We start from the raw sequence: 431,010 nt of genomic DNA, 5'->3' as shown, positions 1-431,010 counted from the left end.
ATGGGCTAAATGGGTAAGGGGCAGTAAGGAATCTACTCCTGAAATCATTGTTGCACTATATGCTAACTAATTTGGATGTAAATTAAAAAAAAAAAAAAAAAAGAAAGAAACCTGAACCTGGGGCAGCTGGGTAGCTCAGTAGGTTAAGCGTCCAACTCTTGATTTCGGCTCAGGTCATAATCTCATGGTTCATGGGTTCAAGCCCCACATCTGGTTCTGCACTGACAGTGTGGAGTCTGCTTAGGATTCTCTCTCTGCCCCACCCCTGTTCACACACTCTCTTTCTTTCTCTCAAAATAAATAAATAAACTTTAAAAAAAAAGACCTGAACTTAAATGAGATTTTGAATTATTAGCAATATTCCTCTGACATATAAGTAAACTAGAGTCCAAATATCCTTTCTTAAAATGTTAGGTTTTCAAATTTTCACTTGATTGTTGAATAAAGAAAAATAGCCAGTATTTTTTTTGAAAGATAGTTACAAATGATAGAAATATCCATTCATATAAGCCATTTCCCCTTGTATACCATTTAGTAGAATACATGTGAAATTCACTCATCTTTCCCTCCTGAATCCAGGCAAAATAAGATTTGGGACAACTTAATTATGATTCCAAGATTATATCTCTCTGTATCTGGCTCAGTCATCACTTGGTTTTTGGTAGAACCAGAAGGTAAATCTGCTGTAATACCAGATTTTACAAGCAGCTGGCAGAAAGTGGGTTGACTGTTACAGCACCTGATGGCAGGTAGCTGAAAGGAATTGGCAATTCTTTCAGTTCTGCCTACTTACAAACTCTAGATACAGCAGGAATAGAGTAGGTAAAATTAGATTTAAACTTAAAAAAATTCCTACATTTTCAAGTAACACAACTGCCAAGAATCCCTTACTTCCCCAAGAATAAAATATCAAAAAGTAGAATTAGCTCACACTTATGTTGTAAATACTGTAATGCAAATTTAAAAGTTACTATAATTACATCTGATAATGAAATAAAGTTTAGTACTTGTTAGTCTCACGGCACCTAGCAGAAACGAGACTTTCAATAAGCACAAAATAATACACACTGACCACTAGTGAACAGTACAAATAAATACCAATGAACTCAAAATAGTTTGCTTTATTCGTTAAAGAAGCACAAGGGTCTGAGATTTCTCTCCATATAAATGCCTGAATATAAAAGACTACCACGTATACAGTGATTTATACAGTTAGGTATTCGTAAAATGAAATTTTGTAATTCAAAATAAGAATTACATTAACATGACACAAATGCTTTTGGTAAAATGATTCATAAAATTTGAGAAAAAATGTCGTACCTACACTCCCATATGCAATGTGTATCTGTTTACATCTAAAGTAAGATGGTTCTGAGATATATTCTTGAAATACATTTGTTTCTTGTGAGAACACTCAGAGATCACTACAAGCTTTAAAAAGATATAGTTTTCAAAAAAAATGATTGACACTATTCTTTAGCCTTTCCATCATGGTTAATCCTACTCAGAAAACAAAGATTACACAAGCAGAGTACAATCATTCTCTTTACAACTACAGAAAGTATCTAATTATTATCAGTTGAGCTAGAACAGATTACTTACAGGAGACAAGCTGATTTAGGAAAAACATAAAACACTAAAGAGACTTAGGAATGAACAATGATGCACACATCTGTTCAACAAATTAGTGGTTACCTACCAGGTAGAAAGCACCATACTAGGTACAGTAAGAGAAACAAGAAGTAAAACATTCCATCACTATTTACAAACTTAAGACCACTGTACAATAAGCCTTAGAAAACAACATAAGAAATTACAAGGCAATATATGCTTAAAATCAAATCAGCAATTTAAACAGTAAGATCTGAGGAGAGATTACATCCAATTCTTGTGAAGGCACTTCAACCCCATGTACTTAGTGTAGTTTTTACTACAGGAAGTCAAGCAGATTCTTGAAATTACCATAATTTCAAAAAAGTAGCAGCACTGGGGTGGCAGCATCTCCCTATTCAGCCCCTTCAGCTAGAGAACGGGGAAAAGGAATAATCAGGTAGGAAATTAGACTAAATGACCACTAAGGTCACTTTCTTACATCTACAGTTCTTTCTTGATTTAAGAATATACAAAATCTGAAATACAATGGAGTAAAATGTGTGAAAACTGAAACTCATAAAGCACTGAACTGTTGTCTAAGGCAACAGTTTTCAAACTCTGATGAACATCTAAATTCATCTAATAACATCCAAAGGACTGAATAATTTGTTAATTACATAGATGCCTATCTACCGTCTCAAACCTTTGGAATCAGAACCTATAAATGTGCCGTCAGGGCAGCATTTGTATTTTGAGCAGCTCCTCAGGTGTTCTGATGCACAGTGTGAGAATTAAATGTGATATGACTAAGTACACAATCTTCAGTGGCAAGGAAACCTGGGTTCAAATGCCTGTTCTAATACTTACTAGCACTGTAACCACCAACTACCTCCCTAACACTATTTCTAATCCATAAAAAGGGGGAAATGCCACCCACATATCATGTGGTTGTTCAGAGGATTAAAGATGATGACACATAAAATGTTTAACACAATTCCTGGCACATTTAGTAAGCACTGAATTCATTCATTCATTCATTCATTCACTCATTCAACAAACATTTATTAAGCACTTACACAGTATCAGATGAGAAACATCTCATTAATTTATTAAGTATTAATAAATATGGCAACTCTGCAATGGTGTCATGTGAACATATAATTATGAGACTCTACCTTAACCAGGAAAGTCTTCCCTGAACCAGGAAAGTCTTCCCTGAACTGGATGAAAAGGAAAAGAAGCGCACTTCCAAGCAGAGGAAGCATCATAACCAAAAGCCATGTACCTGAAGCAGAACAGAAAGAACAAGGTGACTAGGGGAGAAAGGAATGCCAGAAAGCACTGTGGAGATGAGGTTCAAAAGGCAACTGGGAGGCCAAACAGGTTGTTAAGGATGTTAGTTTCTCTTAAAAAACAATGGAAACCACTGAAGGGTTTTAAACATGAAGACAATGTGATTAGATCTGCATTCTGAAACAGTCACTCAGTCTGGTGTGGAAAACTACAGAGCAGGCCACAGAAAATACAAGTAGACCATAATGAGGAAGCTGGTTATACCTCAGATGAGAGATGATGATGGCTGGAATGAGAGTACTAGTAGTGACAATGAAGAGTGGACATATTCAAGAAGCCAAATTAACAGGACATCGAGAGAGTGATATGAGTCATGAGAGACAGGAAGATGTCATACTCTACTCCTACAAAAAAGGGATGGATGATGAAGCTAGTCACTGAGTTAAACACAGTAAGAGGACCTATTTTGGGGGGGCGGGGGGTAAATAATGAATTTCAAACATGTGAGTTGGGTAGTTATTCCTAACGATAATTGATTTGTTCAGAAGTATTCTATGATACATGTCTGTTTCTGTTGCATGTTTACGGATCTTAGAAGACTAGGTTTCAGCATGTGTGTAAAGTGGATCTGAAAAGAATGAAGGTCCTTACCTTCCATTAGGTTCCTTTCCTTGACAACAATCCTCCAAAAGTTTCTTTTACGACTAGTTTAAAAATGACAAACCATATTTAAACTTTAAAATTAATATTTTTATATTAAAGAATAAGACAAATGCCAAACCAAAAAAAAAAAAAAAGCCTGTAAAGAAGGAAGCTTCAAGTACCTGACTTTCAAGCCATTACCAGAATACAACTGGCTTTTAAAGTGACAGGCAGGTCTGGAGCATTTTCGTTAGACTATGTTAATTTTCCGGAATGGAGAGGGATGCAAACGCTACTTTAAAAAATTATTATTCACAGAATCCAAATTGTAAAAAAAAAAAAATAAAAATAAAAATAAAAAAAAAAAAAGGTCATCATACAAATAATTCCTGAATTTGATCTATAAAAAACTAGTTTGCACTTATAATTTTAAGTCACTATTGACACGGCACTTTTAAGTGGCTCGAGTGCAGTGTCTCATGAAGACTGTCATAAGGGCTGACCTGACAGTACTGGTATGTATTCAGTCGGATCCCAAGAAGTTTTTGCAAGCTTTACGGATCTCAACCTTCCTCCACCCTTTCTCTCCCGCTTAGAAAAAGAAGAGTGAGGGAGCCACCGAGGGGAGTGTTAGTCTTCGCAAAACACCTGCCCCACCCACCTCACCCACAATAACCTTCCGTTCCAGAACTAGAGCTACTGTCTGAAAAGGACGCCGGGCCGTAGGGCGCTGTTTGGTAACCCAGGTAATGAGGTGCAGACCTCAGAACTGACTGGAGCGGTCTCACCCAGCCGCGGAGTAGTATCCAATTTCCCAAAAGGGAACCAAGATCTCCACCACGGAAACCCGAGCTCCAAGGCCTGAAAGAGGGTTCTCCCTCCCACAGATGGCTCCGGCCCCGGTCTCCCGTCGCCTCAAGGCCTCTTCGGGGAACTCGGGCCTCTCGGATCCCCTCCCCGGAGCTCGCCAGTCCCCCAGCTCGGCTACACACGGGCGTCCACCGTCCCGGCCCGCAGCCGGCAGCCCCGTCACCAGGCAACAGTCACCAGCTCCAAGGGCCTTGGGAGGCCTACCCCGGGTGCGGGTCCTTCCCCGTTCCCTCCTTGCTGGCCTAGAGAGCCCAGATGGGAGTGTGGCAGGTGAAGGAGATCGCCCTGTGCCCGTGGGCGGTCACTCACCTCTTCCCTCTTTCCCGGGAGGGGCGGTGCTGGGGCTCGTTTCCCCCGCCCCCCCAAACGCTTCCTGGCTGCCCCTACTCAGCCTCAGAGCCTTGCCGCGGCCGCCGGCTTACTCCATAGCCTTCTCCACCCGCGCGGCCTCAAAGGCTGGAGCCGGAGGAGGGAAGGGGGAGGGGAGGGGAGGGACTGGGGAGGAAGAGTACGGGAGGGGGAAGAAGACCGAAAGACCAGCCGGCCAGGGCATGACGTCACTTCCGTCAGGCTTGGAGGGGCGGGGCCTACGCTCCCTGGGCCCCGCCCACCGAGTGCCAGGTGGGGGCGGTGTTACGAGCTAGGGGAGGAACCCGAGCGCTAGCTGACGGCGGTCCTTTTGACTCCGCGATTCCGGAGCCTTGGCAGCCGGAGTAGGCTTCCGGGGCCAGGACCGAGCGAGCAGAGTTTCGTTAGCCCTAAAGGTGGCTTCTGCCGGAAAAGGAGGACAGGTAGCCCTATAGATCCTAACCAAATATGTTCTGAAGGGAACGGCAGCTGAGAGGAGCGGGTGGTTTGGACTTGCCTCCTGAGGGCCAGCCCTTTCCTGACCCCGCCCCTTTCTCAGCCCACCTGCTGTCTGGTCCGCGGTAAAGAATCGCTCGCTATTCGGCTTTTTCCGGAGCTACTCTGCCCAAGGTGTCCACGAAAGCAGTGCTTCACAAACATGAATATGCACACGAATCATCTGGGGACTTTGTTAAAATGTAGTTTGGATTCAGGGATTGGGTCTGATACTCCGCATATCTAGTAAGTTCCCAGATGACGCCAATGCTGCTGCTGGTCAGCAGGCTGCACTCAGAACAACAAAGGATTAAAGTACGAGGTGGCAAGCAGGAGAATTATTTTCTTAACCTAGACTACTTATTTAATGAAAGTTAGAGAAGCAGATGGCCACACCCTTGTCTGCACCGATCATAGACTCCTAGCCTTTTCCACCCCACTTCACCCTACCCCCGTCCCTACTCGCCCATCACTCCCTGGTCCCCTCTTCCTCTAATTCCTCCCTTTCCACTATTCACCCTCTATCCCCTACTCCTGTCTCCGCATTGTCCACAGGGTCTTGGGCTAATATTTCAAGGATAGACAGCTTCTGTTACTAAAGGCATTTGAAGGTGATGGACTTTTATTTCTGTCATTTTGTCATAAACATCAGACTATTATGCAAAATTGGGCATCCTGTTTCCAAAGGAGGAGAGAGCTTAAATTCTTGGATTCTAACAACAAAAGACCTAGAAACAACAATCTAGATGTTTCAACTTATTCCATTATCATTCTTAAAATTGTTTAATTAAAAATTTACTGGGGTAGGGGCGCTGGGGTGGCTCAGTCGGTTAAGCGTCTGACTTCAGCTCAGGTCATGATCTGGTGGTTCAAGCCCAGCTTCCGGTTTTGTGCTGACAGCTCAGAGCCCGGAGCCTTCTTCCATTTCTGTGTCTCCCACTCTCTCTGCCCCTCCTCCGCTGGTACTCTGCCTCTCTCAAAAATAAATAAAACATTAAAAATTTTAAAACAAAAGAAAGTTATTTTAAAAATTTTACTGGGGTAGAGAGGAATGAGGAGTGACTACTAAGGTCTGAGGGTTTTTTTTGAAGTGATGAAATGATCTGGATTTAGATAATAGTGATGTTGCACAACTGTGTGAGTGTACTGAAAAAGCATTGAATTGTGCATTTTAAAAGGGTGGATTTTGGGGTGCCTGGTGGCTCAGTTGGTAAAGTTCATGACTCTTGATCAGGGGGTCGTGAGTACACACCGATGTTGGGCATTAGCGCCTACTAAAAGATAATAATAATTAAAAAATAAAAGAAATAAAGGTGAATTTTGCGGTATGTGAGTTTATCTCAATGAAAAATTTTACTGTCTCCAATTAATTGAAAAAAGTATGTATATTATTTAAAAGCCCACAAATAAATAGAATAAAAAGTGAACATCCTTTTTCATTATAAACCTATTTCCCAAAGGTTAATAGTTTGAAGGTTAGCCTTCTATACCTTTCCATTTATTTACATATACTTGTATGTAATTCAAGAATTCATTTATATATAACTAAGATGATGGTATACACATTCTCCAAAAAAACTAGCAAGTTTTTTTGGTTTTGTTTTGTTTTTTCTATTTAATGAAATCCTTCCATGCTATAAATCTCATTCTTCCAAACTGGCTGTTAAATATTCCATAGTGAGGCTATGACATAATTTATTTAAATGTTCCCCAAGTGATGGACATTTTTATTGTTTTCAGGTTTCCGTTATTTCTCACAAACTTTTTTCTTACAGATCAACTGGCAGATAAATCAATTAGTTTTATTCAGCTGCTTGCCCTAGATCTCTTTCATGAAGGGCTTGCCATTGGTCAAAAAAGGCAAAAAGAAAAAGAAAAGAGCCTCATGAAGCCACAGGTCTGTCATAATTAAGACTCCAATGTGTGTGTGCATTCCTTTTAAATATTTTCTTAAAAAAGTATTGTTCAGGGGCGCCTGGGTGGCTCAGTCAGTTAGGCGTCTGACTTCGGCTCGGGTCATGATCTTACAGCTCATGAGTTGGAGCCCCGCATCAGGCTCTGTGCTGACAGCTCAGAGCCTGGATCCTGCTTTGGATTCTGTGTCTCCCTCTCTTTCTGCCCCTCCCCCACTTGTGCTCTGTCTCTCTCTGTCTCTCAAAAATGAATAAATGTAAAAAAAAATTAAAAAGTATTCTTCAAGATTAAGTATAGCTAGTCATCATGTAATATTAAGGCTATATAAATTCACATAATAATGCATTTGATATCAGTAAAGCAAGTTCCTACATTTACTCTGTTTTTATTGGCAGACAAACATGGTGTAGGGTTAGTAAATAAATTATGGTTTACATAGGATGGGAGGAGAAGAAACAAGAGAGACACTAGCAACAGATATGCCACACAAAAGCATAAGGTTGTCAAAACTGGGAAACTTACATATTTTTGTGTAATCTAAATTGTAAGAAACCTGTTTATTCATTTTTTTCTTTTCTTTTCAGGATGCTCTAGTCCTTTCAAGCTACTCAGCTATGGGATGATATTATTCACTCCCTTCAGACTCAGGTGGAAATAAAAAAAGAAGCATCATTGACGAACATACAAGAACTGTTTTACTGGCTCTGATGCTGTTGATGTAGCATCAAGTCATCTTATGCAAAACATGTGCTTAAGTAGTAATGACACCTCTCCTCTTAAAGGAGTTTGTCTTTGCCAAGTTCTAACGAATCATCAAGTACTTGAACCAGTAGGAATGAAGCTACTGAAAAATGAAAAGGAACTCTAATTTGAAGTCCCAACAAGTTTCTAGGCAATAAATCATCATATATATATATATATATATATATATATATATATATATATATATTTTTTTTTTTTTTTTTTTGCAAAAGAAAAAAGCATGCTGGGAATGGGTTAACTGATGAAATAAGAGCAAAGAAATATTTAAGGTTAGTGTTAACCAAAATACTATAATATATTGTATTTAGACTCTGACAGAACAGTCTTCATTGAGTTAAATGTTATACTTTCCATTTTATTCAGAAGCCAGTAAAAGAAAAGCTGTGTAGAAATTAATCTATGTCCATGTCTGCTCTAAAACTGCTGTGGAAGACATTACCACATAATTTTTTTCAGAATTTATAGAAGGAAAAACTTTTACCTTCTTTGATGAATTGTATGCTTTATAATTTTGAAACATGACTTAGCCAAAGTAAAAAGAGCCAACAGTATGTGGGAACTCAGAACAAAAGTTTTCTATTCAATCATTGCAAAAATGTTAACTTTACATTTAGCATATATTCTTTCTCTTTATTTACAACCCTACTTGGTCCTCTTTTGGTGATATCCTATTATCTAATAAATGTATTACTTGTGTTTTTTATTTTTATCCCCATGAAATCCTTTGTGAAAATAGGGAATGTCTAAATAAGTTTCAATAAGTTAAAACATATATTTGAAATTTTGATCCCTTATACAATATAATAGAAAAGTCCACATATTATTTCTTAACAGACCAGGAGATGAAATGATTTAGAATCCTATAGCACAAGAATTGAGGAACTTGGGGCATCTGGGTGGCTCCATTAGTTGAGCATCCAACTCTTGATTTTGGTTCAGGTCATGATCCCAGGGTTGTGGGATTGAGCCCAGCACCAGGCTCTGAGCTAAGTGTGGAGCCTGCTTATGATTCTCTCACTCTCTCTCTTTTTCTCTGCACCACCTCCATCCTCTCTCAAATTAAAAAAAAATAAAAATAAATAACTGAGAAATTATCCATACAGTAAGTGGAAATGTGGTTATACCTCCAAATATCACAAACCTGTGACAAACCTGTTCTCTCACTTTCAAAAGAAGGTAATTTCATTTTTCATAATTTTTTTTTCAGGAAGAACTGATATTTTAATTATTTTTTTACGAACAGTTTCAGGGGCGCCTGGGTGGCTCAGTCGGTTGGGCGTCCGACTTCGGCTCAGGTCATGATCTCACGGTTCATGGGTTCGAGCCCCGCATCGGGCTCTGTGCTGACAGCTCAGAGCCTGGAGCCTGCTTCAGATTCTGTGTCTCCCTCTCTCTCTGACCCTCCCCCGTTCATGCTCTGTCTCTCTCTGTCTCAAAAATAAATAAACATTAAAAAAATTTTTTTTTAAAAAGAACAGTTTTAGGTTCACAGAAAAAGTGCACAGAAATTGCACAGAAAGTAGAGTCCCCATATATCCTCTGCCCCCGTAAGTATATTTTCCCCACTATCAACGTCCTGTACCAAAGCGATACATTTGTTACAATCTGTGAACATACATTGATACATCATTATCAAGTTTACATTAGTTCATAGTTTACATTAGTACTCTTTGTGTTTTATATTATGGGGGTTTTGACAAATGTATGACATGTATCTACCATCAGAGAATCATACAGAAATAGTTTCACTGACCTAAAAGTCTATGCTTCACCTATTCATCCTTCCCTTCCCCCCAACCACTGGTGGTAACCACTGATCTCCAAGAATTGACTTTTCAGATATGATAAAAGTACTGTGTTTGGTGTATTGATTTTCTGCTCTTCTGTAAGAGTTTCCTTCTACATAGAGATTATATCAGACAAGACAGGTGAGGCAACATAGATCCAATAACATTTATTTTTTACAATGACCATGAGCAGATTAACTGGAGGTGCTACAGTCTATACTACCAGAAAAAAAGACATATAGACTCCTTACTATTTATAATCCTAGACCATCTTCTTGTGAGCATTTACTTTTTCCATTCCATCCTCCCTCCCAAACATCTCCCTAACCTTCACCTTTCAGGAAAAAAATAGGCAACCTGTTACTCTACTCCTCTTCTCTATTTACTTCACCTACTTACTTGTGGTTTTTTTCTCCTTCTGATGACACAAAAGGTGCAAAGAAGAGCCCCATCCCCAGGACAGTCAGAAGGGATACATACCCAATTCATTAATGGTTACATATTTTACTGCATTTAGTCAAACCATGACAGAAGCAAGACAAGCCTAATTTGCACCTTGGAGGTGCAGAAGATATCAACAGCAGTTAGGAAAAGTGTGATAAGGGAAAGACAAGGGGCCCAAAGGAAAGGTAATAAGAAGAGAAAGGGACTAGAAGATAACTCTGAGGAAGACCAGTGGACAGGCAGAAGAAGAGCCAAACAAAAGTGATTTTTATCTACTACAAATGAAAAACCCAACTGTCCTATTACTTTCCCCTGAGGATATAGGGTACCTCTAGAAATTCCCAACTACAGATGGATGTAATTTATCAGTAAATATGCTAATAAAATAATTTCCAGTCATTGGCCCTTTCCCTTTCTTTTGTTAATGTTTATTTATTTCTGAGACAGAGAGAGACAGAGCATGAGTGGGGGAGAGACACAGAATCAGAAGCAGCCTCCACGCTCTGACGTGGGGCTCAAACTCAAACCATGAGATCATGACCTGAGCCAACCGACTGAGCCACCCAGGCGTCCCTGCCCTTTCCCTTTCTTAAGCAGTTTGTTAAACATTTTATATGTATTGTTTATAATCTAACAATAGGCCTCTAAAGTAAGAGGTAAAACTCCCATTTTATAGTAGGGGAAATTGAGACTTAGAAGGATAAATAAATAAATAAATAAGACACAGTAGGGAAGGAAAGCTGTTATTTTGATATTCTTATAGGGATTGCATTGAATGTGTAGATTGCTTTGGGTAGCGTAGACATTTTAACAATATTTGTTCTTCCAATCCATAAGCATGGGATGTTTTTCCATTTCTTTGTGTCTTCAATATCTTTCATAAACTTTCTAAGGTTTTCAGCATACAGATCTTTTATCTCTTTGGTTAGGTTTATTCCCACGTATTTTCTGGGGTTTGGTGCAATTGTAAATGGGATCATTTCCTTGATTTCTCTTTCTGCTACTTCATTATTGGTGTATAGAAATGCAACCAATTTCTGTACATTGATTTTATATCCCATGACTTTGCTAAATTTATATATCACTTCTAGCAGGTTTTTTTTGGTGGAGTCTTTAGGTTTTTCTACATAGTATGTCATGTCATCTGGGAAGAGTGAAAGTTGGACTTCTTCCTTGCCAGTTTGGGTGACTTTTATTTCTTTTGTTGTATGATTGCTGAAACTAATAAGATTTCCAGTACTATGTTCAATAGCAATGTTGATAATGGATATCCCTATCCTGTTGGTGACTTTAAAGGAAAAGCTCTCAGTTTTTCCCCATTGAGGATGGTGATCACTGTGGGTCTTTTATATGTGGCCTGTATGATGGCAAGGTATGTTTCTTCTATCCCTACTTTCTTGAGGGTTTTTATCAAGAAGGGATGCTATAAAGGGGCGCCCGGGTGGATCAGTTGGTTAAGCATCCAACTCTTGGTTTCGGTTCAGGTCATGATCTCACAGTTTATGAGTTAGAGCTCAGCATCGGGTTCCACACTGACAGCGTGGAGACTGCTTGGAATTCTCTGCCCCTCCCTAGCTCTTTCTCCCAACACACACACACACACACACACACACACACACACACACACACACATATACACATATATACATACATACATACTGTAGGGGCTCCTGGTGGCTCAGTCGGTTAAGCATCAGACTCAGGTTATGATCTCACTGCTCATGAGTTTGAGCCCCACGTGGTCTCTGTGCTGACAGCTCAGAGCCTGGAGCCTGCTTTGAATTCTGTGTCTCCCTCTCTCTCTGCCCCTCCCCCCGCTCATGCTCTGTCTCTCTGTGTCTCTCAAAAATAAATAAATATTAAAAAAAAAAGGATGCTGTATTTTGTCATGTTTTTTCTACATCTATTGAGAGGATCATATGGTTCTTACTCTTTCTTTTATTAATGTGGTATATCACGTTGATTGATTTGCATATATTGAAGCACCCCTGCAGCCAAGGAATAAATCCCATTTGATCGTGGTGAATGATTCTTTTAATGTACTGTTGGATTCGATTTGTTAATATATTGTTGAGAATTTTTGCATCCATGTTCATCAGAGATAATGGTTTGCAATTCTCCTTTTAAAGGGGGTCTTTGTCTGGTTTTGGAATCAAGGTAATGCTATCTCACTGAATGAGTTTGGAACTTTTCCTTCCTATTTTTATTTTTTAGAAAAGCTTCAAAACAACAGGTATTAGCTATTCTTTAAATGTTTAGTATAATTCCCCTGGGAAGCCATCCAGTTCTGAACTCTTGTTTGTTGGGAAATTTTTTTATTACTGATTCAATTTCTTTACTAGTTATGGGTCCATTCAAATTTTCTATTTCTGTTTCAGTTTTGGTAGTTTTTATGTTTCTAGGAATGTATTCATTTCTTCCAGATGGCCCAATTTGTTGGTATATAATTGCTCATAATATTCTCTCATAATTGTTTGCATTTCTGCATTGTTTATTGTGATCTCTCCTCTTTCATTCATTTTATTTATTTGGGTCCTTTCTCTTTTCTTTTTGATACGTCTGGCTAAGGGTTTATCTATTTTTTTAATTCTTTCATAGAACCAGCTCCTAGTTTCGTTGATCTGTTCTACTGTTGTTTTTTTTTCAATAACATTTATTTCAGCTCTAATCTTTATTATTTCCCTTCTTCTGCTGGCTTTATGCTTTATTTGCTGTTCTTTTTCCAGCTCCTTTAGGTGTAAGGTTAGGTTGTGTATTTGAGACTTTTCTTGCTTCTTGAGTAAGGCCTATATTATTATATACTTCCCATAACTGCCTGTGCTGCATCCCAAAGGTTTTGCACTATCATGTTCTCATTTTCATTTGCGTTCATGTATTTTTTATTTCTTCTTTAATTTCCTGGTTAACCCATTCATTCTTTAATAGGATGCTTTTTAAACTCCATGTATCTGTGGTCTTTCCAAATTTTTTCTTGTGGTTGACTTCAAGTTTCATAGTGTTGTGGTCTGAAAATATGCATAATATGATCTCAATCCTTTTGTACTGGTTGAGGCCTGATTTGTGACCCAGTATGTAATCTATCCTGGAGAATGTTCCATGTGCACTCAAAAAGAATATGTATTCTTCTCCTTAATGATGAAATGCTCTGAATATATCGGTTAAGCCCATCTGGTCCAGTATGTCATTCAAAGCCATTGTTTCCTTGTTGATCTTCTGCTTTGATGATATATCTATTGCCATAAGTGGGGTGTTAAAGTCCCCACTATTGTTGTTTTTTTTTAATTGTTTTTAACATTTATTTTTTGAGACAGAGAGAGACAGAGCATGAATGGGGGGGAGGGTCAGAGAGAGAGGGAGACACAGAATCAGAAGCAGGCTCCAGGCTCTGAGCTGTCAGCACAGAACCGGATGCAGGGCTCGAACTCGTGAACCACGAGATCATGACCTGAGCTGAAGTCGGACACTTAACCGACTGAGCCACCCAGGCGCCCCAAAGTCCCCACTATTGTATTATTACACTATTATCAATGAGTTTCTTTATGTTTGCTATTAATTGATTTATATCTTTGGGTGTTCAAGTTGGGGGCATAAATATTTATAATTGTTAGATCTTGTTGGATAGACCCCCCTTTATTATTATATAGTGCCCTTCTTCATCTCTTGTTACAATCTTTGGTTTAAAATATAGGTTTTCTGATTCAAGTATGGGTATTCCAGCTTTCTTTTGATGTCCATTAGCATGATAAATGCTTTGCCATTCCATTTCAATCTAGAGGTGTCTTGTATGCATCATATTGATGGGTCTTCTTTTTTTAATCCATTCTGATACTGTATGTCTTTTGATTGGAGCATTTGGCCCATTTACATTCAGAGTAATCACTGATAAATATGAATTTAGTGCCACTGTATTACCTGTAAAGTCACTATTCCTGTAGATTGTCTCTGTACCTTTCTAGTCTTATTTGCTTTGGTCTCTTTCCAGCTCAAAGGTTCCCCTTTAATATTTCTCACAGAGCTTGTTTAGTGTTTATGAACTCCTTCAGTTTTTACTTGTCTTAGAAACTCTTTATGTCTCTTATTCTAATGGTAGCCTCGTTGGATAAGTATTCTTAGCTGTATATTTTTCCCATTTAGCATGTTGAATATATCATGTCACTCCCTCTGGCCTACCAAGTTTCTGTGGACAAGTCTGCTACTAACCTCATGTGTCTACCCTTGTAGGTTAAGGAACTTTTGTCCCTGGCTGCTTTCAGAATTCTCTCTTTAACTTTATATTTTGCAAGGTTCACTATGATATGTCTTGATGTTGACCTGTTTTTGTTTATTTTGAAGGGAGTTCTGTGTGCCTCTTGGATTGAATGCCTGTTTCCATCCCCAGATCAGGGAAGTTCTCTGCTATAATTTGTTCGAATAAACCTTCTGTTCCTTTTCCCCACTCTTCTTCTTCCAGAACTCCTATGATATGGATAATATTGTGCTTTCTGGAATTGCTGAGTTCCCTAAGTGTGTATTTGTGATCTAATAGTTTTCTTTCCCTCTTCTTTTCAGCTTTATTATTTTCTATAATTTTATCTTCTCTATCACATAGTCATTCCTCTGATTCTTCCTTCCTAGTTGTGATTACATTCAGTCTGTTTTGTATGTCAGTTATAGCATTTTTTATTTTGGCCCGACTAGTTTTTAGGTCTTTTATCTTTGCAGCAAGGGTTTCTCTGGTGTCTTCTATGCTTCTTTCAAGCCCAGTTAGTATTCTTATGATTACTGTTCTAAGTTCTTGTTCCGATATATTACATATATATGTTTTGAGTAAATCCCTGGTTGTGATTTCTTCTTGATCTTTCTTTTGGGGAGAATTCCTCCATCTTGTCATTTCGTCTAGGTTTCTGTCTTTTGTGTGCTTTGAAAGCTTGTTATGTTTCCTGCTCCTGAGAGTAATGCTATATTAAGAAGGGGTCATACACTGTCCATGGCCTGTTGCTTCAGGAAGTGTTACTGGTATATGCTGTGTGCATTTTGCTGTTGTGTTTTGGTTGCTCTTTCCCACAGGTCGGTCCTCTGCAGAGTTCCTCTTTGCTTGCAATGGGGACTGTTTAGACCTTTAACTAGGTGTGTTTTGATTTTTCCTTAAAATAAGCCTGATTTTTGCAATCCCTATCAAAATAACACCAGCATTCTTCACAGAGCTAGAACAAACAATCCTAAAATTTGTATGGAACCAGAAAAGACCCCAAATAGCCGAAGCAATCTTGAAAAAGAAAACCAAAGCAGGAGGCATCACAATCCCAGACTTCAAGCTGTATTACAAAGCTGTAATCATCAAGATAGTATGGTACTGGCATAAAAACAGACACTCAGATTAATGGAACAGAATGGAGAACCCAGAAATGGATCCACAAGCATATGGCCAACTAATCTCTGACAAAGCAGGAAAGAATATCCAATGGAATAAAGACAGTCTCTTCAGCAAATGGTGCTGGGAAAACTGGATAGCAGCATGCAGAAAAATGAACCTGGATCACTTTCTTACACCATACACAAAATAAGCTCAAAATGAATGAAAGACCTAAATGTAAGACAGGAAGCCATCAAAATCCTTGAGGAGAGGGGCGCCTGGGTGGCTCAGTCGGTTGAGCATCTGACTTCAGCTCAGGTCATGATCAGGTCCGTGAGTTCGAGCCCCGTGTCGGGCTCTGTGCTGACAGCTCAGAGCCTGGAGCCTGCTTCAGATTCTGTGTCTCCCTCTCTCTCTGCCCCTCCCCTGCTCATGCTCTGTCTCTCTCTCTCTCAAAAATAAATAAAAACATTAAAAAATAAATTTAAAAAATTCTTGAGGAGAAAGCAGGCAAAAACCTCTTTGATCTTGGCCACAGCAACTTCTTACTCAACACATCTCCAGGGGCAAGGAAACAAAAGCAAAAATGAACTATTGCGACCCTATAAAAATAAAAAACTTCTGCACAGTGAAGGAAACAATCAGCAAAACTAAAAGGCAACCAATGGAATGGGAGAAGATATTTGCAAACGACATATCAGATAAAGGGTTAGTACTCAAAACCTATAAAGAACTTATCAAACTCAACACCCAAAAAAAACAAATAATCCAGTGAAGAAATGGGCAAAAGACATGAATAGACACTTCTCCAAGGAAGACATCCAGATGGCCAACCAACACATGAAAAATTGCTCAACATCACTCATCATCAGGGAAATACAAATCAAAACCACAATGAGATACCACCTCATACCTGTCAGAATGGCTAACAATAACAACTCAGGCAATGACAGATGTTGGCGAGGATGCAGAGAAAGAGGATTTTTTGCACTGCTGGTGGGAATGCAAACAGGTGCAGCCACTCTAGAAAACAGTATGGAGGTTCCTCAAAAAACTAAAAATAGAACTACTCTACGACTCAGCAATTGCACTACTAGGCATTTATCCAAGAGATACAGGGGTGCTGTTTCAAAAGGATACATGCACCCCCATGTTTATAGCAGCACTATCAACAATAGCCAAAGTGTGGAAAGAGCCCAAATGTCCATCGATGGATGAATGGATAAAGAAGATGTGGTATATATATATATATACACATACACACACACACACACACACACACACACACACACACACACACACAATGGAGTATTAACTTGGCAATCAAAAAGAATGACATCTTGCCATTTGCAACTATGCGGATGGAACTGGAGGGTATTATGCTAAGTGAAATTAGTCGGTCAGAGAAAGACAAAAATCATATGACTTCACTCATATGAGGACTTTAAAGACAAAACAGATGAACATAAGGGAAGGGAAACAAAAATAATATAAAAACAGGGAGGGGGACAAAACAGAAGAGACTCATAAATATGGAGAACAAACTGAGGGTTGCTGGAGGGATTATGGGAGGGGGGATGGGCTAAATGGGTAAGGGGAACTAAGGAATCTACTCCTGAAATTGTTGCACTATATGCTAACTAATTTGGATGTAAATTTTAAAAAATAAAATTAAAAAAATAAAAATAAATGACTATGATAAAGCAAGGAAATAAAAGAGTTACTATGAATAAGGGTACTAAAATAGGCCTACTTCCTTGAGTCCTCAAATTGTTGTTTAATTTATAAACATTAACTAATGCCCTAAAAAAAAACAACTAAAATAATTTTATGCCACTGGAAGATGTAACTACCCTAATCTGTGTATGGTTCTGTTTGAGTTGAGGAGGACATTAATATACTTCTGGTAGAAGCCCTGGGAGGGTGGTTATAGAGAGATCAGAAAACCCTGGAAACATGCAGCCACATGCTCTTTATTGGAGGGGATGCAGGGCAGAGTCTCCTTATTAGTAAAGTCTCCATTTTAATATTCTATGTGAACATTGCTTACCATTACTATGAAAGGCTGGGACTTTGAGAAATGCATTAAGAATATTACCATGTCCTTCAATCTGCTGCTCAGAAGATTGTATATAATTTTAAGGAAACATCTTCCCTCTGAGCCTATTTTATTTTGTTTTAAATTTTTAGAATAAAAATATACATGTTTAGATTTGTATTTCTAAGATTGGACCAGAAATATCAAAGATACAAAGGTATGCATGTGGTATGGTAGGTAACATGAGGATACGGGCTCTGGTGTCAGAGACCTTGATTTACTACTTCACCTATTTGAGTTCAGGAGGGAAAATGTTAGCAAGTGAGCACCCTGGATTTAGGCAAAATCCAAATTAGAATTAGTAGAATTACTAAGAACTGTTCAGCAATGCTTAAAATGTTTTACTACTGTATGAAGTGAATGACAATTTCTTATAACATTCCCTAACAAAGCTTATTTTGATCAACACATATACATACCATTATTCAACTGAACTTGTTTACAAATTGACTTCTACTGAATGATTTTTGAAAGTTCCCAGGCATGAATTCCTAACCCAACAGTGCCACTCCACCTAGTGACAGTTCCACAAATTACAGTTATTCCACTTAAAAAGAATTCCCAAGGGTATTATCATTCGATTTTAGGTTAGACCTTTTAGAGGGAGGACTTACACGCAAAACCTTTTTTTCTCTGCATAAATAAAGTCCAACTCCAATCATTGAGAAGATTACCTACTGTTGGAACATTCAGTAAATTTCTGTGAGAATTAACAGTCTGATTCATAATGCTTAAGACTCTGTTTAACTTCTTATGCACATTCTCAGACACTACCCAGGTAAATAAAAGATTTTCTAACTCAGAGAAATAAATGTTGAGATGAAACTTTTCTCCTCTTATAATCTATAGAGAGAATGTTTAAGACTGAAAGGCCTTCTTGAGACCTTTTTTTCTAGAAATCTTTCTTCCCTTTACTCTGTACAAGTGGATTTGGAAGTGCCTTTATAATGCAATTGCTAATGTGCTAGAAAGCTTTTTGACCATAAAAACCAACAAGTTAGCATTGCAGCCCCAGCTCTTGTTACTTAACTCTGTGGCCAGTGATACTATTGGGTAACTCTTGTTGTCTGATTCATACATGAGTATAATAATTCAACAATTGATCTGTGCCAGCACTGTGTTTCTGGCTGGTACTACCCATATCACGTAGAACCACCTGTAAATCAGGTTTGAATTTTTTCTCTGGTATTAGGTAACCTCCATAAGGTCACAGATATGGGCCAGGTGAAACATAAACAGTGCAGTAAGAGTAGGTGCTCTAAGTGTGAGCTCATGGAATTTACTTGTCCAGCCTGAGTCCAATCTTGCAGATACCACCGTCCGCTTGACATTGACATGCTGCTCTGTGCATGCCTAACCTGCAGTGGGGAAGAGAAATGATCCCAGAGGGCAGAACCAAGAGCAGCATCTCTTGTCCAATGTGCATGAACATATTGGATGGGGATAATGGCTAATGGTTTGACCAGAGGATGAGACTTGAAAACTACAAGAAACCTGGGAACTAGAAGCTTTAGGAAAGAAGTATGTGGATGAATGGTCCCCAAGTGTGAGGTTATTTGTGTTTTGTGTGCAAGCTCATCAAAAGGCCTCTCGATAGGAGAGGATCATAGTATCAGGGGGACAACATAGCCTATATTGTCAATGTTGGCCAGCTTCTTTCCCCAGCCATCCTAGAGCTTGCTCACTTGTGCTACACTCTGGGAAAATTCCCTCAGCTTCTTTTTTTTTAATTTTAAGTAGTGTCCATTTTGCTATTCAACCCATCAATTAAGCATAAGTAATCCTATTTTTAATTTCTATGATCTTTGTTATAGTAACCTGTTGTGATAGATACAATTGCCTCATTAGTCTCTCAGAGAATAGTATAAAGTTTACTTTATTCCCTTAGGGGTTCATTCTTTTTTTTTGGACTTGGTGTACCTCTTGTGGTGTTTAAGTACCATTCAAATGTTTAAGGCTTGGTTGTCTTTTTTTTTTTTTTTTTAATGAATTCCTGTTTACCTGTTGATGAATCTAACTGTGGTGCCTTTCCTCGGCAAGAGAGAGGTGTGCTAAGTGCCCGAGGGCCCTGCCCTGTCAGACTTCTTTCTAATGAGGTCTGAGCTTCTATCTTTAGCCAGAGATGAGTGCCACAATCCACCACTCCCTTTAATATTTTTTTCCTTTTACTCTGATGACTTTAGTGAATATAAAACTATTTTAGATTGTTTCCCTGTCCAACCTTCACACTTTCTCTTTTTGCTGAGCCTCCATTCCAAGAAAGTGAGTAGGGCTCAGTTGTTTCCAATTCATTCTTTTAATGGCTCACCCATTATCTCCTATTCTCCTGACATTTGTCCTGACATTTAAGTATCTCTGGAATTATTTTATCTTTAGTAGTTTTCTCCTGCCCTGATTTGGGACATGAATATTCTTCTTGATTCGCTAACAATCTAACGCCATTGTTTTCCATCTTTTAGGAATTCTTCCACTTTGTTCATCAATAGCACCCTTTGTGTTTCCTAGAGTCACTTACAGATTTACTCTTCTATCAAAATACAGTGTGAACTATTTCACATACACAGTGTAGATTCTAATACAATGAGCACCCGTGTGCTCACCATCCAGCTTGAGAAATAATATATCACAAATAGCACTGAAGTGTTCCCTGTGTATTCCTCCCTGATCTCATTTACTTCCCTCCCTTCTCCACCTGAAATGTTTAAAGGGATTTGGGACATGAAGGAGGTGAACAGTATCAGTTTGCTATGCAAAGACAAACACCACCAAATGAAAAATTTCAAAACCAAGATAAAAAACTGTTTGAGAGGACTGTTCTATCTTACTCATTGATATAAATCCTAATTCTTTATTGTCTTAAGGGGAGTATAATGCATGGCCAACACTGGAACATGTTATTTCCATGCATGCAGTTTGCGTTAAAAAAAATAATAAACTCTAGAGGTGTCTGGGTGGCTCAGTGGGTTAAAGCATATGACTTCAGCTCAGGTCATGATCTCACAGTTTGTGTGATCAAGCCCCATCAGGCTCTATGCTGACAGCAGGGAGCCTGCTTGGGGTTCTCTCACCTTTGCTTTCTCTCTGCCCCCTCCCCTCTTGTGTTCTCTCTCTCAAAATAAATAAATAAACTTGAAAAAAATTATAAACTCTAATGTGGCTAAGTTCTCATTCTACTTTTTATGAATTGTAAATTAGGATTTTATGACTATCTTTCCAAAATAATAGATATCTTTAATGCATCACCTCAATGTTATTATTTATAAATAATGTTAAAGGTTCTCTTTGAACTCAACTTACTGTATAATATTAAAACAAAATCTCTAGCAATAAGCTTTCTAAATTAGGTATTGAAATGGAAGGGAGTTTCAATGCTCTAGAAATAGAGGAGTAAGGACTATGTTCATCAATTTCAGAAACGAATGTTTAGTGTCTCAAAGATGACCACTATGATACCTACACTGCTTACAGAAATTAGTTTACTGTAGTAAGCATATGCGCGCGCGCGCACACACACACACACACACACACACACACACACACACAATCATTCTCAGCAGAACATAACGGAAGACTTCAAGGCCAGGGCATGTTTTGGTAATGCAGCTTTGAGGAATGTTTGTTCCTCACAGGAAAAACACCTGGTCAATGATGATAAGTATTCTGCCTGTCCAACATGAAGTCCTGACAAGTCAAGGAAAGCCCTATAAATCGGGATTTGCCTTTTTTTTTTTTTTCTTTACCTCCAACCACATCATCTTGAAATTCTAACAGTTACACTGTATGGCTGCAAAAATTTATTTTATGCTATCAGTATCTTCTTGCTACACTATTCAGATTATATGCTCATAACTGGGTATCACACAAACACTCTACTTGCAACTCTGTAATGATAACCAGCCTAAGTCTAGGAAGGACTGACCAGGCCCTAACCCAACATGATCCAAATAAAATTGTAATTAACAGCTCTTTCACTCTGATCAGCATCTGTCTCTTCATCTTAATTTTCCTTTGGGAAACTACCTTCTTTTACTCTATGCTATCTTAGTAGTACTGTCAAAGTCCCTGAAGCCATGGGATAGGTGCATGATACTAACTAGGATAAAGAAACTGGTAGGAATTTGATTCATGAGCATAACTATATAAGATAGAAAATAGAGAAGCTGAGATATTTTGATGGCAGGGCTCTAAAAGGATTGTCTCTCACTCAGTTTCTGTAACCTACATTCCTAAGGTTATCCTGGTTTTCATCCTTCCTAAGGCTGCTGGTCATTTTTCTTTAGATTTGATAAGCTCCCCTTTGTCCCACTGATAAGTTTTGTTTTGCTTAGGATAGCCCAAATGAGTTTCTCCTGTTTGCAAGCAAAGCCTACCTGACCCATTCATTAATGTCATTGCCACCTGTTTCCTTAAATTGGAAATCTGTAGCTTTTAACACCTTAATATGCTTACTGTGGATTATACAAGAGGTGTTTTGTGTGTAAGTGTGCCTCTATATAAAGTTTTTAAAACAAAACACTAACATTTGTCTCAAGAGTTTTTGACCAACCCTAAGTTAACTTCAAATTTCTTTTCATCCTAAAAATGGTACAGTATTTTTGTGAGTGAAATAATACATTTCTGCCAACATAATACTGATCAAAAAACACTTTAATACATTGGCTTTAGTTTCCACCCTTTCCAATTTATTCTAAATAAAAACCAAATGTTAAACACAAATAAGATTAGTCTTCCCAACTTTAGTATGTATGAATAAAAATGGCAATTTTTGTATAAACTACTCAGTTCTAAAAGAGAAATCATATCAGCCAGAAAACATTTTAGCCAATCCCTCCCTATTCATAGTAACACAAAACAGCTTTCCAAGGAAAACTGACCAGTGAGACAGTTATGTTTGTGCTCTCGGCCATAAAGAATTAAATTCAAAATGCATTTACTCTTCTAATGAAAGATAACCTAGTCTCAGGAATAGTGTAAGCACTGTTATGGTAGTCTAACTCTTAAATGAAAATATAAGCTGAGATACAGTTTACTGTAATAACTTAGCTAAGCAACCTTTGAAAATTAGCTGAGGATCAAAGTATTCACATAAGTTTAAGATCTAATCTTAGGATGAAAGGTAACACAGATCCTTAACCTACTTTAAAAAGAACACTGAAATTAAACCTTTCGATCACAGCCATTCAAAACTTTAATTCAGAATGTTTCTTAAATATCAAATTTCTCTTCACAGACGCTATGTCCATTTTCTTCATAATCTTCTCTTGTTACTACCATATCTTCAAAATCATCATTCTCTGATATCAATTTTCCACCTTCCCAGGCATAAGTAATAGGGCTAAAAATAAAGTTAAAATAAATGAACCCAGATGATTTTACAGAACTGAAATGCAGAAAACATTCATTAGTAGCTAAAACGTGGCAATCTCTACCCAACCTGATTTAACAGAAAACAAAGTGTAAAAATAAAGCATACGCTTCATAGGAATAAGGCAAACTATTAAAGAAAAGAACCTTGGTCACTAGTACAACTAAGTGGTTTCTTTCTTTTTTTTTTTTTTTTTAACTTGTACCCTGAATTTATGGACCCTCTCTACTTCTAAAAAAACAAGATTATAAGCAAAAGATCAAAAATGCATAAAAGTTTGAAAAACACTGTCATAACTGAATCTAAATTCTGTATGTGGCAAAGATATGTCACCTCACTAATTTGCACAGCAACCCATGAAACAACATATTATAACATTTTACAGATTTGGAAAATGAGGCTCAGAGAGGTTTTCAGTGCTTTCAGTGCTTTTGCTGCTATGCTTTCTTCTAATAAACGAAACATTTAGGAAACACAGCGCATGATACATAGTTACATGGTAGGACAAAGACCTTAAGTAAAATTGGGACATATAAAACATCCAGTTTGGTTTGTGAGTTCAAGCCCAGCGTCAGGCTCTGTGCTGACAGCTCAGAGCCTAGAGCCTGCTTCAGATTCTGTCTCCCTCTCTCTGCCCAATCTCCTCCACCCTCCCTCCCACTTGTTCTCTGTCTCTCTCTGTCTGTCAAAAATTAATAAACATTTAAAAAAATTTAAATAAGGGGCGCCTGGGTGGCGCAGTCGGTTAAGCGTCCGACTTCAGCCAGGTCACGATCTCGCGGTCCGTGAGTTCGAGCCCCGCGTCAGGCTTTGGGCTGATGGCTCAGAGCCTGGAGCCTGTTTCCGATTCTGTGTCTCCCTCTCTCTCTGCCCCTCCCCCGTTCATGCTCTGTCTCTCTCTGTCCCCCAAAAAATAAATAAATAAATAAATAAATAAATAAATAAATAAAAATTTTTAAATAAATAAATAAATAAATAAATAAATAAATAAATAAAACATCCAGTTTGGTTTTATTTCTAACCAAGGTTATATACCTTATGTTATGACTCAATTCTGTTTCTAATGTTCCTCTCCCCCAATTCAGTTTAAAATCTGAAAAATGGTGAAAAGCTAATAAATGTTTTCCTTATTGTATTCCATACATGTAACTTTTATATATGTATATGTAAAACAGATATGCAATAAAGACTTGATGAATGAAAGAATGAAAACTCTTTCTGTGGATCCCTTGGCATGTAATGTGTGATGACTTCCATTTAAAATGCAGGATAAAAAACATGTGGGGCAAACAAAACAAAACAAAATAAAAGTGTGGGAAATAAAGAGACATGGTGGAAAAAATAATAATAAAATAAATAAACAGGATGAAAATCCACTATGCAAAGTATATGGACATTATGCTGATAATCATTATAATATCCAGCAATTGTTTACTCTTTAATCTGATAGCGATAAATTAAGTGAGCAGACAAGGGCCTTCTAGTAACTGCTATTGATTTAGAAAAATTCTATTTTCCTTTAAAACAAGACTCTAAAATTAAGTCTGGATGGCTCAGTTGGCTAAGTATCCAACTTTGGCTCAGGTCATGATCTCACAGTTCATGAGTTTGAGCCCTGTGTCAGGCTCTGTGCTGACAGCTTAGAGCCTGGAGCCCGCTTCTGATTCTGTGTCTCCCTCTCTCTCTGCCCCTCCCCTGCTCACACTCTGTCTCTATCTGTCTCTCAAAAAATAAACATTAAAAAAAATTTTTTTTTAATTAAGAGTCAGGTATATGGGGTCTTATTTCTAACTCTGCCACTTAAGACTGGGACAGTGGGGAGGGGCGTTATTTAGACATATATTTGGTAAGAGACATGTATTTGCTCCTGACTCAAGATAAAGAGAACTAGGTTTTAGCCTGGCCACTGCTATTAACTTCCTGTAAAGCCTCTGCCAAATCACGAGCCCTTATTTCTTTATTTACAAAGTAAAAACATTGAACAGGAGGACTTATAAGCCTTTTTTTTTAATGTTTTTTATCTTTGAGATAAAGAGATGGAGTGGGGAAAGGGCAGAGAAAAAGGGGGACAGAGGATCCAAAGTGGCCTCTGCAGAGAGCCACAGCAGAGAGCCTAATGCGGGGCTCAAACTCACGAACCACAATATCATGAACTGAGCTGAAGTTGGATGCTCAACTAGTGCCACCCAGGCACCCCTATAAGCTTTCTTAAGGTTCTAAAATTATACCTTATTTTTTTTCTCCACAAAAGTGGAGAAAACACTTTATGAGAAAGTGTTTTTCTCATAAAACGGGATAGTGGGTAGATATAAAAGATTTCTGAATCCAAAAAAAAAAAAAAAAAGACCACTGTGGCATGTCGGTGACTCCAGTCGGTTAAGTCTCCAGCTTCTGATTTCAGCTCAGGTCATGACTTCCCAGTATGTGAGTTCCAACCCTTCATTGGGCTCCACACTGACCATGTGCTGACAGTACAGAGCCTGCCTGGGATTCTTTCTCTCTTCCTCTCTCTCTGCCCCTCCTGCATGCTCTATCTCAAAATAAACTTTAAAAAAAAAAAAAGGCTACTTAAACATAAAAGTTTACTAAAATACAGGTATCCCGTTTTTCAAAAGTTTGCATTACGCCACTTCACTTTTACAAGAGACTACATTAGTACCTCGTTTTGCTAACTGAAAAGGATTTTTGCTTTTCCAAATAAAGGCAAAAAGCAAAACAGCATTCAGCATTCATTTTGCAGCAAGCCATTACAGAGGCGGCACACACCTAAGCAGCAAGAGTGGCACCGCTAAGCTTCTCCCCAGGAGCTACACGCGGCATCTCAGCATTGAGCTGCGATAGCTGTGAACTGCGTCTGTGAGCATCTATGTGTTACCTCCATTTATTTTGCATATCCGTTAGCAAGATGTGTCCCAAGGTATCAGAAAAGCCTAAGAGAAATTATTCTTTGGGTCTGCAAATGCTCAAAATTTTTCTATATAAGTTAATAGTAATTGCTTCTTCATTTTAGGCCATTTGACTTAGAAAAGGTTTCAAAGGAATGTTCTACTTTTGGATAGCAGGGGAAACCATTTTTAACAATAGTTTCCAAAACAACTTACAAATTGACATAATTTATCTTCATGGTTAGTTCTTACATTTCTATTATTCTTGATAGAAACTGTCAAGAAATGACACATCTTACATAAAAAAATCAGATTATAACCTGATTGCTTTGCCGGTAAAAATCTCTTAGGAATGAGGATTGATTTACTATATGGATACTATCTTATATTAATTGAGCACCCATTATGTACCAACCATTATGGCTGGCACTTTACATACTTCATCCCATTTAGTCCACTGAAATGTCAGGTTTATTGATTCAATTTTTGAGAAAGGGAAAATGAGGATTCCAAAAGTGAAATAAACCTGCCAGAACCAGGCCTAAACTCAAGTCTGCCTATTGACACATTTTACCTACAAAATGACTTCCATGTTTTATCTATCAGCCAACACTTACTTTTCAGGCAGCACAACTGAAACATCATAATCTGTTGGAGTGAGACATCGAACTTCTGAGTAAACCCGATCTCTAAATCCCGGGAAAAGGGAATTTCCTCCTGTCAAAACAATGTTCTTAAAAAAATGCGGCTGCATTTCTTTAAGGGGGGGGGGGAAGAAGAAGAAAAAAAGGCATCAGAAAATCTGTTTACTTATCTTTCTGGAAAGACGAATATAAGGGTTTAAGTAAAAGCCATCAGTTATAGTAACTGGTTTGGAAACTATATACTTTTTTAATAACCATAAGAATTATTTATAATATTTCATAATGAGGTTAAAATTTACAGAAATTGACACATCAAACAGAATGAAATATGACCTCACAGATCTTTAAAAGAAAGGCTAAGGTGAAGGAGTTGAACTACTAACTACTTGTTACATATACATATAAGCTACACATAAATGGGTAACATTCTAGAAGCAGACAGTTGATAATTATACTTCTTCCCTAAAATGGAGGAGGTCTTTCCGTAAGTTGAGATTGTAAGCTAGTGTAAGGCTAACATGGAGGGCCTTCAAGACATTTTAACTTGGAAGCCCAAATTTCCATGTTATCTCATTGAGACAGACATAATTATTTACATTTGATAGTGAAAAATACCCATAATCCATAATAATAAAGCATCTTTTGTTCTACACTCATTAAAGTTACATACTGGCAAACATTAAGTGCCACATTGTTAGCTGGTATTAAAAGTCTACTAAGCATCATGGGGAAATCTATGAGGAGTCAATTAATAAATACCAGCCACCATACCCAAAGCTTCTGTTCACAAAACAGGGGCAGAGTTCCCTTATATTGACACTGAGCCTCATGACATTAAAGCAGTATGGTATAAAATGCTGTATACCAATAACTGCAACCTTGTATAAAATGTGAAATTAATGAGACAACACAGAAACAGTTGTGAAATAATTATACTAAGGTGATAGCATTATGTGATTTTCTTCTCTCTCTCTTTTTTTTTTTAAATGGGAGGAAAGGACATTGCAAGTGCTAGATTTGTTCCAATCTAGGAAGACACTTGGAAGATATAAAAGTACTCTCTAAAACTCTAGAAAATTATGTAGGTAAAGCTTGCTTCAGGAGAACTCACACATCACTGAAAAGCACCATACTTCAGCTTCATTAAAGTTAACTTCCTGTAGGGATGCCTGGGTGGCTCAGTAGGTTAAGCATCTGACTCTTGATTTCAGCTCAGGTTATTATCTCACAGCTCGTGAGTTCGAGTCCCACGTTGTGCTCTGCACTGACAGCGTGGAGCTTTCTTGGGATTCTCTCACTACCTCTCTCTGCCTCTGCCCCCGCTCTCTCTCTAATAAATAAATAAACACTAAAAAAAAGTTAACTTCCTGTATATTATTCCAAATAAAACTAGAAGAATCCAATCCCATCAATAGCTAGAAACTATAGCTTTGTTAAATTATAAATTTTGATTCTCTGTAAATAAATATGAGTTAAATTAAAACTTTTCTAAAATGGACATGGCAACTTAATAGTCATGGAGAGATTAATTTCTTCAAGGTTTTTTTTTTTAATGTTTACTTTTGAGAGAGAGAGACAGAGTGCAAGTGGGGGAGGGACAGAGAGCAAAGGAGATGCAGAATCTAAAGCAGGCTCTAGGCTCTGAGCTGTCAGCATGGAACCTGATGCAGGGCTCAGACCCACGGACCGGACCGTGAGATCATGACCTGAGCCAAAGTCGGTCGCTTAACCAACTGAGCCACTGAGGCACCCCTAATTTCTTCAAGTTTAAATAGACCATAATAACATTCCCTGTATCAAATTTCTAATCTAGGACCAATAAAGTAAGAATTATTCAAGTGCACTATGGAATTTGGAAATCTATGCAAATAAAACAGACTTTCCATTTGCCCAAAATTACTTAGAAAGTTCAGATGATTTCTCTATGGCTCACAGAGCTTACGATTTTTTTAGAAATATCATTACGTCTCAATACTTTAATTATTCATGTACCTTCAGGTAAGTTCTGAATTGAATAGACAATAGCTTCTGGAATACCCATTTCTTGAATGCCTATATCAGAAGGATTAAAGAGTATTTCTGGAACAGCAAATCTCTCATTGGCCAGACGAAGAATTTGTTCCCCAGATTTATATTTTCCACTTAACACCATCTCTTCCCTTGGCTTAAAGAAAAATAAGATAAAAAAGTTTAAGCTACATTTTCTAGTTCATATGACTAATAACATTTAGTAACATGCTATTTTAACATATTAATCATATTCTCGGAAGTTTCAGGATTCTCAAAAGTTAGAAAAATGTGGCCTTCTCTGTTGCCTAATCTACACGAAGAAATAACTGCTGACTCTACTGTAGCTGTTCCCCAAAAGATGATCTGGCTAAATTATTCCACACATTTTAAAACAGAAAGAAAGAAAAGGAGAAAAGAGGAGAGGGGACCTTATATCCTACCTATAATAATAGACCAATTTCAGTTTCTAGAGAACACAGAAGATACTCTAAAAAACATTTACTAAGTCTAGAGGTGCCTGGGTGGCTCAGTCAGTTGAGTGTTGGACTCTTGATTTTGGCTCAGGTCATGATCTCATGGTTAATGGGATCAAGCTCCGCATCAGTCTCTGCACTGATGGCATGGAGCCTGCTTGAGATTCTCTCTCTCCCTCTTTCTCTGCCGCTCCCTCACTTATGCTGTTTCTGTCAAAATAAATAAACATTTGAAAAAACATTTTCTGGAGCGTCTGGGTGGCTCAGTCGGTTGGGAGTCCGACTTCAGCTCAGGCCGTGATCTCACGGTTCATGGGTTCGAGCCCCATGTCAGGCTCTGTGCTGACAGCTCGGAGCCTAGAACCTGCTTCAGATTCTGTGTCTCCCTCTTTCTCTGCTCCTCCCCCACTTGTTCTTTCTCTCTCTCTCAAAAATAAATAAACACTTAAAAAAAATTTTTTTTTTTTTAACGTTTATTTTTGAGACAGAGAGAGACAGAGCATGAACGGGGGAGGGTCAGAGAGAGGGAGACACAGAATCTGAAACAGGCTCCAGGCTCTGAGCTGTCAGCACAGAGCCCGACGCGGGGCTCGAACTCACGGACCGCGAGATCGTGACCTGAGCCGAAGTCGGCCGCTTAACCGACTGAGCCACCCAGGCGCCCCTAAAAAAATTTTTTAAACCATTTACTGTCTTATGTTTCTATCACTACCTACCTTGACTCTCTTATTTTATTTATTTATTTATTTATTTATTTATTTATTTATTTATTTATTTATTTATTTATTTTTAAGTAAGCTCTATGCTCAACATGACATTTGAACTCAGGACCCTGAGATCGAGTTGTATGTTCTACCAACTGAGCCAGCAAGGAGCCTCTACTCTCCTATTTCACATGTTTATTGGACCTTGTGGCTCTGTTCAGTAGGATTTCTCCTTTCCCTTGTATAAAAAAAATTAAATATTTAAATTTATTTATTCAATCTTCAAAAATAAATTTTGAAATCCATGGACTTTATCAATGAAATTTTCTTGTTATTTACTGCTGAGATGTGTTCCTGAAGAGACTAGAAAAAAATAATCTTTTTTTTTTTTAAAATAATCTTCTACCACATTCTATACCATTAAAATAATGGTCCTTTCCAATTTTACTAAGAATCATCAGCTTGGGCACCTGGGTGGCACAGTTGGTTAAGCATATGATTTTGGCTCAGGTCATGATCTCACAGTTCATGAGTTTGAGCCCTGTTGACAGCTCGGAGCCCGGAGCCTGCTTCAGATTCTGTGTCTCCTCTCTCTCTGCCCCTCTCCTTCTCTTTCTCTCCCTCTCTCTCAAAAAATAAACATTAAAAAAAAATTTTTTTTTTAGTATCATCAGTTCTTCTAGATTCAGTTATAGACATTCATTTGCAATTATATATGCAATTTTCCTCCTGGAACAGAGTATAACCCAATCCTTTATATAAGTATAAAATACCTCAAATATATAAAAAATATTAATAATTACTAAAGACTAGGGGACCTGGGTGGCTCAGTTGGTTAAGCATCTGACTTTGGCTCGGGTCATGACCTCCTGGTTCATGAGTTTGAGCCCCGCAACAGGCGCTGTGCTGACAGCTCAGAGCCTGGAGCCTGCTTTGGATTCTGTATCTCCCTCACTCTCTGTCCTTCCCCTACTCGTGCTCTGTCTCTTTCTTTCTCAAAACTAAATAAACGTTAAAAAAATTACTAAAGACTAATGTATTTAAAGAACATTATACATCCTTTAATATAATCAGTACATACAATATATTCCTTCCACTACATTGCCTCTCTTAACCTGGATATAATTCTAAATTCTATCATTGGAAGTTCCAAGCTCAAAACATCATTCTTAAATAAGAATATCCAAAATTACGTAATTTTCATAATACTCTAGGTAGAACAAGGAAAACTGCAAACCACTTTTAACCCAATAAACTACTATTACAGTAGCAAAAGAAAAAAGTGTTATTCCTTCATAGTATTCTTCCTTCTCAGGCAGAAACAAAAAATATTTCCTATAAATTTATTAACTTATAAATTCACTTAAAAGTGATACTGGCTTGGGTTTAAAGGATATAACTCATTTTTTCAACACTCAAAATAATCTGGAACGGATGTAAACTTGGGAGAAATTCAAGTGACAAAACATTAGAGATTATATAGTCCATTACCAAGATTTTACTAAAGAGGATCATGTGACTATCCCCGGATCAAATATCTAAACTAGGGGAAAGAGCCAGAACTAGATAGCCTTGTTGACTGTTGGCTCTAAAGCCATTAATCATTAATACGTAATCTGGAACTACAAGTAGTTTCTGTTTTAAGAGTACAACTCCAAAAAGATTTTTTAGGACATAGACAAATGAAGGAATTTAGAAGAGTTGCTATTTTAGTCAATGTAGGCCATGATTACCACACAGTCTCATAAATTTTGTTCCGATATTGTAAAAGAAATGATCAGTTTAAATTATAATGGCTCTGCACAAGGTGTTACCATAATCATTATGAACCTGATTTTCTCAACTTAAGTCCATTTTACTTTATTAGGCATCCTCTTTCTGATAAGAAAATTGCAATTTGTATCAGTTGTAATCAGTAAAAATATCACAGAGCCTATTACTGTTATTGTTACTATCATTAAGTACTAGAAAATGGAGGTTGTACCTTTTTCCAAGCACTCAAAAATACTTTTTTTCTTTATTTTTTCTTTATTTTATATTTTTAAAAATTTTTTTTTACATTGATTCATTTTTGAAAGACAGAGACACAGCACAAACAGGGGTGGGGCAGAGAGAGAGGGGGACACAAAATCTGAAACAGGATCCAGGCTCTGAGCTGTCAGCACAGAGCCCGACGCAGGGCTCAAACTCACAAACCCCGAGATCATGACCTGGGCCGAAGTCGGATGCTCAACTGACTGAGCCACCCAGCACCCCTCTTTTTTTTTTTTTTTTTTTATTGTAGAGAGAGGAAGCATGAGAGCAGGAGCAGGCAGAGGGGCAGAGAAACAGGGAATCCCAAGCAGGCTCAATGCCCAGTGTGGAGCCAGGTGTGGGGCTCGATCACACAACACTGGGATCATGACCTGAGCTTAAGTCAGGAGTCAGACATTAAACAGACTGAGCCACCCCAGCACCCCTAAATATATTCTTGAATAGTTTTAACAATATTCTGAGTATAAGAGCTCTCAAATAATTATAATTTTTTCATTTCATGTAGTTATTATTTTTCTAATTTCATAAACATATATAAAAGCAAATAAATAAAAAATTAAAAAATATAAACATATATCAGCTCTCATCAAAGTTGTTACATATCAGGCAACAATGAAGTTAACCAAGTACTAAACTCAATACACTTTAGAATTAATTCTAATACATACGAAATAAAACTGTTTCTAAATCTTAAAATTATTGGAGTGCCTAGTGGTTAAATAAAAAAAATAAAAAATAAATCTTAAAATTATTAAGAGATACATATACATAATTTTTTTGTTTGTATTTTGTTATTTTTAGGTCTTTTTTTCCAAATATGCACATGATTTAACATGTACAGGTCGCCTCTGAACATCAGTTTGAACTGCATGGGTTCACTTATATGCAGATTTTTTTTTACAGTACATTACTGTAAATGTATTTTCTCTTCTTTATGATTTTCTTAATAACTTTTTCTTTTTTCTAGCTTACTTTATTATAAGAATGTAGTATATAATGCATACAGCATACAAAATATGTGTTAATCAACTTTATGTTATCAGTAAGGCTTCTAGTCATCAGTAGGCAAGTAGTAGTTAAGTTTTTTGGGGGAAAGGGGACGGGTCAAGGTATATGCAGATTTCAACTGCATGGGGGCAGGGGGGTGTCAGCTGTTCAAGGGTCAACTATATTGTGAATAAATTACAAATTTTAACATTGACAAAGTAAAGATTAAACCGTTATTTTTGAAGTAAAAATTCAATGTAACATTCTATCATCTAGCAAAAGTTGAGGCCAACTGACTCTGTCTACTCAATTGATATTAAAGTCCACAGGTTAAAAAGGAGTCTATAGCCTATGACCAGATATTGTTCACAAAACCAAAGGCCAATAAAAGAGCTGCAGGGATGCCTGGGTGGCTCAGTCAGTTAAGCATCTGACTCTTGATTTTCGCTCAGGTCATGATCTCATGGTTCCTGAGTTCAAGCCCCACATCGGACTCCTTGCTGACAGTGCAGAGCCTGCTTGGGATTCTCTTTCTCTCTCTCTCTCTCTCTCTCTCTCTCTCTCCTTCTCCCTCTGCCCCTCCCCTGTGCTCACTCTCTCTCTCTCTCAAAATAAATAAACTTAAAAAGAAAAAAAAGAGCTGCAAACAATATTATGTACCTTCTGCCTTTTTTCTCCAAAGACAATGAGTAAAACAATGGTCAATTCAAGGAATAACATCTCTATTGGCTAACTATATAAGATGCAGGTTTGAGTAAACAGGGCTTAAAATCTGGCAAGGAGAAAATCGGTGGCATTTAGCAGATAATGTCTAGTAAACTGATAGGGTGTCATTTGCAGGGCAGGAGAGAATACATTTTAAAAAATTTATAGACTTAGTTGATGGTACAATTATCTGGAAGAGATTTTTGTAAGATGAAGTTATCAAACTTACACTAAGCATTTCCAGGGACAGGAACTAAGAACATGGATATAGATTATTTTTCAAGTGCCCTGGGTGATTCCAACAATCAGTCAGGTTTGGAGAAATTGGGAATCACTGAGTCTTTACTCAGGGTCCATCCCTGCAGAAATATAGATGACTTTACTACCATTAACTCTACAAAGTGCTTTAAATTATCCGTAAGGTGCTTTATATAACTGGAGTATTTTAATGAGTAATAATATATGAAGATGGTGTTGTCTATATATTTGCAGTTTTCATTGTCTCGTAAATAAAGTACAACTTGGGCTTCCAGTTCACGAACAAGCAACTTGATCTCATAATTTGTTCCAACACCCACTTCTAAAAGCCAACCTACGACCTTCCACAAGGATCTGTTTCTAAGAACATTACAGGATGACTTCAATTTTATGAGGCTTTGGGTAGTCTTCTCAGAATTCTGACTTGTATTTCACTTCAATAGTATGGTAAAAAAAAATATATATATATATATATATATTTAATTTTAGGCATATAAAAAAGTATAAATAATTTAAAGAAGTATAAAACCCATGTATTCATGAATTAGTTTGATACTTTATACATTATCACTCCCCCCTTTTTTTTTAAGTTTATTTATTTATAGAGAGACAGAACGAGCAGGGGAGGGGAAGAGAGGAGACCCTAAGCAGGTTATGCACTGTCAGCGCAGAGCCCAATGTGGGGCTCAAACTCACGAACTGCAGGTCATGACCTGAGCCAAAACCAAGAGTCAGAGGCTTAACCATTGAGCCACCCAGGAGCCGCCCTCCCCCACCCCCTGTCTTTTAAATTTTTTTTTTATCACTCCCCTTTTTAATTTGGTGTTATCATTCCAGTTTTATACTTTTAATTCACACTTATGTATTCTTTTTTTTTAATGTTTATTCATTTTTGAGAGAGACAGAAAGAGCATGAGTAGGGGAGGGGCAGAGAGAGAGGGAGACACAGAATCCAAAGCAAACTCCAGGCTCTGAGTTGTCAGCACAGAGCCAGATGCGGGGCTAGAAACCCACCAGTCGTGAGATCATGACCTGGGCCAAAGTCGAACACTCAACTGACTGAACCATCCAGGCACCCCAATACTTATATATTCTTAAACAACATAAATTATTATTCCACACAGCCTGAAACTATATATATCCTCCTAAAACTTGCTTAAAGACATCATGTTTTAGACAGAAACATGTTTGTGAGATTTATCCATGATTATCATGTAGCGCTACTTCATTTTCACTATTGCTTATTTTATGAACATGTCAAAATTTATTTATTCTCCTCCATTAGCGGATATTTGGGCTTTTCCCTATCTTTCTCTCTTTTAAAGTATACTGCAGTGAATGATACCATAAATGTTTCCTTGGAGAAATATGCTTACATATCTGACCAAAGATTTTTAACTTCCCAACAGTCCTCCATCAAGCCAGCTAAAAGGGCAAACTTCACATTTACCCAAACATAGAACTGATAGTTTACCTGAACAGATCAAAGATAAGGAGAAATTATTTTGACATCCAAGATAAACTGCTGCTCAACACTTTGAAAGTGCACTGGATTTTGCCCTTTTCAACTACAATTTGAACACATCAGACCAAACAAGTAAAATTCAGTCATGTCTGCTATGTCAATAATTTTCACAACTGGAAAACAACCAAGCTCTAACTGGATTTAAACTAATTCTTAAGAAAATAGAAAAGGGTTAACCATAATATAGGTAATGATCCTATCTATCTCCAGATTTGTCCCTTGTGCTATCATTCAGCTGATAGTCCTTTTTCTAAATAACTTTAATGAGATATTTATTAATCACTTCTACACTTGTGCCTGGAGAAAAGGCCACCAGGAAAGCAGTTATCAACAACTCTGTAAGACTCTACCAAACCCAACTAGATTTTTTCAAATCTGCCTGAAGTGGTCACTTCAAGAAATGTCATTGAGGATTTTTTAAATTACCTTACAAAAGCCCTTTTTAATTGTACTGAAGTCAGGCAAAACATAGTCTATCATTACTGTATTTTCTTCTCCTTTCAACCTGGAAAACGAAATAGAGATACGTGAAATAATTAACTATGTATAAAATTACCCAAGAATCAACTTTCTGATTCTTAGATTACTATTATACATACTTTGCAATATCCATATCTCTATAAAAATCCTGAGACACATAGCATACATCTTCTTTCACTTGATTAATCACATGCGTTTCATCCATAACATGTAGCTGCCTAAATGGAAATAAAAACAGTAAAATTTGAAATGGAAAAATGTAAGTCTAATTTATAATTACCACTTAAAATATTTTTTCTGGGACGCCTGGGTGGCTCAGTTGGTTAAGCGTCCAACTTCAGCTCAGGTCTCAAACTCTCGGTTTGTGAGTTTGAGCCATGCATCAGACTTTGTGCAACAGCTTGGAGCCTGGAGACGGTTTTGGATTCTGTGTCTCCCTCTCTCTCTGAGCCTCCTCTGCTTATGCTCTCTCTCTCTCAAAAATAAATAGAGATTAAAAAAAATTTTTTTAATAAAAAAAATAAAATTTTTTCTGGAATTAAATCTTTGGGTAATTGATTTTTTTAATATTAAATTTCTGAATGTGTAAGATATTTTCAACTTTACGGAATAATTATACTTCAATTGTATATAATCTCCACATTACCCCTCTGAGGGCACATATCAGTTCAGTTTGCACAAAGAAATTGAAAATGAAGGCTTTAAGTATGGTAAGGCTTATCCAATTAGAGAGCAAACCTTTTCCTCTAACCATTCTGAATAGAATCTTGCTAAAATGACTTAATTCTTTACACTTTCTTTTCTGATTATAGCAGTATTGTGGGTTAGCACACAGTACCTGGCACATAGTAGATTCCTAATAAATATCTGATGAGTGAATCCAAGAAAACACAGGCTTAATGAAGAAAACAAAGATGCTTTAAAAACCAAAACTGAAGACAACACAAACAAATGGAAAGATATTCCATGCTCATGGCTTAGAACAATAAATGTTATTAAAATGCCCACACTACCCAAAGCAATCTACAAATTCAATGTAATCTCTATCAAAATACCAAAGTATCTTTCAGAGAACCAGGACAAATAATCCTAAAATTTGTATGGAACAACAAAAGATACCAAAAAGCCAAAGCAATCTTGAAAAACAACAAAGCTGGGGTGGTATCATAATCCCAGACTTCAAGATATGCAACAAGATAAACTACAAAGTTATAGTAATAAGAACAGCATGGTACTGGCAGAAAAACAGCCACATAGATCAATGGAAGAACATCGAGCCCAGAAATAAACCCATGTTTATATGGTCAATTAATCTACAACAAAGGAAGCAAGGATATATAATGGGGGAAAGATAGTCTCTTCATTTGGTGTTGGGAACACTGGAGAGATACATGCAAAAGAATGAACCTGGGCGACTTTCTTACTCTATACACAAAAACAAACTCAAGATAGATTATTAAAGACCTAAATGTGGGATCTGAAACCATAAAACTCCTTAAAGAAAACAAGCAGTAATATTTTGGACACTGGCTTCAGCAACATTTTTCTAGATATGTCTCCTCAGGCCAAGGAAACAAGCGAAACAAAAACTATTGGGAGTATACCAATATAAAAATCTTTCACACAGTGAAAGGAACCATTAACAAAATGAAAAGACAACCTACTGAATGGGAGAAGATATTTATAAATGATATATCTGAAATGATATATCTGATAAGGGATTAATATCCAAAATATATAAAGATATTTTATAGCTCAACACCAAAACAAACAAAGAAACAAACAAACAAATAATCTGAATAAAAATGGGAAGAGGACCTGGATAGACATTTTACCAAAGACAACATGCAGAGGCCACGAGACACATGAAAAGACACTCAACATCACTCTCATCAGGGAGATGCAAATCAAAACCACAGCGAGATATCACCTCACACCTGTCAAAATGGCTAGTATCAAAAAGACAAAAAATAACAGGTGTTGGCAACAATATAGAAAAAGAAAAACTCTCAAGCATTATTGGTGGGAATGTAAATTTGTACAGCCACTGTGGAAAATAGCATAGAGTCCTCAAAAAATTAAGAATAGAGGGGTACCTGGTTGGCTCAGTTGGTTAAGCGTCTGGCTTGGGTTCAGGTCATGATCTCAGTTTGTGAGTTCGAGCCCCACATTAGGCTCTCTGCTGTCAGCCCAGAGCCCAATTTGGATCCTCTGTCTCCCTCTCTCTGTCCCTCCCTAACTCTCTCTCGCTCTCAAAAATAAACCTTTTTTTTTTACAGTTAAAAACAGAAATATCATATGATCCACTAATTTACCCAAAGAAAACAAAAAGCCTAATTTGAAAAAATATATGCACCCCTTTTTTTGAAGCATTATTTATAATAGACAAAATATGGTAGCAACTTTAGTGCCAATTGATAAATGGATAAAGAAAATGTGATGTACACCCACACCCACACCCACACACTGAAATACTAAGCTGTCATAAAAAAGAATGAAATCTTGCCATTTGTGACAACATGGATAAACTTAGATGATTTTATGCTAAATGAAATAAGTCAGATAAAGACAAATCATACATGATTTCACTCCTTTGTGGAATCTAAAGAACAAAACAAACAAAGCAAAAACTGACCTGTTAATACAGAGAACTGGTAGTTGCCAAAGGGGAGAAGGTGGGGGGATGGGCAAAACAGGTGAAGAGGTGTAGGAGGTACAGGCTTCCAGTTATGGAATAAGTCACGGACATGAAAGGTACAGCATAGAGAATATAGTCAACGGTAGTGGTGACAGATGGTAGTTACACTTATAGTAAGACAACATAGAGTTGTCAAATTACTATGTTGTACACCTGAAATCAATGTAACGTGTGAACTATGCCTCAATTAAAAAAATGCAAAAGAAAGAACAAAAATGTGAAGTTATTTCCTTTGAATATTTTTCTCTACACATATATACTACATTTACTTTTTTAGACTAAACATCATCTCACATTTTCTTATGCTATCATTCTTTAAAAATATGGTTATTTATGGTCCCATGATATTTATTAGAGTGATCTATGAATATGTACTTATTAGCATTCCTAGTGTTGGAAGTTTAGCTCAGAGAAGAAAGATACTTGTGTGTGTATAAACATGGACTTTGGTTTTGTTGTTGTTTTTTTTAAATTTTTTTTTTTTCAATGTTTATTTATTTTTGGGACAGAGAGAGACAGAGCATGAACGGGGGAGGGGCAGAGAGAGAGGGAGACACAGAATCGGAAACAGGCTCCAGGCTCCGAGCCATCAGCCCGGAGCCTGACGCGGGGCTCGAACTCACGGACCGCGAGATCGTGACCTGGCTGAAGTCGGACGCTTAACCGACTGCGCCACCCAGGCGCCCCATGTTGTTGTTTTTTTTAAAATAGGCTCTATGGCCAACTTGGGGCTTGAACTCATGACCCCAAGATCAAAAGTTGCATGCTCTACTGACTGAGCCAGCCAGGCACCCCAGACACTTTGGTTGAATCACAACTTAGCAACCAAGCTACTTGACCTCTCTGGGACTCAATCTCTTCAACTCTAGAGGGGTCATGATAATAAGATCACCAACAACACATCTGTGAGAAGTAAATGATTCTAATTATACGTAAGTATTTAGCATAATCCTTATACTTAATAAGTAAAAAACATTATTATTGCTTCCTTTTGCTTTTTGTTACCTTCATATACACCATGTTTTACCTTAAGACTCACTATTGCACCAATGAAAAGAAAAGATGGTAATTAAACTATGACAATTCAAAGGTATCAACAGCTGGAAGATCTGTCCCAACTAGAGATGTGGAAAAAGTATACCTCAAAATCAAAGCACTACAGGTATTTTTATCTATATCTCGGATTATCTCATTATTTATTCACACTCTAGAACACAGAATTTGAAATACTGTTAGTATCTTGGTATATTGCCAAACTGTTTACCAGAAAAGATATTTCAAGTTATGCTCTGATCAGCAGCTCTACTAGGAAGTACCATGAAAAACAGGAACACTAGGGGTGCCTGGGTGGCTCAGTCGGTTAAGCATCTGACTTCAGCTCAGGTTGTGATCTTACAGTTCACGAGTTCGAGCCCTGCATCGGGCTTGTACTGACAGCTCAGAGCCTGGAGTCTGCTTCAGATTCTGTGTCTCCCTCTCTCTCTGACCCTCCCCTGCTCACACTCTGCCCCTCTCTCTCAAAAATAAACATTAAAAAAATTTTTTTCGAAAAGAAACAGAGGAACTCTTATTGTTAACCCATATATCCCAACCTCCTAAATAAATGCTCAATAAATATTTTAACTGAATCTGTAGTTATTACAGATGTTTAACATTTTTTTATGCCTGAGAATTATCCATTTATATATTGTGACTGTATGTAACTCTAATGATTAACTGTGCTACTGAACATTTGTTTTCTGAGAATCATCTAGTAACCATTTCATACCAAGGTAATGCTTTTTTTTTATGGATCAATAAGAACCCTTAATACATTAAAGATAACAATTTGGTGTCACATTTATTCCAAATTTCTCAGGTTTATGTTTGTATTTGTTTTCTTTACAAATGCTTGAAATTAGTGGTTTTCCAGACTAGAAGGGGACAAAGAGGGATGAGAATGCTGGTAATATTCTCCTTGAACTGTGTTCTGGTTACCTGGGTATATTGTTTTTAAAAATTCATTGGATTATACATTCCAGGCTTGTAAACTTTACTCTTTTAATTAAATATTTTCTTATTGTGGTTTTATTTTTATATTTAAGTCTTGAATGCATTTGAACTTTAGAATACGACGCAAAGGAAAATTTTTCTCCAAACAGCCAACTTTCCCTGTATCTTTTCTTAATCAATCTCCTCTTCAATGGTTTCTGATGCTTTCTTTTTTTTCTTTCTTTTTTTTTTTTTTTAATTTTTTTTAACGTTTATTTATTTCTGAGACAGTGAGAGACAGAGCATGAACGGGGGAGGGTCAGAGACAGGGAGACACAGAATCCGAAACAGGTTCCAGGCTCTGAGCTGTCAGCACAGAGCCCGACACGGGGCTCGAACTCACGGACCGTGAGATCATGACCTGAGCCGAAGTCAGCCTCTCAACCGACTGAGCCACCCAGGCGCCCCCCTAGTGCTTTCTTTAGTATACCTTACTTTTTTTTTTTTTTTAACACTTTTGATTCAGAATTAACTGTTTGGTCTCACTGGTCCCTCATTTAATTCTCATTCAAGTATCACTTTAATTATTACAATTTTAAAATGCTTTATCATCTACTAGAGAAAGTCTCCTTTCACCATTATTGTTTCTCATAACTGTTTATTTTTTACTTTTTTTTACATGTATTTATTTTTGAGAGACAGAGTGCAAGTAGGGAAGGGGCAGAGAGAAGGAGACACAGAATCCGAAGCAGGCTCCAGGCTCTGAACTGTCAGCACAGAGCCCTATGTGGGGCTTGAACCCACAAACCGTGAGATCATGACCTGAGCTGAAGTCCGACGCTCAACCAACTGAGCCACTGAGGCTCATAACTGTTTCTAAGTATTTTTGCCACCTTGTTCTTTTCAAGCTGAACTTCAACAGCCTTCCTTTTTAAAATATATGAATTTTTTCCACTCAGCATGGAGAAATGATTAAGTGCACAGGCTCTGGACTCAGACTGTCTGGGTTTTGATTAACATCTTCATCTGCCTGAACTTTCTCTGCCTTTCCAATTTGCTGCTTCTAATCTGATGGGGATAGAGGAACTAAATATCCAAACCTTTTGAAACTGAGCCCAATCTGTTTGGTTCTACAGTGAATAATATTCACATAATCTTAACACTGTAAATGCTACTTATGAGCCTTCCACTTTTAGAATTAATATATAAGCAAGGCAAGAAGAGTTAACTATAGTAAAAAGTAATATGTAAATGTTATCTCAATAATTAAGAAGTGGTATAGTATTATGTTTAATGAAAAAAGTGACTCTATGAAGGTTACATACTATAGGATTCTGTTTCTTGAAACAACAAAACCACAGAAGTGGAAAACAAATTAGAGATTGCCAGGGGAGAGGGACACGGTGGGAAAGCAAATATAAAGGATTAGCAGCACACAGGAGTTCCTTCGGAGCGATGGAATAGTTCTGTATCTTGACTGTGGTGGTGTTTACATGAATCTATACATGGGATAAAGTTGCATGGAAATACACACACATGAATGCATGTAAAAAATGTTGAACACCTAACATTACCTGTAGTCTGGGTAACAATATTATACCAGTGTCAATGTCATCATTTTTATATTGTAATAGTTATATAAGATGTTACTAAGGGTACACAGAGCTCAATGTACTATTCTACAACTTCCTGGGTCTGTAATTATTTAAAAATAAAAAATTTTACAAATGTACTAGAGGGGCGCCTGGGTGGCTCAGTCAGTTGAGCCTCCGACTTCAGCTCAGGTCATGGTCTCGCAGGTTGAGTGGGTTTGGGCCACGAGATGGGCTCTGTGCTGGCAGCTTGGAGACTGGAGCCTGCTTCAGATTCTGTGTCTCCCTCTCTCCCTACCCCTCCCTGTTTGTGCTCTGTCTCTCAAAGATAAATAAACATTTAAAAAAATTTTAAAAACAAAAACAAATGTACTAGAGCCGTGAGGGATGGCTAAGGGGAGTGGGTTTCTTTTGGGGGTAATAAAAACATTCTAAAAATGTTCTAATACACTACAACCCATTGAAAATGTACCCTTTAAATGGGTGAACTGTATGGGATGTGAATTATCTCTCAGTAAAATTGTTTAAAAAACTGGGGCGCCTGGGTGGCTCAGTCGGTTAAGCGTCTGACTTTGGCCCAAGTCATGATCTCACAGTTCGTGTGTGAGTTCGAGCCCCACGTCAGGCTCTGTGCTGACAGCTTGGAGCCTGGAGCCTGCTTCGGATTCTGTATCTCCCCCTCTCTCTCTCTCTGCCCCTCCCCAGCTGATGCTCGCACTCTGTCTCTGTCAAAAATAAACTTAAAAAAAATTTTTTTTTAATAAAAAAAATTGTTTAAAAAACTAATGGTATATTGACAGAATAAAGAAGGAAAATGTGAGAGGAAAGGTAGAAGGAAATGCAGATTCACTTATTTTCTCATATGACATAGAGGGGAACTGAGAGAAAGTGACAGTTTCATACAAGCCAAAGTTAATGTAGCAAGAAATTGAGATTTAAGAATCCTACTTACAAAACAAAACAAAAAAATCCCACTTACATTTTTAAACAAAATAAAATTTAAAATAATAGCATAAATAAAATTTAGGAGCAGGAGAAGAGTTGGATGTGGCTAAGTACACTAATTCCTCATCTTTTAATGATGGGCAGTCAACTAATACTGGTTAATCCACAAACAGAAATATCAATATATTATTAAGGCTCATAGAGACTAAAAATATAAAAAACACAGTTTAAAGATGATACTTTGTGTGGAATGGAATGGACGAGAGACAGGGGAGGTAGAGATTTATTTTCCTTTGAAACTCTTATTCCCTTAAATGCATTTTTAATTTGTTTTATAATGTATAACATTTACAGTTTTTATAACATTTATAATTTTAAAATATTATAAACATATTAAACTCCCTAGAGTTTGGAGATACCCAAACTTTGGTGGACATTAGCATTTTATATGCTAGAAAGCTTTTCTTTCTTTTCTTTCTTCCTTCCTTCCTTCCTTTTTTTTTTTTTTAGTGAGCTCTACATCCAATGTGGAGCTTGAACTCCCAACCTAGAGATCAAGAGTTGTATGCTTCATCGACTGAGCCAGCCAGGCACCCTACTAGAAAACTTTTCAAGTTGAACATCATTTGTATTTATATTATATGATACAGTTTTTAAAGCAATAGTATACAACTGTTACCTGAAGTTACAACTAATGGTTAAAGAATTACTTTATTATGTTTTTAAAAATAATTTTAAATTACTTTAAAAAGTTCATCACCAGCAGCCAACCCACCCAAGGACTCAAGCTAAGTATTACCTGTAAGATATAATCTCCTTTAGATGATTGGTTAGGAGTTTTCCTCCCACATTTATCCTAAAAAGGGAGAATGCAAATTTGGTTCAGTTTATCACACCTTTCATTCAGTTTTATCCTATGAAAGACATGAAAATTAAGTACAACTCACCGAATAATTGCTTCTTTTTTCTTTTTACTTCTACAGTAAGGAACTATATGTGTAAAGGAATATCCACTATCTACAATGATACAGCATAATTCGGAAGGATTATCTCGAAAATACCTATGTGCACTGAGAGCACCAGCTATTAAAAAAAAGATAAAAAAAACTGCATTAAATAAAAGTATAATTAATTTAAAGCAATAAAGAAAGGTAACAAATTAAGGCAAGCACAAAAACAAAAACTTTCTTTTATTTCTATATGCTAGCTTAAAACAATATCCACATGGGGCACCTGGGTGGCTCAGTCGGTTAAGCATCTGCCTTCAGCTCAGGTCATGATATCACGGTTCATAAGCTCAAGCCCTGCCTCAGGCACTGTGATGCCAGCTCAGAGCCTGAAGTCTGCTTTGGATTCTGTGTCTCCATCTCTCTATGCTCCTCCCCACCTCCCTTGTGTGTGTGTGTGTGTGTGTGTGTGTGTGCGCGCTCTCTCTCTCTCAAAAGTAAATAAACATTAAAAAAAATTTTAAAGATTGTGCTCTTAACCATTGTAGCATAGTATCGCTCATATAGACTCAACACCTGCAAGTTAAATATTTCAATACTTTCATTGTACAGTCCTGTAATGTAATTCTAGCTTTTAATAAACTTACTTCTAGATGGTATTTTCAGATTGTTTTTCCTCATATTGTCAGGCTAAGTAAGCTATTAACATTATTTCAATGAATGATAATAATAACAAACACATCAGTGACAGAAAAGATAACTACCACAGAGACAATAATCTTTTAGAAATTAAAAATATGTGGCTAGTGGAATCCCTAGCTGGCTTACTCAGTAGAGCATGGAATGCCTAACCTAGGGGTTGTGAGTCTGAACCCCACATTGGGCATAGAGATTACTTAAAAATATATATACATGTTGGGGAGCCTGCCTGGCTCAGTCAGTTAAGCCTCTGACTCTTGATTTTGGCTTAGGTCATAATCTCAAGGTTTGTGGGATCGAGCTCCACATCGGGGCTGTCAGTACTAAGCCTGTTTGGGATTCTCTCTCCCTCTCTCTCTGCCCCTCCCCTGCTCACATGCGCCCACACTCTTTCTCTCTCAAAATAAATAAATAAACTTTAAAAAAAATGTTGCGGGGCTCCTGGGTGGCTCAGTCGGGTGAGCATCCAACTTCAGCTCAGGTCATGATCTCACAGTCTGTGAGTTCAAGCCCCATGTTGGGTTCTGTACTGACAGCTCAGAACCTGGAGCCTGCTTTGAATTCTGTCTCCCTCTCTCTCTGCCCCTCCCCCGCTCATGCTCTGTCTCTCTCTCTCTCTGTCAAAAATAAATAAACATTAAAAAAAATTTGTTTTTAAATATGTTGCTAGTAACTTCACTGGGGAGAAAATATTGTACTAGTAAAAAGATGAAGTAAAATAAGTCTGACTAGATAATCTCTAAGAGTCCATCTAATTTTTAAATCCCATATTTTATTTCCTCCAAATCTAAAAGAATGTCACCCAGTATTCTTGGATTTTGAATGTTCCTCTTTATTCATTCCATATTTCTGTAACTTAATTGCCATCAAAATTTTAACTCACCATTTACTCTTAAGACTGCTTGGAACTGATATTCTTCAAATAGGATTTCATTCATTGATTCTTGAATTGAAGTGAAGTTAAAATATGGTTCTGTGATAATAATATTGGTATCTAAAAAATCAACCTATGAGAGAAAAAAATCCCAGAAGTTTTATAACTTTGTAGTTATAAATACTTGTTTTACATATATAAACAAATGTATTAAATCCTCAAAATAATCATAGAAAACAAGTCTTATTACTATCTCCATTTAATCAGAGGGCAATCTGAGGTACAGAAGAGTTGAATAAGTTACCAAGCTTCATGGAACTAGTTAGGGACATAGCTAGGGTTTGAACCCAGAAAATTTGGTCACAAAATTCATGCACTTTATTATTTAATTTTAACTCTCTTAATGGTAGCATTAATAAAATGGAACTGTCAAATTGCTTGAAGATCATTATGTAAAAGTAATGAACAGTATAATTACAAGCATTAGGGATGTTATTTTGTTTTCAAAGTTAAAAGACCAGAAGCTTTAGGATATTTAATGTTTAGATAATTCTCTACCACACCCTTCAGAAGCATTAAAAACTGAATATTCACTCACTATTCCTAAAGTTACACTATAGATATTAAAAGCACAAAATTCTCACATAATATTCACAATTCAGATATGTGGACAAAAATATTTTACTGTGAAAATAAAAATGAGATAGTGAATTGATCTAATAGTAGACATGTGAAGTGAAATTTTAATCTTGAGTTTCACAGACCATCTCTTAACCTCCAATTCCACTTCAAAATGGAAATTCTATTCACTTGCACTTATTTTATTTTTAAAAAATCAAAGCTAATAACAGTATATGAAGTCACTTAAATATATACTAGAAATATGTTTAAAAGTTAAAGCTAGGCACCTCAATTCTCTTCAACTCCAATCCTTGACTTACTGTCTAGAATTAGTCCTTGACCTTTCCTCTCTATTCATACTGCCTTATCTTTCACCTGAAATCGTACCACTGCCTTCCCAATGCCCTTTCTGCCTCCATTCTTTTCTCCTTCTGATCTGTCTTCCGTACTGCTAGCATAATTATCACCAGATATTTTCCTAATTCAGAAATCTGATCATCCTCCCCAAATGTATTACTCACCACAGAAGTCTTCTCTTCCATGGCTTGACAATGCATATGAAATAATGTCCATACATTTGCAATCTTACCCCCTTCACCCCATCTTATAGTGTGTGCTGGTAAATGTTCAATAACCAGATTTCCGGAAAAAAAGAAAGCGCCCTGATTTGTAGAGCTTACCACAGTTATAAATATGGCCACAAAGACCGATTTCAAGCTATCCTGAAGTCACCAAACACTGAACACAGTTAGGAAGAGATGCACGTAATCGGTTCTCATGAGCCAGTATGAGGAACTTCAGCACAGGACTATTCAGTAAAAACTCTGACTCTATTCACCTTCATACCATGCACTCTCCCCCTGTAGCATAATAATGCTCCCCCTGTAGCATAAATAATCTCAAGCATGTATTACTTTTCAGATACATGTATATTGTCACAGTATGCATAATCTTAAAAGTTAAAAATATGATTGTTATATACAATGAACATGTACAATAAGATTTATTTATGTCATATTAATGAGTGAACTAGCTTCATATCCTATCTTTTTTTTTTTTTTAATTTTTTTTTCAATGTTTATTTATTTTTGGGACAGAGAGAGACAGAGCATGAACGGGGGAGGGGCAGAGAGAGAGGGAGACACAGAATGGGAAACAGGCTCCAGGCTACGAGCCATCAGCCCGGAGCCTGACGCGGGGCTCGAACTCACGGACCGCGAGATCGTGACCTGGCTGAAGTCGGACGCTTAACCGACTGCGCCACCCAGGCGCCCCTTCATATCCTATCTTATTGGTTCTTTTATTAACATTAGTTAATACATCTTTGATGCTGTAACTTTTCATTTGAATAAGACATGGAAATAGAAATTTGAATACATACTCCAATTTGTTACCTGATACATTTCTTTTCCAAAAAGGTAATCCCAAACTTGTCTTTGAACATCCCAATTCACCAAGTAGCCCTAAAAAAATTCTTGTATAAATTATCACAAATATTTGAACATTTAAAAGTGACATTAATATATTATAAACCATTAATTTCTCTTTATGGTTACCTCCAAACCAATTATAATGGCATGTTTTTCTCCTTTTAAATATTCTAAAATTTACAAATTAACAATAAGCAAACATCAAAGATTCAAAAGACATATCAATATATGGAGATGCCACTCCATTCTTACTTTTATTTTAATGTGTTCATCTCATTTAACTTTAACATAAACAAGTAAAATTCAGTACCCACAATCAGCAACTAAGCCATGGTCATTTATTGCTAACAAGACAAGTTAATTTCAATTTTTGGATAATAAGACCTTATATAAATTTTGAATAACTTTTCTCTGAGATCTAAAAATATTTCCATACATACTAAATCTTAATTTTACATTTAAAAATTGTTTTTAAATTTAGGTTTAGATTGCTAGAGATGACATATAATTGAATTACCTTCTGAAAAGGAAGAATATAAAAGAGTCCAGAAGGGTCCTTTATTTCATCTATCTGGTTGGCGGTAAAAGTTTTAAGACGTGCCGTTTTTGACCTGAACTGACAGTTAGGAATTACCCTATTAACAAAGAAACAAATAATATAATTATTCCCTAAATACTTCCTAAAAATGCAATTACTTAACCACCCCACTGCAGGCAAAAAATATCCACAGTGTTTCTCATTCTGTCTTCAAATAATTTAAAAAAAAATTTTTTTAAGTTCTAATACATACCACATTCTACACTGGACCCTTTATCTTTCTCGAGTACTCTTTAAGAAACTCTTCTAGAAAGAAAAGAAAAGAAAAGAAAAGAAAAGAAAAGAAAAGAAAAGAGAAAAGAAAAGAAAAGAAAAGAAAAGAAAAGAAAAGAAAAGAAAAGAAAGAAAGAAAATTCTTCTAACTGGGTGCTGATCCTGCCACCACATAGATGACAGTCAGGGCTCAAGTAAAGTCATTCTGGCTTTAATGTGGAAATCTTAATACCACTCTGGTAAAAGATTTACAGATTCAAATTTCTAGCTATTAAAATTAAGTCACTAGGAAGTCAAAGATTTTCAATTAGCAAGATGTTATAAGGTACAGAAGTAGGAAGTAGTTTTAAACATGGTTGCTGCCCACCATAAGCTTACAATCTTGTTAGGAAGACAAACTAGAGTCCTATCAACCATACACAGGTGTACACATGTATGTGTGTGTGGAGAAAGAGGGGAACAGAGAGAGAGAGGGAGTTGGGACAATTCTATGTCCCAATAGTATTGGGACAATACTATGCTGTCACTTTTCTATATGTTTAAATATTCTTTGAGGACATGATTTTTTATCTTTTTTTTTTCAACATTTATTTATTTTGGGGACAGAGAATGAACGGGGGAGGGGCAGAGAGAGAGGGAGACACAGAATCGGAAACAGGCTCCAGGCTCTGAGCCATCAGCCCAGAGCCTGACGCGGGGCTCGAACTCACGGACCGCGAGATCGTGACCTGGCTGAAGTCGGGCGCTTAACCGACTGCGCCACCCAGGCGCCCCGAGGGCATGATTTTTTAAAACTGCATTGTAGTCAATCTTATGGTTGTATTATAATTGTAGTCAATTTTCTATTCTTAATTATTTAGCTTGCTTTCTTTTTTTTAACTACATACACAATGTCTAAAATATAGAGCATGCTGTATTTACTCTTATCAAACGCTTCCTATTTATTCCTTAGGTAACTGATAACAGAATTGCTGTGTCAAAGGATAAAAACAATCATACACATTGCAAAACATTTTCCAGACGACTGTTATCAATTTACATTCCTATGCGGTCTGATTGTCCTCTTTAAAAAAGAAAGGAAAGGAGAAAGGGGGGAAATCCTCTGTAAACATGATATATTCTACATATATAACATAAATATTTTGATTGCCATTGTAGTAATTCTGTTAAATCGACTCTATCGATCAGGTCAGCCATTGAGCACTACGAAGGACTTAGGCACAAAGCCTTCAATGTTTCCAATTATTAAGGCCATTGTTTTTTAACTTGTTGGGGGTCACAGAACCCATCGAGAATCCGATAAAAGCCATAATTGCGTCCTCAAGAATATGCATACACACAAATGTCCACGATTCCTGAGGGTTCATGCATGAATTTTGTGTATGCACCCCTCCTTCAGGAACCACTTCTCTAGAAGCCTATTTTCCTGAGCTATTTCCTGTTATGAAAGGAAACACATGTCCCACTTCCGGGGCCGCGTAGCCTAAATTAACGCCAAAATCCCAGTTCAAAGCATCCCAGTCTCCCAACTCCAAACAGAGCATCCCTCTGGCTCAGGTTAGGGCCACGTAGGGGCATTTGCAATTTACTGTGATCCCAAAATGAAGCGTAGCATGTGAAACAATTAAGGGCCTGTCTTGTCCTAAGGAGCGAGAGAACACTTACGACACATTTTCATGGCTGTAACCGATTTTGGCATTATAGGCTCCGTTATCCAGCACTAAGGTTGTCATCTTAACGTGAACCAAACTGCACTCGCTTTCCTCTTCTGACACTTCCGTTCACTCTTTTTCCGGTACTCTATGGTTTGCATGGGCAGAGCGTAAGCGCGCTTCCGGTCTCCCTTAGCAACTGAGGACGCCGGAAGTGAGAGACTGCACAGTCTCTCGGCGGGTCCTTGAGTCCTGCAGGGCTTCTAAGACTATCCCTTTTACGTCGGGGCGAGATCCAACAAGAATGGAAACGGCTAAGTGCTTTTTCGCCCATTGCATGTTTGTCCTCTACTTCGCAGATTGACTCGTCCCTACAAGTTTCTTCTAATCCCTGTAGCAAACCTGTAGCTTTGTGCCTCTCTCTCTCCCTGTGTGTGTGTTAACAATAGTATTGTTCAGTGACCTTTCCTAAAGTGCAAAACCATAAGCAATATGGAATTGGATATGAAGTCTCTTCAGCTTCATTTCCCGCCACTGCCCATTCGACTGTGGGGTCCAACCACCCTTACATTACAAATATTTGTTCCCTCGACTGTCTTGCTTTTCTATTCAATCAGACTCTTTCCCTGCGTACCTGTTCTTCATAACACTACTCTCTCATTCTTATCTAAAAAGGTTTCTTAACATCTAACAACTACTCCGTTCTCCGTCTTAAAATTGGGTGCTCCTCCTCTGTGTTCCCCTAATGCCTGGGGCTAACTCCTACGTATAATAATGGTTAAGAGGATGAAATTTTAATCCGGATTCCACCACAAAATGTGTAACCTTGGGCAATGAAGATGATAATGGTTAACACTTATAAAAAGCTTAATATCTGTGGGTAAACTTTCTTAGAGGTTTATAGACATGTATATACATATACGTGTGTGTGTATGTATATATATACTAACTTAATTTTTAAATTTATGAAGTATTATTGAAATCAAAGAGATAGTGATTAATAGTGCAATCTCTGCATTCAAACTCCTGGGCCAAATCCTGGCTCTTAGTAGATACTGTGGACAGGCTAGTTACTCTATGCCTTAGTTTCCTCATCTATAAAATAGAGTAAGCTAAATAACACTCCCTTGAAGAATTGTTTTATGAATAGTAAAAGATAAAATTCAAGTACCTGGTAGTAGTAATGTTCATCATCATTTCATCATATAATCGTCTTTTTTTCTTAAAATTTTATTTTTAAGTAATCTTTACACCTAACCTGAGGCTCTAACTCACAATCCTGACATCAAGAGTCACATGTTCCATAACTGAGCCAGCCACGCACCCCGTATAATCATTCTCATAACGTGCGTAGATGGAAAACTTCTTGAAGTCAGGCACTTTATTCCATTGGTGTCTATATCCTTTGTATCAAAGTCATTGAATGCCCAAATTTAATTATGTCCAATTTTAGTCATTCTATTTGCTCTATTTTATTATTAAATTGATAAAATCCCTTACTATAAACATGTAAACAATATTTTATAAATCTTACATCATAGAGCTGCCCATCATTTCTTTTTTTTTTTAATTTTTAAAAAATTGTTTCAGGAGTAGATTTAGTGATTCATCACGTATATATAACACCCAGTGTTCATCCCAACAAGTGCCCTCCTTAGTACCCATCACTCATTTAGCAACCCCCCCCTCACCTCCACCTCCTCTCCAGCAACTCTTAGTTTGTTCTCTATGGTTAAGAGTCTATTTCTTGGTTTGCATCTCTCCCCCAGCCGTGTTGTGTTCATTTGTTCTGTTTCTTAAATTCCACATATGAGTGAAATCATATGGTATTCATCTTTCTCTGACTTATTTTGCTTAGCATAACACATTCTAGTTCCATCCACGTTGTTGCAAATGGCAAGATTTAATTCTTTTTAATTGCAGAGTAATATTCCACTGTATATATGCACCACATCTTCTTTATCCATTCATCAGTCAATGGAAATTTGGGCTCTTTCCATAATTTGGCTATTGATAATGCTGCTATAAACATTGGGATGCATGTGCCCCTTTGAATCAGCATTTTTGTATCCCTTGGATAAATACCTAGTAGTGCAATTTCTGGATTGTAGGGTAGTTCTACTTTTAATTTTTTGAGGACCCTCCATATTGTTCTCTAGAGCGGTTGCACCAGTTTGCATTTCCACCAACAGTGCTAAAGTGTCCCCTTTCTCCCCATCCTCGCCAACATCTGTTGTTTCCTGAGTTGTTAATTCAGCCATTCTGACAGATGTGAGGTGGTATCTCATTGTGGTTTTGATTTGTATTTCTTTGATTATGAGTGATGTTGAGCATCTTTTCATGTGTCTGTTAGCCTTCTGGATGTCTTCCTTGGAAAAGTGTCTATTCATGTGTTTTGCCCATTTCTTCCCCGGATTATTTGGGTTTTTTTGGGTGTTGAATTTGATAAGTTATTTATAAATTTTGGATACTAGCCCTTTATCAGATGTGTCATTTGCAAATATCTTCTCCCATTCCATTGGCTGCCTTTTAGTTTTGTTGGTTGTTTATGAGCTGCCATCATTTATATTCATCTCTCATCTTTTAAAATATGCTCTTTCCTTCTGAAAAAAAAATAAAATATGCTCTTTCCTTCTGGTTATCAGACCTTTCTCATTTAAGGTTCTCTTTTTGCTTTCCTCAACATTTACATACTCCTTGATCAAGATCATTTTTGTTCTTGGTTTCAGATATCATTAAATACTGATAAATCCTAAAGCAAAATTTCCACCTCCAACTGTAACCTGAATGTTTCTACCCAGATATCCTAAAATAACTTCAAAGGCAACAAATCCAAAACTTAATCTTATCTCCAAAACTGTTTGTTCCACCTAAATATTTACCTATCTATATTAGTGGTGTGTCCCAAGACCCACTTGATGCCCCAAGTTAGATACCTCAATTACCTTCAACTCTAACTTTTGACCTACTCTCTGGAATCTGACCTTGACCTTTCCTCTCTATTGATACTGCCTTATCTTTCAACTGAAATAATGCCACTGCCTTCCCAATGCCCTTTCTGCCTCCATTTTCTTTTCCTTCTGATCTGTCTTCTGTACTGCTGTCATAATTTTCACCAAATATTTTTCTAAATCAGAAATATGACCATTCTCCTCAAATGTATTACTCACCACAGAAGTCTTCTCTTCCATGGCTTGACATTGTCTATGAAATAACGTCCATACATTTGCAATCTCATTCCCTTCACCCCATCTTACAGTGTGTGCTGGTAAATGTTTAACAACCAGATCTCCAGTAAAAAAAAAAGTCCTGATTTGTAGTGCTTACCACAGTTATAAATATAGTCACAAAGGGCAATTTCAAGCTATCCTGAAGTCACCAAACACTGAACACAGAGTTGGGAAGAGATGCATGCATTTGGTTCTCATGAACTAGTAGGAGCCAACTTCAGAATAAAACTGTTCAGTAAAAACTCTGATTCTATTTATCTTCACACCATGCACTCTCCCCTACAAGATTTTAGCACGAATAATCTCAAGCATGTACTACTTCTATTAAATACAATGTGACTGAGAAAATTTGAAGATGTAACTGGCTTTACTGAAGAAACAATAATTGGCTTTACTGAAAGATTCATGAACTAGGCAGTATCCAATCTAGCAACTAGAGGGGAACTCCAAGGAGAGGTGTTGTACAAAATGGAAGGTTTTTATAGGAAGGAAGGTGGGGCTGGGAATGCAAGCTGGTCCAGCCACTCTGGAAAACAGTATGGAGGTTTCTCAAAAAGCTAAAAATAGAACTACCCTATAGGACCCAGCAATTGCACTACTAGGCATTTATCCACAGGATACAGCGGTGCTGTTTCTAAGGGACACATGCACCCCCATGTTTATAGCAGCACTATCAACAATAGTCAAAGTATGGAAAGAGCCTAAATGTCCATCAATGGATGAATGGATAAAGAAGATGTGGTATACACATATATATATATACAATGGAGTATTACTCGGCAGTCAAAAAGAATGAAATCTTGCCATTTGCAACTACGTGGATGGAACTGGAGGGTATTATGCTAAGTGAAATTAGAGAAAGACAAAAATCATGACTTCACTCATGAGGACTTTAAGAGACAAAACAGATGAACATAGAGGAAGGCAAATAAAAATAATATAAAAACAGGGAAGGGGATAAAACAGAAGAGACTCATAAATATGGAGAACAAACTGAGGGTTACTGGAGGGTTTGCTGGAGGGGGGAGGGGCTAAATGGGTAAGGGGCACTAAGGAGTCTACTCCTGAAATCATTGTTGCACTGTATGCTAATTTGGATGTAAATTTAAAAAAATAAAAAATAAAACAAGTTAATAAAAAAAAAAAGGAAGGAGGGTGGGGCAAGAAGATATTGTCAAAGGACAAGAAAGGATTGTTTCAGGCAAGGTCATGTTCCCTAAAGGTGAAGGGCATGGGGTCTTATTAGGTGGATTACGTCATCTTCCTTTGTGGGGGGGTGGAGGATGGAGGGTCCATGTGACAGATTACCTCTTTGGTGCTGATCAGAAAATTCCTGACTGATCAGTTAAGACTATATTTCCCGAGGGAGTTTTAAACTTTAATTAGGTTAGTTATTAAGCATTGGTTTTATGACATGGCCTAGCACAAATGATTTCATTTTGGGCATATGTCTTTTTTCTTTTCTTTTTTTAAATGTTTATTTGTTTATTTTGAGAGAGAGAGAGAGAGAAGACATGCAGGGGAGGGGCAGAGAGAGAGAGAGAGAGAGAGAGAGAGAGAATCCCAAGTAGGCTCCATCACAGAGCCCAAAGTGGAGCTCAGTCTCACGATGGTGAGATCGTGACTGAGCTGAAATCAAGAGTCAGACGGATGCTCAACCAACTGAGCCACCCAGGTGCCCCTCTATGGTTTCCTTTTTAACACTTTTCATGTACATTTTGGCAATGTATAATTGTTACCTGAAACTGTGTCCACCTCTTGGTGGGCAGTGAGCCAAAAGACACAACCAATACAAAAAATAAGAAAAGGAAAGGTTTTACTTGCAAGAAGTGTAGGAGACCACCAAGGATCTTTCCCAAAGCAGTGTCTCCTGAACAACAAAACTGGGGGAGTTATAACTTAAGAGTGCATAGATATTCATGAAGGGGCTTGTGCAATGGGGAATACAGCATAGAACTGGAGCAAAAGTTATTTTAAGGTGACCAGGTCAAAGTTGGAAGGGCGGCAAGGGTTAACATCATCAATTCTCTGGCTCTAGTTGGCTTGGTATCTGGGTGCTTAAAGGAGATTAGATCTTGTAGATAACTCAAGTGTGTGAGTCAGGTCAGGCTTCACTTGTGAATATGATTAGACTATCTCCTGGCCTTATGGTGTCTGTTATATTCTTTCAGAAGATGGCTTGGAGGCTAGAATGACTTATGTGAAGGAAGTTATGTCTGTCTTTTTCGAGACACTCCTAACTCTTTCTGCTTACATAATCTTAAAAGACTTAAGGGGCATCTGGGTGGCTCAGTCAGTTAAGCGTCCGACTTCGGCTCAGGTCATGATCTCACGGTTCATGATTTTGAGTCCCGTATGGGGCTCTGTGCTGACAGCTCTTAGCCTGGAGTTTGCTTCGGATTCTGTGTCTCCCTCTCTCTCTGCCCCTCCCCGGCTCGTGCTCTGTCTCTCTCTTTCTCAAAAATAAATAAACATTAAAAAAATAAAATAAAATAAATAAAAGAGTTAAAAATATGACTTTGCTATAGGTACATAATAAACAGGTGCAGCAGATTTATTTAAGTCATGTTAGTGAGTGAACTAGCTCTATATCCTATTTTGTTGGCTTTTGAGTTAATACGAGTTAATAAATCTTTGGTGCACCTTGATTATATAGTTGTCTGACGGTCATGTTTTTAACTTTCTAGAAATTATACTTTAATAATTAAAAAGCAATTAAGAGAAATGTAAACTAATATAAAACACTGAATTTGTAGTGGTTTTGTGACGTTATATGTTCTCTCAATCCAGGGAGAGAAAAATTGAAGATGCATTTTCTCAGTAAAAAGATATTATTGAAAAGAAAACCACAGGCTCAAGGTAGAGTCAGTTGCCCACAGCAAACCAAGACCTAATTGCAGTTTCAACCTCTCTAGGTGTGGAATTTTAAGCCAATTAGCCTGGAATTTTCTGGTCTGCACCAATGAGGTAATCTGTTACTCAGGAGGTCCTTCCACCTGCCACTCCCCTCCCCCAAGATAAAGTAATCCACCTAATAGGACTCTCTGCCTTTCCCTCTAAGGAAAGGTGACCTTGACTGAAACAATCTTTTCTTTCTTTCTCCCTTTCTTTCTCTCTTTTCTTGCTAATAGCTTTCTGCCTCACCTTCCTTCCTATAAATACTTCCCATTTTGTATAACTCCTCTCCTGGGATCTTCCTTCTACTTGCTATGTGGGATGATCCTCCATTCATGAATTGCTTAATAAAGCCAATTAAATTCTCAGATCTGCTCAGTTGAACTTCTTAAAAAATATTATAACTAGAGTTATTAAGCTGTGAGATTCTTTGACACTTATTACTTTCAGGTTTTTTGTTTATTTAGTTATTTATAAGTAGGATTCATACCCAGTGCAGAGACCATCATGGGGCCTGAACTCACGACCCTGAGATCGAGAACTGAGCTGAGATCAAAAGTTGGACGCTTAGCCAACTGAGCCACCCAGGTGCCCCTCGTATTACTTTGAAAAGGAATCCAGGTTTTGTCTAGCCACAACAGTAAGCCACTTGCCATTTATAAGCCATGAATTTTGACACTCCCACCTGCTTGAAACATCCTCTTCTAGGTAGTGAATTAATAATAATAGCTTCCATTCTATTGTGTCGGGCACTCATCTTAAGTACTCAACCTTCATTAGCTTGGTTTAATCTTCAGAACAACTATCATAGAGCCTGAGAGTTTCCGTACTTCTACAATCACATAGCTAAAAATCTGCAAGGCTAGGTTTTATATATAAATCTTGGACTTCAAGGTCTGTTCTGGTAACACATTGGGCTGATTTAGTCTCATTTTTGAAATAACATCTCCACTGTAAATCCGTCAATGACTCAAGGTTGAAGGAATCATTTCTTCCTTTGTGTTCTCACACACTTTGCTTCTGTTTTCAACAACGCTAATGATAACAATGACATTATTAAGAGCTTGTCATGTGCGGAGCACTTTGCTGAAAACTTTATATGCATAATCTCATTTAGACCTCATAAAGTTCTGAGTTAGAAAGTTTTAATATTATTTCCAATAGATGAGATAACTGAGGCTGACAGATTAAATGATTTCCGCAAGTCTACATAGCTACAAAACGGCTGAGATACCACTTGGCCCATAGACTAATGACATAGCTCAAGGTCTTAGCACTAAGACCTTGCTAGGCTGTTAACTCTTTCATGACAGAGCAGGTTTTTTCGTGTCCCCCCCCCCCCAATAGTTTTTTTGGAGGGGTTTGTTTAGGTAATCCTAGATACTTGAATAGTGCTTAGGTTATAGTGCATGATAGTCAACCCACTATCTCCTTTCCTCTTTTTTTTTTTTTTTTAAATTTTTTTTTCAACATTTATTTATTTTTGGGACAGAGAGAGAGACAGAGAGAGAGACAGAGAGAGAGACAGAGCATGAACGGGGGAGGGGCAGAGAGAGGGAGACACAGAATCGGAAACAGGCTCCAGGCTCCGAGCCATCAGCCCAGAGCCTGACGCGGGGCTCGAACTCACGGACCGCGAGATCATGACCTGGCTGAAGTCGGACGCTTAACCGACTGCGCCACCCAGGCGCCCCTCCTTTCCTCTTTAAAAAAGGCCAGGTTGTTAGACTAGGTGAGAACTATCCCCACTCCTCCATACATAACCACATTCTTCCTGATACATTCCTGAGAGGTAGTCTAATTTCTTTCCCTCCTTTAGACATCACTGGGTGATCATTTTCACCTCAGAAAATGTTGGTTTAAGGCTGAGGGGGAGGAAGGATGGAGTTCAGAGCTGTAATAGTTCCCCCTATTTCAGGAATTTCCTTCTTTTTATAGAAATTTTCAAGTGAAATTTTACATTCTGATTTCCTTAGGTACAACAACCTAAAGAGATGAGTAAGGAATACATTATTAACCTATTTTATAGATGATTAAACCAAAGCGAAAAGTAAGGAAATTATTTTCTCCACCCTAATGCGGCTAGAATAAAATATAGCTAGGACTTGAATTTAGGACTTCTAATTCCTAGGTTCTGGAATCTTTTAAGATAAGTTGTCAACTTTTACTTCCCTTAGAATTGGAATCACCAGAGGAAACATTAAATTATAGCATTGAGGGGTGGGGGGAAGGAGGGAGCAGTATATCTTAGCAAAGGGGAAGAAACTGAGGCAAGAATATGAAGAAAGCTGAGTAGAGCAGGTAGAGAGCAATGCATGCAGGGCAGTTTGTGGAGTAAATTATGAAAAATGAAAGACGAGTAGGATGTGGAAGGAACACTTGGTGATGGAGACCGGAACAAGACCAGAGAGTGGAGAGGGAGGGCTGTAAAGCGCAAGAAGGTTCCGGGACTGGGAGTCGAAACACTCAGTGGCGTCAAGGGAGCGGAGGACGCACGCCCAGCCCCGGGCAAGGGTGGCGGGGCAGCACCCCTCCTGCGCCTGCCAGAGCCCGCCTAGCTCCGCCCCGCGCGGAGTCCGCGCCGCCCCGCCCTCCCCCAGGTCGCTTAGGTGATGCTGCAGCCAAGATGGCGCCGGCGGCAGCCACGGAGGCTTGAGCGCGATGCTCCCGGTCTTCCGCAGCAGCGGCGGCGGCTGTGGCCTCGGCCGGGGCGTCCGGTCTCTCCCGGGCGTGAGCGCTCAGGCGACTCTCCTCCGGCCGGGTTAGCCCGGGTAACGAAGAGGCAGCCACGAAGAGAGGAGGCAGTGAGAACCGCAGAAAGAGAGCGGCGCCTCCTGCCCCGGCACCATGGCTGGGCTCATCAAGAAACAGATCCTGAAGCACCTCTCCAGGTCAGCAAGAGCTTCGGGTGTCGGGTGGGGGCCAGTCCGCCTCCGCCCTAGCCGGCACCGGAGGTTGCTTGCAGCCTCGGGGGCGGCGGGGACTGGCAGCCGTGTGGGAGGCGACTCTTGAGCTCCCGGATCCAGCCGAGGCTGGGTTCGCCGCCCCGATCTCCCGTCGCCTGCGGCGTCCGGCGCCGGCCTCGCGAGTCGGCCCCTTGGACGGCTTCTCCCCAACCCCGCTCGCAGAGGAGCGTGGAGGGCGGCCGGGGGAGGCATCGGGCTGAGATCGTTCCCCCACGCGGCGTCTGGGGGCGTCCCGGGGACCCCGCTTGGGTGGTCCTGTGCGGAGGCTGGGGTTGATTTTTGTGGCAGCGTGAACCCGAGCTCGGTGCTCGGCTCCCTTCGGGGCAGAGCGGTTCCGTTAACCGAGGGCGTCTGGAGCAGTGTGGACTCTTTGGGCTGAGGCTTGTCGTGTCCGTGAAACGTTAACCTTGTTATTTTCTGAATTCACCCCCACCTCGCCGGCCCGCTCTGATGCATTAGAGGGTGTGCCTGTTTGCACAGTTAGGATTTGTTTTAGGTAAATAGCCAGAGTTTTCAGCTTTGGCAAGTTCTTTCTGGAATCGTTTTAGCTCCACATCATTCTTGCAAAAACAGTTTTTTGCTTTTTAAAATTTGAGGTCTGTGAATTCAGGGATTCAACATCTGCGGTGATAAACACAATACTTGTCATTCTTTCCATTTCATAACGCGGTTTTAGTCAGAAACATGACTCAGTAAAGCTGGCAGTTTGTTACTTCTGGCTTCTCCATATTTGTCTCAAGACACAGGCTAAATGTGGGATCTTGTTTCCAACTTGTTAACAGCGAATTCAAAGCACTTGGTTATGGCCCTTTTCTCTGTTATTAGTAAGTTAATGATATTAGGAGAGAACTTGGGTATACTGGTATGTTTATATGGTAAAGACAATTCTTGATTCTCCAGATCATTGAGTACCACAGGTTGTATTTGGGGGAATAAAATCAATATTTCTGTGAATCAGCAAATGTTTCCTTTGCTTAAAACATTGAATAGAATGTAACATCGTTTTTTAAAATATAGCAAATTATAGCAGCATTTATGAATATACATTTCTGAATATTAGCATTAATTGGAAAGTTTTTATGTTGTACCTTATGGTCCAGTACTGAATTACCTTGTTTTGGAAAAGTTTTATCTTTACCTTTTAATTATTATTTAGGTAACGTCTGACTTATCAGATGTCCTTCAGCCTTTGTCATACTCTGTTTCACGAGAAAATTCAGAACTACAGAAAATGATTTGTCCTCTTCCTCTTCCAAGGATGATGGTACATAGCTAGTTTCATTCCAGGTGCATGGGAGAAAAGTTAATTCAGTCAGTGAGTGGCTTAGGGCGTTAGTTTAATTCTCTTGTAGAGCTCTAGTTGAGAAAGACTCTTAAAAATTAATAGCAATGGTGATGGCTTACTTCACAAAAGAGACCACGAATACACATTCAGAATTAGGTTCTTAGTACTTTTTAATCTGTATGATCTCTAATAGCTGTGCGGTAATTAGTAATGATATTTTCAGAGGTGAGGGTTTTTTTTTTTTTCACCTTTGCCTTTTCTTTCTTTTTTCTTTGTCTTTCGACTTCGAGTTGACACACAATGTGAAAAAGTTTCAGGTGTATAGCATAGTAATTTGACAACTCTATCGGTTATGCTATGCTTACCACAAGCGTAGCCACCATCTGTCACCATCCAGCGTTATCACAGTACCATTGACCGAATTCCTTATGTTGTGCCTTTCATCTCTGTGATTTATTCATTACATACTGGAAGCTTGTACCTCCCACTTCCCTTCACCTATTTTGCCCATCCCCCAGCCTTTACTTTGGCAACCATCAGTTTGTTCTTTGTATTTATGGATCTCGTTCTGCTTTTTGTTTGTTTTCTTCTTTAGATTACACATATAAGTGAAATCATATGTTACTTGTTTTTCTCTGGGTGACTTATTCCACTTAGCATAAAACCTTCTCGGTCCATGTTGTTGCAAATGGCAGGATCTCATTCTTTTTTATGGCTGAGTACAGAGATGAGTTTTTGAAACACTTGATTTTTTAGTTATTTCATATTTCAAAACTTAACTGAGATAAATGAAGAGTGTCAAATTCATATTCTTGGTTAATGTATTAATCTTACTGCTATTACTGTTAACTCTTAAGAAAAATAAAGTTTCTTATGAATTTAAAGGACAATAGGTGAAACGAGATGGATATTATAATAAATTACAGTTATTCAAGTAGTGATGAACTTTTGAAATTACTTGGGTCAAGCTTAATTTTGCAACTTATTCAGTAATAAAGATGTCTCTATATTGATATAATAATCGGTGGACAGTTTAATAATGTTGAACAGGAAATAGAACAACACATTACCTTCCAATAATAGACATTGCTTATGGCCAGTGGATGCCCCTCATGACATCTTCTCAAAGGAGGCCTTATGTGACCACCCTTCCCATTCTTCTCTGCCCATATATATGCTTGGTCTTTGTCTTCTCCACTTGAATGTAAAACTACATGGTGGCAGGGAGTTTAAGTCTAGCATAACATAGGCACTCAACAACTTTTTTTTTTTAAATAAATGGCACCAAAGCATTGACTTTCCCTCACATTTTCTTAACTAAGACTATATGCCACCAATATTATCACAGGTATTGAGTATGACCACTTTCCTTGTGGTTTGAGGAAGCAGTGGGTAATTGAATCATTGAATAAATATGCCTTTGTTGTCCTGGAAAGGAAGGACTAGGAAAATGACCCTTTCTATATGGGGTCTTCTAATAAGGAAAAAGACTATATAGAAACCAACAGGAAAAAGAGAATACTTACTCTGAGCCTTGAGATTGAAGTATGGTGAAATTTTAACAGTAAAACCAGTGTTGGTGTGCTCAGGTCATGATCTCACAGTTTGTGAGTTCAAGCCCTGCATTGGGCTCTCTGCTGTCATCTGGGAGCCTGCTCTGGATCCTCTGTCTTCCTCTCTCTCTCTGCCCCTCCCCCACTTGTGCACACAGGTTCTTTCTCTCAAAAAATAAACTTAAAAAGTAAAATAATGTTTAAAAAAAAAAAGTGTTACCCAGATATAGGAACTTGAGACTCTGGTATATGAGAAAAGTATAGAAGAGAAATTATTAAAAAAAAATTTTTTTTAACATTTATTTATTTTTGAGAGAGAGACACAAAGCGTGAGTGGGTGAGGGGCCAAGAGAGAGGGAGACACAGAATCTGGAAGCAGGTTCCAGGCTCTGAGCTGTCAGCACAGAGCCCATTGTGGGGCTCGAACTCACTGCCAGATCATGACCTGAGCCGAAGTTGGATGCTCAACCGACTGAGCCACCCAGGCGCCCCTAGAAGAGAAATTCTTAAGAGATTAATAAATGCTTTAAGAAAATGCTAAACTATTTGAGAAGTGTTAAGTCTGTATACTTGTCCCTGCCTAATTGTTTAGTTTGTAAACCAACCATGTGTTGCATTGTTAATGAAATTGGTTATGTACTTGGAACTGATCTGAAACTGAACAGAGAGAGAGAGAGCGCGCACAAGGGCAAGGCTGAGAGGGCAAGGAGTATGTGGGGAGGGGGGGTTGAACTAGTTACATTTTAAGAGAAGTGAAACAGGAAAAGTCTTTGAAGAGAAATTACAGTGATCTTTCATACTATAACAAGCACAGAATATATTTTGGAGTCTTTTCCAGGAGAGGATTTTTCCCCCAAGGGAACGGAGAGTTCTAAAGAAAAGTTATAACAAATATAAGAAAGGAAATAAGAACAAAAGCTACCTTTCAAGGCCTCATTATCTGTTAATGTGGCATTTGTACTTGTATGCTAGAGCAAAGGAGAAGAGGAGGAACATAGAAGCTGAAAGATGGAAAATAGTATATTTAAGCCAGGACCTGAAAAGGAGTAGGGAAGATTCAGATACAATGCTCCTTCTCCTGGGGTGCCTGGGTGGCTCAGTCAGTTAAGCTTCTTTTTTTTTTAAAAAGAAAAATTTTTTTTCATTACTTATTTTTGAGAGAGAGCGAGAGAGAGAGAGAGAGCGAGAGAGCATGAGTAGAGCAGGGGCAGAGAGAGGAAGACACAGAATATGAAATAGTCTCCAGGCTCTGAGCTACCAGCACAGAACCTGATGTGGGGCTTGAACTCACGAACCTAGATCATGACCTGAGCTGAAGTCAGATACTCAACCGACTGAGCCACCCAGGCGCCCCTCCCCCCCCCACCTTTTTTTGGGGTCAGTTAAGCTTCTGACTCTTGGTTTAGACTCAGGTCATGATCTTGGAATTTGTGGGTTTGAGCCCTGGCTGGGCTCTGCACTGATAGAGCTTGGGATTCTCTCCCTCACTCTGCCCCTCCCCTGCTTGAGCTCTCTTTTTCTCTCAAAATAAACAAACTTAAAATGCTCCCTTTTCCCTTCTCCCCCCCCCCCCCCCCTGCTTTCCCTTTGGCTTATACCAACTTGTGCTGGACACAAGGTTTACTGGACGTGAGAGCTCGGAAGACGGACTTTGACCACACATGGGTGGAGTCTTTGTATAAAGTTTAAAGCTGTGGTTTTCAATTAGAGGTGATTTTGCCCCTTAAGGGACATTTGGCAATGTCTGGAGACATTTCCTATTGTCACAACTTTTTTTGGGGGGGTGTAGAGGCCAGGGATGCTATTAAACATCCTGTAGTGCATAGCACAGTCCCCACAACAAATAATTATTTGGCCCAAATGTCAATAGTTTTGAGGTTGAGAAACTGGTTTGAAGTATACAAATGTGTCAGATGATTGAACTAAGGTACTGTGCTACTTAAGGTCATTTTGTCTGCAAACAGCAAAAACCTCCAACTTAGGTAATAAGGGAAATGTAACAGAAAGCTTCTGGCATGGGTCACAAAGTGTGGGAAAGGCAGGACCTTAACTAGCTCCTAAAACCTCATTGGACAAGATAATTCTTTGTTGTGAATTGCTGCCCTGTTTTTGTAGGATGTTTAACAGCATCTCTGGTCTCTACCAGATGCCAGTAGCACTCACAGCCTTGACAATGAAAAATTCTCCAGGCATTGCCAATTGTCTCCTGAGAGTAAAATCTCTCTCAGTTGAAAACTACTGCTTCCACCTCTCACAACTCCTAATCTGTGATCTTTCGTGTCAAGTTTTAGATTCTTGGGGGAGAGAATTTGTTTGGCCCACTTCTACTTGCCCGTGGATCAGTAACAAAGATAAAGGGTCATAAAGCAAAGATACAGTCATAGGGAGACCTATTTTGAGTCAGGTTTGCAGTTCCATTTGGTGTCTTTAATAGGCACTGAACTAAATTAGATTTCAGAGGGTCTTATTTGCTTATTTGAACTTCATCCCAGGAGGTGACTGCTAATAAAGAATTCCGGACAAAAGAGGGACATGATCATTAAAAATGCTTGGTTATCAGTTTGGTTTTTGCAATCCAGGGTTCAGGAGCAGTCAACTGGGGTGGAAATATAGAGTCTGTAGAGGGTCTCAGCTTAAACTATGTGGGGGAGAAAAGGGGGAAGCAGTAGCTGATAGTCTGGAAAGAACCATCAAAGGATTGGAAATTTTATCTGGTGGGAGAGCAGTTGAGGAAAACAAATGTGAGAACTGGAAGGATTGGGGGTTTTGTCTGAAAGTGTCATATTAAAGTTCAAAATTTTAGAGGAGGATTAGACCTAGTTTAGGGCAAGGTATTCATTAAGGCCATGGAACTGAATTGCTGAAGAGAAGTTAAGGTGCATATAATTGGAGATGATTACTGCTAGGTCTGGAATCATTCCTGAATTAAACATTCTTAAGAGGAAACACAACATTATTTAGACTATCATATTATTTTTCGAATGATAATTTTGTATACTTATTGATGGGGTAATTACATCGTTCACTTTTATGGCAAAACTCAATAAATAATTTTGAGAGTTTATGTTTATCATATCCTTGAATGCTAGGCGTTGGAGATACAAAGATGGGTATGACACGGTCTCACCTCTTAGGAATCTTCAGCAATTCCTATCTGGGTATAGGATCACTAAATATAGCTGATTTCTAGAATTTTACTGCCATATGAAATTTGCGAGGTTTGATTTACTTGGATTGGTCAACTGAGAAAAAAATAGAGTTAATTATTACCTTTTAGGATTAGAAATAAATTTACTTTGTAAGTTTGGTGATTTTTTTTTTATTTCTGATTAAAAAAAAATTTTTTTAATCTTTATTTATTTTTGGAGAGAGACAGAGACAGAGTGTGAGTGGGGGGAGGAACAGAGGGAGGGAGACACAGAATCTGAAGCAGGCTCTAGGCTCCCAGCTGTCAGCACAGAGCCCAATGCAGGGCTCAAACTCACAAACTGTGAGATCATGACCTGAGCTGAAGTCAGACGCTTGACCGACTGAGCCACCCAGGTGCCCCAGTTTGGTGACTTTTTTAAAAGTAATTTTTAGTTACTTAAGTTGACAGTATTTAAAAAAAAATAACCTCCAATACTGTTGATTTTGACACTAGATATGTAACAGTTGTTTATTTAACAAATATTTACTAAGTGCTACTTTGTACCAGGTACTAGTCCATACTGCTGTGGCAAGAATCCCTGCCCTCAGTAGAGTTTACATTTTAATCAGAGGAGGCTGATAATAAAAAAGTGAAGGACATTGTATCAGTTTGTGGCAAGTGCTATTTTAAAAAATAACACAGTGGGGGGTGGGGGGGTGCCTGGGTGGTTCAGTCTAATAAAAAAAAAATAACAGAGGGTGCCTTGGGTGGTTTAGTCAGTTAAGCTTCCAACGTCAGATCAGGTCATAATCTCACAGTTCCATGTGTTCGAGTGCTGCATCAGCTGCTCTGCTGTCAGTGTGGAGCCCACTTCAGATCCTCTGTCCCCCCTCTTTCTGTCCCTCCCCCACTCATATTCTGTCTCTTTGTCAAAATAAATAAATAAATAACTTAAAATTTTTTTTTAGATAACACAGGGAAAGTGGATAGGAAGTGCAGGGAGGTAGGGATGGAGTTTGCAATTTTATTTATTTTTAATGTTTATTTTTGAGAGAGAGTGTGTGTGCACGTGAGAGGGGCAGAGAGAGAGAGGCAGACACAGAATCTGAAGCAGGCTGCTGCCAACACAGAGCCCGACGCAGGGCTCGAACTCACGAACTGTGTGTGAGATCATGACCTGAGCCAAAGTCAGACGCTTAACCTGACTGAGCCACCTAGGTGCCTGGAGTTTGCAGTTTTAAATCTGGTGATCAAGAAGTCCTAATTGAGAAGGTGGTATTTGAGAAAACATATGAAAGAGGTGGTGGAAGCAAATGCAAAGATCCAAATGTGGAAGATTGCTTGTCACTTTTGAAATATAGGCCACCAACATGAGTGAAGTAGAGTGAGGAGTGAAGGAAGATGAGGTCAAAGAGGAAATAGGGCCAGACCTTGTGGGGCCTTGTAATGACTTTGGCTTTTACCCTGAGTGAGGTTGGAAGCCGCTGGAAGGCTTTGAGCCAAGGATCACTCTGCAGCTATGTGGGAAATAAATAATAGGAGGACAAGGGCAGAAGCAGGAGTCCAATTAATAGTGTTAACAAGGGGCGCCTGGGTGGCTCAGTCGGTTAAGTATCCGACTTCAGCTCAGGTCATAATCTCAAGGTTCGTGGGTTTGAGCCCCTCATCGGGCTCTGTGCTGACAGCTCAAAGCCTGGAACCTGCCTCAGATTCTGTTTCCCTCTCTCTGCCCCTCCCCCACTCGTGCTTTGTCTCTCTTTCTCAAAAATAAACATTAAAAATAAATAAATGTGTTAACTATCCAGGTGAGAAAGGGTTTGGCTTGGACCTAGGTCAATGCAGTGGACTTATTGAGATATAGTAAGGTTCTAGATGTATTTCAAAGGTAGAGCCACAGGATTTTCTGACAGATAAGATGTGGCTTGAGAGAGAAAGAGTGGTCATGACATAAACAACTGACAAGATGGAGTTGCTGTTAACTAAGTAGAAGACTGCAGGAAGGGCAGACTTATGGTAGAGGGCTGAAGAGTTTGGTTTTGGATGTATCAATTTGAATGCCTGTTAGATATCTGAATGGAGATCCCTTTTATTTGCAAACTGATTTAAGACTACACATTTTATTTTAGTCTGCTCTTCTGTAAAATGGAAGTTTATGCAGAATGACCTTCAAAGACCCAAGGAGCCCTAAGACCAAGAAAAACACCTCAAGTTCAGCTTGATGGGAAATAGTTTTATTAAGGGGACTTATGGACAGAAGCATGTCTTGGGTGGCTGCAAGGCGGGTAGATCTCCACACCCCACTTCCTGTAAAACCTGCTTTTATAGCTCTAGAGGCTGGGGAGTACATACTAGGAGACCACCAGGGAGGAAACTGAGAGAATGGGTATGTGATATAGTCAAACTTCCAGAGCAGATAAAAAAAATGTTGTGTATCTGAAGGATGTACTTAAGGGTGCTGTCAAACAAAAGGAAAGAATGAGGGTGGGGCCTATTATCAAGAAGGCTTCAGATCACAGAGCAGTCATCATGGTATCAGTATGGTTTATATGGCTAGTGGCACCAATGCCAAGTGTTTTGTGTGTGGTTGTGCTTTGATTCATACCGTGCATAATTACAGCGAAGTGCATTGTGAAATGAATTTTAAGGGGTAGACTTTATTATGTTGTATTTTTTGTTAAGCACACTATGTAGAGGTACTGAGCAGGTGCCCATTTCTTTCACACTAATTTCCAACTAAAACCAGATATTCTTCGAAAGTTAGTTTCAAGAGATTGATTTGCAAACATTAGTTGAAAGGGGACGTGGATGCCTGGTCCATTGGATGTTGTAATATTACCATTCTAGAATCAGAATGGGTTTGTTCCATTCCCTGAGACAAATTATTAAAATGCTGAGATTTGTGATTTGCCCAAGGTTTGACAGGGTAGTGTTGACTGGTTAAGTCACTGATCCAGTAGCCTTTGAATTTGATTATTCTATGCTGCCTCCTCAGGCTGATGTTCCTAGCTAACAGTTTGCTTTTCTTTTACTCAATTTTCAGCATTTATTTACTTATTTTTAAATAAATAATTTTTTTAATGTTTATTCCTTTTTGAGAGAGAGACAGACAAAGCTTGAGCGGGGGAGGGGGACACAGAGAGGGAGACACAGAATTTGAAACAGGCTCCAGGCTCAGAGCTATCAGCGCAGAGCCCAAAGCAGGGCTCAAACTCATGAACTGTGAGATCATGACCTGAGCTGAAGTCCGACACTCACCCGACTGAGCCACCCAGACGCCTCTCAGCATTTATTTATTGTAAAATTTCAATCTTAGTATTTTGTGGTGTTTCACCATCCTGTTGCAGTATCCTTTAGGAGATTCTTTTATTATTTGGGAATTTTTTGACTCTGTAGTCCTTTGAAGCTTGGGAAACATAGTCTTTTGACTTAGCAATTCTGTGACATTGGGAAAGCACAATTTCTCCATTTCTTTATACTTGCATAATTTTTTTGCAATATTTCTTTTTGCAATATTACACTTTGCCTTAGTACTGCAGTTTCCAATCTAAACATTTCCTTAGTAAGTTGATCTCTTATGAGTTCTGTATGTACTATAGTCTGCATATTATATTGCATATATTAGGATGAATAATTTGATATTTCTGTTAAATATTGGTATTTAACCAGTTGATATTAGTGACTGAGCTCAGATGAACGTAAGTAACAGGTGGAAGACTTCATGAGTATTTCCATGAGTGAAATATGAGCAGTTATCACATCAAGACCAAGTTATTAAAACAAAATTGAGAGCTGCAGCAAATATGATTCAGGATATAATAATTATTGTTTATTTTTTCCAGACATTAGATTTACTGTTAGTCTGTCTGTTGATTTATTTTGAGATTTCTCCAAGCCAAAATGAATGTTATATATAAATTTTGAATCTCTAGATTAGTCTATTCTTTAAGACTTAATTTTAGCTATATGTTTATGTACTCTTTTCTACCCAAAAATACCATTAAGAGAGAGCTCTCTGGCTTCTTTTTGCCACTGCTAGCATAGCATCAAGTGTTGTTTTCCTCTACTGTCATGTCTTTGTAAACCTTTTGTTTTTGTAATTTTATTGTTAGGAATTAATATTTAGAGAAATACCAGAAAATTACCAGAAAATTCAGAAATACCAGAAAAATTCAGTCATTTTTAAATTTGGTAAAACTGTACTGTTAGATGTTAAATTCAGTTTCTGTTCCTAAGTTTTCTTCTGCTATGATGCAACTTCATATATAAGCTACACTATAAAAAAGGGGCATCATAAAATATGATTTATATTATTTTTAAGATTATAGGTATAATTATTCCCACTGATAAGTCATTTATTTATTCTTTCTACCAATACTTAAAGAGGATCTATTAGATATATAATTAAAATTAAGAATCTAGAAATGCCTTCTGAAAACAGTATGGTAGATGAGCAAATAGAAATCAAGGTAAAAAGTGAGTCTTTTTTTTTTTTTTTTAATTTTTTTTTTTTTCAACGTTTATTTTTGGGACAGAGAGAGACAGAGCATGAACGGGGGAGGGGCAGAGAGAGAGAGGGAGACACAGAATCAGAAACAGGCTCCAGGCTCTGAGCCATCAGCCCAGAGCCCGACGCGGGGCTCGAACTCACGGACCGTAAGATCGTGACCTGGCTGAAGTCGGACGCTTAACCGACTGCGCCACCCAGGCGCCCCTAAAAAGTGAGTCTTAAGAGAGAGGCACAAAGTACTATATGCAACTTTAACAGAAATATAGACATTGAGACAGACAGAGGTGGTCTAAGTCCAGAGAAACTTATAAAGAAATAAAGAAATAAAAGCACACAAACAACAGCATATCATATGTGATATAAAATGGATAGTTATTAAATCTGTTTGCTTGGACAGTGGCATGTATACCAAGGGAATATTTAAAGCAATCATTTAGAGAAGTTAAGGATACTTTAGACCTTAGAAACTTGACTGCAATTTTTTCCCACTATTTTTCAATACCACACTTTTTCTCCCTTTTTTGTTTTTCACCCATCTTTTGTTGTCTTATTTACTGCAGCCAGATTGTCTACATTCCTTCCTGACAGGTCACCCTCTTGTGCTTCATTTTACATGTACATCTTACACAGGCAGCTTTAACTAGGCTAGTCTTCCCTGGTCTTTTTCATTTTTTAACTCCTTTAGGTCTTAAAATATATTGTTTTATTACAATAAAAGTTTTATGCCTTTAGTTCTACAGATTGTCATCTCTGTTTATTTTTAATTATTATTACTTTTTTCAAAGTAGACTCCATGCCTAGCAAAGGGCTGACCTCAGGAGTAGCATGCAGGTGCCCCCTAGATTGTCCTCTCTTTAAGCACAGAATCGCCCTGATAGACTGAATTCTGAAGGCAGTGATTATACTTGTCTTATTCGCTGTTGTACCTTTAGCATCTGCCACAGTACTGTTGTATGTAGTAGTTGTTCAGAAACATTTTCAGCTGACTGGAGAAGAGATTTATATTACTTTGGCCTTCATAGAATACACAGGATATATAGGTTGCCCCAAATACACTTTTGGCAGATGACTCACACCCCAAAAATTTAAAGTAAAAACTTTTTTCTGATAAATACGGTAGTTCTCTGATTTGCTTTTTAGTATATATAGATATAATTTATTGCCAGATGTCTCTTTGGTTTGTGGGTTACTTTTCATAGCTAACTTTACTCTTTGGTATTCTCCATTGAATGGATTGAGGATTACAATTTTAAGTGGGTTTTTTGGCAGTTAAACTAATTTGGATAAATTTGTAAATCGCTTGTCTTTTAGAGTGCTTGTCCTAATTGGTTTCATTTGATGTTTAATTATACAGTTCAGTCTTGTATAACTTTTGTACAATAGAGCTATCTCATTTTTGTTAATATTTTTAATATAAAAAAATTTAAAAATATTTATTAGAGTAGCAGTAATACCAGTGGTAGAGAGAATGAAGGAAATCATAAATGGTTAATTTATCTTAGAATTTAAGCAGTAGTATTATTCCAGTGTGAAATACAACTGTATTTTTTAAAAGTGCATCACAGCTAAATATTTTTATCATATCATTCCTTTCCTCTTCCTTCCCTTAAACTTGCTCCCTCCTATGTCCCCTGTGTACCCATTCCCTACAGCGATCCCTGCTGGCTGTGGTGGAGATTGGTGTGCTGTGAATTTCCTAATCAAGGAATCTAAGAAACCCTGGCAACTGACTACTTGCTTTCACCAGGAATAGGGACCTTTTGTCTGAATTTCCTGCCCTCAGGTAATACCTCTATTCCCCATCATTTTGGGTTTCTTTTTTCTTTTTATAAATGCAAGCGCTTATTATGCCCCACATAAAGATACTTTGAGAGTATTTTCTAATTCTTACTGTATTAGTCATAGTGATCCCCCCCCCCACCCCGTGTAACTGCAGGCTCATGCAATTCCTCTCTTAGAATGTCTTTTCTAATACATGAGGTTTAGCAATGCACTTAGAGTTATAACCAAATCTTTCTGTTGTTAAAAGAAAGTTTTATAACTTAGAGTTAGCTATTTGGAAATAGTAATTAGCATTTGATGTAGTCTTTCATGGGTGAGATTTCATAGTCTAATGTAATTAATGAGGTATGAAGGTTCTTTTGATAAAGAGAATGTTTTCATCACTTTTCTTATTGAAGAACTTAAGAGTTTATTTTGTGTATTTAATGTTAATTGTAATCTTTATCAAACAGGTTTAAGTAAGTCTCAGGAATAGCAGTGAAAATAGAATTCATTTCTGAGGAATGTAAGGGCTTGTCACCCCATTTATTCCTTCTCTTCTCACCTACCCGTTCTAAAAATTTATTATCAGGGGAAGTATGTTGTAAAACCAGATACATGGAAATGGCACTGAATTTCTTTCAAGTTGGACTCAATGAAAAACCTAGAAACATATCATTGAACACTTTTAGTGCCTGGGAAATTTATCCACAGAAATAATTTGAACCTATTCTAAAAGTCTAGTAAGAAATTAGTAATTAGAGATTAACCATGATTGAGGCTCCTGGCTGGCTCAGTCAGTGGAACACGTGATTCTTGATCTCAGGGTTGTGAGTTTGAGCCCCACGGTAGGTGTAGAGATTACTTAAAAATAAACAAAAAATCCTTGGGGCTCCTGGGTGGCTCAGTCGGTTGTGTCCAACTTCGGCTCAAGCCATGCTCTCCTGGTCGCAAGTTTGAGCCCTACATCAGGCTTTGTACTGACAGCTCAGAGCCTGGAGCCTGCTTCAGATTCTGTGTCTCTCTCTCTGCTCCTCCCCCACTCGTTCTCTCTTCTCTCTCTCTTAAAAGTAAATAAACATTAAAAAAATCCTTAAAAAAAAGATTAACCATAAGCAGAATTACCTAGTTACCTAGGAGTAATGTGACATTTGATAAATTTACTGGCCATATGTTGGCAATTGTATGGATATGATCAATTAAATATTGTTTTCTAATATTCTTGTTTACCTTGATTCTATGCTATCATATAGGTATCTGGATCTAAACCAAAATTGCCAAGGGAAAGATGTCAAGCTTTAACCTTAGATAGACTGTTACGGAAACCTTTGTGATTATCTCTAGGATATTGATAGTTAAGGATATTGTTTATAAAGGCATTCAAAGATCGTTCTGATTTTGTATATAGTTCTAGTAAATCCCCTAAGACCTTTGTTACTGAAGTATAGTCATAGCTGTAGTCCTTTGCTTTTTTTAATAATGATTTTTTTTAAGTTTATTTATTTTGAGAGAGAGAGCCTACGAGAGCAGAGGAAGGGCAGAGGTAGCAAGAGAATCCCAAGAAGGCTCTACGCTGTCAGTGCAGAGCCCAACATTGGACTTGAACTCATGAATCTTTTTTTTTTTTTAATGTTTATTTATTTTTGAGAGAGAGAGCACAAGCCAGGGAGGGGCAGAGAAAGAGGGAGACACAGAATCTGAAGCAGTCTCCAGGCTCTGAGCTGTCAGCATAGAGCCCAATGCAGGACTTAAGCTCACGAACCGTGAGATGATAACCAGAGCCAAAGTCGGATGCTTAACTGACTGAGCGACTCAGGCGTCCTCCAACTCATAAATCTTGAGATCGTGACTTGAGCTGAAGTCAAGAGTCAGACGCTTAACTAACTGAGCCACTCACACACCCCCTTTGCGTTTCTTAGATTACACTTTAACATACCTTTTTTGGCCTGATTTGTGCTTAGCTTATTGAAGATGAGGTGTTATGATTTACACCACATTGTTTATTCAAGTCACCTACCAAACTTAATTCCTTTTTTCTCTTTATATTCTTATTTTAATCATTTATGATGCCTTTTTATTTAAATAACTCATAGATTTATCTTCTTTATCCTGAATCTAGTACATAGTAGACTAATTGGCACAAAGTAGATACCAGTAAGACTCGAATGTCTCTTTTGTTATGACCCAGATTTAACTCAGCATTTCTTGCATTACTCTTGTAAATAAGAGTAATACTTCTGGTCTAATACTTCTTTATTCCATACTTGGCAATGTTACTAGACATACCTTTCCAAAACACTAATTTTATTATTTAATTTCTTGTTAAATTTTTAAAAAATATTTATTTGAATTCTAGTTGGTTAATATATAGTGCAATATTGGTTTCAGGAGTCGAATTCACTGATTCATCACTTATATATAACACCCAGTGCTCATCACAACATGTGCCCTCCTTAATACCCATCACCCATCTAGCCCATCCCCCACCTGCTTGTCTCCATCAACCCTCAGTTTATTCTCAATTCTTAAGAGTCTCTTATGGTTTGTTTCCCTCTCTTTTTTTCTTTTATTCCCCCTTCCCATATGTTCATCTGCTTTGTTTCTTAAATTCCACATATGAGTGAAATCATATGGTATTTGTCTTTCTCTGATTGACTTATTTTGCTTTGCATAGTAGTACACTCTAGCTCCATTCCTATCCTTGGAAATGGCAAGATTTCATTCTTTTTTTTTTTTTTTAATGTTTATTTATTTATTTGAAGGGGGGAGGGGCAGAGAGGTGGCTGGGAGAGAGACAATCCCAAGCAATTTCTGTATTATCAGTGCAGAGCCTGACTTGGATCATAATCGTACAAACTGGGAGGTCATGACCTGAGCCAAAATCAAGAGTCAGACCCTCTACCGACTGAACCACCAATGTGCCCCAAGATTTCATTCTTTTTGATGACTAATGTTCTATTATACACACGCACACACACACACCATGTCTTCTTTATCCATTCAGCAGTTGATGGACATTTGGGCTCTTGCCATTATCTGGCTGTTGTTATTAATGCTGCTGTAAACATTAAGGGGCACGTACCCCTTCAAATCTGTATTTTTGTACCTTTTTGGTAAATACCTAGTAGTGTAATTGCTGTGTCATAGTGTAGTTCTATTTTAGCTTTTTGAGGAATGTTCATACTGTTTTCCAGAGTGGCTACACCAGTTTGCATTCCTACCAACAGTGCAAGAGGGTTCCCCTTTTTCCACATCTTTACCAATACCTGTTGTTTCTTGTACTGTTAATGTTAACAATTCTGGCAGGTGTGAGGTGGTATCTCATTGTGATTTTGATTTGTATTTCCCTGATAATGAGTGATGTTGAGCATCTTTTCAATGTTTTCTTTAGAAAGTGTCTATTCATGTCTTCTGCCCATTTGTCCCTGGATTATTTGGGTTTTTTTGGGTTTTGAGTTTGAAGTTTTTATAGATTTTGGATACTAACCTTTATCAGCTATGTCATTTGCAAATATGTTCTTCCATTCTGCAGGCTGCCTTTTAGTTTTGTTGATTGTTTCCTTTACTGTGCAGAAACTTTTTATCTTGATGAAGTCCCAATAGTTTATTTTTGCTTTTGTTTCCTTTGCCTCTGGCCACTTGTCTAGTAAGAAGTTTCTGTGGCCAATGTCAAAGAGGTTGCTGCCTGTGTTCTATAGGATTTATTGGTTTCCTGGCTCACATTTAGGTCTTCAATCCATTTTGAATTTATTTTATTAAAAAAAATTTTTTAATGTTTATTTTTGAGAGAGAGAGAGAACATGAGTGGGGAGGGGCAGAGAGAGAGGGAGACACAGAATCTGAATCAGGCTCCAGGCTCTGAGCTGTCTGCACAGAGCCTGACATGGCATTCAAACTCAGGAACTGTGAGATCATGACCTGAGCGGAAGTTGGATGCTTAACCAACTGAGCCACCCAGGTGCCCCTTGAATTTATTTTTGTGTATGATGTAAGAAAGTGGTCCAGTTTCATTTGTCTGAGTGTCACTGTCCAGTTTTCCCAATAATATTTGTTGAAGAGACTGGTTTTCATTGGATATTCTTTCCTGCTTTGTTGAAGAATAGTTGACCATATAGTTAATCGTGGGTCCATTTCTGGGTTTTCTGTTCTGTTCCATTGATCTGTGTGTCTGTTTCTGTGGCAGTACCATATTGTCTTGATTACTACAGCTTTGTAATATAGCTTGAAATCTGGAATCATGAAGCCTCCAGTTTTGTTTTTCTTTTTCAGGATCATTTTGGCTATTCAGGGTCTTTTTTGGTTCTACACAAATTTTAGGATTGTTTGTTCTGGCTCTGTGAAAACTGCTGGTGGTATTTTGATAGGGACTGCATTAAATGTGTAGATTGTTTGGGGTAGTATAGACATTTTAATAATGTTTGTTCTTCCAATTCATAAGCATGGAATGTTTTTCCATTTCTTAGTGTCCTCTTTAATTTCTTTCCTGAGTGTTCTGTAGTTTTTAGGTATCAGGTCTTTCACCTTTTTGGTTAGGTTTATTGCAGGGTATCTTATTGTTTTTGGTGCAATTGCAAATGTGATCAATTCCTTGATTTCTTTTTCTGCTGCTTTGTTATTGGTGTACAGAAATGTAACTGATTTCTGTACATTGATTTTATATCCTGTGACTTTGCTGAATTCATGTATTCTAGCAATTTTTTTGAGTTTTCCATATAGAGTATCATTTCATCTGCAAATGGTGAAAGTTTGACTTCTTCCTTGCCATTGTGGATGCCTTTTATTTCTTTTAGTTGTCTGATTGCTGAGGCTAAGACTTCCAGTACTATAATAAATAGTAATGGTGAGAGTGGACATCCTCGTCTTGTTTTTGACCATAGAGGAAAGGCTCTCAGTTTTTCCCCATTGAGGATATTAGCTGTGGCTCTTTCATATGTGGCCTTTATGATGTTGAGGTATGTTCCATCTATCCCTACTTTGTTGATGGTTTTTGTCAAGAATGGATGCTGTATTTTGTCAGAATCTTTTTATCCATCTGTTGACAGGATCAATGGTTCTTATCCTTTCTTTTATTAATGTGGTGTATCAGTTGATTGATTTGCAGATATTGAGCCAGCTCTGCAGCCCAGGAATAAATTCCACTTGATTTTGGTGAATACTTTTAATGTACTTTTGAATTTGATTTGCTAGTATCTTGTTGAGAATTTTTGCATCCATGTTTATCAGGGATATTGGCCTGTAATTCTCTGTTTTAGTTGGTTCTTTGTCTGATTTTGGAATCAAGGTAATGCTGATCTCGTAGAATGAGTTTGGACATTTTCCTTCCATTTCTATCTTTTGAGACAGTTTGAGAAGAATAGGTATTAACTCTTCTTTAAATGTCTGGCAAAATTCCCCTGGGAAGCCATCGGTCCCAGGGTTTTTGTTTGTTGGGAGATTTTTGAATATTGACTCAGTTTCTTTGCTGGTTATCTGTTCAAAGTTTTTATTTCTTCCTGTTTCAGTTTGGTAGTGTTTAAGTGTCTAGGAATTTGTCCATTTCTTCCAGATTGTCCAGTTTGTTGGCATATAACTTTTCATAGTGTTCTCTTATAATAACTATATTTCTGTGGTGTTGGTTGTTATCTCCCCTTTCATTCATGGTTTTAATTATTTGGGTCCTTTCTCTTTTCTTTTTTGATAAGTCTGGCTAGGGGTTTACCAATTTTATTAACTCTTTTGAAGAACCAGCTCTTAGTTTTGTTGATCTCTTATACTGTTTTTGTTTGTTTGTTTGTTTTTATATCATTTATTTCTGCTCTAATCTTTATTATTCCCCTTCTTCTGCTAGCTTTATGCTTTATTTGCTTTCCTTTTCTAGCTCCTTTAGGTGTAAGGTCAGTTTGTGTATTTGAGACTTTTCTTGCCTATATTGCAATATACTTTCCCCTTAGGGGGAAGCAGCCTTTGCTGCATCCCAAAGGTTTTGGACCATCTTGTTTTCATTTTCATATGCTTCCATCTATTTTATATTTCTTTTTTAATTTCCTGGTTAATCCGCTCATTCTTTAGTAGTATGTTCTTTAATCTCCATGTATTTATGGTCTTTCCAAATTTTTTCTTGTGCTTGAGTTCAAGTTTCATAGTGTTGTGGTCTGAAAATATGCACGGTATGAGGTCAGTCTTTTTGTACGTGTTGAGACCTGATTTGTGACACAGTACGTGATATATTCTGGGTAATGGTCCATGTGCATTTGAGAAGAATGTATATTTTGCTTCAGGATGAAATGTTCTGAATATATCTGTTAAGTCCATCTAGTCCAATGTGTCATTCAGAGCCATTGCTTCCTTCTTGATTTTCTGCTTAGATGATCTATAAGTGGGGTATTAAAGTCCCTTACTATTATTGTATTATTAACAATGAGTTAGTTTATGTTTGTTATTAATTGATTTATATATTTGGGTACTTCCAAGTTGGGGCATAAATATTTACAATCATTAGATCTTCTTGATGGATAGACCCCTTATTTATGATGTAATGCCCTTCTTCATCTCTTGTTATAATCATTGGTTTAAAATCTCATTTTTCTGACATAAGATGGCTATTCCAGATTTCTTTTGATGTCCATTATCATGATAGATGGTTCTTCATCCCTCACTTTCCATCTGCAGGTGTCTTTGGATCCAAAATGAGTTTTGTAGGGGCACCTGGGTGGCTCAGTCGGTTAAGCATCTGACTTCACCTCAGGCCATGATCTCTCAGTTTGAGCCCCGCGTTGGGCTCTATGCTGACAGCTCAGAGCCTGGAGCCTGCTTCAGATTCTGTCTCCTTCTCTCTTTGCCCCTCCCCCACTTGCACTCTGTCTTTCTCTCTCTCAAAAATAAATAAACGTTAAAAAAATAAATGAGTTTTGTAGGCAGCGTATAGATGGATCTTGTTTTTTTTTTTTTTTTTTTTTTTTTTTTAAATCCATTCTGACACCCTGTGTTTTTTGATTGGAGCATTTGGCCCATTTACATTCAGAGTGATAATTTAAAGATATGAATTTAGTGCTATTGTGTTACCTGTAAAGTTGGTTCTGGTGATGTTCTCTGTTCCTTTCTAATCTTTGTTCCTTTTGGTCTTTTTTCCCCCCAACTCAAAGTGTCCCCCTTAAAGTCTCCTTTAATATTTCTTGCAGGGCTGGTTTAGTGGTAATGAACTCTTTTAGGTTTTTTTTGTTGTTTGTCTGGTAAACTCTTTATCTCTCTTTCTATTCTGATTTCTATGCCTTGTTGGATAAGGTATTCTTGGCTGCATATTATTCCCATTCAGCAGTTGAATATATCCTGCCTTTCTCTTCTGGCCTGCCGAGTTTCTGTGGACAGATCTGCTGACCTGATCTGTCTTCGTTTGTAGGTGAAGGACTTATTTTTCCCTTGCTGCTGTCAGGATTTCTTCCTTCTCTGTATTTTATGAATTTGACTATGATATGCCTTGGCCTTGGCTGGCTTTTATTGAATTTAATGGGAGTTCTCTGTGCTTCTTGGATTTTGATGTCTTTGTCTTTCCCCAGATTATGGATGTTTTCAGCTATAATTTGTTCAAATAAACCTTCTGCCCCTTTTTCTCTCTCTCTTCATTTTCTGGGACTCTTATGATGCAAATATTAATTATGTTTTATAAGTTGCTGAGTTCTCTAAATTCACCTTTGTAATCTATTACCTTTGTTTCTCTTGTATTTCCAGCTTTATTATTTTCCATAGTTTTATCTTTATCACTGATTTATTCCTCTGCTTCATCCGTCTTTGTTCTTGTGGCATCTATTCGAGTTTGCATCTCAGTTATAACATTTTTAATTGACTAGATTTTAGTTTTTTTATGTTTGCAGTAAGGGATTCTCTAGTGTCTCCTATGCTTTTTTCCAAGCCCAGCTAGAATCCTTATAATTATTGTTTTATTCTAGTTCAGACATCTTACTTACATTTCTACTGATTAAATCTCTGGCTGCCATTTCTTCCTGTTCTTTCTTTTGTGGTGAATTCCTCCATCTTGTTATTTTGGAGGTCAAAAAAATAAAATAAAAAATAAAATAAATTTAAAAATTAAAAAAGAATAAAGGAAGTAGATCCTGGATGTGTTTTGGTCTTCTTGTTAAGAGAAGCTTGATAGGAAAAAAAACCCAAAAGATAATAAAATTTAAAGTAATTAAAATTAAAATTACTCTTTCTGTATACAAAACAAAAAACAAAAATAAAACAAACTCAAAGGAAGTTAGATCCAGTTTCCCCAAGAGCTGAAGCTTTGCAGCACTCTATGATCAGTAGGCTTGGTGCCTCTGAGAGGCTTGTGCTGGTCATCTGAGGGAAGGGGCCTGCTGCTCTGATTCTCTGGTGCACTTGCCCAAGTGGAGATGGTGTCTGCAGGGTGCAGGTGGGCAGAGCTTGGTGTAAGTGGTTCTGGTCTTCATTCGGTGGTGCTGTTTTTGTCTCACTGAGGCCCACCACTGCTGGTTGACGAGGGGTAAATATTGCTTCGCCCCACTCTACCATCTTTAGATAAGGAAGCCCATGCCTGGCACTCCCTAGGAAACCTTCACAGATGAACAAATTATTGCCCCCCTGTGTCCCCGGCTTCCATCAGATTTCTGCCCTCACCTTTTGTCTGAGCTGTCCACCTGTCAGCATTCCTGTGTTTTATCTCCTGTGAGGCTGGGTTTCAAAACTACACTTCAGTGAATCCAGTGGAACAGACCCACGCTGATCCTTTGGGGGAGGGTTTTGCGGCCATGTATCCTGTGCTGGCTTATCCCAGAAAACAGTTGTGCCACAGCACAGTGTTTGGATTTTATGGTAACTTGTAAAACACAGCCAGTGCCAGGGTTTGCTGCTCTCAACCTGTGTCTTTGTTCCCATGCCAGTGAATGGGGTAGCTTGATGGTGCCAGCAGGGTCCTTTGAGTGCAGAGAGGCTGTATCACCTCTACCAAATGCACTCTAAGCAGGGGAACCGCTGCTTCTCCTGCACTCAGGAGATCCTGAGACTGCCTAGCCAGCTTCTAGGGCTCCACCCTCTTTCCCCCAAGCAGTGTTAGGCGTGACCCTGGCAACAGCACTAACTTCTCAAACTTCATACTCTGCGCTCGACTGTTTATAAAAATTGGTAGTATTTAAACCCTCCCCTTTTTCCCAGTCAATGGTTTTGGGGAACAGTTTTCGTGTGCAGGTCCCTGTGCATGTTTTCACTTTTTTATTTTTATTTTTTTTGCTTTTTCTCTCTTATTCTCTTTCACTCCTCTGCGATCTGTGCTGTCTCCTCTGCTGCGGCTGTGGCACTTTTCTCCCCCAGATCAACTCTCTGCAACGCCTACCTTCCATGGGTCATTTTTTCTGCTTGTAGACTTGCAACTTTGTTCTCTAAGACCTCTGATTGATTTCTTGGGTATTCAGAATGATTTGATATTTATCTAGCTGTGTTCAAGGTAGGAGGCAAGCTTAGGGTCACCCTACTCCTCCACAATCTTAGCTTTCTCCTCAAAGTCTTTCATTTTTTTAATTGAAATATAATTGACACACAATATTCCATTAATTTTAGGTGTACATCATAGTGAAATTTTATACGGTTCGTTTTAAAACGATCCCACAATAAGTCATCATCTGTCACCATACAAAATTGTTACAATATTGTTGGCTATAGTACTTATGGTGTGCGTTACATCCCCATGGTTTACTTATGTTGTAACTGGAAATATGTACCTCTTAAAATCCTTCACCTATTTTGCCCAGCCCCCAACCCCTCTCCAGTCTGGTAGCTTGCTTCCTACATCTGTGAGTCTCTTTCTTTTTTGTTTGTTCATTTGCTTTGCTTTTTAGATTCTACATATAAGTCAAGTCCTATGGTATTTGTCTTTGACTTCTTGTAACATAAAACCCTCTAGGTCTATCCACGTTTTAAATGTCAAGATTTCATTCTTTTTTATGGCTGAGTAATATTCCATTGTGTATATATACACCACATCTTGTTTATCCATTCATCTATTGATGGACAGATTGCTTCCTTCCCTTGGCTAATGCTACAGTGAACATAGATGTGCATATATCTCTTTGAATTGGTGGTTGTTGGTTTTCTTGGATAAATACCTAGAAATTTAATTGATGGATTGTGTGGTAGCTCTAATTTTAATTTTTTGAGGTGCCTCCATATTGTTTTACATAGTGGCTGCACCACTTTACATTCCTACCAACAGTGTATGAAGGTTCCCTTTTCTTCACATCCTTGCCAAAACCTGTTATTTTTTGTCCTTTTGATAATAGCCATTCTGACTGGTATGAAGTGATATCTCCTTGTGCTTTTGCTTTGTATTTCCCTGATGATTAGTGATGTTGAGCATCTTTTCATGTGTCTGTTGGTCATTTGTATGTCTTCCTTAGGAGAATATTCAGATCCTTTCCTCATTTTTAAGTAGGTTTTTTTTTAAATATATGTATTAAGTTGTGTAAGTTCATTGTATATTTTGGATATTAATCCCTTATCAGATGTATAATTTGTAAATGTCTTCTTCCATTCAGTTAGGTTGTTTTTTATTTTGTTTAGGGTTTCTTCTGCTGTGCAAAAGCTGGTAGCTTGATATGGTGCCATATATTCATTTTACCTTTTGTTGCCCTTGCCTGAGAAGACTGGTTCAAAAAAATATGAGTAAGACCAATGTTAAAAGGCTTATCATCTGTTTTCTTTTCCCCCCTAGGGATTTCATGGTTTCTGGCCTCACATTCAAATCCTTAATTCATTTTGAGTTTGTTTTTGTGGTCCAGTTTAATTTTTTTGCACATGGCTGTCCAATTTTCCCAATAACATTTATTGAAGAGACTATTTTTCCCCATTGTATATTCTTGCTTTCTTTGTTATAGATAGATTGAACATGTGTGTGTGGGTTTATTTCTGAGCTCTCTTTTCTGTTTCACTGATATATGTGTCTGCGTTTTTATGCCAGTACCATACTGTTTTGATTGCTGCAGCTTTGTAGTATTTGAAATCAGGAAGTGTGATAATCTCCAGCTTTGTTTTTTCTCAAGATTGTTTTGGCTGTTCAGGGTCTTTTCGTGGATCCATGCAAGTTTTGGGATTCTTTGTTTTAGTTCTATGAAAAATTCCATTGGTGTTTTGATGGGGATTGCGTTGAATCTATAGATTGCTTTGGGTAATATGGACATTCAAACACTATTAATTCTTCCATTCCATGAGCCCAGAATATCTTTCCATTTATTTTTGCTGTCTTCAATTTCTTTCATCAATGTTTTACAGAATGTAGGTCTTTCATTCCCTAATAAAATTTATTCCTAGATATTTTATTCTTTTTGGTGCAGTTGTAAATGGGATTGTTTTGTTAATTTCTTTCTGATAGTTCATTATTAGTGCAACCTATTTCTGTATGTTAATTTTCATTTATTAGTTTGTATTAGTATTTTTTTTTTGTGGAATCTGTAGGGTTTTCTATATATTGTATTATGTCATCTACAAATTGACAATTTTATTTCTTCCTTTCCAATTCTTCTTGACTAACTACTGTGGCTAGGACTTTGAATACTATGTTGAATAAAAGTGGTGAGAGTGGGCATCATTGTCTTAGAGGAAACTCCTTCAGCTTTTCACTTTTAAGTATGATGTTAGCTGTGGATTTGTCATAGGGCCTGTATTATGTTGAGGGGTAGATTTCTTCTGTAACCACTTTGTTGAGGGTTTTTATCATAAATAGATGTTGAATTTTGTCAAATGCTTTTTCTGCATCTGTTTAGATGATCATATGATTTTTATCCTTTGTTTTGTTAATGTAGTGTATTGGGTACAGATTGGTAAAATATTTTTAATGGCTCATGTTCAAGCTTTTTAAAAAATAAATTTGTTTATGACAGAATTTTTTTGTTCAAAGAAATTTTAAAATAGAACAGCTACATAAGGTAGGCAAAGTAGGGCTCCACTTGTTCTGTTAACAGAACAAGGATCAGGCTATGCTCATAAATTATCTTTTAGTAATTTAGTTGAATCAGTAACTAGGGCAATCAGCTATTATACCTTTTCCCTTTTTATTTGTTCTCACAGCTATGTTGAATCATGAGTAATCTCCTTAGGAGCACTATGAGAACAATACTGATGTATAGGATGAAACTCACATTCCTCAGCATCGGATACAAGAGTCCTTCTTGATCTGGCCTTCAGTCCATCTTTCAAAGGCATACTATTTCTTCACAAACTGCATGATGCCTTGTATTTCAACCATGCCTACTTATGTGATCCTATAACCGTGAACATGGCGGTTGGCTGTTCCTAAAATGTTCTCTTCTCTCCTGTTCACCTGGAAGAAACATTACTCTTAAAAAACACAGCTCGAGTTCTTTCTTCTCCATGAAGCCTTCCCAAAACAGTATTTTTAACAAATAATTATCACTTCTTTGGTACCTCCATCTTATTCTATTTTCATTTTTTTAAACAATTTTTTTTAACATGTATTTATTTTTTGAGAGACAGAGAGAGACAGAGCATGAGCAGGGGAGGGGCAGAGAGAGAGAGAGGGACTCACAGAATCCGAAGCAGGCTCCAGGCTCTGGGCTGTCAGCACAGAGCCTGATGCGGGGCTTGAACTCACCAGCCGTGAGATCATGACCTGAGCTGAAGTCGGACGCTTAACTGACTGAGCCACCCAGGTGCCCCTATTTTCATTTTTAGTGTAATATCTGTCACACAGTGTTTGGCACATAGTAAAACTGTAACGGACTGCCATGACTTGCTTATGTGCTTGTCTCTAATAACTGTGAGGTTTTTGAAAGTTGTAATTATGTCTTATTTGTCTAAGGTATCCAAGAGTCTAATCATTGCTCAGTTTTTGCCATGAAGGATGCATGTCTCGTTGTGTCAGATCTTCCAGTGTGTCAACAAAATTAGGAAACCCAGATTTTAATACAAGGTGTGCTAATTGTAAATGTTAGCCACACATTTAGGTTTTTTAAAACACTATGCAGACAGACAAAATGTACTTGTGGGTAAAACATAGCTCACAGGCTGCCAACTTTGCAACCTTTCCATTCGTTAAAAGTGTTCAATTCTTTAAATGTGAAAAAATTGGCTAGACAAGATTGGTTGATTTCCTTTATATGTGTATTATAAAAATAACCAAGCCAAACAAACTCTGTAAATTGAGAATACTTAAAAAAAAAAAGAGAGAGAGAATTTATTATGAGCATACCTTGATCCTTCTATTGACGCCAGAGGTTTCTTTAAAGAAAATAGCACTTATGACTGAAATATTTAATAGGCCTCAAATTGACATTGAAAACTTGAAGGTAAGAATTGCCATATACTCCTACAATGCCTAGGAAATGTTCATTAAATATTGTTGAATTGAAAATTGATCAGTATGATAATGAAATGATGATTGATCTTGAAATACCTTTTAAATTAAAATTATACAAATTTGATTATAGTCTTGGCTCTGCCTTGATGTGACCCTAGCAGTTGACTTAAACCCTTCTGGGCTTCACATTTTATACTGTAAAATGAAGATGTTGGATTAGAGGAACTTTTCAGGTGCTAAAATTCTAAAATTATTTGATATTCTTTGATAGTATGAAGGCTGCTTATGGATCTACTCAGTTTTTTTTTTTTTTAACTTAGCTTAAAACTGCCCATATCTTCAGATGATGAGTAGTATGCTTTTCAAAAAGCTGTGACTCAAATATCTTAAAAATTCTTTTTTTTTTTAATTTTTATTTTTTTAACGTTTATTTATTATTGAGAGAGAGAGAGCATGAGCATGGGAGGGGCAGAGAGGGAGACAGAATCTGAAGCAGGCTCCAGGCTTCCAAGCTGTCAGCACAGAGCCTCCCAAACCGTGAGATCATAACCTGAGCTGAAGTCAGACGCTTAACCGACTGAGCCACCCAGGAGCCCCTTAAAAATTCTTTAAAAAAAAAAATTGTTTATTTTGAGAGAGAGCATGCACATGTATAAGCCAGGAAGGGACAGAGAGAGAATCCCAAGCAGGCTCCACGATTGGTGTAGAACCTGACATGAGGCTCAGTCTTACCACTGTGAGGTCATGACCTAAGTTGAAACCAAGAGTTGGATGCTTAACCAACTGAGCCAACCAGGTGCCCCTTAAAAATTCTTATTTCCTTGTATTTCATTAAGTTAACTAGTCCATTTTCTTTTTTATTAGGAAGTATGTATACACCTGTACACATAGGTTTGTGTGTGTGTGTGTGTGTGTGTGTGTGTGTGTGTGTCAAGGTGTGTTCATTATAAATTACCTTCATTTTTCAGCATTCTCAATTTATAGTTTATCTTGATTATTTTTGTAATATGCAATAAAGGGGATCCTGTCTCCCTGCTTCTATGCCACTTGCACACACGAACACTCCCCACCGCCCCCAAATAAATAAACATTTAAAAAAAAAAGTGGGGAAGCTTGGTGGCTCAGTTGGTTGAGCATCCAACTTGGTTTCAGCTCAGGTCATGATCTCACAGTTCATGGGTTTGAGTCCTGTGTTGGGCTCTGCTTGCAGTGTGGATCCTACTTGGGAATCTTTGTCTTCCTCTTTGCCCCTCCCCTGCCACTGATTGTGTGCATGCATGCAATCTCTGTCTCTCTCAAAAATAAATAAACATTTAAAAAAGTATATATGACTTAAACAGATTTATTGAAATATAATTGATTTACATGCAATTAAACTGCACATATTTAAGGTATACAGCTTGATAAATTTTGACATATGCCCTTAAGTTTCCTCATGCCCCTTGGTAATTTTCTCCTTCCTCTCCTCCTGCCTCATCTTTTATTATTGTATAATCTATTTCATGTAGATTAATTTGCATTTTCTAGAATTTTGTATAAGTGAATCAGTTAGTATACCTTTTTTTGACCTCTTGCCCTTGGCATAATTATTTTACAATTAATCTGTTTTATGCATTCTCTCTTACTGCTGAATATATTCCATTTTGAATATGTCACAAGGTGTTTATTTACCTACTGATGATCATTTAGTTTGTTTCCAGTTTTCTACTATTACAAATGAAGCTACTGTAAACATTCATGTAGAAGTCTTTGTGAGGATACATGCTTTTTATTTCCCTTGGGTAAATGCCTAGGAGTAGAATGGTTGGGTTATAGATAGGTATATACATAAATTTTTAAGGAACTGGTAAACAGCTTTCCAAAGTGTACATGTTATGTTTTCACCAGCAAATATGTAAGATTAGAGTTCCAGTTGCTCCGCATCTTCAACAATACTCATTATTGTCTTTTTAATTTTCTCATTTTCGTGGTAAGTAATGGTGTGTTACTGTGGTTTTTAATTTGCAATTCCCAATTGACTGGCTATATTGTACATCTTTTCATCTGCTTATCTGCCATCTGTATGTCTTCTTTGGTTTGCAGGTCTGTTTAAATCTTTTGTCTATTTAATTAATGAGTTGTCTTACTTTTGAATTGCAAGAGTTCTTTATGTACTGTAGACACAAGTCCTTTTTCAAACACGTTTCATAAATATTTTCTCTCCCTCTGTGGTTTCTCCTTTAGTAACAGTGTTTTTGATAGGCGGGTTTTTAATTTTGATAAAACTTAAAGTATTGGTTTTCGCTTTTATGATTTGTGCATGTTTTTGTTATGTTAAAGAAATCTTTGCCAGGCCCAATATCACCAAGATTTTCTACTTTATTTTCTTATAGCAATTTTTTAGATTCAGTTTTTGGATTTTGGTCTGTGATCTAGTTATATTTAAATGTTTGTTTATGATGTGAGGTAAGTATCGAGGTGTTTTTTTTTTTTTTTTTCTTTTTCTTTTGGCAGTGGCTATACAGTTGTTCCCACGGTTTATTAAAAATGCTTTTTCTTATTGATTTGCTTTTGCACATTTGTTGAAAATCCCCTTACTATAAATTTGGTTCTATTTCAGGATGCTCTATTTTGCTCTGTTGTTCATTTGTCTATCTTTACACCAGTCTCAGACTATTTTGAATGCTGTAGGGTTTTGTTTTGTTTTGTTGTGGGTTTTTTTTGTTTGTTTAATAAGTAAGCTCTTTGCCCAATGTAGGACTTGAACTCATGACCCCTGAGAGTTGCATGCTGTACTGACTGAGCCAGTGATGTGCCCCAGTGTAGCTTTTTAAGAAGTCTTGAAATTGGTAGTACAAGGCCTCCAACTCTGTTCATCTTTTTTAAAGTTAGACATTCTACATCTTATATATTTACATAAATTTCAGAATCAGCCTGTTTCTACCAAAAAGTCTGCTGGGCATTTGCTTAGGGTCTACAATTCTATTTGAGGAAACTTGACATCTTTAAAATACTGAGTCCTCTGATCTACCTATGTATGTGTTATATTTCCCTTTATTTATGTCTTTTAAAATTACAATATATAGGTCTTATATACCTTTATCAGATTTATCCCTAAAAATTTCATGCTTGTCATATTAATGTAAGTGGTTCTTAAAAATTTTCAGTTTCCAATTGCTGCTAGCACATGGAAATGATGTATGTTTTTTTTTAGTGGAATTTACATACAACAAAATAGATAAACCTTCTATATGCAACTTAAATGACCTTTTAAAATAAGGTTTTTATTTTGGAATACTTTCAGGTTTATAGGAAAGTGGTAAAGATAATACAAAGAGTTTTCATATACCTCACATCCCGAGCCACTCAGACTCCCTTCTGTTGCAGTTATTTTTATTTTTGTGGAGGGATTACCATATAGTGCAGTGAAACACTGTGCATTTATCTCATTTTACTAGGATATATTGGTCAACTTCTCTGCTGAAAGTCTGTATTAAAAATATTTTTCTGTGAAAAAAAAATAAGCTTTGGATTTCTTGCTTGCATTCATTCTATAAAAAATCAGTGGCATGTTGGCAGGTTTGTAAATATTGATTCTGAGCAGCAGTTCTGAGGCAGCCATTTATTCCCCTGCACAATGTTCTCTGCTAAGTTACTAATAACAAAAATCTGCATATAAGAATTATATTACCCCTTTGATATAAGGTATGTATACATGACAGATTTTTCTATGGTTGAGAAAAACAAGATTTTAATAATTAGCTATTCATGGCCTATTAAAAAAATGAAAAGGGCAGGATTCAATAGCATTGGAGTCCATCTCTTTTATTATTAATATTTTATATTAGTATGGTACATTTGTCTCAATTAATGAGCCAATATTTATAAATTATTATTTTTATTAAAATTTTTTTTTAACATTTATTTATTTTTGAGAGACAGAGAGACACAGAGTATGAGCAGGGTCGGGGCAGAGAGAGAGGGAGACATAGAATTCAAAGCAGGCTGCAGGCTCCGAGCCGTCAGCACAGAGCCCGATGCGGGGCCGAACTCACAAACCGCAAGATCATGACCTGAGCCGAAGTTGGACACTTAACCGACTGAGCCACCCAGGCGCCCCTATAAATTCTTATTAAGTATAAGTTCATTTGAATTTCCTTAAGTTTTACCTAACGTCCTTTTTTCGTTCCTTTTTTACCTAACGTCTCATTGTGAATATCACATTATATTTAGTGATCATGTTTTTTAGACTCCTCCTGGGTGTTTCTCACACTTTCCTTCATTTTGATGGTCATGAGAGTTTTCAGTAAGATTGGTTAGATATTTTGTTGAGTGTCTCTCAATCAATTATTGTGTAATGTTTTTTCTCATGATTAGAATGGGTTATGGGTTTTTGGCAAAAAGATCACAGAGGAAAAATGCCATTTTTATTATGTCATATCAAAAGTACCTACTATCAACATGTCATATTGTCCATGTTGGCCTTTGTCAGATTCTCCACCATAAAGTTACTCTTTTGCTCACTTTCATACTGTATACTTTGGAAAGAAAAGCAGCCATACACAAAAGGAGTGAAAGGTTATGTTCTACTTCCCTGAGATTGAAATAGAGAAAACATAAGTTATTTGGAAATTTTCTGTATGGGAGATTTACTCTTATCTCCCAGTTATTTACTCAATCATGTATTTATATCTATGTGGACTCATGTATATTTATTTTGTATTTTGAGTTATAATCTAATAATTTATTGACCAAATTGTTCCAGCTTTAGCCATTGGGAGTTCTTTCACTTGTTTCCTGTGTCCCTTCAATTAATTTTATTTTTTTCTACTGCTCTTATATCCTGTAACCTTGCTCAACTCATTTATTAGTTTTTGTAGCCTTTTAAAAAGATTCTGTATGGTTTTCTATGCAGATGATCATGTCGTCTGAAGAAAAAAGGCAGTTTTATTTTTCAAACAGAATGTCTTTTATTTTTTTCTTGCCTCATTTTGTTGGCTAGAACCTGAATAGAAGTGGTAGGAGCAAATATCTTTGCCTTGTCTGTGTTTTAGGGACAAAACATTTTAATCTTTCATCTTTAAGTATGATTTTAGCTGTAGGATTTTCATAGATGTCCTCTGTAGTTTGGAGGAAGTTCTCTTCTGTTCCTAGTTTGTTGAGAGTTATTTTTCCATGCATGCTATTGACTTTTGTCCAGTGCTTTTTTATGTCTCATTGAGATCATCATGTGATTTTACTTTTTAATATGGTAAATTATGCTGGTTGATTTTTGAATGTTAAACCAATCTTCATACTTAGTCATGATGTACTTCTTATATATTTCTGTTAAACTGTGAGTTATACTTGCCTTGTGAAATCTCTGTGGCAGGTTGTAATGACTTTTGAAAGAATGAAATAGAATAGAAAATATCAGACTGTATTAAACTATTGCTCTGTGAAATTTTCATTTTAATTGTGTGGGTGTTTCTGTAAGTACTGAAAGAAATAAAGTGTATTCCTTGACCTACCTTATATCAACATTTTTGAAAATAACTAGTTCACTCTTTGAGCCTGAAGATAATAAGGCATAGAGTAGGGCAAGAAAGCAAGTAACTCTAAGAGGAGAGTGCCAGAATAAAAGGTGTAACTGGGGTGAAAAAATGGGGTTAGATAATGGAGAAAATGAGGAAATATGGGTTTCCTTAGAAAAGCTTCATCTGTTTTTCTTAGTTTTGAGTAGAGTTATCTTTATGTCTGCATGATGAAGTCCATGGACTATGGAAGGATATAATTAGTTGCAGATTAATAACTTACTGTTCCTAGCCAAAGGACTTGATAGTCTATCAGATTTTGGGAAGTCTCTCCAGGAATATCTTCTCTTGTATGATCTTAGCATGTAGTCTTAAGGTACTTTGTTCTCTTCTAGAAATACTGTTTTGAATAAAATCAAGCAAAAGCTACTAAATTTGCTTAACATAGATACTGGTTTTTATAATAGGTCTTCATATACAATGAAAATTTAATCCTTGTAGGGAAGCACAGTTTTGAGATACCAGCTAGTGATTTCACTTACTAGTTTATTTCATAGGTCTGAGTTGGGCCCAATTTAGGAGAATGGAACAATGATGGGAGAAGAATCTTTAATGGTACCTTTACGTACTTTTTTTTAAATATATTTTTTTAACTATTTATTTTTGAGAGAGAGTGTGTGCACGAGAGTGGGGGGTGGGATGGGGTGGGCAGAGTGAGAGGGAGACACGATCCAAAGTGGGCTGTGTGCTGACAGCAGAGAGCCTGATGCGAGTTCAAACTCACAAACCATGACATCATGACCAGAGCCAAAGTTGGATGCTTTACCAACTGAGCCACCCAGGCGCCCTTATGGTGCCTTTACGTTCTAAAATATTGGATCTATGTTTTCTGTCGGTCATACTCCTTTGTTATTTATCACCTTGATACTAAAATAGTATTTTAGTTTCAAATTTCTGAAGGAAAGAATCTGATTAAACAGCCTAGATGCCTTTTCAACTTCTAGATCAATTAGCTGTACCCAGGGTATGTTAAAATGTCTTAGGTATGCACCTTTCTCCTGTATTTATAGCCTTTCTCTGGGAAGATAGAATCACTGGTAGCTGGACAGCCACCCTAAGCAGTGTTTGTTTATTAATAACAAGTTAATTATATTACATAACAGTATTGAAAATCAAATTATAATATTGAAGTTTATTTTCTGGATGGTTACAATTCTTTTTCTTTAAGGCAGTGGTTTTGATTATCTTTTCTTTGGCCCTAAAAGTCTCCTTTGAAAATATGATAAAATATCTTGGACCCCTTGAAGTCCTCCCAAGAACTTCAGATTACAAGTTTCATAATCAAACAATTTAACATGCATTGTTAAATTCCTTGTAAAATCTAGTTGTTCATGCTATAACATGAAATATCACAGAATGGAAATGATTATTTCTGCTCTCTTTGCCACATCTGCGAGAATGAAGACCATTCTAGCAATCAGACCGCAGACATTCCAGAAAATGTCAACATCACTCTGAAGGGATGCACTGTTATTGTAAAGGGCTCCAGAGGAACCCTGTGAAGGGACTTTTCAGTCACATCAATGTAGAACTCAGTCTTGGAAAGTAAAAGAAGAGTCTCTGAGTTGACAAATGGTGGGGAAATAGAGAAGAACTGGCTATTGTTTGCACCATCTATAGTCATGTACAGAACATGATCAAGGGCTTTACACTGGGCTTCCATTACAAGATGTCTGTGTTCACTTCCCCATTAGTGTTGTTATTCAGGAGAATGGTTCTCTTGTCGAAATCCAAAATTTCTTGGGTGAAAAATACTTGTACAGGTGAGGCCAGGTGTTGCTTGTGCTGTATCACAAGCCCAGAACAATGAGTTAATTCTTGAAGGAAATGACATTGACTTGTATCAAACTCAGCTGCTCTGATTCAGCAAGCGATGGTTACACAATAAGGATATCAGAAAATTTTTGGATAGTATCTATGTTTCTGAAAAAGGGACAATTCAGCAGCCTGATGAATAAGGTTTAAGTTGTCCAGCTACAGAAACAGCAAGTCTGGATGATTTTTCAGACTTTTTTGTGATATTTTAAATTTTTTTTAACGTTTATTCACTTTTGAGAGACAGAGAGTGAGTGGGGGAGGGGCAGTGAGAGAGGGAGACACAGAATCCAAAGCAGACTCCAGGCTCTGAGCTATCAGTGCAAAGCCCAATGCAGGGCTCAAACTCATGGACCATGAGATCATGACCTAAGCTGAAGTCGGATGCTTAACTGACTGAGCCACCCAGGTGCTCCTTATTTGTGATATTTTAAAGATGTAATAAATGTTGTTTTGATTTGGCTCACTGAGCAATGGCCGAATGAGTGATGGCCGAATGTTGGCTGCACCCAGGAATGCCCGCTGGGCCCTGCTGCTGCCGGTGCCCCGACTGCGGCCAGGTGCCAGCCCGCCCCAGAAAAAGTTTGCGAGACAGTGTAGCACAGCGTTTCAGGGATTATGAAAAATCACAACACACATCTGGCATCAGGCTTCACCCTTAACGACCTTGCCACAGCACCAGCGAATGTGGCCGCCTTCTGGGGTCTGCTGGGACTGGGTGGCTTCAACAGTCTCTGCCAGGTGTCCTTCCAGCAGTGGAACCGCTTTTCCCCATGTGGCCCGAGAACCTCCCGGACCCCACTCTGTTCCTGGGGATTCACCCTTCCCACGAGAGCACCGCCAGGTGGAACCGCTGGCAAGATGCAGATTTCCATGAAAACTTTTATGGGGAAGATTATCACTCTCGAGATTGAACCCTTGGATATAATAGAAAATGTAAAGGCCAAGATCCAAGATAAGGAAGGAATTCCTCTTGATCATCAGAGACTGATCTTGGCTGGCAAGCAACTGGAAGATAGATGTACTTTGACTACAACATTCAAAAGTAGTCCATTCTTCATCTTGTGTTGAGACTTGGTGTTGCTGAGAAAAGGAAGAGAAGTCTTTCACCACTCCCAAGAAGAAAAAACATAAACAAAGTTAAGCTGGTTGTCCTGAAGTACTATAAGGTGGATGAAAATGGCAAAATCAGTAGCCTTCATCAGGAGTGCCCTTCAGATGAATGTACTGGAATTCTTAATATCAGACACTTTGACAGACATTATTGTGGCAAATGTTGTCTGACCTATTGCTTTAACAAACCAGAAGACAAGTAATTGTATATGGATTAATAAAAGATATGAACTAAAAAATAAAAAGCTGTATTGATTTGGACCTTTCCTTAACCAATAATCATTTCCAACTATTTGGCAATTAAACCATTCAGAAGTTAAGAAAGGAAGGAAGGAAGGAAGAAAAGAGAGAAAGAAAGAAAGAAAGAAAGAACGAAAGAAAGAAAAGGAAAGAAAAGGTGGGGGAAGCACCTATGGGGCTCATTTAGTTAAGCATCTGACTTCGGCTCAGGTCAATGATCTCATGGTTCGTGGGTGTGTGACCCACTTTGGGCTCTGTGCTGACAGCTCCGAGCCTAGAGCTTGCTTTAGATTCTGTGTCTCCCTCTTTCTCTGCTCTTCCTGCTTGTGCCGTCTCTTTCTCTCTCCCTCCCTCCCTCCCTCTCTCTCTCCCTCCCTCTCCCTCTCTCTCTCTCCCCCCCTCCCTCCCTCCCTCCCTTTCTCTCTCTCTGTCTCAAAAATAAACATTAAAAAAATTTTTTTAATGATTATTTCTAGTTAAAACTGTAATTTGAGAAAATAATTGTCAAGTAGCACAGCCAATTACTAAGTCTAGAAGAATGGTAGAAATTGATGTGAATCTTTAATAACATGTACAATAACAGGAACCATAAACAATTTCAGGACAAAGTAAATAACTCAAGAAATGCAGATTTACTGATGAGGTTTGAAAAGAATGTCCCAGGGTTTTATTACATGATTGCAAAGAGGTAGGTCTAGAAGAAGGTAGGTGGGTCAGAAAAGAGTTTATAAACTATGATGAGATTCTTGTGAGCTGTAAGTGTTTGATTCTACCCCCCAAGTACTGTATTTAACTTGGAGATGGTACATTTCAGAAATCTGTTTCAGGTTGCTTTAGCTAATAAAACTTTATGATCTTTGTTTTTATGATGTAGCTGTAGAATGGATCTGATGAAAGTTCAAATAAATCACAACTAAAATTTATAGTAACATTTATGCTTTTTTATAGTAAATTTATGCTTTTTGATTTATGATCTGTTGCATACCTCATGTTTTATCAAGCCAAAAAAAGTTTTTTGAAAAATTTTCACTACTCGTTATATAAGGTTTCTGTGTTCATAATTTTATTTAACCTGTGTCTTTGTATTAATAATAACTAACACTCCCTGAGTTTTCCTATGTATTAGGAACATTTCCTAGCATTTTACATGTTCTAACTCAGTTAATCCTCAGAACAGCCCCATGAAAGCAGGTATTATTATTATTATCTCCATTCTACAGACAGGGAAACTAAAACAGAGAGAGGTTGTGCAGTAAATGGCATTTTTATTACAAAGCTGGAAATCTTGACTTTTTGGGCGTTATCGCCTGTTACCTTAAGCAAATTATAAATCTTTGATTATGGACTTAACTTTGTTTTGCCATAAATGTCTATTTAGCACAGAGCTTTGCATGTAATAAATGCATAATCTAAGTCAAACACATTCTTTCCATTTGGAAATTTTATTTCTCTAGTTAGCTATTTTTGTTGTTACTACTGAAAAAACTAGTAAATGTATTTTCATGTGTTATGTGTAATTAAAGAAAATTTTGGATGAAGTAGTAGAAGCCTGTTTTCATGTTTTAAGTATGTTTTTAAATTGTTACATTGTTAAAAATAAACCATAAAATTAACCAATAAAATATATACATTCATATTAAAATTTATTTCATGCTGGGGTTGAGGGTCCGACTCTTGATTTTGGCTCACATCATGATCTCACAGTTTGTGGGATCGAGCCTGGCATCAGGCTCTTCACTGACTGCGTGGAGCCTGTTTGGAATTCTCTTTCTCTGCCCCTGCTCCACTCACACACACACTCTGTCTCTCAAAATAAATAAACTCTTATTTATTTTGACAATTTATTTCATAGGATACTGATGTTAGAGTGGAGGACACATGTTTATTTTAAAATAAACCACTTTGCCTGGCATAATAGTGTAGATAGTAATGAAGCTGTGTTTCTGAATTTTGAAAATAAAAAAATCAGAATTGTGCCCTAAAATTTTTATGACTTTGTTCTGTGGTGTTATACGGCTTTGATATATTCAGGTCAATCAGCTTTCTCCTTTATCCTTGTTTTGAGTCTTTGTTAACATCTATGTTGGTTTTATATACATGTTATGTTTCATTTCTCCTACCCCTCCATTTTCAGTCAATAAATACTTATTCAGAAGTGTAATTCATTGACTTAAATTTCTACCATATTTTTAAAGTTCAGTTTTAAAATGTTTATATAACTGTTTAGAGCTTTAAATTGTTCTTTAGTGAGCAGTAGTGGTTTATTTCATATAACAGATTATTCTCTTTAGGATCAGGCCCTTCTCAGTTATACTATTCAGTAGAGTAATACAATTATCTGGGGATCTCAGATGGCAATTTAGTTCAAAGAGCTGTAGCAACACTTGGAAAATGCATAGGTAGAAAAATACCTCTTCCACGCCTTAATACTCTTTTGTGAGTTTTCATCCCTTTGTTTGCCTAGTATATACATGTAATGAAGGTCTTCTTTTCCTTTGTCAATTAAATTATGACAAATGTTGCTGAGAATCATTCTCCTGTTTCTGTTTTTGGAAGAAACGTATTAATAAATGATTGGGGAACAGTTGTACAAAACTGAAATATATGTAAATTAATGCCTAATATGAATAATTGAAGATAAATAATTTGATATATACACACTGCTTACCCAGTATAGGGAATCAGCTTTTTAATAGCTGTGAATGTAAGTTACCAATATGTCTTCTGATTTCTATTTAAAATAGTTTAATAGATGAGCAATATTAATATGTTTTCAAGATTAACTCTATACCTTGGCTATTTTGGAGTATTATTTGGATAAACATGAACTTTTGATATTGGTTCAGTTAAAACTATAATCAATGTGTTCATGATTTAATCTAAATAGAAAGAGGGAAGGAAAAAGAGAACTGTTATTTGGGTATCTGTTTTGTACCTGATGCTTTCCATATTATCTTTAGTCCTCACTAAAATTGTGTGAGGTGGTGTTATTTTCCTCATTTTATAGATGAGCAAACTGAGGCAGAGAGGTATCACAGTAAGTAGTTAAACAAGAATTCAGACTTACTTGTCTGACTTTAAGGCTCATGCTCTTTGCAGATGTTGTCCTTTTAGTACGTACTAAATTGAAAGTATAATTTCTTGTTAATGACATGTATTTTAATCTTTTCATCTTTCACTTTTACTCTTGTCAGGCCTATCTTTTGGGTTTCTGATGAACTTTTGTTTTTATAAAAATGGCATATACTTATTAGAACACTTAAACATATAGAAAAGTATAAAGATGAAGAAATCTAAAATCTTACCAACCAAAGGTACTCTTGATATTTGACATTTTCTAATGCATTTTTTACATAATTGAAATCATATTGTAATTTTGAACCTTGAATTTTCACCATAATGATATAGGCATTTTCTTTATATGGTTGGCAACACATATTACCTGATACGTATGTAGCATGATATATCATAAGTAAAGGGATTATTTCCCCTTGGGCATTTAAGTGCTTTCACTTTTTTCCTTTTGCAAATACCATTGAGATCAAGAACATTCTTGTACATAACCAGTCCGGATGTTCCTTGATTTCTCCACTAACCCTTCCCACATGCACACACACACCCACGCATCCCATCCTGCCCACCATTAAGGACATAGAGTCAAATTTGTGTTCATGAGTTACTCAGATAGTCTTTGTCTGTCCCTTTGTCCTTCTTTTCTTCCTATCTTCCCCTTGAATATGCTTACAGTATTTTTAAAGTACAATTAGGTTCATTTGTTTAAGTTTCCTTTCAATTTTAGATGCTTCCCCTTTTCTCATTCTTTCTCATTTTGTTTTTTATGTATGTAGAGTATTAACATGGTTTCCAAAGTCAAAACTATTCAAAGCCAACCCCTCCTCTTGTGTACCACATCTGCTTTCATCTACTCAGGATTCTGCTCTAGCAATTGTCTGTCCTTACTGCACCATCAGTAGTTTTCTTTTTTCTGCGTTATTGTCACCAGTGTATAAGCTTGCTGGGTTTTCTCTTACCTTAATAAAAAAACAAAACCTGGTTACAGCCTGGTTTCTTTCCTACCTCACTGGTTCTTCTTTTTTAATCTCCTTTATTGGTTTCTTTTACATTTCCTTGTCTTCTTAGTGGTCTCTGACCATAGTCTTTGAGCCATTTGATTTTCTGTCTTCATCTTGCAACCACAAATATCTATAACATTGGTGATTACCAAATTTGTATCTGCAGCTATAGAATGAGATTTCAATATCTGACTACCTAATTGGCATCTCTTCTTGGATTATCTAATAGTCATCTCTTAATTAAACTGTTCAAAGCCTAAATTCTGATCCTTAATCCCAAACTTATTTTTCCTTCTTTTTCTTTACCCTGAAAAATGGCAACTCTATCCTTCCATTTACTCAGAGTAAAAACCTTGGAGTCATCCTTGACTTCATTCTGTTCAATCAGCTCCTGTTGGCTTTACCTTTAGGATATATCTAGATTGTTCCCTTTCTGCCACTTCCTACTTTTCCTTCTTGATTCAAGACATATATTCTTGAAGAAGGCAACATCTTCTCTTACCTGGAGTATCGCAATAACCTCCTGTCTGGGCTGCCTGCTTCTGTCCATGTCCACCCTTTCATATATTCTCAGTGGAGTGACCCTTAAAAGTTGAAGTTTCCTATTCTAGTTAAAACCATCTCCAATAACCAATCACTTTCATTTTTACTCATAGTAAAAACCAGAGTCCTTAGAGTGGCTTTAAAGTTCCCACATGATTTGTCCCCTCTTATTTCTCTAACTTACTCCATCTGCTTTTAGTCTTGCCTTTTTGTTCATTTCCTGTAGCCACATTAACCTTCTTGCTATTTCTCAGACATGCCAAGCATGTTCCCACCTCAACTTTTTTACCTTGGCTTCTCCTTGGCCTAGAGCGTTCTTTTCATTAGATATTTATATAGCTACCTCCTTCACTTCCTTCAGATCTTTTTGCCCACATGTCATCTTTTAACTGAGGATTTTCCTGTCCATCCCTTTAAAAATTAAAAGGTCCTCTGCTTGCCCCTGCTATCTTATTACTATATTGCTTTGTTTTTTTCCTCCGTAGTCAGAATCTGGCTTACTATGTATTTAACTTATTTTTTCATTCTTTTCAGAACCCAGCCCCCTTAAGTTTCATGAAGGCAGAGATTTTTATCTGTTTTGTTCATTGTCATATATCCATTGTCTGTTAATTTATAGGTATCAATTAAAATTTATTGAATGAATGAATGAATGAATGTAATGGTTAAGGCCTTGTAGAATCAAGTCCCTTCATTGTCCTTTCAGATTTATCTTCTACTCTTCTGGCCCTCTTGTTACATTGTAGATGCTGATCTTTTTTCCGTTCTATTTTATACCATGCTCCCTCCTTCCTGAGAACCTTCCTTTGTATGTTTTATTTCCACTATTTGGAACACTCTTTCTTCCCTGACTCCCTTCTTTTCCTTGCCCAGTTAATTTCTACTCATTCTTAGATATCAGCTCAAAAGTCCCTGTTTTCAGAGAAGCTCTAGATTAAAGCCCTGTACTGTATTCTCTCTTAATTATGCTTTTTGGTGTTCTGTCTACCAGCTGAATTGAGAACTGCACAAAGGCAAGGACTTCTTGAGTGTACTGCTTGTCAGTATATGTGTATGAATAGTGAATTCTCAGTAAGTAGGCATTGAATGCTCCTTTCTAGCTCTAATAGTGTGCCCTGAGGTAGTGGCAGGCCATTCCTATATGATTAGGGGTGGGAACCTATCAGGAAACATCATAGTATTAAACCAAACATGATTGGTGGTAAGTATAATATAACCTAGCATCACTGGTCAAATATGGGTTAAATATGAATTCTGCATTTCTCAGTTGACCTTCTGTGAAAAAATATGAATCCAGATAAAATATGGCTCAAAAAATTCTGGTTTAGAGTCAATGGGAAGCATGTGTATATTGATAGGTATTCTTGTTGATGTATAGGGCATAACCTGTATATCTTATTCCTTTAATATTTAGTTTCAAAAAATGGTAGAAGACTGGCTGATAACTCTTGTTACCCGGTAGTTAATTTTGTCAGTAGTTTCATTTTTGTTTTGTTTTTTTTTTTTTAATTTTTTTTTTTTTAACGTTTATTTATTTTTGGGACAGAGAGAGACAGAGCTGAACGGGGGAGGGGCAGAGAGAGAGGGAGACACAGAATCGAAAACAGGCTCCAGGCTCTGAGCCATCAGCCCAGAGCCCGACGCGGGGCTCGAACTCACGGACCGCGAGATCGTGACCTGGCTGAAGTCGGACGCTTAACCGACTGCGCCACCCAGGCGCCCCAGTAGTTTCATTTTTGAAAAAAGCACTTCCTGCGCAGTTAGCAGTTTTTCATTTTCTAGGGCTGTTTGATTTATTTACTTTTTCATTTGAACAGTTTTTATTTAAAGTTGAATATAAGATTACTTTATTCCTTCATCTTCTCAATTGTTTATTCCTTATATTTGCCCTTTTCCTACTTGGCGAGATTTGGCTTTATGTTCAAGGATCCTTTTGTGGTGTTTTTCTAGTTTTAGTCTAGTGATGGCCATCTTGCCAGGATGAATGCCCACATGGACAATTGTGCCATTTGCCTTCCGTCACAGTACTTGTTCAGTGTAGATGACCTGGAGTACTTTGCCAATTTGCTGACATTTGTAGTGTCTGTGCACAACCTGTAGTTCCTCATCCTTTCAGATGGGCGTGAATTGAACATTGTACTTCCATCTCAGCTCTTTTATTATTACTCTTATCATTGTAATTAGTTGAGATATTGGGCAAATGTGTTAGTTTCTCATTATGTTTACTCATCTAAATAGTGGAAATAAAAATAGTATTGACCCTAATGGGTTATCGTGGGAATTAGATGAAGTAATAATGCTTGCAAACAAAGAACCTGGTACGCAGTAAACCCTTGGAAAATGTCCAGTATTATTTAAAATTTTATTGTTACTTGCAATCTTTTTTCTTAGGTTTAAGAATTTTCATTTTTCATCATCGAGAATCTGTGTTCTTTAATTAGAATTTAGGGTCCACTCTCCCATGTGACTTTTGGCACTTTCATTAAGCACTCTATACTTCATTTAGTTGAACTACAGAAAGGGTAAATGGTATTTGCACAGCCAATTTAGGATTATAAATAATTGGTATCTTTAAATGTCACATAGGAAACACTGAAATGGCTGCCAAGTAGAGTTGCATGATCCTCTTTGTCAGAGACCTTTTAGAGAAAGATTTATGTACTCTGATATATTCCTGAATGATCTGGGTTAGTTTTTAAAGCTGGGAATCTCTGGATGATTCTAAAAGGAGTACTGATAACTTTTGATATTGTTCTTGAAATGATAAATGGTGGCAACACTGATGCTACTTCTAAAGGGTCCCCTTAACCTTCTTTGTAGGTTGGTTCATAGAAGAGGAATATCTCTTTCTGCCAAGTGGTCTGTAGCAAAGTGAATATAATGTGATGTGGGATGGCTTTGAGCTATCCCCACTGCCTCACAGAGTACCTGGAAATAGTAGACACTCCTTAAATATTCATAAATTTGAAAGGCAGTAAGAACCAGAGTTTGATTGTATATGGGAATATGATATTCAAATGTATGCTGAAAACACTGCAGGCTTTATGTAAGAGAGCTATGGATAAGAGATCAAAACAATAATAACAAAAATGCATCAAAAAACATGGATTAAAGTAGAGCTTGTCACTGTAGTTTTGTGTTTCTTTGTGCTGCTATTACATTTTTAATGCTCTGTATATTTGCAAGAATGACTGTGGTACAATAACTGACACTAAAATAAATGCAATATATATTCTCTTTCAGATTTACTAAAAATTTATCTCCTGACAAGATAAATCTGAGTACCCTCAAAGGAGAAGGTGAATTGAAGAATTTGGAGCTGGATGAAGAGGTGCTCCAGAATATGTTGGATTTGCCAACATGGCTTGCTATCAACAAAGTTTTTTGTAATAAAGCATCTATTAGGGTGAGATTTTGATATCTGTGGAAAGCATTTTCTATTTTCAGTTTTTATTTCATTCCTATTTCTTAAGTATTTTGTTATAGATCTATAAAAAGGCATTTTTATTAATATAATTTAAAAAGACAAATAACTGTTTAAATAATTGCATGAATGTGTGTCTGGTGAACTTAATGGAGTCATATGCTAATATAATAGTAATTTATAGTTTAGTTTTAAAGTTTAATCCTAACATTTAAATAACATTACTGATAGTTTTTTTTTAATTTATTTTTAAATATTTTTTTATTTTTGAGAGAGAGACAGAGAGTGAGTGGGTAGGGGTAGAGAGAGAGGGAGACACAGAATCCGAAGCAGGCTCCAGGCTCTGAGCTGTCAGCACAGAGCCGGACATGAGGCTCGAACCCACAAACCGTGAGATCATGACCTGAGCCAAAGTTGGACGCTTAGCCAACTGAGCCACCCAGGTGCCCCCATTACTGGTAGTTTATTAATAAAATAATTGACTAAATTTGGCACATATTCAAAGATATTTTTTCATAATATTTGTTAATTGGGACAATTTAAATTTGTAGTAAGTAAACACAATTTCAAATAAAGACGTGAAGACACGCATCTTATTCTGTACATTATACTTTTATTTGAAATTTTCTTTTCCTCATTTGTTTCTTCCTTGAGGATTTTTAAGTTTATTATTTCTCTTCATTATTATTGTTATTTTTCCTTATTAAAATTTATTCCTACTTACCTTTGAATTTAATCGTATGTCATATCACTTCTTGCTCTTAAAGACCAGGTGTTTTGAGAGTCTACTCAGTAGAAATAGTGCATGAGTAATCTGTTTCATAAAATTAAAATTAGACTCGAAAGAAAAGAGTGTGGAAAGGTTCCTATATCCTTTGATGGTTGCCTTTAATTTTTGTTATATCCTCCATAAACCCAAATATCTATAAAGATGTGATTTTTCAGTGTAAGGCATGCTTGGACATTAGTTATTTGATATTACCTACATTTTACATAAATAGCCTCGTTTGTGTATTTTTCTTGAATATCTACAAAAATATTGGTCAGAATTTTATTTTCTTTTATTTTTAATTTTTAAAAAAGATTTTATTTTTAAGTAATCTCCACACACAACATGGAGCTTGAACTCATGACTCTGAGATCAAAAGTCACATGCTCTTCTGACTGAGCCAGCCAGGTGCCCCATGGTCAGAATTTTAGAATTGAAAAAACTGTTAAATGAACAGTTAAATGAACAAAACACCCATCATGCTTTGCTGGGAAATCTTAAATTATGACGTTAAGGGGTGCCTGGCTGGCTCAGTCTGTAAAGCATGTGATTTTTTAATCTCAGGGTCATGACTGCAAGTCCCACATTGGGTATGGAGCCTGAAAGAAAGAAGAAAAAGAAAGAAAGAGAGAGAGAGAGAGAGAGAGAGAAAGGAAGGAAGGAAGGAAGGAGGGAGGGAGGGAGGAAGGAAGGAAGAAAGAAGGGAGGGAGGGAGGAAGGAAGAAAGGGAGGGAGGGAGGAAGGAAGGAAGGGGAAGGAAGGGAAAGGAAGAGGAAGGAAGGAAGGAAAAGAAAGAAAAGACGGAGGGAGGGAGGAAGGAAGGAAGAAAGTTAACATATTTTTAAGGTCTGGAAAAAAAGAAACTTAAGAGGACCTAAAATTCTTATTTTAAAAGATAACCAAGAAAATAATGACTAGTAGTCTTTTCGTATACAAAACAGGTACATCTGATTTTAAGAGTCTGAATGAATTGCTCAGTTTATTATTTTGCAATTTGAGAAAAAAGTCATCTGATAAAATTTGGTATATCTATCACTAAATTAAGAGAGCATCTTGGGAGCCTGCGTGGCATAGTCAGTTAAGTGTCTGATTCTTGATTTTGGCTCAGGTCATGATCTCACGGACCTGATATTGAGCCCCACGTTCAGCTCTGTGCTGACAGGACAGAGCCTGCTTCTCTCTGCCCCACCCCGCTCACGCGTGGGCATGCTCTCTAAGTAAATAAACTTTTTTTTTTTAAAGAGAGAACATCTGTGTTGATTGCTATTTTTTAATGATTGATTTTAAAGAAAACAATTTTTGTTTTTTTAATTTTTCTTTGGTAGATCCCATGGACAAAATTGAAAACACATCCCATCTGTTTGGTAAGTTCTGACTTACCTCAGAAATAAACATTTATATATGATATGATTTAAGTACTTTGCTAATATTAATGCTTTATTTCATAGAAATATGATCTTCTGGCTTTTCCACTAATTAGCTTTCATTTTATTTGAATAGTACTTAGTTTTCTCAGCCCTTAAATGAGAAGTTTGAACTTAAAATGGGAGGGTCTTTAAATTTTCACATGTGTTATGTTGTAAGTTGGTATATTTTTGTTGTATCATTTAGCTCTTTATTGATATACTATGGCAGTATATATGGCAGTAAATAACATTTAATTCATGCTTTCTGTGTTTCTGATTTTAATCATCTAGCAAATTAAATAATATGCACATTAATATACTTTTCTTTTTTAAAGAAAATTTAAGAAAGATTGGTCATTTGGTTACTTATTGATTCATTTATTCCACAAATATTTATTGAGCACCTTCCCCATTTCCTGAGGGAGCTTAATATTTTTATAGAGTAGACTGACAATGAATAAGTAAACAAGATAATTTCAGATAATAAATGCTGTATTAAAATAGAGAATGAAGAATGACTAAGTTTTGTTAGTGATGACTACCAAAGACATTTGATCTTCAACAAAAACTGTTATCTTGAAAGAAATTTTTTCATTATGGGAATGTCTTTCCACATTTCTTTCATATTTCATATTTTTAATTGTTATATGTCTTAAATCTCAAGTCTTAGATTGGTAAGTCCCATTCATTAATACATAATCTCATTTAGAAATTAATAATGTTATACATTCTGGGACTAGAGATTGCACTCCTGTAAAATCTATTGATTTCACCAGCATATAGCTACTTGTAGTTTTTTTCTTTCATAATCGTATATGCCCACAGCCTTTTTGTTTTTTTTTTTTTTTTAAATCAGATAATAAGTTTCTTGAGAAACGACTGAGCACACTGTTTTCTGTTTTGGTATTTGTTTGAAAGACATTTAAAGTGACTCTGCTTACTTACTGTTTACTTTGTTCCTAAAGAAATGAAAGAGAAAATAGCATTACATAATATTTCAAAACATACATAAAATAAAATACTGTATCTAATTTTTTACATTTTTGATGTTATTTTTATTAGTCCCTGGATAAAGTAATAATGGAAATGAGTACATGTGAAGAACCACGAAATCCTAATGGCCCATCACCAATTGCAACTGCTTCAGGACAAAGGTAAGCTATTTCCATTAATCTGCATGACTGGCAAAGGGAGTCCTTTTCTTTGGTCAGCTCTGTTATCTGTAGTGATGGGACATAAAATTTCCTAATGTCAGACAATCTCTATTTCAGTCACCTTTCCCATCAAACAATTTGCAGTTTTGGTATTGTGCTGCCAAAATAGTAGAATTTATTTTTAGCCTCTTTTGTTTATTTTGCTTTCCTTGATATTAAATAGTAATGATCAACCAAAAGTTTCTATAAATCAGATAGTCTCTTAGTCTCTAAGTAGTTTTTTTGCCTATCATTTATTTATTCTGTGCATCAGTGGAACTTTTATGACTCTTAAGAGTTAAGCTGGTGCCTTAAAAAAATTATAGGCCATTTGGGTTATTCAAAAACTCATTAAATATAGAATGCTCATACTTTATACAAATTGGATTTTGATAAATAAAAATCAGATGCTAATAAAGTAGAAGCATGAGAGCCATTTCACAAAGTTTTGCTGAAAAGTTAGATCTTAATCTTTAAAAAATTTCCTATTTATTGTATTCATTAAATTTGGATCTCATACTGTATTTCATTTCTTTAAGGCAGGATGTCTCCACTAATTTTGGGATTGTGCACCTATTCATATAAAATGTTCACATAGATTTTAATTTGATTAGTGTCTCTTCAAGTTATACAACATGGCAGCTTTAAACATTTTATAGTGTTCCAGGTTCTGTGTAAAACCAGTGTTAAACTCTTCTTTGGAATGGATGCATACGGGGTACCTGGCTGGCTCAGTTAGTAGAAGATGCGACTCTTGATCTCAGGGTTATAAGTTTGAGCCCTACATTGGGTGTAGAGATTAATTAAAAATAAAATAAAATAAAAAATAGAATGAACGTACACATCAGATACACAGACACACATGCATACACATTTCCACCTTCCTCTTTCAGCATGTTTTTATAGTACTTTATAATTTTGGCTTATGGTTAATCTACTTCGACATTTTCCAGACTTGCCTGATGGTAGCAATCACTTTGGGTGCTTATTAATCTATAGTCTCTTAGGGTCCTTTTTTTTTTTTTTTTTTGAAATTATGATTCTTGAGGTCTTAGAATGGTTATCAAGACTGTGATTATATATTTTCAACAATTCTTTATACTTATACAATTTGGGGAAACACTGATTTATTTGATTTTGTCTCTAAGAGATTAAAATACAGGGAAATTAATATTTACAGGAGGGCCTTCTGTGTAGGACCAGTGAGTTGATAATAGTCCTATAGATTTAAAAAAAAATTTTTTTAATGGTTTTATTTATTTTTATTTTTGAAAGAGAGAGAGAGACAGAGCATGAGTAGGGGAGGAACAGAGAGAGAGGGAGACACAGAATTCAAAGCAGGCTCCAGGCTCTAAGCTGTCAGCACAGAGCCCGATGCGGGGCTCAAACCCATGAATTGTGGGATCATGACCTGAGCAGAAGTTGGATGCCCAACAGACTGAGCCACCCAGGTGCCCTGATAATAGTCCTATAGATTAATGATCTAGCAAATTTGTAAGTTCAGAAATTTGATTTTACTGTGTCATATAGAGGAGATGTACTTCTATGTGAAGATAAATCAAACTTAGAAGAGACTTACTTGAAAACTGGAGTTTCACCTTTTAAATTTACAATGGATGACATAACCAGAAACTTGTCTACCTTAGTCATCGATTCAGGCTTCACGCCTCTGATGGTAAATCCTCCAGTAAAGTCGTAACACTTTTTATTTTATTTATTTATTTTTTAATTTTATTTTTAAAATTTGTATCCAAATTAGCATATAGTGCAACAATGATTTCAGGAGTAGATTCCTTAGTGCCCCTTACCCATTTAGCCCATCCCCCCCTCCCACAACCCCTCCAGTAAACCCTCAGTTTGTTCTCCATATTTATGAGTCTCTTATGCTTTGTCCCCCTCCCTGTTTTTATATTATTTTTCTTTCCCTTCCCTTATGTTCTCTGTTTTGTCTCTTAAAGTCCTCATATGAGTGAAGTCATATGATTTTTGTCTTTCTCTAATTTCACTTAGCATAATACCCTCCAGTTCCATCCATGTGATTGCAAATGGCAAGATTTCATTCTTTTTGATTTCGAGTAATTCTCCACTGTATGTATATGTGTGTGTGCTCTCTTATTTATAGATTCCCAGTTGTCTGGATATCTGGCAACTTGAGAATAAGCAGCTTTGGATAATAATTACAATAACCTCATTTAAAGAGTAACCTTTACTCACACCTGTCAAAATGGCTAAAATCAGAAGCACAAGACACAGGTATTTGTGAGGATGTGGAGAAAAAGGAACACTCATGCAGTGTTGGTGGGAATGCAAACTGGTGCAGCCACTCAGGAAAATAGCATGAAGGTTCCTCAAAAAATTAGAACTAGAACTACCAGATAATCCAGTAATTCTATTGGGTATTTACCCAAAGAATAAAAAAACACTAATTTGAAAAGATAAATGCATCCCTATCTTATAGTCATATTATTTACAATAGCCAAGATATGGGAGCAGCCCAAATGTCCATCAATTGATGAATAAAGAAAAAGTGATATATGTATATGTACATTGGAATATTGTTCAACCATAAAAAAGAATGAAATCTTGCCATTTGCAACAGCATGGATGGATCTGGAGAGTATAATACTAAGCAAGATAAGTCAGAGAAAGATAAATACCATATGCGGTATTTAAGAGACCGCCTATGTCGTATTCACTCATATGTGAAATTTAAGAAAGAAAACAAATGAGCAAAGGCTAAAAAAGACAAACCAAGAAACACTTTTTTAATACTTTCTTTTAAGGTTTGTTTTGAGAGAGAGAGAGAGAGAGAGAGAGAGAGAGAGAAAATCCTAATAAGGCTCCACAGCATCAGTGTGGAGCCTGATGTGGGGCTCAAACCCATGTACCATGAGCTCATGACCTGAGCCGAAACCAAGAGTCGGACACTTAACCAAATGAGCCACGCAGGTGCTCCCAGACTCATAAGTATAGAGAACAAACTGATGGCTACCAGAGGGGTGGGGAGGAGGATGAGTAAAATAGGTGATGGAGATTAAAGAGTACATTTATCATGAGTACTGAGTAGTGTATAGAATTGTTGAGTCACTCTATTGTACACCTGAAACGAATATATTACTGTGTATTAACTATACTGGAATTAAAATAAAAAATTTGTATAGAGTAACGTGAAATCTTAAAGATTTTTATTATTTTGACAACATTTTTATAATTTACATGCAGTCAGGTGTGGGAAACCCTAGGTCCACGGCCCTTTGAGGTTGACAATCAGGCTAGATTATTGCTTTTACTGAAAATTTTTAAAAATAAAAATGAATAATATTATGGTCCTTTTATACACTTGTGTGAAAATATTAACAGATAACTTATCAATGATTTATATGGGCTTTAGTGCATTATATTTTCCTTTATTTTTCCAGTGAATATGGCTTTGCTGAAAAAGTCGTTGAGGGAATTACTGTTTCTGTAAACTCCATTGTTATCCGCATTGGAGCAAAAGCTTTCAATGCATCCTTTGAACTTTCCCAGTTACGAATCTATAGTGTAAATGCAAACTGGGAACATGGAGATTTAAGATTTACTCGCATTCAAGATCCACAGAGAGGAGAGGTAAGCATTTTTTTTTCATTCTTTGTTTAAAAAATCTTTTAGTCACTGATAAATAAAAGAGGGCATTTTAAAATAATGACTTCTTATAGTTACCCTAGATTCACATACTGCATTTACTCTTGCCTTTTAACTTTACTTTTCTATGTATTTCTCTCAGTTATTTAATTTAAAATGTGCATATTTTAGTGTTTTTATGTAATAAATCTTTCAACTTATGGAGTTAATGAACCTCATTTTAACTTCTCAGCTACTCAGAATTGAATTTTAAATATACAAAACTAAAATCCTATTTAAGTTTTTCTTGGTCACATGATTCACATGCTTTTTGTGCTTTATATCAAATTCAGAGTAAAATATTAACAGCTTTACAAATAATGAATATAATTAGGAAGATATGTTACTGAATTTGTTGCAGCTATACAATTTTTAAAAATAAAAGCATAGTGAATATATCTAGAGTGTCGTAAGAATATTAGTAAAGAGATAAATTTTATTTAGCTTTTTTGTTTTTACAGATCTGCACGTTTCTCATTCTGTTTCGCCTAAGTGAAGCTAATCTCTGTTCTCCTTAGGTTTTGACGTTTAAAGAAATAAATTGGCAGATGATTCGAATAGAGGCAGATGCTACTCAAAGTTCACATCTTGAAATTATGTGTGCTCCTGTTCGATTAATAACCAACCAATCAAAAATCAGAGTCACACTTAAAAGAAGAGTAAGTCAATAGGGTTACCTTTTTGGTTCATGTGATAACTAGTGGAATTGAGAGGAAATTTTAAATAAGTTTTTAAGTGAAATATAGGAATACTTAAAAGCAATTTAAAGGAAATATAGTGCCTTAAGCAGTATTTGAAAAAATCTAGTGCAATAACATTTTTCAGTCATCTACGTTTGATACTTAGATTTTTACTTTTAAAAAAAATTGTTTTTAACGTTTATTTTTGAGACAGAGACAGCATGAACGGTGGAGGGTCAGAGAGAGAGGGAGACACAGAATCTGAAACAGGCTCCAGGCTCTGAGCCGTCAGCACAGAGCCCGACGCGGGGCTCGAACTCACGGACCGTGAGATCATGACCTGAGCCGAAGTCGGACGCTTAACTGACTAAGCCACCCAGGCGCCCCTAGATTTTTACTTTTGATAAATTGAATAGATTCTCCGTTGCCAAATATTGTTGAACATTAACTGTCTTGTAATTTCATTTCTTCTGTTGAATCTTGCTGTGGGTAAACTGCAAAGCCTCCAAAGTCACCAAAACTACTAGCCTTAGAAAGTTATTAACATATGAATGGTAATTTAGGTAAGTAGGGAAGATAGTGACTTTCAAGATATCAGAAGTTGAGAGTTCTCTATAGATTGTGATGAAATTTAATGAAGGAGTCATGACTTTTTAAAACATGGCTCAGTTAAATTCTCAACAAAATGTTTTGTATCATTAGACACAAATAAATATACTAAATTAAGTTCAAAAAAAATTTCAGAGTACAGTGCTTACTACAGTATTCTGAAATGTGAAATGTGGGGGCACCTGGGTGTCTCAGTTGGTTGAGCGTCCAACTTCAGCTTGGATCATGATCTATCTCATGGCTCGTGAGTTCAAGCCCCACGTCGGACTCTGTGCTGACAGCTCAGAGCCTGGAGTCTGCTTCAGATTCTGTGTCTCCCTCTTTCGCTGTGCCCCTCCCTCATTCATGCTCTGTCTCTCTTTCTCTCAAAAATAAATAAAACATTAAAAAAAATTGAAATGTGAAATGTGGTTAACATAGCATTTCATGTTTAATTTTAATCCTTTCTGTACTGGAATTAGCACAGTTATTGGAGGTAATTATATGACTTATTAGCTATAAATGAAAAATTAAATTATATAAGTACTTGTACTTGCATAATATGCACCTGTTAAGGTATAGGAATTTGTCAGTCTTTTTTACCACTGTATCTCCAATACAAGGAGATATTTGTTCTATAGTACAGGAACCCAGTAAATATTTGGTCAATGAAGGAAGGATCCATATTTAACTTCATTCAAACATTTTAAGCATTTTTTAAAACATTGTGCATTTGTAAGTTTTATGTCTTGGCTTAATTTTATGAATCATTTTTTTTCTTACAGTTAAAGGACTGCAATGTTATTGCAACAAAGTTAGTTCTAATATTGGATGACTTATTATGGGTTTTAACTGATTCCCAGTTGAAGGCTATGGTACAATATGCAAAATCTCTTAGTGAAGCAATAGAAAAATCAACCGAACAAAGGAAGAGTATGGCTCCTGAACCTACACAGGTAAGCTCTTAAGAGGAAAAACACTTGACCTGTAAATGGTTTAAAAATCAAAATGGTTAGTTGTTTATATGAAGTAGATTGTAAGACTTTGAGTCTGAGAATCTTTTTTTTTTTTAAGTTTATTATTATTTATTTTGAAAGAGAGAGGGAGGAGGAAGGGAGGGATGGTGAGAGAGGGAGAGAGAGAATTTCAAGCAGGCTCTGTGCTGTCAGTGCAGAACCTGACAGGGGGCTTGAACTCATGAACCTTGAGATCACATCCTCAGCTGACATCAAGAGTCAGATGCATAACTGACTGAACCACCCATGTGCCCCATAGTCCAAGAATCTTTTATCTAGATATCTTATTGGGGCGCCTGGATGGCTCAGTTGGTTGAGCGTCCAACTTCAGCTCAGGTCATGATCTCACGGTCTGTGAGTTTGAGCCCCGCATCGGGCTCTGTGCTGACGGCTCAGAGCCTGGAGTCTGCTTCGGATTCTGTGTCTCCCTCTCTCTCTGACCCTCCCCCGCTCATGCTCTGTCTCTCTCTCTCTCTCTGTCAAAAATAAATAAAACATTAAAAAAAAATTTAGATATCTTACTGTATAATTTCTATACATGGTATCTCTATGAAAGCATATATGTGTTTCTATATATAGGGTGCTTATTTTGTTTGGAGCTCTGTATTAGGCACTAGAATTAATGATGACATAAAACTATTTGATATTATAAACACCTCTTTTCAGGAAGTTAAATACAACTTAATTACTAAAGTAAAGGCAGGGGCGCCTGGGTGGCTCAGTCGTTGAGCGACTGACTTCAGCTCAGGTAACGATCTTGCCATCCATGAGTTCGAGCCCTGCATCGGGCTCTGTGCAGACAGCTTAGTGCCTGGAGCCTGCTTCAGATTCTGTGTCTCCCTCTCTCTCTGACCCTCCCACACTCATGCTCTCTCTGTCAAAAATAAATAAACATTTAAAAAAAAAAATAAAGGGCAGACAGGAAAAACCTGGGTATAGTCAAGGGAGAAATGCGAGAACAGGGCAGCAAGTGTAAAACCCTGTGGAAATGCTGAAATTGAACACAAAACTGTAGTGTTGTATCTATTCTTAACAAAAACAAGGGATATTGTGAACCCTATTTCTTTGAAGCTATTTCTAAAGAAATAGCTTGTTGGATGATCTCACTTGGTACATGGAAATGGCATACACCTATGACTATCAAATTGGCATTATTTACTGTCTACCTGCTATGTCATAAGGAACAGGGCTAGACACTGTGAATGTAAAAATGAATATTGTCTGACCCTGTCCTCAAGGAACTCAGGATATAAGGTATAACAGGAAGTCAAGTATGAAATAAGTCATTGCAGTGCAACTTAAATGCTGGAGTGAAGGAACCATAGAGGCATAGAGAAGTTTTAGTCAACTGTTTGCATAGTTTGGAAAGGCTTCACAAAGAGGATAATGAAATTAAGTCTTAAAAATTAGAAGTTCACAGGTGAGGGAAAGGATCTTTTAGATGAGGGAGTAGAATCTGCCAAAGTGTCTTGAATGGTGTTTCCTGATAAAAATAAGGAGTTTGATATTACTAGAGCAGTGTTTTTGAGAGTTACGTACACATGCCTCTCTGATACACACCTGTCCAGGTTTTGAGGAAATTGGCTTCTACATATTCCACTTTGATGTATTGTGTTCTTTCTTAAACTTTATCTGCTGGAGAAACTTACCTGCTTTCTTAAACTTTATCTGCTGCTTATGTTAAAACGTTGGATTCCTTCTCCCTTTCCCAAACTACTCTTACCTTGTTTGACAAATGAAAGGCCACCTTCTTACTTCTTACTCATTCTTACTATGATGGATTTTCCAGTTTAAGGAAAAACTTAAAAAGTTTGGGATGACAGGACAGAGGTAATTTGAATTATTGTTACTCGTGTTGGAGTGAATGACTAATGAATAACAAAGTAACAAATCAGGTGATTTCCACTCCCACTTCTTTGCTTTCAACACATTTGAAGTAGGATCTATAAATGTTAGCTATTAGATTATTAAAAACAATTTTTTAAAGATCATTTCATGAATCCTGGCATGTAACTTGAAGGAGTTCAAAGAATCATGCCATATTGCTAAAGTAAAACTCATTTTCATTGCAATCTACCTATTTATATGAATAGTTTTCTTAGTCATAAAAAGAAAGAAATAAAGAATTGATGGTGACCCTTTTATCATTCTACCAGTAAGTAATATTTATCCAGTGAGATATCCTCATAATTCTCTGGGAGAACCTAATTTTAGGTTTAGTGAACAGAACACTGAACTGTAACACAGAGTAATTTTTTGGGCAGGTAGCCTGAGTTCAGGCAGAAGTATGTGGTGACTAGATGTAAAGGGCATTCATTATATGTTGAAGAATTTGGACTTTTTCCTGTAGGCATATGGAAGTCACTGGAAGTTTTTAAGTACAAAAGGACAATCAAATAATGCTTGGTGGTATTATAGTGGATGGACTGAAGAAGAGAAAGATTACCAGTCTAAAGAAGGGGTGAACTTGAACCTCTGGTAATGGTTTGAAAGAAGAAATCTACAAACCAAGTTGGGGAGAGGTATCTGAGTGTTTCATCAGTTGAGGATGAAGAGCAAAATTGAGGATTTTCAAATGATAATTTGTAGTTCCATTAGCCAGTAAAGGGAATGCAGAAGAAGGAAGCAGGTTTGATTAAGGGAGATAAGGCTAAAAAAAGGTAATAATGAGCTCCATTTTGAAATTGAAAGAACGTAAAGAAGTACAGGAAGTAATATTTTAAGTGTTACCATCATGAACACTAGTCTGTCAAAGTTTGCAATGGGGATTTATGTAGTGTAGGGTGTCAATAACAGAGATGGTAATTGAAATTAAAGGCTAATAGACAAAGTTTTGATGTTACTGTGGGTCTTACTTATACAACATGTGGATATATTTGTATAGATTATCACAGATTAGGAAACTAGAAAAAGGACGAAGTTCTGTAATCCAATCACCATAATAAAACCAGTGTTAGCATTTTGAAGTATTTCCTTAAAGGTTTTTTTGGCCTCAGCACCTGCATTTTTCTTAGTTTTAGCAAGTGTGTAGTAAGTGGATATATACAATTTTCTTCCATGTTGTTAGTCTTTAATTTTTATTTTTGGTTGCTCCCTAATATTTCATGGTAAAGTTACTTAACCATTCTCATTACCATAAAGTTTCTTTCTTGGGTAGTCATTGTCACATTAACTACTTTAGGTATCATATAGAATGCCCTGATTATTTGAGGACTAAGAGAGTGGATTAGAGAGTAAAGTAGTTGACAGTGTTCCTTTGCTCAGCCTGACAACTTGACAGCCGTCTTCTATCATAAATACTTGATTAGCTTCATCCTTTTCTTCTCTAAAAGGGAAGAATACACAGGAAACCAGGAAATGTTAAGATTATTCATTAGGCAAAAGAGTTTATAATGCCCACTCACCCCCCCGACCCCAAACAGCATGTAAAAACTGAATCTACCACAACATTAAGAGAAAGGTTTCTATGGAGATTAATGTTTATGTTTTGTGTATATCAGTATTTATGTTGATGAAGAACATAAAAAAACATGGTTAAATACAGGGTAATGTTTTCCTTCAAAATAGTACAATTGTAGACATAAATAGTAGTCTGTTAAGGCTGTGAAAGTAGAAGAACATAAGTGATTTTTCTTATGGAAATTAGTTTGACAGTTAATTAGTGAAAGAATTTTTCTTGAGCCCCCTAGAATTTAAGGCTTCACAATTATATTTCATCTTTCCTTTTCTTTAATTACTGTGGGTCCCAATCATTTTCTTTGAGAGATTCTCATTTAACTGAGTATGCTTTGAAATTCATTTACAGGTAGTTCTTAATAGATAATGTATAAATAAGTATACATACAAAATGTACTTTAATTTTTCATATATAACTAACTACACTTTTATTAGTGAATTGTTCTTAATTAGAAACTTTTTAATATTTCTTGATGAAAAATTTGGTCTTCATTTTGTTATTACCAAATTTTCATGTATAGTTTTGTAGCTTATAGGTAAGATGATCTTACAGTATACTTATATAGAATCATTTTAGGCTATTAGGTTCACATAAGTCTTTACACTTCAGCATTATTCTATACTTTTTCACTTTGGGGAGAAAAGAACTTGACTCACAGTCTCTTATAAATCTCTTCCACTTTCTGGCTTCTTCCAAGTTCAGAGGACATGCCACATCACTTTGGAGAGGTATCAGGGCACTTACAGTACTACACAATATCACAAGCATTTTTGCAAAGAAGTGATTTATTTCTACAGGATATATAATAGTGTATACAACTGATATATACAATGCTCACGTTTGTTTCTTTTTTAATATGTGAAGCTAATACTATTTTAATAAGCTGGCTTTTATAGTTAATATATTTTCTAAAATAAGGGCTATAAACATATAGATATAATCAAGTATTTTAAACATTGGTTTCATATTCAAATGTGTATAGTTTTCCAGTTTTTAGATTTAATTTTATTCCCATATAATTCAGAAAATATTTGGGGGGGAATTGAGTCATTGATAGAATAGAGATATATTAGCTTATTTTTCATGACTTTACTACTGAAGATACTTATTTAAGTTTTCTTGTTTGTGGAAATTCAAACATTTAATTTGTAGTGATAAGGCAGTTTTGAATCTTTTAGAGCTCGGCAGTAGCCCCATCTACCCAACAAGTGAAGACACCACAGACTTCAAATGCTCCTGATCTAAATGATGCAATTGTGAAACTATTCAATGACTTTGATGTTAAAGAAACGTCTCATCATTTAGTGATTTCTCATCTAGATCTACACATATGTGATGACATTCATGCTAAAGAAAAAGGTAATAAAAGCTGCTTATTTCAAACTACTTTGATTTTTTTTTTTTTAGGATTTCCTACGAAACTGGATTGTTTATCATTTTTAATATATAATATGTCTTGTACATGACTGGTCATAATTTTATCATTCATATGAGATGCAGAGATGAAAGTTGTACTTTTAAGCAATATATATTGGTATGAAATTTTTTGGCTTTAGTAGTTAGTATTTCAGCACAATTAATTATTAGCTACAGATGCTAACAGTAAAATTAAGTTTAAAAAAATCAAGGATTGAATAGATGACATCCTTAGAGGATGATGAAATCTTAGACTTGCCTTTGAATTAACTTTTTAATAATTTTGAAATTATGTATACATTCAATTTTAGTCCATACTCAATTCATAATTATTTGCACATATGTTTCCACATGGTGGTCTGTCTGCATTTTTCTGACCCCATTTGCATGTAAACACAACTATGTGGCTGTTTAACATTTCTTGCGTCTCTTCTCCAGTAATGCTCCCAAAATTTGGTTAGGAAGCCAAATTCCAGTTAGTTAAGTTTGTTTTCTTTACTTTTTGCTTTTGTTTCTCTTACTTTTCTTAATTTAGTAGACACAGGTAATGGAGAAATAGGAAGCTCTTCTTGGTCACTTTGAAAATCTGTGGTTCTGTAATCTAGGTACTTGCATTTCTTTCTCTCTGTTGGAGAGTGTCCCCGGCCCATAAGTGTTGGAAGGGTTTAGCGAGTGGTCCTACTTCTAGGACAGTGGTTCTCAAACTTTGGTGAGCTTGAGGATCTCTTTAAAACAGAGATATCTATATCTGACCTCTGTACCTCAGACCTGAATCACAGTCTACATCTGTGAAAATTGTTACTCTGTATTTTCAAAGCTGAGACTGACCTTGGATATTTAGCAGAAGTTACTCTGCCTTCATCAGATAAGGCAGCCAAGTACCAGTGACCAGATAAAAGGGTGGAATGGAAAAGATGAGGAAGATTTGGAGTTTAGAGAGGGATTTGTTGTCTTTTCTTTTGTCTACCTTTGTGTCATTTGTCTTTTTTTTTTTTTTTTTTTTTCCAACGTTTATTTACTTTTGGGACAGAGAGAGACAGAGCATGAACGGGGGAGGGGCAGAGAGAGAGGGAGACACAGAATCGGAAACAGGCTCCAGGCTCTGAGCCATCAGCCCAGAGCCTGACGCGGGGCTCGAACTCACGGACCGCGAGATCGTGACCTGGCTGAAGTCGGACGCTTAACCGACTGCGCCACCCAGGCACCCCTATGTCATTTGTCTTAAAGTTGGTATCTTCTTTACTGATTTGACAGGAAAATGAAAAAGTTAAAATAAACCAACATAACAAAATGAGGGGGTCAAGGTTAAGTAATCAGCAAAAGAATAGAGACAAGTGTCTTCCAAGTTTTTGTTTTGTTTTGTTTTGTTTTTTACATTTCTCACTCTTTATACTCCCTCATAGAATAAGCTGAATTATGTTTTTTAAGGGGAAAACTACTCCACCAAAGTATTTCCTTCATGGTACAGATTTGTTCTAAAATCCAGAAAGGTCTGAAATCATATTCATTCATACCTGGTTGTATCTTAATTTGTATTTTCTGTACATGCAGTTGATTTATCCATGCTGTGTTAAAATTTGATTTTTATGTTGGAGTTACACTGAGCTGTGATCTGCTTCTAATCTTAATATAGCTATGTGACTTTGAACAACTACCTAATCTAGTAGACTCAAGTTCTTCTTCAATAAAAGACAAGATGATATAGTATAGTGGTTAACATTTCTTGGGTTCAAAATAAGCTCTGTGTTTATTGCCTGGTAAGACCTTGGTCTATTTAATTAACCTGTTTGTGTCTCAATTTACTTGTCTAGAAAATAATAATAATAATAATAGTATTTATCTCAGGGTTGTGAGGAAGAGCAAATCAATAAGTATAACTAAAGTATTTAAAACAAAACAATATTTGGCATATGGTTAGAGCTATAAATATAAAAGTTCTACTCTTTTTGTACCCTCATCTTCTAGTTTTGTACAAGGCAAATGATAGGGGCTCAGTAATACTAATTAGATTGCATTGCATTTCCTGAATTCCTTAATGTATATTGTTCATGACAATAGAGAGACAATCATTGCTTAGACTGCAAGTACAATACATGAAGTGTTTCTGATATTTGCTAATGTTTCTTTCTCTGTCTCTCAATGCCAAATTTTTAATTTTCCCAGAGTCAAACAGACGTATTACTGGAGGGGCTATGCAACTGTCTTTTACACAGCTAACTATAGATTATTATCCTTATCACAAAGCAGGTATGTATAACAATTTCTTTAACAGACATAAATCTTGCCTTAAAGTTAGTCAATTTATCTCATTTCTTTTTGTATTTATTATTTTTTAATTCATTTTATTTTGTATTTATTTTAATTTATGTTTATTTTTTATTATTTTAATAGGTAACATACAGTGTCATATTAGTTTCAGGTGTGCAATATAGTGATTTAACAGCTGCATATATTACTTGGTACTTAGGACAAGTACACTCCTTAATCCCCATCACTTATTTCATGCAACCACCATCCACCCCCTCTCTCATCAGTTTGTTCTCTATAATTAAGAGTCTGTTTCTTAATTTAGCTCTTTTTTCCCCCCTTTGCTCCTTTGTTTTCTTTCTTAAATTTCACATGAGTGAAACCATTGGTATTTGTCTTTCTCTGACTGACTTATTTTGCTTAGCATTAATACTTTCTAGCTCCATCCATATCCTTGCAAATGACAATATTTCTTTCTCTTTTATGGCTGATAATATTCCATTATGGATTGATACTACATGTTTCTTTATTTATTCATCAATCGATGGATACTTGGGCTGCTACCGTATCTTGGCTTTATCCTTGTATTTTGCAAATTTCACTATGGTATGTCATGGTGTTGACCTGTTTTGTTGATTTTGAAGGGAGTTCTGTATGCCTCTTGGACTTGGATACCTTTCTTTCCCCAGATTAGGGAAGTTCTCAGCTATAATTTGTTCATATAAAGCTTCTGTCCCTTTCTCTCACTCTTCTTCTGGCACTCATATGGTATAGATTTTGTTTTGCTTCGTGGAAACACTTGGTTTTCTAAGTCTCCCCTTGTGTCTAGTAATTTCCCTCTTTTTTTCAGCTTCATTGTTTTCCTAATTTTATCTTCTACTTTGCCTATTCTCTCCTCTGCTTCTTCAGTCCTTGCTGTCACTGTCTAGTTTATTTTGCATCTCAGTTATAGTATTTCTTAATTCATCATGACTAGTTGTTAGGTCTTTGATCTCTGCAGCAGGGGTTTCTCTGGTGTCTTCTATGCTTTTTTAAAGCCCAGCTAGTTGTCTTATGACTTGTTCTAAATTCTTGTTCAGGTACGTTGTTTATATCTGTTTTAAGCAAATCCCCGGGCTGTGATTTCTTCTTGACCTTTCTTTTGGGGAGAATTCCTCCATTGTGTCATTTGGGCTAAGTTTCTATCTTTGCATGTTGTAAAAGCTTGTTATGATTCCTGCAGCTGAGCACTACTGTATTAAAAAGGGGTCATACACTGTCCAGGGCCTGGTACTCCAGATTGTGTTTCAGGTATATGCTGTGTGTACTTTGCTGTTGTGTTTTGGCAGCTCTTTCCCACTGGTCATTTCTTTGCAGAGCTCTTTGCTTGCAGTGTTGGAGCGTTTAGACCTTTAACTAGGTGTGCTTTGATTTGTTTGTTGAAGTAACCTGGGAAAAAAGAGGTTGGGCGAAGCCTGATTCCATAAAAAGAGAAAAGGAAAGGTAACAAACCCCACAAACAATCAAAAAACTATAAAGCTGAGTCCAACAGAAAAGAAAGAAAGAAGAAAAGAAAGTAGAAGAGAAAAGAAAGAAAAGAATAAAAAAGCCTAATTAAAAAAAAAAAGAAATCAGAAACTATGATCCTGATCCCAAAAGAAAAAAAAGAGTTGTCTGTTGGTGCCTGGGAGATGGTGGCTGTGATGGTCTGGAGGAGAGGCCAGCTGTGGCTGCCTTGGCTCAGAGTCAGTCCTGCCCCAGAAGATAAGCAGTTGCCAGGCACAGGGTGGGAGGGTGTTCGTGTAGGTGGGTCCCTGCCTCCCCCGGGGACTGCTGTGTTGCTCTCTGAATTCCCACCGTGTTGGTGTTTTGGGGGAAAATGAAGCCACCCAATCTCTCATTCCCGGACTGGGGATCTCAACCCCTGCTATTTAGGCAGCCCTCACAAAGTAGAGAGGGAAGTCAGTTAGCCCTGTGTCAAAACTCTCTTGTGTTTTTCCTTTGGCGTGCAGCTGGGATTCAAAACTGACGGTTTTCTATTCTGTTGCATATATCTGTGCATCCATTTGTGCTGGTATCATACTGTTTTGATTACCACAGCTTTGTAATATAACTTGGAAGTCCAGAGTTGTGATCTCCCCAGCTTTGCTTTGCTTTTTCAAGATTGCTTTGGCTATTCGAGGTCTCTTGTAGTCCCCTACAAATTTTAAGATTGTTCTAGTTCTGGGAAAAATACTGTTGGTATTTTTGATAGGGATTGTATTAAATGTGTAGATTGCTTTGGGTAGTATAGACATTTTAACAGTATTTGTTCTTCTAATCCATGAACATGAAATGTATTTCCATTTCTTTGTGTCATCTTCCATTTCTTTCATCATTGTTTTATAGTTTTCAGAGTATAGGTCCTTCACCTCTTTGGTTAAGTTTATTCCTAGGGATCTTACAGTTTTTAGTGCAGTTGTAAATGGGATTGATTCTTTGACTTTTTTTTCTGCTATTCATTATTGGTGTATAGAAATACAAGAGATTTCTGTACATTGATTTTTTTATCCTGAAACTTTATTGAATTCGTTTATCAGTTACAGCAGATTTTGCTGGAGTCTTTTGGGTTTTCTGTATATATTATCATGTCCTCTGCAAATAATGGAAGTTTTACATCTTCCTTACATATTTGGATGCTCTTTATTTCTTTTTGTTGTCTGATGCATGGCTAATACTTCCAGTACTATATTGAATAAACATGGTGAGGGTTGACATCCTTGTTTTGTTCCTGACCTTTCCCCATTAAAAATGTTTGCTGTGGGTGTTTCATATATGTTCATTATGTTGAGGTATGTTCCCTCCAAACCTACTTTGATGAGGGCTTTTTTATAATGAATGGATGTTGTACTGTGTCTAATGCTTTTTCTGCATCTATTGAAATGATCATATAGTTTTTATCCTTTTTCTTATTGATGTGATATTTCACATTGATTGATTTGCAAATATTGAACCACCTTTGCAACCCTGGAATAAGTCCCTACTTTATTGTGCTGAATGGTTTTTCTAATGTATTGTTGAATTCAGTTTGCTAGTATATGGTTGAGGATTTTTATATCTGTGTTCATCAGGGATATTGGTTTGTAGTTCTCTTTTTCACTGGTATCTTTATCTGGTTTTGTTATCAAGGTAATGCTGGCCTTGTAGAATGAATTTGGAACTTTCCTTCCTTTTCTATTTTTGGGAATAGTTTGGGAAGAATAGGTATTAACTCTTCTTTAATGTTGTTAGAATTCACTCGTGAAGCCATCTTGTCGTGGACTTTTGTTTGTTGGGAGTTTTTTGATTACTGATTCAATTTCTTTGCTGCTTCCAAATTTTCTATTTCTTCCTGCTTGAGTTTTATTAGTTTATATGTTTCTAGGAATTTATCCATTTCTTTTAGGTTGTCCACAATTTGTTGGCATGTAATGTTTCATAATATTCTCTTATATTTGTATTTCTGTGGTCTTGGTTATTTCTACTCTTTCATTTGTGATTTTATTTATTTGAGTCTTGTTTTTTTCTTGATATGTCTGGCTAGAAATTTGTCAATTCTATTGATTTTTTTCTAAAGAAGTAACTCCTGGTTTTATTGATCTGTTCTTTTGTGGTTTTGTTGTTTGTTCATTCCTTTGTTTTTCTGTATCACTTATTTCTTCTCTAATCTTTATTATGTCCTTCCTTCTACTGGTTGGGGTTTTGTTTTTTCTTCTTTTTCCTAGCTCCTTTAGGTGTAAGGTTAGGTTTCCTATTTGAGATTTTTGTTGCTTCTTGAGAATGATCTATTTGGCAATAAACTTCCCTTTTTAGAACTGCTTTTGCTGCATCCCAAAGGTTTTGGGCTGTTGTATTTTCATTTTCATTTGCTTCCATGTACTTTTTAATTTCTTCTTTTATTTTCTGGTTGACCCATTCATTGTTCAGTAGCATGTTATTTAACCTCCATATTTTTATGCTCTTTCCAGATTTTTTTCTTGTGGTTGACGTCTAGTTTCATAACCTTGTGGTCAGAAAAGATTCATGGTATGACTTCAGTCTTCTTGAATTCATTGAGATCTATTTTGGACAGTATTTCATGTGTACTTGAAAAGAATGTGTATTCTGCTGTTTTAGGATGGAATTTTCTGAATATATCTATTAAATCCATCTGTTCCAGTTTGTCATTCAAAGCCATTATTTCTCATTGATTTTCTGTTTACTTGATCTGTCCATGATGTGTAAGTGGGGTGTTAAAGTCCCCTAGTATTATTGTATTACTATCAATTAGTTCCTTTATTTTTGTAATTAACTGTTTTATGTATTTGGGTGCTACTGTGTTGGCAGCATAAATATTTATAATTGTTATATCTTCTTGTTGGATCGTCCCCTTTTTGATTGTATAGTGTCCTTCTTTGTCTCTTGTTAAACTCTGATTTGTGTCATATAAGTATTGCTCCTCTGGCTTTTTTTGACATCCATTTGCATGATAGGTGTTTTTCCATCTCTTCACTTTGAATCTGCTGGTGTCCTTACGTGTAAGATGAGTCTCTTGATGGCAGCATATAGATGTATCTTGTTCTTTTTTGTGCATTCTGTCACCCTGTGGCTTTTGATGGAAGTGTTTAGTGCATTTACATTCAAAGTAATTATTTACAGATGTGTATTCATTGTCATTTTATTTTTTTGTGGTCATTTGTGATGATTTTCTCCTATCTTTTTTTGTTTCTCTTTCATGGTTTCCTGATTTTCTTTAGTGATATGTTTGCATTTCTTTATTTTTTCTTTGCGTATTTATTATTGGTTTATGATATGGTTACCATTAGCTTTGTATATAACCTCTTTTGCAGATAGCAATCTATATTAATTTGGTCATTTAGATTTGATCCCATTTTTACTCCTCTCCTCCCCATGCTTTACATATATGTTTTTATATTTTACAGTCTTTTATTTTGTGAGTTCCTTGACTAATTTTTTACAAAAACATTCATTTTTGCTTTTTTTGTGTTTTCTACCTTCAGACTGTCACTTTTGGTTTTTCCTCTCCATTCAGTGTGTCTCCTTTAATATTTCTTGCCGGGCTGGTTTAGTGGTCATGAGCTCCTTTAGTTAAGAGTATTCTCAGCAGATTTTTTCCAATTCAGCACTCTGAATGTATCATACCACTGACATCTTGCTTGGAAAGCCTCTGCTGAAAAATCTCCTGGTAGCCTTATAGGTCTTCCCTTGTAATTACAGTTACTGTTTCCTTGTGTCTTGCTGCTTTAAAATTTTTTTCTTTATCACTATATTTTGTCAGTTTAATTAAAATATGTCTTGATGTGGATCTCTTTTGTTGATTTTGAGAGTTCTCTTTGCCTGCTGGATCTGGATATCTGTTTCCTTTCCTAGATTAGAGAAATTTTTAGCTTTTATTTCTTCAAATAAATTTTCTGCCCCATTCTCTCACTCTTCTATAATATTATGTTTGATTGAGTCACTGAGTTTCCTAAGTCTGTTCTCATTTTGCATAATTCTTTTTTCTCTCTTTTGTTATGCTTGATTACTTTCCATTAATCTGTCTTCTAGGTCACTAATTTTTTTCCCCTGCTTCTTCCATCCTGCTGCTTATTCCATCAAGTGTATTTCTCATTTTGTTTATTGAGCCCTTTATCTCTGCTATGTCATTCCATATCTCTTTGTTAAGGGTCTCACGAATGTCCTCCTCTTTTCTCAAGTCCAGTGAATATCCTTGTAATCATTACTTTAAATTCTCAATCTGGCTTGTTACTTGTATCTGTTTCTCTTAGATCTCTGGTCGTGTCCCGTCCTGTTCTCTCATTTTGTCTAAGTCTCTGTGCCTGTTTCTCTGTGTTAGGAAAGTCAACTACATCTCCTGTTATTGAGGGTAATGGCCTTATGAAGCAGAGGTCATGGAGTGCCCTGTTTTGTCGTGTCCCCTGTTCCCCAGGTTCTGGTGCTTCTGGGAGTGTCTCCAATATGTGCTGCATGTGCTTTGCTGTTGTTTCCTAGCCACTTTATCCATCAGGCCAGTTGTATGCAGGGGCTCTGTTTGCCTCTCACTGGCAGTGTTTGGTCCCTGGCCTGAATATGGCACATTTTAACTAAGTGTGTTCTGGTCTGCTTGTGAAATGAAGCCTGTCGCCATTGCAGCTGGCACCGAGGCTCTGCAAAACTCCCACGTAGGGAGACACAGTGTGAGCAGGGGTTTGGGTTGGTCTTTTGGGGGAGAGGGTCTGCTGTGCTGGGGCTGAGGCAAATTCCACTGAGTGCATGGAGTGTGGCTTGGTGTAAGTGAGTTAGGTAGCGAATGTCTGCACTAAACTAATTCCCAGCAGTTACCCCGTGCTTATTCTGAGGGATGGGGAAGGGAAATGGTGCTGGCTTATTCCTTTCTTCCCAGAGGGGTTTCTCTGTGAACGCTATCTCTCTGGTACACAATACAAGATGAGCAAATACCTTCCCCGGCGTGTGCTCCAGGTGCTCTTCAGATTACTGTTTCCATGCTATATGTTTGCGGGTTGTTTGCCTGACTTCTTCACAAGAGGTGCTCCAGTACCTTCTGAGCTCTCCAAGAGCTAAGCACGCTGACCTTTAAAATTCCAGGCTTGGGGCGCCTGGGTGGCGCAGTCGGTTAAGCGTCCGACTTCAGCCAGGTCACGATCTCGCGGTCCGTGAGTTCGAGCCCCGCGTCAGGCTCTGGGTTGATGGCTCGGAGCCTGGAGCCTGTTTCCGATTCTGTGTCTCCCTCTCTCTCTGCCCCTCCCCCATTCATGCTCTGTCTCTCTCTGTCCCAAAAATAAATAAACGTTGAAAAAAAAAAAATTTAAAATTCCAGGCTTTGGGGCGCCTGGTGGCGCAGTCGGTTAAGCGTCCGACTTCGGCCAGGTCACAATCTCGCGGTCCGTGAGTTCGAGCCCCACGTCAGGCTCTGGGCTGATGGCTCGGAGCCTGGAGCCTGTTTCCGATTCTGTGTCTCCCTCTCTCTCTGCCCCTCCCCCGTTCATGCTCTGTCTCTCTCTGTCCCAAAAATAAATAAACGTTGAAAAAAAAAATTTTTAATAAAAAAAAAAAAAATTCCAGGCTTTAAGCCCTGCTGGTTGGCAAAAGCCATGAAATTGGGTCCCTTTTGCTTTCCAAGTCAACTACTGTAGGGATTCATTTTCCCCATGCACTCCTCTGTGTGTGAGTTTGTCTCTAGCCCTTCTTAGCAACTGTGGCTCCCTCCCCAACATAGCAGCCACCATCCAATCCATTTCTCTCCCAAACCCTGTCACTGCACTTCGTAGCTTCCTTGTTGTGGCCTCTTCTCTACCTATAGTTGTGGCATTTGTTCTGCCAGTCTTCAGGTCAATTTCTGGGATATTTAGGATGATTTGATGGTAATCTAGTTATATTCATGGAATGAGGTGAGCATAGTCATACTCCACTGGCATTTTTCTTTTCTCTTTAACTTTTTAAGGAAAAAAAGAGACCAAAATATTTGTTATTTTTCCCCAGTAGTATTTCACCAAGAAGATATAATTGCCATAGAAAATATTTATGCATTTTTATATAGAGTTTTATGTAGATTATTAGGAAGTACAATTGTTAGCAATTGGCAGTACTCTATTGATTTAAATGTTAAAATCAGAATTTGGAGGATGTATTTTATGCTATTTTATTTTGTTAATTGTGACAAAAGTTAGTAATATGTTTTGAATTTTAAAAATCAGTATATTATTAATATATTTTAATATTAAAAACTCAAGAAAGGAAATAAAGTAAAAGGATAACAATGATTTCAGCCATGTTGTAGGATTCCAGGAACTTTTTAAAAAACTTTTCTGTGTTTTCTAAATTTCATTAATAGACTTTTTACATGTGATCTTAGCCAAAAGGCAGAGCAGTGATACATTAATAGACTTTTTAATAATTAAATATTGATAGGTTTTTTCCTCCCAAATAATAAAAAACAAAATATATAAGTTTATGGCCAAATTAAGTAATTTGACCTTATGCCCATCTCTGCATTTTGGTGATGTATGGATTTTTTTTTTTTTTAATTAACAAAAATAAGAAAAACAAGTTTAAGGAATTTTCCAGGACTTTAAGGAAGTGATAAAATTTTTCTGTTCACAAATTTATCCTTCTTCTGTTTGTTATTTCTGTATGTGTGCTTGACGAATTTAAAGGTTATACTATTTGATTTTTGTTTGAAGTCTTTGTTGTATATTCTATATTCCTGATTTGTAAGTTACTTACACATATGTAAAGTTTTTTTAACTACAGAAATAATTCATATTTTGGAAGGTGAAACTTAGTCATAGATTTTTTTTTTTTTTTAAGTTTATTTGAGAGACTGTGTGTGCACATGAGCAGGGGAGAAGCAGAGAGAGGGGCAGAGAGAGAGGGATGAGTGGAGAGAGAGAATCTCAAGATGCAGATCATGACCTGAGCCAAAATCAAGAATCAGACCCTTAATTGACTGAGCTACCCAGGTGCCCCCCAAAGATAGCGTTTCTGGGTGGGCACAATATTTTCTGAACCCTTTTATGTACATACTACTTTTCTCAGTTTTTGCTACAGAGAAACCTAATAATCCTAATTTTTTATTTTCCTTCCAAAAATTTTTATGTAGGTATAGATATATCTATATCTTTATGACTTGATGTCCATCTTGAGAAATTTCATTGGTTTCTTAAGTGTTTTAATAATCCTCATCATTTTAAGGATAGGTTTTATTTGTCACTTTACAACAAATCTTTGATGAAAGGACTTTTTTCTGGTAGTATTTTCTGTAGTATTTTCTTTCTAATGGAGGTATGTTTGATACTTGAACATTCAGTGAAGGTTGACCAGCAGTACTGTTTGTAATTGAAATTTTGAGTCATGTTCTACCAATGGTTGATTTCTGATAGAAACCTCTAGATAACTTCCTTTTGACACTCTTTGCGTGTATTCTAAATGTTTTGCTCAAATTTTCTAGGAAGATTAAAATCTCTTGTAGGTGAAGACTGCTCCCTTGAGAAAAAAACCCTTGGGAAATAAATAAATCTCATTAGAAGCATTGCTACAATAAAATAAATGAAAATTGTGCATTTTTCAGTGAAATACCTGTCATTCATTTTACAGGAGATAGTTGTAATCATTGGATGTATTTTAGTGATGCAACCAAAACAAAAAATGGATGGGCCAATGAATTGTTACATGAATTTGAGTGCAACGTTGAAATGCTTAAGCAGGCTGTAAAGGATCATAATGTAGGTTCACCTCCTAAATCCCCAACACATGCCTCTCCCCAGCACACACAAACAGGTATTTTACCTATAACAACATTATGGCATTCCCCTGATAGTGTGTGTGTGTGTGTGTGTGTGTGTGTGTGTGTGTGTGTGAGATCATGATAGGATATTTTCTGTAAATTTTTTGTAAAATTTAATTAATGTCTAAAAATTCTGCACCTTCTTCAGACCATAGGCTTATGGACCAAAAGCACTTCTTAAATTGACATGACCAATAAGAGTAATACCCCGTTAGAATGTTTGAGATTGTTAAATGGCTGATAGGTCTCTCTTTTTAACAAGAATTTCTGGTAAAAGTTATTGTATAAGAATATCTTAAATGTGGTATATGACTCATGTTTAAAGAATAATCACACAAAAGAATAATCATTATAATAACAAATTCCTGCATCAGTTTATATATATTTTCACATATATTATTTTGTTTGACAAATTAGAGTTCATGTGTATTTCTAGTAGCTGTCTTAACAAAAAAGTGATTGTTAAAAATCATTTGCCATAAATTGAAAGTTTTTTTCTTATTTCCCACAGAGAAAGACTCGGCTCTGAAAGGGACTTCCAGATCACCTTCAGTATTATCTCAGCAGTCCAAAGCTAAGTTAATGTCTAGTTCTGTTGTGGTTAGACTTGCAGATTTCAATATATACCAGGTATGATTCATTTTTAATTAAATCTTATGATAAAACATCTTCTGCAAGCAACTCATATTTTGTTTTAAATGTTTATTTATTTGAGAGAGAGTGGGGCAGGGGCAGAGAGAGAGGGAGAGAGAGAATCCCAAGTAGGCTCCGTGCTGTCAGCACAGAGACTGAGGTGAGGCTTAATCCCACAACTGTGAGATCATGACCTGAGCCAAACTCTTAAATGACTAAACCACCCAGATGCCCCTGCAAGCAACTCTTATAAACTACTGCCACTCTTTTATTTAAAAACATCTTGGCCAGTTTTGTGAAATGGCTAAATTAGACAGGATAGAAGATATCCATTCATTAATTTTTGTTTATATGGTTATACAGAATTAACCAAACTGTGAGGTCAAGAGCATAGTCCTCCAGTCTGCCAAATCTGCACAAGACTTCTCACAGCAACTGTTTGGGAGTCTCCCCTAAGCCACCTTCAGATTCAAGAATTCATTGGAATAAATAATAGAATTCACTGAAATAAGTTATGCTAAGAAGCACATTTATACTAAGAATTACATATATTACAGGGAAGGATGTAAATTGGATTCAGCCATAGGAAGAGAACCTGGATTGGGCTAAGAGGGTTCCAAATGTGGAACTTCCTTGTCCTCAGGGCACAAGGAACAATATACATGAAGTATACATAACAATATACATGAAGTATTACCCTCATAGATGAACTCAGTTGTTAGATACCAGGTGACCCAAAGCCTCCAGTCTCTGAAGACTACTAAGACTATCAAGTATGGCCAACCTCACTCTTAGTCATCACTGTAAGCATAAACTGTCAGTTGTCCCAGGGATCTACCATGAATAGGGAATTCTAAGAATTTAGAATTACTTCCCAGAAGCAGGAACAAAGGCCAGACCTCTCTTAGGAGATCAAATTCCTTATTACACAATGCTCTTAGTGGAAGAAACTAAAATATTTTTTTGCCTTATTGAACTGAGTATTGGCTATCTTGTGAACATAATTTCATGGCTAAGAATTCTGTCCATTTATATTGTTCAGGCTGTAATCATACAATATGGTATAATATTACAGTCCTTGAGACCAACATAATAGACTATAACATTCTTTAAAAATAAACAATTTCAGATAACATGTTATCATTTATGAATTGTTCTGGTTTATTTTGATGAGTCTATGGCTTTGAGACTTAGTTTTATCTGAAAATTTTTTATTTTACTCAGTGGTTTTCAGCTGGGGTTGATTTTATACCCTAGGGGACATTTGGCAATGTCTGATGACATCTTTGGTTGTCACAACTGGAGGAGGTTGTTGCTGACAAGTAGTGGGTAGAGACCGGTGATGCTGCTAAACATTGTGACAATGCACTGCACATTGTTAGCAGTGCCAAAACCAAGAATCATCTGGCCCCAAATGTCAGTAATGCCAATTTTGAGAAACCTTGATTACGCATTATTTTCTTATTGTACAATGGCTTCTTGTTTTACACTCCATATATAATGCATCTTATTTGAAGCTAGAAGATGTAAATAAATTCATATAGAAATAGCAGAGGCGAATCACCCATAATCCCAAGTAGTTGAGGGTGAAATAAAGTAAAGAAATCCCACATATACAGAGCACCTTGGTGGCTCAGTCGGTTGAGTGTCCGACTTCAGCTCAGGTCATGATCTCACAGTTTGTGAGTTCGAGCCCTGTGTTGGGCTCTGTGCTATCCGTTCAGAGCCTGGAGCCTGCTTCAGATTTTATGTCTGCCCGCCTCCCCCCTTCCCCCGCCCACTCACATTCTGTCTCTTTTCTCTCTCAAAAGTAAATAAATATTTAAAAAAAAAAAAAAAAAAAAAAGAAATCCCACATATACAAATACACCAGAACAAAACAAATAAAAATAACTGAAAGAAAATAGTATGTTTATATCAATTTGAGTAACCTTTTAACTATTGAAGGAAAAAGGAAGTAAGCTATTGTCTATTAAAATAAGTTGATACTTTGAGGTGAAAAGGATTTGTTTCCATATATGCAAAGAAAAACTTCTTAATTAGATAATGCAAGGAACTGACTTAAATTTATAAAGTCTATACAAGGTTTCAAAGGTTTTATTAGCAATTTATACAAGAGAAATATTCTACTTCATATGAGAAATATACATGTTTGTTGAATGAATGAAAAAAGTTAACCTTGAGATACATACCTGAATATATACTAAACAAGTACAAATAAATGAAATTGATAAAACTATTGGTTGAACTGGGGGAAATTAGTATATACATTTTTTTATGTAAATTCACCATTTTCAGGGGAGAGTGAAAAAGTGTAACAAGAACCGTAAAACTCGTAGTCTTTTTAGAAGACAGTAAGTGAGGGGTGCCTGGGTGGCTCAGTTGGTTGGGTGTCCGACTTCAGGTCAGGTTATGATCTTCCGTCCATGAGTTCGAGCCCCGCATCAGGCTCTGTGCTGACAGCTCAGAACCTGACGTCCCCTTTCTCTCTGCCTCTCCCCCACTCACGCTCTGTCTCTCTCATAAATAAATAAACAAACAAACATTAAAAAAAAAACAAGTGATCAAACTATTTGACAGAAGAATTTGTAGTTATTTTTAGGTTAATCTTTAATGTAAAATATGCATAACATGAAATTTACCATTTCAGCCATTTTTTAAAATTGAGGTATAATTGACATGTAACATTATTAGTTTCAAGCATACAATGTAATGACTTGATAACATTTTAGCTATTTTTAGTTGTGCATTCATTCTCATTGTTTATTCACATAGTTGTACAACCATCACCATTATCTATTTCTGTAATTTTTTTATTATCCCAGACTAAAACTCTATATATAGCTAACTTTTTCCTGATAATAAATTATGGTAACAAATTACTGTAAAATACCTACCAGGGAAGCAGTCTATTCTTGAGGACTTGGATCTGTGTCCTGACTCTCCCATTTACTTACTTCTGTAATAGAAATACTCTGATATTTTAAGGCTTACAATAATAAGTTTGCAAGGACCTTACTAAAGAGTTGATTTTGTAACTGATAATACTTCAAAGGGGCTATAGGTTTTCTGAATAGTTGATTGGTGTTATTAAAAATGATTTAATTTGAAGTTAAATATATAATAAAGTTTGCATTGGAAATTAACCATTAATTAATTATTTGAAGTACTTTTAGGAGTTTGAAGTGATGCCCATGTGGCATAAATTGTTTGGAAAGAGCTTTATTCAGTGTTACTTCAATATACTTAATTATTTCTTCAGGTCTCTACAGCAGAACAGTGTCGTTCTTCCCCCAAAAGTATGATTTCTTGCAATAAGAAATCCCTGTATCTTCCACAAGAAATGTCAGCTGTTTATATAGAATTCACAGAATATTACTATCCAGACGGAAAGGATTTTCCAAGTAAGAGAGTTTCCTGTTTTGTTATTATTTGTCCATTACTTGGGAAGTTGTTTTTTGGTTTTTGGGTTTTTTTTGCTAAGTTTTCAACTTTTATAAATGTGAAAAAAAGAAACAAAAGCCCATTGTTCTTTACACTTGTTCTCATTGTTTTTAGTATATAACTCTATATAGCATTTTCTTACATGTTCTTGCTGTTTGTTCATATTTTTTTTTCTCTCACTAGCTTGTAGCATCCTTAATGTTGGGAATCATGTAGTAGTCATGCTTCATTTTATCCCTGAGGCTTGACTCATTTCTTTACTAGTAGCTGTTTGTTAAATGAAAGAATTTATGAAAGTTAGTTTATTTGTAGAATAAGGTCATTTTTTTCCATTAGTCAAAACCTATTTATATTTCAGCTATATAAAATTCTATATTTCTTTGAAAAATTAATAATGCATTTATTCTTTTAGCTATAGAGAATTTTTTTGGCTGTTTTATGCACAAATGTATATTTTGGACAACTTTTGGCACTTGTCTTTACTTTGAACATTGAATTACATGAATTTTGATTTGTAAGCTATTTTGGGGTCCTAAAGTGAAAATGATTATGCATTTGTGTTCTTTGAATGCTAAATTTCTATGCGATTATCTGAGTTCATCTCATAGTTTTTCAAAATAAAATTGGCCTTTGTTTATATGGTATCTTTTCTTTAACTGTTTAATTATTTAATCCTTGTTTGTGCCAAAGTTTTGGGATCTAATTCTCACCATCTTCATGCTTTTCAGCGGTCTTTTGTGTATTTCTTGTTTATCCTTTCTACCTTCCTGACCAAAACAGTGAGAAAATTAAAAAAGGTTAAGACATTTGCTTAGCACCTTAGTAAAATGGCACAGCTGAGATGTGGGTCTTCTAAATCAGAATTCATGTGTCTTCCCCCCAGGCTGCAGCTATATTACACTGCCTTCCCATAATATTCACAACCATTTGTCTGTAACTGGAGAATCCCATTGTTTCCAGTCCTCCTTGCTCCTTACAAATAAGTGTTTTCCTTAAGTAATGCATCACTGAGTTAGTAATTCTTCAGAGCGAAGACTAGTTTCCAAGATTTCTGATTTCTAATCTAGGTTTATTTATTTCTATCATTTTTATTAACACGTGCCATAGGAATTGTAATCTTATTCTATAGTATATATTTTTTCTGATAAAAACATTAAATTCCTTACAGCAGTTTAAAGCCTAGCCCCCTAGATACTTAGGAATGGAATTGCTAGGTTATGTTTAACTGTGTTTAATTTAACTTTTCACTATGAAAATTTTCAAACATATACAAAGGTACAGGGATCCATTTTCAGTCCTTATATTTCATCTCTTTGTTAAGCAACCCACCTTTATAAAAATATAACTTTTAAAATAATTGTAAATGTAATATATGTTATGTTATTTAAAAAAAGAATATACCAAAAATAAAAAACTGGCCACAAGTCTACAGTTTAGAGACAACTTCTGCTAAAACATAAATGTATGGATTTGTTAGGGCTGCCATAACAAAGCACCACCGACTGGGTGATTTAAACAAAAGACATTCATTTCTTCATAATTTTGGAGGTTGGAAGTTCTAGATCAAGTGTCAGCAGGGCTGTTTCTTCAGAGAATTCTTTTTTTGTTTTTACTTATTTTTGAGACAGAGTGAGACAGAGCATGAGCAGGGGAGGGGCAGAGAGAGGGGGAGACACAGAATCTGAGGCGGGCTCCAGGCTCTGAGCCGTCAGCCCAGAGCCCGACGTGGGGCTCAAACTCACGGAGTGTGAGATCATGACCTGAGCTGAAGTCGGATGCTCAACCGACTGAGCCACCCAGGCACCCCTCTTCAGAGAATTCTTATTGGCTTGTGGATGGCGGTCTGTTCACATGGTCTTTGCTCTGTGTGTGTTTCCTGATGATGCTGATCATACTATATATACTAGGGCCCATCCATATGAACTCATTTTTACTATAATTGCCTCTTTAAAAGCTCTGTCTTCAAATACAGTCATATTCTGAGGTACCCTGGGTTAGCATACCAGTTTTGAGGGGACAGTTGAGACCATACAGTAAGTATAGTATTGCTCGTCCTGTTTTTAATGTATGTGTTTCTTTTGCATATTTGATTTACATCCTGTACCCTTCTTTTAAGTTCTTTTTTTTTTTTTTTTTTTTTTAAAGTTTGAGAGAGAGCAAGTGTGAGTGAGAGAGAGTAAGTGGGGGAGGGGCAGAGAGAGAGGCAGAGAATCTAAAGCAGCCTCTGTGCGGTCAGCGGGAGCTGACACAGAGCTCTATCCCATAAATCAGTAGATCATGACCTGAGCCAAGATCAAGAGTTTGGACACTTAACCAACTGAGCCACCTACACGCCCCTACATCCTTTCCCTTTGATGATATGAGAGTATTCCAGGTTTCTACAGGTTTATTTAAGTATCTTTAATAACCATATAATAATCTATTTCATAAGTAGACCCCTGTTGGAAACTACTTGTAGTACTTGTACTACTATGTGTAGATTTTTCTACCGCTTAGTGTACCAGTTTCTTCCTCTGTCCCAGATCTCCACAGCCCGGATTCTTCTTTCCTTCTGTGTTACAGCTTTGGGGACTACATTTGCTCTCTAGTCCTCTCTGTAGCTGTCATCATCACTCATTTTATACTTGAGAGGCCTTCTTTTTCCTTCCTTCCAGAGTATGATGTGACCTCTTCAACACCCCACTTCCTTTCAATTTCCAAATATAAGCACTGCCACATCCCAAGTGGATGTCTCTGTTAGACTTGAATTACATTTTTCTACCTTTGTGTCTGTGTTGAGTAAAAACCTACAGACATTTTATTATTTTTGTGCTTAACACCATACACAAAATATTGTTGGCATTCAGTGAATCTTTCCTGGAAGAAAATGAATGAATGAGTGCAAAAAAACGTCCTATTTAGGACATAGTTATAATGCTGTCTTTTTAGTGATATCCTATACCTTGGATTTATTTTCCTTAAATTATTGTTGTCTAAAAAATCTAGATATACATGCTATTTGCTTTACTAGAAGTGAGTAGGCTTGAATGTTTGGGATAGAAGATTTTTTATCAAGATGCTCTGAAAACAATAATGGCTTTTATAGTGTAAACAAAAGGATTTAAGAAAGAGGTGTATACTCTAATTGTGAATATTAGTTTAATATAAATTAGCACTAAAACACTTATCCAACCCCCAGGCATTCTAATATTTGAGGAGAGCTATGAAAAAGGAGTATATTCCTTTTATTATCTAGTAGATACTTGAATTTTTACTTTGCACCAAGCGCTATTCTAGGGTTAGGATTAAGTGGAGAATAAAACTGCATGGCCCCTCCTCCCAAAGGAAACCTGCCTGTTCACCACTTTCATAAGAAATTAGTCATTAGACTCACTTCTCTTATTTTAGAGGATTCAGATTATCATTCAGGTAGGAAAAGTCCTTACAGATACTAGGAAGTGAGATCTAAACATTGTTTCCTATTTATAGATAGTTTTAGAATAAACAATATATTTTGCAGTTAGTGAAGCATAGAAAAATGTTTTTTGTCTGTCTAAATGTATTCATTATCATCCACATGTGTCACTTTAATTTTGTAAATAAAATTTCAAAACTTATTATCTTAATTTAAAAAGAATAAAAGTTAAAAATGTTTTTTCTCGGGGCGCCTGGGTGGCGCAGTCGGTTAAGCGTCCGACTTCAGCCAGGTCACGATCTCGCGGTCTGTGAGTTCGAGCCCCGCGTCAGGCTCTGGGCTGATGGCTCAGAGCCTGGAGCCTGTTTCTGATTCTGTGTCTCCCTCTCTCTCTGCCCCTCCCCCGTTCATGCTCTGTCTCTCTCTGTCCCGAAGATAAATAAACGTTGGAAAAAAAAAAAATGTTTTTTCTCAGGGAAGATTTAGACTATCTGTTCATTAAAAATCTTTAAAATTTTTTTTCTCCACAGTTCCATCTCCCAACCTTTATAGCCAACTGAATGCACTACAGTTTACCGTGGATGAAAGAAGTATTCTATGGTTAAATCAATTTCTCTTGGATTTAAAACAGAGTCTTAATCAATTTATGGCTGTATACAAGTTGAATGACAATTCAAAATCTGATGAGCATGTTGATATTCGAATTGATGGCTTAATGCTAAAGGTACCATATACACAAGTGACTGTGATAACAAAACCATTTTTAGAGAAGAAAAGTTAACATCGTAATTTCCAGGATTTAAGATGGGTGTTCAAATATAAATCAACTTTATTGTAATCTTAATTTTGATTTTGAAATTTTAATTTTAATTTTGATTTTCAGTTTAAAAAGCCTTAAGAGACTGTTTTTCCCCTCTATCTTCCATTTAACCTGTTTCATTTTGTCACTGCTCATCCATTTGGAGGTAAGCAGAAATAACATTTAAATCAGTATTTTTTCCCCTACTTCCTACCGGAGCTGATAAAATTTTTCTTTTAAAGTGGAAATTAATACAGTGAAACTTATAAATTAGATCTGGGTTTTATTTGTTCACAGTTATTCTGTTATTGATATCCAAAGATAATAGAAATTTGCTTTGTATTACAACCAAGTAGTTGATAATCTGAATCCCAGGGATATTTAAACTTTAAAGGAGCGAGGTTTTTTGTTTTGTTTTTTATGCACACTTTATCTATCTATCTATCTATTTATTTATTTTTATGAAATTTATTGTCAAATTGGTTTCCATACAACACCCAGTGCTCATCCCAAAAAATGCCCTCTTCAATACCCATCACCCACCGTCCCCTCCCTCCCACTCCCCATCAACCCTCAGTTTGTTCTCAGTTTTTAAGGTCTCTTATGCTTTGGCTCTCTCCCACTCTAACCTCTCGTTTTGTTTTTTAAAAAAACAACAGCTACTATAGTGTAGTAAATAGAGTAAGACTTGGATGAAAAATTGCAGTTTCTGGATCTGTTGGTGATACTCTAAATTTCTATACCTTTAATTTCTTCTCTGTAAAATGGGGTTATTCATAAATGTTAAAATTTCATTGCAGAAATGTTTTAAAGATTTTCTTAAAAATCTTACTATGTTCAATTATAAAAAGATGAATTTTATAAAATCACAATTATACTTTAAGACAGTTGTGTAATCTCTATATTTTCTTTTTTTTTTTTAATTTTTTTTTTCAACGTTTATTTATTTTTGGGACAGAGAGAGACAGAGCATGAACGGGGGAGGGGCAGAGAGAGAGGGAGACACAGAATCGGAAGCAGGCTCCAGGCTCTGAGCCATCAGTCCAGAGCCTGACGCGGGGCTCGAACTCACAGACCGCGAGATCGTGACCTGGCTGAAGTCGGACGCTTAACCGACTGCGCCACCCAGGCGCCCCTCTCTATATTTTCTCAATATGCACTTTTAAAACCAGTATTTTAAGGACTAAAAAAACCATATTTTAAGGACTGAGAGTAGCTATTTCTGAAAAATTAGTAAATAGTTTGACCTATATGCTTAAGTTTATTTTCTTAATAGTTTCATCTGAGAAAAGTGATTCTAATGGCATCTATCCAGTCATTCCATCCAGTCATCCCCCACATCTCTTGGATTTAAAATATCTTTGTTTCAGATTCTGTGTCTCCCTCTCTCTGACCCTCCCCCATTCATGCTCTGTCTCTCTCTGTCTCAAAAATAAATAAACGTTAAAAAAATTTTTTTTAAATATCTTAACAAAAAGTTCTTTTTTCCAAACTTAACACTTAATTCTCAAGGCATAGTAAGCTTTTAGTAATATTGATTTAGTTTTAATTTTGTTTAAAGTTGTTCTTTTCTTAGTGGTTAGTTAAGTCCTTTTTACTTGGTTTAATAAAAAGATTTGTGGGGAGAGAGTTCGTATATTATGTTTGGATAAGAAAGTAGTGTTTTGGTGGGATATACCAAAAAGAATTCCTGAGCTAAGTTATATTCTTGATTATTTTATCTTCAAGATGTATGGATTTGTAAGTTAGACTAGATTAATGTTTTTCTCTTATAGTTTGTCATTCCTTCTGAAATGAAATCTGAATGTCATCAAGATCAACCACGTGCAGTTTCTATTCAGAGTTCTGAAATGATTGCCACAAATACAAGGCACTGTCCAAACTGTCGACATTCTGATCTAGAAGCTTTGTTTCAAGACTTTAAAGATTGTGATTTTTTCAGTAAAGCATATACCAGCTTTCCCAAATCTGGTGACAATTTTAATCTGTTGCATCCAATCTTCCAGAGACATGCTCATGAACAAGATACTAAAATGCATGAAGTTTATAAAGGAAATATTATTCCCAAGTTGAATAAACACACTCTCAAAACTTCTGCTGCCACAGATGTTTGGGCTGTGTACTTTTCTCAATTTTGGATAGATTATGAAGGGATGAAAAGTGGAAAAGGGCGGCCAATAAATTTTATAGACTCTTTCCCTCTTTCCATCTGGATTTGCCAACCAACAAGGTATGCCCTGTCACAAAAAGAGCTGCAGACTTGTAATCAGGTATCTCTAAATACATCACAAAGTGAATCTAGTGATCTGACTGGACGATTGAAGCGGAAGAAGCTCTTGAAAGAGTATTATAGTACAGAATCTGAGCCCTTGACAAATGGTAGTCCAAAATCTTCAGATACATTTTTAAGATTTTCCTCTTCATCATCAGATGCAGATGTTCATGTCCTGGTTCACATTCATAAACATGTCAGTATGCAGATCAATCACTACCAGTATCTGCTCTTGCTTTTCCTCCACGAGTCACTCATTTTGCTTTTGGAGAACTTAAGAAAAGATGTAGAAGCTGTGACTGGCGCTCCTCCTAGTCAGACATCCATTTGCATTGGAATTTTACTTAAAAGTGCAGAAGTGGCTCTTTTGCTACATCCAGTGGATCAAGGAAATACTCTTAAGTCTCCTGTCACTGAAGGTGTGAGCCCAATGGTTCCTGATTATTTGCCTACAGAAAATGGAGAATGTTTGTCTTCAAAAAGGAGGCAAGTTAGTAGTGGTATAAATCAAATCAGAAGTGTAACTGTTAATCACATGTCAGACAACAGATCTATGAGTGTTGACCTTAGCCATGTCCCTTCGAAGGATCCTTTGCTTTTTAAATCAGCTAGTGATACAAATCTGCAAAAAGGTATTTCTTTTCTTGATTACTTATCAGATAAAAATTTAGGGAAAATAAGTGAAGATGAAAGTAGTGGAATTGTGTGCAAAAGTGGATCAGGAGAAATTGGATCAGAAACAAGTGACAAAAAGGATTCTTTGTATACAGATTCAAATAGTGTCTTAAACTACAGAGAAGATTCAAGTTTGCTGTCCTTTGATAATGATGGTAATCAAAACATACTTTCAAATAATTTAACTACTAGAGGACATGAAACCATAGAGTCAGTCTTTAAAGCTGAAGATTTGCTTCCAGAAACAGTTTCACTCTCTGAGAACCTAGAAATCAATCAAGAAGAAGCACCCACGGTTAGAACACTTAAATCACAGTCATCTTTCAGGTAACAACATACTATTGGAATTTGGGGGTTTTTGGTTTTCTGGGCATATGTATGTATGTGGTGGGGGGCATATTTTGTTTTTGGACAGAAAACCTCCTGACAAAATATGACATTAGAGTTAACACATAGAAGAATAGGTTTTATGTGATGTTTTTCTAATAATTTTGTCAACAGTGGAAAGCCTAAGGAACGGATTCCACCCAACCTGGCTCCACTCTGTGTTTCTTATAAGAACATGAAAAGAAGCCCCTCACAGACCTCATTGGACACCATTTCACTTGACAGTATGATATTGGAAGAACAGTTGTTAGAAAGTGATGGAAGTGATACTCATATATTTTTGGAAAAAGGTAAAGCAATACAAGTTTAATAATTCATATTAAATAATCAAATCTTAGAAGCGTTCAAGGGTTAACTGTATAATAACTTAAAACAAACTGTGTTTTGTATGACTTGGGCTTTTCTAATCCACTGTTTCTAATAATTCACTTTTATGGTATTTTTAAAAGATACTGATCTATGATGGGCACAAAATTTTTTTAAGATTGTCTTTTTCCACAGAGTTTGAGAAATAATGAAATACAGCACACTGAAAAATTAAGGCAGGTAGGTAAGAACAGAGGGTGATCACATTGATTGTAGTGACATTAACTTCAGGTAGGAGATAATTAGAAGTGGTACTGAAAGGGGAAATGAAGTGGTTGGACTGGGGTTATTCAAAGTAGGACGGCAGAGAGGGAGGCATAGCTGGCTGACCCGGAACCCGCTACGCCAACACCACAGCAGCAATGTGAAGGCTGTGCTCAGTGTTTTTGAGTTCTTTTCATACTACATTTAGGGCTTTAGTATCTCTAACATTTTATTGTGGACGTTATTTCTTATTATTTGCTAAACTAACTACAATTTAATTTTTCTTTGCTTATTGTCTTTTAAACAAGCCTTTGCTTGAGAAAGATTTGAAGGATAGCCCTTTTGGGTTAGATAAATTTAACATTGTCGGATCATTTGTATAAGACTGATTTTAATTTGTTAGTTAACTTTTTTATTATTTCAGGTATTAAAAAGAACTCAACTACGAATTACCAGAGCCTAACGGAGAGTGCAAATGCCAGTGCAAATCTACAGAATTTTGGTGAAACCTCTCCAGATGCCATCAGTACAAATTCAGAGGGTGCTCAAGAAAATCAAGACCTGGTAATCATTTCACAGAGATTCTATGAAGAGAAATGCCACCACTTTTATTTCAGATAAATATGTACAGATTTTATGACATAATTATGTAAAGTGAATTGCCATAGTAGTGAGTGACTCACTTTGCTCGTTCTACTCTTGACACTTCTCCCTTCCCTCTTACTGAATTGTTTTTCTCTGAATTTCATTTTTCTAAATCTGTTTTTTTTCGTACTGTGGAGGGGAGGTTTTACCTTTTGACCTTTATGTAGTTGCATTTAAATACACTTTGAAAACAAGATTGATGGTTGATGGTAGTCAGTCCTTCTGAGGAACTTTCTACAAAAGAAATATGTTACTGGTTTGTTGTAAGTCCTTTCCACCCAGTGAAATATTCTTACAGATGACTTAGAAAATATGTTCAGCTTTCAGTGAAAATAATTTCACACAGAAATGTTATCTGTGTGACCTAAAAAAATTCATCTCTTGACTGAATAGGAAGAAAGGAAGCTGAAGTTTGTCACTGTAATGTAATAACCAGGTTTTGTTGATCACAAGTATATTATTGGTTTTATTAGGTCACTATTGTATTTTTAGAGATTTTAGTAGTTTCCTGTGTCATTTCTTAAATTTTGTTTTGAATTACTTGGTATGCTAATATTATTTATGCAATCATTATTAGATGTCAGTTGTGGTGTTTAAAATTACTGGTGTTAATGGGGAAATTGACATCCGAGGGGAAGATATGGAAATCTGTCTGCAAGTGGACCAAGTGACACCAGATCAGTTAGGCAATATCAGTCTTCGACATTACCTCTGTAATCGTCCAATAGGTAAGACTTTAATATGATTTAAATTTGTTGTGTTTTTTACATATAACTCCTCAGCAGTTCTGTCTTTGGTATAAATGAATTCAAGGAAAATTACATTTATTTATAATAATGTGAGAGATTTGTTTTCTTAGCTTACCTTATTTTCATAAAGTATTTTGATTGTTATTAGAGGTGTAATGTGTTGAGGATGTATTCTCTAGTTTCTTTCTGTTTCTTTTGTTAAGTGCCATCGTTTTTAGTCTTCTCATTCTTTGAGATAATAGGTTTAAGAAAACAGGTCTTTTCTGTATGAAAAGAATAATAAAGTAATGCTAGAATGTCAAACTTAGCTCTATGCTAGAATAAATGTCAATTTTTACATTCCATTATCTTGCTTGTAAGCAAACATTTCCTGAGTCTGACATGATACCTGGTGTTTGGCAAAATTGTATGTCATGTTCTTACGGTCCTTCATTCTAACATCAACACATTCATCTGAACGTAGGGGGATAGGAACAACAAAACATGCAGTGTATAAAGAGGAAACCACATAAAACTATCCCTTTTTCTTTTTTTTTTTAAATTTTTTTTTTTCAACGTTTATTTATTTTTGGGACCGAGAGAGACAGAGCATGAACGGGGGAGGGGCAGAGAGAGAGGGAGACACAGAATCGGAAACAGGCTCCAGGCTCTGAGCCATCAGCCCAGAGCCCGACGCGGGGCTCGAACTCCCGGACCGCGAGATCGTGACCTGGCTGAAGTCAGACGCTTAACCGACTGCGCCACCCAGGCGCCCCTAAAACTATCCCTTTTTCAAAGTTTATATGGAGTTACCACTCATGGTTTTCAGTCATTTGAAGAAATGAACTTATGAGAATAGTTCTATTAAGCATTTAAAATGACATTGTTCAGGGGCGTCTGGGTGGCTCAGGCGGTTAAGCGTCCAACTTCGGCTCAGGTCATGATCTCGCGGTCCGTGAGTTCGAGCCCCGCGTCGGGCTCTGTGCTGACAGCTCAGAGTCTGGAGCCTGTTTCAGATTCTGTGTCTCCCTCTCTCTCTGGCCCTCCCCCCATGCTCTGTCTCTCTCTGTCTCAAAAATAAATAAAAAAACGTTAAGAAAAATTTAAATAAAATAAAATGACATTGTTCAAATTTTTAATTCTTTTAAAAAGCCACTGAGCTGTAAATATTTTTCTTTGCTATATATATAGAATGCTGTATCTGATACATAACATGTTGAAATACATAGTCCTGCATGGTATCAAATAAGTATACTATCACCTCACATCCTGGGAATTGCAGGTAAATGTGCCATTTGTCTTTAAATCAGCATCATAGAAAAAAAATTGTCTCCAGGCATTTTTCTATGTATAGGCCTTGCAGTTTACAATGTATCTGTTAAAAAATTTCAAGAATTTCCTGTTGGCAAGTATCAATCCCAAAAGCATGCAAAATAGTGGAAGCTAAATATACAATTGGAAAGGTTTCATAGTGGGCAAAAAACCAAAATTTCAAAACTTAGACCCTGTTCTATTCCCAAATCCAAAACAGTTTTCAAATTGTACACTCTTAAAATTATTTCCAGTTGCTCAATTGTTTTTACTTATTTTTATGGGTCAGTTAGTACCATGTCCTATTAATTTGTTTCATGTTCCTTACTGAAATCATTTTGAAATGTCCTATATGTATGGATCATATAGTCAGTGCTAATACCTTATTTTTCTCAACTGCCTCAGTTGTTTAAAGATAAAAAACAAGAAGGAAGCAGGGCGCCTGGGTGGCTTAGTTGGTTGAGCTTCCGACTTCAGCTCAGGTCATGATCTCACGGTTTGTGAGTTCGAGCCCTATGTCGGGCTCTGTGCTGACAGCTTGGAGCCTGCAGCCTGCTTCGGATTCTGTGTCTCCCTCTCTCTCTGACCCTCCCCTGTTCATGCTCTGTCTCTCTCTGTCTCAAAAATATATAAACATTAAAAAAATTTTTTTTCTAAAAAACAAGAAGGAAGAAAGCAAAGGAAAAGAAAGGAGCAAGGGGAAATGAAATAAAAGGAAAAGGAGAAAAAACTATTTTAGCTTGAACATTTAAAACATTAATAAACCATGTGAATAAAGATTGACCTACAGTTTGTATCTGCTGTCACTCTGACATAACCAGTTAAAATTGCAAAGTTGTTTTTGATTTTGTTTTTGTTTTTCTATAACGTGTGGATTTTGGAGTCCTTTAGTAGGAAGACCTTAATATAATAATTTCATGGCGTAAGAGGTAGAAGAGAGGAGTGAGTTTTGACTAGTGAAGATTTTGTTTTGTTTTATCTCTGCTCCAAATAAATATTCTTTTTGTTTGAAATTATTTCTGGCTCTCAGCTCCTTAGACTGAGTAGGTAATCTCTCTCACATTCTGTGTGTGTGTGTGTGTGTGTGTGTGTGTGTGTGTGTGTGTGTGTGTAGATACGTGGATAAACAGATGAAAGGCAAAACAAAGTCACATTTACAAAGTTGTTTCTAATTGTCCTTATTATTAAATAGACGTTAATAAACTCTTATTTTTCTTGATATAGGAAAGAACACTAACCATTATCAATTTGTGGCTTTTGCCTTTTATTTAAAAAGAAAATCTTCTTAATTATTTAAAGAATGCTTTAGAATTTTATTTGAACTCTTCCTGTATATTATTTATTTATTTTGAATGTCGGTTTGTAGTACTAACATTGATTAAACGTTATCCTGTACCTGAAATAAAGTTACAAAAACAACTCTCCACTTTGAATTGTGTATGGAGATCTATCCTTGATGTATAAATATGGGTATGTTTATTTTCTTACATCCCCTCCCTCTCACAAATATGTATAAATTTGGCCTTTATAAGACTAAAGGATTCACATCCATGCTGAGGGAAAATAAACACTCCATCATGAATTTAATTAGTAGGTCTTCCTACAAGGACCCATGAGACTGGTGACTTTGATATTTCAATAGTCTGACTTTTCCAGAACAGTTAGTTGTTGTTTTTTTTAATTCATCAGTTCTGTAAATTGTGAAACTGATCACATTTTTCTCTTTGCTGCTAGGAAGTTCATTTTTGGTTCACCTGTGGCACAGAAAAAGTAAATAATGTGTTTGGAGTCATTAATCTTACTGCCCATCCTTACCTTTTTCCTTCTGTCTTTTTCCATTGCTTACTTATTTTTCATATGATTATACCATGAACGTTTTGCCTCTTACTCTTTTTGGAGCTAGGTAATGTAATATAAACAAAATAGTTGCTGTGAGGGTAGGTTCACTTAAGTGGTCATACTGAAAACTTTTGTTTTTTAAAATCAGATTTTCTGTGAGTCTTTATTGAAATGATAAAATTTGTTTTTGAATTTAGTATTTATCTCAGCCAACTCAAAGTCTTTTTTGGAACAAGGCCAAGGCATAAATACATGTATACTATATTTATATATATGTATAAATCAGTATAAACATAAATGTAATATATATCTCCCTTGCTTTAATTTCAGTTTTAAAATTGTTTTCTAATAGAGACATTTTATTGAGGTCTTGTCTACTTACTTTTCTAATTATATAAGGACCCAATTTTAATGAGGAAGGTACAGAACTTCACGTTTTTGTTATTTCTTAAGAAATGGCTTAAGTGTCGCTTTAAGTGTCATGACTTTATCACATTTGTCTGTTACATTATAAATGAATAGATAGGTACACACTCAGACATTCTAAGTATCTTAGGTGTGCATCATATCAGATTTATATCATGGTATATGTTTTCATGGCACCAAAACATTAGAAAATATAGATAGGTCAACAGAAGTGCCATGGAAGGTCTATAAAAATTGAATGGCTGTGTATGGTATATTGTATATGTACTGTAAATATCATGTAAATGAAAGATAAATATTAAAACTTTAAGATATTATTGCTTTAACATTATACAAAGTGACAATAATGTCTGATGACAAATAATTGAGAGTTTTTGAATAGTGCTACAAGTTATGATTTTTATGTGTTCTTTTTCCATAGGTTCGGATCATAAATCTGTAATTCATTCCAAATCCTCTCCTGAGATTACTCTGAGATTTGAGAGTGGGCCTGGTGCTGTAATACACTCTTTGCTTGCAGAAAAAAATGGATTTTTGCAATGCCATATAGAAAACTTTAGCACAGAGTTTTTTACATCTTCGCTTACTAATATTCAACATTTTTTGGAAGATGAAACTGTTGCAACCGTGATGCCAATGAAGATACAAGTTTCTAACACAAAAATAAATTTAAAAGTATGTTAATAAGTATTTATATATTTTCGTGTTGTGAATGTTCACTTTGCCGACTGGGACTTTAATTCATGCTTAAGAATGTGACTTCTCTATAATATGTGCTTATTAGCATTTATTGATATGAGTTTTTGGTCTTTGTGGGGGAATAATGAAAAGAATCATAGAAATTAGAAGTCATTTACTTTAATAACAACATGCTGATACCGCTTCTCTTTTTTACAGGACGACAGTCCTCGTAGTAGTACAATATCCCTTGAGCCAGCTCCTGTAACTGTTCATATTGACCATCTTGTGGTAGAGAGAAATGATGATGGTTCTTTTCATATCAGAGGTATATATGAAAAACATTGTTATTGAGCACCTACTGAGATTTAAAGTTATCGATATGCTGATTTGTTTACTTGTACTTCCTGTTTATAGATATGTAATATGTGGTAGTAGATGATTGGGGGACAATTTCACTACCTTAGAATAGAATATCATCTATGTATGGACCTTTTACCTCAAAAATAACTCATCTACAGTGGCTTTAATACCTGTTCTACAAGTGTATTTTGAATGAAAGTGACACAGGCTTTTATGGTCTTACATGGCTCTTAAGCTTACTTGGGCTTCTTGATCTCTTTCTTGGCTTTATCTCCCACTATTCTTTTATATATAACTCAACCAACTTGGTGTACCTCCTATAACAGAATTTTTTATGCACTTTTCCATCTCCATGTTCTTATTTGCCTTCTTATTTCTCATTAGAATTGCATGTTTCCTTTCAAGTTTGTCTCAAGCTCCTCCTTTTCAATCAATTGTTCTTTATAACCTGGTGTAACTTCTTATAATTCTTGGGTACTTACTTATTCTCTATACATTAATTACTTATAATATATTGCTATGTATTTAGTTTTACTTTTATCTCAATGTAAGAATTAGTGTCTCCATTGTAACAAGATTGTTAAGGTCTCTAGTGTAAGGGCTATATCTTACAAGGTGATGTAGAGTAGAGGAAAGAGCTTGGCTTGGTTGACTTAGGTATTCCGGTCTCACTTTATTAGTAGTTTCTTGAGAGTGAAATATGAGGAGCTGTTATATGCATCTATTTCATCTATCAGACCTCATGAAATGACATATGTTAAAAGAAGAATAAAGTCATACGGTAAGAAAAGTAAGTGCCGTCAGAGGATCAGAAATCCTTGGGACACGTGGGTGGCTCAGTTGGGTAAGCATCTGACTTTGGCTCAGGTCATGATCTTATGGTTCGTGAGTTCAAGCCCCATGTCAGGCTCTGTGCTGACAGCTCAGGGCCTGGAACCTGCTTTAGATTCTGTGTCTCCCTCTCTATCTGCTCCTCCCTCACTCACACTCTGTCTCTGTCTCTCAAAAATAAATAACTGTTAAAAATTAAAAAAAAAATCCTTGTAAGTGCGCAAAATCAGAGTACTTTGCCAAAGAGGCAAAACCAGAAAAATCTGGAGCCATAATCCCATCTAAAAGAGGACTGTTGCTAAGGTAGGATCAGTTCATGGGCAACTCTTAACTAACAAGTCTACCCTTCTGGAATTTGGGAACCAGAGCAAAGACATCAGGTCAATAAAGAAAAAAAAGTCAGTTTCTTTTCTGAAATAGCTCACATGGAGCAAATAGCTTAGGTGTAAGGAGATAAGTTTGCTTTATGTCTCTTTCCCCCCAAATACTTTAGATCCCAAAACAGGCAGGTCTGTCTTGTAGATAAAGCAGAACAGAATGCATCCTTTTTGTGGGCAACGCTTAGACCAAAGAAAGGAGAGACTGAATCTCACACAGAGTTCCTTTTTCTAAACTCATCACTCAAATGGTGCCAAGAGAGTATAGGAGACTTTTCTCCTCAAAAAGCATCCCAACAGAATGCTGAAATTAGAATAGATCCCTGAGGCAATAGGTGAACAATCTAGACACTTCTTTTTGAGACCATTTCCTGCGCTTCTACCAAATAGCACACTTCAGTGGGGTTTGCATATAGACTAAACATGGAGGGTAAATTCTACAGCTGCCAGGCCCCAGGAAGGGAATGATTTTATACCCAGTTGATGAACTTGGTATCTCTCCCTTCCCTCCACCCCATCACTGGATGTCAGCTATGGCACGTAGAAACAACATCCATAGTCAAGAAAATGGGATAAGCAAACACCCAAGAATTCTCAAACATTTGATTGATTGTAAATAGGCAGTAGTCATGATTGTAAGCAAGAAATATTCTCTAGCTAATTGAGTAGAGAAGGAGTTTAACAAAGATTATTGGAATGGAATAGAATTAAGAGACCAGAAATAAACTCTTACATTTATGATGAACTAAGTTTTGACAATGGTGCCAAGACCATTCAATGTGGGAAAGACTAGCCTTTTCTACAAATTGTGCTGAAACATACCACAAGAAGGAGCCTAGACCTCTTCCCTGTATCATCCACAAAAATGTATTCTTCATGGGTCAGAGTTTAAAGTAAGAGGTAAAACTATGTTAAAACTCTTTAAAAGAAAATATAGGAATGAATCTTAATGACCCTGGGTTAAGAAGCCTTCTCAGATACCACACCAAAAGTGTAAATGACAAAAGAAAAATGTAGATGAATTGGCCTTCATGAAAATTTAAAACTTCTATGCCTCAAATGATACTGTCAGCAAAGTAAAAAGACAGCCCCACAGGATGGAAGAAATATTCATAAGTCATTTATTTGGTAAGGGGCTGGTATCCAGGCTATATAAAGAACTCAAAACTAAAAAAGATACATAACCCAATTTAAAAATAGGCAAAGATTTGAACAGATACTTCTCTGATGAAGATATAAAAATGGCCAATGAGCACATGAAAATATGCTTGACGTCATTAGCCATTATGGAAATGTAAATCAAAACCACAATGAGATAACACTTCAGACTTACTAAGGTGACTAATCAAAAAGACAGATGATAACAAGTGGTGGGAGGATGTGCAGAAATTGGAACCCTCCTACATAGCTGGGCTTGTAAAATGGTGTGGGTGCTTGAGAAACAATTTGGCAGTAACTCTGAAAGTTAAACAGAATTACTTATGACCCAGAAGTTCCACTCAAGAGAAGTAAAAACAGAGGTCCGCTCAAAAACTTGTACACAGGGGCGCCTGGGTGGCGCAGTCGGTTAAGCGTCCGACTTCAGCCAGGTCACGATCTCGCGGTCCGTGAGTTCGAGCCCCGCGTCGGGCTCTGTGCTGACTGCTCAGAGCCTGGAGCCTGTTTCCGATTCTGTGTCTCCCTCTCTCTCTGCCCCTCCCCCGTTCATGCTCTGTCTCTCTCTGTCCCAAAAATAAATAAACGTTGAAAAAAAAAAAAATTAAAAAAAAAAAAAAAAAAAAACTTGTACACAAATGTTGATGTTGACAAGAACAATATTCATAATAGCCCAGAAGTGGAAACAACCCAAATGTCATCATGGTATGAGTGGACAAGGAAACTGTGATATATTCATACAATGGATTATTATTCAGCAATAAAAAGAATGAAGCACTAATACATGTTACAGCAGGGAAGCTTTGAAAACGTTATGCTAAATGAAAGAGGCCAGTTATGAAAGACCACATACTGTATGATTTCATTTACATGAAATTTCCAGGAAAGGCAGATCTGTAAAGACAAAGTAAATTAGTGGGTACCTAGGGCTGGAGGCAGGATTGGAAGGAAATGGGGAAAGACTGCTAATAGGTACAGTGGAATTTCAGGGTGATGAAAATGTTCTAAAAGTGATTGTGGTGATGGTTGTACCATTGGAGAGCGTACTAAAAACCTATGGACCACACACTTTATTAATTTTTTTTTAAATTTTGTAATGTTTACCTTTGAGAGAGAGAGAGACAGAGTGCAAGAGGGGAGGGGCAGAGAGAGAGGGAGACACAGAATCCAAAGCAGGCTCCAGGCTCCGAGCTATCAGCACAGAGCCCAACATGGGGCTCGAACCCATGAACCACGAGATCATGACCTGAGCTGAAGTCAGATGCTTAACCAACTCAGCCACCCAGGCTCCCCTGGACCACACACTTTAAATGGGTAAATGGGACATGTGAATCATTCAACAAAGCTCTTAAATATATATGTTTTAGAATCATGGGAGATCTGGGGAACCAGGCTCAAGATTTACCTGTCAGATTCATACCCCCAAACCACACTACATTGTAATCTAGTATGATGGGACACACTGCTGCCTGACATTGGACACTTGATTTTTCATTTTGCACTACTGTCATTATTGGTCTGTGTATTCAGCCTTACGGCAACTGCTGCAGTCAGCCCTGTTTGAACTTTTATTCTTAGGTACTTGACCTTGCCCCTACTGTCACCGCTGTTGCCCCCAGAAAGAGAAAGTTCTCTTCCTTCCCTTCTTTAGTATCTGAGGGAAATCTAAGGTGAGTACAATTTGAGGCAACATCTGTGTCACACTCATGGAAAGGAATCAGGAAGTTTCAGTAGTCTTTTCCAACATTTATTGAAGGAAGCAAATTTTACTCCCCCAATGAAATTCTTCACATTAAGAAAGGAATTCTGATGTTGGATGGGTGCAATAAATGACAAAATGCCTATTTCAAAAACCAATTAAGAGGCAAGAAATAAATGAATAATACAGTTAATGCCAAAGAAAAGTAGAGACTTTTATAAACACGTGATAGGATTTTGAACTCCTCGAATAAGAACAAGCTCTTATGGAAAATAATCGGTTAAAAATCTTTGAAAATTAAAAGTCTTATCTTTGAAATAAAAACAATAGCCTCCCTAAAACCACCAGCTTTAAGAGACAACCAGAATTGGACCTTTTCCTACCATCTATAACACTAGCACTTCCAAATCTGCTTGAATTATTCTGGTTAATTCCTAAGTTGTATTTCTTCTTCTGCCTTTGTTTGCCTGCACTATTACCAACCCACCAACCAGAGTACCATTGTTAAAATTTAATTTGTATCAAATAACTTCTCAACTAAAGACCCTCCACTGGCTTCCTTTGCAGTCCAATTAAAATTACTGAGGTCCTTCCAGTGGCTTTCGAAATCCAACATGATCTTGTTCTTTGCTTTTCTCCATTGTTATCCCCTGCTGTTCTCCCCCTCTGCACCATTCATTCCTGTTAGTCTGACTCCTGTCTCAGGGCGTTTGTACTTGGCAGTACTTTTGCCTGGAATTCTCTTACCTCAGATATCCCCATGCCTCAGTTCATTACTTTTCGCAGGTCTCTGGTCACATCCCCCCTTTTAGAGATTTCTGTCCATCCATCCTTCTCCCATTCCTGTCACTCCTTTTCTCCCTAGCCCTACTTACTGGTCTCAGTGAACATTTAGAACCTTTTGATATACTATATTCTTTCTTATTTGTTGAGTAGCATGTAAGTTACATGAGTGCAGGAATTCATTTGATACATTGCTATCCCTATCTCCTAAAATACTGTCTTGCCTAGTAGATATTCAAAAAACATACTTTTGTGATGTCTGGGTGAATAAAGACAGCTTAAAAACACTGGACACAGCTAAAGTTGAATATGTCTATGACAACAATGTGCAGTATAACTTCCTGCTTATGGAAATGTTCTATAATCTATAATGAAGTGGCTATTGAGCACTTGAAATGTGGCTAGTGCAATTAAGGAAGTGAATTTTAATTTTATTTAATATTTAATCAATTTAAATTTGAATAGCCATGTGTTGCTAAATGGCTGCTATTTTATATAGCACAGATAGCAAAGACTGAACAAAGGGTATTCTAAAAAAGGGAGAGGGGAGGAAAAACAAGTTTAAAAAGTACGGTAAAATCATTGAGATAACTATTAAGAAAGACACACGATAGGGAAAGAGTGAAAGAAAAATAGAGCGGCAAAGGAGTTGCAAGGAGCTGTAGCTCTAGCAAAGCACAGTTCATTGTGCAGGGGGTATCTGGGCCATGGGAATTAGGGAAAGAAGTCTAGGGGAAAGAAATATTTAAAGATGTTGAGGTATATTCATAGGGTGGGAGGGCATCGGGTAGGAGAAACACATTTCTTTTGACCTGTGGTGTTCAGGTGGCCACACATACATGAAGGAGAGCATGTATCTAAAGAGAGTTCCAGAAAGACAGAACAGGAAAAAAGGAATTAGGAAACATAATTTAAAAAATAATGAAATGTCTCAAATTTGAAGGAAGAAACAAGCCTTCAAGTTGATAGAGCCAACTAAATGCCGAGCAAAGTGAGTGAAAGACAAATCTTACCTAGACATATTGGTGACATTTCGTAATACGGAAGACAAAGAGAAAAGTCTTAAACTCTTTTAGAGAGAAAAGCAAAAGGATGAAAATCAGGTTTATTTGCATCATACTCTCCATTGGCAACATTGGATGCTAAAAGATAGTTAAGTAATATCTTCAAAATTCTGTGGGACAATAATTTGAACCTTAACTTTTATTTTAATTTTTTTTTACTGTTTATTTATTTTTGAGAGTGGAGGGAGGGAGAGAGAGAGAGAGAGAGAATGAGAATGGGCAGGCGAGGGGCAGAAAGAGAGGGAGACACAGAATTGGAAGCAGGCTCTAGGCCCTGACCTGTCAGGACAGCTCAGCGCGGGGCTTGAACTCACGAATTGCGAAATCATGACCTGAGCCGAGGTCAGACACTCCACCCACTGAGCCACCTAGGTGCCCCAAACCTTAACTTTTATTTTAAAGGCAAAAATAAGGGGGTGCCTGGCTGACTCAGTTGGAGGAGCATGTAACCCTTGATCTCGGGTTGTAAGTTCAAACCCCATGTTGGATGGAGAGATTACTTAAATAAATATTTAAATATAAAAATTTTAAAAAGTAAAGGCAAAAATAAGAACAGTTTTTTTTAATAGAAAGAATTAATTAATTAAAATGAAAAATTAGTAAGGAACAGTAATAAGAAACTAGTAAAACTTGGTGTTAAACCTAAAATTTTGTTCATTTCTGTAAGGAAAATTGTTTTTAATGTGTAACTAAAATTCTATATGACGTTTGTATGAGAGGTTGCACTGGGGGGAAAAGGAAGGGAAATAGGTTAATAAAATTGTGCTCAAGTTTTTGTCTTGTTTTTGTTTTTTTTGTCCTTTTAAGAGGGCAGTTACACTAGACTTTGATAGAACAATGTGTGTTTAAATAATATGTGCTAATATTGTGTATATAACCTTAGATTACTAAAGATAATAATCTTTAAACCATTAGGACTGAGGAGAAACTTGGATGACAATATCCAATTAATCTAACAAAAGGTAAAAAATTAAAAATGGAATAAAAAGGAAGCATGATAAATAGAAAACATTAAATTAGAATATAACAGTTAAGTCATTATGGTAAATATGAATGGTTTAAATTCCCTTGTTAAAAGGCAGAGGCACTAAGATAGTGTTAGGGGAAAAATCAAGGTATGTGCGGCAGGACATATTCCTTCAAATTTCAAAAATATTCCTTCAAAATAAAATGACACAGAGACACTGAAAATATGTGATGGAACAAAAATATATACCAGACAAAAGCTAACAAAAAGGAAATGAGAGATAACATTAAATTTAAAACTAACAGTGGAAAATGGGACAGTTTTTTAAAAGAGTTTTAGAGCATTTTTAGGTTTACAGCAAAATTGAACAGAGGCACAGAAATTTCCCATATACCCACTGCTACCACAGGTGCATAACCTCATAGCCTCTCCTGTCATAAACATCTTCCACCTGAGTGATACTTTTGTTACAGTTGATGAACCTACATTGACACATCATTATCACTCAAAGCCCCTAGTTTACATTAGAGTTATTCTTGGTGTCATACATTCTGTAAGTTTGGGCAAACATATAATGACATATATCCATCAGTTTAGTAATAACTTACAGAGCAGTCTTGCTGCCCTAAAAATCCTCTGTACTCTGTTTATCCTCCCTCCCCACTGCAGCCCCAATCTTATTACTGTCTCCATAGTTTTACCTTTTCCAGAATGTCATGTAGTTGGAATCATATAGTATGTAGTCTTACTAGATTGGTCTTTTTCATTTAGTAATATACATTAAAGATTCCTCTCTGTTTGTCCCCCCCCCCCCCAAGGTTTAATAGCTGATTTCTTTTTTTATTTTTTTTTATTTTTTATTTTTTTCAACGTTTATTTATTTTTGGGACAGAGAGAGACAGAGCATGAACGGGGGAGGGGCAGAGAGAGAGGGAGACACAGAATGGGAAACAGGCTCCAGGCTCCGAGCCATCAGCCCAGAGCCCGACGCGGGGCTCGAACTCACGGACCGCGAGATCGTGACCTGGCTGAAGTCGGACGCTTAACCGACTGCGCCACCCAGGCGCCCCGCTGATTTCTTTTTAGAGCTGAATAATATTACATTGTATGTACCACAGTTTATTTATCCATTCACCTACTGAGGGACATTGTGGTTTCCTCCACTTTTTGGTAGTTATAAATAAAAAACTATCACAAAACATCCATGCGCAGGCTTTTGTGTGGACATAATTTTTCAGCTCCTTTGAGTAAATACCAAGGAACATGATTGCTGGGTCTTACGGTAAATATATGGTTTATTTTGTAAGAAAGTGGTTGTACCATTTCTCACCAGCAGTGAAGGAGAGTTCCTGCTGCTCCACATCCTTCCTTGCATTTATTGTCTGTTCTGGATTTTGACCATTCTAAATCACTGTTTAGTCATAAGTTGTTTTAATTTGCATTTCCCTGATGACATATGATGCAGAGTATGTTTTCATATGCCATTTGCCATCTGTTTATCTTCTTTGGTGAAGTGCCTGTTAAATTTTTTGACCCCAAAGAAAGATTTCATTGATAAAAGACCTCCCAAAACACAAGTCAGTCATAAACTTTTATCTATCTAACAACATATATATCCATATGTATATATATGGATTCAAAAAACAGGAATATTTAAATACCCATGAAACTTCTATTTATTGAATCTCAAAGAAATAGCACCTGATTCCAAACCTTACAGTTCATGCAGACTGTTTCTCTCATTTCAGTGAAATAAGGTTTGTCATTAACACAAAAGTATAGCAGAAAATAAAATATTTATGCTTGATAAATTTTAAAACATCCTTAAAGTAATTCTTGGGGAATTATTGGCAATGAAGTGAGATTAGATTATTTTTAATGCTTCCCCACTCTAAAATGCTATCATTCAAGATTGATTCCTGGCATTTCTCACATTCCCTAAATGCAGAACCTAACTTACCAAATAAGTACTCTTTGCTAAAGAAGACAAAAGCAATATTGTTTTTAAATGAGAGGTTTGTAATATCTGAAAAAATCCACTTGCATACACATTAGAGAAATAGAATTAAACATTAAAATGAGTAAAAAAACTAATTTAAAAATCCAGGGGCTTTATGGCTCCTGATCTCAGGGTTGTGAGTTCAAGCACCATGTTGGGTGTAGAGTTGGCTTAAAAAAATAAAAAAATTTAAACATAAAAAAAAACCCAAGGTGCTTGGAAATTTCTCCTCCTTGAGTGTTCTCCCCAACATTTCTTATCTGTGTTTTACAGTTAGGTACATATATATTTTACCAATTGTGAACTGTATTTTATTAATTTTTTAGATTTTTATTTATTTTGAGAGAGAGAGGAAGCATGAGTGGGGGAGGGGCAGAGAGAGGCGTGAGAGAATCCCATTCAGGGAGGCCTTTGCAACATTTGGAATCGTGAGATCCTGTCCTGAGCCAAAATCAAGGGTCCAATGCTCATGGGACTAAGTAACCCAGGCACCCTGTGAGCTGTATTTTAATGCAGTAGCTAAAAGCCAAAGTAAATCACCGGTCAGGCAAAGGTATATGCATGAAGATTGGTTCAATATGGAAATTCTGTTTGCATTTGTCTTTAAAGTTGTGTGAATTTCAAAAAAAAAAAAAAAATCACGTCTTAGTTACTAGTCTACCCTAATGAAAGCAAGGTAATAACTATTTTTATTTTCTTATTAAGGCATATCTCACATATTATGCACTTAATTTCTTACATCTGGGAAAACTAGAAGTTGATCCTTATTAAATGTACTACATTTTAAGAATATATTTTTTCTTGTCTTTAAAATGATATTTAATTGGGTCTTTTCAGCAGAGCACTTTAGGTAGTGAGGGCATATTAGAGGAAAAGGCATATGCTAGATTTTTAAAAATATCTAAACTCAGAAGCATCAAATTTAAGGCATCAAAGTATCAAAACAGTCTCCCATCTGGAGCAATGGCTATTGTGGCATTGATTCTCAACTCAAACGATTGTGATGGAGGGACTACCTCCCAATATATTATATCAGAACGTAATGGGGAAGGGGCAATGTATATTTAAAGGTCTGTAATAAGCAGCTCTTCCATACACACTCCTAGAATCATTGCTGTAATGGTTCCTAACTGGGAATGTGGGAAGATTTTTTTAGTAATGAAACCTAGTGGTTGGTGTAAAGCCTAAACTCTGAAGAGTCTGTATGACCAGAGAAGAAAAATGAATAGAAATTTCTTATTGGAATAAACAAATAACTAGTAAAGTCTATATTTAAAGTCAGAAATTTATCAATACCTTCTATAGTACTGATAACAATTAATATTTGGATAATGCTTGCCAATTTATAAAGTTATTTTACATTAAATATCAACTAATTCTTACCAGAACCCTTTGAGATAATTAAGGCAAGTATTCTTATCACCTCCATTTTGCAAATGAAGAAATTTAAGTTTAGACACATCGAGTGGCTTCTTCAAGTTGAAAGAGCCTGTGCTAAGGGGAAAAGTATGTTACTGTAAGAAGCTGCCCATTTCATCCATGAGAGGCATGGATTTTTTCATCATAATTTGTCCAAAAAACTTGAAAGAAGCTCTCTAAAGTATATAAAAGGAAATAGATCTTTCTACTCTAACAGATTCCAATCACCTCTATCATTCACAGGTTCTCTCTCTTCCCATTCCCTCTCATCTTTTTACCTTCTTCCTCCTGCCCCTTCCCTCCCATTCTCTTCCTTTTTATTTCTTCCTTTTCACTTCCTACCTCCTCCTCCTTACTTACCTCTCCCTCTTTATCTCCCCTTACCCTGTACATGGCTCTTCCTCTCCTCCCATCCTCCCCACTCTTCCATTCTCCATCTTTCTTCTCCCTCCTTCTCTGCCTCATTCCTTCTTTCCCTCTCCCCATATGTCTTTCTCTTCCCTTCTGTCTCCTCCTTCCCTTTTTTCTCCTCATCCATCTCCCAATGATTGAAATAAATGGATTTCAGAATTGTTTAGTCAGTGTTTTTTCATTATTCTTAGGATCCCATGAGAAGTGAGATATAAGCTAAATAGAGGAAGTCCTGGGTCCTCTATTATCCTAACTATAGTCAGTGTAACTCAGCTCTTATTTTTAGTCTATATTAGCATTCTGTGACAAGTTTCATTTAAAAGAAGTTTTGCTCCTTTTAAAGTCTGAAAATGAAAGTATAAGTTGCTAATCAAGTAGAGGTGTTATTAGAGAGTATAGAACTTGGCTTTCCTGTGGCATAGTATTTTCTTACAGTTTCTGTAAGTTTCTCTTACAGTCAGTACCAAGCTGAGTGGTATGCAAGTCTGAACCAACACAACAGTTTTTGTAGTTTTTTTCTAGTTATATTACTAAAAACATAACTGATGCAAGCCATTATTATAAAATAAAAAAGTAGTTTCTGATTTGGGACCCCTATAACAAAATGAAGCATAGAACGGACCAAAACTCAACCTGATGTCATTTAACCATGTAAATAGAACTATTCCATTTATATATAGAGAGAGAGTAGGGGTAAAATTGATGGAATCATCGTGGAGAATAATTTGGCAATTATTTCTTCTTGGAATCTTTTTAAGGGGAAAAATTATATTGAGCAGATATTACTCCTTAGTCCACTCAATACAATTTGATTTGGCAAACTGCCGTTCTCTCATTTCATGTTATTTTGGTGGACCTGACAATCATGTGACCCTATCACAAAAGTGGGAATAGGTCCCAGCCTGACCAATCAAAAGACTACCACCTTTGGATGGGGGGGCTGGGTGGCTCAGTCAGTTAAGAGTCTTTGACTCAGGTCCCGATCCCATGATCTTGAAATCCAGCTCTGCGTTGGGCATGGAGCCTGCTTGAGGCTCTCTCCCTCTCCCTCTGCCCCTACCCCACTTATGCTTGTGCATGTGTGCACACACTCTCACTCAAAAAAAAAAAAAAAAAAAAAAAAAAAAAAAAAAAAAAAAAGACCAGCCTTTGGGACACAGTGAGTGGTACATGAGTTGACTATGATCCAAGTATTGAGGTTTTGTGAATTGATAAGGACACTAAGAGAGAAAGGGTCACAGGCTGTAAAACTTGTTTGGGGTCATTAGAGACCACCTTTGCCATCATATGACTGGTTCAACACAAAGGAAAAGAAAAATGGACTTTAGAAATATAAAATCAGGTTCCTAAAATGACACTCCTGAAGACATCATATGAACCCAATATCCACTATCAGTGATGGACTGAAGCACCATCATTTGGACTCCCTGTTAGAGTCAAATACATTTCCTTTTTTATTACAAAAAAATTTATTATTTTTTTATTGAAGTATGGTTGACTCACAATGTTATATAAGTTTTAGGTACATTTTCTTTTTTAAAAGCAAGTTTTGATTTGGGCTTCAGTTCATATGCAACCTAAAGTGCTCTGACTATATATGATCCAAAAAGGAAGAAAAAATGTTGACGTAGATACTTCCTGCCTAATTTTTTTATTAAAAATTAATTTTTAATAAAACATTTTTGAGATAATTTACATACCATACCATTCACCCAATTTAAGTATATAATTCAGTCATATTTAATATGTTCACAAATGGTGCAGTCTCTCCCCATTCCTCCTCCACCCCTAGACAACCACTGATTTACTTTTTGTCTCTGTAGATTTACCTATCTATTCTGGACATTTCATATAAGTGAAATCATGTAGTATTATGGCCTTTTATTACTAACTTCTTTCGCTAGATATTTTCAAAGTTCATTAATGTCGTTCCATATATTAGTACTTCATCCCTTTGTAGGGCAAAATAATATATTTATTATATGGATTTACTAAATATTGTTTATCCATCCATTGCATGATGGACATTTGGATTGTTTCTACTTTTGGGCTATTATGAATTATACTGCTATAAACATGTATGTATGGGGCGCCTGGGTGGCGCAGTCGGTTAAGCGTCCGACTTCAGCCAGGTCACGATCTCGCGGTCCGTGGGTTCGAGCCCCGTGTCGGGCTCTGGGCTGATGGCTCAGAGCCTGGAGCCTGTTTCCGATTCTGTGTCTCCCTCTCTCTCTGCCCCTCCCCCATTCATGCTCTGTCTCTCTCTGTCCCAAAAATAAATAAAAAACGTTGAAAAAAAAATGTATGTATAAGTTTTTCTTCTGGGTATACATTTTAAGTATAGAATTATTGGGACATGTAACTGTTTTTAACCATTTGAGGAACTGCCAGACTGTTCTCCATAGTGGTTGCACCATTCTACATATTTACCAGTAGCAGCGTATAAGAGTTCCAACTTCACTTGTTTGCCAATACTCATTAACACCTGACTTTTTTATTATAGGCATCTTAGTGAGTATGAAGTGGTTTACCATTGTAGTTTTGGGTTTGTTTGTTTATTCATCATGATAAGTGTACTCTTTAATCCCCATGACCTATTTCACCTATTACATCTCCTTCCCGCTCCCTTCCCCCCAACCATCCTCTGGTAACCATCAGTTTGTTCCCTATAGTTAGGAGTCTTTTTCTTGGTTTGTCTCTCTCTCTTTTTTCTTTGCTCATTTGTTTTTGTAAATTCCACATGTGGGTGAGATCATATGGTATTTGTCTTTCTCTGACTTATTTTGCTTAGCAATTACATTCTCTTCCTCGTCCGTGTTGTTGCAAATGGCAAGATTTCATTCTTTTTGATGGCTCGTAATATTCCATGTATGTATACATCTTACTTTATTCACTCATCTATCCATGACACATGGGCTGCTTCCATAGTTTGGCTATTGTAAATGATGCCGCAATAAATGTAGGGGTGTATGTATCCCTTCAGATTAGTGTTTTTGTATTTTGGGGGGGGGGGGTAAATACCCAGTAGTGCAATTACTAGGTCATAGGGTAGTCCTATTTTTAACTTTCTGAGGAATTTCCATACTGTTTTTTACAGTGGTTGCACTGGTTTGCATCTCCACCAATAGTGTGTAAGGGTTACTTTTTCTCCACATCCTTGCCAACACTGGTTGTTTCTTCTTTGTTTGATTTTAGCCACTCTGACAGGTGTGAGATGATGTCTCATTGTAGTTTTGATTTGCATTTCCCAGATATTAATGAATGAATGATGTTGGGCATCTTTTCATGTGTCTTTTGAACAGGCCATCTGGATGTTTTCTTTGGAGAAATGTCTGGATTTTTATGGATTTTTTAAATTGGATTTTTTTTTATTTTTAATTGGGTTATTTGTGTTTTGGGGGGTGGGTAATCAGTTGTATCAGTTCTTTATAGATTTTGGATACTAACCCTTTATCAGATATGTCATTTGCAAATAACTTCTCCCATTCAATAGGTTGCCTTTTAGTTTTGTTGATTATTTCCTTTGCTGTACAGAAACTTTATATTTTGATATAGTCCCAATAGTTTATTTTTACTTTTATTTACCTTGCCTAAGGAGACCTATCTAGAAAATTGTTGCTACAGCTGATGTCAAAGAGATTACTGAAAGCTTAGAATTTTCTGAGCATAAGTTTTGCATATTTTTTGTTAAATTTATTTTTAAGTATTTTATTTTTTTGGTGACATTTTAAATAGAATTGTTTTCTTCATTTTAGTTGTGATTGTTCATTACAAGTGTGTAGAATAACAACTGATTTTTGTATACTGACCTTATATCCTGCAACATTGCTGAGATCATTCATTAGTTCTAAGTGTTTTAGTGGATTCTTTAGGGTTTTTTTCTATATACAAGATCATGTCATCTGTGAATAGAGATAGTTTGTTCCCTTTCCTTCTTTCCTTCCTTCCTTCCTTCCTTCCTTCCTTCCTTCCTTCCTTTTTCTTCTTTCTTTCTTTCTTTCTTTCTTTCTTTCTTTCTTTCTTTCTTTCTTTCTTTCTTTCTTTCTTTCTTCTTCCTTCTTTCTTCAACCTTGCTGAGATTATTCATTAGTTCTAAGAGTGTTTTAGTGGATTCTTTAGGGTTTTTTTCTATATATAAGATCATGTCATCTGTGAAGAGAGATAGTTTGTTCCCCTTCCCTTCCTTCCTTCCTTCCTTCCTTCCTTCCTTCCTTCCTTCCTTCTTCTTCTTTCTTTCTTTCTTTCTTTCTTTCTTTCTTTCTTTCTTTTCTTTCTCTTTTCTTTTCTTTCTTTCTTTTCTTTTCTTTTCTTTTCTTTTCTTTTCTTTCTTTCTTCTTTTTCTCCCCCCCCCCCAAAGGAGAGTGCATGTGTGCACACAAACAGGGGAGGGGGCAAGGGAGATTGGGAATCTTAGAATGGCTCCATGCCCAGCTCAATCTCACAACTGTGAGATTATGACGTGAGCTGAAATCAAGACTCAGACACTTAACTGACTGAGCCACACAGGTGCCCTATTTTTTTCCTTTCTAATCTGGATTCCTTTTACTTTTTTGTTTGTTTGTTTGCCTAATTGCATTGGCTAGAACCTCTAGGATAATGTTGAGTGAAAGTGGTGAGAACAAATATCCTGTCTTATTCCTGATCTTAGGGGGAAAATGTCTGGTCTCTTACCATTAAGTATGATATTAACTCAATAGATGCCCTTTATCAAATTGAGGAAGTTTCCTTTTGTTCCTAGTCTGCAGAGTATTTTTATCATGGAAGTGTTGATTTTTTCAGACGTTTTCTCCATCTATTGAGATGATCATGTGGCTTTTGTTGTATTGATGTGATGTATTACATTAATTGATTTTCGGATATTAAATTAACCTTGCATTCCTGGGATAAATTGCACTTGGTCATGGTGTATAATTATTTATACATACTATGAGGTTCAGTTTACTAATGTTTTGTTGAAGATTTTTATTTTCATATTTATATAAGCATATTCATTTTAGTTTTCATGTGGTTTCTTTGTCTGGCTTTATATAATGAATTGAGAAATGCTCCTCAATTTTTGAAAGAGTTTGTAAAGATTTGTAGTTAAATCTTTCCATGTTTGATATAATTCACCATTGAAGCCATATGGGCCTGGGCTTTTTATTTGTGGGTAGGTTTTTTGATTCTTGATCAGACTCTTTACCTGCTATATGTGTATTTGCATTGTCTATTTCTTCTTTAAGTCTATTTTAGTATTTTGGGTTTTGGGAAATTATTCTGTTTCATGTAGGTTAATCTAATTTATTGGTGTATAGTTGTTCATAGTATTCCTTTTAATTTTTATTTATGTAAGGTTGATAGTAATGTCACCTTCTTAATTTCGGATTCTAGTAATTTCTTTCTTTTTTTTTTTTTTTTTTTTTTTTTTTGTCAGTGTCACTAGACTTTTGTTGATTTTGTTCACCTTTTCAGTGAACGAGCTTTTGGCTTTATTGACTTAACTTGTGTTTCTATTTAATTATAATGTTTTCATACTAATAGAGATGTATTTCCTAAAATTAGTTTTTCACAATAGAACTTAATATATATCACATATTTTGCAATGTTACCTGAACATTTTATTTGTCCGATCAGATTCTCAGATGCTTAACACTGGAAATGATTTGAAAAACAAAGTCAAAAGTGACTCAGTCCTGCTTACCAGTGAAGAGTATGATGTGAAGGAACAGCACAGCATCACTCAAGCCACTCAGACAAGTCCAGAGGTTCCTTGGCCTTCTCAGTTGGTTAACTTTCCTGGGTGCTCCTTTGATTTTACTAGGGAACAGGTAATAGGAAAACTAATTTATTCTCATTCAATTTGGGCAATTAAAACAAATACTAGATACTAAAAAGTCAAAACATTATTCATTTATTCATTTAAATAATGTTTATCGAGTGCTTATTATGTGCCCAGGCACTGTGTTAGATGCCATGGATATAGTGTTGAGCAAGATTGGAACATTCCTAGCCTTCACAAAGGTTGTAGTCTAATGAGAAGGTAGAGGAGTAAATGTGGGAGAGTACCAGTTCCTGGAATCTAGAAAAGAATCCTGGAGGATAGGTTCTTTTTGATGTCTTAATTTTAAGTTTGTGAAAGTATTATAATATTTCAGAACATTGGAAAAATATTTTTAAACAACTTTAATGCATTCTGTCTGCAGTGCTATCAATATATATTTTAAAAATTTTCCTCTCAGACTCTTTTCCATAATTTTTCAAAATAATTATTATTCTAATGTATATACTATATATATTTTTTACTTAACATGGTTTAACAAATATTTTTCCATATTGCTACATATGCTTCATATTTATTTTAATGGCAGAGTAATATGGATGTGAATGTACTATCACTTTTTTTTAAGTTTATTTATTTATTTTGAGAGAGACAGAAAAAGTGCAAGCAGGGGAGGGGCAGAGAGAGAGGGAGAGTCTCAAGCAGGCTCTGTGCACAGAGCCTGACATGGGCTGGCTCGAACTCATGAAATTGTGAGATCATGACCTGAGCCAAAGTCAGGAGTTGGATGCTCAACCAACTGAGCCACACAGGTACCCCGTGCTATCACTTCTAATTCTTCCTCTTAATATTTGTTAACATTTGAGTTGCTTCTTATTTTTGTTATTATAAATAAAATATCCAGCAGAATTTTAATTCTCTATGCTAGAACCAAAGAATGAGTTCACTTATCTGTTCACCAGAATTTTTTGGATTTCACCTTTGAGCTAGCAATAGAAAATTGAACAATATATCATCCCCATCAAGAAACTTGAAGTCTAGTGGGAAAGATAGAAGTGTGTAATTGATGGTCATAACATACTGCAATGCAAGTGCAATGCTGGAGATTGGAGAAATATAGGGAATACCCAACTTGGTTTAAGGCAGGAATTCTTAAGCTGGACCCAAAGAAGTCTTGAGAACTTTTTGAAATTAAACATGTATATATTAATGTATCTGTGTAAATGTGTTTTGGAGGAGAGAAAGGTCTTACTGAGTTTTATCATTAAATCTTCATAGTTAGGGGTTAGGGAATAGTTCGAAGAGGAAAAAGTACTTCAACTGAGTCTTAATGTGGGAGGGGAGACCTATTGGCCATCTGGATGAAATGTTTAATGAGATATTCAGAATATGGGCCTGTGGCTCAAGACAAAGTTTCGTGCTAGATCAGGTTATGTGATAGACCCATAGGAATAGATGAGATCATCTAAGAGAGTGAGTGACTCAAGTTATAAGATGACCAATTACAGAATCTAACAGAGTAGTAACATTTAAGGGTTCTTAAACAGCAGAGGAAAAGAAGAAAAGCCTGTGGGTGAACAGAGATAAACATGAAAGAACTGAGGCATAAAAGGTAAAAGAGAGAGGCTTAGGAAGGAAGAGCAAGGTCAGCAGTGTGTAAAACCACAGAGAGGTCGAGGGGATTTGAAATTAAACAAAATCACTATTAGATTTATAAAGTGCTTCATCTTAAGTCCACTCTCACCAGCACTGGGTGTTTTTACTATCCCAAGTGTCACACCTTTAGATACTGTGTAAATAGTCTGTATATTCTGAAAATGATTAAATTCTCTTACTTCCCAAATTTATCATTTCAGCTCATGGAAGAGAATGAATTTCTTAAACAGGAATTGGCCAAAGCTAAAATGGCTCTTGCAGAGGCTCACTTGGAAAAAGATGCTCTTCTTCATCATATAAAGAAGATGACAGTTGAATAACAGGAATGGCAATCAAAAATTAAAATTAATAGCTGTGGAGTAGGGAGGTTGTATTTATAATATTATGTTACCAATAGCAGAAGACTTTCCTTTTCATGAAATGACAATAAAATGAAGTAGAATGTGATGAAGTGGTGACTGTTCCAAAGCCAGTTTAGAAAGTATTAGGTACGGGCATTACAATCTTTTGGTTGTTTTGTGTTTTGGGGTTTAACCCTCTTTTAAACTGGTGTGATATGGGGAAGTCAGCACATACTGTAAAATAATTACATGCCTAATGGAAAGAAGGTGTCATTTCCTAATTTTGATATCACATTATAGGCACTTTTTAAAAAGAAAATTGGAAAGCTATTGTGTTCCCACAGATTGCTGGTTTTATTTATCATTATTTGTTAATAATTTATTTACAAAGATTCAAATGCTTTTAGGGCTAGTGTAATTAAAAGGAGGCTTACCTTTTAAATGTTATTAAAATTATGTACTTAAATCTATAATTATTTAATTACTGTGGAAAAGTCCAATCAAGTTAATAAATTATATTGACTGGGTTTGAAAATTCTGGAAAATCATCACCCTACTGAACTTACAAAGTAATTTGAAAATGTGAAAAACAAATCATTTAAAATGATTAATAAACTGTATAAGTTAAAGCTATAATTTTCAACTAAAAGATCGTACAAATGTAAAAATAAAAAGCACAAACTGTAAAAAAGCAAAGCATTACAGTATATGGCCAACTGATTTAGAAAGCATTACTTGTACATTCCTTAAACAGTTTATGTTAGAAGTAAAAGAGTAATTTAACTATCCCTACATTTGGTAGCATTTGTAACTACAAGAATTTTAATTAATACTATTTATATTATTTCTTTACCTTCATCTTTTCTCTATTTAAGGAGGGGAATGTTTGCAGAGAATTTTCTTTTCATATACATAAAATTTCATACCATTCTTGTAGTAACATATTAGGTAGATGTTTACACATATTGTATTTATAAAGCTAGTTTTGATTAAAGGTCTCTGTGATATAAATATTATCTTCTATAATAAGAATAATGGTACATTTTGAATTCTATTTTCTAGGGATTGTTAAGATTGAAACCAACATGAGAGAGAAAATCATGCATTATAAAAGTTTATGAGTGTTTAAGAAACAGATGTTTTTAAAGATTTAAAATATATTTCTGATAGAATTAAACTAAGTAGGGTCTATTTTAAAATTCACATTCTTAAACATAAATATATCCAAGCTATAACATGAAACAGCTCAGACTACTCTTTCTTTAAGATACTTGAAGATTTTAAATGACATTACAACACTTATGGTGCTTTGCTTGTTTGGCATGACTTCCATAGCCATCCCTATATCGGAATACTTGGAGGAAAATACATGTTTCATTTACATTAAGTGTTGGAGTGATTTAGATTTCACTGAAAACAATACTGGCCTTTTTTTTCCTTCTGTAACATCCATTTTCATTGACATTATTTAAAAATACAGGCCTGCTGTGGGAGCTGAGGATATAGCAAAGAACAAATTAAATTGTTAATTTTTTACCTCAGAGTATTTTAAAAATCACCTTTAAACCATGTTAATCTAAAACTATATAGTAGTCTTAGACTAAAAGCAAAGGTCTAATTAAAGATTTAAAACATACAGCTTATATCCTTAGTTTAGAGTACTGTTGATTTGTAGGTATTCAACAAAAGCAGTCTCTTACACAAAAGCAGGACTGATGGGACATTAACCTCTTCAGAGCTGACAGTTTCTCAGGACTGCCTTATTTGCTCCATAGAAGTTTTAAATTTATGGTGTAATTGTTTAGTGTTACAGAAGCTGGATGTTTTCCTTTTTCCTTTTCAGTTTACTTGGCCTTCTCAAGAAGCATATAAACAGTAGAGATGATAATTAATATTGATTTGAGCATTCTTATATGCTTTGTTGGACTTTTTAAATTTATAGTGAGTACTATTTTTATAGAGATTTAAAATTCATAAAGCACTTTGAAAAACATTATCTCATGTAATTCTCACAACAAATCTGGGAGGTAGGTATTACTCACATTTTATAACTTTTACCAAACAAACAAACCCTGTGGCTTAAAAAAGAACAAGTGACTTGACTGAAATCACAATCAATAACTTGCCCTTTTGACTTAAATCCCAATTATATGTTTTTATTTTACCTTTGTCATTAATTCACAGATTTTGCCAGAGGTAGGGAAAGGAGTCATTTACTTACTTTTATCTGTTTTTTTTTTATAAGATAAATATAATACTTTTAATTGTGCAAGTGTGATGTGTGTATATTTTTCAAACTACTTAGAAGGTAGTGGGAGAACCTTTGTTTAAGTTAACCCCATCCTTTTCACAGTGTGAGAAATACAGGAGTAAACCTATGATAAACTTACCAGAATTTTTTAATGACCATAAAGTAGAAAAAAAAAAGTTGCCATATTTTTTATTTATTTTTACTTTTATGTTATTTGCACTGAGTCTCTAGCCAGAGATGTTAGTGGTCACGGGCTGAAATGGTAATTGTGTTTTGCCTTTTAATTTTATGTACATCAAAAACATTTTCTTAGTATCTTGTATTTTTTTTCTTATCTCATTTTGTCCTAGAATTTCAAAAGACCACCCTGTGACATTAATTGTGATGAAATGTTATTTTTATTTAAGCCACATAAGAATGGCTAGGTGTGATTGCATGAAAATATATGTAGAAAAATTAACCAGAAACTCCTTTCTGGATTTGTTTTGTAGTTATTTGGTATTTGTCACAACAAGAGTTATAATAACTTCCACTTTAACAAGTTTTTATTAATCTCCACTCTACTCAAGACATTTCCTATTTCAGGGGCACCTGGGTGGCGCAGTCGGTTAAGCGTCCGACTTCAGCCAGGTCACGATCTCGCGGTCTGTGAGTTCGAGCCCCGCGTCGGGCTCTGGGCTGATGGCTCAGAGCCTGGAGCCTGTTTCCGATTCTGTGTCTCCCTCTCTCTCTGCCCCTCCCCCGTTCATGCTCTGTCTCTCTCTGTCCCAAAATAAATAAACGTTGAAAAAAAAAATAAAAAGACATTTCCTATTTCAGTGAATGGTACCACCATCACCCTGGTTCCCAAACTGGAAACCCTGAACTACTCTTAGACACTTTCCTCTCCCTACCTGCCCCCCACCGTCAACTCTTTACCAGGTCCTGTCATCTCTCGTATTTGTCGGCTTCTCTCCACCTCTCATCGCCTCCCTAGCCACCATCAGCACCTTTTGCCTGCTTTACTGCAGTTGCCTCCTGACTGGTCTTCCTACAGCTCCTCTGGCCCCCCTCTGACTCACTCTACTGCAGGCAAAATTCTCTTTTGAAGTGCAGTTTTAATCAAGGCAACCCCCCCATCCCTATTCTTACCCACTTTAATGGCTTTTTCTTGCTCTTAAGATGAAAACAAAAATATTTAAGTTAGAGCCACTATTTAGGGTATAATTCTGAGCATTAAAAGAGTTAATGTCCAAACCATTAAAACGGTGGCTGGCACATAATTGTACATCGTGTTTCAGTTACTTTGTTACTTCGTTGCACTTCAAGTATCTGGAATGAGTGGGAATTAAAGTGCTTCTTCCACCACAGGAGCCTTTGTTTGTGTTCCTTTGTCTTGAAATACCTCTTCCTGTTGCATTGCCTAGTTTAATTCTTATTTGTCTTTCAGATCTCACTTATTCATCACTTCCTCAGGGAAGCATTCCTTAATTCCGGTCACACAGTAAGAACCACTGTTGTCTGTTATCACATGAACACATACCTCTACTTAGCGTTGAACGTTTTTGTAATTTTATATGTATTTATTTGATTAATGTAGACCCTCTAGACTGTAAACCCCCATGAGGACAGGAACTGTGTTTTTGTTGTCAATGTTCAACTTTGTATTCCTTATGCCTCATACAGTGGCTGGCACATAGTAGGTGCTCAATAAATCTGTTGAAAGAATAAAATGAGTGGATGAGGTATCAAGGGTGTTTTTTAGGTATTAAGTTTTTCCTCTATGTTGGATTGAGGAGAGATGGAACACTGGTAGAAAGTAAATAGTGGTAGTTATTTAAAGGAACAGACACTTTGAGTCCTTAGGGAAAGAAAAAGGTGGGCAATGGAGAAATTTGCGATAGTGTTTTCTTCAGAATTTTTAGTCTCTGAACTTGTAGTTGATTTATCACAAACCATCACAAAACAGAAAATTAGCACATCACTTCATGAAACTGCTAGAGTGCCAGAATGTCATCTGGCTTTGATTGTAACATATGGTGTTGTGGCTGTGAAGATCTGACAGTCCTGTCAGCCAAACAAAATGGAAACAAGGCCAAAAGAGTACTGGCTGAAATAGTTTTCGATTTTTGACAAATTGACTAGTACACAGGATCAGTAGTGCCTAATTCCTTAAAGTACAAAAATCTCATTTTGGTACTCACTTGTTCCTAGAGATGGTGAAAAAAGTAAATTTTGAGCTAAGCTTCAGTTTATTTTTAAAAATGTGAAATACTAAAAGCTAGACTTAACACAGGATATAGAAACACAAATAATGTTTTTAAAACACTCATTTCTTCATTAAATTATACTACTCAATAAGTTTTTTTTTAATTTTTTGCCACCTTTATTTGAGAAATACAAAGGTAAAAGGAAGCAAAAATGTAAGCATGATTGTTTTTACCAAATATTAGATGTCTGATGAATTCTTGTAGAGTGGAGGAAACTCACGTTACTGTTACAGTATTGAAATGTAGCATATATGTTGCTAACACTATTGTGTAGTCTTGGCAGGTTTGAGAATTTGAAACTCAGAAAAATTTTAAGAAATATGAAATGAACTTAATGTCTTTTTTTTCCTACTTGTGTAATAAAACATATGTGATAATGTTTTGTTCTTAGAAGAAAACATATCACTAAATCAAAAGAAGAGTAAACTGGGTTTTAAAAGATTTGAAACCATTTAGACAAAAAGGCAGTACTTTATTATAAATTAGATTTTATCTTCAATTTGCTTGTGTCATCTATCAAAAGTCAATTCCTTCTTTACAAGTTATACTAAACTGAATGTTAAGTACAATACTCATTCTTAACTCTTCACTGTTCACTGTTTATATGAAAAAATATTTGCTCAATTAGTGAAGAAATACTTGAGCGTGATGGAGATTAGGAGAGCACAGTGAGGTGATTTAGTCTTTTTCTTGCAGCCATTTGGCAGAATTGTTTTGGCTGATATGACAAAACACTCAAATACTGAGTTACAAATGCCATTAAGAATAAATGAGAATAAAAAATAGGTATATGAATGAAAGCTTAAATAAATAGAGATCAGAAGTATCTCTGAAGGATATGAGTGAAATAAATACAGGGGTATGATCAAAGCCTATCATTCCCAATATTTAAAATCATTCCAATTAAAATAGATATATAGTATAATCAGAGCAGGAAATTTTTAAAGTAACCATAGTAAAATACGGTGTAAGGAATATGGTGGACAATATTCCAATAATAAAGCACTTGAAAAAGATTTGTGGGAAGGAATTCACTTCAGTTAAAACCCAAAGCAAAAAATTGGTATGGAAATTCTGTTTTTTTTAATGTTTATTCATTTATTTTGATTTGAGAGAGAGAACGCACAAGTTGGGGAGAGGGCAGAGGGAGAGAGACAGAATCCCACGCAGGCTCCACACTGAGTGATGTAGGGCTTGATCTACAACCCTGGGATCATGGCCTGAGCTGAAATCAAGAGTCAGATGCTCAACCGACTGAGCCACCCAGGCGCCCCTGATATGAAAATTCTTAAATGTAATGTGAAAAATTGGCACATGCAGAAATTCAATTCTTCACTAAATGATATGCCCACAACTGTTAAGATTCTAATTTCAACATGGAAAGTGAGGAAATTCACTGCTAGTGGAGACATTTTATTGGTATAGCAATAATATGACATCTTAGCATTTTGTCCAAATTCAAGATATTTGCTTCATAATACTTATTAGCATAATTAGCACAGACAGGTATGATAATCATTTGCTGCTCTGTAAAAAATTTTTAATTTACATCCAAGTTAGTTAGCATATAGTGCAATAATGATTTCAGGAGTAGAATCCAGTGATTCATCCTCTACATAGAACACCCAGTGCTCATCTCAACAAGTGTCCTCCTCAGTGCCCCTCGCCCAATTAGCCCATTCCCCCACCCAAAGCCCCTCCAGCAATCCTCAGTTTGTTCTGTATATTTAAGAGTCTCTTATGTTTTGTCCCTCTCCCTGATTTTATATTATTTTTGCTTCCCTTCCCTTATTTATGTTCATCTGTTTTGTATTTTAAATTCCTCATATGAGTGAAGTCGTATATTTGTCTTTCTCTGGCCAATTTTGCTTAGCATAATACACTCTAGTTCCATCCATGTTGTTGCAAATGGCAAGATTTCATTCTTTTTGATTGCTGAGTAATACTCCACTGTATGTAGAAACCACATCTTTATCCATCCATCCGTTGATGGACATTTGGGCTCTTTCCATACTTTGGCTATTGTCGATAGCGCTGCTGTAAACATTGGGGTGCGTGTGCTCATTTGCTGCTTTCTTTACTCTGATTTATTTTTACTTTCTTCATCCCTTGCAATTGAACGAGATTTTTTTGTGCAAAAGTTATGAAGGTAAGAGAGTCTGAATAGGCATATGGAATGAGCAAGTTCAGCAACTTTTTCATATCCCATTTCTATAAATTTCCATAATTTAAAGAATTCTTATATCAATAAAAATATGCCCAGGCCAAGAATATCTTTATGAAAAGTGGTAGGTTTTTGCTACATTAGTACAGATATTTGAGAAATACTGTAAATGTATATGAGCCTTTTCTATAATTTTATTGGGGGTACAGTTAATACTTTGCAATTTTTACATGTATCTTTTAGTCTCCTCCCCCACTTTTTGCCTTCAGAATTCAATTTCTTGTAAATATGTTTTGTTATGGAGGATTTAGCTTGATTTTGTTTCGATCCACTTTTTGTGTAGCTTCATTAGTATGCCCAGAGACCATTTTAGTATGTGACCAAATTTAGAAGTTGAAGCACAAATAATAAAAATAATATACACTGGTGGTTTTATATTCATTTTTTCCTTCCTGTTTGTACAGTCAATATTGCAATATATCATTAAGTCAAAGAATAAAATTGCAGAAGAGTTGGAAGGAAACTTAGAAGTCCTCTAGTTCAGCCTCCCACTCAAAACCAGTCCAGAGGGTTGCCTGGATGGCTCAGTCAGTTGAGTGTCCGACTTTGGCTTGGGTCATGATCTCCCGGTTCGTGAGTTTGAGCCCCACATGGGGGTCTCTGCTGTCAGTGCCAAACCTGCTTCAGATCCTCTGTTCCCCTCTCTCTCCTCCCGTCCCCAGCTTGTGGGTGCTCTCTCTCTCTCAAAAATAAACATTAAAAAAAAAAAAAAAATCCAGAGTTTCCAACATGGAGTCACCAAATTACAGCTGAAATTCCTAATAAGAAAACATTCTACCAGACAAACCTTCCTGTTTTAAGTAGTTCTAATTGGCCATTTTTTTTCCCTATTAGTGAATTAGAACATCTCCCTTGTACTACATGTTGGTCCTACATTTTTTATTCACATACAAAAGTGATTATATCTCCTGCCAAGTCTCTCTTCTAGGCGTAGCATCCATAATCCCTTATTTTTCAAAAGACAGTTTGTTCAAAGACTTTACCATTATTTGTCATTTGGATGTACCCCAGTTTGCTAAAGTCCCTCTTAAAACATTTAAATAAATTTGGATGTCTCTGTCTACAATTTAAAGAAAACCCACTTTAAAGGGAGTGATTCCCTAAAAGTTTTAAGTAGAAGTGGTTTAATGTTTCATATTACAAAACAATACATCTAGAGATGAGTGGTTACTGATGCTCATTGATATTATCACGGATTATATTCTTTCCATCTTTCTGTCTTCTTCATTGCAGGGCATTTTAGCTTCATACTTCTCTCATGGTTACGAGTTAACCACAGCAAGCTCCAAGCAAAATCTCTTTACACAGCTTCATCCACAGGCAGGGGGAAAGAAAAAAAGTGTTTTCCCTCATCTTCTTTTTAAATAAAACCTCCCCAAGTTCCTCAGCAGATGCGCCCTTCTATCTTGTTTTGAAATACATCGCATTCCTGTCAAAACCACCATTGGTTAAAATTAATCACTTCCAGTGGATGCTTCCCTGAGTATGTGGTCACTCAAAGGTGAGAACCTGGTTAAAAGGGTCTCTGCCTACCAGAAGGGTGGGAAGCAGATAGATTTGAGTAGGAAATCAACAGTGCAAATCACCAACACTGAACACTTAACACCACGTGGTCTGACGAGGAATACAGTGGGATTTACTAACACAAAACATATTTAAAAGCTAGTAAATGGCAGGCAGCAGGTCTGATGTTAGGATACCAGCTACCTATTCCCAATCACTATTCCCATAGATTCAATCTGGTGGGGGATATGGGCAAGTAAATTTCAGTTTCAATATGATGTGTTAAGTGCTATGATAAGTGCATGTAACCCAGCCTTGGGGAATCAGAGTAATTCCGAGAGGAGATGTCATCTAAGCCAAAGTCTGAAAGACGTGTCAATTGACTAGAGAGAAGTTTCTAGGCAGCGAAGAGTTTGGAGACAAGAGTATATATATTGGAGCATGGTTGCTTTCAGGAGAACCGCACTACTGGTTCAGATGTGTCGTTTTAGGGGAGTCCAAGAGTATATTTACTTGGTTTTTAAAGCACTTTCCCCTTCCATATATAATTTTGCTGATTTGTAACCATCAGGACTTTTCCATTCAAGTACATTACTGCTGATTCAGGTCTCCTATCTTCTTTATTTGCAATTTATTTCTTAAACTTGAGTGTAAGTCTTCCCATTTACTTCATTCATTTAAGCCCGATATATATTAGGCCAGGAGTCCACAAAATTTTTTTCTATAAAATTTTTTTCTATCTAGCGATAGTTTTTTGTGGATCATGTGGTCTCTGTTACAGCTACTCAACTCTGCCACTGTAGAGGGAAGGCAGCCACAGGCAATATGTAAAGGAGTGGATGTGGCTATACTCCAGCAAATCTTTACAGAAATAGGCACTTGGCCTTCGTGTGTCGACCCTGATCTAAACTAGACTGCCTGTATTAATCTAGTCCCAGGATAACTTAAACGCAGCACCAGGAAAGGGAGATTCCATATGTCTTCCTAGTAAGTCTTCCACAGGGATGCTGACCTGAGAAAGAATGGAGACAATGTGGATCTGCAGTTAAATGATGGTATTAACTATACTGACTTGATCAGAGCCATGAGAGAAAGCTACATGTCCAGATAGGCAAGCTCACAAGTTGGTTCAACATTTATATGTTACAACCACTTTGTAATCTCTCTTCATTCCACCCACATTCCCAAGCGGTGCCTTCTTGGATAGCCATACAGTTTTATCCTTTCATTATCATATCGTTATATTAAGAGTGGTTTGGTGCCTTTGACAATCTTGTTTTGTCCCTTTCCAGCCCTTCCTTGGTGATAACTATGATACTATTAAGTTTTCTTCCAGAGTATGTATGTTGTCTCCATGATCAAAAATATATGAAAACATAGGGCACTCATGGCATTTGTTTTTTAACTGATCTCCTACATTTCACCCTCTGTGTTAGTTTCCTATTGCTGTCATAACAAAATACCAGAGTTATTATTTCACAGTGCAGTGGGTCAGAATTCTAGGAACGGTGTGGTTCAGCTGGGCCCACTTCTTAGGGTCACACAAGGCTGAAGTCATGGTGTCGGCAAGGCTGCATTCCTTGCTGGGGTCTCGGGTGAATCTGCTTCCAAGCACAGTTTGTGAGCCAAGATTAGTTCCTTGTACTTTTAGGGCTGCCGTCCCATTTCCTTGCTGGCTATCTTTCTCATCTGAGAATTGTTCTCTGCTTCTAGAAGTTACCCACATTCATGAGCTTGAGACACCCTTTCTCCATCTTCAAACTCTGTGACAGCAGCTTGGGCCCGTCTCATACTTCACATCTCCTGACCTCCCCATTCTGCTTCTACTACAGAAAGTTCACTGCTTGTAAGGGCTCCTACAGTTAGTTTGGGCTCACTTGGATAATCCAGGATAGTCACCCAGTTTAAAGGTCTGTAACCTTAATTATGTCTGCAGAGCCCCTCCCTTTTGCCATGGAAAACAACATAAAGTTCTGGGGAGGGAGGTGAATCTTTGGGGGTCATTATCCCAACTATCACAACCTTGTACTTTGTTTGTTGTTGCTGTTGTTGTTTAAGCATAATTGCTTGGATTCTTCACTTAGTTCTAAAATAACCTTCTTAGTATATTTTCTGAGCGTGCTATTTTTAAAATGTTCTCATCATTTTATTTTTCAATTGTACAAATTACTTGGCATTTACATTTATGTAATCACGAAATAGTTTTACTCCTTAATATATCATAAAATTTTCTCCCATGTCACTCAGTTCTTTATAATTTTAATTATTATATAATACTTCATTGAATAGATATACTAAAATTTATTTAACAGTTGCTCCATTGTTAATTCCTTGGATTTTTCCCACCCAGTATTTCACTGTTATGAATAACTCTATAATGAACATTTTTTGTGCCCAAAAATTATCTATATGTTGGATTAATTTCTTAGGATAGATTCTCAAAAGTAGAATAACGGCATCGAAGGCCATGGATTTCTCATGATAGAAACTAGTTTCCAAAAGGTTTAAACAAAGTTTGTATCCTCAGAAGCACTCTTACCTGTTTGAATGTCATCATTAAAAACAAAGCAAACAGAATTGAAATGAAAGGACGTTACAGGGGCCCCTGGCTGACTCAGTTGGTTAAGTGTCTGACTTCGACCCAGGTCATGATCTCCCTGTTGGTGAGTTAAAGCCCCGCGTCGGGCTCTGTGCTGATAGCTCAGAGCCTGAAGCCTGCTTCGGATTCTCTCTCTCTCTCTCTCTCTCTCTCTCTCTCTCTCTCTCTCTCTGCCCCTCTTCTGCTTGTGCTCTGTGGGTAAATACATAGACAATGATAAAAGCTAGTATTACTGTAACAATGTTGTGTAGCTCTATTTTTTGTTTTCCATAAAATTTAAGAGACTAATACATTTTTAAAAACAGTCTAAAAGCTAGTATTATTGTAATTTTGGTTTGTAACTCCATATTTTTTATCTATATAATTTAAGACACTAATGCATTAGTTAATAATAGTATTAGTTAATATTTTTGGAGACACAGTGTATAAAGATGAAATTTTGTGTGACATCAACTGAAAGGAGTAGGGACAGAACTGCTGAAAGAGCAGAAGCAGTGAGAAGTGGTTGGAAACTGAATATAATTTGAAGGTGCAGCCATCGGGGACTTGCTATCGGATTGGATGCAGTTAGTGAAATAGGAGTCTGTGCTTTATGACCTGAGCAATTTACTGAAATGCCTAGCAGAGTGTTTGACCTCTCTGGATCTGAACATTTCATCTGTGATCACGCACCCACATTCAGCAAAACGAAATCCCTGCAGATTACCCTCTTCCTTAGACAAAGTTAGGAACCATCTACTGTTATTTGAGCACACCTCTGTGTGTGTGTGTGTGTGTGTGTGTGTGTGTGTGTGTGTGTTGTGGGGGAGGTATGATGGATTTTAGCTCCTTCCCTAAGTAGCTTGGTAGAATGACAAGGAAGGAATAAGTAAAAGGAGAAGGGAATAAAAAGCTGAAGAGGTTTAAAGACTGAGCTCTTTGCCACTCCAGTGTCCAGAGGCCAGAGAAGTGAGGAAGAACCAGGACAGGAGACCCTGAAGCAGTGACAGGAGGAAAATCGGGACAGTGTGGTGCCCTGAAAGCCAAGTGAAGAAATTGTTTAAGAAGGGGAGAATGACTGGCCATGTTAAATGCTGCTCAAAGGTCAAAAAGATGAGGAGTGAAAATTGACAATTAGGTTGAACAATATGGACAATAGAGTGGTGGAGGCAAGACCTATTTGCAGTGGTGCACAGGAGAGGATAAAAGGTGAGCAATTGGAGAGAATGAGCATAGATAACTCTTTGAAGGAGTTTTACATTAAAACATAAGCTGACCTGGGGCACCTGGGTGGCTCAGTCTGTTAAGCGTGTGACTTTGGCTCAGGTCCTGATCTCACAGCTCATGAGTTCGAGCCCCACATCGGGCTATGTGCTGACAGCTTGGAGCCTGGTGCCTGCCTCGGATTCTGTGTCTCCCTCTCTCTTTCTGCCCCTTTCCCACTCACACTCTGTCTCTCTCTCTCAAAAAATAAATAAGCATTAAGAAAAATTTTAAAAAATACATAAGCTGACCATATGATTTGCACTCCAAACGAACACATTGAAAAGAGCACCATTAATAATTAAGCCAAGATTTGATTAATAATCAAGTATAAACTAGAACTGTCATGACAAATGATTAAATGTCATTTCATGAAGGAAAGGAGAGAGGGTTATAACTGGAGGGGAGTTGGTTGGTTAGTTTTTTGTTTTTTTTTTTTTTTTTAGAAAAGGAGAAATAGTAGCTATGAGGAATGATCTAGTAAAGAGGGAAATTTTTATGATGGAGAAGAAAAAGGACATTTTTGGAGCAATATCTTTGAGTAGGCAAGAGAGGATAGTATTTAGTGCTCAAGTAGAAGGACTGGTTTTAGCCAGTAGCACAGATAGAATGCAAAGAATATGGGGACAAATGCAAGTAGGTGAGGTGATGTGGGAGCTTGTGGAAATTTTCTTATGAAGGTTTGTATTTTCTCATTGAAATAGGTAGTGAGGTCATTAGCTAAGAGGATTAGGGAGGTGTAGTTGGAGGCGTTAAGAGAGAGAAGATAATGAGTTTTATAGGAGAAAGGAAGAATGAATGAAGTAGAGAAATATAATATGATTGCCAAACACCATTAGGGTTCAATTACAGTTAATAATCATGTATTTTAAGTGAGACCAAAGGTTGTGTATTTTACTCAAGCCAGGTTTTACCATGTAGGTATAGTCATGGAGAGAGGTAAAAATTAGATTTAATCACGGCTTATTGTTTAGCCAGGTGCAACAAAATAAGACAAAAGCAAGAGAATTCAGAGTGTATACAAGGGGATGATTTTATCATTTGACCATTTAATAACTTTTTGAGAGAGAGCATGTGTGCACTCAAATGGGGAAGGGGCAGGGGGAGAGGGAGAGAGAATCTTACATAGGCTCCATACCCAGCATGGAGCCCAACACGGGTCTCAATCTCATGACCATGAAATCATGACCTGAGCCAAAATCAAGAATTAGGCGCTTAACCGACTGAACCACCCAGCCCCCCCACCCAACCATTTAATAATTTTTATCATATGACCATATATAATTTAACCTGGTGTATTAGTTTCATAGGGTTGCTATAACAGACTACCACAAATTGAGTAGTTTAAAACAACAAAAATTTATTGTCTCACAGTTATGGAATCTAGAAGTCTTTAATCAATGTGTTTTGCAGGGCTGTGCTCCCTTTAAAGCTTCTAGGGGCATATGTATCCTTTTTTAAAATTTTAATTTTATTTATTCTTTAAAATTTACATCCAAATTAGTTAGCATATAGTGCAAAAATGATTTCAGGAGTGGATTCCTTAGTGCCCCTTACCCATTTAGCCCATCCCCCCTCCCACAACCTCTCCAGTAACCCTCAGTTTGTTCTCCAAATTTATGAGTCTCTTCTGTTTTGTCCCCCTCCCTGTTTTTATATCATTTTTGTTTTCCTTCCTTTATGTTTATGTTTTGTCTCTTAAAGTCCTCGTATGAGTGAAGTCATGTGATTTTTGTCTTTCTCTGACTAATTTCACTTAGCATAATACCCTCCAGTTCCATCCATGTAGTTGCAAATGGCAAGATTTCATTCTTTTGGATTGGTGAGTAATACTCCATTGTATATATATACCACATCTTCTTTATCCATTCATCCATCGATGGACATTTGGGATCTTTCCATACTTTGGCTATTGTTGATAGTGTTGCTGTAAACATGGGGGTGCATGTGTCCCTTTGAAACAGCACACCTGTATCCTGTGGATAAATGCCTAGTAGTGCAATTGCTGGGTCATAGGGTAGTTCTATTTTTAGTTTTTTAAGTTTTTAAGTTTTTTTAAGTTTTTCCATACTGTTTTCCAGAGTGGCTGCACCAGCTTGCATTGCCACCAACAATGCAAAAGAGATCCTCTTTCTCCACATCCTCGCCAGCATCTGTTGTTGCCTGAGTTGTTAATGTTAGCCATTCTGACAGGTGTAAGGTGCTATCTCAATGTGGTTTTGATTTGTATCTCCCTGATGATGAGTGATGTTGAGCATTTTTTCATGTGTCAGTTGGCCATCTGGATGTCTTCCTTGGAGAAGTGTCTATTCATGTCTTTTGCCCATTTCTTCACTGGATTATTTGTTTTTTGGGTGTTGAGTTTGAGAAGTTCTTTATAGATTTTGGATACTAACCCTTTATCTGATATGCCATTTGCAAATGTCTTCTCCCATTCCATCGGTTGCCTTTTAGTTTTTCTGATGTTTCCTTCGCTGTGCAGAAGTTTTTATTTTGATGAGGTCCCAATAGTTCATTTTTGTTTTTGTTTCCCTTGCCTCTGGAGACGTGTTGAGTAAGAAGTTGCTGCAGGCAAGATTAAAGAGGTTTTCGCCTGCTTTCTCCTCAAGGATTTAGATGGCTTCCTGTCTTACATTGAGGTCTTTCATCCATTTTGAGTTTATTTTTGTGTCTGGTGTAAGAAAGTGGTCCAGGTTCATTCTTCTGCATGTCGCTGTCCAGTTTTCCCAGCACCACTTGCTGAAGAGACTGTCTTTATTCCGTTGTATATTCTTTCCTGCTTTGTCAAAGATTAGTTGGCCATACGCTTGTGGGTCCATTTCTGGATTCTCTATTCTGTTCCATTATCGGGGTGTCTGTTCTTGTGCTAGTACCATACTGTCTTAATGATTACAGCTTTGTAGTATAGCTTGAAGTCTTGAAGTCTTTGAAGGTATTGTGATGCCTCCTGCTTTGGTTTTCTTTTTCAAGATTGCTTTGGCTATTTGGAGTCTTTTCTGGTTCCCTACAAATTTTAGGATTATTTGTTCTAGCTCTCTGAAGAATGTTGGTGTTACTTTGATAGGGATTGCATTGAATATGTAGATTGCTTTGGGTAGTATCAACATTTTCACAATATTTTTTCTTCCTATCCAGGAGCATGGAATCTTTTTCCATTTTTTTGTGTCTTCTTCAATTTCTTTCATAAGCTTTCTATAGTTTTCAGTGTATAGATTTTTCACCTCTTTGGTTAGGTTTATTCCTAGGTATTTTATGGTTTTTGGTGCAACTGTAAATGGGATCGATTTCCTTGATTTCTCTTTCTGTTGCTTCATTGTTGGTGTACAGGAATGCAACCGATTTCTGTGCATTGATTTTACATCCTGCAACTTTGATGAATTCATGAATCAATCTAGCAGTTTTTTGGTGGAATCTCTTGGGTTTTCCATATAGAGTATCATGTCATCTGCAAAGAGTGAAAGTTTGACCTCCTCCTTGACGATTTGGTTGCCTTTTATTTCTTTGTGTTGTCTGATTGCAGAGGCTAAGACTTCCAATACTATGTTGAGTAACACTGGCGAGAATGGACATCCCTGTCTTGTCCCTGACCTTAGGGGGAAAGCTCTCAGTTTTTCCCCATTGAGGAAATATTAGTGTGGGGTCTTTCATATATGGCTTTTATGATCTCGAGGTATGATCCTTCTATTCCTACTTTATTGAAGGTTTTTATCAAGAAAGGATGCTGTATTTTGTCAAATGCTTTCTCTGCATCTATTGAGAGAATCATATGGTTCTTGTCCTTTCTTTTATTGATGTGATGAATCATGTTAATTATTTTGCAGATATTGAACCAGCCCTGCATCCCAGTTATAAATCCCACTTGGTCGTGGTGAATAATTTTTTCAGTGTATTGCTGGAGCCAGTTGGCTAATATCTTGTTGAGGATTTTTGCATCCATGTTCATCAGGGAAATTGGTCTATAGTTCTCCTTTTTTAGTGGGGTCTCTGTCTGGTTTTGGAATCAAGGTAATGCTGGCTTCATAGAAAGAGTTTGGAAGTTTTCCTTCCATTTCTTTTCTTTTTCTTTTCTTTTTTTTTTCGAACAACAGCTTCAAGAGAATAGGTGTTAATGCTTTCTTAAATGTTTGGTAGAATTCCCCTGGAAAGCCATCTTGGACTCTTGTTTTTTGGGAGATTTTTGATTACTAATTTGATTTACTGGTTATGGATCTGTTCAAATTTTCTATTTCTTCCTGTTTCAGTTTTGGTAGTGTATATGCTTCTATGAATTTGTCCATTTCTTCCAAATTGCCCATTTTATTGGCATATAATTGCTCATAATATTCTCTTATTATTGTTTTTATTTCTGCTGTGTTGGTTGTGATCTCTCCTCTTTCATTCTTGATTTTGTTTATTTGGGTCCTTTCCTTTTTCTTTTTGATCAAACCGGCTAGTGGTTTATCAATTTTGTTAATTCTTTCAAAGAACCAGCCTCTGGTTTCATTGATTCTGCTGTTTTTTTTTTGTTTTGATAGCATAAATTTCTCCTCTAATCTTTGTTATTACCTGTCTTCTGCTGGTTTTGGGTTTTATTTGCTGTTCTTTTTCCAGCTCATTAAGGCGTAAGGTTAGCTTGTGTATCTGAGACCTTTCTTCCTTCTTTAGGAAAGCCTGGATTGCTATATACGTTCCTCTTATGACCACCTTTGCTGCATCCCAGAGGTTTTGGGTTGTGGTGTTATCATTTTCATTGACTTCCATATACTTTTTAATTTCCTCTTTAACTTCTTGGTTAGCCCATTCACTTTTCAGTGGGATGTTCTTCAGTCTCCAAGTATTTGTTACCTTTCCAGATTTTTTCTTGTGGTTGATTTCGAGTTTCATAGCCTTGTGTTCTGAAAATATGCACGGTATGATCTCGATCTTTTTGTACTTACATAGGGCTGATTTGTGTCCCATTATGTGGTCTATTCTGGAGAACGTTTCATGTGCACTGGAGAAGAATGTATATTCTGCTGCTTTACGATGAAATGTTCTGAATATATCTGTTAAGTCCATCTGGTCCTGGGTGTCATTCACAGCCATTGTTTCCTTGTTGGTTTTTTGATTAGATGATCTGTCCATTGCTGTGAGTGGGATGTTGAAGTCGCCTATTATGGTATTACTATCGATGAGTTTCTTTATGTTTATGATTGATTGATTTATATATTTGGGTGCTCTCACATTTGGCGCATAAATGTTTACAATTGTTAGGTCTTCTTGGTGGATAGACCCCCTTGATTATGATATAATGCCCTTCTGCATCTCTTGATACAGTCTTTATTTTAAAGTCTAGATTGTCTGACATAAGTATGGCTACTACGGCTGACCATTAGCATGATAGATGGCACTCCATCCCCTTATTTTCAATCTGAAGGCGTCTTTAGGTCTAAAGTGGGTCTCTTGTAAACAGCATGTAGGTGGATCTTGTTTTCTTATCCATTCTGTTACCGTATGTCTTTTGATTAAAGCATTGAGTGCATTGACGTTTAGAGTGAGTATGGAAAGGTATGAATTTATTGCCATTATGATGCTTGTAGAGCATCTTGGAGTTTCTGGTGGTCTCTGGTCCTTTCTAATCTTTATTGCTTTTGATATATATATACATATCCCCCTTAAAATTTCTTGCAGGGCTGGTTTTGTGGTCACAAACTCCTTTAATTTTTGTTTGGGAGACTTTTTATCTCTCCTTCTATTTTGAATAACAGCTTTGCTGGATAAAGAATTCTTGGCTGCATATTTTTCTGATTCAGCACATTGAATATATCTTGCCACTCCTTTCTGGCCTGCCAAGTTTCTGTGGATAGGTCTGCTGCAAACCTGATCTTTCTTCCCTTGTAGGTTAGGGACTGTTTTTCCCTTGCTGCTTTCATGATTCTCTCCTTGACTGAATATTTTGTGAATTTGACTATGATATGGCTTGTTGATGGTCGGTTTTGTTGAATCTAATGGGGGTCCTCTGTGCTTCCTGGATTTTGATGTCTGTGTCTTTCCCCAGGTTAGGAAAGTTTTCCGCTATGATTTGCTCACATAACCCTTCTACCCCTATTTCTCTCTCTTCCTCCTCTGGGACCCCTATGATTCTGATGTTGTTCCTTTTTAATGAGTCACTGATTTCTCTAATTTCTTAAATAATGCTCTTTTGCCTTAATCTCCCTCTTTTTTCTGCTTTGTTATTCTCTATAAGTTTGTCCTCTATATCGCTGATTCTCTGTTCTGCCTCGTCCATCCTTGCCGCCGCTGCATCCATCTGTGATTGCAGCTCAGTTATAGCATTTTTAATTTCATTCTGGCTATTTTTTACTTCTTTTATCTCTGTAGGAAGGGATTCTAATCTATTTTCGACTCCAGCTAGTATTCTTATTATCGTGATTCTAAATTCTGGTTCAGACATCTTGCTTGTCTGTGTTGGTTAAATCCCTGGCTGTCATTTCTTCGTGCTCTTTCTTTTGGGGTGAATTCCGTTGTTTGTCATTTTGAAGGGAGAAAAGGAATTAATGAGGTAGAAAAATTGAAATTAAAAAAATTAAAATTAAAAAAATATTAAAATTTAAAATTACACACACACACACAAAAATCGAATAGATGATGCTAGATCCTAGGTGTGTTTTGGTCTGGGTGTAGAAAGTGGTTTGACAGACTAGAGAAACAAACAAAAAAAGGAGGGAGAGATAAAAAAAGAAAACTGAGGATTTGAAAAAAATGAATACACTAAAGTAGACTAAAATACACAAAAGTAGAGAATATAGTAGAAAAAAATTATAGAAAAATATTTTTAATAAAAATTAAAAAGATATGAATTTTTTAGTTTTTTGTATTTAAGAAAAAAGAAAAATGAAAAAGAGTAAAAAGATGAAAAAAGAAAAAGACAAAAAAAGAAATCGTTTGAAAATTTGAAAAGTGAATACTCTGTAGTAGACTGAAATAAAATGATGGGCATAAGACAGAATTTGAAAAAATTTACCTAAAAGCAAAAAATATAGTAATAAAAATTAAATAAAAATATTTTTTAAAGAAATTGAAAGTAAAAATGAAGTTTTTCCCTTTCTGCATTCAAGAAAAAGAAAAGAAATTAAAAAGAGAAAAAAAAAAGAAAGAAAAAAAGGAAATTGTTTGAACATTTGAAAAGGTGAGTACACTGAAGTAGACTAAAATAAAATGACAGAAGTAGAATTTGAAAAAATTTACACAAAAGTAAAAATATAGTAATAAAAATTAAAGACATTTTTTTAACAAAAATTGAAAATGAGTTTTTTCTCTTTCTGTATTCAAGAAAAAGAATTGTAAAAGAGAAAAAGGAAAAAGAGAAAAAAAAATTGATAGGTGAACCTGCTAACAGATTGAAGTAGGACTGAAATTGCTTCGTTTTCCCCTAGAGGTCAGTCCATGTAGCTCTTTATAGTCCATAAATTAAGCCAGCAGTGAGACTTGTGTTCTTGAAGAGCGAAGTTGGCCCAGGCGGGGCTCAGTGTAACGGCTCCACTCTCCTCTAGATGGCGCTGCTAGCCTGCTGGGGTGGATTGTTGCAGTGCTCTCCACTGTGCATGTGCATGCGCGGGGGCGGTGAAAAATGGCGCCACCCCATCTGTTCCCCCTGGATCAGCAATCACGCACCGGTCCTCCGTCTTCAGCTCTCATCCACTCCCTGCTTTTCCACTGTCTGTGACCAGGCCCCAGGCAGTACCTCTCACCCAAGTTTTGTCTCACTTCCGGCTGTTTTCCCCATCCCCTTACTTCTGAAGGACTGCGTCTTTGACCCATTCTGCCCCGCTGCGGGAGGATCTCACCAAGCGACGGCCGAATGAGCAATGGCCGAATGTCGGCTGCACCCAGGAACGCTTGCTGGCCCCTGCTGCTGCCAGTGCCCTAAGACTGCAGCCACGTGCCAGCCCGTCCCAGAAAACGTTCGCGAGATAGTGTAGCAGCAGCGCGTCAGGGATTATGGAAAATCACAACACACATCTGGCACCAGGCTTCACTCCTAATGACGTTGTTCCAGCACCAGTGAATGTGGCTGTTCTCTGGGGTCTGCTGGGACCAGGTGGCTTCAACAGTCTCTACCAAATGTCCTTCCAGCAGTGGAACCGATTTTCCCCGTGTGGCCTGAGAACCTCCTGGACCCCACTCTGTTCCTGGGGATTCCCCCTTCCCACCAGAGCACTGCCAGGTATCGAGCTGCGGAGTTGCAGACTTTGTGCTTCCCTCGTTTACAGTCTTAATGGAATTTAAACCCTCTCCTTTCTACTTTCTCCATTTTCCCTTTTCCCTTTTTAGTTTAGTCCCTGTGGCTGTTTCCAATTTTCCACTTTCTCTCCAGCTGCTTTCGGGGAGGGGTGCTTTTCCCATATTCGACCCCCCCCCCGTCTCTGTCCTCTCTCCACTCGCAAAAGCACCTCCCTTCCTGTGCCTTTTTGCTCCCCAAGTTCACCTCTCTGCGCCGTGTACCTTCTCAATTCTGTGGTTCAGGTTGTGCAGATTGTTGTGTTAATCCTCCAGTTTTCTAGGTGTGTAGGATGGTTTAGTGTTGGTCTGGCTGTATTTCATGGACGCAAGACACACAAAAAACTTCCATGCTGTTCTGTCTTGGCTCCTCCCCTCCATATGTATCCTTTCTTGCCTCTTCCACCCTGATATAGCCTCAGGTATCCCTTGGCTTGTGGTAGCATAATTTGAATCTTTACCTCTATCTTCATTTTTTTTTTATATTATATAATATTTTTATTTTTTATTTATTTATTTTATTATGAAATTTATTGACAAATTGGTTTCCATACAACACCCAGTGCTCATCCCAAAAGGTGCCCTCCTCAATACCCATCACCCACCCTCCCCTCCCTCCCACCCCCCATCAACCCTCAGTTTGTTCTCAGTTTTTAACAGTCTCTTATGCTTTGGCTCTCTCCCACTCTAACCTCTTTTTTTTTTTTTTTTTCCTTCCCCTCCCCCATGGGTTCCTGTTAAGTTTCTCAGGATCCACATAAGAGTGAAACCATATGGTATCTGTCTTTCTCTGTATGGCTTATTTCACTTAGCATTACACTCTCCAGTTCCATCCACGTTGCTACAAAGGGCCATATTTCATTTTTTCTCATTGCCACATAGTATTCCATTGTGTATATAAACCACAATTTCTTTATCCATTCATCAGTGGATGGACATTTAGGCTCTTTCCATAATTTGGCTATTGTTGAGAGTGCTGCTATGAACATTGGGGTACAAGTGCCCCTATGCATCAGTACTCCTGTATCCCTTGGATAAATTCCTAGCAGTGCTATTGCTGGGTCATAGGGTAGGTCTATTTTTAATTTTCTGAGGAACCTCCACACTGCTTTCCAGAGCGGCTGCACCAATTTGCATTCCCACCAACAGTGCAAGAGGGTTCCCGTTTCTCCACATCCTCTCCAGCATCTATAGTCTCCTGATTTGTTCATTTTGGCCACTCTGACTGGCGTGAGGTGATACCTGAGTGTGGTTTTGATTTGTATTTCCCTGATAAGGAGCGACGCTGAACATCTTTTCATGTGCCTGTTGGCCATCTGGATGTCTTCTTTAGAGAAGTGTCTATTCATGTTTTCTGCCCATTTCTTCACTGGGTTATTTGTTTTTCGGGTGTGGAGTTTGGTGAGCTCTTTATAGATTTTAGATACTAGCCCTTTGTCCGATATGTCATTTGCAAATATCTTTTCCCATTCCGTTGGTTGCCTTTTAGTTTTGTTGGTTGTTTCCTTTGCTGTGCAGAAGCTTTTTATCTTCATAAGGTCCCAGTAATTCACTTTTGCTTTTAATTCCCTTGCCTTTGGGGATGTGTCGAGTAAGAGATTGCTACGGCTGAGGTCAGAGAGGTCTTTTCCTGCTTTCTCCTCTAAGGTTTTGATGGTTTCCTGTCTCACATTTAGGTCCTTTATCCATTTTGAGTTTATTTTTGTAAATGGTGTGAGAAAGTGGTCTAGTTTCAACCTTCTGCATGTTGCTGTCCAGTTCTCCCAGCACCATTTGTTAAAGAGGCTGTCTTTTTTCCATTGGATGTTCTTTCCTGCTTTGTCAAAGATTAGTTGGCCATACGTTTGTGGGTCTAGTTCTGGGGTTTCTATTCTATTCCATTGGTCTGTGTGTCTGTTTTTGTGCCAATACCATGCTGTCTTGATGCTTACAGCTTTGTAGTAGAGGCTAAAGTCTGGGATTGTGATGCTTCCTGCTTTGGTCTTCTTCTTCAAAATTCCTTTGGCTATTCGGGGCCTTTTGTGGTTCCATATGAATTTTAGGATTGCTTGTTCTAATTTCGAGAAGAATGCTGGTGCAATTTTGATTGGGATTGCATTGAATGTGTAGATAGCTTTGGGTAGTATTGACATTTTGACAATATTTATTTTTCCAATTCATGAGCAGGGAATGTCTTTCCATTTCTTTAAGTCTTCTTCAATTACCTTCATAAGCTTTCTATAGTTTTCAGCATACAGATCCTTTACATCTTTGGTTAGATTTATTCCTAGGTATTTTATGCTTCTTGGTGCAATTGTGAATGGGATCATTTTCTTTATTTGTCTTTCTGTTGCTTCATTGTTAGTGTATAAGAATGCAACTGATTTCTGTACATTGATTTTGTATCCTGCAACTTTGCTGAATTCATGTATCAGTTCTAGCAGACTTTTGGTGGAGTCTTTCGGATTTTCCATGTATAATATCATGTCATCTGCAAAAAGCGAAAGCTTGACTTCATCTTTGCCAATTTTGATGCCTTTGATTTCCTTTTGTTGTCTGATTGCTGATGCTAGAACTTCCAGCACTATGTTAAACAACAGCGGTTAGAGTGGGCATCCCTGTCATGTTCCTGATCTCAGGGAAAAAGCTCTCAGTTTTTCCCCGTTGAGGATGATGTTAGCTGTGGGCTTTTCATAAATGGCTTTTATGATCTTTAAGTATGTTCCTTCTATCCCGACTTTCTCAAGGGTTTTTATTAAGAAAGGGTGCTGGATTTTGTCAAAGGCCTTTTCTGCATCGATTGACAGGATCATATGGTTCTTCTCTTTTTTTTTGTTAATGTGATGTATCACGTTGATTGATTTGCGAATGTTGAACCAGCCCTGCATCCCAGGAATGAATCCCACTTGATCATGGTGGATAATTCTTTTTATATGCTGTTGAATTCGATTTGCTAGTATCTTATTGAGAATTTTTGCATCCATATTCATCAGGGATATTGGCCTGTAGTTCTCTTTTTTTACTGGGTCTCTGTCTGGTTTAGGAATCAAAGTAATACTGGCTTCATAGAATGAGTCTGGAAGTTTTCCTTCCCTTTCTATTTCTTGGAATAGCTTGAGAAGGATAGGTATTATCTCTGCTTTAAACGTCTGGTAGAACTCCCCTGGGAAGCCATCTGGTCCTGGACTCTTATTTGTTGGGAGATTTTTGATGACTGATTCAATTTCTTCGCTGGTTATGGGTCTGTTCAAGCTTTCTATTTCCTCCTGATTGAGTTTTGGAAGAGTGTGGGTGTTCAGGAATGTGTCCATTTCTTCCAGGTTGTCCAATTTGTTGGCATATAATTTTTCATAGTATTCCCTGATAATTGTTTGTATCTCTGAGGGATTGGTTGTAATAATTCCATTTTCATTCATGATTTTATCTTTTTGGGTCATCTCCCTTTTCTTTTTGAGAAGCCTGGCTAGAGGTTTGTCAATTTTGTTTATTTTTTCAAAAAACCAACTCTTGGTTTCGTTGATCTGCTCTACAGTTTTTTTAGATTCTATATTGTTTATTTCTGCTCTGATCTTTATTATTTCTCTTCTTCTGCTGGGTTTAGGCTGCCTTTGCTGTTCTGCTTCTATTTCCTTTAGGTGTGCTGTTAGATTTTGTATTGGGGATTTTTCTTGTTTCTTGAGATAGGCCTGGATTGCAATGTATTTTCCTCTCAGGACTGCCTTCGCTGCGTCCCAAAGCGTTTGGATTGTTGTATTTTCATTTTCGTTTGTTTCCATATATTTTTTGATTTCTTCTCTAATTGCCTGGTTGACCCACTCATTCGTTAGTAGGGTGTTCTTTAACCTCCACGCTTTTGGAGGTTTTCCAGACTTTTTCCTGTGGTTGATTTCAAGCTTCATAGCATTGTGGTCTGAAAGTATGCATGGTATAATTTCAATTCTTGTAAACTTATGAAGGGCTGTTTTGTGACCCAGTATATGATCTATCTTGGAGAATGTTCCATGTGCACTCGAGAAGAAAGTATATTCTGTTGCTTTGGGATGCAGAGTTCTAAATATATCTGTCAAGTCCATCTGATCCAATGTCTCATTCAGGGCCCTTGTTTCTTTATTGACTGTGTGTCTAGATGATCTATCCATTTCTGTAAGTGGGGTGTTAAAGTCCCCTGCAATTACCACATTCTTATCAATAAGGTTGCTTCTGTTTATGAGTAATTGTTTTATATACTTGGGGGCTCCGGTATTCGGCGCATAGACATTTATAATTGTTAGCTCTTCCTGATGGATAGACCCTGTAACTATTATATAATGTCCTTCTTCATCTCTTGTTACAGCCTTTAATTTAAAGTCTAGTTTGTCTGATATAAGTATGGCTACTCCAGCTTTCTTTTGGCTTCCAGTAGCATGATAAATAGTTCTCCATCCCCTCACTCTGAATCTAAAGGTGTCCTCAGGTCTAAAATGAGTCTCTTGTAGACAGCAAATAGATGGGTCTTGTTTTTTTATCCATTCTGATACCCTATGTCTTTTGGTTGGCGCATTTAATCTGTTTACATTCAGTGTTATTATAGAAAGATACGGGTTTAGAGTCATTGTGATGTCTGTATGTTTTATGCTTGTAGTGATGTCTCTGGTACTTTGTCTCACAGGGTCCCCCTTAGGATCTCTTGTAGGGCTGGTTTAGTGGTGACGAATTCCTTTAGTTTTTGTTTGTTTGGGAAGACCTTTATCTCTCCTTCTATTCTAAATGACAGACTTGCTGGATAAAGGATTCTCGGCTGCATATTTTTGCTGTCTAGCACCCTGAAAATCTCGTGCCAATTCTTTCTGGCCTGCCAAGTTTCAAAAGAGAGATCAGTCACGAGTCTTATAGGTCTCCCTTTATATGTGAGGGCACGTTTACCCCTTGCTGCTTTCAGAATTTTCTCTTTATCCTTGTATTTTGCCAGTTTCACTATGATATGTCATGCAGAAGATCGATTCAAGTTACGTCTGAAGGGAGTTCTCTGTGCCTCTTGGATTTCAATGCCTTTTTCCTTCCCCAGTTCAGGGAAGTTCTCAGCTATGATTTCTTCAAGTACCCCTTCAGCACCTTTCCCTCTCTCTTCCTCCTCTGGAATACCAATTATGCGTATATTATTTCTTTTTAGTGCATCACTTAGTTCTCTAATTTTCCCCTCATACTCCTGGATTTTTTTATCTCTCTTTTTCTCAGCTTCCTCTTTTTCCATAACTTTATCTTCTAGTTCACCTATTCTCTCCTCTGCCTCTTCCATCCGAGCTGTGGTGGTTTGCATTTTGTTTTGCATTTCCTTTAAAGCGTTTTTCAGCTCCTCGTGACTGTTCCTTAGTCCCTTGATCTCTGTAGCAAGAGATTCTCTGCTGTCCTGTATACTGTTTTCCAGCCCAGCGATTAATTTTATGACTATTATTCTAAATTCACTTTCTGTTATATTATTTAAATCCTTTTTGATCAGCTCATTAGCTGTTGTTATTTCCTGGAGATTCTTCTGAGGGGAATTCTTCCGCTTGGTCATTTTGGATAGTCCCTGGTGTGGTGAGGACCTGCAGGGCACTTCCCCTGTGCTGTGGTGTATAACTGGAGTTGGTGGGCGGGGCCGCAGTCAGTCCTGATGTCTGCCCCCAGCCCACCGCTGGGGCCACAGTCAGACTGGTGTGTGCCTTCTCTTCCCCTCTCCTAGGGGTGGGATTCACTGTGGGGTGGCGTGGCCCGTCTGGGCTACTTGCACACTGCCAGGCTTGTGATGCTGGGGATCTGGCGTATTAGCTGGGGTGGGAAGGCAAGGTGCACGGCGGCAGGGGGGGCAGGCTTAGCTCGCTTCTCCTTAGGTGATCCACTTCAGGAGGGGCCCTGTGGCAGCCAGAGGGAGTCAGATCCGCTGCCGGAGGTTTGGCTCCGAAGAAGTACAGAGTTGGGTGTTTGCGCGGAGCGAGCAATTTCCCTGGCCGGAACCGGTTCCCTTTGGGATTTTGGCTGGGGGATGGGCGGGGGAGATGGCGCTGGCGAGCGCCTTTGTTCCCCGCCAAACTGAGCTCTGTCGTCCGGGGGCTCCGCAGCTCACCCTCCCTTTGTCCTCCAGCCTTCCCGCTTTCCGAGCAGAGCTGTTAACTTATGACCTCCCAGACGCTAAGTCGCGCTTGCTGTTGGAACACAGTCCGTCAGGCCCCTCCGCTTTTGCAAGCCGGACTCGGGGGCTCTGCTTGGCTGGCGAGCCGCCCCTCCGCCCCGGCTCCCTCCCGCCAGTCCGTGGAGCGCACACCGCCTCGCCGCCCTTCCTACCCTCTTCCGTGGGCCTCTCGTCTGCACTTGGGTCCGGTGACTCCGTTCTGCTAATCCTCTGGCGGTTTTCTGGGTTATTTAGGCAGGTGTAGGTGGAATCTAAGTGATCAGCAGGACGCGCGGTGAGCCCAGCGTCCTCCTACGCCGCCATCTTCCTGCGCCTCTATTTTACCTCTATCTTCAAATGGTTGTCTTCCCTTTGTGTTCCAATTTTTTCTTTTTGTAAGGACACCAATCCTATTGGATTAAGACCCACCCTAATTAATTCATTTTGGGAGGACACAATTCAACACATAACATCTGAGTGGAGAGAAGTGAGACAAGAGGGGCATAAGAGACAATGAAATAGTGGTGGAATCAATGGATTATAGATACCAATGGTATTGAAGTGTCGTTGGCATTGCAATTCTAGAAATTAGGTGGAGATTGGAGGATGGGATGTTTGAAATTGAGATTGTGTAGGGGTTAGTGGTAATGAAAGATCTAGTATGATTTTAGGAGTGAGTAGCTAACAAAAAGTGAAGAGCAATGTCATTGAGGAGGGGAGACCAACAATAGAGGCCAGATGTTAGATGGGTCATCAGTGAGGATCTCAAAACCCCTAAGAATAGTGACAGGAAAAGTATTAGAGAGGATGAAGTGATCCAGGAGCTAAAAGATTCAAGGACCAAAGACAAGTAAATTGTGGCATTGGAAGAGAATTTCAACAAGAATACGTAATAGGTGCTGTAGTCTAGATGATACCAGATTTAAAGATGACTGTTTTTGAGGAGAGAAGGAAGGGAAAACGTTCTGGAAGCATTATTAAAGGGCAAGAAAAACACCTACCCCCAACTTCAGGCCCTGTGATATTAAGGCTGTGGGAGGTAAAACTACCACTAGTTTAAAGAGCTGTAGAAGAAGCAGAGCCCTTAAGGGAGACACAGGTTTCAGATAAAGTAGGTAAAAGAAATATTTAAAGAAGATGTTAAAGAAATTGTGATTTTGCTGAAGACTGACTTTGAGTTCCAGAGGGACTAACAGTGGAAAGATTTTGGATCCTGGAGAGGGGTGGAAGATGGGATCAGGAAAAGTGATGTATAGAACAGTATAGGGATTAATGGCTGGAGAGTGAAGGATGTGTCAGGAGCATGTGGTTTCTGATGGATGGCATAAATTAGGATTGAATGTTTGATATTTGTTCTTTTAGTCCCAGAAATGAAGATAGTGGTGAAGATTGAGTTTTAAGAGAAGGAAAAGTGGGGTCTTGCCTGGGTTGCATATGATTTGGAAGTTCCCATTTGGTTTCCACTGATGGATAATACATGGATGCTTGCAGAGGATGGTTTCACTCTCAGCACACGGACTTACTGTTGACTACTTTATAGCAATTATGAGTATTCAAAATGATCTTGTGTATTTGTTTACTTGTTTCCATGTTTTATTTCTTCCACTTTAGAAAACACAGTTTTTTTTTTGTTTTTGTTTTTTCTGTTTATGCAGTCAACAAATATTTATTAAGCACTTAGTTTGTACCAGATGCTGGGGATGCTTAAATGAAAAAGGCATAGCCCTTGTCATCAGTGCCTTATGTGGGAAACACAACAAATTTTGGTTAAGGTCAAAAATGGGATATTAGAGTAATTGGTTTATATCTGATAATCACATTGCATACAAGCTACAGTTTTTTTTTTTTTATGAAATTTATTGACAAATTGGTTTCCATACAACACCCAGTGCTCATCCCAAAAGGTGCCCTCCTCAATACCCATCACCCATCCTCCCCTCCCTCCCACCCCCCATCAACCCTCAGTTTGTTCTCAGTTTTTAACAGTCTCTTATGCTTTGGCTCTCTCCCACTCTAACCTCTTTTTTTTTTTTTTCCTTCCCCTCCCCCATGGGTTTCTGTTAAGTTTCTCAGGATCCACATAAGAGTGAAACCATATGGTATCTGTCTTTCTCTGTATGGCTTATTTCACTTAGCATTACACTCTCCAGTTCCATCCACGTTGCTACAAAAGGCCATATTTCATTTTTTCTCATTGCCACATAGTATTCCATTGTGTATATATACCACAATTAGAAAACACAGTTTTTGAGGGCAGTTGTATTGGCTGTCTTCTTAATTCTTATAACACTGGTGCCTAGAACTGAGCTTGACATATAGCACTCAATTCAGTAGTCTTCCCTTATCTGCAGTTTTGTTTTCTATGGTTTCAGTTACCCTAGGTCAACCGCAGTCCTGAAGCAGATGATCCTCCTCATATCATCAGAAGGCCAGTAGAGGCACTGGGGTGCCTCAGTTGGTTAAGTGTCTGACTCTTGATTTTGCCTCATGTCATGATCTTCTGATTTATGAATTCCAGTCCCACGATGCGTTCTCTGCTGTCAGCACATAGCCTGCTTTGGATCCTCTGTCGCCTCTCTCTCTGTGCCTTCTCCACCCCCCCTCAAAATAAATAAATAAACTTAAAAAAAAAAAGGCCAAAGCAGTCTAACACTGTCACAATGTCTGCATCATTCACCTCACTTCACTTCATGTAGGCATTTTATCATCTCACATCATCATAAGAAGGGTGAGTGCAGTACAGTAAGATATTTTGAGAGAGAGACCACATTCACATAACTTTTATTAGAGTATACTGTTACAACTATTCTATTATGGGTTATTGTTGTTAATCTTTTACTGTGCCTAACTTATAAATTAAACTTTATTATAGGTATATATGTATAGGAAAAACAGGATATATAGGGTTCAGTTCTATCTTAGGTTTCAGGCATCCACTAGAATCTTGGAACATATCCACATCAGCTAAGGCGGGACTACTGTAACTATATTGAGGGATGAATACATCAAGATTCCATTCTCTCAATCTGTTTAAGGGTTTAAAGCCTTCTGAAGACACTCCTTCAATTAAACCTCATCTCCCTCATATCTTCAACCTCTCACTATCAGATCATTTATCAGGATTTGAATATATACTAGTATCTTCCATCTTTATTTTTATTTTTTAAAGTAAACTCTATGCCCAACATGGGGCTCAAACTTACTACCTCGAGATAAAGAGTTGCATGCTCTACTCACTGAGCCAGCCATGCACCCCTAGTGTCTCCAAAAACACTTACCTTGAGCCCCATCTCTTTCCAGATATTGCTCCAATCTTCTGCATGGCCAAACTTCTCAGAAGAGCTGTTTAAAACAAGCTATCTCCACTCCCTCACATTCTTTTTATTCTCAGTTCCATTGTAACCTGAAGTTCCACCTCTGCCACCAACTCTCATTTGAAACTGCTTTTGTGACCATCAACGTCTATGTTGCTATATGTAACAAAAATGTGCATAGCCTCACCTAATTAGACTTTCTGAGTTTTTGACACAATTGGATACTCTGTCCTTATTTTTGGTTTCTATGATGCCAATGCTTTCTTGGTCTTCCTCTTTATTCATCGCCTGTTCCTTTTTCATCTTTTATTTTCTTCTTCTTGATACAACCTCATATATATGCTGGGATTTCTTTTCCTTTTTTTCCTTAGATACTTTTTCATTTCATGTAGTTTCTTTTTATGTTAGTTAATCCTTTTTTTTTTTTTTTTTTGAGAGAGAGAAAGAAAGAGAGAGAGAGAGAGGAGAGAGAAATCCCAAGCAGGCTCTGCACTGAAAGTTTGATGTGGAGCTTGAACTCACAAACTGAGAGATTATAACCTGAGCAGAAACCAAGAGTCAGACACTTAACTGACTGAGCCACTCAGGCACCCTTCATTTCATGTAGTTTTAAGTATCTTCTATATATGTGCTAAGACTTCCAAAAATATATCTCAGCTCAGGCCGCTATTCTGAACTTCAACTACATACTTAACATCTTCACTTGGATGTTTCACAGGCATCTCACACTTAAAATGTTCAAAATAGAGCTTTTGGTTCCCCTCTCCCCTTCTTTTCCCATGTTAACATGTAACATGTTAAACTTTTAGTAGTTCTCATTGTAGTTAATGGCATTACCACCCACACAGCCAAAACTTTGAATTGTTTCTACGTATCTTCATATACATGCATTCCATCAGCTTGTCCTATTGACTCTGTACACATATTTTCAATTTATCAATTAGTCATCATTTTCACACTCCTTCCCAGTCCAAACAACATAATTTCTTGTCTATAATAGCCTCTCAACTTCCATTCTTGTCCCACACTAATCTGTAATTTTGGATCCTAAAATAAAGCAGATATGTCACTCTTCTATTTAAAATACATCATTGATTTTCTTTTTTCTTTTTTTTTTGTCATTCTTTTTTTTTTTTTATGAAATTTATTGACAAATTGGTTTCCATACAACACCCAGTGCTCATCCCAAAAGGTGCCCTCCTCAATACCCATCACCCACCCTCCCCTCCCTCCCACCCCCCATCAACCCTCAGTTTGTTCTCAGTTTTTAACAGTCTCTTATGCTTTGGCTCTCTCCCACTCTAACCTCTTTTTTTTTTTTTTTCCTTCCCCTCCCCCATGGGTTCCTGTTAAGTTTCTCAGGATCCACATAAGAGTGAAACCATATGGTATCTGTCTTTCTCTGTATGGCTTATTTCACTTAGCATTACACTCTCCAGTTCCATCCACGTTGCTACAAAGGGCCATATTTCATTTTTTCTCATTGCCACATAGTATTCCATTGTGTATATAAACCACAATTTCTTTATCCATTCATCAGTTGATGGACATTTAGGCTCTTTCCATAATTTGGCTATTGTTGAGAGTGCTGCTATGAACATTGGGGTACAAGTGCCCCTATGCATCAGTACTCCTGTATCCCTTGGATAAATTCCTAGCAGTGCTATTGCTGGGTCATAGGGTAGGTCTATTTTTAATTTTCTGAGGAACCTCCACACTGCTTTCCAGAGCGGCTGCACCAATTTGCATTCCCACCAACAGTGCAAGAGGGTTCCCGTTTCTCCACATCCTCTCCAGCATCTATAGTCTCCTGATTTGTTCATTTTGGCCACTCTGACTGGCGTGAGGTGATACCTGAGTGACATCATTGATTTTCAATATACTTAGAATAAAACTGCAAATCCTTAACATGGCTCCAAGCCTTAGCATGATTTGACTCCTGCCTAAACTATCTTGTGCTTATCTCCACTCTAACCTTAGGAAATGCTCACATATTGTTCCTTCTGTCCACAATGTTTTTTCCCCCAATTCTTCACTGATCTAAACACTTCTGTTTTCAAGTCCTAGCTTAAATATAATTTAAGTGTTCATTTTTTCAATATAATTCACAGAGATACTTATTAAAAACAAATAATTAGACTTAAGCTTCGTTTTACCAGGTTATATAATTACCGCCAGCCTTTCATAACATGATTTCCCTTTTTGAGTTTTTACTCTTCTTTCAATCATCTGTAATATTTTCAGAAAAATTTTTCAGCAAGGGCATGGGGTGGTGTGCTCTCATAAAAAAATGATAGGGGCGCCTGGGTGGCTCAGTCGGTTAAGCGGCCGACTTCGGCTCAGGTCATGATCTCGCGGTCCGTGAGTTCGAGCCCCGCGTTGGGCTCTGTGCTGACAGCTCAGAGCCTGGAGCCTGTTTCAGATTCTGTGTCTCCCTCTCTCTGACCCTCCCCCGTTCATGCTCTGCCTCTCTCTGTCTCAAAAATAAATAAACGTTAAAAAATTAAAAAAAAAATGATAGTTGACTGGGTTTTTAATTTCAAGTTACAACGTTTTGTTTCTCTCATGAAGGAGGCACTGTTGGTTGCCTACCCAACGGCTGTTTCCCCTTTTTCCTTATTAAGAGAACTCTGGTTTTGTTTGTAATCTACTCTTCACCCAGCTGTGCACTTTACTAAGCCAATCGCATTCTCCTTAAAATGAATGGTTTAAGAATAGGCATGTGACACAACTCTAGCCAGTGAGATCTTTCTTCCTCTGCTTGGTATTGTCATGTGTACTTGTAATGCCTGGATCTTCAGGACCATCTTATCAACAAGAAGATGAGTAACTCAGGACAAGACTGATACCCAGAGACTGGCAAAGCAGAATCATAGAAGGAACCTAGGTCCTTGAGTCACTAAATTAGCCAACCTCAGAGCCAACTTAGAAATTCATATGTGAGATAACAAATCTGCTTTACTGTTTATACTGATCATGCTGGGTTTTCTATTTTTCCTGGCACACAACTTTTAACTTTAGATGTTGTTTCATTGCTTCTTCAGGGAAATAAGAGGTCAGAATGATGCTTGTTTCTTTACATATAACTTGTTTTTCTTGATTGTTAAAATTCTTCTTAAAAATATTTAAAATTAAAAAAAAAAAGCCTCTACAGCATGTGTAATCATTGGTTTCTATTTTTCTTGGCATTTGGCTTTTTAACTTGGCAGATTCAAGTCTAATACTAAACGTTTTCTCCAATTATTTCAATAATTCTTGCTTCTTTTCCTGAAGCAGATTTATAGCCACCAAACACCACTAGATCGTCAGTGCTGCTTACTAATTCCTGCATATTCATAGTTCCGCTCTTCAACTATTTCATGCTTCCTCTTCTTTCCACAAAACTGCAACACTCCTTCTCTTCTTCTTCCACTGAAGCCCATGTCTTTGCTTATTATTTTACTGTAAAGATCAAGGTAATCAAAAGAGAATTTCTATATTGTCTTATTCTGTGTCATGTACTCACTCAGATCCCCCTTCAAGAAAGAACATGTTACCCAGTTTCTAGGGATGTCTTTGGCTGATAGCTTCCAGCTACTAATGACTTCAGTGTCCACTTCAGCTTTCAACTTGAGGCCATGGGCTTTTCAAGTGGCCCCTAGCTAGTGATAGAGAAAGACAGTATGCAAGGATCTATCCATTTCCATCCAAGGTGGGACTCCTCTAATGAGCAATCTTGACTCTAGAGTGAGGCTGACAGAGATTGTCAGGACAGCATCACAGAAGCCTACATCATGTCTGAATGCTCCCCCCTGACCCGTGTCTTTTCCTTTCATAGGAGTCACTCCATGGGGTACCTGGGTGGCTCAGTTGGTTGAGTATCTGACTCTTGGTTTCTGCTCAGGTCATGATCTCACAGTTCATGGGTTTGAGCCCTGCATCAGGCTCTGTGCTGCCAGTGCAGAGCCTGCTTGGGATTCTCTTTCTCCATCTCTCTCTGCCCTTCCCCAACTCATGCTCTCTCTCTCTCTCTCAAAATAAATAAACTTAAAAAAAAAAAAAAGGATTCGCTCTCCAATTGTCACCTTAGGTTCCTCATTCTGTCTCAATGTCTGCTTTCAGAAAAAACCAAGTACCCTCTGAACCTGAAAGCCCCCTAAATCTATGACTCGAACAATATCTGTGCCTATATACACTACCTTGTCTGAGTGAATCATGCAGGTTGCCAACTTTGGCTAAATTATTAATTTGTGCACTGGATACTATTACCATTCAAAACGTTTTCTTTTGAAATGTTTTCATCTTTCTCCTACATCATCACTTTTTCTTTCTATATTAATTAGCATGCAAACATGTAAATCTAAAAAACAAACAAAAGACTTTCTTTGGCCATACATTCCCTTAGCCTATGCTAATTTTTTCTGCTCCTTTCTATAGAAAGACTATTTAAAATATTGTCTCTTTTTCTTCCTTTCCCATTTTATCTTGAATTCCAATTATGCTTTGTCCCACTGAACCTATTCTTGTCCTATTTCCACTTTGCTTCAGGTCTCAGTCCTCGTCTGGTCTCTCAGAAGCATTTGACACAGTCCGTTATTTCTTCCTTTTGAAACACTTGCTTTATGTAGCTTTCAGGACCCACCCTCTTTATGTCTTTGCCTTCACGTCACTGGCTGCCAGTCCTCAATCTTATTTAATGAATTTTGCTTATATTTCTAAAAGTCCCAAGACTCAGTCATTGGTCTTCCCTGTCCATACTCAGTTTCTAGGTGATCTCTTCCAGTCTCATGGATTTAAATACCACAAATGCGTGGACTATTCCCAAATTCATATTTTTAGCCCTGTCTTTACCCCTGGACTTCAAACTCATATATTCAACTTCCACATGAGTATGTCTCCATTTATACTTAGTGTCATTAGTCCTATCATGCACAGAGCAGGGAGCATTAATTCCAATAATTTGAGAAAGTCCATGTCATCCAGATTTTCTGTTTTTTTTAAATTTTTTTTAACGTTTATTAATTTTTTGATAGAGACAGAACGTGAGGCAGGGAGGGGCAGAGAGAGAGGGAAACACAGAATCCGAAGCAAGCTCCATGCTCTGAGCCATCAGCACAGAGCCTGATGCAGGGCTCAAACTCACGGACCATGAGATCATGACCTGAGTTGAAGTCAGATGCTTAACCAATTGAGCCACCCAGGCACCTCCAGATTTTCTGTTTCTTAAGTGTAGAATTACACATATTTTGAAAATAATTTTTCTTAGGTTCTGTTTGTTTTTTTACTTCATTTCTTTCCATTATATGAGTTATCAGAAAAGGTTTAGTGTTGCTTTATTTTATTTTATTAAAATTTTTTTTAATGTTTTATTTATTTTTGAGACAGAAAGAGACAGAGCGTCAGCAGGGGAGGGGAAGAGAGAGAGCGAGACACAGAATCGGAAGCAGGCTCCAGGCTCCGAGCTGTCAGCACAGAGCCTGACACGGGCTCCAACCCACAAACTGCAAGATCATGACCTGAGCCGAAGTCAGGCACTCAACCAACTGAGCCACCCAGGCACCCCAAGTGTTGCTTTATTTTAAAAAAGATATTTACTACCTGTTTACAATAATTCAGGATCCGTGTTAGCCATTTTCAGTGTGCAATTTAAATAACTTAGGCTGGTGTAAAACCTATTTTATTTTGTAGTGATTACTTGAAAAAATGTGGATAAACTATATGCTTCATCTGTTCTATAATTTTTCCAGCTTTCAATATCATGCTCATTAGCATTTTGTTTCTGGAATCTATTTTTTTATGTTTTGAAAATGGAAACATCTGTGCATCTTCAGTCTTCTGGCAATTCTTGTGTTCTCCATTTCTCAAAATTACTGACAATGATTCATTACATCATCTAGTATTGTTTTATATCCATGGATGTAATTCATCTGTGGTTAAAGACTTGAACCAGTTTGGGTGCCTGGCTGGCTTGGTCAGGAGATCTGTTTTTGTGTGTGTGTGTGTGTTTTGTTTGTTTTTTAAGTTTATTTATTTTGAGAGAGAGGGAGAGTGTGTGTGCACACGTTTGAGTGGGGGAGGGGCAGAGAGAGAAAATCCAAAGCAGGCTCTACACCCAGCATGGAGCCCAATGTGGGGCTTGATCCCACGAACTGTGGGATCATGATCATGATCTGAGCTGAAATCAAGATCAGATGCTCAGTCCGCTGAGCCCTCCAAGATCTCCGAGAGTGTGCAACTCTCTCAGAGTTGTGAGTTCAAGGCCCACTTTGGGTGCAGAGATTACTTAAGAAATAAAATCTTTTTTTTTAATGTTTATTTTTTTTTTGAGACAGAGAGAGACAGAGCATGAGCAGGGAAGGGGCAGAGAGAGAGGGAGACACAGAATGTGAAGCAGGCTCCAGGCTCTGAGCTGTCAGCACAGAGCCCGACGCGGGGCTTGAACTCACAAACTGTGAGATCATGGCCTGAGCCGAAGTCGGACGCTTAACCGACTGAGCCACCCAGGTGCCCCAAGAAATAAAATCTTAAAAAAAAAAAAAGTCTTACTTTTCTAAAGAAGACATCCAGACGGCTAACAGACACATGAAAAATGCTCAACGTCACTCATCATTAGGGAAATACAAATCAAAATCACAATGAGATACCACCTCCCACCTGTCAGAATGGCTAAAATTAATAATTCAGGCAATGACAGATGTTGGCAAGGATGTGGAGAAAGAGGAACACTTTTGCACTGCTGGTGGGAATGCAAACTGGTGCAGCCACTCTGGAAAACAGTATGGAGGTCCCTCAAAAAATTAAAAATAGAACTACCCCACGACCCAACAATTGCACTAGTAAGTATTTATCCAAGGGATACAGGTATGCTGTTTCGAAGGGACCCATGCACCCCAATGTTTATAGCAGCACTATCAACAATAGTATGGAAAGAGCCCAAATGTCCACTGACAGATGAGTGGATAAAGAAGATGTGGTGTATACACACACACACACACACACACAATGGAATATTACTCAGCATTCAAAAGAATGAAATCTTGTCATTTGCAACAACATAGATGGAACTAGAGTGTATTATGCTAAGTAAAATAAATCAGTCAGAGAAAGACAAATATCTGATTTCACTCATATGTGGAATTTAAGATACAAAACAGATGAACATAAGGGAAGGGAAGCAAAAACAATATAAAAACAGAGAGGCAGACAAACCATAAGACACTCTTACATACAGAGAACAACCTGAGGGTTGCCAGCAGGGTGTTGGGTGGGGAGAAGGGCTAAAGAGGTGAGAGGCATTAAGGAGGACACTTGTAGGGATGAGCACTGGGTGTTATAAATAAGTGATGAATCACTAAATTCTATTCCTGAAATCATTGTTACACCATATGTTAACTAACTTGGAATTGAATTTTTAAAAAGTAGCTTCAAAAGTGTCAAAATGGCTTCAAATTTGTCAAAGTGAAATTTGACAATACTCCAGTATTTTATAGATATTAAGGAATACAAGTGCATTGTTGTCTATGACAACATAAGTGAATGTGTATGAGGATTTAAGGAGGAGAGAAGAATGTAAATTATTAGCATATGGATTTATAATTATAAAATTCATATACCCAAAGAAAATACTGAATATGATTTTAGGATATTAAAAATAAATGAAATTTAATATTCATTGCAAAAAAAAAGTCTTGAACAAGTTTAAGGGAACAATGTGTGTTCTTACTATGCTTCAACTATCTCATAGTCATGTTTATTTAACCCTTTTAAATTTGAAAATTATTATTCTTAATGAATATAATAAGCAACACAGTAGTTAATAATAGTTTAGTACCTCAAGCAATAGGCTTTTCCTTCAAATTTTTTCTAGTCCCAGTAAAAAAAATCTAAAATGGTCTAATTACCACTTTTATTTTAAACTGTGTAATAAAGAATACATTTTTTAGAAAGATTAATCATCCTGGTCTGGCTATTATGGTATTTAAATTTTGATAAATTGTATGCTTCAGTGGAAGGTATTGAACATGATTATTTTCCTCTAAATATTATGCTGTTCTGCAGGATTAAAAATGAAGGGATTCATAAGGATGGACAGATAGATCAATGGAACAGAACTGAGAATCCGGAAATGGACCTACACTTATTGGTCAATTGATTTTCAGTAAAGGTGTCAAGGAAATTCGATAGGAAAAGAATTGTCTTTTCAAGAAAGGTTTTTATAATAACTGAATATCCATATGGAAAAGAAATGAACTTTGATCTTTCTTTATACTATATACCTAAATTAATTTAAAATGGATCATAGACCTAAATTTAAGGGCAAAAACACATACATCTTATGGAACAAAGTGTAGGAAAATATCTTTGTGACCTTGGGATAAGGCACAAAAATGTGAACCATAAATGAAAAAACTGAAAAATGGACTTCAAAAAAATTAAAATCTTTTGCTTGTATACAGATATTATTAAAACCTTTTACAATTCAATAGTAAGATATTTTGATAAGACTCAACTTTAAGAGTTAGGAAAAATATCTGTATAGGTATGTAACAAAAAGATGCTCAACCTCATTGGTAATTAGGGAAATACAAATTAAAACCACAATGAGATATTACTACACACCCATTAGAATACCTTAAATTAAAAAGACTGAAATGTCGAGGCATCTGACCAGCTCAGTTGGTAGGACATCTGACTCTTGATCTCGGGGTTGTGAGTTTGAGCCCCATGTTGGTCAATGAGATTACCTAAAAATAAAATCTTTAAAAAAAAGACTGAAGTGCCAAGTGTTGGTAAAGATGTGTACAAGTGGAACTCTTTTACATTGCTGGTAGAAATATAAAGTGGTGCAGCTGCTAGAAAAGTTTGTCAGTATCCTAAAAAAAAAAAAAAACCCTGCTGTAAGACCCAGCAACTCCATTCCTAGGTATTTACCTAAGAGAAATGAAAATATATATCCACACAAAGATTTGCACACAAATATTCACAGCAGCATTGTCTATAATAAACAAACAATGGAAACAACTCAACTATCCATCAACTGGTTAATATATTAAAAAATATGGCTTATGTATTCAATAGACTACAACCTAGCTAACAAAAGAGAATAAACAATTGGTATATAAAACAATGTGGAGGAATCTCAAAAATGTAAGGGCAAGTAAAATAAATTAGACTCAAATAAGTAAGAAATATGAATACAAAATTCTGGAAAATGCAGAAATATTACAGCAGAAAGCACGTCAGTATTTGCCTTGTGGCTGGGGATGAAGGACGATTTACTGCAAAGGGCCATAGGAGAATATTGGGGGTGATTAAAGTGTTCTAAAACTTGATTCCAGTGGTGGTTGCACATCTTGATATAGTTACCCAAACTCATACCACTTTACACTTACAATGGGTGAATTTTATGTTCTATAAATATGCTTCATTAATGATTTGAAGGGTGTATACATTAAATCTCAAGGTGGTTTCTCTTTAAAAAAAAAAAAAAAAGATCACTTTTTAGCAAGTAAATTGTTACTGATAAGCATCAGTTTAAAATACCTAACAGGGATACCTTGATGGCTCAGTTGGTTAAGCATCTGACTCTTGATTTCAGCTCAGGTTGTGATCTCAATGGTTTGTGGGATTGAGCTCTATGTCAGGCTCTGTACTGAGCATGAAGCCTGCTTATGATTCTCTCTCTCTCTTCCTCTGCCCCTCTCTCCACTCTCCCCTGCTTGTGTGCTCTCTCTCTCTCCCTCTAAAACAATTTTTTTAATTAAAAATATGCCTAACAATTCATTTTCTACAAAACATAATTGTCTCTGTTCAGTACAGTTATAATATTTAAAAATCTATAATTATATTGTAAATGTCATAGCTATTACGATGTGAGTAATAGACTAGAAATTGTGGGATTATTATGTTTTTAAAAAATTTTTAAGTTATTTATTTATTTTAAGAGAGAGAGCACAAGTGGGGGAGAAACAGAGAGAGGGACAGAGAGAGAATCCCAAGTAGGCTCCACACTGTCAGTGCAGAGCCTGATGCAGGTCACGAACTGACAAACTATGAGAACATGACCTGAGCCAAAATCAAGAGTCGGATGCTTTAGCCAACTGAGCCACCCAGACACCCTGGAATTGTGGGATTATTGATTTAAACAGCATTTTTTTTTAAATTTTAATTTAATTTTAATAGTAAAATTTCTAGTAAAACTCTGTTTATTTGAAGTTTAATTGTCTCTTATACATCTTAACAAATTCAGGAATGTGTAACTAATCAAAAATATGTTTGTACAGATAATTTTGAGATCACAATGTCTATACATTAAAATTATAGATATTTTTTAAAGTTTATTTATTTATTTTGAGAGAGATAGCACAAGCAGGGGAGGGGCAGAGAAAGGGAGAGAGAGAATCCCAAGCGGAGGAGAGGGGCAGTACAGAGCCTGACACAGGGCTTAATCTTCTAGACTGTGAGATCATGATCTGAGCTGAAACCAAGAGTCAGACACTAACTGACTGAGCCACTCAGGCACCGTTAAACATATTTTTAAGGTAAGTGATGGTCAAGTCACTGAAAAATATAGTACATTACTTGACAAAATGAATAAAATATACAGGGAATAAAAATGTATAAATGAACAAATCTGTATTTAGCTATTTATTTTTCATTAAATTTGCTACCACTGTCATCATCTACCATTAGAAGAATAATATATTTTTTTATTGAATTCTGATACTGAACTGAAACTTCTAATCATATGATTTTAGGAGCAGTTCAAAAGGATGGCGTTTCTGTTAACAAAGAAATGAACACATTGCCAACCATCAATAATGCATTTCACAAGTGGTTTTCTGGAAAAATAGTTTATCATAGTAACAGTCATTTGAGAAAAAAATGTAACAATCATTTAAGATTTAATACAACAATATCCAAGGCTGTATATAAAAAAAGAACTTTTTCCTTTTTGCTAAATATAACAGAGATTAATATCAAGTTAAATATTATCTTCAAAATGCCATTTATCTATGAGTATTGTCTTGAAAGAAGTCATTTGCCTCTTAGATCAAAATATAAAGCATGCTTAAAGAATTAGGGAAGACGAAATGCATCTCTTTAGTCGAACACAATGGCACCTCTGCTAGACATTTGTTGGACAATTTATTTGCAGGTATATGGACAAGAATTATTTTGCATTGCTATCAGTTATCTAGAATTTATAGAATTATGAAATTACTCACAGGCAATGAAAGACACAGAACCTCCCTGTAACCAGAATCATATAACCTAGAAGGATGTGCTCTAAACGATGCATAGTTCTCCATGAGAGCACACTTTTCCCCCCTACAGTTTTAGGAAGGGGCTATTTACTCAGATGAGCCAACTATTTTTTCAGATAAATTTATTGTAACAAAGTTCCTGAAGGAAACACTGACATTATTTATTAGTTCATATAATTACCTTCCTGGGAAAGAATTTCTTGGAGTGAAAATTTAAAACACAGATGACCTCAGGGGCGCCTGGGTGGCTCAGTCGGTTGAGCGTCCGACTTCAGCTCAGGTCACGATCTCGCGGTCCGTGAGTTCGAGCCCCGCGTCGGGCTCTGGGCTGATGGCTCGGAGCCTGGAGCCTGTTTCCGATTCTGTGTCTCCCTCTCTCTCTGCCCCTCCCCCGTTCATGCTCTGTCTCTCTCTGTCTCAAAAAATAAATAAACGTTAAAAAAAAATTAAAAAAAAAATAAAACACAGATGACCTCAGTTCTCAGTATTAATAGTTAAGCTAAATGGTGACAGGTGGGGTCTCTTTTTTCTTATACTTGTTTTCCTGCAATTTTTCTGTCCACCTAACCCAGGAATGTTTTTCTATACCAAGTAGGAGTTGAGGTGAGGAAACCCATCATCTTTAATTTCCCACTTCTTCATATTTGAAATGCATCATCCTTCTCCTGAGGGTTTAGGATTTTGGAAGGTGAAAACTAGAAACAAACTTTCAGTTTATTTGCCAGGTACCTCCTCTGAACAATGGGATACCTGATTTTTCTTTGCGGGGGGGTGGGGGGAATGAAGTTACTGATGGTGAAGACAAAAGGGAAATGGAAATAGGAGATGAGGATTTTTTTTTTAAGTTTTATCTGGCTACATTCTTACAATATTAAGTTGTATATATATCTAGAGAAGAATATTATCCAATAGAATGAATTTTAAATGTTTTACCTGAAGATTTTTTAATGTGCTAGTCTATTTCACAATGTTTCCAGAAAAGTTGCTCACCAAGTCCCTACCTACCCCAGCAATTTGAATGTCTTAGTATTTTCTTTCCTCATCCTTTCCTCATTCCCAAGATTCATTGGAATTTTCTTTCCACTGCCCCCATGATTATGGATACTAGAAAATAATTCCATCCCCCCCCCCCTTTTCCCCTAAACTCTAGATATTTACAATGTTTTTCTTATCACATTGGGCTGTAACAACCTACTTTGAATGTAGGTTCCTTCATCTTAAACAACATATTCCAAACAGGAAACAAATAAGTGAAATGCTTGTTTCAGGTTGCAGGTTCTGTAAATGATTTGATTTTCTGCCCTCTTTCATTCAAAATCTTAGATCAAATTTATTTATTCAACTAATATCTGTATTTTTCTATTAGCAAATGTGATGCTATTTATCAAATGGACACTTCATAGCTAAAAGTCATAAAAAAACTGGGCTGATAGGTTTTTTAAATTTTTTAAAATGTTTTTATTTATTTTTGAGACAGAGAGAGACAGAGCATGAGCAGGGAACGGGCAGAGAGAGAGGGAGACACAGAGTCTGAAGCAGGCTCCAGGCTCTGAGCTGTCACCACAGAGCCTGATGCAGGGCTTGAACTCACAGACTGCGAGATCATGACCTGAACCGAAGTCGGACGCTCAACCGACTGAGCCACCCAGGCGCCCCTGGGCTGATAGTTTTTAAGAAAAATAAAAGACTAGGGTATTGGGGAGGTCCTTATCTTTTCTCTTCACTGCCTAAATGGTTCAGGTATTTTTATGTATTAATTACATTAATAATATATTTATTAATGTAGTATTTATTGATGTATTAATGTATTCACACTACCAGAGTACTTTTCTGATTTTAAAGTTTTACTGTATGTATACATACATACATACACATTTACATATGCATACACATTTATACATATTTTGGATTTCTTTTTTTTTTAAACATTTTTTTAATTTTATTTTTAAATGTTTATTTATTTTTGAGACAGAGAGACACAGAGCATGAGCAGGGAAGGGGCAGAGAGAGAGGGAAACACAGAATGTGAAGCAGGCTCCAGGCTCTGAGCTGTCAGCACAGAGCCCGAAGTGGGGCTCGAACTCACGGACCGTGAGATCATGACCTGAGCCGAAGTCAGACGCTTAACCGACTGAGCCACCCAGGCCCCCCACATTTTGGATTTCTTTTTTTTTTTTTTTAATTTTTTTTTTAACGTTTATTTATTTTTGAGACAGAGAGAGGCAGAGCATGAACAGGGGAGGGGCAGAGAGAGAGGGAGACACAGAATCCGAAACAGGCTCCAGGCTCCGAGCTGTCAGCACAGAGCCCGACACGGGGCTTGAACTCACGGACCGTGAGATCATGACCTGAGCCGAAGTCGGACGCTTAACTGACCGAGCCACCCAGGTGCCCCATTGGATTTCTGAGTCAAGCAATCAAACTTAAAAGTTTGGCTCTAGTTTAGATATAAAAACTTGAATGAATTTAATTCCAATTACTAAATGTTTAAAATACTCAGCATTCCCAAAAAGAAAATTTTTTTGATCTTGAACAATACAATCACATGGATATCGAAGGGAAGTAACTTCTCCTTGATTACTGCTGAATCTCAAAGACAGCAAGAGCTTGAATTACTTTATTACAAGATTGTGGTTGTGTATCCCTATAGAAAGTACATGTTTCTTATTTAAAGTTTACCTTCAACACCAAATTTTTCTGGCTAACATTACATTAGATAACATTAGAAACAATGGGTACTTCAAAAACGACTTGTTTAGATTTAACTAGCATTTATTGAACATCTACTAAGAATCAAATGCCTTCACTTCTTTGGTCTCATTTAATTTAATCCTCAAAGCATCAATCAACCCTGTTATGGACTGAATTGTGTCCTCCCCAAATTCATATACTGAAGTCCTAACCGCAAGGTACCTCAAAATGTGATTGCATTTGGAGATAGGGTCATTAAAGAGATAGGTAGTTAAGTTAAAATTAAGTTATTAGAATGGGTTGTAACCCAATATGGCCGGTGTCTTTATAAGAAGAGATTAGGATATATGCACATAGAGGGAAGACCATGTGAAGACATAGGGAGAAGATGGCCATCTATAAGCAAGGAAAGAGTCCTCAAAAGAAACTAACCCTGCTGACAGCTTGATTTCAGATTTCTAGCTGCAGAACTGTGAGGAAATAAATTTCTGTTGTTTAAGCTGTCCAGTCTGTGGTACTTTGTTTTGGCAGCTATAGCAAACTAATGCTCCTATAGAAGTGTATATTAACACTTCTCTGTGGACACTTATGGCTCTAGACGTTTCTAAGCTAAGAAGAGGTCATGCCAGGATTGAAATCCAGGTCTTCTAATCACAATTCTAGTGCTTTCTCTAATACAAAGCCATCATTTGTGGTATAATGGCAAGAGTGCTTTGGAAAGCATTTAGATACCAATGTAGAAGAAGACACATACATTAGTCAGATAATGTTAGCTACTGAGTGCAGGAAAACCTCACAATTACTCCCCGTCTGTTCTTGGCTGCAAATCCAGCCCAGCTTGATCCCCCAATTGGCAGGCTTGGACTTCAGCTGGGTAACAAGAAGAAGCTGGTCCATGAATATGGAAGGTGGGAGGACTTTGGATTATGGCAAATAAACAGAGAATTTGTTGCACATGTTTCTTTGTTAGTGTTAGATTTTAAAAGCATATGCATGCTGGACAATTATAGTTAGAATTAACCATTCAGTTTTTCATATTCAGCTTAGCCTTGTTTTCAAGTTGTTTTATGCAACTAACACCCATTCATTGATCCATAAAATATACATAGCCATTAAAAGAAGTACTTATCTTGTTTTTCTTCATATGAAGAAAGAGGAAAGCTTTTTTGAAGTGGGCAAATATCAATTTAAAAAGGAGTTAGAGGGGCGCCTGGCTGGCTCAGTAGAGCACATGACTCCTGATTTCAGAGTCATGAGTTTGAGCCCCACAATGGGTGTGGAGCCTACTTAAACAAACAAACAAACAAACAAACAAACAAACAATCAAACAAACAAAAAACATTAAAGAAAAGGAATTAGACACCATATACAAGTGAAAAAGCAACTTTATTTCATTTTCAGAAAAAGCATTTGAATAATATTTTCTATAACTTTGAAATTAAGAACATTCAATGACAATAGCAAGCTTAAATTCCATGAACAATGCAAACATGATTGGGAGATGTGAGCAAATAAAGCAAGGTAGAAGTGGAGGTAAAGAAAGAGATAGCAGGAGGTGATATGGAGATTTAGCTCTGAGTATAATTCCCAACTGCCCTTTAAAGGGCAAAGTCTAGGGATTCTTAAACAGCTCTCTGCATGGAACATTCTTTCTCCACCTCCCGTTTCCCTTTGCCATTTATCTCTCAGGTCTCAGTTTAAATATCTCCTTTGGAGACAAATCTCCCAGATTTGGGTAGGTGTCCCTGTTATTCACATCTATAGCCTTTATGGCATCTTCTTTATAACAGTTGTCACATTTGTCAGTACTTGTTCCATGGCTCTTTTCGTGAATAGAATGTAAGCTCCACTATGAGGTTTGTTCACTGCTGAATCACCAGCATCTAGCAAATTTCCCAGCACATAGAAGGCACTCAGTAGGTGATGAGTGAATGAAAAGATGAGAAATTAATACTCTCTTTGTATCCTTAAGACCAAAGTAAGTTTGATTCTCAAAGTACTTTTTGAAGGAGAAACTAAGCTCCAAGATATTCCCTATGCTTTCTTTCATGTGATAATAAATGAAATGATTACAAAAAGAAAAAGAGAATGGTGTACTTTTCCTTAATTTTTGGCATTATCACTTTCAATTGAAGCTCCATGAAGGCAGGGACTATGTTTTTACTCATTACTCTGTTACCTAGAACAGTACCTGGCATATAGCAAGTTCAATAATACAGATACATACATATCTCTTATAACAAAAACATACTGAAGAAAATACTGCTAAATATCAATAAAAAATCAAGGCAGAAATATGTAAAGAGTAATGACTAGGACGCAAAAAGATCACAAATATGTCAAACTTCAATTTGACCTAGTTTCTTGGAAGCTCAAGTGGAAAGTCAAACAGTCAATTATTATTATTACAAGAAAAAAGTATCTTTAGAGGTGAAAAAACTTTCCTAGTACAGTTCTTTATAACTTCTTTATAAATGTGGGGCTTAATGTACAATTAACTAAAGTAGGGGACAAAGTCTCCAAGAACACTCCTACATCCCATATGATAGCCAGATGTCATATGGCTGCTGAGAAAAGCCAAGGCCATGGCATTACAATACAATTCAGTGAAAGTAACTCTTTGTTTGGGTCAAGGGGCAGAATTGGTCAAATATGTAGCCTACTGGTTGCCGAAGGTTAGAATACTGAATGCAATGTTCCTACAGTTCCCTCCTGGTAGATGTTATGCGAGGGGAAAAAAGCCTGCATTTTTTAGATGTCATGTTAGATGCATATACCTCAAGAACTTGTGAGGACTGAATGAGAAAATCCATGTGAAATATCTGGCACATATAAAACTTTCAAGAAGTTTTAGCTGCTATTTCCCATAGAATGATCACCTAAAGGGGGTTTCTCTTACCATATCCTACCAGTGTCCACTTTACCACTGGCAACAAGGTCATTAATGCCTTCATACCTAATCAGATCATACAATCAATTCAGAGTAAACCAATGCAGGGAATCCACTCTTAAGGCTCTAGTATCCTGGATATGTCCAATACTAATTTATTAATCAATTAGGGTTTCATCAGAGAAGTAGAAATATTAGTGATATGGAATAAAACAGAAATTTACCTTATCTGATTTGGGGAGCTGGTAAAGAAGTTTAGGTAAGGCTGTTGTCCAAAGTTATTGTAAGTCAGTAGGGCCAGTAGCAGGGAAAAAGTCTAACTGGGAAGGAAGAGAGAGAGCAAGGACACTGGAACCCACAGACAAATGGAACCCATGAAGACAGACAGGAACTTGCATCTGTCTCTCACTTTCTCTAATGTCAATGACGTGGGTGGCCTACAGAAGGATCGGGCACGCTTCATAATGGAACTACACATGAACCTGGCCCAGCACTCACGGAATTTGAAATAAGAGATAATGAAAGAGTTACTGAAGGAAGAGTCTTGGCTGCTGCCGTATACCAGCAAGGTGAGACAGCATATCAATGACAAAGAGTTTGCAATTAAACAGTTCATGGCTACCCTATACCACCCTTCAGTGTATACTATTTTGCCTCTGTCTTCCAAATATCATGCAGATGTCATTTGTGGCCACTCCTAAAATGGTGCCATAAAGAGAAGAGAAATTTAGGAAACTTAGTTCCAGCTTTGTAATGTGACAGTACAAAAATACCACACCTATAATTGTACTTTAATTTATGAAGATATTTAAAATACTTTGGATATAGCTCTTGGCCATAGTGCCATCTTCTTGGAAACTTCCATGCCACAAGAGCCAAGTGGAGGAAGGAGCAAATGCACAGGCTGAAGCCTAAAAGAAGAAAGATGAGGCAGAGGTCCAAGTAAACCTCTAGCTTGTGAACCCATGGAAGCCACAGGAGCAGAATTAAAGAATGCCAGAGGCCAGGGACATTGGTAAAAATAGCTGGACTGCAAGTCTACTTTCTAGAGTTTGATTCAATGGATCTAGAACATCCATTGCCATCTGATTGCAATGACCACCTTTGAGAGACCCATCTTGCTCATACCAAAACAGTCTCTTTTGGTCCTTTGCCCTGGAACTGTGACTTTCAGGACAAATTCTGTTTTCATTTATGGTTGAATGTAACATGTGTATAATAAGTCATCTCTTCTGATGTCTTAGCTGAAGAAAAAAGTTACTCTGGATATAAAAATTTATTTTCTAATACTTAGATTTGTGATCAACTTTTTCCATTATTTCTATAAATATTTTGTCACAGTTTAAGATAATTTTATGAAGCTCTTGTTTTAAGAATGAATTGGGGTTTTTCTCCTACAAAAAGTAGTATAAAACTGAAACACATTTACCATATGGTGGCCCATTCACCCAAATGAACTGATTCTTTTGAATATTTTTGAAGTGTTTTTCAATTACTTGTTCTGCATCCAATTTTACTTCTAACCAAATAGAAGGCATTATTTTCTGTATAAGGTTTATAAATCAATGGAAATTTTTGAGGTGATGATGGCAATACCAACTCAATCATGTTATGTACAGTTTTTTTTTAATTTAAAATAATCCCAGAACATGGTATCCCTATAAACCTCCTCCCTTAGTATTAGAATTAGTTATTCAGAATTACCTGACAAGAAGTTTCATGTTTAATTTCTTAAATCCAATAAATTGTTACTACAATATCAATAGTATTCTTTTTAAGTGTTTTATTCCTATCTGTAGTATTTCTTAATGGGGATCAACATGTTATTTGATTTCTTAACTCAATTCCTTGGCATTATTTCTTAAGTCTCTGACTACCTTTCCATGGTTTTCCATAGCTCTGATTGTCTCATAAGTGTGAGCAGCAGAATAACAACCCAAAATGGCCACGATTTGATGTATTCAACAAAAGTTCCACTGGTAAAACCAAATCATACATCTCCCAACACCACCACTCCCTCCTTCGTCTCAACATCCCCCCACCCTCACCACACAGCTAAATAAATGTTGAGAAAAATAGCACAGTAAATGTTTAGTTATAAACCAGTAGAAATTAATGAACATTAAGTCCACTGCTTCTTTTCTGCCCTCTTTCCATTTTTATTCTTATTTTAATTATAAGGTAGACTGTCCTTATATCAAACATTGGAGAAGTAGGAAAAAATTGAACTGACTTGAAAAAATAATCTGGGGCATCTGGGTGGCTCAGTTGGTTAAGTGTCTGACTTGATTTTGGCTAAGGACATGATCTCAGTTTGTGAATTGAGCCCTGTGTCAAGCTCTGTGCTGGCAGTGTGGAGTCTGCTTGGAATTCTCTTTCTCTCCTTCTCTCTCTGCCCCTCTCTTGCTTGTACTCTCTCTTGAAATAAGTAAACTAAAAAAAAAAAAAAATCTGATGAAATCATGATTCCTTTTGTTTTGTAGAGGAATGTAAAATGCATACAAATGACGTTATTTAATGTAATCATTCCATTTTAACAATATATCCTCCATCTGTTTCATTCTACCAGCAACTAATGACTAATAAAAATGAGATTCTGAAATAGTTTTCCATTTGCATCATTTGGAGAAAAAGTGTCTATAATGGCTTTCTGATAGTTTTTTTTATAAACACAGCATTGATTACACATCATCGATATGACTCTAATAGAATGAAATTTAAAATGGCAATCCCTGAGATTGCCTGACAAAATGTTTCCTGACAAAATGTTATATGGAGACTGTATGTATTATTAATTTCCATTTGCTGTCCATTCCACATTCACACAAATACTGTTAGTAAACCTTCTTCTGAAGTTTCAAGGAGATGCCTGTAGGTTCCTTGTTGTAAATGTAATGAAATAATGAAAATATTATTCATCAAAATTAAGGGAGGAAGTTTCCCCTTGGAAAACAGTTGGAATGCATTGGGCTACTACTGGACTCTAATTCTTGGGGGGACACTGTTGGCAAGGAGAGTCAACTTCTGGACTCAGGAGCCTTTAAACTTGAAACAGTAGCAGACTGTAACAAAGACAGCTGATTGAAGAGATGAATAAAAGGTGTAGCAGGTGGCTGGTGAAATTCTGTAAGAAACAATGTATCACTCTTCAAAATTTTCAAAGAAAATGGTTAGCTTTTTCATCGAGCCTAATAATGCGTAGAGTTCTCCACTAGAGTAGAGCAGGGAGTAGAATCCAAATGGTCCATAAAATTTAGGAGTGGACAGGAGTGGACCAGGAGTCTAAGGAGTGAGGATAGGATATCAGTAATTCTTCGAAGTTGTGGACAGCCATTGGCTGTGAAATTAGTGATGACGGAGGAACAGATGGAATTAGTGTAACCTAATTTTCAAGGGGACAGTTATGCCAGTTATTTTGCTATTGTCTGTTAATTTTAAACTCATTTTCATGTATTCTTGTGATGTTCTGCAAAGCACATTACTACTTTGCCCCCGGTTTTCCGTTAGGATCTACCGATAGAGGGCGCCAGAGGGAGAGTGCACTTCTTCCAGCTACACTTTTTCAACCTGGTAGTGAGTTTGTTCCAGAAGCAGCAGCTGAATCCAGTTTGCAGGTTTTCTAATATGCAGAACATTTTGCTTTCCTTCAGACACACCAGCACCAACCAGCTGGTTCCCCCTCCTAAGAGGTCTGGGTCCTTATCTGAGGTCAGAGATAACAGCATCAGCCCTCTCCTCATAGGCTGTTTCAACTGGCAGGAGAGTGGTGCTCCTGTAAGCTATTTGCTGTGATCCTGGCAAATAAGGGCACACCCATGGAATTAGAAAAAAAAAAAAAGGTTTAGTAAATTTATCATTTTAGAGATTCTGAGAATGGGCTTTTCTTGAGATATGAGAGAATCAGAGAGGATTTGCTGATGGGGAGGGTTCCACAGCCCGCCCAGGCTGGGCATAATTGGGTGCCTTAGAGGGAACAATTTGATTCTAGCCTCTAGTCTCCCTACCCACCTCTAAAGAATCAGGCCAAGCAAAGGAACAGTAGCCTTCGAAGGGGTTTTAGAATAAGTCATTCTTAAATCTGTAGGCTTATGGCTCGTGGGCCAAATCCTGCCCGCAGCCTGTGTGGCCAGTAAACTAAGAATAGTTTTTACATTTTTAAATAGTTGAAAAAATCAAGAGTATTTTGTGACACGAGAATTATACAAAATTCAAACTTAGGCATCCATAAATAAAGTTTTATTGAATCACAGCCACACTCATCGGTTTGAATATTACCTATGGTTACTTTCATGCTACAACAGCAGAATTGAGTAGTGTGATAGAGACTGTGTGGTCCACAAAGCTGAAAATGTTATTTGGCACTTTACAGAAAAAGTTTGCAACCCCTGCTGTAGGACAAAGATGGAAGTAGAGGGTGGGGTATCAGGAGATACATTGGGATTAGCTTTTGGGGAAGATGAGTTAAGATGCCAAAAGTGGATACTGTGTTCTTGTGTCTTCTTAGCCACCCCTCTGAGAGACTGTATAATGAGTTTATTAGAATGCTAGTTATTTTCCTCGGAGGAAAATAAAAAGAGATGCTGAAAATTTATTGGAGTTTGAGAGAGCTCCTCTCTGTGAGATAACTAGTTTGAAGTGGAGACAAGACTACATTTTTCAGTGGGCTATGTGCTGGGTCACTCTTGGGTAACACAGATTTTCACACAGGCATGGTGGCTCTGAGAGAGGAGGGAGTTGATGATAGAATAAACAAGAGGTGATGGAATGTTGTGTGGCAGTGATCTTAGGGGAATCCTTATTCTTCCTCATCAAATTTCCCTAAAGGGGAAGAAACTTCTGCTCATTTTTCCAAGAAGGAGTTATATTACAGTGATCATCTTTGATCTCCTTCCCTACTTGTATCCATTGGAACTCCTTTACCAGTGGCTGGGGTTACTGTGCTTTCAAAACAAGATCCAAGTTCAATTGTGGCTTTTTTTCCCCCCTCTTGCCATGCTTGTCTCATGGATCACTAAAAAGCAGTGGGCTTTCCTCTGCTTCCTACCCCAAGATGGTAAGCATACTTGGATCAGAATCTATCTCAGCATGTTTTCCGAAGTCAGTCTGGAAACCTAACGTTCTCTCCAGTTCTCTGACTCCATTTGTGAGACAGCCTTTATTTCGTCTGGGTATATGAAATCATATTTGCAATCTAACTTTCTCCACAAATCTGAGGGTGCACATTTACAGAGAACTAATTCTTACTCTCATTTTCAGTTTAGTTTTAGTAGCGATCCCTGTACTTTGTGGAATATTAGATCCTAATTGACCCAGTAGAAAGTGGGTGGTTGACATTCCACGGGTTTCAACACTTATGGCCATAAATTTAGAATGACTGCAAACATCATGATATGTTGCTGTTTGGTTTTCCTCAGGAAGATGATAAGCGGCAATTTGTGTTAGGTAGGCATAGGAGACAAACTTAAATGGAATGTAGTATGCAAGAAATCGGCTTTTGTTCAGATGTCTAGTATCTATCTTCATGGTCTGTAACCTGCAATTTGTTGACTTCTGTCCCACAGCCCATCATAATAGACCCAGATATGCAGAGTAACTTCCGAGCTCAAGATGGAGAAAGTAGGTATTTTCCAAACCTGCTCCCTTAAATCACAGGGTTACCCTATCTTAGCTCAGTCAGCTTTATGTTATAAGGACATCATCTTTTCCTCTTTGCCACTGTAAACAGACCTCGGCATATAGTTCTAAGACTGATCTGGATTCGTGTTCCTTCACTATTTTGTATTTCCAAAGTCTTTGTGTGTGTGTGTGTGTGTGTGTGTGTGTGTACAACCTACATATGCTTTGTCTTTTGCTTTACCTCCTCTTTCTAGTTTCAACCCCCTAGCCCCTTCTTTTATTAATCAGTCTCAACAGAAGTGACCTGCAGTATGTATATTGGAGCAGTGACTCTCAGCTTGCCAAAAAAGTATCTAGAATTAGATCTGTGTATATTAGAATTTAGAATAAGGGATTCAGAGGTTCTGCAGGAATTATATTACCTATCTCCTGGATTACATATCATGTACCTCTAGGAAATATAATGCATATTATGTTATCATGTACCAGGAATGATACTAGACTCTTTACTTTGTCTCATTTAATCTTGACTGGTATGTGTGCATGTGTATTAAACATATATACAATAATATATATACACAAAGACATATATACTATATATATATTTATAAAACATATATATTTATAAAACATATATTTATATTTGTATATACACACACACTATATATAAAAATATATATTTATAAAACATATATATTTATATATGCACACACACAGTATGATAAGTCATATAGTCATATATAAAATGAGAAAAAGTTTAGTATCATTCCTGGTGCATAGTATGCATTTACTACTATTGTTAATACTGTCCATTGAGAATAGAAAAGATAGATTTTTATGAAAAAAAGATTCAATTAAAAAAACTGGAGAATAGACAGTATATTTTCATTTTTGTAATTAAAAACAGAATAGAAATTGATCTCAAATCTATCCCCATACTTGATTTCTAGCTTTCAATTATGCATATAGCTTAATGGACTAAGGCCATATATCATCACATGCATAGAATGTTAGGTCTGTAAAGGCCAGTGTTGACTATCAGATATAGCTTCTTAATTTTACATATATGCAAACTGAGATCTAGCCTGTCCAATTGGTCCTCAAGATTTCTGGCTTTTTCCACTTTACACAGATGCAAAACACCTTGATGCAGTCTTGTTATTTAAAAAGTATGTTTGTTTGTTTGTTTGTTTTTCTCTCTTCAGATTTTTGGAAGAAATGTTTTCACTTTTAATTTGCACATCAGTTTCCATGCATCCAAAACCTCTGTCCTCTTTGACAAGAAGCTATTATGTAACTAAAAACAAGGCATTCAGAGTTGCAAAATTAGCTTTGAGTGCCTGGAACTGTGGGACTGATTCTTAGAGTTAATCATTACTAATGGCTTTCCCATTAGTAATCAGTAATTATTATCTGGGATTGGTTGTGATAATAACTCAGGAGCCTCCTGATGTCTAGCTCAGCCATGATTAAATGTTACTTGTGAAAACAGGGTGATTTTTTTTTTTTGTTTTTTTTTTTTTTGAAAACAGGGTGATTTTTAAGCTCTGACCAGTTGACTACTATTGGTATATTCTGGGAAAGATGTGAAGAGAGAGTTTCCCTATGCCATTTTCAAAATGAATTCGATAGCTCCTTACTTTGTTTCTTTAACTGGTCTGCTAGTCTCATTATGTGAGAGATACTATTAGCATATACAGTATCGTCTTATCATGAAAACAGATTCTAAAATGAAAACAAACAGAAAGCCACGCTAGCTCAAAATCTATTTCCTTCAGTAAACCTCCCACGAAAATCCTTAATTTACCTAATACTTTGAACCATTCATTTTTATTTTTTTATTATTTATTTTAAAATTTAATTTATTTTTTAAATTTACATCCAAGTTAGCATATAGTGCAACAATGATTTCAGGAGAAGATTCCTTAATGCCCCTTACCCATTTAGCCCATCCTCCCTACTTTGAACCATTCAAAAGAAATCTCAGAATATTGAATTCCATAAAAAATTGAAAAAAAACATTTCTGTTATTTATCTCTGAATGTGCTGTAAGTCCCCCCCCCCCCCCCGTTATTTACGTAAAATCTCTGCCCATAGCAGGCAGCTCTGGATTTGAGTCTTGGTTCAGTTATTTTCTAGCTGCATGATATTGGGCTAATCAGTTTGCTCATCTATAATATAAGGATAAAAATGGGACCTGTCTCATGGAATTGTTATGAAGATGGAAATAACATATGGAAGGCATGTGGCACAGTGCCTGGTTCATAGTGACTGCTCATCAGTGTCTGTGATAATTACTGTCAGCCCATGGGGGCAGTCAGGTGTACTGAGGGGAGCATGGGCTCTACAGGGGCTCAGTTCTGGGGTCCAATTTTGTCTGCCACTTCCTGTGTGCGGCATCTTGAGAAATTTAATTAACCCTTTGAGCCACTATTTCCTCATTTCCAAAATGGATATACTGTAGTAATAATACAGATCACTGGGTTGTCGTGAGGAAAGTGCCTGTTAAGACCCTTTTCTCGCAACCGATTATCAACAAGTTAACATTTATCCACAATTCCAAGGGCAAGGCTAAGCCCAAGGTGTCACAGGAAGTTTCAAAAGAAAACAAACTCCTATTCTCCACCACGGGCAAGGAGAGAATCGAAGAAAATCAAGCCAAACATGTACAATGAGAGTTGCTGATGTATATATGCACATTAAAAGTGGGTCTCTAATCCATGCGCATTTATATTTTTCCCAATATGCACGTGGAGAAATTCTCAATTAGAGCCTCTTCCCTGGTATTTTTAGACGTCAGTAGATCTCCAAAGCCCAGCCAAAATATAGGGCTGATTAAAGACTAGAGAAACTGGAACCGTCACAAACTGTACGTGGCCAGTGCCACAGAAACTAGGAATAAAACAAACCTTTCTAACCAAGGGCAGATCCCCTTCGTCTCGTGGAGGTAAATGGAAGGGCGAAACGCAGGTCAAGTTGTGCCGGCACCGACAAAAGCGACTGGCGAAGGGCCCCTTCCCGGCAACACCAGCTTTTCCTCATCTCGGTCATGGAGGATTTTCCAAGCTTCGTGCCTGACCCCAGGCGTGGCGCCCGCGCCGGCCCAGCTGACGAGGAGTCGAGGCGGCAAGGAGAACTCCAGTCCTCACACGGTTAAACCTCTCCCAAGGAGACTGGAGGAGGGAGGAGGGAGAAGGGAAGAGGGAGGGTCCCCGCCCACAAAAACGAAGATAATATCATCCCGGCGCCCCGCCCCCACACCGGGCCGGCCCCCTCCCCCGCCCCTCGCCCCCCGCCCCCCGCCCAACTCGGGACGGACCCTCAGGCCGCACCTGCACGCGCGCACACGCCCCCCCGCGCGCCGGCCACCACGCGCGCCAGGCCTCAGAGCCGCCGGCGGCGGACCGGGGCGCCCTCCTTCCCGCCCTGCCTCAGCCCCTGCGCCGCCGCCGCCGCCGCCGCCCTCGGCACGCGCCCGCCGCGGCTCGTCCGCACCGCCCTGCCTCGGCGCGGACCACGGCCGCCGGGGCCGCAGCCGCGCGCTCCTCTCCGCCCCGGGCCGCGGACGCCGCCACCTAACCGCCGAGTCCGCGGGGCGCGGAAGCTGATCAGAGCCCGGGCCGCGGCGTGAGGGTGCGCGGGCCGCCGACGCGGTTGTTCGCTGCGCTCGGGCTCCCGCGAGGACTGTCTCCGCCTCCTCTTCCTGCGACCTCCTCAGTCCTCAGCATCCTCCTCGCGCTCCTCAAAAGCACCCTCTCACGCCCCACCCGCGGGAACGAGGCTTCAGGAATTCAGGGGAGTGGCTGTGGGGGCGCGTCGCGGCTCCCCGCTCGGCCAGCCCCTCTTCCTAGACATGGTCTGATCCCCATTGTAAAAGCTGCGCCCCGAAGAGGAGGAGAGAGAGTGGTGTTCCCGGCTTGGGGCTGCAGGAATCTCTTCTTGCTGAAGCTCTTGCATTATTTTAGGGTGGGGCGGGGAGGGCCCTGGATTTTGGGGAGTGGGGGTGGGCGGGGAGGAGGACCCGGGGTGGGGGGAAAGGACTCTGTGAGGGAGCCGGTGGAAGACTATGGGGAAGGACCAGGAGCTGCTGGAAGCTGCCCGCACTGGAAATGTGGCTCTGGTGGAGAAACTCCTGTCTGGCAGGAAAGGAGGGATCCTGGGTGGTGGATCCGGACCCCTGCCCCTTTCTAATCTGCTAAGGTAAGGACGGGAACCAGTTCTGGGATTGCATACCTCGTTTTGCATTGTGATAGATACGTCCTCCTCTTCATGGTTAGTGCACCTGGTGGCTGCCAGCGATTCATTCTTAAATTAGGCAGGAAAACAGACTGTGTGTGTGGAGAGGAGGCACGAGGTTCCCAGTCAGATTGATGCCTTAGATTCTTTGAGTAATTTGAAAATAGCCTTCCATCAATGCGTCAGTAGCTACTTTTCTCTGAACTGTGGTGCAGAACTTGTACATGTACTAGTGTTGTTGGAAGAAAATCGGTGTTCCACTCGCTTTCCATCAGCATTTATTATGTATTTTCAGTGTCGAACCCAGCCTTTTTTGTCTATTTGCATGAAATTGGTAGAGAAGCTATTGCGTGCATTCACTTACCCTGCAAAAAGCCACGGCCTTTGGTTGCTGCTACCTTCTCTTGCAGAAGGCATTTGCTGTGCTGTGGGTTGTGATCCCACAAAATGAAGCAAGCGAACCTTCTGATGAGATGTCATCTGTACAGGGTGTGTGTAAAACTTGATGAGGCAGGTTAGCAGCCCCAGCAGTACTTCCAGTTACCTGGACTTAGCTCAGTGCAACTTGGTTTTTAGGACCAAGGATGCCAGGTCAGGATTGGGATAGTGTGTATGGAATGTAGTAGAGGCCTTTTAATATGAAGATGTTGCGGGCGAGACTAATATTGCTTGGATACTCTTTCTAAGATGACATTTAAAAAAAATGTCAAGGTCTTTATTCAGCAGGCAGTACCTTAGAAATAGGGTTGATTTGCATATTTGAGAAACTGCGAACTTGAGAGTTGAATTGATGGACGAATTAAATAAGAGGGAAGAAGCCTGAAGAATATTCATTAGATAAAATGCAAGGAAAGCTCTTTAGTTTATAAAATTGTGGCTATTCACTTTACCCTGGATATTTTTGGAGGCATCAATCATCATTCATAGCTTCACCCTAAAACATCTCTTAAGCAACCCAGCTGTACTTGTAAAAATTTGAAAAACCCAAATGATTTTTTTTTTTTTTTTTTGGTTTTTAAATACTCTTTTGTGCTACTCTTGACAAGTGTTTAATACACATTTTTGGATGATGACATTGTGTTCTTTACACAAGTTCTTAGATGTTGTAGTGGTCAGACGATGCAGTTAATTATAGTACTGGCCTGTAGGGAAATGAAAACATTTGTATTAGAGTGAAATGAACTTAGTTGGCAAATAGTTGATGGGATTTTAAAAAGCTCCATATATGATCATATATACTTAAGAGTGACATTTTATTGGAATAATAATTCACTTCAGATCAATGAATGAATATGGGACATTTTTTTAGTTGATCTTAGGAGCGATGACTCTTTGGGTGTACTCTGTTGGTAAGTAATTTTTACTTTCAAACATAAGTAGACAGTGTGGACATGTTTCAGATTATAGCTCTAATAACTGCCCCTAGTCATGGGTTATTTATACAAAAGCAGTTTATCTGGTTACGGTTTTAAAGTTGCAGGTAAAGTAAATGTGTTTACCAGTTGATTGAATTAGTTGTAAGAATGATTATGGCTAGAAACCTGTATTCTGAAAGAGGTTTCTGAATAATCAATTCCTTTGGACAAACACTAAGGAATTCTTTGGGAACAGTGATAACTTCAGTTAATTTTATTAAGATAAATAGTATTTTATTTTATTTTATTTTATTTTTTTTTTTAATTTTTTTTTTTTTCAACGTTTATTTGTTTTTGGGACAGAGAGAGACCGAGCATGAACGGGGGAGGGGCAGAGAGAGAGGGAGACACAGAATCGGAAACAGGCTCCAGGCTCTGAGCCATCAGCCCAGAGCCCGACGCGGGGCTCGAACTCATGGACCGCGAGATCGTGACCTGGCTGAAGTCGGACGCTTAACCGACTGCGCCACCCAGGCGCCCCAAGATAAATAGTATTTTAAAAAGCATATCTTTGTGATAGAACTTAAAGGCAAACATCTTTTAAATACTTTCTCTGTTGTGCCATTTAAAAAAAAAGAGTAGGTGGCAAATTTTAGGAATAAAATACCAACTATTTAATGTTGGTAAACTAAGTTGTTAAACTTCTTGAACAAGAGGTTTTTTCTCTTTTGCTGGTTTTGTCAGGGGTGAGAGCTCTATAACAAATGTGCACAGAAAACAAAAGTAAAAAAACGTTCTCATGAGTTTGAACCAAGTTGTAAAAGTCAAAATCAAAACCAATAACCCTTAAACTTGCATCTATCGCATACTAAATGAACAACCAAAACAATGTCTTTGAAGAATATGACGGTTGAAATTGCATTGGGTGATCCTTTGCATAAAATGAAATTCCTAAGAAAGCACATTTAATTTAGTTGTTACTTTATTTCACAAATGATTGTGTTCAAAAATTTATTTACATAATGATGGAGAAGGTGGCCCCTCCCTCTTCAAATATAATGACGCTTGGACATTTTAAAATACTTCGGAATGACCGCAGAATAGGTTGGCCACTACCTCCCCCCTGCCTTTATTAGTTGTGTAATAGGTAGTGTCAGATAACTGTGCTAAATGCTTACTTGTATCATTTCCTTCAATTCTTATATCAGCCTTAAGTGGCTGAGCCTCAGTTCACAGGTGAAGAACTAGAGATAGGAAGATAAGGACTTGCCCAAGGTCACTTAATTAGTAATGGCAAAGATTTGAAGTTCTGTGATTTAAATTTGCTTTTCCACATTGTAAGTCTTATTCATTGATTCTATTTGATTTGTGAGTTTAAAATACGTAGTTTAGTCTACTTTTTTTTTTTTTGCTATGAATAATCTGATTTAAAAATCCTTAATTTTTTTCCTAATGACAAATAAATCCTCATGACTGCCCTTTGGGGGATCACTAAGAACTTTTCTGAAGATGGTTTTGATGACATATTCCCAAGTGAGCAGTAGATATATGATAGGGAATCAGGTATGCTTGGGTGACACTGCAGTTTTCAGCAAAAGAATGACCTTGAATAAATATAAAAATCTTTCTAAGCCTCACTGTTCTCTTCTAGAAAATGGGAATAGTTATAGTAGCTATCATACAGAGTTGTTGTAAGAATTAAATGAAATATGAAGAAATGAATGCAAAGCATTTAACACATTGATGTTTTATCATTAGTGTTGTTATTTCTCATGCAGCTTTAAAGCACTTGACCTTATTTCTTAAGGTCTTGATTACTAAAGATTTGCTTCATATTGGACATGGAGTAAAGTTCCTTAGTAAATTTTCCACTAGAATTATAGAATCTATAAATAAAACGGGACCTTTTATCCAACTTCTGACCTAGAGGAATCACCTGCAACATCTTTTACCAGTTAGTTATTCTAGCCTTATAAAACTCTTAAATGACTAGATCCATTCCTTTTTTTTTTTTTTGACAGCTCTAATTATTAAAAACATTCTCCTTTTATTGAGTTGATATCCACCTCGCTGTAATTTCTTATTTTTATTTTATTTTTTTAGTGTTTATTTATTTTTGAGAGAGAGAGAAATAGAGACAGAGCATGAGCAGGGAAGGAGCAGAGTGAAGGAGCACAGAATCTGAAACAGGCTCCCAGGCTTTGAGCTGTCAGCACAGAACCTGACGAGGGGCTCGAACTCATGAACCACCAGATCATGACCTGAGTGAAGTTTGACGCTTAACTGACTAAGCCACCCAGGCACCCCTGACCTCCCTGTAATTTCTAGCAGTTGGTATTATTTGGAAGTGGAATATAGGTGAACTTACATTTTCATACTTTTCACTATTCTCTTTTTTCCCTTCTTTGCATATTCTCAAGTTCTGCAATGACTCTTAAAGGTGGTGAGCAGAAATGAACAAAATGCACTAAGATATCAGTTGACCATTGTGAATATACTGGGACCTGATATACTGTTGAATTAAAAAAAAAAAAAAACAGGTTTCAAAACAGCATTTGTGGTATGACCCTATTTTTTTTTTAAGAAAAAGTAAGTGTGAAAATTTATAATGTACATGAAAAAGTCTAGAATGATAAACACCAAAATGTAAAAAATAGCATTCATCCTTGAGTGGTAGAATTGTGGATGATCTTTATTTTCTTTTTGCTCTCTACATTTTCCAGTATTCTAAAATAAACATGTATTAATAGCAGCTACTAAAAACATTGAAATTATTACCTCTTTATTATTGATCTAAGATCTACCTTAATGAGGGTCAGTTTTTCTGAGGTATATAATGACATTGGCTCACATTGAGCAGATACTCAAAACTTTCAGGTATTTTTTTCAATGACTTATGAAGCAGTGGTTCCCCTATCATACTTGTAAAAGTGTGGATTGAATTTAAATCATTCCTATTACATTTAATCTTACTTGTTTTAGCCTGTATTTATAATCTATGTAGATCTTTTTGACTCTTGAGTCTGTCTTCCAGCATATTATCTTCTTCCTCCGCATCATCTATAGATTTAATATGCATGTTTTCCATAATTGGAATTCCACACACCATGATATGTCTCTAAAGAACCTTTCTTTAGCCTACTATAAATTTAAAAGTAGCAATACTTATACATGGTATTTCTACCAACATTGAAGCCACTTAATAGAACTCTCATTCAGCTGCTTCTCTCTGATGTACCTGTGAGAATCTTTTGAGGTATTTTATCCATTGCCCTTCTGAAGTCATGCTGTGTCCTGTTTATGGCGTTCCTTTGATATACCTCTAGTATTAAGTCTATAAATTCCACCCAAATCAGGCTACTTTATTATAGCTTGTTTATGGTAGCGAACCATGGATGATGGATGCCTAGTTCTGATGAAAATTCCTTCTATGCCCTTGTACCTAATTCTTCTGGGTCTGGATATACTTTGTCTGTTATGATCTCTGTCTGTTTGAAGTTTCAATAATCCCTAACATTATTTGTTTATACTTTCTGGTTTGAAAATGATTTTCACTAGGGATGGTAGGAGCAAAATGGAAGTTGGGAAGAATCAGATTCTTGGCATTGTTAGATGTTACAGGAAATTCTCTTGTGGTCTAAAACAAGCAAGTTTTACAGTTATTCTGTCAGAATTTAAGTTTACATTAACTGTTATAGAAGTGAACTTTTTATAACTCCCTCCATTTTTTCAAACTTAGTTGAAAGGGACATTAACATTTCCCCAGGTAAATACTTCTTTTTTGTGTTTGTTTTCATTTATACTTCTCATTACCCCCTTTTGTCCTAAAGAATTCTGAGCTCATTAGAGCTCATCAGAGTATTCAAATTGAATCACCTCCTTTTTCTTCCTCCATATGATATGTGAAATTTTATTTTATTTAACATCTTTCATGAGACAGCTGCAAAACCTTTTAAAGTCTCTTTGGCACAGCCACCTTTTAATGCAAACAAAAACAATTCCTATTTAGTATGTGTATTAAATCATTTATTTCTTAATGAGTCAAGATTAAGAATTATTTGTATTTTAATAAAAGTTTAATGCCTTAAATTTACTTGGTTTTCTTAATGAATCAAAGGCTTGCATACTATATATACTATTTTTAGTAAATTCTTGTTGGACATAAAGAATTGAATTCTCAAGACTCCCATGTGACAAAGTAAATCAGTAAGAAGTAGGGGAAAATAGTGTCTAGTCCTTAAAGACATATAAACCAGAGAGTTATACATTTTTCAGATTTAGGATTCAGTTCATGAAGTTTTTGGTGATGGGTACAAGTTGATAAGAGGCAACTCCAAAGTGTTGTAATTTTCACAACTATTTGGGCAATTGTGGTTATTGGGACTCTGATAAAGGTACTCACTTTCGGGGAAACTGCATTGGTTAAATGGAATAAATCACAAATAGAGCAGTTAAACTGCATGAAAATGTTATATCTATAAAAATAGGCAAGTTGCAAGTGGGTTATCTATTTTAGATAGTAATGATGTTTGAAGCGGTGATTGCACCATTATGTTCAGGGAACTGTGTCTGCCAGAGTGAACAGTGCCAGCTGCACAATGGGGAGTAAGGAGAGAGGAGAAGGAATTTTGGTATTGACCTCTTTCTCTACTAAGCTAGGTTTTTAGCTTCCTCTTCCAAACAGTAAGACTGATGTGTAGCAGGGAATTAGGACAGCCAGTCAGTGGCTACTACTCACCCTGTCCATTCTTACATTGCCTAATTCGTAGTGTATCTCAGTGGTTTCTTACAGTTGGTGGAAGGGTAGAACAAATCTTGACTGACATTAATGCAGAAGCTTACAATATTCAGCATTGCTTCTATTGACTTTAGCAATTTAACCTCTCAGGTGACAGTAAACACAATGTGGTTTGTTCAATTGTATACTGAAATAATTTATTATGTATTTGATGCAGTTTTGGAAAATTCTTTCAAGGAGCCTATTTTAGGACATTCTTCTTGAGTATTTAACTAGAAATGGAAGGTATAATTCAAATAAAGGGTTAGAGAAGACTAATTTTATCCTATATAACCTGAAGTTTTTAAACATTTAATGCATTTTAGTGTATCTTTGGTTCCATTTTAAACATATTGTGGTATAGCTTTAGTTAATTGAAATATGATGAGTTTTGGTTTTTCATCATAGAATATTTTATATTTTTAAAAGCAGGAATTTACACAGAAGACTCATCTGTGTTTTAGTTCTTTCTCATGTATGTGATGACATGGTCAGGTACACCATATGGCAGGCAGAGGCACAATGCCAGTTTAAAATCCAGTGAAATTTCTTGTGTAACACAGATCTAGGATCTCATCTTAGAGTCCAGTTTTCTTCCTTTGCATCAGGAGGACAGGAAGTGAATTCTGCATTTTTGTTAAACATGGGTCTGGCATGAAACTGGGTGACTTTTGAGGGTGGATCAAAATATATAGTCAAGGATAAATTTTGTTTTTCTTAGGTTCTTCTGCAGTCTTCAAAGAGTGTTCATCTCTGAATCTGTTTCTGAGAGATAGTGCTAACTTAATTTAACAGCATGTCATCAGGAATGTGTAAAATGGAACTTAGATTCAGTTGTGCTGTAGAGTTTTTTAGGTTCTGTTGTGTTGTGAGAGCAGCTTTATTTAAAGTGGCTAATTACTTCTAGTTAAGTGAACTGAGACAGTTGGCCTAGACTTGTCATCATTCTTTGATCAAATTGAATCAATCTTGACTAATAGATGTGGTCATCAACAGCCAACCTCATTTCTTGCTGCCTGCTTGATACTTCTGTTCCCCACACCACATTTCCTTTAATCCTTCCTACCCAAAACTCTCTCTCTCTCTTTTAAACAATTTTTTTTTTTTTTTTACAAAGAAAACCTCTTCTCCATTTTAATTACTGCAAGTTCACCCTGGTTCTAGTTTTTGTGCCAAGTGTCCCTCTCCTAAGGAAAAGCAGAATTTGTGTGAGGAGAAGAGTTGGGATGGACTGTATAGTGAGTGAGACATAGATTAAGAAGAACAAATATTGGACCTTCAAAAGCAAAGAGTTTACAGAGTTTGCTTTCATCATGTCGTTTCCTGCCTACCTCAATGTTAATTTCTCCTCTGACCGTGGGCTCAGTGCCTTGTATCTTTCCTAACTTCATCTCACCTTGAAACACTGTTTGTGGGAGCTGAAGTGTGATTGATTGGTAAAGCCTTTTGGGAAGAGGAAGCCGTTTTAGTATTTTCATTTAAAGGGGAAACAAGAGGGGCGCCTGGGTGGCGCAGTCGGTTAAGCGTCTGACTTCAGCCAGGTCACGATCTCACAGTCTGTGAGTTCGAGCCCCGCGTCAGGCTCTGGACTGATGGCTCAGAGCCTGGGGCCTGTTTCCGATTCTGTGTCTCCCTCTCTCTCTACCCCTCCCCTGTTCATGCTCTGTCTCTCTCTGTCCCAAAAATAAATACACGTTGGAAAAAAAAAATTAAAAAAAAAAAAAAAAGGGGAAACAAGAGGTGCCTGATGGCTCAGTTGGTTGAGCTTTCGAAAAAAAAGGGGAAACAAGAGGTGCCTGATGGCTCAGTTGGTTGAGCTTTCGACTTCATCTCGGGTGGTGATCTCGTGGTTCGTGGGTTCGAGCCCCGTGCGGGGCTCTGCACTGACAGCTTGGAGCCTGGAGCCTGCTTTGAATTGTGTGTCTCCCAATCTCTCTGCCCTCCCCTGCTCGTGCTCTGTCTCTTTCTCTCAAAAGTAAAGTTAAAAAAAAATATTTAAAGGGGAAACAAAACTTTAGGCCCACATAAGAATGCTTTGGAGCTCTTATTAGCAGAGCTGATGGAATGAATTTTGCCAGATTTGCAAGAGGGGTTCTTTAAAGGTGGTCATTGGGGCGCCTGGGTGGCTCAGTCGGTTAAGCGTCCGACTTTGGCTCAGGTCATGATCTCGCGGTCCATGAGTTCGAGCCCCCCGTCAGGCTCTGTGCTGACAGCTCAGAGCCCGGAGCCTGTTTCAGATTCTGTGTCTCCCTCTCTCTGACCCTCCCCCATTCATGCTCTGTCTCTCCCTGCCTCAAAAATAAATAAATGTTAAAAAAAATAAAAAAAAAATAAAGGTGGTCATTAATTCTGCCTTCTTTACAAGGTTGATGCTGTAGAAAGAGGAGGATTTGATTGGAGAAATGAGAAATGGGATAGCATAGGGCTCGTGTTGGAAAAGACTTTTATTTTTGCTAATTATTTAGTCCCTAGAACTTTTAAAAAATTTTTTATTTATATAAAAGTTTTTATTTATTTATTTTGAGAGAGAGCGCGTGTGTGAGTGCACACACATAATTGGGGGAAGGGCAAAGAGGAGAGACAGAATCCCAAGCATGCCCTGTGCCATCAGTGCAGAGCCCTATGTGGGACTTGAACTCATAAACTGTGAGATCATGATGTTTACTGAGATCAAGAGTCAGATGCTTAGCACCACCCAGGTGCCCCACTAGAACTTTGTATTGGATATGTTATATTAGCACACCTGTCTTAGATATCAGCATGTGGTATGTTTGCCTGTTTCCAGAAGTTATTCCTTAGATTTACATATGTATTACATAATCAGAGGTGATAAGGACATGGTATAGAATTGTAGAAGAGCTTTGACATCTAATGTGGTTTGAGATTCAAATTCTTTTAAATGCATTTTCTTATTATTTAGAACTTCAGTATCTGGGTTATTTCATAAACGTATGTTTTACTGTACAGGGAAGGCATTTGAAGTTATGAGCCCTGGATCACAATCCCAATTTCATTCTTCCACATTAAAGTTTTCTTTCTTTCTTTTTTTTTCTTTTTGGCCTAAATTGCTATTTAGCCAGTTTGAGTCCTACTTTGGTACCTCTAGTTGCAGATCTGCATTTTAAATGTTTTATGTATCATATAAATATGCTAAATATAGTATTTTATGTTTTGAATATACTAAAAAACTGCTATATTTACTTACAGAATTGTCCCTGTTTTGTATAGCTATTTTACTCTTAGTATGGGACATGAGAGTGAGTGGGAGTGTGTTTGGGAGGAGTAGCAGGAATTATGCAGAGACGTTCATTGGCATGGTAAACTGCAGCAGAGGGGTGCTCCAGGACAGAGTTTGCCTGTTTATTTGCTTGTGCTAGTGACCAGAGTGATCTGTCACTCTGAAGTTTGATAGAATCTTTGAAGAGAGAATCAGAGAAGGTGAAGAATTATGAACAATGGTTAAAGTATTCCTATAAGTTTTTTTCACTGGTATGTTTTATGATATATATTAGGGTGTATTTAGGCCATGACTTATTAATCAATGAACCAACCACTTTCCAACTAACCAACAAGTCAGTCAGGATTTCATAGGGAACTGACATCCAAGAACAATAACAAAGAATGATTGCTCATTATTTTCATAGATGTTTATTGAGTACCTTGTGGATTCTAAAATTGAATGAGAGCATTTCTACCTAACCCCAAGTATTTGTAGAAATCATGGAACAGATATGCCAACACAGAGGTGAAGGACAGCGTGATATTTATTTTAATGGAACTACCAAGGTAGTTTGACAGGAATATGAAGAGCAAGACGGAGGCTCCCTTAATTCTCTCTGGAAGGAGTAGTCAAGGCAAACTTCAAGAGAAGAGGTGATTCCTGAATCTTATTGGATGAATGGGAGTTTGCCAGGCTGACAGTTTGAGGGAAGGGATTTCCTAAAGAAGGAATAGTGTATTCAATAATGGTATTTGAAAATGTAGAATATAATTTGGGGTATTATAAGTTTGGCTTAGAGCATGGATAAGAGATAAGTCTGGAGATTGACGGATTTGTCTGCTGCCCTAAGGAGTTTGAACTTAATCCGAAGGGCATGGTGATCCATTGACTTTTTTTTCTCCAGTTTTTCATATGTAAATTATGTATGTGTTTATGATGATAACATGACTGTTTCAAGTAACTGGGTAAAAGATGAAAAAAATCACCCCTAATTCTATTGCTAAGAACTATTTGTTCATATGTATGTTAAATATAGTTATTAGATAAAGCATACATTTTGAATCCTCAATTTTTCACTTAGTAGTTATCATAAACTTTTTCAGTGTTATTACAAATTCCTCATAATTATATTTTTAATGGCATCATTAAAATACTCCATTTAATACAGAATTTTCATAGACCTCCTGTATTAGAATCAACCCTGTGGTTGTTTGTTAAACATGAGTTTCCTGGTCTCACTTTAGACCTACTGGGTTAGAATTTTTGAGTAAAAGGTTTGGGAATATGCATTTCATAAGCTTCCTTAGGTAATTGTGTCTTTTTCAAATATTTATGTTGAGAGAGAGAGACAGAGACAGAGACAGAGAGAGTGATGGAATGTGAGTGGGGGAGGGGCAGAGAGAGAGGGAGAGAGAAAATTCCCATCAGGGTTTGCACTGTCAGTGCAGACTGGATGTGGAGCTCTATCCCATGAACCATGAGATCATGACCTGAGCCCATATCAAGAGTTGGATGCTCAACTGAGACACCCAGGTGAACCCTCCCCACGACCAGTTGTATATATCTTTACTTAAATATTCTTTTAATCTAGATATATGGATGATTTTTACTTTATTTATTGTTATTGTTATAAGTAGTGTTATGGTGAACATTGTCATACAAAACATCTTTCTCATAAAGTATTTCTTAGGATATATTTCTAGAAGTGAAATTGCTAGTATTAGTGTTCCAAATATGCTAATTGCTTTATTTGCTTTATATCCAATCTTCAGTCCTGAAAGATATATATTATTAACCCCATATTTACATATGGAGCAAAAGAGAAGAAAAATTGAATAACTTTCCCAAAGTTGCAAAGCTAGTAAGTGACAGACAAGATTCAAATTCAGGTCTTTCCAGTCTCCACGTAACTTTTTATTATGCCATGTTGCTTTCTTGTTCCATAGGGATCAGTGTATGTCGTGGATTAAAATATGAAAATACCAATGTGTTTCCAGTATGTAAATAGAAAGTACATTTTCTACAAAATTATATAGAAACATATTTCAGTTCCTACATAATTTTCAATTATTTTTATGCTCATCATGTAATTTTGCGTTATAGGCAATATTTTGTTTACATTTGTTTCTTGATAGCAGATGAATGATAAACTGAATTCGGTGTTAAAATAACTTGAGATGTCTTAGGATATTTCTTCATCAGTTATCATTTTTACTTTAAAATAGGGTGGAACTCTTTTATCCAAAATTTTTGGGTGCTTAATGGTATCTAACTTCTGTTGTCTTCAAAGGTGGTTTAATAACTTGTCCATGCCACGTCTCCAGATGGGTGTGATTTATTTCTCCTCATTTCTTCCTTTTCATGCAAAGGAAGAAAATACAGTGTTCACCATCGTTTTCATTTAATTTCATTTAACTTTATGATTCATCTGTTCAAGCCAGTAAGTCTGAGCTCATAGTTTTAACTGAGCTCATTATTAGCTCAAGGATCTTGTCAAATCTAGTGTTAGGGTCTGTAGAAAAACCATGTAACCAGGCAGTTTGTCCTTATGACCTTCTCATCCCCTGTTTGTGTTCCCCTCTGTCCCTTTGCTGAGCCTTTGTTGCTTTCTTATTCTGGGGCATTCTTTGTCTTTTTTTTACCTGAAACCTAGAATTTTTCAGTTGTATCCTGTACTACCAAAAAATTTTCTAAATTGCATCTTATTCCCTCATGCCATAGATCTACACTGAAGAAACAGTAAATGTCATGGTAGAAAGAAGCAACAGAATGTAATGGAAAAAGTCAGTCTTAAGTTTGAATGAAAACTCTGCCACTGAATGGACATTTGGCCCTGAGAAAGTTAGTTAACTTCTTTGGACTTTCAGTCTCCTGATTTAAAAGTGAGGATGATATTATGTATCTTGTAGATTTGTAAGGATTAAAGAGAATTTATATAAAACATCTAGCATAGGGCCTTTCACATAGGAGGGACTCATGTGTTTTGGTGGTTATTATTATTACTGAGACATTATGCTGTGTAAGGAATAATTGTATAAATTTCATGAGTATCTCTATTTGATGTGAGCTATGGGATATTTGCATATTAATAGGTCACTTTAGGTACGTTGTCTTAACCTGAATCTTTAATGGTGTAGGCACCAAGACAGACCACTGGGGGTGATATATTTGCTCAGTGTTCCTCTGATCCCAGACATAGGGATTACTTTTTTCTGCCTACTTTTAGGAGTAATACTTGGTCACCAGATATTTAACATTAGTTGTTATCTTCCACATTTCTCACAAAGCTAATTTGAGCAGAAAGAGATTGTGTTCCTCTGGAGTTGTACATGCTGTGCTATAATAATCCATGCGGTTAATGGTTTCCTAATAAGCTTATCATTGATATTTTCTTTATCTTGCTTTTTAAAGCATTGTTAATTGACAAATATTTTGAGGGTGTGTACTATGTATTCAGCATGGTGATGGTGCTTTGGAGTATAGAAAATAGATTCTTCCCTCTAGGCAATTATGGAAGTTACACACAGGAGATGATAGCTAATTATATAGTAGTTTCTAATTTCATGGAATGTAAGCTCACAAATTCAGCTTTTTCTCTTGACAAGTCCAGTGTCAACATTCGCCTCCCATCTCCCATTGCATATCAATATATTGCTCTGAATCTGACCATGAGTCATGTTTAAGTAATTCTTTTTTTTTTTAATGTTTATTCACTTATTTTGACAGAGAGAGGGAGAGAGAGAGAGAGCATGCATGTGCAGGGGAGGGGCAGAGCGAGAGGGAGAGAGAGAATCCCAAGCAGGCTGTATATAGTCAGCATAGAGTCCAGCAAGGGGCTTGATCCCATGAACCATAAGATCATGGCCTGAACTGAAATCAAGTCTGCTACTTAACTGGCTGAGCCACCCACACACCCCAGGTTTAAGTAATTAAAATTTTTTTTTAAATGCTTATTTATTTTTGAGAGAGAGAGAAAGTGAGAGCGAGAGCGGGGGAAGGAGCAGAGAGAGATGGAGACACAGAATCTGAAGCAGGCTGCAGGCTCTGAGCTGTCAGTACAGAGCCTGACGTGGGGCCTGAACTCACAAACCATAAGATCATGACCTGAGCCGAAGTCAGACACTTAACCAACTGAGCTACTACCCAGGCACCCCACTTTGGGGAATTTTTAATGGTTGGAACTAGAATTATATTTTTCATTTTAAAATTAAAATAATTTTGATTTTGAAATAATCACATACTTGTGGAAAAGCTGGAACTATAGTTCAAATAACTTTTTCCTCGAACCATGTGAGACTGAGTTGTCAACCTGATGCTCTGTTACCTTTGGATGCTTTAGTTTGTATTTAGTTTGTATTTTCTAAAAGTAGGAATATTTCCCTATCTAACCACAATACAACTACTAAAAGCAGGAAATTAATATTGCTATTTTACAGCCGTTAGACCCCATTCCGGTTTTGGCAGTTGTCTCAACAATGCTTCATTGGAATCTCGTTCAAAATCACACATTACATTTTGTTGTCACACCTCCTTAATGTTCTTTGGTGTGGAACAGTTTATCAGTCTTTCCTTGACTTTTATGATCTTGATACCTTTTGAAGATGATAGGCCAGTTATTTTGTAAAATGTCCCTCAATTTGGGTTTGTCTGGTGTTTTCTTATGATTAGATCCACGTTATGCTCATCCTTGGCAGGAATATCACAGAAAGATGTGTGTTCTTTTTGTTATATCTTATCAGGTGGCATGTGATTTTGATTTTACTGTTGCTCATGATGCTCACTTTAATGACTTGTTTATGATAGTATGTTAGCTTTCACTATATACAATTACTCTTTTTCCCTTTGTAATAACTATTTTGTGGGGAGGTATACTTAACTATCTGAATATCCTGTTCCTCATCAGACTTTATTTATTTTATTGAAGTATGGACTCATGGTTTGCTATTTTATTGCATGGATTTTAATGTACTATTGTCATTGTTAATTTTGATGCTTAAATTGCCTCACACTTAGCCGGTGTAAGTCCTTTAAGACTGGCTTCTCTGAGTCATTCTTTGAGCATTTCCTTGATTTTGGTATCGGAAAATGTTCTAGGACTCATCTTTCTCTGCCTCAGTTCTGGATCGGCCATTTCTCTAAGAAGCCATAGTTCCTTTTATTGGAAAGTGGTAATTAGATGCTAAGATTTGGATACTAAGTATGTTCATTAGTGAAAAAAAATATATTCACACACAGAAATACACACATTTATATATATATATCTACCTATATTTATTGAAAACCATGGATTTACAATGATACATCTAACTCTAGTCCAACTCCACAGGCATGATTCATTTTGGTTTCTCCCTTCCTATATTTTTACATTCCTGCTCTGATACTGAAAAAGTTGGCTTCTGTTCTCTTTGGTACATATACTTATGTGATAAATCTCCCTGCATGCAACCAGTCCTCCTCTCCACTGCCATACTCTCCCAAGTTTGTCTTTATTACCCAACTCAGGCTGTGCCACCCATGTTAGTCTGTTCTACACTGACACCCTCTTGCCATTTACAGGCTCTGACTGTTTATGCCAGTTTGCATCTACAGAGGGATACCCTTTCTATCCTACTTGGGGTCTAACCACTTGAATTGGGTCACCTTTGCTGTTAGATGCCCTTTTTACCCTTTTTGGACTCTGGACACCCTATGTCTGGATGTTCCCTTCTGCCACCACCACACTGGAGCTTCACCCTACTGGAGCTGTAACCCTGTAACATCATGCACCTCCCCTGTAGTGATGCCCTTTCCAACTTACTTGGGCAGTGACACCCCATATTCAGCTGCCTTCAATATGAACATCTCCTCCCTTGGCTTCAGTTCTGTCACTTTGCCATAGGCTGCTGCAGCCTCCCTTCTCCCTCTGGTGTGGATGATTATCTTTCCCTGCCCTTCTTTATGGCTTTAGAGACTGAATTGTTTAGGAAGAGAAGGGAAATAGGAAGGAAAAGAGGGAAAAAGTCAGAGAAGTGGGACAAGAGAGTAACGTAATGCTGTATGGTGATGATGATGGTAAAAAGCTCTCTCCAGGTCAGCGATACTATACCCTTGTGTTGGAAGAAAGTTTGGCTTGGGGCACTTAACAATTCTAGCTAACATGGAGGTTATGACCAAAGCTTGACTACTGTGTGGCACATCTCCTGGACTCTATTTCTTCTGGCATTTTGGAGGACAGATGATGATAGTTTGATAGGTTGGTCAGCACTTTACATTTTTTAAATGAGCCTTTTCTTTCTTGTATATTATTATGGATGTATAGTAGGCCTCCAGATTGACTGAGAGGCAGAAAATCTTTATATATTTTTTTCTCTGTTTAGCTTAAAGTATCATAATTGTCAGCAAAGTGCATTCTCAAGAATTTTAGTAAGATGATGATAATGCAAAAAAAAAGAATTATAAAAACACTGAGATAAGAACTGTCATTCACCGAGGAAGTTGAGTTTGCAGAATTTGATAGAGATAAGGATTTCAGCAAGTAGGTTTTTCTTGTTATATGATATTGCCACTATGATTTTTAAGAGGTCACAAAAAATATGTCAGGAAATTGACCAACTAACTATATTTTAAAATATGGTACATCTACATACATCTTGTAAAGTAATACTGCTTCGAATGAACCAGGACAGTTAGTAATTCATACTAGGGATTTCCTAGACTTTAAATTATTGCCAGGAGTCCATAATTCCTAGAATCAAATCTAAGCAAAGAAATTTCCAGGTAGCTCTTTTAGTAAGCATTTGATATCGCTGACCAATACCCTCCTTACTTGCAAACAGTTGGAAAAAAATAGTTTGGGAACATTGCAGAAATAATTCATTCAGTTATATTTGATACTTTAAAAGACCATTCATCTACTTATGCCAAATTCAAGAGAAAACAAGCAGCAGGCAGTATTATCAGTTGCTGCTCTCTCTTTCTAGGTGTGGGAAGACAAGCTCAATGGAATGGTGATCACAATTTTGGTTTTACTATCTAAGAAGGGAACCAAAGAGGCCTGGATTTATTTTTTTTTTTTTAATTTTTTTTTCAATGTTTATTTATTTTTGGGACAGAGAGAGACAGAGCATGAACGGGGGAGGGGCAGAGAGAGAGGGAGACACAGAATCGGAAATAGGCTCCAGGCTCTGAGCCATCAGCCCAGAGCCCGACGCGGGGCTCGAACTCACGGACCGCGAGATCGTGACCTGAGCTGAAGTCGGCCGCTTAACCGACTGCGCCACCCAGGCGCCCCCAAAGAGGCCTGGATTTAAACAACACACTTAATGTGCAAGATAATATCTGGGGATCTAAAGAGATAATTTTTCTTACTGTTTTTTTTTACCCTCTTAACCTTTTCTTATCAGCAGTAACACTTCTAATAATGTATGACCTTTTCATAATATTTCTTTTTGTATCTTGGCTTTCTATTTTTAAGGAATCTTTGGGTTTACACTTTGCAGTTCGTGACATTCATTTGCAGAACAAGAGACCACACAGAGTATCTGTTCTACCTGTTCCCCATTACCTTCAGAATCCTTCCAAAACTCTTGAATTGACAGATAATGTTTTCTTAGCCATGCAACGCATATATTGTTTCTGTGATGGAAAGGAGTGGTGGAAGATCCATGTCTGATGTGACCTTCCTCTGAAGTCTTGTATGCTTGCTCTTTACATGGAAATGGGGATTTATAGGACTATACAAATATATGTATATATATATATATATAAAATGTTATTATATAATATATATATTATTATATAATATATACATGTAGAATCAAAGAAAAGTTGAGCTGCCAAGAGTTGGAAAGACCAGGAATCAAGGGAGCAAGGATCAGGGGAAAGGTTATTTAGCATATACTAGGGGCTGATGAATCTCTTTGGACCTAACCTCATGGTTGGGGGGAAGATGGGGAAAAAATCTTAGAAAAAGGGTGTCTGGAATAAATTGTATTACCTTGACTATTTTGTGAACTTGAGAGAATACAGCCAAACCAGAAATCAGTCTTCACCTTGCCTTTCTCACTTCCTCTCTGTTATGCTTCCTTTACTTCTTGAAAGAGCCAAAATATGGTGTGATATGATTGGGCACCTTATCTAAGGTGACAACAGCATTGGTAGCAATATTATAACTGCCAGGGAGTTTCCAATAGTAAAGTCACACAAAATGAATGCCTACACTTCTCTTCTCCCTGGTTATTGGCTTTGAGCATTATCTAGACTCTTACCATTCTGTTTTTTTTTAAAATATGTATTTTTTTTAGATTAGTGAGAAGCCCATTTAGAAAACTCTTGGTGATCCTTAATTGCCTCTGGGCTCTTATCTGAATTGAGAACATTAATCTAGAGTTACAAGTTTATACAGATTCAGAGGAAGTCTGGGGTTTTTCTGTTTCCTCTCTAGTTAACATTTCTAGCTTCCATCTCTTTCCTTTCTGATTTCCTTTCTTAATAGTTCAGCTGTTCTCCTTCAGCAACTTAGCTGTGTCAGCTGTCTTTGGTAAACCCTGTAGCCAGGAAACTAGAAAATACCCTTTGACAAAGGGGGGCTAGAAAAGTTAGGAAACATAAGGAAAATAAGGTTAAGAGAAAGAGACATGGTTTGAACATGGTTTTCTCAACGCTATATTTTGTGGCTAATTCAGGTAAAATACTTATGAGACCAGATACCTGTCTTGGAAATATGTATGGGAAACTTATTCTGGATAAATGGTCACAGCCTAGCAGAAAAGGGTGACACTTACCCAGGGATTCAGGGAGACCTACCTTTGGTTTTAGAGCTTGTTACCTGGGATGGACTTGTGCTTTTAATCTATGCCTTAGAAACAATATTTCCAAATGTGCATAAATGTGAATCTTAATTCTTTACATTCTACATTTATATATCACACATTTTGCTAGTATTTCAAGAGTTTCCTGTTCTTTTTGCAAATAAAGTGCTCATTTTGGCTGTTTTCCAAATATGACAGTTGGTGGACATGCTTCAGTAGAGAAAAGGAAATTTTCTCTGCTTATCTACTCTCTCCCGTCTGCCCAAGATAGTGTGTCTGTCAATTGTGACCTGATTTTGAAATAATTTATTAAATAGAGGGAGGCATGATGTTATTTAAAATTTTGGTATGACATTGACTTTTAGTCCTTTATAATAAGCTCTTGACTAGATTTTCTGGTGAAGTTTATTGCTCCTGGGAATTTAGAAATTTCTTAACTCCTTCAGTGAGTTTGGACTTGTTCAATGTCAAGTATGAGTAATATTTGCTCAGGAAATTGAACCAGCTTATTTATTCAGAAGATGAAGCATGCTGTATTTTTTTTTTTTGCCATGAAAACATTATTTTGGAAATATATTAATTTTATAGGTAGGGAGAAGGTCCCTATTAGTTAGTAGATTGCTGAAGAAAAGTGATAAATGAATATAAAATACTTATCTTTGGTAAGTTTATTGTTTTCATTAAATATGTTGACATCCTTTCATTTTTTTATGTTAAAATTTAATATATGTGCAATCGGTGGTAATTTAAGGTTTTAAATCGGTGGAGAAGTCTAAAGGAATTACATTTCTTTTAAAATATGTTCGTTGGTTTTAAAAATTATTACTCCCAAATATATATCCTTAAATCTGTATCTCTAGTTTAGTCCTGTCTCGTGTACTATAGGCATGTTATTTCAAGTGGCTTTTTGAACATCTTCCCCTTAATGGAGTTATGAAACTTGAAATGTTCATTATTTTTACCTACAGTTTTGCTCTGCCACTTGCATGACTCCTTTGTGTTAGTGGAACTACTGTGCACCATTTGTTCAAGCTAGAAACCCTAAAGCCATCCTTGATTCTTTCCCTTCCTACTTGTGTCCATTCAGTATCAGCCCTTCTAACCCATTGATTCCTCTGCCATCAGAGGAGTTGTTCTGAAACTTGTTACCCTCTGAATAAAGTCCAAACTCTTTGGAATATCATTTGAAGCCTTTTGTGATTTGGCTCCTTCCTACATGCCTCATTTCCCGTCAGTCTGCTGTAGCAACCTCCTCCAACCATACCTGATTCCTATACTTGGAGTTGTGAACAGGCATCATGGGCTTTCTACTATTGCTGTCTTTGGAGTATATATTTTCCACTGTTCAGTGAAGCCCTGTTCATCCTCCTCGACTCAACTCCAGCCTAATCATCTCTTCTGGGAAGCCTTTCCTGAATTCTGTCTTCTGTGCATCCTCGTACTTGCACACACCTCTGTTTTAAGCCCTTAGAATTGTAATTATTTGCAGGCTTGCCTTCACTCTAGACCCTGAGGTCCTTCAGGCCTGAAATCTCGGCTTAGTTATCTTTTAAAGTGCTATACAAATGTTACTATTTTATGCCTAGAACATATAAGGCATTCTGAAAATTATTTGTTGATTACCAAAATGAGTGAATAGCTGTGAAACAGGGCATGCTATATCTTTTTAGACTGTAATTTTGAGAGTATTGTTGACTGAGAGATAAGTTTGATAAGTAACCCCAGGGCTGAGAAAAATTTAATCATTTGTTAGAACACCTACTGTTAGGCACTGTGCCCATTGCTGTAGTTTAGAGGACATTGTATTAGTTTATAAGACATTGAGACCCAGAGAGATTTAGTACTGGAACAAGTAAGGAACTTGACTAAATAAGCAACATAGTTGGATTTGGAATTTAGAATTGCCTAACTTAAAAGCCAGTGTTCTCTCCTTAGTGCTGGAAGATTATCAGAGATGGGATATGGGGGAGATACTTTAAAACAAAGGCAAGCAGTGTTCTTAGGGTAAAGGCCTATTGGAATCATAACTACTTTTTGATATGGATTCCAGAAATGTCTGGGAGATATTTTAGGAGAGGCAGTGTTAAGTTCATGCTCTTAGTAACTTTGAACCTAAATGAATGAATGAAGAGATGATAAGGTGGAGGGAGCTAATGAAAATTAAGCAAAATGAAGGAAAAGAGTTGTTAGATAATTTTGCTTCATAAATTTATATAAGATTAAGGGAATGTGGGTATTCATTGAACATCTAGATTTATCATCTCGTGATCAATTCTCACAGCAAACCTAAGAGATTAGTATTATTTTCCCCAATTGCATGTGGCTGAAGTCCCACGTACACTTTATTTTTTAAAATTTAATTTAATTTATTTTTTTAAATTTACATCCAAGTTAGTTAGCATATAGTGCAACAGTGATTCCAGGAGTAGATTCCTTAATGCCGCTTACCGATTCAGCCCATCCCCCTTCCCAAAACCCCTCCAGTAACCAACCCTCTGTTTGTTCTCCATATTTAAGAGTCTCTTCTGTTTTGTCCCCCTCCCGGTTTTTATATTATTTTTGCTTTCCTTCCCTTATGTTCATCTGTTTTGTATCTTAAAGTCTTCATATGAGTGAAGTCTTAACGATATTTATCTTTCTCTGACTAATTTCGCTTAGCATAAATACCCTCCAGTTCCATCCACATAGTTGAAAATGCAAGATTTCATTCTTTTTGATTGCTGAGTAATACTCCATTGTATATATATACCACATCTTTATCCATTCATCCAGCGATGGACATTTGGGCTCTTTCCATACTTTGGCTATTGTTGACAGTGCTGCCATAAACATTAGGGTGCATGTGTCCCTTGGAAACAGCATATCTGTATCCCTTGGATAAACACCTAGTAGTGCAATTGCTGGGTCGTAGGATAGTTATATTTTTAATTTTTTAGAAACCTCCATACTGTTTTCCAGAGTGGCTGCACCAGCTTGCATTCCCACTAGCTGGCAGTGCAAAAGCATTCCTCTTTCTCCATATCCTCTCCAACAACTGTTGTTGCCTGAGTTGTTAATGTTAGCCATTCTGACAGGTGTGAGATAGTATCTCATTGTGGTTTTGATTTGTATTTCCTGATGATGAGTGATGTTGAGGATTTTTTCATGTGTCAGTTGACCATTTGGATGTCTTCTTTGGAAAACTGTCTGTTCATGTCTTTTGCCTGTTTCTTCACTGGATTATTTGTTTTTTGGGTGTTGAGTTTGAGAAGTTCTTTATAGATTTTGGGTACTGACATTTTATCTGATATGTCATTTGCAATTATCTTCTCCCATTCTGTCAGTTGCCTTTTAGTTTTTCTGATTGTTTCCTTCGCTGTGCAGAAGTTTTTATTTTGATGAGGTCCCAATAGTTCATTTTTGCTTTTGTTTCCCTTGCCTCTGGACACGTGTTGAATAAGAAGTTGCTGCGGCCAAGGTCAAAGAGGTTGTTGCCTGCTTTCTCCTCGAGAATTTAGATGGCTTCCTGTCTTACATTTAGGTCTTTCATCCATTTTGAGTTTATTTTTGTGTCTGGTGTAAGAAAGTGGTCCAGGTTCATTTTTCTGCATGTCGCTGTCCAGTTTTCCCAGCACCACTTGCTGAAGAGAGTGTCTTTATTCCATTGGATATTCTTTCCTGCTTTGTCAAAGATTAGTTGACCATACGTTTGTGGGTCCATTTCTGGATTCTGTATTCTGTTCCATTGATCTGAGTGTCTGTTTTTCTGCCAGTATCATACTGTCTTGATGATTACAGCTTTGTAGTGCAGCTTGAAGTCCAGGATTGTGATGCCTCCTGCTCTGGTTTTCTTTGTCAAGATTTCTTTGGCTATTCTGGGTCTTTTCTTTTTCCATACAAATTTTAGGATTGTTTTGTTTTAGCTCTGTGAAGAATGCTGGTGTTACTTTTATAGGTATTGCATTGAATGTGTAGATTGCTTTGGGTAGTATTGACATTTTAACAATATTTGTTCTTCCTATCCAGGAACATGGAATCTCTTTCCATTTTTTTGTGTCTTCTTCAGTTTCTTTCATAAGCTTTCTGTAGTTATCAGTGTATAGATTTCTCATCTCTTTGGTTAGGTTTATTCCTAGGTATTTTATGGTTTTTGGTACAACTGTAAATGGGATCGATTCCTTGATTTCTCTTTCTGTTCCTTCAGTGTTGGTGTATAGGAATGCACCCGATTTCTGTGCATTGATTTTACATCCTGAGACTGCTGAATTTATGAATCAGTTCTAGCAGTTTTTTTGTGGAATCTTTTGGGTTTTCCATATACAGTATCATGTCATCTGCGAAGAGTGCAAGTTTGACCTCCTCCTGGCCAATTTGGATGCCTTTTGTTTCTTTGTGTTGTCCGATTGCAGAGGCTAAGACTTCCAATACTATGTTGAATAACAGTGGTAAGAGTGGACATCCCTGTCTTGTCCCTGACCTTAGGGGGAAAGCTCTCAGTTTTTCCCCATTGAGGATGATATTAGTGTGGGGTCTTTCATATATGGCTTTTATGATCTCGAGGTATGATCCTTCTATTCCTACTTTCTTGAGGGTTTTTATCAAGAAAGGATGCATATTTTGTCAAATGCTTTCTCTGCATCTATTGAGAGGATCATATGGTTTTTGTCCTTTCTTTTATTGATACAATGAGTCACATTGATAGTTTTGCAGATACTGAGCCAGCCCTGTGTCCCAGGTGTAAATCCCACTTGGTCGTGGTGAATAATTTTTTTAATGTATTGCTGGAGCCGGTTGGCTAATATCTTGTTGAGGATTTTTGCATCCATGTTCATCAGGGAAATTGGTCTATATTCTCCTTTTTAGTGGGGGTCTTTGGTTTTGGAATCAAGGTAATGCTGGCTTCATAGAAAGAGTTTGGAAGTTTTCCTTCCATTTCTATTTTTTGGAACTGCTTCAAGAGAATAGGTGTTACCTCTTCTTTAAATGTTTGGTAGAATTCCCCTGGATAGCCATCTGGTTCTGGACTCTTGTTTTATGGGAGGTTTTTGATTACTAATTTGATTCTTTACTGGTTATGGGTCTGTTCAAATTTTCTGTTTCTTCCTGTTTCAGTTTTGGTAGTTTATATGTTTCTAGGAATTTGTCAATTTCTTCCATATTGCCCATTTTATTGGCGTATAATTGCTCATAATATTCTCTCATTATTGTTTTTATTTCTGCTGTGTTGGTTGTGATCTCTCCTCCTTCATTCTTGATTTTGTTTATGTGGGTCCTTCCCTTTTTCTTTTTGATCAAACTGGCTAGTAGTTTATCAGTTTTGTTAATTCTTTCCAAGAACCAGCTTCTGGTTTCATTGATCTACTATTTTTTTGGTTTCGATAGCATTGGTTTCTGCTCTAATCTTTATTATTTGCTGTCTTCTGCTGTTTCTGGGTTTATTTGCTGTTCTCCTTCCAGCTTTTTTTTTTTTTTTTAAATTTTTTTTTTTTCAACGTTTATTTATTTTTTGGGACAGAGAGAGACAGAGCATGAACGGGGGAGGGGCAGAGAAAGAGGGAGACACAGAATCGGAAACAGGCTCCAGGCTCTGAGCCATCAGCCCAGAGCCCGACGCGGGGCTCGAACTCACGGACCGCGAGATCGTGACTTGGCTGAAGTCGGACGCTTAACCGACTGCGCCACCCAGGCGCCACTCCTTCCAGCTTTTTAAGGTGTAAGGTTAGGTTGTGGGTCTGAGACCTTTCTTTCTTCTCTAGGAAGGCCTGGATTGCTATACACTTCCCTGTTATGATTACTTTTGCTGAATCCCAGAGGTTTTGGACTGTGGTGTTATCATTTTCATTGACTTCCATGTACTTTTTAATTTCTTCTTTAACTTCTTGGTTACCCCATTCATTCTTCAGTAGGATGTTATTTAGGTCCAAGTATTTGTTATCTTTCCAAGTTTTTTCTTGTGGTTGATTTTGAGTTTCACAGTGGTGTGGTCTAAAAAGATGTGCAGTGTGATCTCGATCTTTTTGTACTTACATAGGGCTGATTTGTGTCCCATTATGTGGTCTATTCTGGAGAATGTTTCATGTGCACTGGAGAAGAATGTATATTCTGCTGCTCTAGGATGAAATGTTCTGAATATATCTATGAAGTCCATCTGGTCCAGTGTGTCATTCAAAGCCGTTGTTTCCTTGTTGATTTTCTGTTTAGATGTCTGTCCATTGTTGTAGTTGGGGTGTTGGTGTTATGGTGTTATTATCAGTGACTTTGTTTATGTTTGTGATTAATTGATTTATATATTTGGGTGCCTTCACATTTGGAGCACAAATGTTTACAATTTTTAGTTCTTGGTGGATAGACCCCTTAATTGTGATATAATGCCCTTCTTCATCTCTTGTTACAGTCTTTATTTTAAAACCTATATTGTCTGATAATAAGTATGGCTACTCCAGCTTTCTTTTGTTGACCATTAGCATGATAGATGGCTCTCCATCCCCTTATTTTCAATCTGAAGGTGTCTTTAGGTCTAAAGTGGGTCTCTTGTAAACAGCGTATAGGTGGATCTTGTTTTCGTACCCATTCTGTTACCCTATGTCTTTTGATTGGAGCATTGAGTGCATTGACGTTTAGAGTGAGTACAGAAAGAAATGAATTTATTGCTATTATGATGCTTGTAGAGTATCTTGGAGTTTCTGGTGGTGTTCTCTGGTCCTTTCTAATCTTTGTTGCTTTTGATATATATATATACATATATCTCAAATATATATATATCTCAAATATATATATATATATCAAATATATATATCTCAAATATATATATATATATATCAAATATATATATCTCAAATATATATATATATATTTCAAATATATATATATCTCAAATATATATATATATCTCAAAAGCATATATATATATGTATATTTAATCTTTTCTCTTTTCAACCCCTCTACCCCTTTTGCTTTCTCTTCATCTTCTGGAACCCCTATGATTCTGATGTTATTCCTTTTTAATGAGTCACTGATCTCTGTAATTCTCAAATCGTGCTCTTTTGCCTTAGCTCCTCTCTTTTTTTCTGCTTCATTATCCTCCATAAGTTTGTCCTCTATATTGCTAATTTGCTGCTCTGCCTCACCCATACTTGCTGCCATGGCTTCCATTTGAGATTGCAGCTCTGTTATAGCATTTTTTTTTCATCCTGACTAGCTTTTACTTCTTTTATAAACTCCGCAGAGAGGGATTCTAATCTATTTTCAATCCCAGCTAGTATTCTTAGTATTGTGATTCTAAATCTGGTTCAGATATCTTGCTTATATCTGTGTTGATTAAGTCCTTAGCTGTCATTTCTTCCTGCTCTTTCTTTTGGGGTGAATTCTTTCATTTCATCATTTTGAAGGAAGAAAGGGAATCATTAAAGTAAAAAAATTAAAATTAAAAAATTAAAAATAACACACACACACAAAAGAATCAAATTAATGATGTTAGATCCTAGGTGTGTTCTGGTGTTGTTGAAAGGAGCTTGATAGATTAGAGTATAAAGGGAAAGAAATAAAAAAGGAAAACGTTTGAAAATTTGAAAAAAGGATTACAATGAAATAGAATAAAATGAACTGATGGAAGTAAAATAGATTTTGAAAAACTTACAAAAAATAAAAAATATAGTAGGAAAAAATTAAAAATATTTTTAATAAAAATGGAAAATAAAAATAAATTTTTTCTCTTTCTATATTCAAGAAAAAGAAATGAAATGAAAAAGAGAAAAAAAACCCAGAGAATTGAATAGATGGACCAGCAAACAGACTGAAATAGATTGAAATTACATTGTTTTCCCCTAGATGTCAAACAGTGAAGCAATTTATAGTCCGTAAACTAATCAGGTGGAGAGACTTGTGGTGTTCCTGAAGAGGGAGCCCACTTGGGCAGGGCTCAGTGTAACGGCTCCATTCCCCACTAGATGGCTCTACTTAGCTTACTGGGGTGGATTGTTGTGGCGCTTGTAGGTGTGTATGCACATGCACGGGAGGGGTGAACATGGCGTCACCCAGCTACCCAGTCTCTAGTATCAGAACTCTGTTCTCCCCAATCAACAATCTCGCACCTGTCCTTTGTCTCCGGTTTCTGTCCACTCTGTGCTTTTATACTGTCCATGACCAAGCTGTCAGGTTGCCAGACGTCCCCTCCCTCCTGAGTTTTATCTCGGGTATGGCTGTGTTTCCCAACCCCTTACCCCTGAGGGACTGTAGCTTTGCCCTGCTCAGACCTTATGGGGGAGGTCTCACTGAGAAATGGCTGGGTGTGGCCGCACCCAGGAACACTCGCGGAACTGTGCTGCTGCTGATGCTCAGAGACTGCGGCTGGAACCCAGAAAATGTTCACGCGATCGTTTAGCAGCAGCGATTCAGGGATTATAGAAAATCTCGACACACATCAGGTACAAGGTTTCACCTTTAGTGACCTTGTTTGAGCACCAGCAGATGTGGTGGTTCTCCGGAATCTGCTGGCACCTTTGCCTGTAGGGGGGCTGCACAGCCTCTACCAAATGACCTCCCAGCAGGGGAACTGCCTCTCCCTGTGTGGCCCAAGGACTGCCGACCTCACTCTGCTCCTGGGAATTTGCCCTTCCCACCAGAGGTACTGCCAGGTATTGAGCTGTGGAGTTTCAGACTCTGCGCTACCCCTGTTTATAGAGTCTTAGTGGAATTTAAACCCTCTTCTTTTTCCTTTCTCCCTTTTTAGTTCAGTCCTGCAGCTGTTTCCATTTTTCCACTTTCTCTCCAGCTGCTTTGGAGGGGAGGTGGTCTTCCTGTACTCCCCCCCCCCCCCCTGCCCGACTCCGTCCTCTCTCTGCAAGCAAAAACAGCTCCCCACCCTCCGGGGGTTCTCTCTCTCCCAGTTCACCTCTTGGTGTCATGTACCTGCTGAGTTCTGTAGTTCATGTTGTGCAAATTGTTGTGTTAATCCTCAAATCAGTTTTCTAGGTGTGCAGGATGGTTTAGTGTTAATCTGGCTATATTTCATGGATGTGAGACGCAAAAAAAACTTCCATGCTGTTCTGCCATCTTGGCTCCTCCATACCATGTACACTTTAGATTTAAAAGTGGTTAAATATCTTGCTGAAGGTCATGTAGACAGCACCTGATGGAGCTCAGGTTCAAACCCACTTCTGTATGACTCCATCTCATGAGGAATGGAGATAATCTCCTTTGTACCTTCAGATATCTCAGTACAGCTGCAGTTTGAATCAGTCATCATAATGAATAACAAGGTATTATACACAGGCAAAATCAGTTCTAGCAGGTGAATCCTTTGTGCTGGCTGAATTGGTAACTGGAATTTTTATGCTTTTGGAGGGAGAGGGAATATAGTTATGATGTCTTTTCTTGGGAGCTTTTCCTATTGCTCTAAAATTGAGAGAATACATCAATCAAACATGACAAACTTTAATAACCTATAAGGCACAGACATTGACCAATTTGATGGATGCTCACTATAAGCATCTGGAGAGGTTGTATGGTGCCTTCTAGCCCAGTATCAGTCTGGTGTACTAGATTTGTTTAGAAGATACATTATCTGTAAGGCTAAGAAACAAAGATTTTTATTTTAGTGTTACAGAATTATTCTAGTACCAGATTAATTTGTTATATATACTAAACCAATTAGCATTTGTAGTGAGAATGACATTTAAAGAAAATGAAAGGAGATGTTGTGGAATAATGAAAGTCTCATTTACATGATATACCTATTACCTTGCTAGAGACCCAAAAAAGTTTTACTAGTTTGGTATTTGGTTTCTCATTTATCCATCTGTTTGTTCACTTGCTCATTTATTCATTCTGTATACTTTTATTTTAAGACTATTATTTCTGTCAGTTGTGAGAAAGGATTTTTCTTTCTTTTTTTTAAAAAAATTTTTTTAACGTTTATTTATTTTTGAGACAGAGAGAGACAGAGCATGAACGGGGTGGGGGGGGGGAGGTCGGAGAGAGAGGGAGACACAGAATCTGAAACAGGCTCCAGGCTGTGAGCTGTCAGCACAGAGCCTGATGTGGGGCTTGAACTCACGAACTGGGAGATCATGACCTGAGCTGAAGTTGGATGCTTAACCGACTGAGCCATCCAGGCGCCCCAGGATATTTTGTTTTAAGCTATAGAATAGGGATAATCTTACCATCATCAGTCTATGCATGAATTGGTTATTTGTTTACATATATGACTTACATAGTAAGCTGTAAACTATTTAAGGGTGGGGACCGTGTGTGTGTGTGTGTATGTTTAATCCCTCTGCCCTCCAGTGCCTAACAGAGTACTTCAATACATATTTTGGTGACTGAATTAAAGAACTCAGAATTCAGTCAGTCTAAATGTATGTTCTTTGCAACTCAACCCTGGAGGTTATGGGTTTCATGTATTCCTTTAGTGACCATGTAATGAGCTCTTAAAACCTGTAAGTGGCTGTTTTAGAGTTAGGCAACAGCCCCTAAGGTGACTACAGAAAGAAGAGATTAAATGCCGGGACCCCACAGTTAGATAGGAGATGGCCTTTTAAAGACTACTCTGATGTGCAGTGTTAAACCATGTTGTCACCCTGAGGTATAGGGAGCAATAGATGGTTAAAATTGGTGAGGTTGGTTTGGGGACCAGGGGATCTCTAATCCAAGTCCAGAAAACAAAGGATTAAAGTTTCCCCATTTTCCATTATGAGGAGCAAGTCAGGGAGTTTTGTAGCCTGATGTAATCAACAGTATCTTAGGTGTCTTAGGTGGATGTCAGGAGGGAGCTGAGGATCTGAGGACCAGTATATCATAGCATTGCTGGGAAAAAGGCAAAGTGTTTTTTGTTTTTGTTTTTTGTTTTTTTTTTTTTTTTAGTGTTTTATTTATTTTTGAGATAGGGAGAGACAGAGCATGAACAGGGGAGGGTCAGAGAGAGGGAGACACAGAATCTGAAACAGGCTCCAGGCTCTGAGCTGTCAGCACAGAGCCCGACGCGGGGCTCGAACTCATGGACCGCGAGATCATGACCTGAGCTGAAGTCGGCCGCTTAACCGACTGAGCCACCCAGGTGCCCCAAAAAGGCAAAGTCTTAATGGTCTAGACTGACACAGGGCCTGGGAACATAGTAGGCCAGAGAGCAGAAAAGAGAGTGAGTTTGACACTAAGGCAGGTTTTTAGTTGATTGTTCAGCTATTTGTAGGTCTTGGAATATGAATGAAGTAGCTTTTGAGCCAAATTTCTCAGTCTTCACTTTGTTGACATTTTGGGCCTTGTAATTCTTTGTTGGGGGTGGGATAGGGCTGTCCTTTGCATTGTGGGATTGCTGCATCCTTGGTCTATACCCACTAGATGCCAAAAAAAAAAAAAAAAAAAAAAAGAAAATGTCTTTAGGCATTACTAAGTATCCCCAGGGAAGCAAAAATCACCTTTGGTTGATAACCAGTGTTTTAGAAGAGTATGAATCAAGTGGCCACTGTTGACTAAAGAAAGGGTGAGGGAAATAGTGATTATAAGTGACTCTGTAAATGTTACGTCTTTTTGTATGAATTCCAGAAGAAGTAAGGACCAAAAGTAATCTAATCATTACACAGGCTGGAAGAATGAAATAAATACCAAGAATAAAAGGCCTTTGCATTTGCAAATGCATGGAAATATGTACTATTTTATTTATTTATTTTGATAGTGAGCCCGAGCTGGGGAGAGGGGCAGAGGGAGAGATAAAATCTAAAGCAGACTCCATGCTCATTGGGAAGCCCAACATGGGGCTCCATCCCCACAATCCTGCAATCACAACCTGAGTGGAAATCAGGAGTCGGGCTTTCAGCTAACTGAGCCACCCAGTTGCCCTGGAATTTAATTTAATTTAATTTATTTTATTTTATTTTATTTTATTTTATTTTATTTTATTTTATTTTAGCATATGTGCTGCCAAAGTGAGTACTATTTATTTTATTTCATTTCATTTCATATTTTAAAGTTTATTTATTTATTTTGAGAGAGACCAAGCATGTGTTTGCAGGAGGGAGGGGAGCTGAGAGAGAAGGACAGAGAGAATCCCAAGTGGGCTTTGTGCTCACGAACTGTGAGATCACCACCTGAGCCGAGATCAAGAGCAGGGCGCTTAGCCAACTGAGTCATCTAGGTGCCCTACCCCTGAACTATTTTAGATTGTAGTGGAGAAAAAACATTTGGAGAAAGGAGATTGGAGTTGTTATAGTTAGCCATAGTTTGGGAAGAAATTTTAAAGTCAGGTAGAAGGTTTAATTAGGTTGGAATTAGAGTTTGATTAGTCTGAAATTGGCCAGGAGTAAGTTGTTAAAAAAGCTCCTGGATTGAATTTATTTTTATTATCTTTCAATTTCCTTTTTATTTCATTTTTTGAAAGTGAAATAGGAAAGGAAATCCATTAGCAATCCTTATCAAAATAATACCAGAATTCTTCACAAAGCTAGAGCAAAACAATCCTAAAATTTGTATGGAATCAGAAAAGACCCAGAATAGCCAAGCAATCCTGCATAAGAAAACCTGAGCTGGATGCATCACAATTCTAAACTTCAAGCTGTATTACAAAACTGTAATCATCAAGACAGTATGGTACTGGCACAAGAACAGACATACAAATCAAGGGAACAGAATAGAGAAGCCAGAAATGGACCCACAAACGTATGGCCAACTAATCTTTGACAAAGCAGGAGAGAATAGCCAATGGAAAAAAGTCTCTTCAGCAAATGGTGTTGGGAAAACTGCACAGTGACATGTAGAAGAATGAACCTGGACCACTTTCTTACACCAGACACAAAAATAAACTCAAAATGGATGAAAGACCTAAATGTAAGACAGGAAGCCATCAAAAGAGGAGGAGAAAACAGGCAACAACCTCTTTGACCTTGGCCAGAGCAACTTCTTACTGGACATGTCTCCAGAGGTAAGAGAAACGAAAGCAAAAATGAACTATTGGGACCTCATCAAACTATACAAAATTCTGCACAGAGAAGGAACTAATCAAAAAAACTGAAAGGCAACTGACAGAATGGGAGAAGATATTTGCAAATGACATATCGGATAAAGGGTTAGTATCCAAAATCTATAAAGAACTTCTCAAACTCAACACCCAAAAAACAAATAATCCAGTGAAGAAATGGGCAAAAGACATGAAAAGACAGTTTTCCAAAGAAGACATCCAAATGGTCAACTGACACATGAAAAAATGCTCAACATCACTCATCATCAGGGAAATACAAATCAAAACCACAATGAGATACCATCTCACACCTGTCAGAATGGCTAACATTAACAAATCAGGCAACAACAGATGTTGGTGAGGTATGGAGAAAGAGGAATGCTTTTGCACTGCTATCTAGTGGGAATGCAAACTGGTGCAGCCACTCTGGAAAACAGTATGGAGGTTTCTAAAAAATTAAAAATATAACTACCCTATGACCCAGCAATTGCACTACTGGGTATTTATCCAGAGAATACAGGAGCGTTGACTCAAAGGGGCACATGCACCCCAGTGTTTGTAGCAACACTATTGATAGTAGCCAAAACGTGGAAAGAGCCCAAATGTCCATCGACAGATGAGTCGATAAAGAAGATGTGGTGTGTGTATATATGTGTATGTACGTATACATTTATATGTATATATGCACATATATACATACACATACACACCCACAATGGAATATAACTCAGTGATCAAAAAGAATGAAATCTTGTTATTTGCAACAATGTGGATGGAAGAATATATTATGCTAAGCGAAATGTCAAAGACAAATATCTGATTTTACTGATATGTGGAATTTAAGATACAAAACAGATGAACATAAGGGAAAGGAAGTAAAAATAATATAAAAACAGAGCGGGGAGACAAACCATAAGAGACTCTTAAATAAAGAGAACAAACTGAGAGTTGCTGGTAGGGTGTTGGGTGGGGAGAAGTGCTAAAGGAGTGAGGGGCATTAAGGAGGACACTTGTTGGGATGAACACTGCGTGTTATAGGTAAGTGATGAATCACTAAATTCTATTCCTGAAATCATTATTACACTGTATGTTATCTAACTTGGATTTAAATTTAAAATAATAAAAATAAAGGAAATCCTTTAATTAATGAAAATCCATGCTTTGTTAATTTTTGGTATTTTGTCCTAATCACCTGGCATTACCTTCCTCACATCTGCTGAGCAACTCTCCAGTATTGTAGCCATTATGGGGATATTTTGCTGTCTCTAAAAGACTACTTTTCTTACATTTGAGTCCTCACAAATTCATGGTGAAGTTATCTGGACTATCTCTGCTTTTGCTGTTGCATCAATCAATTATCAGTCCCTCTGTAAATTTCTTATTACATTTACCAGAGCAGCTGTTCCAGACCTTTTTCACTTTTCCATTCTTGCTCAAGTCACTCTCAGCAGGTAGCGTTGTTTTTTATTTAACTGAAATTGAGGAAATTCAGGCATGAGCTTTTTAGAATTTTCCCCTCTACATTTCTCTACCTCTATTTTTATTTTCTCTTTGCCTCCATTTCTGCACCATAGTAAGAAATGTTCCTCCCCCCCCCCTTTTTTTTAAAGTTTTTATTCATTTTGAGGGACAGGGGCCTGGGGAAGGACAGAGAAAGAGGGAGAGAGAATCTCAAGCAGGCTCTGCACTGTCAATGGGGAGCCCAGTGTGGGATGTGAGCCCATGAACTGTGAGATGATGATCTGAGCTGAAATCAAGGGTCAAACACTTAACCACCTGAGCCACCCAGATACTCCAGTGCTCCTTTTTGCTAAGACCGATCTCTGCATCTGTGCTTCTGATGACATATCCTTCCTTTCTTTTCCAAGCCTTTGTTAATTATCCTTCAATTTTCCCCTTGATTTGAATTTTTATTCTCTTGTTTTATCTTTTGTTAAAGAGAAATAAAATCATTCCATGAGACTTGTTAAAGAACAATAAGGCAGACTTTATTCAGGACCACAGCTACAGGTGTAGGGACCACTGCAAAGGGGTTCTGTAGTTGGAAAAAGAGATTGGACTCAACTCTAAATAGAACAAGGAAAAGTAGGAATTTATAGCCAAGGACTAGGATGGGGGTCAGTGAATGTAAAATTACTGAGAGGAAACTCAGGGGCAAGGGGAATATGATCTAACAGAAATCTTGATTATGGCAGGTCAGGGTGATCAGACATTACCTGAGAGATGGTGGAGTGTGAGGAACCCAATCAGATATTGAGGGTGATCAGATAGTAAGGATAAAGAATTCTGACTAAACTGAATTAGCAGGATTCTTCCTAAAATTGGATAATGAAGAGATGAACGTGGAAGCACAAAAGTTGGGGCCTAGTTGAGAAAAATGTTCAGAAGAGTCTGAGTAGAGTTTGGTCATGGAGAGATTCTTTGTCACTTTCTTTCTGTATTCCTGCCCAGGTTTCTCTTTTTCTTAATAAGAAACTGAAAAAACACCCAAACCTTTCCTTGACCTTACCGTATTGCTGCTTGCTCAATCTCATGCTTTTTCTCCTCTTTTTCACCATTAGATTGTTTGAAAAAAGGAAGAGCCTATGCATACTGCTTTACTAAATACTCTTTTAAGTTTTGTTTCTTATGCTATTGAAGCATCTCTCTTAAACTTCATTGTTATCTTTCTAATAACCAAATCATATGGTACCCCCATTTTTATCTTTCTGTGTTTGTCAGCAGCATTTGCTATTTTTTGACTATCTTTTCTTTCTTAAACCCTTTTCTTCTGTTGATCTTTGTGACTTAATACCCACTCACCCTAATGGAACAGGGCCCTGTCTTACCCAACACCATTTTAATTCAGCTGTTGGCCAGCCTACCATAAATATGTGTGTGATGCCAGCCAGGACCAGAAAGAAATGCCTAAACAAACCCAGCTAATATCAGCAGAACTGCTTTGCTAACTAGTAGATTCCAGAGCAGTTATAAATGGTTATTGTTTTAAGCCACTGAGTTTTAGGATGGTTTGTTATGCATCATTATTGTGGCAGTGGACGACTGACAGAGCACAAGAACAAGACCTGAAGGGAATTATCAAAAAATATTATAGAAAATTTTCTAGTTCTGTAGGATACAAGTCTCTAGACTGAAAAGTTTCCCCAGGTATCCAGCATAAGGAATGAGAAAAGATCACAAAGCCTGAAATGTAAGAACATTATGGATTAAAATAAAATTCTTTGTATAAAACAAAAGAAAACATGAAAACAAATCATATAGAGATGAATGATAATCAGAATTATATCAAACTTTTAACAGCAGCACTGGAATATAGAGGACAGTGTCGCAATGCTTTTAAAATTGTGAGGGAAAATCACTTTCAGCTTATATTTCTCTATTTAGCCAAACTATTGATGAGGTAGTATAGAATAAAGAAGTTCTAAGACACAGAAAGATTAAAACAATTATGCCTTATGTGTCCCTTTGTAGAAAGCTTTTGGAAGATGAACTTGCATAAAACACGGGTGGAAATCAATAAAAAGAAAGACATAGGATGCAGAAAACAAAGGATTTAATGTGTGAGGGCAGAGAAAAGAGGTTCCTTGAGAATAGTTCTTCAGTAGGCTTAGAGAGCACCCAGTCCAGATTGGAGAAAAAGGATAGAGGACTATGAGAAGGATTTGGGAGGAACAGTGAAGTGCTTGGTATGTTTGAAGGTTTGGAAAAAAATGACCATTGACAAATGTGTTAGACTGGGATAAAAACAGTGATAGGTAAGTGGAAAACTAAGCAGAAAAATGTCAGATATTTTTATAAGTATGGAAACGTCACATTACATTATCTGGCTCAGGAATAAAGAATATTTATGTAGTCAATGGTATGAACACTGACTACTGATTTAAACATATATTTGTATTGAGAGAACAGTATGTATGTGTGTGGGGGGAGTGGGGAAGAAGGCTGATGGTGTAAGAGAGCAATATTCTCCACGACTATAAAGGGAATTAAAATTATAATATTGGAAATTGAGCAATTGAGAAATATCCATACAAGCTTTATATTTAGACCAGAGCAAACTACTAAAAGAATCCTATGAGGTATAGCACTAGAGCAAATGACATATTTTTTCAGTTAAGGGATAGAAAGTAAATGTTTTAGGTTTTATGAACCATATGATTTTTGCTGTTGTAGGGTGAAAGCAGTCAATTGACAATTCATGAATGACTGGACATGGCTGTGTTCCAGAACGTTACAAAAACAGATGGCAGGTTCTCTGGGTTCTGTCCTAGTTTGTGGCAACATGGTTAAATGTGCCAAGAAAGTTGGAATCGTAGGTTAATATAGGACCTATTATGGTGCTTCTGTCAGGAAAATGGTGATGAAAATTGAAATAAGCCAGCATGCCTAGTAAACTTACTCCTTCTGTAGCAAAACCAAGATGAAGAGATGAGCTACGGGGATCTGACACTGTGGTTCCTGCATGAAAGCGGTAGCTGGTGGTGCCTGGACTCACAACACCATGTCTACTTGCACAGTAAAGTTTACCATCAGAAGACTGAAAGAATTGAAAAACTAGTAAAAGCTCCGCCTTTGAAACAGTGCTAGCCTATAGTAAATGGATTAATTTGTGTAACAAAAAGAACAAAACCCGATGGTGGGTTGGATTTGGGCTTATGACATAGTTTGTTAACCTTATGACTAAAGGGCAAAAGGAAGTAAATGGGGATAATTTTCTCTTCCTGATTCAAGTTCATTTTTTGAACTTCCCTACCTTTCCCCCCCATTAACTGCAGAGTATAGAGTAATTTTCCATATTGCCTCTCACATCAGTGTCCAATTTAATGTTTATTTGTAAAGAGCTTGTGCTTTAGATTATCCGAACTATTTACCATCTCCAAATGTTGACCCAGATTTCTTTCTGTGCTTTATGCTTTTTCCTCTGGAATTACTCTCCTTACTTTACCTCTCAGCTTTTCAGAAGTGTATGTATCTTTCTGAGTTCCATCTGAAATAGCTGCTTCTCTAAGAAACTGTTACAGTTTCTTTCCACCTTACTGTAAACCCTTGTCCAGGTAGCCAACCAGAGATGATTTAATCCCTCATTTGGTAGAGATTGAGTTTTGGGGTCAGTCAGTCCTGAATTTGAATTTATAATCTACTTATATACTTGCTGTATGACCTTGAAAAAAATGTATTTAACCTTTCTGAACCTTTTTTTTTCTTATCTGTAAATATTTCGTATGGTTCTTTATAAGTTAAAGTGGTTTAATATTGTTTTCTTCCTTTTACTTTTAACGCTTATCCCCCATCCCTTATCAATTTGAGCTCAGATTATGTCTTCCTAATCTCAAATAATCCTGAAGCAGTTCTCAACAAGCATTGATTTGATTGAATTGAATTAGGAAGGCAATGTCTTAGTGTTAATTCTTAGCTGAAGAGTTCTGATGTTATGATAAAATTAGAGAAATTTTGTATTCTACAGTTTGCTGGTTCCCTAATTTTTCTTACATGGTCTATTTTTATTAGTTCACTTCTGTTTTCTACCACATTGCAAAGGAGGTGCAGTGTTACAGAAGGGAATACAGTGGCTTGATTTTTCCTTTGATGGGAACTAAGCCATATGTTTGTATTGAGTCAGCTACTCCAGACTCTGAATTCCCAATCAGATGGTCAGCAGTGTTTAATTGAATTCCCAATATGTGCAAGGCAACACTGGGTGCTGTCACTCTAGGGAGGTGTAACCATCTGGAAGAACTTCTTCAAAGAACCCAGAATATGAGAATATGTCTCTTTGTATCTAAATTAAAATGATACTAAATTTGGCAAAGTAAATAGCTGGCATAAGTGCTGTCTTTTGCGTCCCACTCTCCCCTTTTATCATTCTTTCAATCTCCAAGAAAAGGCATCCTCCTTTTTTGCTATGGTGAGGCTAGTGTACATTTTCCTTGATTTCTTTCCTTCCTCATTATTGTAGTTCGTGTAATACAGGATTCTGATGTTTAAAATCTTCAACATCTTTTAGCTTTTGCATCCTTTTCTAACTTTAAATACGTATATATGATAGGAAGAATCCTAAAATGCCCTCCTAAGATTTCCTTCCATAATCCCTAGGACTGTGCATATGCTGGATGTTACTTCCTTGATTGTTACATTATATACCAAAAGGGAGGGATTTTGAGATATAATTAAGGTTACTGATCAATTGACCTTAAAATAGGGAGATTATCTAGATAGGCCTAATATAGTCACAGGAGCCCTTTAATAGAATGTTTTTCAATTGGTAGTAGAAAGGGAAGCCAGAGATTCAAACATGAAAAGCATCCATTGTATTGTTGCTGGCTTGAAGATGGAGAGGCATATGTACAAGTGTGGGAGAGCAGCCTTTAGGAGTTGAGAGCAACCTCCAGCTAATTTACAGCAAGGGAATGGCTGGATATAGTCCAAATTAGCAAGGAAGTGGATCCTCCCCTAGTGCCTTCAGTTGAGAGCTCAGCCTAGTCAACACCTGGATTTTGTGCTTGGGAGATCCTAAGCAGAGAACCCAGCTAAGCCCACATGGACTTTTGACCTACAAAATAGATAATAAGTTTGTGGTAATTTGGTACCTAGCCATGAGAAACTAATACAGCATCGGTCTTCCTTATTAAGAGTTGAGTTCCATTCCCTGCCCCACTAGTTGTCCTATTTGTTTCTTCTTTTCATCGTTAAACTTCTTAATTAACTTATCTAAATTTACTGTCTCATCTGTGTGCAACTTATGCTTTTCTTAGTTCCCATGCATCTGTCCCAATAGTGTCCAAAAATAACTTTCTTTTTTTTTCATTTTTTTTTAATTTTTTTTTTCAACGTTTATTTATTTTTGGGACAGAGAGACAGAGCATGAACGGGGGAGGGGCGGAGAGAGAGGGAGACACAGAATCAGAAACAGGCTCCAGGCTCTGAGCCATCAGCCCAGAGCCTGACGCGGGGCTCGAACTCACGGACCGCGAGATCGTGACCTGGCTGAAGTCGGACGCTTAACCGACTGCGCCACCCAGGCGCCCCCCAAAATAACTTTCTGATGAACTGGCAACTTCTTCCTTACTAAACCCAAGGACTACTCCATTTGGTGTTTTGTATTGATTTTCTTTCTTGAAATTAGTACTTTTTGTAATACTTTTTGATTCTATTTTTTTTTCCCTCTTTTCTTCTGTCTCCTGTGTTGTCTTCATAGATCTTGTTGACCAGTATTGGAATTGAATTTAGGAGCTATTGTAAGGAACCAGCAGAGATGAATAAAGCAACAAGAATTTGAATAAAAATGTTAGGAAAGTCCAATAATTTTCATGGTGTCTTTGTTAGCATAAGGCTTTTCCTAAGGAGCCAGATGTGCTCTGTAGACATTGTATAGGTGTTATACCAGTTACCTATTACCACAATAATGCTTCCTAACCAGCCACCCCCAAACTCATGTTTGTATGTTGTATTAAAAACATAATCATTTATCATTCATGCATCTACTCATTTAGGCTGAGCTCAGTCAGCCGGGGGGTTTAGGTTTGGTGGCTAGGTGGATCTTATTCTCATTGCAGGTTATTGAAATACCAGTTGGCTGTGCTAGTACTGATAAGACTTTACATGTTTCTGTCCTCCTTGGTGGAGTGATCTAGCCAAAGCATACTTTTCTCATGCCCATGACAGAGGTGCCAGAGGGCAAGTGGAAACATGTCAGAGCTTTTTAAGGCATAGCCTTGGAACTGGCATATACTGTCATCTCTGCCTCATTCTGTTAGCTCGAGCAAGTCACATGGCCAAACCACAAATTAGGGGGTGGGAGAATATATGCTACTATAGACTGAATTGTGTGCCCCCGCCCCTGCCCCCCATTCCTATGTTGAAGACCTAATCCCCAGTGTAATGGTATTTGGAGATGGGGACTTTGGAAAAATTTTTTAATGTTTATTTTTTGAGAGAGAGAGAGAGAGAGAGAGAGAGAGAGCGAGCAAGCCAGGGGAGGGGCAGAGAGAGAGGGGGACAGAGGATACAAGCAGGCTCTGCACCGACAGCAGTGACAGCTGTGTGGGGCTTGAACTCACGAACTGCAAGATCATGACCTGAACCGAAGTTGGACACTCAACTGACTGAGCCACCCAGGTACCCCGGTGATGGGGCATTTGGTAGGTAATTAGGTTTGGATATGATCTTAAAGGGGTGCTCTCATAATGGGATTAGTACCCTTACATGGACAGGCACCAGAGGGCTGGCTGGTTGACAGGAGCTCACTTGCCTTCTCCTCTACCCTTGCCATATGAGGACACAGCAAGAGGGTGGCCCTTTGCAAGCCAGGAAGGGAGCTCTTACTAGGACCTGTCATCCTGATCTTGGACTGCTAGCCTCCAAAACTGAGAAAATAAATTTCTGTTATTTAAGGCACCCAGTCTATGGTATTTTGTTATGGTAGCCCAAGTCGATTAATACATGCTCCATCATATTAGGAGGAGGAACTGCAAAGATGCACATCTGATAAAGGTCACTGATGTAGGGAAAGATGGAGAACTGTCACAAAAAATGCCATCTGTCAAAGGCATTGAGTAGTATTTGACATTCTCTTCTCCCCACTCAGAGTAAGCCTCTCTACTCTACTCTTTATAACCTTTAAAAATATTGTCTGTATTCTGTAGTAATCATTATAGGTTAGGTGATCATGCCGTAACAAGCAACCCTCAGCTGTCTCAATGACTTGACACAACCAGAGTTTATTTCTCTCTTGCGAATTTACTATGGATCTGGGTTCTTTATGGTACCTTCTTCCAGGTGTTGGTTTAGCATTCTGCAGTGCCTTTGTCCATGGCACCTCCTCCACATTAACAGGCGATTACCATGGCAGGATTGGAGGACTGGGCAGCAACAGTTAAATGCTTTGGTCCTAAAGTTACACATTTTTATTCCTGTGTACCCAGAAGTAGAGGAGACCTATGTATTGGTGAACATTAATTATGACTTACTCTCACCTCCCCCTGCCCACAGACCTCATTTTCCTCTTCTGGGTTGCATTTCCTCCTTCAATAGGGAAGGTGTGCTAGATGACTTTCTCCTCAGACATTCTGTAGTAAGAGAATGCCAACAGTCTTTGCCATGCTGCTTTGGTGCTCTAGATCAAGTGCCCAGCACTTTCCCAAAGTCACCCTACTTTATTAGAAATATCTGTGAGGCATCCTTAGCCTCAAATTAGTTTTCTAGGATCATTTACTATTTCAACTTCAGTCCAAATTGATACCTCACTATTCCTTAGACATGACCTTAGCCTCAACCTCATATTGTTTTTATCCTTGTCCACTCTGCTGTAGCCACACTGGCCATTTTATCTCCCTCAAATATGGCAAACTTTTTCCTGCCACAGGGCCTTTGCATTTGTTATTTCCTTTGGCTTGTTCTTCCTTATTCTGGTTCTGTCTCATTACTCTCTTCTCACATGGAAGAATGTTATCACCTCAGAATGGCTTTACTGCCTTATCTAGAGTACCCCCCCCCCCCCCCCCGCCACCAGTCACCACAGCATATTACCTTCATGTCACTTAGTGATATCAGAAATAATTTTGTATATTTATTTGTGTTTATTTTCTGTTCTTCCAAGTTAGAATTTAAACCCTCTGAAGATAGGGACTTTGCCTGTTTTCATTGCTCAATGCCTAGCACTTAGAACAATGTTTGACACATAATAATCCCTGAATAAAATTTGCTGCTGAATTGATGCTTGTTCCTCAGCATTTGGTCTCATTACTTCCTTTGCCTGGCTACCTCTTCCACCCCATTTCCTTTTAAACATGCCTAAATCGTATGAGTTCTTCCAGGTCAGCTTAAAGACCACGTCATGAGTTTTTCACTTATTCGTGTCTCCAGTTACTTCCTAGTAAGAAGGCATCCTTTACCTCCATTGAATATCCATTAAAAATATTTTCAGGTATCATTCTCAAAGGACTACAGTATTTTTTAGATTCATTGTGTGTCTTAATCTCACAACAACCCAGTGATGAATTCCTCGTAGATGAAGATGCTTGGACAGGCCCTGTAGCTTGTAAGAAATCCTGTCATGACTGGAAGCCATGTGTCTTGCTTTGAATCCAGCATCCATTCCTCCATATCACAAGTGATGTTCATTTCCTTCCTACATGTTGTTTAAACACAAATAAAATAAACTGTGGTCCCTGTCCCAGTAGGAGCAACATCACATTGTGTCTGGTTCTCTCCTTACGTGTCTGGGTGTCTTAGAGGTGGCATGTACCAAGTGTTGCAGGAACCCTGAGGAGGCAGCATCTGAGGGCCAATGAGCAGTGGGAAGGGGACCTGCAGTGACTTCCCGGAGGAGGTACTTAATAAGTCTAGTTTTTTTTTAAATTTTATTTTTATTTTTTAAAATTTACATCCAAATTAGTTAGCATATAGTGAAACAATGATTTCAGGAGTAGATTCCTTAATGCCCCTTATCCATTTAGCCCATCCCCCCTCCCATAACCCCTCCATTTACCCTCAGTTTGTTCTCCATATTTATGGGTCTCTTCTGTTTTGTCCCCCTCCCTGTTTTATATTATTTTTGTTTCCCTTCCCTTATGTTAATCTGCTTTGTCTCTTAAAGTCTTTATATGAGTGAAGTCATATGATTTTTGTCTTTCTCTAAGTGACTAATTTCACTTAGCATAATACCCTCCAGTTCCATCCACGTAGTTGAAAATGGCAAGATTTCATTCTTTTTGATTGCCGAGTAATACTCCATTGTGTGTGTGTGTGTGTGTGTGTGTGTGTGTGTGTGTGTGTGTGTATACCACATCTTCTTTATCCATTCATCCATCGATGGACATTTGGGCTCTTTCCATACTTTGGCTATTGTTGATAGTGCTGCTATAAACATTGGGGTGCATGTGTCCCTTCAAAACAGCACACCTGTATCCCGTGGATAAATGCCTAGTAGTGCAATTACTGGGTCATAGGGTAGTTCTATATTTAGTTATTTGAGGAACCTCCATACTGTTTTCCAGAGGGGCTGCACCAGCTTGCATTGACACCAACAATGCAAAGAGATCCTCTTTCTCCGCATCCTCACCAACATCTGTTGTTGCCTGAGTTGTTAATGTTAGCCATTCTGACAGGTATAAGGTGGTATCTCCTTGTGGTTTTGATTTGTATTTCCCTGATGATGAGTGATGTTGGCATTTTTTCATGTGTTGGTTGGCCATCTGGATGTCTTCTTTGGAGAAGTGTCTATTCATGTCTTTTGCCCGTTTCTTCACTGGATTATTTGTTTTGTGGGTGTTGAGTTTGATAAGTTCTTTATAGATTTTGGATACTAACCCTTTATCTGATATGTCATTTGCAAATATCTTCTCCCATTCTGTCGGTTGCCTTTTAGTTTTTCTGATTGTTTCCTTCTCCTGCAGGAGCTTTTTATTTTGATGAGGTCCCAATAGTTCATGTTTGCTTTTGTTTCCCTTGCCTCTGGAGATGTGTTGAGTAAGAACTTGCTGCCAAGGTCAAAAAGGTTTTTGACTGTTTTCTCGAGGATTTAGATGGGTTCCTGTCTTACATTTAGGTCTTTCATCCATTTTGAGTTTATTTTTGTGTCTGGTGTAAGAAAGTGGTCCAGGTTCATTTTTCTGCATGTTGCTGTCCAGTTTTCCCAGCTCTACTTGCCGAAGAGACTGTCTTTATTCCATTGGATATACTTTCCTGCTTTGTCAAAGATTAGTTGGCCATATGTTTGTGGGTCCATTTCTGGGTTTTCTATTCTGTTCCATTGATCTGGGTGTCTGTTCTTGTGCCAATAAGTCTAGTTTTGAAGGAAGACAATTCAGTGAGGCTGAGGAAAAGATAGAAATTCTGGACTGAGCCACAGGAACAAACTTGCAGAAAGGATAATCCCTAGGGCTAAGAATTCTCTTAGTAAGGTGGTTGTGGTTGAAGTCATAGGCACCTCTCACTTGATTTTGGAGCATGGAGAGGAGGTGAAGTCTGATGCTTAGAGGGGGAGCACTCTACTGCTCCAAGACTAGGGATTCAAGGATTAGTGAAGACAAAACCAGCTTGGGAGCAAAGGGTGAAAGGTCAAGAAAGGACTACCAAAGAAGGGGCATTTTTAGGTTGAAAGTTTAGAACCATGGACATCTAAAGCCAGAAGAGTGTAGAGAGGATTCAGTCTAGAGTTTGCACTGGGCATGCCCTATTGTATGCTACATTTTTACAACAATTTTGTGCCTATAGTGGTATCAAATTTGTAATTAGAATGCTGTCCCTAGCAATTATCAAAAAGCTCTACTTAAATGGCCTTAAACAAAGAAGGGGATTTATTGGATCATGTAACTTAAAGACCAAAGAAAGGATGGGTTTCAGATGTAGTTGATCAGAGCTTTATTATTTTCCTCTCGTGATTCTTTCACCTCTGTCCTCTTTGATGTTGCCTTCATAATAAGCTGGCTTTTTGGTAGCAAAATGGCTGCTGCTGTTTCAAACCTCCCCTCAGTGTATCTTGCCACTCAGAAATGCCCCTTTTCCCATTAAATCAAGTCCTGGTTTCCTTCTGATAAGATTAACTAGGGTTCTGTGCCCATTCCTGAATCAAGTATCCTGATAAGGCAGATAATGATTATGGTGGTTCTTGAGGCCATTCAAGATTAACAACTCCTTTTGCTAGTGTTAGAGTTAATTCTATCCAGGTTGCTTGGCTGCTATACAACAGAAAGAATGGAATGGATGTTAGGGTGGCATTCTTCCATTTCCTCTGGAAGGACTGTTTCTTGTTCTCCAGTGTATATTCTCCAGTTTCAAGTTCATGATGGATACTCAATAAATATATATGAATGAATAAATCAAATATTTTATGTATTTTTTTTGTCTTTTTACCAGCGTTTCTTGTTTCCTTTCTCTAGTTCTTTCCTGTTCTAAAAACAGTGATTTTATTTTTTGCCCAATTAATCCTTTCCCTCCTGCTAATAACATGTAACTCATGTAATCGTTCTGTATCCAAACAAAATCATTCTCCTTCTGCTATTCCTATCAAACTACTGTCCCATCACTTTCTTTCTTTCTTTCCTTTTCTTCATTGTCAGACTCCCACCGTTTTCTTTTTCTTCATGGTCAGACATCAAGAGAGTGGTTTGCTCTAGCTGTCTTTTCTGCCTCATTATTCACTGATACCTCAACTTCTTGGAAACAGAATTTTTCCTTATCACTCTGCTACTCTCTCAAATGTCACTAATGCATTTGTTTTGTTCCCAAATCCAGTGATCTTTTTTTCTCAGTCCTAATTTTCCATGATTTCTTTGCTGCACCTAGTATTGTTGATGGTCCGTGCCTCTGGAAACAGTTCCCCTAATCTTGATGGTCCTTCTCCTTCTGCCTCTCTGATTGCTGTCTTTTGTCTTGGTTTGGTTTGATTTACTGATAATTATTCCTCTTTTTAAATTTTCTGTGCCTTCCCCCATCTTTTTAATGTAGATATTTTTTAAGTTTCTACCTGTAACATCCTTTCTTGTCTTTTCTAGCTTTGAACTTCAGCTCTCATGTTTATGCTAGATGTTTCCCACACTGTAAGACCTTACCTCTGTTGTCTTTTTCAGTCTTGAGTTTGTAACTGCCAGCTGAACATTTCTACTTGGATATCCTATACAGTATGTCAAAAACTGCCCATATTTTCTTCCCTGCCTACCTTTTTCTGCTCTATTCTCTGAATGCTGTTCCATTCTCTTAGTCATCTAGACTAAAAATTTAAAGAGTCTTTGACTTCTGTTCTTCTTCATTCATTGTATTTTCGGTCAGTTTTCCCTACTGGAACAATTAAGGGAAACCATCAGCTCTTTGAGATAAAGGGCTATGGCTTATTTTTATTTCCTGTCTCCAGCTCCTAGCATGGTGTCTGGTAGGTACATAGTAGGTGCTCAAAAGGTGTTGGTCAGATAGGTTGATGTCACCCATGTAATATCTCTATGGTTATTACTATTGTTACTTTTTATTCCCACTGCTTTTTTAAATTCCAGTTTAAGTCCTTGTTATTTTTGATCTGGACTCCTATAATGATCTTGTGATTGCCTTTGTTGTCTCTTTTTCTAATCTACTGTAAGTATTGCTTTTAGATATACTTTCTAAAGCACAGACCCAGTAATGTCACTGCACTCCTGAAAAACTTCAATGAGTCCTTATTAACAACCAAATAAAGTACAAATTTCTCAGTTTGCTTTTCAGGGACTTCTGCGGTTTGGCCCTAAATAATCTTTTCATCTTCATATCCCTTTCTTCTTTATTTTCTAGGCAAATTGTTACTTTCCTGCCTCTGTTACTCATCTATTAAAACAGGTATTTTCTGAATATCTACCATGTACCAGATGCTTTGCTAGAAACTGTAGAGAACTGGGGCGCCTGGGTGGCGCAGTCGGTTAAGCGTCTGACTTCAGCCAGGTCACGATCTCGCGGTCCGTGAGTTCGAGCCCCGCGTCAGGCTCTGGGCTGATGGCTCGGAGCCTGGAGCCTGTTTCCGATTCTGTGTCTCCCTCTCTCTCTGCCCCTCCCCCGTTCATGCTCTGTCTCTCTCTGTCCCAAAAATAAATAAACGTTGAAAAAAAAAATTAAAAAGAAACTGTAGAGAATTGAAAAATTGAAAAGTGCCCTTTCAGAACTTGAAGTCTATTTGGGGAGAGAGACATCAAATAAGTAATTACACATATAACTATTTCACTGCAAGGCTGTTTAAAAAAAAGCATTCATTCATTCATTCATTCATTCATGGTTGAAAGGCATAATGTTAATGTTCAAGAAGGTAAAACAATCACCTCTGCAGCAGCAGGTGATTAACAACTGGTAATACATAGAGGTCAACAGCACCAGAGTTTAAAAAATTATCAACATAATTGAGGATCTCTCCACTATAGGATGGGGAGTTGTATTCACATTACCAACAATAGTCACTCCAAGAAATGCAAGCAGTCTCATCCACCCTCATTCGGAGGGTAGGCCAACTATATTTGTCATGTAGATCAGCTACATTGTCACTGGAGACTGGAATCCAGCCATCCTCTTGGATATGTAGAGGTTGACTGCACCTCCTGAGTAGACATCTGTCTAGGTGGCTTGGTTGATGGCTCGATGGGCCAGATCATAGACCTGTTCCACCTCTAGGTCAGGAGGAACCCCGATCCATGACCTGATAAGCATACACAGAGCTAGAACCTACAGAGAAGGTGGATCCCAAGATCCAGTTTCCTTTACTGTTCACATAGTAGAGGCCAGGGCCTCTCATCCCAGCTACGGATTAGGGTGCCCATGGACAGTCCCATGCCTTTGTACTGATATATCATCTTGACAAGCAGCTTGAAGGCAGCTGTTACCGAGATACATTCCTTGTTTTGAAGCTCATAGATTCAACATTGCTGAGCCAATAGGTGCTCCCAGAAGCTGCATGCTCAGCAGGTAGGGACTGGTCTCTATAACCTTCCTTGCTGCCTGGGAGGCTATATAGGTACCCATTGTGGCCTGAGAGTCTGCTGCAACAGTGACTGCATGTTGAAACTTGAAGGCCAGAGTGGTGGTTCCATTATAGCATTTGTATTCTTGGCTCTTTTAGGGTACTCCAGTGGGGCGTGGCCAGGCTCAGGCCATTGCTGGGACTCCTTCCCCTTTTTTTTTTTTTCCTACCATAATGCTGCATATTCTGTGCTGTTTTTTAAAACCCAACTCAAATGTCCTTTCTTTGGTGACGCCTTTCCTTATCTCAGCTGGAATTCATTCTCCAACTTCTGATTGCACTTTATATCCTCTCATGATTCACCTGACTTTTTACTTTGTATTATTATATGTGAATATTCTTTCTCTTACAAGCTATTTGAACAGTGTGGAATTTGAAACACTTAAAAAATTTGTTTTTAAATGTTTTTATTTATTTTTGAGACAGAGAGAGAGAGAGAGAGAGCGAGAGAGCATGAGCAGGGGAGGGGCAGAGAGAGAGGGAGACATAGAATCCAAAGCAGGCTCCAGGCTCCGAGCTGTCAGCACAGAGCCTGACGCAGGGCTTGAACTCATGGACTGTGAGATCATGACCTGAAATGAAGTCGGGCGCTTAACTGACTGAGCCACCCAGGCACCCCAAATTTGAAACACTTTAAGTCACTCTTGAGTATCTCAGTATATTTCTTACAGCAAGTTGGATGAATTAAATAAGTTGTATTGGGGGTCAGTTTTCTCACGTGTTTAATCCAAGAATCACTTTTTATTTTTTTAGGAATTATTAAACTTATTTGGCACACAGCTAGTTAGAAAATTAAATTCCAGTTAAGTTTGCCAATAATTATAACTTTTGGGTATTTACTGAATTTTATTTTATTTTATTTTATTTTTTTTTAAATTTTTTTTTCAACGTTTATTTATTTTTGGGACAGAGAGAGACAGAGCATGAACGGGGGAGGGGCAGAGAGAGAGGGAGACACAGAATTGGAAACAGGCTCCAGGCTCTGAGCCATCAGCCCAGAGCCTGACGCGGGGCTCGAACTCACGGACCGCGAGATCGTGACCTGGCTGAAGTCGGACGCTCAACCGACTGCGCCACCCAGGCGCCCCGGGTATTTACTGAATTTTAAACAGATGATTTTTTAAAAATTTACTACATAATCTCATTTTAATCTCCACAATAGACCTATCAGCTAGATTTGGGAATTTTATTAATGTAGATTGCTGCAGTGTGGGGAGGACAGAAGAATACAATTTATTTTATTTTATTTTATTTTTTACATTTATTTAATTTTGAGAAACAGAGTGAGACACAATGTGAGCGGGGGAGGGGCAGAGAGAGAAGGAGACACAGAATCTGAAGCAGCCTCCAGGGTCTGAGCAAGTGGTCAGCACAGAGCCTGATGTGGGTCTTGAATCCACGAACTGTGAGATCATGACCTGAGCTGAAGTCAGACGCTCAACCGACTGTACCACCCAGGCGCCCCCAGAAGAATACAATTTAAACATAACATATAATAAGAAAATATGAGTAGTCTTTTTTGAGACACAGTTCTTGAGGTTATCAATTTGGCTGAATTTGTCTGCTAGATTTTTTGCTTCTACATTTTGATAACCCACATCTAATTTTAGTTTCTTTATGGTATCCTGCTGATTTTCTCATATAGAAGTAGGGAGTACTCATTTATTTAGTGATGTTAATAATAACTGTGCTAACAATCAAGTATGCTTTAAATTGTCATACTTGTAACATGCAATTCTGACTACATATACTGTGTCTTTTCTTTTTGATTCTTGTAATAAAAACCATAGACAGTGGAAAGCATTGTTATGACTATGCCAAAGGGCATTAGTTTTTGCATGGAACTGACCCCTGCGAGGCTGTAACCTACAACTTTGATCTCATTAGCAGTATGTGATTACCATTCATCTAAATGGACTACATAGATGGGCCAAATACAGTTCACATTTTCATTCTTTTACCTAACTCCAGACTATATAAATGTTGAGTCTGAAACAGATAGTTAAGGGATAATTATATTTTGATGTATATTTATAAAACTCAAACCTATGAGATTGTTTCATGTAAATTTGTAGGGCAGCAACATGAATTCTTTAAGTCCTGTTTGCTTTCAGCTTCATGTAAATGGTTTGGATATCATGTGTACCACCCAAACTTGGCACTAATGTAGTCATTAGTTTATTGCTGCTCTGTGCACACCTGCATTTTGACTGTCATGGTATTTGATATCACCAAGGGGCAAAGGAGGTCCAGTGGGAATGTTTTCTTTCTGTTTTATGTAGGTCATGGCACTTTTGCTCTCTGTACTGTTTCTGTGCCATTAGAATGGTGAACTGGTTTGCAGGATATTTAAACAATTTTTAATGAGGTACAGCATATAGTGAAGTGAAGTACACAAATCTTGGGTACAGCTCTGTGAACCCAGGTCAAGATGGAGAACATTTCCAATACCCTAGAAGGCTGCCTTATACCCTTTCCCAGTCAATGGGCGGCCCTTGAGAGGTAATTACTGTTGTGGCTTTTATCTTCATATTAGTTTTGACTTAGTTTGTTTTTGAAATTCATATAAATGGAATGCAGTTATACTAACTAGCCTTTTTTGTTTAGCTTGTTTTACTGATTTTATTTCTGAGGTTCATGCATGCTGCTGCAAATTGTAGTAGTACTTTTTAATTGTTGTGTAGTTTTATTGTATAAATATACCACAATTTATCCATTCTGCTGTTGGTGAACAACTGGATTGTTTCTAATTTTTGGTTCTTATGAATAGTGTTTCCGTCATCATTCTTGCACACATGTTTTGGGTGTGTATGTGTATATACTTTTGTATATGTACATAGATACGCATTTTGTTTGGCATAAATGTGGAAGTGGAATTTCTGGGTTACAAAGTGGGCATAATTTTAGTTTTGCCAAATGCTGCCATATAGTTTTCCAGAAAACTTTTTTACAAATTTACACTTCAAAGCAGCAATGTAGGAAAGTGTCAGTACTCCACATCTTTGCCTACATTTGATACTGTCAACCTTTTGAATTTTTATTCTGATGGGTGTGTCGTCATATCTTGTGTTTTAATTTGTATTTTCCCTGATGAATGATGATGTGGAGCACCTTTTCATATGCTTATTGGCCATTTGGATATCATCTTTTATGAAGTGCCATGTCATACCTATTTCAGTTATTTATTGTTGCTTAAGTAAAAACGGTTTATTATTATTTTTTACAACTCTATGGGTTGACTTGGAGGTTCCTTTCCTGGTTTTGTCTGAGCTGTCTTATGCAGCTGCAGAACTAGGGGTGGTCTCTTTGGGTTGGAAGGCCCAAGATGGCCTTACTCCCTTGTCTGTCAGTTGTGTTGGCTTTGGCTAGGGCACCTTGTTTTTGTTTTTTGTTTTTTCCTATGACTTCTCATACTCTGGTAAGGAGTAGGGCTTCCTTATATGGTAGAATAGCGTTCTAAGAGGGTAAAAGTGGAAGGTGCAAGATCTCTTAAGACCTAGTCTTGGAAGTTATATAACCTCACTTCCACCATATTTTTTTTTGATTAATGTGAGTTATGACCAGCCCACATTGGAGGAGCAGCTATGCCACATTGCAAAGGGGCAAATATACCGGGATAGGAATAATTTGTAGCTATATTTTACCACTTTTTCACAAAGTTTTTGATTATTTTTTATTGGATTATCTTATTGATTTATGGGAGTGTTTTATATATTCTGGATACCAATCCTTTGGCAGATAGGTGTATTGTGAATATCTTCTACCTATCAGTAGTTTGGTTTTCTGTTTTTTCATAATGTCTCTTGATGTATAGAAGTTTTTAATTTTAATAAAATCCAATCTGCTAGTCTTTAATTTCATGGTAGTACTTTGGTGTCTAATTTCACTAGAGCTTTAATAATTAATTTTAAATAATAGTGCTTCTAGGACAAGAAAAAGAATTATTATTATCTATAAAGCCATTTATTTTTTCCCACTTACTTATTAAATTAGTAAACTATTGTAGGGTATTCATCAGGAAGTCAAGTACTTTTGAAATGTGTATTTAATGGAAAGTTGAGAGTTTGTTAGTTTCATGACTATTAATGAAAGTTCGTATGTTTGGGGTAGTTTTTTTATTTGATTACCTCATTCTGGGATGTAGACCTGGTTTAAATAGTAGATCTCAAAACAAATTTGAATCAGATATTTTCAAATTCCTTTGAACAGGCATAGAACTAGACTTATAAACAAAATCCTGTGCCTGTGGGAGCCAGGCATTTTACCTATTCTTTAATTTTTAGGTAGCCTTTAAATTTTAATGTTTAGTCCTTTTTTTAAAAAGTTTATTTATTTTGAGAAAGAGAGAGTGTGAGCGGGAGGGGTGTGCAGAGAGAGGGAGAGAGTTCTAAGCAGGCTCTGCACTGTCAGCATGGAGTCCAATGTGGGGCTTAAATCCATGAATCATGAGATCATGGTCTGAGTCAAAACCAAGAGTTGGACACTTAACCAGCTGAATGATCCAGGCACCCCAGTGTTTAATCCTTGTAATATAAACTTTTTCCAGGAAAAGCTATCTCACTGAAATTCTTCCTTCAGAGAGGTCTTCCCCTCCCCATTCTCCTACAGTAGATTATTTGTACCTACCTGTATTACTAACTTATTCTATTTTGTCTTGTTTGCTATTAGTTATTTCTAGTTTTTCTACCCTATAATAGTGTTATTCATGTAATACTTAACAAAATTATATGAGTGCTTATCATATACACTGAGTATTGGCATCACATTGGTTAATGAGAGAGATGTGATTCCTACCTGTAGAGAATGTAGAGTCTACAAGAGATAATGTAAATAAATTTGTAGCATAGCAAGTACTGTAACAGGGAAAGTAAAGAATGTTATAAGAATGCTTAGAAGGGTTCCCTACCCTATACCTGGTGTTAAAGGGAATACTTTTTGGAGGAAGTGACATCTCAGGTAAGACCACTCACCAGTTAAGCAATAAGGTAAATGGACTGGATCATGCAGGACCATGTAAATTTTATAAAAGGAACTTCTTTCCAAGAATAATGGGAAGCCACTGAAAGAGAGTTACATCATCATTCTTGTTTTGGTTACTATTGTTGTATGAGAAATTATGTAAAACTTAGAAGTTTAAAATGACTATTTTATATTGCTCATGTTTTTGTAGGTCAGTAATTTGTTACTGGACAGTAATCTGTGTGCTGGGTGTTCCTCATTTAAGGCTTTGTCACTTAGTTGCAGTCAGATGTCAGCTGGTGCTAAAGCCATATAAAGATGTAAGTGGGCTGGATTTCTGATCTGGCTCACTCACATGGCTGGTAGTTGATCCTGGCTGTTGATGGACCATCAGTTTTGCTACTGACCAGATTCCCTACATGTGGCCTCTTCAGCATGATGTTTTTGGGGTAGTCAAGACTTTTTACATGGTGGCAGGCTTTGCTCAGAGCAAATGTCTCAAGAGAATCAAATAAAAGCTTCATGGGCTTTTATGACCAAACTTGGAAGTTATAATAGTGTCATTTCTGCTGCATTTTATTGTTAAAAGCTAGTCATTAAAATTGAGCTGGCTTCAAGGGGAATGGACATAGACCACACCTCTTGATGGGAGAGGTGTCAAAGAGGTGTTTAAAAGATACAGACATGTTTTAAAACCACCATGTCTTTCCACTGGCTACAGATTATTTATAATTCTCTCAAATGCAAAATTTATTCCCTCCAAAGTCCTCTTCCATCTTAAAGGATTATTTATTCTGGCATGAGCTGAGGATCCTCTTATCTAAATCCACTCTATGTGCACATGAGTCTCCCAATGTGCCATCTTTCATATATGGTTTCTTTTGATATGAAGACCTGTGAACCAGAAAGATGTTATCTGTTCCCCACAGTAGTGATTTAGGGATGGGACAACCACAGTAGACACCCCCATTCTAAAACGGGGGAAATGAGAGGTACAACATAGTAATCATGAGACCATTGCAATTTTGAAATCCAGCTGGGAAGATGTTGCCAGTTTTGTGATTAGTGTTCAGTACTTCCCATGAGAAATTGTTCTCCACTGGGGCACCTGGGTGGCTCAGTTGGTTAAGTGTCTGACTTTAGCTCAGGTCATGATCTCATGGTTTGTGGGTTCATGCCCCGTGATGGGCTCTGTGCTGACAGCTCAGAGTCTGTGTCTGTCTGTGCTGACAGCTTCAGATTCTATGTCTCTCTCTTCTCTCCATCCCTCCCCTGCTCGCACTCTGTTTCTCTCCCTTTCAAAAATAAACAAACATTAAAAAAAAAAAAGAAAATGGTTCTCCATTGCTCTTGGTTCTGCCATTTGGGTTCTTGATGCTTGGTTTTGAATCATTCTTTCATTTCCTTAAGAAATGCTATATGTCTGCATTTGGGTAGCTTTCTTGGCCTGCTTCCTACCTATAAAAGTTTGGGTATCCAAAGGCTTCTTTTCATTTTGTACTTACTCCATCTATTTAAGTTTCAGCTGGGAATACCTTTGTCAATACAGTTCCTATAAGAGGTTTTTGCTTTTTTGGTGGATTTAAGTGGAGTCTACTCCATTAGGTAAAAGTCACAACCTCTTCAAGCCAGGCTGTCTTTATCTTGGGTTACTTGTGAGGCTGCTAAGGGACCTGGCCAATACTACATGTTTTTGATTTTTGTTACATCACTTTTATACTAACCTTTTTTCTGGTTGCTATTGCTGTCTACCTACCAAATTACCTAAAACAATTATTTAAAGTAACATTTTGTTTGACTCACATTTTTGTGGTCAGGTAGTTGCAGTCAGATGTTGGCTATGGTTATCTGTATGGTTGTGGTCATTTGAAGGCTCAGCTGGATTAGTTGACCAAGATGACTTAAATAGCTGGCAGATGATGTTGGACAGTTGCTCAGCTGAGCAGTGCTTATATATGTTCTCTCCAATGTGGCAATGTCAGAGTACCTGGATTTCTTATGGGACTCTAGAGCGAGTGTCTCAAAAGACTCAGAAAGCAGCTGTGTGGCTTTTTCTGACCTTGTCTCAGAAATCATACAGTGTCACCGCTGCTGCATTCTCATGGTTATAAGCAACCTATTAAGGCTGACCCAGATTCAAGGGGAGAGCACATAGATCCTACTTCTCAATGGGAGGAGTTTGAAAGAATTTGCAGATATGTTTTAAAACATGTTAATTCCACGGTTACCATAATCATAGCATAAACTTATTGAATGGTGACAATGTATCAGACATTTTGATGAGTATTTTATGTGAATTCCCTTATTTACTTTTTACCACAACCTTACGATTTTTTTCTTTTTACGATTTTATAACCATTTTGTAGATAAGGAAATAGAAGTTGGAGAGGTTAAAGGACTTGCTCAGGATCACACAGCTAATAAATTATAGACTCTAGAGTCACACTAAGTTCTCTCTGACCCAAGTCCACAGGCTTAAGCATTGCTAAATTGGCAAATTACTGTAAGTAGAACAGAACTATGTTTTAGGTAGCTTGTTCCTGGAAGCAGGAAGACTAGTTAGGAAGCTATTACTACCATCGGGTGCTTATTTTATCTATTTTTATACAAGGTAAGCAATAGAAGGGATGGAAAAAAGTGGGAGAGGGAAGGTATGTATTATTAAATATTTGTAGGAAAGATACAATATTTTTAGGTCAGATAATTTTTGTGGGTATAATGATTTTCAATAACTATTTGTTGTTGGTTAATATTACTGACCATCTTCACCCTTCTTCATTTCTCGTCTACCATAGTGTTCATTCAAGGAGTCACACAGATCCCTAGGTCTGCTGTATAACTAGTATATGATCTTGGTAATTTAAAGATAGAATAAAAATTGTTAGGTTTTCTTCTTTTCTCTACCAAAGGCAGATTTTTCAGCCACTTATTAGACTTGAGAAAAATTTGAGAATTACTCTCAGGAGTTGACAGACTATAGCTTATAGTTTAAATCTAGCCTGTAGCTTGCTTTTTGTAAATAAAGTTATACTGGAACACAGCCATATCCATTAATTTACATATTCTCTAAGACTCTTTTTATGCCATGATGTTGCATAGCTCTAGCAGAGACTATGTGGCCCCATGATGCTTAAAATATTTACTACCTGGTGCTTTACAGAAAAAAGTTGTAGACCCTTGTTCTGTATAATGCAAAACCTATTTAGTTCACTCTCTTGAATATGTGGGGTGCTTAGTGCGTGTCAGGGCATAGTTGTGAGACAGAATGGCCATGTATGTCATTGTATATCTTAGTAGCAGAGATCAGTGATTAAGTCAATTATTGGTGCATATCACGGGTCTAAAAAAGCAAAGGTTCAGAGGCCTCTAGAAAGTATTCCAGCAAATATTAAAGAACTGTCATTTTAGGCTGAGTTCAGTTACTCTACTTGTTTTGTACTGTGGGCTGGATTTACATGAGTGTGGTTTACCAGGTTACTAATCACTAGAAGTAGTAGGTGAGAGACCCATATGTGACTCTTGCCCTTCACTAAGGTGAGAATAACTATCTGTAGGTTATTCTTTATTTACTCTATTTAAAATTTTTTATTTTAGAAAGCCTTACAGATATTTTCATTTTGGTTTGTTTTTGGCCTCTCTCTGCTGGTTTTTAACAGTGTTACATTTAGTGCCTCATTATATCTAGGAGATACATTGGTTTACATTACTGTGCATTTGATTTAATCTCATGCCCTATTTAGGACATTGTTGTTTAAGCCGTAGGACTGACCTAGATGTTTGCCAGCAGAGCACTCAGAGAGAGATACCTTGCGGCACTGTGGAAGTACGCAGATCAGGTTATGCTTTGCACACTCATCTCTGGTTGTGTCCTCAGGCTTTATTTAGAGTAAATGTATATTCTTTCTAATTATTTTGTTTTTATTTGCTGCAATTTGGAAATGTGATTATGCATTTACTAATGTTATAGGAATGGTTTTCTCAGACAACCAGAATGTTTTATCTACCTGAAGTGTCAGTGAAAGTACTTCTTAAGTGTTAATGATTTACAAAAAAAAGCCTGTGTGTGTGTCTATAATTGAAAGAAATAAATAACTCTCTTAAATATATAAAGTTAATTTTATTAGCTGACCATTTGGAAATAGGTTATTGATTCACTTTTGCTATACTCAGAAAAATGAAATGATAGAATGTAGTGAATCTCCTTTTGTAAAGGCAAAAACTACTCTAAGCATATATTTTGTCACGCATTTTGTGTTTTACAACAAGTAACTAACTTTACTCTTTAAAAAGTGAGCATTAGGGTCGCCTGGGTGCCTCCATTGGTAGAGCATCTGACTCTTGATTTTGTCTCAGGTATGATCTCATGGTTTGTGAGTTTGAGCCCCATGTTGGGCTCTGCGCTGACAGTGCAGAGCCTGCTTGGGATTCTCTTTCCCCCTCTCTCTGCTCTTCCCTAGTGTGTGTGTGCATGCTCGTTCTCGCTCGTTCTCTCTCGCAAAATAAATAAACATTTTTAAAAAGTAAGTGTTAAATAAGTACAGTGACGGTTGAGTACTTTTCCTTCTTCTCACTGTTAAAAAATCTTGTTAATTGTTTTTAGTGGCATTTATTGTCCTGATAAAATTGTGCTAATCTGTGACTTGTACTCTTTGTGAAAAAAATTTGTGCTACAGTGAGCCTGTGATGATGGGACTTCTGAAAAAGTGATAGTAAGAACCTTCACATGGTAGTAGGCTTACTTTCTCTATGTAAAATGAATGCATGTCCCCAAACAGGGCCTCATTTCATTTAAGAAAAGGTGGTGTAAAAAAACAGAGCTGGGGCGCCTGGGTGGCGCAGTCGGTTAAGCGTCCGACTTCAGCCAGGTCACGATCTCGTGGTCCGTGAGTTCGAGCCCTGCGTCGGGCTCTGGGCTGATGGCTCAGAGCCTGGAGCCTGTTTCCGATTCTGTGTCTCCCTCTCTCTCTGCCCCTCCCCCGTTCATGCTCTGTCTCTCTCTGTCCCAAAAATAAATAAAACGTTAAAAAAAAATAAATAAGAAAACAGAGCTAAATATGTGAGGTGATGGATATGTAATCAATTTGATTGTAGGAATCCTTTTATCATCATGTTGTACACTTTAAATAGCTTACATTTTGTCAGTTATACTTCAATAAAACAGAAAAAAATATAAGCAAAGATGGCTTTTAGACAAGAAAGAAAATAGCTATATTTTACTAGGAGCTATATGTTTTTACTATTTGCGTAAGTGGGAATGAGAGTTTTTTCTACACCTTAAGCTGGTCATCTTTACCAGGCTCTGTGGTGCCCTTTGACCCTTCACATTTGACATTCATACTTAATAGGCCTGGTGGCTCATTCTGATGATTTAGTCAGGAAATGGAAGCTGGTTGCTGTCTGAGAATAGCAGCTGATCTTTAGTTTTTGAACTGTTAATTGGGTAATCAGCCTGGTCCTTTTGGCAATATTGGCAACAAATTGGAGTTTGCTTTTTACAAGAGTGCGACTGTGTAACTGATTCTACTTTTCGGTTTCATTTTACCAGTGGTGACTTGATATTTAGGATACTTGCCTCTTATGTGAGCAATTTGAATAAGAATGAAGATATATTAGTTTATCTATTGCTCTGTAACAATATTACCATAAACTTAGTCCCTTTAAACAACATGCATTTATTGTCCCACATTTTCTGTAGGCCCTCTACTGGACTCACAAAACTTGAATCAAGGTGTTTGCCAAGGCGTAGTTCTCAGCTGAGGCTTGACTGGGAAAGGAACAGTTTCCGAGTTTACTCAGGTTGTTGGCAGAATTTAGTTCGTTTTTATTGTAGGACTCAAGGCTTTAGTTTCTTGCTGGCTGTCAGCCAGAGGTCGGCTTCAGCTCCTAGCACTAGCCTCCTATAGTTCCCGGTCACGTGGCATTCTGACCATGGCCACTTGTTTCCTCAAAGCCAGCAAAGGAGAGAGTCTCCATCAAGGTGGGTGCTACCTACAATAGTATGTAACATAATCACATACTTAAGTGCAGATAATCATGTACATTCTGTCATTTTTACCAAATTCTTTTGGCTACAAACAAGGTACAGGTCCTGCCCACACTCAAGGGGAGAGGGTCATACAAGGACGGGAATACAAGAAGTTGGGGATCATGAGGATCACCTAAAGGGTCTGTCTGCTACAGAAGGGAAAGGAAAATTGGGTTTTCTTTTCACTTATTATAAATAACTTGAGGTCAGGATTCATGTTTGATTCTTCCTGTAATTTTTCCTCTCCACTATCACCCACCTACTAGACAGTGTCTTACACTTAGTAGGGACTCATTTGGTATTTGTTGGCTTAATTACTTAACGCTATGAAACTGCTACTAAAAAAAGCTGAAACTCTTGTACTTGATCTGACAATCTGTTTGCAAATTGAAAGCCATTGTGTATAAGCCAAGACTATTAAAATGTTAATTATTGCTAGCAATGTGTGACATTTTATCATCTCTACCATCAAACAGTAATTTTTAAATTTTTTAAATTATTTATTTTTTTAAACAGTAATTTGTAATAAATACTCCTTTTCTTGGAAGAAGACATACTAGTGCTCTGGTTAAAATTGGAGAATACACAGGCTCCAGACTGGCTCAGTTGGTAGAGCATGTGACTCTTGATCTCAAGAGTCGTGAGTTCTGGCCTCACATTGGGTATAAAGTTTACCTAAAAAAAATTAAATAAAAAAAATGGAGAATACAGATCACCTTGTTAAATTAGTATAGCAGTGGTAGTGGCTGTCTGAGAAGATCTAGAATCTTGTTATGAGAGACTAATAGTTGTATAAGGTGGCCTTCTTTTCATGGTGTTCTACTTCTTTGTCTATCAGCATATTTGCCTTCTAAATCTAAATAAACCTTTTCATTTTGTCTATGAGAAAAATATAAGCTGCCAGATCAAAGAAGTCAGTATTTCTAACTCTAAGGCTTGTGCTCGTAAAGAATCACATTCAGCATTGTAGAGATATTAATTACGTATATACTTAATGATCCATATTGCCCTAGAACATAGAACTAACATTTTGCATATTAGCAATTCTTTCTTGGATAGATAAGATGGAATACCTAAAATTGCTTTGATTTTAGCATTTTAGTTAGGTAGCATGAACTAACACGAGACAAGGGAAATAAAAGCCAATAATGGGAAAATATACAACAAAGACTCTAGGTTTTTGTGGAGTCAGGCAAGTCCTTAATAAATTCAGTATTAATCTAATGGTAACAGAGAAGCCAGCCAGGAATCACTGCATTCAGAGGTAGGAATAGTTCATATTGAATTAAAGACTGAGAGAGGAGTGGATATTCCAGTTAGTAAAATGGCTATATAAGAAGTGACTACCATCAACAAAGAATAGACAGTTACCAAATGCGGGAAGATTCTTGGTTGCAACTGTGATTATGTATACACCTTTTACAAGCAGCAGTATCTTTGGGAACAGAAAAATAGCAGGGAAAACTAGCTGGATTTTGGTGTATAGCCCTAGAGAATTTTTATTCTCAGCTTCTATTACCATCTGTGTTAGGCAGAATTCTAAGATGTTCCCGAAGATTCTTACTCTCTGATGTACACGTCAAGTATAATCCCCTTCTCTTGAGTTGCTTCTGTATAATCTTCTTTGTGTGCTGGCAGAACTTGTGAATATGTGAATATGATGAATTATCACACCTGTGATCAGGTTACAAATCAGTTGACTTTAATCAAAAAGGATATTATTATTATTTGAGAATGGAGTCAGTCTCAACCCTGCAAGAAACTAAATTCTGCCCACAACCAGTGATCCTGGAGGAGGACCCCACAGTTTGGATGAAACCATAGCCCTGGCAGATACTTTGATTTCAGCCTAATGAGTTCCTGAGCAGAGCACCAAGCTAACATGGACTCCTGACCACAGAAACCATGAGATGATAAATTTATGTTGATTTAAGGCTCTAATTATATGGTAATTTGTTATGCAGCCATTTAGAAAAAGAATATGGCACCTTCTATGTGACTTAAGTTTCTAAAGGAGTACGTTCCTAAACGTACGTTCTAAAGGAGTACGTTCCATGCCCCATCCTTTCCCAACGTTGTGTCTATACTCAGTTATTTTCTTTCCTGGAATGATTTCTGTTATATATCTATTCTACCCATCATTTAAGGCCCATCTCACATACCATCTCCTTGTTGACAGTTTCCTCATTTCCGTAGATGAATCATTTTTTTGTCCTCTGAATCTCCAGTATACTTTGTATCTTTTTCATGTAACTTACGTATTTTACTTTCATTGGAGTTATTTGTATTCATGGTTTATGCTTTTTATTTTAAATTTGCTTGTTGAATTGAATTGAACATGCATACATTCAAATATTCCATAAGATGAAAGAATATATAATGAAGAGTTAGTGTTCTTAGCCCAATTCACTGGTCCCTCAGGCCTCTGGTCCAGAGGCAACTTCTTTTCAGTTTTAAGTGTATCCTCTATAAAGGTTCTATACATAGGCAAGCATATATGTTTACATGTTCTTCCTCCTTTATATATACATTCTTTTCTCCCATTGTGAGATATATGAAGAATCCATGACTTTTCCTTCTTGTATTAATCTCCTGAGGCAACTAAGTATTTAAGACTTACTGAATTTATTCTTTCCCACCAAACCTTTCATTGATGTTACCTATATTAACTCTAATCTCATTTTGACAGACTCTTTGATTAAAATGCTTTTGTTAGTAGGGTCCAAAACCTTTCTGAACATTTCATTGTTTAGGTTGAATGCCGTATATCACAAAATGCCAAAGGCTTATAACTGTATTTACTGGATTAGAATCACATGGAAAAATATTTCTGAATTGGATATTAATATTAGCAGGTGCATCCTTTCTATCCTCTCTGATAATCCCTTTGCTACTCTCTTGGCAGTGTGTGTTAAGTGTCTTAATGGGGATGGGTTTGGGAATACTGCAATAGAATAAAGGGTTTTCAATTTATATATGAATTTCAGTTCTTTGAACTGAACTTGAGATATTGTATTTATTACTTGTTCTCAGGATGCTGTTGGGAAAGTGAAGCTGCTAACATTTCCTGAAATTCTATAAAATGAAAACATAGACTACCTAACCTTTGTGATCTGTGTGCATGATTCTGGGGCCTTGTATTTTGTTAAAGCTTTTAGTAACTTGTTTACCTCTCAGCATCTAGTTGTTTCAGTTGCCTTATTAAAAGTATTGACTACTTCCAAGCTTGCTTTTTTTCTCTTACCCATTCTCAGAGTATCTGATTCTCTTTCCTTTTGGTGAAATTAGAATGAATGAGAAAGAAGTGATCCCGAGAGTGCACAAACCCTTCGTGACTAAGTTCTTATCAAGTTTATTTTTGAAGTGCATATGTGTGTTTGCTTCTTTCTCTTTTATGTTCTCTTTAGTCACAGTTGTGCTGCTTAGCACATCATTCAGGAAAATATATAGGGATTGAGATTAGAGAAATCAGCCATTAAAACCATTGTTACCAACTTTATAAAATAGCAGATGGTTACAGACTTTGAATTCAGTTGAATTGAGTACTGAAGGTTGTGTGTTTATTTGAATTTTAGTTATCCAAGCCACCATCTTTCCTATTGCATAAGATGACATTGATCTTGTTGAGGAGGAAATTCAGGGCCAGTTTATTTTTGATACGACCTGTGTATTAATAACCACTTCATAATTAAATGCTTTTTCTGTAACAGGGATTCTATGTTATATAAGAAGATAGTAGATTTCAGCTTTTATCCGACTCACTAAAAGCACACTAAATTTAAAACTTTAAGTACTGAGAAGATATTGATGTCTTCATTTTGTAAATATGTATATTTTTCCGGAAAGATTCAGAGATTATGGAATTTTTGTAGTATTTTTTGTTATGGTATTTTTATATAGCATTTTTAATAGGATCTCATAGTATTCTTCAGGGAACATACAGCTCATCATGGTTTCTAATTGTGCTTTCTGATTTGGTAAGTTCCTTATAAATACAAGCAAAGAGAGATTCGTTTTGAGTAAATTTTGCATTTGAAGAGCCTCAGTGTTAATGATGTTTTTAGGGCAAATACTGAATACATTTAATTTTTTGAAAAATATCAATTTATGGAAAACAGATTGTGTAAAATACTTGAAGTTAGTTTGGTTGTGTTTAATTCAATTATATAAATTTCCATAATGATTTGCACACAGGGATTTACTGTGTCTTCTCTGGTTGCAGTTGCCTGGAACCTGATTCAAACCAGTTTAGAACAAAAGGGAATTTATTGACTGCTATAACTGAGACAGAGAGAGGCAGGGTAAGGCTAAGCTTCAGGAGTGAATGGGACAGGGGAATTGGGTATCATCAGTGGGGCTCTTTTTCTCAGCTTTTGCATTTACTTCGGTGTGTTTGCTTCATGCTCTTAAAATTCTGCATTCTAGTTCTAATCTAATGCTGATTCCTGCACATGGCTGCTAGCAGACAAGGACTTCAATCAACTCTCTTCAGTTTCTAAAAAAAAAAAAAAAAAAAAAAAAATATCTCCTATACATGTAAGGCTTCTGATTGGCCCAGCTTTGATCAGATGTTCCTCCTCCGCACCAGCCAAACAACTGTGGCCTGGAGAGTTGGCAGTCTTTTCAAGAAGATGCCAGCTCATATTCTAACTACATAATTACAGAGATGGGGTAGGAATATTTTTCAGAAGGTAGTGGGATGGCAAGGATGGAGAAGAGGAAAAGAGGAGTTAATACCTTTCAAATGTAGTAGCTGCTTAGGGGAAGGCTTTCACGGGGAAGTGGGCAATAGGGAGATCACTGAAGGTGTTCTACAGAGAAATAGAACCAACACGCACACACACACGCACATACACACACACACACACACACACACACAGAAAGAGAGAGAGAGAGAGAGAGAGAGAGAGATATGGATTGATTTGTAATAAGGAATTATTTTATCATTATGGTGTCTGACAAGTTCCAAGATCTGCAGGGTGAGTTTGAAGTAGTTTACCTTTTTCTCAATGGGCTGATTAGCCTGTCCCTTCAGGATACTCTTGACAAAGCTTAACATTGAACCATTGGACACAAGAGAAATATTTATAGGGTGCAGCTCCAGTATGACAACACAGGACAAAGAAGGGTGGATTCAGAGCTAATGGACAATAAATTGATAACTAGCACACTCCAGAACCAATACTTATTTCAGTTTTTTGGCTTGGGATTCCTAGACCATGTGTGAAAACCTTTTCGTTTTTCCCAGGACCCAGGCTGAGGCAAGGGTTTTTTTGTTTTTTGTTTTGTTTTTGTCGTTTCCCCATATTCTGGTGTGGCAGTGATACCCAAGCAGGTAACCCTTTGAAGGTACCAGCTTTCTGCAGAGATTTGGTTCTTATCTAGTCAAAAGCTGTAAAAACCTATGCCCACTGGTTACCTAACTGGAAAACCTCCCCAAGGTAACCATAGGTAAACTCTCAAGTTCATTACTCTGGTTACCAATTGCATCTTTGTTCTTGACCCCTAGGGATTTCAGCTACACTCTTGTGAGCTCCTGGCTCCTAGTTTTATATTCATATAGGGTTTTATTTATTTTCTTTGTCGTATTTCTGTTTCAGTGTAAGCCTTTCTCCAGCTACCCTCCTACCTTTTGTCATGACCATCAATGGTATTTATTCTAGGTGCTGAGGACACAACTTACTAATAAAACAGGCAAATCACATCTTCTCATGGAGCTCACCTTTTTAAATGGCAATCATGCTATGAAGAAAAGTGAGCAGGGATAAAGACATTAAGGTAATGGGGATGCTGTTTCACAGAAAGAGGTCAGGTTAGTCCTTGCTGATATGGTATTTGGTAGGGTAATATCAAAGATTTCAGTATTAATGATACATTTGTGTAATGAACAGCTCATCTTGGTGTCCTAAGCAATGTTAACTCATAAGCTGAGCTGAGAAACTGGATATTGCTGCAGTACCTCAAAAATTAATGTAAGTGTAAAAAAGATAATAGGAAAATATCCTTAGAATATTTCCTTGAGTACTGTCAGCCTTTAATATTTCCTATTATAAATGCTGCCTTTGTGAATAATAAATGAATCTATAAGATAATGCACCAAGCAGTGCTTCTGACATGCCTTATAAACACATCATTTCCCCCTAAAGTCTCTGGCTCCTCCTTTCTTTGTGAATGGCCCACCACTATCTTTCTTGTGCCATTTGATTGCTTTTCCTTCATTCAGCATGCACTTAAGTACCTGCTTGTGTTAGGCACTAAGAGTTAAGGCAGGAACTAGTATGAGGTAAGTGAGGTATTTGCCTGGTGTGTGAAATTTAAGAGAGTGCCAAAAAACTCTGTGATCAAGACAAATAATATTAAAAAAATTCAAAATGTATGTGGAAAAAAATCCATGATGAACAAAGTATCAAACTTTAAAAAAAGGAGATTCAACCTTACATTGGCATGAACCCAGAAGTGAGTTCCTTACTTTTCTCACCTTTCTCACAGTTCTGGCCCTGCTGACAGTATAAAGAAAATGAACTATAATCTCTGCCCATAGTGAACTCACCAGTATGAGGAGAGAGATGTGTGAATAAATAAGTATGGAAATAAAATTCCACTAAGGTAGATATAAAATAAGGGTTCAAACTAGAAGACATTTCTGCTAGGGGGATATAAGAATTATAAGAGAACCCAAGTCATCCTAGATGTCTTTCTGTCTTACTTTTAGAAAGTTTTGGTCTCCTTTCAAAATCCCTTTTGAATATGTCATTTCTTCTTGTCTATCTCTGTCACAAATGCTACTTCCTTAGCTCTTTTCTTTCCTGGATTATTCCTAACTGGCTTACTGCCAGAAAGTCTTTTTTAAAACACAGATCCGATCATGACCTTCTTCTATTTAAAAATCCTTTAATGACTACCAGTCACCTTCATTATAAAAGCTTGGTATCCAGAGTGTTTAATGATCTACCTCTGCCTTTATCTTGGCTTTCTCCTATGGATTTAGACTTACCAAACTTGATGTGGTCCTCCAAATGGCTTTGCATATGCCATCTCCTCTTCTTGGAATGTTCTTACTTCTCTTCTTTTCCCAGTTAACTTCTATTCATACATTAACACTCAGAATAGATACTACATTCCTAGTTTACATATCTATGTTTTTGGTGCCTAACACATACAGGTATTTGATATTTGTAAAATAGCTAGATCAGCCTTGGTGAGAGAGGGCGAATGCTTTTGTGCCAGTGCATATCCTCTATCCCTGCCACCTTGGCTATTCTCTTCACATGTTACTGTGTTAACCTTGAAGTAGCCAAGGATAAAGGCTGACAGACATTCATTGGATGAGTCATCTTTGCTTCATCTACTATAGGTGCTTTGTTGGGTATTTACACTTTGTGTTCACTCTTACAGAATCATCTACTCAACTCTTTTTTTTATTTAGTTCTTTTTTTTTAAGTTTATTTAAAAAATCTTTTTTTAGTAATCTCTACCCCAACTTGGGGCTTGAACTCACAACTCCGAGATCAAGAGTCACATACATGCTTCTCTGACTGAGCCAGCCAGGCACCCCTACGTGACTCTTTTTTAGATCTCCTTGTGTCTGATCATTTATCATTGCTCCTTCTAGGCCCTTGATCAGTTAGCAGAACCATTAGTCACTGCCCAAGAATTCATATATATCCTTACCAAACCCCTTCTTTCTTATGTAAACTTTGTTGAAGCTCTGCTTGATGGTAGTATTTCCTTTCACCTCTGTCCTTTAGAACAGTGCAACCCAAACTGGCCATGCAGAGGACCTTTTTGTTTTGTTTTTAGTCATCATGCGTTATCCTTTTGTAAAATATATAGTCACATACTTGGTTATTGCATTAATGTCACATTGCTATAAATATTTTCAAATGTGTGTTCTCACTTATTATATTTATTTTTATATTTTGTTGTAGAACCATAAAAAACAGTTTGTGAATTGGCTTTTGTTTGTGGACGACATTTTGAGTAACACTACAGTAGTTCACTCATGCATGGGGCTGTATAGTTTGATAGCAATTTTTGTCTTGCACCAACATATTGAGCTGATCCATCCATGAGCTGTATGGTTTTTGCAGGAGCCACTCTTTGAGAGTTGTATAAATCTTTTTTTACTCACCTGGCTCTAATGTTTTTCTGATTTATTATCTGGAACAGGGAGAAGGGGTGAAATCAGGGGCTTCCTTTGTCCATTTCTATCATAATGGCTCTTATTTCACAGGTCAGAGAATCAATATTTGGGTTTTGGCTGTTATTAAATGAATCCATCCCAATTATGTACTCAGGAACCAGGAACGTGGCTAGATGGTGGGCCTGCAGACCCACTTGGCCAATTTGTGAGATGGACTTGGTCCAGGACTCCATTTATTATCTAGCTTCCATATGCTCCCATTCTCATCGGGAGGCCATAAAGGTATTTCAGGTACCGTGGAATCAGTGTCATCTTAGACCCTATATCCAATAGTCCCTGGAAGGGTTAGGTATTACTTTTCACCAGTGTAGAATTGCTCTGGTAAATGGTAACACATTCCCCTGGAAAATGATTGGAGAAATATTTTCCCAAGAAGACCCTGCCTCCCTTTATATTGATGGGCTCTAGGTCTCTGAACTGGCTTAGATCTGCAGACTGCTCATCAATCTTCTGTTCTTTAGTTTTTGACATTTTGTAGCCATATAAATCAATAAATATCCTCATTTGCTGCTTTTTATGGGTTATGTCTCCCCCCATTCATATGTTGAAGTACTAAACCCCAATGTTTTATATTGTGACCTTACCTGGAAATAAGTTGCAGATACAGTTAGTTAAGATGAGGGCATAGTGGAGTAGGTTGGGCCCCTAATCTAGTACGACAGGTATTCTTATAAAAAGGACATGGAAGACACACACACACACACACACACACACACACACACAGAATGCCATATGAAGATGAAGACAGATCAGAGTGCCGCTTTTACAAGCCAAAGTATACCAGCGATTTCCAGAAACCTCCAGAAGATAGGAGAGAGGCATAGAACAGCTTCTCACAGCCTTCAGAAGACATCAGCCTGTTGACACCTTGATCTTGGATTTGTAGTGTCTAGAACTGTGAGAAAATAAACTTATGCTGTTTAAGCCACTCAGTCTGTGGTACATTGTTAGCCCTAGAAAACTAATACACTACCTATCTCTTTTGCTTCTACAAAGACACATGGATAATTATTTGTTAGCCATAGTCACAGATCTTTGCAGGTCAAGGTTTTCTGGTTGTTGCTGTGACCTTATTGCCTTTTATGGCAGTCACATTCACCTTGCTTTTAAAGGTTAATTGCTACTTCTAGTGCCTGCTATTTTGGAATACTGTCAGTGTTTTGGGACCTACTTAGGGTTTCCTTGCTAGAAGTTACATTCTGATTCACAGGAGAGTCCCTCCATATTTTAATACACTTTCCTCTCTTTACTATTCTTACCTCTGCCTCAGCCTACCACCCTCTAGATCTACTTCCTTATGTGTGCCCCCCAATTCTTGATGATACATGTCAGTTAGGCTCAGCAGTTTTTTTTTCTTTTTGGTGAATAAGCTATTTCTTCTCATGACTGGGACTGTGCTTCACAATTGGAGTGATTATGAGTAGGATCTGACCCTAGTTATTGGTCTAGAGGAAATCAGGGGAAGCAGGGCAGATCTTGAGGAGGATATGTCTCAGGTATGGCCTTTGCTAGGTCTCTAGGTAACTAGAGGCTGCTTTCCTTTATGAAAAGGAAGGGAGTGGATCCTTCCAGTCCAGAGGGTCAGCAGAATCTGAGGGCTCATGTTCTCATGTCTACCTATCCGGATATCACCATCTCATGCTTCACTATCCTATTCTCTCCCTATCAGAGCTCTGTTTACAGCGTGGGAGACCTGCTGGGGCTGTGTATTCAGTCTTCTCTTTTGCTCAGCTACTTAGTCAAGTCATAGACCTGATTTTCAGTACAGTCTGCTCTCTGGGTATAGGAGATAAAGTTCACTTAAATGCTGATGTGATGTTTTCCTGGTTTTTACCACATGCCCTGAATTGATAGATGGCTTACCCAAGCCTGCCAGTCCCATTCTTCAGAGCTTCTAGGGCAGTTAACTCCAGAGTCTTTATACTTACGATTGACCCATATCTTTCAAGTGTTAGAGCTATTACTGTATAAGCATCTTACTCCTGTACCACATTCCAGCCCACTGCAGGTAAAGGTTGTAGTTTTTGTATTGCTATAATATGTTATGAGTTATCTCCACTCATTTATCATTAGAAATTGGATCTTTGCTCCCCACTGACCAGCAAGTGTTACAATTCCAGAGTCCCATTCTTAGGGTCTGCTTTCTAGCACCACTTCTGTTACCAGGAAACAGTCTTAATTAGGGTTTTGTCCAAAAGCAGAACTTGAGATAAGAATTTAAGCACAGGTAGTACATTTGCAAGGTGATCCCAGGAAGCATAGGGAGGAAGTGGGGAAAGAGCTGTGGGTCCTGTAGGTAGGAAGCTGTCAGCATGAGTGTGACTCTCCATAGCAGTGGCAAGAGAACTCACGGTCAAGGGGATATGGAGTGGTCATTAACAAGGTCTCCTACATAGCCTAATAAGGTTACTATGAAGAGCACAGATGAAAAGCAAGTGTACAGAAGCTAGCACACAATAAGCACTCAATAAATTTAGCTATGATTTTTATTGGTGGTTAATCATAATATAAATAGTTTTTATTTGTTTGCTTTGCTTTAGTAGTATGAAGGATTTGTTTCAGGATACCTTTAATTAGTGAATTTTCCTAATGCATTTGAAATATTACTTGATTTGTAAAAATTTCCAAACTTTCCAACTTTCCAAATTACATCTGTTTTGTTGAGTCAGGTACTCTCATCGCCCTGACTTATGATTGAATTATAACAATGAGATGATGACTGGCCTTTATTTAGTCTTGACGACCTAAGTCCAGCATTGAGGTCCTGCAGTGGAGTTATTTTGAGGCCAATCTCTTCATACCACCTTTTGTAATCTGTCTTCTTGTTAATTTGATGAAAGAAATCGAAAATTTGTGTTCTCTATTTCAAAGGAAACTGTATTATTTATGGTTCTCTTAGGCCTCGGGAAGATCTTACTTAGGTGCAAATGGTAATTATAATTCTTCCTCAGAGGAAATGTCCGTTGTACTAATGAAATAATGATTTAAAAAATTTTTAATGTTTATTTATTTTTGACAGAGAGAGAGAGAGAGACAGAACATGAGCGGGGGAGGGGCAGAGAGAGAGGGAGACACAGAATCCGAAGCAGGCTCCAGGCTCTGAGCTGTCAGCACAGAGCCTGACGCGGGGCTCGAACTCACAGATTGCGAGATCATGACCTGAGCTGAAGTCAGACGCTCAGGCTGAGCCACACAGGCGCCCCAAAATTTAGAACACAAAATTTGATGTTTTCTGTTTTCAAATTGTTCTGTTTCTATTTCTGTTTGATTTCATCATTTTATTATCTGCTAAATTGAAGAAATGAAATTAATTTTTCAGGCACCTGGGTGGCCCATTTGGTTAAGCATCCAACTCTTGATTTTGGCTCAGCTTATGAACTCAGGGTCGTGAGATTGAGCCCTGTGTTGGGCTATGTGCTGAGTGTGGAGCCTGCTTAAGATTCTCTCTCCTTCTCCTTTTGCCGCTCCTCCCTCTCTCTCAAAGGAAAAAAAAAAAAGAAATTTTTCAAAGGAACCTTGTAAATCAAAATATCAATTGATAATTTTATGATTGAAACTTTTTAGAGAGAGAGGCAATTTAGAGAAGAGATGAGAAAGTGAGTATGGTAGGAGCAGAATGCTTATAGAGAGTTATACAAAAAATAAGGGTCACAAAATAAGAAAATACTTAAAAAATTTTTTTCCGGGTATTATCATTTCCAACATTTCAGTTGGATAATATATGTAGTTGGAGAATGACGGTAGCCAGCAAGTTGCTGGAACAATTAATAAAGTGGTTATTTGGTGTCATGAAGAGGACAATAAATTGAACTATAGAAGACAGCAAAGGTTAATCACAGACAAATCATGCAAAACTAATTTAATTTCTTTTCCATATTTAGGCATGCTCAATGAGTAAACAACATCTAATAAGCTTAGTGTATATAGAATGCTTAATACTCTTCCTTTATGGACATATTATATATAGTGCCATATGACATTTCATAAATACAGAAAGATTAATTATAGAAGTGATATAATATATAGAAATAATGGATTAAAATAGAAATAATGGTGGTAGAAAATTTGAATATACAGATAGCTTTAATTAACATTCAAAATAAAATTTGAATTGTCATTTATATGTTTATTTTATTTTAATATTTATTTATTTATTTTTGAGAGAGAGAGACAGCGTGTAAGCAGGGGAGGAGGGGCAGAGAGAGAAGGAGACAGAGAACCCCAAGCAGGCTATGTGCTGTCAGCACAGAGCCAGACTCAGGGCTCAAACTCATGAACTGTGCAATCATGACCTGGGCCAAAATCAAGAGTCACACGCTTAATGGACGGAGCCACCCAGACACCCCCATCATTTATATATTTAAATTGATTTCCCCAGCTTATGCAAGTCATTATATTAATATATTACTGTTAATATCTTAGGTGTGATAATGGCATTATCATTATGCTTGTAAGAAGATAACCTTACCTTTTAGATCTATATTCTGAAATATTTCCAGATGTTATGATACCGTATTATAAGAAGGGATTTCCTTCAAAGTGGAAGGGTATATAGATGAAACAAAATTGACTATAAGTTGATTTTTGAAGGTGGTGTTGGGTACCTTATTATACTATTTTTTCTTTTTTGAAGATGTTTAAAATTTTTCAGAATAAAAATATAATCATGTGACATAACAAGTAGTATCAAACTTCATAAATAGATGTCAATTATACTTTAATTTTCCAGTTAATACTTTAACAACCTAGGAACAATAATAAGTTGTAAAACTATAGGACAGAAAATAAAGAAACCACTTTTTTGGGCAATGTTGTTGTAGGCAGAAGACTCAGAATTTTAAGTAAGAATTTCATGAACTAAATGGATTTTTAAGCCAGTAGTACCTTGAAAATTTTCTGTCCTACTTTTTTTTTTATTTATTTATTATTTTTTTTTTTTAATTTTTTTTTTCAACGTTTTATTTATTTTTTTGGGGACAGAGAGAGACAGAGCATGAACGGGGGAGGGGCAGAGAGAGAGGGAGACACAGAATCGGAAACAGGCTCCAGGCTCTGAGCCATCAGCCCAGAGCCCGACGCGGGGCTCGAACTCCCGGACCGCGAGATCGTGACCTGGCTGAAGTCGGACGCTTAACCGACTGCGCCACCCAGGCGCCCCATGTCCTACTTTTTGTATTTGCAGATGAGAGGACTGGAATTTGGCCTGGTTAATTGGAATCATGATCAGTCTGGAAGTCTGGGTCTCAGCTTTTGGTTCTCAGATTTTTCCCCCTCCATCAGATGCCTGTCTACAAAAGCAGTTAAGATTCTTTTAGCTCTGAGGCTCAGTTGCTTATTCACGGGGCTAGTTGAAGTGGCAGCAGAGCATAGTGATCAATGCTCAAATCACAGCTCGGCCACTTTACTGGCTGTCAAAGCTGGTAAGATTTATTTCATCACTGTAAGTCTCAGTTTTCTCCTATGTAAACTGGGGACTACTGTGAGGGGTGAAAGAAAAAAATGTATGTTATAAAGCAGAATCAGACCTATAAATACAGAGGACAAACTGATGGTTGTCAGAGAGCAGAAAGTGGGGGGATGGACATATTGGTGAAGGCGAGTGGAAAATCTAGGGTTCCAGTTATGGAATGAATAAGTCACGGGAATAAAAGACTCAGAATAGGGAATACAGTCAATGATAGTATAATAGGGTTGTATGGTGACAGATTGTAGCTACTCTTGTGATGAACATAGCAGAATGTATAGAAATGTTGAATCACTGTGTTGTACACCTGAAACAAATGTAACATTGTGTGTCAACTATAATAAAAAAAAAGAAATAACGTGTGTATAGAATGCATAGAATATAGAATCTACATTTTAGAGAATTCATAAGGATTAAATGAGATTATATATTTTTAGAAAATAGCTGGCACTACTATGCACCCAATGAATTCTTGATATTATCGTTGTTATTATATCTTCATTCTATCAAGGAAGTGAGAAATTTTGAATTTTAAAATTTCAGTGGATAAAAATTATGGGCTGATAATTGAGAACTCAGAATGTGTGTGTGTCTGCGTGTGTGTGTGTGTGTGTGTGTATGTGTGTGTGTAGGCTAGCATATTAGATACCATTTTCTAAGCAGCTTTTTTTTTCCCTGGAGGTATAATTCTCATACCTTAAAGTTCACCCATTTAAAGTGCATAGTTCATTGGTTTTTAACATATTCACAGAGTTGTGAAATGATCATTACAGTCTAATTCTAGATATTTTCATCACCTCCAAAAGAAACTCTTGTATATAGTAGCAGTCATTCCTCATTCCTCCCATCCATGTAGTCCTAGACAGCCACTAATCTACTTTTTGCTTGTAGGTTTGCCTATTCTAGACATTTCATATAAATGGAATCATACAATTTGTGGTCTTTTATGATAGTTGTCTTTCACTTAGCATATGTTTTCAGAGTTCATTCACATTGTCGCATGTATCAGTACTTCATTCCTTTTTGTTTACAAATCTTATTACACTGTATGAATTTTTTTTTTTTACAAATTATAGAGTATTTTACACTTTCTTATATCTCTGTGTTTGGGATAGAAGATGACTACTTTCAGCTTTATTCTAGTTGGATGGCAGAAGTCTATAATTTTCTCAGGGATTATAATTGTAGTCTGCATCATCTACCAGGAAAAACAGTCACTATGTACATGTACCTAACATTATCCAGTTGTAATTTAGGATGAGAACCATAGAGGCAGGAGAAAAGAGGAAAAGAGAGGGAGTTAAGACATGGTAAGAAAGAAAAAGGAGAGGTAAAGGGAGTAGTTCACCAGAGACTGTATGATTGTGCATTAGGGATGCTTTAGGAAATTCCTGCAGTGGGGAAGAGCTTAACATTGGCTCCTTAACACCTTGAAAAATTGGAAAATTTATTGAGGCTTACCTTAATTAATTTGATAGTGATTACTACATTTTTTTGAGCATTAGCACAGATTGTTTTTCTTAACCAAGTAGATAAATAAAATAAAATTCTCAGGAGTTTATTAGTTTTATATTGAATGACAGCACTTTCGCTTCTATACCTTCACAAATATGTCCCTTTGAAAATGGTCTGGGAAGTGTAATAGTAATATTCTGGTTTCAGCTCTCAGGATTATAAAAATGTAATTTTTTTTTCAACGTTTATTTATTTTTGGGACAGAGAGAGACAGAGCATGAACGGGGGAGGGGCAGAGAGAGAGGGAGACACAGAATCGGAAACAGGCTCCAGGCTCTGAGCCATCAGCCCAGAGCCCGACGTGGGGCTCGAACTCCCGGACCGCGAGACCGTGACCTGGCTGAAGTCGGACGCTTAACCGACTGCGCCACCCAGGCGCCCCAAAAATGTAATTTTTTAATGTTTATTTATGAGACAGAGAAAGAGAGCGTGAGTGCGGGAGGAGCAGAGAGAGGGAGACGCAGAATCTAAAGCAGGCTCCAGACTTTGAACTGTCAGCACAGAGCCTGAAGTGGGGCTTGAAATCATGAACTGTGAGATTATGACCTGAGCTGAAGTCAGACGCTTAAACTACTGTCAGCTCTCAGGGTTATAATCCTACTCCTGTTTGCTATATTCCTACCTAGGATATTAAGATAATCAGTACCAGCAGGCCCTTGTTAACTTGAACTTTAAAAGAACTGTAGCTTTAAAAATTTTTTTTTTATTTTCATTTTTTAAGATTTTATTTATTTTTATTTTTTGAGAAAGAGAAAATGTACAAGTGGGGGAGGGGCAGAGTGAGAGACACTTAAGCAGTTTCTACATTTAGCATGGAGCCCAATATGGGGCTTGATCCCATGACTCTGGGATCATGACCTGAGTTGAAATCAAGAGTCAGACACAAAACCAGTTGAGCCACCTAGGCACCCTAAGAACTGTGACTTTATTTAAACACACTACTGCATGGCCTCTTAAGTAACTTTAGCTCTAAAATTTTGTGATTTTGTATATTACTTTACTTGTTACTCTTTTGAGTGAGTTTCAAGGCTAATACCATGTTAACTAAACAAGGTTTATATCAGAATAGTCATGTTGTCAGTATTTTTTTTTAAAAGAATTTCTATAGAGAAAAGAAAAATGATTGCCAGGTGGCATCAAAAACAAGAGAGAATGTTTCACCTGCCACCTTGTTAAAACTAAAGTCAGATATAAAAGAAGAGAGTCAAAACAAGACAGGAAAACAGCAAAGACCATTTTATTTATTTATTATTTAAAGATAACCATTAAAAATTTTTCTTAATCTTAATTTTTACTGATTTATTTAATTTTTAAATTTTAATTCCAGTATAGTTAACATATAGTGTTATATTAGAATCAGCTATACAATATAATGATTGAGCAATTCTATACAATACTCAGTGTTCATCATGATATGTGTACTCTTTTTTTTACATCTTTTTAAAAAATATTTTTTTTGATGTTTACTTATTTTTGAGAGAGAGAGAGAGAGAGTGAATGAGCACGGGAAGGGCAGAGAGAGAGGGAGACACAGAATCTGAAGTAGGCTCCAGGCTCTGAGCTATCTGTCAGCACAGAGCCAGACTCGTGGCTCGAACCCACAAACCATGAGATCATGACCTGAGCTGAAGTTGGATGCTTAACCGACTGAGCCACCCAGGCGCCCCTCTTTTTTTTTTTTACATCTTAACAAATGGTGTTCTTTATAGTAATAGTATCATCTGTAACATATTAATATACAGTTGACCCTTGAATAACACAGGTTTGAACTGTGTGGGTCCACTTATGCACCTATTTTAAAGTGCTGTAAATGTATTTTCTCTCTTATGATTTTTATTTTTTAATAATTTTTAATTCCAGTATAGTGAATATACAGTGTTATACTAGTTTCAGGTGTACAATACAGTGATTCAGCAGTTCCATCCACTACTCAGGGCTCATCATGATAAATGTAGTCCCAATCCCCTTCACCTATTTCACCCATCCCCCTACCCACTTTCCCTTTGGTAACCATCACTTTGTTCTTTATAATTGGAGTCTGTTTTTTAATTTGTCTCCTTTCATCTTTGTTCATTTGTTTTATTTCTTAAATTCCACATATGAGTGAAATCAAGCCATATTTGTCTTTATTATGACTGACTTCACCCCCTCTATATCCATCCATGTAGTTGCAAATGGCAAGATTTCATTTTCTTTTTATGGCTGAGTAGTATACCTCTGTGTGTGTGTGTGTGTGTGTGTGTACCACATCTTCTTTATTCATTCATCCATCAGGGGACACTTGAGTTATTTCCATAATTTTACTATTGTAAATAATGCTGCAGTAAACATAGGAGTGCATATATCTTTTGTATTCTTTGTAGTGGAACTACTGGACCACATGGTAATTCCATTTTTAATTTTTCAAGGAACCCCCATACTGTTTTCAACAGTGGCTACACCAGTTTGCATTCCCACCAACAGTGCACGAGGATTTCTTTTTCTCTGCATCCTTGCCAACACTTATTGTTTCTTGTGTTGTTGATTTTAGACATTCTGACAGGTGTGAGGTGATATCTCATTGTGGTTTTGGTTTGCATTTCCCTGATGATGAGTGATATTGAGTATCTTTTCATGTGTCTGTTGGCTATCTGGATGTCTTCTTTGCAGAAATGTCTGTTCATGTCTTGTCATTTTTTTAAAAAGTTTATTTATTTATTTGGGGGGAGGGAGGGGCATAGGGAGAGAGAGAATCCGAAGCAAGCTCTAGGTTCTGAGCTGTCAGCACAGAGCCCTATGCTGGGATTGAGCCATGAGATCATGACCTGAGCCAAAGTCAGATGCTTAACCGACCGAGCCACTCAGGTGCCCCCGCAAATAGTTTATTTTTGCTTTTGTTTCCCTTGCTTCAGGAGACATATCTGGAAGGATGTTGCTATGGCTGATGTCAGAGAAATTACTGCCTGTGTTCTCTTCCAGGATTTTTATGGCTTCAGGTCTCACATTTAGGTCTTTAGTCCATTTTGAGTTTATTTTTGTGTAAAGTGTAAGAAATTGGTCCAGTTTCATTCTTCTGTATGTAGGTGGCCAGTTTTCCCAACATCATTTGTTGAAGAGATTGTCTTTTTTCTCATTGCCTCCTTTGTCAAAGATTATTTGGCCATACAATTATGGGTCTTTTTCTGAGCTCTCTCTTCTGTCCCGTTGATCTTTGTGTCTGTTTTGGTTTTATTTATTTATTTATTTTTTAGAGAGAGATAGAGAGCACACATGCATGATTTGGGGAGGGGGAGGGAGGGAGGGAGGGAGGGTGAGAGAGAGAGAGAGAGAGGGAGAGAATCTTAAGCAGGCTCCCTGTTCAAGTGTGGGGCTCGATCCCGTGATGGTAGGATCATGATCTAAGCTGAAATCAAGAGTCTCATGCTCAACTGAATGAGCTACCCAGGTGCCCTGTGTCTGTTTTTGTGCCAGAACTATACAGTTTTAATGACTACAGTTTGTAGTATATAATGAAATCTGGTTTTGTGATAACCCCAGTTTTGTTCTTTTTTAAGATTGCTTTGGCTATTTGGGATCTTTGTGGTTACACACAGGTTTTAAGATTACTTGCTCAAAGTACACCATTTTAAATGCTATCACTTTCCATTCAGCTTATCCTGGGAAGAGAAAAGTGTCCTTCCCTGCTGATGGTTAGGAGGATATACCAAGTGTTACTTACAAAGAACATGTTACACTGATTTTCAGTGAAGCAACTGGAAGAGTAAATGACAAAATTTAGATAACATAAATGGTCCAGGATTGCTTGATTTTGTAATTGTTGAAAATTCTGTCTGTGACTGCTGTCACTGGTCTTACCACACCTTCAGATGTTCCTCAATTCCTCAATCCATGCTTTTGACATTAGCAGCCACTAAGAATAAGCATGGCAGATTGAGAGAACTTTAAGTACTTCTACATGAAGCTGGGGAAGCAGCCTGTGCTATTTACCACAAGGGCTTTGGAGAGGGGAATAGCAGCCTGGGGAGGTGGGAACAGCAGTAAGCCTAGGAGAAGTTTAAGCCCAGAGGAAATTAAACACTGAACTGATGGTGCTTAAAAAAAAACTTTCAGTGACATGTTCAAATGCTCATTATTTAGCGTAGCATAGAAGGCCCACCATAATTGCCATCCCTGTAAACCTTTTGTTATAGCATTATTATAATATTTTTTGTTCTGTAAACATGGCTTGCATTTTCTTGCTTTTATGCCTGTTCTTATGCTATATCTTTGCTTGCATACTTGATTTACCCCTCAGTCTGTATTTGTAAGCTCTGCCTTTTAGCAATATTAGCCTCCTTCCCTGTGCACCTCATGGATATCTTTATTATAATACAGCATATGCTCTTATGGTTATTGTTTATACATTTACTTTCCTGAAGGGCAGAGCCTATGTTTTATTCATTGTTATATTTTACACTTTTGACAGTTTGTGGCTTACGATAAATATTTGTTGGATGGAAGACAGAGACAACAGAATAGTGAAGTGCATGAAGGAGAAAGTCCAAAAATAAAATGTATAACTTTTACTTATTTAAAAAATTTTTTTTATGTTTATTTATTTTTGACAGAGAGAGAGAGAGAGAGAGAGAGAGAGAGAGAGAGAGAGAGAGAGACAGAGCATGAGTGGGGGAGGGGCAGAGAGAGAGGGAGACACAGAATCCAAAGCAGGCTCCAGGCCCTGAGAGCCCAACGTGGGGCTTGAACTCACAGACTGTGAGATCATGACCTGAGCCAAAATCAAGAGTTGGATGCTTAACTGACTGAGCCACCCAGGTGCCTCTAAAATGTATTATTTCTAAAGCAATTGTATCAGATTGTTTCATTGAGTTTTACTGTGAATCCAGTATTATTTAACAATGTAAAGAAACAATTTTACAGATATTACTAAAAAACTATAAGCCTAGAGAGTTATGAAAATGTATGCCAGCCTATCCCAGATGTAGTTTGAAGTAAAGGGAAAGAAGATGGGATGAATACAGCCCAATTATTTGAATCTGTTGGAAAAAATTTCCATCCAGTAGCAAATGAGTTATATTTAGATATGAAGCAAATTATCATCATTTGTGACTCTAGCCAGCCCTCTCCTGAAAAATATCTGAAGCACCAGTTTCTGCTTATTGTTCATTACTTCTCTGGGAAGGTTTCGTTTAGACAAAAATCACAAAGAGAGTATGTGGTATTAGATTGAATTTTGAGTAACCGAAAAGTTTAATGAAGAGAACATAATGGTACACATAACTAGATTATTCACTTGAGTTCCTTCCCTCTTCTTTGCCAATCTTGGTTCTCCCTCATTTCTGGCTATCTGGGTTGACATGCCCTTCAAGAATGAGACTAGATGTGGTCCATCCCAGGCAGTAAACAACTTTTTGGAACTGTTCATTCCAAGTTTCAGTCAATGGTCCTCAAACTTGGGTGTATGCCAGAATCCCTAAGATGCTTGATAAAAACTACAGATGCCTAGACTACTAAGAATTTCTGAGTGTGGCCAGAACACCCACAATTTTTAACATACATTGTAATCTGAAACGATTGGTTTGGATCTTTCATGTTTAATGTATTCTGGGAGCAAATAACTGTATATTACCTTTCAAGATTCATCTATTCCTGGGTTTTACCATCTATCAGAAGGTGGATACCTAGATGATACTTGCTATGGGTTAAAGTGTGTACTCCCCAAATTCATATGTTGAAGTCCTAACCCCTCTCCCTAGTGCCTCAGAATGTGACTATATTTGGAGATAGGGTCTTTAAAGAGATATCACATTAAAATTAAACCATTAGGATGGGCCCTGATCTAATATTAGTGGACTGGTGTCCTTAATAAGAATAGGAGATTAGGACATGCACATGAACAGAGGGAAGACCATGTAAAGACATGGGACAAAGACAGCCATTTGCAAGCAAGGAGTTAGGCCTTGGAAGATAACAAACCTGCCAAAACCTTGATCTCAGACTTCTATCTTCTAGAATTGTGAGAAAAGTAATTCTGTTGTGTAAGTCACCTAGTCTGTGATACTTTGTTATGGCAGCCCTAGAAAACGAATACAGTACTAATCTGTGTTGTGTATCTTCTATGTACAAGGCACTGTGCGAACACTTTTTTGAACCCCTTAGAATGTTGCTAGCTCTTACATTTGTGGAGGGAAGGAAGGAAGGAAGATGTAGGCTAGGATCCAAGAAAGCCATTCATGAATGGTATGATATGTCCTCTTCCCTGTTGTCCACACACTTTAGAATTCCTTTCTTGGGGTGCCTGGGTGGGTCAGTCTGTTATCTGTTAAGCCTTTGACTTTGGCTCAGGTCATGATCTTGTGGCTGGTGAGTTTGAGTCCTGCATTGGGCTCTCGGCTGTCAGCATGCAACCCGCTTTGGATCCTCTGTTTCCCTTTCCCTATGATTGTAGTCACAGCACTTCCAACAATTATTATTTTTTCTAATTCCAACTAGCAGTGTGTTAATTGAAATTAGGGAGAACAGAAATAAGGGGAGCTAGGCCATTACCTAGCCTCTGCATCCTCTTTTTACCTCCCACTACATCTATGAACTATTCTGGATGCCATACTGGTTAATATAGTTGTTATATTAAAAGTCCACTTCAGTTTTTATTCTGATTCAACAAATATTTATTGTGTACCTAATATCTACCCATTACGAGGCTAGAAATTAAGTATACAAAGGTGAACACAGCATGGTTTCTTTCCTAAAGGAGTATGCACTTCAGTAAATACAACAGAGGAAATAAATGCATCAATAGAATAAAAGATAAGGGCAGAAATGGCTATTTTATTTTAATAAGAGATCCGACTTAGTAGTTCTGAGTCAGAATGATTGTTAGAATTACTAGGAGAACATTTTAAGTGAGTCACAGATTCTACCATCGATCAACTTATTCAGAATTTTCAGGCATGAGGTCTTTGATTCTGTGTTTACAAAAACTCTCTTCTGGTCCCTCATGCTCATGAGGTTGGAATACAGAGGTCTAATGTATCTTAAGTGTAGGTAAGTGTGTGAAGTGGAGGTTTGCACTCAAGTAGTAAGTTAGGTGATGGTCCATGTGCTAAGGATTACTGAATCAGTTTACAGAGTATAATATGTTCTCTGTGTGTGATTTAAAAAGTATTATTAGTGTCTCAAAACGTAAGTGGAATAAATGAAATAATATTTTTAATCAAACTAAGGATTCTGAGAGGTAAGTGACCAAAAGCCCAACTCAAATTAGCATAATCCTAAAAGAGCATGCATGGGCTCATAGATGGACAAAGGTGGAATATAGAGCCTCTAAAGTGCTATCCAGCACAGTGGCCACTAGCCATATATGAAATATGGCTGGTCTGAGTTCATATATTTTTTTTTCTTTTTTTTTTTTAAGAAATTTTATTTTATTTTATTTTTTTTTAATGTATGAAATTTATTGTCAAATTGGTTTCCATACAACACCGAGTGCTCATCCCAAAAGGTGCCCTCCTCAATACCCATCACCCACCCTCCCCTCCCTCCCACCCCCCCATCAACCCTCAGTTTGTTCTCAGTTTTTAAGAGTCTCTTATGCTTTGGCTCTCTCCCACTCTAACCTCTTTTTTTTTTTCCTTCCCCTCCCCCATGGGTTTCTGTTAAGTTTCTCAGGATCCACATAAGAGTGAAACCATATGGTATCTGTCTTTCTCTGTATGGCTTATTTCACTTAGCATCACACTCTCCAGTTCCATCCACGTTGCTACAAAAGGCCATATTTCATTTTTTCTCATTGCCACGTAGTATTCCATTGTGTATATAAACCACAATTTCTTTATCCATTCATCAGTTGATGGACATTTAAGCTCTTTCCACAATTTGGCTATTGTTGAGAGTGCTGCTATAAACATTGGGGTATAAGTGCCCCTATGCATCAGCACTCCTGTATCCCTTGGGTAAATTCCTAGCAGTGCTATTGCTGGGTCATAGGGTAGGTCTATTTTTAATTTTCTGAGGAACCTCCACACTGCTTTCCAGAGTGGCTGCACCAGTTTGCATTCCCACCAACAGTGCAAGAGGGTTCCCGTTTCTCCACATCCTCTCCAGCATCTATAGTCTCCTGATTTGTTCATTTTGGCCACTCTGACTGGCGTGAGGTGATATCTGAGTGTGGTTTTGATTTGTATTTCCCTGATAAGGAGCGACGTTGAACATCTTTTCATGTGCCTGTTGGCCATCCGGATGTCTTCTTTAGAGAAGTGTCTATTCATGTTTTCTGCCCATTTCTTCACTGGGTTGTTTGTTTTTCGGGTGTGGAGTTTGGTGAGTTCTTTCTAGATTTTGGATACTAGCCCTTTGTCCGATATGTCATTTGCAAATATCTTTTCCCATTCCGTTGGTTGCCTTTTAGTTTTGTTGGTTGTTTCCTTTGCTGTGCAGAAGCATATTTTCTTTAAGTGTAAAATACACATTGGGTTTTGAAGATTTGGTATACAAAAAGAATGTATTGTTTTCTTAACATTTTTCTATACTGAATACATGTTGACATAATATTTTGGATATGTTGGGTTAAATAACATATCTAAAAATTAATTTTACCTATTTTTACTTCTTTTTAATGTAGCTACACATGTGGCTCACATTATGTTTTTGTTGGACCGCATTATGCTAGAATCATTGGAAATAGGGGATCTATGCCTCTAGGACTGTCTTTCCTCTCTGCTTCTTTCTGGATGTCAGCCTTATTACCTTCAATTGCAGAGGACTTTTCTCCTAGAAGCAGAAACCTGGAATCTTACAAGGTCTCTACTAAAGAGGAATGGGCACTTCTCTTCCAGATCCTATTTTGAAAATCCTAAGGAAGAATTTTAATTGGTGCAGCTGGAATCATGAACCAATCACTGTGGCTGAGAGAATAGAATAATACTGTGATTGGCTGCATCTGGGCCAAGTGTCCATTTCCTGTAGCTGGGCCAGGGCACAAAATAAAGTGGTTAGTCACTACCAGAACCACATGGGTAGAATAGAAGATTAATTTCCCTATATTTTTCAAAACAATAATAATAATTAGTGTTTGTTTAGTGCTTACTATGAGCGAGGCATTATGATAAGCATTTTTACATAGGTTTTCTCATTTAATATGTTGAACAGCTATCTTGAGGAATTCTGATGGAATCTTACATGTAATAAATCTGGAACCATGACATTCTCCTGATCTTTCCAATCTTAATAAATAAATGAACACATAAATACTTAAGCCATACAACCCAGGAATCATCCCTGCTTCATTCCCTCCTTCCCCTTGCCTTCATCCATTTATTAATGTTAAATAATTAACTTTTCCATATCCATGCTTTACACAATAGCCAGAATATTTTTAAAACATAAATCTCAATTAAATAAAGCAGTTCAGTGAATGAAATCTAAACTTCCCAGCATTGTGTGGCTTCTGTTTAACTCTCCAGTTCCTTCTTGTGCTATACTGCTTCTCACTATGTTTCAGTTACATAGGTCTCCTTTCATGCCAAGCTCTTTTCTATCTTTGGCCTTCCCTCTTCCTGGAATGATTTTCTGGTTTTGTGAGTGGCTAGCTCATCCTTATCCTTTGTATCTCAGCTTAAGTGTCACCTCCTCAGAAAGACTGTATCCTGAACATCCTATAGAAAATGGATCTATAGTTACTTTTTAACTATCTCATCACACTCTTTTATAGCACTTGTCATAATCTACACTTATTTGTTTACCATCTGACCCATTTACTCATGCATAAACTCCATGATTATATTGAACTTTGCTGACTTGTTCACTGTTCTGATCCCAGCATCTGTATAATATCTGGGAACATAGTAGGTGTTCAGTAAATATTTGTTGAATATGTGAATGAATATTTATAGATGAGGGAACTGAGGCTTAGAGAAGGTAAAGAACTGACTCAAGTCATATAGTATGAAGTGACAGAACCAAGTTCCAAACCCAGGCAGCTTGATTGCAGAGCCCCACTATTAATTGCCATGCCATAAGAAGGGACTATTGTAGTGGGCAGGCAAAACAATAAATGTCTAATAGTAGAAAGCACTGGTCTTGGTATCAGAAGTCTTGTATTCATTTTTGGCACTGTTAACTGGAGTGAGAAGGCCCCATTTAGTCCACATGGCTGGGAGTAGAGGAGGGATGTTATACAAACAATAATTGGGACCTATACCAGAACTGGAATAATTCTGAAAAAGAATGAGGGCAAATAACAAATGCCTACAATATGATTCTAGTATATTCTCAGAGTGCACTGAGAGGCTACCTATACCTTTCTTACAGAGGCCATCTCTTTTGACACTTACCTTTTGCAAATGACTTGAAATTTTGAAATATGATATTTTCTGGTGGATATTAAGTTTGGAATGAAATTGTGGGGACAGCTGGAAACAAGATAATTGCTAAATGTGAAATCTGAGAGCGCAGGCTGACAGTTGTGAGAATATGATAATATTTTCTACTATAATAAATGCAAAGTCATGGATAGACTGGTAGTTGCAATTCTTTTCTCTCTTAGTATAAATGACTCTCTCCATCCATTCCAAAAGTGTATCTAGTATTTATAGTTATTGTTCTTTAGTCATATTATAAACTAAGGTTAAAGGTTATAGCATTTTGTTTTCCTGATGTATTTCTAAGAATATACATCTGTTTTTTAACTTGTAATTTTTATCTAGAAAAAATATTAATGATTTTATCTATCTGTTCTCTCTTTATCGGTTCAAAAATAATTTAATTTTCTAGAGGATAATTATACTTGTGGAGGGGAATGCCTCATTGTTTTTGTGTGTGTGTGCTTTTGAAAGAAATTGTATGATTCATTTACCCAGGGAAATAATTTGGATTGTCTATTTACAGTTTTTTTCAATTTTCATTTCCATTGGCCAGATATAGTTAACATAATAGCCAACATGTACTTGAACTGATCACCATTATAAACCTGCCGTGACACAGGGCTTTTAGTCTTCCCTGCTTGAAGACTGTGGTCTCATTTGAACAGAAATATTTTGCAGTAAAACATTCCTCCGTCTTTTTTCCCCTCTTATGGATAAATCCACCAAAACTGATCTAATATGGTCAAATTTTCAACACAGTTCATTGTTTTTTTCAAACCCATAAACTGAAGCAAATAAAATTCACTTCTCCAAGCCTTCTACAACTTACTATACACCCTCAACTTTAGCTTTCCCTATCTCCTTTCATATTATGAAAGCCTCATTCTTTATAAATGAAACACAGAGGGGGGAAAACTTAAAAGTCATAGTTAATGCTGAAATACACGGCAGGAAAATAGAGCCTTTTCTTTTTGGTGAGATCTGATTTATTCATACATTGCATACATTCACTTGCCAAACATTGACTGAACATTTCCTTTATATGAGAAACAAGGATCAAATAGAGTAGAAAGTATATAGGATCCAGGAGTCAGAAGACCAAGGTTCAAATCCTGACTCTGCCTCTTCATAACTGTGATTATGGCAGAAACAAATATCCCTAATGAGTCATGGTTCTTCCATGATTTTTAAGGTGAGGATAATAGAATCTTCTCTGCCTGCCTTTAAGAATTATGGTAAAGCTCTAAAGAATTCTGTAAATTATAGCTTTCCAAATAAATGTCAAATGTATTTCTTATTATGTGCATGAAACTACTTCATATGGAGGATGTATAAAAATCACCATTCTTTTTACTATACTTTGGTTTACCAGTCCATTTCCTGGAATCATTTTTTCATGACTTTATATTTTTAGAGCAATTTTAGATTTACTATAAAATTGAGAGGGGTTGCAGAGATTTTTCATATACTGTCTGCTCCCACACATGTATAGCCTCCCTCATCATCAAAGTCATTCACCAGAATGGTACTTTTTTTTTGTTAAAACAAGGATGAATATGCATTGGTACATAACAATCATCTGAAGTCCATAATTTACCTTAGGGTTCACTCTTGGTGTCATACATTCTATAGATATGGAAAAATGTGTGATGACACATATCCATCATTATAATATCAAACAGTATTTTCACTGCCCTAAAAACCCTCTGTGCCCTGCCTGTTCATCACTACCCCTCCCCCAAACAATCACTGAACTTTTTAATATCCTTATAGTTTTGCCTTTTCCAGAATGTCATATAGTTGGAATCATATAGTATGTAGCCTTCTTAGATTGACTTCTTTCACTTAGTAATATGAATTTAAAGTTCTTCCAAGTCTTTTTTCATGGCTTGATATCACTTCTTTTTAGTGCTGATTACTATTCCATTGTGTGGATGTACCATAGTTTATTTACCTATTTTCCCACTGAAAGGTATCTTGGTTGCTTCCAAGTTTTGAAGATTATGAATAAAGCTGCTATAAACATAAACATGCAGGGTTTTGTGTGGATGTAAGTTTTCAGTTCCTCTGAGTAAATACCAAGGAGTGTGAATGTTAGATCTAATGGTAAGAGTATGTTTAGTTTTGTAAGAAACTGCTAAATTATCTTCCAAAGTGGCTGTACCATTTTACATTCCTACTGAGATTTTATGAGAGTTCCTGCAGCTCCACATACTTACCAACATTTGGTGTTGTTAGTGTTCTGGATTTTGGCCATTCTGGTAGATTTGTAGTGGGATCTCATTGTTATTTTAATTTGCATTTTCCTGATAACATGTGATGTGGAGCATCTTTTCATCTGTATATCGTCTGTGGTGAGATCTCTATTAATGTCTTTGGCCTACTTTTTAATTGGGTTGTTTGTTTTCTAGTTGTTGAGTTTTAGGAATTCCTTGTCTATTTTGGCCAACAGTCTTTTATCAGATTTGTCTTTTGCAAATATTTATCCCAGTCTCAGCTTATCTTCTTATTCTCTTGATACTGTCTTTTGCAGAGCAGAAGTTTTAAATTTTAATGGAGTTCAGGTTATTAATTATTTCCTTCATGGATCGTGTCTTTGGTGGTATATCTAAAAAGGTATCACCGCACCCAACTGAATCTGGGTTTTCTCTTAGGTTATCTTCTAGGAGTTTTATAGTTTTGCATTTTACATTTAGGTCTATTATCCAGTTTAAATTAATTTTTGTGAAGGGTGTGAGATCTGTATATAGTTTCAGTTTTTGTATGTCCGTGTCCAGTTGTTCCAGCACCAGCTGTTGAAGAGACTACCTTGTTCTATTGTATTGCCTTTGTTCTTTTGTCAAAGATCAGTTAACTATAGAGGTCAATTTCTGGGCACACTGTTCTGTTACATTGATCTGTTTGTCTATTCTTTTGCTAATACTACACTGTCTTGATTACTATAGCTTTCTAGTAAGTCTTGAAGTAAGAGAGCATCAGTCTTCCAACTTTTTTTTGTCCTTCAGTATTGTATTGGCTATTCTGGGTCTTTTGCTTCTCCATATACACTTTAGCTTGCTGGGATTTTGATTGGGATTACATCAAATCTATAGATCAAGTTAGAAAGAACTGACATCTTGACAATATTGAGTCTTTCTATCCATGAACATAATCTCCATTTATTTAGTTCTTTGATTTCATTCATCATAAGTTTTGTAGTTTTACTAATGGATCTTGTACATATTTTGTTAGATTTATACCTAAGTATTTCATTTTGTGGGGTGCTAATAAAAATGATATTGTGTGTTTAATTTCACTTTTTATTGCTGGTATGTAAGAAAATAATTTACTTTCATGTATTAACCTTGTATCCTCGCAACCTTGCTATAATCGCTTATTAGTTCCAGGAGGGTTTTTATGGTTGTTGTTGTTGTTGATTCTTTCAGATTCTCTACATAGATAATCATGCTGTCTGCAAACAAGGACAGTTTTATTTCTTCCTTTCCAACCTGTATACTTATTTCCTTTTCTTACCTTATTGCACGAGCAAGTATTTCTAGTACAAAGGGGTGGTAAGAGAGGAAATTCTGGCCTTGTACCTGATTTTAGTGGGAAAGTTTTGAGTTACTCACCACCATTATATATGATGTTAGCTGCAGGTTTTTTATCAAGATAGTCTTTATCAATAGAAAGTTACCCCTCTATTCCTAGTTTTCAGAGTGTTTTTCTATCATAAATTGGCAATGAATTTTTTTAAAATGCTTTTTGTGTATCTGTTGATATGATCATATGATTTTTCACTTTTAGTCTGTTGATATGATGGATTACAGTAATTATAGATAGTCTGAATGGGCCTATATCTATTAAAGGAATTGAGTCAATAACCAGTAATCTCCAAAACAGAAAACACCAGGCCCAGATGGGTTCACTGGTGAATTCTATCAAACATTTAAGAAAGAAATTATACGAATTCCCTATAATCTATCTCAGAATAGAAGCAGAAGGAATAATTTCCTACTCATTCTGTGAGGCCAGCATTACCCTAATACCAAAACCAGACAAAGACATTACAAAAAAAGAAAATATAAATCAATTTTTCTCATGAACATAGATGTAGAAATCCTCAACCATTAGCACATTGAATTTTAAAAAGTATAAAAACAATTACACACCATGACCAAATATTATTTATTTCAGGTATGCAACTGAGGTTCAGCATTTGGACAGGATGGCCAGAGCTGGCTGGAGTTGAGTTTTTTCTCTCCTAGGTCAGTTTGGCTCTGGCTAATTAGTTTTCCCTGAAGGCAGGGAGTCCCTAAGAAGGGCAGGAAGTCCCTAAGAACAGAGGTGCTCTGTGTATTTAACAATGGTTCCTTTCCCCTTCCCCTGGAAGCTTGAGAAGAATTTTCTTTGATATTTACTTTGGGAATCTAGTTGAACTCCTGGAGGAGAATCCCACAATTACTGTGTTGGGGGCAGGTATCCCACAACAGTGTCCTCCTAGAGATTTTTTAAAAAATTATTATTATTATTTTTTTTTTATTTTTTTTTTCAACATTTATTTATTTTTGGGACAGAGAGAGACAGAGCATGAACGGGGGAGGGGCAGAGAGAGAGGGAGACACAGAATCGGAAACAGGCTCCAGGCTCTGAGCCATCAGCCCAGAGCCTGACGCGGGGCTCGAACTCACGGACCGCGAGATCGTGACCTGGCTGAAGTCGGACGCTTAACCGACTGCGCCACCCAGGCGCCCCTAAAAATTATTTTTAATGTTTATTTATTTTTGAGAGAGAGAGGCAAGCAGAGAGAGAGGGAGACACAGAATCTGAAGCAGGCTCTAGACTCTGAGCTGTCAGCATAGAGCCTGATGCGGGGCTTGAACTCATGAACCAGGAAATCATGACCTGAGCCGAAGTTGGACACTTAACTGACTGAGCCACCTAGGCGTCCCTAGGGATTTTTTTACATTAGAAAATTGAATGCTATTCTTTTAAAAAAAAATAATTGTTTTTATTATTATTAAGTAATCTCTTCACCCAACGTGGGGCTCCAATGTACAACCCTGAGATCAAGAGTCACATGCTGTACTGACTGAGCCAGCCAGGCACTTGGAATAATATTCTTTTTTTCATCATTATTATTGAGATATAATTGACATAAAACATTGTGTCAGTTTAAGGTGTACAGTATGTTATTTTGATACATTTGTGTATTGCAATATGATTACTCCAGTAGTATTAGGTAACACTTAGGTCATACATTTATCATTTTCTTTTCTGTGTTGAGAACAGTTAAGATTTTGTCTCTTAGCAACTTTGAAATTTATAATACAGCAGTGGTGAGTATAATCACTTTGTTGTACGTTAGCTCTCTAGAATTTATTTATCTATTGGTTGTAAGTGTATATACCCTTAACATCTTCCCAGTTCTCCCACACCCTCCAGCCCCTGGTAACCACCATTCTACCTTCTGTTTTTACAAGTCTTATTTTCTTTTAGATTTCACATATAAGTGAGATCATACATTGTCTTTGTATTTGTCTTTATGTGTATTTGTCTTTTTCTTTCTGAGATATTTCACTTAGCATAATGCCTTCAGAGTCTATCCATGTTGTCACAAATGGAAGGATTTCGTTCTTTCTCATGGCTGAATAATATTTTAGTGTGTGTGTGTGTGTGTGTGTGTGTGTGTATGTGTGTATGTGTGTATGTATATCTCACATCTTTATTCATTCATCCATTGATAGACACACTTAGGTTGTTTCCATACTTTGGCTGTTGTAAATAATGCTGCAATGAACATGAGTGTACAGACTTTCCTTCAAGATACTGATTTCATTTCCTTTGGATATATACCCAGGAGTGGGATTGCCAGATCATATGGTGGTTCAATTTTTAATTTTTTGAGGAGCTGCCATACGGTGTTCCATAATGGTTGTACCAATTTGCATTCCCATCAACAGTATGTTAGGGTTCCCCTTTTTCCACATCCCCACCAACATTTATTATCTTTTGTTATTTTTGATAAAAGCCACCCCTGGAGTTTTTAACTTCCAGATTTGTCTGTACTGAGCCTCCAGCACTTCCTCAGTTATACTCAGGTTCTCCTACTTTGCACTGGTTTCCCTCGCAGTTTCTGTTAATGAATCTCTGCTCCGGTAAGCTATAATTCCTGTATCCACCTGTCTCTCTGTTCTTGGGGGCAGCAGCACTTTGCTCTGTGTCTTAGGGATCCAAGAATTGCCGATTTTTCGGTGTGTTCATATTTTTAGTCATTCAGATGAGGCAGTGACTTTCATGCTTTTTACATGTGGAACAGGAAATCAGAAGTCTCTCTGGAAACATTGTAAGACTTTGTTACATAACAATTTAAAGTGCTTTGAAATCCCCTTAAGATAGATTATACGTAACAAGGACATTATTGTTTATTTCTTGTACTGTCTTAATTATTTCCTAAAGTGGAAGTTTTAAGAGAGGCTAGTTTGGCTTCTTTATATTACTTGTAAATAATCCTGATTTTAGGATAGGAAAATCTTCTATAAGAATCTAACAAAGAGGGGCACTCAGCTGGCTCAGCTCGTAGGGCATGTGACTCTTAATCTTGGGGTTGTGAATCAAGCCCCAAATTGAGGTAGAGTTTACTTAAAAAAAAAAATATATATATATATATATCAAAATGACTTTTTCCTCTAGAGATGAACTAGGTAATTTATAAAAATATTTTTAAATGGCTCAGATATATTTATAAAATGAATATTATACTTATTATACTTATTATACTTAATATATTATGACATATACTTGATATATACTTGAATACGTAGAGATGGAATTGTAGTTTGTAACATTAGATGTGTAGGGGTACCAGATAATTTAATATATTAGAAAATAAATGCAATATGTATTTAGATTTTTAGTTGAACATATATACCTCACTGAATTTGGGAGTTACGCTGTGGGGGAAAGACCATTAGATGAGGATGGATTTGGAAGAATTGAGTTCTAATCCTAACTATGGAAAGTATGGTTTAGTGAGTAACTGGATAGGTTTTTGGGTCAGTCATGTTTTTTGAATCCCAGTTCTACCACTTTTTGCTGAGTGACCTTGGGTAAGTTTCCTAATCTTCCTAAACTTTAATTTGTTTAGCTTAAAAAAAGAGATAATTATAGTACTTATCTCTTAGGGTTACTGTAAGGATTAAATGAGAAAATGCACAGTAAGTATTTAGCAGTTTATTAGATCATCATCATCGTCATCATCACCACCACTAATGCCACTGATTAATCATTTAATCTGTCTAGCTCTGTTAGGTTCTCTTATTTATAAAAGGACTAAATTAGTTGATTTCCTTGTGGCTATTATTATTATTATTATTTGAGTAAATGTGTTTGAGAGTGCTCTGTTAAAAGCCTGCCTAAATAGAAGATATCATCATCATCTTAGGATTGTTTGAGCTCTGAAATGTTATGACAAAAATGAAAAACCATCTATGACATTAATCCTTGGCTCTCCTGTTTTATCTCAAAGCTGTGACTAAAGCAGAGAGAAATTTGTTGCCAATCTCCTCATCTTTGCTTTCTTCATCATTATTCCATATTTATCCATCGTATATAGCAAATTACAGAAAACAGATAGGGTTTCTTAAGCCAAGACCAAAATAGGAAGAGGAGGAAGCCACAATAATAGTGGATATTTACTTAATCTTAGTATGTACCAGATACTATGCTAAGAGCTTTATATATATATATTGCTGTTTAATATGCATATATATATATATATATATATATATATATATATATATTTAAAATTAAGCCTTTCCCCATTGTACTTCTACCTTAATCTTTTTATTCTTTGTCTCTGTAACTTTTGTCTCCTTAATCTTATTTCCCCATAATTCTCTTCTAAGAATTCTGCATTTTGGCCAAGTGCTGGATGGTGGTTTGCAACATTTATTGAACATATCTTTTACTGTTCAAACTTTATGTCCCTATTTGAAACCCCTCTTCTTCCTTTCTGTTTTCCCTACCAGTCTTTAAGCTTGGCTCAGACTTCTATTTTGAAGCTAATTATTGCTAAAGTGGCTTCCCTTCCTTGCTATAAGCACTAGTATGGAAGAAAATACTTTGCTAAATAAAAACATAGTGCTAATTTTTAAATTTGCATACAGTATAATACGTTATTCTAATGGCTATTGAATGTAAAGTTGTTCTTCAACAGCTGAGAATGGAAAAACGGTGTATTTTATTTAAATTTAGACTAATTTGCATAGGCCTTTTTGTGTGGCTTTCAATAGTTTAATTGTAATTCCAGAGTAATGAAGATGATTAGGTAGCTGTTGAAGATGGCTTAAGTCATTTTAAAATGAAAACTGCAAGAGTGCTCAAATTTATTCTCCCATCTTCTTTTGTTGTGTCCTCTCACCCAATTTCAAAATTCTAGTCCCCTTACATACTTTAAAAGAGAAGTAAATACTATTTATCAAAGTAGTAAGTAGTAAGTGACCAATGGAGAGATTTCAAGCATCTGTGGGAGACAGATTTTTGTACAAAATACCTACTATAAATAGTAAAGAATAATTAGTAAATATATGAACTATTTCCTGAAACCTCAGGAAAGTTGTTTAGTTAACAGACTGGTCTGCATTAATTATAGTGACTTAGGGATCATTAATAAATTAGATTGCTTCTATTTCATAGGCACAGAGAACCCTAATTTATGAAGAGAGCATTTTCCAAAAGCTTATTTAAAAGTTGCTTATTGGGAGCTTATTGACATCTTTAAGATGTCACTGTTAGGAGCTGGGTAAAGGATGAAGCTTAAGCCACCAGGGATAGTCATGGTCATAGGAAACTATGACCAAACTCTCCAAATTATATTTGGAGAGAGAGAGGAGGAGGAGGAGAGAGAAGGAGGGAGGAAAATAGGGAGGGAAGCAGAGAGAGAGAGAGAGAGCGAGCGAGCTTGATTGAGATTGAGAGTGGTTCTATGGAATTGCCTCATGTGATTGTAAAGGCTTGGTAAGTCCAAAATCTATAGGGTAGGCCTTTAGGCTTGAGACCAAGGAAAAGTTGAGTCCATAGACAGTCTGTTGGCAGAATTCCTTCTTGCTCCAGGGAGGCTAGTCTTTGTTTTATTAAGGCCTTCAAGTGATTCTGTGAGACCCACACATAAGGAGGGTAATCAGCTTCCAAAGTCCACTGATTTAAAATGTTATTCTTGAGAGGGAGTTAAGATGGCAGAGTAGTAGGGGGCCCCTGGGCCTGCCTCATCCCTGGAACACAGCTAGATTAACATCAAATCATTTTGAACACTTTAGAAATTGATCTGAGGATTAAGAGAACAGTCTGCATGATTGGAAGGAAAGAATGTGGCAGGTACGAGGTGTAGAGAAGTGAACTGGGGGAGAGAAGAGCCATGGTGCCATGGAGGGGAAGGGAGCCCTTTTTGCAGATGAAGGAGAGAAAGTGGGGAGGGAGAGCAGTGCATTGCGTTTGTGCAAGAAAAACACTTCCCGAAAACCATTGACTGGGGAATCAAGAGAAACTATCACCAGGTTTTCACAAGCAGTGGAGCTCAAATTCATGTTTTAGCATTTACCAGAGTCAAAATGGGTGGGTGTGGTGGTACTCCTGTGGTTAAGGAGGGCAGAGGCCTGGAAGCAGACATCCTGGTGTATAGATCCCCTGGGTCACACTGGGAGAGAATGTTCCCCTCCCTGGAGTACATTTGGAAGAGGGTATACTGCCTTTGGAAGGACAAAAGACCCAGCGGGCTCCATCAAGTGGCTGTTTATCAGAAGGGACAGAAGTGCATACAGAGGGCAAATAACCTGGTTGCTGCTTTTTGCTGTGCTTCACCATGAACTCCAAGCACCTGTGCCACTGTGTGCTGCTTTTCTGGGACAAAATGGCACCAGACAGGGCTTGGTGAATCTCTCCTCCAGTGGACGGGAGTGGGTCGCCCTGTACTGGGTCCTTGGAGTTTTGAATCCCGGCCATGTGTAGGAGATAGAACAAGGGAGAACTGTGCTACCAGGTGTGCCGAGGGCCTGGGCACAGAGAGGGTGAGGGCAGGGATCTGACAGAAGCCTGGGACAGAAGAGGGGAAATTGTTCACTTTTCTGCGAGAGTTTCCTGAATAGTGAAGGGTACCAGCTCTCCTCCCTCTTTAGTCCTGGGACAAGAGAGCAGGGTGACTCCATTTTTGCCTTGGCCCACCAACATGATTGGACTTCAGTGAGCAACACAGCACCCCCAGTGGAGGCTGGAGCCACTTACACCAAACCCTGCCCGCATATGTCCTACAGAGGCATCTTTACTAGGGCAGGTGTGACTGAGCCAGCACAGTGTACCTCTTCTGCAGATGACCAGCATGGTTCCTCAGCATTCACCAGGTCTACTGATCACAGAGTACTGCAAAGTGTCAGCTTCAGTTCTGGTAGAAATAGGACCAGGCTTTTCTTTCTTTCCTGTCTTGTCTTGTCTTTTCCTTTTTTCCTTTTTCTTGTTCTTTTTCTTGTTCTTTTTCTCGTTCTTTTCTTGTTCTTTTCTTCTCTTTTCTTTCCTTTCCTTTTCTTCTTTCTTTCTTTCTTTCTTTCTTTCTTTCTTTCTTTCTTTCTTCTTTCTTTCTTTCTTTCTTTCTTTCTTTCTTTCTCAGGCTTATTTTAAACAAATCAAAACACACCTAGTTAGAGGTGTAAACACTCCCCACTGTAAGCAAGGAGGAACTCTGCAGAGGACTGACCTGTGGGAAAGAGCAGCCAAAACACAACAGCAGAGTGCACATAGAATATACCAGAAACACTTCCTAAAGCACCAGGCCCTGGACTGTGTATGGCTCCTTCTTAATATAGCATTACTCTCAGCAGAAAATATAACAAGGTTTCATAACACAGAAAAGACAGAAACCTAGACAAAATGACAAGACAGAGTAATTCTCCCCAAAAGAAAGAGCAAGAAGAAATCACAGGGGTTTACTCAAAACAGATATAAGCAATATATCTGAACACGAATTTAAAACAACAGTCATAAGAATACTAGCTGGGCTTGATGAAAGCATAGATGACATAGAAACAGATACCCTTGCTGCAGAGATAAAAGACTAAAAACTAGTCAGGCCGAAATAAAAAGCAAAACAAAACTATAACCGAGATGCAAAACTGACTAGATGTAATCACAATGAGGTTGGAAGAAGCAGAGAAACAGATAGGTGATATAGAAGATTAAATTATTGAAAATAAAAAAGCTGAAAACAAGAAGGAAAGAAAACTATTAGATCTTGAATATAGACTCAGGGAACTCAGCAACTCCATAAAGTGAAGTAGTATCCATATCATAGGAGTCCCAGGAGAAGAGCGGGGAAAAAAGGACAGAAGGTTTATTTGAACAAATTATAGTTGAGAACTTCCCTAATCCGGGGAAGGAAACAGGCATTCAAATCCAAGAGGCACAGATAACTCCCCTCAAAGTGAACAAAAACAGATCAATATCAAGACATATCATAGTGGAACTTGCAAAATACAAAGGTAAAGAGAATTCTGAAAGCAGTTTGGGACAAAGGTTCTTAATGTACAAGGGTAGACACATAAAGTTAGTAGCTGACCTGTCCACTGAAACTTCTGGCAGGTCAGAATGAAATGACCTGATATTCAACATGTTAAATGGGAAAAATATGCAGGCAAGAATACTTTATCCAGCAAGGCTGTCATTCAAAATAGAAGGAGAGATAAAGAGTTTCCAAGACAAACAAAAACTAAAGGAGTTCATGAACACTAAACCAGCTCTGCAAGAAATATTAAAGGTGACCCTTTGAGTGGGAGAGACCAAAAGCAACAAAGACTAAAAAGGAACAGAGATAATCTACAGGAACAGCGACTTAACAGGTAATACAGTGGCACTACATTCATACCTATCGATAATTACTCTGAATGTTAATGAACTAAATGTTCCGATCAAAAGATGTAGGCTATCAGAATGGATAAAAAAAAACAAGATCCATTGATGTGCTGTTTCAGAGACTCATTTTAGATCAAAGACACTTCCAGTTTGAAAGAGAGAGGATGGAGAAACATTTATCATGCTAATGGACATCAAAAGAAAGCTGAAATAGCCATACTTGTATCAGATAATCTAGATTTTAAACCAAAGACTGTGGTAAGAGATGAAGAAGGGCACTATATCATAATATAGTGGACTGTCCAACCAGAAGATCTTAGAATTGTAAATATTTATAACCCCACATTGGAAGAAGCCAAGTATATAAATCAATTAATAACAAACTTAAACTCATTGATAATATACAAAAATAGTAGGGAACTTAAACATCCCACTTACAACAGTGGACAGATCACCTAAGGAGAGGATCAACAAGGAAACAATGGCTTTGAATGACACACTAGGCCAGATGCCCCTAACAGATATATTCAGAGCATTTCATCCTAAAGCAGCAGAATACACTTTCTTTTTGAGTGCAAATGGAACATTCTCCAGATCACATACTGGGTCACAAATCAGGCTCCAACCAATACAAAAAGACTAGGACTAAGGCTAATATGGCATCATGCGTATTTTGAGACCACAACACTTTGATACTTGAAATGATCCATGAGAAAAAATTTGGAATGACCACAGGTACATGGATGTCTGAGAACATCCTACTGAAGAACAAGTGGGTTAACCATGAAATTAAAGAAGAAATAAAATGCATGAAAGGAAATGACAGTAAAAATACGACAGTCTAAAACCTTTGGGATGCAGGAAAGGCTTTCATAAGAGGGAAGCATATAGCCATATAGGGCTTCCTTAAGAAGCAAGAAAAGTTTCAAATATACAACCTAATCTTACACCTAAAGGAGCTGGAAACAGAACAGCGTATAATGTGTAAAACCAATAAAGGAAAACAAAGAGCAGAAATAAGTGATATGGAAATACAAAACAAACAAACAAACAGTAGAACCCATCAATAAAACTAGGAACTGGTGCTTCAAAAGAATTAACAAAATTGACAAACCCTTAGCAGACTTATCAAAAAGAAAGAAGAAAGGACCCAAATAAATAAAATCACAAATGAAAGAGGAGAGATCACAACCAACACTGTGGAAACACAAACAATTATAAGAGCATATTATGGGCAATCTATATGCCAACAAACTGGGCAGTCTGAAAGAAGTGGATAAATTCCTAGAAACATATAAATTACCAACACTGAAACAGGAAGAAATAGAACATTTGAACAGACCTATAACCAACAAAGAAATTGAGCAGGTAAGCAAAAATCTCCCAACAAACAAGAGTCCAGGGCTGGATGGCTTCTGGGGAATTCTTCTAAACATTTAAAGAAGAGTTAATATCCCTTCTTCTGAAACTGTTCCAAAAAATAGAAATGGAAAGAAGACTTCCAAACTCGTTCTATGAGGCCAGCATTACCTTGATGCCAAAACCAGACAAAGACCCCACTAAAAAGGAGAATTACAGACCATTGTCCCTGATGAACATGGATGCAAAAATTCTTAACAAGATACTAGCAAATTGAATCCAATAGGACATTAAAGGAATTATTCACTACAATCAAGTGGGATTTATTCCTGGGCTACAGAGTGGGATTTATTCCTGGGCTACAGATTTGATCCACAAATCAATCAGTGCAATACACCATATTAATAAAAGAAAGAATGAAAACCATATGATTTTCTCAATAGATAAATAAAAAACATTTGATAAAATACAGCATCCATTCTTGGTAAAAAACCCTCAACAAAGTGTAAAACCAATAAAAAAAGGAAAAAAAAACAAAAAAAAATTAAAAAAGATGGAACAAACCTCAGCATCATAAAGGCCATATATGAAAGACCCACACTTAATATCATCCTCAGTGGGGGAAATCTAAGCTTTTCCCCTAAAGTCAGGACACAACAGGGATGTCCACTCTCACCATTGTTGTTCAGTATAGTACTGAAGTCCTAGACTCAGCGAAAAGACAACAAAAAGAAACAAAAGTCATATGAATCAGTACAGAAGAAGTCAAACTTTCACTCCTCACAGATGACATGATACTATATATAGAAAACCCGAAGGACCCCACCAAAGAATTGCTAGAAGTGTTACATGAATTCGGCAAAGTCACGGGATATAAAATCAATATACAGAAATCTGTTGTATTTCTATATACCAATAATGAAGCAGCAGAAAGAGACTGGAATTGATCCTATTTACAGTTGCACCAAAAACCGTAAGATACCTAGGAATAAACCTAACCCAAGAGGTAAAGGATCTGTACTTTGAAAAATATAGAATACTTCTGAAAAGAAGTTGAAGAAGACACAAAGAAATGGAAAAACATTCCATGCTCATGGATTGGAAGATCAAATATTGTTAAAATATCTATACTACCCAAAGCAGTCTACACATTCAGCACAATACATATCAAAATAACACCAGCATTTTTCACTGAGCTAGAACAAACACTTCTAAAATTTTTTGGAACCAGAAAAGATCCCAAATAGCTAAGGTAATGTTGAAAAAGAAAAGAAAAGTGAGAAGTGTCACAATTCTGGACTTCAAGCTTTATTACAAAGCTATAATCATCAAGACAGTATGGCACAAAAAACACACATATAGATCAAAGGAACAGAATAGAGAACCCAGAAACGGTCAACTCATCTTCTACCAAGCAGGAAAGAATATCCAATGGAAAAAAAAAGTCTCTTCAACAAAGGGCGTTGGGACACCTACATGCAAAAGAATGAAGCTGGGCCACTTTCTTATACTGTATACAAAAAATAAACTCAAAATAGATGAAGGACCTAAATGTGAGATCTGAAACCAATAAAAATCCTATGAGACAGGGCAGAAAGTAATTTCTCTAACATTGTCTATAGCATCATTTGTCTACATATGTTTCCTGAAGCAAGGAAAACAAAAGCAAGAATGAATTATTGGGACTACATCAAAATAAAAAAGCTTCTGCACAGCAAAGAAACAAACAACAAAACTAAAAGACAACATACTGAATAGGATATTTGCAAATGATAAAGTCTTACTAGCTCAAATATTTAAAGAACTTATACAACTCAACACCAAAAAACCCCCAGTAATCAAATTAAAAATAGGTAGAAGATGGGTGTCAGGGTGGCTCAGTTGGTTGAGCATCTGACTCTTGATTTTGGCTCAGGTCATGATTTCAGGGTCATTGGATCAAGCCCCATTTTGGGCTCTGTGGTGACCATGGAGCGTGCTTGGGATTCTTTTTCACTCTCTTCTCCTCTTTCCAGCTCATGCTCTCTCTTTCTCTCTCTCTAAAGAAGAAAAAGAAAAAGAAAAAGTCAAAGAAAAGAATAGACATCTCTCCAAAGAAGACATACAAATAGCCAAGAGAGACATGAAAAGATACAGCACATCACTCATTATCAGGGAAATGCAATTCAAAATCACAACGAGATACCACCTCACATCTGTCAGAATGGCTAAAATTAACAACTCAGGAAACAACAGATGTTGGCGAGAATGTGGAGAAAGGGGAACCCTTTTGCACTGTTGGTGGGAATGTAAACTGGTGCAGCCACTCTAGAGAACAGTATGGAGGTTCCTCAAAAAATTAAAAATAGAACTACCCTACAACCCAGCAATTGTACTATGAGGTGTTTATCCAGAGGATACAAAACTGCCGATTCAAAGGGGCACATGTACCCCAATGTTTATAGCAGCATTATCAACAATAGCCAAATCGTGGAAAGAGCCCAAATGTCCATCAACTGATGAATGGGTAAAGAAAATGTGGTGTGGAAACACACACACACACACACACACACACACACACACACACACACACGCACAATGGGATATTGCTCAGCCACCAAAAGGAATGAAATCTTGCCATTTGCAACAACATGGATGGAACTAGAGTGTATTATGCTAAGTGAAATAAGTCAGAGAAAGACAAATACCATATGATTTCCCTCATATGTGGAATTTAAGAAAGAAAACAGGTGAACATATGAGAAGGGAAGGAAAAATAAGGTAAATCTAGAGAAGGAGGCAAGTCATAAGAGACTATTGACTATAGAAAACAGGGTTGCTGGAGGAAGGTGGGGGATGGGCATTAAGGAGGACACTTGTGATGAGCACTGGGTGTTATATGTAAGTGATCACTAAATTCTTCTCCTGAAACCAGTTCTACACTATATGTTAAATAACTTGAATTTAAATAAAAACTTGGAAAAAAATAAACAAAATAAATAAAATGTTAATTTCAACAAAAAAGTACCTTAAAGATACAGAATATTGTTTGACCAAATATCTGGGCATTGTGGCTTAGATATGTTGATACATAAAATTAACCACTATTCATTCTTTTTGTTTTACTTTCTGGGAAGTCTCATTAATTTATCTTCTACTTTATTTTACAGATCTCTTCAGTTTTTCACTTTAGCTTGCATCTTTCATGTTTGGGACGTTTCTCAAATCTCCTGTGATCCTTGGTTGTCCGTTTGTATTTGAACATGGGCCTCTTTAAAGTGGGTCATAACTCTGTATTCATGGTTAAAGCTTATAACTATAGGGACATTGAAGGATCCTTCAGTGTCAGCATTTGTTAGCTTTTTTTCTTGTGCTGGGTAGATATTTGATTGTTCTCTGTCTATAAGCATTCTGGGTGCTAAATTGAGGAAGAAATCTTTATATTCAGGGTGTAAAATTTTACTTAATTACTTTGCTTTTAGTATTTTTTTTTCCTACTCTCAGCTGTAGCAGCTACCCTTCATCCAGAGAACTTCTCTTTAACTCTCTCAAGAAAATAAACCATAGTCTTCTGCTGGGATGGTGAAGGGATAGTTGTTTGGGTGTATGGAGTGGAGTATCAAGAGTTCATTTTCCTTAATTGACTTTCAACCATTCCTTGGAGTTTTAACCTTCAGACTCACTTCCAGAGGTACCTGGTACCACCTATTTCTAAACCCTTTGGAACTTCTGCTGTGCAAATTAGGTTTGCTTTCTTGGCTTTCCTTACTTCCAGCCATGAATTCAGGTTTTCGAGGTAGTTCGTGTTTATCTATCCACTTTCCAGTTTGCAAAGTCTTGTTGCTGTTGTTTTCTTTTCCATGTTGTTTCTTCTTGTTGGGTATATCTTAAAAACCCTTTTGTGGTAATTTTAGGAGATTTTAAGAGCATGTATAAGTTAATGCATGCATTTGGTGTGTCAGCTTTTTGTTTCTTAGAACTTATGGAAATTTTCAAACACATGCAGAAGTAGAGTGAATAGTAATATGAGTCCTCATGAATCCTTTTCTCAGCTTCAAAAATGATAACTTGTCAGCATATGGCCAATCTTTTATGTATATTCCCCCATATCCTCCAGATTATTTTATAGCAGTCATAGACCTGACATCATGTTATCTATAAATTCTTCTGCATATCACTCTGAAAGATATTTTTCTTCAAAAAGCAAAATTATAATGCCATTATTAAGACCCAAATAAACCTAATAATTCCTTGATATCAAATACCCACTGAGTGTTCAAATTTCCACAATTTTATCACTAAATTTTTTTACATTTGGCTTATTCAGATTTGTATTAAAATAAGGTCTAATGGTGAAGATTTTTTTTTTTATATAGGTGAAGATGTTTTTTAAGTTTATTTATTTATTTTGAAAGAGAGAGCCTGAGCATCAGCTGGGGAGGGGCAGAAGAGAGGGAGAGAGGGAGAATATCAAGCAGGCTCCCCTGAGCCTGACAGCTCAGAGCCTGATGAGGGACTCGATCTCACGAATTGTGAGATCATGACCTGAGCTGAAGTCAGAAGCTTAATGGAATGAGCCACCCAGGCAACGCTAAATATGTGAAGAGTTTAATAGACATTTCACCCAAGAAGATCCACAAATGGCTTTTCAGCAACAGGAAAAGATGTTCAACCTTTAGAGAAATGCAAATTAAAACCACAGTGAGATACCACTACACATTTGTTACACAACACACAACACACACACACACACACACACACACACCACCCCTTCAATTAAATGGCTATAATTGAAAAGACAAACAATAACAAATGTTGGCAAAGATATGGAGAACCTGGAACCTGTGTTGCTGGTAAGAATATAAAATGATACAACCAATTTGGAAATAAGCTTTTTCACAGTTTCTTAAAAGGTTAACCATAACCTTTAACCATAACCACTGTGGTAGTTCTATTAGGTATTTACACAAGTGAAATGAGAACATACGTGATTGACTGTTAATACTAGCATTAGTCATAATAGTCCATCCCTAGAAACAATACAAATGTCTGTCAACTGGTGAATGGACAAAATAATGAAGTATATCTCTACAATGAGATTCTTTTCAACAATCAAAAGCAACAAACTACTGAGATATGCTACAACACGAATAAACTTCAAAAACATTATGTTCAGTGAAAGGAGCCAGATGCAAAAGACTACATATTGTTTGATTTTATATAAGTGTAATATGCATAAAAGGCAAATTTATAGAAGCAGAAAGCAGACTGAATGGTTTCCGATGGTGGGCACAGTCTTTTTTAATCTATAGGTTTTCCACTTTCCCTTTTGCCTTTAATTTTTTGGTGAACACTTACCTTTTTATCCTTGGCTTTTTCTTGACTCACCTAATACTAACATCCTGTATACTGTTTCCTCTCCAAAGTTGCTAAATGAAACTTCCCTATCCTTGGTCACAATGTTTTCTCTTAGGGCTTGCCTTTTCAGCTTTTTAATTTGGTTGTTGAAAGTATTAAATCAGAAAATGTGAATAATTTAGCATGATTTCAGGCATGTAGTTTGCATTTAAATAAGTGGTATTTATATTGAGATTTGGAATCAATAGGATATACACACACACAGTATAGGAGTGCTGACAATACTGATTCCATCTTTGGCCCTCCATTTTGTTCATGTCTAAATGATGACCTCTCTTGGCTACTTATTCTGGGCCACTTGGAAGTTAATATACATGCCTTAGAAATGCCCTCCGGGGCTTGTTTTGGCCTCCCATGCATGAACCTGTTAGGGATTACAGTCTTTCCCCTTCCTGATACACAGGTGGTGCCACAAGATTTACTTAAAGGTTAGCTGTCAATTAGATGCCTGTGAACCTTTTGATCTTACTACAGTGCTTTTCTGTGTCTCCTGTCACTCTATAAAATCTGTGGACTAAGGTTTGGATTTTGTGGAGAATAACTGTGTAACTTCTGTGGATCATCATTCACTTGATCCCTGCCCTGTCAGTTATCGTCAGTAAAACTCTGTGTGTATTGTTTGGAGTTGCCTGCTTTGTTTTCCACTCTTAGAGTGCTTTCTCAGTTTGGGGTACACTTTACTGTTTTTCCTCCACTTTCTAACACACAGAGAAGGAGAATGAGAGGCAGTCACAGAGGGAGGGACACAGAAGTTTTTTAAGGAATTGGCTCATGCAGTTGTAGAGCCTGGTACGTCTGAAATCTATAGGACAGCCAGGCAGGCTGGAAATTCAGGTAAGAGTTGATGTTGCAGTCTTGAATCTGAAATCTACAGGGAAGGCCAGGCAGGCTGGAAACTCAGGCAGGTTTTCTGTGTTAATAATCCACGGGCTGAATTCCTTCCTCTGGAAACCTCAGTCTTTACACTGAAGTCCTTCAACTGATTGGATGAGGCCCACCACATTATGGGAGGTAAAGTGCTTTACTGATTTAAATGTTAATAACATTAAAAAAATACCTTACTAGCAACATCTAGACTGGTACTTGACCAAGCACCTGGGTACCATAGCCTAGTCAAGTTTACACATAAAACTAACCATCACAGTACCTATTATTATCTCTCCACTTTGATTTTCTTTACTCAACACTGAATTAATGGACCAGGGTTTTAATAGTACTTGGGGAGAAGAACTCAAAGAAAGAACTTCAGCAGAAATCTGGCTCAGATGAGCTAGGGCAGTGGTTTTCAATTATGGCAGTTCTTAGCTCAGAATGCAAATTAGAATCATCTGGGGTGGTTTTAAAATGAAGAGTGGCCCCCATCACACATCAGTTGAGACCCAGGTGATTTAATTGGTTTGGGCTGAGAACCTCTGAGCTAGACACAGCTTAGTCCCTTGCTACCCAAGTGTCACCTGGAATTTTGTTAAAGTGCAGTTTCAGTCCCATGCAGATTAAGAGTCTGGAAGAGTTAAAGGTGTGCCACAATTCCATTCCAATGTTTAAGGTCCAGTTTTAGTGTTTGGCAATATTGTAAAAAGACTGAATTTGGTTCATTGTAAATTCAGGTAATTATTGATTTTATCAGTAGGTTTTCCTCTTTTAACATGCCATGACAGTATGAAAAAGTGAGCACAAGCTTATATTGCCTTGAATTGTTTCTGAAAGGAAAAATGATTTGGTAAGTACTTGGCCTTTAATGTGGAATTCCTCAGCAACCAGAGTCATTATGTGGATTTGGGGAAAATGAATGTTTAAAATGTTCTTAGACCATTCTTAGTTGACAGACGATTGCATTTAGAATTTACAGTGTTAGAAAAATGACAGTTGGTGATTTGGAATCTTTACACAAAAAGGTTTGTCTTGAAATAAGAAATACCGAAAGTCAGTGAGAGAGATACAGGAGGGACTCATTTTGCTCATTTTTTAAACCTAAATTTAACTTAGAGATTAGTGGTCCTGGAAAGGTAGTTCTCTGGGTCATCATGGACAAGAATCAGGCTGTGCGTCACCAATCCCATACTTTGACATTTACTTGCTTGGGGATTTTGGAGAGATACCTTTCCAATGGTAAGTTTGCTTATTTTAAACTAGGGTCACATACCCACAAACCATCTCACATGGTTTTTCATAAGAGTGAAAATAACCCATTTAAATGTGTAGTACAAAGGAAGTATTTAGCAATGCTTCTTTCTCTTTCTTTCTTTCTTTCTTTCTTTCTTTCTTTCTTTCTTTCTTTTTAATTTTTTTTAATGTTTATTTATTTTTGAGACAGAGAGAGACAGAGCATGAATGGGGGGAGGGCCAGAGAGAGAGGGAGACACAGAATCGGAAGCAGGCTCCAGGGTCCGAGCTGTCAGCACAGAGCCCGACACGGGGCTCGAACTCGTGAACCACAAGATCATGACCTGAGCCGAAGTCGGACACTTAACCGACTGAGCCACCCAGGCGTCCCAGCAATGCTTCTTTAGAGTGAGTAAGAAGATACGTCCAGTGAGAATGTCCACTTGCATTGATTGAAACCAGCATTGAGTTCTTAGCATAGCAATTCTTGCACATAATTATAAAATAATGTTTTAATAAGTAAATAAATTTTGCTTTACTAATCAATCTCTAGTGTTTTTGGCTAAAGGGATCCACTTCTCCGGGGCTGGAACTTTAGAGCTAAGAAACCAGATCTTGTATTCCTGCTGAAATCACTGAAATATTTTATTAAAAGAAGTGCAATTCAAAACAACTTGCTTTTGTTTATTACATACCTACCCTTCTGATCTGAACTTGAAGCCTGTCCAGTAATACATTAGAGTGAGGAAATTCCTACCTCCCTTGCCTTAGAAGCCCAAGTTATTTTAGTGAGGCCCATAGACTCCCCTGCAAAAAATGGTCAAGGGACTCTGATGCAGTGAATTGTACTTGTATTTGTGAAAAAATCTTTAATAAATATAGTCTATAGTTGTAGTTGGCAGATCATTTTTCTTTTTGCCTGCATATTTCTGTGTAATGGCAGGAAGACACTTAAAAGCGTATTTCTGCTGGTGGTTGTTTTATAAAGGAATATTTAGGGTCAATGCCCCTTCTTATTCCCATTTGTCACTTTCTGTCTGGCTATAGCCAGTTTTAAGAAAGGAGCTATACATTTTGAGGAAGAACATTTTTTCACTTGAGTTATTACCTAGGGCAAGACATACTTTGTCTTTTTAAAAGTCTAACTAAAAGATACCTTTTTGCACTTTCCCTTATGAAACTGTGTTAAATCATTTTGGTTTCAAGGAATGGAGCCTTACTCCCTCTATCTAAAGGGGGGAAAAAGGATTTATTGCAAAGAGTCTTGTGGACTGGAATTGGAAGTTGTGTGGATCTCTTAAAAACTCTAGGAATTCATTCCTCTCCCAGTGTCTCCCTTTTGGGTCATATAGCACATAGTAAATGGACTACGATTAATATTTGTAGAATGAATGAATAGCCTTTTCTCTTATTACCTCTGCTTCTCTTCCCATGTTTGCTTCATTATCCTTTTGTTATTAACTAGTCTGTGTCTATTTTTAGGATTAATTCCATAGGGAGAAAATATGACTGATTCAGCAAGTTATCATGGATCCTCTATTTGGACCCAGGGGGTCATACTTGAGTCAAGTGTCTACCTTGGGCTAATCATTGACCACCAGCCTATATCTCTTTTTCTAGTCATGAGGCTTGTGTTAACCTGGACTAAGATATTGGAAATTGTAGGCACTGGGACTAACTAATACGTCCACTATAGAAGTTTAACTCTAGTTTAAATTAATAGGGAAACTGGCTGGTAAAGAAGAAGAAAAGAGAATTAATATCAAGGGGCTGTTAATTATAGAACACATTGTAACTTTTTTTTATGTATCATTTAACCTCTTCATAGTACTGTATTGTAGGTTTAATATTATAATTTTAAATGTAAGAAAAGTGCATCTTAAAGATGTTAAACAGTCTTTCACAAAGTCACTTTGTAAGTATGTGGTGGAGTCTGGGATGTAAACCTAAGTCTCTTTGCCTCCAAGTAATCTCCTGTTGTTAAAGCACCTTGCTTCAGAAGAGCTTTATCCAATGGCAATGCAAATATAATGCAGGCCACATACGTAGTTTAAAGTCTTCAAGTGACCGTACTAAAAGAAGTAAAAAGAGACAGATGAAATCAATTTTAATAATATATTTTATTACGAGTGAGGTATTATACATTCTTTATCTCATAGCAATTATTCAATATGTGAATTCAATTCACTATACCTACAACACCTCTTGATTTAGATTAACCACATCTGGCTAGTGGTTGCCATATTGGACAGAGCAGCAGTTGAGTATGAATGTCTAACCATTTGTTACAGTTGTGATCTGCATTGAACCTTTCAGGCTATCAGTTACTGATCCATTAAATGAAGGATATTAATATCTCATATACCTGAACTGTAGAGTAGTGCATTAGATAATTTATGTAGGACTAAGATTAAGTATTCAAAATGGCTTCCTGGGAATTTACTCTGGGAGCGTCCATAATTGAGTTCCAGCTAATGGTAAATGCTGCTAGCTGCTTTAGAGTGATTTTGTCAGGTAATCTATAAATCATGCTTTGAGTTTCTTGAAGGTCAGGTCTTTAACATTTTTGACAGCTTCTATAAGAAAGAAAAAGGTTTGGTTCCTGAGTGCTTTTCTGTGTGTATGCTTTAATGTGTGCCCCACAGTGATATGCAAATTATTGACTGTATCTATATCTATATCTATATACTACCAACTGATTTGATAATCTAATTGTGGATATATAGTAGATATGTCACATTGTCATTTTTGTCATTTTCTATTAATAATGATCACACATGAGGAAAAGTTAGTAAGCAGACGTATCATCCTAGGTGTATTATTTGCTATCTTTTGATGGACGTTTGACAAGGAACTTTGTTGACAGTATGTGTATTATATACCATTATAATGTGGTGTGTATGTAAGTACACACACATATACATGCAAATGGATACATACATGTAAGTATATATAGAGAATGAAAAAGATAAAAAATAAGATATATATGTGTATATTTATATGTATAATGAGAAAGTCAAAGATATTAAGAATTAATAACACATCACATTAATAAAAGAAAAGATAAGAACCATATGATCCTGTCAATTGATGCAAAAAGGCCTTTGACAAAATCCAGCACCCTTTCTTAATAAAAACCCTCGAGAAACTCGGGATAGAAGGAACATACTTAAACATCATAAAATCCATTTATGAAAAGCCCGCAGCTAACATCATCCTCAATGGGGAAAAACTGAGAGCTTTTTCCCTGAGATCAGGAACACGACAGGGATGCCCACTCTCACCGCTGTTGTTTAACATAGTGTTGGAAGTTCTAGCATCAGCAATCAGACAACAAAAGGAAATCAAAGGCATCAAAATTGGCAAAGATGAAGTCAAGCTTTCGCTTTTTGCAGATGACATGATATTATACATGGAAAATCCGATAGACTCCACCAAAAGTCTGCTAGAACCGATACATGAATTCAGCAAAGTTGCAGGATACAAAATCAATGTACAGAAATCAGTTGCATTCTTATACACTAACAATGAAGCAACTGAAAGACAAATAAACTGATCCCATTCACGATTGCACCAAGAAGCATAAAATACCTAGGAATAAATCTAACCAAAGATGTAAAAGATCTGTATGCTGAAAACTATAGAAAGCTTATGAAGGTAATTGAAGAAGATATAAAGAAATGGAAAGACATTCCCTGCTCATGGATTGGAAGAATAAATATTGTCAAAATGTCAATACTACCCAAAGCTATCTACACATTCAATGCAATCCCAATCAAAATTGCACCAGCATTCTTCTCGAAGCTAGAACGAGCAATCCTAAAATTCATATGGAACCACAAAAGGCCCCGAATAGCCAAAGGAATTTTGAAGAAGAAGACCAAAGCAGGAGGCATCACAATCCCAGACTTTAGCCTCTACTACAAAGCTGTAATCATCAAGACAGCATGGTACTGGCACAAAAACAGACACATAGACCAATGGAATAGAATAGAAACCCCAGAACTAGACCCACAAACGTATGGCCAACTAATCTTTGACAAAGCAGGAAAGAACATCCAATGGAAAAAAGACAGTCTCTTTAACAAATGGTGCTGGGAGAACTGGACAGCAACATGCAGAAGATTGAAACTAGACCACTTTCTCACACCATTCACAAAAATAAACTCAAAATGGATAAAGGACCTGAATGTGAGACAGGAAACCATCAAAACCCTAGAGGAGAAAGCAGGAAAAGACCTCTCTGACCTCAGCCATAGCGATCTCTTACTCGACACATCCCCAAAGGCAAGGGAATTAAAAGCAAAAATGAACTACTGGGACCTTATGAAGATAAAAAGCTTCTGCACAGCAAAGGAAACAACCAACAAAACTAAAAGGCAACCAACGGAATGGGAAAAGATATTTGCAAATGACATAATGGACAAAGGGCTAGTATCCAAAATCTAGAAAGAGCTCACCAAACTCCACACCCGAAAAACAAATAACCCAGTGAAGAAATGGGCAGAAAACATGAATAGACACTTCTCTAAAGAAGACAACCGGATGGCCAACAGGCACATGAAAAGATGCTCAATGTCACTCCTTATCAGGAAAATACAAATCAAAACCACACTCAGATATCACCTCACGCCAGTCAGAGTGGCCAAAATGAACAAATCAGGAGACTACAGATGCTGGAGAGGATGTGGAGAAACGGGAACCCTCTTGCACTGTTGGTGGGAATGCAAATTGGTGCAGCCGCTCTGGAAAGCAGTGTGGAGGTTCCTCAGAAAATTAAAAATAGACCTACCCTATGACCCAGCAATAGCACTGCTAGGAATTTACCCAAGGGATACAGGAGTGCTGATGCATAGGGGCACTTGTACCCCAATGTTTATAGCAGCACTCTCAACAATAGCCAAATTGTGGAAAGAGCCTAAATGTCCATCAACTGATGAATGGATAAAGAAATTGTGGTTTATATACACAATGGAGTACTATGTGGCAATGGGAAAGAACGAAATATGGCCCTTTGTAGCAACATGGATGGAACTGGAGAGTGTGATGCTTAGTGAAATAAGCCATACAGAGAAAGACAGATACCATATGTTTTCACTCTTCTGTGGATCCTGAGAAACTTAACAGAAACCCATGGGGGAGGGGAAGGAAAAAAAAAGAGGTTAGAGTGGGAGAGAGCCAAAGCATAAGAGACTGTTAAAAACTGAGAACAAAGTGAGGGTTGATGGGGGGTGGGGGGGGGAGGGTGGGTGATGGGTATTGAGGAGGGCACCTTTTGGGATGAGCACTGGGTGTTGTATGGAAACCAATTTGACAATAAACTTCATATATTGAAAAAAAAAAAAAAGGAAATGAGCACTCTTGTACTTGAGTGGGAGAATAAATTGCAGTTACTTTAAAAAAAAGAATTAATAACACAATAGAAAATGTTATTTGTATTGTCTTTGCACCCTTGTTTAGAAGTGTTTATGAAACACTCAGCAGTGTTCTAGGCATTCCATGGTTTCTTGGATAAACAGTTGTGATAAAACATTCCGGTAAAAACAATTCAAATAGTCCCTTTCCTCATGGAGCTTACCGTTTTGTGAAAGAGATAGACATTAAATACAATTATTGGAACACAGATGTGAGAAGTGTTATGAAATAAGAGTACATTGTGCAGTGAAGACTTTCATGCGGAAATAATATTTAAACTGAGAACTAAAGGATGAAATGGAATTAGCCAAGCAAAAGGGAAGAGACATTTCAGAAACAAGTAACTGAATGTGAAAATACAAGATCTTGGAACTTTTAAAGAACTTAAAAAAAAAGATCAATGAGATATAAATAGTATATTTTTCACTTTAAAAGTTGGAGAACCAAAGCTGTGTGATGTTAAGTCATTTGTCTAAGATCATATATTAAACAGTTCACTAGGTAATATGGAATCTTAGGTTGTCCTTGCCTTTGCTTTTTTTCCTTTTTAATTAATGTACAATAAAATTTATTGTGTTTGGTGTGCAGCTTTATGAGTTTGGACAAATGCGTGATCATGTAACCATTACCACAGTCAAAATATGAAATAGTTCCATCACCCCCAAATGCCCTTATTCAGCTCTTTTCTTTTTTCCTCCCCAGCCCTGACCCCTGACAATCACTGATCTTTTCTCTGTTCCTGTATTTTTGCTTTTACCATAATGTCATATAAATGGGATTTTATAATATGTAGTGTTTTGTGTCTGGCATCTTTGACATTACATAAGGCTTTTGTAATTATTGTCTGTATCAGTAATTTATTTTTATTTGTGAATGGTTTTCCTTTCTATGGGTGTACACAATTTGTTTATCCATGTACCATTTTAAGAAAATTTGCCTTTTTTTTCCTTCCCTTTTTGGTGCTTATAAATCTACTATACATATTCAGGTACAGGCTTGTGTGAAAATAAATATTTATTTCTCTTGTGTAAATACTTAGGAGTGGAATTGCTGGATCATATGATAAGTGTAACTTTATGGTATGTTTATTAGAAACTGTTTATTAGACTGTTTTTCAATGTGGCTGTACAGTTTGCTTTCCCTACAGGGATGTTTGAGTGTTTCAGTTGCTCTATATCCTTGCTAGCTCTTAGAGGTTGTTAAGTTTTTTTTCCCATCCTCATAGGTATGTAATGGCATCTCATTTTGGATTTATTTTCACTTGCAGTGACTAATGATTTAGAGTATATTTTCATGTGCTTATTTACCATATGTGTGTTTTATTTGATGAACTTATCTCTTTAAATCTTTCGTCCATTTTTAAAAAATGATTATTTTGGTTTCTTAATAAGTTTTGGGAGTTCTTTGTATATTCTGGATATAAATTTTCGTCTAATATATGATTTGCAGATATGTTTTTCTAGTCTGTGGCTTATTTTGTATTGTTTTAGTAGTGTCTTGGCAAAGCCAAAAGTTTTTATTTTGATGAAATCCAATTTATCAGAAAAATTTTATGGAATATTCTTTTGGTACAACAATTTGTTCTATTGTTTTTTCTGAAAACTGTATATAATAGTTTTATGTTTTATATTCAGGTCCATGATACATTTTGAGGTTTTTGTTTTTGTTTTTGCTTAGAGATACCCATCTGTTCTAGTACTTCTTATGAAGAACACTGTCATTTCTCCATTGAACTGCCTTTACATTGACAATATTTATGTGGGTCTATTTTTGGACTTTATAAGTTGAAAACTCCATGAGACAGTACTATAATTTTTACTCTTAATTGTCAAACATGTTTTAAAGAACTCAAGATGGAGAAATAGTCTATTTACCAGAAATTTACCATTTTCTTTTGTTCTGTTTTTATTTCTGATGTTTCACGTTTTCTTCTGGTATTGTCTCCTCTGTCTGAAGAACTTCGTTTTAGAATTTCTTTTAGAGACGTATCTCCTTTTTCTTTTTTTGTTAAATGTTTATTTTTTGAGAGAGAACGTGAGGAGGGGATGGGGCAGAGAGAGAGGACAGAGGATCTGAAGCGAGCTTTGCACTGAAAGCAGTGAACCTGATGTGACACTTGAACTCATGAGCCATGAGATCATGACCTGAGCTGAAGTCAGACTCTCAACTGACTGAGCCACCCAGGTGCCCCAGGAGGTCACTTGTTTAATAGATTCTCTGAAGTTTTTACTCATCTGAAAATGTCTATTTCATGTTTATTCCTGAAGGATATTTTCACTTGATATAGAATTGTGGTTTGAATGTTGTATTTTTTTCAAGTCCTTTAAAAATGTGTGCCATTTCTTTCTGGCCTCCATGGTCTCTGATGAAAGATCCTGCTTTGAAGTCATTAATACACTATAAGTAATGCATCATTTTTCCTTGGCCACTTAAATGTTTTTGCCCTTAATTTTCAGATCTTTGATTGTCATATGTCTAGGGTTTTGGGGATTTACTCTTTTTGAGGTTCACTGAACTTTTTGAGTCTCTGGATTTATGTCTTGTGCTAAATTTGGAAAGTTTTTAGCCATTAATTTTTCAGGTATTTTTTCTGCAGTACATGCTTTCTCTTCTTTTGGGACTGGGATGATATGAGTACTAGATATTTTGGTATTGCCCTTCAGGTGTTGAGACTATTTACTTTTAAAATATATTTTTCTCTCAGCTGTTTACTGGATAATTTATATTGACCTGTATTCAAGTTCAGTAACACTTTCCTCTGTCATCTTTATTGTGTTATAGAACCCATTTAGTGAGTTTTAAAATTTTTGTTATTGAAATTTTTCAGTTCTAAATTTTACAGTTGTTTCTTTTTTATATCTTCTTTTTCCTTGCTGAAACTCCTTTTTTCATTCATTTCAAGAGTTAACTGCTTTAACATCTTTGTCAGCTAATTCTAACATATGTATATCTTGGCATTGATGTCTGTGAATTTTCTTTTCCCATGTAATTTGGAATTTTATTGGTTCAATGTAATGCTGAGTAATTTTGTATTATGTTCTGGACATTTTGAATATTATGTTATGAAACTCTGGGTCTTATTTACATTCTATGAAATGTTGATATGTTTATTGTAGCAAGCAGTCAACCCAGAGGGTTTAGGTTGCAAGTTCTGACCAGCACTTCTATGGTTTGTGGTTTCAGTGTTAATTACATTTTCAGTGCTATTGCAGTACTGTTTTGATCTCTCCTATGTGTTTGCAACCAAGTGGCCAGTCTGAGATCTGAGCAGTGGTCTGTAATTTAGCTCAGGCCTCAAGTCTTTGCTCTGGTGTTTAGGATCATATCCATTCATGTGCAGCTCAGGATGGGTTCACTTCCCAACTCTCTCCCTCTGTACAGTATTCCTAGTGCTTTTGGGTCCCTTAAGCAGAAAACTGGGACTTTAGTTATTATATTGTGTCACACATGTCCCATGGCATCACCTGTGTTCAGGGCCAGGAGAAAAAGCAACAGGAATTCCCCCCTCACTCTTAGACCACAGCTCTTCTAGTAGGAAAGGAATTTTATTTTTCCTTCAAGTTTTAAGGCACCTGTGCGTCTTTCCCTGCTGTCACTGTTGCTATTGTCACTCCCACAGGATTGCCTGGGGAGTGAGGCATTAGAAAAGAGAAAATTAAAAATAATAAAAAAAAAGAAAAGTTGGTATTTCTCTTATTCTGTCTGAATGTTATGAATCCCCTTTTCTACTTGTTAAGCCAGAACTGGAGGGCTTCTCCAGAACTCTTTCTGTTCACACCTTGGTGTTTACTCTGGTTTTGGTGTACCTTGAATTCAGACTGGGAGGGATAATGAAGGAAAAACAACAAACCCACTGTTGTTTTGAATTCTGGGCTTCTTCTCCAATCCACCTGCTATTATTTACTGTTTGGAGCTCTCAAATAGCTTACTCTGTGCATTATGTCCAGGTTTTATGGATGCATTGTAATGCTTTTTCCATCTTACCCAGAACCAGAACCCTAGGGACACGTATTATTAAATTCTGGCTAATGGTTTTAGTGGAGGAAAAGTAGTCACAAAATTATGTATTTGTGCTTCATTTTAGCTTTCACTTGTCATGACTAATTGCTTATTAGTTAATTAAGAATTGCTGTCTTGATGGGGCTCTTGGTATAGGAAGGTGAGTTTTCACTTTTGCAAATCTTTCAATTCACATGAAGAAGATAGACTTAGAAAACATTTCCCTGTGATAAAGGATATAATCATAGTGTGTGATTTGGGAGTAAAACACTTAAAAGCTGCATGATATTTTTATGTTTTATGTTCTCTACTCATTATGGAAATGAGTATCACATGTACACAACCATTCTTCATAACTGCCTTGACATAGAAGGTAGTGTAGTGGAACAATAATTTGGTTCAGATTTTGTAGTGTCATTTGGAATATTTCTTTAAGTTTTTCTGTCAGTTGTACCAAATACAAATTGACATTCAATAAGATAACTAAAGAGAACCTGGAGACTTATATTTGAATGATGCTGTCCATGAGTTATATAATGTAAGTTGTTAAGATCAAAGATTCTAGAACCAGGTTACTTAGAATTGAATCTTGTTTACTTCTGGTTGTGTGACCTTGGACAAGTTATTTAAAATATTTGTTCATGTTTCATCCTTTTAAACTTTTCCTGGTAACAGTACCTACCTTACAGTGTTGTTTTTAAGATTAAATAAGTTGTCTTTATCTGATTGACTTATTTCACTTAGCATAATACACTCTAGTTCCATCCATGTTGTTGCAAATGGCAAGATTTCATTCTTTTTGATTGCCAAGTAGTATTCCTGTGTGTGTGTGCGTGTGTGTGTGTGTGTGTGTGTGAGAGAGAGAGAGAGAGAGAGAGAGACACCCCACATCTTCTTTATCAGTTCATCAGTTAATGGGCATTTGGGCTCTTTCCATACTTTGGCTATTGTTGATTTCCCTCATATTTGAAATTTAAGAAACACAACAGATCCACATAGGGGAAGGGAAGGAAAAATAAGATAGAAACAGAGAGAGAGGCAAGCCATAAGAAACTCTTAAATACAGAGAACAAACTGAGGGTTGCTAGAGGGGAGGTGGGTGGGAAGATGGGCTAAATGGGTGATGGGCATTAAGGAAGGCACTTGTTGGGGTGAGCACTGGGTGTTATACGTAAGTGCTGAATTACTGGGTTCTACTCCTGAAACCAGTACTACATTTAACTTGAATTTAAATAAAGAAACTAAATTACTTGAAAGAAAAATGTTGAATAAGTTAATATCTGTAAAGCACTTAGAACAGTGCTTGTCACTCTCATTACTTTGGAAAATTGGATCTGTTGGAGTTAATAATAGTACTGGTATTTATTGATGATTTAAGTACCAGGTACTTTGTTTACTTAATCTTTATCACCACTCTACATTTGTCAGATTATGAGATTGATATAAAGAGAATTTGTTCAAGAGCACATGGCTAGTAAAGTGGCTGAGACAGAATTCAAAGCTAGGCAGTTTGACCTCAGAATTCATGCTTGTAGCTACTACATCATATTATCAGAAATGGATAATCCGTAGATATTATTTTAAACTGATGGTGTATGACTATCAATACTATCTTTATTAGTGGGTAGAGTTTTGCTGTGGAGCATATTTTGTTCATATCTATGAATGTTTTTTAGTTTTAAATTTATAATTAGAGATTTACCTGTTTCAAATGGCAGAAAAAATACTTATGCACCTTATAAGAAAACAATAAACAAAAAACAACAGATACATACATTCCATCTTCAGTAAAACCATAAGGTATCTCTAACCTTCATCTACAGGATAGGGAGATATAAAGCAGGAGGGAGAATTATAGATAACTTAGCAGTGAGAATGTCAAATCTGACCATCTGCATATGACATACCATTGATAAGCAAACTGATTCATCCAGCATAACCTAAGAAAGGATCAGGAATCAGAGCTGCTAGGTATTACAGAAGATGGGATGAGAATGTGGGGGAGAGGTGAAGTGGGATGCAAAAAGGATTATTTAAATTAATAGTATTTCCAGATGCTAATGATTACTGCTTCCCTATCTCTGCAGCATTCTACCTAGTCTATGAGAACTGAATCTGAGAGAAGACAGAGGAGAGAGTTGAGTGATAAGTCAAAGTCTGCATATTAGTGATACTCCTAGTTCCTTCCTATGCTTTAGCTCTGAAGTATTAGCAACAAGGCTTACAACTACCTTTCTATCCTCACACCTGTTTAGATAGGAGATTGGAGGATCCTTCTCTGAAGAAATGATAGACTCCAGAGAAAATCTCTATAGGTAATGACTTGTGGGCTTTCCTGACGAAAAGAAAAACGAGTTGGTGTGATTGTTATACAGTGAATCTGGTAACTTGTCAAGCATTGCCCACATGCACATAGCTTCCAGTTGCCTTTTTAAATATCTGAGATATGAACATAGAACCAGTTAACCAACAGTCAATTGAGGACAGCCTCCAACAGAAAGAAAGAGACCAAAATGAAGAAATACACAGAAAGAGCTCTGAAGAAAGGGAGATGGTTAGGAAAAAGAAGAAACCTTAAACAAATATTATCAATACCTTATATGAGATAAGTAGATTTGGCATCCATAAAATAATGCTATGAAAAAGGAAGAATAAGAGATTAAGAATTATTGGGACTCCATAAAAATAAAAGGCTTCTGCACGGTGGAGGAAACAAATGACAAACCTAAAAGGTAACCTACAAAATGGGAAAAGATGTTTGCAAATGACCTATCTGATAAAGGGTTAGTGTCCAGAATATGTAAAGAACTTACAAAACTCAACATCCTCAACATGAATAATCCAATTGAAAAAATGGGCAGAAGACATGAACAGACATTTCTCCAAAAAGACGTACAGATGGCCAATACATACATGAAAAGATGCATAACATTACTGATCATCAGGGAAATGCAAATCAAAACTACAATGAGGTATCCCCTCACACTTGTCAGAAGGACTAGAATCAACAACACAAGAAACAATAGGTGTTGGCAAGGAAGTGGAGTAAGAGAAACCCTCTTGAACTGTTGGTGGGAATGCAAACTGGTGCAGCCATTCTGGAAAACAGAATGGAAGTTCCTCAAAGAGTTAAAAATAGAACTACTGTATCCCCTACTGGGTATTTACCCAAAGAATATAAAAATACGAATTCAAAGTGATACATGCACCCTGATGTTTATAGCAGCATTATCTACAATAGCCAAATTATGGAAACAGCTCAAGTGTCCATTGGTTGCTGAGCGGTAAAGAAGATGTGGTGTAGGGGCACCTAGGTGGCTCACTAGGTTAAGCGTCTGACTCTTAATTTTGGCTCAGATCATCATCTCACAGTTCATTCAAGTTCAAGTCCCACATTGGGCTCTGTGCTGATAGTGCAGAGCCTACTTGGGATTCTGTCTCCCTGTCTCTGCCCTTCCTTCTCCCCCTTTCTCTCAAAAATAATCCCCCCCCTCAAAAATAATCATTAAAAAATTAGATGATGTGACACACACACCCACACACACACACACACACACACACACACACTGGAATATTATTCCATCATAAAAAATAATGAAATCATGCCATTTGCAACGACATGGATGGAGGTAGAGAGTATTATGCTAAGTGAAATAAGCCTGAGAAAGACAAATATTGTATGATTTCATTCATATGGAGTTTAAGAACAAAACAAAAGAGCAAAAGTAAAAAAAAAGAGACAAATCAAGAAACAGACTATTAATTCTAGAGAACAAACTGATGATTACCAGTGGAGAGGTGGGTGGGAGGATGGGTTAAATAGGTGATGGGGATTAAGGAGTGCACTTGTGATGAGCACTGGATGTTGTATGCAAGTGTTGTTTCACTATATTGTATACCTGAAACTAACATAACACTATATGTTAACCAACTGGAATTTAAATAAAAACTTAAAAATAAAAATAAAAGCAGGGACGCCTGGGTGGCTCAGACAGTTGTGGCTACTTTGGCTCAGGTCATGATCTCATGGTTCATGAGTTCAAGCCCTGTGTCGGGCTCTGTGCTGACAGCTCAGAACCTGGAGCCTGCTTTGGATTCTGTGTCTCCCTCTCTCTCTGCCCCTCCCCAACTCACACTCTATCTCTCTCTCTCAAAAATAAACATTAATAAAAGAAGCAAAAAAAAAATGCCGTAAGCAATAAAATAATCAATAGAAGGGTTAACTGGAGATAAGGAGATCTCCCAGAAAACAGAATTAAGACATAGGGGCACCTGGGTGGCCCAGTTAGTTAAGTGTCTGACTCTTGATTTCAGCCCAGGCTATGATCTCACAGGTTTGTGGGTTTGATCCCCATGTAGAGCTATGCACTAATAGTGTGGAGCCTCCTTGAGATTCTCTTTCTTCCTCTCTTTCTGTCCTTCCCCTATGCTTGTACACTCTGTCTCTCTCTCAAAATAAGTAAACTTTAAAAAAAGGATTAAGAGATAATGAGATGGGAAATAGGAGAAAGAAGATATGGACAATCAGTAGCAGACATCTAACATCTGACTTTTAGGAGTTCCCAAGAAAAAGAACAGAGAAACAAAGGGGAGGAAATTTTCAAATGAATTAAAAAGGAATAATTTCCAGGACTGAAAATGTGTTTCAAGTTTAAAGAAACTCACAGGTGTGCCCAGCACAAAGGGAGTTAGAAAAGGTCCACACCAAGACACATGGTAATGTAATTTTCATACTCTAGTTTGGTCCCCTTGACCCATTTTAATCTCCTCTTACCCTTGCTTTTTCTTCATTTAAGAGGCTGGAAAGATAAAAACTTGCTTTGCTAAATAGCTATGGCCAAGTGTGATAAAGTGCTAGCCTATAAAATGTAAGTAGAAGTCTGAAGAATTTCTGGGAAAACTTTTGGTTTTTTTGATATAGGCTGTACTTCTTTTAATGGCTGGAGCTACAGTGGTCATTTTTTGACCATAAGAATCACAGAGGTCTTAGAGCTGACATGGTTCAACTGCTGATTTAATGATATAAGCAACCACCCACCTCTGGATTTCTTGTAATGTTGGCGGATAGGAGCATACCCTATTTGGCTAATCCACTGTATGTTGATTTTCTTTTACCTGCAACTAAATACAGCCCTAACTATATACTTCCAGAAGATCTCCTCCACCTAAATAAGTAAGTAAGTAAGTAAGTAAGTAGATAAATAAATAAATAAATAAATAAATAAATAAATAAATAAAATTCACATATAAAGGATCAGGGTTATCAAGGATATCATATCAGGGATAAGAATGGCATGAGATTTCTCAAAAGCAACATTAGGAACTGTGAGATAGTAGGAGTAAGCACTGAATAATTCAGAAATAAAATAATTTTCAATCTTGAATTTTATATTTGGCCAAATTATTAGGTGTGAATGACAGAGATATTCAAAGTTTTAAAATATTTCCTTCCTGTGTACTTTTTCTCAAGAAGCTAGTGGAAGGTGGGCTCCACCAAAATAAGGTATATATACACTAAGAAATAGCAAAGTATACGATCTAGAAGCATGAGCTCTAACAGAAGAGATGCAAAAGGAATTCCTAGCATAGCCCAGAGAGCCAGTGCAGATTGGAACAGGGGCAGAAGATTTCTAGGGGACCTAACCACAGAAAAAAACATCTGATAGGTTTGACTTTTAGAAAAATTATATTTAGAATGTCTCTATTACTATTGGAATGTGGGAGATTTACCCAGAGATTGAAAAAGAATAATAAAGTGTATGCAAATCAATTTTAGAAAAATGAAAAGGTATTAACAGAAAGGAATTAGAATCAGAGTATAATGTTTTAATCAGTAAGCAATATTTACTTAGTCATTATGAAAACAATTATGGATGTAGCCCCAAATTATGTTTCAATCATATTGGAAGTTTGTGGTGGGGGAGACGAAGTGGGTATAAAGAGAAAATCCTCATACCATGTTAGATGCCAATACATTAGTATATACACATGATTTAGAAACATAGAGTTAAATGCCAAAAGCAGCGGTTGAATGAATGTAATGTGGTTATATCTGGGAATGGGAGCGCCTTGGTGGTTGGATGACCAGGAGAGTGGTTGCCACAGGACTGTTGTGTTTTAAATCTTTCAGCACTGTTTGACCATGTTCATGTATTACTTTGGTAAAAATAATTCAGAAAAAGAAACCTCACAAGTAGAAGAACTCTGATATTTTTACATTTAAAATTTCCTGAGCATGTAGTGTTGTTTCAAACTGACATTTTTTTGCACATTTTCTTTACCCTTTCTGAAATGTTTCTCTTCCTTTTGTCTTCCTGGAAAAATCCTACTCAATTCACATGATTCGGCTAAAGTGAAGCCATCCTAGTCTTCCTAAGCAGAGTTAGGGTTTCCTTCTTGGTGCTATGGAATTTTGTGTAAACTTGTTTTATATCATTTATCTTTTGACAGTTATTTGCTTGCATGCTTATCTCCCTTCCAGGATGATCGGCTCTTTCAGAGTTAGGGAGGGGTGTTTCAATTTTTGCTTCCTCTGTAGCACTTAGCATAGTGCCTAATTGTAGTAGATGGTCAGTGAAAGTTGAATGAAGTAATTGATCTAGGATACAGAGTTAGAAAACCTGTGTTGAGGTCTAGCTTTGTTTTTCCCTTTGTCTCTTGCCTTGATCAAAGCACTTGACTTATTGTTGCCTTAGGATCCTTGTGGAAAAACTGTATGTGATGAACTTCAAGGTTTCTAGGAATTTGAAAATCTTTTATTCTTTTTTTTATTAATAGCCCTAACATTGCAATTTAAAATTCATGTAAAATAAAACTATTTCCTACATTTTACTTCCTAGCCCTTACAGAAATTTGTAAGTGTGTCTTCACTGTTTTTTTTTTTTTTTAAATCTATTCTCTATAGACTGTAGCTTTCAGAAGACAAGGATATGGCTGTCCTGTTCAGCATTGTTTCCCAGTGTTATTAGACTTACATGTGGAGACACACAGTAAGTATTTGCTGAATAAATACATCCTGACAGTAATTTTATGGATGCTTCAACGATCCAGTTGTTCTTTCAGACATTTTAGAAAAATATCTTTAATTCAAAATCCAATAACTGGAATTTGCATATGGTCCTTATCATTGATGTAATATCACTTCCATCTGCATATTTGGAATGGTTTTCCATTTCCTGTGTGTTCAGTGCTATTTCACTCTTTTAATTACTTCATCAAAATGTCTGTCTTTCATGAGGTCTTTCTGAGTTTATCTCTTCTTCCAAGTCTCAGCAACTTAGTGTATGAGAGCTGTGGTTTATATAAGACTTTTTTTTGTGTGTGTGTGTGACTTAAACTTTGTGTGTGTGGGGGGGGGATGAGTTTTTGTGGCTTGATAAAACACTCTTACGTTTAAATGAGTCAAATCTAAATGATTCAAATCTACAAGCTGGCTTTCCCTTGAATACATGTGAATAAAAAAGTCAAGGACTTGGCAAAGATTATTTTAGACTTTGCCAAATCCGATATTTGGAAGTGCAGTTTAAAAGTTTAACCAAATTCCAAACGTCACTAAATTTATTCCTTTCTGACTATAAGTTGCAAATTGCTAAGAAACTAAATGAAAGTGTTTTTTCTACCATTGGATATCTTCTAAATAATCTGCAGCCTTTAAGAGTCGTCTCTTATGCCCCTGGATGTATGTCCCAATTAAAAAGTATTCATTGTTGGGGCACCTGAGTGGCTCAGTTGGTTAAGCATCTGACTTGAGCTCAGGTCATGATCTCAGGGTTGGTGAGTTTGAGCTCCACATCGAGCTCTCTGCTGTTGGCACAGAGCCTGCTTTGGATCCTCTGTCTCCCTCTGTCCCTGCCCCTCCCCCCTCTCAAAAATAATACAAATAAGTAAACATCAAAAAAAGTATTCATTGTCATTATTCCAACTTTGTGCAACAACTTCATGTCATTTATCTATCTATACGTTCTCCTTCCCTCCTTCTCTCCTCTTGTCTTGTCTTTCAGTGCCAGAAATGGCTATGTGATTTAGGTTATAGGCTAATCCAGGGGAATGTGAAGCAGGAATAGATCTAACTCTTTCTGAGTACTATATACTTCAAAGTAGACACGTCAGATACTTGCTATGTACTAGGCATTGTGTCAAATGCTTTAGTCCTGTAATGTGTTTTATTTTTCCCATTTTACTGAAAAGGAAATTAACACTCCTTGAGGAACAAGCAATTTTGACATCATTCAAAGCTAATCTTCGGAGGATGAATGTAGTAGGAATAAATGTTATATATTGTGTGCAGGCCCTATTAAACAACTGCACATACAGAATTGATGAGACATGACTTGGCAACAATTCTTATGGGAAGCTTATAGAATTTTGTCATGGTAAGCTCAATATAAGTAGCGATATGATTAGACTACTTTTTGGCTACATTAAAGAAACAATAGTAGCTAGAATTAGGGAGATGAAAAATCTCAGTTTGTTTTATTCTGAATTCTGGTTAGACTGCATTTATTTTTTTATTTATTTATTTTTTTTTTAATTTTTTTTTCAACGTTTATTTATTTTTGGGACAGAGAGAGACAGAGCATGAACGGGGAAGGGGCAGAGAGAGAGGGAGACACAGAATCGGAAACAGGCTCCAGGCTCTGAGCCATCAGCCCAGAGCCTGACGCGGGGCTCGAACTCACGGACCGCAAGATCGTGACCTGGCTGAAGTCGGACGCTTAACCGACTGCGCCACCCAGGCGCCCCTAGACTGCATTTAAAATAGTTGATGTGGTTGAGGCACAGATTAAAGGGTTATGTAGATATAATGAAATGAATTCAGACTAGGAGTTTCTCAAAGGTGGGTAATGTGTCCTTGTTGTGTTCCTGGAACATAACTGTATTAGCAAAGTTCTCCAGAGAAACAGAACCAACAGGGTGTATGTATATATAGAGAAAGAAATTTATTTTAAAGAATTGGTGATTGTGGAGTCTTGGCAAGACCAAAATCTTCAAAATGGACTGGCATGATGGAAACTTAGGGAAGGGTTACAGTTTGTCCAAAGTTGGTTTGCTGGCAGAATTCCCTCTTCTTCCTAGTAGGAGGTCAGTTTTTTTCTATTAAGGCCTTCAGCTGATTGGATGAGGCCCTCCCACATTATGGAGGATAATCTGCTTTGCTCAGAGTTGATTTAAATGCTCATTTCATCTAAAAAATACTTTCACAGAAACACCTAGAGTAATATTTGACCAAATATCTAGGTACCATGGCTTAGTTAACACATAATATTAGCTGTCACAACAGATAATCACTAAATATTTCTTGAGTGAATTAATTAATAAAAATATGAATGAAGGGTATGTAGGCAGTTGAAGGAGATGGCTATGATTAGCTGGGGAAGAAAAGACTCAAGGATGAAAATAAAAGCTATTTTTAAATGTTTGAAGAGCTTGCAGATACTAGGGATAGTGAGGGCATGGGGTGAGATTTGAGGCAGAAAACAAGGGGATAGATAGAAATTTTATATGTAAAACAATTGAACTCCTCTTCCCATTCTTTTGCACACATTTTCAACGAGGCAGCAAATTTCTAAGTAGGAGTTCAATATATTCTTCTCTGAAAGAATTGAATGACTCTAAAGAAAAGACTTCCATATATGGGTATTTGGAAGTCCTTCAATGCAAGGTTACCTCCCAAACCAGACATCTAAAAGGAAAACCCTTGTACCAACAATTTCGTTCATACTCAACAAAGCTTGTAATCAGCATTATAGGGCTTCATTTAAAAAATAAGTAGGTGGGCAAAGATACCAATTTATCTACCATTTAGACACAGTGTTAAGTGATTTACATGTGTTATTACATTTAATCCTTACAACAGTCTTATGAGGTAAAGTATTAGTAACATCACCTCCATTTCAGATGTGAAGCACAGATTAAGAAACTTGTCAATAGGTACATAGTTTGTATGTGATTAAGATTTAAATCTGACAGATGGACTGGCAAGGAGCATAGATTTGGAAGTTAAATGGAAAAAACTTCAGATTGTAATGTATCTATTATTGGGAAGAATTGAAAATAAGATCTTCATGGTTTTATTTTTTTATTTTTTTTTTTTAATTTTTTTTTTCAACGTTTATTTATTTTTGGGACAGAGAGAGACAGAGCATGAACGGGGGAGGGGCAGAGAGAGAGGGAGACACAGAATCGGAAACAGGCCCGACGCGGGGCTCGAACTCACGGAGCGCGAGATCGTGACCTGGCTGAAGTCGGACGCTTAACCGACTGCGCCACCCAGGCGCCCCTTCATGGTTTTATTTTAAAATGTTTACTTAGGATTGGTATACTTGCCATTTTCCTGAAGAGGTAATTCCAATATAAACCTAACAGTTTATAGAGAAGAGGCAAAATTTACTAAATATTTTGGTGGTCTGATTTCTTTTTAGATTGGAACACTGATTCCCAATCTAGTATCTATGAATGCCAAGGGGAACACAAAACAATATGAATCTTTTAAAATTGTCTTCAGTATTAAAGAAAACCTAAGTAAATTATATATTTACTTTCCCTAAGACTGTGCAGATGAACTAAAATATCAAGTTTATCAACTCCTTATTTTATCACTGGGTCATTTGTGACATTAAAAATGGTAGTCAGGTGGTGGATGGACATTTCTTATTTTAGTTTTACATTTCTGATTTTTTTCTCCTCTCACTGTTTTTTTCCTCCCCTAATTAAAAAAAAATTAATGTTTACTTATTTTTGAGACAGAGAGAGACAGAGCATGAGCATGGGAGGGGAAGAGAGAGAGGGAGACACAGAATCTGAAACAGGCTCTGGGCTCCGAGGTGTCTGCACAGAGCCCAGTGCGGGGCTTGAACTTGTGAGCATGAGATCATGACCTGAGCCAAAGTCAGACACTTAACCAACTGAGCCACACAGGCACCCCTTCCCTGAGTTTTTAAAAAATTGGAATATAGCATACATATAGAAAAGAGCACTCAGTATAAGTGTACAAATTTATTATTACAAAACAAAAACAAAACAAAACAAAACCATGCAATTACCACCCAGAATAAGAGAACATTACTAACTCTCAGAAACACCCCTTGTGCTTCCTTCCAATTGGTAGTACATATTTTTATTGAAAGTGTATCTAGGAATGGTATGTCTAAATTGTAGTAGCTTTTTTTAAGAGTGGCTATACAAAATTTACACTTCTAGAAATATGTGAGTGCTTTCCATCATAACCATCATTTGGTATTGTTAGTCTTTTTCACTTAGCCATTCTAGCAGGTATATCTTTTTTCATTTGTGGTTTGCCTTTTCACTTTATTAATGTTGTCTTTGATGAATAGGAACTGTTAATTATTTTTAAAGTTTTATTTATTTGTTTTGAGAGAGAGAGAGCACGAGCTGGGGAAGGACAGAGAGAGAGGGAGAGAGAGAATCCCAAGCAGGCTCTGCAATATCAATGGCTTTCTCTGTATGGCTTATTTCACTTAGCATCACACTCTCCAGTTCCATCCATGTTGCTACAAGACTCAGTCCCAGGAGCCGTGAGATCATGACCTGAGCTGAAATCAAGTTGGGCACTTAACTGACTGAGCTACTGAGGTGCCCCAGGATTTGTTAATTTTAACTAGTTCAAGGTATCAGTGTTTTTCTTTGTGGTTAGTGTTTTTGTGTCCAATTTACGACTTTTTGCCTGCATCAAGGTTATGAGTTCTTTCTTTATGTTAACTATCAGAAGTTTTATTATTCTTTCACAGTTAGATCTATTAATTATTAGGAATTGATTTTAGAAATGATGTGAGGTATATGTCAGTTTTCATTCTCCATATTGATATTCAGTTGAACCAGTACCACTTTTTGAAAAGATTATTCTTTTTCTACCACTCTACAGTGACACTTATAAAATACATATGTTCTGTTCCATTGGTCCATGTATTTATTCTTGTATAAATATCACACACTATTTTTTTTCTTTCTCTAAATTTTTGTTTAAATTCCAGTTACCATACAATGTACTATTAGTTTCAGATGTACAATTTAGTGATTCATCACTTACATAAAACACACAGTGTGCTCATCACAACACGCGCCCTCCTTAATACCCATCACCTGTTTAACCCATCACCCTACCCACCTTCCTTCGAGTAACCCTCAGTTTGTTCTTTATAGTTAAGAGTCTGTGTTACGGTTTGCCTCTCTCTTTTTTCCTTACTACGTGATGTGATGTGTGTGTGTGTGTGTGTGTGTGTGTGTGTGTATAGAGAGAGAGAGAGTATTACTCAGTCACAAAATAGAATGAAATCTTGCCATTTGCAATGATGTGGATGGAGTTACAAAGTATGCTGAGCAATATCATACTGTTTTAACTACTATTATCTTGATGTCTGATGGTGTGCCTCTTCACATCTTTTCAAGATTCTTTTGATTTTTTTCTTAAAAAAATTTTTTTTAATCTTTATTTTTGAGAGAGAGAGAGAGACAGACAGACAGACAGAGTGCGAATGGGGGAGAAACAGAGAGGGAAACACAGAATCCTAAGCAGGCTCCAGGCTCTGAGCTGTCAGAACAGAGCCTGACATGGAACTCAAACTCACTAACCACAAATTCATGACCTGAGCCAAAGTTCAGTGCTTAACTGACAGAACCACCCAGGTGCCCCATTTTGATTTTTTCTTATATTAATTTTAGAATTAGCTTGTCAATTTCTACAAAAATCTACTTGAGATTTTTATTGAAATTGCATTGACTCTGTAGAACAATATTGGGAAGTGGACATATTTTCAGTATTTCCTCCATTAGGATGGTATATCTCTCCATTTATTTAGGTCTCCTTAAATTTTTTTTTCAGTTTTATTGAGATATGATTGACAAATATATTTTTAGGTTGTCCACGTGATTTTTTATTTTTTTATTTTTATTTTTGATGTCTTTTTTTTCAATACATGAAATTTATTGTCAAATTGGTTTCCATACAACACCCAGTGCTCATCCCAAAAGGTGCCCTCCTCAATACCCATCACCCACCCTCCCCTCCCTCCCACCCCCCATCAACCCTCAGTTTGTTCTCAGGTTTTAAGAGTCTCTTATGCTTTGGCTCTCTTCCACTCTAACCTCCGTTTTTTTTTCCTTCCCCTCCCCCATGGGTTTCTGTTGGGTTTCTCAGGATCCACATAAGAGTGAAAATATATGGTATCTGTCTTTCTCTGTATGGCTTATTTCAGTTAGCATCACACTCTCCAGTTCCATCCATGTTGCTACAAAGGGCCATATTTCATTCTTTCTCATTGCCATGTAGTACTCCATTGTGTATATAAACCACAATTTCTTTATTCATTCATCAGTTGATGGACATTTAGGCTCTTTCCACAATTTGGCTATTATTGAGAGTGCTGCTATAAACATTGGGGTACAAGTGCCCCTATGCATCAGTACTCCTGTATCCCTTGGATAAATTCCTAGCAGTGCTATTGCTGGGTCATAGGGTAGGTCTATTTTTAATTTTCTGAGGAACCTCCACACTGCTTTCCAGAGCGGCTGCACCAATTTGCATTCCCACCAACAGTGCAAGAGGGTTCCCGTTTCTCCACATCCTCTCCAGCATCTATAGTCTCCTGATTTTGTTCATTTTGGCCACTCTGACTGGCATGAGATGATACCTGAGTGTGGTTTTGATTTGTATTTCCCTGATGAGAAGCGACGTTGAGCATCTTTTCATGTGCCTGTTGGCCATCCGGATGTCTTCTTTAGAGAAGTGTCTATTCATGTTTTCTGCCCATTTCTTCACTGGGTTATTTGTTTTTCGGGTGTGGAGTTTGGTGAGCTCTTTATAGATTCTGGATACTAGCCCTTTGTCCGTTATGTCATTTGCAAATATCTTTTCCCATTCCGTTGGTTGCCTTTTAGTTTTGTTGGTTGTTTCCTTTGCTGTGCAGAAGCTTTTTATCTTCATAAGGTCCCAGAAATTCATTTTTGCTTTTAATTCCCTTGCCTTTGGGGATGTGTTAGGTAAGAGATTGCTACGGCTGAGGTCAGAGAGGTCTTTTCCTGCTTTCTCCTCTAGGGTTTTGATGGTTTCCTGTCTCACATTCAGGTCCTTTAACCATTTTGAGTTTATTTTTGTGAATGGTGTGAGAAAGTGGTCTAGTTTCAATCTTCTGCATGTTGCTGTCCAGTTCTCCCAGCACCATTTGTTAAAGAGACTGTCTTTTTTCCATTGGATGTTCTTTCCTGCTTTGTCAAAGATGAGTTGGCCATACGTTTGTGGGTCTAGTTCTGGGGTTTCTATTCTATTCCATTGGTCTATGTGTCTGTTTTTGTGCCAATACCATGCTGTCTTGATGCTTACAGCTTTTGTAGTAGAGGCTAAAGTCTGGGATTGTGATGCCTGCTTCTTTGGTCTTCTTCAAAATTACTTTGGCTATTCGGGGCCTTTTGTGGTTCCATATGAGTTTTAGGATTGCTTGTTCTAGCTTCGAGAAGAATGCTGGTGCAATTTTGATTGGGATTGCATTGAATGTGTAGATAGCTTTGGGTAGTATTGACATTTTGACCGTATTTATTCTTCTAATCCATGAGCACGGAATGTTTTTCCATTTCTTTATATCTTCTTCAATTTCCTTCATAAGCTTTCTGTAGTTTTCAGCATACAGATCTTTTACATCTTTGGTTAGATTTATTCCTAGGTATTTTATGCTTCTTGGTGCAGTTGTGAATGGGATCAGTTTCTTTATTTGTCTTTCTGTTGCTTCATTATTAGTGTATAAGAATGCAACTGATTTCTGTACATTGATTTTGTATCCTGCAACTTTGCTAAATTCATGTATCAGTTCTAGCAGACTTTCGGTGGAGTCTATTGGATTTTCCATGTATAATATCATGTTATCTGCAAAAAGCGAAAGCTTGACTTCATCTTTGCCAATGTTGATGCCTTTGATTTCCTTTTGTTGTCTGATTGCTGATGCTAGAACTTCCAACACTATGTTAAACAACAGCGGTGAGAGTGTCCACGTGATTTTTTAGAAGATGTACATGTGAGGGGCGCCTGGGTGGCTCAGTCGGTTGAGCGTCCGACTTCGGCTCAGGTCATGATCTCGAGGTCCGCGAGTTCGAGCCCCGCGTCAGGTTCTGGGCTGACGGCTCGGAGCCTGGAGCCTGCTTCCGATTCTGTGTCTCCCTCTCTCTCTGCCCCTCCCCCGTTCATGCTGTGTCTCTCTCTGTCTCAAAAATAAATAAACGTTAAAAAAAAAATTAAAAAAAAAGATGTACATGTGATTGCAATATACATATGGATAAATATTTAAAATAATGTTTTATAGTGTTCTCTGCAGAGCTATTAGTCATATTTTATTAGTTTTATTATGAAGTGTTTTATAGATATATATTTTAAAGTTTCTATTTATTTATTTTGAGAGAGATAACGTGTGTGCATAGGCACACGGGGTAGGGGCAAAGAGAGAAGGAAAGAGAGAGAATCTCAAGTAGTTGGTGTGAAGCCCAGTGTGGGGTTCAAACTCATAAGCTGTGAGATCATAACCTGAGCTGAAATCATGAGTCAGATGCTTACCTGACTGAGCCACCCAGGTGCACCCTAGTATTTTAGCTTTTGATGTTATTATAAATGGTACCATTTAAAAACTTCTATTTTTTGTTTGCTGCTGCTGCATAAAACCAATTGCTTTTTAATTTTCATCTCAAATCCAATGATTTTACTATATTTACTTATTAATTCTAGTAATTTATCTTTATATTCTTTTGGATTTTCTACATGATAATAGCAGTTTTATTTCTTAGTTTTCATTGCTTATATCTTTTATTTCCTTTTCTTTCTTGTTGCATTGACTATGACTTCCAATAAAGAGCAGTGATGTTAGTGGCATCTTTATTTGGTTTCCATTCTCAAGAAGAAAGTTTTCATTCTTTCACAATTAAATATGATGATTGCTGTAGATTTTTATTTTTTATTTATTTTTGTAGTAAAATGTGCATACAGGAAGTATGCATAGCACATTTGTACAACTCAATTCTTATAAACTTATGAACTTTATTTTTGTAGTAAAATGTGCATACAGGAAGTATGCATATCACATTTGTACAACTCAATTAATTCTTACAAACTTATGAACACATTTGTATCATAAGCACTCAGATCAAGAAATCAGCCCCTGAAATTCTTCCCTTAATTATTTGCATTTACTAGCTCCAAAGGATTACCACTCTCCTGATTTCTAAATCCCATAACTTTTTTTAAGTAGAACCTCTTTAATCAGTCTAAGACAGTTCCATTTTCTTACTAGTTTGCTAGTTTTTTTTTTAAATAATGAATTGGTGTTGAATTATAGAAAGCATTTCCTGCATCTGTTGAGATGATCATATAATTTTTCTTTCTTATGCTGTTCCTGTAGTAAATTATGTTGCATTACTAGAATAGACGAAACTTGATGATCCCTTTCATATATTGTAGGATTTGATTTCCTGCTACTCCATTTAAGAGTTTTACACTCATATTCATGAGTAGGATTTGCCTTTTGTTTTGCTTTCTTGTGATATCCTTGTGCAGTTTTGGTACTAATGTTATCCTGGCATCCAAAACCACATTTGGCCTTGTTTCCTATTTTTTCCATTCTGTGAAAGAGTAAGTGTACTATTGGTGTTATTTCTTCCTTAAGAATTTGGCAGAATTAAGAGATTCACATAAAAAGTTGTCTCTAGGATGGGTTAGAATGGGGAGAAAATGGAGATAGGGACTTCTGTTGGTTTTTGTTATAATTCTGATGTAAGGTGATGATGGCTTTGACTGGGTTGGTGGCATGGGAAGAGAAAGGACAAATAATAGCAATATCAACATTCTGATTCATATAGCATTTTATAACTCATACATTGCTTTTATTTGATCTTTATAGTGACAGTGAGTAGAAGATTTAAAGAAAGGATGAGTTGAAGAGAACTGTAAGGTTTGGCTTTTAAGTTATTGAGAGATTACAGGTGTCACTGACTTCTGTGGGGATGTCAGCTTCTTTCTTTTTTTCCTCTTGTTTAAGAAGGATTACTGAAAATGTGTATTTATTATCTTCTTCCTTGAACCACATTTGAAGGAAAGAAGAAATATAAAAAGAAAAATAACTCAGTGATGATGCTGGAAATCAAGAAGAATGGTCTAAGGAGACCATAATTTCCTTATTTGTAAAATGATAGGCTTAGATTAGGTGATTACTATATTTTTCAGATTTCTAAACTTCTGTTAATTATACAAGCTAATTTACAAATTCACATCTTCTTATGGTAATTTATTTCATAGAAGAGACCTGGGAGACTAAATACTAGTATCATACCTTTAACTATTTTTTAAACATTAGTCTTAACACAGTACTACACTTTTGGGAAAAGGCAATGGAATAAGGAGCAATGGTGTTGAAAATGCTCAGAAAAAAATCAACTTTTAAGCCAGAATATGAGCCACATAAATTACCTTACTTCTTGGGGCAGCAAATAAACAAATCAATGCAGTTAATCTTAATACAGTAAATCTTGGCTCAAATGTGAAGAAAATTCAGTAGTGGGGGACTGTGGCAGGGAATAAAGTGAATTCTGATAAAAATAAGGAAGAATAGGTAAGGAAAAAATGCTCCTCTTAAGTTTTATATTTCAATAAACATATGCTTGGTACTTTTCTAATAGATTCATAAAAACTATTATAGTAAAAAGTATTATAGTACAGGTTATTTTTATTTCAAATATTTGTATTTTTCAGTTGGGAAGACAAGGCACAAAGGCAAATGGCTTCAATTCCACGTCAAGGGTTCTTAGGTTGCCAGCAGGAGAAAGCAACTCTAGCTAAGGAAGCCGGAAAGGAATTTATTGGGAAGTTACTGGGCAGTTTACAGAATTAAAAAAGGGCCGAAAATCAGGCTCAGGGCAGCATTAGGTGTTTAAACAGCAGGATTTTCTCTTCTTCTCAGAGCTCCAGTTCTGGGACTTGATCTTTTCATTCTTAAGCCACTCTACTTTAGATCTAAATTTTGGAAGCCATCTCCCTGGCAGAGCTTGGATTATTAGACATCCCTGTTGAAGTGAAAAGAACAGCATATTGATTTATAGTCCCTTAAAGAATAAATACAATAGAGAAGGGAATTTTAGGCAACCAGATCCCCACAAGTGTTTACTATGTAGTCCAAATTGAAGCATAGTTCTAAGTAAAAGAACTCCTAATTTAGATGGAATAAAGCCCTCTCCCCACCATCACCAAAACAAACAAACAAACAAACAAACAAACCAACGAAAACCTTTCTTTTTTGGAGGATTTCTAAGCACTTTCTGCTTGCCTACTTTTCCAGCTTCTATTTAAAAAAATTTTTTTAAGTTTATTTATTTATTTTGAGAGACAGAGAGAGAGAGAGCAAGGAAGCATGTGCAAGCAGGAGGAGAGGCAGAGAGAGAAGAGAGAGAGAATTCCAAGCACTCTCACTGTGAGTGTAGGACCTGAGGTGGGGCTTGATCTTATGAACCAGGTGATCATGACCTGAACCGAAATCAAGAATCAGATGCTTAACTGACTGAGCCACCCATGTTCCCTTCTCAGCTTCTATTGAGTAAGTAGATGGCTTTATAAGTTTGCTTTATGTCAAGCCCTTTCCCCCTGCTTCTTACTTTTCTTCAGAGGTATGGTCATATGTAAACAGATTGCCAAAACCTGTGACTTGCCGCTTTCACGTGGCTGCTAAGCATTTATAGCTGCTAGGATTCCTCAACTACTCTTTTCCACACTGTCCAGGATGTCTTGGCACTGACTGTTCTGGAACTAAGACCAAGAGTGCTGGACTTCCTCAAACACTGTATATATAACTCATTTCCCCCCCGAGGTCATTTTTCATATGCAGACTTGGATAAAGGTCAGTTAGGAGTCCAGGAGGGCAATCCATAAAGGATGCTGGGGGTAGAATAGAAACATGGCACTAGATAGCGCAGTTTGCTGTAATGTGAAAAATCTAAATTTGTCCCCTTTCCCACTGAAGTAGATAGTATCTTGGAGTGGAAAAATTATTACAATTGGACAGTACCCTTCCACTATGTGAAGTAAGTTTTGAATTTTATTTAAAGAATACAGGTTTGAAAGGGAAATCAATTATTTACCTGTGTAAGACACTCATATACCTATTTGGCTCAGTTTCTCACACTAACTACTCATTAACACAGATGCGCCTTGTCTTAAATTGGGGGCACAGTGTGGTGGTGTGGGAGAGTGGAAAGATCACTAGGCAAAGTGTCAAAAGGCAGAGGCTGTGGGCTTAGCCTTAGTTATCTCTACAAATTCCAAAATTGGAGAAGAGGAGTAGAGGAAAGCTGTAGTTGCTCTCTATAGTTGCTCAGGACCTAGGCAGGTTAGAGCCAACTTCTTAGTGTCTTGAGTGCAGTCTTCTGCTTTGGGAAGTAATGATGATATCTAAGGATGGAGACTTTCCTATTTGCAGGACACTGTCTCAGGCTTTTAAAATATATCATCTAAATCACCTGGCAAGTCTCCAAGGGAGATGTTGTTACTCTCGTTTCATTTCACAGGGCAGGAAGCTGTCTACAACTGAAGAACTTGTCACATGGCCAGTAATTGCAAAATCTAAATTTAAACCCCAGTCCTATCTAACTCCAAAGCCCATGCTCCTTCTTTCTTTAAGAATTTTATAATCTGTATAAGATCTGTTATTCATCTTTGTATCCAGTGTCTAATTCAGTATCTATCACAGAGTAAGCTAGGAGCGAAGATAAGTGAATGTGAGCAAAGGCACAAGGTATCCGTGCTCAGGTATATTCTACTTAATAATATATAGGCCAGTGTTTTCTTTTTTTTTTTTTTTTTTTTTTTTCAACGTTTATTTATTTTTGGGACAGAGAGAGACAGAGCATGAACGGGGGAGGGGCAGAGAGAGAGGGAGACACAGAATCGGAAACAGGCCCCAGGCTCTGAGCCATCAGCCCAGAGCCCGACGCGGGGCTCGAACTCACGGACCGCGAGATCGTGACCTGGCTGAAGTCGGACGCTCAACCGACTGCGCCACCCAGGCGCCCCAGGCCAGTGTTTTGAACAAGGAGTATGTGAAGGAGAGTTGTCATGTTATTTTGAAAGTTAGATTGAGGTGGGATCATGAAATCCTTTGATGATTAGGTCAAAGGATTTAAAATATTTTCAACAGTCATTGTGAAACCCCTGGAGATTTTTTTTCATAGGAAAAACGTCAAGGGGTAGCACTGTGTTTTCCAGTGTCAGGAAAAATGAGTTGGATTTTGGGGATGTTGAGATAGAGGTTCTAAGGAGGTCATTGGCAGGGCCTAGAAATACATGATTGGCTTTGGAGAGAGGTCAAGGATTGACAAAGAAATTTGAGAGGCACCCACAGAGAAAACCAGAAAAAGAAAAAAAATCACTAACCAGTCTATATATGAATGAGTGAATAAATGGCACAGCCCACAAGAAATACGGTGTTAAGTGTTAGTTCCTAACAAGGTTTGCATCTCCATTCCTTGTGACATCTGGGTGTAGGGATAGAGAATTCTGTACCATACTGTTCTTTCCATCTGGTCTAGGAATACTGGGTGAGCTCTCTGAAGACATCTGCTAAGTTTTTCTTTCTCATGTTGGCTTCTCTACCTTTACATTTTCTGTCTTTCATTCCCTTTCTCCCCTACTGGATTCTATTTTCTCACACTTATTGCTGCAGTAAAAATGTTTGGTGGCATAGTGTGAGGGAAAAATAGAATGGACTATATAGCACTTGGATGTTGAGTGGGAAGATGAAAGCAGAAAATATGAGATTAATTTGTTATTCTGTATTAAAATCCTACTATTTCCCTAAACTTGAATGGTACTGTGTATCTTTGATAACTGAATAGCATTCATAGTATTTAGCTGCATTAAGCAAAGTCATATGAACAAGCTAGACTACTTGGCATTATAGAAAATTTGAGACAATTTTTAGGACCTATTTGCCTTGGCTGAATAATGGCACTCTTGTTCAGGTGACTGTTAGATAAAAAGAAAAATATTTTATAGCATATGAACTGGATTCTTTAGCTGTCTTAAGTCTACCTTTGTGCTCTTTCTTATTGTCGATATTATATAAATAACACGGATGTTCTGCTTTAAATGTACCTTAGAAAATAGTTCGGTGCCAGGTTTGACTATGGAGAGTCTGTCATGTTTTTCCACTCTGAAACTTACTCTGTGCTTTTTTTTTTTTAATACCCTTTTACAAATACAGTCCTGAAATGCTTTGTTTCATTTTTTATGCATAAGAGCATGCTCATTGGAAGCATATTGTGTGTGAAGATTGTCAGTTGTTCAAACTTGTGCACTGATGGTGAGCTGAAAATCTTTTTTAGCCTTCTTCTTTGTAAAAATGATTTTTACAACACCACTCCACAAATATTCAGTGTTAACAGTAAAATTACTTCTAGAGCTATTAAAAAGAAGAATAAGAAAAACCCTATGTTAAAAATGAATAGTGCATTTATTTTAATCTTTGGCTTCACTCCTCCACCAGCTTCCTATTTGGCTACTTAAAAGGGTGCAGTAAAATTCCCCAAAAGTGTTAATATTTATTTCTGGAACTGCTCCAGGAGCATGTCAAAAGAATTTTGAAAAGAACATTCACTTAGGTATAACAGCTTTGGAATACATAATAAGATATATTAGTATGCTTAAAAGGATCATGGGTAGAGCATGAAGAATATGAAAGTGTATGAACCCCTTTATTGTTGTTCATGATTAAACCAAAATTGTTTGCATGTGAACAGATTTAATTGTTTACAAAATCTGCATAACACTATCAACAGAATGAGATGATGGGGGGGGGGAGGCATAAGAGCTTTTAGCCTGATTATGATTCATAGATGTTCATCTAATAAATTGCTTTTCCTGAATCTGAAAGAAAAATAACAATGAGAACAATTAGGTACTTATAGACAACTAAAAATAATTCTATTGATTCCATATTTTTAATTATGAGTTAATCTGGGTTAGAAGAGTGACAAGACTTAGAAAATGAATAAGGTGTCCTTAGATTCTTTAGGAGGGTCAGTGACAGGGTAACTAGATATCTCTTTTTAAAGAAATTGCTCTTCTTAACAATTTGATTTATTATATAAAGGATTTTTTTAAACGTTGATTTTCTTAAGTGATTATATGAAACTAGGAAAGAGATCAACATAATCGTTCTCTCTCTAAAAATTGTATTTGTTGTTATTTTACAGTTTATAACAATACATCTATTTTCAGTTTCTCTTACAGGTTTTACTCTACACTGGTCAGATATGAATGGGTTTTTGACAATATGTATGGTTGTGTTGTTTAGTGAATGTGCCTAACTATTGTGGTAGTCTTATTGCTCTACCAGTCCCATCACACATAGTTTTGAAGCCATTCTCCATGTGTCCTCCAGAGAACTCTTTCTTTCTAATACATAAATTTGATCATATCAGTAGACTATTTAAGATTCTTGACTTTCATGACCCCAGCCTTCTCACAGAGTCTTCCCTATGTATGTATGTCAGCAACCTTACACCTCCCTCTACTCTACCTGGAAAATAGCTTTGTTTTGTTTTGTTTTGTTTTGTTTTGTTTTTGTCTTTAGGACAAAAAACACTTAAGCACTCATGTCCTTTTTTATGAAACCTTCTCCGGACTTTTGACAGGCCGATTGGTCCTATGTTTTTTGTCTTTTGTGTTTTCAACTGTATACAAAATAGAATTTTATCATAACACCTATGACACTTTTTTGGTGTCCATGTTTGTGTTCCTCTTCTAAACTCCAAAGAGGAAATCCCAATAAATATTAACCTCGGGGATTCAGGAACAAGAAATCATAATTCCTAGAAATTCTTGGGAATTCTTAAATCATAAGCTGTTCTTAAAATATTTCTAGCAGTCTTTATATCCTGTATTCATTATTATGAATATCTAAAATTTTGTATACTATATGAAAAATGTTAAGTTTAGTAGTATCAATAAAGAACTGCAGCCTCCAATGAATATTCAAACCCTAGAAAACACCAGTGAATAGTTAGTGGGTTTTTTCAAATAACATGACATTCAGACTTCCTACCTAGTAAAACTAAGAGACCACACAGAATCATGTGGCAAGTGGCTAATGTGAGGACTTACTTTGCTTCCAAAACTCATAGGATTTGTATAAATTATATTATGCATATAAACACGTTCATATTTATTTTATTTTCAAGAGTGGTTCACTTTTAGCAGCAGACGGGGCCATGAACAGACACATAACTTGACGACAGCAACAAATAAGTCTGACCAATTAATTAAATCATGACCATCTTTCTTTTATGTTTGCCTTCCCTGGTTCTTAGCAATGTTGACCTGAACCCTCTACTCCTTGTGTTGTGTCAGCACTTCCTACTCTTGCTGCTAGCTTGATGTGTGTATATTCCTTTAACCAGTGATGTCTCCATGTTGTTAAGCTTTAATTCTCACAGCAGATTGTAATACTTTTCCTAGTTCTGATTTTCTCTATTTCTTGACTCATTTTTTGGGGGTGGGATGGGGGATTTGGAATTCAGAAAAATAATAAATTTTCTGAAAAATGCTGGAAACTCATTCTTGTATGGAAACAATCTCCAATGCCTAGTATATCAGACATTCAGTAAAATATTTTGAGATATTTCTTAAGTGAATATTACTTTGTAGTCCAAAAGCATCTAACATAGTATCTGGTACATAGAGATACTTACAATATTTTAATGATTGTATCTGTAGTTCTTTTGAATCAGGGTCATGATAAAGTCGGGCATCAGAGTTTAGATTTGGTAATTGCCACCAGAAATGCCAGGTTATCTTTTATTATTTAGGTGTCTTGGGAGTCGATAATCCTTTATTTACCTAAAATCAAAGAGAAAACTCATAAGATGTTTAAAACTCACCAAAAACTTTGTGTAATATGCTTTTGTAGAACTCTCTTTTATAGAGTTTGTTTCTATGGCCATTAATTATTTGATTATTTGCTTGATATTTGAATTTTTTTTAATTTTTTAAGGTTCTTATTTTGAGAGAGACAGTGAAAATGTGAGGAGGGGAGGGACAGAGAGAGAGGGATTCCCAAGCAGGCTCCACACTGCCAATGCAGAGCCCAGTGTGGGGCTTGAACCCACAAAACTGTGAGATCATGACCTGAGCTGAAACTGAGAGATGCTTAACCGACTGAGCCACCCAGGTGCCCCTCTTGATGTTTGACTTCTTGATTGACCTACCTGAGGGCAGGGATTATTTCTTTTGTATTCACAGGTGTGATCTTAGAAGGTACTGGTTAACCACAGTATATGCATGGAATAGGCAGCTTATTTAGTATTTATTGTATGCATAAGTGAATGAAGAAGATGGCAATGTGAATGAAGAATAATACCCCAGGATGTGAGCCTCTTTTACTGAGATCCCTGAGAGATTCTGAAGAACACAGTTTGAAAACCACTACTATATTCCTTGATACAGGCTGAATAAATATGTCACATGGTCTTGCAAAAGATTTTCTCTATGAAGGACTGGTAGTGAAATGTTATTATCCTAACTGTATACCTTTTACCCTGTCTGTTTTAGTAACATGTTTTGTTATAAGAGATAGTGCATTATTAATATTGTCATTGATCCTATTATTTACTTCCTTGTGACCTCTTTAGAAAGAGCGTTTCACCCCTTTCAACTTACTGAATAGTTTTGCTTAAATATTGATCCAAGGATATCATGATACAATGTTCTTCTAAATTCTGAAGGTTAAAAAAATTCCTTATTTAGATTTTTAGTATCTCCTCCTTGTTTAGTGTAACTAGTTTTGTGGGATGGAATAGTAGATATATTAATACTTAGGACATTTTACTTATGTCCTGATTTCATCGTGGTATCAAGTGGGGGTAGGGTGAAGGCAGAAAACTTAATTTGGAAAAGTTGAACTAGAGGGGGTTAAATGCCAGAAAAGGGCATCTAATCTTCTGAATAGATATTTTAGATAAGAATTCCCTGAACATGTTATTGTTGAGACTTTCCTCAACTTGTTTTCTCTGTTTCTAACACTGAAGACCAAGCCAACATACTAGTTTTCTGTATTCTGATGATTCCTGGGGTATCAGATGATCAAGATAAAAAAATCCAGTTTAGTTCCATACGGGACTAGTTTCTGGAGCTGGAAAATGTAGAGGTGGAAAGCAGCTACTCAGTCAGAATATGTAGTTGTTGTCATGGAAAACTAAAATTTATACTTAGAGTGAAAATGTAGATGTTTCATTAGTACAGATTTTTATGGAAAGTCAAACAAAAAAGAACTAGAACAGAAGAGCATATTATCAGATCTTTTGTACTGTTTAATTTTGATTGGATTTTTATCAGGTGTTTTTTTATTTCTTTTAGTTGTGGGAAACTTGATCTAGTATTTATATTTGTGGCTGATTTAGAGTATATTGAGCTAGCTAAGAAGAATTTTCCCCATATGTATTTGTCAAAAGCAAATAAAGCTATCAGTTTTGAACTTGACAACACAATCTTCACTGAAAAGAGCAATCAAACACATTTAATCTATTCATACAAACTGAATTCTATCCCTTGAGTCACTTAACATAATTAGGATATTTCTGCTTAGGATTGTAAAATGCTTCCACTATTTTGTAAGGATTTAAAAAGGAAGACAAAGGAGTGGCTCAGTCAGTGAAGCGTCTGACTCCTGGTTTTGGCTCAGGTCATGATCTCAGGGTTTTGTGAGTTCAAGCCTGGTGCAGGGCTCTGTGCTGGCAGCACAAAAATACCTATTTATAAAAACCTAGAATCATTGATGTCTTTTGTGTATTGAAAATTTGAGTTAGATGATAGGGAATTTGGTTTACTTTGAAGTTATACATTTAAAATAAATGCTATAGCATGAAGATGGGACTTTCAAGTTACTAGGGGACTTAAGATAAATTTTAGAGAAAAGAAAGAGTTTATAAAAATAATTCCAAGATAAATGGTATTTTTTAATCTATATTTTTATATTGAGGGGAGGGAGTAGAAAAGAAAACCCCTATACTAGGCCCTACTAAGTGGCAGCTTCTTGTTCCATAGGATTAAGCAGTCTACATATTTAATGCAATCCCTATCAAAACCCCAACAGCATTTTTCACAGAACTAGAACAAACAATCCTAAAGTGGATATGGAGCCACAAAAGACCCCGAAAAGCCAAAGCAATCTTGAAAAATAAAAGCAAAGCTGGAGAAATCACAATCCCAGATTTTAAGATATACTACAAAGCTGTAGTGATCAAAGCAGTATGGTACTGGCACAAAAATAGACACATAGATCAGTAGAACAGAATAGAAAATCCTAAAATCATGATTAGATGGTCAGTTAATCTTCAACAAGACAAAAATATGCAGTGGGAAAAAGTCTCTTCAACAAATTGTGCTGGGAAAACTGGACAGCTACATGCAAACTAATGAAACTGGATCACTTTCTATCACTTTCTTACACCATACAGAAAAATGAACTCAAAATGAATTCAAGACCTAAATGTGAGACATGAAACAATAAAAATTCTAGAAGAGAGCACAGGCAGTAATTTTTCTGACATTGGCCATAGCAACATATTTCTAGATATGTCTCTTGAGGCAAGGGAAACAAAAGCAAAAATAAACTATTGGGACTACATCAAAGTAAAAAGCTTCTACAGCAAAGGAAACAATCAACAGAATTAAAACTGGGAAAAAATTTGAAACTGACATATCCAATAAAGGCTTATTTGCTCAAATATTTAAAGCACTGATACAGCTTAACACCCCCCCCCCAAATAATCTAATTAAAAATGGGCAGAAAACACAAACAGAAATTTCTCCAGAGAAATGGCCATTGAAATGGCCAACAGACACATGAAAAGATGCTCAGCATCACTCATCATCAGGAAAATGCAGATCAAAACTACAATGTCATATCACCTCACATCTGTCAAAATGGCTAACATGAACAACACAAGAAACAACAAGTGTTGGTGAGGATGTAGAGAAAAAGTGACCTTTATGTACTGTTGTTGATGGGAATGCAAACTGGTGCAGCCACTGTGGAAAACAGTGTGGACGTTCCTAAAAAAATTAAAAATAGAAATATATGATCCAGTGATGCCACTACTGGTTATTTACCCCAAGAATATGAAAACACTAATTTGAAAAGATGTATACACCGCTGTGTTTATTGCAGCATTACTTATAATAGCCAAATGATTAAAGCAGCTCAAATGACCATGGATAGATGAATGGATAAATGCTACAAAAGATATCAACCATATATCATATAACCTTACTGAATCTGTAAGAAACTGTACTTGCAATGAAACCAGTGAACCTAAATCACTGTTGATAATGTGGGTGTCACTTATAACACAATTATTAAGAGATGTTTCTGAAATGTCATAAAGAGGAAATAATACTGTAGCATTAAAGTTCTACATTATTTGATCAAGACTTTGGGGTCAAAGTAAGAAGAGAAAAATGCAAATTATGCTTTGTTAAGGATGAATATAGTTTTAACCTAATTCTTGACATCAATAAGAAATACAGGTTTAATGTATTTGTAAAAACAAAAGGACTAATAATAGAAATAAAATGTTAAGGAAAAGTTTTGAGAAAGGAATAAAGAAATGAAAAAAGCTTGATTACAAAAACTAAAGAAAGAGTACAAAGAACAGGAGAGGATAATAATGACTGTGTAAAATTCAGTCACAGGATAATACCAAATGTGAACACATTAAAAGACAAAGCTTTTCAGATTGTAGACCAAAAAAAGCCAACTGCAGTTATGACTGTTTTTAAGAGATGTGGCCAAGATAAAATGACAGAAATAGAAGGAAAAAAATGGATAGTCAACACTATACCAGTTAAATGAAAAGAAAGAGAATGCTTAGGTAGCAATATTAATAGCTAACAAAATTCAAGATGAAGAGCATTATATAACATTAAACTGTAATTTTTTGGTAATAAAATATGTAATCCATAAAGATGATACATCATTCTTTTGCTTAACTGAAAAACGTTAACAAAACTTATGAAGCAAATTTAGAAATACAAAGAAAATTTGGTAACAGTTCAATCACAGACTTTCTCTTCCTGTTCTCCACCATGGTGCAGGGTCAAGATGAAAAGGATAACCCTTTGCAGGAACTTTGCATCTGCAAACTTTGCCTCAACATCTGTGTGGGGGAGAGTAGAGAGAGACTGATCCTGGTGGCTAAGGTGCTGGAGCTGTTTACAAGACAGACCGCTGTGTTTTCCAAACCTAGATGCACTATTAGGTCCCTTGGCATCAGGAGAAATGAAAAGATTGCCATCCTTCATAGTCTGTGGGGCTAAGGCAGAAGAAATCCTGGAGAAAGGTCTAAGGGTGAGGGAGTTGGCATTAAGAAAAAGTAACTTCTTCGGTATTGGAAACTTTGGTTTTGGGATCCAGGAGCACATCTCTCTGGGGATCAAATATGACTCAAGAATTGGTGTCTATGGCCTGGACTTCTTTGTGGTGCTGAGTATGTCAGGTTTCAGCATCACAGACTAGAAGCTCAGGACAGGCTGCATTGGTGCCAAACATAGAATCAGCAAAGAGGAGGCCGTGCACTGGTTCCAGCAGAAGTATGATGGGATGATGGGATCATCCTTCTTGGCAAATAAATTACTATTTCTATCTAAAACGTCAGTAAAAACTTTTCAGTGAAATGTGGAAAAAAAAAGTTCAACCACAGTGATATACTGTGTATGGTAACATTTCTTAGATTGTGATGATGAAGTAGAAAAGCTAAGGGTATAGATGGTATGAATTATGCAATTAGTAGTTTTAAAAATATACATCTCACCTTTAAGAACAGAGAATATACTTTTTAGTGCTTATGTAACAGAAGAAAATTACATACTTGTTTTTAAAGAACATCTAAAGAAATTTGAAGTTGATACCCCGAGGATTCTGGGAAGATGGCGGCGTAGGAGGACGCTGGGCTCACCGCGCGTCCTGCTGATCACTTAGATTCCACCTACACCTGCCTAAATAACCCAGAAAACCGCCAGAGGATTAGCAGAACGGAGTCACCGGACCCAAGTGCAGACGAGAGGCCCATGGAAGAGGGTAGGAAGGGCGGCGAGGCGGTGCGCGCTCCACGGACTGGCGGGAGGGAGCCGGGGCGGAGGGGCGGCTCGCCAGCCAAGCAGAGCCCCCGAGTCCGAGTCCGACTTGCAAAAGCGGAGGGGCCTGACGGACTGTGTTCCGACAGCAAGCGCGACTTAGCGTCTGGGAGGTCATAAGTTAACAGCTCTGCTCGGAAAGCGGGAAGGCTGGAGGACAAAGGGAGGGTGAGCTGCGGAGCCCCCAGACGACAGAGCTCAGTTTGGCGGGGAACAAAGGCGCTCGCCAGCGCCATCTCCCCCACCCATCCCCCAGCCAAAATCCCAAAGGGAACCGTTTCCGGCCAGGGAAATTGCTCGCTCCGCGCAAACACCCAACTCTGTGCTTCTGCGGAGCCAAACCTCCGGCAGCGGATCTGACTCCCTCCGGCTGCCACAGGGCCCCTCCTGAAGTGGATCACCTAAGGAGAAGCGAGCTAAGCCTGCCCCCCCCTGCCGCCGTGCACCTTGCCTTCCCACCCCAGCTAATACGCCAGATCCCCAGCATCACAAGCCTGGCAGTGTGCAAGTAGCCCAGACGGGCCACGCCACCCCACAGTGAATCCCGCCCCTAGGAGAGGGGAAGAGAAGGCACACACCAGTCTGACTGTGGCCCCAGCGGTGGGCTGGGGGCAGACATCAGGTCGGACTGCGGCCCCGCCCACCAACTCCAGTTATACACCACAGCACAGGGGAGGTGCCCTGCAGGCCCTCACCACTCCAGGGACTATCCAAAATGACCAAGCGGAAGAATTCCCCTCAGAAGAATCTCCAGGAAATAACAACAGCTAATGAGCTGATCAAAAAGGATTTAAATAATATAACAGAAAGTGAATTTAGAATAATAGTCATAAAATTAATCGCTGGGCTAGAAAACAGCATACAGGACAGCAGAGAATCTCTTGCTACAGAGATCAAGGGACTAAGGAACAGTCACGAGGAGCTGAAAAACGCTTTAAAGGAAATGCAAAACAAAATGCAAACCACCACGGCTCGGATGGAAGAGGCAGAGGAGAGAATAGGTGAACTAGAAGATAAAGTTATGGAAAAAGAGGAAGCTGAGAAAAAGAGAGATAAAAAAATCCAGGAGTATGAGGGGAAAATTAGAGAACTAAGTGATACACTAAAAAGAAATAATATACGCATAATTGGTATTCCAGAGGAGGAAGAGAGAGGGAAAGGTGCTGAAGGGGTACTTGAAGAAATAATAGCTGAGAACTTCCCTGAACTGGGGAAGGAAAAGGGCATTGAAATCCAAGAGGCACAGAGAACTCCCTTCAGACGTAACTTGAATCGATCTTCTGCACGACATATCATAGTGAAACTGGCAAAATACAAGGATAAAGAGAAAATTCTGAAAGCAGCAAGGGGTAAACGTGCCCTCACATATAAAGGGAGACCTATAAGACTCGTGACTGATCTCTCTTTTGAAACTTGGCAGGCCAGAAAGAATTGGCACGAGATTTTCAGGGTGCTAGACAGCAAAAATATGCAGCCGAGAATCCTTTATCCAGCAAGTCTGTCATTTAGAATAGAAGGAGAGATAAAGGTCTTCCCAAACAAACAAAAACTGAAGGAATTCGTCACCACTAAACCAGCCCTACAAGAGATCCTAAGGGGGACCCTGTGAGACAAAGTACCAGAGACATCACTACAAGCATAAAACATACAGACATCACAATGACTCTAAACCCGTATCTTTCTATAATAACACTGAATGTAAATGGATTAAATGCGCCAACCAAAAGACATAGGGTATCAGAATGGATAAAAAAACAAGACCCATCTATCTGCTGTCTACAAGAGACTCATTTTAGACCTGAGGACACCTTTAGATTCAGAGTGAGGGGATGGAGAACTATTTATCATGCTACTGGAAGCCAAAAGAAAGCTGGAGTAGCCATACTTATATCAGACAAACTAGACTTTAAATTAAAGGCTGTAACAAGAGATGAAGAAGGACATTATATAATAGTTACAGGGTCTATCCATCAGGAAGAGCTAACAATTATAAATGTCTATGCGCCGAATACCGGAGCCCCCAAATATATAAAACAATTACTCATAAACAGAAGCAACCTTATTGATAAGAATGTGGTAATTGCTGGGGACTTTAACACCCCACTTACAGAAATGGATAGATCATCTAGACACACGGTCAATAAAGAAACAAGGGCCCTGAATGAGACACTGGATCAGATGGACTTGACAGATATATTTAGAACTTTGCATCCCAAAGCAACAGAATATACTTCTCGAGTGCACATGGAACATTCTCCAAGATAGATCATATACTGGGTCACAAAACAGCCCTTCATAAGTTTACAAGAATTGAAATTATACCATGCATACTTTCAGAGCACAATGCTATGAAGCTTGAAATCAACCACAGGAAAAAGTCTGGAAAACCTCCAAAAGCGTGGAGGTTAAAGAACACCCTACTAACGAATGAGTGGGTCAACCAGGCAATTAGAGAAGAAATCAAAAAATATATGGAAACAAATGAAAATGAAAATACAACAATCCAAACGCTTTGGGACGCAGCGAAGGCAGTCCTGAGAGGAAAATACATTGCAATCCAGGCCTATCTCAAGAAACAAGAAAAATCCCAAATACAAAATCTAACAGCACACCTAAAGGAAATAGAAGCAGAACAGCAAAGGCAGCCTAAACCCAGCAGAAGAAGAGAAATAATAAAGATCAGAGCAGAAATAAACAATATAGAATCTAAAAAAACTGTAGAGCAGATCAACGAAACCAAGAGTTGGTTTTTTGAAAAAATAAACAAAATTGACAAACCTCTAGCCAGGCTTCTCAAAAAGAAAAGGGAGATGACCCAAATAGATAAAATCATGAATGAAAATGGAATTATTACAACCAATCCCTCAGAGATACAAACAATTATCAGGGAATACTATGAAAAATTATATGCCAACAAATTGGACAACCTGGAAGAAATGGACACATTCCTGAACACCCACACTCTTCCAAAACTCAATCAGGAGGAAAGAGAAAGCTTGAACAGACCCATAACCAGCGAAGAAATTGAATCGGTTATCAAAAATCTCCCAACAAATAAGAGTCCAGGACCAGATGGCTTCCCAGGGGAGTTCTACCAGACGTTTAAAGCAGAGATAATACCTATCCTTCTCAAGCTATTCCAAGAAATAGAAAGGGAAGGAAAACTTCCAGACTCATTCTATGAAGCCAGTATTACTTTGATTCCTAAACCAGACAGAGACCCAGTAAAAAAAGAGAACTACAGGCCAATATCCCTGATGAATATGGATGCAAAAATTCTCAATAAGATACTAGCAAATCGAATTCAACAGCATATAAAAAGAATTATTCACCATGATCAAGTGGGATTCATTCCTGGGATGCAGGGCTGGTTCAACATTCGCAAATCAATCAACGTGATACATCACATTAACAAAAAAAAAGAGAAGAACCATATGATCCTGTCAATCGATGCAGAAAAGGCCTTTGACAAAATCCAGCACCCTTTCTTAATAAAAACCCTTGAGAAAGTCGGGATAGAAGGAACATACTTAAAGATCATAAAAGCCATTTATGAAAAGCCCACAGCTAACATCATCCTCAACGGGGAAAAACTGAGAGCTTTTTCCCTGAGATCAGGAACACGACAGGGATGTCCACTCTCACCGCTGTTGTTTAACATAGTGTTGGAAGTTCTAGCATCAGCAATCAGACAACAAAAGGAAATCAAAGGCATCAAAATTGGCAAAGATGAAGTCAAGCTTTCGCTTTTTGCAGATGACATGATATTATACATGGAAAATCCGATAGACTCCACCAAAAGTCTGCTAGAACCGATACATGAATTCAGCAAAGTTGCAGGATACAAAATCAATGTACAGAAATCAGTTGCATTCTTATACACTAACAATGAAGCAACAGAAAGACAAATAAAGAAACTGATCCCATTCACGATTGCACCAAGAAGCATAAAATACCTAGGAATAAATCTAACCAAAGATGTAAAGGATCTGTATGCTGAAAACTATAGAAAGCTTATGAAGGTAATTGAAGAAGATTTAAAGAAATGGAAAGACATTCCCTGCTCATGGATTGGAAAAATAAATATTGTCAAAATGTCAATACTACCCAAAGCTATCTACACATTCAATGCAATCCCAATCAAAATTGCACCAGCATTCTTCTCAAAACTAGAACAAGCAATCCTAAAATTCATATGGAACCACAAAAGGCCCCGAATAGCCAAAGGAATTTTGAAGAAGAAGACCAAAGCAGGAGGCATCACAATCCCAGACTTTAGCCTCTACTACAAAGCTGTAAGCATCAAGACAGCATGGTATTGGCACAAAAACAGACACACAGACCAATGGAATAGAATAGAAACCCCAGAACTAGACCCACAAACGTATGGCCAACTAATCTTTGACAAAGCAGGAAAGAACATCCAATGGAAAAAAGACAGCCTCTTTAACAAATGGTGCTGGGAGAACTGGACAGCAACATGCAGAAGGTTGAAACTAGACCACTTTCTCACACCATTTACAAAAATAAACTCAAAATGGATAAAGGACCTAAATGTGAGACAGGAAACCATCAAAACCTTAGAGGAGAAAGCAGGAAAAGACCTCTCTGACCTCAGCCGTAGCAATCTCTTACTCGACACATCCCCAAAGGCAAGGGAATTAAAAGCAAAAGTGAATTACTGGGACCTTATGAAGATAAAAAGCTTCTGCACAGCAAAGGAAACAACCAACAAAACTAAAAGGCAACCAACGGAATGGGAAAAGATATTTGCAAATGACATATCAGACAAAGGGCTAGTATCTAAAATCTATAAAGAGCTCACCAAACTCCACACCCGAAAAACAAATAACCCAGTGAAGAAATGGGCAGAAAACATGAATAGACACTTCTCTAAAGAAGACATCCAGATGGCCAACAGGCACATGAAAAGATGTTCAGCGTCGCTCCTTATCAGGGAAATACAAATCAAAACCACACTCAGGTATCACCTCACGCCAGTCAGAGTGGCCAAAATGAACAAATCAGGAGACTATAGATGCTGGAGAGGAGGTGGAGAAACGGGAACCCTCTTGCACTGTTGGTGGGAATGCAAATTGGTGCAGCCGCTCTGGAAAGCAGTGTGGAGGTTCCTCAGAAAATTAAAAATAGACCTACCCTATGACCCAGCAATAGCACTGCTAGGAATTTACCCAAGGGATACAGGAGTACTGATGCATAGGGGCACTTGTACCCCAATGTTCATAGCAGCACTCTCAACAATAGCCAAATTATGGAAAGAGCCTAAATGTCCATCAACTGATGAATGGATAAAGAAATTGTGGTTTATATACACAATGGAATACTACGTGGCAATGAGAAAAAATGAAATATGGCCTTTTGTAGCAACGTGGATGGAACTGGAGAGTGTGATGCTAAGTGAAATAAGCCATACAGAGAAAGACAGATACCATATGGTTTCACTCTTATGTGGATCCTGAGAAACTTAACAGGAACCCATGGGGGAGGGGAAGGAAAAAAAAAAAAAGAGGTTAGAGTGGGAGAGAGCCAAAGCATAAGAGACTGTTAAAAACTGAGAACAAACTGAGGGTTGATGGGGGGTGGGAGGGAGGGGAGGGTGGGGGATGGGTATTGAGGAGGGCACCTTTTGGGATGAGCACTGGGTGTTGTATGGAAACCAATTTGTCAATAAATTTCATATATATAAAAAAAAATAAAAAAAAAATAAAATGAAGCCTCCGGAAAAAAAAAAAAGAAATTTGAAGTTGAATAATTATTCTCTCTGACTATAATGTGGTAAACTATAAACACATCATTAAGAGACAACAAATTTAAGCACTTATAAATTTAAAAGCAAGCACTAATTTTCAGGGTGAAAAGGAAATCAAAAGTGAATTTTATAAAGTATATATATAATAATTGAAATTAAAATATGACTTGTCAAAACCTAAGTGATGTGGACAAAACCTTACTCAGTAGAAAAGTGATAGCCTGTTATGCTTTTGCTTTCAAATAGGAAAGAATAAAATAAGCATTCAACTAAAGAGCTAGAAGAAAGAATACAACAATAATTGTATGATGAATTGTTATAGTTAAGAACAGAAGGTAATATGTTAGTACAAGTACATGAATAAATAACTCATCTGGTAGGTGTTTGATAAAAATCAAGTTAACTGGGGGTGCCTGGGTGGCTTAGTCGGTTAAGTGCCCAACTTCAGCTCAGGTCATGATCTCACGGCTCATGAGGTTGAGCCCCACATCAGGCTCTGTGCTGACAGCTCAAAGCCTGGAGTCTGTTTCCGATTCTGTGTCTCCCTCTCTCTCTGCCCTTCTCCTGCTCATGCTCTGTCTCTCTCTCAAAAATAAATAAACATTAAAAAAATTTTAAAAATCAAGTTAACTGTATCTTTGAATATGATAATAAAATAGACCCACCTAGGCATATGAAAGAAAAAATAATACAGAACATTAGGAATGAAAATCGTGGTAGAATTGCAAATATAGAAGATAAAAAATATAGGGGCACCTGGGTGGCTCAGTCGGTTGGGCGGCCGACTTCAGCTCTGGTCACGATCTCGCGGTCCGTGAGTTCGAGCCCCGCATTGGGCTCTGGGCTGATGGCTCAGAGCCTGGAGCCTGCTTCTGATTCTGTGTCTCCCTCTCTCTCTGCCCCTCCCCCGTTCATGCTCTGTCTCTCTCTGTCTCAAAAATAAATAAAACGTTAAAAAAAAAATTAAAAAAAATAAAAAAAAGAAGATAAAAAATATAAAAATATGTAGTTTTTATTCAGTAAGAAAACATAAGTGGAAATAATTAACTTCTTAAAAAATGTCAATTATGGAATTAATGCATGTCAAGGTTGACTGTATTGATAGATCAGTAACCATTGAACACATTGGAAATTTTAAGGATTTACTCTACAGAAGTGCTAGTACTAGATTATTTTACATGTGTGTTCTTTTAAATTTTCAGGTAACAGACAATTTAGTTTCTGTTGGTTGATTAGAAAAAGACAGAAAACTCTTCAGTTTACCTAACTCTCATATCAAAATTGAAATGAGATAAGAAAACTGGAGACCAATTTTACATATGAATGAGGATGCAAAATCCTAAATTACAAATAGCAATCCAGTACCATATTAAATATATATATATATATATATATATATATATATATATATATATACATACATACACACACACCATAGGGAGACAAATTTAATTCTAGGAGTGTAAAGATGATTCTTACCAGGAATAAATATGTTAATGTATTAAAAGGGAAAACCTATATAATCATCCTGGATTATATCCTAAATAAATTTAACAAACCATAAGAGTATTCTGGATTACTCTTTATAGAAATAATGACGATTACTCTGTGTCATGCACTGAGCAAGCACTTTACATGGACTGTCTAATGTAACCTTCCTAAAAACCCTATGAAGTAGCTAGTACTAGTATGTTCATTTTATAGATAAGGAAACTGAGGCACAGCATGGTTACATAATCTTACCAAGGTCATGCAGTTAGAGATGGAACGTGCATTTGAACTTTGACAGTTTGAATCATGAATCTGTTTTTATTCATTATGTTAAAAAAATTTTTTTTAATGTTTATTCATTTTTGAGAGAGACAGAGACAGAACGCGAGTGGGTTAGGGGCAGAGAGAGAGGGAGACAAGAATCCGAACCTCCAGGCTCCAAGCTGTCAGCACAGAGCCTGATGCGGGGCTAGAACCCATGAGCTGTGAGATCATGACCTGAGCTGAAGTCAGATGCTCAACTGACTGAGCCACCCAGGCGCCCCTACCCATTATGTTATTCATTGTCTTTTTGTTCATTACTGAAAGAACAAAAGCTTCTTTTAATGGCAAAAAGATACCCATGAGAATCCAACAGCAAAGGTCATACCAAATGGTGAAACCCTACCAGACAGGCCATAAAATTCATTAGTACGACAAGAATTATCCTCTCATTATTTTAGTGGTTCTTGTCAATGCTGTTTTTTAAGGGGAAAAAAATTCAGGATAAGGTCAGCTGATTAACAGTTCCATCTGCAACCTCAAATCCTCCTTGCCATGAAACATAACATACTCACATACTCCAGGGATTAAGGTGTAGATATCTTTGGGATACGATTGTTCTGCCTAGCACAGTATCTTTGGAAATATTGTTACCTAAGAAGAGAATGAGAATAAGAACAATTTCCACCAAAATCAGTGTTTGCATAATAGTGAAAGATTAATCTGCCTTGTGAGTTGGTTTAATTTTCAAGAATTATACTCATAGAAGAGAAGATGAGGGTGGGAGAATAATGTTTTATACTCTGAGACCCAGTGACAAAGTTGAAACTGTGTTGAAATAGATGTTCTAGTTTTCTTCTCATATTTTCTTAACTCTGTGGTTCTCTGTATGGTTACAGATTCTTATATTCTAAAATACTGTCTTGTGGCATATACTATATATATAGTAGAGAGATCATAAATTGTGTGATTATAACTCAAGGAGTTATTTCTGCTCACAGTTGGCCAGTTCTGGTTTGCTGTGTGAATATGTTATTGCAATTTGCATCAAGTGATTCAGGGTGCATATTATTCATTAGAAAATATTTGGTTAGTATAATTTTAGCTATAGTGTTCCCTATGTAAACTCACTTATGTAAAATGTGCATTTATGGTCTCCATTGTGACTAGGTCGTAGGTCTATTGCATAGCTTTGCTTAGAAGATGAGAAATTGTTACATTTTCTGTGACTGAATCAAATATGCATTTATTTATCACAAAGTCAGTGTTTTCAGTTACTTTTAGAAAGCATTTTAAATTATCAAAGTTAATCTTAAAATTTCCACATGTGGCTATCAAGCACTTGTAATATGGCTAGTCCTAATTGCAATGTGCCATAAATATAAAATAAACACTGATGTTGAAAACATTACCAGAAGGAATTTAAAAATACCTCAATAATTTTGTATTGATTATGTGTTTAAATGATAGTATTTTGGATATAGTAGATTAAATCAAATGTATTAAAACTAATTTCACTCTTTTTGCTTTTTTAATGTGGCTATTAAAACCTTTAAATTTACATGTATATTCACATTATTCTAGATCCATTTGGTCCACATGAGACACTTCTAATGATAATAGAAGCTCATGATAATAAACTTACATCATCACTATAGGGATGAGAACTTAACTTACGATACTACACTCAAAAGCATGTGTACGTCTTTGCAGTTCATCCAAAAATGGAAACAAACTATTCAGATACAAATTTCAAAGAAGAGGGACTTTGTTTTGCATTGCATGAAATTATCTGATGCAATAGAAGACTATTCCTACATACTTTGACACCCTCCCTGAGGCATTCGATGCACATTCTGTATGAGTTTCTATATCTGGAGCCCTGGAGTGATTTCAAGTGTCAGGGGTCATATATGAAAATCAAGGAAAGCTGTAACAGTCTTATGTTGCTAGTGGATATTCCCATAGGTTGGTAGAGGACGTAATGATCAATTTGTGGAGTAGCTGTGCCTAAATCTTATTTACTATATTTGTGAATATAATGGCCCAAGAAATTCAGGCTTATAGTTTATTTAGGAATAATCTTCTTTAATATGTGAAAGCTCAGGGAATAAAACATTCTGACTAAACAATGTCCTGGTTATTTGAAAATTCTCTAGGAAACCTATTTTATGTTTGTTTTAAAACCTACTAATCCAATTTTTTTTTTTTTTTTTTTTTTTTTTGCATTCATACAGATACTTAACAAAGGAAATTAAACCTTTGGTAATTAGGGATCTCAGATTGTCTCAGAACATTCATCCTGGGCAAGAATCTCCACATACAGAATTTAAAATATTGACAAGTATATATAGGAGAAGGAATTGACTGCACATTAGACTAACACCAAAGATCTATACATTACCCTTTTTTTTTGAAATAAGAATGTAACAAGCATTTACAATTGCTTAGAAACTCTTGCACTTTGTAAAACAGATTTATGTTAATATAGGCCCTCTTTAAATTTGAGGATTATTATTGAGAAACAAGGGGAGCACAGTGCAAAATGTTTGAATGAAGTAGAACATTAGCACAAAGCTTGAGCTTTTAAACATCAAGTTTTATTATTTAAAATATGTTTTTAGTTGGAAGCTTTGGGTCTGGCTTATTTATAGTGTTTCAAATATGTGTGCATGTGCTCTGGGTATGTGCGTATAGGCTCTGTCAATAGGTACAGTCCAATATATTTATATATATACTAAATCCCCATGCTATACCTCCTTGCTTTAAAAAAAAGATTGCATTCACATCCATTCTGCTTAGGAAAGCAGACATGCACTAGAGATTTTTTTTCATGCTATCATAATTTTTTTTTCTGATAATGGGGAACTGAGGATGGTATAGGTACATGGAATCTATAGACCCTGAATCTTATTTCAGTTATAAATACCAGTATCTTCCTTATTAACCATTTATAAGGTCTCATAACATACAGGACATTTTTAGAAATAGATGGAGTTAATTTACAGTATTTTCTTATTTCTTTTCCCTACTTTGCTGGAGGTATTCCTGAGCAACATAGTGTTCTAGTTAACTTTAACTGAAACTTGGGTTTCCCCAAAATACACCACTGCCCTTGCAGTTCTCTGTAATGGAAATATCTCATCATCATGCATTTCATTCATGGGAGAAACTTCATTATTTTTCTCTTATCGTATCATATGCATACCTTCTCCCATAGGCTTTATTTTAGACATATCTATTTGAATTTCCTCCCTCTTTTTATCCACTACTATATCTCCATTAGTTCAGATTTCTTTGCTCCTTCCCTAGACATACTAGCCTAACTCTCTGCCACTAATTTGTGTACTCTGTTCACCTTCCAAATGTCACAAGAACTCTCATTCTAAAACACTGATCTTGTATCTTTCTGATACAAGGTATCTGTCCGATAATGCTCTTAGATCCAGGTTGCCTACAGAATAAAGACTAAGCTTCTTGACATGTTATAAGTCACTTCACAATCTGAATAAACCTGTGTTTTCTTCCCTTGTAATTTATTGTCTTTTTGTTTTTCCTTGAAGGGAATACATGATAATTTTGACTCTTCAAATAATTCAGAGGTGAATGATGTATTTTTGCATGCATTTTTTTCTATGTTAATGCAAATCTTAGACAATGGGAATAATAACAACATCTGTCTTTTAGTTGTGTGGATATAAATCAGTTAATACATGTAAAACATTTAGGATATTGGCACACAATATTCTGAAGTTTGCTTTTTTCACTTAATATGTTTTAGTTAACTTTATTTTTCCTTCCAAATTTTTATTTAAATTCTAGCTAGTTAGCATACAGTCCAATATTGGTTTTAGGATTAGAATTTAGTGATTCTTCAATTACATACAAATGTTTTGGTTAACTTTCAAGGTCAATACATATAGATCAAACTAACTTACTTTAGTAGTTGATATTCCGTGGTGTAGGTGGATCTTAATTAGTTTTTCCCTTTTTGAAGGTCATTCATCTGCTTTTTTTTTATAGTACTAAAATTATACAGTAACTAGTTTTGTATCTGTAGTCTTCATATTAGTACTTTTATTTCATAGGCATCTAGAGGAATTTGAAGAAAAAAATTGTGAAACAAGAAGCACTGAGAGAATCTGTGTACCACCAATTATAAACAGTCCTAAAAAATATGATTCTAGTGCCAAAATAGAGAAATCAATGAATACAAGAAAACCCCTAGAAATAGACCAGCACTGCATATAAGAATTTACTATAAGATAAAGTTGATATTTGAAAAATGTAAGAAAAGATAAAATCATTCAAGAAATATTCCTGAAAAAATGTTTTCATGATTGAGGGTGAAAAATACTCATTTCTCTGCCTCATGCTATCTGGTATCCCTTTCCTCAACTTTGTCTGTTACCTGGTAGTCCAGAGACCATGAGTTTAATCCATTCCAGAGAATAAAATCTCTCATTCTGCTGTTCCAAGAAGAGCAAGGAATCTGAGAATCTAATTGATATAGATTTTCAACCAATGCTGCTAGTTATTTCAATATTCCACTCCTTTTTATTTTTGAGTAGTATTCCATTGTATGGATATATCATGATTTATTTATCCATTCACCTGTTTTTCTTTTTTTTTTTTTTTTTTTTTTTTTTTTTTTTTTTTTTTTTAAATTTTTTTTTTTCAACGTTTATTTATTTTTGGGACAGAGAGAGACAGAGCATGAACGGGCGAGGGGCAGAGAGAGAGGGAGACACAGAATCGGAAACAGGCTCCAGGCTCTGAGCCATCAGCCCAGAGCCTGACGCGGGGCTCGAACTCCCGGACCGCGAGATCGTGACCTGGCTGAAGTCGGACGCTTAACCGACTGCGCCACCCAGGCGCCCCTCACCTGTTTTTCTTAATTTTAATTTTTTAAATGTTTATTTTTGAGAGACAGAGAGTGAGTGGTGGGGGCTGGGGGTGCAGAGAGAGAGGGAGACACAGAATCCAAAGTAGGCTCCAGGCTCCGAGCTGTCAGTGCAGAGCCCGACGCAGGCTGGAACTCATAATCTGCAAGATCATGACCTGAACTGAATTCTACCGCTTAACCCACTGAGCCACCCAGGCACCTCTATCCATTCACCTGTTAATGAACCTTTGAATTGTTTCAGTTTTGGACTATATAGTAAATAAAACTTTAGGAATATTTATATATAAATCTTGGTGTGAGCATATGCTGTCATTTCTCTTGACTAAATAACTAGAGTGGAGTGACTGATTGTATTGTAGTTAAATATTTAACTTTTTAAGAAACTACCAAATTGTTTCCTAAAGTTGTTGTACTATTTTATGTGGCTACCTGCAGTATGTGAGAGTTGTAGTTGATTTATATCCCTGTCAACATTGGTTTGCGAAGTCTTTTTAATCATGGCCATTCTAATAGATATAACTAGTATCTCATGATTTTAATTTGCATTTCTCTAAAGACAAATGATGTTGAGCACCTTTTCATGTTCATACTTCCCATCTGTATATCTTTGTTGTAGTATCTGCTTCAAATCTTTTGATTTTTTTTAAGTTGTTGATTTTCTTGTTCGTATATTTTAGGGTTTCTTATCTGGATCAAAGGCTATATCAGAAAATGTGATTTGCAAATGTTTTCTCTCAGTTCATTTCCTTCTTATTCTCTTTAACAGTGTCTTTGAAGAGCAGAAATTCTTAACTGTTGAAATTTTAAATAATTTGTCAAATTTTCTTGTGTAGGTCATTTTGGTGTCATATCAAGAGATCTTTGCTTCACCTAAGGTGACAAAAATTTTCCAATATATTTTCTTATAGAAGTTATATAGTTTTAAGTTCTGCTTTTAGATCTAGGATTCATTTTTAAGTTAATTTTTGTATATGGTGTGGTGAGGTATGGTCAAACTATTTATTTTGGCCTAAGGATATCCATTTGTTTCAGCCCAGTTTTTTGATCGGACTACCCCTTCTTTAATCAACTGCCATAGTGCTTTTGTCAAAAGTCAGTTGCATATATGTACAGGTGAAAATGTATTCTGTGTCTCTCCATTCTGTTCCATTTATTTATCTTTAATATAAAGATATTTACTCTCTCTCATTTACTATATAATTTCATCGTAGCTTGTAATCAGGTAGTATAAGTCTCCAACTTTTTTCTTTTTCAAAATTGCTTTGGCTAGTTGAGATCCTTTGTCTTTCCACATGAATTTTAAAATCAGCTAGTCAATTCCTATGAAACAAGCTTGCTGGGATTTTTTTTAAGATGAAATTTATTGTCAAATTGGTTTCCATACAACACCCAGTGCTCATCCCAATAGGTGCCCTCCTCAATGCCCATCATCCACTTTCCCCTCCCTCCCACCCCCCCATCAACCTTCAGTTTATTCTCAGTTTTTAAGAGTCTCTTATGGTTTACCTCCGTCCCTCTCTGTAACTTTCCCCCCCCTTCCCCTCCCCCATGATCTTCTGTTAAGTTTCTCAGGATCCACATAAGAGTGAAAACATAAGGTATCTGTCTTTCTCTGTATGGCTTATTTCACTTAGCATAACACTCTCCAGTTCCATCCATGTTGCTATAAAAGGCCATATTTCATTCTTTCTCATTGCCAAGTAGTATTCCATTGTATATATAAACCACAACTTCTTTATCCATTCATCAGTTAATGGACATTTAGGCACTTTCCATAATTTGGCTATTGTTGAAAGTGCTGCTATAAACATTGGGGTACAAGTACCCCTATGCATCAGCACTCTTGTATCCCTTGGGTAAATTCCTAGCAGTGCTATTGCTGGGTCATAGGGTAGATCTATTTTTAATTTTTTGAGGAACCTCCACACTGTTTTCCAGAACTGCTGCACCAGTTTTCATTCCCACCAACAGTGCAAGAGGGTTGCTGTTTCTCCACATTCTCTCCAGCATCTATAGTCTCTTGATTTGTTCATTTTGGCCACTCTGACTGGTGTGAGGTGATATCTGAGTGCGGTTTTGATTTGTATTTCCCTGATGAGGAACGACGTTGAGCATCTTTTCATGTGCCTGTTGGCCATCCGGATGTCTTCTTTAGAGAAGTGTCTATTCATGTTTTCTGCCCATTTCTTCACTGGGTTATTTGTTTTTCGGGTGTGGAGTTTGGTGAGCTCTTTCTAGATTCTGGATACTAGCCCTTTGTTCGTTATGTCATTTGCAAATATCTTTTCCCATTTTGTTGGTTGCCTTTTAGTTTCGTTGGTTGTTTCCTTTGCAGTGCAGAAGCTTTTTATCTTCGAAAGATATGGGATTAGAGTCATTGTGATATCTGTAGTTTTCATGCTTGTAGTAGTGTCTCTGGTACTTTGTGGTCCTTGCAACATTTCACTCACAGAGTCCCCCTTAGGATCTCTTGTAGGGGTGGCTTAGTGGTGATGAATTCCTTCAGTTTTTGTTTGTTTGGGAAAACCTTTATCTCTTTTTCTATTCTGAATGACAGGCTTGCTGGATAAAGGATTCTCGGCTGCATATTTTTTTTTGTTCATCATATTGAAGATTTCTTGCCATTCCTTTCTGGCCTGCCAAGTTTTAGTAGACAGGTCTGCTACTACCTTATGTGACTACCTTTGTATGTTAGGGCCTGTTTATCCCTAGCTGTTTTCAGAATTCTTTCTTTATCCTTGTATTTTGCTATTTTCACTATGATATGTCATGCAGAAGATCGATTCAAATTATGTCTGAAGGGAGTTCTCTGTACCTCTTGGATTTCAATGCCTGTTTCCTTTCACGGACCAGGGAAGTTCTCAGCTATGATTTGTTCAAGTACACCTTCAGCCCCTTTCGCTCTTCTTCTGGAATTCCTATGATACGGATATTGTTCTGTTTGATTGCATCATTTAGTTCTTTAATTCTCCCCTCATACTCCTGGATATTTTTATCTCTCTTTTTCTCAGCTTCCTCTTTTTCCATAATTTTATCTTCTAATTCACATATTCTCTCCTCTGCCTCTTCAATCCGTGCTATGGCTGCCTCCATTTTATTTTGCACCTCATTTGTAGCATCTTTTAATTCCTCATGACTATTTTTTAGTCCCTTGATCTCTGTAGCAGTAGATTCTCTGTTGTCCTCTATGCTTTTTTCAATCCCAGTGATTAATTTTATGACTATTATTCTAAATTCTTGTTCCGTTATATTGCTTAAATCGTTTATGATCAATTCGTTAGCTGTCGCCACTTCCTGGAGTTTCTTTTGAGGAAAATTCTTCCGTTTCGTCATTTTGATTAGTCCCTGCAGTAGCTCCAAACTGCAGGGCACTTCCCCTGTGGCTGTCTGGAGTAACTTGTGTTGATGGGCGGGGCCACAGTCAGACCCGATGTCGGCCCCCAGTCCAGTGCTGGGGCCAAAGTCAGACTGGTGTGTACCTTATCTTCCCCTCTCCCAGGGGCAGGACTCACTGTCCAGTGGTGTGGCCTGTGTCTGGGCTGCTTATACACTGCCAGGCTTGTGGTGCTGCTTCGATGGGATCTGGCCAAGGGTGTATTAACCAGGGTGGATCTGCAAGGTGCACAGGGGTGGGAGGGTCAGGCTTAGCTCACTTTGCCATCAGTGGTCCCCTGCAGAAGGAGCCCTGCAGCACCAGGAGGGAGGCAGGCCCCGCGGAGGGATGGATCCACAGGAGCACAGCGTTGGGTGTTTGCGAGGTGCAAGCAAGTTGGGTGACAGGAACTGGTTCCCTTTGGAATTCGGCTGGGGATGGGAGAGAGAAATGGCGCTTGCCAGCGCCTTTGTTCCCCCACCAAGTCCTGTCCTTCTGTGGCTCAACAACTCTCCCTCCTGTCATCTTCTCGCCCTCCCTGCTCTCCGAGAGCAGAGCTATTGACTTTTAAAATTCCAGATGTTAAGTCCCACTGGCTGTCAGAACTCACACAGTTCAGCCCCTCCACTTTTGCAAGCCAGACTTCAGGGGCTCTACCTTGCCTGTGGGCTGCCCCTCCACCACCCCGGCTCCCTCCCACCAGTCCGTGTAGCACACACCGCCTCTCCGCCCTTCCTACCCTCTTCCGTGGGCCTCTTGTCTACTCTTGGCTCTGGAGAGTCTGTTCTGCTAGTCTTCTGGCAGTTTTCTGGGTTATTTAGGCCTATGTGGGTGGAGTCTAACTGATCGGCAGGACAAGGTGAGCCCAGCATCCTCCTACGCCTCCATCTTCCCAGGTCTCCCACCTTTATTTATTTTTTAAGAGAGATAGAGAGAATTGGGGAGGGGTAGAAAGAGGGAGACAGAGGATTCAAAGCAGCCTCTGTGCAGTGAACGCAGAGCCCTATGCAGGGCTTGAACTCACGAACTGTGAGATCATGACCTGAGCTGAAATCAAGAGTTACCCGCTTAACCACCTGAGCCACCCAGGCCCCCCCAACCCCCCCATTGTGATTTTTAATTGTATTTCCTGGATGATGAGTGATGTTGAGTATCTTTTCATGTCTCTTTTGGCTATCTGTATGCCTTCATTGGAGATATGTCTGTTCATGTCCTTTTTCCTTTTTTTGGTTTTTCTTTAGAGAGACAGCATGAGCAGTGGAGAAGGGCAGAGAAAGAAAGAGAATCCCAAGCAGGCCCTACACTCAGGATGGAACCTGAAATGGGGCTTGATCTTACTACCCTTGGAACACGACCTGAGCTGAAAATGAGTGGATGCTCAGTTGACTGAGCCACTCATGAGCTCATTTTAATTGGATTATTTTTAATCGCATTATTTGTGTTTTCTTGGTGTTGACTTGTATCAGTTCTTTAAATATTTCAGCTAGTAAGTCTATATTATTTGCAAATATCTTCTCCCACTCAGTATATTGTCTTTTAGTTTTGTTGATTTTTTTCTGTGCAGAAGCTTTTTATTTTGATGTAGTCCCAATAGTTTATTTTGCTTTTGTTTCCCTTGCTTCAGGAGACCTATTTAGAAAAATATTGCTATGGCCAATGTCAGAGAAATTACTTGCTGCCCTCTGTTCTAGGATTTTTATGGTTGCAGGTTTCACATTTAGGTCCTTAATCTATTTTGAGCTTATTTTTGCATGTAAGAAAGTGGTCCAGTTTTATTCTTTTGCATATAGGTGTCTTGTTTTCCCAGCAACATGTGTTGAAGAGACTTTTTCCCATGGCATATTTATGCCTTCTTTATAGAACTTTAATCAGCCATGTTATTGTGTGTTTATTTCTGGGTTTTGTATTCTGTTCCGTTGATCTATATGTGGTTTTGTGCCAGTACCATACTGTTTTAATTGCTATAGATTTGTAATAAAAGTTTAAGTCTGGAATTGTGCTTCCTCCAATTTTCTTCTTCTTTTTCAAGATTGCTTTGGCTACTCAGGGTCTTTTGTGGTTCCATACAAATTTTAGTATTATTTGTTTTAGTTCTGTGAAAAATGCTGTTGGGATTTTGGTGGGGATTGCATTAAATGTGTAGATGCTTTCAGTAGTATAGACAATTTTAACAATATTTGTTCTTCCAATCCATGAACATGGAATATCTTGCCATCTCTTTCTGTTATCTTCAGTTTCTTTAATCAGTGTTTTTTTTGTTTATTTTTTTATTTTTTTCAATATATGAAATTTATTGTCAAATTGGTTTCCATACAACACCCAGTGCTCATCCCAAAAGGTGCCCTCCTCAATACCCATCACCCACCCTCCCCTCCCCCCACCCCCCATCAACCATCACTTTGTTCTCAGTTTTTAAGAGTCTCTTATGCTTTGGCTCTCTTCCACTCTAACCTGTTTTTTTTTTTCCTTCCCCTCCCCAATGGGTTTCTGTTAAGTTTCTCAGAATCCACATAAGAGTGATAACATATGGTATCTGTCTTTCTCTGTATGGCTTATTTCACTTAGCATAACATTCTCCAGTTCCATCCACGTTGCTACAAAGGGTCATATTTCATTTTTTCTCATTGCCACGTAGTATTCCATTGTGTATATAAACCACAATTTCTTTATCCATTCATCAGTTGATGGACATTTATGCTCTTTCCACAATTTGGCTATTGTTGAGAGTGCTGCTATAAACATTGGGGTACAAGTACCCCTATGCATCAGTACTCCTGTATCCCTTGGGTAAATTCCTAGCAGTGCTATTGCTGGGTCATAGGGTAGGTCTATTTTTAATTTTCTGAGGAACATCCAGACTGTTTTCCAGAGTGGCTGCACCAGTTTGCATTCCCACCAACAGTGCAAGAGGGTTCGCGTTTCTCCACCTCCTCTCCAGCATCTATAGTCTCCTGATTTGTTCATTTTGGCCACTCTGACTGGCGTGAGGTGATATCTGAGTGCGGTTTTGATTTGTATTTCCCTGATGAGGAGCGACATTGAGCATCTTTTCATGTGCCTGTTGGCCATCCGGATGTCTTCTTTAGAGAAGTGTCTATTCATGTTTTCTGCCCATTTCTTCACTGGGTTATTTGTTTTTCGGGTGTGGAGTTTGGTGAGCTCTTTACAGATTCTGGATACTAGCCCTTTGTCCGTTATGTCATTTGCAAATATCTTTTCCCATTCCGTTGGTTGCCTTTTAGTTCTGTTGGTTGTTTCCTTTGCTGTGCAGAAGCTTTTTATCTTCATAAGGTCCCAGTAGTTCATTTTTGCTTTTAATTCCCTTGCCTTTGGGGATGTGTTAGGTAAGAGATTGCTACGGCTGAGGTCAGAGAGGTCTTTTCCTGCTTTCTCCTCTAGGGTTTTGATGGTTTCCTGTCTCACATTCAGGTCCTTTAACCATTTTGAGTTTATTTTTGTGAATGGTGTGAGAAAGTGGTCTAGTTTCAATCTTCTGCATGTTGCTGTCCAGTTCTCCCAGCACCATTTGTTAAAGAGACTGTCTTTTTTCCATTGGATGTTCTTTCCTGCTTTGTCAAAGATTAGTTGGCCATACGTTTGTGGGTCTAGTTCTGGGGTTTCTATTCTATTCCATTGGTCTATGTGTCTGTTTTTGTGCCAATACCATGCTGTTTTGATGATTACAGCTTTGTAGTAGAGGCTAAAGTCTGGGATTGTGATGCCTCCTGCTTTGGTCTTCTTCTTCAAAATTACTTTGGCTATTCGGGGCCTTTTGTGGTTCCATATGAATTTTAGGATTGCTTGTTCTAGCTTCGAGAAGAATGCTGGTGCAATTTTGATTGGGATTGCATTGAATGTGTAGATAGCTTTGGGTAGTATTGACATTTTGACAATATTTATTCTTCCAATCCATGAGCATGGAATGTTTTTCCATTTCTTTATATTTCTTCAATTTCCTTCATAAGCTTTCTGTAGTTTTCAGCATACAGATCTTTTACATCTTTGGTTAGATTTATTCCTAGGTATTTTATGCTTCTTGGTGCAATTGTGAATGGGATCAGTTTCTTTATTTGTCTTTCTGTTGCTTCATTGTTAGTGTATAAGAATGCAACTGATTTCTGTACATTGATTTTGTATCCTGCAACTTTGCTGAATTCATGTATCGGTTCTAGCAGACTTTTGGTGGAGTCTATCGGATTTTCCATGTATAATATCATGTCATCTGCAAAAAGCGAAAGCTTGACTTCATCTTTGCCAATTTTGATGCCTTTGATTTCCTTTTGTTGTCTGATTGCTGATGCTAGAACTTCCAACACTATGTTAAACAACAGCGGTGAGAGTAGACATCCCTGTCGTGTTCCTGATCTCAGGGAAAAAGCTCTCAGTTTTTCCCCATTGAGGATGATGTTAGCTGTGGGCTTTTCATAAATGGCTTTTATGATCTTTAAGTATGTTCCTTCTATCCCGACCTTCTGAGGGGTTTTTATTAAGAAAAGGTGTTGGATTTTGTCAAATGGCTTTTCTGCATCGATTGACAGGATCATATGGTTCTTATATTTTCTTTTATTAATGTGATGTATCACGTTGATTGATTTGCGAATGTTGCACCAGCCCTGCATCCCAGGAATGAATCCCACTTGATCATGGTGAATAATTCTTTATATGCTGTTGAATTTGATTTGCTAGTATCTTATTGAGAATTTCTGCATCCATATTCATCAGGGATATTGGCCTGTAGTTCTCTCTTTTTACTGGGTCTCTGTCTGGTTTAGGAATCAAAGTAATACTGGCTTCATAGAATGAGTCTGGAAGTTTTCCTTCCCTTTCTATTTTTTGGAATAGCTTGAGAAGGATAGGTATTATCTCTGCTTTAAACATCTGGTAGAACTCCCCTGGGAAGCCATCTGGTCCTGGACTCTTATTTGTTGGGAGATTTTTGATGACTGATTCAATTTCTTCGCTGGTTATGGGTCTGTTCAAGCTTTCTATTTCCTCCTGATTGAGTTTTGGAAGAGTGTGGGTGTTCAGGAATGTGTCCATTTCTTCCAGGTTGTCCAATTTGTTGGCATATAATTTTTCATAGTATTCCCTGATAATTGCTTGTATCTCTGAGGGATTGGTTGTAATAATTCCATTTTTGTTCATGATTTTATCTATTTGGGTCATCTCCCTTTTCTTTTTGAGAAGCCTGGCTAGAGGTTTGTCAATTTTGTTTATTTTTTCAAAAAACCAACTCTTGGTTTCGTTGATCTGCTCTACAGTTTTTTTAGGTTCTATATTGTTTATTTCTGCTCTGATCTTTATTATTTCTCTTCTGCTGGGTTTTGGCTGTCTTTGCTGTTCCGCTTCTATTTCCTTTAGGTGTGCTGTTAGATTTTGTATTTGGGATTTCTCTTGTTTCTTGAGATAGGCCTGGATTGCAATGTATTTTCCTCTCAGGACTGCCTTTGCTGCATCCCAAAGCGTTTGGATTGTTGTATTTTCATTTTCGTTTGTTTCCATATATTTTTTAATTTCTTCTCTAATTGCCTGGTTGACCCACTCATTCGTTAGTAGGGTGTTCTTTAACCTCCATGCTTTTGGAGGTTTTCCAGACTTTTTCCTGTGATGGATTTCAAGCTTTATAGCATTGTGGTCTGAAAGTATGCATGGTATGATTTCAATTCTTGTATACTTATGAAGGGCTGTTTTGTGACCCAGTATGTGATCTATCTTGGAGAATGTTCCATGTGCACTCGAGAAGAAAGTATATGCTGTTGCTTTGGGATGCAGAGTTCTAAATATATCTGTGAAGTCCATCTGATCCAATGTAGCATTCAGGGCCCTTGTTTCTTTATTGACCGTGTGTCTAGATGATCTATCCATTTCTGTAAGTGGGGTGTTAAAGTCCCCTGCAATTACCACATTCTTATCAATAAGGTTGCTTATGTTTATGAGTAATTGTTTTATATATATGGGGGCTCCCATATTCGGCGCAGAGACATTTATAATTGTTAGCTCTTCCTGATGGATAGACCCTGTAAGTATTATATAATGCCCTTCTTCATCTCTTGTTACAGCCTTTAATTTAAAGTCTAGTTTGTCTGATATAAGTATAGCTACTCCAGCTTTCTTTTGACTTCCAGTGGCATGATAAATAGTTCTCCATCCCCTCGCTCTCAATCTGAAGGTGTCCTCAGGTCTAAAATGAGTCTCTTGTAGATAGCAAATAGATGGGTCTTGTTTTTCAATTCATTCTGATACCCTATCTTTTGGTTGGCGCATTTAGTCCATTTACATTCAGTGTTATTATAGAAAGATATGGGTTTAGAGTCATTGTGATGTCCATAGGTTTCATGCTTATAGCGATATCTCTGGTACTTTGTCTCACAGGATCCCCCTTCGGGTCTCTTGTAGGGCTGGTTTAGTGGTGACGAATTCCTTCAGTTTTTGTTTGTTTGGGAAGACCTTTATCTCTCCTTCTATTCTAAATGACAGACTTGCTGGAGAAAGGATTCTCGGCTGCATATTTTTTCTTTTCATCACATTGAAGATATCCTGCCATTCCTTTCTAGCCTGCCAAGTTTCAGAAGAGAGATCAGTCACAAGTCTTATAGGTCGCCCTGAATATGTTAGGGCACGTTTATCTCTAGCTACTTTCAGAATTTTCTCTTTATCCTTGTATTTTGTGTGTCACTATGATATATCATGCAGAAGATCGATTCAAGTTACGTCTGAAGGGAGTTCTCTGTGCCTCTTGGATTTCAATGCCTTTTTCCTTCCCCAGATCAGGGAAGTTCTCAGCTATTATTTCTTCAAGTACACCTTCAGCACCTTTCCCTCTCTCTTCCTCCTCTGGAATACCAATTATGCATAGATTATTTCTCTTTAGTGCATCACTTAGTTCTCTAATTTTCCCCTCATACTCCTGGATTTTTTTACCTCTCTTTTTCTCAGCTTCCTCTTTTTCCATAATTTTATCTTCTAGTTCGCCTATTTTCTCCTCTGCCTCTTCAATTCGAGCCGTGGTCGTTTCCATTTTATTTTGCAGCTAGTTTATAGAATGTTTTAGCTCCTCCTGACTATTCCTTAGTCCCTTGATCTCTGTAGCAAGAGATTCTCTGCTGTCCTTTATACTGTTTTCAAGCCCAGCGATTAATTTTATGACTATTATTCTAAATTCACCTCTGTTGTATTGTTTAAATCCTTTTTGATCAGTTCATTAGCTGTTTTTATTTCCTGGAGATTCTTTTGAGGGGAATTCTTCCGTTTGGTCATTTTGGATAGTCCCTGGAGTGGTGTGGACCTGCAGGGCACTTCCCCTGTGCTATCTTGAGTAACTGGAGTTGGTGGGTGGGGCCACAGTCAGACCTGATGCCTGCCCCCAGCCCACCGCTGGGGCCACAGTCAGACTGGTGTTTGCCTTCTCTTCCCCTCTCCTAGGGGCGGGATTCACTGTGGGGTGGCGTGGCCGGTCTGGGCTACTTGCACACTGCCAGGCTTGTGGTGCTGGGGATCTGGCATATTAGCTGGGGTGGATAAGCAAGGTGCATGGGGGCGGGAGGGGCAGGCTTAGCCCGCTTCTCCTTAGGTGATCCACTTTAGGAGGGGCCCTGTGGCAGCGGGAGGGAGTCAGACCTGCTGCCGGAGGTGCGGATCCGCAGAAGCACAGCGTTGGGTGTTTGCACGGTGCCAGCAAGTTCCCTGGCAGGAACTGGTTCCCTTTGGGATTTTGGCTGGGGGATGGGCGAGGGAGATGGCGCTGGCGAGCGCCTTTGTTCTCCACCAAACTGCGCTCTGTCGTCCCGGGGCTCAGCAACTCTCCCTTCCGTTGTCCTCCAGCCTTCCCACTCTCCGAGCAGAGCTGTTAACATATAACCTTCCAGATGTCAAGTCCCGCTTGCTGTCGGAACACACTCCGTCTGGCCCCTCCGCTTTTGCCAGCCAGACTCTGGGGCTCTGCTTGGCCGGCGGGCCGCCCCTCCGCCCCGGCTCCCTCCTGCCAGTCCGTGTAGCGTGCACCGCTTCGCCGCCCTTCCTACCCTCTTCCGTGGGCCTCTCGTCTGCGCTTGGCTCCGGAGACTCCGTTCTGCTAGTCTTCTGGTGGTTTTCTGGATTATTTAGGCAGGTGTAGGTGGAATCTAAGTGACCAGCAGTACATGGTGAGCCCAGTGTCCTCCTACGCTGCCATCTTCCCTCTGATCCTTCTTTAATCAGTGTTGTATTGTTTTCAGAGTAGAGGTCATTCTCTCTTTGGTTAATTTTATTTTTAGGTATTATATTATTTTTGGTGCAGTCATTAATAGCTATTGTAAATAGGTCTTTCTGCTGCTTCATATTTAGTGTATAGAATTGAAGCAGATTTCTGTATATTATTTTGTATCCTTTGACTTCATGGAATTCATTTCAATTCTAGGTTTTGGTGGAGTATTTCAGGTCTTGTATATATAGTATCATGTCATCTGCAAATAGTGAAAGTTTTAGTTCTTCTTTATTAACTCAGATGCCTTTTACTTCTTTGTGTTGTCTGATTGCTGTGGGTAAGACTTCCAGTAGTATGTTGAATAAAAGCGAGAGTGGATATCCTTGTCTTCTTCCTGACTGTAGGGGAAAAGTTCTCAGTTTTTCACCATTGAGTATGATGTTCCTTGTGGGTTTTTCATACATTGAGGTATTTTTCCTCTATACCTACTTTGTTGAGGGTTTTTATCACAAAGGATTCTGTACTTTGTCCGATGCTTTTTCTGATCCTTTTGAAATGATCATATGGTTTTTTATCCTTTATTTTTTAAAAAATATTTATTTATTTTTGAGAGAGAGAGAGAGAGAGAGAGAGAGAGCGAGCATGAGCGAGAGGTGGGGAGTGGGGCAGAGAGAAAGGGAGACACAGAAGCTGAGGGAGGCTCCATAGTCTATCAGCACAGAGCCCAATGTGGGGCTCAAACTCACGAACTTTGAGATTATGACCTGAGCTAAGGTCAGATGCTTACCCACTTAGCCACCCAGGTGACCCCCTTCATATTTGTTATTAACTGTATTATGTATTTGGTTTCTCCCATGTTGGGTGCAAAAATACTTAAATGATTTTTATATCTTTTTGTTGAATTGTTCCCTTTATGATTATATAGAACCCTTCTTTGTTTATTTTTACAGTTTTTATTTTAAATTCTGTTTTGTCTGATAGAAGTATTGCTACCCCAGCATTGTTTTGCATGATAAATATTTCTCCATCCCCTCACTTTCAGTATGCAGGTGTCTTTAGGCTTGAAGTGAGTCTCTTGTAGGGCACTATATAGATTCATCTTTTTTTTTTAATCTACTCTGTCACCATATGTCTTTGCAGCATGTAGTCCATTTACATTCAAAGTAATTATCAATAGGTATTTGTTGCCATTCTGTTACTTGTTTTATAGTTGTTTTGGTAGTTTTCTCTGAGCCTTTCTTTCTCTCTTTGATGGTTTACTGGCTTTCTTTAGTGATACTCCTTTCTCTTTATTGTTTATATATGTATTACTGGTTTTTGATTTTTGGTTACTGTTAGTTTTGTATATAACATCTGCATATAGTAGTCTGTATGAAGTTGATGGCTGATTAAGTTTGAACCCATTCTTTACTCCCCTCTCCAGCATATTTCACGTATATGGTATTATATTTTACAACAATTTATTTTGTGAATCCTTTGGCTGAATTTTACAAATATACTTATTTATACTGCTTTTGTGTTTTTTACTTTTCACACTCTCACTTATGGTCTTTCATTTATACTCAAAGAATCCCCTTTAATATTTATTGTAGGGCTGATTTAGTGGTAATCAATTCCTTTTTTTTTTCTTTTTTCTTTGTCTGAGAAACTCTGTATCTCTCCTTCTATTCTGAATGATAGTCTCCCTGGATAGAGTGTTCTTGGCTGCAGATTTTTCCCTTTCAGCACTTTGATATATCATATTAATCCCTTTTTGTCTTCACAGTTTCTACTAAAAAATCTGTTGGTAGCCTTATGGAGTTTCCCTTGTATGTAACTGTCTTCTTTTCTCTTGCTGCTTTTAAAATTCTGTGTTTATATCACTACTTTTTGCCCATTTAATTACTATGTGTCTTGGTATAGACCTCCAGGGGTTGGTTTTTTTTTGGTAACTCTCTTCCTCCTTTTCCATATTAGGGAAGTTTTCAGCTATTATTTCTTTAAATAAATTTTCTGCCCCCCCTTTTTTCTCTTCTCCTTCTGGTATCCCTCTAATGAGAATATTATTATGATTGTGGAGTGTCTGAATTCCCCGTCTACTCTCATTTTGCAGCTTTTTTCTCTCACCTGCTAAGCTTGATTACTCTCCATTATTTTTTCTTCCAGGTTGCTAATTCATTCCTCTACTTCTTCTAGCCTATTTATTCTAATAGAATAATTTTTTTTTATTTTCAAGAAAGTGAGAACATGTGAGCAGGGGAGAGGGCCAGAAGGAGAGAGAGAGAGAGCGAGAGAGCGAGAGAGAGAGAGAATCTTGAGAAGCCTCCATGATTAGCATGAAGCCCAATGTGAGGATTGATCCCACAACCCTGGGATCATGACTTGAGCCTAAATTAAGAGTCAGACCCTTAATGGTCTGAGCCACCCAGGTGCCCATCAAGTATATTTTTCACTTCAGTTATTATTTTCTTCATCTCTGATTTGTTCTTTTTTAACTCTGTGTTAAGAGTCTGGTCTCACTGATGTCCTTCACTCTTTTCTCAAGTCCAGTGAATATCTTTATGATCATTACTTTAAATTTTCTTTCAGGATATTACATATACCTCTATTGCTTATGTCTCTTGCTGTGATTTTGTCTTCTTGTTTCATTTGGGACATAATCCTCTGTCTTCTCATTTTGCCTGTTTTTGTCAATTTCCTTGTGTTAGAATTGTCAACTAGTCTCTTGCTCTTGAGAGTAGTGAGCAGGGTGTGTACTTATAATGAGGTGGCAATTGTCCTCCTCCACAGGGGACATGTAGCTGCTGCAGAGACTCAGGCTGGCAAGGGAACTCCACAGTGTGTGCAGGTGAGGGTTGCAGTTTTAACAAGGTGCCAGGGTCCTCCACAGTAGGTTGGGGGAGGCAGTGTTGGCAAGATTTGCAATGTCTGGGAGAGGGGATCTGCAGCACCTAAGGCAAGTGTGGCTTTAAAAGGGGGCAGGGTGCAGTGTAAGCACTAAGTAGTGAATGCATGCACCCTGCTGTTTCTGCCACTGCACAAGGCTATGTGATTATGCTGGGGAGTGGGGGGGGGATGGCACCTGCCAGCTCTTTTGTTCCTGGAGAAGTCGCTCAGGAACTCTGAAATTAATAACTGACTCTCCCTCCTGTGCACCCCAGATGTTTTTCAAACTGCTGCTTCTAAGTGGTGTCTTTGAGAACTATTTGTTGTGTGTTTCTTTAAGGGCAGGGACTCATTTTCCTTTCACCCTTTGTGCTTGCTCTCCCAGAGCCCAGCCACTGATTTCTAAGTTCCAGGCTTTAAGTCCTGCTTGTTACAGGAACTCATGAAATTCAATTCCACTGATTTTCAAAGCTAAATGCTGTGGGGATTTGTCTTTCCTAGGCTTTCCATTGTGATAGTCTCTTTGTCACCTCTCTACATGCCTGTGTTGCAGCTCCCTCCCTCTGGTGACCAGACCCAAGGGGTTTAGCTCCCTACTGTATGTATGCCCTTCCTACCCTATTCGATGTGACCTTTCCTTGATATTTAGGTGTGGGGTTTGTTCTGCCAGTCTTTGGATCATTTTCTACATTATTTGTGCTGATGTGAGTGTTATCTAGTTATATCTGTGGGAGGAGGTGAATTAGGGTCCTCTTCTGCCACCTTCCCTGGGGCTCTCTAGACCTTAGTTTTGAGGGCTTTAATATTGTCATGAATGCCAGATAAAGTAATTTTTTGGTCTACTTTAGGAAAAGTGGCTTTCAATTCCTTATGTTTTCAAAAGCTAAAAATAGTTTCTATAGTAATAATGTCAGGATAAAATGGGCTATTTTATGTAGTTACGTTATCTCTAAAATATGTTGTTTTGTAAAATGATAATTTTAGAACTGTTAGAATCTTCTGGTTTACAGCAGTCCAAATCTTCAACTATATTTTCATAGTATGAAATACTTATTTTCTTGGTAGCGTTTAAATAGCAAGAAGAGTTTATATATTCTTCCCATAATACAGAAATATCTTTTAACTTATATAAATCTCTGCCATCTTAGAAGGGTTGTGTTAAAAGGGAGGAGGCAGGTGTTATGAATCTTTATTCTTTGGTATAAACTACAGTGGCTGAGTGTTAATTGCTTCCAATATTTAAGTAATGAAATAAAGTAATAGGGAATTTTTGTATTCAGATTTTATTACATGGCAGTAGGCCTACATTCACTAATAATTTCTCTACATCAAATAAATTATTGTTCCAAGGAGAATACATGAAAGATGGCGTTCATTTTCTACATGACTAAAATTTTCATATGCAACATGCTGCTGGCTGTGGGACTATCAGGCTTCTTTGTTTTTCAAAGCACGATTCTGCTTAACTGTTAACTCTGCACTTGTGCTTTATTTGCAGCATCTGGCGAGGCCCCAATGTAAACTGCACAGACAGTTCGGGTTACACTGCTTTACACCATGCAGCCTTAAATGGACATAAGTAAGTGCTCCTTATTTGGACTAGAATCCTTGTGTATGTAGTTACATGTGATGAACTTTATTATGTTGATGAGACCTGTCTCATGTTGCCAGGAGTCCCTTGGGCTTAGGTGAATTTGAAGAGGCACCAGGGGGCAACACTGACAAGTTAAACTTGGTAGGAATGTTGCTGTGGATGATTATGTGCAGAGTGTAAACTGAGAGAATTGTTGTAAAATAGTCAAATACCACACGAAGAGAATGAAAGAAGTGATAGGACATGTTAGTTATGCATAACTGACGGGAAGGAATGGGATAAAACCTGTTATTAATGCCTCCCTACCTTTTTGGGTGTCTTTATCAAACATGGGGAGTATTCACCAAGAGTAAAATCTTGATAGATTCTTACTATGAATATGAGTCACAGGCATTTATATGAACCACTTCAAAATCTTTCACATTTACTTAAAATGCTTTTTCTTTGTTACTCAAGATAGTCTTTCTGGTTTTTAATTTCTTTCTGTGGAATTATGTTTCAGTAATGTGATAGCCTACAATATGGACAATGAAATAATGTGTAACCATAACCATCACTTCATTTCTAGTATTTGACCTACTTTACCTTTTGGTTTTGTGCCAGAGTCACAGTGTGAGGAGTCCTTTGAATGATTCAGATGTCCTGTCTTCCCCCATCATAGAACAAAAGGGATTCTTTTTATGTCAGTCTTTCTTATCTGTTTTTCCTTTGCTCTAATGGCCCAAGTTAGTCTTCCCAGATATGGATCATTTCATTTCACTTTAGTTTTTTAGATGTGATAATATTGCCTTAAACATGCTAGATACAAAAAAAAAAATTAAAAATGCTGGTTACCTTTTGCTTTCCCACCTAACCTTTCTTTTATTCTATGAATTGAGACACAGGATCAAGTCACACTTGATCACATTTTATGGACTTAAAGTTTTTACACAAGAAACTTATCATTTTGCCATTTATCATTGTGATATTTTTATCTTCAAACTTATTGCAGAAACCTAGCATTATCATTCTGTTTAGATATGGAGATGTATCTATATGCATATGTAATTATATACGTAATCATAATGTTTTGTCACTTGGATTCTTAGTATTAGAATTCCCAAAATACATTTCTGTTTATCCACTCCCTAGTCTGTATTGAATCATCTTATACCATGTAACTTAGCACCTTTTATTTGCTGGATATTTTTCAAACTTTATTGTTGTCCTGATGAATTCATGTGTTCAGATTGCTATCATTTGAATATTTTAAAGGAATTACTATTTTTTCTTCTTTGTACCTGGGTCATCAGGAATAAAAGCAAATGAAATCAGCCCAAGAAATACAATGCTGATGTCTTCTTTGGTCATCTTAATTGTCATTCCTAATTCAGAGGAAATTCCAGTTGGGAAAATAACTGGAAAGACTATCAAATCTAATGGACAGAGGATCTTAGGCCTGAGCATTGGAGCTATACTGCTTTTCTTGTTCTATCATAGCTTGTCATTATAAGTACTTCTCAAAATAATATTTCAAAATGGATTAGCATTCATATTCCTCCATGATTTTCCATGTTTAGGAAATGTTATTGTTCATACATGATGACCTATGAAGTTCTAACTTCTAACCATTGAGATATGGTTCCCTATGCCCACTGTATAATTGTTTGTTTCTATTAGCAATTTACAAAGTAAAGATAATTTAAGTGAATTGAATATCAATCATTAAGATTGTGACCATAAAGAGTTGAGTGATTTGACTAGATATCTTTTAAGATCTCTTTGATTGCAGATATTCTCTGAGAATTATATATCTCTGCTTTTATATGAAGATCCCATCTTTTTAACATTTTCTAGAAAGATTTTCTCAGTGTCATTGTACAGGCATTGGAAAAAAGCAGGAAAATTTCTGATTCCATCTTCCCATCTCTGCTGGGTACGTGACCTTTCCCCATTTAATTAACCCATCTAGTGCTGAATTCAGTGTACTGAGTACATAGGCTGGATGTTTCTCATTGTTCCTTTCAATGGTTACATTTTATGATACACTGCTTTGGTATTTGTGGCTCAGTTATGTACTGTGATGCTAAAATTCTGAAATTTACATTTCCATCTAGAGTGTAAGATTTACGGACTTTAAATTACCCATGGATTTTTGTAATTAGAGATGATTTATTCAACCCAACCCCCCTCCCCTCATGGAGAAACAAGACCATTCTGGATAAATGACATAGTGGTCATTTAGATATTAAGGTGGGGCTGTGTCTTGAGTTTAAGTGTTTTAGTTCTAAGTGCATGCCTTTGCCAATACTGTACATTATCTTCTCTTTGTGACTCTGCACATCAGTTTCCTAAACTCTTGCTTGCTTTCCTCTGTTCTGTTGTCTATTTCTGGACTGCCTCCCATCAACTAGTGTGTTCATACAGAATGCTAATTTTAATATTGGTTTAAGAAAATATATTTGAAGGAGAAAAAATGTCATAGAATATATCTCAGAGCCAGAGAAGAATGTTTTCTCTTTGCTTTGCTTTTGCTATTCTCACTTAGCAAGGTAATGAGCAATTGATTATTTTGTATTCTTCCCAAGCATGCGTTAGCAGTCAGCACAGAAACACATCATTTCCATGTTTGTTGCTATTGTTGTTGTAGCCATCATCTGTAAATTGTGTCTGAAAACATTATGATTTCTAGGCTAAAGTTCATGGAATCATAGAGCTAGAAGTATTATTACAGGGTTCTGTAGTTTATTCTTTTCCTTTGAACACAGGCTTTTCCTTTACCCTCAACATATGGTCTAAGCCTTCGAACAGCAAATTATGCCCATATTATATCCTCTTATTTTGTATGTTTTACTGGAAGCTCTTGTTTATCAACTCTAGTTAATCCTCAAGCAGAATAGGACCTTATACCTGAAATACATTGTTTCATAATGAACAATTCATCTCACTTAGCCAAATCAAGACACAATAGAAAATGTACTTCTGTTAGTGATTTCCTGGGTCATTTGTAATTGCAGATTAGAAAATTATTACCTTCAAATGATAGAAAAAAAACCCCACCGTCAGTAGAACAAAATCCACTAGCAATGATTATAAATTATTTCAGTAGATAGGCAAGAGACCTATTTCTGTTTTTCTTTTTTAAAATATGGAGGATTCATTTTCTCTCTCATGTATGTATTTCTGCCACAAATTTGGTTCTCTTAATTCTCTTCCTAGTAGACATTAGCCAGCCAGCTGGCCTGATTTTCTGCCTTTCTTCTTGTCTCTCACCCTCCTTCCATCACTTCTTTCTTCCCTGCCTCCTTCCCTTTTTCCTTCCTTTCTTCCTTCTATCGCTTCTTCCCACCCTTCCTTTCTTCTTTCCTTTTCCTTCTTCTGTCCTTCCCTTTTCTCTTTTTCTCATCTTTTCTTTTTTTTAAATAATAATCATTGTTCACTATAAAATTTTAGTAAACATTTGTATTCATATTTCACTTCTCCTCTTCTTGGCAAATTATTCCTTTCCTTTTTTTCTTAAGTTTCATCTCATTAAACTATATTGGGCACGTTGTGATTCTTGGATGCTGTTTTGAAAACTGTCAGCACTAAATTGTTACGTTTATATCTTTGAAATATATGTGTCTTTGATATGTGTGGGGTTTAAGTATTTTCTGTTCTTGCCTCATTCTTTGAATATTTAATGCTTGGATTCTAGACTCCATTATCTGAAATCCAAATTGTATCTCAAATTGTATCTAGAATCCAGATGGTAAGCTATGTGTACTTTTGATTCACTCTTTCTTAGGTTTTCTAATGAAAGGAGAGAACTTCCTCTAAAAATTTATATAGTCTGGTCCATGAAATTTCTCTTTGGATAACCTAGAAATAACTTGGATATAATTGCTTCTTTCCTGGATAAGGGTATTAACTAGTTAAAATTTGCTCTTATTCACTTTCTCTGGAAATCTGAATTCAGTATAAAAAGAAGCTCCAGCTATAAAATGGAGTGTATGTCCTAGAGTCTTTTGACCATGTTGAATACATTTGCAACTCTGTTTCTGTTAAGGAGAAGTAAAATCTTCAAGAAAGTCTGAAATAAAAAAGGCCTTAATTAATTTGAGAATTTCATTAGTTTGTTCCTACTATATCCATATAAAAATGACTTGTGTTTACTTCAGAGTTATTTAGACTACTAACAAGTAAGGGAGGATGGAACAAAATAAATGTCTTCGGTTATGATTCAGTTATAGGGAAATTTGCTTTTGAGGTAAAGAAATTTGAATGTTGAACCTTCCCAATGAACTTAATTTTGCTCGGAACATATCCTGAAACTTCTTAAAAGACATTTCATATTAATTAGAAGTGTATTTATATCTATCAGAAAATGAAGCAAATTAAATACATTAGCAAAAATCAATACTTTTAGAATTCCTATTTTTACCTGAACTTCTATATTAGCTTCAGGCTGCAAAATGTTGCAGTGATTTAAATTATGTTGTTATTAAATTTAATTTACTCCTGGGAAATGGAGTTATTTTTTCTGTGATCTCATCAACCACATTAACTTTAGGATTTTAGAGCAATTCTTATTTATCAAATGCTGTATATAAGAAAGAATGGTACTTTATGGTTAAGATATAGAGGTTATTTCTCTGCTATTTTATAAACTTTATTCATCAATATTACTTAATATTTAATGTCTACTAACCTAGCACAGTCAACATGTTCATTTGTTGATACCACTGGAAGATATAAGGTACAACTTAAATAAAAATGAAAATTAATAATACTAATTTGGGGGGATCCTAATGTTAAATAAATCCTTTCAGCTTAGATACTATAGATAGTACCCCAAATGTAGTTTATTCTTAATGAGTCTGGATGAAAAGGGCCTGTTTAATACATATTATTTGTAATATACATGTACAAGTATACATCATTTCTTAATATACATCATAAGAAAGATTAATGGCAATTTGTTGATTAATATCTTATTTATGATTCAGTAAGACTGACAGACACAGTTTTGATCAGAAATATAACTTTAGGGATGCCTCGCTGGTTCAGTCAGTATAGCATGGGACTCTTGATCTTGGGGTTGTATGTTCGAGCCCCATGTTGGGTGTACAGATTATTTAAAAATAAAATCTTTTTAAAAAAAGAAATATAGCTTTATATTTCACAAATATGTTTTCACATTAGAAACCTGAGCCATGCCAGTTCATTAGCTGATATCTTTGAATAAGGTGAAAGGTACAACTTAAATAAAAATTTAAACACACATTTAAATTTACAAATAAATTTAATAAAATGAATAAGTTTTTTAAAAACTTAAATATAATAGTGTTTAGTTAGGATCTTAGTGTTCACCAAAGGCAATTTCATAGGCATACAAATTAGTTTTTTCAGATTTAGATATTAGGTACTGGTAATATCACATAATACAAATGTCAGTAAGTTAAAATTTTCCCTATCTCACCAATCTTCCTGATAAATAAAGAATAAATGTATATTACATACATTATTAGAAAATGTCAACAGGACTTGAGCCAAGGAACAAATGAAACTCTGAATGGATTTTGTGGAGTAAGAGAAAATAGGATTGATGAACCCCTTAAACTATCTTCTTTACCCTTTGAAAGGAAATGCTTTTAGAAGTTTCAGAATATTTTTTTTTTTATTTGGTTAGGCATTGAGGAATAAGGTTAAAATTCTTCACATAAGTATCTTTCTCTGATAAATGAATTTGGAGAAGGCTATTTTGTGGTAGTGTAAATTCCACTTTTTAGATCCATATATTTAACTGTATCTTCTTTTGGTATCATTTTACCTTTTATTTAAATACTGAAATCTTTCATTAAAAAAATTGCTGGGATTGGTAAACATTGCTGTAGCTTGCCTTGAGAATATGTGTGATTGCATACAAATTTACAGTCATACCTGTTTTTCATTTGATTCACACCACAACGCATTCAGATTGTCAGGAAGACGTAGTCTTTAAATTCTATTTTAATAATACCTGAAAGACTGACAGAGGTTATTTGATTTGCTCAAGATAACCAAATTAGTAAATAGTAGACTTGGTACCTTAAACCAGATATTCTGATTTTTAGCTGCTTTTGTTATTCATAGGTCTTGAATCCTTTTTACCCCATTGTAGCTATTTATCTCAGAATGGAAGACCCTATATAGTAACTCTTGCATGGCAGAGAGGTGAGGAGAAATATATGAACTGGACAAGCTTCAAGTGTCATTTGGATTTTCAGATTTCATTTTTACAAAGGTGATTTGCTGGAAGCATTTCTATTTTGAAAGGATTTTATTTTTACTTGGGGCAAGAACTAATATTTTCGTATAGTGCTTTACTGTTTATTGAGTGGCTTCTTTTCTGTGATCTCAATTAAAGCTCCTACCAATATTGACCAGTAGGCATTATTATTATTATTATATCCCCTACAGAAAAGAAAAAGAAAACTGAGCCTAAATAATTTCTCTAGGGTCACATCATTAGGCAGTTTGTGTAGCTGGGACTCAAATCCAAATTTTCTAAATTCAGATTTTATAATACTGGTTCTTAAAAAGAATATTAAAATGAGATTTATTCTTATTTTCACTGAAATCTTATCATTAGAAAATCTAGGACTCCTTGGAACTTTAATATTTGTACAACATTTTTTTGGTTCTTTTTCATCATGATTTCATGCATTTATCTGTTAAATCTAGTGTTTCATGTGTGGGGAATGAAGAATAGTTTTCCCTTTACCATTCAAGATTCTTGGTTGAGGAACTCTTCCCTCTCCCCATAATAAAAAGATAGATTAGCAGGAGAAAAACAAGAAGTTTAGTTACATGTATACCTCTTGTATACATGGGAGATAACCCAGAAAAACGGAATTAAACTGAATTAGTCCCCTGAAATGGCCCTTGCCACCACCTTAAATATCATTGCCTGATAAAGATGAAAAGATGTTTGTCAAAGAGAACCAGTTATGGGAGGTTAGGAGGAAAAGCGCAGTAAACAAGGTATGGGGTTGTTGTACAGACAGAAGTTGCTACCTTCCTCCTTGATAATTCTAGAGATATAGAGTCCTTTTTCATTTTCTGGTACAAAAAAAAGGGAGAGAGACTTCCTTACAAATGGGGATTTCTGTTATAAATTTAAATGTCTATTACAAAAAGGTAACTTTTAGTCCATTTTCAGAGCTTTTCCAACATCTACTCTTTCTTGAAAGTAATCAGCCTAAAATCATCCTTATGCCAAAGAGACATATTTTGGGGTGGTATATTCTGCTCCCCTTCATAAGTTTAGATCACATTCTGGGCATTATATTTTACTTTTCACTGTAATGTTTGTGTTGTATCATGTCTATTTTGTATGTTTGTAGGGGGTAGCTATTATAGTTCTGAACTATTCAGACTTCCTCCAATTTTTCTCATTTGTTACTTACATTTAAAGTCTGGCTTCATGAAATACTTAAATTTAGCTCTTTGTGTTACATTTGTTCTTACTACCAGTGATTTGTTATATATGAGAAACAACTTTAGAATTTATTGTAATTGCATATGTATATATGCATGTGTTTGTATATCTGCCTAGGATTTCATTAAGTGAATTTAATAGATTTATTTGCTTCAATTTAATTGCTTCATAAATGCTTCCAGGTAAAAGTGCATTTTTTGTTTAGAGTTACTGTTTTTGATTGTTTGATACAAAATTCAATATAATGTGTACCAAAACTTGTTAATTGTTCCTGAAGTTGGATATTACAGTTCAGAATTTTTGCTTTGAAAATTTGTTGGGGATTGGGTACAAAATACTATAGGTAGGGTATGTTGAGTATGAATTGATATTGAATCAGTAGTGGAACTTGTCTCATGAACAAATTTCCTTCTTGAAACCATTTTTAAAGAAAAAAAATATTTATTGATTGATTTTGTGAGAGAATGCATGTATATACGTGTGTGGGAGGGGCAGAGAGAGGGAGAAAGAATACCAAGTAGGCTCTGTGCTGTCGGTACAAGTCCAGTGCAGGGCTCAATACCATGAACTGTGAGATCATGACCTGAGCCAAAATCAAGAGTTGGTTGTTTAACCAACTGAGCCCCCCCAGGCACCCCTTGAAATCATTTTTTTAAGCTTGGAAGGGAGAGATGAAGGAGTGCAGAAGTATGAATAACACATATTCATAATATGTTGTATGCCATGGCTGAAAAATTATTAAACTTTCCCCCCCTTTCCTGCTGTCTGCTTTGTCTTTTATATGCATTTTCAATTTATTATTTCCACTCTTTGCAGGAATGATGTATAAATTCTCTAAAAGTCTCTTGGTAGCATGATTTTTTTTTTTTTTTGTAAATAAGGAGTTTGCTTATCCTCAGCTTTTCCTTCACACTAACTCTCAGGTATGGGCTATTTGAGAAAAAACCCTTTTAAAAAAAATAGGAAGAGGTATTTTTATTTTTACTTTATTTTTTTATTATTATTTTTACTTTTTTTTATTTTTGAGAGAGAGAGAGAGAGATAGAGAGTGAGCAGGGGAGGGGCAGAGAGAGGGAGACACAGAATCGGAAGCTGGCTCCAGACTCTGAGTGCTCAGCACAGAGCCCGAGGCGGGGCCTGAACCCACGAACCATGAGATCATGACCTGAGCCGAAACCGAGAGTTGGATGCTTAACCAACTAAGCCACCCAGGTGCCCCGGAAGAGGTATTTTTAAAAAAGTGTTTTACTTGTTTCATTCAGTTATGAAATTAGATAAATGTTTCCCAAATGAATTCTATTAAGGACTTTCATTGGTTAGTTAGTGCTCTGTTTGTGTGTGTGGTGTTGGTGGTTTTCCAGGTAAGTAAAATAGCCAAATGTTGAATAGGCTAACACTTAAACCCAATTTTATGTCTCTTACTCTCAATTGCCAACCAGCAACTGGTATACTTTCATTGTTACCTGTTTAATGAAATCTGTGTGGTTAGCATATTTTCTTTTCTGTTTTTTTTTTTTTCTTCTAGGGACATAGTTCTCAAACTACTTCAGTATGAGGCATCAACAAATGTAGCAGACAACAAAGGCTATTTTCCCATTCACCTGGCTGCCTGGAAAGGAGATGTAGAAATTGTGAAGATTCTTATTCATCACGGACCATCACATTCTAGAGTCAATGAACAGGTGCACTTGTCAAATGTTTGTTCGTGCTATTGTGTTTTTAGTTTTGCAAAGTAAAGTAACAATGAAGAATTGATAATTTTTGTCTTTACTCTGCCAAAGCTCTTTTCACTGCTAAATTTCCTAAAGGAGAAATTGTAAAGTTCCTTTGCACTTGTATTAGTTACATTGGCACTAAGTTGGGCATTTATAAAGATATTTGTTAATAAGAGAATCCCACATAAAGGAAATAATTTTCATATTTTTGATTGCCTTATATAAGCATTCATTTTGTAGTTTTTGAATAAGATAGAACAGAATTCACATTTGTAATATGAATTAGAGCTTTTCTTTTTCTTTTCTTTTTTGAGAGAGAGAGAGAGAGTGTGTGTGCACCATCAGGGGGGTGGGCAGAGGGAGAGGGAGAGAGAGAATCTTAGGTAGGCTCCACACCCAGCATAGAGTCCAACAGGGGGCTCCATCTTGTGACAGTGAGATCATGACCAGAGCTGAAATCCAGAGTCAGTACTTAACCGGCTGAGCCACCTAGGCACTCCGAATTAGAGATTTTCTTAATAAAATTTTAAATGCTAAAACATTGATGATGGATTCATTGCAAAATGCTTCCCGTGTATGTAGCACTTTCACAGTAAATAGAATTTTGTGAATCAAAATGCAAAATAACAGTATATACAGTTGCTAGTCATAACCGTAAATATTTAAAAAAATTTTTTTAATGTTTTAATTTATTTTTGAGATAGAGACAGAGCATGAGCAGGGGAGGGGCAGAGAGAGGGGGAGACACAGAATCTGAAGCAGGCTCCAGGCTCTGAGCTGTCAGCACAGAGCCTGATGCGGGGCTCGAACTCACGGACTGTGTGAGATCATGACCTGAGCTGAAGTCGGACACTTAACCGACTGAGCCACCCAGGGGCCCCACAACTGTAAATATTTTTAAGTTAAAAATTTCCTTTGCGTATGCCCAGAGTGAGTTGAATAAAACCCAGCAGCAATATAATGACAGAGAAAGTAAAAATATTTGCAAGTGCATAATATCCATATTACACATAACTGACATATTAAGAAAGGAATGCCGGTCTCTCTATTCTAAATAAATAAGACCCACAGATTCCAGAAAGTAAAATATGGTCCCCTAATACAGTATGATAACAAACATCTTGAGCTCTGCATGCCCCCTACTGTTCCCATTTTGTAAAACTATATTTGAAAACCAGCATGCAGTCCAACAATTGAATTACAACCATGGCATTAAGCTGCAGGTTGGCAGTTGTCCAACATCAATGCAAGTAGGTTACTCTAGGGCAAGCACATCTAATAAAGTGCAATTAGCATACTGTTCAAATGCATACAGACTTTGCAAGCCTTTGACTGAAATTCAGACTAAAGAATGAAAAGTAGCCATAGCTCTAACTATAAACACCAAAGGGAAGAAAAATACATTTTTCCCCCAGAAAAATGCACTTGTAGAAAGTTCCTGTAGGTAGGGAAAATGTTTTATTAATTGGAAAAGTGTATTACTAATATTCATCACAAAATTTCTATGCTTATAGGTTATAGAATGCAGAATATTTTTTATGCAAATATACTCATAAATTCAATATTTAAAAAATGAGAGATATGTCTATCTTTATCAGCATATCATGCTGAAGGGAAATTTTTGGGAATGCTGTTATGTTTGTCAGAAAATCAAAAGTGAAAAGATCATTTGTGGGATGAGCCATCTGGTGGTTATTCTTAAACTGTCTGAATGCCCCAAAGTGAACCTGAAATAATAAGATGCAAAAACCATCCAAGGTTAAAAAAGAGGATGCTAGGTTTTACAAGCAAAATATTTCTTAAATGACATGAAAATAAAAAAAACACTTAGAATTAATTTATATTTGAAAGTTGTTTTGTCTTGTGGTTTCTACGGGAAACAAATTGAAAATTTCTTGTGATTTTTAATACCTTGTTTTAATATTTGTTTGTTTTTTATATGGTACTCCTTTAGCACTGGCCTATTTCTATCATTCAGTGTCATTTCTCCTAAAAGTTTCTGATGTGGGAATGTTATTTTCATAGCAACTTTTCATTTTAGGTTTATTTATTTCCCCCTCTGAATAGGACAGAAATATACTAGTTACTTATAAACCTTATGTATTTAAGCAATAGAGGGAAAGAATAAAAATGGTAATTAACATATACTGAGCCGTAAGAAATATACTAGTTACTTATAAACCTTTATGTATTTAAGCAATAGAGGGAAAGAATAAAAATGGTAATTAACATATACTGAGACGTAAGACGTAAGCTTAACAGGTTATGCTAAGCACTTTCACCTATAATATGTTATTTAGTTAATTCTCACAACCTCTGAAGTGATATTATTACTCCCATTTTATAGGTGAGAAATCAGGCTCAGTAAAGTTACATAACTCATCTAAGGGCACACATTACTGAATTACTAACAGTCAGACTTGGACTCTAATTCCAGAGCCATCCACAATAGCACATTGGTATTGTCATTGTAAATCCGTTGCTTATGGAGTATTTACTATATGCCAGGTGATGTGCAAGGTACTTCATCTATGTTATCTTACTAAGCTCTACTGTAGCCTGATGAAGTAGGGATTAAATATTGTTCTTATTTATATGTGGGAAGCTACCTTGGAGAGATTAAATAACTGCCCATGTATCACATCTACTAAGAAATGCAGTTGTCATTAGTTTTTTTTTTTTTTTTTTTGATAATTTTTAAAATGTTTATTTATTTTAGGAGAGAGAATGAGAGGGGGGTAAGAGGGGAGGGGAGAGAGAGAGAGCGAGCATGAGCAGGGGAGGGACAGAGAGAGATGGGGACACCAGAATCTGAAGAGGCTCTAGGCTCTGAGCTGTCAGCACAGAGCCCAATGCGGGCTCAAACTCAAGAGCTGTGAGATCATGACTTGAACTGAAGTCGGAGCTTGACTGACAGAGCACCCAAGCACCCCCAAGAAATGCAGTTAGTATTGGAAGGCAGGTTTTTCCGACGCAAAGCTCAAGCTCTTAGCCAATAATACTCCATATTATTATAGTAAATTATGTGTAATTGTCAGGGCTTCATTCTGATTTCTGAAAGTAGTCTTTGGTTTCTAATACACCTTTCTTTAAAAATAATTCTGTCTTATATATTGATATTTAAAGTTTACAAAGCATTTTCCCTATACCCTAAGGTTATAGAGAGGATAATATTCTAATTTTACCGATTAGATAGGTTCAGAGAGATTGAGTGGTTTACTATTGCTTGTAAGTGTGGGGGTTATTAGCACTTCAACCTAGGTCACCATTTTATACTGCTCTAAAATTAGTGGTCAGTTTAGGGCAACATAATTTGAAAACAAAGTAGACCTTGCCCCAATTATCATTTTTATAATTGATACATCCTTCCCATCTTTTGTCAGCTGAGTTATTATTTCCTTTTTTCTGATGTCATGCATGTTTACAATTTATATTTCTCTGTATATTCATCTCTTCCCCCCCTTTTACCTCTTTCCTCCAACATTAGGCAAAAACACGAAGAGGCCTAGCTCATAAGTATATTCTCTTGCCATTTACCAAAATTCAACCTAACTAGTGTTAATTTCCATTGGTTTTACTTTCCAAAGCAAGATGTTTTGGAAAATAGCTTTGTTAGCTGTTTTTTTCCTACCACCCATTGTCTAGAAGTGTCCTATAGTGTTGGAGGACACCCATTGGTTAAAAAAAAAAAAGAGGAGGAGGAGGAGGAGGGGAGGAGGAGGAGGAGGAAGAAGAAGAAGAAGAGAAGAGAAGGAAGAAAGAAGAAAGAAGAAGAAGAAGAAGAATGTAGTAGAGTAGTAGTAGTAGTAGTAGTAGTAGGGATTAACTGTTCAAGAATGTTCATTGTAGATCTACTAGCAGTTATCAATCAGTTCTTCTTCATAGTCTGTTTATTTGAAATTAGATTCTTTTAGATCACTGTTAGTATGGATACAAGTATACAATCATGCCTCTTATAAAGATAACACAGTTGTGGTCTTTCTCATGTGACAATACAAGTATGTATTGATCATGGATAAATTCTATGAGTATTTTCTTCTGAGTAAGTCTGGCATGGTTGAAATATTTTTTTTGACTTCTGAACAATGATAATTGGTGTTAATAGACACAATTTCAATTTTGCACTTATAATATCCTATGCTAAGGCCTCTGCAAAAGTAGAGAGGTCTTTGAGGAATTGATTATTTCATAATTGCCATTTCTTTTCTCAAAGAGGTGCTGTTTTGAAAATTGAATTTCTTTCCAACCAAGGGCAAATTTTATTTAGTCAGAAGGCATATATCTAGATCATATTTTTATGGTGTAGAGTAATAAATTGATTTTCTTATCAGGCTTCTACAACTTAGCCAGATAAACAGGGAGTGTAGACCTGTATCTGGTCAGTCTCTATGAGGAAGTAGACTGTAGCAATACATTCAAACTAGAACGGGACTGACTGCCTCCAAAATGATGGAAGAAATAATGCCTCCAGCTGGATTCCCATCCATCAGATCTAACTTTTTGGCGACTGCCTCCAGGGAGTAGGTTTTTTTCTGGGCCTTATTCTTTGGTCTTCAAATGCCCTCTTCTGCTACTTTTATTTGGAAGGTAAGTAGTAAGAAGCCTTTCGTAGTGCTCATTTAAAAATTTTTTTGTGCTACTCTGTCTTTAAGTTTTCAAATCCTTCCTCTGCTTTCAACTCTTTATTCTCAGCTTATCTGCATTCATCAGCCAGAGCAAGTCTGAGTTACTTTTAGGGACATTAAGATTTGTTCCGGTTGAACCCTACTTACTCTTTAATCATATGGTCAGAGCATATATCTAAGTATTTATTTCCTATTACAACTCAGGGTTCTTTTCAGCAAATCTGTAGAAATTCTGCTTTCAGATCACTAATTTCCTTTCTTCTTTGGCAATAACATACTTGGCAGGCAGTGTGGTGTAGGAGAAATGAACCAATGTATATACACTTCAGCAATGACAGTAGTACTGTTTTTATGTGGAGATGGTTTTAAGAGCACTGACTTTGGGTCTAGGCTACCTATGTTCAGATCCTGGCCCCAACACTAAAAGGCTGTATATTTGAGGGCAAGTTATTTAACTACTCAGTGCCTCAGTTCCTCATATATAAAATGGCAATAATGATAATATTCGTATCTATCTCACAGTGAGGTAAACGTAAATGTAACTTGTAAATGAGTAAACATCTATGAATGCAACTGTGCCTGTACATAGTGTTAGTTATGATGATGACTCTGATGATGGCAGCCCCTTTCTCAAACCCTCATTCAGGATCATTGCATTTTTGCTATTAAAATTCTTGTTTACATTTTTCCTAACGCTTCTACCTCCTGACATAGTCATATACCATCTATCTACACCATTTGCCTAAATGTACTGAAACATCCATCTACCTTATGAGTGGTTTAGTAAATTTTAATTCCAGCATAGTTAATATACTGTGTTATATTTGTTTCAGGTGTACATTATAGTGATTCAGTAACTCAATTTATAACTCAGTGCTCATCTAGATAAGTGTACTCTTTTTTTTAATAGTTTTTTCAAGTTTATTTTGAGAGAGGCAGAGACAGCATGAATGGGGGAGGGACAGAGAGAGAGGGAGAGAGAGAATCCTAAGCAGGCTCCGCACTGCCAGCACAGAACCCAGTGCTGGGCTTGAACCCACGAAGCCTTGAAATCATGACCTGAGCCAAAACCAAGAGTTGGACACTTAACCCGCTGAGCCACCCAGGCACCCCAAGATAAGTGTACTCTTAATCCCCTCCACCTATTTCACCCATCCTTCTACCACGCTCCCCTCTCGTAACCATCTGTTTGTTCTCTATAGTTAAGAGTCTGTTTTTTGGTTTGCTTCTTTTTTTTCTCCTTGTTCATTTCTTTCTTAAATTCCACATATGAGTAAAATCACATGGTGTTTGTCTTTCTTGTCTTATTTCGCTTAGCATCATAACGCTCTAGATCTATCCAGGTACACTTTTATCTTGCTAAACTTCTAGGAAATCTTCTTGATTTTCCATGGAACCCTTATTAGGTGTATATGTAATACTATGATACTTCTTGTAGATTGTCTGGCAATGGGTCTCAGTCTGTCTCTCAATCCATAATTACATTTCAGAATGATGCTGTTTAATCTGAGGGCCAGTATGTCTTCATTCTTTTTGCTAAAGGAGCAATAATTTGTACTTACATGGAAAATAAAATGAAACTTAATTTGGGAAATCATTCCGTCACTCTTTCATTATCAAGAATTTACCATTTCAAGTGCCTTTTGGAAAGCTAGTCTGTTAAAAGTATGTTATAATTCTTATTACTCTCTCTCATTAACAAATGTCATGGAGGTATGATGCATAGTACAGATAACACTGACCATCTGGGCCCAGCAGGGCCACTGACTACATGGCTAAATCATTTATCGCTCTTGAAATTGAAATATATATATAGGGAAAAATTTGACTTTTCCTCTTAAAATGATTAAAATTGTGATTTTTTTAATGCAATAAATGATAGATCCTTTTTATCAGATATTCTATTAGGCATACTTATTAAAATAGATAAGTCATAAACTTACATTTTCAAAGTATCTTTGGTTTTAAATTACTGTTTAGATTTTGCTAACTGAATTTCTGAAAATCCTAATCTTACATCTTTGTCTTAACAGAACAATGAAAATGAAACTGCGCTACACTGTGCAGCTCAATATGGACACTCAGAAGTAGTTGCTGTTCTCCTAGAAGAGCTCACCGATCCTACCATCAGGAACAGTAAGCTAGAAACACCTTTGGACCTGGCAGCACTCTATGGACGACTTAGGGTGGTCAAAATGATCATCAGTGCACACCCTAACTTAATGAGCTGCAACACTAGAAAGCACACGCCACTACACCTTGCTGCTCGGAATGGCCACAAAGCAGTTGTTCAGGTGCTATTGGAAGCAGGGATGGATGTGAGCTGTCAAGTGAGTCTCCTTTTAGCTTTGCATTGAAAGTGATGATGCTCTTGCTTTGCTTTGAGATGCAGATGTTAAAAGTTGTATGTAGAAATCTTATCATTTTTAAAAATTAAATTGTCCAGAAATATTTTTGTAACTACTACATTCAGTACACTGTGCCACATACTGTTTGGAAATATGAAGAGATATAAGGACTAATTTCTAACCTCATTCTAATTTTAGGGCAATAGGTGAAAAATTATTACTAGAAGGCAGTTGTGTGTGGTATCATTAGTAATTGTTTCCTTTTTTTCCCAGTGTCTAGCACATAGCCCACACACACTAGGAATACAATCAAAGTTGAGTGAATGAATGAATCACTCAAAATTCAATTTAACATTTTGAGTATGTATGTTGTGTTTAATATGTTGACACATTTAGCATCCCTTTTTCACAGCCCCCCTGTGGGATTGAGAACTATTAAGTAACAGTAAAGAGATGAGGAATCAGATTCAAAGACTTAAGAAGCTTGCCTAAGGATGCATAGCTAATAAACCTAGAATATGAATTTATATTTACTGATTAAAGTCCAGGCCTTAGTAGTGTGCTGTCTATACATGATTAATGAAGGAATGATCACTCTGCCTAGGGCAATCAGAAAGAATTTTATTGGAGAGTTGTGATTTGAGCTTTGAAGCGTGGGTAACATTTGGATAGGTTTTAATTTCTCTGCAAGGAAAGAGCAACCTACTTTTTTTTTAAGGGCAACCTACTTTTATTATCTGTTTCAAGTTAACTCCAATTCCAAGGTTAGCTTCTTTTTCTTTAGCCATTTTTTCATTTTACTACTTTTTTTTTTTTTTGTCTCCCAAGTCAGTGGCAGCATTTTTATCTTCCAGAGACCCTTTTGGTTCCTGTCAGATTGTGTCTTCTTCCCCTGTGTATTAGTATGCTATTGCTGTATAACAAAGTCTCTTGAAACTTATGGCTTAACATAATGACTACTCATTTAGCTCGTAATTCTGTGGTTGGTGATTTAGTCTGAGCCTTGGTAGGTAGCTCTGTTTGGCTGGGTTCTCTCATGTGTCTGGGGTCAATTATAGGTCATTTGAGTAGCTCTGTTATAGGATGTTGCCTGGGGTAATAGTGAGGCTGCCTTGTGTCTTTCATGATCCAGCAGGCTGCCTTGGGCTTGTTCATGACAGGGAACATAACAGTAATATGGTTCTATGTGCATGCATGTGTACACATGAGAGAAGGAAGGAGGGAGGGAACAGGAGTATACAAGGTCTCTTGAGGTCTAGACTGGGAGCAAGCATACTTACTGTCTTTTCTGCAGTGTTTGATTGGCCAACAGTTCACAAAGGCAGCTGAGATTCAAGGGTTGGGAAAAGAGATTCTACCTCTCAATTACAAGGGGGTGTGAATTGTAAAAGGGGTGTGAATACCCAGAGGGAACAAATGCAGCCAGGTTTGTAACATTCCAAGTGGAATTAGTGTTCACAACTGTGGGGTTACTTTTCCTAGGAATTGTTTAGAGGTTGAATCTTGTGTCTCTGGGGGATTTTTCATTGAAGTTTTAAAAATCATAGGCCTTCCAATCCTACATTTAAGACTGGCACCCTAAAACAGACTTTTAATTAGAGCTTTGCCTGTATTATTTAGTTATTTAGATATTTATAAAACCTTTTTTAAAAGATGTTTGTTTATTTTGAGAATGGGGGTAGGGGCAGAGAGAGAGGGGGCCAGGGGATCTGAAGCAGCCTCCCTGCTGACATTAGAGAGCCCAATGCAGGACTCGATCTCACGAACTGTGAGATCATGACCTGAGCCAAAGTCGGATACTTAACTGAGCCACTCAGGTGCCCTTATAAAATGTTTTCTTAATTTTTAAATTTATTCTACTTTAGCAGTCTTGAAAATCAGCACAAGAATTTTTGTAGCCTTCATATTAAAAAAAGCAACAACTTCCCCTCAAAGGGGTATTGAAATGAGATACATATTTACTATTGTAAACATACTTTCTCTAGAAGTATGTAAACATACTTTCTCTAGAAGTATGTAAACATACTTTCTCTAGAAGTATGTAAACATACTTTCTCTAGAAGTATGTAAACATACTTTCTCTAGAAGTATGTAAACATACTTTCTCTAGAAGTATGTAAACATACTTCTCTAGAAGTATGTAAACATACTTCTCTAGAAGTATGTTTAATGATAATCTAGATATTTATTTTCTTTATGTTGAATTTCTTTAATCTAGAATTACTGCTTTGATAACACTTCTGGAATACTTTTAAATTTGGTGGCTCAGAGTACTTTATAACCAAGGACTTTACGATGACTGAGATCAGTAACACACTTCATGTCCATGGCCAAAATGTTTTCATATTTTGTACTAGATGACATGGCCAGAAGAGAAAGAGTCTGGATTCAATTTTATATGTATATGGTACATCTTTTCTATGCAAAATACTACTGTACTGTATTTTGTGCTTTTGGAGAATTGAAGATAAGTAAGATCTCTGCCCAGAACTTAGTGGAGGACACAAAAACTTGCAAGAATAACTCCTATACGTGACATATTAAAATAAATAGTAGGGCAAAGTGCTAAGGACATAGCAGTGAAGAAAATATGGATTGTAATATGGAGGACTTGAAGAGACATTGATAGAGTGATATTTGAAGAGGGCCTTGAAGGTCTTTAGGATTTTGAATTTAGATATAACTTAGCTTGCAGATGTGCATTTTATGTGGTCAAAAAGAGTGTTTTAAGATATTGAATTTGACTGCTTTTAGATGGGCTGTATACCTTCTAAGGTCCCAACCTTTCTCTACCATCATTGCCAGATTCATTCCTTTAGATTTTCTACTTTGCTCATATAGCATTTTGGGTTTGTTACTACACATATCAGGTGAAAGGGGCACAGTATGTTTAGACCACTATGAACTTAATCAGAAGCATCAAGGCTGGTACCTGATGCTCACTCTATGATTCATCTTGAAGGTTTTCTAGAAGTAGAGCTTAACAGCATATCTAAAATATATTTCGATGAGTTGAATCTTTCAGCATTTAGTTAGCCTTAGTTGATGTTTTTTTGTTATTCTTGCTTGTGTTCATAGAAAACATGTTTTCTGTTTGTTTTATTGCCCTTTTTTTTTGGGTCAGTGTTTAATTTTATTATGTGATTCAAATGAATTATCACCAGTTTGCCCATCAGATTCACTGCAAAATGTTTTAATATCAAGTTTGAAGTTGGTATTTTTGATATCTCACTGTCTGAGAGTGAAGAATACCAGACAGTAACCTGAACTGTTTGAATGACTTTAATATTCATTAAATTGCTCTAGCTAACAAGTTGGAAGTTACCAGTATTAAAAATAATCCCATTTGGTAAATTACAGCAATACACTATTAGACTTAATTACATTCAAGTCATTATGAATAATTCTTTAAATTTAGAGATGGCTCTGGAAGATCTTGTCTTTTCCTTGTAATTACAAATGTTTTAAGATGCATAATTTGTGTTAGTATTTTCTGTAGAAGTTTTGGTTTCTGCTTCATTTATCTCTGAGCAGTTTTTGAATTATAACACATATTTGAACTAGTGAGAAAAACATTTAATTCCAGCTTAGGTGAATTTCAAATTATGTATAAACCCTTTAATCCTAAAGGATTTCTTAATAAGGAGAATCTGTCATATTAAGATATTAAGAAAATGAGTTTTAACTGGCAAGAGTCTCTTGAAATTAGTAATCATTTTATGATTTCAAACCTGATTTGAGTAAGTGGGTAGTAACTCCAAGACTATGGACCTCTTTTTATGCTAGTTCTTAACTGTATTTCTTGTAAGCTTCTCTTATTAAAATTTAAAAGTTAAGGACTAGCAAAATCTAAGTCAACTGGATTTTATTTTAATATTAAGGAATGAAAGTAAAATTATAGAAAATTAATAACAAAGAGTAAAAGTTCCCATACTAGGAGCTGTTAAGATATAAGCTGAGTAAGGTACCATTTTTGTTCTCTAAGTGCTTATAGTGGCAGGAGAAATGTGTACCTAAATGGATAGATTACATTTTATAATCCATTCACTCTCCTTCTTCCTAGATAATTATTTAAAATTTTTCCTTTCTTCCCAAACTTTTAACTCTTTCCTCCCTGTTATTTCTCTGTGATCTTGACTTTGCTTTTACTTAACTGAGAAAATAGAAGCTATTACATATTTGAACCACCACATTTGCCAGTGGATGTGTATCTTCCTTCCTTCCTGGTGCTATTAAAATGAACTTTTTAGGTTATTCCCTAAGGCTGAGTCCTCTACTTGTGCACTGGATCCGCCCCTTAAAATACTATGCATTTCCCCCCCTCTCAATTGCATCATCTTTATAGGGACACAAGATGTTACATTTCCCATCTTAAAAAAAAAAACAACAACTCTTTCTTGAACCCACATTTCCCTCTAGTTCTTGTTCCCTTTTTCTGATCCCCTTCATAACAACATATTTAGAAAGAGTTGATTTTACTCATTATATCAAATTTCTTTCCCCCATTCTCTCTTGAAGCTACTACTCCATCTCTCTCACTCTTAAGTGTTTTCCCTTTGGTGAAGGTGACTAATGACTGCCATATTGTTAGATCCAACAGCCAATTCTTTGTCATCATTTTACTTGATTTATCATTGGCATTGACAAATCTCCCTCCTCTTTGAAAGGCTTTTTTCTTTTGACATCTGAGTCACCATTCTCTCTTGCTTCTCTGCTCCTTCTTGGTCTTACTTTAGGTAGAGTCTAAGACCTTGAATGCCTTTCATTTAGCCTTGCAGCTAGATAAATCTGTCAGGCCTCACAAACCTGTTATTCATAGGAGTGGTAAAGGATTAAACCTTTCTGTTTTTCTGTCCTCTTTTGTTAAAGTCACACCTCTCTGTCCTCAGCCAGGCTTTGTTTTAATTTCTTCCCAGTAGATCTTTACACTGTAGCTCTGTAACCCCTGTAATAGTTAGCTATTGACATTGCCACAATATCTGTACAATAAACACAGAAATCTCAGTAGTATATAATAGTAAGCAATGGCCTTTTTTTCTCATTCACAGGTTTGCAGGTAATCTGGGGAAACTCTGCTTCAGGCTGTAAGTTAGCTTGCTCTGCTCTATGTATATATTCCCTTTTTCCTGGGACTAGCCAGGACATGGCCTAAGTAAGCTCAACCAACAAGGCACATTTTAGTCTCTACTTGTATCATGTAGATGCCATACATTGGCTAAAGCAAGTCACAAAGCTAAGTCCCAGATCAAGGGGTGGGGAATATACTTCAGCCATGTAAGTGGATGGCGCTTCAGTTATATGACAAAGGGACATATGAAACAAGGAGCGAATAGTGTAATCTACTCCATCCCTATTCCATGGTTAACTGCTCTCATCTTCCTGATCTCTAAGTATCAGAGTGTCCCAGGGCTTAGTACTTAGACCTCTTTTCTTCTACCTCATCCAATCCCTTGACTTCGACTGACATCTTTGTCTGACAGTAACCAAATTTATTCATCTTGGACCTTACCCTGAGTTCTAAATTAGGTACATAATTGCCTGCTAAACATATCTATTGGTTGACTAGTGGGCATCCAAGCAACATTTCCAAAACTGAGCATCTAGCTTCCATAATTCCTTTTCCCCAGATTTGCCCATCTTCCAGTCTTTCCCATTTCAGCAAATGGCATTACCATCCTGCTAGTTGTTTGGCCCCCAGACAGAATTTCTTTCATATTTTACATGCAGTTCCTCAAAAAATCCTATTGGCTTTGTGCTCAAAATATATCTAGAATTTCACTACTTTTCATGCCCTCTACTATCACCACTATAGCTTAAGTCTTGTACATCTCCTGCCTCCTGCCTGGTTTCCCTGCTTTTTTTCTTTGCCTCCATATTAGTCTGCTCAGGCAACATAACAAAATCCCAAAACTGGGCAACTTAAACAAACACATATTTATTTTCTCAGTTCTAGAGGCTGGAAGTCTAAAATTCTGGCGGATTCTGTTTCTGGTGAGAGCTCTCTTTCTGGCTTGTAGATGACTGCCTCTTGTTGTGTCCTCAAATGGTCTTTTGTGCAGAGAGAGAGCGAAGCGACGGCGAGCGAGGGAGCTCTGGTGTGTCCAACTCTTATAAGGACACAAATCCCGTGAGAAAGGTTCCTACCCTTATGACCTCATTTAACGTTAATTACTTCCAGAAATGCCCTGTTTTCAAATACAGTTGCACTGTGGGTTAAAGGTTCAACATATGAATTTGGGGGTAAGGGGTGGACACAAACAGTCAGCCCGTAACAGATTCTTTTTCAATCTGTTTTTAACAAAGCAGCCATTAAACTAAACCAGATTATATCACTTTACTGCTCAAAAAACCTCCAGTGGCTTTCCATCTCACTTGGAGCAGAAGCCAAATTCCTCACAGTGGCTGACAGGTGTCTTATACAACTTAGTTCCACTGCCTTTTTGAAGCCACCTCTAACTATCCTTTGCCATTTTTTCACTTAGCTTAGCCCTAGTGGTATTGTTGCTCTTGCTGGAACATACCAGATAAGCTTCTGCCACATGACTTCTACCTGTGCTTTCTTCAGGTGTCTGGTCAAATGTTACCTTACCAGGGAAGCCTTCCCTGACCTATCTGACTCACCACTCAAGCAGCTTCTTTTCCTTCCCTTTAACTGAAAATCCATCTTCCCTATTGGGGCACCATATTCCCACCAGCAATCTCAGGCCAGGCTACTAGGCACTATGCTACATAAACAAGACGATTTGTTCCCTGTCCTCATGGAGTTGAAGGATTAGTAGAGAAACAGGAACTAAAACTATAAATGAAAATTACCAATTGTATTAGTGCCATAAAGGAAATACACTAGTGCTATGATTTTGAAGGAAGGCATGGGGATGTCTCTCTTAGGATGTGCCACTTAATTGGTCCCAGCCCAAGATGGTTTATAAGAAAGAGAATATACATAGAGAGAAGTTGAATGAATACTCAGAGAATTTCTGGAAAAAGGAAACATTATAAGAGGGGTGCAGGATAGTACAGTTACATATAATCAGTCATTTACCATGTATTTATGGGGTGCCTGCTTTGTGCCAGGCATTGCCTACTATGTGCCAGAGAATATAGTAGTAACAGAATAGAAATTGTGCCTACAGAAGGGAAGATGACTCTATAAAGGTATGGAGTAAAGAACAGTGAGATATGGGAGAGGAACTCAAAGTTATAGCAGTTCACAGGAAATTTCTTTGGTTGGCTGTTTTATTGCCAGGTTGTGGAAAAGTGTGTATTTTTACGTAGAGTGAAAGGATCCAAAGAAGAGACTGAAATGGAAGACGCAAGAGAAAGGGTGAAGATACTTCATGAAATTCAAGAAGTGGCAGGACGTGATAGATAAGAGCAAAGTAGAGGATTCGCTGTAAGGAGGATAACAGAAGAAAGACAGCTGTAAAGACAGAGGCTGGAATTACCTTACGTTAAATAGGAAAAGGTCTGCCTTTGAATAGGAGGAACATTATTTCTGAATTATTTGAAGACACATTTCTCTTATGCCACCCCCCTCCTCAATCTGAACTTTCTTATAACCTTCAGCTATTCGTCACATGATGTTTTTCTGTCTTTTGTCATTTGGGACCCTCTTCTCTGGGTACATTTCCATCTGCCAACGTTCCTGTAAAGTTTATTACCTACAGTTGAACACTGTATTCTAGCTATAGTCTAACTAAGGCAGGATACAAAAGAACAGTTTCTTCCCAGCTTCCTCTGAATCTGTGCAGTAAAAACCTTGGCTTGTGAGGATAATTTGTTCTGGAAATGTGCTTGTAATCCAAAGCACTTGCCTATCAAGCAAATTTCCCCATAAGAAATAATGGAAACTCAGATGATTTGTTCCACAACCCAAACATATCCATATGAAAATGATTAGTTCTGTAACATATTACAAAATAATAAAGAAAATACAAAATATAAAGAAAAATAACCAAATTAACCTGCATTTACCTTTGAAAACCTTTATGGCTGGTGTGAGGGAGACAAGAAAGGAGGGTTATTGGGTAGGATGACTTTCACTGTCACTAGTGGAATCACTTCTATCTGTTGGCTCAGTGAAATAAGTCTTTTTCTTTTCATGCAACTTATCAGGGAACTTATCCAGTGACACTTGCTTTTGCTTCCTTTTGAGGATTTTGCAGAAATGTGAATTGCGCTGTTGTGAAATAGATTCATCAGTCTCATTGCTACAGCCTTATTTGGGTGGTGCTTTCCTACAAAATTTTGCATTGTTTCCCACGTTTCACACATGTCCCTAATCTCATTTGAAGTGTGGGATTGCTCCACCTTTTTTTCCTCCTGCTCTGCAGATGAGATGCAGATGTAGACTTATAAATCTTGCAATTTCAGCCATTCACATACCTGATTTATACTTCTTGATGACTTCCGTCTTCACTTCCACTGTAATCATCTCCTTCTTACTGCCTGTCTTTTCAACCTTTTCTGCATGGCCATTGTATATGCTCCCTTGGATGGTGACTACAGTACAGTATTAATAAACTCTTGTCATACACTGTATTTAATGTAACTGGCAATAAGGCAACAGAGGAAAGGGTCTATGTCTGTAGGCAGCCTGACCTAGAATGAAGCAGAGCCTTCTTAAACTTATTCTTGTATGGAAAAGTGAAGGACCGTCCGTCAGTGCTTGAAGTGACAAAAAATACATTAGTGCTAGTTGTGGGCATCTTCCAACGTTCTGAAAAATCATTGATTTCTGCCAAACATCATGGCCTGAGACCAAGCATCTGAGCTTGGGAGATGATCACCCAGAGTCTGCAGCAAGACAGAGAGAAGAACTATTGGCTCAGTTGTGATCATATGCCATTTGGCATCACTTATTACTTGTATTACAAGACATCGTTTGTTAAATTAAAAATTATTGGAAATGTTTGCTTGTCTTGTGGAACATTCACAGAACAAGTTACTTGCAATCCAAGGTTTTACTGTATTTATAAAGGCTAGGATGTTCTTATCTTTTAAATTCTTTTATCCTAAGAGATGCCCATAGGGCTAATTGGTACTAGCCAGGGTGCCTGTGGTTGTTACTGCCGAGTTAAATGCCATTCTAGTTGGCTTTTCGTTATCTCCGTTGAAGTTATCTTTATTCACAGGTTCTTATTTCTTACAATAGTTATGGGTCTTGCTTCTCATAGTTTTCATCTCCACTGGTACCTGTGCTATTTTCTCTACTGATCATCACACAGTCTTTATAACTTGTCATCTTTGTTCTGTTTTCCTCCTTTAATAAAGAACTGGTCTTCCTTTATCTGGTCACTCTCTTTTGTAAGCTCAGGAGGACTATGTTAGAGTGTTAAATTCAGAAGGGGGGAACCAGTGCAGACAAGCTCTGACATCTCTACATCTCTTTTCTATCTGCTGTTTGGCAGTCTGGTGGAATACATAACCCAAGAAACCATTTTAAAACACCTTGAAATTCTGTATAAGATATAACAAAGATCTCTTTATGTGTGTGATTGAACTTCCCACAGAAGCCACAGGAATACATAGGGCTAAAAACAAAAAGGAAAGAAAAACTCTGGACTCAAAACATGGTTTCACCCTTTCTATCCCTTATCTTGTTTTTTCAGCTTTGGTGCTACTGAGATTTGGCCTTAATAGACATTTCAAATCAATAAGCTAATTTCTTTTGCCTTCATCAGCAATTCAACTATTGACATTACTATGTATATCATTTATTTTCTGTCTTAGCTGTTTTCATTATAACTTGTGTTCAGAGGGATTTTTCTTTAGCAGTGCTGAGATATGAGTGCTTCATAGCTCATTACTGGATAAATTTTTAAGTGTTACTGTATTATCAACCACATAACTATCTGTTTTATCTATCTTGGAAATTATATTTTATTTTATTTCGCTTTATTTAATTTCATTATCTTATTTTATTTTTTGAGAGAGAAGGAGAATGCATGCAAGGAGGGGAGAGGCTCAGTCGAAGAGAGAGAGAGAATCTCAAGCAGCCTCCACACTTAGCGCAGAGCCGACGTGGGGTTAATCTCACAACCCTGGGACCATGACCCAACCTGAAGTCAAGAGTCAGATGCTCAATCAACCGAGCCACCCAAGAGCCCTGGAAATTATGCTTATTTTAAATGATTAATTAAAAAAATGGAGAAATATAATCCACGAGAAAAGCAGTACCAAAATCCTGGGGTTGAGAGGATTTGGGTTCACCTATTTCGGTGCTATTTCTTTGTTATTTCTTTGTATTCCACTTGCTTAGCACATGTTTTGGACTAAATATTATTTCATGAAAATACAGTTTTTCAAGATTTGGTGAGTTATGGATTATAGATTTGGAATAGAGCACTGAGAATGGTACTAATTTGAATGAGGGTGATAGACGCAGACTCAAGGTAGGGTGTGGTAAACTGGAGAATATTCTGTAATTAACCTGTATTTTGATAAGGAAAAGTTCATAGATGTGACATATTTAAATTTCATACTGTTTATGATTAAATGTGATACCAGGAAATGGTTCCTGATATCACTGTTTACCTTAAATTTATGAGGACAACCCATTCCATTTTGACAGTTCTCATGTTCTCTTACTAATTACAAAGAAGCTAATAACCTTGGATTTGGAAAAATTGATTAATTTTTTTTCATGCTAAAAATATGTTTATCATCTGCTAACCTTTTCTAGTTTTATTCAAGGACTCAGGGTCTCCTTATCCATTGTATAAAAATACTAGTTCTATTTAACATAACCTTTTTTTCTTGGAATAATGTAAAGGAGATTATCTATCTATGCACACATACACACGCTATATATATATATATATTTATGTATAATTTTAAGATATTAAAATCATTGAGACTTTTAAAAAGTTTTCTAATTGCATTTTTAACAGCAATGATAATACTCATTATTTTATAAGTAAATAAAATGCTTTTTAAGTCTTATTTGTTGTTATCTTGTTTAGCATTCCAATAACCCTATCTAGTTTTTAATACTTTCTTTATTTACAAGCTATATGAATTTTCAAAGATATTAAGTGATTTCCCTAAAGTTATATAGCAACTGAAAGCTAAACTGTCACTGGAACCCAGGTCTTTTACATCTGCTTCCTCCTGAAGAATTGTTTATTTATAGTGAAGTTTACATAATTTCATTTCCTAGAATAGTCCATTTCAGTGCCTACAGTGCCCACTCTACTGTATCAGAGTATCTAGGAAACCAAATTAGTACAAAAAAAGTAGACATTATTGTTATATTTTTATTTTCTTAAAAATTTTTTTTTAACATTTTATTTTTGAAAAACAGAGAGAGACATGGTGTGAGTTGGGGAAGGCAGAGAGAGAGGGAGACACAGAATCTGAAGCAGGCTTCAGGCTCTGAGCTGTCAGCGCAGAACCTGAAGTGGGGCTTGAACCCACAAGTGGTGAGATCGTGACCTGAGCCAGAGTCAGCCACTTAACTGACTGAGACACCCAGGTGCTCCTAGTGTTATATTTTTAAATATTAGACTTAGCCTTCTCTTAATCATTCTCTATTCAACATTACTTCTTGGACCTCTAGTCCTTCTGAATTAAATTCATGGAAATTCTCTTTTTAAGGATCTGTAGTAACCACTGTTTGAAAATGTGTTTATTTTGCTCTCATTCTTTGAAGATAGTTTGGCTGGCTATAGAATGCTAGATTGGTAGTTATTTTCTCTTGACACATGAAGATATTATACTTTCTTCTGGTTTTATTGTTTTTGTGGAGAAGCCAGCTGTTGATCTAATTTTTATTTTTAGACAGTTTTTTCTCTTAGGATGTTTTTAAGGTATTCTCATTATCTTAGGTGTTCTGTAGTTTGCTGTAATATATTCACAATGTATTCTTCTCACTTAACCTTGCTTGGTATTCCCAGAATTGAATATTAGTATCTTATTAATTCTGGAAAGTCTTTAGTCATTGAATTACTTATTCCTGTCCTCTTCTTCTAGAACTGAGTCTTACTCTATTCAGTGTTTTACATTTTCCATCTCATGTTTCTTTGAATTGCATTATGTACTTAAAAAAAAATCCACCATCCAGTTCAGTACTTTTTTTCCCAGCTGTATCTTATCTGTTATTAAACCTTTCTATTTAAAATATTATGTTTTCCATTTTTAGAAGTGCTATCTAGTTCATTTCAGATCTGGCCAGTTTTAATACTCCTCTTGTTCTTTAGTTATATTGATATCTTCTTTTCATGGATCATATATATTTTTTATATTCTGTAGCTGACCATCACATAACATGTGAAGTTTTTATAGGTTTTATTCTTTTATTCTTGCTCATGGCTTGTTTTCTTTAATGTTCAGTGATTTCTGATTTTGAATTTGTGTTTCTTAGAGCTTGATCTGTTGGAACTCTCAGAGGCCTGAGTTTAAAGTGTATTATTTTCACAATGGATTTGTATCTGTTTCTGCTAATAAGCATTTATATTTGCCTTGGTACTACAAACCCAGGATCACTTAATTCTACATTTTTCACTCAGGATTGGAGGGTTAGGGGAGCACAGAGATTGTGTAATTTTGATCCCAAGACCATGTGAGGGCAGAACTGTGGTTAGAAATTCTTAGGGGGAGGGTGTTATTTTTGCTACTACTGTACTCCACTTAGAACTATGATCTAGATAGGAATTTTTAATTTCTCCGTCTGTGCAACACATTTATTATTTTTTTTTTAACTAAGGATGTTGTCCTTTACAGATTTTAGGTTTTATTTTTTTAAAGTAATCTCTGTGCCCAACATAAGGCTGGAATTCATGACCTCAAGATAAGAGTTGCATGCTCTCCCATTGAACCAGCAATGTGCCCTCCAGAGGTTTTAGATTTTTGCAGGAGCCCTTGATCTATCTCTCAGCTTGCTTGGGCTTCTTTGTCTCCTGCCCTCTCGCACCTTGAGTAGCTGGTTAAAGCCCAGGCACTGGTCTGCCATGGATTGGCGGTTTGCCTGGAACAGTTTCCTGCTCCAGTACTAAAGCCCTGGGTTCCTAGTTTCTGTCCCCACTTCCCTTCCCCAGGCTCTGAGGAATTCCGTTATTTTTCCTTTTCTTCCCTGTATTTAAAATGTAGTTTAGTTTTTCAGAATGTTTAAGGTATGCTATTCCAGGAAGAGTTTTTCTAACATAAAGTCCAAATTTTTTTAAGAGTGGAAGGAAATAAAATTAGTAATCAGAAAATTGCTTGGGAAACACAATAAGAGTGAAAAGAATTAGATTATTTCAAAGGGTATTTTCAGAGAGTCAAAAAATAATGTATTTGTACCCCATATTGAGATTATTTCTTAAGGAGCTGAATACATTTCAGTAGTTTATTTTTCCTTTTGTACAGTTTTATAAAATATTTATAAATTATTTTTATTTCCATTTTTTATTAGTGTCTGTACATATCATGACAGTCAAACTATAATTCAGATATATTGCAGTCATGCTTTTTTTTGAAGATAAATTTAGATCACATTGATTCCCAGTCTCCTTAGTAATGCATTTGTGAATCATTTTAGAGTGGGTTAATTGTGCAATAGGATTTTATTGATTAACAAAGCTTTTACATTATATATTATTTTATAATGATATTTTTACTTTGAACTGAGATTAGAATCCCACAGTAGAGATCAGTTTTAGTACAAGGGGACAGAATTGCCATAATGACATTATTCAGTTTAACACACATACACGTATGCAGGAGGACCTGCATTGGATTTTGTTCTTAGAATTTCTTCTTTTATTCCATAGTACCTTTCTGTCAGGGTGTGCTTAGATTACAGAGAATATGTACAAATACATAAAGTCACAGGATTTTTTTTAACTTGTAAGCATTCCTAATGCAACTGTGCTTCTTTCTCTTTTTCCTTTTTCTTTTACTTTTCTTCTTCTTCTTTTTTTTTTTCCAGACAGAAAAGGGGAGTGCACTTCATGAAGCAGCTTTATTTGGAAAGGTGGATGTTGTGAGAGTTCTGTTAGAAACAGGTAACTATTGTGATTCTCCATGGAGCTTTTTCTGCCAAATACAATTTCTATTTCAGGAGTAGACAAAGGGAAATGGCACAGTTCTTTCATAATCACCCTTACTTTTTACCTTTACTCCACATTGCAAGTGCATATTCATATCACATAGAATTGAGCCTCAATGTTTAGATAAAATTGATATAAATGTGCACCTTCCTTTACTCAATAGACTTGTCAGTAAAAAGCTTTTAGAAATTACAATTGTATACATTGAAATCACATTGAAATATACTAGAGAAATTACCAAAAGGAATAATAATTCTCTGCCTTCTACAAGAGAGAGGAACTGATCCTTATGAAATCATGACAATTGCTCAGTTTATCGAAAACATAATATTTCCCTAGATTATTATATTGGGAACTGTGATTAATAGTGTTCCCTATCTTTAAGGCATATTTACCTTGTTATTTCATCAACTGAGTAGCTATTGTTTGTAAGCTGCAATGATTTAAGGGAATGTTTTAGAGGGAATGCTTTGAAGGAATAACAAAGAGGCTTATTTGTCTTCATATGTATATTATGAATAAAATGAAATAAAATTGGAACTGAGGTTGGATTTTTTTAGGATCAAAAAGCATGGGTACAAATTCATACTTGGAAACTATTGATGTGAGTCTTTTGTGCTACAGACTACATTTAATGTATTTATTTTCTGCTGTAAAAAAATGGAAAACATTAGCTGACTGTGGCATTTTGGTTGTCGAGTGAAAATTTCATGTACATTTAATTTGGACATGTAACACGGTGATATAATAAATGTGTTATAAGCAACCAATTACATATGTGCTGGTCACACATTTCTACACAAATTTAAGCAAATACTTAATAATCTTATTATGATGACCTAACATTTGAAGCCAGATTCTGAAAACTGGCTTTGTTTGCAGTTAGATGTTTAGAAAGTTTATAAACTTTTTTGGGTGTCATTGAAAGTTATTTGTTATATGAAAATAAGTTCTTTAGTACAATAAATATTTTTAGAATGAAAATAATTCCAAAGGTGTTTTAATTACAGAACAAGAAGTTTGCTCACCAGGTAGATGATTGAATGTTGTTTACTTTGAGTATAATCTTACATAAATAAATATGAGATATTTGACTTTGTAGCTGGACAAATAGTATTTGGACAATAGTTCAAAATAATCATGCTTTTTCAACTTTTGTGAATACTTAAGTATTCTGAGACTGTTGTTATATTATGCACATGATACATCATTATTTAAAATGTTTTTACCAAATTACACAGAATATATATATCACAGGACCATTGTACTTTAGGAATTCATGTTCTAAATCAATAATATTTTTCAGCTTGATAGTGTATCATTTAAATAGCTATAATCCAAACTGGTTATAATTCTAAAAAACAGTCTGGGGCGCCTGGGTGTCTCATTCGGTTAAGTGTCTGACACTTGATTTAAGCTCAGGTCATCATGATTTCATGGTTTGTGAGCCCATGTCGGGCTCTGTACTGACAGTGTAGTGCAGAGCCTGCTTGGGGTTCTCTCTCTCTCTTTCTCTCTGCCCCTCCCCTGCTTGCATGTGTACTCTCTCTGTCTCTCAAAATAATTAAAAAACAAACAAACACACACCAATCTTAACGATTGGGTCAGTGCCCTTTAAGACTTAATTCATTGTCAAGAGTGTTCCTTCTCTTTGGTAGCAGTAGACCTCCACCTTATTTCTTTCTTTCTTTTTTTTAAATTTTTTTTAACGTTTATTTTTGAGAGACAGAGAGCGACAGAAAATGAGCAGGGGAGGGGCAGAGAGAGAGGGAGACAGAATCCAGCAGGCTCCAGGCTCTGAACTGTCAGCACAGCCTGACGCAGGCCTCGAACCCACGATCTGTGACATCATGACTTGAGCCAAAGTCAGATGCTTAACGGACTGAGCCACCCAGGCGCCCCTCCACCTTCTTTCTTACTAAAATCATGTGTGTGTGTGTGTGTGTGTGTGTGTGTGTGTGTGTGTGTGTATGTGTGTGTGTCTAGGGTTTTAATTTTTTCTAAAAATCACTTTCAGTGCTTGATCTGTATATGTTTGATACGAGAACAGTTATATGTTGACAGTATCTTCTGATGACACTTCAGTGGTGTACATCTAGTGGATTTTTCTTTTTCTTTCAGGAATTGATGCCAACATAAAGGATAGCTTAGGTAGAACTGTCTTAGACATTCTGAAAGAACATCCATCTCAGAAATCTCTCCAGATTGCAACACTCTTACAAGGTAAACAATATTGAATGATGGATGAGTTTGCCTTAAAGTTAAGATTAAATTAAATCTACCATAGTTTTCTCTTGAGTTTTTGAGTTAATGTTTACTTTTGAGTGAACTTATTTACATTTTTTTCTGGTAACCCTTAAACTAAATAATAATACTTCTTAATGTTTTATTTCTGTTTTAAACTAATCAGTATTTTAAGAAAAGCTAAAGTGGTTTTTCACTCATTTGCTATTAAAACGGTTTTTTTAATCCATATAGCAAATATGTAGTTATGAACTTGAAGATAATAAGCCTATAGGGTGATGATGATTAAGTATTATCTTACACTTGAATAATGCTTTATGAATTTGCAGGTTTTTTTAATTATTTTGCCTGTTTTCTATAACTTTGTGAGATAGGTAAGTCTGATATCATTATTCTCCTTCTTGCACATGAGGGGAACTAAAGCCCCAAGAGGCTGATATATAACCTATTCTAGGTGGTAGAACTAGTACATAAATATTGGGTTAACAACAAAGATGGTACTTAACTGGAAGAATACAGATTGTTTCCTCCCTCATCCAGGAGTACAAGATGATTCGGTCTTGCCAGGCTTTGTTTTTGATAAAGGTCATTAAGTAACTGTATAGTTAGTGCAGCATTAGGTGTCCTGAAGGTTTGATAACCATGTAGGTACTACTTTTTCATTGTAGGATTGTATACTTCCTTACTTGATCTAAGACTTTTAATGGGATTTAGATTTAAATACATTCCCTTTTGGGACATTTGGGCTCAACAAATGAGTGGATAAAGAAGATATGATTATACACACACACACACACACACACACACACACACACACACACAATGGAGCGTTACTCGGCAATCAAAAAGAATGAAATCTTGCCATTTGCAACATGGAGGGAACTAGAGTGTATTAAGCTAAGCAAAATTAGAGAAAGACAAATATCATGACTTCGCTCATATGTTGGATTTAAGATATAAAACAGATGAACATAGGGAAGGGAAGCAAACATAATATAAAACAGGGAGGAGGACAAACCATAAGAGATTCTTTTTTTTTTTTTTTTCAACGTTTATTTATTTTTGGGACAGAGAGAGACAGAGCATGAACGAGGGAGGGGCAGAGAGAGAGGGAGACACAGAATGGGAAACAGGATCCAGGCTCCGAGCCATCAGCCCAGAGCCCGACGCGGGGCTCGAACTCACGGAGCGCGAGATCGTGACCTGGCTGAAGTCGGCCGCTTAACCGACTGCGCCACCCAGGCGCCCCAAGAGATTCTTAAATATAGAGAACAAACTGAGGGTTGCTGAAGGGGTTTTGGGTGGGGGGATGGACTAAATGGGCAAGGGGCATTAAGAAGGACACTTGTTGAGATGAGCACTGGGTATTCTATGTAGGGGATGAATCACTGGATTCTACTCCTGAAGTCATTGTTGCACTATATGCTAACTAACTTGGATGTAAATTAACAAAAATAATAAATAAATACATAAATACATAAATAAATACTTTCCCTTTTTGCTTTGTGATTAGGCCTGACATGTCGTATGTTCCCTTAAAAACCCAGACATTGGGGCACCTGAGTGGCTCAATCAGTTAAGCTTCTGACTCTTGATCTCAGCTTAGGTCTTGAGCTTAGGGTTGTCAGTTGGGCTGTGTCAGTTGGAGCCCTGTGTTGGGCTCCATGCCTAGCGCTAAGCCTACTTAAAAAAAAAAAAACAAAATAACAAAACAAACAAAAACCAAAAAAAAAAAAACAGACATTTGTTCTACCCTTTCCAGTTAGCTTCTACACTGCTCAGTGGTGATTATCCCCTGATTGTTACAGATTGGTGGCAAGTGTAAATAGGGGAGGAAGCTGGGATTGTTTCCTTGGATGTCAGTTGGGAAGTTGAAGAACAGCTTTATCCTATGAGAGATAAATGAATTAAAACCAAGTCAGGCAGGTGAGGCATAGATACAGGAGTCAACAAAAGCCAAGAGGGGTAAAAAAAATGTGCTACAGGAGGTCATGCATGCTGTCTTCTCTATCTTCAAAACCTGTCAGGGAAAGGAAGTCCCCTACAATTTTCTCGTTAATAAATAACTTAATTACAAGTCAAGTGCTTATAGAGATAAATCAAAATACATGAGTAGCTCTTCATATTAATTCAAATCAGATTGAATGAAAGCTAAAAAAAAAGAAAAAAGAATGGTACATAACATTTTTTCTTCCCCTTCTAGGTGATTTATATTTCATATTGAACTTTTGTATCTAAATTAAAAAAAAACTGAGGCTTGTGAATATTATGTCTTTTGGGAAAAACAAAATAAATGTCCACTAAAAAGAGGGTATGACATAATTCTAGACATTTACTGCATTGATTTAACTTAAATGAAAGTGTTATTACATAGGAGTTAACTATCTGTGTTCTCTTAAGTGGTCAAAATTTATTACGTATGCCAACTTGTGATAGGGTATATGGGACATCTTTGAATTTTTAAAATTATTGGCAGGTTTTAGAATGTAAATGTATTATCTATATTCTTTGCATTCCTGGGTCACACCAGTGGTACATTTTAAGTTTTATGAAAAATTCTTTTTTCACTAAAGCCAATTTAGAGTAGATAAAATTACTATTTGTGTCCTGGAGGAGGAATTCACTTTACATAATTACTGCATTTGGTCAAAAAATTTAAGGATAGAATTCCATAGGTTTCTTTCTTTTCCTAGTAGAATTTTCCTAGTAGAAATGCCCTTAGGTAGAAACTGTTTGGATAGTATGAAGACACACTTGTTTGGAATGAGAACAAACTTTTTTTTTTCTTTTGTCTTTTTTTTTAACTTTATTTTTTATTTTTTAAAATTTACATCCAAATTAGTTAGCATGTAGTGAAGCAATGATTTCAGGAGTAGATTCCTTAATGCCCCTTACCCATTTAGCCCATCCCCCCTCCCACAACCCCTCCAGCAACCCTCAGTTTGTTCTCCACATTTATGAGTCTCTTCTGTTTTGTCCCCCTCCCTGTTTTTATATTATTTTTGTTTCCCTTCCCTTATGTTCATCTGTTTTGTCTCTTAAAGTCCTCATATGAGTGAAGTGATATGATTTTTTGTCTTTCTCTGAGTGACTAATTTCACTTAGCATAATACCCTCCAGTTCCATCCATGTAGTTGCAAATGGCAAGATTTCATTCTTTTTGATTGCTGAGTAATACTCCATTGTATATATATATACCACATTTTCTTTATCCATTCATCCATCGATGGACATTTGGGATCTTTCCATACTTTGGCTATTGTTGATAGTGCTGCTAAGAACAAACTTTCCTAACTAGTTTTTAAGAAAAAGATTCCTTCTGAATAAAGTGTAAGTAAAAGATCACTATGGGGAGAGATCAGTTGATTTAATCCTTTAGATGGAGACTACAAACTAGCCACTGTGAGCTGAATGCTTTTGGCAGATAGCAGATTGATTTTGTTTAGATTAAATATTTTTGGCCACACTGTGTTTCCATAAAAATTGAATTGGCTTTCAACATTTACAAATGTAGGGTTTCAGCTAAAACTTCAGAGTTTTGTTGGTTTCTCAAAAAATGCAGGCTTTTATTTTACTTTACTGTCGAACTTTGGATGGGGCACCTACTTTCTGGTTAATCATGCTCCACATGCTTTCTGTTTTCTCCATGATATTGGGGCTGAATATTCATTGACATTTATCCCTGCATTCAGATGCTTAGAGTGAGATGTTTTCTCGTCCCATGTTTATCTGGCTGTGCCTCTTATTAGCTGTATGAACATGGCCAAATTAAAATCCTTCTCCTTGATCCCCCACTTATTCTCTGTCTCTCTCTCAAAAATACATAAACATTAAAAAAAGTGGGGGGAGGGCCTCCTGGGTGGCTCAGTCGGTTAAGCGTCCGACTTTGGCTCAGGTCATGGTCTCACAGCTCATGGGTTCAAGCCCTGCATTGGACTCTGTGCTGACAGCTCAGAGCCTTGAGCCTGCTTTGGATTCTGTGTCTCCCTCTCTCGCTCTGTCCCTTCCCTGCTCATGTTCTGTCTCTCTCTCTGTCTCTCAAAAATAAATAAACATTAAAAAAATTTAAAAAAATAAAATATGATCCTTGAGTTGTCATCTTTAAAATAGATTGTAAGAGTGTGTGTCATTGTTTTGTGAGGATCAAGTGAGTTAATTTATATTACTTAGAACACTGCTGGGTGACATATTTAAATTTTGGCTGCTCTAATATTATTATGTCTTCATCAAAGTTACAAAAATGAGAGATAGGCTGAGTGTGAAATATTACTTTAGGAATAATAGGAGGGAATGTTATTTCTTTGTGGAAGTAAAGCTTAATGTGAAATTATGCTTGTCTTACAAGAGTAAACACCATTATAAACTTCATTCATGTTACCTAACTGGTTGTGGTGTCCATTGAATTTGATGTTCCTGTTTAGGTATCAAGTCTATTCAAAGCATCTTTAAGATGGTTTTAAATCCTCACATAGAATACACTTAAGGAAACTAAGGGTGTTATTTTATCTTTAACAGGTGAATTTATTTATAACAGGTGAAAGAATGTGTCAAATTTAGTTTCCACAAAAAGAGTTTATGAGTCTCTTCCAAAATATCTTTTAAATTTTAATTAAAAAGATTTAAATTAATAGCTCATCATCAAGTTCTTTCAGTTTTTTCGTTTTTTTGAAGTTTTTTTAAAAACTTAGGATATATTTAGGATATGAGGAAATAAATGAAAAGCTGATCACCAGAAGTAAAACATAAAGCTTAGTTATTTTAAAATAAATGAATTCGACTATGTAATTTCAAAAACTTGTATACACAGAATATTTAGAAGGTGTGGGAAGATCAGCAGCCCTTGAAGAACATGTACATGAAGATACAACACAAGAACTACATATTTCATCTCCTGTTGAATCTCCTTCCCAAAAGACTAAGAGTGAGTAGTTAATTATAAAGCCCTTGAAATAACACCAGACCTTTATGTCCAAATTTGTTCTATACGTACAAAAAGGCTAACACTTGAAAATTTGAGGCCTTGTAACTTATATCTTATACTTTGTATTTTATCCATTTTTCAGTTTATTGAACTCTTCTATTCGTCAGGCCCTATTCTTGGCCGTGACACAGTAGCTAGCAAAATTAGCAATCTCTGCTGTCATGATATATACATGGACTAGATATTTCACACTAGATTTGTTTTCCAAAATGTATTTTTAATGTAGAATAAAAATATTGATATCTGGATTATAACAGCTGGAGTTTTATTTTTTCCTAGAAGAAATTAGAAGTATAAAGTACCTTTCTGAGAATGATTAGAAAAACGCATATTTGCATGCAACCTAAAAAATATTCATGTTTTGACAGATGATGCATATTGTTTATCTATTACTTCTGTGTTTTTCCTTTATGTCACATAACATAATTTTAGTTTATTAATTATATAATTATTTATCTAAATACATTCTATTTCTTTTTATTGAACCTAGGATGTAAGCTCCCAGCACCATTTAAAATTTGTTAATGAATTCTGTCATATGAAAGATTATTAAAGATTAAATGTTATAATGAATGAAACCTTAGGAATTGTAATTCCAGATGTTTTTATGTAATATGTATAAATGAACCTTCAATACTTATTTCTATTTTGAAAAAGAATAATAAGGGGCGCCTGGGTGGCGCAGTCGGTTAAGCGTCCGACTTCAGCCAGGTCACGATCTCGCGGACCGTGAGTTCGAGCCCCGCGTCGGGCTCTGGGCTGATGGCTCAGAGCCTGGAGCCTGTTTCCGATTCTGTGTCTCCCTCTCTCTCTGCCCCTCCCCCGTTCATGCTCTGTCTCTCTCTGTCCCAAAAATAAATAAACATTGAAAAAAAAAAAAAAGGAAAAGAATAATAATAGGCAAAATTGGGATTTCTCCTTGTCTTTTAATTTAGTCTTTTCATTCTTGCGTTAATTATGGTTCAGTACCTTGTTTTCAACATATTTTCTGATTTACTTAATGTTGTTTGTCATGAGTTCTGTCATATACTAGTCATATTTTTATTAGTTAATAGGAAATTTTAGCAATAGCCTTTCTTAAAACTTAGAAAAAAATTACTGTCTTCTTATAGGTGAAACTGTGACTGGAGAATTATCAAAACTCTTGGATGAAATAAAACTCTGTCAAGAAAAGGATTATTCTTTTGAAGATTTGTGCCACACAATATCAGACCACTACTTAGATAATTTGAGCAAGATTTCAGAGGAAGAACTTGGGAAAAATGGAAGCCAGAGTGTAGTAAGTAAGGGGGGAAGGAAGACAATGTGTCTGTCTTTGCCAATTCAATGTGTATCTAAAAGGCAGGGATTTGTGCATTATCCTATCTTCAGATTCTGCCAGTGTCAAATGTCAAATTCCCTATTGCTCTTTTCCTGATGTTCATTGGTATTTTACTCTCACTGCATGTGTAGGGGAAGGACTGCTTTGATAAATCACTGATAGTTTGTGATGATCTTGCTGCTGTTGACTTGCTTAATACATGAAATCATAGTTTCTTTGATTATGTTCTTTAAGTCTCACTGGGCATGATGATAATTGGTTTCCAAAGAAAGAAAAAAAAATCTTCCTTTGTCTTTCTTCCCCAAGTTCTCTATGAATTTAGTCTACCCCATCTTGATTAAAGACAGAGCTGGGCTATGTGTGTATGTTCCCCAGTCACTCTGTATGTTATGGTAGGAGAGAGATATTTTGGAAAATTTGACCTCCGTAGTTTTATAATCTTATTCAAATCCCTTATGCAACCTACAAGCTCAGAATCTAAATCATGAGTTAGAGATTACTGATCATTTGGATTTCTATATTAACACAACAGCAAGAAAAACTATAGAGCATCAATCAGTTTAAAATTAAGGTTTGTATACCTATTTTGTGTCATATAGAGGTAGGATTTATAGGGTGTACTGGTATTAAAGGAAATGCATTATTATAACATGAAATCTTTACTCACTTTTAGAACTTAATTTGTTATAGAAACATTATGCTTTCTTCAAAAGCTAATAAGAGTGTATTGTGTTAAGTATGTCATATTATTTATGAAAACTAAAAACATTGCCAAGTATAGTGACTATAAAGAGAATGTTTACTTCATTTAACTACTTACTGTGTGCTGACCCTTGTTTCCCAGCATAGTCTAGCTCCATGGCTGGTCTTACTCCTTTTGTTTTGTTTTTTGTTTTTTTGTTTTTGTTTTTGTTGCACTGTCTTCTTTAAAGCATTGTATTATTGGCTCCAGTAAAACTCCTTATGAATAATTATGATTAATTACATATATACTGAAGTAAATACATGCAAGTTTTACCAAATGAAATTTTTATATTAATGAAATATTTACTGTAGTGTCAGTGTACTTTAATGTCAGGACAAAATTTCCTGTTTAAAAATCTAAAACTTATATATTATCTCCAAATTACAAACCAATTACATTTCAACATTTCCTTGAAGGTTGGTTACAAGTTTTTCTTTTTTTTTTTTAATTATTTTTTTGAAGGTTGCTTACAAATTAAAACATATTTATCCTGTATAAATATAATGTGTGGTGTTTAGGTTTTTAGGTTTGTTCCTAAAGATTTCTCTAAACTGACTATACTTCTGCTCCTCTACTTCTAAACCCACAAATTTCTGAAAGCCCTAGTTTTCTCAACCAGTGGTTTCTAAACTTTTTTTTTCTTGGTTGTACATACCATAGCAAACAAATTTTAAGTAAATCTCCCAATTGCATGTATTCATAAATGATGTATATCTATTACTATTTTAAGAATTTGTGCTATAAATTAGGTAT

At 37.0% G+C, this 431,010-nt stretch overlaps 4 protein-coding genes, 1 long non-coding RNA gene and 4 pseudogenes across 8 annotated transcripts in view; 6 read left to right on the top strand and 3 right to left on the bottom strand.

Moving 5' to 3' along the window:
• The window catches only part of SCYL2 (SCY1 like pseudokinase 2), a 70,573-nt gene extending 65,642 nt beyond the window's left edge, over positions 1–4,931 (bottom strand). The window contains exons 1-2 of one of the 2 annotated variants that reach the window (XM_030323481.1): positions 4,708–4,917; positions 2,769–2,878 (exon numbers count right to left, since the gene is read on the bottom strand). The gene's annotated coding sequence lies outside the window, so the exon portion shown is untranslated. Of the gene's footprint in view, positions 1–2,768; positions 2,879–4,707 lie in introns of both variants that reach the window. The other variant, XM_030323480.2, reaches the window with a different exon arrangement.
• Positions 4,932–22,207: 17,276 nt separating this feature from the next.
• ACTR6 (actin related protein 6) lies at positions 22,208–50,011 on the bottom strand. Its single transcript, XM_030323479.2, has 11 exons — positions 49,902–50,011; positions 47,943–48,060; positions 47,390–47,458; positions 45,384–45,507; positions 43,802–43,937; positions 43,654–43,710; positions 35,768–35,866; positions 35,595–35,673; positions 28,465–28,636; positions 26,446–26,584; positions 22,208–22,913 (listed from the first exon to the last, which is right to left on the bottom strand). Exons 1-11 carry the CDS (start codon positions 49,967–49,969, stop codon positions 22,784–22,786), a joined length of 1,191 nt encoding a protein of 396 aa, XP_030179339.1. The 5' UTR covers positions 49,970–50,011; the 3' UTR covers positions 22,208–22,783.
• An 8,614-nt stretch (positions 50,012–58,625) lies between these two features.
• Positions 58,626–166,332, top strand: UHRF1BP1L (UHRF1 binding protein 1 like). 3 transcript variants are annotated; one of them, XM_030323477.1, is made up of 22 exons: positions 58,663–58,904; positions 71,107–71,237; positions 101,095–101,257; positions 103,370–103,408; positions 104,513–104,604; positions 108,063–108,252; positions 108,825–108,965; positions 110,360–110,530; positions 115,226–115,406; positions 117,627–117,710; positions 126,801–126,983; positions 127,502–127,620; positions 130,886–131,027; positions 134,992–135,185; positions 137,036–138,534; positions 138,709–138,884; positions 139,589–139,728; positions 140,387–140,537; positions 144,535–144,788; positions 145,011–145,119; positions 161,473–161,666; positions 163,474–166,332. In XM_030323477.1, the coding sequence occupies exons 3-22, from the start codon at positions 101,195–101,197 to the stop codon at positions 163,591–163,593; spliced, it is 4,242 nt and encodes a 1,413-aa protein (XP_030179337.1). In that variant the 5' UTR covers positions 58,663–58,904; positions 71,107–71,237; positions 101,095–101,194; the 3' UTR covers positions 163,594–166,332. The 3 variants fall into 3 exon arrangements, with proteins under 3 accessions (XP_030179336.1, XP_030179338.1, XP_030179337.1); XM_030323476.2 differs by lacking the exon at positions 71,107–71,237 and having other exon boundaries at positions 58,626–58,904; XM_030323478.1 differs by lacking the exons at positions 71,107–71,237; positions 161,473–161,666; positions 163,474–166,332 and adding an exon at positions 149,096–150,892 and having other exon boundaries at positions 58,662–58,904.
• LOC115519483 lies at positions 92,677–93,330 on the top strand (annotated as a pseudogene).
• A 23,865-nt stretch (positions 166,333–190,197) lies between the features above and the next one.
• Positions 190,198–211,275, top strand: LOC115519480. The gene is made up of 3 exons (XR_003970524.1): positions 190,198–190,207; positions 191,316–191,320; positions 211,060–211,275. It is a non-coding gene; the product is annotated as an uncharacterized LOC115519480 (long non-coding RNA).
• Positions 211,276–219,800: 8,525 nt separating this feature from the next.
• LOC116738210 (ankyrin repeat and sterile alpha motif domain-containing protein 1B-like) lies at positions 219,801–430,463 on the top strand. Its single transcript, XM_032594030.1, has 8 exons — positions 219,801–219,983; positions 390,712–390,792; positions 399,774–399,930; positions 406,622–406,918; positions 420,846–420,921; positions 423,088–423,189; positions 428,018–428,131; positions 429,304–430,463. Exons 1-8 carry the CDS (start codon positions 219,850–219,852, stop codon positions 429,606–429,608), a joined length of 1,266 nt encoding a protein of 421 aa, XP_032449921.1. The 5' UTR covers positions 219,801–219,849; the 3' UTR covers positions 429,609–430,463.
• On the top strand, positions 255,368–255,643 carry LOC115519478 (annotated as a pseudogene).
• On the bottom strand, positions 265,979–266,734 carry LOC115518044 (annotated as a pseudogene).
• LOC115518042 lies at positions 361,307–361,904 on the top strand (annotated as a pseudogene).
• Positions 430,464–431,010: the final 547 nt, after the last annotated feature.

Source organism: Lynx canadensis, chromosome B4 (genome assembly GCF_007474595.2).
Source record: "Lynx canadensis isolate LIC74 chromosome B4, mLynCan4.pri.v2, whole genome shotgun sequence".
Lineage (NCBI taxonomy): Eukaryota > Metazoa > Chordata > Mammalia > Carnivora > Felidae > Lynx > Lynx canadensis.
Note: the sequence above shows the minus strand (reverse complement) of the source record. Positions and strands in the feature narration are given on the sequence as shown.

What these genes read in the sequence shown, in the direction of transcription:
- ACTR6 (XM_030323479.2), bottom strand. Translation starts at nt 49,969, where the DNA reads ATGACAACCTTAGTGCTGGATAACGGAGCCTATAATGCCAAAATCGGT. An exon ending in AAAAAAGAAGCAATTATTCG is followed by an intron (nt 43,711 to 43,801) that starts GTGAGTTGTACT and finishes CTCCCTTTTTAG; the next exon opens with GATAAATGTGGGAGGAAAAC. An exon ending in AATTCAGAACTTACCTGAAG is followed by an intron (nt 26,585 to 28,464) that starts GTACATGAATAA and finishes CCCCCCTTAAAG; the next exon opens with AAATGCAGCCGCATTTTTTT.
- UHRF1BP1L (XM_030323476.2), top strand. Translation starts at nt 58,861, where the DNA reads ATGGCTGGGCTCATCAAGAAACAGATCCTGAAGCACCTCTCCAG. An exon ending in GAGTCACACTTAAAAGAAGA is followed by an intron (nt 108,966 to 110,359) that starts GTAAGTCAATAG and finishes TTTTTCTTACAG; the next exon opens with TTAAAGGACTGCAATGTTAT. An exon ending in TTGATTTTACTAGGGAACAG is followed by an intron (nt 161,667 to 163,473) that starts GTAATAGGAAAA and finishes TTATCATTTCAG; the next exon opens with CTCATGGAAGAGAATGAATT.
- LOC116738210 (XM_032594030.1), top strand. Translation starts at nt 219,850, where the DNA reads ATGGGGAAGGACCAGGAGCTGCTGGAAGCTGCCCGCACTGGAAATGTG. An exon ending in GCAGCCTTAAATGGACATAA is followed by an intron (nt 390,793 to 399,773) that starts GTAAGTGCTCCT and finishes TTTTTCTTCTAG; the next exon opens with GGACATAGTTCTCAAACTAC. An exon ending in GAGAGTTCTGTTAGAAACAG is followed by an intron (nt 420,922 to 423,087) that starts GTAACTATTGTG and finishes TTTTTCTTTCAG; the next exon opens with GAATTGATGCCAACATAAAG.